The sequence below is a fragment of the Rhineura floridana genome, chromosome 6 (genome assembly GCF_030035675.1).
Source record: "Rhineura floridana isolate rRhiFlo1 chromosome 6, rRhiFlo1.hap2, whole genome shotgun sequence".
In the NCBI taxonomy this organism is placed as follows: Eukaryota; Metazoa; Chordata; class Lepidosauria; order Squamata; family Rhineuridae; genus Rhineura; species Rhineura floridana.
The window spans coordinates 67561283-68088583 of record NC_084485.1 but is presented as its reverse complement, the minus strand read 5'-3'; the positions used below and the strand labels follow the sequence as shown (position 1 = coordinate 68088583).

The window sequence follows — 527301 nt, the reverse complement described above, 5'->3', positions numbered from 1 at the left end:
CTAGATCAAGTGCAGACCTTTAAATACCTAGGCATAAACTTTAGTGATAATCTCTTGTGGAGATCCCAACTGGAGGTCACCAAATTAACGGGCTCTAAAGTGATAGGACAAATAAGAAGGTTTTTCTATGCCCGTGGGGGCCAGCTGGTCATGCCGATGTTAAAAATCTTTATGGCCAAAGCCCTACCAAAAATTTTATATGGATCAGAGCTTTGGAGCCGTTCACTTAAATCTAGCCTCGAGGCCCTCCAAAACACCTTTATGAGACAGATCCTGGGACTTCCTCGTGGTACACCGTCGGCCCATTTAAGAGCCGAATTAGGCCTCCCTTCGCTAGCAGCAAAAATTGATCTGGCTTCCTTAAGGTTTTGGAGGAAGATCTCTATCTCGGAGGATACCTCTCTTATAAAATTCTGTTGGCACGAGCAGCACCAGATTGGGGGTTGGGCTCAATGCTGTCAGGCAATGATTGAAGCCTACAACCTCTCCCATAGGACACTCTTAGATTTAAATACTTCTGAGCTGCGTAATTGGGTTTTTAACCATGATGCGAATCAAGACAGGGCCACAATAATGGTGGCCCCTTTTTCAGCTTGGTTTCCCTTGCTTAAACCCAATCATGCTGTCCCGCCCTACTTCGTCTCCCTAACAAGTGCCCCTTTGCGTAGAGCTTTCACAGAAATCAGATTTCAAACAATGCCTACAGCTTACCTTGAAGGTAGGTATCGGGGTATTCCGATAGAGGAGCGAATTAGTGTTCGTGGCTGTAAGGTGCCTGAAGATCTAGTGCACTACATGCTCTTTTGTCCCCTGTATAGGAACCCTAGACACAAATTCCTAGCACCTCTGATCAACCTTAAAGGGGGGTTACCTTGCGACATCCTAGTAGCGGAGCTCCTGGCCGATAAGTACAACCAGGTAACAGTTGCGGTGGCCAACTTTGCCCTAGCTGCAAAAAAGCTAAGAGCAAATTTCGTAAAAGCAAAATGCCCACAACCTTGTAATGATTGCAAATTTTAAGTTGTATGGTTTTAATGGTTGCATGGTTTTAAATTGTTTGTTGTATGCTGTGCAATGGCCTATGGCTAAAAGCAAATAAAGCGCTGATGATGAATACTGTAAAGGCTGGTAATGGTGTTTAGGCAAGCCTACCCGGACATGTAATTTTAACTCATGATTTTTAAAATTATGTATATTTTTAAACTGTTGATTTTACTTATATTTTGATAAATTTAAGGTCCTCTTCTTTTTAACATTTGATTTTATTGGAATTTTTGGTGAATATTTTGTTTTATGTAAACCACTTAAAGTTTTGTGATGATTCAGTGGTATCTAGATCCTGTTAAATACCTGGACAGTGAAGCCTGGTACATAATGTCTATCGTGATGTAGGAAATACTGTAAAGCTCCTCCTGTGCAGTTGGTCCAGTTATAAGGCAGAGTATAGCCAACTCGGTGCCCTGTAGATGTAGTTGGACTATTTATATTTATTTATTTATTATCATTATTTTTACCCCGCCCTTTTTCCAAAACTGGAACTCACGGCGGCTTCCAGATAAAAGCACACATATAATTAAAAACATACAAAAGTCTAGATTAAAATCAAATTAAACAATTTACAGTATTAAAACCATTCATACATACTGTTAAAATAATTCAAACTCAGTTTAAAATAATACAATTAGGCAACAGCAATGCAGCACCCTTCAAGACCTGTCCTTAACAGCTTTCAGTTCCAAAGGCTTGTTGAAATAAAAAAGTCTTTGCTTGCCGACAGAAGGACTGCAAGGAGGGGGCCATTCTTGCTTCCCTAGGCAGGGAGTTCCAAAGCCTCGGGGCAGCTACCGAAAAGGCCCTATCTCGCGTCTCCACTAGTTGTGCTTGTGAGGATGTAGGTATTGAGAGAAGGGCCTCTCCTGAGGATCTCAGGGCCCGGGCAGGCTCATATAGGGAGATACGGTCTGACAGATAGCCTGGACCTAAGCCATATAAGGCTTTATAGGTCATCACCAGCACTTTGAATTGTTTCCAGAAACAGAGTGGCAACCAGTGGAGCTTTTGTAACGGGAGTTGTATGGTCCCTGTTAGCTATAATCATTGATCATTGGCCACAGTGGCTGGGGCTAATGGGAGCTGTAGTCCAACAACATCTGGAGGGTACCATGTTAGTTTTGTGGTAGAGCAAGGATAGCTAACAGGTAACTCAGGCACTATCTGCCCTGTCTGCATTTGAGCCAACTTGTGAAGATTCACCCTGTAGTTCCAAGGAATGCTTATTTGTTAAAATGTATATCCCATCCTCTCAAAGGAGCCTAAGGCAGCAAACACACAAGTGATAAATGTCTAAAAACATCAATTCCAATACAGATGCAGACTAGGAAAGATTTCCACTTAAAAGTTTGAATGATGGAGGCCTTCAGTTGGTGCCAAAAAGACAACATGAGGGTACCTATCTAGTATTTAATGGGAGGGAATTCCAAAGAGTAGGTGCCACAACACTAAAGGTCTGATTCCTATATTGTGCAGAACGGAATTCCTGATAAGATGGTATTTGCAGAGTTTAATGATCAATTGTAGGTACAGTGCCATGAAAACGTATTTCCCTCCTGTCTGATTTTCTGCATGGGTTGCATACTTTTGGCGCTGAATGTTATCAGATCTTGAACCAAACCTAATATTAGGGAAAAGGGAACCTGAGTGAACAAATAACACAACACTTTAATATTTATTTATTAAAGAAAGTTAAGCAACACCCAATGCCCCTGTGTGAAAAAGTAATTGCTCCCTTGGACTCAAAACCTGGTTACGTCATCTTTAGCAGCAATGACTGCAACCAAAAGCTTCCTGTAGTTCTTGATCAATCTCTCACATCTCTGTGGTGGAATTTTGGTCCACTCTTCCATGCAGAACAGCTTTAACTCAGTGACATTTGTGAGTTTTTGAGCATGAACTGTGCCTTTCAGGTCCTGCCACAACATCTCAATGGGGTTTAGGTCTGGACTTTGACTAGGCCATTCCAAAACTTTAAATTTCTTGTTCCTCAACAATTCTGATGTAGACTTGCTTGTGTGTTTTGGATCATTGTCTTGCTGCATGACCCAGCCGCGCTTCAGCTTCAGCTAACGGATGGCTTGACATTATTCAGTAGAATTCTCTGATACAAAGCAGAATTCATGGTTCCTTCAATGATGGCAAGTCATCTAGGTCCTGATGCAGCAAAGCATCTCCAAACCACAACATTGCCACCACCATGCTTGACCATTGGTATGAGGTTCTTCATGTGGAATGCAGTGTTTGGTTTTCACCAGACATAACGGGGCCCATGTTGCCCCAAAGGTTCCATTCATTGTTCCAGATCTCTTGATGATCATCCAGGTGCTTTTTGGCAAATACTGTTCTAAGGACAGATGAGTCAAAGATGGAAGCTGAAGTGCAGCTGGGTCATACAGCAAGACAATGATCCAAAACACACGTCTACATCAGAATGCTTGAGAAACAAGAAATTTAAAGTGAGAGATTGATCAAGCACTACAGGAAGCATTTGGTTGCAGTCATTGCTGCTAAAGGGGATGTAACCAGGTTTTGAGTCCAAGGGGGCAATTACTTTTTCACACAGGGGCACTGGGTGTTGCTTAACTTTCTTTAATAAATAAATGAAATAAGTATCAAAATGTTGTGTTATTTGTTCACTCAGGTTCCCTTTCCCCTACTATTAGGTTTGGTTCAAGATCTGATAACATTCAGTGCCAAAAATATGCAACCATGCCGAAAATCAGACGGGGCAAATACTTTTTCAGAGCTCTGTATATAAGGAGTGAGACAATCTTTTAGGTATCCTGATCGCAAGCTGTCTAGGGATTTATACACCAGAACCAAAACCAGTATCTTGACCTTAGCCAGTGCTGCTTTTTCAGCAGTGGTGTAACAGTGGCGATATCCTGCTCCAGCAAGCAGTCAAACTGCTGCATTTTGCACTAGCTGCAGCTTCTGGATGAGCCTCAAGGGCAGCCTCACATGTTACAGTAAAGGGATGAGAAACGGGCTGTGCAAAAAGAGGATGTCACACTGTATATAACTTGGGCTGTCTCATTCTCAACATCTCCAGTCTGAACATACTGCAAATGAAGCAGCAGGAACTTGTTTGGTGATAGAAATCTTTGAGGGATGAGTCTGCCTGAGCAATGTGTGTTCTTGAAATTTTCCCCATGTTCCGTTTTATTTCCTGCTTTCTAGCTGTCAGCTACACTGATGGCTTTGTGATTAATGTTGATGCTATATCTCCTGTGTTTATTTCCATAGCTTCCAATATTACCAGAACCTTTCTTTTAAACCAAAGCAACGTGCTGTGTTTGTCAATGAATATTGTATGTGAGTTAGCTGGCTCTGGAATTTCCTATAGGTTCCATTGTAAAAGAGGTTTGTTCTGCCTAATGAAAGTCTGTGGAGAGATCCAAATCATTCAAGTAATAAATGGCAATTGACAAAAGCTGGTTGTATTCCTAAGGAACAGAGACCACTCGTGGTGTTTGCAAAAGGCCTAGATGAATAACCATCACATAAGAATAGAGAACTATTGCAGTGTCATGCCAATAAGTAACCCTGGCAGAATATCTAAAGCCATCTTTCCCATTGCAAACCTTTCTGTACTAATGTGCCATTGGCAAGAGTCTTACCATAGATCAGGTGTGGGAAACCTTTGGCCTCCAGATATTGCTGAACTATAATTCCCATCATCCCTGGCCATTGGCCATTCTCACTGGGGCTGATGAGAGTTGTAGTTCAGCAACATCTAGACAAAACACACAGGCACAACTTTGAATGTAACTCACTGCACAAAAAGATGTGGAACTGCAAATGGTGTGTGCATCTCCTTTTCTGCTTGGGCCATGATTGGGTGCAAAAGGGCAATTTCCACTCCTAACCCTTCAACAAGGGTGTGTCCTGGTACTCACACACTGTAACAGCATGGACTCCCCCCCCCACACACAACATAGTGGCTCTTCAGTTGTAGGTGCATATCAACAGGGATATTAAGGGAGTGCTCTAAGGGTGAAGTGGCACATGGGTATCTGCCTTATACTGAGTCAGACCACTGGTCCATTTAGCTCAGTATTGTCAACAACAGAAGTAGCCAACGAGATCTCTGGATGTTGTTGGACTTCAGCTCCCATCAACCCTAGTCAGCATGGCCAATGTTCAGGGATGATGGGAGCTGTGAGTCTAGCAACATCTGGAGGGCACCACATTGACTATCCCTGGTCTATACTAACTGGAAATGGCTCTCCAGGGCTTTAGTGAGGGATCTTTGCTACTCCTACTTGAAAATGCCTGAGAATGAACAGAGGACGTTTTCAACACCAAGCATATTTTCTACCATGGGACTGTGTGGCCCTTCCCACCAGAACAGATGAAATGTGAGCTCCACTAGCCCTTACTACCTGGAGCTTGCTTTTCTGTGTCTCAGGAATCAGGATGGGACCCCTCCCCATTAATTTCCAGTAACTTGGGCCTCTGATAGAAATATTTCCTTGCTGGAACAATTTTAATGTCATTTCATTGGAGGTGCTTTAGTTTGACATATACCTTTGCAAACAATTTTTTTTCATTTAATATGTATTTCTTGTGTTTGGAATAGCTGTTGAGCTGTGTGAGGCCCAGTGCTATCTCCTTGACTAGTGTTTTAGGTGTGATGGCTCTGTTCCCCGGCCACTGCAAGGAGCTCAAAGGAACAGCTGCAGCACTGGGTGACTGGAGAAGACCTGTCCTGGGAGTGAGTACTTGAACATCTGGGTGTTTGCTTGCTCGCTTCTCTGGGTTGCTGTCTCTTGAGACAGCTTAGGTCCTTGGTAAGTGCTGCAAGGGCTGGGGGGCCCTGCCTGACCCTGAATCCAGAGAGGCTGCAGTCAATCTTGCAGCCTCTTGCATCTGCTCCTGGCTGGGATAGGACACAAAAGCCCAGCTGACCATTGGGTCCTTGGCAACAGCTGCAGCACTGGGGACTGGAGAAGATCTGCCCTGGGAGTAAGTACTTGAGCATCTGGCTTAGGGTTGCCAGGTTCAGGGCCTGAGACTGATCCTGTATCTTTAGGAGAAGAGAAAGTCAGCCAAGTGTAGGTGTTCTTGCAACATTGTAATGGGAAAATAGCATTGGGCGATTGTCTTTTGGCTCCCTCACAATTGTGCTGTGGGATGCTGCAGGGTACCATCTTGTCCCCCATGCTGTTTAACATCTATATGAAGCCCTTGGGAATGGTCATCAGGAGATTTGGGGTGAGGTGTCAGCAGTACATATCCAGTAGTAGAGCTGATGATACCCAGCTCTGTTTCTCTGTAACATTTGAATCAGGAGACGCTGTATAAGCCCTGCACTCGGTGGTAGACTGGATGAGGACCAATAAACTGAGTCTGAATCTAAGCAAGAAGGAGGTGCTGTGGGTTGGTGGTTCCCAATTTAGGATAATTGGTCAGTTGCCTGCTGTGGATGGGGTTGTACTGCATTTGAAAGAGCAGGTTAATAGTCTGGGGGTGCTCCTGAATCCATCTTTGTTACTAGAGGCCCAGGTGACTTCAATAGCTAGGAGTGCTTTTTACCAGCTTTGGCTGTAAGACAGCTGCAGCTGTTTCTGGACCAGGATAGCCTGACCATTGCTGTCCATGCACTGGTAACCTCCAGATTGGATTACTGTAATGTGCATGGGGATGCCCTTGAGGTTGGTCCGGAAGCTGCAGCTGGTGCAAAATGCAGTGGCACGACTGGTCACTGGGGCATGGTATCACCAACATATCAACCCGCTGCTGAAAGAATTGCAGTGGCTGCCCATTAGTTACTGGACTAAATTTAAGATTCTTGTTTTGGTGTACAAAGCCCTATGCAGCTTGGGACTGGGATATATGAAAGATTGTCTTACCCCTTATATACAGTCGATCACTTACTGGATTCGAACACACAGTGTTGTCATTGGGGTTTGGAGGTAAAGGTGTCGTGTCAGCGATTAATAAAATATTATTAGATTTACAAATGGGACAACTTACAGGGCTCAAATCTCAATGTGTACAGGATTTAGGTTTTGAATTAAATAATATGGAATGGAAAAATATTTGTTCGTCTAAATATAAAATCTATATCCGCTACCCATAAAGAAATTAACCTTAAAATACTACATAGATGGAATTTAACTCCAACTCGTTTGTCATATATTTTTTCTAATATGAGCCCACTTTGTTGGCATGGATGTTCTAATAAAGGTACATATTTTCATTCCTGGTGGACATGCCCTAAAATTGTCCATTTTGGAATTTAGTGCATAAATAACTTATTATAGAAGAGAATATTATATTTGGAATTATTTCTTTTATTAGTGTTTAGAGATGAAAATGCTAAATTTAAATTAAATTATTGATCTCTAAACTATTAATGGCAGCTCGTCAAACGGTGGTGCAAAATTGGAAAACATTAGAAAATCTGGAAAAAATGACATGGTACAGAAATATATGGAATTTGGCCTTATTAGACAAAATTACCCATAATCTACACTTTTTACAAGAGAACACTAAATCCGATTTATATACTGCTACATGGTGGTCATTTATTGAATATGCAAATAAATATGATTTACATGACCTCTCATCTACAGCTAGATCCATATGGTTCTCTTAATTTTTGGTAATTTTAGTTTTGTTAATTAATTTACAAATATGGAAATGTATTTTAAATAGTATATCCATAAGTTTATTACATCTCTCTTCCAATGTATTGAAAATGATGCTTGTTACTTTTTTGTTTCGTTTTATGTTATACATATATATTCATCCTCAATGACTTGGGTTTGGGATTGTTGTGTTTGTTCATGTTGCTGTTTTGTTATTTTATATTCAATAAAGTAAAAAAATATTTAAAAAGAGGGGGAAAAGAAAAAAATTTACACTCGATCACTACGCTTTGCAGGTGAGGTCCGTTCCACCTTATCAGGAGGTCCGTTCCACACAACATAAGAAGCAGACCTTTAGTGTAGTAGCACCTACTCTTTGGAATTCCCTCCCCTTAAATATTAGACAGATGCCATCTTTTCTGCTCCTACTGAAAATCTTCCTCTTTCAACAAGCCTTTTAAGTAGAGGCCTTATCCCAGTCTGCGTCTGTGTTGGAATTGCTTTTAAAGATGTTTTTAAAGCTTTTTTTAAAAGATGTTTTTGAAGATGTTTTGTTTTAATATAAAGTCTGTTTTTATGTGATTTTAGAGTGTTTTTTAGTGTTTTTGTTTGCCGCCCTGGGCTCCTACTGGGAGGAAGGGTGGGATAGAATATGAATGAATGAATGAATGAATGAATGAATGAATGAATAAGCTGAGATGTGGTGACTGGCTGAAGATAACTCATTAAGCTTCATAGGTGAATGGGAATTTGAACCTGGGTTTCCTCAGTTTTAGACTACCACTCTAGCTACTACACCATGCCAGGTTCAAGGTGGCATTGACAGGTGTATCTGGGGCTTTGCTAAAAAATTCCCATTTGCCAGATAGAATGGATTGGTCCTAAGAGAAGTCAAGGAAAAAGAATGGTTAGCCCCTTTTATTCAGTTGATGCAAGCATGTGAAAACATTTTGGATAATCGGGTACTTCCACTTCCGAATGTCTGTCTGTCTGTCTGTCTGTCTCCCTCTCTCCCCCTCTCCCCCTCTCCCTCACACACACACACACACACACACACATTCATTCATTCCCATGCAGTTGCTAGTGTAACACATGCATTGTGTTTAATATGATTATGAGACTTAGGATTTGCTAATCATCTAACATTAAAGGCATGTGTTTAAACAAAACAAAGTAATTACCACTGATTAATTTTAATTTGAATTAATGTTATTAGTATTCATTAATAAGGCAATTAATTTTAAAATGAAATCAATGCAGGTTCTTACTTGAATTATTTACTTGACTGATTAAATGAATGAATTCATATTAAATTCAGATATTCCAACTCTGAAGCCATTCAGATTTTGAAGTCCGCCAGGTAGTGAATTTGAATATTTGCTCAAATAAACAAATATATTTGACATTTATTTGTGCAAATGGAAAATGCTGTTAATTCTATTTTTAATCTGATTGGTCTAAAAGCTCTTGATAGATTGCACTCATGTTCTACTAATGGTCAGTAAAAAAATTGCAACATGTTGAAGGAGTAGGAATGTTGCTAGCTTTTTAGTTGTTGTTGTTGTTATTAATTCAATTTATATCCCGCCCTTCCTTCCAATAGGAGCCCAGGGCAGAAAAAAACATACTAAAACATTCTAAAACATCATAAAAAAACAAAACATCTTTAAAAACATCTTTTTTAAAAAGTTTTAAAACATCTTAAAAAGCAATTCCAACACAGAAGCAGACTGGGATAAGGTTTCTGCTTAAAAGGCTTGCTGAAAGAGGAAGGCCTTCAATAGGCACCGAAAAGATAACAGAGATGGCACCAGTCTAATATTTAAGGGGAGGGAATTCCAAAGGGTAGGTGCTGCTACACTAAAGGTCCGCTTCCTATGTTGTGCGGGATGGACCTCCTGATAAGATGGAATGGATCTCTCATGCAGAGCGTAGTGATCAACTAGGTATATAAGGGATAAGACAATCTTTCATGTATCCCAGTCTCAAGCTGCATAGGACTTTGTACACCAAAACCAGAACCTTGAATTTAGTCCAGTAGCTAATGAGCAGCCAGTGCAATTCTTTCAGCAGCGGGTTGACATGTTGGTGATACCCTGCTGCAGTGACCAGTCGTGTCACTGCATTTTGCACCAGCTGCAGCTTCCGGACCAACCTCAAGGGCAGCCCTACAGAGAGCACATTACAGTAATCCAATCTGGAGGTTACCAGTGCATGGACAACAGTTGTCAGGCTATTCTGGTCTAGAAATAGCCACTGAAGTCAAATGGGCCTTTGGCAACAAAGCTGGATTCAGGAGCACCCCCAGACTACGAACCTGCTCTTTCAGACGCAGTACAGCCCCATCCAAATCAGGCAACTGACCAATTATCTGAACTTGGGAACCACCAACCCACAGCACCTCCATCTTGCTAGGATTCAGACTCAGTTTATTGGCCCGAGTCCAGCCCATCACCAAGTCCAGGCAGCAGTCCAGGGCTTGCATGGTCTCTCCCAATTCAAATGTTACAGAGAAATAGAGCTGGGTATAATCAGCGTACGGCTGACACCTCACCCCAAATCTCCTGATGACCACTCCCAAGGGTTTCATATAGATGTTAAACAGCATGGGGGACAAGATGGTACCCTGCAGCACCCCACAGCACAACTACCAGGGGGGCAAAAGACAATCACCCAATGCTATTCTCTGAAAACAACCCTGGAGGTAAAACAGTGCCTCCAATACCCATCTCACCGAGTCAGCTCAGAAGGATACCAAGGTAAATGGTATCAAAAGCCGCTGAGAGATCAAGTAACAATAACAGGGTCTCATTCCCCCTGTCCTTCTCCCAACAAAGGTCATCCATCAGGGCAGCCAAGGCAGATTCAGTCCCATAAATGTTTGCACAGATCAGCTATGTGAAAACTGCAAAGATTTCTGAGATTGCAATCCTAAGGACACTTAACTGGGAGTAAGGTGCATTGAATTCATTGGCTCTTACCTACATGCATCAGATTAGGCTGTACAATCTGCTCCTCAAGTTCAGTGTCTTAATCTTTACTGCACCTTCTCCCCTTTTTGGAGGATATTTTACCACATTGGAAAATGAGGAGAAATGGGGAAATGGAAAAGGCCTTTTCAGCTATTTATTATTTCAGAATGGTGAATGAAAATCACTTTATTGTGTTTCATTCATTCATTCATCCATTCATTCAACAAATTTATATCCGACTTTCATAACAGTTCAAGATGGCTAAAACATGCACCATAAACTTTTTAAAAATATTCCTTGAATAAAATTGGAAAATATAAATATTATTTAAAAAAAAAACAAAGACAAGCAGAATGCCTTTATTAAAATCACCCCACAGCAACACTAATAATAAAAACATAGAATAGTCAGGATGATCCAAGGCTTTCCTAAAAGATATAGTCTCCACCATTTGGCGGAAAGCAAATAAAAAGAGGGCAATTCATGCCTCTCTCTCTGGAGGGAGTTCCACAGCCTAGGTGTGACTCTTGAGAAGGCCCTCCTGGTACCATATCCATGGGCAGAAGAAGCTGATGGAACACATAAGATGTCTGTCAATGACCTTAATAAGCCAGCAGGTTCTTCCAAGAGAAATACTTACATAGAATTTTCAGAATCCTACAACTAGTCAAAACGGCTGCAAACCCCCAGGATCCAAAATGTATTGGTTAATGTTATGATAGCAGTAGTGATAGCGTTGCTACTGTAACCCTGTTCAGGTATTCTGAATAAGACTTAAGTAAACTGCTGAAGACCTGATACGTTTTCTCTCTGAGCCAGAAGCAGCTGAAGACCATCACTGGAGGAAGTGAGCTTTCTACCTAGCAGTGCTCCACAGCTGCCTGCACTCTTCCTTCCTGAGGAAACTAGCCTTTTCTGACCACTGGCCAGCAGGGAGAGGCCTGCCCCATCCCTGCTGACTGACTGAAAGACCACCTAGTGTGACTTCCAGGGGAGTTGGGACTATATATTTGTTCCTGGGTGACATGGGCAGCCCCAAAGGGGGGGTTTGCTGCGTTGGGGGTGGAGAGCAAGGGACACCACCTTAACATATGGAGACTAAGGGTATTGGTTGTGTTTGTTTTGTTTTTCCCTTATGGGTATGATTAGAGCAGCCTTTCCCAACCAGTGTGCCTCCAGATGTTGTTGGACCGCAACTCCCTTCTTTCCTGACCATTGGCAATGCAGGCTGAGGCTGATGGGAGTTGTGGTCCAACAACATCTGGTGGCACACTGGTTGAAAAAGGCTGGATTAGAGTGTTGGATTACGACCTGGGAGACCAGGGTTCGAATCTCCACACAGCCATGACGCTCACTGGGTGACCTTGGGCCTGCCTCTCAGCCTTAGAGGAAGACAATGGTAAACCCCCTCTGAATACCACTTACCATGAAAACTCTATTCATAGGGTCAGGCCCTCCCTTAGCATGTGCAGGGCCTGGGTCAGGCCCTCCCACATTTGCGCCGGGTCACCGTCTTGGTCTTGGCCGAGTTGCCATAGGTGCGCAGGCACCAGTCCTGGAACTGCCAGCCCAGCTCGCTGTCCCCGGGGCAGCTACCGCTCACTGATCGCAGCAGGAGCAGCAGTGGCGGTGGCGGCTTTGGCAAGATGGGTGGGCGGGCGGGCAGGCAAGCGAGCTCCTGTCCTGGGTGGAGAAAAAGAGAGAGAGCGCACACTGCGCCCTGCCTGGCGTGGCGAAGGCAAGCAGGCAGGGAGGGAGGAGCCGGCTGGTGAGCAGATAGCCAAGCACGCCCCCCCCAAAGTGCAGGGCCTGGGGCAAGTGCCCTGCTTCCCGGTGCCTAGGGGCAGCTCTGCATAGGGTCACCATAAGTTGGGATCGACTTCAAGGCAGTCCATTTCCATTTACAGGTATGGTCTTTTCCTAGCTTTTTATAGTGCTGAGTTTCCAGGAGGGAGGGAAAGATTTGCCTGAGACAAGATCAGGTGGGGAGAGCAGGGAGGGGGATTGCAGTGGTAAGGGGAGGTATGGTGTGGGAGGAGGGGCAGGCAAGGTAAGGTGCATATGGCACAGACAATTAGTGGCAGTGCTGTGTGCTGGCCCCCTTTCCAGCCTGGGGAATTATGGTTGTCCTATCAGCCAGCCCTTGGGTCTGTGACTGCTGCTATTGAATGCCAGGTTGGCTTTAAATAAGATTTTCCTTATCCATTACTTGATTGTGGATGAGGAGGCCAACCTGGTCTATATAATCGAGACCTGGGTGGGTGAGTAGGATGGAGTTGGTGGTTCACTGAAAATTATTTTTTTCACCAGTGGATCATGGTGTATCGTTTGCTAACCATGTTGTACACAACGGTACCACACCAGTCAAGGAAAACTCCCACTGATTTCAATAGGCATGGTATTCCTGGTTTCTCCCTATGCATTGCAAATCAGTGCCATTTCAAAGAGACTGTATCCTCCTACATGTGATGGTTTTCCATTGACCATGTGGCTTCTTTGAACTTCAATGCATGATTGGCCAAAGTGAATTTTTACTGCCAGAATTGCTTTCCATAAGTGAATAGCCCTTGGAGACCAGTTGCTAAAGTGATCCTGTCCAGGATGTGGCTTAACCAAGTGATGATTTTGGGAGGCATGAGAAATGTTACAGTTCATGAATAGCCAATCCTGTCTAAATACCTTTCCTTAAAAGTCTTGTGTTTGCTGGAGGAATAGCCTGTTTTCTTCCAATGTTTCTGTGTTAAATGTGATTCTTCCCTTACCAGATGCAATCAGTGCTGATGAAAATGTTGTTTGGAATGGAGCCATAATGTTGAATGCTGGCCTCTATTGGATTGTGCCTGTAGGGTCAACAGTTGGAGAGAACAGAACTCTGCAATGCCCCAGTGCTTTTACACTGTGCATGTGTAGCTTTGCATGTATGATGCTCCTTTTATCTTTGTGGTTTTTCTCCCTGCACGAAAGTGCTTCAGCCATTTAAGCATTTGGATGGAGAAGCTCTTAATTCTTTTCCCAGGAACTATCACCCATGTAACTGTAATCAATGACTTGGGTGTTTTCAGCACTGTTATCCCAGCCTTAGTGGGACATTTTGTTTATCTCCTTAGTGGCTTTCTTGGGATTTACCATTCAGTAGGTGCCACTTCTCATTCCTCTAACCCACTGATCTTGTTAGTGTAATCACCATGCCCAGATTAAATATTTACTATTTTGTTTTCTGCTTTCACCTTTGCCTGTTCCCTTCTTTTAATTAAAGATTAAGCAGGTGGGCACTGGTACATTTGTGTGGTGGTAATTTGCTAGTTTCTTTTTAAAAAGAGCTTAGTTATAGATCTGGTAGAGTGAACCTAATGCAAGAGCTTTAAACGCTCTTGAGCAGGCCATACCTGAGAAGCTATCATAAATGCATTATAATAGGCACGCTGGGCATTTGCTGCAGAAACCAACAGTCCTAAACCAAATATTCATAGTGACGTTTGTAGGCATTAAACTTAATAGACCCGAAAGGGCTATCTGCAGAAGCTCTGGCTGATCGTGCAAGCAAAGCCATTGCGTAGCAGTCCAGGTGTGTCACACCACAGTGTGCCAGGTGTATTCATCTTACTTGGGAGCTGTTTTTAAATAGTGTAAATAGGAAAGCAAAGGATTTTATTTTTCATTTTTTGAAAAAAGGTGTGTATTCCTCAGTGATGTTCGTTTCCACTACAGTTTCAGTAGATATATCAGTTCCAATAGGCTCTACCTTATGCAGTAGGAATCCTCAGTAGCTGTGATAAAGGACTAAAATGTGGAGCCAGGGTGAGGCACAAGACTTGTCTCCCCATGGAGAGTTGGTAGAGGCAGACTTTTTAAAAAGGATGATTAGCTTTCATACATGGGGTTGGGAAACGCTCAGTTTTTCTACAGACAGTCTAGGTTGGAGTGCCCTATGCTCAAAGGGACCCTCAAAAATGTGGCATGGAAGGGAAATCTGTATCTTTACTGCAATAGTTTTGTGCTAATTTGGACCTTCAAACAATTCACCAATGGGCCAAAAAGGTAGGTTTCATACTGATTGACCTCCTGAAAAACACACTTGTTTGCTAAAGTTGGGTGTCTTTCCAGCTTGTAAAATGTGGCTAATTATGGTCTATGTACAACATTTTCTGTCTGCTAGCACGATAAGTTTTAATGTTACGCAACCAAGGAATCCAATCCAATTATGCTTGCAGAAACTCATTGCACAACAGATTGTACAATCTGTTGTGCAACAGTGTTACCAGCAAACTGCTTATGCGTTCTCTTGTGCAATAACACTATGCTGGTGCAAAAGATTCCGCCAGCAGAACAAATATACTGCTAAGTGACTTTAATTTAGTGCTACGTTGGATAGAACCCTCTGCTGCTCAGGTTTCATTTATTCCCACCCTCCAGACCATTAATATTATGTCCGCACCTTAGTTGTCTTTTGTATATATATGAATGAAAAAGCCCTGGTGTCTTAAGTCCTTTTCCTCCGCAGGAAATGTGATGTATCCCCTTGATCATTTTAGCTGGACTATTCTGTACCTTTTCTAAACTCTGCTCACACAGGGGTGTTAAAATGGCCTCCCTCATGGTTCACAAAGCTTAGATTAGCAGGATTGCCCCTGCTGGCCATGCTCTCAAATACAGAATCAGAGTTGGAAGGGGCCTGTAAGGCCATTGAGACCAACCCCCTGCTCAGTGCAGGAGGAATCCAACATAAAGCATACTGGACAGGTGGCTGTCCAGCTGCCTCTTGAAGGCCTCCAGTTTTGGAGAGCCCACTACCTCCCTAGGTCATTGGTTCCAGCAGCACTCATACTAATGAAAGAGGGCCCTGGGCCCTGTATATGTCTAGCTCCTACAACCAGGAATCCTGTACTCAAAGCTGGGTCACTGAGGGGTGCAGACAATGATTGTTAGTGTTTAGGACATGGCCAGTGGCCCTGATCCCATTCCTTCCTCATGTATTTGGTGAACGCATGAAAGGGGATTGTGTATACAACTCTTTCTTTTTTGAGATGTGGTAGCCAAACTGCACACATTGTGTGTTTGGATAATGGCATCAGACTCGCTTTTAAAATGCTCAGTTCCTTTACTCATAATTCCCTGCACTGAATTTTGCCCGTGCCACTGCTGCAGCTTCCTGCTGTTATAACCAAGATATATTTCCTGGGTGGATTGTAAGCAATTTAGATCCCATCAGTGTGTTTTGTCTCAATGCACATAATTTTGCAGATATTTATATTGAATTCCATTTGCTATTCCATTGCCCTTCATCCAGTTTGATCAATGCTTTTGGAGCTCCTCACATTTTGGGATTTTAATGTGCTGGATAATACGTTCTTTACTAGCTAACACCCTTTTTACCCTTGGCTCTTGATTATTTAAATAATACAGCTTTCCTCCATTATGAAAACAGCTCATTTTTATTCGCTTTTCTGTCTTCTTCTACAGATAGATAACTTTTTTAAAAAATGCTTTCATTTTTCGAATCTTACAAACCAGTAAGATAAGATAAGAACCAATCTATGATAGTATACAGGTTGAGAAACTGGCCTAAAACAGACCTTTCTGTGCCCACTTATTGTACACAGTCAGTAGGTGGCAGTGATACTCCAAATTCAGCTTGGCATGGAACTGCTACCATGGCAACTGAAAACACTTCTCCCAGAGCCACTCAGCTGAATTAATAGCACAGGCTGGGAGGGATGCAGTTGAACACGTCCAGGAAATTTGAAATTCTGGGCACATAACACAGAGACTCTTGGGGAGGGGCAGTTATTTCCTCATTCAAGAAAACACACTTCATGCTTTTTCTAGCACTCACCTTTCAAAAGAAAAGTTGCAGCCAATCCCAACTATGTTTAGTTGGAAATATGCCCAATTAAACAAGGCTTATTTTTTAGTCAGTGTTCTTAGCTCTGATCTTTCCTGTGCAGATCTTCCAGAACTTTATTGGGACTGCCAAATCCTAAACTGTGTGTCTTCATCTACCATTCATGATTTAGTCCCATCATTGCCAGTTTTCCAGACTTGGAACACAAAAAATAGCTCTCTCCAAACCTTGGAGTCTAATGCATATATCTTAAGAGAGAATCTTCATAGTGATTGTGTGTATGAAAGATGGTCTGGAGAGTATAGCTGTTATCTGTGTCCTAATTCTAAGATATTTAGATCCTTCCCCTCAATACCTAAACACTCCCTGCCCCCCATAGCACCCAAGATCCTGAGTGGTCTGTCAGCTCCCTGAAACACCATGAGTGAGCCCAGCTTATGCTTACCTAGACATAGTTACTGGGCTTTGACCCAGAGATTGGTACATATCTTTAACAGTACGTATGCCAGGGATGGGGAACCTGTAGTCCTCCACATGTTGTTGGACTACAGTCCCCATCATCCCTGATCATTGGCCACGCTGGGTGAAGCTGATGGAGCATCTTGGCAGGGGGGGCACAGGTTCCCCATCTCTGGCATATGTGATGGAAGAGGTTACTGCTGCTCACTTCCTTCTGGGGTCTCTTCACACAGCCTCCTCCTCTCTTTGCTGAGAAGCAAAGCTGAAGTTGTCCTCATTTCACTAAGTAGGGGCAGAGGGCTCTGGATAAGAATGGAAAATGAGGCATAACAGTGGCAACCTCTCTTACTTCATAAGCATTGCTAAAGGAGTCGTCTCTGGGGCAATCTATCACCCCAACTTGGATTCTGATTCCAGCCATTTGAAGAAGCAATCAGACTTTTATTTGATCACCAATGCTCCTGTCTCTGTTTTCATGCTCAAGTATACATATGAAGTTCTGAGCCTCTGATCTGTGAGAATAATAGATGTTACTAATTCTGTGGAATCCAACCAACTAGAGTTAAACTTTCTGAGTTCCCTGAAAGTAGTGATGTTCCAATGATTTTCATGGCGCAAGACTTGCACTGTTACTTTTAGATCACATGATTATCCTTTTTCTGCCCATCACATAGTAGGCATGACACTTGTATTATACAGCATTAGCAGTGTTATCTTATCAATTTTACACTAAGTTCCATTAAAAATTAGCAGTAGGTCTAATTTCTTGGTAACCACCAGTATTATATGCAATTTTGTACAGGTTTTAATCACATATTGGCTATGCCTCCCATTTTTGGTCTTCCATGGGATAACAGAGAAGTAGCTGGACCTATCAAAATGTGTGGCTCCTTCTGTTCATTTGTCTGCTATAAGGAGAAATGTGACATAGAAACTTGTAATGGGTGGAAATGTCCTCAGTGGTAGACTGCTAAGATGTTACTAACAGCTTAATGGTCTGAATTGCTGTGCCAAAACCCTGGAACATGGTTTTCCTCCTGCCTTGCCACAGGGTAAATATAGCGGAGGGTATGAGCTTTCCAAATGACACATCCTGTAATACTATTTTATTCATTTTCTTACATTTTACAGCTCACCATTCTTCCATCATAGAACTCAAGGCAGCATAAATGTGGTTCCTACATGGTTTCCCATTCAGGAACTGGCTTGACTGAAACATACTTAGCTTCAGCAAGGTGGCAGCCTCATCTGCTTTCAAACCATACTGCCGCACTATACTTGTACTCTAAGATCTTTCCATGAGGCCTTGCTTTGTGTCCCCTTGTTTGCAGAAGTGTAAACAGCAGCTTTGAGATTTTGGACCTTTTTGGTTGTGGCACCTTTCCTCTGGAATTCCCTCTCCAGTGGGACATACATGGCTTTCATGACTTTTTGAAGAATAAGAATATATTAAGAGCCTGCTGGGGCAGGCCAGTGGCCCATCTAGTCAAGCATATGGTTTTCATGGTGGCCAGCCAGATGCCTAGGGGAAGCCTAAAAGCAGGACCTGAACTATTAAAGAATAGTTAAGACCTAATTTATGAAGACTTTTGGGCCACTGGAGGCAGAATGAAACTGGCTCATCTCTCTCCTTAATTCCTTTATGCAATGACTTGCTCTTTTATAGTTTTAATTGGGGTGTGTGTGTGTGTATGTATGAGCGAGGAAGAGAGAGAGAGATGTTGACATCACATGTTACAAGCAGAGTCCTTTGGGATGAGAACATGGAATTTGGTGGAGGACTGTAGCTCAGTGGTAGAGCATCTGATATGCATGAAAAAGGGCCCGGGTTCAATCACCAATATCTCCATGTAGGGCTGTGAATGTCTCCTGCCTAAAATTGTGGAGATCCCTGCCAGTCAGTGTCGACAATACTAAGCCTGATGGGCCTATGGCAGCCTTTCCCAACTAGTGGGCCACCAGATGTTGTTGGGCCACAATTCCTATCTTTCCTGACCATTGGCAATGCTGGCTGAGGCTGATGGGAGTTGTGGTCCAACAACATCTGGTGGCCCACTAGTTGGCAAAGGCTGGCCTATGGTCTGACTCATTAGAAGGCAGCTTCCTATGTTCCTAAGAATGCCTGATCTGTCATTTGTCACCCTTAGGAACCATTATTCCTAAGGTTGAAAAATGACAGATTAGGTTTTATTAGTAAGGTGTTGGACTACGACCTGGGAGACCAAGGTTTGAATCCCCACATAGCCATGAAGCTCACTGGGTGACCTTGGGCCAGTCACTGCCTCTCAGCCTCATGAAAACCCTATTCATAGGGTCAACATAAGTCGGAATAGACTTGAAGGCAGAACATTTACATTTTTTAGCCAATGTATATTAATGACACCAAGGTCACTAGCATCCTATAATGGCTCTGTGTATAGTGATCATGCAGTGGCCACTATACTTTCATCTGGAGCACTGCAGAATTTCACCTGAACCTTGATCATTGCTGTGTTCTGCCAAGATTCCTAGTCTTTCTCTCCTACCTCATAACAAACTGTTCCTTGCAGTGCTTTATCGTGGTGGCAGAAATAAACAGATTTGGATCAAGACAATCTCATACTGAGAATTTTATCTACAATTTTTATAAGAGCCAAGCTACTTGAATTACTTCGTTGTGTTCCTGTGCTTGTGTAATTCCAGGTTTTGGTTGCAGTTAGCTATTTCCATGCCAGCAGAACCAGTGAAAATATAAGCAGCGGCCCATAGCTTTCCATTTCTGTTCTGTTACTGAGGGGAAAGTAAAATTCTGTCTCTCCCCCCAATGGTGGGGAGGATTAACATCACCTGACTTAAAACCCTTAGATAGATGAGAAAAGGTCTGATACCTGAAGGTCATTCTGCATATCTGCAGGAAATGTCCATTCCAGATCTGTAGCTAAATGTGAATCGAAAATGCTCATGACCTCTCTCAACTTATATTGTTACTTGTCTCACATTTGCAAATATCTCTGCTTCCTAGCCCTCCCTGGGGCCTTAGGACCTGTGTTCAGAGGTGCTTCCTAAGCAACTACAAATTAACAATTTGAGTGCAGTGAGCTGAGCTGGATGCACAGACGGTGGGCCAACTGCATGGATGTCAGTTTGACATGTACATCACTCCGATGGGAGAAGATGATCAAGCTCCATTGAACCAACCACCTGAGGCTCTCTCTCTGCACTGTGCTAGGAGTGCTTCAGAAAACAGAAACAGTCTAATTCAGCCTTCCCCAGCCTAGTGCCCTCCAGATGTTTTAGACTACAACTTTCATCAGCCCCAGCCAGCATGGCCATGCTGCTGTAGTCCAAAACATATGGAAGATACCAGGTTGGGGAAGGTTAGCCTAATAATAGCTGATGCGTGAGTTTGGATTTTTTTTTATACCTATGGATAAGAGCAGCCATATATGGAACCTACAGCCTAAGCCTATGCATTTTTGCTTGGAAGCAAATCCCACTGAATTTAGTGAGCTTTGTTCCCAAGAGTAATCCAGAGTAATCACACAGCACTGGAAACTTTTAAGTCTGTATAGCATGAGTATGTTGACAAGCTGCTTGCAGGATTCAGGTCTTGCACTTCCCTCTGAATCCTTCTACTTCCTGGCTATTAAAAGTAGCTAGATCTAGATTATCAAGCTGGACCTTGGAGGTGGTCAATGCCTTCTTGAGGAAAGGTGGGTTCCTACCGCCCTAAAGGAAGTGGTGATTCAACCCCTTTTAAAGACAACTAGTCTTGATCCACAGATTTACATAATTATCACCCAGTGTTAAACTTCCCATTCTTGGGCAAGGTGCTGGAAAGGTGTGTGTGTATCTGTCTGTCTGTCAGCTCCAGGCACTTTTAGCTGATACTGATTAATTTGGATCCATTTGAGTCTAGCTTCTGGCCTGGCTGTGTGGAACTGACCTGACCTTGGTGGATGACCTTTGCTGGCAGATAGGAGGATGCAACCCTGTTGGTTTCCCTGGACCTCGCAGGTGGCTTTTGATATTGTTGATTATGATAACCTACTGGGCTGCTTTACCAGAGCTTGCCCTGGTCTGGTCCTTTCTGGAGAGGTGGGTCCAGAAGGTATTGTTGGGAGTCTATTATTCAAACCCAATTGAAAGCCCTGTGCAAACCACCTTTATTTTTACACAATCAGTTTTCATGGTGATTGTGTTTACACTGTTGAAGGAAGTAGTTTTGATGGCTGTGATGGTTAGTTTTAGTGGCTCAGCTGATTGTGTTATATTTTATATTTCTTATATGTAGTTCATTGTTACTGACATGTAACTATATATTTCTATGTAAGTAACTTTTAGTGTAAGGTGATGAATAAAATGGAAATGGACTGCCTTCAAGTCATTTCCGACTTATGGTGACGTATGAATAGGGTTTTCATGGGAAGCGGTATTCAGAGGTGGTTTACCATTGCCTTCCTCTGAGGCTGAGAGGCAGTGACTGGCCCAAGGTCACCCAGTGAGCTTCATGGCTGTGTGGGGATTCGAACCCCGGTCTCCCAGGTCATAACTGAATGAATAATAAAAGTAACAAAAGAAGCAGGGTTTTTTGTGTGTAGATCAGCCAGCGGCAGAGACAACTAAAATAGTCTTGGGGGACAGGTTGCCCCTCTCTCTGGGGATCTGATTTATGGTAGTGCTCTATTTTTATATTTGTAAATGAACCAATTAATACAAAAATGTAGGATGCTCATGTGCCCTTCTTTGCAGAGGCCAGTCCTGTCAGTCCAAGTTCAGTTCAGATACAAAGAACTGTACAAAGGGAGATCAAGGGCCTCGAATCTGTCCATCAATGGTGATCACTTGGAAAGCAGACTGAGCAGGTACACAAGTCACCTTGTCACATTCTTCCCGCCTATAGTGAGATGTGTTATGTTTCTGTTTATGTTATAGCAATGATTTCTAAATTTGCATCTGTTCATATACATTAGCACAGAGGTTCCCAAACCTGTGCTTCACAAGCTTCATTCAGGCGATCTGTGGCATGTCCATATTAAATATTCACATTGATTTTTAATAGCATTTTTATTTCTTTATTTCTAATATTGTATTTTACTGTAATGTTATTTGAATTCCATGGAATGCAAATCGTAAATACAATATAAGAAATATAAGAAGCAGTAAAAATACAATTAAAAATCATATAGCACCTAGTACAGCATATTACAGTTGTTACAACAGGGAGAGCATTAATTAAATGGTCCAGCAACACCCTCAGCAATTTTCAAGTCATTCATGGAAAAAAAAGTTTGGAAACCACTGCATCAGCACATGCACATTTGATGCAAATCTGTATCCTCTTTTTTTGGCAACGCATAAGTGACCATCCTTCAAAAACACCTTATATCTTCAGTGATCTCTTCTCCAAAGGAAGCAAAATCCAAGTTGCCTTCTTGCTGGAACTAAGAACATAAGAACATAAGAAGAGCCTGCTGGATCAGGCCAGTGGCCCATCTAGTCCAGCATCCTGTTCTCACAGTGGCCAACCAGGTGCCTGGGGGAAGCCCGCAAGCAGGACCCGAGTGCAAGAACACTCTCCCCTCCTGAGGCTTCCGGCAACTGGTTTTCAGAAGCATGCTGCCTCTGACTAGGGTGGCACAGCACAGCCATCATGGCTAGTAGCCATTGATAGCCCTGTCCTCCATGAATTGGTCTAATCTTCTTTTAAAGCCGTCCAAGCTGGTGGCCATTACTGCATCTTGTGGGAGCAAATTCCATAGTTTAACTATGCGCTGAGTAAAGAAGTACTTCCTTTTGTCTGTCCTGAATCTTCCAACATTCAGCTTCTTTGAATGTCCACGAGTTCTAGTATTATGAGAGAGGGAGAAGAACTTTTCTCTATCCACTTTCTCAATGCCATGCATAATTTTATACACTTCTATCATGTCTCCTCTGACCCGCCTTTTCTCTAAACTAAAAAGCCCCAAATGCTGCAACCTTTCCTCGTAAGGGAGTCGCTCCATCTCTTTGATCATTCTGGTTGCCCTCTTCTGAACCTTTTCCAACTCTATAATATCCTTTTTGAGATGAGGCGACCAGAACTGTACACAGTATTCCAAATGCGGCCGCACCATAGATTTATGCAATGGCATTATGATATCGGCTGTTTTATTTTCAATACCTTTCCTAATTATCGCTAGCATGGAATTTGCCTTTTTCACAGCTGCCGCACACTGGGTCGACATTTTCATCGTGCTGTCCACTACAACCCCGAGGTCTCTCTCCTGGTCGGTCACCGCCAGTTCAGACCCCATGAGCGTATATGTGAAATTAAGATTTTTTGCTCCAATATGCATAATTTTACACTTGTTTATATTGAATTGCATTTGCCATTTTTCTGCCCATTCACTCAGTTTGGAGAGGTCTTTTTGGAGCTCTTCGCAATCCCTTTTTGTTTTAACAACCCTGAACAATTTAGTGTCATCAGCAAACTTGGCCACTTCACTGCTCACTCCTAATTCTAGGTCATTAATGAACAAGTTGAAAAGTACAGGTCCCAATACCGATCCTTGAGGGACTCCACTTTCTACAGCCCTCCATTGGGAGAACTGTCCGTTTATTCCTACTCTCTGCTTTCTGCTTCTTAACCAATTTCTTATCCACAAGAGGACCTCTCCTCTTATTCCATGACTGCTAAGCTTCCTCAGAAGCCTTTGGTGAGGTACCTTGTCAAACGCTTTTTGAAAGTGTAAGTACACTATGTCCACTGGATCACCTCTATCTATATGCTTGTTGACACTCTCAAAGAATTCTAATAGGTTACTGAGACAGGACTTTCCCTTGCAGAAGCCATGCTGGCTCTGCTTCAGCAAGGCTTGTTCTTCTATGTGCTTAGTTAATCTAGCTTTAATAATACTTTCTACCAGTTTTCCAGGGACAGAAGTTAAGCTAACTGGCCTGTAATTTCCAGGATCCCCTCTGGATCCCTTTTTGAAGATTGGCGTTACATTTGCCACTTTCCAGTCCTCAGGCACGGAGGAGGACCCAAGGGACAAGTTACATATTTTAGTTAGCAGATCAGCAATTTCACATTTGAGTTCTTTGAGAACTCTCGGGTGGATGCCATCCGGGCCCTGTGATTTGTCAGTTTTTATATTGTCCATTAAGCTTAGAACTTCCTCTCTCGTTACCACTATTTGTCTCAGTTCCTCAGAATCCCTTCCTGCAAATGTTAGTTCAGGTTCAGGGATCTGCCCTATATCTTCCACTGTGAAGACAGATGCAAAGAATTCATTTAGCTTCTCTGCAATCTCCTTATCGTTCTTTAGTACACCTTTGACTCCCTCATCATCCAAGGGTCCAATCGTCTCCCTAGATGGTCTCCTGCTTTGAATGTATTGATAGAATTTTTTGTTGTTGGTTTTTATGTTCTTAGCAATGTGCTCCTCAAATTCTTTTTTAGCATCCCTTATTGTCTTCTTGCATTTCTTTTGCCAGAGTTTGTGTTCTTTTTTATTTTCTTCATTTGGACAAGACTTCCATTTTTTGAAGGAAGACTTTTTGCCTCTAAGAGCTTCCTTGACTTTGCTCGTTAACCATGCTGGCATCTTCTTGGCCCTGGCGGTACCTTTTCTGATCTGCGGTATGCACTCCAGTTGAGCTTCTAATATAGTGTTTTTAAACAACTTCCAAGCATTTTCGAGTGATGTGACCCTCTGGACTTTGTTTTTCAGCTTTCTTTTTACCAATCCCCTCATTTTTGTGAAGTTTCCTCTTTTGAAGTCAAATGTGACCGTGTTGGATTTTCTTGGCAATTGGCCAGTTACATGTATGTTTAATTTAATAGCACTGTGGTCACTGCTCCCAATCGGTTCAACAACACTTACATCTCGCACCAGGTCCCGGTCCCCACTGAGGATTAAGTCCAGGGTTGCCGTCCCTCTGGTCGGTTCCATGACCAACTGGTCTAGGGAATAGTCATTTAGAATATCTAGAAACTTTGCTTCTTTGTCATGACTGGAACACATATGCAGCCAGTCTATGTCTGGGTAGTTGAAGTCACCCATTACTACCATTGCAACTACTCGTTGCATGAGGAAGAGGAGAGTTCTTCTTCTCTAGGTTCTCTCAGTGACATTTGCAAACTGGTGCATGTATCCCATCTGGCAGTTTTCAAACACTCCCGCTTCAAGGAACCCTTTCCACACCAACATGACTGCTGAGGAGCCTCCTGCAGGTCACAGAGGATTCTAGGAAGTGTTGTGGAATGCACACTCAGTTCACAGAGTGCTGACCAAGTGGGTTGTGCCTCACTATTGCTCCTTGAGAACTGAGAGACTGCCCTAGAGCAGTGTTGGCTTGAGGGTTTGGAGGGACCCTTCTAGTAGCAGAGGAGCAAGGTGGTTGGCACAGTGCAAATGCAATGGCAGGTGCACTAGATTGGCTCTGCCCATGCATTTGCACTGCACTAACCACCCTACCATCTGGCGTCTCTCCCTCCCAGTGAATAGCAGGAGCTCAGCTGTTGGGAGGACAGGTAAGCGCCAGTGCCACCCCTCCATGCTATCCACTACTGGACCCACTTCCTCACTGCCAACTGCTTGTTCCAGGTGGCATGGGTAAAGAGGAGCAGCCATTGCCAATTACTCACCTTCTCACCTGTAAGGAGGTCAAGTGAACACGGGATAACTGCTTTGCCACCGCCTCTGTGAGGGCCTATCTGCTTGCTCACACACCATGGAGCATGTGTGTGGTAATGGCAATGAGGAGAGGGAGGAGCAGCTGCAACATATTTGCTCATTTCCTCTTTTCTACTGAGCAGGATTGGGGCCACCTGCTCCTCTTTGCCACTATGACTCACGTATTCACTTACTTGCCTGGCCTTCCCCTCCCCTTCCCCCTTCAAGCCTCACCATCTACTGTCATTTCCCTAGTCAAATGAAGCCAAAAAGAGGGCTAATAATCTTGCTTACAGAGCACGCACACAGCAGATGTTCTTTCCCTTCCTGCAAGTTCTCCTAATCCACTCATAACAAGCAGTGCCTGCAACGAGTCCACTTCAAGCTCATCGGGGCCAGCCCTCTCTCTGTCTTGGCAAATAGTGGGCTTCTCTCTGTTTAAATATGATTAGACTCTGTTTTGAAACATAGCTTATTGCGCTATACTCTTCCATGCCAGTTTAAGAGGGCCCTTCCAGGTTCTGGATCCAGGAAATATTAATGCCCAGCACTTGTTAATAAGCAAGAGAGGGATCTGTAGCTGAAAGCATTAGCTTCACGTTTTTCTTGATACAGTAAAGTCCAATTGACAAGTTCAATTGTCCTGCAGGACTCACAAATCATCTGTTGAAATAAGATAGAAAATGAACTCCTTTGATGTGGCATGCTGATGCGTACATAGAAAGAGGACTTGAACCCTATAAATAGATGGAGGAATTAGTAATCCCACAGCCAAAGAAACGCAAGACTATGCATCCTCTGAAATGTGTTAGCCCAGCTAATGTACTCGGAGTGCCAAAGTTAATGTTTAATTGCAGGCATCTTCATCTGCTTCAAAGGATGCATCAGGTCAGTTCAATGAGGCTGAAAAAGAATCGTGAAGCAGATGCATAACCAGGAGCATTGAAATCCACATCAGCTGCACTCATTTGGAAGCCTGGGTACCAATTCAGTCCAACTGGCAACTTGTTTATACTAAAATAGGTTCTGCACTAGTTATACAGCAGGTGAAATTGGAGGGAATACTCTGATGAGAGCATCATCACAGACCTGACTGACAGCACAATCCTGTGACTGTCTATTCAGAAGTAAGTCCCACTGACTTCAATGGGACTTATGTCCAGGTTTGTGTGTATAGTACATTAGCCCCTCAACATCCCTCCCCAACCCATTCTCCCCTTCCCCTGAAATTCCAACCCAGGTTAATCTGATAAAAGTGTTAATTTTGAATTTGTATTGTTAGGGAGAAAGCAAATGGTATAAAACTATATAATAAAAAGCTAGATTGATATATCAGTGCTAATGTTTTGCTATCAGACAGTCTTTTTCATTTATAGACAAAAGAAAAACCATTAAATATAGGGGGAACGGGTGAATAGTGGATTTTAATGTGGCAAAGTTATTTTTTCTGCAAAATATGCGATGTTAGTTAAATTTGTACTTTTTTTTAAGGGCAGCTGGATTCACGATTTTGTTTTTAAAAAGGAACATAAAGCTGCCTAGTTCACACATGCAGGTATTTCAATATTGCTCAATATAACGATTCATTGCTGGATATTTGAGGCGTCTCCTCTATGAAGCATTGTGGTTGAGGCAATATGCCAGGGGTAGCCAACCTGGTACATTATTGGTAGATATTACCGGATTACAATTCCCATCTACCCCAGCCAGCATGGCCAGCCGTCAGGTATGATGAGAGTTGTAGTTCAAAATATATGGAGGGTACTATGCTGGCAATATGCAATGATGTGAACATTCTGTTCATGGTGTTTTGATGCATGGTGGTTCATTCACACATACTGTACAAGTAACCACTTGATGACTGCACTCTCTCCTCAAGTGATGAACAGCCCTCATTTTCAGGAAGTGAACTTTTGTAGCCTAATCTGCTGCTTAGTATATGCACCAAATAGGCACCTGGATGCGCTTGGAATTTGTCATTCATCCTGTCCTCCCTCATATAGCAGATCACTAAGACCTGGATGAGTAAACAATGACAGTGATCAAGTCAAGCAAAGGGCATGTCTTGGCATTATTAGATAAGATTTTTGTTTGCAGGCTTTTTTTATGGAAGAGACCTTATTGCTGGGAATAAGCTTTTGGGGGCAATTGTCATTTGTTCCCCCTGCTGAAGCTGCCTACTCCTCATGTGCAGCTAAGAGTCCATCTAGGCTCACAAGAGCATCCTTCGTCCACTGTGAATGAAAATACAGTCAGAGCTTGAACGACGGTCATTATCCCCCGAAATCCTTAGACAGCAAATTGAAAGGGCATAGCAATAATTCAAATACGAATGGGGGACAGGCCTGCTTCTGCAAGGAGCTCAGCGTCTGCTCAAAAGGCGTCAAGAGCACTCAGCTCCTATACCTTAGCAGGTATTGTGGAAATGTGCACCATGGGCTCAGCACCTCCCTAGATTTGTGCTTTATATCCCCAAAAATGAATTTTACAGAAGCAAATTATGGGCTGAGCAGGATTTCTTTAGCAGCTTTTTCATACTTAACAGGGTGGTTCTCAAGTTCAGACTCCAGGAGTTCTGTATTTTTCAAAGAAAAGCTGTCATTCTTATGAATAGACATGTCTCCAGACACTGGAGGGGATGGCTTTTTGGAAGGATGGTCACAAGTGGGAAGTGGGCAATGGCTATTGAATAGAAAGAATGCCAGAATGTCTTGCCAGGAAACCAGACAACCTAACCTAGATGCTTTACATCAGTCTCAAAAGTGAAGGTCCTGCAAGGGACTACCAGAGGTGACAGGCATTTTGCAGATACCCATAGGAACATAGGAAGCTGCCCAAGAGGCTATAAAGTTCAGATGTCTAGTATGGTCTATTTGGCTCAGTACTGTCTACACTAACTGGCAGTGGCTCTCGGGGGTTTCAGACGGAACATTTCCAGCCGTGTCTGGACATGTATGTGTCCAAAGCGTGCCGAACATCTGCTTACTGGAAAGCTCTTAAGATGATTTGCAGGCTCACTTTACCACCTCAGAGAGCTTTATAAGGGAGATGCCTGGTGCTAGTTTGGAGGGCCCCCCCCAGCACCCCACAAGCATTGAAAGCTGTTAGTGAGATCTTGACTCAGCATGGATTATGTGGTGACATAATGACTGTATGAACTGGTACCTCCACATTGGGGCTATATATGTAGCCATTGGAATTGACATAATTACAGTGATGTCATGTTTTCGTTGTACAAATTGCAGCGGCTGCACATATAGGCTGTACACAGAGACACTGGCTACCTCCATGTGATGTGTATTGTGACTGCAAGCAATTGGGTGGAGATTGTTGATTGTCTTAACCAGGCCTATGATTAACAGGGATGTTTATGGATTCCTGTGGGACACCCCCTCCCCCAAATTATTAGAAAGGGCTGATGAGTCTTCAACATCTTTACTAGCTGCAGCAGCAGCCCATTGGTCAAAGGAGCTGAATACTTCCAAATGCTCCATAAATACCCTTCATTATTTTCTTTTTTCAGCTGTTTCAACTTGTCTAACCTAAATCTAATTGGACACGCAAATTGAGGCCTTTGGTTTAGGTCAGATGTTCTATATTCCATTTGTTTGTGCCATCATGTCTCCCTGGAACATTGAGATATTGGAATCAAACTGGGTAGGTGTATTCAGCTCTGTGTTTCGGATTAGACTATCAGTTCACCCTCCAAACCCGACTTTGAAGCAGGGAAGAAGATGCAACATATATTATCATCTATGTGATTCAGATATTAGAATGAAAATTGGTGGGTGCATTTGGGATACCATTCTACATTTGAGCACCAGCCTTGCATCTGTTTTCAAGTGGAACAGGAAAAATATAAAACACACTATAATATGGTATTTCCCACAGGCACTAAGAGACCAGACTGAAATTTGTTTTTTTTAACATTCCTAAACACCATAGCCATTTTCAGTGCTTCTGTTTATTGTAAACCAAGACCTCTTCAATATTTGTGATGAAGGGGCCAGGAATCATTGCAGAGCAGCACACACATGTAAGTAGCCTAACATATTTAATATTATTTACATGCATTGCTTCTTAATGAGCAACTGCATAGAATAGTACCTGCATACTTTCCCTTTTATCTCTGCAAATAAAAAGGCTAGAGACTTAAATTTTAAAATGAAAACTGAAAGTTCACGGAGAAGGCATTGAATATCTCTGAGGGGGTGAGGCCCCAACATACATGGCTACAGCCCTTCTCAGACAGACATGTTTTTTTCTAGTTTATAAGAGCAATAAGCTGCTTAGAGAGCCTGAGGAATCTCCTCCTTTAAAGGATATCATGAAGAAATTCAGTAGGTATGCCCCTGTTAGGGACTCTGAAATTAGGACATCTAGCCTCACAGAAGTGGACTGGCCTATGCATATATATATATATATGTATGGCTTTTTCCCATGGATGTATAAGTACATCAAGAATATGGCAATGATATATTCTCATACAAAAGTTCAGGGCAAATGAAGTATTCAAAGAGAATACATAGTTTTCCCATATAAACAATTCATGTAACATTAAATTGGAGAAAATAAATGTCTAACAGAGTCTCCATTACACAAATCATACTGTAAAATAAGCTTGATTGGTCTCCCTTTATTAAAGTTTGAAAAGGTCTGTGTTGGGCCAAACAGTAGAACAGCCATCTTCAATATAAAGAGTGATAGATTAATCTTTCTTTCACATCGTATGCTAATTTTGCCATTTTCCAGACTTTCCTGGGCAGCTCATTTGTATGGAGGGAAAAAACCCAGCAGGCTTTGCCATTGTCAGGCAGTTATTAATTTTGTAAGCAACGCTACTTCTTCCTTCCATCCCTATTGCACAAAATGCCATACTTTTCAAGGGAGCAGTTCACACCTTCATCCGTGAGGCATTGAGTGATGAGACTTTGAGTGACATGTGACTCAGCCCTAAGTTACAGGGGGCAAAGTGCTTATCCTTTGACGCAAGAGATGAGTGTGGGAAAGACAGAAATACACATGCATATATCCTCACACCAATCCTCCAACCTGTTTGCTGATATCTCTATCCATATATATCATTGACACTTTTTTGGGGGGGGGGATCAATATTTGTATTCAGAGAAGGTGCTGGACTAATTTTTGCTTTTGGCATCTTTGTCCACATGGCTCCAGCTCAGGCTGATAGGAATAATTAACTTTTTTGCTAATTACTTGTTTAGTGGATGAATTAATATTTAATGTTAGCTGGGAATTCCATAAGAAAACTCTAGTTAACTTGCTCGACATTTAAAAGAAAGGTGGCCAGGAAGGAGGACGGTAGGCCAAGAAGGAAAAAAAATATAACAAAGGGAATCCTGCTGATAAACAAGGAAAGATATGTGTGCAGTAATTATATGCTCACCTTTATAGTAATTTCACAAGATCTTTTGTGCCAAAATCCAAACTGATTAAACCTATGGCACAAGATCTATGTATTCTCTGTGTATTTTCATTTGATTCAGAATAAGCCTTGGGAGCAATATGCTATTGGGGGCGAAGAGAGTGCCAATTCCTTATTGATCTTGCATCACTGTCCTTTCCTTCAGACTGACTTTCTGCTCTAGCACCAGCGCCCCTTAGATAGTTGGATGCTTCAAGTCAAGCTGATTTATCAATAGAACAGACTACGCTGGCATGGAACCTGTATAACTCTATTGACTGAGATACATCCCTAGCCTAAAGCCCAGCTAGCAATTCTGCATAAAGGACTCCAGCTTTTCCTTTTCTGCAGATTTCACCCACTTCCCTTTTACATTGTAAACCTCTGAGCAATGTGTATCTTTGGGTTTAATGTTACCAAGCAGTACTTAGAGAGGAAAGCACTCTAATAAATCCAGGGATCTGAGATGAGATGTCATCAGTATGGCAGTGACATCTTGTTCTCCTTTTCATTTGTTTCAAGATTGGAGGTGGATGTGCTGAACAGGTGCCTACGGTTGGTGCCCTGGGGTCCTACTGGGAGGAAGGGTGGAATGTTTATTTATTTTTATTTATTATTTGATTTATATCCCGCCCTTCCTCCCAGCTGGAGCCCAGGGCGGCAAACAGAAACGCTAAAAACACTTTAAAACATCATAAAAATACCTTAAAATACATTAAAACAAAACGTTAAAAACATTTTTTAAAAAAGCTTTAAAAACATCTAATATACATCTAATAAATAAATAAATAAATAATGAGGTGGATATGGGCTAATAAACTGAAATTCAGCCTAGAGGTTATATTGGTAGGTGGCTCCAATAACCTGGGATAATGCGTTCAACCTGCTCTAAAAAGGGTTGCACTGCTGCTTATGGATCAAGGTTGTAGCTTGGAGAATGGCCCTTTCTGTGATGCCCAGGTGTCACTTCAACTTTGCTGAAGTGTCTTTTTATGAGCTTCGTTGGTGGGTTGCCAGCTATGGCCTCTCCTGGATACGGATCACCTGGCTACAGATCTTCATGCGCATATGGTTACTGGATTGTTTTTACTGTATTTTTAGTGGCTTTTACTGTACTGTTTTTTTTACTTCTTGTAAGCCGCTTTGATGTTTTTAAATGAATAGCAGTATACAAATATATTTATAAATAAAAAATAAATAAAATGCCATGATAATGTCCAGATTCATTTTTTGTAAAGCATTGTACACAGGCTCGCCACTGAAGATTATGTAGGAAATTCAACTGGTTCAAAATATAGCAGGTATACTGTTGAATAGTATTTTCCCGTTGGAACACATCTCACTGGTATTCCAAGATCTTCAATAGCTGATAGGTTGTTTTTTTGGGGGGGGGGCACAATTCAAAGTGATGATTTTTGATCTGTAACATTCTATTTTATTTATTTATTTCCCGCCCTTCCTCCCAGTAGGAGCCCAGGGTGGCAAACAAAAACACGAAAAACACTCTAAAACTCTAAAACGTCATAAAAACATACTTTAAAATATATTAAAACAAAACATCTTCTGAAGGAATTCTGAAGGACTGCCTATATGAACCTGCTCATATCTTAAGTTCGACACCTTTGTCAGGGAGAGGGCCAAGAGCTCTTGACTCTGTGGACCTGCTCCACATGGTGAACCACAGAACTACAGGTTGGACATTTCCCTGGGCAGTGAAGTAGCCTGCCCACCCAGGCTGGCCATTGGGCCCTGCTAAACAGGAAGAGCTATAAAAGGCTTTTTGTTTGGACTGAGAGTTTGCCTGAACAATTGTGGTGTTCCTGGGGCTGATGTGTTCTGTGACTTTGACTCCTGGCCTGGTTCCATGATTGTGGCTCAACTCCTGGCTCCCCTCTGATAGCAACCAAAGCTCTCCTCTGCTCTGGGTATCCCTGCCTTCAGAGCGTAAGAGAGTAGTGACCAGAGACAGGGATTCAGTGATAGTGCCCCAGTTGTGGAACATACTCCCCCAGGGACATCTCTGGTGAAAGGGCTCCAGTTCTGTGGCAGAGCACATTCTCTGCATTCAAAAGGCCCCATGTTCAATCCCTGGCTTCTCTTGGTAGGGTTGAGAGAGATCTCTGTCTTAAATGCTAGAGAGTTGCTGACAGTCAGTGTAGATAATGCTGAGCTAAATGGACAAATGGCCTGACTTGGTATAAGGCAGCTTGCTTTTCTTCCTATTTATTTGGTGCCTTCTTCACCGTCTTTCAGCTGCCAGGTAAATAAGTAATTTAATTTAAATGCTCAGGCTTTTAACAACCAGTTTGTTTGCTGCAGCTGCTACTGTATTCCGCTTTTTAAAATTATTGTTTGTTGTTCAGAACTCATTTTATTGGTGAGATTATAAAGTCAATTAAACTAAAAAGATGTCTTTATTTAGCCACCTTTAAATGCTGTGGTTGAAAATGTTTAACGACTGCTAGTTTTAATTGATGGTTTTGAACAGTAATTTGTTGTATGGATTGCGTTTTGATGTTTTATGCGTTTTAAATTCATTTTTGTATGCTGCCTCATGAGGGCAATGTGCCCTGAAAGGCGGGTTAGAAATGTTTAAAATAAAACAGAAATGAAGTTATAAGGCTGGGTTGAATTACTGGTTATTCCTAGTACATGGTCATGCCAAAAGTAATTCCAGAACAAGAACCAAAGTTAGCTTGCATACCACACAATATTATTGTTATCATTAGGGCTGTGCAAGGCTCCCTTGATCTGATTTGGATTGGGTCTCAGTTCTATCCAGAAATCAGAATCTTCAGTATTCCCATTCATTTACATTGGGAAACCAAAACTTGTAGGGTGCATGTAACTTGGAGACAGGGTAGCCCCTCCAGAGGGAATTAACTCTACCAAACTGCAGACAGGTGGACCCATGGTTGTTGTTTTTTTGTGATAGCCACCTTTAAAGTTCGCTTTTTTCAGGCAATATGATTGGAGAGTGTTGGGTGAAATTCTAGCCTTGGACTGGAGGCTAGAGCTCTCTAAGTTCGGCTTCCCTCCCCCCTCCCCCCTCCCCTGGCATTCTTTTTATATGGTGGTGTAATTCATAATTGCTACACTTTGGGGACAGGCTGTCTGACTTTCATACAGAGTATTTTGAGCTCTGGTTTGCTCCGAGTGGACCCAACGTTCTCTAGAGCAATCTGGAGCTGCCTTGACCTGATCCAGAGTGGCCCTGAATCAGCCCAATCTGGTTTGGGATTCAGCCAGATTGGTTACACAGCCCTAATTATCATCATTCAAAACAACAACTTGAAAAATATGTAATAGGGTCAATTATTGGTAAGCTGCAACATTCTATATCACACTATGCAATTTTTCTTTGTAATTGTTCCTGCTTAAGATTCCTCCTTTTTCTTAAATGTTTTTACAAGATTTATTCTTCAATCCTATATTTCTTAATTTTGCTTTTGAATGGTTAAATATTTGTTGAACAATCACAGAAGAGTATGCTTTTATTTTACGAGAAACACTTTTGAAAAAAGACTTCAGACAGAGCTGCTAATTTGAACAAATTCCCCATATTTCTGATGACCATTGCCCTGTACTCTGATCATGCGGTCTGCTGGTCTGCTGCCTGCTTAAATCAACATCTTAGCTACAATCCACAAATCTAGGTTTAAAAATTAGAAGTTTGGGAGAGGGGGTTAAATTAATATTCAGTTGAGCTACACTCTCCTTAATACAAGAGTCCTGTGATGCTGGGATCCTGGTAAAGGCTCATGAGGATTTTACTTAATTTTGTCTTTAAGTTTCAACAAGGAAAGTCGTCTAAATCTGACATGTTTTGTCAGCCCTTGACACCAACTTTGACAGAAGCACAGTAACAGCTCTGCTGCCTACTTCACAAAGACTCCCCAGACATTTGTAGTTTAAAGACCAGTAATGAGCAACATCCAACTTTTTCTAAAAAAAATCTTAGTCCTTGTGATTTTAAGACTTTAGCAGATTTAGCATTCTGGATTTCACTGAGAAGATGACTGTATAGCTGCCAGACATGGTTGTAGAAGAAAAATACCACCTTGCTCTTTGCTCTGAAGACTGCCTCCTAACACACTGTATAATACATTACCACTTTGGTGTATAAGTAGGAAAACTAACTTTGCTCAGGAGAGAGGAAACTAGCTGATAGGTAACCCTGAAGCTTGTCTCCTTCCATATAATGAACTCAGTAAATCAGATATATAATCTAATTGGCTACCTCTCCTTTCGTGCAACAGAAGGGGTGGAGAATATGTGGCCCTCCAGATGGTTGGAAAGTGACGTCAGCCCCAGCCTGCAAGATCAGTGGTCAAGGTTGATGGGAGTTGGAGTTCAACAGCATCTGGACGTTTCTCCATTCCTGTACTACAGTCTGAAGTGGAACTCATGCATTATGGAACTCATGCATCATGATATGCCCTTTAGCATCACATTTACATTAAGAATGTGATCCTGTGCACATCTACTCACTAGTAAGTCCCAGCATACACTGTGGGACTTAGGCCACATTCACACCCTACATTTATTCCGATATTATTCCACTTTAAACAGTCATGGCTTCCTCCAAAGTATCCTGGGAAGGGTAGTTTATGAAAGGTGCTAAGAATTGTTAGGGGGCTAGAGTTACAATTGCCAGAGTGGTTGAAAAGTCAGTCCCTCTTCCCAGGGTGCTCTGGGAATTGTAACTCTGTGAGGGGAAAGAGGGGTCTCCTAACAACTCTCAGGACCCCTCACAAACTACACTTCCCAGGATTCTTTGGGGAAGCCATGACTGTTGGAGGCATGGTGTTCATGGTGACTGGAAACAGCCCTATAAAGAGAGACTGAAAGAACTGGGCATGTTTAGCCTTGAGAAGAGAAGACGGAGGGGAGATATGATAGCACTCTTCAAGTACTTGAAATGCTGTCACACAGAGGAGGGCCAGGATCTCTTCTCAATCATCCCAGAGTAAAGGACAAGGAATAATGGGTTCAAGTTACAGGAAGCCAGATTTCGGCTGAACATCAGGAAAATCTTCCTAACTGTTAGAGCAGAATGACAGTGGAAGCAGTTACCCAGGGATGTAGTGGGTAGGGTTGCCAGGTCTATGGTTTTCCCCTGGAGACTCTGATTTTGGGGGGTCCTCTCCGGGTATCTGCATGAGTCATCTTCATCTCCAGACTCGTAGCTTTCATTTTTTTTTAAAAAAAATAGTTTCTAGGTGGTCTGGTTCAAAAGATATAAACCAAAATGTCAGCCATCCCCAGCAACTTTTGTTAGTACCGGCTACTCTAATCCATGCCCTTTCAGGTTTTTAGCCAATAAGTGAAGACAGGGTTGTGATTGACAAGATTTGTTGACCCACCCACCTCAGCAATACCTGAACCCCATTTCAAGTTTTGAGAACAGTTCCTTTTCCTGCTTGTCTCACTTCAGGAATTTAGTAAATATGTAGCTTTCAGCAGCATAAAGAGTACTTTCTTTGTACAGGATTGGGACTTGCTTCTGAGTAAACATGCATAGTATTGCACTACAACAGAAGATCACAGCAGGATCTTCATGGGCATACACAGTAAACAATTTTAGTTATAATTATAGTAAAAGTGTGCATGCAGGTTGTTGTTTTTAATTACCATTAAAATAATTCTTGAACAGAAGTTTTTAAAAGTGTACATGCTGCAGTGTTATACCTTTCTAATTAAGGAGTCAAACAAACTTAAATTTTACTGGACTGCTGAAGAGGGCAATTTATTTGTCTTATTCATAACCTGTTTTGAAAACATTCCCAATATGAAGCTTTTCTGGGAGTAAAGCTGCAGTCCTAATTCCACATACCTGGGAGGAGCTGTTGTTGTTACATGCCTTCAAATCTATTTTGACTTACGGTGACCTTATGAATCAGCAACCTCCAATACCATCTGTTATAAACCACCCTGTTCAGATCTTGTAAGTTCAGTAAGTTCTGTGGCTTCCTTTATAGAATCAATCCACCTCTTGTTTGGCCTTCCTCTTCTTCCACTCCCTTCTGTTTTCCCCAGCATTATTGTCTTTTCCAATGAATCATGTCTTCTCATTATGTGTCCAAAGTATGATAACCTCAGTTTCATCATTTTATCTTCTAGTGATAGTTCTGGTTTAATTTATTCTAACACCCAATTATTTGTCTTTTTCACAGTCCATGGTATGCAAAAGCACTCCTCCAACACCACATTTCAAATGAACTGATTTTTCTCTTATCTGCTTTTTTCACTGTCCAACTTTCACATCCATACATAGAGATCAGGAATACCACGGTCTGAATGATCCTGACTTTAGTGTTCAGTGATAAATCTTCGCATTTGAGGACCTTTTCTAGTTCTCTCATAACTGCCCTACTCAGTCCTAGCCGCCTTCTAATTTCTTGACTATTGTCTCCATTTTAGTTAATGACTGTGCCAAGGTATCAATAATCCTTGACTAGTTCAATGTCTTCATGCATTAAATGCGAGTTGGATGTGCTTTAAATGTATTGTGTGGATCTGCATTACTTCATAAACTTTGCCTGCATATAAATCATTTTAATTAAATTTTAAAATGGAAATAAGCTACAAAGGTTACTGGGTGACCATGGGCTACTCACCATCTCTCAGCCTAATCTGCCCCCCCAGGGTGAAAACAACAGGGAGGAGACCATGACCACCCCAAGGAAGAAGGGCACACTTACATGTAGAGGAAATAACTGGTAAATAATAATTTACAACCATAGTGTGAAATCAGATACATATCAAGACATAGTATGAAGAAATATTTATATAAGCATGATTGTCAAAGATGTTTATTATTTACACAGCCTGTAAAGATATTTACAGTGCAATCCTATGCGTGTTTACTCAGAAGCAAGTCCCAATGTATTCAATGGGGTTACTCAAACAGGGAAGCATGCACAGGACTGCAATTCAGTGATAAGGAACTTCACTCATCCAATCTACAGTTCCCATGATTCTGTGCTGGGATTCATGTGCTTCAAATGTATGTTGAATATGCTTTAAATGGAAGGTGTGGATCTGCCCTAGTATGCTGTGCATTCAGTGAATTGAAAGGAACAATTTTTAAAGATACTTTTTTAAACAGGGCTATAGCTCAGTGGTAGGGCACATGCTTTGCATGCGAAGGTCCAAAATTCAATCTCTGGAAGAGACTGTTGCCTGGAATCCTGGAGAGACAATGCTGGTTCATCATGTCATCAGTACTGAGCTAGATGATATCAAATGAGCTGAGTCGGTATAAGGCAGATTCCTTTATGTCTAAAAGAGAAAAGAGCCACAAGAGCCACAGTGACTCTGAAATTTATTTATGTATTTTATTTACAACATTTATATACCACTTTATTGTAAAAAACCTCAAAGCAATTTATAGAAGGAATTAAAACAATGAAATTGTTGGCAAAAACAGTTAAAGACAGGTATTTAAAAACATTCAAAATAATAAAGCCAACAATGAGTTAAAAACAGATAAAAGACACAATAGCTTCTACATGCCTAGGTAGGCTTGCCTAAACACTTAAACCCTTCTTGCCAGAAGCAGGTAGGATAGATTAAATGTTCCTTACCCAGGCTGTCTAAGCAGAAGAGAAGGAATGATACCATCAATTCAGCTGGACCTGGAAACACCCTTATTTAGCTATGATTTCCATCTTAATCTCCAATCAGAGAATTTTTTTTGTTTGAGTGGTATGCTCCAAGCAACAGTGGTTGATGCTTAATGTATCATGTTTAATGACATCACTAGGGCCCACCCCATGACATCTCTATGGCCCACCCCTGAAATTTCAGGGTTTGGGATGCTTCTGACCTGGCAACCCTAGTAGTGGGCTCTCCAACACTGGAAATATTCAAGAGGCAGCTGAACAGCCACCTGTTAGATATATTTGAGGTTGGATTCTTGCATTGACCAGGGAGTTGGACAATGGCTTTATAGGCCCATTTCTACTCTACCATTTTATGATTTTATTTTGGCATTCATTTTGTGATTATTTATCCAGTCACCACTTTGTTGCAGAGCCTGCCATTTTCCTTTCCTTTTTATTCAGCTAAACTCCATTCCTCCCTCTCAGCAAACACAAACTTGTGCTTCTGGAGGTGTCAGTCATCAAGCAATCCTCCAGCACCCATCAACAGCCCCCCAGAGCAGATGTCTCTCCTGGTCTGTCAACATTGGAATGGCTGTCAGGAGGCTGCATTATTTATCTGTTCTGTAACATTTACTGGGATTTAGTGTTTAATAACTGTCACACCAATATATCTTTTCCTAATCCCTTCAGATCTGTCTCTGTAGCAGTTTTAAATATTTAGCAACACAGTTTGTGTCTTCACTGTTAGGGTCGCAATTTTCTTGTAATTAAAGATTTACAAGACACAGCTCAAGATTTAGAAAGGATTGGTAAAAGATCAAAGCTGTTTAGCATATGGGCTGGATATCACCAGTGTTTCAGGAGCTATTTGTGTACGGCCTCAGCTACTCAGGTAGTGCCCCAAATATGGCAGCTTCATGCCATGCTTTCCACTTGCTTAGCTGTTGGGAATTTTTCTTTGAAAGTTCCCCTTTTTCCATCTACAGTGAATTCCCATAGAAGGGAATGAAAAGCTATCAGGCATTGCCTTTAGAATGACGTGGTCCATCTACTCCAGTGTTACCTACTCTGACTGGTGTAGCTGGCTGGAGAGGCTGTCTTGCATGCCCTATCTCCATCTGAACTGTGGTTTGTGAGAGCACATGAGAGAGTTGATGCAGCAGCCAGGCTGTGGACCTCCCCAGCCCTCCTTCTATTAGTGTTCTGATGTAAGCTGAAAATGGTTTAAAAACCCAAGGATGTGATAGCAAAACACAATGTGGGGTGTGTGTGTGAAGGGAGGGAGGGAGATCCTAACTCTAAGGTGCATAGAGGTCCAGCTCAGTTGTCCCCAAAAGAATGAGAGCTCTTGTCTACCAGTTCATCTTCTTTTGTAAGCCCCAAACCATTCTAAAAGCTTTTCCACTCCGCACTGGGCTTTGCTCTAGAGTCAAACAGTTCAAACAGCTCCTTGAACTGTTTGTTGTCTTCATTTCATCCTATCATGAGTACACCTCTCTATAGCTCTCTTGTCTCTTGACCTAGCTTTTGTTGCAACTAAGCTCAGCATTCTATGCTGAAGGATGCATTATCCCAGCAAAAGTCCGTATTAGTATCACACCTCCTTCCTCCAGAGATAGGATCAGCTCCATACTTTTGTTGCTGTTAGCAGATCATGAATGATTAAAATCCAGTTCTGGGCTCTGCACCAGGTCAGGTCAACAACTGAAGGGACTGGTCACACAATGCAGCTGTTGCTCCTAAGAGCTCAGGGGACATGCCACAATGTTTTATTAATCACCTGCCTTGTCTTTTGAATTTATCAGCTGAAATATTCAGAGGATGATTTGCCAAACAAATTAATGCAAGACAAAGAATCCTGCATAATTTAAAAGGAATGTGTCACAGATGTGCCTGCAACCCCTGTTGTGAACATGTTGTGCTGCCTTTTTTTGGGAGGGGACTCCATTTTTGGCATTTTGACTTTTTCCTATCTCCTTTGTTCCATGCATGTGAGACCTCATTCTTGCAAAGGGTGTGACTTTGTACAAAAAGTCCCCAACCAGCTGCTTCTAAAATTCCCAAAAGATTCCCAAAGGGTCTGTCTCATGCAGGTGTTAATAGTTCCCTAACCTGGTTTACACAGAAAAGTTTCTGTTCGATTGATATGCTAGATCATACGTCCAGGACCCACACTGGAGGGAGATCTGAAATATTTGATACTTGTTGTGTAGAAGGCATAGTTAATTGAAAATATTTTTACTATATGCCAGGACTTCTGAACTGCTTGATGAAAAGTCACCTGTTGCAGAGAAATGGAGAAGTGTAGCAGACTTGGAGCTGGTAGAACAGTGATGGGGAACGTATGACCTTCTAGATAGTGTTGCACTATATCTCCTATCATCTCTGATCATTGCATATGTTGGCTGAGGCTGATGGGAGTTGGAATCCAACAACATCTGGAGGGCCACAGGTTCCCTATCCCTGAGATACAGGCTTTTTTACAATCAACCCATACTAATGTGGAAGGAGAAGGAGGAGGCTCATGCAGCTTCTCTTCTCTAATTGCATGAGTAATTATTTGCATGGCTAGAACAGCTAAAGTTATTTATACATTCTCTCAGATGTATTGGACACCACAAGAATTGATCCAGTTATCTGGTACTGGTGCCATACTCATTGCACCACCTGTCATAACGCTAGTGTTGGATGCTCCACCCTTGGGGAAATGAGTTTGGTGACTCTGAGGAAGAGGAAGAGTGGGGAGGGATTCCCCCTCAGCACAGGCCCCAGATGAACCCAAAGCATGATGGACTCCCAAAGCTCATCCAAGCACCACCTTGCCAGCTTAGGATGTTGCATGACCATCACTCTCAGATTCTGAGAAACCACAGTCCTTACAATGCCATTAGAGCTAACATATAGGAAATTGAGCAAGAGCCCTTTTAAATACAGGGTTTTTTTCTGGAGGGGGAGCAGAGCTAGTCACTCGAATAGAGCTGCAGCCTATTTAAAGCCCCTTTAAATCCAGACCTCTACTGAAGCAATGTATCAGTCTACTTTGCTCATGTGTAGATCATCCAGGCTGATCTACTTTGAGCTCCACTCAGAGCTGTCCAAAGTTCCATTTATGCCTGTCTCTTCCTTTCCTTGTGTAGGGCTTTCTCCTTGGGCCTGAACTCCTAGTTGAACCTCTGCTTAGTCTTGCCCCCCAACCTGGGCATGCTCACTATCTGGAACAGCTGGACAGAGGAAGGCATTCTGGATACCTCTAGCCATTTACCACACATTTCTGGGCAGGAGGAGCCTCTTGAAGCAGGATGTCAGGTGATCATGGAAGGCTCTTCATGACCCACTTCCTGCTTTAGAACTTCCAGGTTCTGCTGGAGTTTCTCAGTTTGAATGTTTTAGTCATTCATTGACGGATGGTATTTCTAACCCTCCCTTCATCAACTGGCCCAGGGGTAGGAATACAACATTATAACAGCAACAATTCAATAAAACAATAACATAATAATGAAAACATTATTAAAACATCATTAAAACAGAATGATCAGATCAAGATGAGCTAGCAGCAGGTGTCAAACAGCTTCAAACCGAATGTCACATTGCAATTCTCATCCCCTCCCAAAGGCTGTGTGAAGAGATGCATCTTCACCAACCAACAAAAAGTCAGCAAAGTCAGTGCTAAACAGATCTTCAAGGGAAATTCCTTCTGGAGACAGAGGGTGATATAAGCTCTAGTGCAAGGGATCTCCCCCCACACCATCCCCAAATATGCTCTAGGGATTTAGGAGTATAAGGCAGGAGGAGGAGAATATTTCATTGTGCAAGGAGAAATCCTTGCACAAGTATTTGTGCTGATGGAACATTCACCTTAGTGCTATATTGAATACAACCCAATATTTCTACTCTGCTCTTACAATCTAAAAGTCATCACACAAGAGGGAAAGGGAATGAAGAGGGACAAAAGCAAACTCATGCACTAGTTCTTAGTTATCAAGTTCTTGCAGTGACCAGTTGGGATGCAAAGAGTTCAAGGAGAGGAGAAGCCACAAGTTGCTCTCTCAGCCGAGCTGATGGAGAGGCCCTGCAGTCCCATCTTTTCCTCTGCTGTAGCGTGATAGAATACCTACTGCTAGATAACAGAATCATATCTATCTCTCCCAGTGGTGACACCATCCTGCATTGGTCTCATACCTTTATTGGGCCATTCTCCATCTCAGGCAGCAGCAAGCATGGAGTCACTGTGTACCAAGCAGTTTGCTGATGGCTTTCCCCACTTCCTTTCCAACCCATTATCACCATTTGGACGGCATGTGGCATTGCTGCCTGGGATGTGCCTCATGCTGTGAGTGCTTGATGATTTTGAGCGACTGCACCTGTCTGTTTGTAAAGGATATGACGGGGTTTTGTAAAGGCAGCAGGACCCTTCGCAACAAAAACCCGGGCTGGGGAAGGTAGTGACTGAGCTTATGCTGTATGAAGACAGGCTGACATGCCTTAATTAGATGTTTGTCACTTCTAAGTGGAACTGATCTGCATATCAGATTGACCCTCTTGCCCTTATCCCCATTAGCTCAGAAAGCTTCTCCAAAGAGGCCATGATCATCAGCTCAGGCTCGCCTTTCTTTTTAAAAAGGCTTCATCCTTCTCTCTCAAAAGCTCCAGCTGAAGGGGGGGGTGGCTTCTGAGAGGGGAGAACTCTTCCTCTGCCTCTCCACTTTCCTCTGATTTCTGCATTGTGCATCAGAGCTGGGCACATGATTGTTAGCACATATTAATATTAATTTCTCATCAACTCAAATACTGCCCTTCTCTCTCTCTTTCTGTATGCAAATCAGTAATAGATTTCCTCCTAATTAAGTTTTAATATGGCCCCAGAATGGCTCAGGAGCAATGAGATTAATAATAAAAGTCTTGCCTTCTTCAGACAACAGGCTACAGATAGCAAGAAGGGACTTGGAGGGTGGAATCTGAGGCTCAGGATGTTTTGCCCAGAAGGCATTTCTGCAACAGAACTTTTGCTCGCTCTTGTCTCCTGGCTGTCCTTGGCAAATGAGGGATGCTGCTGCTGCTGCTGCTGCTTTGTTTGACTGGAATCGGCAGGGCTCCAAGCAAAATGCCTGTGAGGTGAAACAATGAACGTGTGCTCATGATCTTCCCTAGCAGCGCCTATTGTAAGAGATTTGCAGACTGGCATCTGGCATGCTGGCCACATTCTAATAACAGAATCTCCCCATCCATTCTCACCCTGGAAAAATTATTTTCCTAATGCTTTTTAAGAGAGCCAGTGTGGACTACGACCTGGGAGACCAGGGTTCAAATCCCCACACAGCCATGAAGCTCATTTGGTGACCTTGGGCTAATCACTGCCTCTCAGCCTCATGATAACCCTATTCATAGGGTTGCCATAAGTCGGAATCGACTTGAAGGCAGTACATTTACATTTAATGCTTTTTAAAAACAGTCCTGCTGGATCAGACCAAAAGCCATGCAGTTCATTCACCCACCCACCCACCCACCCAGAGTGTCATCCTCACCCCACAAAAAAAGCCCCAAATGCTTTGGCCTTTCCTCATAAGGAAGGTACTCCAACCCCTTGATCATACTGGCTGCCCCTTTTCCAGCTCCAGAATTTGCTTTTTGGAATGTAGTGATCGGAACTGTAAGCAAAATGCTGAAGCACCATAGATTTATGTGTCTGACTTATCTTATTTTCTATCCCTTTCCTTTCCTATCCCTCACATGGGATGTGCTTTCCCCCCATAGTTGCTGCATAGTGAACAGACATTTCCATGGAGCTAAACAAAGAAGAACACAGTTGCCAGCATTGTTCTTGTTCTTGGCTTGTGGACATGTATATACAAGTATTTAAAGTAACACTTGCTCAATAATTTGCTTTTAATAATGTTATTTGTTATTTAATTTTGAGAATTGTATTATTTTATTGATGTATTATGTTCTATTGATGTATTGTTATATTCATGTTTTTTTTGTAAGCTGCCTTGAGGGCCTTTTGGCCATAAGGCGGGGTATAAATTTTAAAAGTTAACGTTAAGTTAAACACAATGGGTTGGATTCAACTAAGCCCTACTCAGAGAAGGTCTATTAAAATCAATGAACCTAAGATAGCCATGCGTATTAACTTCAGTGGCTCTGCTCTAGTATTGATTATCATCTCATGACCCCTCAATCTCATTCCTGGTCATTCCGTTTCAGTTCAGATTACAGCAGTTTACATGAAAAGTTACAATTTTTTTGACCCAGTGTGCATCACTTTACACTTGAACCTCATTTCATTCCCCCCCCCAGTGGACCCTTTTCTGTTTTAGTACTTTAAGCAACTTTGAAATGTGGGACATTTCTAGCTATGAGTTAGTCTTTGCCATTGTCCATTTTCCTTTTATTTCAGAAGTTGGTTTTCATATGGATATTGCCAAGCACTGAAGTGACATAGAAAAACCTCTTGCTTTGGCATTTCTTGAATATCCTGTGCATGTCTACTACGTACAGTGCAATATATGAAACAACTATTGATTTAGGCCTGTAGCTAACTATGGTTTTCTCAGACCTAAAATGGGGACAAAGGCAAAAATCTCCTGAACGTTTAGGTAGATTCACCACCCCTCCTCCACCCTCAGCATCTCACCTTTTTCCTAACCGAAAAAGGTCCCTCTAAAAATGGTTGTAGGCTTTCAGATGCTGTATACTGTCTCAATGATAAAGATGCGTATGAATTTGTGTCCTACTTTTGGCTATACAAGAAACTTGGAGTGGTGAGGCGTTTGCAGCTTGCTCTAGCATGCATCTCCAGCATCTTCACCATGTACCCAACTGTATTTATTTACCCTCCAATTTGGGGAGTGTGGTACAGGCATGAGGCAGGCAGGAAAACATACCAGGCAAAGTTACTTGGATGGGCCCTTTGTTAAGTACTGCTCCATGTGTGGACTGCCCTGCAGATCAGGATGCTTGGTTTGTTCTTCACACAGATGCGCACTCAGCTTTCTAGAAGAGGATAGCTATAGCTAGAGGAAAAAACAAGATGAGATGGGGGATGGGGCGGCGTTTGGCATCACCTAGATCTAGTCTGACAAGATCTTAACTCGAGGCCACAAGGGTTTTATTACCCATCTCAGTGTAGTTTCGAGGTCATTGTGATCAGCTGGAAGAGAGAACGCCGTGGCTTTTACATCCATGTTGATACTGTTGGGTGGGATCTCAATGGCTATCTCGCTGTGCCACCTTCCCCAGGTAGGACACGAGCTGCAATTGGACCCTGAATCAAGTGAGGAAGGAAAACATGATCCAAACACAATAGAACTTTGATCAAAGGTTCTAACTGCCCCAAAGAAGCTCTCAGTCCAATTGAGAGTGCGACCTTGGTCAGAAAGACAACTTTATTCAGGAAACAGCAACAATTTATAGATCAACATGGCATGGCAAGCAGTAAACATTGCAAAAGACAGAGTCATCAAACAAGTATGTAAACAGACATAATATAGGGAACATACGTGTTGAAAAGAAACAGGAGGTGAAGTCTCATCCTTTCTGTCGTCCTGTTCTTGTTAGATCTTACCCTAATGTTATCACCCCTCTGTGATCAGTACAGTAGAAGAGCATGTTTAGTTATTTCCTAGGGTCAAATACCCATTTGAAATGTGTATCTGAAAGTCACACATTCCATTCTCTGCCTTTACTCCAGAGGGAGGAAGGCCACTTCAATGAATCCTCATTGCCAGTACGTTTACGAAAGAATTTGCACAACACTGGGAAAGTTTTTCTTTCTTGGAGAGAAACACTTTTGTTAGAACAGAAGTCAGAAAGGGAAAGCTTTTTAGATCCAGTAAAATAGCTTCTAAGGGGCTAATATTTTTCACGCCAACAATACCTACAAATGCTCTTCTGACATATGTTCTTACTCTCAGCTGGGGAACTGCATCCCTTCAAAGCACTAGAATAACCAGGAGACTCTTTCATGTGCAAACACCCCCCCCCCCGAAATCTCTCTTTCTCTTCTGATTGCAGATCTTACTGATCCCATGGAGTTTGAGGCAAATGTCAGGCAGATGTTGGGTTGTGGAAGTTTCCCACCCCCATCTCCAGAAGCTGGGTGGCTGTTTCAGATAGCAATCCCAGTACTGTCTTTCAGTTTGGTGACAAGTGAACATACGCAAAACTCCCTTAGTGCTGATGTCACGTTACCCCATTTGATACTCAAGTTTACTACCACTGAGGGGCACACATTGCTAGGTGTACAAAAAATGTTTTATGTGTACAAATAAGTGCAATGCAATGTGTGCATGTAATTTGGCTGAAGGGTGGAGGGTGGATTGGCTGCTACTCCCTGCCACATCAGCACACAAAAGTGAATGCTTGTCAGCCATCATGTGTGAAGCAGCCCTTAGGCAGACTGAGTGATGGTAGGGTTTATTGTGGACTCTCTCCATTCTTAGGCAGCTCTTAGTTCTCCCTTTGGCTTTTGTGCAGTGGTGCTAGATGGGTTACACCTTTGCCTTTCAAGGTGTAATGATTTAAATGTCTGATCTTATAACCTCCATGTACCAGCCAATAAGTGTGTAGAATGAGATCACTAGAGCAGGGTTAACCTAAGTGGTGCTTTCTAGATATTGCTGGACTACAATTCCCATCATCCATTACTATTAGCCCTATTGTCTGGGGCTGATGGGAGTTAAGCAATATCTAGAGGGCACCATATTGGCTATCTACCCTGATAAAAACAACATATCTTTGCTGGATCAGACTAAAGATCCATCTAAAGATCCATCTGTGACTCCAGTGCTGATCACTGTAGAGCAGGAATGGGGACTCCAACCACCATCAGCCCTGGCCAGCATGGCCAGTGGTCTGCAACGATGGGAGTTGTCATCCAACAATATGGAGGGCTATAGGTTCCTACGTAAATGAGCATACTTAATATGTGGTAGTAATTTTCCTGAAACAATAATGGAACTGCTACGTAGCATAGGAGGCTGTGTGTACTCTGGTGGTCTCACACCAAATGCTGCTACATAAAGGGAGGCACATTCCACTCTTGTCTGTACAACTCTATCTTGCAACAGCACTTTTCTTTAGAATCAGGGTGCTTGGGCATTCCTATTTCAAGCATTCCTTCTGCCAGATCTGCAATCCAGCGATGCTGTAATCTTTTGGTTTGTACTTTTCTATGTCGCATCGTATTGCAGTAACTTCTGTACTAGCTATAACTTCAAATGATAACAGCATGGCCAGGGACCATTACTCATCAACTGATAAAACATTAGGACTGGGAAAGAGAGCAAGAGTCATAGAAATAATCTCCAAAACCACCGTAGTGTGCTGGAACCTGGAAGAATTTATATCTCCACAATGGTCATTTCTGGTAAACGTGCATTACCTGGAGAAACAAAAGAGAGAAACAAAATAGTTTCCATGAGCACACACAAGCATATACGCACAGACAGAATTGATTCTGATTAATTTTTAATCCCTTCCTTCAAAGTCTTTGCTCTGTCCACTAATCTTTTTTCCTTTTTTTTGTTTACAGAAATTTACAACATGTTCTTATGACCAGCTGTGTCAGCAAATAAATAAATGCTTAGGATGGGATGTGCTGACTGCTGAGCCAGGCTGCAATATTACAGCTGCAGTTCCAAGACATTATTCCTGCATTCCAGGCCAATACACTGGTGCAAAGATTTAAAGCAGGAATGTTGCACCTGCAGAGAATAAGCTAGGCTTGCCAAGAGTCCAGATTCAAGCATGGTTATCATTTTATTTTTTGTATATACTTATAGTAGAGTAACAATAGTTCTATTAAACCTGTTTGAGTGAGGAATATTTCTTTTGAATGTGGAACAATATTTTCCAGAGGAAACCCTTTCACTCACATTGCTATTGCGAGGAGCATTTCCAGGGGAGAATTGCCTGCTGATTCCATCCTCCAAATGCTCCCCCACTGCTCTGGCATTTACTTTGCCTGTCAGATGTATCTTTAGGAATCACATGTTTGGCAGCATAATGTATAGTTCTGTGCTTCCACACAGTGAACACATCTGGGGAACTTTTAGCTTTTAATGGAAGCTTTTTTTGATAGATTCTGCAGCAGAGCTGGCAAATCTATGGTTGAAGTACTGCTGGGTTTCAAATCCCATCAGCCAATATGGTCAACAGACAGAGATGATGGGACTTGTAGTCCAGCAACATCTGGAGGACCACAGATTCCCCATTCCTGATCTACAGGATATGATAAACCCCAGTTCTCTCCATGCAATATGTTCAGAAAAGAGGTAGCCACCTGTTTTCTCGTGGCAAACAAGTATTTTAACATTAAAAAAAAAGTGGTCCTCACACTGCCAAAGCCTGGCTTTGAAAAACCACTCCTTTTCATAGTTGTATGGCTGGGAGAAGTTCGCCAGATTCTCCTGCTATGGCGCCAGTGTGGCAGGATAAGGGGTCACAGCAGAACACAAGCGTTGCATGCAAACGGTCCTAGGTCGAATCCCCAATGTCTCTGGACAGGGCAGGAACAACTTCCTTCCATAACGCTGCTCAGCTGCTGCCAGACAGCGTTGACAATATTGAGCTAGATGGACCAATGTTTTGATTCGGTGTAAGGCAGTTTCCTATGTTCCTAATGTGATAGGATAAGCGGTATCTTCTTCATTTCTCCTGCTGTGGAGGTGTTAAAGACAAACACTATTTGGGACAGGAAGAGATATGGTAACAAACCAGATATCCTATTTGAGGCCCGCTGTATACCATTAGGATAACACTCTTGAGTTCAGATGAGAAAGCAGGGAATGAGAGGACCAGTTTCCTTGAGCAGGATCTGGGAAGTGAAGGCCTATGACTTGGAAATAATTGGGCTTTTAATGTTTATTTGATTTGAAGACAAAATCTGGTTACACATTTTGCATTTGAACTTCAATTAATCTGCGCTTGGTTTACTTCATTCTAAATGTTAATTAGTACTCATTTGATTACTTCAGATTTGAGCAATTCATCTTCAACTGATTAATTTTTTTACATTAAACAATAAGCTTAGCTCTTGAAAGGTATTATTGTCTCCACCGACTGTGGGGATTGGGCTTGAGAAGGCCAGCATATGCATCAGCCTCAGCAGAATGAGAAGAGGCAGAAATTTCCTGTGGGTTTTCTCACCCATTTGTTGCAGGATCTGCCACATCCCTATTGTCTGTATAATCTCTTCTTGGTCAGCTCCAGCTTTGAATTTTTACTCAGTAATGTATGGCCATCAAGCCTGATTGTTCTTTCTTATCCCTGACTGTTTACCTTCTAGTGGAAGGGTGGGGAATCTCAGACCTGAGAGCCGAATGCAGACCTCTAGGCTTCTCTCTCTGGCCCTCAGAAATCTTCCCAGGCTACCCTCCCTCTCCCCAAGCCACCCCCCTCACTGGCCCTGCTTGGCACCCTGAGTCATTTTGCCTGGCTGGAAAAAGTGTCCTTGAACTCTGATTATGCATCTTGCTTGCTGGATGGATGGAGGATAGAGAGGGGTGTGTGAGGGTGTACAAACTAGCCTGTGGTAGAAAGGTAGAATTTATATTAATAGCTACGCCCACTTTTGCCTCTTCTGGCCCCACTCACTACTGGTGTGTAGCCCTTAGAAGGTTGCCCTGAAGGAAATGTGGCCCTCAGACTGAAAAATATTATCCATCTCTGTTCCAGTGTTTACTTGCTCTGCTGTGGAATTGCTCCCCTGACTATGCTTTTGTTATGGGTCTAATTCCTCAGGCACACTCCATGAATGGGCCTAAATGACTAAAGACCTTTTTGAAATGTTTAGGAATGTGTATGTGGGGCAAGCTTTACTCCTAATTTATGTGCTTTCACTGCTATCTGAAAGACCCTTGTATGTACTACTGTAGCCATGGACGACTCTGGAAAAGCAGGATTCCTGAATGCATGAAGAAGAATATAACATTATGTAAGAACAGCCCTGCTGGATCAGCCAAAAGGCCTATCTAGTCCAGCATCCTGTTCCCTCAGTGGCCAACCAGAAGCCTATGAGAGGCCCACAAGAGCCCTCTATAAGTACCATTGCATGCACATGGTTTGTTTTTAATATTGTGAAGAGCATATGTATGTCAGGGCCAGAGCCTGCGATTGTGATGTTGCTCCATTTCATGCCTTCATTATGCATAGCTAAATGAATATAAACAGCACATGCCCCCATGGAGATAAGTGGAGAGCTGGTCATGATTAAAGGAGGTCCCATTGCTTTCAATGGGACTTAGTCATGCGTAACCTTAGCTGGATCAGTGTCCTGGATTTTTCTTTTAAGCTTTAAAAGGACCTTCAATCAGAATTTCTCTTCTGTTTACTTCATGTTCTTGAATATGAATAGAGCCCAGTGGCCAAATTTCCCTTGATTGCAGCTTGTGAAAGCGACCATTAATCCAAACAATAGCCATTCTCTTGCAAAAGAAAGGTTCAGCAGTGAGTTTGTACTCACTTAAAATGAGTACACACTTTTAACTACTTAAAATAGAATCTGGCACACAATGCCCTCAGCTGGATTTTCCAGAAGTTAGTAAATTGCATATGAAATTCACAGCGCTGTTTACACTGAGAAAGAAGAGAATGAGGAAGTAAAGAGCAGAAGGTGCCATGGAGGTAGGTGCCTGATATGTTAGACTGTTATTCCTCAAGCAAATGTAACAGATATAAACAATAATAATAATAATAGCAGCAGCAGAAGTCTTCTGGTTTACAAGAGGGAGATGAAACCTCAAGGTGGGGTTGAAGCATATGCTTCCAGCAAGCCTTTTGCGCTGCAAATGAAACCATAAGCTGAGGAGTCATTTTTTGCTCTTTCAAATAGATCATTTCCCCACCCCATCTGTTTTTATTAATGTTCCTGGTATTTACTCAGGAAGGCTTAACTGCAGCATAAAACTTTCCCCTTTGTCATGTTCATAGATTTTAAGGTCAGAAGGAACCAATGTGAGCATGAGTTTTCTAATCTTCTGTAGCACAAAGTGGAGAAATTCACCCATAATTTTTGCATCAGGTGCATTAACCTGTGACTGAACTACACTGTAATAATACTTCCATAATACTTTATGGAAACTGACAGCCTCTGGAGGAGGATGTAGACAAAATCACTGCATGGTGGATGCAGACAAAAGCTCCAGTCATGTTGAATTTCCAGCTCAATCAGCCCATGGTAAGGCAGTCATGAACATGTCACTGCCACATGCTAAATTCAGCCCAGGATTGGAGTTTGACGCACCAGGGTAAATGCTGAAGTATCTATGTTTGCAACATAGTTGTTTGCTAAAAATGGATCAGATTGAATAGAGCAGCCTGCATTGGAGTGCCTCACCATATGAGGTGATGTGGCTGGGAACTTTTTATCACAGCCCTCATGTGCTGGTCCTGACAACAAATCCTGGGGCTTACAGTGGTGTGTAAATAACTTGTAATGACATGCATTATATTGTGCAGAAGCTGTGCATAATGTACCCACAGATCCATGATTGTAACTACAGGTGATCATTGTGACTGTATGCTAGAACTCCATTTGACCATTGTAATCATATGGTTAAGTCCATAATCTTGAACTGAGTCTGATTTCCCCAATCCCTAGGTATAATAGCAGTAGTAATCATTCACTACCTCCATGGACAACATTCTGAATACTATTGCACTTCCAGTTTCATTGGAGCTCAGTTTTGATATGAGTGTATTTTTGGTATGGTGTTCCTTTAGTTTTGGGTAGTAATTTGTACTCAGATTGGTTTAACATACATTGAATTACAGTGGAGGCTGGTGGCTCCGATGTCAATGGGGCAGTGAATTCACTCCAGATTTTAGTTTGAACTTTCAAGGAGCTGTCCACGGTGCTTAGCTTTGCCTCTTGGATGGCTCCTTAACAGTTTGGACTAAAACGCTGAACAGATTCACTGCCTCACTGATATCGGAGCCACCAGCCTCCACTGCTGAATGATTGGGCCAGTTATTCTTAAAACTGTGGCCCATGGTTCCCTTTCAAGTGGTCCCTATTATGACAAAATCTAGGACCTTTGTTGCTTGACATAATAAGGAAGGGCTATAAATGAGGTCTGTTGTGGCAGGGCCTGGTTGCGTTTTACTGTCATGTTTTAGTTTTGCTTCTGCACTGGTTATTACGTTTTTCGTATTGTTACGAAAAGGTTTAACACTTTTTTTTTACTGTAATGCATTTGGACTTGGATTTGTATTTTATATAGGTGAGAGCCACTTTGTGGAGTGTAATTCTCAAAAAGCAGATTATCAATGAATTAATCAATCTGCAAGCAAACATGCTGAAAGCATTTCTGGAGGAAACAACAAACAACCAAAACTTCCCTCCTTCTGTACTCCAGCACTGCTGAACTCAGTGACAAGGGTGACGAGAAAGGGAAAGATTGCTGGATAGTTGCTTGAAGTCACTCATTTGAGTTGGCTCTAAATTACAGCTGACAGATATCCTCATGACACAAAAAATATGCAGGAATCTGTGAGCTAGACCCAACTCTGTGCTCAATTAGTACAGCTGTATCAGAACAGAGAAGGACTCAGTTTAGAATTCTTTCCAGTGCTCTCCCACATGCAGCCCTAATGTAATAAAATTATCTTGCAAAGAAAAAGCAAAACAGAATTGTTCCCTGTAATGTAACAATACTTAAGAATTGTCAGTCTGGACTGATTTCTGGGTTAGTATTATAATATAGGCTAGAATAAATGTACAAATAATTTTTGCAAGGAAAAAAAATCCACACGATGATGGTTCCATGTCATTGTTCCATAAGTAAGATTTCTTATAAACACACATCCACAGAGAGTCAGTGACTTTTGAAGACATCTTAGCTAGGTGAGAATGACAGAAGAAAGTCCAGATGGTGATTTTTTCCCCTGTGAAAAAATAGTTTTGTACACTTACCTTTACTCTGTTATGGAGTCTCTGTGTAGGGGTTTAGACCAGTTATCAGTCTTTGAGTATCTTGCAGATTTACTGTTTTTATAATGCCTAAAAGTTCCCTTGAAAAGAGGCCTTCTGAAAGGGCACTTACTGAACCACAGACACAATGACTAACCCACAGCAGGGAATCGTCCATTTGGGCCATTAACCAACTTTATAGCTGTTTCTAAAACGTGCAGTTGCTTCTGTAGCAATTGGATGGCCAAGAATCAGGGTAGAGACACACCATTCTGCTGGTTCCAGTGTGTCTCCAGCTCTGTTTTCTGAAAATGGGGGCACACAATGCTAGTCAAACCCTGCCCCTTTTTACTGTAAAATCTGGTGGGAGCAGCTCAAGCAAGTTTTTAAAAAGTCAGCTTCAGACAGATTTCACAACTGATTGGCAGATCAACTCATTGCCCCTCCAGGTGAGGCCAATGGAAACACTTTGCTGTAGGTGACTGGTGTGCTCACAGCCTCAGTTCTGACACTGATTCAACTTGGTTTGTGAATTTTGCCTAGGAAGAAGCTCTGTTTAGATATTGCCTTCTGAATTCAGAAGGTCGGTACAATCCTAGTTAGCAGTAGGTTTTTGCTGGTGGTAAATATAAATGGAGGAAAGAAATATTGTTTGGGATTGGAAGTTTTGATTTCCAGGGCTCATTCATATCTAGCATTTTATATCATGACATCAGTTCCCTCCCTCATCTTTTTCCTTCTTTCCTTAAAAAAATAAAGTATTGGAGTTCAAATCTGCTGGAAGCCACATCCCCTGCCCTGGAAGCTTTGCCCACTTACCTTAAATGCAAATATACATGCACATTGGACAGACAGTGGTAGCACCTGTATAAATTAGCAGGGATTCAGAGATAATTCGTTTCAGTAGGCCCACTTCTCACATTGTGGACCATGCCCTAGTATTGAAAACAGGTCAGTTTGTGCGACACCTGGATCAAACACTGCCCTGCATAAACTATAGACAGGGAATGTGTAAATGTTCCAAAACTGAGTTCTGAACAGGAGTAACAGCAGGGCAGTAGCCAGCTTTCCTTACTGCTGCATTTTCTGGTTGGGATTATGAAGTAATCTCTTCATAATCAACAGAAATGTCTGTAATTCTGTTGCCAAGTTTATGTCTATGTGTATAGTATCTTCAAACTGACAACATCATAAATGTATAAATTTACAAGGCATCCATAGTGCTTAGAGTGTTGGACTAAATGATTAGAGTATTGGACTAAGACTGGGGGAGACCCAGGTTCAAATCCCCACTCAAACATGAAGTTTACTGGGTTATCTTGGACCAGTCACTATCTCTCAGCCTAGCTACCTCGCAGGATTGTTGTGAGGGGAGATCCATGGGAGGGGTGAGATCCATGTACTATGTCTTGACCTCTCTGAAGGAAGGATGAGATATACATGTAATAATCTTAGTAAGAACAATTTTTAAAGTGTTCATTAACTTTTATAATGAAAATGCTTCTTAAATAAATAAAACTTTCTTAAGTTACCCTTTGTCCTTTTTAAGCACTTTCTCCAGGATGATGGTGATTAACATGGTAAGGATGATAGAGCTCTAGAAAAAAAATCTACCCTGAGCCCACAGGAGTCCTGGATAGGCAGAGCTGGGATGAGTCTTGGATAGGCAGAGCTGGCCACTTTTGGGGGGACACCAGCTAGAAACTTGCCTATTTTTTTAAAAAAGCAAGGGGTGCGTTGCCCTACCTCAAGCACTGGTTTGTTCCAGTTTTTTTAAAACACCAGGCTTTTTACATTGAAACTACTACAGGTTTCAATTTAAGCTGTACTTTCAGTTTTAAAAGCTTGTCATTTGTTTTTCATCTTAAGTGGAACAATTCAGTACCCGAGCTGGGACAGTGCACCCATTTGCCCCAGTCTGGATATACAACCACCCTGGTACGCAGCAGCTGTGCTGACATCCTCCAGCAGCATCGCTTGCTGGGTCTGCCCAGCCAGTGACAGGCATCTGAAAAGGACATAAAGAAAAAGGAGAGAAACCAGGTGTGCGAGAGCCACTTTGTTTTGTTCTCCTGAGACAACAACTGGAAGTGATTTATGCCTGACAGTCCAAATTATACCTCTTATATAGCTGCACAATTGTTTCATTCACAGGATTCAGCCATGAGCTGCACAGTGACCCATAAGTCCCAACAAGCAGGCCCTATAAAATTTTGCAGCCATTACAATTCACAGTGCAGAGTTCATCCTCTGACTGTTCCCTCCTGACTAGAGATGTTATCACGGTGCCACCTTCAAGGTAGTGATTCATGGAGGCACGGCTAGGTGACTTTAATGGGAGCTTCACTGATTTGTGGCTTTTTCTCCCTCTCTGGTGCACAGGTGAGCCACTTCAGACAAATACAGAAGGGCCATATGGCAGTGGAAAGGATCCAGTGAAGTTCCTTTTGCCTTTGTCTTGAAGTGGCATTCTCTAGATGTGATTTAGGAACGTAGGGAGCTGCCTTATGCCAAATCAATTTGTCGCTCCAGCCCAGTATTGTCTGTTCTGACTGGCAGCAGCTTTCCAGGGTCTCAGGTAGAGGTCTTTCATCTGCTACCTTTTCAGCTGGAGATGTCAGGGAGCAAACTTGAGCTGTTCTGCATGCCAACCATGTGCTTTGCCACTGAGCTATATAACCTTATATGTTCTGAGTTACAAATAGTTCGAAATTACATTTTAGGTATCAAAACAAAAATCACAAGACTTAGCTTATAAAGAGAGAACAGAAGGTTGGGAACTGCATATCAGGAAAGAGACATACCAGCTGAATAGTTGTCTAAAAATGTTTTTAGTGCAATAAATGTGCAGTTGTTACTCAGATTTTTTGGGGGGGGGCAGATATTCTTCCTCAAGGAAGCCTTTCTGTTGCAGATATATTGCCTTTCCCCAGTATTCAAACCACAATATTTTCTGTCTGCAAAATGCACTGTCTCCTTTTCCAGTGTTACAAGTACCTATTGGACAACACTTGTTATATTGCTAATGACTATTGACTTAAGCCTACCCATGCCTGTGGCATATTTTGAACTTTCTTACCCTCCTCCCCTATAACAATGTCCAGTCATTTTGTTGGCATTAAACAATAACTATTTCTGTGAAGGCTGTGCACTCTCTCCCTCTCCAGTGCGAGGGTGCACCTTTCCTCAAACTCTATTTTAAGTGTAGCAAAATAGAAGTGTTGTTATCCTTTCCTACCAAAGCTGCCTCTCCCTACAAGGGAAAAAGATATTGGTCTACTGGCTCCAGATCAGCGCTAGTGTGAATCTAGCATTAAGAAAAAAGGTGAGATGGTATGATGAAAGTCGTGGGGTGCTGGATGGAATGGGGTAAATCTATGGCAGAATCCACAGGGTTCAAAACTGTAGGACAATTATATTGCCAACCTTTCTCAAGAAGACTAGGCACAGCTGGTTTAGTGTATTAACATCAACCTATGTTATGCCTAGCAACAGGACCTTTTTCTTAGGGTACATCCACACTAGAGTAGGTCACCAGAAAATCACCTAAACATTTGTGCTGTCTGCTTTTGAAAATCAGCTACATGCTGATATACAGGGGACTCACATGATCCATACTGAGGTTTGATTGAATATTGAATGAGCATTGGAGCATCACCACAGGGCAGTGTGATCACTAATACAATGACTGTCTCAAGGTCTATTCTACAAAACTTCAGGAGAATTGGTTGGTACTGCATTGCCCTTAGCCACATCATCCCCAACTAATGAAACTTAATTATTTGGTGGCTTTTCTGCTTCCATTTATTGGGGTTGTGGCAGCTTGTCAGCACATGCATGTTAGAAAGACCTCAAATAGTTTTTTTCCCTTTTCCCTCAAGAATGGATAGCTGAGCTTGCAACTTTTCAGTGCTTTACTGCTTGGGAAAAAAACATTGTTTCAAGATGTTTTGATATGTATGTGTGGACTTGGAGCTAGTACAAGCTACTTTCCGTCATAGCTTGCTATTTGATATACGTGCATGGGCTGTGGCTGGGGACTCCAAGCACTATTGCTGGTACGTTTCTCAATATCTGGAACCCTAGCCCTTATCTGGGTATGAGGAAGAATGTATGCTCATTGCAATGCTGTACGGCAGCAGTGGGGAACCTGTGACCTTCCAGATATTGCTGGACTGCAGCTTCCATCATGCCTGACCATTGGCCATACCGGCTGGAGCTGATGGGAGTTGTAGCCCAAAACCTCTGATGGACACCAGGTTGGGGAGTTCTGATCTTAAAGAACAAGAATATTCAAAGTTAATTAAATTGCAAAGCTTGGGCTGCTTTCTTCCTGGAGAAGGAAGCCTGATTTAATATTTTCATTAGGCCATGCCCTCAAGCTGCTGCCTGTCTAACTATGTCTGAAGTCCTATACGCAGGAAGTGTTTCGAAAGCTACAGTGCTTTTCTCAAGCCCAGCTGCACAGCTGGGAATCTTTTCTCTTTTTTGTGTTTACCCTTGAACAATAGCTTATTATGATGACCGTCCTTGCATTGAACCAGATGCTTGTCTTTTACCATTAGGCAGCTTTTCTCTTGCCTGAGTCATTCAGAAAAAATAATACTGCTCTCTTTGGAAGGGGACTAGCTAAAGACTATATAAAGAGTGAAATGGGAGAGAAAGCCACTTTACAGTTGCTATTTGGCTCACAATCCAGTGTAAGACCAACAATTAGCTCTGTCAGATTAAAAGGCTACATGTTGAAAGGGCAAAACAAAATGTCAAGTAATACAGTTCTGTGCTTCCCTGCTGGGGATTCGTTGGTGTTGGGCATTCAACCTTGAATCCAATGTGCTGAGTTGTCTGAAGATGTGGGTTCTTATGAAGGCCATTTCCACCTTACCATGTATTGAAGTTCCCACAGAACTAGGTTGCCTGAAAGAATCTAAATAGTGATGGATGCTATGGTCTGGCAACGATGCTTTGCCAGCCTAGATTTTGTTTGTCAAAACTGCAATTATTGAGGAGTTCGTCATGTACTGGACATGTTCAGGCAACCCAGTTCCATTGGGAATTTAGAGGAATAACCCACCACAGGAACATAGGAAGCTGCCTTATACCATTGGTCCATCTATCTCAGTATTGCCTGCACTGAATGGCAACAACTCTCCTGGAAGTCTTTTCCCATACTTGCTTGGAGATGCCAGGACTGAAGCCAGAGCTTGGAAAAGTTACCGTTTTGAACTACAACTTCCATCAGCCCAATCCAGTGGCCATGCTGGCTGGGGCTGATGGGAACTGTAGTTCAAAAAAGTAACTTTCCCAAGCTCTGACTGAAGCAAATGCTCTACCGCAGAGCTGGGGTTCATGTTTCAAGTTTCAGTCCTGAGTTCTGTTGGAGACAGTCATTGTTTTGTTGCATGTGGTTTCAGCTCTTCTGATCTTCTCTTGTGTAGTTAACCCTTGTTCAAAATGGCTACAATGGCCCAGTGAATGGCTAACCATAGTTCTGAGGCTATCCTCCTATGCAAGGGGGAATTGTATTTTGGACTGGCTTCAGCGACATTACCTGCAAGTTCAAAATGAATGGAGATGGCAATCCGTTGCCACATATCAAATGGTAAGTAAATCATGTTGCTGGAGATAGCAACAGACCATTCTCTATCCCTGTGCCATAGTATTGCTCTAGAGGCAAATTATGAAAGTTCATTGGACTTTCATGGAAGCCAATCACTACTGATGATGAAATGAACCCTCTGATGAAATGAAAACCAGTTTCTAGGGGGTAGCTATGGGGAATTTTGTTGGCCTCTTCTAGGGAAGCAAGAAGGAAACACTTGATGAGAAAACCCCCCCACTGTTATTTGTTTTGAATCAAATGTCCATATCTGATTAGTCAAAGCACACTGCTTAGAGACAATAGTAATTAAGTGGTATATAAATGTCTAAATAAATAAATAAGTTACAGTCCTGACTCACTGGACCAGTGGGTTAGTACAATGGCTCCTCTGATGATAGTCATTGCCTTGCTTGATTCCTGCCAAGCAGGAAAGCAAAATTGTTTGACTAATGACCCTTTCTGGGACCAATTCTGGCATATTAACTATTGCTTGGGCTGTGATCAGATGATCCCATGATTGAAGAAACTCAGTGATGGGCAATCACACACACAGATCTGCCTGTGCACTGACTTCTTGTAGCATGCGTATTTTGCCATATTGCAGAGGCTGTTTAACAATGTCTTTGAGAGCTTACTTGTGACGCTGGCAAAATCAAGCTTTATTTGTTTGTTTGTTACATGTATTTATTTATTGTTACATTTATACCCCACCTTTCCTTTTACCATGGAACCCAAGGCACTATACATGTGGTTCCCAGATGGTCTCCCATCCTAGATTTGGGTCCATCACTGCAAAGTGTTTTATCAGGTGATTGTGAATGTTGTTGCATCTATTTACTTCTTTCCTCTCATGCTCTTCTGACACTGGCCTTGTGGTGGCTCGACCCCATTTGGTTTAATTCAGCTGAGCTCAGTTTAGTTCAGTTCAGACCGAGATATCATATTTTGCAAGAAACACTTAGACAAACACGATTTTATAAGCTAGATCTGGAGAAGGTGCACTCTCATTCCTTGCTCCAAAATTTGGCCACAGCTAGGAAACTTCCTTAAATGTTGATGTTCTCAGCTCTCTTATTTAAGCACTCACCCTGCCCCCTGCTCACCACGGGTATTTGTATGTTATCCAAACAAATAGATACAAATGGGAACTCAATGCCAAGTGAATGTCAGTTTTGTCAACTATCGAAGGCTACATTCTCTGTTGACATTCTGGAGCTTGCTAAATATTATGAAAAGCCTCCTGGCTGTTTAAAGGCAGGTGTGTGTGTGTGTGTGTGTGTAGTAGTAGTAGTAGATGCACAGGAAAAGGCATGAAATGATAATAATACATTGTTCAGTCCCAGAGGGAACAGCTGTTGATTAAAAGCAAAAGCCAAGCAACTGGTGTATAGGTCAAACTAGCAGCCATGGTGACCAGGACTACCCAGTTTCCTTTCTGACCTTTTCCAAATTAGAGTCTTTCACAGAGCATTGTATTCATTTTCCTTCTTCTTTTAATGGGTACGCTGCTCAGAGTGGAGAGAGACTTTTTTCAGTTGGCAGAGGAGAAAGAAAATGAGCAACCAGCATCATTTCACTGATTAATAAGAAACTTCCTTAAACATTTAGAGAGAATGTTAAAATATTAAAATGATGTGTACAGCAGGGAATCTTATGGCCAGCATTTATTATAGTCTCTAAATACTGACTGAGCTACTAACAACAGTTTCCCAGTTTGACAAAATGGGAAACTATACTAAATTAAATGTTTACTGGTTTAATCACAACTTAAATGAAGAGGAGTCTTGCATAAGCAAAAAGGTTGTGCATACCTCAGCTTAATAAGCCAAGATATAATTATCCAAACTGGTTCCTTGTTTTTATAAGTTGAGTTTCTGAAATCTTTATATTTTATACCTGTCTTTTTGGTCTAGACCCTTTCAGGAAGAATTACCACATTGACCTGTCTGCTGAAAACCTCTGAGTATATGACAGATTCTAGAGGATTCGAGACAGGATAGACACAAGTCACTTGGGAGAGTGGTGAGGACTGTGGGCCACACCATTGCCCCACGCAAGCTGAGATAATGTCCTAAAATGCACCCAACACTTCACTTTAGTGCCTATAGTGCCTTTTTATGGCACAGCGCAACGAAGAATTTGTTCTAGGACAGTTAAGTTATCTTTCATAAAAACCTGTCTTATTGACAAAGTTATGAAACTAAACTGAACCTTCCAAGGAACCATAATATTCCCTTGAAATGCAATTTGAAAACCATTGCTGCAGTCTATCTGCCCAGCCTTCCTTCATCCTGACATATCTCATATCTTTAAATAATCTGGGAATGTACAATTCACTTGTAAAGGACATTTTATACTTTTACTTACTTAATGAGAGCTGTATTTCATTTCTTAAAATAATATGGCCAATATACAGTGAGAAATTAAAATATTAAAAGCTGTGGCAAAACTAAAAGGCTTTGACTTGCTTTTAGTGGACCAGGTGCACAGCATTAAATAGCTGGTGCTACAAGTGATTTGCCTGTGCAGTAGGGTTGCCAAGTCAGAAGCATCCCAAACTCTGAGATTTCAGGGGCAGACCCTAATGATGTCATTGGTATGAGCCCTAGTGATGTTATTAAACACAGTTGCTTGGAGTATACCATTCAAACAAGCAAAATCTGATTGGAGATAAAGATAGAAATCCTAGCTAAAAGAGGATGTTCCCAGGTCCAGCTGAAGTGATGGGATCATTCCTTCTTACCTGCTTAGGGAGCCTATATGGGAACATTTAATCTAGCCTACCTGCTTCTGGCAAGAAGGGTTTAAGTGCCCTCATGCCAGGTCAGTTACTAGAAGGCCATTGTAGGAAGAAGAGAGCCTAGTGTTGTGGAGATGTTAGATGGGAGCACTCAGAGGTAAAGATGGATACTCCTGAGGCTGCAATTCTAAACAAATTTACTAAGGGACTAAGCCCCATAGAACTCAACAGGACTTACTTCTGAGCAGAGCTTGGAAAAGTTACTTTTTTGAACTACAACTCCCATCAGCCCCAGCCAGCATGGCCACTGGATTGGGCTGATGGGAGTTGTAGTTCAAAAAAGTAACTTTTCCAAGCTCTGCTTCTGAGTAGATATTGTTAGGATTGTTCAGTTAGTGACTATGGATCCTCTGCAAAGATGTCCATATCAAAGCAGGGTTGGTTACCCCTTGCCTGGAATGCCCTGCCCCTGCCTTGTAATGTGGCTGCTCCAAACAGGTTTATAGACTTTATTATTATTATTATTATTATTTATACCCCGCCCAAGGCCCTCAAGGCAGCTTACAGAAGACACAAATATCAAAATACAATACAAGACTTGACCTTTCACTGCAGCAAGAGGTTTGACAAATGAGTAAACAGATTGTCTACCCTTTTCTGCCTACTCTGTGGGCTGCTATAAACTCACTTTGACAGCCAACCCAATTCTAGTGAGTAATAATTGGCAGAGAGAAAACACATACGGTTTGGTCTATCTTCAGAGGCAATAGCTTGGGAACAACAGCAATTGCAGCCACACTTCCCAATATGGGAATTCTCTTTTACCAATATAGGGCAAGAAACAAACCATCATACAACCAACAAAGTGTATCATCAGTGGGTATAAGGGGATTGAGCTAAGCGCATGGAACAACTGTTCTTGCTTTTATGGGTGTAAGGATGTTGCATTTATGGATTCCTGTGAGTAAGACAAAACAACAACAACTCAACATCCCACAGCCAGTCAGGGTTCCTAACCAATAACCAAAACTAAAAGAATGCTGGCAGCCAGTCAGCCAAGGTCACAAAAATCACCATGCAGCACAACCATGCTGCAGCACAATTGCTGTCCTGAGTGAGACCCTGTCAGCACAAAATACCACTCCACTGGTTGCCAATTTGCTACCAGGTCAAGTTCAAGGTGTACTTTTCATGTTATGGGTGCCACATAGTACTTGTTCTCTCTTGTAAGAAATTGATCCTTTTGTGCGGCAGCACTATGCTTTGGAACTCCCTGCCTATTGACATTAGGCAGGCTCCTTCATTGTACTCTTTTTGGCACTTGCTAAAAACATTTGCTAAAAACATTTTTGTTTAGGCAAGCCTATCCAGGCATTGAGAAGCTACTGTGTCTTTTATCTGTTTTTAACTCATTGCTGGTTTTATTATTTTGAATGTTTTTAAATACCTGTCTTTAACTGTTTTTGCCAATAATTACATTGTTTTAATTCCTTCTGCAAACCTGACAATAAAGTGGTATATAAATGTTGTAAATAAAATAAATTTTGGAGTCACTGTGGCTCTTGGGTCTCTTTCGTCTTTTAGGCACAAAGGAATCTGCCTTATATCGAGTCAGGCCATTTGGTACCATCTAGTTCAGTACTGATGACATGGACTAGCATTGGCTCTCCAGGATTCCAGAAAATAGTCTTTTCCAGAGATTGGGGTTTGAACATTTGGATGCAAATCATATACTCTGCCACTGATCTACATCCCTGTTTAAAATTTATCTTTTAAAATTGTTCTTTTCAATTCACCAATGAATACACTGCATACCTAGGACAGATCTACACCATGCATTTAAAGCACATTCAGCACACATTTGAAGCACATGAACCCCACCATAGAATCATGGGAACTGTAGTTTGTTAAGGGCGGTGGGAACTATAACTGTGAGGGGAAAACTACACTTCCCAGGATTCTGGGGGGAAGTCATGTGCTTTAAATGTGAGTTGAATGTGCTCTGAATGTATTGCGTGGATCTGCATTACTTCATAAGCTTTGCCTGCTCATTATTTGCTGCTATGTTGCTATGTGCCTTCAAGTTGATTATGACCTTTGGCGACCCAAGCTGTTTGCCGTCCTAGCTGCTTTGTTGCTGTTATATGCCTTCCAGTCAATTACAGCTTATGGTGACCCAGTGACTTCCAAGAGCATCTGTCATGAGCCACCTTGTGCAGATCTTGTAAGTTCAGGTCTGTGGCTTCCTTTATGGAATCAATCCATTTCTTGTTTGGCCTTCCTCTTTTTCTACTCCCTTCTGTTTTTCCAAGCATTATTGTCTTTTCTAGTGAATCAGGTCTTGTCATTATGTGTCCAAAGTATGACAAACTCAGTTTCATCATTTTAGTTTCTAGTGATAGTTCTGGTTTAATTTGCTCTGACACCCAATTATTTGTCTTTTTCGCAGTCCATGGTATGTGCAAAGCTCTCCTCCAACACCACATTTCAAATGAGTTGATGCCTGCACATAAATAATTTTAATTAACTTTTTAAAAAATGGAAATCAGCTACAAAGTTTACTGGGTGACCATGGGATACTCACCATCTCTCAGCCTAATCTCCTCAGGGTGAAAACAGCAGAGGGGGACCATGACCACCCCAAGGAAGAAGGGCACACTTAAAATCTTGAGGAAATAATAACGTACAACCATAGTGTGAAATCAGATACTTATAAAGGCATAGTATGAAGAAATATTTATATAAGCTTGATTATCAAAGATGTTTATTATTTACACAACCTGTAAAGGTATTTACAGTGCAATCCTATGCTTGTTTACTGGGAAGCAAGTTCCAATGTATACAGTGGGGCTTACTCAAACAGGGAAGTGTGCACAGGACTGCAACCTCAAGTGATAAGGAACTTCACTCACCCAATCCAAAATTCATGCCACTTTAAGCTGTTTAGCAACGGTTTTATACTTGTTTTTATGATTATTTGATTTTAAATTGATTTATTTCTTGTGAGCTGCCTTGGTTTTCAATCAGCAACCCTACCTCATGGAGTTGTTGGAAAGACTCCATACACACACACACACTGGAGATGTAAAAATACGTATACTCCATATAATAGTTGGTCATTGCAGAACTTTTTTTTTTAAATCAGTATTACTTTCCTATCAAATAAAAGCTGTGACAACTAAGTAAGCCCTGCCAAATTGCTTAAAAAATAGGATTAGATGGGGAGAGAAAGATTTACAACACGATTCTTTTCTATGTTCACTTAAAAGTCCCATTGATTTACAGCACAATCCTAACCATATCTACTCAAAAGTAAGTCCTATTGAATTCAATGGAGTTTACTCCCAGGTATGTGGGATTAGCATTGCAGCTTTACTCCCAGAATAGTCAGTATAGGAGTAAAGCTTCATATTGGGAAGGGTTTTAAAACAGACTATGAATTAGACAAATAAACTGCCCTCTTCAACAGCTCAGGAAAATTTAAACTTGTTTGACGCCCTATAATTACGGAAGTATAACACATTGTAATGGCATCATAAGATGCACGTACACTTTTTAAAATATTCTGTTTAAAAATTATTTGACAGATAAAATGTACATGCTATTTTTGCATGTGATTAAAGAAACCCTGTATGTACACTTTTATTATATTCATGACTGAAATTATTTATTGTGCATGCCTACCAAGATCCTGCTCTGTTCTGGTTCTAGATCACCGCTCAATTATTGTGCAGTATATGCACACAGAGAAAAAGGTACTCGCTGCTGCTAAAACTTACTCAAGTTGTGATGTGCATCTTGTTATTCAAGATGTGCAGATAAGCAGGAAAAGGAAGATGTTTTCAGGGCTTGCAATGGGTTCTAGCCATTGCCTGGAAGTCAACAAATTCCTCATCAATCCCAACCCTGACTTCACTTATTAGCTAAAAACCTGAAAGGATGGGGATTCGAGCAGCTGGCTATTAGCTCATTTAATAGAAGTTGCAGGGGGTGATGGCTGACATTTTGGTGTATATCTCTTGAACCAGACCACCTAGGAGCTTATTTTTTAAAAAATTAAAGCGAAGAGTCCGGAGATTGGGGTGACTCACTTGGAGACCCAGACAGCACCCCCAAAACTCAGAATCTCCAGATGAAACTGGAGACCTGGGAATCCTACTGCAGAACCCTTTCATGTTTCCATTTGTACTATGACAATTTGTTGAGCTAGCCACCTGTGCAGTCTTTATCTTTGGAAGATGTTGGAGTTGTTCAGACATTTTTGCATAGTCAGTTATGTGCACAATTTTGGAGCTTCTCCCTGTTTTACTGCTTACAGCATTGCTGGAGATGAGTGAGCCCACATATGTAATGATCTGGCATAGCTGCTTGCCACTGTTGCAGCAGAGGAAGCAGCGCTATAGCAGTGGCTGGAGATCACTGCATGCGCTGTCTTCCTGCCTCCTGCTGGAAAAGAGGTGGGGAACCCTCAGGCAAAGTGGTCAAATGTGGCCCTTTAGGCCTCTCTTTCTGACCCTCAAGAGTCACCACAGGCCAGTCTTCCCCTTTAGGCCACATCTATCACTGCCTCTGCTCCAGTTTTTCACTGGCTGGAATGTATCTTTGAACTGTAATAATGCATCTAGTTTGCCTATATGGAGAAATATAGAAATCTCTGGTTTTTGCACAGCTGGCCTGTACAAAATAAGAGTCATTTCTGTTGCCCCACCCAGCATTAGCTGACGTCCTCCAGACAGTTTTCCACAAGGGAATGTGGCCCTCAGGCTGAAAAAGCTTTCCCACTTCTGCCATAGGCAATCCTCACTTGCCATTTGCCTTGGTCCCCTTACCCATTCTCTCCAGGAAAGGCAGGCTTGGCCTAAGCCAATGCTGAGCATTGCTACCCTGTGTGCTGTTTTCTTAACTTACTAGTTTTGTGGTTTTATTTTATGATTTTAGTGTAAATTGTACCTGTTTTCATTGTGATAGTTTTGTAACTAACCCTGAGACCATTTGGTGAAGAGCAGGCTACAGGGGTGTAGTTGTGCAGGGTCTCAGGGAGTCTTAGACCCTTTACTTTTTGGGACCTGGGTTCTAGCAGGGTCCCTATGTCTCCAGCATCCTACAAGCCAATCAGCATGAAAGGGAGTATGTTTGCCACTGAGAAGAATCTTCTAACATGCTTCTTTCCTGCTGATTGCAACCAGTCTGAGTGAAAGGAGGCAAGTCAGCCACTGAGAATTAACTTCTCAGTGCTAATACTCTCCTCTTTCATGCTTATTGGTTCCTAGGCATTAACAAGGATCTCTTTCTCAACCGCACAGCAAAAAAAGCGGGGAGGGGGTATGGCTGTGATCAACATGAAGGGACCACGCACTTCTGAATTTGCCACTACATTACTGGCAAGCTATCAGCATAAATAAGCAAATGAACAAATAAGCCTTGTAGTCCAAAGAGTATGCTTTTCTGCTCAGACATGCCACATATTTGGCAAAGACTTGACACAAGATTTTAGAATCATATAGTCTGGGAACAAAGTAGCAAATAGCATCAATTTTGAAAATTCTGATGCTGATCCTCCACATATGCCCCAGAGTAACTCCTTTGAAAGGGTACTATAGATCAAATAAAACTTGCTTCATGACAGCAGTCCTCATTTAGGAAGTTACTTAAGCATGCATGTAATTTAAACATGGGAATTAAGCCCCATTTACTCAGTGGAGCTAAAGCACATGATTAAATTTAAACAGAAGATTAAGTGCTATGCTCAGTGACACCATGGCTGCCAAGAGCAAGTGTTTAAAAGCCATCAGGAAAGACCCTAAAACCAGGAACCTGAATGATTGAATTGTGTGCTTCTTTCTACTGTTAAGAAAATGTCTTCTAGGAGGTGCCCAGCTAAATACAGCTGTGTTTTATACAGGAGACTGTAGGGAGAAAAGGCTTGTGTTTTGTGGGAGGAGGCAAACTTGCAGCAAATATCTAACTTTGGGCTCATCTACATGGTGGTTTACTGTGTGTTTGGTGCTACTCAAATCTCTTTTAAATTCGCATGGTTCACATGACGTTACCGGCAAACAGAAGCTATCACGCAGTTTTTCCTTGTAAATTTGTACTAACCTGATCCACTGATAATGCAAAAAGGGAAGGAAAAACGTCTTCATTCTGTTTCGATAGTGCTTGCAGATGCTTTCTTCCAATGCTTTTAGGTGGGTGTGGCAATTGTTCCCCTCTCTACACCTACTCTCTCCTCCTTTCTTTCATTTTGCTTTCTGTAGGCTGACAAGCAACTTCCAGTTGCTCTCCTCCATTCTGTTGGCCTTTTTTATGTTGCTGCAAATGGTGCCTTTTTTTTCTTTTCCTCCTAACTTGTGCGCAAAAGTATAACTTTGCTCAAACAAAGATTTGTATTTCAGCTGTATCCTACCAGGGAAAACACAGATATTCACACTTTCAGGGTTTTTTTTTTAAAGGAACCTACTGCAGCTGATAGAACAGACTGAGCATGCTCGGTCACCTTAGCAACCAGAGGGAGTGGAAATGTATAGTTAGAGGGCGGGGCCACAAGGAAAAAGCGAGACTAATCCTCCCCAGAGGAATGTCTGCTTGTCTGAATAGGAAAAAGCGATTGGCAGCTAACATTGAGCTGGAACTATGGCCAATGCAAATAAAAAGCAAAGGTAAAAGAAGTGTATTTTCTACAAAGAAATGCTCCCTTTACGGCTAATATCTTCCCTTTCCCACTTTGAAAACTAAATTCCAACGTTAGCCTGTGTTCCATTCAATTGTCCATTCATTGTGGTTTTTAAGCGCTGTTGTACCCAGTTTAGGGAAGCTGGCCAACAGCTGAGCTGAGCTAATATTTACTATTTGTTCTGTTCCTTGTAAGGTTCAGTATGGGCCATAAAGAAGGCAGGAGGGGAAGAGGAGAGGTGGTAGTGCTGCTATTCATGGGAACATAGGAAACTGCTTTCCATCAAGTCAGACCATCGGGTCCACCTAGCTCAGTATTGTCTACACTGACTGGCAGTGGCTCTCTGAGGTTTCAGACAGGGGGTCCTTCCTAGTGCTACCTGGAGATGTGAGAGATTGAACCTGGGGCTTTCTGCATGCAAAGCAGATGCTCTGCCACTGAGCTACATCCCTGTTCATAATTGGTGGCCTGTATTAGCTCTGTTATGTATTCCTTTGGGTATGGAAACTGCAGCTATTTCTCTGCTTTGGATCGCACAGCATCCAAAGCCCCTCTGCCCAACAGTCAGAGGAATGGATTGGACAATGCTTCTTTTGCCATGTGTGGAGAGCATAAAGTATTCACAGCTCCTTCCCACCTACCTGGTTGTGCCAACCTCACCACTACATGGGGGAACATGTTGTCCAAATGTTGTCTGTGCACATACAGTTCCACACACGTAGGTGGAAATCAAGTGATTTCCTGGTTTAATTAGGAAAACAGCCACATGATTTCCCCCTGTGCAGGTTGAATTGTGCAAGCATAGGAAGGATTTGAATAATCTGTCATTGCCCATACAAGTCAGCATGGCCAGAGATTGTGCATCAGTTGTTGAACTGCACACATTTGCTCCCCCCATGTGTTGGGCTGGACCATGGGCAAAGTACCATTCAATTGGCATAGAAATACTCCTTTCTTATTACACTGCCTCCACACAGAAGGAATAGCTCTGTAAATACAAATCTGGAGCCATGAAAGTTAAGGAAGGGCCATTCTGCCTTCCTCTCTGGATTCTGATTAAAGAACCAGAATAATCGTACCCTCGCATTCTAAATTTGTATCTACCAGTTAAAGAATAAGCATGCAGAGATAGAGGGATGTATGAGCTCAGCTCCACTAGGTCCTCAGTTCACAAACCTGACTATGGACTGGTGCAAGTCCATGAAGGAGGAGTTAGGAGCCTCTTTCTCCACAACAGAATGGTGTAAGGGGTTCTTTTGAATCTCAGAGACTGCAGACCTTGTGCTTCAGATGAATGAACAATATCAAGCAAATACGTTGCCTTTAGCAAGAAGACACAAGCAGAGGAAATCAAAGTAGATATTGGATCCTGTACATCTCTCTCTCCCCCTGCCTCCAGATTAACCAGAGCACTGCAAAATTGGGCACTGCTAGCAGATTACTGTTTAGAGTTCCATAGTGAAAAAGCAAAAGGGTAAATTGCAGGGATTGCTTTGTGTGTGTGTATGCGTGTGTGCGTGCATGCATGCATGCACATACTGAAACTACACAAAAACCATCTGCAATGGTTCCATTTACTGAGTCCCCTGCCCATGATGAGCTAGGTGTATGCAGGCACTGCTGCAGACAGGGCAGAATTTTTGCATGTTACAACAGTATACCCAAATGTGGATTGTGCTAATAGCAATGTGCTAAAGTACAATCTTGTTTGTGATGGTCCCTGATACTAATCAGCTCACTATGGATAGAGTGCCAAATATGTGACAAATTTTATGTGACCACCAACCATCCAGATGGTCCTATTTAAGAACAGCTGAAGAGACCTTGCCCAGAGGTCTGCCACTAAGGTCCATTAGGATGGGGGCCAGAAGAGTCAGGGCCTTTTCAGAGGTTGCCCTATCCTTATGGAATATCCTTCCATGGGAGATATGCTTGGCGCACTCTTATGACTATTTTGAATGGGCCTTAAAGACTTGGATATTCCAGTCTGCTTTTAGTTGAATAATGATGCTGGTTTATATCTCACAAGCTGCAGTTTTAACTGTCACTATCATTTTTATTTTGTACTGAAATGGAAGGTTTTTATGTAGCTGTTTTTAATTAACTGTATTATATATTTTATGTTTTATTTGTAAGCTGCTGTGAGAGAGCCTTTTCCCCTTTGAAATGTTATAAAATCATTTTGATTGAATGAATGAATGATGTTCTGGGATTCAGATGCCTTGTGATGACCAGTTAAAAGTTCACATGGAAAGTGGGTCATCTATAGTGTCTGGCCAGAATCAAATTACACCATGGCATGAGACTGGGTGGAGGTGATAAATAAAATTTGAAAATGAATGATAATTTCCTCTCTATGAGACTGCAGGCATATTGAGTTAATAGGTAACCACCATGGAGCACATGCACAAGTGACTCTATCCTTATTGCTCACATTGCTAGGGGTGGCAGATTGCTGAGACTGAGACTGCATATGTCCCATGCCTTTTTAATTTTTAATGACAACCTTTCTGCTGTACACCTTGAGCAATACTGAGTTATTTACTGTTGTTACCTGCAGTGGGCTTACAATGTCATAAGGGAAACTTGTTGGTTTTTCCTTCTCTCTCTGATCAACTCAAGGGCCAAGGCCTCCCTCCTCCTAAAGGGAGTTGGCATCATTGTGTTTACAGTGCTCTGGCATTTCATTGCGTTGCTCCAGGCCTTTTGAAGCTTGCTAATGCAGCATATTCTACATTAGACAATTACTGCTGAAAAGTGTCTGGAATTTCCCCACTGGCATTTCAATTTTTCATTGATGAACTTGGGTTGTAAGTAAAGAGTGGGAGTTTTAATCCCTGTAGGGATGGGTTTCAAAGCCCTGGGCAACTTTCCTCCGCAAAGCTGTGCTATTGCCCTCAATCTTGTGCCATAACATCCTTCAAATCTGATGAATTCTGTTTATTGTTCCATCATATCACACACCTCCACAAACTACCACCACCCACACAGTTTGGCATCGCCTAGACCAGAGGTAACCAGTGTAGTGTTCTACAGATATTATTGGATTCCAACTCCCACCAGCTCCAGCCAGCATGGCTAAGAGTCAGGGATGATGGGAGCTGTCCATCAACATCTGGAGGGCACCACTTTGACTACCCCATCCTAGACACATCTCAACTCTGTAATGGCAATCTCTTTCATTTTTCATTCCCTGCAGTTCATGATTCACAGGGCCAGCCCCAAGCATGTCGGGGCCCTTGGGCACCAGCCTGTCCTGGGCCCTGGCACATGCACGCATGCCCCACCCACCCACCTACCTACCTACCTACCAGGCAGGCGGAGGAGCGGGAGGTTGGGTGGGAGGTCAAGTGAGTTAGCGGGGGAAAGCAAGGGAGGGAAGAAGTGGGTGGGTGGGCCGGTGAGCGGGTGAGCTGGCAAGCGGGTGGGCAGCTTCCTCCCTGAGATCTGCAGCAGGGAGCCTGCCGTGGAAGAGGAGTGCTACTCCCCCACCATAATGAGGGGCCCTTCAGGGGCCCCTGTGGGCCATGGGGCCCTCGGCCAGGGGCTGACCTGGCCGCCCTTTAGAGCCAGCCCTGATGATTCAGTCCTCTGTTAAGAGAGGTGGATGCTTATATGGCCATTTAATGGTGCAGATGGCTTCTTATCAAGGGTTCATTCAAACATATTTGGAAGTTAATGAAGAGGCTGGACATGTTTTCAAAATTCCTAAGTTGCAGACTAATTCTTCCTGAAAGAGGATGGAAGGAGAGTTCAAGGGCATATGTAGAGAGCTAAGATGCAGTTCTATAGCTTCTAGTCCCTGGTTTTGTACCCTGTGCTGGTGGACCAGTGGGCCGCATTGCTGACAGGGACTGGAGAACAATGGATTAGTCCATCTTCACATTCTGGGTGGATGGGACTTGCCAAAGCCAGCCAGATAGGCTAAAGGCCCATCTGTAGGAGGTCACATTTATGAATGGCAAACGTTGGATAAATTTGTCTAGAATAAACTGCCCTTGTACCATTTCTTGTGGCAGCTCCAAGAAATAAATAAAATGGTGCTATTCTAGAGTAACTGCTCAAGGAAGGCTCTACATATTATAGGTGCCCAACACCAGCTTGCTGCTGCAGGCTCACATAATGAGCAGGTTGGGTGTTAGGGATGAGTGGCTTAACACACCTTTCTTCAACCTTGTGTCCCCAGATGTTGTTGGACTACAACTCCCATCATCGCCAGCCAGCTTAGCCAATATCGAAGGATAATGGGAGTTGTAGTCCAACAACATCTGGGGACACAAGGTTGAAGAACAGTGGCTTAATATGTTCACCTCAAGCAGCAAAAAGGGGAAGTCTGAACCTGCTTCCCACTGTGGTTGTGGGGCTATCCTAAGGTGAGTGGGGAACCTAAGCCCTCCAGATCTTGTTGGACTACAGCTCCCCTCATCCCTGGCCATTGGGCATGCTGTCAAGAGCCAATGGGAGATGGAGTCCAACAACACCCAGAGGAACACAGGTTCCCCATCCCTGTCCTAAGGAATGAATTCCTTCCTCCCCTGCTGTGGAGAGCAAGGGAAGCTGTAGCGTAGAAGTGCCTTGTAACAAACACTCTGGCAAGGGGCAATCTCATTATGCTTCTAGCACCAGGGACTGAAGACTAACTTCATCTCCCTCTCCAGGGCCACCCATTCTGCTCCTGAACTCTGTTAGGTGCCCTGCCACAGAGGATATTTCTCTTTGTACTTTCACTGTTATGAAAAAACTGTTCACCAAAGTGTTGTTTATATGGAGACCTAGTGGATGTATTTGTCATGCTTGGCTATGAACTGCTTTAATGTATGTAGAAAAGTGGTATCCAAATGAAGTGACTTTGACACCATGTCTGACTGTTGCATGGTCCTTTATATCAGGGATAAGGATCCTGTGGCCCTGAACATAGATGTTTTTGGAAGACAACTGCTATCATCCCTGGCCATGCTTGGTGGGGGCTGATGGGAGTTGCAGTCCAACAACATCCAGAGGACCACAGGTTCTCCACCCCTCCTTTATGTGGTAAAGATGGAAACAGACTGTGTTTTTGAATGTCATGCTTATTTTCTACATTTAAAGTGCAAAGAACAGAATATTAATATAAACATGTTGTTCTATGTATGTATGTAAGTGTGTGTGTGTGTGTGTGTAAAAATATCTGTTCACACTTACCGTCTTTCCAGTAGTCGCATGGCTAGATTACACCAGCTGTATCTACCCTTTTCCTAGTTTTGCTCCTGTTTCACTGTTGTTTACACACAACACTTCCCAGATAGTTTTGCTGCAGTATTTCCCAGTAGAAAATCACGGGCTAACCCTTGTTTAGACGAAACAGACAGAATGACAAGTAGACAGAGAAAAACAGACTCAAGTCCCACTCTAGTCTGTCACCAGGCAGGTAAAGTAAGAAAGCTGTTACAAAGAAGCTTCCACACATTTGCTGGCATATAATTACTTCAAGGTGGTAAGTGGATGCTGTAGTGGTAGGGTCAATTCCAATAGTATGTGTATCTGTTAAATGGTGGTAAGAGTTTTAGTGCTGCATACACATGCTAACCCCCCCCAAAAAAACCTCTCACTTTGACTTCTTTGCACCTCTAGTGCAGGATCTTGGGGCATGTGCTTCAGATATGGATGCTCTGGAGGTTCATTTTTCCCCCACTAAAGGGACTTTAGTACTAAAAGGACTTTAGTGTGGTGACACTTTCCCTTTAGAATGAGCTTCCAATGAACATCAGGTGGGTACTTACAGTGTTGTTATTTAGGCACCTGCTTAAAACTCATCTGTTCACCCAGGCTTTCCCCGACGGATGATCTGGTTACGCTGATGCTGATCTACTGATTTGTGATGTGGTTTGAATTTGTTTTATAAATGTAATTTCATTATTGACTTTATGCAGTTCACCGCCATGCTATTTTTTCTTAATGTTGGTGATATAGGAAGTTTTGTAAACAAACTTGAAATTTATCCTTTGCATTCATATGGAATACTCTTTTGAAACAGCTGCAGTTCATAAGGGGTATGTGGCAGAGTCAGTGTTGGGGACAGCACTGCTGATCACTTGGCAAGGCCTGAGTTATAGCAGGGGGCCCACTGCCAACTCATGGAGCCATAAAGCTGATGCCAGTTCACTTGGCCTCTTGGAGTGAGTGAGTGTGTGAACAGTGACAAGAACAAGAAGCATCAAGTTCCATTTTGTGTACCTTCTCTCTCTGGGTGGTGGTGTAAACTGGGCAGAAAGGAAAAGTGCAAGTGGATGGACAACTGTGACAGACACAAGGTTGACCCATCAGAGAGTGGGGAGTGGGTGGGTGGTCACTGAAGGCATCTTGCCCGTGCAACCTCCGTATCTTGAAACTATCACTGGGATGTGGCATGTAGGAGGAGGTGATTTATATCAGGGATGGAGAACCTGTGGCCCTCAACTCCCATCAGCCCCAGTTCGAGTTCAACAAGAGACTCTGGGGGTAAGCTGTGTTTGGGTCCTGGGTGAGAGCCACGATGGATGGATGGAGTTCTGGGTGAGAGCCAGGACCCTGAGAAGGTGTGTATGTTAGAAGCAGAAGGGACTGATATGGGGTTTATTTAATAGTAATCTGTATTGGTGCTACACTTGTATAAGTATTATTGTGTATTTTTGTAACATTTGCTGTTTAAGCTTATTTTGTATCATATTTTGTAGCATTACAGGATGATAGTATGATTACTTCTGTATATTTTTGTCATTTCTATGGTTGTAAACCGCCTTGTAAACATCAGTGCAGTGATGTAGAAAGGCGGTATACAAGTTAAAAATGAAATGAAAAATGAAAATGAAGAGGGGCTAGGTCAGGGTTGGCTAACCTGTGGCTCTTTATGTGTCTTTCCATGTAGGCATTGTAAGGCAATAGCTCAGACACGGATGTTTAGGTCAGCACTGGACAAGTGTGTGGCTCCTGACTAGCAATGCCAGCTAGCATGTGCAACTGATGCGATTGGCTCTGCTGGATGCACCTGGGCATTTGCACTGTACTGACCCAAACACTCTCCTGGAACATGTGTGGAATCCCCCTACTTGTAGGTCACCACTCAGCAACACAGGAACCTATGTACATATGAACATAGGAAGCTGTCTTATACTGAGTCACACCATCGGTCGATCTAGCTCAGTATTGTCTGCTTGGCAGCAGCTCTCCAGTTTTCAGACAGGGTTCTCCCCTAGCTCTACCTGGAAGTGCCGGGGATTGAACCTGAGACCTTCTGCATACAAAGTGGATGTTCTACCACTGAGCTATGTCCAGTTAGTGGCTGGCAGAGTGGAGCTGCTGCAGCTTACTGACAGGGGGAGGGGCATGGCAGCGGCAAGATCAGTGCAGTGCAAACACACTGGTGGACCCAATCTAGTGCTCCCGTTGGTGAATTTGCACTATGCCAATCTCGCTCCCTCCTCGCAAGCTGTAGCAGCACCAGCGATGGGAGTGCCACTGTCCCAACGACTGCACCCTGGTAAGCCACTGGTGCCTTTCTGATTTCGTTCAGCTAGGAAGAGGCTGGGGGAAAGCACACTGTCCACTGGTATATTTCATTTGCAATTTTAATTGGCTTATCAGAGACAAAGAGGTGATGACAGAGTTAGAAAATGGAACATTTATCCTCTCCCCTTTTCCTTAACCCCTCACCCACTCCACTTGCTTTTGTCTCCTGGGATGTTTTGAGTTATGCAGCATGGAAATCAGCCACTTCAAAACAAAGAGATCCTTATTCTTTGAAACCTCTCTTACATCAAAGATTATTCCCCCCATATCTGCCCTCCCCACTGCCCACCCTTTAGCTGAAGCAATGCTGACCTAGCATAAAGCCTTCAAGCTATGGTAGATTGGTATACAAAGGATTTTTTTTTCTTTCTTTCTTTACAAAAATCAGAAAAGCAGGAATTTCTTCACCCTCCCTCTTCCTTTTTTTAAACATTATTCACAAAAGTTTACAAAATAGCCTTGAATTAAGCTCCAATCCACTTTTGAGGTCCTGTCCATTTTTGCTAACTGACGTTGCTAATGGATTCAAGGATGCATTCATTGTTCTGAGGATCATTATTGTTACTTGTGATTTCCTAGCCCCATAAGGTTGCCTTCCCATCAAATTCATCTTCCTTGAGGAGGTCCCAAGGAGGCAAACCATGCAGCCCACAAGAAGAGGCTTGGTGGATTTGGTTCAAGATTAGATTCTCGATGGGTAATACACACTTACATACAAGGAAAAGGCTTTTTTGTATTTCCAGGAGAGCAGCAATTTGCTGAACAAAATGTATATTGGTAGCAGAGAACCCACAGGTTGCCTGTAAGGAGCCAAGGAAACTTGAGATGCCAAGCGTGGTGCTTTCAAGCCCATGCTGTCTACTCTGGGCACTACCTGTCTTTGCAGGAACCCCCTTCATTAAAAATAAAATGGATTGTCTGTCTTGGTATAAAGGAAAATTGGTTTGGCCAAACTGGTGATTTGGGTGGGTAAGAGGCACCCAAAGGGACACTTTGTCCTCTTCATCCTCCATGCTTATTGTTTTCATGGTTGAGCATTTTTTCTTGTTTATATTTGGTAATTTTAAAAAATCCACCAGATCCTCTTGCCCACCCTCCCAGGGGGAAAACTCCCAGCAACCTTCAAGAGTCTAGTGGTGTTGCTTGTACCTCCATGGCTAGGAGTGTCTCACTTTTTCTCCCTTGATCCCAGTGTTTGATTAAAGTTGGATATACTACGCGCACTGAAGATGAGCCTGATTTCCATGGTGTGCAGGCTGCATGGCTCCCAGGCTGTGGCTTGAAAATACCCAAACCATAGTTGCCTATAAGGCTAATAGACAGCAACAAAATGAAAAGAGACAACACCATCAGGACACTCTGCCTCCTTTTCGGATACTGGTATTGAGCCTCTTTAGTCCTAGCATTGACACAGGCCACTTTGCTCTGCAAGTCTACAAAGGCTACATGAAGGCAGGCCCAGTATTCCATGCTGTGGTGCAGCCGTGTGATGTTGTATGTGTGAGTGCCTGTTGGGATGCGGGCCACACTCATCATGTCCAAGCTGGGGTTGAAGCTAGACCATGTGAGGTTAGAAGAAACAGTATTGAGATGAGGTTTCCAAGCAACCAGGATGTGGTAGGCCTGTACTTCCTTCACCAGCAGCTCTAGAGTGTCCTCACTCATGGGGAAAAAACTGTTGACCGTCAGACTGATGCTTCTGGTATCCGCACCAATGAGATTTTGAGCCATACATGTGTACAGGCCAGCCTCCTGTGCTGTAACTTTGTGGATCTCCATTGTCCCTTCAGGGTACACTTTATACTTTTCATCCTCTGAGTAGGGCATCAGCTTGAGACCTGATGGGGTGACCCAGTAGATCTCTGGTTCTGGTTCTGCCAGAGCTCTGCAATGGAGAGAGACATCCTCACCGTTCATCACCTCTAAATGGGAAGGAAAGCTTTTGTCAGAGATGAGGGGCAGGCACCTGTCAGTCATTTCCCTAAAAGGGACATCACGGATGTGCTTCCTTTTTAGGTCTGGAGGCTCAGCACATAACGTGGACTGAGGCTCAATGAAGCGAATGTGGTTCTCTGTACTATTGACCCAGCGGATGACACAGTCACAGCGGATGGGGTTGCTATGGATGCTGATCTCCTGCAGATTAGGGAGAGATTCTAGTGTCTGCTTGTGCAAGGCACTTAGGGCATTGTTGTTGAGCATGAGGGTCTCCATTTGGGGGAGGTGGTGGAAAGCACTGGGGTGGATGTAGGACAGTTTAGGGTTGTTTGTCACATCCAGTTTGGTCAGTTCAGGCAGGTTGATCAAGGCAAACTTGTCAATGGAAACCAGCTCCTCCATGTTGTTGAGTCCCAGTTCCTTGAGGTGGAGCATATTTGTGAAGTCACTCTGCTTAATCCTCTGAAGTGGGTTTTTGTTCAGATCTAGGAATTTGAGACCAGGGACTTGCTGCAGTGCCCGTTTTGGGACATTGACCAGCTTGTTATCATAGAAAGACAGACTCTCCAGACTTTTCAAGCCTACTAGTGCATAATCTGAAATCTCCTTCAGGTTCATTCCAGCCAGAACCAAACTCCTCAGATTTGACAGTGCTCTGAAGTTCATATCCAAAATGGCATCAACTTTGTTGCCTCCAATCATGAGGATCTCCAGACTGGGCAATACTTGGAACCAGCGGCAGTCAACTGTCCTCAGGAAGTTGGAATTGAGGTGGAGCCGAAGAAGGTTTCCAAGGCCTGAGAAGGCTTGGGGTGAAATCCTGCGTATTTGATTGTGGTTAAGATAAAGCTCCTGGAGATTTGACAGGCCTGGGAAACTGTTATCAGGCAGTTCAGCCAGCTGGTTCTCTTCCAGGTGAAGACTCAGCAACCGGGGCACATTTTTCAGGCCAAAGTCCAAAATGTCAGAGAAGCTGTTCTGTGACAGATCTAGTTCTGTCAGGTTTTTCAGATAGTCCAGCTCACTCTGCTCAACCTTGGCAATATTGTTGCTTTGCAAGAGAAGGATCTGGGTCCCCTCTGGCAAGCTTTCAGGCACTGTGGAGATAAACAAATCATTACAGTCAATCGTGGCTGCCTCCCTGTACACAGACCTGGGTGTGTACCATGGCCTGATCTGGCAGACACATTGCAGTGGACATCTGACCTTCCAGGGTACAACAGGAATTGCAGTGGTGGTTGCCATACAGATGAGAAGCAAGTTCAGTTGGAAGTGTCTCATTTTCAAGTGGCAGGTCCAACTTCCATGCAAGGTGTAAGCTTTTACAGGACACATTTGGAACTCAGCATGGACAAAAAAAAACCTAGAAAGGGGTAAGAGCAGTCAGCAAATAGCCACTGCCTGACCACCTCTGGATGCTTTCATGGATGGGTTATTGTTCCTAAGGGAGGGTGTTGTGCTAGGGGTAAGAGGCTTTCTCAGCTGAAGAGGTCATTGTAACAGATCAAGTGGCACTTTGCTGTCTAATCAGAGCTTCTCCTTTTCCTCCTCCATAGGTGATTCATTTTTTCTCTTGCTTGCATCGTTGAGGATTTTTCTTAAGGCTGCACCTGAAACATATTATTTAAAAAAACTTTGTGTGAGAAATGAAATGCTCAAGTTAGCAACACATAGGAGTCCAAGCTTAGCATGCTATTGTGGAGATTTTATATAAAATTGGCATATATGCAGAGCTTGGAAAGGTTAGTTTTTTGAACTACAACTCCCATCAGCCCAATCCAGTGGCCATGCTGGCTGGGCTGATGGGAGTTGTAGTTCAAAAAAGTAACTTTTCCAAGCTCTGCGTATATGTGGTGGAGCCAAATAATAATAGCGTTAGAGGATATGGGATTTCATTATCTGGCTCAATTCAGATATCACACAAAACCAAGGTTTGCACTAATCATAGAAGAATTGACACTATGATGTGAGCTTTCAAACATACAGGGAAACCATGCTATAGAGCTGTGTTTCTAGTTTCATTTTCTACTTGCTCAGCTATATTGTCTTTAAGTTGAGTGGTCTTCAAAGATGGAGCAATTGTGGTTTATCAGTTCGGACACCACTTCAAACCATAGGTAGCACAAACCATGGTTTGCCAGTCTATTTCAAAGCATGATTTTTGGCCCTGGTTTATTGGCCAGTCACAAGCCATAGTTTGTCAATTCAGACATTACACTAATCCATAATGAAGCGTCCTTAACCATGATTTCCTGCAATGCTTGAATGGAGGCTTTATTTATAGCAAAAATCTGCAGACAGGAAATCAAAGTTAAAAGAATTTTTGCACAATCCATCAAAAGATATGCATGATGAAGTGATCCCTTCATTCAGTATCTGTCCCCACAGAAAAGGAAGACTTTATATGCATACACTTGTTGCATGCTCGCTCTCTCTCTCTCTCTCTCACCCCCCCACATTTAAAGGAACAGTACATCATAGGCCTTTAGTTCAGATACAATATCTTTTCAATCTTGTGTGCATGCACACGCACACACACATTTTTCTGAGTGCAGACTGAAGACAAGGGCTCTGTTGGCAGCCTGTGAGTAATGCACTGGGTTACTCCATGGGCAGCTTAATCAGAGAGAGAGAGACTTCCTGCCTGAAAGAAACATGTCTTCCTTTGGAAAATCATGTCACCGATTGATACTCTGCCTCCTTCTTCACAGCACTCCTGTGATTATTCTGAAACTCTCACTGACATATTCCCTGAGAAGGGAGGGCAGATAAATCTATTGTGAAAATTACTCTTTCTATTCCCTCACCCACATTAATGGCATTCACATGAGACACATCCCAGGCTCAAATGTGTTCTTGGTTTTACTTGTGAATCAGCTTGAAGACTCATGCGGGGATTGCTAGCGGCCATTAGGATGTTTTAATACATTTATCTGCTGGCAGCAGGGTTTGAATCAGAAGGCACAATCCAGCAAACATTAGGCATGATCTGTACATGTAGGCAGTTGAATCCTGAGAGTGGACAAATAGGGCTAGCCCTACCGTTAGGCAGGTGCTGGGGTGTGTGTGGAGCAGTGACATCTGCAGCACTCCCTCTGGCTGTTCCTCCTAAGTCCTCCTGACCATTCCCTCTGTTGGAGGATAGAGCTTTGTGTGCCACATGGCTTGTCCTGTCTTCTCGGCTAGCCTGCTACACTCTTGTGTGGCGGATGATGATGTTCTGTCCCCAGTGTTGACTCAGCTGTCAATCTGGTCAGTTTCTGTATGTGGAATGGAGGGGTCACCATCTTGCCTTTTGCCTCTGGCAGCAAAATCTCTTGGGCCAGCCTTGAGAACAGAGGTGATTGAATGCTTTTCTAGAAAAACAAAAACCCAAATCTGGTCTCATAGAAAACTGGCATGCCCTTCTTCCTGATGTGACATCTACTTTTGTGTGTGCAAAGTCTCCAGCTACAGAAACTGAAATTGTCCTGTTAAAGACAATCAGTCTTTGGCTGTGTGTACACTATATATTTAGAACACTTTACTCCCCTCAAAAAGAATCCTGGGAACTGTAGTTTTTTTAAGGGTGCTGAGAAGGGTAGCTCTGTGAGGGGTAAACTACAATTCCCAGGATTCTTTGGGGGGAAGTCATGTGCTTTAAATGTGCTTTAAATGTATGGTGTTTATGCAGTCTTTGTCTAGATTTCTTGATCAGTTTGCCCTAGACCATGTTCTAGTCTCAAGGAAATGAAGGAACTCTCTCTTTTTCTTTTAAAGAGGAAAATATATTGTTTTGCACTATCCGGATGGATTTATGGAAGAAAACACATCCATAGAGAGAGGAAAGAAATATGAAAGTCTATCAACAAGGATGTGAAAATCAATATAGCCCACCCTTTCTTTAGTGCTGCTCCTCTGGGAGATGGCATAATAAAAGTCAAAGACCTTGCAGAAGGCAGAGGCATAAATGCAAAGGATCAATTTTGGTGCATGGACCACAGCAAGGCAATGGCATATAATCTTTACTCAGACACCCTTTATAGAGTGAACATTGGGCCTATAACTAACTACATTGGCCTTGGAAAACAACTGCCTTGTTCATTTAATTTTCCTCAAGTGGACGATGATTGCAAGTTGCATGTTTAAACTTCATATATGATTGGTAGTTTTGTTTTGCAAATCACAGGGTGATTCTGATTTTGGCTCTTGCTCTTTTTGCACCTACAATGGGGGTGGTTGAGGATGAACTATTAAACAGATCTGGAGATGCCACTCATTTCTATTTGGGATTGGGAGTGTAAAATGAGGGGTATAGGAGAGACATCTTGAAGGAAGCATTCTTAAAAATGCTCAGTATACAATTTGTTCTCAAGGCATCTCTCTCTGTGTGTTCTTTCCCCTCACCCTGTTCTTTTTATCTATTTCTTAATTTAAGTTAAGTGTCTCTAATGTGATCTGGAGGTTATGGCTCTGGGAAGGTAGAAAGACAATAGAAGGGGGGCAGAGTTTTACGAGAAAAGGATGGATGGGTAGGGGAAGGAAACGGTTGCATTCATTCTGGACCAAAATGTTTTGGAATACAAGTTCTTTAATTATAATATTGTGCACTCTCTCTCTCAGATAGATATAGATATGTAAAAACTATGAATAAAAACAGGACCTCTTTTAGGTAGAAAAAATATCCTATGGATTAGTCAGTGTCCCCCCCCCCTCCTTTTTTCATGGAACTGGGTCCATAGGAGGTGCAAGTGTCTGGCTATTACATGGACAGCTAAAGCCTGTGTCTGTTTTCTTTTCCTTGAGATTAGGACAAGTGTTTGATGGGAAAGGGAATGATCAGGTATGCTTTAACTTGGATTCCTGCATTGAGCATTCATTCTGGACCAAAATTGGACTTGATGGCCTTATAGGTCTCTTCCACCTTTACCATTCTATGATCGTCTTTCAGTAGAAATGGACTGTGTCTTCTCACTGCTCAAGTGAATTCTTGTAGGTGAACCTTATGGGAATGCCTCAATCAGACCCATAACGTCATTTGTGTTGGCAGTTTGTTAAATGGCCTTTCTAAGTCCTGTGACTTCCAGTGAGGAGGTTTGGTGATGATGAGTGTCTAGCAATACTTTTGTTACAGAGGAGGGGTGAGTGGGTGGAGGAGGACAGTATTTTAGCAATCAGTTGTGCAGACTGACAGTTGTGTTGTCTGTCACTCATAATTAATCATTTTGTGCTTATCACTCATTATTACTGATTCCTTGTCTGCCATTCATTGTTAACAGCCACACAAAGTATATGGGTGGTCAATTCTTGTTATGGATTTACCAATTTTACCTAATAGAGGAGCTGCGGAGGTAATTAGCAGGGGGCCTTAGGCTAGTCCCTGCCTTGTTGAAGTCTTTTGAACTGGGTTTCTGTTACACGGATCTGTGTTGTTTACTTGTGTTATATAGTTACAGGCCCCCAGTTGGAATTATTATGTCCCTTTTTGTCTGTTGCCACCTTTTCTCTGGCAGATTTCATGTGCCTTTGAGAGCTGGGCAGATATTCAACAGGTGAAGCTCTCCCATCAACTCTGCTTCTCCCTACCAAGGGGAAATGTGTGTCACATGCAGATATTAAAGGCAAAGGAGCCCTCCCAGGAAACAGCAGCAACAATAGCATGGCAACCCCTTGCAGTACAGCAGCTCTGAAGTTCTGAGCATCTAAATATGATATTCAGTACTCAGGAAACCAACCCAAACCCTAGCCCTTCCTTGTTAAGTAACTGTTCATTTATTTAAACTGTTTATGTCCCACCTGTCCCCATAAAGTTCAAGGCAGTCTATGAGAATAATAAAATAACAATCAAATAGCAAAACAGAGAGACATAAAGAGAGTTGAAACAATTTAAAAACAGTTTTTTTGTCTTGTTATTTATCATGCCCCCACCCCCACGGAATCCAATTTGGCCCATGAGTCCATTTCCCCCAAACCACACCTGACCACCCATCAGCTGATGTCACTAGTGATGTCCGCTGATGGGCAGGTGGACAGGGTTTAATCCTTCATTGGTTGTGTGATCCTGTTTCCAGCAAATTTAATCCCTGCTCCTTAGTTGAGAAGAGATTAAAGCTCTGCACATAAGTGCCCTTAGAAGCAAAGGCTTGAAGACAGCTCTTGTGCTCCAGTTTGCTCAAACAGGAGCACGGGAACTGTCTCAAAGCCTTTTCCCAAGTCTCCCCTCTTCCCCTTTCAGTCTCCGATCTCAGAGAATTAAAAGGGAAGTGTGAGGAGACTTGGAAAAGGCTTTTGCAAATCGTCCCCCTCTTCGCTTTTAAGTCCCCCATCTCAGACTTAAGGGAAGCACAAAGGATTTTGACAGGTGTAACAAGTTATATAAACACGTCAAGGAGAGGACCAGAATTGTTAAGTTACTTTCACAATAGGGGAAGATGAAATTACATGCACTGACCAAAAGGAAAACCAGAAAATTGGGCAATTTTAATTTCTTTTGCTGAAAACTTGAGACATGAATTCTGTCTCATAGTAGCGGGCAGACCCCAGTTGATTACAAACAACACCCCCTTACAGTAGAATATAAGGTTGTCGGACTTCCCTTTTCACACATTTCAACAATCCTTGGACCAGGGAGGGGGCTAGGAAAATGTGCAGCTAGGAACAGAATTCTGAAAATGAGACTAGTCACTGCTTGCCAGAACAAAGAATTGTGGGGATTCACCTGCATGTATCTCTGACAATTATCTCTGACAATTTGGAATGAATGCTTATGGCTGCAGAAGGACTTTTTAATGCTTTATAAACAGTAGCGTAGTGGCAAATTCAGAAGGGCAGGATCCCTTCATGATAGTCACAGCCACAACCCCTTTGTTGTTTCTGGGTTGCAAATGACATCCTTGTTAATGCCTTCTCCCACAAGAGCCAATAAGCATGAAAGGGGAGAGTGTTAGCTACTGAAGAGAGTGGCTGACACACCTCCTTTCACTTTGATTGGTCCCGATCAGCAGGAAACGACAAGGATGCATGTCAGTAGACTCTTCTCAGTGGCTAACACACTCTCCTTTTGTGCTGATTAGCTTGTAGGATGCTGGAGACATAGGGACCCTACTGCTTCCAAAACAGTAAGGGGTCTAAGACCCCTCACAACCCTGGATGACTACATCCCTGTTTATAAAGCAAATCCCAATATGTTTTGGCCATTCATTTGTCAGTCACTTTCTATGTTCTTGCCCAACCCAGCAGGGCCGGTGCCAAGCATGATTGGGCCGTTGGGCACCAGCCTGCCTAGGGACCACATCACTGTAGCCCTACACCACCTCCCAGTACAGATGGTGTGGGGCTAATAAGCCCTCATGCACACCCCACCTATATCTCTTGTCAGTGTATGTGATGCGTGCAAGCCTGCAACCAACCAATTTTATTTATTTATTTATTATAGTTTTATACCGCCCTATAGCCGAAGCTCTCTGGGCAGTTTACAGTAACTAAAAACAAATACAATTTAAAATACATCTTTTAAAACACAATTTAAAACACAATTAAAAAAATTAAAACAATTTAAAACACATGCTAAAATGCCTGGGAGAAGAGGAAAGTCTTGACCTGGCGCCGAAAAGATAACAGTGTTGGCGCCAGGTGCACCTCATCAATAACATCATTCCATAATTTGGGGGCCACCACTGAAAAGGCCCTCTCTCTTGTTGCCATTCTCTGAGCTTCCCTTGGAGTAGGCACCCAGAGGAGGGCCTTTGATCTTGAACGTAGTGTACGGGTGGGTTCATATTGGGAGAGGCGTTCCATCAGGTATTGTGGTCCCAAGCCGTGTAAGGCTTTATAGGTCAAAACCAGCACCCTGAATCGAGCTCGGAAACATAAAGGCAGCCAGTGCAAGTGGGCCAGAATTGGTTTTATATGTTTGGACCATCTGGTCCCTGTTACCAATCTGGCAGCTGCATTTTGCACAAACTGCAGTTTCTGAACCGTCTTCAAAGGCAGCCCCACGTAGAGTGCATTTGCAGTAATCTAATTACCAAGATGGCAGTGGGGGTGTTAACTCCTTAGGGAAGCCCCTGCTGCCATCTTGGCTGATGGCAGGCATGCACACACAGAGTGCACGGCATGCACACTGATGGGAGAGGTAGGGGGTGCGTGGGTGGGCTTACTGAAGCCTGCATTGCCTTTATGGGGATGGGATGCCTGCAGGACTGGATGCTGCCATCATCACAGAATTGGAGTACCACCTTTGCACCCTAAGGTGGGGTCCGTTGGGGCCCCTCTGAGCTGCAGGGGCCCTCAGCCAAGGCCCAACCTGGCTGTCCTCTGGCACCAGACCTGCAACCCAGGACAGCTGCCATCCAAGGCCACATATACACAGCAAATTCATGCCAGGTTAAAAACTGCTGTTCCAGATGCCCCCCAAAGGACCTGGGAACTGAAGTTGTATGAGGATGCATAGAGATCCCTTGCAGTTTCAGGGAATTAAAATTTTCCCTAGAAGTTCCTTAGGCAAAGCTGTAATGGTCAAACTGGTTTAGGCCTGTAGATGTTCCTAGCATTCTTGCATTGTTGACCCAGAGATCTTCAGAAAAGATATATCTCTACAGCCTGAGAGGTTAGATTCTACAAAGGAGCTGGAGCCCAACCCACAGCAGTTTCTTGTCATAGGGCCAAAATCTCCCGGACTAGCACTTAGCATACCTGCCAATGCCATATCCTTAAATAGTGTAGCTGCCCATTAATATCCCCAACTGCAAGTTCTGAAATCCTGAGTGTATGGTTGCTTTTTCACCCACATGAACTCTGAAGCCTTTCCAACTAACCAAAAACATCTACACTGACTGTGTGTAGGCACCTTAAGATCCTGTAATTGCTACCAAGTGACATCCTAATTAGTTGCAATGATGCTGTGAAGGGATGCTGGATAATGAGTGGAGATGTTGCATTCTTCCTTTCTCTTCTTTCCGCTTGTCATTCCTAGCTTACTGCCTCCTTGCGTGCTTTTAGCCACACACCAACCCAGAAGTAGCTTTACATGGGGGCTCCAGAGCCGGGTTTTTAAATAGAATGTTATAGGGGCAGAAAAACAGGCAAACCAAGTTGGGTCTGCTCCTGATTTTTATCCTGCCTACTAGAGGACTACTCAGTCTTATACCTGTTCCAGGTTTACACAGCTCCATGTTTGGTCTTGAGAGCTACTGCCTTTGCATGGACAGATGGCTGGCATGTCAGCAGGAGATGTGGAACATAGGAAGCTGCCTTATATTGTGTCAGACCATTGGTCCATCTAGCTATATATTGACAGTCTCTCCATGATTTTAGCAGTAGATAGGGGGCATTTCTGGTCTGATGTGGAGATGCCAGGGAGTGAACTAGGGACCTGCATGCAAGGCAGATGCTTTACCACTCAGCTATGGCCCTCCCCCTATGGTTCACACCCAGGTTCAGCTTTAGACTCATTGGGCGGCTTCTAGTTCCTCATCTGCAAGACTGAAATAATAGTGACCTTCAATAGTGGCCAGCTTGGTGGAGTGAAGCCATGTAGTTGTCCTCCTGACTCTGGTGTCACTGCAGCTTACCTCCATGGGGCTCAGGTGGGGTCATGTGGTGGCAAGGTTGGAGCTGTGAAGATGCACCAGAGGGTGCACTGAACTGGCTCTGCTGGTGTGTCTGTGCTGTCCCATCTCAGCACTGTTCAGGTATGCTGCAGTGAAACCAGTATTGGGATTGGACCTTGGCTTGGGGGAGGGATTGTGCCTTGTCTCCACAGCAAAATGCCATGGGCCAGCTCTTGCACTTTGCTTAATAAATGTGTTATATAATGCTAAATAGATCCATTGCCCCCAAAACATAAAGCTCATTTGAAATGCTGAGAAGCAGCCCTGTCCGAACAATCTATCCCACCTCTCCATTTCATCCCCCAAATATGCCCCCTCTCACTGCCCCACTATCACATATCTTTCCCCTGCATCCCCTCCCTTTCTTTTTCTATGATTTCCCACCTTCTATATCCAGCAGTCCTGCTGGAGAATTCACAGCATGGGTTGGATATAGAGTAGAAAAGAGCTCATAATTCAACACTAATGAATCCCAGTCGTTTTTAAAAAGAGTACCTTCTCGTCAAGTGATTCCTAAGTTAGTTTCATGGCAGTGGTGGGGGGAGCCTCAAAAACAGGAGGCAAGTCACATCTGGATAATTGCTTCTCTACAGGGGTGGAGGGCCTGTGGCTTTCCATCAGCCCTAGCCAGCATGGTCAATGGCCAAGATGATTGGAGATGTTCAAAACATCTGGAGAGCACCAGGACATAGAAACGTATGCCAATTTACTTGGAAGTAGGTTCTGTTGAACTCAGTAAGACTTATTTCTAAAGTTATCACTAGGCTCAGGAGTCAAGCCTCTTATCTCCTTAGAGGTACATTCAATTCAAGAACGGTTCGGGACACAAAAAAGATAGGTAAAACAAAAGAGATGGTCTTCCATCTTGATCCTAAAACTCATTTCCTTGGAATTAACTCACAGTAATTTCAATGGTGCTGGCTTTTAAACATGCACTTTTAGGACCAGGATGCTGGGATTGCAGCATTACAGTGGTAAACAGAAGTCACAAAGCAAGGACCCCAAGGACACTTGTTTTTCCTTTGAGGAACTCATTATGCATCACTGTTCCCAGACATCATTTGGAAGTTTTCCTAATGCCTCCTAAATAGAATTTAATGTAGTTTCCGTGAGAGGACTGCATCTCTTTATTTAATCATCCTGCTATTGTGGGGCCTGGGCCAATCACATGGGAGCCCAAATGCACCCTCCAAGAGACTGTTAAAATTCAATCTATCTGCTTCGTAATGGACTGACTGTGCTTGTAGTAGAACCATCAATTGGTTCACTGAGAGAACAAGATATTTAATTATAGAGCAATTGTGGGCAGGTGGGATTGGAGGAGCTTGTTTGTGGAAGGTTAAAAATAAAAAAGTCAAATTCTGTTGTTATAAATATATTAATTCAGAAGGCAGCAGGTGGCTGCATAAACACAGAAAACACACCAGATGGACAGAGAAGTTGTCCCTGCCGTCCGTCTAAAGGACTAAGCCTTACAAAGCATTTCGCACTTATTGCAAACTCCTAGCACCTTTTAATGTCCCACTAAGTATCAAACCACTGAAGCTGCTCAGGAAATAAGTATGGAGAAGGATCAGTCTATTAATCAGGATAAGATGTGCCTGCAAAGCTTTTTGCAGATTGCCCCCCCCCATATAGCAAGGTTAGCAGATTTAATACAGGATAAGGTTCCTGTGCTTTCCATAGTTATGCCACAAACAGAAGGTTGGTTCACACTGATGTGTTCATCATATTATTACTCATCAGCTGATGACTTTCAAATGAACGTGTATGAATTGCCTGTGAAGTGTTGTGTTTCAGATGATGTAAAGTGCTACAAAAACTCTGTGTGTGGCATTTCATCTGTGGTGGCTCTTCCACCCAAGCAACTCATTGCTTGACGCTGAACATAAGAACAGCATTGTTGGATCACATTAAAAGTCCATCAAGTCCAGGAATTGTGGTGGGCTGGAGCTGTGAAGCTGCCCTCCTGACACCAGTGCTGCTGCTGCTGCATACCTGGGCAGGACTGGAGTGCGGTGGAGTGGATTTTTGATTACCACAACTAAGTTGAGCTCATAGCCCTTCCACAGTAAAATCCACTCCTGGTTACCTCCCCTCCATGCAACTTTCTTCAATTTAAGGAGTAGAGAGTCATTTTGTTGTCGCCATTGTTAAACCATTGGGGGCCAGGAATCTTCGTCAGTGTACCTCAGATCATCCAGCCAGTAAATCCTGATCTACCTTCTACACATTCTTGCCTTACTGTAACTAATGCTCCATCTGTTTTGATTTGTATCTATGTTTTTCTATTTGTGTGTGAGCCGCCTTGGGGGCCTTTTTGGCCGAAAGGCAGCCTAGAAATAAACGCTAACATAACATATCATCTGCACTATACAGTTAAAGGGGTATCATACTCCTTTAAACAGCTATCCCTTTCCCCAAAGAATGGGAAGAGGGATTGATTGTTAAACCACTCTGGGAACTGTAGCTGTGCGAGAGGAACAGGGGCCTCCTAACAGCTCTCAGCACCCTTAACACCACAGTCCCCAGGATTCTTTGGGGGAAGCCATGACAGTTTAAAGTGGTATGATACTGTTTAAAATATATAGTGCAGATGGGGCCTAAGCATAAATCCACAGAATCCCTTTCCCAGTTTACCCGTTTCCAACTCTGTTGCCTCCCTGGTGTGTCTATTGTGTCTATTTTTAGACTGTAAGCCCCTCAGGGCAGGAAGATTCCCTCTCATTGTTTGTAAACCACCATGTACATAGATGGCACTAGAAATATATAAATAACCATACAGGCCCCACAGAGTTCAATGGGATTTACATAAGTATGTATAGGACTGTAGCCCCAGTAACTACACCCCATATGCACACAGTGCGCAGAGTCATAACCAGTTCTGGCAGATCTGGGGACTACCCCTAGTGCGCTGATACCCCTGGGATTTCAGCTGCCAGCTCCCCTCAGCCTTAGCTATTTCTTCTTCTGAGCTTTCCGTTTCCAGAATTATCAATGGTGCAGGAGACACAGTCCTCTCATGCATTTGGCCACTTAAGTTTAATGCAGCCGAATCTCATGCTCTGAGGTCAACTGCCTCCCCCAAGTTTCCAGCCCAGATCAGTTCTAACCTCTCCTCTAGCCTGATATCAAGTGGAAGATAGGGATGGAAAGGTCTATCAATTTTGGTTCTTTCAGTTTGACATTTTTCCAGTCTTAAATTCAGTTCTTGACATTTCTGCAGCACTTTGCAATTTTTAAAAAAAACAAACCTCATGAAAATTCTCCAGCATTTTACTCCGAATATCTCCTAATTAACTAATTTTTGTAGACAGTTTTGACTAATGTACACATTTTTGCAAGCAATTTCTTGCAAAAGCATTTTTCATGTTACTTTCACTCATACATTCATTTTTATTCATATTTTCCTCTAACATATACATTTTTGCAGACATTGGTTAGTTGGTGGACTGCACTGCAAAATTCAAATAAGAGCAGTGCGTTTCTGTTCTTGTATTGTTTTGGAAAGTGCACATTTGATAGATTCAGCTTGAAATATGAACTGAATCAAATTTCTCGCCCATCCCTAGCAGAAGATGCAACCTTCTAGGAAGTCACAAGAATTCAGAGCAATAAAGAAGCTAATTAAAAATAATTCCCACACATTTCAGTGCTGCTTAATTCAGTGCCTTGTTCTAACCAGCCACCACAGAGGAGTGTGATTGTTCACAGGAGCAGGGTGGGTAAACTCATTAGTGCTATATTCCGTTCATCTCATGAGATAATTGTCTGAGGCTTTAACATGTTATAGGTGCTCCGAAGATGCATATGCATCGTATACATATAACATTATATAATAATACATACAACATTATACATATAACATTTCACTCTCATGCACACACCTACACACATACCCCAGATTTATTTTAGGGAAAAAGAGAGTGCAAGCAATCCTTGAGCTTACAAGGCAGATGAGAGGCAGGATAAACCATGCAGTCTGGCACTGTGCTATAACTGTCTGGCTACCTTCAGGTTTCCTTCTCCCTCTAGCACCCCAGTGGTGGTGGGAAGAGTCCCAGGAAGATTCAAAGGCTTGCACTTGGATATATTCAAGATTACAATGCACAAAAGCAGCATTTGCTTAGAGGAGGAGTGGTGTTTATTTTTTATACTGCAGAATAGCTAGGGATGGCATCCACATGGATCAAACTCTTACATTATTTTTATTTATTTTTGATTTTATCTATGAGCCCAAAATGTTCTAGGTGGTATACAAAGATTTTAGAAAAGATATAAGCATTCTTTTCAGACTTACAGTGTACAAGATGGTGCAAAGGGGGAAAAAATAAGAGGACAAAAGAGGAAAAACAACCAAATCCAGGTAGAAAGCCTTCCACCATAAATTAAAAACAACACTGCAAAGTGATTTATACTTGGGGGATATACAGCTAATACATACATAGGCTACTTAGCTGCTTATTGGCCAAGCATAATGAGGTTTTTGGTTATTCTAAGTTTGTCAGGCTGATTGTAATGCATTAACTCTATTGAATGTTAAGATGTGGGATGAAACTTGATACACAGGCATAGAGTACAATTCTGTGTTTCAGGTTCAAATTGCATCTCCGGAACCACCCCACAAAATATAGTATAATGCAATATCTCAGTGAAGGTGTTCAAACAAACACTCTTAACACATTGGAGGGCGGAGCGCAGTAGCGTGTGCTACCCTGTGTATGCTGGACAGGTCCCTTGTCATATTCATCAGCTCTGTAGAGTGGCCCTACATGCATACAGATGTCTGCATGAAGATGCCCCTTCGCATGGACCTCTACACACTTAACACAAAGCTTCTTTATACTGGTGCCAAATGTGTAGCCAGTGGCATGTGTGACTGGCAGGTGCATGACCTGGAGGGCACATAGCAGCAGATATGATGCCTCCCTCACATGTTCAAGAATTCATGAGGGGGTTATCTGATTCTCCCCCCCCATGAGATGTCAGAATAAAAATTAGCGTGCACATTATTTTGAATTTTGAGGATGAACCCCAACTCAACCCCCCCCTCCACACCAGACAGGGATAGGAAAAGATATGAAGCAGAACATAATGCAACTTGAAGGCCAGGACATTGGAATGAAATGAGGTGTGCACCTTCAGGGCAACATTCTGTATTTAAAGAGAAACCCCAGCTCAATCCCTCCATGCACACCACTTTTCAAGGGTGGCAGCAAAGACATAAAATAATGCAATGGGATTGCTGTTTTGAAGGCTACAAGAGTGAAATGAAATTTGGGTGGCATGCACATTCAAGGAACCAAAGCTCCACCCTGGACTTGTTTTCAAGAAGGCATGGAGCCAGTAAGCCCACTCAAACTTTGTGCTTTACTAGACACTTGAGTCAAATTAGAATAGAGGTGACATATGAAAGCTGTATTTGGAGCTCCCAACATTTTGATTTATTAGATTTATATTCTGCCCTTTCTCCCAGTAGGAGCCCACTATTCCCCAATCCCAGAAAAAGCTGGAGGAGAGGGATTCAGCTCTTTGCATCCTTGCCAATTCCACAACTTAGACAGCCCCTGAAGCTACTAGTAGCTTCATAGGGTATGGGATCTTTCCCCAAAGGTTCAGCATTCATAATCAGGGCCAGAGTTTCACTAGAAGGCTGTTCTGCTTTAGGTACTAACAGAAAGGTTACACTTTCAAAACGACTGGTGCCAACATGCTATTTTACTCTCTGTGTGCAAGATGTCATCAGAACTGGGAAAGGACTGAACAGGAGTTGAGGTCCATTGAAAATCTCTCTTAATATGAGTTCCAGTCTCTGACACTGTGTTGTCTCACAATTATTATTGTTGAAGTTCACTTCATCATGGACTGTTATCCTGAGTTGGCAGATTTACCTAACACACGCATGCGTGCACACACAGATTTGAAGAGGAAAAAATGCTAGCTGTGAGGTCAGAGGGAAATTAAATGCAAAAAATGCAGACAGTAATAATGGCATGAAAGCTTAAGTCTTTGCAAAATAATTGCAGTGACTATTAATAAAGCAGTGTTAATTATAATACAACCATCCTGGTTTTGGTATGATAATTAAAACCCTGTATCTCACCACCACCATCATCATAATGCTAACCACAAGAACGGACTATTCCCGTTCTGCTCTGTGCTTCACTTAGTCCGTGGCTGTGCCCAGGACAATATCTATAAAAGCAACCACTTCTCCTCCTTGAAACCTTGTTTGATCAATCAAACAAACATATTTGTTTGCATTCCCAGACTTGGATCAATAGGCTATCCCTGGCCGCAAGATTAGATTTAGAATCAGTATTATAGAACGTGGGGCTTGAATGAAAGACTGGATATGGCACTGACTTCTTCCCCGGCACCTTGTGGACCAGTCTGTCTGCTGCTCCCCAGCTCCAGTTTACACCTCCAATTTCAGGAAAGAGTGAGAGCGAGAGAGAGGGCGAGAGCATGAAGATGGAACAGTAAAGAGAAAGAAAATATAAGCTCAACAGAACCAAGAACGGGAGAACTGCCAGAAAGCAATTTCCCTAAGGGAAGTAACATAACAAAAACAGATGAGCACATCTAACCTGCCAACATAGAGTGCCTTTTGCAGGAGCTATACAGCTAAGCTTATGAAAAGATGCCTCTTTTGAATTAAATTTCCCCCAATCGTTATTCCATCTCAAAATGCAACCTCATTTTGCACCTATTATTAAATCTGATTTTATCTCCATCGATTAGGTGCTATTCTCATGCTGTGCTGCTGTTGACAACAAGAGTACCTCTTACACACCCTCATAAGGCATCTTGGTGTTACACTTAAAACTGAACACAAATCTGGACAACTGCTGGATTTTGTATTTCATAAAATGGAGGATCAGACATTTGCTTCTTTGTCTCAGAAGTCCTAGATGACCTCAGTGGCTGGGAATGCCTTTTCCAGCTTTGGCTGGTAAGACAGCTGCGGCCATTTCTAGACCAGGATAGCCTGAGCACTGTTTGCCACGCACTGGTAACCTCTAGGCTGGAATACTACAATGCACTCTATGTGGGGTCCTTGAGGTTGACTCTATGTTGTGCCCTTGAGGTTGGTCCAGAAGCTGCAGCTGGTGCAAAATATGGCAGTGCTACTGCTCACTGGGGCAGGATATTGGCAACATGTTACTCCGCTGCTGAAAGAATTGCACTGGCTGCCTGTTAGCTGCTGGGCCAAGTTCAAGGTTCTGTTTTTAGTGCACAAAGCCCTATATAGCCCTATACACTGAAAGAATGTATTACGCATTACATCCCTAGTCAATCACTGCACTATGCAGGTGAGGGCTTCTTGCAGATACCATCTTAGCAGGAGGTCCATTCCACAAGCGGACTTTTAATGTTGTGGTGCTATCTCTGTTATCTTTGTGGTGCCTACTGAAGACCTCTTTCAACAAATCTTTTAAGTAGAGACCTTACCACAGTTTGTGTCTATGTTGGAATTGCTTTTTCAGATTTTTAATTTTTTTATTAAAAATATGTTTTTAAGATGTTTTTGAGATGTTTTGAAATATTTTTGTGTTTTTTCTCTTGTTTGCTGCCCTGGGATCCTTCTGGGAGCAGGCGCGGGATCGAATTATCATCATCGTCATCATTATCATCATCATTAATAATAATAATAACCTGAAACCTGCCAAGGAAAACCTAATGTTGTTAGACTACATCTTTCATCAGCCTCAACCAGCATGGTCAATTATTAGAGGTGATGGGAGTTGAACTCCAGCAACATCTGGAGGGCTACATTTTGGCTACCCCTGGCCTAACCCAATTAAGCCTCTTTACCTCCTCCTATACTCCATTTTAATTATCCTAAGTCTAAATGCAGACTAAATGTCCACTCACATCTGGAGGGCGACAGCTTCCCCAGCCCTGCAATACACCCTTCCAGGCTCAGGAACACCCTCAGAAATCAGAATTCCAAATACAAAGCCCCTGATTATACCCTCATAACTTGGTAGGTTTGAGGGTAGCAGCTGCCAAAGCAGCAAATATTGCTATACTAGGCAAGCTTCACCAGGGGAACACAGCTGAAACATCACAATAATATAGATTCGTTGACTTTACTTTGGAAGATAATTTTATGAAGAGATCATTTCTACAAGCTTGGCAGATCTGGCAACAAAAATGAACAAGAAATCAATAGATTATATGTTTTTTTTAAAAAATTATTTATTTTCACTCTTACGTTTTCCTCCACAGGATTAATGAATTATTAATCATTTTTACTGTTTTCTCCTCCAGAAGTGAAGTGCACCCGAAAAGTTTGGTTATTGTTTTATGTTTACCTCTTTCTTCTTATCCTTCTACAATGACGTTATAATACAATGATGTTATCTTCTTCCTTATTGGATGGAAAATGAATACTTTAAAACAAAAATTGTTTACACAAAAAAAGACATGATGATAGTCACGTCTACAGCAGGTGTCCTTACTATGGCTGTGCACTGGATTCAGACAAGGCCCAAGACAAATTGGACCCAATTGGACATTTTTCGGCCTTGGCCAAGTTGGGTTCTGACTAGGGTTGCCAGGTCAGAAGCATCCCAAACCCTGAGATTTCACAGGTGTGTCCTGGTGATGTCATGGGGGCATGCCCAGTGATGTCATTAAGTATGATACATTAAGCATCAACTACAGTTGCTTGGAGCATACAATTCAACAAAAACATTTATGTGATTGGAAATTAAGATAGAAATCTTAGCTGAAAGATAGAGCCTGGGTAAGGAACATTTAATCTAGCCTGCTTGTATCTGGAAAGAAGGCTTTAAGTGCCCTCACGCCAGGCCAGTCACCAGAAGGCCATTGTAGAGCCTAGTGTTGTGGAGATGTTAGATAGGAGCACTCATAAGTAAAGATGGATGCCCCTGAAGGCTGCAATTCTAACCACACTTCCTAAGCCCCATAGAACTCAACAGGACTTACTTCTGAGTAGATATGGTTTGGATTATGCTGTTTGTAAAGCTTGACTAGGGATCCTCTTCAACAATATCCATATAAAAGCAGGGGTGACAACCCCCTGCCCGGAATGCCCTGCGTGCCTTTTAATGTGGCTGCTCCAAACATCTTTACAGACTTGACCCTTCACTGAAGAGAAAGGTATGAGAAATGAGTAAGAGAAGATTAAGAAGATTATCTACTTTTCCTGCCTACTCTGTGGGCTGCTATAAATTCACTTTGACAGCCAACCCAATTCCAGTGAGTAATAATTGACAGAGAGAAAACACACAAAGTTTGGTCGACCTTCACAGGCAGTAGGTTGGGAACAACAGCAGTTCAAGCCACACTTCCCAGTATGTGAATTCTCTTTTACCACTATTGGGCAAGAAACAAACCATAATGCAAATAACAGGTGCACTATCAGTGGGTTTAAGGGGGTTGAGCTGACCACATGGAACCACTGTTGTTGCTTCTATGGATTTAAGGGAGTAAGGTCAAAGTACATGAAATGAAAATAGAAAAAGAAAACGACAGTGATAATTTCCTAAATGCAATACCATACCAACCACAACAAGATTCCTATGAGTAATGCAGAAAACTCAGATCCCACAACCAGTCAGAGTTCCTAACCAAAACTAAAAAAATCCTGGCAGCCAGTCAGCCAAGGTCACAAACATCCCCATGCAGCACAATCTGACTTGGGGGCTGCAGTTAGTGCAGAATGCTGCAGCACTATTGATGACATGAGTGAGACCCTATCAGCACATAACACCTCTGCTCTGAAATCTGCGCTGGTTGCCAGTTTGCTACCAGGCCAAGTTCAAGATGTGCTTTCCATGTTACGAGTGGAACACTGTACTTGTTCTGCTCTTGTAAGAAATTAATCCTTAAGTGTGGCAGTACCTACGCTTTGGAACTCCCTGCCTATTTATATTAGGCAGCTGCTGCATTGTACTCATTTTGGCATCTGCTAAAAACATTTTTGTTTAGGCAAGCCTACCCAGACATGTAGAAGCGATTGTGTCTTTTATCTGTTTTTAACTCATTGTTGGTTTTATTATTTTGAATGTTTTTAAATACAGTACCTGTCTTTAACTGTTTTTGCCAATAATTTCATTGTTTTAATTGCTTCTATAAACCACTTTGAGGTTTTTTTTTACAATAAAATGGTATATACATAAATAAATTTCAGAGTCACTGTGGCTTTTGGGTTTCTTTCCTCTTTTAGACACAAAGGAATCTGCCTTATACCGACTCAGCTCATTTGATACCATCTAGCCCAGTACTGATGACATGGACTAACATTGCCTCTCCAGGATTCCAGGCAATAGTCTCTTTCAGAAATTGAATTTTGAACATTTGCATGCAAAGCATGTGCCCTACCACTGAGCTACAGCCTTGTTTAAAAAAGCATCTTTTAAAATTGTTATTTTCAGTTCACTAATAAATGCTCAGCTTACTAGGGCAGATCCACACCATGCATTTAAAGCAGATTCAACATACATTAAATAAATAAATAAAGTACATGAATCCCATCACAGAATCATGGGAACTGTAGTTTATTAAGGGTGGTGGGAACTATAACTGTGAGATGGAAACTATTCTGCCCAGGATTCTTTGGGGGAAGTCATGCGCTTTAAATGCGAGTTGGATGTGCTTTAAATGTATTATGTGGATCTGCATTACTTCATAAACTTTGCCTGCATATAAATCATTTTAATTAAATTTTAAAATGAAAATAATCTACAAAGTTTGCTGGGTGACCATGGGCTACTTACCATCTCTCAGCCTAATCTGCCCCCAGGGTGAAAACAACAGAGGGGGACCATGACCACCCAAGGAAGATGGGCACACTTAAAATGTAGATGGAATAATAATTTATAAATAATAATTTACAACCATAGTGTGAAATCAGATACATATCAAGACACAGTATGAAGAATTATTTATATAAGCATGACTGTCAAAGATGTTTATTATTTACACAACTTGTAAAAATATTTATAGTGCAATCCTATGCATGTTTACTCAGAAGCAAGTCTCAATGTAACCATTTCAAAAAGAAAAAAGGATCGGAGGGGGAGAGAAAGATTTACAACACAATCCTTTTCTATGTTCACTCAAAAGTCCCATTGATTTTCAGCAGAATCCTAACTATGTCTACTCAAAACTAAGTCCTACTGAATTCAGTGGGTTTAACTTCTAGTATGTGGAATTAGCATTGCAGCTTTACTCCCAGAAAAGCTTCTATATTGGAAAGGTTTTCAAAACAGGTTATGAATAAGACAAATAAACTGCCCTCTTCAACAGTCCAGTAAAATTTAAACTTGCTTGACTCCTTAATTAGAAAAGTATAACACTGCAGCATGTACACTTTTAAAAACTTCTGATCAAAAATTATTTGAAAAATAAAATGTATAATATGCAGTTTTGCAAGTAATTAAGAAAACCTGCATGCACACTTTTATTATCATTATAATTAAAATTGTTTACTATGTATGCCCACCAAGATCCTGCTGTGATCTTCTGTTGTAGTGCAATCCTATGCATGTTTTCTCAGAAGCAAGTCCCAATCCTGTACAGAGAAATTACTCTTCATGCTACTGAAAGCTATATATTTACTGAATTCCTGAAGTGAGACAAGCAGGAAAAGGAAACTCTTCTCAGAACCTGAAATGGGGTTTAGCTATTGCCTGAGGGGTCAACAAATCTTGTCAATTACAACCCTGACTTCACTTATTGGCTAAAAACCTGAAAGGGCAGGGATTAGAGCAGTACCAACTGAAGTTGTGGGGGGCAGCGGCTAACATTTTGGTTTATAATTTTTGAATCAGTCCATCTAGAAACTTTTTAAAAAAATGAAAACTAAGAATCTGGAGATTAAGGTGACTCACCCAGAGACCCAGAGAGGACCCCCAAAAACCAAAGTCTCTGGGTGAAAACTGGACACCTGGCAACCCTAGTTCTGACAGCTATGTATCACTGTGCATTGGATTTGATGACCCAACGGGCTGTCAGTGGGTGGGGCATCAGGCAGGAGAAAGAGGCAGCCGTGGCTCTCCTTCCTACCTGATGAGCAGAGGCAACGATCCTCTGTGGGTGCGAGTGCTGTTTCCTGCAGGAAAGCCCTTTGCAAAACACCATCGTGCAGGATCGCTCCCTCCACTTACAAGCTACAGGATAGATTGACCCCACTCTCTGTCTGGGGTGGGTGGGAGGAAATACAATGTCCCCTTCCCCTCCCCCCATATGTTTCATTAGGGTTTTTATCCTAATTAAACATGAGCCCTGATCTCAAACTTATTTGGAGTGACTTTGTGCCAGGATAGGTGCTCCTCAAGTCAACAGAGGGTGGGTTGGCCTGATGCTCCCCCTCTCCAGGTTGGAACCACGGGGCAGATAGGGGGAGTGTGCACAGCCCTAGTCCTTACAGTTACATGTTCATACTAGGAGTGAGTTTATAGCTAGGACGGACAATGACAGCCTGGCTTTGTTTTCCTGTGGTTGGTAACTTTTCTGAGCCTGGCCTGCTTGAAACTGAAGGACCTTCTCTGAACCTGGCTTCAAAATTCAAAATTTTCCAAATTTTGTGTTGCCGTTCTCCATCCAAAAATATTTGTACAAAAATTGCATGTTTTGAGAAAGTGATGCATGTATTCTTGAAGATAACATAAAGATGCATCGTATTTGGCAAAATTGCTTACAAAAATGTGTAAGTTGAAATGCACACTAAAATACTGATGAATTTTCATGATTTTTTAGAAAATTACAAACAGATGCAGAAATGTGGTGAACTGAATTTATGACTGAGAAACTGAGAAGCTTGGAGAAATTGAAATTGACAGATTTGTCCATTCCTAACCACTGCAGGCATTTTGGACTAAAGTCAGCAGCATCCCTAATAGCACTTGAGATAATGATTATAAGTAAGGGAGTGACAGCATTTACCAGGAGCAGAATTTGACTTTTCTGACTCTGGATCAACAGGTTGCCTGCTTTGACCTCAGTTTCACAGTCTTTCAGTGCTTCCTTGTCTTTAGGCTCCTGGATCTTTTCAATACAAAATGGTAATACATGTACTGTAGCGCCCTTCCCCATCGGTCACTCCTGCCAGCAACTGGTATTCATAGACAGGCTGCTTTTGATCCTGGAGATCATATATAGTCAAGACTACGGCTGGCAGGGAAACTTTTAACAGTTCAGAAATTACAACCCAGTTTGATCATTTTCTATAAACATGGCTGGCACCAATGCCTAATAAGAGCTGCCCCCGCCACTGCACCCTGTCCGTGTGAAGGGCCCAACAAGTCCCAAACTCAGAACAATTCCTAAACTACCCTCCTCACTTCCACAGGACAACAGTGGGGAAGGACCACTGAGGTTTGCAGAAGTGATGGCAGCAGCTCAGGTCCACCAGAAAAGGGCCTTGCATCTGGATTTAATTCTCCATTCAGGGGTAGCCAACCTGGTGTCTTCTGGATGTTGAACTACTATAGCTCCCATTATCCCTGACCATTGCACATGCCAGCTGGGGCAGATGGGAGCTGGAGTCCACCATCTGGAGGGTTCCAGGTTGGCTATCATACTGGGTTGTATTCAATGCCAGTCCTATTCAAAATAGAACCACTGAAGTTAATAGACATGTCTAACTTTGATTCATTAATTTCACTCTGAGTACGACTCTACAACTCACTGAAGCAAGGCATGGGCCTCTCCTCCTGAGTAACCGTGCTGCTCATTTCACTTTTGTCTGGCACAAATCTTAATCTGCTTTTCCCAATGCTCTCCCAGTGGCAGGGAGACCTGATGAAGGATCCTGTGATTGAATGAGCAGCAAGGGCTAACAGGTCTCTTGGACAAAAAGCTGGAGTTGGTCTCTTGCCCATTACTCTACTAGTTGTCCCTGGCTTTTTTGTCTGAAAGTCTAGATATGTGAGACAGCATTACCCTCTTGGAAGTACATTTCTATTCTTTGTTATGTGCAACCAAGAAAATATCCCTAGGAAAAGGGTTATTGAATGTGCACCTCTGTAGGCAACAAAGTACCAGGTGGTAGTGCTTTGCATTTTCTGTTTCCTGCCTTGAAATGATTGGATAAGCATTTGTTGAGCAGCTCTGGCAGGGAAAGCAGAGAAGCCAGCAAAGCTTTTACCATTTGAAAACCAGCCAGTCTCCCCTCCTCCTTCCTCTATAGTGGAGCAAAGCACAATTTCTGCTTCTCCCTTATCTTGTGTGTGCATGTGTGCAAGCTGAGAGAGAGATTGCATGAGAAGTGGAAATGGAAGGATCTGTCAGTTTCTCATTTTTCCAATTTTAAATTCAGCTTCCCACATTTTTGCAGCACTTTGCAATTTTAAAAAAAATCGGAAAGATGCTTCAGCAGTTTAGGGCGAATTATTCCTAATAAACACATTTTTATGTAGTGTTGACTAATGCACACATTTTTGCAAGCAGTTTATCCTAATAATATGCATTTTTCTAGGTTATTTTCACCAACATATTCATTTTTACACACCCTTTCCCTTAAGATATGCATTTTTGTAAACATTGCTTGGTTGGAGAACTGCATCATAAAATTTGGATAAGAGCAAATCTCGAAGGATAGCTGTGTTCTGAGGTCCTCATATTGTTTCGGACAGTGCGAATTTGATAAATTCAGCTTTAAATGCAAACTGAATAGAACTTCTCTCCCATCCCTAGTGCGATTACAGACCTGGGACGTGCTACTCCAGAGATGAGGAACCTTCTTCAGTCTGAGGGCCATATGCCTCATGGGCAACATTCTGGGGGCCGCATGCCAGTGGCGGATGAGGCATAAGTAGGTGGAGCAACAGATGTCACCCTTTGCTTTGTACAGTCGGCTACATTTCAGCTGAGGAAAGCAGGCTCCCCAAAATGATGCAGAGTGCAGAGTGCAGAGCACCAGACAGACAATTCGTGGAAAGGAAGGACACTCACTTAATACCCCCTGACAGCCCACACCACATGGCTGGATTTTCTGATGCTGCTACCATTTTAATTCCCTCCCAGTGCAATGCCTTTCAGTATTCAGTGCTGTATGTAAGGGATTGCCCCGTGAGAGAATTAAAACAGTGGCATAGACACATCCAGCTGCGTGGGGCCAATGTTTCCATCAGTGCCTGGCCAGAAACAGGGGAGACAGACCAGCTCCAGCATCAATGAGTCCTGCTGGGGTTCCATCATTTATCAACGAATAACAGGGGCTGGCACTAGGCCTGTCTTGCAGAGCTGCGCACCCATGCCTTGCGTGAGTGTGGAGTTGAACCTTCCTGGCTAAATGGTACAATCTAAGCCCCTATCCCCCATCAGTGGGACTTTGCAGAGCAGCAGAGGCACCGTCACATCCGCAGCCCAGCAACTCACAGAAGCCCCAGCAGAAGAGGAGGAGGGTTGATTGGAAGTTTCCTGTGCCAGCTCCAGTCTGGTGCAGCAACCAGGTCTGGATCAGACCCAATGTTGTCACTCAACAGTAGCTATATGAGTTCTGGATCCAGGGCTCAGCCCTGCCCCACCTTTGGAATGCACGATTTCAGGGCTTTTCACTGGCCCCCACTGGCAGGGGATACATTTGGCAGAGCTGAGCGGAGGAACACCTCCACTCAGTCCCACCCACCCCTACAGCCTGTCATAAGTGGGGGTCAGATTATTCTGAAAATCTAGCAATTGCTACGTATAATTTTAGGATTAGTCTCAGGACACCTTGGGCTAGGCTAAATTTCTGATAATGCAACACGCTGCATTTTGGGAAGCATATTTTTTCTGGACCTGGTACAAACATGTAGCACTTGTTCTCTTCCCCCACCGCCCAAAAGGCCTTGTCTTATTGGAATAATGGGAGGTTTGATAAATCTTTGTTTAGTTCCCTTTAAGCTCTTTACATGTCTGGCTGCCTGATTTGTATTTATAGCCAGACATGGCCATATGGCATGTATGTAAATTAATTATACTGAAAGAGAAACACTTTGCCAAGGCTACTAAAAACTTGTGTGACTTGAAGGAAGGCAGAAAAGAAGCCTAGGCCAGGGAGCAGAATATCTGATGCCCCCCACCCCATGTGCATAGAGATATACATATGTGCAAGGCTTCCATGTAATCTGGAACTCTGATTGTGCACTATTCTGGACTGCAGAGAGCCTCCTATGCACATACAGCTGTATTTATGTGTTCAAGTGAATGTGCAAAGGCTGGGGTGTGTGACCAGTAGTGTGCTAATGGTATCTGTGTATTCTGAGGGCAGGGGTGGATTTGTGAACAGGGCTCTAAGTGTACAACAACATGTTTTATTTTTGTATGTTGCAGTAATACTTGTAAGGTACACTTTCTTTCTTGCAATGCCACTATATTAAATGCTTTATTCAGGTTTTAACTTGTAGCCTGTTGTCTTCTATATCCACAACAATAAATAAATCAGCCATGCCATGGCTACATCCTATCATCTCAGACTTAGGCGCCTATCAATACAATGCAGATAACAAGCAGCATATTCACATGTATCTCTTGTCCTTGTGGGTGGCCCACCTGGAGGAGACCGGATTGTAACATCAGGCCTGGTGAGTGCCTGAGACTGTTGTGCCCATCCCCCGACCCAGAAGTGTGTCATCTGCACTTTGTAAGCATGCTCTAGGCTAGGCTATAAAGTCTCAGCTACTCTTAGAGACTATCACTGGTACTAATGGATTGCTGCCAAAGGGGTGACTCCAGACTTATACTTTGGGTTATGACTTAGGGGAGTAGTGAGGACCACTTCTCTTATCTTTTATCTCTGTTTAAAGCTGTGGTGAGAGAACATGTTTGACATGAGGGATTTTGGGTGTGTTCATCTTGGACATGTGAGGGCTAAAATGGGTAGGGGGACAGGGGCATGTGTGCTAGCCCCTCTCCCAGTTTCACCAGGCATGTCCCATCTACTCCTGACCTTAGCTTCTTTAGCCAAAAGTCTGAAGGAGCTTATAAGGACATTTATATTTATTTATTTATTGCACTTGTATACCACCTCTTAGCCGAAGCTCTCTGGGCGGTTTACAGCAATCAAAAACATTAAAACAAATATACAATTTAAAACACAGATTTTAAAAACAATTTAAAACACAATTTTAAAATTTAAAACAATATAAAAACAATTTAAAACACATGCTAAAATGCCTGGGAGAAGAGGAAAGTCTTGACCTGGCGCCGAAAAGATAACAGTGTTGGCGCCAGACGCACCTCGTCAACAACATCATTCCATAATTTGGGGGCCACCACTGAGAAGACCCTCTCTCTTGTTGCCACCCTCCGAGCTTCCCTTGGAGTAGGCACCCGGAGGAGGGACTTTGATCTTCAATGTAGTGTACGGGTGCGTTTGTATCAGGAGAGGCGTTCCATCAGGTATTGTGGTTCCAAGCCATGTAAGGCTTTATAGGTCAAAACCAGCACCTTGAATCGAGCTCAGAAACACACAGGCAGCCAATGCAAGCGGGCCAGAATTAGTTTTATATGTTCAGACCGTCTGGTCCCTGTTACCAATCTGGCTGGTGCATTTTGCACAAGCTGCAGTTTCCCAACAGTCTTCAAAGGCAGCTCCACGTAGAGTGCATTGCAGTAATCTAATTTGGAGGTTACCAGAGCATGGACAACTGAAGCCAGGTTATCCCTGTCCAGATAGGGATGTAGTTGGGCCACGAACCGAAGTTGGTAGAAGGTACTCCGTGCCACCGAGGCTACCTGAGCCTCAAGTGACAGAGATGGTTCTAGGAGAACCCACAAGCTAAGAACCTGCTCCTTCAGGGGGAGTGCAACCCCATCCAGGCAGGTTGGACATCCACCATCTGGTCAGAAGAACCACCCACTAGCAGCATCTCAGTCTTGTCTGGATTGAGCCTCAGTTTATTAGCCCTCATCCAGTCCATTGTCGCAGCCAGGCACCGGTTCAGCACATTGACAGCCTCACCTAAAGAAGATGAAAAGGAGAAATAGAGCTGTGTGTCATCAGCATACTGATGGCAACGCACTTCAAAGCTCTGGACGACCTCACCCAATGGTTTCATGTAGATGTTGAACAGCATGGGGGACGGAACTGACCTCTGTGGAACCCCATACTGGAGAGTCCAGGGTGCCGAGCAATGTTCCCCAAGCACCACCTTCTGGAGGTGACCTGCCAAGTAGGAGCGGAACCATGGCAATGCAGTACCTCCCACTCCCAACTCAGCCAGTCTCCCCAGAAGGCTACCATGGTCGATAGTATCGAAAGCCGCTGAGAGATCAAGGAGAATCAACAGAGTCACACTCCCCCTGTCTCTCTCCTGACAAAGGTCATCATACAGGGCGACCAAGGCTGTTTCCATGTCAAAACCAGGCCTGAAACCCAACTGAAATGGATCCAGATAATCGATCTCATCCAAGAGTGTCTGGAGCTGGCCTGCAACCACTCGTTCCAGGACCTTGCCCAGGAATGGAACATTTGCTACCGGCCTATAGTTATTAAGATTTTCTGGGTCCAGGGAGGACCTCCATTTGGGTGAGCATGCTTAATAACTTCTTCCTGGTCCAGAATACCCCCCCCCCCGTCCACCAACCCACTTTAAGCCTTCTCTGTCCGGGCTGAACATGATGCTTCCTTGTCCAGCACCCACCCACCCCCTGGATTGCTTGATTAGCTCATGAGTGGAGGAAGTGATCCTGTGCGACGCTGTTTTGCAAAGGGCTTTCCTGCAGGAAAGCACCTTACAAAACAGCACCCCCCCAAGAGGATCATTGCCTCTTCTCATCAGCCAGGAAGGACAGCTGTGGCTGTCTTGTCTTCCTGCCTGATACCCCAGGTTGCTCTGGGTCATCAAATTCAACCCACAGTGATCCATGGCTGTCAGAACCTGTCTTGGCTGAGGCCCAAAAATGTCCAAATGGGCCCAATTTGGCTTGGGTCTCAGCTGAATTGGGTGCAGAGCCTGGATTTCTAGCACCCTTAACAAACAATCCCACCCATGGCATACAATGTTGGAGCAGAGTGTCTCACTATGGAAAGAAACAGATCCTTTCAACTCTTGGATCATGTAGGGTACCACCTATAATGTGATATTTCTGATGCCGAAGGCACAATGTTGTCTCCCCTCCCCAATCCATATTTGCTTCCTTATGCTGCATCCTCACTAGGAGTGCAGCTGCTACTACTGCGGTGGTGTCCTTAGCTAGCAGACAGACATATCCTAGACAGTCTGAGAATTGATGGATCACCTTGGCCCTACGCTGTGCTGAATGAAACAGCCTCCCATTTCTTTGTGCTAGGCTGAGCCTTGAAGAACATATGACTGGCGCAATGGAATTTAACTTTGATAAACTTCAGTCTTCTTGTGAGAAGATAAACTGCAGCTAAGAAAATCCAGAGAGGGAGAGAGGGAGTACTCAACCAAATACATACAGGAGCAGCTCCAAAGTCTGTGCACAAAGCTGCTGCTCTGACTGTTGACAAATGCCCCGTAAAGGCTCCCTGCCAACTCATCTTGTGCAGTACTTCAGCAGGGGCCCATTAAACTGCCAGGCACCACTTTCCCGGCATTCCCCTTCCATCACTGATGATGATGGCTAAGGTGTGTGCTTGAAAACATTCTCCCTCCATCATGGCTGGAAATGGGCGGAGGACTCAAATAGATGTAGAAGGATGTCAGGCCTGGGGCAGAGAAGGAAACGTGGAAAGTGCATGTTGGGAGTAGGGTGTGAGATGTCATCCTGACAGAGCTTGACAGGAACAACAAAGACCTCTACTCGTCATAAGGTAGCACCAGTTTCAGACAGGGGCGGGAAGGCTGTGCAAAGCAGCGATGTTTATGCCTCTGCACAAGAAACAAATGGCAATTCTCCAAAGATGAAGAATGCACGTTCAGACTTCAGTCACCAACCCCCATCCAGACAGGATGGGAACTGAAGATCTGTGTTCAGGGCCTGGAGGAACTTTTGACTCAGAAGCTCAGAATCTGGGAATAAACATAAGAACACAAGAAGAGCACCACTTGATTAGGCCAAGGCCCGTCTTGTTCAGCTTTCTCTTCTCACAGAGCAGGCCTGGCACCAGTGGGCAGCCAGGTTGGGCACTGTCCGAGGGCCCCTAGCATTGAGAGGGACCCCTGCTGCTGGGGCTGGGTGGGTGTAGTTCTTACCCTGTGACCCTATGCTGACATGGATCATGGCCAGCAGCCACCCTCCTCTGCTAGCAAAAGTTGCCCACACAACTTCCTGTGGTGCCCTGTCAGCGTACTGCATGCATGCTTGCCATCACCCAAGATGGCGGCAGAGGCATCAACATGCCCCCGCCTTATTGGGTGATGGTAGGCATGTGTGCATAGTGCATTAATCCATGACGTGGCCGGGCCTATTTAAGCCCCATAATACTTCCACTGCCACCACCAAGGGCCCCTGCAGTCTAATGCCAAGGGCCCATTGCAGGCTGGTGCCTGCAAGCAGGATGTGAGTGCAATAGCGGTCTCCCCCTTGCAGTTCCCAACACCTGGGATTCTGAGGCATAGAGGTATTCAAATGCTGGAGGAAATAGCAGATGGGTTAGGGCAGCATATTTGCTTCTCCATCCAAAGAAACGGCACACAAAAGTTAACATGGAACCTTCTGATTTGCAAACTGAAGGTTGTCTTCAATATAGCACTAAGGAGATTGTTTGTCAGCACAAACATTTCTGCTTGCTTGATGGAATGATCTCCCCTCTCCTACCGCCATGTGTTCTACAGACTTTCCCAATCCCACAGAGCAGATTTGAGCAGGGTACAGGGGCACACGTGGGGAGGAGGGGGGAATTCTTGTGTTGTCTTGCCCCAGTGCAATGAATTAGTTGAATATGGCCCCTCTCATCAAAAGTACTTACAGTAAATATTAGGATCAGAAGGAAAATTCTGACCATTGTGGATGTAAATTGTGGCCCAGATAAATGCTCACTAGCCTGAGGGCCACATTCCTTTCTGGGCAACCCTCCAAGGACCGCATGTAGATAGTGGCAAGAGTGGCCTGAGCAACAAATATAAATTCTACCTTTGCAACATAGCCTAGTTTCTACATACCCCTCTCCATCCGGACAGGCAAGAGTCATTATCAGAGTTCAAGGAATCCATTCCAGCCAGACAAAACCACCCTTCACTGAATCATAGCACAGTAGAGTTGGAAGGGGCCTATAAGGCCATCAAGTCCAACCCCCTGCTCAATGCAGGAATCCAAATTAAAGCACACCCAAGAGGTGGCTGTCCAGCTGCCTTCTGAATGCCTCCAGTCTTGGAGAGCCCACCACCTCCCTAGGTGCAAAGCAGGGCCAATAAAGGGTGTGGCATGAGGAAAGTTACAAGGGCCAGATAGAGAAGTCTGGAGGGCCACATTTGACCTTGGGCCTGAGGTTCCACACCCCTGCTCTCCATTTTACCTGGCACAAACTCTGTTTTAAGGGGCATATGATATCCTGAAATCCCTTCAGGACAAAATTACCAGACCATTCAAGTGTGAAGAGTTTTGGGTGATCTTCAGTGAATACTCACAGGCCTAAAGGCTCGGTTTCACATTTCCCAGTCATTTGCTGGAGGAGAGGATGTGCTTTATACAAAAGGCAGAACAGCAAGCTGGACAGAATTCACATTGAAGGGTTCTGTTCTGTTTCTGCTTCCTCCCCAGACTCCGTTGAGCTAATGAGCATCTTCTCCCCAGTTACCAAAATCTGCCCTATGCAAATGGGAGCACTGAGCTGGGCAGGATTATTTCCGTTGCTGAAATAAAGCTGGGGCAGGGGACCTGTTGGTCGTCATTTATTAGTTCCGCAGTCTAGAATGGAGTCTGCCTCATTATTTCTTAATTAGAAGCCAATGATGCCAGGAGGTAGCACGCAAAGTCATTTACTGTTTTATTGCACTGCACCACCGATGGGCTTCAGGGAGGGGCAATGGGGAGCCCCTTCTGAGCAGGAAGAGCCAGATGAGACATTTATGAGTGTGTTTTAATGTCTCAACCACTGGGATGTATATCAGCGTGGAGGGAAGGGAGATAAACTATGCAGAGGTAGAATGCCCATTTAAAACATTTATAGAGGAACTGAACAATCTGAACATTGCTACAGGGGGGCAGGACTCAGGAGTGAAAAATATTTTTAATTGGTTTTCTCTGCCTTCTATCCATAGGTCTTCCACAAAGATAAATAAATATTATTAAGCCCACTCTGGGAAACTGAATTCACCAAGGATCCAAACTTCACAGCACTCAGTACTGTTCTCTGCAACTTTGACGTGCCTGGTATCCATTCTCCCTCACAGCCTGTCCGCCAGGAAAAGACTGTGAAATGTAAAAACCAGGCTGCTCGAGCCTTGTGTTAAGTTTCGCTGAAGATCACACAGTCTAACTGTATGCTACGTTTGTTCTGAAGAGGTTTCAGAACGTTGGATCCCTCCCGACGCAGATAGTGCAACAGGCAAGGGGGACAACATCTGTGATTGCTGAATCTAGGACAGGATTTTGAGAAACATACAGCACGAGAAAACTGACCAATGGGAATAGAGAAAGTTTAGTTACTAAGCCATGGTTGCCATAATGAAGAATTCCCTTTAGAATAATTAATAGCCAAGGCTTCTCCATTTTCAACTTCGAGGGGGAAGTTAGAAAAAGCTTCTTCTTACATAATCCTACAGTACATAGAGCAATCCTCTGCTGGGTCTGAGATACTATAATACATCACTGGTATTTCTCACTGTATGAGAAACACTGCATGTTTGGGAGGAAGCAGAAGATGTGCGCATGTGAATTGCTTCCACAGAAGAACTGATATCACGGAGGCAAACCACACAATTGTACCAGTTCGTAGTGGTTTGCTTGTTTGAATGCTTCCTGACTTCGGTTGCTTCCAGATGACCTGTCTGATGAACATGCTTCCTTATTTGTTTGTGGGGAGGTTAGAGGATGTTGTGTCAAAGCAAGTGTTATCCCACACTAGGGATGGAGCAGAAATTCAATTCAGTTTGCATTTAAAGCTGAATCTATCAAATTCTCACTTTCTGAAACAATGAGAACTGGAAAACAGACATCCCTCAAAATTAGAACTTATCCAAATGTTGCAGTGCAGTTCTCCAACCAATGTTTGCAAAAATGCATATAGTAGGGGAAATGGAAATGGAAACGAACTGCCTTCAAGTCGATCCTGACTTATGGCGACCCTTTGAATAGGGTTTTCATGGTAAGCGGTATTCAGAGGAGGTTTACCATTGCCTTCCTCTGAGGCTGAGAGGCAGTAACTGGCCCAAGGTCACCCAGTGAGCTTCATGGCTGTGTGGGGATTTGAACCCTGGTCTCCCAGGTCGTAAATGCATATTATTAGGAGAAATTACTTGCAAAAATGTGTAGATTAGGGATGGGTGAGAATTTCAGTTCAATTCGCATTTCAAGCAGAATTTATCAAATTTGCTCTTTCTGAAGTAATATGAGAACCAGCCATCCTTCGAAATTCACATTTATTTAGAATTTTGGGATGCAGTTCGCCAACTAAACAACATTTACAAAAATGCATATATTAGGGGAAAGTGTGCATAAAAATGAATACATGACTGAAAATAACACAAAGAAGTCATGAAATGATGAGAAATGGCTCTGTCAAAATGTGCTTATTCAGAGAAATTCACACTAAAATGATGGAGAATTTTCATGAGGATTTTTTTAAAAAAAAATTGCAGATCAGTGTAGAAATGTAGAGAATTGAATTTAACATTGGAAAAATGAGAAACTGAGAGAACCGAAACAGACAGATCTTTCCATCCCTAGTGTACATTAGTCAAAACTGCATACAAAAGGAGTTATTACGAAGAATTCACACTAAAATGCTGAAGAATTTTCATGAGGATTTTTTAAAAATTGCTTCAGAAATATGGAGAACTGAATTTATGATGGGAAAAATGATAAACAGAGAGAATCAAAATGACTTCCATCCCCATCCCACACATTCCAGTGTTTTCCTGACACTTTGTTTTGGGGAAGAGGGTTTGGTTCATGAGACCTCCCAATCTGCTTTAATTGCACAGCTGAATTTGCCAGGATGCCACTTGCCAGTTTGCCACACAAACATACTGACCATCTGGAAGTGTCCTTCATGATTGGCGAATCAGTGTCTATCTTTGAAGGGACTGTCTCTCCCCACCCCAATGAAGTCTCAGAGGACAGGGTAATCTGGGTTCATCTGGATAAAACGGCAGAGACAGAGGATATTGCCACCCAGATCCCAGGGGAACAGCTCCTACTGGGAACAGAGGGAATTCCTTTCAATCAGCAAAGCTCACCTGTACTTGTTTCAGAGCTGGGGAACCATCAACTAGAGTAACTCACAAAGGCCTTGAGTAGCTGTCTAAGGAGAATCACCAATCTAAGTGTGATTGCAGATAGATGGATTTCCTGCTTGGTGCTAGCTGTAGTGAATACAGCTTTGCCATCACTCTCTGTCCCTTCTACCTTCCTTAATTTTCTCTGGAGATAATTAATTGCACTTTCTAACAGACGACCCTCCCTCTTGTATTATTCTCATCTTATTAGAGGTGCAGTTTCCTTCTTGCACAGCAGGGGAATGGCTTACCAGATAATGGAGACAAGCCCTACAGAAGTATGGTTTGTCCAGTTTTACTAGGTAGGGAAAATCTACATACCTCCCTGGCATCCCAGCAAAGCTGCTACTTGTCCTGTTTCCTGGGTTTCCCATCGTAGCTATGCCTGTCCTTGCCAGTTGAATGGGACACCAAGTTGGTACCAATGTTATATATGTCATCTCTATTGTAGAGCCTCAACTAGGGAATTTCCATCTTTTTCTGATACAGATGGTACTGACCCTGTGGAGTGTTCAACATCAGCTGAAAACCTATTTATCTGAGCAGACCTTTCAAGGACTGTTTTTGGACAGGTTTTGTTATTGTTTGTCACTGTTGCTGATCTCCTCTGTTTATTATGACATTGTACTTGTGATCTGAATTTTCTTTATTGTACCCCACCCCCTTGATTCCCTTGAGATGAAGGGTGAGTTAAAAAAATATTTCAAACTAACAAACAACTCTCCCTGTGTACACACTAAGGTAGCATATACGGGTGATGGGTATAGCCTAGTTTCCCCCCGCCACCACTCTAGCTTTATACATGTAGGGCTTTTCCTGGCTTTGCTGGCACAGGAGCATGTGGCTGTTATAAAAACACCAAGGTATCATTTACTTTAATTTGATATCAAAGAAGCAAGGTTTCAGTTTCTTCTGTATGAATAAATAGGTATGCACTATTTACATAGTCTTGTCTCTTGATATTCAGAATCAACTCTCCAATGAATGCTGGGCAATTCCATCATATTCTTAAGAAGCAGTGGAGGCTGGTCTATTATGGCAAATGGGGCACTGCCCTACCAATCCCAGTCTGTCCTCAGCCAGCCCCACCTGCCTGCTTGACTTCTTACAACCTTCCCAGGGGGTGGCGTGGCTGTCAGCTTCCTCCTCCTTAGTCTCAGTGTTCACCTTGCAAAACTCAGCAAGAAGGAGGCTAGGACAAAAGTAGAATTATTTGGCTCTGCCTGTCATTTGCTCTGGCTCCAGCTACTGTTGGTCTCCCTGCCTTCTACCCTCCCAGTCCCAATGAGCACCAGCCACCACTGCTTTCTTACAAGGAGACATAAAAGCCTGTCTGATAGATATATAGATTTGTTGTTGTTATTATTATTGTTGTTATTATTGTTATTATTGTTGTTGTTGTTATTGTTATTATAGGTTTATATCCTGCCCTTCCTCCCAGGAGGAGCCAAGGGTGGCAAACAAATGCACTAAAAACACTGTAAAACGTCACAAAATATACTTTAAAATATATTAAAACACAACATCTTTAAAAACATTTTTTTTAAAGCTATAAAACCTCTTTTAAAAAAGAGGTTTAAAAACATATTAAAAAGCAATTCCAACACAGACACAGACTGGGATAAGTTATCTCCTTGAAAGGCTTGAAAAAGGGAGGTTTTCAGTAGGAGCCAAAAAAATAATAGAGATGGCACCTGTCTAATATTTAAAGGGAGGGAATTCCAAAGTGTCGATGCCACAACAGTAAAGATCCACTTCTTATGTTGTGCAGAACAAACCTCCTGATAAGATGGTATCTGCAGGAGGACCTCACCTGCGGAGCATAGTGACTGACTGGGTATATAAGGGGTAAGACGATCTTTCAGGTATCCTGGTCCCTGGCTGCATAGGGCTTTGTACACCAAAGCTAGACCCTTGAACTTAGTCCGGTAGCTAATAGATAGCTAGTGCAATTCTTTCAGCAACAGGGTGACATGTTGGCAATACCCTGTCCCAGTGAGCAGTCTCGCCGCCACATTTTGCACCAGCTGCAGCTTCCAGACCAACCTCAAGGGTAGCCCCGCATAGAGCACATCACAATAATCCAGCCTGGAGTTGTCAGTGCATGGACAACAGTGGTCAGGCTATCCCTGTCCAGTAACAGCCACAGCTGTCTTACCAGCCAAAGCTGGTAAAAGGCACTCCTAGCCACTGAGGTCACCTGGGCCTCCAGTGACAAAGATGGATCTAGGAGCACTCCCAGACTACAGGCCTGCTCTTTCAGAGGGACTACGACCCCACCCAAAGCAGACAACTGACTAATTATCCAAACCTGGGAACCAGTCCATTTCCAAACTGTGTTATTGTTCAATTTGTAGGCGTAATTTTTTTTTGTTCTTTCATTTAATGCTAGCCCCCCACCTCCAGATAAATTTTGTAGGATGCTATAATGTCCTTGTGAGGCGTCCTTCCCTGGCTCTCCCTGTCAGGTTCCTACCTGCTCGTGGTTACTGCCTGTCACTAGGCACCACCAGGGACTCCACCAGTCCGGACCGCTCTCTCTTATGGTTTCTCTCCCCGCTCTAGCACAGATCTCAACAGATCCCCCTGCTAGGCAACCACCAGTAACATCCCAATACTAGTATTCCCAGAGACTCTGAATACTGGTATTGTTATTCTCTTCACCGCTGCCACCATTTGTTACAGTTCCCCTTCAGCCTTTACCTTACCCTCCCTTCTGGTCTGTGAAACCCCAGCCAAGGATCAGGCCTTTGGTAAACCAAATTAAGTATTTATTACAGATAACAAAGCTAACAAGATTAACAAGATTTCTTCTTAAGGCACATAAGCATATGGTTTTACTCAATACTAATCCAAACTCCACCTCCCTCCTGGCAAACAACTCTCTAAACCCCAACAAGCAACCCACTCAGTTCTCTTCTCCCCCCCTTGATTCCACTCTCTCTCTTCCTTTTATACATTCAGCCATTTTAAACACTCAGCCAATCATCTCGCATTCTACTGCCCATTCACTCTCCCTCTTTCACTCCACTTACCATGTATCTTCTAAACAACCAACACTTACCATATATACATTAATATAGGAACATCACATTCCCCCCCCCTTAAACAACAGCAGAGTATTATTCCTGTTCCAGGATTTATACATCGCGTTAACAAATAAAAGTCTCTATGGGGAAAATGTCTTTCCTTGTTCCTCTGTCTGGTCACGTCACTGCAGTCCCAGCCACTTGCCTGGAAAGTCCATCGGCCAGTACATTGTCCTTGCCTTTTATGAACTGGAAGTCCACTTGATAGTTCTGTAGGGCCCAGGACCACCTCTGCAGCATAGTGTTATGGTTTTTCATAGTCTGCAACCATAACAAGGCCCGATGATCCGTAGTCACTGTGAATCTTCGTCCCCACACGTATGGGCGCAACTTGTTCAGTCCCCACACGACCGCTAGGCACTCCTTCTGGACCGATGAATAGTTTTTCTCCCTCGGCGTCAGCTTGCGACTCAGGTACGCCACTGGATGTCTGGTGCCTTCTCTCTCCTGTAGCAAGACGACTCCCAGCGCCAGGTCCGACGCATCTGTAGCCACGATGAATGGTTTCTCATAGTCTGGTGCTATTAATATGGGTCCTTGGCACAAGGCTTGCTTCAGTAGATCAAAAGCCTTCTGACATTCATCCGTCCATACCACATGCTCAGAACACTTCTTCTTTGTTAATTCATGCAAGGGGGTTGCTATTTCCCCAAAATTTCTCACAAACTTCCTATAAAATCCAGCCACACCCAGAAATGCCCTTACTTGTTTTTTGGTTAAGGGGATCGGCCACGCTTGTATTGCCTCCACCTTGCTCCATAAGGGGGTGATTTTCCCACTCCCCACCTTATGTCCTAAATAGATTACTTCCTTTAGTCCAAACTGGCATTTCTTAGCTTTTATTGTGAGGCCTGCTTTTCTTAAGGCCTCCAATACTGTTGTCAGGTGTTGGACATGCTCAGGCACCGACTTGCTAAAAATGGCCACGTCATTGATATAGGCCACTGCAAAATCTGACATGCCTCGCAACACAGTATTGATTAGCCTCTGAAATGAACTTGGTGAGTTCCTTAGTCCCATGGGTAAGGTCACAAACTCATATAACCCATCTGGTGTACTGAAGGCAGTTTTGGCTCTGGATTGCTCGTCTAGTTCCATTTGCCAAAATCCTTTACAGAGATCTAGTGTAGAGATAATGGTTGCTGCCCCCAATAACTCTAACATTGCGTCTACCCTAGGCATAGGATACGCATCTGGGACAGTAATTTTATTGATTAGCCGATAATCAATGCAAAACCTGGTCGTTCCATCTTTTTTCGGAACCAGGACAATACTTGAGGCCCAGGGACTGATGGATTCCCTGATCACTCCTAATTCCAGCATCTCTTCCACCTCCTTTTTGATCTCATTCAAAACTTTCCCATTCACACGGTACGGAACAGATCTGATTGGGGCATGATCTCCAGTATCAATGGAATGTATAACTATACTGGTTCGGCCAGGTTTGTTGCTAAAGAGATTCCTATAGGTTTTCAAAACTCTCAGAATCTCCTCTTTTACTTCCTCCTTCACCTCCTCTGACCATTCCACTTGATCTACCCCTCCTTTGTCTTTGCTTTCCTGTACCAAATCTGGAAGTTCAGGCCCACTTCCCTCAGGGAATAAGGTAACTTGCAACACCTGTGCATCCCTGGTATGGTAAGGCTTCAACATATTTACATGAACCACTTTGCTTTTGTTTAATTGGTCTGTGGTAATTACATACGTCACTGTGTCAAGCCTTTCTCTGATGGTATATGGTCCTTCCCAGTTAGCCTGTAATTTGTCATGTTTCCTGGGTATGAACGCCATAACCATATCTCCCACATCATACACACGTTCCCTGGCTGTTCTGTCATACCAGTAACGTTGCTTCTCTTGTGCTTGACTCAAATTCTTTTCCACCACCTCCATCATTGATGTTAATTTATTGCGGAATTCCAATACAAAATCTACTACAGATGTTTTGTACTCTCCCAGGGTTCCTTCCCATGAATTTTTTAATAGTTCCAAAGGTCCCCTCACTTTTCTAGTGAACATGAGTTCAAAGGGTGAGAAGCCTGTTGACTCCTGAGGGACTTCTCTGTAAGCAAATAAGAAGCATCCCAACCGTTCATCCCAGTCTTGTGGGTGATCTTGAACATAGCTTCTGATCATGCCCTTCAAAACGCCATTGAATCTCTTTGTTAACCCATTAGTGGCGGGATGGTAAGTAGTGGTCTTTAGATGTTTTAGACCACAACATTTCCTCATACATTGCATCACTTCTCCCATGAATACACTGCCTTGATCCGTCAGCACTTCATGAGGGAAACCCAGCCTCATAAAGATTTTTAATAAAGCCTCTGCCACTACAGGGGCTTCCACGGATCTTAGTGCTTCTGCGTCTGGGTACCTGGTGGCAAAATCCACCACCACCAATAGATATTTCTTGCCATGCCTTGTGGGTTTGGAAAAAGGGCCCACCAAATCTATTCCCACTCTATAAAAGGGTTGTCCAATTATAGGAAGGGGCTTTAAGGGTGCCTTAGTCTGTACTCCACTTTTTCCCACCTTTTGGCATATTCCACAAGATAGACAATGTTGTTTTACATCTTTGGAGATGTTTGGCCAATAATAGTGTGCCGCCAATCTCCTCTTGGTCTTTTTTATTCCCAGATGTCCTGCACATGGGACATCGTGGGCTACCTCTAGCAATCTGGTTCTGTATTTGCTAGGTACTATTAATTGCTTCACTGGTTCACATTCATCCTTTCTCTCAGCAGGCATCCACAGTCTATATAAAATCCCATTCTCACACACAACTTGATTCCTCAGTTTGTCAGTGAAAGGAATCTGTTGGGTCAGAGCTTGTTCCTTTATTTGATTCAAACTGATATCTTTATGCAGCTCTTCCCTGAATTGCTCTGCTTCTTTCCCAGAGACCACTTGATACAGTTTGTCTCCTTCAGCAGGCCTGCTAGTGGTTGCTACGGTGACCTGAGGCTGGTTAACAGATTCCACCCTGTTTGTTTCAGCCCCCCTTAATATGGCTTCTTTTTCTCTGCCAATTTGCTGTCTGGTCACTACATATATCTTTCCTTGAGCGCCCATTACATCCCTTCCCAGTATTACTGGTTCTTGTTGCTGGGCATTAATGCCTACTTTATATCGGCCTTCTCGGCCTCTCCAAGTCATATCCACCAGGGCCACAGGCAAACTTTCTGGTTGACCCCTCACTCCTTGGATAGTCACAGTTTCCTGAGGTAATATTACCTCAGATTTTATTAAATCTGGCCTCAGTAATGTCTGAGCGGCACCAGTATCAAGCAATGCCCAATAATTTGCCCCCTGTACACTCACTTCCTCTCTCAGACTTGAATCAAGGTCTGTTACTTCTGTCCAGTTTATCTGGCAGAACTGAACCTTTTTCGCTGTTTCTAAAGCCTTGGGCTCTGTTTTCACTGCCCTTGTCTGAGCAGGATTACTAATGGGGTTGGCAACCTCACATTGAAAACGTAGGTGCCCCGGTCTACCACATTTGTAGCATAATTTCTCCTCACTTTTAGGGTACACAGATCCACTCTGGGGTGTCCTGTGCCCTTCAGATTTTACTGGAGGACTCACTCGCTGTGGTACCACATCCCTTCTGCCAGCATTATATCGTCTGGGTTTAAAATCTCTTGATGTTTTCCCCACCCAGCCAGTTCTGTTGGAGGCAAAGTGATCCGCCATCTCTGCGGCCTCCTGCACCGATGTAGGGGAACGGTCTTTGACCAGGAGCCTTATTTCTGGTGGTAACTGATAGTATAATTGATCCAATATCATGAGGTTTTTCACCTCCTCCACAGACTGAGCTTTTGTACTTGTCAGCCATTTCCCAAATATGTCCATCAGTTTTGCCCCCAGCTCCATGAAAGACCTCTCTGTCTGTATCTGGCAGTTTCTGAAAAGCTTTCTAAAATAATCAGGCCCCAGTCTGAATCTTTTAAACACTGCTTCTTTGAATTCAGCATAGGTGACGGGCCTGTCTGAGGGGAAATATTGGTATACCTCAGCCAATTCCCCTTTAATCAGGTTTGATAAATACTGCATGTATTTATCTTCAGGTAGCCCCCACAACTGAGCTGCTTTTTCAAAGGTGCTGAGGTAAATTTGAGGATCTTGACCAGGCTCATAGACAGCAAAGTCCTTTGGAGTAATTTTTATTTTTGCTCCATCTCTGTCCTTTCTTGTTTCATCAGAATGAAACTTCTCTCTTTCAAATTTTAACTTTTCTACTTGTAATTCGGCATCCACTGCTCGTTGCTTCTCCCTCTCCTCAAATCCCAGTCTCATTCTCTCAATTTCCAACTCCCTCTGTTTTTCTTTTTCTGCTGTTTCAAAGACCCTCTGCTTGTCTTTTTCCTCAGCCTCCCTCCTCAATCTCTCAGCTTCCAACTCTCTCTGTTTTTCCTTCCCATCAGCTTCCATCCTCATTTTCTCAGTTTCCATCCTCAACTTTTCTCTCAAATACTCTATATAAGCGGGATTGCTTAAGTATCCTTCTGGGATCTCTTCCCTGACAGGTTGTTTTTGCTGGGCAGTTGCAAATTCTATAAGTGCTACCCTCAATTCATCTACCCCTTTACCCTCATGAGGTAAATTGAATGTTATGCACTTCTCCACCACCTCCTCTCTTTTCATTTTTATGTATTCAGCCATGGTGTTTGAGTTCACTCACTCTTTGCCACACACTCTTTGCCAGTCACTCTCACAAGAAATCTTGTTTTGTTATTTCCGTTTGCCACACAACTATTAGGGATTCTCCAGTATGCGTACCACCGCTACAGCCAACACCTGTGACGTAGTCTCCTTTGTTCGTATCTGGATTCTCTGTTGTTCGTATCCCACCGCTACTGCCACCACATGTGAGGCGTCCTTCCCTGGCTCTCCCTGTCAGGTTCCTACCTGCTCGTGGTTACTGCCTGTCACTAGGCACCACCAGGGACTCCACCAGTCCGGACCGCTCTCTCTTATGGTTTCTCTCCCCGCTCTAGCACAGATCTCAACAGATCCCCCTGCTAGGCAACCACCAGTAACATCCCAATACTAGTATTCCCAGAGACTCTGAATACTGGTATTGTTATTCTCTTCACCGCTGCCACCATTTGTTACAGTTCCCCTTCAGCCTTTACCTTACCCTCCCTTCTGGTCTGTGAAACCCCAGCCAAGGATCAGGCCTTTGGTAAACCAAATTAAGTATTTATTACAGATAACAAAGCTAACAAGATTAACAAGATTTCTTCTTAAGGCACATAAGCATATGGTTTTACTCAATACTAATCCGAACTCCACCTCCCTCCTGGCAAACAACTCTCTAAACCCCAACAAGCAACCCACTCAGTTCTCTTCTCCCCCCCTTGATTCCACTCTCTCTCTTCCTTTTATACATTCAGCCATTTTAAACACTCAGCCAATCACCTCGCATTCTACTGCCCATTCACTCTCCCTCTTTCACTCCACTTACCATGTATCTTCTAAACAACCAACACTTACCATATATACATTAATATAGGAACATCACAGTCCTCACCACAAATTCCTTTTTTCTCCCCTGCTGAATAAGGTCAAGTTCTTTTAATCTCTGCTTATATGTTCTCTGTTCCAGTTGCTCATATGGCCAGTAAGAAAATCACACAGGCCTTTTCACAGTGGCAGGGATTGTAAATTATATTGTTCTTGTTAAATTTCATCATTAAGATCAAGTTTCGACCAACATGTAAAGAACCTTTACAGATGTATTTTTATCAATATTTTGCAAAAGAGCAAAACAGCCAATGGACCCAAGTAGCATCTGTAATTGCAATAATAGGCAAGGAGGTGGTCTGCAAAAGCCTGCAAGGTTCCTTGCAGATGGGTATAGAAAAACAAGCTATTATTTAGGTTCGAGGGTTGGCTCCTGCTGCCATTAAAAATCAATGGACAGATTCCAACAGGAGCTGGACAAAGCTCTCTATTGGCAAACGGTGTGCTGAAAGGACACCTCCTCATTAGCTACCTTATAGTGTGCGCATTTGGTGCATGTTGCCTGCAATCTGTTGCTGCTTCTGTTCAAGGAAGCGTGGGCTCAGATTCTGGGTTTTAAGAGTTTTTTATTATGATGATCTTCAGTTCAAAAGATACGGCCTATGGTGCTGCATGCTGGAGTCTGTGAGGGAGAAAAAGTACTTGGCTATGTGACTAGAAATTCAATGTCAGAGCCACGTGATGTGTGTTGGAGCTGTAAAAGCCCGCTGTGCCTGTTAGTAATGAGCTGCTGTCAGCTGGGACTCGGCAGCTTATCCCTTCAGGCCTTGCCTGCTTTTGCCAGCAGTTGCTGAGATGTGGGCCTCTTAACACTGGGAGTGCTGTAAGAAGGAAGGTGAAGTAGAATCCCTCTAGCCCCCTGTCCTTGGGTCAGCAATCTGCAGCCCACATCAGTCCTGTTAAACCTCTGTGGCCATTCTGCTAAGCCACTTTGCTCAGTTTCACATCACCATTGTACTGCAAATGTCTCATTTCCAGCCACTATGTTCTTCTTCCCCTGCCTATGTCATTTCTTTATGTCATTGATTTCATTTTGTCTTTAGGACAAACATTTCATAAGATACATGCACATGTGGTGGAAGCAGTAGCTGTGCATGATGGGTGTGAGGCCCTGAGGCAGCACCAGGGGTGAGGTGAGGGGAAAGGAGCGAGAAGCTGGCTTGCCCAGTAACATAATTTTTCACCAATGTATATTAACTGTGTACTTCTCTGTGTACTTGTAGCCATCAAGATGTTGTTGGACGTTAGTTCCCATCTGCTCCAGCAAGCATGGCCAATGGTCAGTGATGATGGGAGCTGCGTTCCAACCATATCTGGAAGGCCACAGGTTCCCCATCCTTGCTGATGCCTGTACAATTGTAAAGCTACATAAATAGCCCAAACACCTTAGAACCACATACTGTAGATTCTATTCTGTTGATGGTTCAGATGAACCTTTTACTCAGAGTGTCCAAATCTTACATGCTTGATACAGGAACTACATATTAATCACAAAAATATCGAAGAACTAATGCATGTCATGTATCTTCTATATATATTCTTTGCGCACGTACACACACTCTTTCTCTCTTTTCAGTAAATGATTCTTATTTTAATGACAGAGAAATGACCTAAAGGTCCTCATCATATCAGCTTGACATGCAGGTGGCAAAGGAAATGTAACAGGAGAAGTTTTCTCTACCACTCATCTCTAAAGCAAGAAAGTTTCACTGGCTACATTTCTGTAGGTCAGGCTGCTGAACTGAACTGAACAGGCTACCGTCAGTAAAAAAGAACTGCACTTCAGCATCTAAACAATTTGCATCCCAGAACCTATTCGAGAGAACCTCTCTTCCAAATTTTAGCATTTATATTTTATCCCTGATAGTCTCTGAAATAGCCTGACAGTTCTGGCACTCAGCTAAAAAGCCTTCTGTTGGTTCTTATGCCATCAAGAATAAATTTGACTCGAGCAATTTCATGGATAAATATATATGTAGCCCTAATTGCAAAACGCCATATGGTTTTAACACCAGGGCTCAGAGTTTGGAGGGGGTCTGTTAGGCAGGAAAGCCAGGATCCCTCCCCCTGCAGTGCAATGGATTTAGCAGATTGCAGTGGTCGCTGCCAGGCAAAGGGTTTATGTAAAAGGTCCTCTAAGCACAAAGACACTATGCTAAGGAAGGTGGCATCAGAGCTTGTTATGCTGTCACTGCAGGTGGAAGTGTGAGAGAGATGGGAGGTCAAATATGCCAAGGAAAGGAGCTCCTATAGTGGCAAGGAACACATTCCATCTGGGCTATAGGGTGAAAATCTGTGATGCTCCAAAGCATTGTCCCTAGAAGGAAGCACGTTATATGGCAGAAAAGATCAGCAAGAACAAAGCTTGGAGAAGTTTTAAAAGATGACTTCCTCTTAATATCACTGTATATGCTGAGTCTGGCTGTTCTGTGCCTGCCATCGATTACTTCATTAACTATACCACGTGGCCAGCTTCAGTACAGCTATACTTGCCAAAAGTGTACGTGAACATACTTCCTTGACCTTGAGCTCAAAGGGAGCTTTTGGATGTGGACTGGGAGTTAATCTGACAAAGCAGATGTGGAGACTGTGTTTAACCACTTCCATGTCTGCATCTGTCTCACATCCATTATTTGGGCCAGAAGTTCGACCATATAGAGTTCCCTGTATGGTGCACCTGGAGAACATCTGCAGGGACTATTGCAGAACAAATGGTGTGATCAACAAGGGGTAGGTTTTTGAGCACCATCCAAGGCTATCTATCTTTGCTTGCTCCACTGAGGTTTTAGGGCTAAACTAGATGTGATATGGGAGATACCTGATCTCAGATCTCCTGACATCTTTTTCTTTCATTAAAGGGCCCCAGTTTAGATCAGGGCCATGGTGCTAGTGGAAGGGGTATTCTCTTTCCCCAGGCCATTTCTCCTGCTCTAAATTGCCCTCCCCAAAGTTGCTATTAACTGTAGAAGGGGGAAATGGCAGGTACCTGTATTGTATCTGCTGCTAATACAGCTTCAGGGAGTGGTTTAAATGGGAGAAAGTCCAGGTGGGGGAGGAGAGAGAATGGTAGGACTCCCTTTCCACTAGCCCCATGGCCCCAACTGAAAATGTCTCCTGCTGCCTTTAACCAGTGAAAAAGACATTGGGAGATCCATTCATGGATCGTCCATATCTAATTTGTCCCATATCAAGAGGAGTCCTAAGACCTGAGAAAGGTTTGGAAAAGTGGCATGAGGATTCCCTCTCTGATAGCACTGACGCTGGGAATTTTTGGGAGATTCAGGACAGAGAAAAGGAGCCATTTCTTCACACAGTGCTTAGTTAAACAATGGAATTCACTGCCAAGATATGTGGTGATGACCTCCAACTTGGATAGTTTAAAAAGGGGGTTAGACAAATTAATGAAGAATAAGACTATCAATGGATAGTAGTCTGGATGGCTAAATACTACTCCCAGTATCAGAGTCACCATGCCTCTGAATAAATATGCCAGGGATCATGAGTGCTGCACTCATGTACTGCTTCAGAGCTTCCCATATACATCTGGTTGGTCACAGTGAGAACTGGATGCTGGATTAGATAGGCCTTTGGTCTGATCCAACATGGCTAGGGTTACCAGACCTCCATCTTGCGGGAGTGCTCTCCGGATCTCCAGGCAAATCACCACCACCCGTCCCTGGATCGCTGGTTTTCTGGTGTGGCCACCCAGCTGCCCATATGTGTTGTCAGGGCAGGTGCCAGGCACAACTGGGCCCTTGGACACCAACCTGCCCTGGGCACGTGGCTCCTGCCTGTTCCACCTGCCTCTCTCCTATGTTCTGCTGCTGCACGCACTGTGCGCGCAGGGCTGCCATCAACCAAGGTGGCAGCAGATGCTTCTCTAAGGAGCTGATGCCCCCACCACCATCTTGGTTGATGGCATATATGCGCGGTACACTATGTGCTTAAACATGCCTGCCATCAACCAAGAAGGTGGTAGGGGCATCAGCCCCTTAAAGAATCCTCTGCCACCATCTTGGTTGATGGCAGCCCTGCGCACGCAACATGCACAGCAGCAGAGCACAGGAGAGAGGGAGGTGGAGTGAGTGAATGGGTGGGTGGCCTGGAAGCACCGTCCGCTGCAGGAAGCATGCCACAGATTGAGGAAGGGGAGAGCTACTCTCTCACCCTAACAAGGGGCCCTTCAGGGGCCGCCCTGGCCACCCTTTGGAACCAGCCCTGCATGTTCTGGTCTTCCAGCCATGCATATGCCATCATCCACCACCACCGCTGGAGGCACCTTAGCCACGGACTTCTAATATGCAGGGCTTGGCAAATGACTCCTTTTCCCAAGAAGCACCACACAGTCACTCTCTTCCCCTGCCCCCCCCTTTCCTTTTCCCAAGCACCGGATGCAGCAGACTCGCTCTCTGGCTTATGGTAGAGATACCTGGGCTGGTGAAACAAGAAATCACTCTCCATCCCTCTTTATTTTTTTACCTTTATAAGTATTCATTTACTTGTGCCCCATTTGGGAACCCTCCCATGGTAGTTACTTCCAAGTAAGCTTGTTCTTTCTCCAGGGTGAAGACTACATGCTGCCCTGGTTTCCGGCTGGGAGGAAGGGTGGGATAAGGATGCACACCTTAATGTGGTGAGGGGGTTTGAAAGTGTTGAAGAAGATGAGAGCAATGCCGTCAGGAGTCTAGACCAAGAGGCTAGACTCCTAGCAGGGGCACCCAAGGTGGAATGGTCAAAGCTGAGACACCAGACTAAGATGCATCCAAACTCAGAGGAAGGCAATGGTAAACCACCTCTGAATATCTCTTACCATGAAAACCCTATGAACAGAGTATCCAAAATGCAACACGAGATAGTGCTGGAAGATGAGACCCTCAGGTCAGAAGGCACTCACCGAGCTACTGGGGAAGAACAAAGGACACGTACGAGCAGCACTGTGACTAATGACACAGCTGGGTCAAAGCCAAAAGGAAGCCCAGAGGCTGATGTGCACAGATGTGAAAGGAGAGTCCAGAGTTGTACGACGCACACAATAGGAACATGGAATGTGAGAAGCATGAACCAGGGAAAGTTAGAAATTGTCAAGGAAGAAATGGAACGTATCAACATTACAATACTTGGTATGAGTGAATTAAAATGGACGAGAATAGGACATTTTCAATCAGGCAACGACAATAATTTGTTTCTTGCAAACACTTTTTTTGAGCAACCAAAAAGACAACTGTACACGTGGACATCACCAAATGGTCAATATAGGAATCAAATTGATTATATAATTGGTAGCAGAAAATGGAGAAGTTCCATACTTTCTGCGAAAACAAGACCAGGAGCAGACTGCAGTACAGATCATGAACTGGTCATATTGAAAATTAGAGTAAAGCTAAAGAAGAACAACAAAGCAATCATAATGCCAAAATACAATTTAAATAACATCCCAGAGGAATATAAAGGTCAAATAAGGATCAGGTTTGAGGCTTTAAACTTAGTTGACAGAGAACCAGAAGGACTATGGAGTGAAGTCAGAGATATTATCAGGGAAGAATGCAAAAAGACAATACCTCTCGTTAAAAAGAGAGAAAGACCTCAATGGATGACTGATGAAATTCTTTAACCATTTTAGGAAGGAAAACAACAGCAAAAGGAGATAGAAATACACTCAGAACCCTAAATGCAACAATACAGCGACTAGTACGTAGGGACAAAGAGAACTATACAATAGTTACTGTATAGAAATGCAGTATAAAAATGAAATACTGTATAGAAATGAAGATATGCAGACGATACCATACTACTAGCAGAAACCAGTAATGATTTGATTTGAAACAAATGCTAATCAAAGTTAAAGAGGAAAGCACAAAAGCAGGACTACAGCTGAACATCAAAAGTAATGACAACAGAAGATTTATGTAACTTTAAAGTTTACAATGAGGACATTGAACTTGTCAAGGATTATCAATACCTTGGCAGAGTCATTAACCAAAATGGAGACAATAGTCAAGAAATCAGAAGAAAGCTAGGACTGTGGAGGGCAGCTGTGAGAGAAGTAGAAAAGGTCATCAAATGCAAAGATGTATCACTGAACACTAAGGTCAGGATCATTCAGACTATGGTATTCCCGATCTCTATGTATGGATGTGAAAGTTGGACAGTGAAAAAAGCGGATAAGAGAAAAATCAACTCATGTTGGAGGAGAGCTTTGTGGATACCATGGATTGTGAAAAAGACAAATAATTGGGTGTTAGAACCAATTAAACCAAAACTATCATTAGAAGCTAAAATGATGAAACTGAGGTTATCATACTTTGGACACATCATGAGAAGACATGATTCACTAGAAAAGACAATAATGCTGGGAAAAACAGAATAGGGTGGTTCACGACAGATGCTGTTGGAGGTTGCTGATTCATAGGGTCGTCATAAGTCGTAGTCAACTTGAAGGCACATAACAACAACAACAAATAATAATAAATACAATCCTAAACATGCTTAGTTGGGAGAAAGCCCACTGAATTTCATGGGGTTTACTTTGGAGCAAGTAGGTTTCAGATTGGACTTTAGAGTCTTTTCCTCTAAAATGTATTGGGTCAACCAGAAAAGACTTCATTTTATTTTTCTGTTGTAAACACCTCAGGGCAGAGACCCATCTTTTTGCTTGCTATACACTGCATTATTATTTATAATAAACTGTAATTGCTAGAGGCATTATCAGGGGAGGTTGAGCTGTGGGTCTTTAAACTGTGTTAGACCCAGATCTGCTGCTTCCCCCTTTTTTTACAACACATGCTTGTTTTTATTCAGCTCATACAGCAGCAAACTGCAGTGCCAGTGAGACCTCAGGCTGCATACACACCATGCATGTAACATGCAAGGCTTCCCACAAAGAATTGTGGGAACTGTAGTTTACCCCTCACAGAGCTAAAATTTCCAGCACCCTTAAAGTTCCCAGGATGCTTTGGGGAAGAAGAAATGCACTTTAAATGTATTGTGTGCACACTCACTATTTTAATTTGCCCAGAAGCACTCTATATGCTTATGCAGATTTTTGCCCAGAGTCTTTCAAGAACCTAGCAACACCCTTGGCCTTTATGTAGCAGACGCAAGTAACAGTCTCCCAGCCTTTTTGGCTAAAGGGTGGGGTATAAATGCCTTAAATAAATAAACATGAAAAGCAGCCAGTCAGAGGAAAGCTTCAGCAGAGGATTAACAGTTGTTTTCACCGCTGCCATCAATATAATCATCCCCCACGTCTCACGTCTTGTGAATAAAGCTACAATCCAATACATGTCTACTCAGAAGTAAGCTCCACTGGGTTCAATGGGACTTACGCCCAGGTGTGTACTGGATTGTAGTTTACTCACAAGCTTTGAACCAACTTTAGCTATTGAATCATTTACACATTCAAGGGGTGGGTCAAAGGTTTAAATGGGCCTAACCTCTGCCAGGGACTCCTCTTGTTTATCACAGGATAAGTAATAAGAGGGTTTTAAGTATTTCTTGGTTGTTGTTTTTTAGTTTTGTGTGTGCTCGTTGTAGAAAGATCAGGTGTGTAGATGTATAAATTCCTTTTCAATTTTTATGGTTTTGGCTCTGGTAAGTCTTACCCTGTTTGGAATCAAATAGACCACAGTGGTGGTCAGCAAGTATATGCATTTGCTGGGATCTGGATTGGCTGGTCTATACACTCCAAGGAAAAAGCCACTAAGTGCTGACTAGGAGAAACCTGTGACCTTCCAGGTGTTGTTGTTGAATGCCAACTTCTATCAGCCTGCATAGCCAATAGTCTGGGATGATGGAAGCGGCAGTCCAGTGATATCTGGAGGATCACAGATTGTTCACCCCTGCTGTAGAGGAAGGGTACACTTCTCTGAAAGAAACAAAACAAATGTCCTATGATGTTTACAATTACAACAGCAGCCTGGGAAGCAAGAGGAATCTCATTTCCTCAGGTCAAAATACAATGCAATAGGTGCTGGGAAAATTCTCAATCCATGCCTGATGCTTTTGATTCTGAAGGGCCTAGGTTCAAAATACCCACAAGCAGAGGGTGGGTATCACACAATATACTTAGGAGAGCACAAGAAAGATGCTCTTTTTCCAGGCCCACAGAAGGAACTGAAGCAGAGCTGTAATGATGAGAGAGATTGGAGAGAGGGGCGAGCAACAGAATGGGAGGGGGGAATGAGTGGAGATAAAGAAGTAGGAAGATAATGAGAGATTGGAAAAGAATGAGGGAGAGATAGTGGTTAAATGAAAAGAAACTAGAAATCTTTTCTAAAGAGGGTGGGGGGAATGCAATGAGAATGAGAATTGATGAGGCGCAGAGAAAGGAAGAGTCCTTCCATCAGCAAGTTTGCCAGATGAAGCTGGGAGATAAATCACCAACTGGAAGGAGCCTGGGTTTCAGTGCCTTCGCTGGCTGCTTCTCTCCCTCTGTCATCTGTCTAATAGCCCAGCTTCTGGAGATAAATGGCTGCAGCTGAGTCTCAGGCTATTCCCTCCCTCTCTTTTTCTCACTCCCTTTACTGCAGTGAGAAGGGGCCTGAGTTTCTTGACTGCAAAAGTGCTGCCTGGTTGGTCCCAGCAGGCACAGCATCGTTATTCAGATTGGACAGAAGGACAACGTTCAAATAAAGCATCAGAGGCTGTGATGTCTTCTGAGCATTTTATTAGGAGCATTATTATTTTAGTAAGGGAGAGTTTGATGCATAGCAAAGGCAGCCACCATATAAAAGAAGGCAATAAATGACACAGAAAGAGATGGACAGTGGGATGGAGCCAGAAATCCACTTGTTTTACATTGATATGCCAATTGCTTCTGGCATGAATTTCATTTCAAGGCTAAAATCTGCCTTGATGTGCCGAAGTCATTTTGGCAGCTGTAGTGACGGGTATTCTATGGCATTGTAAGCATCACTGAAGACTATTTTGTATACCACGGTTTTCTTGCATGGAAAAAATGTGGTAGAGATTCTGATGGATCTTGGCTAGTAAATTTTTTTTTAAATTAAATAAATTTTTATTGTTTGTAGCCAATGGCCATCACAATATAGTACAATCAATCAAATATCAAAAGGCAAATAGAGCCAAATACACCATAAATGGCACAACATATGACCACCCCTTGTAATTCTAGATCGCTGAGAGCCTTTCAATTTCTAGATTTCATTTATAGCACAATAATGTATGCACAGTTGTGACCCACTTAGTCCAATTTCTTCTTTCAAGGTTGCACTTGTGTTAGCAGGATATTCATTTTCTTAGGCCAAGTCACACTATATTTTGTCTAGAGAAAATGAAATTGTCCGTTTCCCAGATTGCTGTTGCAATTGCAAGTATCATAGACACCTACTGGATATTTGCTTTCTTTGTTATTTGTTTTAATAGATATATGCCCTTCCTTTATATTGATAGAAAAATAATCTTCATGAAAATAAACAAAACAATGAAGAATAAAATTGTGTATGGAATAAAAACAACAAACCAATGGAAAAAACAAAAATATTGTTAATTCAATCTTGGGAAAATAAGTGGTAGTAACAATGACACCAACTGAACTTTGCTAGAAAGAATATTTCAGAGCTTAGAGGCCACCACAAAAAAGGCCTTCTTTCCAGTAACCGCCTGCCTATTTTCCAATGGCATGAGAACCTGGAGAAAGGCCTCAGCTGTGTTCTTGATAGGTTCTCCCCCCCAGTCCTAGATCATTTCCAATTTATTTATTATTAAATGTGGCAGTTCTTCATAGAATTGCCTGTTATACCATCACTCCTTCACAATACATCAGATGTATGCAGTAGGGACTAACACCAGACACTACTTGGTCCCTCTCCTACGTGTTTGCAGAGTGACATAGATGCCAAGGCAAAATGGACCATGGAAACCTGACATGATTGCCCCATTTGTAGAAATACAGCCTGGAGACGTCTTAGTAAAGGGTTGACTGGGGTTGTCTGGATATTGCACAGAAGACAGAAATTAATTATAGGCATTAAAGTGGGAGCTCTGAGGAAATAAAATTCTATTTGAGAGGTGACTGCTGAAAGGTTCTTCTGACACCCAAAGACCTATGCCATTTCTCTTGGTATTTAGATTCCATTTCCTGAGGTAAAATTATAATAATTAATTAAAACTTTCAACATGTGAAGTGCTTTACAGCCTTTCTCTTGCTTGGCCTCACAATGCCATTGTTTTCATGTACTGTGGGTCTTGAACTAGGAGCCCTGTACCACCGTCTCCCTGTACCACTGAGGCTGTCAGTCAGAAGGGAGAAAGTTTCAGCTGAGATATTCGCATAATAGCCCACTGTTCCCTGGCTAGGTGATAATAGAGGGCCAATCCGACACGACTGGCTGATATGAAGGCTCCCAGATTTGCTCACTTTCTCAGTTTCAACAATGTGTTGCTGAGGGAGGGCACCATGCCCTCCCTCTGTACCACCATAGCCTTCAGCCACCTAACCTAAGTCCAGGGGTGGGGCTCATGCTAAATTAGGGTTAAAAAACAACCCCAAATTAAACATATGGTGGGGAGGGGGGAAGGAGGCATTGTATCTCCTTCCCCCCTCCCTCCTGACAGAGGAAATGGACATGGACTGCCTTCAAGTTGATCCCGACTTATGGCGACCCTATGAATAGGGATTTCATGGTAAGCGGTATTCAGAGGGGTTTACCATTGCCTCCCTCTGTGGCTAGTCCTCCCCAGCTGGCTAGGGCCTGCTCAGCTTGTCACAGTCGCACAAGCCAGCTCGTTCCTTGCCCGCAACTGCCAGCTAGGGGGCAATTGGGCTCCTTGGGACTATGCAGCTTGCCCACGGCTGCACAGGTGGCAGGGCACGTAACCCCTGAGGCACTCACTGTGGGGGTGATCTTTAGCTGGCCCTTGACACCCAGGAGACACGAGCGGGGATTTGAACTCACAGACTCTGGACTCCCAGCCAGGCTGTCCTTCTGTGCGATGCTGTTTTGCAAAGGGCTTTCCTGCAGAAAAGCCCATTACAAATAGTACCTGCACTTCTGCTCATCAGGTAAGGAGAGCTGTGGCTGCCTCTTCTTCCTGCCTGATGCCCTACCCCTGACCCCCCCAGGTTCCTCTGGGTCATTGAATCCAACCTGTATCAATCTGTAGCTGTGAGAACCCAACTCAGCCAAGACACAAAACTGTCTGAATAGGCTTGATCTGGCTTGGGCCTTGGCTGAATCAGGGCACAGCCCTACAAATCAGTGAGCGACATGTTCAGGGCTCCTCCATGGAAGGACAGAATCAGAAATTTGAGCCCAAGCATGAGAACGTAAGAACCTGCTAGATCAGACCGAAGGTCTATCGCAGGATTGGAGAACTTTGGCCCTTCAGATGTTGCTGAACTACAACTCCCATCAGCTCTAGCAAGCATGGCCAATAGCCAAGGATGATGGGAGTTGTGGTTCAGCAACATCTGGAGGGCCACAGGTTCCCCACACCTGGTTTATCATATCCAGCACTGTTTCCCACAATGACCAACCAGATGGTAAGCCTAGAACCCTTCCACTGCTGCTGTTCCACAGCAAATGCAGTGGTATATAGCCTCTGAGCATGGAGGATTTACTTAGCTATCATGGCTTATAACCATTGATATACCTGTGTGCTCCACGAATTGATCCAGTCCTCTTTTAAAGCCATCTAAGGCAGGTGTGGGCAGATTACAGCTTTGAGATCTATACTCATTTTTACTAGAATCAATAGAATACAAAATGGTGGCTAGAATAATGGAATAGTAAAATAGAATAATAGAATAGTAGAGTTGGAAGGGGCCTATAAGGCCATCAAGACCAACCCCTTGCTCAGTGCAGGAATCCAAATTAAAGCATACCCAACAGGTAGCTGTCTAGCTCCCTCTTGAATGCCTCCGGTGTTGGAGAGCCCAACACCTCCTTAGGTAATTGGTTCCATTGTTGTACAACTTTAAAAGTTCAGAAGTTTATCCTGATGTTCAGTTGAAATCTAGCTTCCTGTAACTTGAGCCCATTATTCCATGTCCTGCACTCTGGGATGATTGAGAAGAGATCCCGGCTCCTCTGTGTGACTACTTTTTAAGTACTTGAAGAGTGCTATCATATCTCCCCTCAGTCTTCTCTTCTCAAGGCTAAACATGCCCAGTTCTTTCAGTCTCTCCTTATAGGGCTTTGTTTCTAGTTTCCTGATCATCCTTGTTACCCTCCTCTGAACCTGTTATAGTTTGTCTGCATCCTTGTTAAAGTGTGGTGTCCAGAACTGGATGCAGTACTCAAGATGAGGCCTAATCAGTACTGAATAGAGGGGAACTAGTACTTCAAACGATTTAGAATCTATACTTCTGTTAATACAGCTTATAATAGCACTTGCCTTTTTTGCAGCCACATCACACTGTCGGCTCATATCATCAACAACAATTCCAAGATCCTTTTCACATGTAGTATTAAGTAACCCCCATCTTATAAGTGCACACCTGAAAATCAGAATGGAGAATACTCCTATTTGGAAATATCCTGTCCGTTCCACTCTCTCCCCAGCACTCTCTGCATCAACTGAGACTCTTCAAGCTCTTAGCCTGTCATCCTATGGCCTGCCTCTTGCATTAGGTCCCCCCCCCCAAATGCCAAAACCTAATAAAACTTGAGTTCAGGGTCAGTGAATAACACTCTGTTTTAAATGTTTGGGTTGGATGTTAATGAGAAAAAGCATTCAACTCCAGCAGTGTTCTGGTCTATAATTAATGACCCAATTGGTTTTGCTTGGTACCCAAGGCAGAAGATAATATTCCTATATGGCAGTTGCAAGTTACTGGCCCTGAAGGACCACTGGCAAAACTGTTCAGTAATAATTTGTAAAGGCTGTAGTTGAGCTGCAGGTTAATAATGCCAATTAATTAATAATTCTCTTGCCTCTAATTCTCGGTGAGGGTTGGGGGATGTACCTGATGCCTGACAACAAAAGTCCTGAGCTTGATCAGGAGTGACTTTGGACTTAATTATTTTACAGGCCCCCTCTTGAAATGGTAATGTGTACTAGTTCACTTATTTCACAATGTGGTGATCTACCTAGGGTAATTAAAAAAGAGGAGTGCAGCAGACAAAAAAGAACTGAAAGAAAGATACAAATTTGCATAATATGCATATGCTAATATATATGTATAGATGCAAAATTACAAAACAATAGTTATAATCTAAATAGAAATAGCATACATCTCACGATAGACTGTGACCAGGTGATTTGTGTGCTTGCTCAGTTTGCTGCCCAGGGGTTAACTGTTGATGGGCAACTTCAGGGTCCTTGCTCTCCCTCTAGTTCTTTATCTTTAAATTGGACTTGAATTGAACAGCCCCTCAAATAGACTCCTTCAAATACAGGACTGACCTTTGTAAAGCGGGATACACAAGGCCACCCTGCCACAGTCTCTGATGTGGCCTGCCCTTGATGAATGTGATAGTATGTATTTAGATAGAGTAACTGTCCCATCCTGAATCTTGTGTCTATCTTGGTATAGCAACAGACTAATCAAGTATTAGTCCTGCTGACCTGCCAAATTTGGGAGCTTTGCCTTCCTATTGGGTTGTAGGCACCTGTTACAGCTGCAGAATGCGACAGCAGCTTTCCTTGTCAAGGAGAAATGCTGATGTGAAAGAGCTTTACGTGTTAAATTGCTGCCTGTCCCACAGATGTGAAAGGCTCAGTAGCCTTTCAGAGAGGGGGGGGAACTGTACTGAAAAGGTTGCAGTATTTCTATAATTTGTTGCACTTCATGATTTGTTCTTATCAGGAGAGTCTTCAGGAATGTAAAGGGACCGTAACTCAGCCAAGGCAGGTGTAAACAGCTGCCAGTTAAATCAATAAAATTCAGATGGCATGAATTAAACTAATTACAATCGAGCCACTATTGATTTTTTTACACACTCAGGACAAGGATATATTCATAAAATTAAATAAAAGAAAAACTATCCATTGCCTGGAAATAAGCTCCCTTGTTGTTTTTTAAAGCTCAGGTTTGGTGGAGAGATGGGAGAAGTGAACTTCCTTGTATGAAACTGTGTGACAGACCACGGGGTTCCTTGATGGCAGTTGCCATGAGGCTTTTGCACATGTGACACTGAACACAGATAAGAGCTTTCTCTACACGTGGACAAGTGTTTGTGTAAAGGAGTGTATTGTTGATTTACACAGCTCAGCTATTGTATGCACAGATGTACATTCATTGAACATTACACTGAGTAACTGTATGTGTATGCAGTGCAACTGTTGTACAGACAGATTGTATATTTGTTGAATGCAGTGTGTGAACATCCCTCGGTTTAGCCCTTTTCAGATGACAGCCAAGGGAAAATAAATGTGTAGCGATGAGGGGCGGGGAAAAGTTGCACTGACTGGCCCTGCCTTCAGTCTCCATGCATTCATCCAAACCTCTACATGCTGAGCTAAATGCACAGATTTGGTTGAGGCAGGGCAGGGACAACAGGGACAGGGTGTGTGCTGCAATTGTAGCACCCCCCATTGTCCCTCAGTTGTAATCTCAAAGGGACTAGAGTTCAGCAAACTAAATGTCACATTACAACACATAGTTTGCAGTGGAGTGTGTTTTAAAACAGCTGGTGTGGGGGAAAGTCAGGATGTAGGCTGGCATGCAAGGAGGAGGTTGCCATGGTCCCAAGATAAATCAATCACACACACACAGAGCTGCAATTTGCCTTAGGAGGGAAACTCCAGGGGCGCTTCAATCCATCCAGACTGTTGCTATTTTGTGGGTGGGCTTTAGTTGCACGTTGGCAAATTCAGATTGTGCTATTAAAGTGGCTTTGGAGCTCTTGCTCACTGATTCATAGAGTCGCCATAAGTCGTGGTCAACTTGGAGGCACATAACAACAACAACATCAACAACAGGCATGTAGAAGCTATTGTGTTTTTTTATCTGTTTTTAACTCATTGTTGGTTTTATTATTAAGAATGTTTTAAAATACATATCTTTAACTGTTTTTGCCAATAAGTTTATTGTTTTATTTCCTTCTGTAAACCCATTTAGGTTATTTACAATAAAGCGGTATATAAATGTTGTAAATAAAAAACAAATAAATTTCAGAGTCACTGTGGCTCTTGGGTCTCTTTCCACATTAAGAACAAAGAAATCTGCCTTATACCAACTCAGCCCATTTGATACCATCTAGCTCAGTACTGATGACATGGACTAGCATTGGCTCTCCAGGATATCAGGCAATAGCCTTTTCCATAAATAGAATTCTGGACCTTTGCATGCAAAGCATATGCCCTGCCACTGAGCTACAGCCCTTCCCTTGTTTAAAAAAGTATCTTTTAAAATTGTTCTTTTCAATTCACTAATGAATGCATATCATACCTAGGGCAGATCTACACCATTCATTTAAAGCACATTCAACACACATTTGAAGCACATGAATCCCACCACAGAAACATGGGAACTGTAGTTTGTTAAGGGTGGTGGGAACTATAAGGGGAAACTACACTTCCCAGGATTCTTTAGGGGAAGTCATGTGCTTTAAATGAAGAAATATTTATATAAGCATGACTCTCAAAAATGTTTACACAACCTGTAAAGATATTTGTAGTGCAATCCTATGTTTGTTTACTCAGAAGCAAGTCCCAATATACTGAATGGGGCTTACTCAAAACAGGGAAGCGTGTACAGAACTGCAGACTCAAGTGATAAGGAACACTCACCAACCCAAAATTCAGAATCATGCACTTTAAGCTGTTTTGCAACTGTTTATACGTTTTATGGTTATTGGATTTTAAAGGGATTTATTTCTTGCTGTGAGCTGCCTTGGTTTCCAATTGGCAATCCTACCTCACAGGGTTGTTGGGAAGACTCCATACACACACACACACTCTGGAGATTTATAGACCCCATATAATAGTTTATTGTCCAAATGAGATGATCATTGCAGAAATGTTTTTTAGAAAAAATTAAATCAGTATTAGTTTCTATATAATAAAAGCAGTGATATCTATGTAAACCTTGCCTAATTGCTTTAAAATAGGATTGGAGGGGGAGAGAAAAATTTACAACATAAACACAGTTCTTTACTATGTTCACTAAACACAATCCTAACCTTATCTACTCAAAAGTAAGTCCTATTGAATTCAATGGGGTTTACTCCAGGTATGTGGGATCAGCACTGCAATTTTACTTCCAGAAAAGCAGCTGTTGGATTAAAGCTTCATATTGGGAAGGCTTTCAAAACACTACCATCTTCAACAGCCCAGGAAAATTTAAAGTTATTTAACTCGTGAACAAGAGAAAAAAAGACTTTTGGTACTGCTGAAAGCTATATACTTACTCAGTTTTTGAGATTTTTCAGATAAACAGGAAAAAAACACTCATTTTCTACCTTTGCAATGGAGTCTTAGGATTGCCTGGAGGCCCAGAAATCCCTTGTCAATCACAACCCTGACTTCACTTATTGGCTACAAACCTGAAAGGGCGGGGTTAGAGCAGATAATTTCATGGAAGTTGTGGGGGGGCAGTTGACGTTTTAGTGTATATCTTGAGAACCAGACCAACTAGAAACTTAATTTTTTAAAAAAATGAAAACTTAGAGTCCGGAGTAGGGTTGCCAGGCTCAGGGCCTGAGACTGATCTTGTATCTTTAGGAGAAGAGAAAGTCAGCCAGGTGCAGGTGTTCTTGCAACACTGTAATAGGAAAAACCACAAGGTGGAATTCTCCCTTCCCCCTGCACAACTTTTAACGATACAGAAGACCTCTTGGAGGCTGGGCCTGTGCAGGGGGAAGGGAGAATTCCATGGTGTGGTTTTTCCCATTACAGTGTTGCAAGAACACCTGCACTTGGCTGACTTTATCTTCTCCTAAAGATACAGGATCAGTCTCAGGCCCTGAACCTGGCAACCCTACTCTGAATACCAGTTGCTGGGGAGTACAAGTGGGAGAGGGCTATTGCTGTTGTATCCTGCTTGTGGGCTCCCCATAGGCATCGGGGTGGGTGGGAAACGGGATGGTGGACTAGATAGGCCTTTGGTCTGATCCAGTAGGAATCTTATGTTCTCCCTGCAAACCTTTAGTTTCCTGGCTTTTATCCCAAGCCCCAGCCATGAGAGGCAGATCTGGTTTTGGCTATGGCTACTCGTGGCCACACTCAGCTCTGATGGCAGGAAAGGATACAGCTCCATCACTTGGCAAAAATCATTTATTTCCTTGTTTCTTTATGTGCATATGCTTATCCTATATTTGCAGACAAATATTTTCTTCTAAAGCAATTCACATCAATAATGTGTGTGTGTGAGAGAGAGAGAGAGGCAGGCCCTGCCCTCAGGCATAAGAGCTCCTGCTGGGAGGAAGGGCAGGATACAAAATAAATAAATAAATAAATAATATATATATATATATATATATAAGACACATAAGGAAGTGAGAGTGGATAGAAAAAGTAGAGAACAGAGATCAGTTTGGCAATGGCATGACGAGGTGGTGAATTGTGCACTGGCATTTATTTCCAGCTGGGGCCAAGCCAATCTTCCTTTGCTGGTAGTCTTTGCTTGGAGAGAGATTCTTCATCTGACTCAGCAGCCCTGTTACGCTGGCTGGTGGCAGAGGCCAAGGCATGCTTCCATGTGCTCTGCATTCTGAGTCTGTGTACACAAAGCAGTTTACAGTGGATTCAATGAATCCCACATGCACATTATTTCCACATTGTACATCTACATGACATTATCCTTATCCAACTGGCAACCTGCGCCTTTGCCCCATTTAATTCAGGTTTCCCTGATCCATGGATAATGAGGGAAAAGGGAAAAAACCAACACAAAATTTGCATGCCACCCCATTGTGGACATACTGAAGTGCATTGTGATGGTGGGTTTTTAAAAGTGTATAGTGATGTTTTTCTGGATGCCATCTATTACCATACCCCAAGGTGCTCCTCAGTGGGCTTTGGATGGAGCTGGGCATGCATGCATGCACACACACACATGCTTACACACACACATTCTTCTCTTTTGTGCAAGTCTGGTATATTGGAAAATTTGTATCTCAAAAATAATAAATAAATAAAAAATGGCCACACACAGGTAAACAAATACCTGTCTGTGTGCCCACAATGAGCTTCAGGTTTCTGGAACTCAGGGAGGGTGGGCTGTTTGTGGGCCCATGTGCACACATCTTTTTTAAAAAAACCCACTGCTCAATAAATAGTAAACATTGTCTAACTCCCCTGCAAACAAATGAAGATGAACACTCAGTAAACAGGTCATATGGAAGCACCCTCTGTGACTCCATCTGATCTTATGGATATCATAAGTTGGGAACTCAGAAAGTTCTTGTCCCATGAGTTTGAGAAAAATGACACAAACCCAAGCTACCCAAGAGCTACTTCATATTCACAATATGGTCTGATACTCACATGTAGACTGCATGCCATGCACCCTGTAACATGAAGAGGAAAGTTGCCTTTCTCCTCCTAATTCCCTCTCACTTCCTCAGAAACAGACAAATTTTCTGTAAGGGCATGTGAATGGCTGTTTTTGATTTGTGCAATTGATCAAATGCCCAAATCTGAACAAGTACTGTCCGTTATAGTTTTATGTATTAAAAATGGCAAATGGAGGTGGAGGGGAGAAACAAAGAAAGAGGGAGGAGAAAACAGATGTACAGATGAAAAGAGGGCTGATTCAGATCTTTTGTGCATGGAGATCCATCACAAAGGACATGGCTTCAAGATGTCATTTTCTTTGTCCTCTTGTGTACCCCTAAATCATTCCAAAATGGCTTCAGTTCTGCTTTCAGTTTCTCCCTCACATTAACCAAACTGATAGTGGCAGTTCTGTGTGATAAACATGGAATTGGCTCAGTCATGTATGAAGTGAGGGATGGGCTCAGATTTTTAAAGCCAATAGGCACGTGGCTGAGGACTGAAGACACCTACCTGTGTCTCTCACATTCCATTGGCTCCTCCCCCCCAGGTGCTTTTCTCCTCAGCTTGGCTCCATACTGGAATTGACTTTGCCTGGGTAGGTGAAAAGCTACTGCAAGGAAGGAAGTAGTGGGCTTGGGGACGAGCCCATTGACAGTGTGCGTTCCTTTTGCTTTTAAAATCAAACTCATCCCCAACTTCTGTTTTTCTGTGGGCCTTTACATCTAATTTGAAACAGAATTAGGGATTTGTGAAGCAACCTGATGCCAGCACTTGGAGGCTTCTTGGCTCTTGACAGCTTCTGTTTGAGAAGTTGCCTTGCATGCACTGGTGGGGCAGGTGGCGTGCAGACTGACATTATGAGAACTGTCAGCAGGAATGAGGCACAGGCAAGAAAAGAAATGGGTTCAGCTAAAGCATCAGTGATGGTGACAAGAGGATAGAAAATGGACTTTGCTAACTTTAGTCCAAATCTATTCCACTAAGGCTTGACAGCTGTAAGTGCAAAAGAGAGCAGCTTGTGTTCCCTTCTTGAGAGATTAGGCGGCAGCAGGAGTGAGTGGGAGGTCAGTCATCATAACCTAGGAACAGCTGTGCTGCAAGTTGCTCTATACTGGGATGAACTGAGGAAATGAGGCCCTCTCGGAGCACATTGGCTTCATGGGGAAACATATTTCCCCCAACCCTTTTGCAGCAAATGAAAATCAAAGTTGTATTGGTGGTAGTAGAGTATGGTGTAGGAACAAGAACATAAGAAGAGCATTACTGGATCAGGCCAATGACCCATCTAGTTCAGCATCCTGTTCTCACAGTGGCTAACCAGATGTTTCTGCCACCACTCTGCAATCTTGCAACTTGGATTTTCAGAGGTTGTACATTAAATGCCATGTATGACAACAAAGTTATGAGGTATTTCCATGGTGTACAGCACAATATGTAGAAAAGCACATGATTCTTGCCCAGCTGTAGTTCCCACAGCCATACATGCATGTATCACCTTTCCTCATATTGCTGTGGTCTCTGTAGGGACATGTGGTGAAGAGACAAGAACTAGTGTTTTTCATTATATGTGAAGTGACCCTTATACTCTAGTAACTCGGGACTGGCATTAGCACTCAGCAGATGCCAGTGACCTAGTATCTAAGCAAATCCACTAGTGCAGATGCCTGCTCTGCTCTTTGGTGCCCCCTCTAGGCTCCAGATTTAATTGGAAGGAGAAATATCAATAATTTAAGATATGCAGACGATACCATCCTACTAGCAGAAACCAGTAATGATTTGAAATGAATGCTGATGAAAAGTTAAAGAGGAAAGCACAAAAGCAGGACTACAGCTGAACGTCAAGAAGACTAAAGTAATGACAACAGATGCAGAGCTTGGAAAAGTTACTTTTTTGAACTACAACTCACATCAGCCCCAGCCAGCATGGCCACTGGATTGGGCTGATGGGAGTTGTAGTGCAAAAAAAGTAACTTTTCCAAGCTTTGGATTTATGTAACTTTAAAGTTGACAATGAGGACATTGAACTTGTCAAGGATTATCAATACCTCGGCACAGTCATTAACCAAAATGGAAACAATCATCAAGAAATCAGAAGAAATCAGAAGCTGGACAATGAAAAAAGCAGATAAGAGAAAAATCAACTCATTTGAAATGTGGTGTTGGAGGAGAGCTTTGCACATATCATGGACTGTGAAAAAGACAAATAAATGGGTATTAGAACCAATTAAACCAGAACTATCACTAGAAGCTAAAGTGATGAAACTGAGGTTATCATACTTTGGACACATCATGAGAAGACCTGATTCACTAGAAAAGACAATAATGCTGGGAAAAACAGAAGGGAGTAGAAAAAGAGGAAGGCCAAGCAAGAGATGGATTGATTCCATAAAGGAAGCCACAGACCTGAACTTACAAGATCTGAACAGGATAGTTCATAACAGATGCTATTGGAAGTCACTGGGTCGCCATAAGCTGTAATTGACTGGAAGGCATATAACAACAACAACAAAGCAGCTAGGATGGCGAACAGCTTGGAACCCACAATTTTAAATTGCCCATAATTCCACAGAGTGATAAGATGTGACCAAGCCATTATGAGTGATCACAATGGCAGGCAGATTGCACTTTCTACCACAGATCGTGGCAATGTTGCTCATCTTTGCCAATAAGCCATGGCCCTGTAGCTGCTGAAGCTTTTCCACATGCAAATGAACCTTTGTCCTTGCTTATCTGAAGTTAAAACATGGCTACATGCTCCCCCCCTCTCCCCCCCCTCTCCCCCCCTTCAGAAGCCATGTCTAAAGCAGCATTCTGTAGAGCCCAGTGTTTGCTTGGGCACAATTCAAAAGAATAAATTCAACCACCTGAAAATGACATCAACTAAACCAAATAAAGAGCAGCAAGCAAGCTGCTGATGTAAACTTTCTTAAGTATCAATGGAGCAGAGAACAAAATTCAGGTGACAGAACTATTGATAAATTGGTTTTCAAATTTGAGCTGACAACACATTGGACTTTTTCTCATATGATTAACAACTGTGCTTTCAATAGGCTAATTAACTGATCAAAATTAATATATGTCTGCTTTTTAAAATATGGATATTTTTCTGACTGTAAAACCACTGGAGCTCATTCATTCCTTGTTCAGAAAATTAAGGTAATTGCAGAAGCTCCAGCATGCAATCAAAGGCTCCAATGCTCACACGGAGAGCCACATATTAAGGGCCCATTCTTTTTTCTTATATGATGAATTGGAAAAATGCTCTGTGTGTGCAATGGCCCATTAGAAAAGGATGTGGGGAGCCCCTTCACAGGCATGTGTGTACCTAGGGTCAGAGCTTGGAAGATTACTTTTTAAAAAGAATAAATCACAATTACTGTTACATGCCCTTCAAAAGGAATAAATTACAGTTACAATTACAATTGTTCTGAAAGGAATTGATTACTTTACCGCTAATCAAAAGTAATCACTACAATTACACTTAAATTACTTTAAAAACTCCTAGAATGCCTACAAGTTGCTGGCCTTGGCTGCTGCAGATTAAGTCACTTAAAACAACATTAAAAATAAACACATGCATACAGAGGTAGTAGAATAATTCTTTTTATCCATAAGATAGCAATGGTGGTCTCTCCGCTGGTAAGGGAGGTGGGGAGGGAGGCAGAGGCCACTACTCAGATCTTTGCACGCCAAACCAAGTGCAACCCCCCCCCCACACACACACTCAGCCAGCAAGCACAGTCTCTCTCGCTCAACCACCTCCCAGACCCTGCCCTGCCACCAACTACACCAAACATTTTCTCCTGAGATGCAAAAAAGTTAAAACACTGCAAATGCAGCAAAGTAGCCAGGGAGGGCGGTGGAGGCCGCTTTGCATGCCAAGTGCAAGCACAGTATTCACACACACACAGATACATGCGTGCGCATGCGCACACACACACACATTGTCATCTTTCACCTCTACAGTTCTTTATCTCCATTCTGCTGCTGCCTCCTTCTCCTCCTTTATCCATGTTCTTGCCCTCTGGCTCCTTTCTCCCCCCCCCACTCCATTCTTCTCCACCACCGTCCATTTTTTTAAACAATTGTCTTCTCCACTCCACCCTGTCTCGCTCTCCACCTCCTTCCTCGTTACCTCCTACCCACCCACAGAGCACGACGAAAGAGCAACAATGCACAGAAGCCCAGTGTAAGGCACATGATTTTCATCCACAAATCAGAGGAGCGGAAGACTTCCCCTGCTTCCCCCCCCCAAAGTAATGCCCAACAGTAATGTTGGAAACATTACAATTACTCCACAAAAGTAATAAAATTACTCCTATCACAATCAAAATGTAAAGAAATTACCCACTTGTTCCTCAAAAAAGTAATAAATTACAAGTAATTCGTTTTTTGTAACCAATTACTTCCAAGCTCTGCCTAGGGTATTATCACAAGATAAGGGTGAAATAAAAACTTCAACAAGGTTCAGAACAGGATGATATGACAATGAGGACTCAGACAACTGTAATATTCTATGCTGACACATTTCTTCTAAATAAGATATAAAGCCTCAGAGTCTATATCAATCTTTTGCTGGCAAGGATTTTAAAAAGCCCACCCAATATCTGGCTACTGCTGTGGTCAAATAACCCCTAAAACATCAGTTATTGAGTAACTTAAGTTAGGATTATGGGCAAGGACCACAGCTCTTACTATGGACTGTATTGCTTCTGTTACTGAGACTGGAAGCAGTCTGAGCTGCACATATACTATACATTTCACGCACATGTCATCCTCCCCAAAGAATCCTGGGAGCTGTAGTTTGTGAAGGGTTCTGAGAACTGTAGCTCTGTGAGGGGTAAACTACAGTTTCCAATATTTGGGGGGGAGGGAGAGGTGAATTAAATGTCCTTTAAATGCATAACGTGTATGCAGCCTGAAACAAAGGAACTCTTCAGCTGTCCATCCCATTTTCTAATTAGAGTAATTTCTCAACTTTCACAAATAATGTTATAACTAATTTATATCCTCACGGTGCTGCAGGGCTGGACACTGCTCCCTCTAATAGCAAAGTCAGGTGGTGGGTGCCAACAGAAATGGATCCAAAACAGACTCATTGAGATATAAGAGGGAGGTATCAGTATGTTCAGGGGAACTTCAAAGTTTTCAGAAGTACAAAAAACACCACCGTAACCCCCCCCAAAACCCTAAAGGGGCCTATTCCTCCCCAAAACACCCAGTGATGACTAAGTAGCTGTGGAATATTGAATGTCAATTGGAAAAGGGAACTGAAGAACCGTGAGGAGGAGGGATGGACTGTTCTGCTTCAGCCTCCTACAGTTTACCCTGCAGGAGGGCTTGGCTGACTGGAACCCTGAACAGGAGCATGAAAAGGGTGTTATGGGTGATGATACATTAAAACATTGTGTTGTAAGTCCCTAAATCTGTTTCAGAGTTAGGAAACTCTGTTGAACTTAATTTGCCTGGACTTTGATCTGGATCTTTTCTCAGCCTTGTCGTCTGCTAAATGTGAAATGTCAGGGTACAAGTGAAATAAAAATATTACCAGATCAAATTGTGTGGTCTTCCTGCACAGGACATACATTTAGAATGGATGCAAACTGTCTCACAAAGTTCAATGTGAAATAGGATCTGACTGAAAATGACAGTTATTGAACAATGAATTTTAATTCCCATAGCAGATTTAACTCCAGATTAATTCCTATATGTTATGGATCAGCTGCTACATAGTTGTGATTATTAGAGTGTCTATTACATGGCTATTAATCCTGAATAAATGTTCTTAATGACCACCCTCTTGTTTAACATAAAGTAACTGTTATTAAATTTCAATTACATTGGATAAGTCACTTGTGGTTAATGTGGACAGGAGCATATGTTTGTGGAACACCTTTGGCACCATGTTGAAAATCAAATATGTCCTTCACGTGTCAGTTTATCAGAGGAACACTGATAAATCACAAGACTCACAATAATGTAGGATTGTAGTGGATCAAGGGTCCACCAGGGTTTAATTTTGCGAGTGAATGGTCACCAGAACCATAGCTGAGTGTGTTGGCAGGAGCTCAGAGGTAGAGCACATGTTGTGCATGCAGAAGCTGTCAAGTTCAATCCCCAGCACCTCCAATTAAAAGAATCATGTAGCAGATGATGGTAAAGACCTCTGCAAGAGACCCTGGAGAGCTGCTGCCTGTCAGTGTAGGCAACATTGGATTAGATGAACAAACACTTTGACTGAGTATAAGGCAACTTCCTATGTTTCTCTCAAGTTTTAGTCTGAACATCCAAAGCAATCAGGGTTTACAGTGCTTTAAGCCTATGCAGTGTGTGTGTGTGTGTGCGTGCGCATGCGCACACTTCACTGTGGAGGAGACCCAGTGCCCCTTCTTTTAGATTAGGCATTGAAGTGGTTCCCTAAATATCATTAACAGCATTTAATTTTATGGTACAAAGTACAGTGCCAGGCAGTCTGGGAACTTTTCAGTATGGAAAAGTTGTGACATTCCTTCAGAAAACCTTACTTGTATTCTCCTTTATGACCCAGAGGAAAAGCAACTGTGTGCCCAACTGGTGGAAAGAACAAATGATGGTAGGGTGGATGATACAGTTCTTTCTGGGCTTTAGAAGATAAAGGACCCAGACAGAGACTTGGGTTGAGACTCTAAAGCAGCCTTTCCCAACCAGTGTGCCTCCAGATGTTGTTGGACTACAACTCCCATCAGCCTCAGCCAGCATTGCCAATGGTCAGGAAAGATGGGAATTGTGGTCCAACAACACCTGGAGGCACACTGGTTGGGAAAGGCTGCTCTAAAGTCTCTGTGGACTGAGTCACAGGTACTCGGTAACAAGGGTGGACAGCACACAAGGGAGGTTGCTTTTGGGTGCTTCTGTCTCTCTCTGTGTGAGCACTAATATGCAAAAAAGATAATGTAGTGGACAAGCCAGAGGAGAGTCCCCATGCCTTTTGATCTGGCCTTCTCAAACAGTAGCAGAGGCTGTACCATAGCCATGGCTGAGTATGATCTACAAGTGTGCATATTTTGCACCATGTATCCTGCTTCTGAGGGGAAGGAGATAGGAGCTATATTGGGTATTATTATTACCCACCACCACCTCGAAATCATATTCACTGACCCTCACGACAAAAGATTGTGAGGTTCACCAGGCACTGCACCACTATCAAGCCTAGGTTTGCAGGGCTAGAAGGTTGTGGTTTCGAAATTAAAACTGGGATTCTAAGGAAGCTGAATTGCATATCCAGTAGCATACGATGGGCTGTTTTTTCCCCTGTGCTTGTGCAGGATGGCAGATTACACACAGCCTTGTTTTATACCCCGATATTCCTAACATATAAGCTGTCATACTGGTTTTTAGAGAGTACCCTATAATCACCCAACTGATAGTGTGTGCCAGTACCAGAGCGCACAAAGATGAAGTAAGTAATAGCATGGCAGAGGGATCCATAGGAGATTAAAACCTAGATGGATCAAGCAAGCAATTCATGCTGCAAGGAAAACATGGCACCACAAACTTGCAGTCAGACCCACACTAAGGAAATGTTCTTCCCAGTCAACTATATGTTAATGTTAGGCTCCAAGTTGGTGAACAAGCAAGATTCATCCTTGATTTCATGATACTATCCTTCTTTCATTAGAACCTTTCCTCAAATTTTTAGCACAAATTTGTGCACTAACTTAAAGAACTACCCACTGATTTTGTATTTTTCAAGATGTATACAGTCATTTTTCCATCTATGATAAATCTAAGTTCCATGAGGAAGGCAAATATGACTTTTCATGCTTGAACTGGGACATAGCCCATGCAATATTATGATGCGGATTGAGTGGGTCCATTTACGTGCTTGTGATGATGTGTGAATAGTCATGCCTTTGAACATATTTTTTGTATTGTCCATTCCAATGGTCAGTTTCATGGGAACCATTCTGCTCACCATCTCTCAGATGAAAAACCTTAAATCAGGCCCGGCCTCATCTTGGATTTCTAGCTCAAGAGTGGAAACTAATGCTCTGTAATATTTAAAAATTTCATTTGTCTTGGTATAAAGATGATGGAATTCTTCAAATGAATGATCAGAATAGAACTGAAATGAATGCTACGACTGCACTCTTGATACTGCTTAATTTGGAGTATCATTTGAAGTCAGTGGTAAACTTCATTTCAGAATTGTGACCTTTAAGGAATCATGTCCACATATTTGCAAGGGCATCTAAGCCGTAATTTAGAATTGCTGATGATTGCATGCAGAGAAAAATTAAATGTTCATGGCAGCAAGAATGATTGGCAGGTGTATGTTACTCATCCTGTGTATGTGTGTTACGCAGTGCCAAGGAGAAAGAAAGGGCTCTTTTCTTACATGGTGGTTGTTGCCTGGCAACCTAGGTGAGAGACATTGCTCACTTCACCTCCCACCCCTCTGTGCTTCTTGTTTTTTCTTTCTACCTTGCAGCCAAGACAAATCTCCCACTAGACTCTGGAAGGTGTAGAAGAACCAGTTGAGACAAAGCTGCACCAAAAGTATGCATTAAAAACCTTTATTATTCTATACACCAGGGACAGACCAACTGTGGTTCTCCAAATGTTGTTAGACTCCAGACCCCATTAGCCCCAGCCAACATGGTCAATGATCAGATAATTGTAATCCAAGAACATCTGGAGGCCCACAGGTTCCCTATAAACAAATGTAACAGCAATTATTGTTGTTTGAAAAGGCTTTTAAAAAACCTGCTTTGCATAAACTTTGGCAAGCTTTTCCATTTTCTCATCCTGCTTCTTTTTTTCTTTTGCTTCAAGAAGAATCATGGACACATTAACAAATGTGATCTGATCAGCAATGTTGTCAGTTTTAAACAAACCTGTATTTAAACCTGTGCTTCATTCCTGCTAAAATACTGTAACAAAGCTTTGAATGGGGTCAATAACAACACTACTGGTATCATTAGTCTAAGGCTTCATTCCTATGCATATTTACTTCAGAATAAGCCTATTGAACTTTGGGTCTTACTTTTGAGTAAACATGCATAGTATTGCATTATTTATTTGTTTATTTTAGGAGAAGACATGGAAAAGTCCCAACTTTTCCCAATTATTTAATCAGGCTTTAGGGAGAAAAAAGTGTATGTGTGTGAATTCCCCCTATTTCTCAGTTCTTGTAAATAGTCTAAGGCTATGACAAATAAACAGTGCTACTAACTTCCCTCAATTTTTCAACTGTACAATAGGGGTATGGCTATTTCAGAAAGGCATTTGAATAAATATAGCAAAAGGATCATGTAAAAGCACACCATAGTGAAGGCATACTAGGCTGTAAAAAAACAGTGTGCCAGTTCTCCGTCTGTAGCATGGCAACCAAATCTCCTGCAGCAATGCTAGCCTTCCTAATCTGTATGCTTTGTCACAGCCTCACGCCATCCTCTGGGTTAGCACCATGGCAACACCATGGTTTTTAAACACAGGAGTTTGTGCTGTGATCGCAAATGGCATTAGGCAATGTAATTAAGAAGCTGGCAATGGGGAAAAAACTTTGTTACTTTTGAGCCATTTTATTAAATTCCATTGCATTATGAATCCCTGCATCTTCATGATTTTGCTTAGGAGCAAAAGAGCAGACTTCTCACACACCCCTTCCTCATGTTTCAAAGAAGCTGGAGTTGGGGTGGGGGAAAAGAGGGCTTGGGAAACACTCTGTGATTCATCAGTGGAAATTGTAATACACCATTCTGTTTAGATTTGGTTCTAGAAATCCATTCCATTTAGCAATTGCAACTCCCTTGCTCATTCTATAAAACTGTCATTGCACCAGGCTCAGAACCTGATGACACAGAGGACGGGGAGGACTGGAGAGAGACTCAGAAATGTCTTCCAGAGGGGACCCGCAGCAGCCAACACTACCAGCAGCTGCTTCACCCAAGGATGTAACCCTGTCCACTCCTTTAAGTCTTTCTCCTTGGAACACTTCATGTGTGGGAGGGTACCGTGACACTACCATGCTACAGCCTGGGGCAGGAGGCACACCAGCCCCACCAAAATGCCTGGAGAATAAAGCATGGTGCTAGAGACAACCCTTGTCTGTAGGATTATTAAATCTCATGGATAGCTCGGGGCAATTGTTGGAGCAATGTTCCTAGTCTGCATTTTTGACTTCTCTGATAGAAACATCACTTCAACCAACTGTGCATGTGCACATATATGAAATACCATATACCTCAGGATCTGAAAGTGATCACTATGTGTAAATTCACAAAAGGTGTAAATGTGGTGCCTTTGTGAAAAAGTGCATTTGAGTTGCTGTGTATTATACAATTGGCTGCACATGTCATACATGCACAATGTTGATGCCTCCACATCTGAAAATGATCACTATGTATTAGTCTGCAAGTGGTGTGCAATTTGGTAGTTTCTTTTTAAAAAAACAACCAAGCTTGATTGTTCTGAAAAGTTGAGCTATGGGATTGCATCCAGTTTCTGAAACTTGCTCCACAGGGTGCTAGCCAGGGTCCTGATTTCCTACACATAGTCCTCCCTCTTTTTCAGAGAATCCCACTTGGAACTGGATGAAAACAATCACAGAAACAATTTGAAGATGACTAATATGTAGTGATAACCAATGTGCAGAGTGGGATTTTGCTCACTTTCTTTGCTCCCAGCTCCATGTATTGATTGCATCTTCTGCCCAGAGCCAATGCTTGTACAAGTTTTATGTATAGGTGCACAGGCTCTGCATGATCATGAGGAGATAGTTGTGCCAGTGTAAGATTGCACAGAAGAACGTGTGGAGATCAGAAGTGAGACTAGTAGGTGTGATCCTGTTCCCCCCTCCATGTGTTTATTATCCCCTCGTTTTGAGTGTCTGCACAGGCTATAGTATCCTTCACACCAGCTTCTACCAATTAAAGTCAATAGAGGTATTTGTTTATCCCTTTGGAAATGGTTTAGTTCTTTTCTTGGCTAGTCAGAACTTATCTACATGACCATTTTCACAGCAGTTATGAATGGTAAATGGTGATACATCAGTAGTGCAGTTGATTCATGCTGGGAATGTATCCACAACCAATTACCACAGCTATCATTACAGTTATAATGTGGAAGAGTGTTATACTATAAGCAATAACAGGTCACATATATAAGTAAAAACTACTGGTAGCAAGAAAAGGGTTTGGTTTAATGGTGTCAATATAGGCAATTGAGGATGTTTCTAACATACACACTTTGGATTTCAGTGTGAAATAACTTTGTGGCCTCAAGTTAAATTGTTTTTAACTTCTTCCCTTTTGGCCAAACTGTATATGCTCCTATTGTCACTATTTACGAGGGAACACAAGATCATCTCTGTTTTCATCTGTAAAATGCTGGAGCTTATGAACATTACCCAATACGCATGATCTGGGTAATGCTTCTTTAAAAACATTCTTAATTAGGTTTCCTTGGAGAACTAAACTGTAAAGGACATATTCTTGTCTTAGTTCACCAAAGCTCCACAGGGCAATCCTCTAGTCTAATTTAATTTAATTTAATTTAATTTATTGGATTTCTTAGTCGCTCATCTGGCTGGCCATCCAGCCACTCTGGGCGACGTACAAAATGAACAAAATGACACACCAATACAATAACATTAAAATCTAAAAGCGATAATGATAAAATCTAACCCACCCCAAAGGCTTGCCTGATACACATATGCAACAACAACCTTATTCTATTAATTATTTGAAAATTTATTTACAAGAAGTTCTGTATTAGTTCTAGCATACAATAAAAATCCATGATCCTAGAAGTAGTGCTTCCATAGTATTAAGCTCAGAATATTTGATTTGCTGTTCATGACTGAGAGTCAAAGACCCTGGAGTTTGCTGTCCTCTACTGTTTTGTTAGAGGGGTAGAATACTTTGAATGAAAAGCCACTTCTTGGGAAAGATCCAGGATTTATGCAGAGGCAATCGGTGTTGGTCACGGTGAACGGGTCATATTTGTCGGCAAAGACAATGAGATCTGGCAGAGGGTATGTTCTCAAGGTGTAGTCATAGGCCCAGTAGACAGGGCTAACATTAAGGGGCAATGGAGTCAGATGCCCTTGTGATAAAATTGTCTTTACAAAATGATTAGGAATATCCAAACTGCTACTAGGAAATCGGACACAATTCCGGCACATCTTGTTTACCAAGTCTTCTCTGAAGATTATTATTTCCTGAGTGCAGTACTGGACCCTGCAAGGATTTGTAGTGAAGACTGAAAATGGCACCTGCTGTCGGAACTCCTCTGTAATGTTTTCAGTAAGCGGTGGCCTTGGCAAAATGGAGCCTGGGCCAGGATCTTCAGAGCCGGGAACAAATACAAATCGACTGCTCTTATGGATACTGGGATATTCGCATATTATGTCTGCAAGGGCTTTCAATGAACCTTTCAGTGACTGAATTTGATTTTTTCCATATGGAGCAGAGGAAAAGTTCCCACAGAAGAAGAAGCAAGTTGGAGGCATGGAGGAGTAACCTGAAAACATAATGCGAAGCTTCTCCAAAACTTCTGCTTGATCCAGCCAAGCATCTGAAAGGAACACAAACATGGCATCCTCATTTTCTTCCTCCAGCTGTTTCAGTTTCGCAGAAGATTTTACGGAGGTTGAAGAAGGCCCTCCAAAGAAGTTCGTGTTTCCATAATATGCCCTAGTTGTAATAGAAGGTTCTGTAGGGGGAAATCCAAAAGCATTGACATGAAATATCTCATCTTCATACCAGCCTTCTGTTAAAACAAAACATGACTCTGTATATAAGCCACTGTGGAACTGTGCTTTACTAAGGTCCAGCTGGACAACTCCTGTAGGATCTTCCAAGAAAAACTTTCCCTCTTTCAGCTGGGTTATCATCCCAAGAACAATAACCTCCCTAACTTTAGCTGAGTTCCCCAAGAGAGTTTCTATTGTCTTGAGCTGGAATTTACTTCTAGAGGTTTTCAGACCTTCTACTCCCAGGGCCCACATGTGTTGACTTAAAAGTTCCAGTCACAAAATGGTGATGCAGGGGCAGATCCAGTCACACAATGGTGGTAGAATGAGGCAGAGTTTGGCATGATCAGCTGGCAGTTATTGACATCATTTCCTACCGATAACTAATCCATCTCTGGAAATTGCTACAGTCTTTTCCACAGCATTTTCATAGTGGCAAAGAGTTCCATAGTTTAGCTTTCTTCATGCTATGTACAAGCATTTGCTCTGCAGCTATTGTGCCTCAGCTTTCCTGTTATAGGCAGAATTTGCTGATCCAGGGGCTCTCAGTGGAGAAGGTATTTTCTTTTATATTTTTATTTATTTATATTTATTAATTTTATTAAGCTTATATACCGCCCGACTAGCAAACAGCTCTCTGGGCGGTGAACATAAAAACATATACAATAATAAAATTACAGGATCTAATACAACAAGTATATAAAAGTACACCATCTAAAATAAAATTACAACATTTACTCAAATTAACTTAGGTTAAAATGCCTCAGAGAAGAGAAAGGTTTTAACCTGGCGCCGAAAGGATAATAGTGTCGGCGCCAGGCGTACCTCCTCGGGGAGACTATTCCACAATTCGGGGGCCACCACTGAGAAGGCCCTAGATCTTGTTACTACCCTCCGGGCCTCTCTATGGGTTGGGACCCGGAGGAGGGCCTTCGTAGTAGACCGTAGTGTATGAACCGGTTCGTATCGGGAGCGGCGTTCCAGCAGATATCGTGGTCCCGCGCTGTATAAGGCTTTATAGGTTAGTACCAACACTTTGAATCTGGCCCAGAAGCATATTGGAAGCCAGTGCAGGCGAGCCAGAACAGGTGTTATATGCTCAAACCGCTTGGTTCTTGTTAGCAGTCTGGCCGCCGCATTTTGCACTAGCTGTAGCTTCCGAACCGTCTTCAGAGGTAGCCCTACGTAGAGCGCATTGCAGTAGTCCAAACGTGAGGTTACCAGAGCATGTACCACTGATGTAAGGTCCTCCTTACTCAGATAGGGACGTAGCTGGGCTACCAACCGAAGGCTACATTCTTGTCGTAAAACGACTCCCAGACTACGAACCTGCTCCTTTAGGGGGAGTGTAACCCCATCCAGGACAGGGTATGTATCCACCGTCTGACTAGAGAAACCATCCACCAGCAGCATCTCAGTCTTATCAGGATTGAGTCTCAGCTTGTTCGTTCTCATCCAGTCCATTGTCGCGTCCAGGCAACGGTTCAGCACATCGACCGCCTCACCTGAAGAAGATGAAAAGGAGAAGTAGAGCTGCGTGTCATCAGCGTACTGATGACAACGCACTCCAAAACTCCGGATGACCGCACCCAGCGGCTTCATATAGATGTTAAAAAGCATGGGAGACAGAACCGAACCCTGCGGGACCCCATATTGGAGAACCCATGGTGTCGAGCAATGTTCCCCAAGTATTATCTTCTGGAGACGGCCCGCCAAGTAGGAGCAGAACCACTGCCAAGCAGTGCCTCCAACACCCAACTCCGCAAGCCTCTCCAGAAGGATACCATGGTCGATGGTATCAAAAGCCGCTGAGAGATCAAGGAGAATCAACAGAGTTACACTCCCTCTGTCTCTCTCCCGATATAGGTCATCAAACAGGGCGACCAAGGCCGTCTCAGTGCCAAAACAGGGTCTGAAACCCGACTGAAATGGATCTAGATAATCGGTTTCATCCAATAGCGCCTGGAGCTGGTCAGCAACCACTCGTTCCAAGATCTTGCCCAAGAATGGAACATTCGCCACTTGTCTGTAGCTGTTGAAGTCCTCTGGGTCCAAGGAAGGTTTTTTCAGAAGTGGTCACCGCCGCTTCTTTCAGACAGCCAGGGACCACTCCCTCTCACAAGGAGGCATTTATCACTTCCTTGGCCCAGCCAGCTGTTCCCTCCTTGCTAGTTTTTATAAGCCAGGAGGGGCAAGGATCGAGTACCGAAGTGGTTGCACGTACCTGTCCAAGTACCTTGTCCACGTCCTCGAACTGAACCGACTGAAACTCATCCAACAAAACATGACATCCCTTCCCATCCCCACATGCATCTCAAAGTACTTTTACCCATCTCCTGCAATTTCTTCTCCCATTCTCCTTTCACGCTCACCTTGTACCTTTCCCCTTTCCCAAGCTATCAGTTCTTTCATTCCTCCTCCCTGATCCTTTTACATTCACTTCTTCCTTCTATAACAATTTTCCTGTCCTAGCCACATCGTTTCTATTCCTAACCTTTCTTCTCATGAACTGCTCTGTCTCTTAACCACCTATACTCAGCATGCAAGGAGTTGCTGGTCCTGGCACTGGTCCAACCAAAAGGCTATGGCATGGATAGAGGGTGGGGCAGGCAAATGAGGAGTATGGGCAGGCTGTGGTACTGAGGTCCACCTGAAAGTGGTCCAAGACCCACTGGTGGATCCCAGCCCACTGTTTGAGAAACACTGTTCTCTATAGCAGGGGTGGGCAGACTTTAGGCTTGTGGAATTCACTTTTGTTTTTAACTAGAACACTGTGATCCACCAACTTAAGGCAGATGCAAAACGTGTACACTTAGAATTAAAGAATTTGGAGGGTGGGATTTTCTTTTGAATTACATTAACCAATTAATTAATTAATATTTCTTTATTTACTGATTAATATTAATAACTAGTTAGTATGCTTTGATTTGGATTCCTGCATTGAGCAGGGGGTTGGACTTGATGGCCTTATAGGCCCCTTCCAACTCTACTATTCTATGATTATGATATAATATTATATATATAATTAACTTAATATTAACTAATTAATATTAAATTTAATTAATTTATGAATTAAGGAATTTGGAGCCTGGGAATTTGGTTTGAGTTCTAGAACTGAACTGAGTTCACAGTCCTTGCACACACATAAACTCCTCTTCTTGTTATTTCTTCCCTGCTTTCTTCATTTCAGCAGTACGATTTAGGAGGGGATCAAATCCTTCCCAATCTCCTTCAGATTAATCCGTCTTCTACTCACCCCTGCTATATAATATGCTGCAGAACATATTCTACAAAGTTGTCACTCCTTTAAGTAGGAAGACCTCATAGAACAGATATTGCCCAACTCAGACTTCCAGCTGAATGCCAAGGTATGATCTAGGCCAAGATAGCTCAGTACTGCCAGGTCATTTGAGACTATGGATCTTTGATGGTTGTTCTATGGAACTGTGATCTTCTAAGATAAGACAGCAATTCATTTCAAATAAGAATAATCCACTAAAATATTTTGATTGACAGCTGTGACTTTTAACCACTGTGCCACAGGCTGAGCTGGACATGTGCATGCAACTGGCACACACTAAAGTCAGCATGCTTGGCTTTTGATATTCATTCATAACTACGCTTTCAGTTTTTGAACTATGGTGGCTGCCAAGGGCTGAAAGGTTCATGTGAATTTGCCCAGAGCTTCCACTGGTCTCAATGGAACCTATTTCCAAGTGAGCGTGCTAAAGGCCACAGCTTTAATGGACCTGCTGTAGTAACTGCATATTCATAACGGAGCCTTCGCTTTTTGATTTATAACACTCACTTAATACTGGAGTCTGTCTTCAACTGGACTCTGGTTGTTATGGCTGCAAAATGAATGCATAGTCACAATGGCTTTGACAGCACTAACTGATGGATGGGTGGAGTGGCAAGGTTTCTTTAGTCATAGACCAAACCACTATAACAACCCTGGCCTTTGCATAAAAATTGCTTCTAGTTTTGTTGAAGCTGCAAATATTTAATAGTTATGTTTCTGGCTTTATCATCACTGGGCACAATTCCATACAAAAGGGAGATCCCCACATGCTTTGGTGGACCCCTTTAGCTCCTCATCAGTCGTTGTCCAGGCATGTGTCACTTTGAATGCACTACAGTGCACCCAGCTGTCGCCTGGAACAAGAGACCCACGCACAACTCCCAAACAGCCACCATATCACTCTGTGTGCAGAATTGGACTTGAACTAGGAAGACCAGTGTTCATACTGGTACTCAGTCACAAGGCTCAGTGTGCAGCCTTGGGATAATAATGCTCCCTCAGGCTATTGTGGCACAAATCTGGGAAGTGGTGGCTGGTGGCTTCATGTCAATGGGATCTGCTCCAGATTTTAGTCTAAACTTTCAAGGAGCTGTCCAAGTTTGAGCACCTTGGACAATTCCTTGAAAGTCTGCACTAAAACCCAGAGTGGGTTCCACTGCCCCACTGACATGAAGCCACCTACTGCCACTGATTCTAGGTATGCTGCACTGAGCTTTTTGTAGGAGGTACAGGATACCAATATGTTAAATCAGGGTGGGACATCTTTTTTCTGACAAGGGCCGTCTACTGGCAGTGGGTGGGCCAGAGCCAGGAGTGGGTAGTAGCCTATTTTCACCTTTTCTCTTTGTGCCACTCTCTGCTCCTTCTTTTTGTGGACCCCTTCCCTCCCTCACTACCCCCCCTTGCATCTGTATGAAATCAGGCCGAGATGTGCACAAAATTAATAAAGAATACACCAGTTACTAATGATAGTGTTACAGTATGCCCTTCCACTGTTGCAGCAGCTCAGAATGAAAACAGAACTCTGCTGCTCGATCTTACTACTTGATCTCTGGAGCATGCCCTATTGGTATTTTTGTGCTATTCTCACCTAGTAGTAGGTCTTTTATCATTTCATCCAGGACTTTCCAACGTATAGCCCTAAAACCTGCTTTCAGTGTCATGGCCCAGCCATGGAAGATGTGACTGCTCTTGTGCAGGTACGGAGCAGCCTTCCCATACAATTATTAGCCACAACCAGCTCCCAGACATCTATCATAAGGATTAAGGGCTTTCCTGGTGGCTGTGGGTATGACTTCCATAGTGGTGTGTCTTGGCCTCTCATTTGCAGTTGCTCTTCTTTAGATAGAGGCTTTTTGCTGGTTTTAGGACTTTTTGAGGGTTTATTGCTGGTCTTGCCTTTTTTGATGTGGTTTTGATTGTGCACTTTTATTCTGTTTTTAAAGTGATGTTATTTGCTGTGGATATCTCAATTTTTGGAGGGAAAAACTGGGATATAATTGCTAATGCCTGTCTGTCTAGATATAAATAAATACATGCATACATCCTCTCTCCTTTATAGGGTTTTGGAAACCCCAAACAGGTACATTTTAGTATGCTGTTTTCATTGACTTCTTTCCCCAAATTGAAAAGACATGTCTATGCCACAGTGCATGCTGGGCCCAACCTGACTTAAAAGGAAGCAGAAGAAACAGGCTGAAAGCATATATTTACATACTTTTTAGGTTGGTGCATTATTTGTTTTAAACATTTAATGTCTTGCCACTTTTTTCTTTACATCTCCCATGTGTGATGCCATGTGATGCTCTTTGTTGGTCCATGTTTCTTCTTATAGTAAGGTTGATACCACTAATTTGGTTTGTCTTGAAGATGCCGAAAAAGGGAGGGAGGGAGGGAGGGAGGGAGGAGGCAGGCAGGCAGGCAGGCAGGCAGGGGGAGGGGGAGAGAGGGAGAGAGAGAGAGAGAGAGAGACTGCCATGAAGGTATGTTGAGTAAACAACCACAGCTGGCTGCACCTTGTTGCCTTGTGGAATCCTTCAATAGCCAAAGGCAGGAACAGCACCTGGGCTGAGTTTGTTGCCTCTCACTTTTCTTCCCAGTTTCTATTTTTTTAATAAGAGAGTTGTAAAATATTTCATTTGCTCTTTTGCTGCTGAGAAGGCAGGGGATCCTGACAACCATTTGACACACTTCACCCTTTCTCATGAGTGACAAATGGCATTTAGCAATATGGAGTCTTGGAGATGGGATGGCTGGAGATGGACATGTCAAATAAAAGCAAGTGTGATAGCTTGCAGGAGATGCTATCATTAAGCAGCAGGCAATGCTGTTAAAGATGAAGCCCCTTGCTTGTCTCACTTGCCTGTCATGGTGTTGGCACTGGAAGTGCAGCAGAAAAGGAATCCATTGTCTCACTTTAGGCCTCAGCTCTCCTTGTGCAAAATGACCACAATCACTCATGCATTTAGTGTGATTTGGAAATGGGTGAGAAATATTGGGTAAAACAAGAATTTTGCCTACAATTGGAATTCATTTGTTGAATATGTGAGGAACATTTAATATCAAGCATACTCAGAGTAGATCCTTTGAATAATGACCTTACATTTCTTGAGTTCAGTATGACCTAGTTGGCTATCGCCCTCTGTTTTCAGGGAAAAAAATTGTAAATGACATTTTAAGATGTGGAGTTCTTGATGTATCTTTAGCCCTGTTTGGGCATTCAGTTCGCTTGCCCAATAGCAATCACACGAAAGAGAGCAGGGGCACACTAATAAGCCCCAACCCCTCTGACACATTACCTTCCCTAACTTACAGCCCTCCATCGGTTGAATGGGCAGATTTTTGGAGCAGGGAGCCTCCTGTACTCTGTAGTGTCAATGCATGCATGAGAACAGGCGCCATGCGGTGCACAGCTTGCCATTTCATACTCTACAGCTGCCAAGGTATGCTTTGTACTGTTGAAAGCTTACTGTGGAATCATTAGGTTTTTAACCAAAAGAACAACCACCCCCCTGGCTTTTAAATCAGTGGAAGATGGGTAATTGCAAGGTGAATTAATGCAGCACATATAGAAAGCAAAGTAGAGCTTTCAGCTATGTGTACTAGTGGGGGAGGGGATGGCACTTGGACCACAGTGATCCATAGTGCATTATAAGAGTGTCTCTCTTTTTATCTGCATAATGATGGAGGGTATGCACAGGAGCAGAACATGTTACACACACACACACACACACACACGTATAATCTTTCAAGGGGTGTAGCTTAATGGTACATGGTTTGTATGCAGAAGGTCCTATTTTCAACCCTTTGCATCTCCAGGTACAGCTGGAAAATATGCTTGTCTGAAACCCTAGAGAACCTCTGCCAGCCTTTGTTAATCTGATGGCCCCGTTATTTTGGACCACAGTTCTCATCAGCTTCAGCCAGCACAGACGTACAGTATTGGCTGGGGCTGATGGGAGTTGTAGTCAAAACATCTGGAGCCCACCAGATTGGCAAAGGCTGGTGTAGACAATACTGAGCTAAATGGACCAATGGTCTGACCCAACATAAGGCAGCTATGTTTCTAAATGTGACCCCAATAACTCCTGATGAAAGTATTTCAGGAAGAGGGCTAGGGACGGTTCTTGTTTGTGACTCCAAGTCTGATCACACAACTGCTTCAGTGCATGGTGTCCATGGAAAACAACACCTGCCTTGTGTTCTTTCAGCCTGTGTCAAGTTCGTCAGGGACACCCACCACCACACACAGGATTCAGCAAGACATCTGGTGCCTGAGGTGAAGGATAAAGTGGTGTCTCTTCTCCTCTCCCATTCCATGTTCAAAAGCCAACCAGACTGAAGTAAATCTTACTTCAGCGCTGGTAACAGAATAGCATTCTCCACTGCACCTAAGGGCAGCGGGCTAGCTTAGGAGGCACAAGGGAGATCATGGGGCACATCCAGCTCTCTCCTCCAGCACCTTCTCACTATTCCCTGCCTCTCAGCACCTGCTGCCTGAGGTGGCTGCCTCCCTCTACCTAATGGTTGGGACAAGCCTCAGCAATGGCAAACTACAGCAAGCCAGCCTAAATATGGGCTAGTGGTTGCATATGAAAAGCGAAATCCTATGTATGATACTGGTTACACTTGACCATGGACTGGAATAAGTGGGAAATCAGCCACCATGATGGACTGAAATGGTCATGAGAATAGGCCTTTAATGTAGTCCCTTGGCTCCTTATTTTTTAAAAAAAGGATAACATGTAGGCCTTTCTCCATCTGATTTTGTCTTTTAGTTCAAGTGACAGAGGACTAGAAATGTTGCTTTGGACAGCTATGAGCTCAGTTGCCTACGCAAGATGTGAACAAAAGGCAGTAGAAATGGGGGTAGCCGTGATCATGACACATGGACAGCCATGCATGACTCTGTCTCTTTTTCGCACAGAGAATCCTGAGGACTTTTCATTCTCTTCCAGAAAGAAGACAAATCCATGAGAACTGTACAGCTCAATCTTTTTTAAAATAAAAGTAGGAAAGCAGTCTGATCCCTGTTCCAGCTTGCCTAATTAAATGAAAGGTTGGGCAGATGGGAGCTTCCTTCTCATCTCATAACAGAATTGTGGTTTGCCCTGTCAAATGTGCCTCTCTTTAAAAGAAAAAGAAAGAAAAAGAAATGAATTATCCTGCAACAGATTGCATCACATTGCATTTTTGGAAGTCTCTCAAATGACTGAACTCTAATAAGAAATGAATTCAGAAGTGGTTCGCTCCTGCCACAAAATATAATGCCTGCTTTCTAGCATCAGATCAGCCTGGCACCATGATGCTTCAGATGCATATAAATGTGAGCATAACCAGCAAAGCCATCCAAGAGGAAGATTGCTGGGCTGGAAGGGAAACAAGAGCCCTCCTGGGGATGTCCCCTCCCTTTCCCTGTGAAAGGATTTGAACGAGGAGAATAGGAAACCATACAGCGCTAGCCCTGTTCTGAGTTTTACACGTCACTGGAAAGCCTTTGGGGATTTTGGTTAGTACTGCATAGAGTTCTGTGTAATTCATACATGATCAACAGAACAGAGAAATGACCAGAAATTCTCTTTACAAGCTACATACTCCCAGGTTGTTCAAAGAGCCATATTAGAATGTATTATCACAGTTAGAGTCTCCTTATATATAAACCCCAGGGAAGAATGTGCCCCCTATATCTACACTGCACTTGTTTTTTTGGTAGCAATAGCTACCACTCTCCAATTACTCTCTTTCTATTTTTACCATGATGGGTACAGATTCCCAATATGTGCCAAATTGGCATCTAATACTGCCAGGGGTATCCATGTGGCACGCATGATAGATGTCAGTTTCAAACCCTGGAAATATGTGGAATGAATCACTATGCATGTATAAATAGATGGCACCTAACTATGAAAATAAGCAGATTGGGTTGTGAGGAAATTTTTTTTTGAAGAGGATTATTTCAAGAGAATGCATGGGCCAGGACAAAAGCATATTTTAAGGCACATCTGCACACCAGTTTGAATAGGTTCAGAACAGCATTTAAGGTGTTATTTTGAACAGTGTCCTACACATAAACAAAGGTGTTGGCATACTGATTGGTTAATTACCTGACAGTCTATATCATAGGAATTGTGGTGGAGGGCATTTAGGTAGTATACACAATGAGATTTCCAAGGATTTGATGATGATAATGATGATGATTTGATGATAATGCTTTCAAGTATTCCAAGCACTGTTCATGTATTATTTTGCAATCCTTACAACAACCCTGTAATATTGTTCTGTATTAATTCTTCTCAATAACATGGAGGGGTGTGCACGCTGAAGTTGAGAAAGACACTAGAGTGGCTTGCCACAGCCACCTAGTGAGTTCATGGTGGAGGTGAGATTCAAACTGGAGACGTCCTGATTCATAGTTGACTAACCACTATACCAGCATTTTGGAGTCTTTCCAGAAGAAGATTTTTTTCCAAAAAAGGGATTAGGATGGGAGATCATATAGCTTAGTGGTAGGGCACATGCTTTGCATGCAGAAGGTCCTAGCTTCAATCCCTGGCATCTCCAGTTAAACCTATCAGGTGATATGAAAATCTCTCTGCATGAGATGCTAGGGAGCTAATGCCGGTCAGCAGAGATAATACGAACCCTGATGGATAAGAAGTCTGACATGGTATATATCAGCTTCTTAAATGACAAGGTCGTAGGGAGTTTGCCAGTTCTCATGCTGATGATGATGGACTGCCTTCAAGTCGATCCCAACTTATGGCGACCCTACGAATAGGGTTTTCATGGTAAGTGGTATTCAGAGGGGGTTTACCATTGGCTTCGTCTGAGGCTGAGAGGCAGTGACTGGCCCAAGGTCACCCAGTGAGCTTCATGGCTGTGTGGGGATTCGAACCCTGGTCTCCCAGGTCGTAATCCAACACCTTAGCCACTATGCCACACTGGCTCCCAAAAAAGAGAATGTAAATGTACTGCCTTCAAGTCGATTCTGACTTATGGCGACCCCATGAATAGGGCTTTCATGAGGCTGAGAGGCAGTGACTGGCCCAAGGTCACCCAGTGAGTTTCATGGCTATGTGGGGATTCAAACTCTGATCACCCAGGTCATAGTCCAACACCTTAACCACTACACCACACTGGCTCATGCTAGTCACCATTCATTTGAATGCACCAGCTATGGCATAGAATCAGCTATAGCAGCACCAAGTTCTTGCCCTAGTTGGTTCCTTTTCTGATAGGCACTTCCTCTGATGCTGCCATTGCTGGCAGTTATTTGAAAGCAGCCCCCTACTGTCACAATGAGAAGGCACCTTCTTATTTCAGAGTATCTCCCCTCCCAGCACACTTCATCTACCTCCAGTGTAGCAGAAAGTGCCAAATAATTGTACAGAAAGCCACTGTGTCCTCAGTGGGTGGGTTGAGTATTTATAGGGTCATTTTGTCTCCATGATGTCCGGAAAGTGCTGTTTAATAGGGTCTCTAGGAGGTCTAGTAAACTGTTTCATCTGATGTGCTGCTTTAATGTCTTAATTCAAACAAGAGATTTTGCACTTGGGTACACCATCTAAGCAGAAAAAGCATGTACCACATATGTGAAATGCACACACATGCAATGTTGGCATGTGTCCCTTTATAATGCCTGTAAGTAGCATTCAGGGAAAGCTTCGGCCTCCCATTCATATGGATTTTAAAGGAACAAGCATCCAAAATTGCACATGTGTTTTTCACTCTTGAAGCAACCCACATGAATGTTGAACTTGAGTATAGTTAAACTGCTCCCTGACTATTCCTTTGTTAGGCTAAAAGCCCACAGTGCTCAGATGATGTTTCATGAATGGCAACTAATGACAGGAGATGACTTCCTGATAGGAACAGATCCATCCTGAGTGTTTTGAAGGATATCAAGCCCTTAGAACAGAGGTGGGCAATTTACGACGCTCCAGATGTTGTTGGATTACAATTCCCATCAGCCCAAGCTGCCTGGCCAATGGTCAGGGATGATGTGAATTCTAGTCCAACACATCTAGAGAGACACAGGTTGCCCACCCCGGCTTAGAGAATGTGATACAAGGGCAGACAGGCTGCAGAAACAGCAGTTTTGGAAGAGGAGAGACTGAGAAAGCTGAGAAATTCTAGTTGGAGTTAATTAAACATGCTGGGAGGGTACCCAAATTGTTCTATAGGGATTCCTTATAGGAGTGCTTATTTCCCTTCACTTATACTCTGCAAGTATATTTATAAGTAAAGCAAATGTTACAAAGACACCTTAAGTCTCCACTGTTCTTACTCATTAAAAAGCAAACTTAACCCGATAGCACTGTCACTGAAATGCCTTACTGCTGGAGAAAGTAAGGAGCTGGTGTACAAAAATATTTTATTTGATGACCCCCCCCCCCGACTTATAGGGTTGGAGAAAAGGGTCCTGAAGTTACCCATTTCCAGATGCAGAAGCCTTGATTCCTTGCATTTTAATTCTCAGGTTGGTGTCCCTGCATGGATGCTGAGCTGTCAGCTCCAGCTGTGAAACAACACAACAGGGAAAGCATCCCTGTGACCAGATAATAGGCATAGGGCACTGTTTATGATAATGTCAGCAATAAAAGCTAGAGAGATTTGACAGTTTCCTTTTTGCACAGGGAACAGATCAAATTTCCCCTGTGTGTCTGTCAGAATGAGCAAAAACCTTTCATTTCTCAAAAATAATAATATTTCAGATTTTGGCTCCCTGTGACAGATGCAGTGAGATGACAGGCAGCAAGTTAGGTTTGTGGCATGTTTTGTAGGATCTTTCCCATCCCTTAGGGGAAGCAAGTGGCAGTAGGTTCAATAAAGGACCAATTCTCTTCCTTCCAGTGAAACAAAATTGGGGAACATGGACATGAGGACAGCCTGGCCAATCAGTCCCCCAACTGAAGGCAGGTGGGACTAGAGAATTGTGCCCTTCTTTCAATGAGCTTCAGGCAGACGCATTTGGCTATCCGCAGAGCACCACATTTCTGAGAGAATTGGTTGGCTAGCTAATAGCCTAGGAAACCCTTCCTTACCATAGTGCCTTCCAGATGATTGGGATTATGGCTCCCCTCAGTCCCAGGCAGTATGGCTTTGCTGGCTAGAGCTGATGGGAGTAGTAGTCCGGAGGGGGGGGGATCTGGAAAGCACCAAGCTGGGGAAAGCTGGCGTGCAGGGTTCCTGCTACAGGGTTAGCCATAGTACTGAAGATGCTGCCCCACACAGTCAGTCTTGGAGTTCTCCCTTTTCTGCCCCAAGTTCTGTCATTCATTTGCCGAGTCTATCCTACTGCCCAAAAGAAGACTGTGCCCTGGTTGCATCCTCCACCATGAATGGTTTGAGAAAAGGTGGCAAGCTAAATACTACCTCCCCATTAGGGATGGGGTTCGGTAGCTGTTCCTAACCAATTGAATTCTTGACAGTCCAGCTTTCAGTACTGATCCATCATTTGTTGCTCCCAATTGTTTGCACAATTGCTGATTTGCTGTTTTTCCCCAGCGAAAAAAGTAACGTAATTGCTAATGAAAATGCTTATGCTGTAGGCACTTGTTCCACTGAGTTAAGAATGCATCAGCTTAGAGGAACACTGATTACGAAGACAATAATGTAAAATTAGGAGTGGATTTCTTTTTTTAAAAAAATGTGCTGATGACAGCTGCGACCCACTGCAAGAAATCAATGCTGGTCCGAAAACAATGCGGATTGTCAGATTATGTAAAAGTCCGTAATAAATCCGATTTAGCGAATCTTCTCCCCTATCTCTCCTCCCCACACACCCCTCTTTGATCCAAATGCTGTACTATCCCAAGAGACAAAATTTAACAAGCAGTCTCAAGCCTTCCCAAAAGAAGAATCCCACACCATCTTAAATGCAGAAGCTCTTTGGGGCTCCCAAACAATCACGATCAGATCCCACGGATAGGTACATGAACGATCTTTGCCCCTAGCATGGGGCTGTAATATTTGTCTTGTCACACAAGCATACCAAGCCTGAAACAAATTCTATATCCTAGCCACTAGACCAGGGATGGAGAATTTGTGGCTCTGCAGATGTAGTTGGGTCTGCAACTTCCATCACCCTTGGCCAGCATGGCCAATGGTCAAGAGTACATAGAAATATAAAAAGGCGCCTTATACTGAATCAGACCCAATGGTCCATCTTGCTCAGGGTTGTCTACACTGACTGGCAGCGGCTCCGCAGGGTTTCAGTCAGGGAGTATCTCCCGCTCCTACCTGGAGATGCTGGAGGTTGAACCTGGGACCTTTTGCATGTAAGGCAAATGCTCTACCACTGAGCTACGACTCTGCAGGTACTGGGAGTCCAGCAACATCTGGAGGGCTACAGGTTCCCCGTGCCAGCTGTAAACATGACTCAAATCACATTGCAACTTGCATCCTTCTTCCCCTTTTGGTGTTTGCCCCACTGTTTCTGATTCCCATTTCCCCTCTGACTCAGTATGCAGTGTTCAAATGGCAAAGTGTGAACTAGAATGCTGATATGAGTGTTCATGCAAGTAAAATGAGGCTGGATGCTGAGATATAGCTGTGGGGTTTGATTTTTCTACACAAGCTTCCAGGATTGACAGTATCCCCCACACTCATCTACATATCTTTCTTCAGACAACCAAGAGAAATCAACTACTCCTATATCATTAAATGGCAAAACTCCTATTCAAAGCTCCTATTCATTGTAATGGGAAAGGATTGCAGCCACAGTATTTATGGGCTACAGAGAAATGCTAAATATAAAATTTCCCATTAGCTGTTTGCAGAAAACGAACATTAAGGAAAACTCATTTTCCCCTTAAGAGAAGACTGTTATATCTGACAAAAAAAATCCACAGAAAAATTAATATCAAAGTAGAACATGATTTAATCAAATAGAGCTGTCATTGCACAACTTGGTTCTTCTGTAATACATTAATCCTGCTGTAATATACTGATGGAATGCATAATCCAGAGAAAGTTAGTTACGCTTAAATTCCACTGAAATCAATAGGGCTTAAATTAGCTGTAGTAACTTGGCTAATTGATTTCAGTGGGACTTAAGCGTGACTATTTCTTCTGGATTGGGCAGGGGAGGGCTCTAGAACACTGAAGAACAAAAGATCCACCTGAGCAGGAAAAAAATTGAAGAATTTTCCTTTTCATTGACTTTTAAAATCCCATCCTGATTTGGGAATGAGAATTAGAGCAGATATTTCCTATGGGGCAGAAATTCCATTTGGGGAGCAAGCCAAATGATGAATTTTTATGCTTATCCTTGACCAGAAATGGTACTTTCTTTGCATGTTTTGACAAGTGGGGTCTGCAGCAAAATACTGCAGGGTGGAGTGCTCCTGTCCAGGATTCTAGCCAGCCAGCCATTCCCTTTTCTACACTACTTCATTCTGTTTCCCCCTCCCCAGTTTTTTTATTTCCCCACCACAACAGTCAGTCAACATTCCATGCACACTGAGCATGCTTATTTCTCATTGTTCTGCCTTAGATCCCCCCAAGATATATTGTATTTCCACAAATGTTGGGTTCCCCCAAGCCTGCCAATACCATCCTCTTCTACAAAGACAGTAACATTTAGGCAACAAATAAGGAGCCCACCCAGAGAATGAGTTTGTGATTAATATATAGGATTCCTGTACTATAGGAAAAAATATAAAGTGTAAAAGAGAGACAAAGTAAGAACATCAAAGACTTACGTTTGACCTTGGTGGTCAAGTTGCACAGGAACTCTGCCTTCTATATCCATTAATCTCTTGATTCATTTATTTAGCTCTTTGGCCCTATATTAGGAACACACCAGGTCAGATTCCTTTGTCCGTCTAGTCCAGTATTTTCTACTCTGAGAGGCAGCGGCTCTCCAGAGTCTTAGACAGAGGTCTTTTTTACTACCTGCTTCCTCTTCCTTTTAACTGGAGTTGCCAGTTGTTGATCCTAGGACTTTCTGCTTGCAAACCATGGGCTCTACTCACTATGGTACAATCCCTCCTTGTCAATAACTGCTAGAGATTTTCTTCATCAGTGGTGCAGCTAGCTAATATTAGAGCCTGGATTTAGGAGTTTGTGTGTGTGGAGCTTTAGGCAGTCATGTGTACTCTAGCAGTTGTGAAGTACATTAACATTTCTCTCTTACCCTCTCTCCCCTTCCTATTCCATGCTTTACAACTTCTTGTGCATTCCCAGTAAGTTTGAGAAAAATACAAACAAAAAAAAGTTTGCCCATCCCGATAATGATGATGAATAGTAATAACATAAATATTCTAAGCATGTGTAGTTTCACATTTAAAAAACTCCCTTAAATCACAGCACCATCACTACATGGAATAAAACAGAGTTTGAGTCTGGTGCCCTGATGGTAAACATATTTCATTGGAAATAAGCACCATTCTGTTGTAGAAAAGCATGATATATTTCTGATGTAAAATAATAAAATGAGTATCTGTAACTATGCATGTGCCCTGCAGGCTGCCCCTGACTATAATATTTAAAAAAAATAAGAAAGAAAAGATGCTGCAGTGACCAGCATCAGTCCCAGTGGGATCCACCATGCTCATATTGGCCCAAGTGCTGATGTGGGGCCTCTTGGCCACTACCCCATCCCTCTCTGGGTGGTCATATAGGAGGCTGGAGGCTGGGCTGTGGGGTCCTCAGTTCAGCCCTAAGGTCCAGCCCTCGATGCAACACTCTTCTTAAAAGACACAATACAAAAAAAATACAGACTCCTGTAAACATGTTTTTTTTTAATGCTGGGAAATCTCCATAGTTTGAAAATAATAGCTTTAAGAAATTCTTGGAATATCCCCTTGAAGTAAGGTAAGGCAGGGCAGGCCACTCACTGTACGTCTACATCTGCCTGATTCCTGCCTTCATTTCCTCTCTCATCAGCAACCCCCTCTTTGCAGTGGCTCCCACAGTACAGATGGCTGTCCTGGCTGCTGTAGCTATGGCAACAATGTTCTCTCCCCCCCAGTGGATGATTGGGGCTGCATCTCTCTCTTCACATGCCCTGTGGCCTTCTCATTAGTTGTGGCGCTGCCTTTCAGAGGCCCTGAATACCCAAGGCCAGGAGGGAAGGCTTGGGTTTGGAGGGTTTCGACAGGGGGTGGGGTGGGAAATTCACAAGGCAGAACAGCAAGGCCTGTTGCCAGCTTGCCAATTCTGTGCACGCTAAGGCTGGCAGGGCTGGCTCAGGGCAAGGCTTCAGCTGCTGCTCATTCTGACAGCAGGCTCACTTGTCACATGCCCAGTTTCACTGATGCTGGCTAGAGTTAGGGAAGCAATGGATGAAGGCAGCCACTGTGTGTTAAGAGCTCGCTCATGTACCAGAGATGGCAATATAAATACAGTGAAACAAACCCTGAACTCAATGTAGCTGTTTCACTTGGATATAATTTATATTATTAAACTGTAACGAATGGTGGAGAGCCAAAGAGAAGCCCTTCAGTCTTAATCTACATGTCAGTGCCTAAAGCCTATGCTCACAAAGGTCTCCAAATTAAGCACACTTTTTTTAGCGTAACCCTTTTATGCACAGATTGCCTTTCAGGGATGTGTTTCCAAGACCAACATTTGCCATGGAAAAAAGCCGGATGCATACATATAGACAGAGCTTCCTATGATAGGGCCACTCAGAGGCCAAGTCTGTCAGATGGAGTCAAACTTTCCTGGCCCTTTAAATGAGATTCTTCTTGAATGCCATGCCATCAAGGGAGATGCTGAATAATTCAAACAAGACCCTGAACAGCCTTGAAAATACCTCTAGGTCTTGCTCACTGAGCTCATCATGGACTATTCATCCAAGGCCAACTTAAAGGTGGGATGACAGGGGACTTGGCCAAACACATAGATCTAGCACTATGGAATGGTGCATTGGAAAGATCCAGTAGTACTTTTCTTGTATCATTGCAAGAGAAGAAGGGAAGAGGCTTCTCAGTACTCAACTGGATTTGCTCCAGACTTGGAGACATGCTGAGTAGTGCATGGTTGAGGAGAAACTAAAAATTTAAAAATCCACACTTTTATCTTTAAATTGGAATGTTGAAGCAACTTGCACTTGCGGTTACAAAATGAAATGTATTCAAGAGACTATGATATTTGCAGGCAAGGTATTTGCTTTCTCAACAAGATTTCTAGGGTGACTTGTGTGTATCACAATGAATTCATACCATTTTATGCTAGTGAAAATATCTGCTTTCCTAACATGAATCCAGGGGCTTTTCATTCTAAGATTTCAAACCTATGAAAGATGAATAAGCATTCCTTCCCAATGGATTGCTATATAGCGGGGAGTGCTTAGACTCCAAAACAGTAAAAATAAACAAATTTATTTTGTAACATAAAATTCCAAAGCAGCACAGAAAGTGAAGAATGCAATGACACATGCCATCAGTTTTCCACAGACACTGGCCAATAGGTGCCTATGAGGTCATGACCCATGTCAATACAGTACACATGATGTTTCATTATGGTGGATGTGCTAGTGGAAGGGGTAGCCACCACATAGTTTTTTCCACTATGACAACATATTGAGGTTTGAGTGTTAGGAAATCAGATTTTTTCACAATAGACACACTAGTTGAAGGAAAGACTTTGAACCCTCTGAGACAATTAATAGTTTCAAGTGTACTGCACCAATACACAATTGTCTCTGTAGGTCCATAGTTGTAGGTAGACCTCTTTGGTCAAGTGCCTCTCTGGGTGCCTCGTAGGGATTTATTCTTCATCTATCCACTTGCCATGGCCCAACTGCAGCAAAAAGGCAATAGAAATGGAGTGTCTAGACTGGAAGTTGCATCCATCCTTTTGTCGCTTTCAGCTTGAGATGGTTGCTTTAGAAATATTTACTCCCCAAGTAATTGTAGCTGACACCTGGTGAGCGCTTTTCATTTCCCCTTCCCTTCACAGGTGACTGGTTGTGTTAGGATATTAATAGCTAAAGGTTGAGAGGGCTTGGGCTGCTTTTCCCAACAGTGGATTGCTGAGAGCTTTCTTCTTAGCAGCCAGGAATCATTATACACCCAACTTCTACTTTCAACAAATGATTTGACTAGGCAGTAAATACAGCAATTCTTCTGGTTACAGAAGAGATGGGGACTCCAGAGGCAAATGAAAAAGGCAAAGGAGAAGCAGAGGGTTCTGTATCTCCAGCCTAGCCTAGCAGGCAGCAGGTTTGGCACTGGAATCCATTTCTCTCTTCTGCTCCTGCACTTCAGGAAAGCTTGCTGAGCCCCATTTATATGGCGTGTAGATAATGGCCCTGCCAAATCTTGCAGTGAGTATGAGAACATAATACATTAAAGACTGAGAGATGCTCTGATAAAAGTCAGGTAGGGAAGGAATTTTTTTGAAAAATATAAGTGTTCATTGTGTGTGGCGGCTGAGATACACTAACCTATGTAAAGTGGTACCTAATGTATTATCCATAGCCTTCCACTTCCAGTGCCCATGTTTGTGATGGTTTGCTCTCTGGTAAGGTCTCAAGGGATTTGCACAAGATGGGCCAGCCTATATTTGGTTCCATATCTGGATGATCTGCCCTAACCATTCTTGGTTGGTAGTGATATAGACATCCATCCCTTCAACTACTCTCTGTCATTTCAAAGAGAAGGGAAAACACAGAACCCCTGTATCAAATATGAAGGTATGGAAGGAAGGGCAGCAGTGCCGTGCTATAAACAGAAGTAATTTAAAGCTGCTGCCCATAATGTAAACTAAGGGTGGGGGAGCTGTGGGCCTCCAGATGTTGTTGGACTCCAATTCCCATCAGCTTCAGCCAATATTCTAGGAGGTGGAGGCCAACAATATCTGGAGGGCCAAATATTCCCCATCTCTTATATAAGCCTTCCTTTATCTGTGGGCAGGGACCTATATTCCTTATTTGAAGGAGAGAGCGCTTCTACTGTTTCTGGTGTTTAGGGTCATGCTTCATTGTTTTTCAGAAACGCTCCTTATCACACCTGCACATGAACCAAATTTGACTGTTGGGCTGGATTTTTCTCTTGTGTGACATAAAGCATGTGTGGCAGAAACCCTGTGATTCCCAGACTGCGATTCTCACACTGCAACCACTGGTTCTTATTGTTTTCAGTGTGCCTGCATTGGAACTAACCAGACACACTAAGCACCATTTGGTTACTGCGACTCTAGCCTGTCCTGGCATGCTGGCTCTTCTGCTCAGGGACACTGGGATAGATGCTGAGCCCACAGATGTTAATTAAAACTCAATGTGAAGGTGATATAGGGGCATGGCCTAGGAAACATAAAGCAGTACTTATCTCCTGTATTCTAGTCAGCCAGATTATTCTGACCTTCTTCTCAGCAGCTGTCCTCATCAGGCTCTGTAGTTATTTTTTTAGAGCTGTCATGTAATTATAGAATATGATGGAATTGCCCAGCATTCATTGGAGAATTGATTCTGAGTATCAGGAGATGCGATTGTGTAAATAGTGCTTACCTATTTATTCATGCAGAATAAACCTGAATGTTGCTTCTTTGTTAAAAAAATGAAGTAGACTATCTGCTGGTGTTTTCATAGCAGCCACATGCTCCTGCACCAGCTCAGCCAGCAAAAGCACATGATTCCTGCAGATTTAAAGCTAGAGTATCAGGGAAAAGCTAGGCTAAACCCATCTCTCTTACCTTGGTGTGTACAGAGGGAGGTTTTTTGTTTATTTATTTAAAATATTTTTAACCCACCCTTCATGTCGCATGATCCCAGGGCTGCCCTTGAGGTTGGTCCAGAAGCTGCAGCGGGTGCAATTTGTGGCGGTGAAACTGCTCACTGAGGCAGGGTATTGCCAACATGTCACCCCACTGCTGAAAGAACTGCACTGGCTGACCATTTGCTACTGGGCCACGTTCAAGGTTCTAGTTTTTGTGTACAAAGCCCTATACAGCTTAAGAACATAAGAACATTTGACTTCAAAAGAGGAAACTTCACAAAAATGAGGGGATTGGTAAAAAGAAAGCTGAAAAACAAAGTCCAGAGGGTCACATCACTCGAAAATGCTTGGAAGTTGTTTAAAAACACTATATTAGAAGCTCAACTGGAGTGCATACCGCAGATCAGAAAAGGTACCACCAGGGCCAAGAAGATACCAGCATGGTTAACGAGCAAAGTCAAGGAAGCTCTTAGAGGCAAAAAGTCTTCCTTCAGAAAATGGAAGTCTTGTCCGAATGAAGAAAATAAAAAAGAACACAAACTCTGGCAAAAGAAATGCAAGAAGATAATAAGGGATGCTAAAAAAGAATTTGAGGAGCACATTGCTAAGAACATAAAAACCAACAACAAAACATTCTATAAATACATTCAAAGCAGGAGACCATCTAGGGAGGCGATTGGACCCTTGGATGATAAGGGAGTCAAAGGTGTACTAAAGAACGATAAGGAAATTGCAGAGAAGCTAAATGAATTCTTTGCATCTGTCTTCACAGTGGAAGATATAGGGCAGATCCCTGAACCTGAACTAACATTTGCAGGAAGGGATTCTGAGGAACTGAGACAAATAGTGGTAATGAGAGAGGAAGTTCTAGGCTTAATGGACAATATAAAAACTGACAAATCACTGGGCCCGGATGGCATCCACTTGAGAGTTCTCAAAGAACTCAAAGGTGAAATTGCTGATCTGCTAACTAAAATATGTAACTTGTCCCTCGGGTCCTCCTCCGTGCCTGAGGACTGGAAAGTGGCAAATGTAACGCCAATCTTCAAAAAGGGATCCAGAGGGGATCCCGGAAATTACAGGCCAGTTAGCTTAACTTCTGTCCCTGGAAAACTGGTAGAAAGTATTATTAAAGCTAGATTAACTAAGCACATAGAAGAACAAGCCTTGCTGAAGCAGAGCCAGCATGGCTTCTGCAAGGGAAAGTCCTGTCTCAGTAACCTATTAGAATTCTTTGAGAGTGTCAACAAGCATATAGATAGAGGTGATCCAGTGGACATAGTGTACTTAGACTTTCAAAAAGCATTTGACAAGGTACCTCACCAAAGGCTTCTGAGGAAGCTTAGCAGTCATGGAATAAAGGAGAGGTCCTCTTGTGGATAAGGAATTGGTTAAGAAGCAGAAAGCAGAGAGTAGGAATAAACGGACAGTTCTCCCAATGGAGGGCTGTAGAAAGTGGAGTCCCTCAAGGATCGGTATTGGGACCTGTACTTTTCAACTTGTTCATTAATGACCTAGAATTAGGAGTGAGCAGTGAAGTGGCCAAGTTTGCTGACGACACTAAATTGTTCAGGGTTGTTAAAACAAAAAGGGATTGTGAAGAGCTCCAAAAAGATATCTCCAAACTGAGTGAATGGGCAGAAAAATGGCAAATGCAATTCAATATAAACAAGTGTAAAATTATGCATATTGGAGCAAAAAATCTGAATTTCACATATACGCTCATGGGGTCTGAACTGGCGGTGACCGACGAGGAGAGAGACCTCGGGGTTGTAGTGGACAGCACGATGAAAATGTCGACCCAGTGTGCGGCAGCTGTGAAAAAGGCAAATTCCATGCTAGTGATAATTAGGAAAGGTATTGAAAATAAAACAGCCGATATCATAATGCCGTTGTATAAATCTATGGTGCAGCCGCATTTGGAATACTGTGTACAGTTCTGGTCGCCTCATCTCAAAAAGGATATTATAGAGTTGGAAAAGGTTCAGAAGAGGGCAACCAGAATGATCAAGGGGATGAAGCGACTCCCTTACGAGGAAAGGTTGCAGCATTTGGGGCTTTTTAGTTTAGAGAAAAGGCGGGTCAGAGGAGACATGATAGAAGTGTATAAAATTATGCATGGCATTGAGAAAGTGGATAGAGAAAAGTTCTTCTCCCTCTCTCATAATACTAGAACTCATGGACATTCAAAGAAGCTGAATTTTGGAAGATTCAGGACAGACAAAAAGAAGTACTTCTTTACTCAGCGCATAGTTAAACTATGGAATTTGCTCCCACAAGATGCAGTAATGGCCACCAGCTTGGACGGCTTTAAAAGAAGATTAGACAAATTCATGGAGGACAGGGCTATCAATGGCTACTGGCCGTGATGGCTGTGCTGTGCCACCCTAGTCAGAGGCAGCATGCTTCTGAAAACCAGTTGCCGGAAGCCTCAGGAGGGGAGAGTGTTCTTGCACTTGGGTCCTGCTTGCGGGCTTCCCCCAGGCACCTGGTTGGCCACTGTGAGAACAGGATGCTGGACTAGATGGGCCACTGGCCTGATCCAGCAGGCTCTTCTTATGTTCTTATGTTCTTATGAACATAAGAAGAGCCTGCTGGATCAGGCCAGTGGCCCATCTAGTCCAGCATCCTGTTCTCACAGTGGCCAACCAGGTGCCTGGGGGACCAGGATACCTGAAAGACCATCTTATCCCTTATATACCCAGTCGATCACTGCACTCTGCAGACGAGAACCTCCTGCAGATACCATCTTATCAGGAGGTCCATTCTGCATAACACAAGAAACGGACCTTTAGTGTGGCGGCACCTACTCTGTGGAATTCCCTCCCCTTTAATATTAGACAGGCATCATCTCTGCTATCTGTTTGGTGCCTACTGAAAACCTTCCTCTTTCAACAAGCCTTTTAAGTTGAGACCTTATCCCAGTCTTTAAAACCTGTTTTAAAAAACAATACGTTAACCTTTCCCCCCCTTTTTTTCCTTTTTAAGATGTCTTCAAAACTTTAAAAAAATGTTTTAAATGATGTTTTGTTTTAATGTATTTTAAAGTCTGTTTTTATGATGTTTTAAAGTGTTTTTAGTGCTTTTGTTTGCTGCCCTGGGCTCCTGCTGCGAGGAAGGGCGGGATAGAAACCAATCAATCAATCTTGGGACTGCTTCATGCTGCCAGCCTCCTCCTTCTGTGCTATTTTCCATCTGGGTTCATTTTGCTCATGAGCCTTATGTATAGTAACAATTTGCAGAGGGGTAGCTCTGCTATTCTTTTTCAGCAAAAACAGCAAATAGCCTTGTGCCACCTTAAAGACTAACCAGTTTCTTAATGTTGACCTTGAAAGGTGCCCTAAAACTCTCTGTTTTATTTATTTATTTATTAAGCTTATAGGCAGTTTTTCACCATGAAAATGGTCCCATGGTTTTCCTGATGCCTGATGGTCTTTCGTACTCTGCCTGCTATGCTACTCTGATCTTCTAGGATTTTCTCACCTATTTCTATGGATTGTTCCTCTATTTTGAGTTTGCCCATGATCGGAAGAAAGCGTTATGGACACAGTTTTGTCTCTTTTTTGTGTGAAGGCAGAATGTCCCATTGCACCTTTGATTTTAAAACACGTATTTAAAGGAGGCATTGCTGGGAGATAATTTATAGATATCAAGAAGTTCTGTGATGTTCTGCTTGTTTCCTCAGTCCCATCCCTGATCAGAATGATAACTAACTACCTATAATATTTCAATGTGGTAGCCATTAGATTTTCTTGGCCTGTATAAAGAATTCCTGCTTCTTTCATTGTGGCTTGGAATTTAGATCTGTCCAAGTTTTCTATAATTTAATGGACCATCGATAATTTTCCATGGTAGTAGACACTGGATTTTCTTGATATATTAAAAAATAATCTTGCTTATTTCATTGTGGCTTGGATTTTTAGATAATTACTCTAATTTTCAGGTTATGAAATTGAAGTGTCTAAAAGCTTGGCATATATATATGGCTCACCTTTTCTGAATATGAGTGCTGATAATTTGGCCTCTCTCTCTCTCTCTTTTAGAGGCTGACTTATTTGATAACCTGGCCTTCACAGCTTATTGATGTTTTCTTTGAGCCTGAGTCTAGGTTGGTACAACTGATGGAGGATTAACTAGAGCAGCAGCAGGAGTGGTTAAAGCAGCAGGTGTGGGTGAGAAAAAACACAGCAATGTCCCTTTATCTGCCACTCCTGTCATTATCTGCTTTTCAATGTGACATACTTTGATGACTGACACTAAGTAGGTGGGTAGAGACTGCCTAAGAATTCAGTTGTGGGGTTCAGGCAGAGGGGACCACATACACAATGAAACTTTATTTACTATTAAGCTAGTGGTTATCAGCCGGACATTTGCTAATTAGTGGATAATTCTTTTATAACACAATTTAGCCACAAAAGCATAAATGCTGCCGTTTTGCATTTCAGGAGTGTCTGATAGAATAGGTGCTTATTTTTTATGCTAGGAATGAGGAGCCTGTGGCCCTCCAGATGTTGCTAGACTACAGCTCCCATTGTCCCTGACCATTGGCCATGCCATCTGGGGCTGATGGGAGATGGAGTCCAACAATACTTGGAGGGATATTGCTCCCCTTAGTGGTGGCTGGCTTCCCTAGGATGCTTTTCACACCTCCAATTTTGTGTTTACCTGTTCACCAAGCAGCACAGGAAATCAATGCCAGAACAAGCCTTAATCTGAATGTCAAAAGAAGACCACCACCCCAAGCAAGATGCTATGTTTTTCCTTGCTAGAGATTTAGAAAGGTTTCATGCTGTGCCTTACCACATTGTCAATTCACTGAGCAAGATGAACACTGGCTCACATTAGAATTCTTTCTCTGAAAAGTGGAGCAGGCTTGAGTCTCAGGTGGGCCTGCCAATTTTAGCTCATCAGGAGGATATTTCACAGATCAGACACAGTTTAATGTGAGCAAAAAACTAAGATGCAGATTAGCTGTTGCATGAAAATATTTCTCTGGACAGACACTGTAGGACAGAGTCTTCTCAGGGATTCTAATTAAGTATCCTGAATGTTTTAATTTTACAGGCTTCAAACATGAAATCTGATAAATTGTCTCATAAACTGCCAAATACTAGCCACAATTGCATGACATCTAGCAAATGCTAAAGAGGAAAAATACCACTTTAACTGCTTTCTAAGGCTGAATACTACTGCATGGCAGCCATCAAATATTGTAAATGATGATAAATCAGTGGTTTTCCAAATATTTTCCAACGAACAATTGTAGTCTATAATCCCATGTGGAATCTAAATTCAGAACTCTCCAGAGCCTATTTTGAAATTATTTGTCCTAACAATATCCACATACTACCACCTCCAAGATGGAAATTACCCATTCTGAACTGTACAGGAATCTTTGTGTACAGCTTTTGATTAAAGGCAATTTTGGTACTGAGGATGAGCTCCATGCTATATTTGCATGCACTCTGCAGCTAATCTGTACATTCTATATATACACAAATGACAACACTGCATATTAGTTGACATGAGAATATTGTACTTGGATCACTATCCAGAGGTCTATTCACTCTCATAAAGAAAAAAATATGTAACATTGTGGTATTTAATGCAGGCATCAGCCTGGCCAGTTGAGATCTTTGAGGATCTGATTATAAACTTGGCACTAGCTCAGCCTACACAAAGAAGCAATTACAATGTTTCAGCCACAAATCCTGATATTCACATGCTCACACACTAGTTGTTCAGTAAAACACTGGCTAACTGGCAATGATCTATGCTAGTTGTGGGAGAAGTCTGCATATGCAACTACCACCATGTTCAAGAAGTGTCTTGTGATCTATCTATCTATCTATCTATCTATCTATCTATCTATCTATCTATCTATCTATCTATCTATCTATCTATCCTCCAACAGGGGGTGAGAATGGAAGGATAATTGAAACCAGAGATAATATGTATACAGATGTTTCATTGTACAATCAAATCAAATTCTGCTTTCTATGTAAAGTAGCAGGTGTAGGACTACACTGCACTATACATAGAGAATTTGCATAAGTGAAAACTTTTCCATTCCAACAGGCTTTTGGGAATTGAGTACAATGGCTATAGGGTGCTGTTTTATTTATTTTGATTTTGTGTTTTTTTAAATCAATATGTCTTAAATGGTTTTAATTCTATAGAAAGTTTAATTACATTTTAAAAACTTTATGTATTTTTAATGTGTTTTTAGCTGTATTTGTTTTAATTTTTGTAAGCTGCCTTGAGTCCCAGTTTGGGAGAAAAGGTGGGATATAAATTAATAATAATAATAACTAACATGTGAACTAGTTCTCTGCTTGGGATAAATGAGAAGTGAGGCAAGATACCATGATCTTGCCAGGTGTGTTTCTTTCAACTCACTTCAGTCTTTGAATTACTTCCTGAACATTTAAACCAGGGATCCGTTGGCCCTCCAGATGTTGTTGGACCACAGCTCCCATCATTTTTGGCTATGCTGGCTGAAACTGCTGGCAACTGGAGTCCAACAACATCTGGAGAAAAATAGATTCTCCAGCCCCGATGCAAACAAATCAGAAGTCGACCAGCCAGGGTTCTAAATCATATCGGGTGCCTCCATGAATAAAAAGAAGGTTCCCTCCTGCAGACTTTAATCTCGATGTGATGACAGCAACAAAGGCAGCAGGAGGAACTGCACAGCTTTGGGGGAAAGGGTTAAACCAAGAGTTGGAACCTCAGGCCCAGGGGCCAAAAGCAGCCTTCCAGATATTTATATCTGGCCCTTGGGATTCTCCTTGGGTGTTTCTGCCTGGCTGGAATGCATCCTTGAACTCTAATAATGCTTCCTGTTTGCCTGGATGGAGGTTAGAGAGCGATGTGTGAGGGCCGTGTAGAAACTAGCCTACAGAAGGTAAAATTCTCATTCATTGCTTTGTCCACTTTTGCCTCTGGCCCCACCCACTACTGGCATGTGGCCCCTGAAAGGTTGCTCAGAAGGGAAAGCAGCCCACAGGCTGAAAAAGGTTCCCTATCCTTGGGCTAAACACACAAGCTGAGGCCCCTTTCACCATGCTTTCCCTCTGCCTGGGAATCAGGTGTGATATGCAGGTTTCCCACAGACATCTGGTTGGCCACTTTGAGAACAGGATGCCAGACTAGAGGGGCCACTGGCCTGATCCAGCAGCCTGATCTTCTTATAGTCTTATGTGCTTAAGAAGGCTACAAGGTTTGCCATCCCAAGATAAATACTGATACAAGAAGCAAGATGTTATAATCCCTCTGAATATATTAGGCAAGTGACAACTCTGTCCTTTATGAATGCTGCCTTATGACTTGTATAATGTATTTGCTTTTAGTTTACTTTTTGCATTTTGTGTTGTACCAATTTTACAGCTCAAGGTGATGTACAAAAAGCTATTATATCAAAACATTAGGAAATGGATCTGTAAAGCCTGCATCCAACTTATTTAAAACCTTCACAGGATTAAACTACAAAAGAGCAGGCTGCGGGTAGGAATTTATTAGGTTGTATTTTGTTTTCAAGGAACAAGAGATTTAGGACATTGGTAAGAGGTCGAAAGGGTGCATGATCCATCATGATCCCAAATGCCACCAATTATATATATATATATATATATATATATCAGGCAATCAGAATGTGCCACACAGTATGAGGTTCATCTGAACTAAGTGGGAGGCTCAACAGCCCCACTGGGGATAACGAGTGTTGTCTATCACACTCAGAGCTGACAGATAAGGCTGCAACCCTGATGAGATTCATGGCCTCGAGTTGTTTCTGTGACAGAACAAATTGCTACACTTGAATTGATAAGCGGAAGTTGCATATGGGATGAGAATTAGCAGCAAACAGAGTTCACCAAGGGGTGTGATCCTGTAGGGCTCAGTGAAAGTGTATTGGTCAGGACCTTACAGAAGAAGATAGGGTGGCATATAGTGCTCTGTACAAAGGCATCATATTGTTTTGCAGCTCAGATCCTCAAATCAGACATAACTGATTGGTAAACTTTGATTAATTCCTCTTAAAGGAACCACCGTGAAAATTATCTTGATTGTCTCTCCCAGCAGCCTGATTTAAATTGGTAATGGGCTTCCCTGTGGATGGATATAAACAATCTGTTCCCATGTTTAGAAAGATATGTTAGGTATAAAATCTTAACAGCTGCAGTCTATCAATTCTTCTATCAACATATCATTCAAAAGCTTCAAAATTATTTGCCTGCTTTACTTCACAGTTTGTTTGTGAGGGCCGGGGGAAAGTAATATTCTTTATTTGTACAGAGGCAGGTATCTATGTGCACAGCCTACACAGACATAAACAGGATCATGCAGAGCTGGATATCTCGTGCAGAGCTGGAAAACAATCAGGGCTGGTCATACATTAGGCAAACTGAGGCAGCCACCTAAGGAGGCAGTGGTTGTTGGGGCTGGAGGGCAGCAGCCCCCCCGGCCATTCCTCTTTGCTGGAGGACACATTTGTGTGTGCCACACAGGTTACCCTGCCTGCCTTGCCCAAGCTGGATTGATGCTTAGCTACAATACACTGTCCCATCAGCTGCAATGAAGTAAGATTCAACTGCCAGTCTAGTCAGCTTCCAGACACCAAATGAAGGGAGGGGTACCACCTTGTCCTTCGCCTCAGGCAACAAAATGACTTGGGCCTGTCTCAAAACTGTTACAGACTCTAGCTCAGCCTTTCCCACCCAGTGTGCCTCCAGATGTTGTTGGACCACAACTCCCATCAGCCTCAGCCACCATTGCCAATGGTCAGGAAAGATGGGAATTGTGGTCCAACAACATCTGGAGGCACACTGGTTGGGAAAGGCTGCTCTAGCTCTTTCATGCATTACTCCTATGAAGAGGACTCCACCCAATGAATAGGGAGCAAAGCTGCACTGCTGGTAGGGCAGCCACTGATGCATTACTAAAAACAGAGAACAAAAAGAGGACGCAGATTTGCATGTGCTACTTTATATATTTAGAAGCAAGTTTAGAAAAAATCAATATAATCTAAATAGAGGTACAATGCATCGCATTACCATGGCGGAGAAGACTGTGAGGTGATCTGTGTGCCTACTCAGTTGGCTGTGCTGTCCAGGTACTTACTATTGATGAGCAACTTCAAGGCCCTTCTTGTGGTTCTTTATCTTTCAAATGGATTTGGACTGGACTGCACCTCCAACAGAAGACTACTTTGAAAAGGGGACTGTGCTCTATAAACTAAGATACATGGCCACCCTACCCACTGCCCTGCACTCACACCTGCCTTATGGGATGCCCTCTATAAATTTTGAAATAGCTCTATTGGCTGCTTGTCATTGAAAAACACAGTTTAGGGTTCTGGTGCTTAGCTATAATGCCCTGAACAACTTGGGATTCTGGGTATCTGCAGGACTGTCTTTTTTTCACATGTACATAGAGATCATCGCCACTAGAATCCCTTCTCCAGGTGTCCCCACCTTCTGTAGTTAAGCAGGTGATGTCCCATGAAAAAGCCCTTGTGCTTGTGGCTTTCACCTGGGAGGTTCTCCTGGCACTTTATAGATCTTTTTGGTGCCAGGTAAAGATCTTTTTAACATATTTTCTTAGTCCTTTTAAAACATCAGTTGAATCTGACTTTATTTTGCTCCTCTGATGCATCTTGTTTTATTCTAGTGTTTTAATTTCAGTATTGCTGATTTAATCTCTTGTTCTTTTTATTGCTTTGCAATGCAATCTGATACACATCACCTCGGAAGTATGTCCCATTGAGTTCCCATTAAGTGGGAATTGCTTTTGTTTTCAGCTGATTGTTAATTTAACTGTTCTGTTTTGAATTGATTGTGAGCTTTTGCAAGGACTGAGTGCACATTCTAAAAATAAATAAAACCATCAGAAAACTAGCCTTTTTTCAAAATATGTTAGACCATATTGAAACATTTCAGGGTCAAACTACATCTGGTAGTGTTTCAGATGCATGTTATTTGGCCCTGGGTTGTAGACTGTAGTTAGAATCCCTCCGTTCTACCAAAGGTGGGAAATTCAAATGCCAATTTAGGTCTTTTAACGTTGATTATCTTCCTTCTGCTTGTGGTCTGTCTGACCCCTCACTTTCCAAGAGAGTATCCCTTCAGCCTTAGGATGTAAAATTTTGAATTGCAGCAGTATGGACACAAAGACCTCTGATTGAGATCATGCTGCAATGGGCAATATTCACTGCATCCTCTCAACTTTGGAGATGGAGCAGACAGAACCACTAACGGGGTCTTGGGCATCTGTTAAGCAAATATTATACTGAATGCACACCCCATCCTTCTCCTGCATCTGTCCTTTTTTGAACAGTTTGTCCTGCCTTTTAAAATTGGATCTGTTCCCAGTCCTGCAAAGAGAAGAGAGGGGAATTTATGTGCTGTATCCAAATATTCCTCTTTTCAGGGCTTTAATTTTTTTCCCACATCAGCACAAACTAATGTGGGGACTGTGTGAACAGAGCACCCCATCTGTGTTTTATGATTCCAATCACAGCTTGACTACAGGCAACAGAACCATCGGTGATAGAACTAGGGCATTCTGGGTTTGTTGTCCTGGCATCACTCACCAGGCTTCCAATTTCAATGCCAGAGCCTGGCTCATTTTTGTAAATTTGGCACTGTGTCAGCTGAAATGTTGCCCCCTCCCTTCATTCGCTCCATGTACACCTTTTATCTTTCTATTAAAGGCAGAGAAGAGAATTCATCTTTATCGTGCCAAATCACCCAAATGGCCCCACCAGTCTCAATTAGGGTTGCCAGGCTCAGGGTCTGAGACTGATCCTGTATCTTTAGGAGAAGAGTCAACCAAGTGCAGGTGTTCTTGCCACACTGTAATGGGAAAAACCACAAAGTGGAATTATCCCTTCCCCCTGCACAACTTTTAAAGATACAGAAGAACTCTTGGTTGCCAGGCCCAGCTTCCAAGAGGGGAAGGGAGAATTCCACCTTGTGGTTTTTCCCATTACAGTGTGGCAAGAACACCTGCTCTTCTCCTGAAGATACAGGATCAGTCTCAGGCCCTGAACCTGGCAACCCTACAATACTGTAGTACTATTGATATTATTTGGATTCTTGGATCACCTCACTCTTAAGGATCAGAAGGGTTACAAAATTAAGAACACATAGTCCAATGCCAGGTTAAAAATAAAGTTAAATAAAAAACATATTGTAAATATATTTCCAAATGAAAGATAACGTATGTCAAAAGCTGGTCCAAGAACAAAGATCTTTGAGCACTTTGAAAAATTCTTTAGGAAGTCTGAGGAACTGAGGCAAATAGTGGTGATAGAAATGAAGTACTAGGCCTTATTGACAAAATAAAAACTGACAAATCACTGGATCCAAATGGTATCCACCCATCAGTTCTTAAATAACTCAAATGTGAAATTGCTGATATTCAAACAAAAATTTGCAATTTGCCCCTAAGATCAGCCTGTTTATCTGAGTTATAACACCAATTTTTAAAAACAGATCTGGGGTGATCCTGGAAATTACTGGCCATTTAGCTTAACATCTGTTCTGGGAAAACTGATGGAAAGTGTTGTTAAAGATAGATCTACTAAGTCTATAGAAGAAGCAAGTCTCGCTGAAGCAGAACCAGTATAGCTTCTGCAGGGGTAAGTTCTGTCTCACTAATCTATTACAGTTCTTTGAGAGTCTCAAAAAGCATATAGATGGAGCTGATCCAGTTGACATTGTGTACTTAGACTTGCAAAAAGCTTTAAACAAAGTAGCTCACCAAAGACTCTTGAGTAAACTTATCAATCATGGAATAAGAGGAGAAGTCCTCTTATGGATCAGTAACTGGTTAAGAAACAGGAAGCAGAGCATAGGAATAAATGGACAATTTTCCCAATGAAGAAATGTAGAAAGTGGAGTCCCCCAAGAATTGGTATTGGGGCCTGTGTTTTTTTAACTTGTTCATAAATGAATTAGAGTTATGGTTGAGCAGTGAATTAGTCGTTCGTTGATGACACCAAATTGTTCAGGGCAGTTAAAACAAAAAAGAGATTAGTTCCAAAAGGATATCTCCAGACTGAGTGAACAGGCAGGAAAATGGTAAATGCCATTTGTAAACAAATTTAACAGTGGGGTGCATTGGGGCAAAAAATCCTAATTTCACATATATGCTCATTATGGCATCTGAACTGGCAATGACTGACCAGGAATAAGGTCTTGGGGTCATAGAGGATTGCTTGATGAAGATGTTGGCTGGGTGGGTAGCAGCTATGGAAAAAAGTGAATGCCATACTTGGGATCATTAGGAAAGGGTTTGAAAATAAAACTGCCAACATTATAATGCTGTTATACAAATCTGTGGTGCAACTTCATTTGGAATACTATATACAGTTCTGATTGCCTCACCTCAAAAAAGGTGTTGTAGAGGTGGAAAAGGTTCAGAAAAAGGCAAGCAACTCCCCTACGAAGAAAGGTTAAAACATATGGGGATTTTTAGTGTAGTGAAAAGGTGAGTAAGAGGTTACATGGTTCAGGTGTATAAAGTTAGGCATGGTATGGAAAAAATTGATAGAAGCATGTTTTTCTCCCTGTCTCCTAATATTAGAACTTGGGGACAGACAACGATGCTAAATGTGGAAAATTCAGCACAGAAAAAAGAAAGCAATTGTTTAGACAGCACATAGGTAATTTTGGAATTTGCTCTCACAAGAGATAGGGATGGCCACCAACTTGGATAGCTTTAAAAGAGGATTAGACAAATTGATGGAGGATATATCTATCAATGGCTACTATCAATGATAGAGCTGTGCTCTATCTCCACTGTTGGAGGGAGTATACCTTTGAATGCCAATTGCTGGGAACTGCAGGTGGGAAGAGTGCTGCTGCGCTCATGTCCTGCTTGCAGGCTTCCCATGGGTTTCTGGTTGGCCACTGCGAGAACAGAATGCTGATTAGATGGGCCTTTGGCCTGATCCAGTAGGCTCTTCTTATATAACTGGCCCAGGGATTGCTAAATTATTCAGTGGAAGGTTGAGCTATAACAGCAAGGCAGCTTCTGAGAACTAGGAAGTTATTTTTTGGCAACTAAGATGTGCACTGGTTCTTGGCCCTTGTCATGGCCAAAAGACAGCTTCTTTCTTTTATCAATGAATGGAGCATTGGTAGGGGGCAGCCACCTGGATTGATGGTAGACTAGTGCCCTTCAGGAATTTGGGGCGAATGCATGTGAGCTTAAAATGGGGAGGGTTGTGCACATAATCTGCACCCTCCAACATCCCCACACTGAAGTGAAGTGTCTCCACTTCAGATGTTCCCACAATGAGATGGAACATCTGAAGAGGGATTTTAAGCATGTTTGTGTAAGGCAGGACTCTTGATCACAGAAAGAATTCTAAGCACACTCAGATGAATGTACTTAGAACCTCCAGCCTCCAGACCTTCCCTCTCATTGTAGAAAGATCTGAAATGGAGCTGGCTTGTGTGGGGACATTGGAGGCAGGGCTTATGTCCCTGCCTCTCCCCACTTTTAGCCCACCTTCATTCAAACAAATGCTTGAATCTCATTTCTCCACCATGTGCCCAAATTGTAATTTAACATCAACATAAAACACTTCAAAAAAATTGTTTCTAGATCTGGGTGATTTGCAATAGATTGGCAAGGATTTCTGATTCTCCCCCCTCCCATTAGATTGCTGCAGAAAAGTTGGTGGAATTTTTGTGTGAGAAAAGACTTGTCAGCTGGGTTCTACTACTGATCGCAAATCGCTGGGCAGAGATGTGCTAAGAGACACCCTGATTCTTAATTCCTAGCATATTTCTGCCACATTTTTTGCACCTAGTTGGTGGATCTGATGGTTCTAGTGCAGCCTTTCCCAACCAGTGTGCCTCCAGATGTTGTTGGACCACAACTTCCATCTTTCCTGACCATTGGCAATGCTGGCTGAGGCTGATGGGAGTTGTGGTCCAACAACATCTGGAGGCACACTGGTTGGGAAAGGCTGCTCTAGTGAAACACAAAGTAGATCCCACCACCCACAGACCCTAGGTGAAGTGGAGGGGAAATTCTGAGGAGCACAGCTCTGGGATGTTTTCCAGAGCAGGAGCAATGACGTCTTCTGCTGGAGTACCAGGATAATTGACAGACTTTCCTTACTCTGCCTAGTGAAGGAGGTGATAATGAGGCTCATATTTTGCCATCCTGGGCTTCTGCTAGGAGGAAGGGCGGATATAAATCAAATAATAAATACATAAATAAAATAAATAATTTTTTAAAACTACTTTTTTTAATAGAATGCAATTGAGGAAGTCAGAGAATAAAGAAAACTTCAAGGAAGGGCTGCATACTTCTTTCCTTTCCTTTGAGAGGGTTCCTACTTCACATTAGCAGTTAAAATGATAACACTGTTTGTTTTTATTTCTAATTAAAACCAAAAGGTTGCAGTTCAGCTGGCTGAAGATCTTTGGTTAAAGCTCAATGTGTTTTACAAGTTTGACCTGTGCAGTCAGAAATATGTGCCACTGAGTTCAATGGAGGTTACTCCCAGGTATCTATGTAGAGGATCTCATATAATATTAGCCAAGTATGCATAAGATTACCAAACAAATTGGGTATTAATACTGCTGCAGTTTGTGGAGTGAAGCGTATGTGTATATAGAGGATCAACACAGCTGCCTGCATTTTTTGAACTATTTTTGGACCTTGGGATGTATGTCCTTTTTGTTTCTGTTCATCTTTCCTCTTTTGACTTTGAGTCCAAACTTAAGCCTTTTTCTTCTCTTATGACCTGGCAATCCCAGAAGTCAACTGCTCTGATCAACTCTTGCTAAACTTCATACTCCCAAGTGTATTAATTATTTTCTCCTAGTTATAGTACGTATTTTCATGCCACGGTGACAATGGTCCAACACTCACAATGGGATACCACCTTAGATGGGAGCTTCCTCTGCGGCTATTATATATGTGAAAAAGCCCGAGATGTAAGCAGTCCCTAAAAGAATTTCAGGATGCTATCCTAGAGGCCTTCACACCTCCTTTCCAAGACTTCTCTCAAGAGGCCTTCTGGAGGTGGTTTACTTCTCAGTCATCAATTACCAGATGTTGCTTTTTCCTCTTTCAAAGAACACAGCAGACGTTTAGCATCCATTCTGCACGTGGGTTGGATCTTATCTTAAATCCTCCGTTAGTGACTCGTATGCCACTAGTCTACACTGCATGCAGCCTACAAAGATGCAACTCTTCTGTCAGTGAGGTCATAAGATGGCAGCATTTCTTCAAGCAGGTTGTTTATCCTAATGGTTACTATTTCAGGCCTCTACTATGCTGGTTTCAGTGTAACAAATGGAGGCTTAGCTAGTGGCATGCAAACAAACTGCTATGCTTCCATCTTGTATGTTTTAGAAATATGGGCCTGCAGCAATAACAAAAGTTGTATTTTATTTTTTATAGTCCAATCTCTTGCTTATGGCTTTCTAAACATCACCACTTCATTGTCTTAATTTTCTTCTTACATGTTCACTGGTTCCATCTTCATTTGTTTTATAAATTCATTCTGTGCTTCTTTACCTGTTTCTATGATTTTTTTTTGGTTCTTTGCTATGGAATATTGCATGTCACAGCCTTCATCAACCTGTTGCCCCCAAGATGTTTGAGGACACAATCCAGATGTTAAAGGACCCTGGTGGAGCTTTGCAGAATGGCAAAGCCACCACTGCATCTGCAGAGTGGCTGCTTATTTGGGCATTTGGGCCTGATTCCTGCGCCAGTTCCAGGCTGGCAATATGATTGGATCATGTGACAGCAGCAAAAATGGCTCTGGATTCCACTAGAATCTGGGCAGGAGGGCCTCCCATCTGCCTGTTGGCCAGCTCAGTCAGCAGAGTTGAGCACAGGAACACCATCACTCAGTTCAACCCCCCCCCCCAATCTAGAATGGGGGGGGAGGTCAGTTGCTCTATCCAGTGTAATTACAGCCCTAACTTGTAAACAGGTGCTTTATAACTTTGATTTGCTTTTAATAAGAATGTGGTGGGAATGTGATGTGGTGTCAAGTGAACAATCACCTCTATGCTTTTGTATGTTTAAGACATACTTTCAGTGAGTGAATAATGACAAGAAAAGTTTTCTTTGATGGCTTTTAATGAAAGGCAGTATTAGGTATTCCCCCTGCTTGTGGGAAAATATCTGGAAATTGGAATATAGATAGCAAAGGGGGCAGAAATCCATTTTGCAGCTATCTACAAAAAAAAGAGCAGTGAATGGAGGACTATAAGGACTGCACATCTTTTGCTGTTGGGGAACTGATGCAGTTCTGAAGATTAGCATTGTCTGCCTGGGTGCTTTCCTGTGTTCAACCTGTAAATTTATAAACAAACATATGGGGGAGAATGCTATATAACTCTCTGGTATTCACATGCAAACTAAACCTAGAACTTCCTACCACTCAGGGAAGCAGGAGAGTGTAAAACACACTGTCATCCAATATATGCAATTCAAGCCACAATTTTCAACTTGTGCCCTAGCCTCTAAACTTTTTTCCCAGACAAATATTGAAATGGTTTAAATTCTTGCTCGAAACAGAGATTCCCCTTTCCCCAATCTGAGTTGAAAGAAAGGGAGATTAGAAAGGCCTCCCAGGAATTGATTCCCTCCCTGCCCCCTTTCATTTTTCTCCAGGAGAAATTTCATGCCAGGCTGAATAAAATAAACAATATAATACAGTATTACAAAACACTGCAGTATAGTATATTAGATACCACAGCACTATTACAGGGTGTCTGTCAGCACTGATCACCACAACTGATGACTTATCAGAAGCAGACCTGACATTTCCGAATAAGCTGTTTTGATAGAGATGTCATTTTTTTTTTAAAAGCCATCTTAACATAAAAAGAAATCCAGGTATAAACATGGATTTAAATGGAAAACAGCTGGCACCTTTATTTTACCTATTTATAGGGTTCTCACCTTGACAGCAAAACAATTTGATGTTTTCTAAAGCTAAAGCAATGAAAAACAGTTGAATATCCCAGAGGAAAAACTTTGTTAGGATAGCCTCTTGGGTCAGAAAAAGCTGGTACATAGAGGTACGCTATATCGGTATTTTAAGTATTCTGTTGTGTTCTACTTCAGTCCTAGGTTGTTGTTTTCTGAAGTACATCTCTAGCTGTGATAGGTGGAGAGCAATTATGTAAGACAGGGATGGGGAACCTTTGGCCCTCCAGATGTTGTTGAACTACGGTTCCCATCATTCCTCCCTGACTATTAGCCATTCTGGCTGAGGGTGATAGGAGCTGAAGTCAAGCAACAACTGGAGGCTCACAGCTGCTCCATCCCTGATGTAAGACAATGAGAAACAAAGGAGAGATGCCAAACACCCAAACTTGAAGAGACACCCAAGCAAGATCCATGAGAAATGCCAGTTGCTGGATAGGTGCTTCAGTCATAGGAACATAGGAAGCTGCCATATACTGAATCCACCTAGCTCAGTATTATCTACACTGATTGGCAGCAGCTGTCCAGGGTTTCAAGCAGGGTTCTTTTCCAACCATACCTGGAGAAGCTGGGAATTGAACCTGGGACCTTCTGCATGTAAGGCAAATGCTCTCCCACTGAGCTATGACCTTTCCCCATTCTAAAGATAGAATCACCCCTTCCATGCACGGCTGTAGGACAGGCCAGCATTGAATCCATAGTGGCTGGTTTGATGTGGCAGAGTCGTCCTCCCAACACCAGCATTGTTGCAGCTTACCTGGATGGGGATGGCACACGGCAGGGTGGTAACGCCAGGGTTATTTGGACACACCGGCAAAGCCACTCCAGTGCTCCTGCCCATGCACCCATACAATCCTGACCTTCCTGCTGCCCTTTACCACCCTGCCCTGTTTAATTAAGCTGCAACTATGCCAGTATTGAGAGCATGGCTCTGCAGTTCCACCCCACCCACTCCAGATGCTATTTTGCATCCAGTGTCATAGATTTCCCTCATAAGGGGATATCTACACTTGAAATTATATAGGAATCTCACCACCAAAAAATGGTTGTATGGGCAACTGTCCCAAAGCATTTGAGCAATATGATTGCTAACTGACATAAGGGATAGATGGGTCTGTCTAAATTTGGTCTGTGGCAATTTTGTGTGTGGCCGATGGATAATCCGTTCCATTCCTTCCCTCTATGTGTGTAACTGTTTATATCTCTCTCTGCAAAAATTCTTCTTTAAAAAACAGTACTTTCATTTTACGGACTGAGGGCTGCATTTTAACTTCTCCAGCCCCCCCCCCTTGTTTTACAGGTTGTGTAGCCATTTGGAATGGCTAGAAAGTGCAGCTGCTGCTGTAGAACTTGAGAATGGGGCTGCAGAAGCCTCTAGGAGGGCCTGGGCATGCTGATGTGCTGTTCATCCCTTTGGCTTTCTACAGAATAAAAATGACTGCTGCCATGGGTTCATTGCATCCTGGCCCCCCAGGGGAATTTTGCGGCCCCATTCTCAAGGTGTGCGGCAGCTGCTGAGATTTCTAGCTGTTCCAAGCACATAGACCCTTGCTTTCCATTACCAGTGGCCACCTTCCTCCTACTCTGTTTGTGTGCTTGCCTCATCCTCCTTCCCCAATTCCCTTTCCGTCCTTTGCTTTCACCTTCTGTTACATTGGCTTTGATCTTCTAGTGTTTTGTGACTTGGCTTTTTGGAACCTGATGATAAATTATCCATTTGTGTTGGTTCAATTCTGCTTGCCAGGTGACTAGGCATAATGGCCAGCATTTGACCTTTCTTCACAGTGCCTGCTCTTTTCCTGGCAATGCCTGCTCTTTTTCTTACCACCTGTGCTAAAGGGGTGGGGGGTGGGGAGAGACAGGGCAAGGAAATTGCACAAATATTCAGCCATGCCATTTCTAATCTACATCTGAAAAAATCACTTAATTTACTCATTTAAACTTAAAATGTGAATTTATGCAAATATAAAGTAGCCTAATGTCTACATCTTGGCCAAACTCAGAAAAGAAAGAAAAAGCTGGGCAGGTGGCAACTGTGCCGATTTCCCAAATGATTAAATTGTTCTAGTAACATTTATGTCTCTCCTGAGGCACTGTTAGAGTGGATTCATTAATATTAGTAAAGTGCTCTGAGACCCTCCTAAGGGATGGAAGGACTCTGCATTATTATGATACCGTGTCCTTCCCTCCCTTGATTGCGTCTATAAATAAATGAATTAATTAGGTAAAGTAATTCTCTGATATTTCACTGCCTCTCTAGGGGGAAAACTGGCCAGGAATTTGAATATTAGAATACTACTTTAAAAAACCCCACACATCTAAGGTAACAGTGATTTCTATGCAGCCGACTTCCATATTTGAGGCAATTCAGGATACTAAGTACAGTAGGGCCCCGCTTTACAGCAATTCGCTAATATGACGGTCTCAGTTAGATGCAATTAGACTAAAGCCCCACTCATACGGCGCTTGTTCTGCTTTTACGGCAGTTTTCGGGCATCGCGCACCATTCTATTCAATGGGTTCCGCTTTACGGCGGGGGGGGAGAATGTAACCCGCCGTATGAGTGGGGCCCTACTGTATTTATTTGCTGGACTTCTTTCCCAGTTAAGCAGTCCTATGATTTCAGGTGGTCCAAATACCAGTAGGAGGCTATCTTCCATTAGTTGACATTGTGGACATTAAGCATAAGGAGAGGGGAACTATCCTAGCTAGTTGGTGTGACAGAACCAACAGGAAGACATAGCTTTGTCCCAACAACTGGCCCAGTGCTTGCATCTTGTATCAACTCCTGCTTTAAGATTGTTCCATTACCTTTCTTACCTTGATCTTAAATAAGATAGGGGCAATAAATTCCATAGGCTACATAAACCACACACTGAATGATGCTATTTGGAAGAAATCATAAGGGTCAAAGTGCATAGGGGAAGGGCCATTGATCAATGATAGAGCACATGTTTTGCATACAAAATATCCCAGGTTCAACCCCTGGTATCTCCAAGTAAGTCTGGCAGAGGCCTCTGCTTGAAACCCTGGAGAGCTACTGCCAATCAGTGTTGACAACAATGTGGTAGATGGACTAAGGATCTGACTCAGTATAAGGCAGCTTCCCAAGTTCCTATGAACTTACGCCAAAGAGTATGTAATGCCATGCAATTAATTTGGTGAGCCACAGAAGAAAGATGGGTGGAAACATCAGAGGCACAAGTCAATCTTAGCTAGATGCAAGTGGCTTTCCATGTGAGCATGGTTCACCAATTACCATAAAGCCCAGCAGTGCTTTACTGTTTGGGGGGGGGAGAGAAGGGGGAGCACTATTGAAATTCATATAAAGAAATAGTTCATGAAAATATGTGTCATGAAAATGCAAGCACTTTTTTCTTTTAAGGGCCAAACAAGAGCCCTCTTCAGCCATTTGTCTTTGAATTCAATAAACATGTTGCTGTCCTCATTGCCCTCCATGAGTTGGAGGGTGGTCTTCTGAAGCAATGACTTTCCTCTCCTTCTGGAGACTCCTTGCACATTTCAGAACCCTAATTTCCCTACTTCAGAAAAATCAACTTTCAAATAGTGGAGGAAGATCAGAACAGTGAAGGTGGAATGGAGTTAGCATGCTTACCCCTTCTGTCCCCCATGTGTTTACTTAACACAAATACAGAATGTCTGATGAGGGCTTAGATGCTACCCTAAATTTGTGCAGTCACTGAAAATTACAGTCACATGCCTAATTTCCCCTTACATAACAACTCTAGCAGAGTATACCTTGTATCATTGCAATGCCCCCCCATCTGCATTTACATGCTCCAAATCAATGGCTACTGATGACAGAGGTGGAAAAATGTGGGAACTCTGTGCCATCATGACATAAGTTAAATTCTACTAGATGCTTCAGAGGGGGAGGAGAGAACTAGATTTGTAAATGATATTTTCAACAACAGCCACATGTTTAGGGAAACATCTAGTTCAGGCCTCCTTCTGAAAAGAAAACAATTAGCTGAATTGTTTGAGATGCTTTCTTTTAATTGCAGCTTTTAAGTCGAGAATGTGTTGTCGTCTTTCTTTCTTCTCCCACATTGTTGTGTGTGAAGGTTTCCCTCTGAAGATAGGTTCCACCCACACAGGTTCTGACAGAACGCTTGCATGGAGTTTTCCAGCACATTATTTCGGGGGGGGGGGCATTAGCACAACCAAACGCTTATAGAGCATTTTAATGCTTCATAATGATTCACTGAGACAAAGGTTGTTATTTTTTAAAATGTAGATGCTATATTCTCCTTAGAGAACCAGGTTCATGTTTCTATGGAAACACCACCACACATCATGTCTGCTTGTCAGTTCAACACTCCGGCTCCTGTCACCTGGACCCTTCCTGAATGCACATGCAGAGTCACATGTATGGCAGTGATAGCAAGGTCTTTCAGTTGGGGGCCATCTCAGAATGACATTGAGCATACAACTAAGAAAGGGGTAATTGCAGTAGGAATGAAAAGGTGTTCTTAGAGAGCTTAGACAGAAAGGTTCATTCACAAAAAACAAGATTTCCCGGTTATATGTTTTGGAATATGCAAAGCTCTAAACTGGACCACCAAACTGTGGTCCGTAGATGCTTTATTCAGGTGGTTCGTGGCATGTCTGTGGATTTGTTGTTAAAGATGGGAGATGGCACATCCATCGTACTGAATTTTCATATTGAATTTTCAAATTGATTTTGAATTGTATTTTTATTGTTCCTTTTATTTCGTATGTTTTATTGTATTACAATCTGAATCCTATGGAATTACAATTGCTATAACAGGCAGAAAAAACATTAAGTGGTTCACCAAGACGCTCAGCAATTTTCAAATGGTCTGTGGGGGGAAAGTTTGGGAATCACTGATATAGACTCATAGTTCCTTGCTGTGGCTAGTCAGATGCCCCAGGGAAATTCAAGCACAGGAGAAGATGACAATAGGTAATAATAATGGCATCTGGTGGTGGTGGTGATGACTATCATTCATACTGAACTGTGAGAGCTCCATAGTTAGGGTGTGTCCGGTGTAGAGAAAGTGGACAGAGAGAGGTTTTTCTCCCTCTCTTGTAATATTAGAACTTGGGGATATCCAATGAAGCTGAATTTTGGAATATTCGGGCCAGAGAAAAGGAGGTGCTTCACACAGCACATAGTTAAGCTATGGAATTCAGTAACATCAAATGTAGTACTTGGATAGTTTTGAAAGGCAAAATTCCAATTCATGGAGGATAAGGCTGTCAATGGCTACTAGCCATGATGGCTATGTACTACCTTCAGTGTTGGAGGCAGTATGCCTCCGAATCAGGGTTGCCAGGTGTCCGGTTTTTGCCCGGAGACTCTGGATTTTTGGGGTGCTCTCTGGGTCTCCGGGTGAGTCACCTTACTCTCCAGACTATCAGCTTTCATTTTTAAAAAAAATAAGTTTCTAGGTGGTCTGGTTCCCGAGATATACACTAAAACGTCAGCTGCCCCCCTGCAACTTCAGTTAAATCAGCTCATAGCTGGCTGCTCTAATCCTGCCCTTTCAGATTTGTAGCCAATAAGTGACGTCAGAGTTGTCATTGACAAGGCAGTAACTAGAGCTCTTTGCAAGTCAGAAAACTCCCCCCCCCGCTTTTCTGAAAATCTCCTAAATTGAGTAAGTATATAGCTTCGAATCTTTTTCTCTCTTATGTGCAGGAGTCAACAAGTTTAAATTTTCCTGGGCTGTTGAAGAGGGCACTGTTCTGAAAACCTTCCCAATATGAAGCTGTAATCCAGTACTTGCTTTTCTGTGAGTAAAGCTGCAATGCTAATCCCACATACCCAGAGTAAACCCCATTGAATACAATAGGACTTACTTTTGAGTAGACATGGTTAGGATTGTGCTGTAAATTGATGGGACTTTTGAGTGAACATAGCAAAGAATTGTGTTTGTGTTGTAAATCTTTCTCTTCCCTCTCCAATCCTATTTTTAAAGTAATTAGGCAGGGCTTACTTAGGTATCACTGTTTTTATTATGTAGGAAACTAATACTGTTTTTTTTTAAATGTTCTGCAATAACCAAATGTTTTGAAAGTAAACTATTATATGGGGTGTATGGAGTCTTTCCAACAACCCAGTGAGGTAGGGTTGTAAACTGGAAACCAAGGCAGCTCACAATAAGAAATAAATCCCTTTAAAATCCAATAACCACAAAAACAAGTATAAACAGTTGCAAAACAGCTTAAAATGGCATGATTCTGAATTTTGGGTTGTGAAAATGAAGTTGCTTATCACTTGAGGTTGCAGCTCTGTCCCTGTTTGAGTAAACAAATGTAGGATTGCACTATAAATATCTTTACACGTTGTGTAAATAATAAACATATTTGATTTGTTGTTGTTATGTGCCCCCAAGTCGACTACAACGTATGGCAACCCTATGAATCAGCGACCTCCAAGAGCTTCTGTCATGAACCACCCTGTTCAGATCTGGTAAGTTCGAACATACTTGATAGTCATGCTTATATAAAGATTTCTTCATACTATGCCACAATAAGTATCTGATTTCACACTATGGTTGTACATCATTATTTCCTCTACATTTTAAGTGTGCCATTTTCCTTGGGGTGTTCATGGTTCCCCTCTGTTGTTTTCATCCTGAGGAGCAGATTAGGCTAAGAGATGGTGAGCAGCCCATGGTCACCCAGTAAACTTTATAGCTGATTTCCATTTTTAAAAAATTAATTAAAATGATTTACATGCAGCAGGGCTGGTTCTAAAGGGCGGCCAGGTGGGACACTGGCCCGAGGGCCCTGGAGCTACAGGAGCCCCTGAGGGTTCCTCCACTCCCCTTCTGCAATCTGCGGCACCATCCACGGATCGCAGGGCAGGAGCTTCCGCCTGCCTGCCATTCCCTTGCCCCACCTACCTGTCTCCTGCCTTTTAGCATTGCCCTTAATGAAGACCCCTAAGGTACTGAAGCCGCTGCCACCATCTTAGTTGATGGCGGAGATGCGCACGCGTAGCACGCATGCATGCCATCAACAAAGATGGCGGCGGAGGCTTCATTCCCTTAGGGAAACTACGGCCGCCATCTTCATTAAGGGCAATGGTAAAAGACAGGAGACAGGTAGGTGGGGGGGCGTGGGGAGTTGTGCGCGTCCATGTGTGCACACGCACACACATCTTTGCCATCAGCTAAGATGGCGGCAGGGGCTTCAGTACCTTAGGGAAACCGCAGCCACCATCTTCGTTAAGGGCAATGGTAAAAGACAGCAGACAGGTAGGTGGGGGGGCCATGGATCGCGGAAGGGGAGCAGAGGACTGGCTGAGGGGCCCCCTGTAGCTCCAGGGGCCGTCGGGCCAGTATCCCACCTGGCTGCCCTTTAGAACCAGCCCTGCATACCTATACCTATACCAATCCTGCTATCAGTGTACACCAGTGGTCACCTTTTGAGGAAAAGGTGGTGGGCTGAAGCTTGCAGTTCAGAGGGTATGTCTGACACAAGCTGAGGCAGACATCCCATGTGGGATTTCCTGATCCAAGCTTGGGGTATCAGGTGGTAGAATCCTGGAGAGGCACGGGGGTGGATGTCACAGTCATCCATCAGGGCAACCAAGGCCGATTCAGTCCCATAACCAGACCTGAACCCAGATTGGAAAGGGTCAGGATAATTGGTTTCATCCAAGAATACTTGCAACTGCTGAACCGCAACCCTCTCAATCACCTGCCCTAAAAAGGGGGTTTGTGATTGGGTGGTAGGTATCACAAACCAATGGGTTAAGGGTGGGTTTTTTTCAGAAGTGGTTGGCTTCAGGGTGGCTGGGACCACTTTCTCCTGCAAAGACACAATGACCATAATAATAATAATAAAATAAAATTTTATTTGTTAGTCGTCTATCTGTCCGAGCTAACGGACACTCTAGGTGATGTACAAAATACAAATTACAATATACAAATCAATATACAAACAACAAGCTACAAACATCAATTAATCTAAAACCATCCTTCAATTAATACATCATAAAACTAGTCCACCACAAAAATCCCATAGGCCTGCCTGAATAGCCAGGTCTTTAAGGCTCGGTGAAAACCCATCAGGGAGGAGGCATGTCGAAGGTCAAAAGGAAGCGAGTTCCAGAGGGTGGGGGCCACAATAGAAAATGCCCTCTCTCTGGTCCGCACCAGCCTAGCTGTTTTCACTGGTGGGACCGAGAGAAGGTCTTGTGAGGCTGATCTTGTCTGGTGGCATGATTGGTGATACTGGAGGCGTTCCTTCAGATAAACTGGGCCGAAACCGTATAGGGTTTTAAAGGTCAACACCAACACCTTGAATTGGGCCCGGTAAACAACTGGTAACCAGTGTAGGTCTACCAACACTGGGGTGATATGATCCCGGCGACGGCTCTGCTTTATCAAGCGTGCCGCCATATTCTGTACCAGCAGCAATTTCCAGACCGTTTTCAAGGGTAACCCCACGTAGAGCGCATTACAGTAGTCTAAGCGAGAGGAGACCAGGGCATGTATCACTCGTGGGAGCAGATGTACAGGAAGGTAGGGTCGCAGCCTCTGTATCAGATGTAATTGATACCAAGCTGCCCGGCTCACTGCTGAGACCTGAGCCTCCATGGACAGCTGGGAGTCGAGAATGACCCCTAGGCTGTGGACCTGGTCCTTCAGGGGTAATCTCACCCCATTAAGCACCAAGTCAAAATCTCCCAACCTTCTCTTATCACCCACAAGCAACACCTCGGTCTTGTCGGGGTTTAGCTTCAGCCTGTTCTCTCCCATCCATCCACTTATGGACTCCAGGCACTTGGACAAGGTATTCACAGCCAACTCTGGTGAGGACTTAAATGAGAGATAGAGCTGAGTGTCATCTGCACTGCAGCCCAAAACTCCTGATAATAGCTCCCAGAGGTTTCACATAGATGTTGAATAGCATGGGGGAGAGGATAGAACCCTGTGGCACTCCACAATTGAGAGGCCAAGGGTCTGAAACCTCATCCCCCAATGCCACCCATTGATGCCTATCGGAGAGATAGGAACAGAACCACTGTAAAACAGTACCCCTAATCCCTCCAGGCGGTTTAAAAGGATACCGTGGTCAACGGTATTGAAAGCCGCTGAGAGATCCAAAAGGATGAGGAGTGTGTATTCTCCCCTATCCAACGCCCTCCTCATATCATCCACCAGAGCGACCAAGGCTGTTTCAGTTCCATGTCCAGTCCTGAAGCCCGATTGGAAAGGATCTAAATAATCTGCTTCATCCAAGTGTGTCTGTAACTGTTTAGCCACCATTCGCTCAATCACCTTGCCCAAGAATGGTAAATTAGAGACTGGGCGAAAGTTATTCAACTCTTGAGGATCCAAGGAGGACTTTTTCAAGATGGGCTTTATCACTGCCCCCTTGAGGGCTGATGGCATTGCACCCTCTTCCAAGGACGCATTTACCACTGCCTTGATCCCTTCGCCCAGTCTCTCTTTGCAGCTCATAATGAGCCACGAAGGGCAAGGATCAAGCAAACAAGTGGTTGGCTTCACAGTAGAGAGCACCTTGTCCACTTCCTCAGAGGGAAGAGGCTGAAACCGATCCCAGCAGACCGGAATGCAACTGGCCGACTCTGGCCCACTACCTGTATCCACGGCGTATGGAATCATGTTCTTCAGGCGTTCGATTTTATCGGCAAAGTGTTTAGCAAATGTGTCACAGGAGGCTTTGGAATGCTCCATGAGTTCCTGAGCAACTGGACCGACCAGGCTTTGGACCACTTGGAACAACCTCCTGGGACAACACTCTGCCGACGCAATAGAGGCAGCAAAAAATTGCCTCTTTGCTGCCTTTGTTGCCACCTGGTAGGCCGCTATTGCAGCTCTAACCAGTGTCCGATCGTCTTCGGCACAAGATTTCCGCCACCGGCGTTCTAGTCGTCTCACCTCCTGTCTCAGACCCTGCAACCGTGGTGTATACCAGGGTGCTGTCTGAGCTCTATTCAGGGGCAGAGGACGTTTCGGAGCCACCCGGTCTATTGCCCTAGTGATCTCCCTGTTCCACTCCACCACCAGGGTATTGACCGGGCGACCTTCAGTCAGCTCCAAATCACCCAGCGCATTCAGGAATCCCTTAGGCTCCATCTGGCGTCTGGGGCGGACCATCCTAATAGGTCCTTGTCCCCTGCGAAGGGTGTGCGGCATTGAGAGGTCCATATTCACCAGGTAGTGACCTGACCATGACACGGGGTTAGAAGAGACAGCCCCCATTTTTAGAGCACTTTCCTCCCCTCCTGAGACAAACACAAGGTCAATAGCATGACCAGCTACATGGGTGGGCCCTGTATTACCACACCCTGGACCCACTCAGTCATACCCCCATGGGAAGTTTTAATAAGCCAAGAAGAGCAAGGGTCAAGAGGACACATTGCTGGCCGCATTGTTACAAGCACCTTGTCCACGTCATCAGGCCGCATCAACTGAAAGTGATACCAACAAGTTGCAGCAGACGTTGCACTAGACACCTCATTGGGGACTACAGTATATGTGGATGTCGTATCCAGGTTGGGACTCAGGAACCAGACCAGTTGGTGAAAGCAATTCAGTTTTTATTAAAGTAATATCCAGACAAAGACTACGCCTTCTCATGAAGTTTCACTACAAAACATAACCTGCGACTTGAAAGAGAGTTGACAGAACAAGGAACCACTATTCCCCCTGTCCCTTAAGAAGGGGGCAATCGAGCGCGAATTCTCTCACTCCGCCTCAAAGTGCTCTCATCCACTCCCCTCCTCTCCCCTTCTTTTGTTGTCTCTTTTGCTGTCTCCTTGTACGTGGTGAAGGAGGTGCTACTGCCCCCTCCCCTTCTGAGGACTCTGATTCAGGTATGGAGGAAAGCGGGGGGGGCAAGGCCTAAACCATCTGGCTGCTTCTCTTTGCTTTTCCCTGGATCAGGAGGAGGATGGATTCCCCCTTGCCCTCCCTCCTTCTCCAACTGCTCTAAGCTCGAAGGGGGAGGGGGTGTGGGAAACTCCTGGGAAGGCTATGTGTCTGTTGGACATTCAAGGTCTTTGCTGCCAGACAGTTCTATCTCTGAGATTCCCTCCCCCTCCTCTGCGTCTTCTTCACACGGCTCTGGCCAAATGACCCCCTCCCTCTCTTCATCTTCTGAAACATCAGGGCCCCAATCCTGCATCCCGACACCATCCCCTTTCCCATGCTGTGCTCCCCCCCAACTTGTCGGCTTAGGACGATGAGGGAACCGTTGATGGAAGTTTTTTACTAAGTCCGGAGCATGGACATCGCTCTCATTTTCCCATGACCTGTCGGCTGGTCCATAAGCCTTCCAGTGAATCAAATACTGTAGTTTATTCTGCCTTCTCCTTGAGTCCAGAATTTCTGCCACTTCGAACTCAGTTTGCTCATCAACTATTAACGGCGCCCCTGGAGCTTCCACCGGTCTTAACTCACTGGGAGGGGCTGCATTCGTTAACAAGGAGCGATGGAACACAGGGTGTATTTTAAAAGTATCTGGCAACTTCAGACGATAAGCCACTGGATTGATTTGCGCCTCTATTTCAAAGGGCTCCACTCTCTTATCCTGCAGCTTCCTGCATTTGCCCGGCATCTGGAGGAAGTGGGTAGACAACCATACTTTGTCTCCTATTTGAAGGGGGGGCCCTCGTAAGAACATAAGAACATAAGAAGAGCCTGCTGGATCAGGCCAGTGGCCCATCTAGTCCAGCATCCTGTTCTCACAGTGGCCAACCAGGTGCCTGGGGGAAGCCCGCAAGCAGGACCCGAGTGCAAGAACACTCTCCCCTCCTGAGGCTTCCGGCAACTGGTTTTCAGAAGCATGCTGCCTCTGACTAGGGTGGCACAGCACAGCCATCATGGCTAGTAGCCATTGATAGCCCTGTCCTCCATGAATTGGTCTAATCTTCTTTTAAAGCCGTCCAAGCTGGTGGCCATTACTGCATCTTGTGGGAGCAAATTCCATAGTTTAACTATGCGCTGAGTAAAGAAGTACTTCCTTTTGTCTGTCCTGAATCTTCCAACATTCAGCTTCTTTGAATGTCCACGAGTTCTAGTATTATGAGAGAGGGAGAAGAACTTTTCTCTATCCACTTTCTCAATGCCATGCATAATTTTATACACTTCTATCATGTCTCCTCTGACCCGCCTTTTCTCTAAACTAAAAAGCCCCCTGTCGATGTTGATCAGCAATTTGTTTATACTCCGTTTTGGCCTCGTCTAATTGTTGTTTCAGTACCTGCTGCACCGCCTGAAGCTCCTGCAGAAATTCCCCTGCAGCCGGTACAGGCATACTTCCTGTACTGCTAGGGAAAGCTTTGGGGTGGAATCCATAATTAGCAAAGAAAAGTGTTTGCCCAGTACTGGTATGCAAAGAGTTATTATAAGCAAATTCTGCAAAATGCAAATAGGAGACCCAATCAGTCTGTTGGTAAGACACATAACAACGTAAATACCTTTCCAGAACAGCATTAAGTCTCTCCGTCTCTCCGTCTGTCTGGGGGTGATGCGCAGAAGAAAGTTTTAACTCCGTCTGTAGCTGTTTCCAAACAGCCCTCCAAAATTTAGCTGTAAACTGAGTTCCCCGATCCGAGACTAGGCTATTTGGCAATCCATGCAATCGATAGATTTCCTTTATGAACAGTTTTGCTGTTTCTCTAGCTTCTAAGGCTCCTGAGCAAGGAAGGAAATGTGCCATCTTGGTCAATGAATCCACTATGACCAATATGGCTGTCATTCCTTGTGACTTCGGTAAATCAGTTATAAAATCCATGGAAAGGTCCTTCCAAGGTTCGGTTGGCGTGGGTAGAGGGTTAAGCAAACCTACCGGTTTTCCCGTGTCTGTTTTCGCTCGCATACAGACAGAGCAGGATTTTACATAGTTCTCAATGTCTCGGCGCATTTGGGGCCACCAAAAATCCTTAGCCACATTCTGAATGGTCTTAATGATGCCAAAGTGCCCAGCCATGATAGAGTCATGACATTGACGCAAAATTCTGAGTCTTAGGTCCCCCTTTGGCACATATCTGGCAGCTTTAAACCACAACAGTCCATCCTTCCAATGGAAACTTACTTCTGAATCCTGATCCTGTTCCATTTCCTGGATATATTGTTGCATGCATGGATCCCCCTGCTGTGCCTTCCTGAGCTCCTCTTCCCACGAAGGCTGGCATAATCCCAACATCAGCTTCTCCGGTGGGACAATGTACTGGGGGGGACTGCCAACTTCATCTCCTTTGTATTGCGGTTGTCTAGATAGAGCATCTGCTCTCTGATTTTTTGCATGGGCATGGTAAGTAATCCTGAAGTTAAACCTGGCGAAAAACTGCGACCAACGTATCTGTCTTTGGTTCAGTTTCCTTGCTGTTTGCAGACTTTCCAAGTTCTTATGATCAGAACATACTTCTATCTGCTGCTGGGCTCCCTCTAAATACTGTCTCCAATTCTCAAATGAGTCCTTGATGGCTAACAGCTCTTTTTCCCACACTGTATAATTTCTTTCGGCATCCTTTAATTTTCTGGAGAAATACGCACAGGGATACAATTCCTTCCCGTCCATGCCTGGCTGCAAAAGAACCCCTCCTATGGCTAGGTCTGAAGCATCCGCTTCCACGACGAAAGGGCGGGTAGGGTCAGCAAAACGCAAAATAGGCTCGGATGCGAATTTCCTTTTCAGTTCCTCAAAAGCTCTTGCTGCGTTCTCTGTCCATTGAAACTTTCCTTTTCCCCTTAAACAGTCAGTAAGGGGGGCTGTTAGCTTGGAAAAGCCTGGGATGAATTTTCTGTAGTAATTGGCAAATCCCAAAAAATGCTGTACATCCTTCTTGGTGGTCGGCTGGCCCCAATCCAATACACAACTCACTTTTCCTGGATCCATTTCTACTCCTCCTGCCGAGATTCGATATCCAAGGAAGTCCAAAGATGACAAGTCAAACCCACATTTCTCTAACTTGGCATACAAGTGGTTCTCTCTCAGTCTTTTCAACACAGTTTTCACGTGTTGATCATGTTCTTCCTGGTTCTTTGAAAACACTAGAATATAATCCAGATAACAAATCACGTACTGATCCAAGAGGTCTCTAAACACTTCGTTCATAAACTTCTGAAACACGCCAGGGCTCCCACATAGCCCAAAAGGCATCACCAGGTATTCGAATTGACCATAAGAGGTGTTGAACCCGGTCTTCCATTCATCCCCCTCCTTCATTCGAATCAGATTATACCCCCCTCTTAAGTCCAATTTCGTGAAGATTGTTGCAGAACGCAGTTGGTCTAACAACTCCGGAATCAAGGGCAAGGGGTAACTGTTAGGTATGGTGATTTGATTTAAGGCGTGGTAATCATTACAGGGTCTGAGTTCACCTCCTTTCTTCTTCACGAGCAGCAAGGGGGCCCCTGTGGGGGATTGTGAGGGACGGATAAATCCTCGCTTCAGGTTTTTGTCCAAAAACTCTCTCAGAGCTGCTCTCTCTGGCTCTGTAAGGGAGTAAATTCTTCCAGCTGGAATGCTTGCTCCTGGCACTAAATCAATAGCACAGTCATAAGGGCGATGAGGAGGCAACGCCCCTGCTTCCTTTTCGTTAAACACATCTTTAAAATCCACATATTTCGAGGGAAGTACCACTTCCTTGGCCTCTTGCACAGCTCCTGCCAGGGCTTTTACGGTTGTCTCTGGCTGACAGTTCTCGTGACAGTACTGAAAAGTGAACCTTACAACCACATCCTTCCAGGCTATTTTTGGGTCATGCTTTGCTAGCCAGGGCATTCCCAGAATCACATCAAAGTTTGAGAGATCTGACACATACAAAGAAATGTGCTCTTCGTGCCCAGGAATTTCTAGCTTCAATTCCTCTGTGGCTCGAGTCACTCCACCCCACTTCAATGGTCTGCCGTCAATAGTTTCAACTGACAAGGGGGTTTCTAATTTCCATTGGGAGATTCGGTGACGTTTTGCCAACTTTGCATCAATGAAATTGGTAGAGGCTCCACTGTCAATCAGTGCTGTAGAGCGGAACATTTCTCCTGTGGAAGTTGTAATCTGAATCGGTAGCACCAATACCCCTTTTGAAGGGGGCTGTGCCACCGGAGGCCCTTTGTACACAGCAGCCCCCAGCCCTCCGGCCTGCACGAGAGCTGGGTACTTTAGTTTCCCGACGGCCCTGTTTTATCTGCTTTAAGCCCGCATTCCCTAGCGACGTGTCCCGGCTTGGAACAATAAAAACAGAGACGTTCCCGATGACGCCTTTCTTTTTCCTCCTCCAAGAGCTTCGGACGAGCCCCTCCCCCTCCTTCTCCTGTGTTACCTGTCACCCCGGGAGTCGGAGAGATTTTACTGCGAGAGGCTGAAGCTGAGTACCTCTGTGAAACAGGACGTTTCCTCTCCAGACACCTTCCTTCCAACCGGTTGTCGATTTGCAGGCACAGCCGAATCAGCCCAGGCAGATTCGTTGGGGGTGTAGTTCTGGCCAGATCATCCAAGATCTCAGCATTCAGTCCACTTCGGTACATAAACATCAGGGCTAAGTCATTATAACCAGTTTTCTGAGCCAGAATTTTAAAGGCATTGGTATACTCTGAAACAGTTCCTTTCCCTTGCTTCAAAGTGCCCAATTGCCTTGCCACAGTCTCAGCTCTTTGAGGGTCCTGAAACATCTCGGTCATGGCTTGCATAAATCCTCGATATCTTCCTAGAATGGCATCCTTTCTTACCAGATAGGGAGTGACCCACTTGGCAGCTTCCCCTTCCAATAGACTGATCACGAAGGCCACTTTGGCTGCATCACTAGGAAATTCTGCATTCCTAATGTTCAGATACATTTCACATTGAGCCATGAAGGTAGAGAGTTGCTCACTCTGTCCCGCGTATTTAGGTGGTAGTCCAATCGGGATCTTAACCATAGCGGCTGAAGGGGCTGTCCGCATTTGGTCTATCGTGGCTTTCAAGGTCTGTTGTCAGTTTTCAATGCCCTAACTGACGCCAACAAGGTTTGGACATCTGCCTGTAAATCTGCAACAGTAGTCCTCAGCTGTCGCACTTCCTCCGCCTCAGAAGTGGGATTTGTCCCCCCTGCTGCTCCCTTTTCCATCTTGTCACGTTCAAGTGGTGAAAGCGTTGAGGGTTGGGTAGGTGGTTCTGTCAAACTGTCGTATCCAGGTTGGGACTCAGGAACCAGACCAGTTGGTGAAAGCAATTCAGTTTTTATTAAAGTAATATCCAGACAAAGACTACGCCTTCTCATGAAGTTTCACTACAAAACATAACCTGCGACTTGAAAGAGAGTTGACAGAACAAGGAACCACTATTCCCCCTGTCCCTTAAGAAGGGGGCAATCGAACGTGAATTCTCTCACTCCGCCTCAAAGTGCTCTCATCCACTCCCCTCCTCTCCCCTTTTTTTGTTGTCTCTTTTGCTGTCTCCTTGTACGTGGTGAAGGAGGTGCTACTGCCCCCTCCCCTTCTGAGGACTCTGATTCAGGTATGGAGGAAAGCAGGGGGGGGCAAGGCCTAAACCATCTGGCTGCTTCTCTTTGCTTTTCCCTGGATCAGGAGGAGGATGGATTCCCCCTTGCCCTCCCTCCTTCTCCAACTGCTCTAAGCTCGAAGGGGGAGGGGGTGTGGGAAACTCCTGGGAAGGATATGTGTCTGTTGGACATTCAAGGTCTTTGCTGCCAGACAGTTGTATCTCTGAGATTCCCTCCCCCTCCTCTGTGTCTTCTTCACACGGCTCTGGCCAAATGACCCCCTCCCTCTCTTCATCTTCTGAAACATCAGGGCCCCAATCCTGCATCCTGACAGTGGATGGGGCATCAAGTTTGCTCTGGCAGCAAGCAACTTTACCCTCAAAGTGCCTTGCAAACAATTCACAGTGGGCCTCCAAAGGGTCTAAAACTCCATTTCCTGGAGTTGATGTCAACAGACCCCTGGAAATATGGAAAAACTCCACTGGATGGCTACTTAAGGATGCAATGGAGGCAGAGAAGTAGTAGTACTACTAGTACTACCAGTAGTACCACATAGTAGGCATGGTTGTGATGTTTTACTCCTGCCCCATCAGCCTCACAACATGTCTTTCAACACTTGCACTCTAGCCATGAGCCAGCCTGTTTCATTGCCCTTAGTTCATTGGTGCAATATAAGTTGGTAAATAATATTGTTGTCCTTAACAATCTTAGGTATATTGCCACTGAACATGGAAGTTTTATTTCTCACTGTACACATAGAGTGGTATTCAACTAACTCATTTCTGTCATTTCTGTCAGTACAAGGATTTCCTCTTGCACAACAGGACTTTTCTCTCCTCTCCTCCCCTGCACACACTCAGCACCCTCCCTAAATCTTTTCCAGAGAGTTGGTGGAACCCCTGGAACAGATTTAAGAGTCACGCTTGGGGGGAGGAGAGAGGGAGAACATTCCACTGCACAAGGAAAAATCCTTGTGCTGATGGAACAAGAGGCTTAGTGCTACATTGAATCCCATCCTTAATAAATACTGATAGAACTAATGAACCTTCATGCAGTTATCTAATCTCTTTAAGACAGTCTATGCCAGTTACCACCTTAAGAAGATGACACCATCTCTTGAACTGAAGTTGACAGTGGCTCAGTAGTTAGTGATGTATGGACAGACATGTTAATCTGCAATATTTTCACACCAATAGGGAAAAAAACACTACAATGATGCTCAGAAATAACAAGGGATGGAGTAAAATGACCTATTAAAGCAAGTACAGAAGGAACTTGGCCATTTTCCATGCATTCAATACCATTCTTCACATTATAGCTCTTTTTTGCTTTTTAAAAGTCAAATATGATGTGCATTCCATGCACATATTAAAGAGGCAAGAATACAAACAATATTAAGCTAACAAAATGGATGAAATGGAAGGTTAAGCTGCAAATGAATGACACACAGCATCTTAAGTCAACCAGCTTCTCAGCATAGGGTTGGTTTTTTTTAGTCACAGAATGCCAGAATACAAAGTACACAAAAAAATCATGCTCGCTGTTCAGAGGTATCATCATTGAGAACACTTACACAGGTAACTCTCTCTCTCTAGAGCATACTACAAGGACTTTGTAACACTAGTTATAGCTTATTGATTGATTATGATATATATTATGATAATCCAATCTATTTGTAGCAGGAATGCAATCGGTAGATGAATCAGTTGAAGCTTGAGTTGACTAAAGTCCAATTTCATCAATGGGGCTGTGGTATAAGGCTGCAGCTGTGATTGGTTTTAAGACTTTGGTTTTGACGTATTGCATTACTTTTCCTTTCACTATTGCAGTACTGAAGTTGGCCTTTCTGTCACATCCACACCATACGTTTAAAACACATTGCTTCCCCCAAAGAATCCTTAGAACTATAGTTTGTTAAGGGTGCTGGGAACTGTAGTTCTGTGAGGGCGTAAACTACACTTTCCAGGATTCTTTGGGGAAAGCCATGTGCTTTAAATGTAATTTAAATATATCTTGCGGATGTGAAAGAGTGATAGTTTTCCAGTGCAATCCTATGCACACTTACTAGGGAATAATTCTCTTTGAAAATGGAGGACTTACTTCTGAGTAAACACCTTCAGCATCTCAAAAGGTATTTAGTTTGAGTCTTTGGTAATAAGCAAACATTTAAATATGGTGCTAATCAGTTAAACAGGAGATGGCTAGTCAACTAAAAATTATTTAATCAACTTGACAGCCTTAATTTAAAAATATTTCTTGATGGTAGCCTTTTTCTTGCCTAAATAAATGAAGCATTTTAAAAAAATCACTGTTAATGTATTGCCCAGATTGTGAGATGTACATAATTGTTTACAACAATGCCATCAACAATGAGCACCATTTTAAGGGACAGCTCCATTTAAAATCCAATTAAAAGCTCACATTTTAATTTGTGGCTAATGAATGAATCGATTATGTGCACCAATTCATCAGTTAGCACTTTTAGTGCTAGTAAAAATAACATGCACCTCAATTTAAGATAATACACAAGAAAGTGAATGACAAAATCAAGTCACAAAGCAAACTAAAATATTTATAGAACACCAAACTTCAAAACCGATTCATGTCTTGATTCTTGGACCAGTCATCAACTGCATCCATTTTTATTAGAAAAGTAAACAAATGACAAAATTCCCTGTTCCCTTGATTTCTTCTATGGCCACATCATCATCAGTTATATTTAGGAGATCAAATGCACTCAGACAAAAGCAGTAGTTAGTTATGTCTCTTGGTGCATAATTCACTTGGTACATATGACTTGGTTAGTTATGTCTTGGGCAAGAAATAAAGTGTGTGTATGTTTACCTTACCAGCCTATGAAAGATCAATCAGCAGTGGAAGCCTTGGTTTGTATCATAGCTGCCAATCCCCAACATTCAAAATTTGTTACTGGTGTCTGCCAGACACACTTAGAATCATAGACTCATAGAGTTGGAAGGGGCCTATAAGGCCATCAAGTCCAACCCCCGATCAATGCAGTTCTATATCTATACCTATATATGAAACTGTGATATATAAGTATTTTAATAAATAAATAAATAAATAGGGCAGTGGAAGAGGACCCTTTTCAGTCCAAAGCCCACATTCCCAAAATGGTTGTAGCAATAAATGTAATTTTTACATTTGTATTGTAGGTAAATTGGCTTATTTTTGCACACACTCACCACAAACTCCACCTTCTCTATCCTCCATCCAGACAAGCAAGAGGCATTATCAGAGTTCCAGCCAGGCAATTCTAGCTAGGCAAAAACACATGGGAAGCAAATCAGGGTGTGGCCTGGGGAAAATTTTGAGGGTCAGATGGAGAGGCCTGGAGGGGCAGAGTTGCCTCCTGGGCTTTAGGTTCCTCACCCCTGTCTAGGGAGTAAGCCCCATTTAACACACTGGGACTTCTTTCCGAGGAAACATGAATAGGCATGCGCTATCAGCCCTTCAAAATTATGAGTTTATGTAAAAGTTATGAGATATTTCAAACATATTTGGGGCTTTAAAAAAAATTCCCTGCTGTGGAATGCCTTATTTATTTAGATATATATAAACATTTCGACCCTGCCCTTCTAATTGTTATGTAAATTTGTATAGATATTAGCAGAGATCGTCAACGGTCTGAGATGCATGTGTGCCAGTGTGTGTATTTACCTAAGTAGCAGGTTTTTACCCTGCATTGAGATCACTGAGACTTAAGACTTAGTAAAATAAGAAAAGCTACTTTATTTATAGAAATACATAGTAGATAGGAAAGGCATACCTAGTTCTAACTAATTACATTGGAGGCGCAACGCCCAGGTTTAGGAGTTGCCCTCATGGCTCAGGAGGGAGAGAGCAGAGAGAAAGGTGTCTCCTCTCCTTTGGACAATCGAAGAAGAGACGAAGGAAAATGGTGGAAGGAGGAGGGGCAGATAAGCTTCCCTAAGCATATCAGTCTAATGACGGAAGGAAGTCAGTCAGAGCATCACAGGTAAAGGTAGTCAAGCCTATCCATCTGGAGGACCCTAACTCTATCTCCCTTCTGGAACATAAACAAAAGAACAAAACAGGAGCTGCTCTTGCCCCACTGCCAACATTAATGCATATGCATAACTCAGGGCAACATACAACATTTAAAATCACAATATCACCATGAAACAGCAGTATCAAACAAATTACAATAGAACACAGTGGAGGAAGGCAGATCAGATAAAACACAATCTTCTGCTAAAAACAGAACCTGATTGTGGGGGACAGGAGGAAGGTCCCATCAGAAGATAGCTAGAGAAGGGGCCATCTAAACTTCATGGGGCAAATTCCAGTCAGTTTTGTTTTTAGAATTTTATAATTTATTATACAGTCATGAGAGTGCCTGTATACTATAGCCAGCATGGATATTTCACATTCCGCAATGTTAGATTGAAAATATCCCCCATGCCATTCTCCTGCTTCCCATAAGCTCATTTCAAAACAAAACCTTACAAAACGTACAGTCCTGAACTCCAAAACGCTTGCTTAACAACTCTCTAAGTTTTCATGGCGATACACAAAACAGTCAGAGAGAATCGAGAGTTCAAAGTGTAAAACGAGGAAAAAATCCAGACTCCTGTTGAACCCATGGCCAGAGTGCTTTAACAGTCAGTCCCTCTCAGAGCTTGGAAGAGTTACTTTTTTGAACTACAACTCCCATCAGCCCCAGCCAGCATGGCCACTGGATTGGGCTGATGGAAGTTGTCGTTCAAAAAAGTAACTCTTCCAAGCTCTGCTCCCTCTTCTGGGGATTGCAGTTCTGTAAGGGGAATAGGGCATCTCTTAGCAATTCTCAGCACCCTTAAAAAAACTACACTTCCCAGGATTCTTTGGGGGAACTCATGACTGTCTAAAGTGAAATAAAGGCCAGGTGTGGATGTGGCCAGGGACAGCTTTGGCATAAATTTGGGTGGGAGGCTACATGTGCCTGCTGTAGAATAAAAAGGTAGGGGAAACCCTGAAAAACAATGATACTGTTCACAATGTTTTCCTTTGAGAAAGGAAAGCGGCTTTCCCTCTATCCAGTGCCTGCCCACCCAATCTCCCTCTCTCCCCCTTCCTCCCACTTCTACCTCCTCCCCTCTCCCCTCCCCCACCTCCAGGTCAGTTTCACCTTTCAAAAGCATGATTGTACGGGAGTAAATCCCATTGAACTCAATAAGCATGCAATGATCAGACCTGCCTTTCCTCTCCCCTCTCCTCTCTCCTCTCCCCTCTCCTACCCTTGCTTCCCCTCCCTTCTTCCTCCTCCCCTGCTCACTTCAGACCTCTTCTATGAATGGTTTGAATAGATGCTTAGTGTTCATTCACAATGAATATAATTTATTTATTTATCATTATATTTATACCCCACCTTTCTTTTCATGATAGAAACCCAAGGCGGCTTACATATGGTGCCGAGGCGGTCTTCCCATCCAGGCACTGACCAGACCTGACCCTGCTTAGCTTCAGCAGGGTGCTGACCTCATGTGCCTTCAGACCATAGCTTGGGACCTTGTTAGCCTTGTTTGTCTTTGGGCAAAACAATATTTTATCAGCTTCCACAATGCTATCTACTCTTCTAGGACTATTCCTTTCATGGTATGTATCTCTCAGCAAAGGTTGCTAGCACCTGGTTTTTTATTATGAGTCATAGGATTTTGGGAAGTCTTCACTGAGAAAATTTCAGCTAGTCATAGCCTCACTCTTAACACAATCATAGTTGCAGGTGGAAGACTGAAAATATATTCACTAATAGGCAAAAAAACCTTGCGGTTTAAGAACACACCTATAGCCAACAGATATTTCTATCAAACTTTAAAAAGCAGGGAAATTGGGCAGCTATAGTGAATGCACCAAGGGAGCAGGAGACCTGACCTCCTCTCTGAGATATTGTACTCCCTACAAATTTGTAAAAATGCAAACACAATTTGGATTGGTTTTCACAGTGCAATCCACTTCCTGTGTAGCTTGGAAGAATTTGGTAACGTGCCTCTGAACATATGGTGAGTGGTGGCAACACCTGTAATCAGCCCAAATAACAGAAACAAGACATGTGCTGTGCTGATCTTGTTTTAGCAGGGAGAAAGCAACAATATTAAGACAGTTGATATAGTTCAGATAGTCACTTTAAATATGTTTGATTTACTTTGCAGTTTTACTGAAGTTTCCTATAGTAAATCATTTTCTTTTGCTTCTGTTTCTGTAAATATGTGAAATACAGCAACACTTTGCAAAATTTACACTAAAAAAAAGCTCCCAAAACAATTGTGGAATAATGGCCCTCACTATTCTGCAGAATAGTTTCCAATAAACATGAGGAGTGTCTCAGTTTGCACAAGATAAAACAGTGGGAAGTGAAATATATTCTAGCAAATTTCTAGGAGTGCTCTATGTTTTTATTTAACCATGCCTACCTTTCCTTAAGTGGAGTGGTTTAAGCATAGCCAGCTGAAAACAGGCATCTTGGGCAGGCCAAGTTTGTTTTTTCCAACAGCTAGATTCTAGCAACATATCAAACATATCAACATATCAAGCAACAAATCAGTCTGATTTTACATCAAACTATAGTTTCAGATTCAACTGTTAATGTACCCAAAATAGAAACAGAACATGACCTCCAGTTTGAAACACAAAAGGTTGTCTTCACCATCATACGACATTGACCAATTAAAAGGCTTTGAAATTGATTGAAATAAATTTGACACAGATTTCTACAATGAATAAGGAGAGAAATATAATTGTCTAGGTTAGATTCTCTGTAGAAACAGTAGTAACACAGGAAAGAAGCAAAGTAAGAACACCAACAAACATACAAAAATGTAATTCTCCATCTTTGGAGATGGCAGATGTTGCCACCACTCACCTATGCTCAGAGACACATTACCAAATTCTTCCAAGCTACCCAGGAAGTGGATTGGACTGTGAAAGACCAACCCAAATTGTGTTTGCATTTTGACAAATTTGTAGGATAGTACAATATCTCAGAGAGGAGGTCAGGTCTCCTGCTCCCCTGGTGCATTCACCAGAGCTGCCCAATTTCCCTGCTTTTTAAAGCTTGAGAGAAATACCGGTTGGCTATAGGTATATTTTTCAACTGCAAGGGGTTTTTTTGCCTATTAGTAAATATATTTTCAGTCTTCCACCTGCAACTATGATTGTGTTGAGAGTGAGGCTACGACTAGCTGAAATTCTCTCAGTGAAGACTTCCCAAAATCCTATGACTCATAATAAAAAAGCAGGCGCTAGCAACCTTTGCTGAGAAATACATACCATGAAAGGAATAGTCCTAGAAGAGTAGATAGCATTGTGGAAGCTGATAAAATATTGTTTTCCCCAAAGGCAAACAATAATATTCATTGTGAATGAACACTAAGCATCTATTCAAATCATTCACAGAAGAGACAAAAAAGGAAGGTGGTTATTGCCCGAGGAAGCTTTCAAATGTGCCTTTATGGATATATGAAAGCAAAGAATCCCAGCTGCATTTTTTAATAAAGCAGCAGAGAAGATAAAGAAGGTAAATTTCAGGAATCTCTGCTCAGAATGAAAATATCCTCATTTGCTGGATAGATGAAATATCAAGTCTGATTCACCTTTGTAAGGGACCCTTTGTACAGATGCCCACAGAATGCTAACATTAAACATGGCATGAAGACCAAAAATTATTCACTCAAGGGGCTGAATTGAAAGGACAGGTTGAGGGACAGATCCTCAACTACCACAAACTGTACTGCTTCTTTGATTTACTCTAGCAAACCATCCAAGCATTTAAAAAGACTCAAAGTGAATGTTCTTTGCTAATTTGACATTAAGTGGCAAGCCATGTTGTTATCTTCTTTGGGGTCAAAGGCTGTTGGTTGTGTTTGCATCCATGCTCTCAAAGCAGAAGAGGTTTACTCTAGCAGAAACTACAGCAGGAAAGTACTTCACTTCTACCCATGTTTTCAGCTTCTGGACTGTCCACACTGCCAACTTAGCAGGGTATAAACTGAGAACATATGGGTAAGATAGAAATGAATTATGTTACTGATGACATTACTATTGGAATAAACTACTGCTCTTCGAAAGATTAGGTGTAATTGCACCAATAATAATAAAGTGGCTTATCCAAGGCATCCAGTCATCTCGTGCATCTGCCAAACTCCCCATATTCTCCTGCCAATCCCTTTAATTCCCATTTTCTGCTATAAATCCCTTATCCATTAACTCCTGGTCTTCCCTGCATCCGTTTCATTACAATCCCTTAATCAACTACTTAACTTTGGCCTCACCTCTTCTTGTCTGTAAAATAAATGCTCACAGAAAAGAGAAAGGGAACAAACAAGAGGGATGGAAAGCTGTTACCATATAGTCTGGAACGGCAACATCTCAGGAATTTGAATCCTTCAGCAGACATAGCAATGGACTACTGTTCAGTGATGTTCTGCACTACCGTGGCAATTAATGTTAATTATCTAAGTGCAAGAAAAGAGATTCTCAGAAATTTGGGGGATTAATTTGGGGAAAACGCACATCTTACAATGCTTATTATGTAGATGTTGTTGATCCTACAGTGCAGATAACAGCAGAAAGGACAGAATGCAATTAGCATTCAGCACATAAAATTGAAGCAGCTTAAGGCTAGTTTGCTGAATTCTCAAAACCTTGATAAATGAAGCACTATGATTATGACTGTTGACAATAGCAGCTGGAAACTTGGCCTCATAAAGGCACCCCCCCTCTTATCCAAATAGCAGTATATTCCTAGAGGAGGAGCTCAACTTTCCTCAGTTGTGATGACCCCCAAAGTCCAGTGCACTAGTAGGGAGACAATGTAGCTTTGATTTAGTTAATTTCAGGAAAGTGTGGCACGACCCCTAATTGAACAGAATTATGTTAAGTATATAGCTAGTTTGAGGATGACAATGAACTGTATATAGTATCTCTCAGTCTTTGGTAGTTAGCACTATTCTCAATGCAGATGGTTCTGGGAACTGTGCAGATAAGTGATGAGGCTTGATGAAACCATGCAAATGAAACAAAATGAATGAGATAAGGTAGACAGGGTCAAGAATGCTATTCCGCAGATCCTGGTCTCTTGTGCTGGTGCTCACAAAGTGAACAGTAGAGGAAGACTGACCCAGCAGTAGTAAGGCATCATCCAAGTAGGGTATTGCTGAAAGAACAGCAAACTGATTCACAGCTGCAGCACAATCCATTGCATGTTCACTCAGAAATACATCCCACTGTGTTCAGTGGGGCTTACTTCCAAGTAAGTAGGTTTAGGATTGCAATTTCTTAATGGTAACTAACCAATTTTTATAGACTTCCTGGACTCATTCATTCAGTTGAAGAGTGAAGCCAACGAACAGCATTCTTAAAAATGTCATATTAGTCTGCCATTTCTCAGACAAAGGTTGTTGGGAGTGGGGAGGGAAATCTTTGCTCCTTTTCCTGATTTTATATATCTGTAATTTCATTTCATTTCATTTTCATTTTATTAAATTTATATACCGCCCATAGCTGAAGCTCCCTGGGTGGTACACAACAATCAGCATAAAATACAGTGAAACACATATTTAAAACAGGTTTTTTTAAAATTTCAATTTAAAACATAAACATTTTTACACATACTAAAATGCCTGGGAAAAGAGGAAATATACCAAAACATAATTTAGTCGGATTCTCTAGTTCAGATAGGAGGTAAGTGGAACCAGGAGTGGGGGAGGAGTAGAACTCCAAGGTTGCGCTCTCTATCTCCCCTCCCCTCTTTTTCCCCCTAAATTGGGCAAAATGCAATTTTCCCTCTTCAGACAGGAGTAAGTATTGAAAGGCTTCAAAAGGCAGGGCTTGTGAGAAGCCATTCGGGGGATGTAGAATAAGAAGGGGTGGGGAAGTTATGGCCCTTGAAATGTTGCTGGACTCAATCAGCCTCGGGTCAATGGTCAGGGATTATGGGAACTATGGTTAGGGATGGGGCTCAATTTGATTCAGTTTGCATTTAAGGGCAAATCTACCTAATTTGCACTTCCAAACTGAAACACAGCCATCCTTGAAAATGTGCACTTCTCCAAATTTTGCAGTACAGTTCTTCAGCCAAGTAATGTGTACAAAAATGCATATATTAGGGTAAAGCCTGTATAGAAAAACATACATTAGTGAAAATAGAGAATCAGACTAAATTACATTTTGCTATGTTCAAACTATTTAATCATAGATACAGTAATACCTCAGTTAACAAACTAGATGTGTTCCTGGACATTCCTTCTTTAACTGAAACTTTGGTATCAGAGGTAGGAATAATATTGAAAGAAAAGGGATAGGTTCCTACACCACAAAAAGAAGGGCAGTTCAACATATTTCAGTAAACATTTTATTCAAAACAAATAATATGCATGTCTGAAATGAAACAACCAGGTCAGGTAAGCCTTGCATACAGATCACTTGAAGGCTTCTTTCAAAATGCATCCAGGGATGCCTGCCTTGCCTCTTTTCCTTTATTATGTAGCATCTTGCTATAGCAATCTAAAGCTCTGAGCACAGTTCTCCTCTCTGTACACTCAAGCAGGCAGGCAAGGGGCAGCCGCCACCACGACCGTGTGTTTGGTTTCTCTCTCTCTCTGTGCCATCCTCCCCTACACTCGAGCAAACACATTTGCAGTAAACAGTGCTCCCAGGGCATCGAAGCACTGTTTACTGTGGAAGCACCTGTGCCACCTGGCAAGGAGCACCATTCCAACCATGTATGAGACAGCTGCCTGCAGCAGCTGCAATCCAGTAGACAAAGAGCCACATTCTGACTATGTCAGAGTGTGCGCCCGCATCCCGCACCCAGAGGAGCTCCTTTCTTGGAGGATTTGTTATCTGAGGTATTACTGTATATAAAATCAGGAAGGGGACCCCAAGAAAGCAAAGATCCCCCCATGTTTATCTGAGAAAAGGCAGACTGAGACTAATATGATATTTTGCTTAAATGGTTTGGGCCTTTGGAGAATGCTGTTGCTTGGCTTCACCCTTCAACTGGATGGGCAATTAGGCAGGTCAGAAGTGACTGACTTCAGGAAAGGTATAAAATGGGTTAATTATCATTAAGGGCCAAGAACCTTGAGGACTGGGTGGTATTTCACAGCTGATACAGTGTATAACTTAGCAGCTATATATTCAGTCTAAGCTCATCAACAGCCAATGGGGAGCGAAATAAAGAAGCAAATGTAGTGTCGGCGGTGAAATAAGAGCAATCTTAAAGTTATTGGGTGGTGGAGCATCAACCAAAAGAAAATTGAGTAGACATTACTAGACTTAAATTACAAAATAATGACACCAACTATATGTTGTACAGCTATGGAAAACCAGAACGATCTGGAAAAAATGACTTCAGCCATTGTAAGCAATTTTGAAAAATATTTTCATTTTCTTTTCAATTTTGTTGCAGAAACTAAACTGGGATAGCAGTATGTCCCAAGAGATTTTACAATGTTTTGTGGCTGCTATGAATCTGACCTATGACAGAAACAATGTACACTTGTCCTGGAACATTTTTGGAATTTATTCACCAATAAGCATCTAGATGGACCAATGGTCTGACCTGGCATAAAACAGCTTCCTATGTTCCTATACTCTGGTAATCTAAATTAGGATTTCAGGTAAAAAGAAATGGGATCTGATGTGTTAATTCAGTGCACCCAGTCACTGCAAGTCTTATTGCACCTCTGTGCAACTTGTGCTGATTCTTCACCTATTAATAGGTGTGGATCTTAATAACTTCCGCCCAGTCTCTAATCTCCCTTTTCTTGGCAAGGTGATTGAGAGGGTAGTGGCTGCTCACTCCAAGTTTTCCTGGATGAATCAGATTATCTAGACCCTTTTCAATCGGGCGTCAGGCCCAGTCATGGGACAGAGACTGTCTTGGTTGCCCTGCTTGATGACCTATGCCGGGCATCAGACAGAGGCAGTGCGTCCCTGTTGGTGCTGCTGGACCTCTCGGCGGCCTTCAATACCATCAACTATGGTATCCTTCTGGGTCGTCTAGCTGGGATGGGTTTCGGAGGCAATGTTTTGCAGTGGTTCTGATCCTACCTGATGGGCAGGACCCAGAAAGTAATGATGGGAGACTACTGCTTGTCCTCCTGGCATTTGGCCTATGGGGTCCCGCAGGTTCCATTCTGTCTCCCATGCTTTTCAACATCTATATGAAACCGATGGGAGAGGTCATCCAGAGATTTGGAGTACAATGTCATCAATATGCTAATGACACTCAACTCTCTCTCTCTTTTCCTTCTGACTGCAGGGAGGGAGTGCTCATCCTAAACCGATGCCTGGAGGCTGTGGATGGCTGGATGTCGGTGAACAAACTGAAACTTAATCCAGATAAGACAGAAGTGTTGTTGGCCAAGGGGAAAACTGTGCCAGGGATAGGGTTGCAACCTATTCTGGATGGGGTTGCACTCCCCTTGAAGGAGCAGGTTCCAGGTTTGGGAGTACTCTTGGATCCTGCCCTGCTGCTTGAATCTCAGGTGGCTGCAGTGGCTAGGAGTACTTTTGGCCATCTCAAAATGGTTTACCAGCTGCGTCCATTCCTGGAAGCAGTTGACTTGGCTACAGTGACACATGCTTTGGTGATATCGAGGCTTACTACTTAAGCTACTTACTACTACTACTACTTACTACTGTAACGCACTCTACGTAGGGCTTCCTTTGAAAATGGTTCGGAAACTAACGTTGGTTCAAAATGCTGCAGCGGAAAGTTAACTGGAGCACGGCGCAGGGAGCATATTACCCCCAGTGCTTAACTGACTCCACTGGCTCCTGATTTGTTTCTGGGCCCAATTCAAAGTGCTGGTTTTGGCCTTTAAAGCCAAAACAGCCTTGGACCAGTGTATCTGAGGGACCGCTTGTGTCCATATGCTCCTGCCCTGGATTTAAGATCATCTGCCTCTGGTCTCCTCTGCATGCCTGGAATTAAAGATGTCAGACTGACAGGCGCGAGTGAGAGAGCCTTTTCAGTTGTGGTTCCTAGGCTTTGAAATTCACTGCCTCAAGAAACCCATTCTACTCCCTCCCTGATGGTTTTCCGGAAACTTGTAAAAACTATCCTGCTCTGGAGAGCCTTTGAGAGGGTCTGACAGGTGAGTCTGACACTGTCTCCATGTTTTCTATTTTTAATTTTCTCTTTTTTAATTTTTATCTTGTGGTTTTTACTATTAGCTCCCCACATTTGTGCTCATATATATATACATGTAGGTTTCTTGGTTTGTTTGTATATATATGCTTATTGTATTTTATATATTTTAAATAATTGTATTTTATGTATTTTAACTTACTTTTTTGTCTTGTGTTTTTATTCTGTATAATTTTATTATGTGTGTGTGTGTGTGATTTTATTGTAAGCCGCCCTGAGTGTCCCATTGTGGGGTAGAAGGGCGGGACAGAAATATTTTAAATAAATAAATTTTAAATAAATAAAATTTACTCAAGATGGAGGAGAACAATCCACACAGCTGGAGAAACCATACTGGAATGTGCAATCTGTGGTTGCCAGGTTGCAACGTAGAGATCCACATTCTACATTTACATTCCCCAATGCAGTGGAAGGCATGGCAGCTGTGGTTTTGCTAAGTCAATCTTTCTTTCTGGTCCGTCACTTGCCATTTTCCACTTGCATTTTCTGCACAGCACTCCAGATGTCTTGTTCAATACAGAAGTCAGAGTAGGGGGAAACATGAAGCCATGGCCGTGTCATCTAGTGCTTCATCAGAAGATTTAAAAGTAGAGTATTGATCTCTGGGCTGCAACTTACCAACCTTGGTGAAATCCTTCATTACTAGGCTCTCTTACTGGCCATGCTCCTGGGTCTTTAATAGCAACCTGACACAGAGAAATGTAGCAGATGAAACTTCTCCCACTACTTGTCTCCAAGCCAGGAAAAACTCTACTTGCTGAATTTCTATGTGTCTATCTTGCTTTTAATTTATTATTGTTAATTACACTTCCCCCCAGCCTTTCTCAAAGGCTGGCATACATGACTTCCTTCTTTAACCTTACAACAACCTTGTAAGGTAGGTTAGGCTGAGAGATGGCATTGGTCCAAGGTCACCTGGTAAGATGTGTGTTGGAGAGGGGGATTCAAACCCAGATCACTCTATGAATCTCACCAACTGGCTCTCCAGTTAGAGAGCCAACTGCTTAAACTTGTTAGGAGGAGCAGGAAAATGGTGGCAGCCCTGTGCACTCCAGTCACCTCCACCATTCATCTGCCATGTTTTTGTTCAAGTGAGTTGGGCCTGACAAGAAGTAAAATGTATCTGTGGTTTATCCTAGCTTGTACTATTTGGAACAAAACTGTAGGAAATTCATGTGTGCAGAGAAAAATTAAATGTGTAGATTCTTTTGTTTACTGGATACTTAGGATTTTGTTTAACTGGAGAAACCTCATAAATGAGATCTCTGGGGCAAAGGTCATTTTATAGCTTTTACAAAGGTAGGCGGATAGTACTCTCCTTGCTCTCAGCTGATACTTTTGAACTTCCTTGCATATGAACTAATTTGGATTAACTGGCAATCAATTAACCCTCTTTAAAAACTCTAGGAGAGATGTTTGGCCACTACACTGGGGACTTCCAAGAGCCGAAAGCCTAATAACTTGAACTAAACAGATAACATAATCATTTAGTTTGAACAGAGAAAGACACATTTCACAATATGCACAAGGGAAGGAAATCAAGCCCAATTAGCACGAAATGTTTGCAGTCCCAATACAATAGGCACAGCTATATGTTGACATAAGCCCAACAACAGGACTGTTGTGATGATGATATCTTGGTCAGCAGGAGAGTGATGCAAGTTCCCCATAGTCAGCCATTATGGGGGAGGGAATCTCAGTTCCAGGGGTTGCATATGGCCCCCAGGACTCTTCCCAGGCCACACCCCATCCCTGGCCACGTCCCTGAATGGCCCTGGTTTGCCCTCTCCTTGAGTTTGGCCTGGCTGGAATGTGTCTTTGAACTCTGATTATGACTCTAGCATGCCTGGATGGAAGATAGAGAGGAGTCTCTATAGAAATTAGCCTACTGTATGCAAGTAATCTTTACATGTGTCATTCCACCCACTTTTGCTTCTGAACCCACCCACCTGCTACTGGCATGTGGACCCTGGACAGTTGCCTAGAGGGGAATGTTTCCCCACCTCTGCTTAAATTGAGCACTCTTATTTGAGACTGTACTCCGATGGCAGAGTACTCCCCTATGGCGGAACTAGTGGCCTTAGGTGTTTTCAGACAAAGAAATACTGATGTACTTACCAGCTTACCAGGGACACCCCCAAAGTTCTAGTGCCTGTACCTAGTAAATCATTGCCCCTACTTTGCTTTTTGCATTTACGTTAAGGCGGAGCTGTCAGTTTCCAGGCCACCCTTTTTCAGCTCAAAAGGGGTGAGTGAGAGAAAAAGTTTTCACAAAACCATCCCCTTGCTCATCCTTTGCACTGTCACCCCTGTCTTTTCACCACTTTTTCCTGTAGCTGCAAGGCACCAGAAATAGTTTAGATGGTTAGATTCAGTATTTATACCCTGCTTTTCTATTACAAAAATACTCAAAGCAGCTTACAATGACGAACAAATATAAAGCAATATAAAATATTGAATACAAGATAAAATATAAAGTGCAATAATAAAATTACATATTGGATACAATAACAAGAAAACAATAACAATACAATTATTCAAGAACAACAAGAACAGTTATAGTCTAGATGGTGTTCCTCTAGCTGTCTTAGCAGAACAGAGAATCTAAGACTCCATTGCAGATCCCCCACAAGACCCGCCCAATGCTGTCCTCCCCCCAGTATCCACCCCAAAGACAGCCATCCAAGGCACTAATGTGGCACATCTGTGGTCTCCCTCAGGCAGCTCTAGACATTTCTTAGTTATCAAGCAGTTTCACCTCCATTTCACATTCTGGCTGCTCACCCTTGGCTGAGAGCTGCAGGGTGAGAGCCCTTTCGCTCACACCAAAGGCTCGAGCCCTTGTCAGGCACAGCTTAAATACTATACCATAGTCACTGGAGAAACTTGTCGCCAAAAAAGCTATACCTGTATTGGACTGTCACACTCTTTCCTCCTTCAGCTGGGCAGAAATCATTTCCCTTACTGTGATTGGTTTTTAGGACACAATGTCTTATAGCCAATGAAGTTTGTCTGTAAAGGTCAGGGCAAACACATCCTCATGGTTGACATATGTATGAACATAGGAAGCTATCATTTGTCCATCTAGTTCAGTGCCCCCTACACTGACTGGTAGAGGCTCTCTAGAGTTTCAGACAGGGGTCTCTCCCAGCCATACCTGGAGATACCAGGGATTAAGCCTGTGACCTTCTGCATGCAAAGCAGATGCTCTACCACTGATGCTCCACCCAATGTACCCACTGGGCTTGAGGGATATAGTATTAATGCTTTGAAATGTCTGTCCTGCCCTTCCTCCCAAAGGAGATCAGGGTATCAACTAGAAAGTGCTTATTTGGGATTCCATGGGTAACAGTATCCCAATACTCTTTTGTATTTTTTTATATAGAGCATTAGACATGGGAAGATCATGGGAGAGGGGATTGCTGGTGGAAGAGGGATCGCCTGCTGCAAGGCTATTTTTAAGTGCTCACAAGGAAAGATAGCAAACAGTTAGTGTAAAAACTGCAGGGTGAAATGTGCCATGGAGGGCAAGTTTGAGGAGAAAAATAAGTGCTGGGGGAAGGGTTAAGACTTTCTCCCACTTTTCTGCTTCAAATTCTGTCCTTCCCTCTTTAAACAACGGCACTGAGGCACTGTTGCATGCATTAATATAGTTATCCCCTGAATCTCACTGATTTTCAGATCCTGACTTTGAATTCCTTTCCAAGAAGTATGTCCAGGACTGCAATCCTACATGATCCTATGCCTATATACTTTGAATGGAATCCTTCTGAGTTTCATGGCACTTATTCCCCTGTTAGAATTCTCAGAAGTGAAGCCTTACATCCTGATCCAGGGATAATATGGGAAGTGGTGTGGTCAGTTCGTGCTGGCGATGGGAGGTGTTGCCTGGGAGAATGGCTCTCACTCCATGATCCATGCCATCATTTGGTTGCAGGGTGCAGACTCCATGATCTGATAGTGCAGATCATGTAGCGGGATCACGTAACTACACCTGCCCTGCCTCCACAGCAGGACCCCCTGTCAATTGTAGGGGCCCTCAGCCAGTGCCTAACCTGACTGACCCCTGGCACCAGGCCTGTCAGCTGAACTCATCAGGTCTAAGATCCATTGATAAAATAAATGAGTTAGAAGCAATGTTTTCAATAAGGTTTAGTTGTTACTGGATTTGGAGCCCATGGGTTGTATCCCATTGCTGCATGAGTGGAAGGAAGCTTGTGCAACTAATCTTTCTCTCCTCACGTATACCACCCCAAAACCCTCTCAAGAGGCTCTGGGAAGGAGTTTCTGAATGGTGAGGGCTATATTGTACAGGGTTACAGTGGGAGAGGGAATTACTTCTAATCAAAGAAGGGACCTTGCTCCAGTGGACTTAGAACCTATACATTAGGGGTGGGCAACCTACAACCCTTGGCCTAATTTATGCAGCCCTCATTCTAATTTCAAAAGCGTTCTGTGAGCACTCAGTTCAGAACTTTTTGCAAGAGCAATTTTCTGTCACTTCCACAGCAGCCCACGGGGGAGAGAAAAGGGGGTGTCAGAAAGACAGAGAATATTGGTTGTACGAGTTGTCTTGCAGTTATGTAGCCACTGGACACAACCCAGTGATTTGAGTTTTTGACTAAGTAGCACTTTGCTTCCAGTTTGACAAAATATCAAGTACATGTCACAGACCTGTGGCAATGAAGATTGAATAGTAGATTCCAGTGCTGACAAATTCTCATGATCTTTTTGACTGGATGGTCTAGTGGATAACGCAGTGGCCAGGGAAGACATGGGCTTAATATTCTGGTGAGCAATAAACTCACTATGTGGGACTTGGGGTAACGGAAGTCATTATGTCTGAGCCTGTGCTCTAGATCACTGTTTTTCTGGGGCTTATTTTGTTGTCAGATTTGTTTTCAATTTTGATATGATTCATATTTTTATTGTAAGCCACCTTGAGTTTGATTTCATCAGAGAACAGTGGGATGTTAATGTCCAAATAAATAAATAAAATTAGGAGGACAGCTTTAAAGAATGAATGAGATGTTGAAATACTTTGCTCTAGATAAATAATATGGAAACAACAGTGAACCCATCTTACAGGATTCCTGTGAAAGAAAAGACTGAAAATCCTTTTTCACTTTCAACATGCAATACATATAATGTGCTCGTCCATACTTCTGTTTAATTTGCAGTGTAACCCCCTTGTGTCTCTATTAATTCTCCCTCTTCCATATGCCATTAGCCTCTAATCACTACCTTCCCATATTTTCCCCTGCCTTAATCCCCAGTTTCTCATACCAGCTATACTGCAAAAATGAGAGAAACAGTGATTACAAAGAACTGCTGAAGGGGATGCTGGTTGCATTGTCTTACATTTTAATATATTTCCATACCTTCTGCTTCTTTTGGGTTCCCATTGGCTCCCTCACCTGTCTCCCTTCTGATCTGAGCCAATCAGCAACACAACAAGATGAGAAGGAGGGAGGGGGAGTTTGTAAACAAAAAAGGGCATGCTTAGAAGTATAGATGAGGAAAAAGTTTGATTTGAGTACAAAGGAAGTGCAAAACAATTAGGTTTGAACTACCAGCAGGCAATTCCAATATGGAAAACATGCATTTTTAGGATGGTCTGGATGAGCCCAATAAAAGTCTGCCACATATTCCAAATTCCTGGCTGGTTTTGCAAAAGTCCCAAATGCTTCTGGCTGTGTTCAGCCCCATTTGCATTGCCATAACTGAATGTCCAACAGATATTGCATGGGAGAGATAGTTGGTATTCAATGTCTAACAAGTGCCTTCTTCAGTCTAAATTAAATCCCACACTGAAAGGCAATTTAGCGTGAGACAATGAGTTCATTAGAAACCCAAGCTGAATCCAAAAGGCGCTGCACAGAGAGAGAGAGAGAGAGAGAGAGAGAGATGCACAAGCAAGCAGGTAGTGAGTCAAAGTTAGAAAAGGGGGAAATCATCATATTAGGGAGATGAAGATTAAGTGACAATACACCCTCCCTCTCCCAACTGAAAGGACGACCAGGCAGAGCTAACAAACTGTGACAAAGTGGAGTGCGCCGACACCAGCAGTCAATTCCCTTAAATAAAACTTTTATTGGAAATGATATCTGAAAACAAGCAGGCTACAATAGGAATTAATGGCGATTTCTCCCCAGTCTGCCTTTGCATGCACAGTGTTTCCCACAGAAAGGAGATGCTACCATGTATGCTTCTGAATGCAAAATTCTGCAAGTGCTATTACTGAAAGCAGGTGAGGGGTGGGATGGGGTGGAGAGAAGGAGTGAGATGGAACTATTTAGCCTTCATTAGTCCAAATTAATATCAGAAGTGAGATGACAATTACAATTTGTGATCCTCAGAAGCTGATCGTTCTGTGGATCTGGAAAATTAATTGTTCACAATTCCAGGTGTATTGGCATTGAACCCTGCTACAGAAATTAAACACCTTTGAGTTAGGAATCTGTGACTCTGGTCCATGTATTACAGGCCAGGCCTAATAACACAGAAAAAGGAAATTACCATCGATAACTGGAGATTGCTAATACCTAGTTCAGAGATCTGGTTGGTAGTGGGGAAGGATACATTTATTTTCTAAACTATAGAAATCAGAAAGGTAAAGGTACGTAAGTATTGGCACAGAGTACTTGAAAAAAACCATACTGCAATGCAAAAAATGGACCACTATCCTATCCCCTTGTGACAAATTCTAAAACTTTGAAATGCATTTTTGGATATGCTTCTCTGCATCAATAAATATCCCAAAGCAAGAAAGTTAACTTGGGCTGTGAAATGCTGAACAGATACAAAAGTAATGATTTTGGGGAAGGATGAGGAACATGTGGCCACTCCGATATTGTTTAATTATAATTCTCATTTGTGACCATTGGCCATGCTGGCTAGGGCAGGTAGGAGTTGGAATGCAACAATATCTAGAGGAACACAAGGCTCCCCATCCTATAGATACACCAGTATAGGTCACTGGTTTGTTTTGTTAAAGGTATTTCCCATGCATCCACCCCTCTAACATTTTCAGATTGATTGAGTGCCAATTTTTGGTAACATCCCCTTTTTGTTTTATGGCTTTTCTTTTAAAGCCAACTAGCAAATCTGAAAAAAAAGTAGTTTTCAAGTAAGTTTTCAGCAATCTGACATAAGAAAGGGCAATTTTCAGAAACCAGTAGAATATCATTTCAGCCTCCCAGGACATTGCTACTGACCATAAAGTGGCCATTTCTTGAACAAAAGAACTTCCAAGGGAGACTCCAATTTAAAGTTGCTGAATTATGATTTCTCAAGAAATTCATTTATATCACTTGTGGCCTGAAAAAAGATGAGTTTTTTTTAAAAATCCCAGTATTGCTGTTACTTCACCTGCCAATACCAGGAGGTTTGCATTACAATCCACACAGCTTTGTGAATAGTAACTGTAATGATTTTTACATGTATTTATGGCACAGTCCTAATCCCAGTTGAGCAGCAAAGGGGATTAACAGACGCCACCACACCTACAACCCCACTGCTCATGCCAGCCAGGAAAAATGAGTTGTTTTGCTACACCAGCCCCAGGAATGGCACAGCAGATCGGCCTGGATTTGCCCCTTGCCCATAGCCACTGCAACTTGCAGCACTGCTGGGCTGGCTTAGGATCCAGGAGATCCATGGCTACCCAACTGTTGCCCCTCCAAAACACACCATTTCTGAACTTTGCATTCGCTGTGACTGACAGGAATTGCGTCCACCCATCTGCACTTTTGGTGAGCAGAGCAGGGACTTCTGCAGCAGCCATCCTTTCTGGTGGAGCTGAGCAGAGGGACCCTTCTGCTGTACCCAAACCCACTCCAGTATAGTGGCCACACCACACACACACACACACACACGCACACACACACACACAGAGAGAGAGAGAGAGAGAGAGAGAGAGAGAGAGAGATCACTCATCTGGCTGGTATCTAGCTCTTCTCCTGTGGACTGAGATATATTTTATTGTATTTTAAGGTGCTAATTTTATTGGAATTGTATTGTTGTGAACCACTCTAATATTATTGCTGAAGGACAGTCTAGAAATGTTTTAAATATAAATAAGAATTTTGTCACATATGGGTCATGTCAAAGTATCATGGTGAAATCACCACATGAATATATATTTAATAATAATAATTTTTAAAATACCAATTTTGGCCATCAGATGGCGACAAGAGAGTTGGTACTGAGGGCTCTGGAAAAGAGAGATCAAGTGGCCCACTTGATAATTTATAGGACTTCTGAATGCAAAACATTCATTCTTACTTCACTATCATTAGCACCTGGACAACATCTAACCCACAAAGAAGATTCACTTATCAAGACAATCCTTCCTGATTTCATTTTGTCTCTTGGGGTGCCAAAAAAACATGTTTTTGGATTCACAGTCCAGTTCTCAGCACTGTTGCCAATGTTGTTTTCCAATTCAAGTTTTAAACATGGTTGCATGGAAGTGGACAGAAAAATGGCTTGCTAAAAATAGCTTGTTTCTAATAATGTTCAAAAAGATAAGAGCTGAGCGTGAGTTTCTGGAAACTTTGTTGGATGCAGACCTTTAACTTGTGCCTGACACTTAGATCAGGGGTGGGGAACTTATGGCCTCCAGATGATTTTGGTCTCCAACTCCCATCAGCCCCAGCCAGCATAGCCAAGATCAGGGATGATGGTAGTTGTAGACGAGCAACATCTGGAGGGACATTTCCTGGATGCTTCTGGCCCACACAATTTTAAAATGCAAGGAGGGCAATATAATATCAAAACTGCCCCCAAAATGGTGTATGCAAGACAAGGGATCTTTTGTTGCTATTTCTCTTTAGGCTTCTTCTGCCCTGACCAATGCAGGCAACACATTTACATACTTTTGTGAGGGAGCAGCAAGCCAGAGGAAAATTGGTTTTTGAAATGCTTTTTGGAATACCTATTGCTTTCCCAAGAGTTGTGGTTAAACTTCTATGGCTGTCACTTAAATATCATTGCCATCTCAATAAGGGAACTGAAAGACAGGACTTCTTATGTACACCTGCTGTTGATCTGCAATGATGATGGGAATCTGTCTCTTTTACCTGGTTAACCAGATCAGCAGCATGGCCTATGGCAGAGGTGGTGGAGAACCAATTTCATCCTGAGGGCCACATTACTTTCTGGGCAATCTTTCAGGGGCCACTTGCCAATGCTGGGTGGGGCCAGAAGAAAAGGAGGGCAGAGGCAATGCATGCAAATTGTACCTTTGCACAGTAGGCTAGTTTCTACACACACTCATATGTGCCACTCCATCCTCCATCCAGGGATGCGAGAGGTATTATCAGAGTTCAAGGAGACGTTCCAGCCAGGTAAAACCACTCAGCGAGGGTATGAAGCATGGCCAGAAGGTGGTGAGGCTGAGGAGAGTCCCAGGGACTAGACAGAGAAGACTGGAGGTTCTGTACTCATTCTCCAGGCATGAGGTTTCCCCGCCCCAGTCTATAGCTATGACCATATCCCATTGCTATTTTATTGCTTTGGGAAGTTATGTTGCCATTTTATACATCAGAGGGCTACTTGCTGCAGCAGGACAGATAACTGCTAATGACATGTGATGTATGTACAACTCCCCTTAATACATTTTATCTGCAACATTGTTCTTCTAGTATGTGGCAGTGGGATCCGTGTATCTTTACTACCACTCTACTATAATTTACCCAATAGCTTTAGAGCATATTGACAGTTGCTTCCACCTTCCTCCCAGCGTTTCACGTATGTGATGTGCCACAACTAAGCTTTCAACTACAGGTGCTGGGCCAGCATTGTTCAATCGTAGCAGCTGCTATCCGAGGACAAGACATTCTTTCTTATCCCCTGCCCCCGCAAGGGACAGAAATCAGCAGGAGTAGTTTTTCTTAACATATTTAATTAGTAAAACCATTATTGGAAAATTAATCTTCCTTTGGGCTCTTTCATAGAAATACCTGCCCTGAAAAATGACTATGATTGAAAGGACAACTCCCTGCAGAGTAGAGAAAACCCAGAAGTTAGCTTTCAAGTTCTGTGGCTTTGTCATTTGTGTCACACCTGCTGAATCTTTCATTACTGCTCTGGATTCTATGAAGTATCTAACTGCACACTAGCAGCTGTACTATGGATGTTACTATACAGAGTGAGAAAAAATTAAGAGCTCACTTACTATTAGGAAGAGTGAGGCAACTGCCTCAGGTAGCAAATGTTGAGGGGTGGCAGCCCCTCCATTCCTTTTGAGATTTCATGGATGTTCCTGTAACAGATTCCAGATGGCCCAGATGACTGCCCACCTCGTATTTAGCCATTTAACGGAGAACTGAAGGAGAGGAACACCATTCTGATGTCTCTTTATGAACTAATGACCAAAGAGAATCTCATCAGAATGTTTGAAGAATGCCAAGTCTGAGTGTCAGTGTCATAGAATCATAGAATTGAAGAGTTGGAAGGGCCCTATAAGGCCATCAAGTCCAACCCATTGCTCAATGCAGGAATCCAACTTTAAGCATACCCAATAGGTATCTGATGTGGAAACCACCATCTCAGCCTGGCCTTGCTGACATGCTTGAGTTCTTGATATAGTAACCAAATAGCTTCAAAGCAGGATTGCTATATTCCAGTTCCACAAATCTAGACCTTCTGCCTGCAGGAAGAGGAACATCGCGCTGCCAGGGAGGGAGAGCCCCTCGTCATCTGCTGCTGCTGTGCTGCTTCCCCTGGCTGTCACCACCACCACCCTTCCTGCTGGACTGCTGCTATTAACAGCTGCCATGCCCTGCAGGACCAGGTCCCAGCCTATTTCATCGTTGCCGCTGCACTACGCGAGGAGAGTCTTCGGCGTGGGACATTGTCGCCAGATGTATGCTGTGTGGTCTGAATGAGATTGGTGTGTGTATGTATGTGAGTCTTTGCTTGTTTTAACTACACTTTAATTGTATTTTATTGTATTTTAATGCTATTTAATTATTTGTTCTGTTGAGTTTGCTATTTATTTCTATGTTTTTGTATTTTATGTTGCTGTTTTACTCATATGTACACCACCCAGAGAGCCTTTTGGCTTTGGGTGGTATAGAAATTAAATTAAATAAAATAAATAAATAAATAGGCAGGCTAATTTGCATATTATGCAAATTATTTGCTAATTATGCATATTAACCATATTAATGGCTGCATTGTCCATCTGTTTTGTTTTTGTGCCTAGTAATTACCACCAAAAACTGGGGGAAGATGCGAGGAATCTTTTTTTTTATTTACATTTTCAGCCTTAAATGCTTAGATTCTAGTTTCCAACACTTTGGAATATTTATTTATTGGATTCATATCCTGTCCTCAGGGCAGATTACAAAAACAATAAAAATACATAATCAGTCAATTAAAAGCAATATTGTGACCAAGAGGTTGTCTTAGCAAAATTAGGAAATGTGAAATGAATACAACCTGTAACGGAGATAGAAATCAAGATTTCAATATTATCAGTTCAGTCAATAATCTTATCTAATTAGCTTCAAAGCAAGAAGTGCTGTCAAGTGCTAACACCAGATTATACTCCTGCATACATTTGAAGTACCTGAAGACAACCAAACATGCTTATGCTGAACAGTAAATTGAAGATCAGCAAGTAAATAGAAATTATTTATTCTATCGTTAGAGTATTTAATATGCTACTAGAAAGAACAGAATGTGGATGTGCAACAAGGTTTGCCTCAACTTCAGAGCATTTTGAGCATACGATGTATATGGAGTCCTGTCAAAAATAGTAGTAAAAATATTTATATAATGCTTTTCAACAAAATGTTCCCAAAGTGGTTTACATAGCAAAATATATAATGTTTGAAATTTGGCTGTATAAAAAAATGATACCTACAAACCAATCCTTTTCATTTCAAATTTTAAATAAAGGAAATTCTCCCCAGTCCTTGCAAAAACCAGAATTGGGCTTTGAATATGTGAAATAGTAATAAAGAAAATGGATCCTCTAAATATGTGCTGAGTATATTCTACAGCACTATATTCTAAGCTTGCCTTTATTAATTTGGCATTAGGAATAAGGGATTTCAGCCACTGCCAGGGGGCAGATATGTAGCACCAACAGCAAAATATACCACATAGTAAGCAAATAACTTTTCCCAAGCTGGTGAGTGTGGGGTGGATTGTTCCATTCCTATTGGTCTTAAGGGGTGTCTGTGCATGGGGAAAGGTTGTATCCCCCACTGCAATGAATATATACGGAGTCTGTGTGTATGTATATATGTATACGTGTGTGTGTACATATACATACACACATATATCCATCCCTGGGGAGGAAATGAAGTAGGGTGATCTTTGGGGGGGGAGATGCCTGCTAGTCATCTTGAAGAAGGAAATGTATATAAAAAATACTTTTTAGCCTTTTCTGAATTGCCGAACAGAGGCTGCGCCGGGCAACAGGGTGAATGAGGCTGCATTCTAATGAAACTACTTGGGAATAAGCACTGTTTAACAGGGTGCAAGCAGGGATGAAAAATGCAAATACTAATACCTCAGCCTTTTTTACAGAGAGGTTTGCTTTTATATTTGTATTTGTTTCGGGAGAGAGCATTTAGTGGATTCAAACCGCTTTATTCCATCCTTCATGAGGGCAGGCAGACCCTCCCATTGCATTCACCACTTAAGACACAAACCCTGAGACACAGAGGCAATTAAGATGAAGGCTGCTTCTCCTTCCTGACTCAACCAGAAAATCTATGGGTAAGGGGTGGAGCTGCATGTGTTGATCAAGTGAGCATGTGGAATTTTGTAAACTGCGAGATTCTGCATATTCAGCAGGCAGGCAGGCTAAAATTCTTGATTTTCCCAGGACAGCTGTGGTGTCCCTCATTGGCTAACAACAATGGAAGGTGGGAATAGGCTGATTTCTCACAAAATGGGCAAAAAAAATGCCTCCACATTTTGCCTTGTATCTCTGGATCCACAAGGGCTATCCATCTTTACTTTGCACCTTTTGATCCATCCTGTTTCTTCAATATATAAAAGCTATAAAAAGGAGAGAACCCTTGTATTTCATAGGGCTGTGCATTAGATTCGGCCAGGGGCCAAGCCAAATCAGGCTCATTCGGATGTTTTTGGGCCTTTGCTGTTGGGTTCTGATAGCCACAGATCATTACAGGTTGGATTTGAGAGCAACCCAGAGCTGTCAGGGGGCAGGACATCAGGCAGGAAGAAGAAGAAGCCTCTCCTTCCTGCCTAATGAGCAGAGGCAGCAATCTGTTGGGGGCTGCAGGGGCTGTTTCCTGCAGGAAAGCCCTTTGCAAAACAGCATTGCACAGGATAAATTGAACCCACCCTCATTTGGAAGGGAGGGGGAAGGAGACACAATGCCCCTCCCCGCCATATCTTTAATTAAGAGGGGGTTTTAATCATGAGTACAATCCCTAAATGTATTTAGGAGTGGCTCCGAGCTGGGGGGGGTCCCTGGGTCAACCCACTGCATCTCAGCCTGATACCCTCCCTCCAGATTGGAGCCACAGGGCATATGGGTGGATGTGTCTGTGCAGAGCTCTAGTATTTAACTCTTTAAGCAATGCTCTTGATAGGGGAAATTCAGTTCAGTTAACATTTAAAGCCAAATCTAACAAGCCCACATTTTCCGAAACAATATGAGAACCAAAATATAGCTGTCCTTTGAAAAATTGCACTTTTCTGAATTTTGCAATGCTGTTCTCCTGCCAATGTTCATAAAAATGCATACATTAGATAAAAGTGTGCATAAAAATGAATACATTAGTGAAAATAACATACAAAAATGCATTATATTGGGAGAAATTGCTGCAAAAATGTGTACATTAGTCAAAATTGCATACAAAAATGTGTTTATTGGGAGAAATCCACACTAAAATGCTGCAGAATTTTCATAAGGATTTTTAAAAAAAATAATTCACAAATTGCTGCAGAAATATGGAGAACTGAATTTAAGAATGGAAAAAATGAAAACACGAGAGAACCGAAACTGACATATCCTTCCATCCCTACCTGGAAGTCACTTCTCACTTTCAAGGGGAAAAAGCCATCACTTGGGTAGGAGATCTCACCTTCTCTGTTGGAAGTCAGAGCTGTGTGTGTCACACAGCCTCCCCTGCATCCCCTCCTGCTCTCCCTGGGTGCAGTGGAGAATGCTGACATATCACCAGTGTGGAAGTATGTGGAAGGGGGGTACTATATTGTTCTTCACCTCAGACAGTTTTGGGCTAGCCCTGGACATCCTTGATCAGGAGCAGGATAGTATTTAGGAGACAATGGTTCTGGATACAGCTCTCCAGAAATAGGGAATGAGCTTTTAAGCTATACCTGTTGGATTATAGCAGGTTGCTCAGAAGACCATTGTTAATCTTTATAGCAAGATTGCCATCCAGCTAAACATTCTGTACTCTAGGTACCGTTATGTGTTACAGAATACACATCAGTTTGAGTAAAATAGCATGAAAACTATCACAAGCTACCAACATACACACATAATGGATGCTGTGAATGTACTTTAAGGTGTTAAGTGATCTATGATAAAATCTCTAACTTGGAAACATTTCAAAATAAAACTAGTTTGCCTTTGTACATCTGTAAGCAGTTTTTTCTCTGTAACTTTTCCCTGCGATTTCTCTCTTCAAGGAATATTTATTTATGGCTGGATTAGAGATACTTGCTGTAATGTAGCTATCTGGAATTTCTCAGTGTAAAAAAAGAAAGAAAGTATTTGCCATTCCTTATTTCTTTAAACTACCCGAAGCCATACTCATCATGTTAAAAGATAGGGTACAAATGGTGGAATTTTCCTCCAGGCATAAGTAAGTTTAAAATCCTGTTTGGCCAGCAGGAGAATCTCTGTCCTGAAAAAGATGTTGGACTGCAAAGTGTAAAGCACTTGCCTGCCACAGAAATACAATGCTGACAAATTAAGCAATGCCATTTATGGGCTAGATTAGGCCCTCTGGTTGCTGGGCTTGGCAGGATTTAAGCTAGTCCAGAGAATCTGGATCAAATTTAAGCAGATTCTGTCCCTGAAAAATTGAGGTCCGCTGGCTCTAGATGCAAATGGAGCAGCCATGTTGTTGATGAACCTGAAGAGCAACTTCTTTTTCAGTTTGGACAAAAGTTCATGAAAACAAAAACATGAATATCCATCAGACATGACAGGCATCCAAATATACCAATGGCCACATTAAATATGTGTGTGTGTGATCAGGAATGGATTAGGTCCTGCTCAGGAAATGAATTGATTTCCTATACTTGTGTCACTCTTCATATGTGATGCACTATGCATATATTTTGGGGTTTCTATACCTGACTACAAAAGGTATAAGGAATGGTCCTTTTAAAGATGTGTGACCAACCTGAAAAGCTCCAAACTCACTGCATTATTCTGAAGCCAATAATAAAACTCAGTCCCAGAACTAAATTTTCTACCATTAGCAATGTTTTGAGAAACAGCTTCAGTTCACATGTGTTTTAACTAGACACAAAATATAATGAATCAAGGAACTATTCCTTCAATAAAAACATCCAGAAAGAGATTTTCAGGGCACAGTGGGGGAAAACATATATTTTATACTAAAAAAAAAATGACCAAGAAAAGATTTGCAATAGCATGTTGGATGTGGCATTATTGTCTACAGGCTACATGCCTCCATATGTTGTTGGACTCCAACTCCCGTCACTCAAGCCAGTGTGGCCCATGATCAAGGATGATGGGAACTGGAATCCAACAACATCTGAAGGGCACCATGTTGGCTCTCGCTGATGCACACATTATTTTTAATGTACCAAGGAAACTGAGGCACCAAAAGTAGAAAGTGGTTCATTCTGATGTGAGAATTTAACTGGCTACCAGCATCCACGTAGAAAGGTAGGAGTCATACCTGTTGCTCCACCATCTGTCTCTACCCACCACCAACATGTTCCCCATTGGGCTGAAAAAAGGTTCTCCACTCCGACTTAGAGTACCTCCAGAAGAAGTTACACCTTCCAAAGGAAAGGTGCATTGATTCAGCTACATACCTGATACTTTAAGGATGAGTGAGATTATGTTATCCCCCATTTCCTCTCACTGCTGATTTCTCAGTGTTGTATGACAGAAAGATGCTGAAACACAGTGCAGGAGCAGCACTTTTATCATGATGCTTAAATGGGAATGAGGCTGGGTTCCCCACCACCATCATCATGCACATATTCTTTGTTTTACAGCACAGATCACTTGAAAATTAAACTTGGTCTCTTTTGTGCACTTTCAGGAAAAAAAACTAGGCTCCTTGAAGATGCCTCATAGAGGAACTTCTGCTTGCTGTTCAAATATCTTTTCCCTGGCCTCCTAGCTACCAGTTTTGTGCTTTAATAGCAGCTGTCTGCTTGCATTCAAGATCCAAAGCTGCACACTTCTCAATCAAATCTTTCTTATGACACCTCTATCCAAATGGTTATTTTTACATCCCATTCAGGCATCCAGATGGAAAAGCGCAGTTGCCATTAATAGTTGGAGGACTCAGGGACTTGACAAGCATTCACTTAACAAGCATAAATAGATGAGGCAGCCCCTGAATTTTACACAATGTGATCTCTTTGGGTGCTTCCCATTCTAACTGGTGCACAGCTGCAAATGAGGAAGCACATTATATGCTCTAACACGAGGTACTTCCTTTGAGGCCTCTTTCTCTTCTGGTTACTAATTAGCTGAGAGCCTCGTGCACTAAGTGACAGTTCATTCTGAATTTCCCTTTGGTATTTAATGTAATAACATTGATAGTATTCCATCCACAGACCTGAGATGCAGCCAACCTCCCCACACTTTATTAGCACATCTGTCAAGTGCAAGAAGAACCCAGCTTGCAAACACAACATGTTCTAGATCCCCTTTGCAGGGTTATATTTTGATTATAGAAGATCCCAGGTTCAAACCTATCTGCATTTAGAAGGTCAGGTAGCAGGTGATGTAAAAGACCCTCTGTCTGAGACCTTGTCAGACTAGACAGTGCTGTGCTATATGGACAAACTGTCTGACCATGTAATAGGTGGATTCCTGTGTCCCTGTCTCAAACCTGATTAAATCTGGAAAATTCAACATGTAACAAAATGAAAGCAATGCATGCTGTTATTTAGAGCAAGGGTGGGGAACCTCAGGATCAGGGGCCAAATGCTCCAGGCCTCTCCATTCAGTCCTGAGGCTCTCTCCAGACCACACACCTCACCAGCCCTGCTCCACAACCTCCTAAAATGCCTTTGTCTGGATGGAACTTGTCCTTAAACTGTGATAACGTCCTTGCCAATATGGAGGTGTGTGTGCGTCCATGTGCACATATGCATGTGTGTGTGCACGAGTGGGTGTAGTAGGGACAAAAAGATCTCTCAGTTTCAATTCTCTCAATTTCTTATTTCTCCAGTCTTAAATTCAGTTTTCCACATTCCTGTAGCAATTTGCAATTTAAAAAAAACAAAAAATCCTCATTAAAATTATCCATAGTTTTAGTGCAATTTTCTCCTAATAAACACATTTTTATAGGCAGTTATGAATAATATACACATTTTTGCAAGCAATTTATCCTAATATAATGCATTTTTGTATGTTATTTTTACCAATGTATTATTTTGTGCACACGTTCCCCTAGTATATGCATTTTTGTAAAAATTATTTGGTTTTTACTTCTTTTGGTTAGCGAACTGCATGCAAAATTCGAATAAGTGCAAGTTTTGAAGGATGGCTGTGTTTCAGTTCTCATATTGTTTCAAAATCTGCAAATTTGATAACTTCAGCTTAAAATGTGAACTGAATTGAATTTCTTGCCCCTCCCTAGTGTGTAGGAAACTCTGGGTTTTGCATAGCTAGAATGTAGCCTGACGTACAAAGGTAAGAGTCACATCTGTTGCTCTACCCACTTTAGCCTCTGGCCACACCTGTCACTGGCATGTGGCCCCTGGAAGGTTGCTCACAAGGGAACAAAGCTTCCCCACCCTTGACTTATGAAGTACCTCCAGTTTATTTCTTTTTCTTTTTCAAATAAAAGGTGCACTGATTCAGCTGATTTCTGATACCTCAAGCCACACATGGGTTCTGCTCATGCCACTATGGTTTGAATGGCAGACCAGAAACTAGCAGGATTGATATAAGTGCAGAATAATGAAAAAGACTCTTGCACAAAATTCTCATGCTAGTTACTACCTCTTTTTTGTCTGAAACACAAATAACATTTCACAGTAATGCATATATCATAAACATATTTTCTTTTAAGAAAATTCTATTAATTTTAATACAGGTACAGGCTCAGGATTACAACTTTATTTTAATTTGCAGTTTAAGATTCAGTTCTTATTTCTATGTGAAACACACACACACACACACACACAGAGAGAGAGAGAGAGAGAGAGAGAGAGAGAGAGAGAGAGTAGGGCTCTGCCTCTCGTGCCATCTATGCAAAGATAACATCCTTTTACCACATACACAAAGGGTTTTTTTAGTGTGGGTAAGCTATGCCATTGTGACACCAAGTGATTGACAAATGGGAAGCCCTGCCCACCTGTCAAAATGGCCTGCAGTGTGGTGGAGGTCAGCACGCCAGCTCCGACTCCCCATCCGTTTTGCAACTTATTGTTCCATTCCATGCATCTGATGAAATAGGTTGCTTGTCTGCCAAAATGTATGTCACAATAAATACATTTATTTTTAAGTTGCCATGTGAGTTTTTCCTTTTGGTTTATAGCATAGTACAGCCTTAGAAGCCACTCTGCAAATACTCTTGGAATATCATTCTCGTGAACAAGGTGGAAAGCAGCTCTATATTCAGTATGGAATAATATAGATATGTCTGCTTCAATCAATGCCACAGTGATAGTTTAGACCCGTGTAGTGGTATTCAATGTTAGTCTTACTCAGAGTAGACCCTTGAAGTAAATACATATGACTAAATTAGGTTATTCATGTCAGTTGATCTGCTCTGAGGAGGACTTAGATGAATACAACTTGTGGTCTTTAACTTTCATTTAACCCTACCTAGAACAGCATCCATTTTTACCCAATGTAGTATTCACTCCCCCCCCACCCCATATTTTGTTTCTTTTCTTTCTTTCATCTGAGCAGTGGTGGACATTCTATGACTTCTTTTCATGCATCCTAACCAGGATGAAAGTGACATATTATCTGAGAGGTGCACCTCAGCATCCTCTATGATATTAAATGAGATAGTGGGTTACACCTCTGGAATTGTCTACCTCACACAATGCTGGAAGCAACGAGAGACACTTGGGCAGGTGTTGCCAATATGGTGCCTTCCAGATGTTATTGGACTATAATTCTCATAATCCCTGAACATTGGCCACGATGTCTGGGGCTGATGGGAGTTGTAGTGTAACAACATTAGGGGGGGCACCTTGTTGGATTCCCCCTTTACTGGAGGATGTCTCTGCTACTTTTCATAAAATAGAAAGCCAATGGTGGCATCATATGCATGATCTACCTCAAATGTGGACATGACCCAGAAGTTTAAAACTAGGGGTTGTATTCAACTAACTTTAATTCAGAACAGACCCATTGAAATGGTTGGACCTAAGTTAGTCATAGCCATTAATTTCAGTGAGTTTATTTTACGTAAAAGTTAGTTGAATACAACCCCAGTGGTTTAGATCAATGGTTTAGAACAGCCTTTACCAACCACTGTGCCTCCAGATGTTGTTGGACCACAATTCCCATCTTTCCTGACCATTGGCAATGCTGATGGGAGTTGTGGTCCAACAACATCTGGAGGCACAGTGGTTGGGAAAGGCTAGTTTAGATCAACAGATGAATTTGACAAAATCATTGAGAAGAGCATCGTCAATTAGCTGGGATTAACAAGAATGTATATCCTTATTATTCTCTTTCTGAATCTCTAGCATGGTGGAATCTGGGAGTAACTGACAGGGGATGAAACTACTCTTAGGTACTTGGTAGCAAATGTAATCGATTTGTTGTGAATCACAGAATGTCAAATAATACAGGTGTGGAGAGATGGACATACATACACAGCAAGATCCATACATAACTAAAAAGGTGGTAAAGGTAAAGGTGTCTCCGCACTTGTAGTGCGAGTCGTTTCCGACTCTTAGGGTGACGTCTTGCAATGTTTACTAGGCAGACCATATATATGGGGTGGGATTGCCAGTTCCATCCCGGGCCTTTCTTTACCCCCCAGCATATGCCGGGTACTCATTTTACCGACCACGGATGGATGGAAGGCTGAGTGGACCTCGACCCCTTTTACCGGAGATTCAACTTCCTCCTCTCGTTGGAATCGAACTCCAGCCGTGAGCAGAGCTTCGGCTGCATTACCGCCACTTACCACTCTGCGCCACGGAGGAGTCCTCTATTTCAATGACTAGAAACAAAACAAGCAATGAAAAGAACAGAAAATCATAATCATAATCATAATCAACTTGTAACAGATGCAGATTCCCTTACACATATTCAAAAATATTCCCTTAAGCACATTCACATATATATCAAATATATCAGAAAGTTATTAGAAAATCCAGCAATGATACTAAATCTATACAATGATACTAAATGATACTAAAGAGACTATTAACATTAAATAGTGCTATGGCAGCTGTCAGTATTTAAGTGCTAATTGATTGTTGATTATATCAGGTTTGGCCAACTTCTTGAGTTGCAGGGGACACACTCTGAACAAACTTCATGGGAGTCAGATCTCCCAAAGTCATTATACCTTTGCCCTGTAAGAGTCCCTATTTATTTATTTATTTTTAAAGCAGTTTTATAGACTGCTCATCATCACATCAATAATCCCAGGGCAGTTTCTAACATATAAAACAACTCAATTAAAAATACATTTAAATAAAGAAATCAGAACAAAACAAAACACTACTGCAGCAGTCCAGAGACCAATAACAATGGCAGCTTTCACTGATTAATTCCTACTGCCCTCAGAGAAGGGAAATGTTTTTACTTGGGGGCAGAAAACCATTAAGGTCTCTGCTGTCCATACCTCCATGGGAAGGGAATTCGAAAACTAGGGAGCCACAACAGAGAAGGCCCTATCCCATGTCAACAATTTGTGGGCTAAACTCATTGGGGGGACAATGAGAAGAGCCCCGCTGCCAATCACCAGGAATGTCCTAGCCATAGCACCCAGTTTCAAGCAATGACCAGGGCACAGATGCAGAAGAGGAAGCACCTGGAGTCCAGCAGCATGTACTACAAGGATACCAAACATAGAATCTAGTATTACTCCAAGACCTAGTTTCCCCCAAAACCCTGAGCCAAAACTTCCTGGGGTGAGGCCACCTCAGAAACAATTATCCTTGCTCCCCAAGTACCTCCCAATTTCCACCCACCAACTGGCAAAGCCACCAACACACACAGCTAGAGATAACATCAAGTGCATTGCTCTAAGCATATGGCCCTTTAAACATCTCTATGTCCTAGAGTGGATAGGGAATGGAATCTGGGATAGGTAGCCAGGGCAGGGGAAAATATAAAGCTTCAGCTGGGCTCTGGAGTTGGAAGGTTGGAGCTGTCCAGGGTCCTGATGCACCAGTCTGATGTTACAACCTGCTACTGAAAAATATATATCAAGGACCCTATGCCCCACAAGCCCCTTCTTGTCTTGTAGGCTCCCACTCACATTCAGGACAAGATAGCCCTGCATTCTGCTTGCTCCAAATCACTGTGAGAGTTATGCATCATTTCCAATTTGGTAAGCACTTGGAATGGCTAAAACAGTTCATTTCCAGTGCAGCCACCTGTTGATCACCCCTAGTTGATAAGCTCTTTGGTTCTGAACATTTGACCGTGCTGAGGGAAAAAAATACTTTGGTTGTTTCAAACATGCAGGTGCTAGATATGGGATTTCATTATACATAACAGATTAATATAAGCCATGCCACTATACGTATTATAATATCCAATCAAACACCACACTTTTGACATTGTGTAGAAATGTATGAGTCTTTCTCTCTCAAGAGATTTTACAGCAGACAGAAGCTTGTCCAAACACCTGAGATTTTACTTCTGCTGATAAGATATGTAGTGCTCCAGAGCTAAATTCTATTCCAGGCCTGCATCCAAGTGGCAAAAGTTATGATTCTTATTGCCCCAAAGCAAAAAAGATTGATGGTCATTGTAATCTGTATCCTGGCTGGCCTAACCTCAAATGCTTTTTCCTCCTGTATGAGCCCAAGCAGCTTCCCCAGCTGGTCTTAGCTGGGAGAAGATGGAAATGATTAATAATCTGCTAGTGGGCTGGCAAGCTGAACAGGTGTGGAGAGCGTGGCAAGGCAGGATTCTCAGTGTTGGAATTTTGGAACTGCCGAACTATTTTTTTAGGAGGGTGCTACAGGCAGTGTGAATATTTGCCTTTGAATCTGCAGTCCAACAAAAGTACAACACACAAGCCCTGAAATCAAAAAGGGATAGACGTGTGCTGGTATTACCTGGAAAGAAGCGTTTATTCCCTATTCTTGAATCAAAGAAGAAAATCCCAAAATGATTGGGGACTGCGGTAACTCCCCAGTGAGGAAAGGTTAGTACATTTGCAGCTTTTTCTTAGTAAAAAAAGTGAATGGGGTGAGCACGATAGAGATCTGCAAAATTATGCATGGGTGTGGAAAAAGTGGATAGAGAGAAGTTTTTATCCCTCTCTCATAATTTTATAATCTCTTCCTCTCAGTGGGAGCCCAGAGCAATAATAGTAGAATCTGCAGTCATCCACTTAAGATGGATATTGCATTGGGAGATTCAGGACCGACCAAAGGAATAACTTCTTCACACGTTGCAAAGTTAAAACTGTGGAATCCATTACTACAGAATGTAGTGATGGCCACCAACTTAGATGGCTTTAGAAAGAGATTAGACAAATTCATGGAGGATAAGGCTATCAATGGCTACTAGTCAAGACGTCTACCTCCAGGTTTAAAGGTATCATGCCTCTGAATACCAGTCACTGGAGAACATGAGGGGTAGTATACTGTTGCACTTGTGTCTTGTAAGCATCTGACTGGCTATTGTGGGAACAGAACACTGGACTAGATAGGCCTTTGGTTTGATCAAGTAGGGTTCTTCTTATGAGTGAAATGAACAGGCTGGAGTAGCAAGCTAGAAATGTGGAAAAAAAACTTGGTAAGTTGACAAGCCGAGAGAGTTAAGTCTGGTGCAGATTGACCACTCTGCTAGTAGGACTGCTTCCCCCTCTTCACCTGTGTCCATGGCAGGTGCCTGCTCTTATCTGGCAGACTGTCTGATTTGTTTGCTATGTAAGGGATAATGTCTCATGCCACCTTCATTTGCAGTGTTGAAGGTGATTTGTTGGCACGCAACATTCCAGATTCAGTTTGTGTCATTGTGATAAACAATTCAGATGACCCATTTTGTACTATGGGCAGAGCAGGCATAATAAGCAGGGCAGTTGTTTATTCCAGTTCTCAATTCCTTCTCATATATGAATAGCCAAAGCCATGGCTTCAATCTGTATTTGTTTTCTTGTAAATACCAGTTGATGTTGCATATTATTTTTGTACCTAAAATTAGAGATGAGCTTCCAACTGTGCCTGTTTAACTGTCACCTTGGTTTAGTACCAAGTACAGTATTACAGCAGCATTATTGCATTCTAAAAAATTATAGTATTTGAGAGCCAGACTTGTATATGACACATTGGAAGAATCCAAACGCTACTTTTGGTGTTGCATTTACCTACTCCCATTTTGAAAGCTAGGGAAGTGACCAGAAATGCTGAAGAAACTGCTCTTCATAATGTCAGCAAAGTCAGGCACGACTGGGAGATAACAAACTCTGATGAACTTTGTGCATCTCCTATGCAAGGTCTTGAGAGCTTTGCAAGGTACAGTTTGCAACTGACCTTCCTGACATTACAAAGATGAGCATTGTTGGCCATTCTCTAGGCAAGACACACATTTCAAGAGAATGAGTAGCAGACTGTCACAACAGAAGCAGGACTAAATGTAAAAGGCAAATGGGTAGGTGGCACAAAATAGGCATTGAAAGTCCAACTCTGTACGGTCCTTTCAGGCATAATCTATATTTACACACACATACTTAACCTTGAGAAGATGCTGCCCTGCTTTGCTGCTGACTGTTGCTGTTGTTAAGGGGTCCCAGGACAGCTGAGGGGCTCTTCCATCTGCCTGCCCACCTTGCTCCTAGTTGCCTTGAAAGCCAGGACTTACTCCAGAGGAGAGTGGAAACAGATGCAATGCATTGACATGCCTCACAGACCACAGACTAAATAAAAGGGCTGTTGCAGTGCAGCAGACTGAGTCTGGAGGATCAACCCCAAGGGAGTTTGGGGTCACCACAAAGGTGAGGGTGCCTCCCTCTTTAGTTCTGTTTTGTTGAATTTATTATCTGGCAGGAGAAAATGAGTGATGTATTCTTGGGTAGAAGTAGGAATTATGTTTTTGCTGCCCTGAGTGAGAGTCAAGGTTGTAATTTTTTTTTTTTAGTGTTACAAAGTGCTTAATACCACCCAGTGTGAGAGAATGAACTGGTATAGAGTAAAGCCTTACCTGGGTGAGGGATGGGGAAGGACTCGTTTTGTTGCTGTTTGTATGATACTGTATTGCCCTAGAATTCTAGATGGAGGTGGCTGAGAGTGCTCATTGTACTATCAGGCATTTTTGGTAGACTAGACATTCGTTTCATGACAAATGGTTGGCTGGGGATTAGCTGTGATATGGGTATGATTGGTGGGAATGCTTGAGAATAAGGTTTGTATATGGAAGATTGTTAAAAGTTTATTTGAATTATGCTATGAGGGGGTGAGAGGGCATGTGGGTGCAACTTCAATTTCAGTTTTTTCATTTAGGTGCCAGTGGAGCTGCATATGTGGAGTTTTATTGAATTTTTCTGTTTGACTTTTATTTGTAATTTTTATGTGCAAAATAATATTTTGTTTCCCTGTTAATCATGTTGCTGTAAAAGTGTATTCTGAAACTGACTCTCATAATGTTTTGTTTTGATATTTTGTAATAGGTTGTAAATCACTTTTAAGATTTTTGAAACAAAAAGAGGTATAGAACTGATGTAAATAAATAAATGTGACACAACTAAGCAGGGGTAGCCAACCCAGTACCCTCCAGATGTTATGGGCTACAGTTCCCATCAGCCTCAGCTATCATGGCTGCCAGTCAGGGATAATGGGAGCTGTCGTCCAAAATATCTGGAGGACACCACATTGGCTACTTCTGCATGAAAGCATTCAAAACATTTTACATGCATTACATTATGGTAATCTGTACCATAGGTCAGTGTTGTTGTTATTTTTATAATCATATTACATATTTCTTGATAGGCTGGTGGATAAACAGACAGACATAAACAGTATTTTACTTTATATGACATTCCCACAAGTGTCAAAGACAACATGGCTGCTCATCTCTTTTTTAAAAAAAGATGAATGGGAGCATACAATCTACAAAGAAGAAGAAAACGATCTTACTGTCTGTCTATCTAGCTACTAAGAGACATGTACAATTTGACAATCCTGACCTACCATATAAGCACAATCAGCCTAGGATATTTCCTTTACAAGAGTGGTATCCTGATGCGAGATATCTGGATCATGGGTAACTATAACAAATTAGTAGCAACAGTTACTGCAAAATAAAGTAAAATAAATTGTGGGAAAGATTTGCATCAAAAAGTTGTCACCATGGAAGTAATTTGTTCATGGTATCTGTTTGTTGCCTGCCCCACTATGAGAAGCTGCTCTTTCAGGTACTATGAAATAAGCACATCAGTTTTCGTTCTCATTTCATGACAAAATATTGGAAACTGTGCATAGTGCACTGTGCCAATAGTCCAAGTATTTCAGTAGTATCATCTGTGTGAGAAAGACAGAGTAAAAAGAATTGGTTAGATAATCCATTTCAAGGAGAATTTTCCTCCTGAGCCCTATCAGTTACAGATTAGTGGATGTTCTGAGGAAAGAGGGTTTGAAAACACTCCCAATCTTTATAGAGCAGGAGGCAGAAGGACTTTCCTCTCACTCCTAACCCATTCCTAGGTGACTGTGATGGCTTGTATGTGAACAAAACTGTACCACAGATCAGTTGTTGCTACATGTGGATTAAATTGTGTTTAATTTAAGGGACTGTGGCCTTATGTCATCAGGTGACACTTTATCCAGTTATGTTTACATATGTGTAAGAATATAAGAACATGAGACCTGCAGGATCAGACCAAAGGCCTATTTAATCCAGCATTCTGTTCAGTAGTCAACCAGATACTCATGGAAAGCCCATAAGGAGAACATGAGATCAATAGCAATATGTTGTTTTGTTCCTCAGCAACAGGTATTAAGAGGCTTACCAGTTTTGATCCCAGAGGTACTATATAGCCATCATGACTAGTAGCCATTGATAGCCTTATCTTATATGAGTGTGAGTGTGAGCCCTGAGGTTTTCTGCTGGAGCAGTCTAATTTTGCAAGTTCAAGTCTCTGGAAAGTGTGAGCTATCTCTCATCTGGCAGCCTGCTGGGCAGGAAAAGAGAGAGAGGGTGGCAGAAAGAGAGAAAAGGGATGGCCTATCTAATTTGTCTCTGACCCTGCCCACTACTGGCTTCTGCTGCCCCCAACAGAAAAAAAAGGTTCCTCACATTTGTGATAGGAAAATACATGATGTTTAAGGGATGACTTTTCAGAACTGGGTATGACAAAAACACCCTCTAAACTGGTTACATGCACACAATTTGGGGGAAGGGGATCCTTGAGCAGAATCTCACAAGAATCTAGGATCTTCCCTACCTTTCCCTACTTGCTATAGAGGTAAAGAAGATAACTTTATTTCTATTTCCTTTCAGCTGTATGTCTGCTGCCAGTAAGACCCAGAAGCCTGGACAGGAGAGCAAATGAGAAAAGTGCACTGATCCAGGGTATCTCCATTCCTGATAAACTGGTAATTTGTATGTCTGTCTAACTAATCTGATTTCAGCTAAATAAGGCATTGGCTTTCAACTGGCTTACTAAACAGTCTGAAAGTTGCTAAATTGACTCTAGAAATAAATCCAAAGTTCCTGAGCAAATGCATGGCTTAATTCATTATCATACTTGGGAAAAGTAGGAGGGGCTTTTAATAAATGACAGAATATGGCTCAAAGTTCTTAGTATGTTAAACCTTAGAATTGCCACTTCACAACCAAGACAACAGACACATATCTTTAAGTTATTCCAAGCAGCAAGAAATAAAGCAACCATGGCTCCATAAAACATCATTTTACAACCTGTTGTGCAAGTTTCCTTCTTCATCTGCTGTGCAGCACACATGGAATCCTGCTCACTGCAGCAGGTGAGAAAGGAGGGTAGACAGCAGAACTGGGGAGGTGCTGAGGCCACTCCCTTTTCTTCATCAGGAGACTGAAAAGTATGCACCCACCATGTCTTGAGTGTGGGTCTTTGTGACAGGAAATGATTCAGTAGTAGGGTTGCCAGGTTCTTGGCCTGAGACTGATCCTGTATCTTTAGGAGAAGAGAAAGTCAGCCAAGTGCAGGTGTTCTTGCAACTCTGTAATGGGAAAAACCACAAGGTGGAATTCTCCCTTCCCCCTGCACAACTTTTAAAGATACAGAAGACCTCTTGGTTGCCTGGCCCGGCCTCCAAGAGGTCTTCTGTACCTTTAAAAGTTGTGCAGGGGAAAGGGAGAATTCCACCTTGTGATTTTTCCCATTACAGAGTTGCAAGAACACCTGCACTTGGCTGACTTTCTCTTCTCCTAAAGATACAGGATCAGTCTCAGGCCCTGAACCTGGCAACCCTAAACCACATATAGATTTGGGTATTTAAAAAGCTTTCTGGAAAATGCTGGTTGTGACTGGATGAAGTCAAAGCTAAGAATGGCAATAAGGAGATTTCTCCTTGGCTCACCCCTCCTGTGTTTACTATACAAGGCTCCTTCCTCCCACCCAAAGATATTTAAAGAAGAAATGTTCAGATGCTGTGGCACATTAATGCCAGTCTTTCTAGATGAAGATTATCAAAGTTCTTTACGTTTTCCTCTTTTGACTGTAGGTGGAAAAAAAATCCCAGGTGATTACGCAGATAATACTCCCTGTAGCTTCAGTGCTTAATAGACATTAAAAGCTAGAACAATGGAATGTTTTAGATTATCTCCCCTGAGATGGCTAGGGCAGAAAACAATATTGCTAGAACTAAAGCACAGTAACCCTGGTGGGAAGTGTCTCAAAGACAGAATCTAGCAATGAGGCAAGGTCATGAAGGTAGCATCTTCCCTCCACCCTGGTTTTAATGGAGGATGTGTCTCCAACGAAGGGAATCTTGTTTTAAAATTCTTTTCCTCATGATGTGTGTATAACTAGAAAAGATGTCTAGGTCAGGGAAAGAGGCCCAGGTGTCAGGAAGGCTTCTCCAAGTAGCTCGGGAACAACAGCAATTTAAAATTCTTTAAGGCAAGATAATGTTGTCACTTCTTATTATGGATGGAAGAGAGTTTTGTTCAGTCTGCAGTTTAAAGTGAACCATCCTAATTCACAGTTCCTGGACTTATATATGAATCAGAATGCAGTTATCAAACAGATTGCACTCTGAATTTTTCTCCAAATTGCTGCATCTGGAGGGGACTCTGAATCTTGCAGTGCAGTTTCAGTTTTAAAAATGCAGACAAAAATGTGTATTTATGGGGAAAATATGAACACAAATGCATATTTTAGAAGGGAAATGCATACAGAATTAATTATGTTGGGGAAGTACATACAAAAATGTGTATTTTAGGAGGAAATGCACACAATTTTAGTGCAAATTTTTCAAGTGGTTTTCAAAACAATTTTTTTAACAAAATGGGCTGTAACACACCAATGGCTCAACACATGTGAAATTGACCTAGAACAGAAATAGTTTCATCTGTCCATCCTTACTTCAGATGCCTGTACAGGGACAAACATTCTTTGTTTTTACTGCTTTGTTTTGTTTTGTTTTTGTTTTTTGATAACTGTTATGATATGTGGGAATTACCTTATTTTATATCTAGTTACTGTATTGTATACATTGTACATTTTTTGATAGTTTTTTCTTAAATGATGTTACCTGAGTTTGAATTGTATTGCTTGTATTGATGTACTTGTAAGCCGCCCTTGAGGGCCTTCTGGTCAAAAGGCGGGGTACAAATAAATCTATAATAATAATAATAACAAGGCTCCTGTACCTTTAACAGTTGTGCAGGTGTAATTAGTCATTGTGGGGAAATAAGAACTGTTGTACCTGCTGTGATTCCCAAACATGGGGAGGAAACTGGCAGACTTTACTGATATCCCTGCCAATGCTGTTAAGTCCATTACCATGAAGAAAAGAATTGCAGCTACTGTATTATGGATTATGCTCCAGGATGTTTATGCAATATCCTCTACCTATCTGTTTTATTTGTTTGTTACATTTATAGTCTGTTTTTCTATGTAAAAAACAAGCAAACCCCAAAATGGCTAACAATAAAATCTACAATAGAAAATAACCAATCTACATAACTAATAAGCAATATCACAATAACTGTATGGCTCGTAGTTGGGATCTCAAAAATAAATATCTGGATGCAGACTAAGTTTAGCAGATGCAGGTTTAATTCTTGTATGCAAACTTGAGTAGAGCTCTAGTCTTCATTTCATTCTAATTTAAATCCTGTGATCTGCTGGCCAGTGATTAACACATGACATTCTAAAATACTGGCTTGGATTTCGGAATGGCTCTACCACAAATAATGCAGAGATGTCTAGATTTCTTAAGATCTTGAGATTTTCTATTGCCAATCAGAAGCAGTGTTAGAACAGAACAAGTGCAACTTTTTGAACAGTCATCAGACCAGGCCCTCCCTTAATATGACAGGCAAGAGACAGATTGTGTATAAAATGAAAATCCTAGGACTTATAGTTTGAGAGAGAGGGGGGTGTGCCCTCCTATGTGACATGTTCCCTCAAGAACTACAAGTCCCAGAGTTCTTTATTTCCTGCAGTCATTTCCTATAGGACAGGCATGAGGAGCAAGAAGGTGTAGCAGCTGCAGAGGAGAGATTGAGTACCATACCAAAATAACCAGTCATTGAGACCCTAGGGCAACGATTCTCAAACAGTGCGCTGGGGCACACTGGTGCGCCGCAAGAGGTGGCTAGGTGTGCCGCGAATATTATGAAAGTATATTATTATTAAGTTATTTTTATTCATAGTTTAAAATATATTAATATATTTTTAATTTTGTACACAAAGTGCGCCAGAACATTTTTATGTTTTACAGTGCGCTGCGAACCAAAAAAGTTTGAGAACCACTGTCCTAGGGTAATTAACATGACAAGCCCTGTACAGTATTTCTCTGATAAATGTTTCTGAGCAAGCCAGTAGCGTTGATGGAATTAAAATAACCAATAATGTTGTTAGCCTGAACTGACACTTCCATGAACAGGGATAATATTCTTTTTATTACCAAATGCTGAGAACAAACAGTAATATCTATCTTGTTCCCCCAAGTCATATGGTTGTCCATTATAGTTACTAGGCTAGATGGATCTTTGATCTGACCCAGCAAAGCATTTTTCATATTCTTATAATCCTCAATTAAATCCAGTGCTTGACAGAGCTTTGTCCATCTAGATCTAGATACTCTCAATCCTATCAAATTTGGTGCTTGTCTTATGGCAAAGGGAATTTGTTTGCAGAGGCTGAGCATCACAACAGAAAAGGCCCTCTTTCTGGTTATCAGAAGATGGATTTGTGCAATCAGTGGAAATTAGGGTTGCCAGGTTCTTGGCCTGAGACTGATCCTGTATCTTTAGGAGAAGAGAAAGTCAGCCAAGTACAGGTGTTCTTGCAACTCTGTAATGGGAAAAACCACATGGTGGAATTCTCCCTTCCCCCTGCACAACTTTTAAAGATACAGAAGACCTCTTGGTTGCCAGGCCCGGCATTACAGTGTGGCAAGAACACCTGCACTTGGCTGACTTTCTCTTCTAAAGATACAGGTTCAGTCTCAGGCCATGGACCTGGCAACCCTAGTGGAAATAGGGATGCCAGGTCTCTGGTTTTTACCTGGAGACTCCAATTTTTGAGAGTCCTCTCTGGGTGAGTCACCTTAATCTCCAGACTCTTAGCTTTCATTTTAAAAAAAAAGGTTTCTAGGTGGTCTGGTTCAAAAGATATAAACCAAAATGTCACCCCCCCAAACTTCTGTTAGTACCAGCTGCTCTAATCCCTGCCCTTTCAAGTTTTTAGTCAGTAAGTGAAGTCAGGATTGTGATTGACAAGATTTGTTGACTCCCAGGCAATACCTAAACCCCAGTTCAAGTTCTGAGAACAGTTTCCTTTTCCTGCTTGTCTCATATCAGGAATTCAGTAAATATATAGCTTTCAGAAGCATAAAGAGTACTTTCTCTGTACAGGATTGGGACTTGCTTCTGAGTAAATATGCATAGGATTGCACTACAACAGAAGATCACAGTAGGATCTTGGTAGGCATAAAAGTGTACATGCAGGGTTTTTTTTAATTACCGGCAAAAATGGCATATTATACATTTTATCTTTCAAATAATTTTTAAACAGAAGTTTTAAAAAGTGTACATGGGGCAGTGTTATACTTTTCTAATTAAGGAGTCAAACAAGTTTAAATTTTACTGGACTGTTGAAGAGGGCAGTTCATTTGTCTTATTCAGAACCTGTTTTGCAGACCTTCCTGATATGAAGCTTTTCTGGGAATAAAGCTGCAATGCTAATTCCACATACCTAGGAGTTAACCCCCTTTAATTCAGTAGGACTTACTTTTGAGCAGATATGGTTAGGAGTGTGCTGAAAATCAATGGGACTTTTGAGTGAACATAGAAAAGGATTGTGTTGTAAGTCTTTCACTCCCCATCCGATCCTTTTTTTTAAAAGCAGTAAGAAAGGGCTTACTTAGGTGTCACTGCTTTTATTTGGCAGGAAACTAATACTTTTTAAAAAAAATGTTCTGCAATGGCCATTGGTTTTGACAAAAAACGAATGGGGTGTATGCATTTTTACATCTCCTGTGTGTGAGAGTATATGGAATATTTCCAACAATGCTGTGAGGTAAGGTTGGAAATCAAGGCAGGTCACAACAAGAAACAAAGCCATTTAAAATCCAATAACCATAAAACAAGTATAAAATAGTTGCAAAAAAGCTTAAAGGGGCATGATTCTGAATTTTGGATTGGGTGAGCGAAGTTCTTTATCACTGAACTGCAGTCCTGTGTATGCTTCCCTATCTGAGTAAGCCCCACTGAATACACTGGAACTTGCTTCTGAGTAAACATGCATAGGATTGCACTATAAATATCTTTACAGGTTGTGTAAATAATAAACATCTTTGACATTCATGCTTATATAAATATTTCTTCATACCATGTCTTGATATGTATCTGATTTCACACTATGGTTGTAAATTATTATTTACAAACTATTATTTCCTCTACATTTTAAGTGTGCCTTTCTTCCTTGGGGTGGTCATGGTCCCCCTCTGTTGTTTTCACCCTGAGAGGCAGATTAGGCTGAGAGATGGTGCATAGCCCATGGCCACCCAGTAAAATTTGTAGTTTATTTCCATTTTAAAATGTAATTAAAATGATTTATATGCAGTTATCATAAAATCATTATATTATGAAGTAATGCAGATCCATATAATACATTTAAAGCAGATCCAACTTGCATTTAAAGTGCATGACTTTCCCCAAAGAATCCTGGGAAGTGTAGTTTCCCCCTCACAGTTAAAGTTCCCACCACCCTTAACAAACTACAGTTCTTTGGATTCTGTAGTGGGATTCATGTGCTTTAATTGTATGTTGAATGTGCTTGAAATGCATGGTGTGGATCAGCCCTAGTATGCTGTGCATTCATTAGTGAATTGAAAAGAACAATTTTAAAAGTTACTTTTTAAAGAAAGGCTGTAGCTCAATGGTAGGGCACATACTTTGCATGCAAAGGTCCAAAATTCAATCTCTGAAAGAGACTATTGCCTGGAATCCTGGAGAGCCAACGTTAGTCCATGTCATCAGTACTGACCTAGATAGTACCAAATGCCCCCTCTAGGATGCACACCTTAATGTGGTGAGGGGGGTTGAGACTGTTGAAGAAACTGAGAGCAAGTCAGGAGTCTAGATCAAGAGGCAAGACTCCTAGCAGGGGCACCCAATGTAAACCACCTCTGAATATCTCTTACCACAATAACTCTATGAACAGAGTATCCAAAATACAACATGAGATAGTGCTGGAATTTGAGACCCCCAAGTCAGAAGGCACTCACTGAGCTACTGGGGAAGAACAAAGGACAAGTACGAGTAGCTCTGTGACTAATGATGCAGCTGGGTCAAAGCCAAAAGGAAGCCCAGAGGCTGATGTGCACAGATGCGAAAGGAGAGTCCAGAGTTGTACGATGCACACAGTAGGAACATGGAACGTGAGAAGCATGAACCAGGGAAAGTTAGAAATTGTCAAGGAAGAAATGGAACATATCAACATTACAATACTTGGCGTGAGTGAATTAAAATGGACGGGACTGGGTCATTTTCAGTCAGACAACTACAAAATATTTTATGCAGGAAATCAGAAATTAAGAAGAAATTGTGTTGTTTTAATAGTGAGAAGTGATGCAGCAAAAGCAATTAGGAGCTACAACGCAAGGTCTGAGCGAGTGATATCTTTTTTTTTACAATAATTTTTATTCAAATTTTCATAAAACATACAAAACAAAATCATAAAACATTCAAAGACAAAAAACAAAACAAAACAAAAATGATTAAACAAAAAAATAAAATGTTGACTTCCCATTTGTCGCAGATCAAATCAGTTATAGGTCTACAATATATAACAATCCTGTCTCTTAAATTATATTATAAAATCACTTTCCTCCAGTAGTTATCTTAATTAATCATCAAATCTCATAAACATTACTTTATTCTTTCCACAAAAAGTCAAAGAGAGGTTTCAGTTCTTTAAGAAATATATCTATCAATTTTTCTCCAAATAAACATGTCGATTAATCCATCTCGTTAATAATAATAATAATCTTATTGTCATAACCATAGTCCAAATAAACATATCGATTAATCCATCTCATCAAAATCTGTTAGGTCCAATAATTTCAATAGCCATTATTCCATTATCCATATTAATTCCATCTTCCATCTTCAATAGTCCTGTTAAGGCCAGTAATTTCAGCGTCCAATTTCCATTATCAGTATTCCATAATAATCTTGCTGTCATAGCCATAGTCATATAATAAGAGTCTGATGGGAATTTCCTCTATCCCAAATATTTTCTTGCCATCAATTCTGAATAAGTTGCTGAAATATTGTTGTAAAGTCATATCTCTGTTCTTCTTTTTTACAAAATGCACTGGCTCATCTCTTGAGAGTTTTTCCATTGTCACATGGCTGCAGTTAATTCCATAGATTTTCTCTATATCAAGCTCCATCACATCATTCCAGTCCAGAAGATTATCCAAGCCATTGATAACTTTATCTCTAATATCTTCATTAATTTCTTCAGAGATAACGTTAAATTCCAAACAGTAGATTTTATTTCTAATATCCATAAACTCCAGATCTTTTTCCAATTCCACATTTGTTCCAATCTCCAGGGCTTGTATCTTCCCTTTATTTTTTCTTTTCTCATCTCTGATCTCATTCTCCTCTCTCACAGGATCCCCTATTTCTTTAAGCTCCTGCGTCATTTTGCTCAGTTCCATTTTCAGCTCCTTACTGCCCTGTCGCAGGGTTTGTTTCGTTATCTCAATCTCATCCATTATTTTCTGAAACATAATTACTTCCAGATTCTCAGCCACTTTCTTGATTGCCATTTTTAAAACCACGAAAACAAAACAAAACAAAAATAAAGAAGAACCACTTCTTATTTCAGCAACAATTGGGTTAATATTCCAGGCTTGATGACATCACAGTATAAACAGAGCAGCCTGCCTTATCTCTCTATGTTCAAGAACACAAAACAAATTTAGTTCCCAGCATCAAAACAGTTAGTGGCGTCGTGAAGAAGCAGATTCGTCAAAATAAAATAGACCAAAAAGAGAATAGTCCCAGACAATATAATGTTCCTCGGAATAGAAATCCCTCTTCTGTTTATACCTTTAGAATGCACTTCCAGGACAGCTTTTTGCAATAGAAACAGAGATAAGCTGTTAATTTCGTGAATAACAGAGAAGAGTTATAGCTCACCCAGAAGTTCTTTAAAGCTGATTCATTTGACAAATCTCTTTTTGCTGCAACAATTTAAACCAAGTAAAAAAAATAATAGAAAGAAGGGTGCTTGCCTGTTAGTCCATTTTCTCTTTGAAGAAAAGATAAACGTATCGCATTAATCAGATAGAGCTTGTTCGGAAGTCCGTCCGGCATTGCTGGCTGGACCTTTTCTCATAAATTAATGAAATCCAGTCCTCCCAACAAAAACAGGCTTTTGAGGTTGATCTCTACGTTTCTCCCTGCCCGGGAGAAATTTCATCAGTCAAAAAAAAAATGTTCTGACTGATTTATATCTGAATAAGCTTCTTTTGAGGCGGGAGCCCGTCTCAAAAGCAGGCACAAGCGAAGTCACCCTTCCCGGAAGTCTGAGCGAGTGATATCAATGAGATTAAACGGGAAAACTAGTAACATAACCATCATCCAAGTCTATATGCGGAAGTACAGGAAGAAATTGATCACACACCAAAACAAGATGTGCTGATAATCATAGGAGACTGGAATGCAAAAGCAGGGAACACAGAAGAACTAGGAATAGTGGGGAAATGGGGCTTAGGAGACGGAAATGAAGCAGGAGAAAGACTACTGAATTCTGTGAAGCCAATAATTTGTTTCTTGCAAACACATTTTTTGAGCAACCAAAAAGACGACTGTACATGTGGACATCACCAAATGGTCAATATAGGAATCAAATTGATCATATAATTGGTAGCAGAAGATGGAGAAGTTCCATACTTTCTGCAAAAACAAGACCAGGAGCAGACTGCAGTACAGATCATGAACTGGTCATATCAAAAATCAGAGTAAAGCTAAAGAAGAAGGACAAAGCAATCATAATGCCAAAATACAATTTAAATAACATCTCAGAAGAATATAAAGATCAAATAAGGAACAGGTTCAAGGCTTTAAACTTAGTTGACAGAGAACCAGAAGAACTATGGAGTGAAGTCAGAGACATTATCAGGGAGAATGCAAAAAAAAAAAATACCTCTAGTTAAAAAGAGAGAAAAACCTCAATGGATGACTGAAGAAACTCTTAAAATGATTAAAGAGAAAAGGAAAGCAAAAGCAAGAGGAGATAGAAATGCAGTCAGAACCCTAAATGCAATAATACAGCGACTAGAACATAGGGACAATTACAATAGTTATTGTATAGAAATAGAAGAGAACAAAAAGGGAAGAACAAGAGCCCTATTCCAAAAGATTAGAGAAATAAAAGGGAAATTTAAACCAAGAGTGGGGATGTTAAATAATCAACAGGGGAACACACTGAATGACCGAGATGAAATCAAAGGAAGATGGAAGCAATACACTGAAGAACTCTATAAAAGAGATGCCAGGATGACAGATGCATTCATGGAGGAACCGTATGATGAAGAACCGGAAATTTTAGAATGTGAGGTGAAAGCTGCTCTTAAAATACTTGGAAGAAACAAATCACCAGGAATAGATGGCATACCAATAGAGCTGCTACAAGCTACTAAGACTGAAACTGTCCAAATATTGACAACAATCTGTCGAGAAATATGGAAAACTAAACAATGGCCCACAGACTGGAAGCGTTCCATATACATCCCAATTCCAAAGAAAGGGGATCCCAGGGAATGCAGTAATTATTGATCGATTACCTTAATATCCCATGCAAGTAAAGTAATGCTCAAGATTCTACAACGAAGGCTCTTACCATATATAGAGCAAGAAATGCCAGATGTCCAAGCTGGATTTAGAAAGGGAAAAGGCACCAGAGATCATATCGCAAACATACGTTGGATAATAGAATGGACCAAGAAATTTCAGAAGAAAATCACCCTGTGGTTTATTTGTTGTTATGTGCCTTCAAGTCGACTACAACTTATGGCAACCCTATGAATCAGCGATCTCCAACAGCATCTGTGGTGAACCACCCTGTTCAGATCTTGTAAGTTCAGGTCTGTGGCTTCCTTTATGGAATCAGTCCATTTCTTATTTGGCCTTCCTCTTTTTCTACTCCCTTCTGTTTTTCCCAGCATTATTGTCTTTTCTAGTTAATCATGTCTTCTCATTATGTATCCAATGTATGATAACCTCAGTTTCATAATTTTAGCTTCAGCTCCAGCAGAGCGTGCAGCCCCCGCCACTGCCGCCACTGCAAAACCTCAACAACAACAACAGGGAAAGTGCCAACTGGCAGTCCTTCCACCCCACCCTGTGACAGAGGAACTTGCTCACAGTCGCGCTGGTGTGTGGGGGAGAGAAAGAGTGCTCCTTGCTGCCGCTTCCTGGAGTGGGGTCTCCTGCTCAACAACATCTGCCGCCGCCGCATCCTCCTCCTTCTCCTGCTCCAGGCAAGGCCCAGGTCCTCGCCACCTCTTCTTGGTGCGGGGCGTCCTGCTCAACAACAGCCCAGTGCGGGGTCTCCCCGTGCGGGGGCCTCCTGCTCAACAACAGCCACCACCACCACGTCCTTCTCCTCCAGCTCCAGACAAGGTCCAGGTCCCTGAACCCAAGCTCCCGCAGCCGCCGCCGACCATAAACCATCACCACCACCACCAGCAGAAGCCCGGGGAGCAGCAGCTGAGCGAGCCCGAGGACATGGAGAGGAAGACAACAATGAAACAGCAAACAGCTTCACTGTAACAAACGCCTGTCGCCCTTCTGCCTCTCGGGAGTGGGCCGCCCATGCTAACACCACCTCCTCTTTCTTGGTGGTGCCAATAATGATAATGTTATTTGTTATTTAATTGTATTTGTTATTATAATGTTATTTGTTATTTAATTTAATTTTTGTAAATTGTATTGCTTTTATTGTATTTTTATTGTATTTTTATATTATATTTTTATACCTGTGCTTATTTTTCTTTGTAAGCTGCCTTGAGGGCCTTTGGCTGAAAGGTGGGGTATAAATTAATAATAATAATAATAATAATAATAATAATAATAATAATAATAATAACGGTAGTGCTGGTTTAATTTGTTCTAACACCCAATTATTTGTCTTTTTTGTGGTTCATGGTATGCGCAAAGCTCTCCTCCAACACCACATTTCAAATGAGTTGATCTTTCTCTTATCTGCTTTTTTAACTGTCCAGCTTTCACATCCATACATGGAGATCAGGAATACCATGGTCTGAATGATCCTGACTTTAGTATTTAGTGATACATCTTTGCATTTGAGGACTTTTTCTAGTTCTCTCATAGCTGCCCTCCCCAGTCCTAGCCTTCTTCTGATTTCTTAACCGCTGTCTCCATTTTGGTGCAGCAAAGCCTTTGACTGTGTAGATCATAAAAACCTATGGAATGCTTTAAAAGAAACAGGGGTCCCACAGCATCTGATTGTCCTGATGCGCAACCTATACTCTGGACTAGAGGCTGCTATAAGGACAGAATCTGGACAAAAAGATTGGTTCCCAATAGAAAAGGGTGTGAGACAGTGGTGTATTTTATCACCCTATTTATTTAATCTATACGCAGAACATATCATATGGAAAGCGGGATTGGACCAAGATGAAGGAGGTGTGAAAATTGGAGGGAGACATATCAATAATTTAAGATATGCAGACGATACCATACTACTAGCAGAAACCAGTAATGATTTGAAACGAATGCTGATGAAAGTTAAAGAGGAAAGCACAAAAGCAGGACTACAGCTGAACATCAAAAAGACTAAAGTAATGACAACAGAAGATTTATGTAACTTTACAGTTGACAATGAAGACATTGAACTTGTCAAGGATTATCAATACCTCGACACAGTCATTAACCAAAATAGAGACAATAGTCAAGAAATCAGAAGAAGGCTGGGACTGGGGAGGGCAGCTATGAAAGAACTAGAAAAGGTCCTCAAATGCAAAGATGTATCACTGAACACTAAAGTCAGGATCATTCAGACCATGGTATCCCCGATCTCTATGTACGGATGTGAAAGTTGGACAGTGAAAAAAGTGGATAAGAGAAAAATCAACTCATATGAAATGTGGTGGTGGAGGAGAGTTTTGCGCATACCATGGACTGCAAAAAAGACAAATAATCGGGTGTTAGAACAAATTAAACCAGAACTGTCACTAGAAGCCAAAATGGTGAAACTGACATTATCATACTTTGGACACATCATGAGAAAACATGATTCACTAGAAAAGACAATAATGCTGGGAAAAACAGAAGGGAGTAGAAACAGAATAAGGCCAAGCAAGAGATGGATTGATTCCATAAAGGAAGCCACAGACCTGAACTTACAAGATCTGAATGAGGTGGTTCATGACAGATGCTCTTAGAGGCTGCTGATTCATAGGGTCGCCATAAGTCATAATCGACTTGAAGGCACATAACAGCAACAACAAGTACCAAATGGCCTGACTCATTATAAAAGAGGAGAGAGACCCAAGGGCCAAAATGACTCCGAAATGTATTTATGTATTTTATTTACAATATTTATATACCACTTTTGTAAAAAACCTCAGAGCGATTTATAGGAGTTAAAACAATGAAATTATTGGCAAAAACAGTTTTTTTGCCCTATGCTGATAGGGTCTCACTCATGTCAACAATCATGCTACAGCATTCTGCACTAACTGCAGCCCCTGGGTTAGGTTGTGCTGTAACCTGACTGGCTGCCAGGATTTTTTAAATTTTGGTTAAGAAGTCTGACTGGTTGTGGAATGCTGAGTTTTCTGTGTTACTCATAGGAATCCTGTTGTGGTTGGCATGGTATTGTATTTAGGAAATCACCACTGTCTTTTGTTTTTCTTTTTCTATTTGCATTTCATCTACCTCTGATCTTACTCCCTTACATCCATAGAAGCCACAACAGTGGTTCCATGTGGTCAGCTCAACCTCCTTAAACCCACTGATGATGCACCTTGTTGTTTGCATGATGGTTTGTTTCTTGCCTAACAGTGGTAAGAGAGAATTCACATACTAGGAAGTGTGGCTGCAATTGCTGTTGTTCCCAAACTACTGCCTGTGAATGTAGACCAAACCATCTGTGTTTTCTCTCTGTCAATTGTTACTCACTGGAATTGGGTTGGCTGTCACAGTGAATATATAGCAGCCCACAGCATAGGCAGGAAAGAGTAGAGAATCTTCTTAACACTTACTCATTTCTCAAACCTCTCTCTGCAGTGAAGGGTCAAATATGTCAAGAAGTTTAGAGCAGCCACTTTAAAAGGCACACAGGGCATTCCAGGCAAGGGGTTGCCACCCCTGCTTTGATATGGATATCTTTGCAGAGGATCTCTAGTCAAGCCTTACCAACAGCACAATCCTAACAATAGCTACTCAAAAGTAAGTTCTGTTGAGTTCTATGGGGCTTAGTCCCTCAATGCTTAGAATTGCAGCCTTCAGGGGCATCCGTCTTTACCCCTGAGTACTCCCATCTAACATCTCCACAACCCTAGGCTTTCTTCCTACGATGGCCTTCTTGTGACTGGACTGAGGGCACTTAAATCCTTCTTGTCAGAAGCAAATATGCTAGATTACATTTTCCTTACCCACACTCTCTAAACAGGGGAGAAGGAATGATCCTGTCACTTCAGTTGGACCCTCATTTAGCTAAGATTTCTATCTTAATTTCCAATCGGATAATTTTTTTTGTTTGAGTGGTATGGTCGAAGCTATTGTGGTTGTTGCTTAATGTATCATGCTTAATGACATCAATAGGTCACAACCCCATGACATCACTAGGGCACGGCCTTGAAATCTCAAGGTTCAGGATGCTTCTGACCTAGCAACCCTAAGCGGAACTACCATGAGGGCCTGATTTTATTATCTCAATGAATAGGCAGGTTTCACAAGAGAAGGTGTTCTCTTAGATAACCTGGTCCTAAGTTTTTAAGGGTTTTATATATCAGAAATATGAGAGCTAGTGTGGTTTAGTGGTTAAGGTGTTGGACTATGACCCCACATAGCCATGAAGCTCACTGGGTGACCTTGGACCAGTCACTGACTCTCAGCCTCATGAAAGCCCTGTTCATAGGGTCGCTATAAGTCGGAATCGACTTGAAGGCAGTACATTTACATTTTATATCAGCAATATAATTTTAAAATTGGCCCAGTCACAAACTGGTAGCCAGTGCAATTATTTGAGCAAAGATACTTGTGGTAGGTACTTCCAGTCAGCAATCTAGCTACTGTATTCTGTACCACCTACAGCTTCAAGACCAACTCCATGGTCAGTGTCCCCCCCCATAGAACACACTACAGTAATCCAAACTTGAGTTAGCAATGCATGAGTTACCATTGCCAGGCCATTGTCCAGGAAAGGCTGTAGCTGGTGCATCAGGTGAAGCTGGTAAAAGGTGCTTCTTGCAACAGCAGCCACTTGGGCCTCAAACGACAGTGATGGATCACAGAGCATGCCCAAGACTGTGTATGCATTCCTTCAAGGCAGAGCTTGGAAAAGTTGCTTTTTTTGAACTACAACTCCCATCAGCCCCAGCCAGCATGGCCAATGGATTGGGCTGATGGGAGTTGTAGTTCAAAAAAGTAACTTTTCCATTCTCTGCTTCAAGGGGAGTGCAACCCCATCCAGAACAGGCAATCACTGCAGCTTGGAAAATAGTGTTGATTACCAGAACAGACAATGTTGTTTATGAATAGCCAATAGATCAGTCTTCCTAATCTGGTGCCCTCCAGAAATTGTTAGACCATTGTGTTAGCAACACTCTTTTACTCTTGAAATCTTCATGCCTGTTGACTGTACAAAACTTATCAGGAGCTCTTTTACAAACAATATTTTAGCAACAGTGAGCTCCAGTATAGCTTTGGAAATGATGACTGCAAATCTTGCTAAAACAGATAATATTGTTTATGAATAGCCAATAGACCAGCCTTCCCCGCCATGGTGGCCTCCAGATATTCATAGCAACAACTCCTATCCCTGACCATTGGCCATGCTGGCTGAAAATGATGAATTGGAGTCCAACAACATCTGGAGGGCACCAAATTAGGGGAAGTATAGAGTCTCAGTCTGCTGGGATAAATCTTGGCCACAGATCCCAAACAAATTAAATATGAATAAAAGGAAGCTAATTAGTTGCAATTGATTCCTTTTGTTAAGGAGACAATAAGTCTGTTCCATCAAAGAAATCAAATGCAAGGACATGCCCCATGATAGGATGATGATCCACAGAGCTGTGCAGAGCATGTAACTCAAGTACTCTAAACATCTAAAACAGATGTTCAGAAGGGGTTGAGGGCTCTAATAGCTACTAAAGAAAGAGCAAATTTTTTTTCAGAAGGGCTTATCACTCTCGTTCCCTGTGGGTAGATGTTAAGAAAACTCTGGTGTAAGGGAAAAAAGAGTACAAAGAAGCTGAGCCTCTTTGCAAAATCCTGCCCCGGTGCTAAACACTGAATCATTTAGACAAGGAGTTTGGCCTGTATAATTTGTGCTGTCTAAAAATCCCCAATTTGCTATCAGATGGTGAGAAATCCCATTATGGATGCTGGAATGTCATAGATCTTACTTTTACTAACTGTGACATAAACCTGATAGCAAGGAGGGAGAGAAATCACTCAGGGGATCCAGGGGGAATTAAACTGAACAAGGCAAAAATTAAAGTTGAAAATGGGAAAGGCGGAAGCAGACAATTCTTAGCAACCAAGCCTTCTCAAATGTGGGAGTGAAAGACCCTCATATTGTTTTGATTCATATTAAATGGAATAAGAGAGAGATGGAGGATTTTGTAGTAAGTCATCGTAGGTATTATAAAATGAAATGACAGTGAGCTAGATGCTTAGCTAGTTGGGGGGCCGAGGGTTTTGCTAAAGGAAACCATCTAAATGAATCAGAGGGTGTGAGCCTTCACGTAGAAATTACTGACCACAGGGCTGTTCTAAAGGGTGGCCAGGTGGGACACTGGCCCGAGGGCCCCTGGAGCTACAGGGCCTCCTCCGTTCCCCTTCTGTGATCTGTGGCAGCAGCCACGGATTGCAGGACAGGAGGAGCTTCCAAGCCGCCCACCATCCCCCCGCTTCACCTACCTTTCTCCCTGGTGTTTTTTGCGGCTATGCGCAGTGCGCGTGCAGGGTTGCCATCAATCAAGATGGCGGCCGAGATTTCCCTAAGGGGCTGAAGCCTCTGCCGCCATATTGGTTGATGGCAGCAATGCATGTGCTGCGTGCCATCAGCCATGATGGCAGCAGAGGCTTCAGCCCTTTAGGGAAACTCCAACCGCCATCTTGATTAATGGCAACTCTGCACGCGCACTGCACGCAGCCGCAAAAAACAGCAGAGAGAAAAGTAGGTGAAGTGGGGGGATGGCGGGCGGCTCAGAAGCTCCTGTCCTGCGATCCGTGGCAGCTGCCACGGATCACGGAAGGGGAGTAGAGGGGCCCAAAGCAGGCTGGTGCACAATGGCCCCGGCATGCCTGGGGCCAGCCCTGACTGACCATATTCCCATTGCATGTTTTAAGCTGTAGGTTGCGCTTAAACAGGTATAAGGAACCTTTGGCCCTCTAGATGTTGCTGAACTACAACTCCCATCAGCCTGGGCTAATGGCCATGCTTGCTCAGGCTGATGGGAGTTGTAGTTCAGCAGCATCTGGAGGGCCAAAGGTTCCTCACACTTGGACTAAATAATTAATAGCACAACCCTATGCTAGGGGATTTCCATACAGCAGTTTATTGTGGATATGGTGCTGCTCATGCATCCAAGTTGTGTGCAACATCCAGATGACATCTTCCTGATAAAAATGTCATCCTGTATTATTTTCCCATTTAATCAATTCTAGATTTATCATTTCTGCAAAAAATCCAATCAGTACTTTAATCCAATACTTTTTTTAAAGTAGAAACTGTAAATCCAGATTAATTCATCCAATTCTGTGGGGTAAAAACCTACCCCAGAAAATGTTTTCACTGTGCAATTTACACATAAGTAGACCTACAGGGTAGTCTTTCTAGGATGTTGTCACAAATTGTCACCCATACAGTGTCCCCAAATTTCAGTCAGTTACCACAAAAAAACACCTGGAGTATAAAATTTCCCAGAAATGAATTGAATTTTGCCAGTGGGGTGTATTTCAACCCCAGCCAGTGTTAGTGGATTGGGGTAGTAAAACATCCATTTTTTCGAAAGAAAAATGGTCAGGAACAGGTCAACAAAGAGCACTGGATCAAATTTTCCCTCCCAAGCAAACAAGCTTGCAGTCACATGACAAAGCAATAAACAAACTTGCAATCACATCTCCAAGGTCCCATTTTTGCAGAAACACACACCTTTGACTCTTGAAATTAAAAAAAAAAGGCTTTTACAAACACAGTAAGTTTTATTTTACAAATGGTGGGAATTATAAATGGCAGAGAAGTATTATGAACAGCCCTCTAACCCCCTTTATGGCATTCAAAGGAGAGAAACCCCTTTCTTTGCCCAGGCTATCCCCTCCCCCAACCCCATTTTCGGCAAGAAACTGGGTTGGGAAGGGAAATAACTAATCTGCATCCATCCACCTGATTCCAAGTATCCCTCATGGATTGGGTGGGTGTGCTTTGAAATAGCCAGGGCATTCCCTGTGAAGGGTGGCATCTACCTTGGCAAGCAGCCTGGAGGGACACGGGAAACCTAGATTGCTTACAATGTTGTTACCAAACTGGTAGAACAGTGGTAGGAATGTAGTTGGGGACAACTTCTTCACAAACATTGAGTTGGCTGAACATTTGCTTCAGAAAGTTCTTATTTTTCTGGAACAACTGGACGCTACCACCTTTGCAACAGGGTACAGGATAAGAAAACCAGCAGACAGTGCAACAGCTGTGGGACATTCTGCTGCAGGGTGCACAGCACAGTGGGAGTTAAGTATGTGGGTATCAATAGGCTGGCACAAACCATATAATGTTGTTTGGGGACATTTTTTTAAGCAAGGACAGTTTTTTTGCAAGTGTCTTAATGGGGTTAAAAAACACCCCATAAAACAATTAATATTAGTTTTCAGTTGTAATAATGTTTTTTCTAGACAGTTTACAATATTTTCATAACATTTTTACTTTAAAATATAGTTCTTGTTGATTGTAATTTAAAATAAAATCATAGGTTATTAAAGGAACAGAAATTGTGATGCTTATTGTGATGCAGGGAGAGGCACAAATGTTTACTGCACAGAAAAATTCTTCCTCCTATGAAGAAGTGTTTTCTGGGCATATGGATATTTTCTTGACATTGGATGAAGGGATGGCATTTTGATGACAATGACATTGTGTGGATACTGTGCAAGACTTTCATGCATGAGCAGCACCAAGTCCACAATAAACTGCCACATGGAAGTGGCCCTTGTCTTCTCAGAAGAATCCTATACTAGGGTACTACTCCCAGGTAATTAATGGCTCTAGGATTGTAGCCTTAAAAAAGCTGCAATGTATTCTTTGTTCAACCTGCATATAATATTGAAGCCACATAGTACAGTGAATGTTAAATGTTGGCATTTATAAATGTGACTGTGTTGTTTGATAACAATATTTATCAGAAAAACCAAGCTGATTTGTTTACAAGCTTTACTCCACAACAATGCTGTTTTTAAAATGAACTTGCAAGGCATGTTCTCATATAATACACAGTCATCACACCTACTGACAGATATGGTCACAACACATTCACCCCTACACTAAAGTAATGACAATATTTTTTAACATGGAATTTTATTTTGAAATAAAGTTAAAAATAAAGACAGCAAAAAGGAAGAACACCTCATAACAATGTAAAAGATCACTAATAGAGGCCACATCCGCACCATACATTTAAAGTACTATGATACCGCTTTATAAACAGTCATGGCTTCCCCCCAAAAATCCTGGGAACTGTAGTTTGTTAAAGGTGCTGAGAGTTGTTAAGAGATTTCTATTTACCTCACAGAGCTACAATTGCCTGAGTGGTTTAACAATCTCTCTTCCCAGGGAACTCTGGGAATTGTAGCTTTTGTAACCTTCTCACAAAAAACAACAAATAAAATAAGAAAATGGTGCTGCTGATAGTGCAACCCACATTATGTCAAAGCACAACCTATACGCGGATCCTAACTTACATACAAAAAGTATGTTATTCAGGCCTTATTTCTTAGAGTTTATCCAGACAGACCATCAGTTAAAATGTGCTATAATCAATTTTTAACCTTTTTGCAGCATAGTCCTGCAAGACCAGGAATGAAAAGGAATCTGGATATCTCATCCAGATGTACTACTGACATTAGGGATGGGGGTGGTGTAAGGCAATAGCCTTGGAGGCAGATAAGATTCATTTTCACTGATTTAAATAAAAGAACACAGCAGTATGTATTGGAGAGGAAAAGTAACAGTCTGCACAACTAGCCCCTTTAGGACTCCCCAAAGGTGTAATAAATGTAAAGAATGGATCTGCTCAGTTTTTGTTGTCTTGTTTCTGTTCGTTACTCCTGCTATGAGTGCTCCTGCTTCTAGCTGGTGCAGCAAGGGAATGCGCAGCCCTGATCAGGCACTAAAGAATAAAGACTGGAACACACATCACATTTCCAATTACCACAACTAATATTCTCCATGATATAACAGTTGGGAAAGGTTCTTATTGTGGCACTGTCTGCTAAAGTAGCATCCTGTCTACCATGAGTGTGGCAAAGCTGTCCAACTCTGCCCCACATACTTCTAAATGTCCTACAAATTCCCTTGCCACAGCTTTTGCATTGGTTCAAGTATGCACCAGGGCTCTAGAATGTTTTGTTAAGACCTCTGAACCCCTTGGGATACTTTCCCTAGTTCTTTCCAGCCTTTCTTCCCCACATTATGACGTTTGGTGGTGGTGGTTATTTTGGCATTGCTGGCATAGCAGCACAAAGGAAGCTATTTGAAGTCTCAGTGCATCAAGGCAAATATGACTTCATAGGGATAACAGAGACTTGGTGGGATGACTCCCATGATTGGAATATAGCCATTCAAGGATATAAACTCTACAGAAAGAATAGAAGCAACAGAAAAGGAGGGGGAGTAGCGTTATACGTCAAAGACAAATACACCTCTATGGAAATCCAACAGAGCGAACAAAGTGGTCCGGTAGAGACCATTTGGGTAAAAATAAATGGAGAAACAAATAAAACCGACATGGTAGTAGGTGTCTACTACAGACCACCTGGCCAAGAAGAGGTGGTAGACGAGGCTTTTCTCAAACAAATCTCTGAAATCACAAGGAGGCAAGAAGTAGTAGTGATGGGGGACTTCAACTACCCGAATATCTGCTGGGAGACAAACTCTGCGAAGCACAAAGCCTCCAACAAATTCCTGATGGGCCTTGCTGATAATTTCCTCTTTCAAAAAGTAGAAGGAACAAGGGGATCGGCAATCCTGGACCTGATCTTAACTAACAGGGACGAATTGGTCATGGGAATTAAAGCGGTCAGTACCTTGGGGGAAAGTGACCATGTAATGCTGGAATTCGTGATTCTGGGGAAAGCCAAAGAAGAATATAGTCAAATATGGACCTTGGATTTCAGGAAAGCTGATTTTAGCAAGCTCAGGGAAATGATGGGTAGGATCCCGTGGCTAGATAGAATAAAGAAAAAAGGAGCCCAAGAAGCATGGGAGTTCATGAAGAACGTATTACAAAAAGCGCAATCGCAAACAATTCCAAAGAGGAAGACAAACGGAAGACATCGGAAAAAGCCAATGTGGCTACATGGAAGACTGGTGGAGGAGGTAAAAGTAAAAAAGAGCATGTATAAAGAATGAAAGGACGCATCACCAAGGAAGAGTACCGACGAGCGGCTCGGGCTTGCAGGAATAGCGTAAGGAAAGCTAAAACCCAGAATGAGCTGAGGCTGGCGAGGGAAGCGAGGAACAACAAAAAGGGGTTTTTCAGATATGTTCGAAGCAAGAGAAAGACCAAGGAAACAGTGGGACTGCTGCTCAATGAGGATGGCAAAATGTTGACAGATAACAAGGAAAAGGCAGAACTGCTCAACGCCTATTTTGCCTCCGTTTTCTCCCAAAAAGGGAACAGTGTGCAACCTTGCATCGGTAGCAATCTCAGGAAGGGGTCGGGATTGCAGTTCAAGATTGATAAGGAGATAGTCAGGAAATACCTAGTTAACCTAAATGAGTTCAAATCTCCAGGGCCTGATGAACTGCATCCCAGAGTATTGAAGGAACTTGTGGATGTACTCTCGGAATCTCTTGCCATCATCTTTGAGAAATCCTGGAGAACGGGAGAGGTGCCGGAGGATTGGAGACGGGCAAACGTCGTCCTGCTCTTTAAAAAGGGTAAAAAAGAAGATCCAGGGAATTACAGGCCGGTCAGTCTGACTTCAATACCGGGAAAGATATTAGAACAGATAATAAAATAGTCCATTGGCAACTATCTAGATGACAATGCTGTGATTAGAAGGAGCCAGCATGGGTTTGTCAAGAAAAAATCCTGTCAAACTAATCTCATCTCTTTTTTTGATTGGGTCACTAGCTTAGTAGATGGTGGAAATGCTGTAGATGTCATCTATCTAGATTTCAGCAAAGCGTTTGACAAAGTCCCCCACGACCTTTTGATTAGCAAATTGGTCAAATGCGGACTACATGGAAATATTGTCAGGTGGATTCACAACTGGTTGGAAAACTGTACTCAAAGAGTGGTCATCGGTGGCTCTGCTTCGGACTGGAAGGAGGTTTCGAGTGGAGTGCCACAGGGTTCTGTTCTGGGGCCAATACTCTTCAACATTTTTATCAATGACTTAGATGATGGGGTGGAGGGAAGCCTTATGAAGTTTGCGGATGATACAAAACTGGGAGGGATAGCTAACACAATGGAAGACAGGAATAAAATCCAAAGGGACCTGGATAGGCTAGAAAATTGGGCTGAAATTAATAAAATGAAATTCAATAAAGACAAATGCAAGATTCTGCATTTAGGCCACAAAAACAAAATGCACGGGTACAGGATGGGAAATACCCAGCTTAGCAGTAGTGCGTGTGAGAAGAACCTTGGAATTGTAGTGAATCGCAAGTTGAACATGACCCAGCAGTGTGATGCTGCGGCAAAAAAGGCAAATGCGGTTTTGGGCTGCATAAACAGAGCTATAGTTTCCAGGTCGAGGGAAGTAATAGTCCCACTATATTCTGCATTAGTCAGGCCTCATCTGGAATACTGCGTTCAGTTCTGGGCACCTCATTTTAAGTAAGATATAGACAAGTTAGAGCGGGTTCAGAAGAGGGCGACGAGGATGATAGCCGGTATGGAGAACAAGTCTTATGAGGAAAGGTTGAAGGAACTTGGCATGTTCAGTCTGGTGAAGAGAAGGCTGAGGGGTGACATGATTACACTCTTTAAGTACCTGAAGGGCTGTCACATAGAGGAGGGTACAGATTTGTTCTCTGCTGCCCCAGAGGGTAGGACTAGGTCTAATGGTTTTAAGTTGCAGGAACGTAGATTCAGATTGGACATTAGAAGGAACTTCTTGACAGTAAGGGCAGTTCGGAATGGAACCGACTGCCTAGGGAGGTGGTGGGATCCCCTTCGCTGGATGTCTTCAAGCAGAGGCTGGACAGCTATCTGCGGGAGATGCTCTAGCTGTGGATTTCCTGCTGTGAGCAGGGGGTTGGACTCGATGGCCTACAAGGCCCCTTCCAACTCTATGATTCTATGATTCTATGAATGTTGCTACCTGCAACAACATGACAAAAGTGCTGACACAGGCCTGCATCCAGTCTTCTCTTCAGCTTTTGCTGCTGCTATATGGCAGAGTAATAGGACCGAGCTCTTAAAAGGAAGCTGCCGATGCCTACTATTATACAAATACAGATATAGAAGCTTCAAAAATAATGCGTATTTCATAGTCAAATGCTTCTGTGCTAACTGTACTCAGTTGATCTGAATTCCCTGCGCTGCACTTATTGTTTAATTTTAATTAGCAATCCAACACAGAGTATAAATTCCTATTTTCCCAGCATTATTATATTCCTAGCATACTGTATATATTTTGCTAGTGTATATATTCCTATTTTCCTAGCATACATTCCTATTTTCCACCCCCATAGCATGGATGTGTCTAATATTTCTGGACATTTTCTATCACCCAGAAGTGAAGGGCTTTGATGGTTCTGATCAATTTTACATAGCAGGAACTCAGATTCTGTGTTGAGAGGCAGCACTGCCTAAGACTATTGTTAATAGCTAAGTGACAACAAATCCTTTGAGAAATCTGTGCCCAAGGCATTGGGTGGCACCCTTTCTCCTCCATGCATGGCTGACTTCTCCTCCAACCTTTCAAGCAATGCTCTCTTGTCATGCTGAGCTGAAAGCAGGAACATCTGTTGGCAACAGTTTCTCCTCTTTCCCTCCCCACACAGAAACTGCAGGCTGTCCCCTGCTGTTAAGCACAGCCAAGAGACACTTATTATTCCAATAGCTGTTTCTGCAATTACAGCCACAGGGGTTTCAAAGAGGCTGCCTCCTTCCACACTTCTCTCAGCCCGGAGTGACAGAGAGCATAGGCTCTCCGAGGCAAGGGTGAAATGAGAAGCATTAGCAAAACAAGTATGTATGCCCACTCTTCTCAAGCTGAGTCCTAACCAGTTATCATTTGAGCTTAAGTGGAGAATGTTGAAGCCTTTTCCTAGCAGGGTTGGCCTAAGACATTTTGCTGCCTGAGGCAAGGGCATGATGGTGCCCTAGCCTCACCACATTCTAGTACAGATGCTGACTGAGGGCAGAAGCACACTCATTGTTCTGCCGGTTCCAGTGTGTCTCCACCTCTCTCTTTTGAAAACGGGGGCATGCTATGCTAGTCAAACCCCACCCCTTGTTACTGTAAAACCTGGTGGGATCAGCTTGAGTGCATTTTTTTCACACACACAAAAATCAGCTTCAAAGAGATTTCTCAACTGATAGGCAGATCAACTGCTCCCCCTCCAGGTGTAGGTAATGGAAATGCTTTGGGATAGATGACTAGTGTGTTCACCCCCAGAATCTTACTTCAACACTGGGGATGGGAGAGCATCCCCCATCACACCTGAGAGCGGCAGTCTAGCTTAGGGGGTGCAGGTAGGCTGCATGTCACACACATACACACACAGAGCTCTAGCTTCCAGCACCATGCCTGTGCTCGTTCACTACTCCTCTTGGTCACTGACCATGCAAACAATTGCTGCAGTTCAGTAGAGGTGGTGCCCGTGTATGTCATGAGAGCAGGGCAATAGGTGCACATGTGCAATGCTTGCTGGAGGGTGTGGCCTAGGCGGGCTGCCTCTCTGCCTACTTTCTTGATCAGGGGTGTTTCCTGATGGTGCTGTCTGTGGCATATTAGGATAGAGCAACTAGGCGAGATAGCCAACCAGCAGTAAACAAATATTGCTGCTGAATCACCAACTCAGGAAGATGTAAATGGCTGCTGGGGAACAGCCAAGATGGCTGCTGCCCCCACTCTCCAATATCTGCTGCCTAACCTAGGACCAACCCAGTAGGCCTAGTTTGTGACTTGCAAGGGGCCTTTGGCATTGCTGAACTAGGGCATTCATATGAAAGGCATGTATCACATGCCATGCCCATAGAGCATTCTCAGTACCCATTGGGCTGTTTTGTTTTTTTTCTCTTCATCTGAGGATTTTTTGGGGACATGGGGTGGACATACCTGTTCCCAATTCTAGCTACATTATTCTTGCTCCAGTGATAAGAACATTAGAACACAAGAAGAGCCTGCTGGATCAGGCCAATGGCCCAACTAGTCCAGCATCCTGCTGTCACAGTGGCCAAAGAGTTACCCATGGGAAGTTTGCAAGCAGGACCCGAGTGCAATAGCGCTTTTCCCTCCTGCGGTCTCCAGTAACTGGTATTTGGAAGCATACCGCTTCTTGTCAAGAATTCCTGGTTTGAAAGGTTAAAAATTAAAATGGTTCTGAGGCAAGGAATTGTGGGGGGAAACATCTTGCCTGAAATGGGGCCTCTGAGAGGCCATGAGATTGCAGTTCTCACAGCTGAAGCTAGTTAATTAGGCTATAAGCAAGAACATCTGCTTATCAGTTGAGACTGGTACTTCAAGGCCAATTGGGCTGGGAAGGTTAGTGAGTGCATGACAGTTAGGCACGAAAGCTCCAGAAGATTTCATCATCAGAAAGCCCCCTGATTGACTAATTAATTCCTGGCTGTTGCTGGGCATTTTCCCATAAGAATAGGACCCAGAGTTTAGGTCTTTGTTCCCCAATGTTCTTTGGCGCTACCTAATGTTGGGGTTCCATTTTTCATCTGCTATCCAGGCTATACATCTCTGGGGAGATATGGAACCATAGTGTTACTCTGCTGATTTACCTCTATTGTGAGTATAGATTAGGCTAGACAGCTTTGTTATTTTTATTTGTGATTGGAACTCTCTCTGTATTTTACCTAGCCCTTGGGGGTGTTTGGTTTAAGGAACTATATTACTGCCATACTTTTTGCACTTATATTTAATTCTAATAAAGATACCTCTTATCTACCAGTGTGTGTTCATTTCAGGGGGAATAGGCTCTGAACCCAGCACCTTGGCCAATTAGCCGCAGACTACCATATATTTGGGTATTTTGCCTTAAGGCTTCAAGACAATGGAATGTATCTTTGGGTCTTGTCTTCTGGAATCCTTGGCAGGTCTATTTCTGGCACTTTGGGTTTCCCCTTGGCCCAGAGTGGATGACCAGGTTTAAGGGGTGGTGGCAGTCTACCTTCCTTGTAGGATTGTTGGTTTACTCAGCCCTGGTAAGGGAGGCACGGTTGTGCCTGGCCAGGATCAATTGTCCTAGGCTTGGGAATTGAGTCCTGGTGTGAACTGGAACTGGAAGACACCTCCAGCTACAGAGGCAGAGCATAGCCATCATGGCTAGTAGCCATTGCTAGCCTTTCCCCCATTCTCTAATCCTCTTTTAAAGCCATCTAAATTGGTGGCCATCACTGTCTCCATAGTTTAACTATGTGCTGTGTGAAGAAGTACTTTGTTTTGCCTGTCCTGAATCTTTCAGCATTCAGCTTCATTGAATGTCCACGAATTCTAGTGTTATGAGGGAGGGAGAAAAACTTTTGTCTGTCCACTTTCTCCATGCCATGCATAATTTTATAAACTTCTATCATGTCACCTCTTACTTGCTTTTTCTCTAAACTAAAAAGGCCCAAATGCTGCAACCTTTCCTCATAGGGGAGTTGCTCCTTTCCCTTGATAATTTTGGTTGCCCTTTTTTGAACCTGTTGTCTATGGGCAGCTCTTCCATCCCTGGGGACATTTAAAATGGATTATCAGTGTGAATCAGGAAGGAACCTAACAGGACAAGGTGATGCTTCTTTCTACCCTTTATATCTATAGGTAAATACAGAGAGAGATATTTTATGCATTTAACATATACCTCTCTCTATATATACTGTATTTGCCTATCAATTATGCATCTATGTCTCTGACCTCTTGCTCCAGCCACACCATTCTCTTCCATCCTCCAACCCAGTTGTTAGAGGTCTTTTCCCCCTCTCGTTTACTCAACATTCCATGCCACTGAGGAGGTTGGAAATGTTTACATTCAACAAGAGTGCAATCTGTGTACTTGTGTAAACCCCTAGTTGAGCTATACACTTGTACAGTCATTCACACATAATGTTCAACGGGTCTGCACTCTGTGTACCTGTGCACACAATAGTTGAGCTATACAAATGAACAAGTATACACTCTATCACACAAACACTTGTACATGTATAGAGAAAACTTGTGTGTTCATTGTAATGTGTGAACAACCCTATTGTGTGGGGCTGTTTTGTGGGATTCCCTCCCATTGCCACCACCCCTCCCCAATTTTTTTGTGCTGGTGCTTACCTCAGGGTTACCAACCAACCCATCTCAAACCCTCCTTTTTCTGCCCTGTTATTTTCTAAACACAACAAATGAATTATTCCCTTCTTTACAGTAGGGAGATACAAAATGTCAGGTCTATCCTTTAATGATGTCACATAAGGGAATGCCAATTTTCTTTCATCAACCAGCACCCCCACCAGGGCAGGGAGTTCACTTACTCGGCCATAGCAATCACAAATCCAACACTCAGTCAGATTCCCATGATATGCAATAGTTGTGATGGCCTTTATTAGTGGGTGTATCACTTCTCCCTGTTTTCTCCCTTGGATTCTTTTACTGAGGAGAAACCGTTCCAGGTCCTCTAGCTGTGGAGTCTTTTGCTGTTCCAATTTTTCAATTGGCTTTACTTCAAGGGTTTTCTGATACTTGGTAAATTCATCTATAAGTGCCTTCCCCTCTCCCTTGGTAGGGTCAAAACACCATGGTCCTCTTATCCACCCACAGCAAAGCCTCTGCCTTATTGCATCTGGCATTTGCCATCCAGTGCTTAACTTTAATTGAGGCTCCCACCTTTGGGACAGTTCTTATGTGTGGAATCACCGAAGGAGGTGGACACACCAAAATTCTAACAGCAACACTGCCAGCAGCAACCCCTGGGGGCCCTCCATGAATGGGCCCAACAGTTACAACTGCAGAAGCAGTTTCAGCAGTCCTGTTAATAATCTTGCTATCTTGCTAAAACCAGAGGCCTAGTCAGTTTTGGGAGCTCACAGAAGCCTGAACCAAAGATTTTGTCAACACCTGTGTCTGCCACTACTTCTCTCTTGTGTGTAGGTGGTGTGGTTTTGGCTACATAAACATGAGATGGCTTGAATCAGTATTAGCATATAGATTATGTAAAACAAATTAATGAGATGGGAGAGGTGGACCCTATAGGTCTCTCAGAAGATGGGAAAGAGTTGAGAACTGTCAAAGACAAATCTGTAGACTGAACTACCACAATGACCCCTTTTGCCAGGGCTCTCGCCAACCAGCCCCTTGCTTAAACTCATGCCAGGGAAAATGTGTTTGAAATATTCCTAGATTTGAATTATCAGAGACCCTCCCCCATTCTTTACTGGAGACCAGGGCAACCAAAAACGTGTCTACATACACACACATAAGATGGCAGAACGTCTATTGTATTTGACTTCCTATTGTGGAGAACACTTGGGGTAGCAAATCACCATAATTATGTTTTAACATTGGTGATGTGGTGAGCTTATGCTTTTGTGGTTCCTATGTACCATTTGATGGTATAGTTTAATATTTTATTTTGTGTTTTAAATCAGTGTCTTTAAACTAAGTCAAAAGCCACCCAGGAAGTTTTATGTTATGGGGTGGCATACAAATGTTGTAAATCAACAAATAATAGTCAGAAAGTGAAGGCTGCTTATGATGACCCTTGTTGCACCTACTTCAGAGACATAGGAGCTGAGCAGTTTAAAAATATGTCCCCTGAAATTCTTTTCAGAAAGAATATAGTACTCAGCCTAAGTAGCTTGCCAGCAAAGAGGCCTATTGTGATTGATGCTCTTGCTCGTTATTGTTGTGCTTGGCGAGCAAGAGCTGTCCGGCAAGCCTGGCACCAGTTCAAAACACTATTCCTCATGAAGACATCCTGCCCACCTCAGCCTACCCTGACAGGAAGAAAACACGCAGCCATGCAACACCAGGAACAGAATTGTAAATTCCTTCGTATTTATTAGAACTGGAAAGATGGAGAGAGAGAGAGAGAGAGAGAGAGAGAGAGAGAGAGAGAGAGTGTGTGTGTGTGTGTGTGTGTGTGTGTGTGTGTGTGTGAGAGAGAGAGAGAGAGAGGAGAGAGGAGTCCATTTGGGAAAGGAAGCTTTTGGTTCTCAAAAGGAGAGAGCAGATTCCCTCGATATCCAGCTAGGGTGAGACGTGTGGGGCTCTGCTGTGTTTCTTTCCTAGCCCCGCTTAATTAGTGTGCCTAACATTAAAGGGATTTGGGTGTGTGTGTGTGGGAGAGACAAGCCAATCTCCAGCTGCCAAAAAGCTGTAAATTACAACAAATGCCAATAAGTCATTAGGAAGCACAAGAAAAATGTTGGGTTGCCATGGCAACTGACATTTACAGCTTTCAGGCAATGTTCTGGGGGCTGTGTTCTCTTGTTCCTCAGGTGTGTGCAGGAGATAGAAAGAGAAGAACAGCTCCCAATTATTATACCATGGGTAGCTGAGGGGGGGGATAGAAGGATGGGGAGCATTGGGGGTGGACTTGAAAATCTACCAGGCTGAAAGGGAATTTAAGTAGCATTTCATCAAGGAACATAAAGGGAGAGTTGACAATTTGGTTTCAATGGACAGACTCTTGTAAGTGGGGGGGGGGAAGCAAGCATATCAATCAACCTCTGTGTCTTCACATAGATTAAATTGCATGTGCTCGTGCGCCTTTGGGATGTCAGCTGCTTATTAACTTTGACATCTGTCTGTTTTCAGGCATCAGATGGGGAGTACGCCACCTCCATCACAATTCCAGGATGTTACATGGAGCCTTAAAAGATGGAAGAGAAATACAAGAAATTGCAGGAAATATATATGTGTGAGTGGAGGCTGAGAATGCCTCTGCCTCACACAACAGATATACTGGTGTTACATGTTGTTCCTATGGCTTCTTCAGAGTCACACTTTATTTTGCCAAGTACATTTGGGTGCTTCTTTGTGAGATGCCAAGTTCTTCAAGGTCTTAAGCCAGGCCAAGGGTATTGCCTTCAGCCAGCGTTCAAACACTTGACAAGAAGCAATATTACCTTATCAGATCAGACTGTTTGTTCATCTGGCCTAGAATTGTCTGCTCTGACTGACAGTGGCTCTTCAGGGTCTCAGACAAAGCCATTTTCCACCATATGACACCTGATCTTTTTTTAAACTGTGGGTGCCAGAGATTGAAGCTGGGAGCTGGGACCTCTGCAAGCAAAACAATCTACAGCTACAGAGAGCTACAGTCTCTCTCTGGTTCTTTCTTTCATCATAAAGAGACCCATCTGGTCAAGCATCCTGGTCTCACAGTGGCCAACCAGATGCCCGTGGGAAGCCTGCAAGAAGAACCTGAGTGCAACTGTACTTTCCTCTTTTGTGATTCCTAGCAACTGGCATTCAGAGGCATGCTGCCTCTGACAGTGGAGGTAGAACATAGTGATCATGGGTAGTAGCCACTGTTAGCTTTATTCTCCATGAATTTGTCTAATCTTTTAAAGTCATCCAAGATGGTGGTCATCACTACACATTGTGGGAGCAAATTCCATAAAAAACACCCAGAGGCACATGTTGAAGATGTAGAAATTTGTAATATTAGAATAAAATGAGGATGTGTTTTGTAAAATCTCCAAGATCTTCCCAAGAGTTAAAATGTTTTGCCTTTCTGCCTGAACTTTCTGACCATTCGCCATTTGATCACTTCTCTACATACATTTTTCTAAATGTGCATAAGTACATGCAACATTGGAAGCAGCCTTAACCTAGAATATTTTGTCACAATACAATGAGAACAACATTCTGAGGATACATCTTAAAGCACAGCAAAGTAGATTGTGACATTTGAGTAAGTGGCCAACAGAAGATTGCAACTACATGCCAATGAGGATCCACATGACAGAGACATTTTGCAAAGATATGTAAGATGAACCTGATTTTTGGAAAACCTTTTGGTCACATATTTGCTTGAATGATTATTGTTACTGAAGACACTTCTCGTTCTCTTTTCCCCTCCCTCTCTCCCTCCCCCCCCTTTCCCTCCCCATGCTCTCTTTCTGAACAGACAGTTATCCCCATCTAAAGGCCAAAATACAAGTCGTATTAGTCATGTGGTTTGCCCTGGAGTGCATATATAGCTAGTGCAGGTGATCCTATCGGGAGCCTTGTGCAGAGGGCAGAAAGGCTCTTCCTGTGGTGCTATGTCATGCGTCTCTTAAGCACAAAGGGCATGCATTAAGCTTTTTAGGCTTAAAATAGTTGACAACTCACCTAGAGGAGCTGAAGCAATGGCCTCCATAGCTGGAGACATGTGTCTCTTATGGGACTCGAAATGCAGACTCAGCAACTAAATTGAAGCTAAATCTTGAAAAGACAGGTGTGGCATGTTCTGGATAGGGTTGCACTCCCCTTAAAGGATCAGGTCCACAGCTTGGATCCAACATTGTCATTGGAGCCTCAGGTGGCCTCAGTAGCCAGAGGTGCTTTCTCCAGCTCCAGCTGGTTTGCTAGCTTCAGCCTCTTTTGGACAGAGATGACTTGACCATGGTACTCCATGCTGTAGTAACTTCCACATTGGATTATTGCAATGAACTCTTTGTGGGACTGACCTTGAAGACTGGCCCAAAATGCAGCAGCCAGATTCCTGGCTGGGGTTCCCTTTAGATCTCACATAACCCCAATTTTAAAACAGCTACATTGGTTGCCAATTCATTTCTGGGCCCTTTTCAAGGTGCTCACACTGTTTAAAATCCTTAACAACTTAGATCCCAAATATATGAAATACCATCTCCTTCCTTACAGATCTTCTCAGGTGTTGAGATCAGCAGAGGGGGCCTTTTTGGTAGTTCTTCCACTCTTGGAGGTTTGAGGGGTGGCTGCCTGGGAGAGAGCATTGTCTGTGGTGGTCCTACTTTGTGGAACTCCCTCCCCAGAGAAGTGCGCCTGGCAACTTCATTGTACAGTTTTTAGTGAATGCTGAAGACATACCTTTTTTCTCTGGCCTTTGAAACCTGACACATATATTTTGAGGATCCACGCTATTTCGTAATTTTATGCTGGTATTATTTTTTTTATGCTGTATTTTAAAATTGTTGTAACCTGCCCTGGGATCTTTGGGTGAAGGGTGGTTAATAAATGTTAATATTAATAACAATAATAACAACAACAATAGTAATAGTAATTAAAGGCTGTAATAAGCCAACAACCTTCACCTTCCCAGGCAGCATGGACAATGGCCAGGGACGATAGGAGTTGTAGTCCAATATCATCTACAGCAGCCTTTCCCAACCAGTGTGCCTCCAGATGTTGTTGGACCACAACTCCCATCAGCCTCAGCCATGGCTGAGGCTGATGGGAGTTGTGGTCCAACAACATCTGGAGGCACACCGATTGGGAAAGGCTGATCTACAGGGCCACAGGTTCCCCATCTCTGAGTTAAGGTTAAATGTACAGCTAAGAAACAAATCACCAGGAACAGATGGCATACCAATAGAGTTGCTACAAGCTACTAAGACTGAAACTGTCCAAATTTTGACAAAAATTTGTCAAGAAATATGGAAAACTAAACAATGGTCCACAGACTGGAAGTGTTAGTATATATCCCAATTCCAAAGAAAGGGGATCCCAGGGAATGCAGTAATTATTGAACTATTGCCTTAATATCCCATGCAAGTAAAGTAGTGCTCAAGATTCTACAACAAAAGGCTCTTGTCATATATGGAGTGAGAAATGCCAGACGTCCAAGCTGGATTTAGAAAGGGAAGAGGCACCAGAGATCATATCGCAAACATATGTTGGATAATGGAACGGACCAAGGAATTTCAGAAGAAAAGCACCCTGTGCTTTATAGATTACAGCAAACCAGCAAATCTTTGACTGTGTAGATCATGAAAAACCATGGAATGCTTCAAAAGAAATGGAGGTACCACAGCATCTGACTGTCCTGATGCACAACCTATACTCTGGACTAGAGGCTACTGGAAGGACAGGATATGGAGAAACCGACTGGTTCCCAATCAGAAAGGGTGTGAAACAGAGGTGTATTTTCTCACCCTATTTTTTAAATCTATATGCAGAATGTATACGGAAAGCGGGATTGGACCAAGATGAAGGAGGTGTGAAAATTGGAGGGAGAAATATCAATAATTTAAGATATGCAGACGATACCATACTACTAGCAGAAACCAGTAATGATTTGAAAAGAATGCTGATGAAAGTTAAAGAGGAAAGCATAATAAAAGCAGGACTACAGCTGAACGTCAAAAAGACTAATGACAACAGAAGATTTATGTAACTTTAAAGTTGACAATGAGGACATTGAACTTGTCAAGGATTATCAATACCTTGGCACAGTCATTAACCAAAATAGAGACAACAGTCAAGAAATCGGAAGAAGGCTAGGTCTGGTGAGGGCAGCTATGAGAAAACTAGAAAAGGTCCTCAGATGCAGAGATGTATCAATGGACACTAAAGTCAGGATCATTCAGACCATGGTATCCCCAATCTCTATGTATGGATGTGAAAGTTGGACAGTGGAAAAAGAGGATAAGAGAAAAATCAACTCATTTGAAATGTGTGTTGGAAGAGAGCTTTGTGCATACCATGGACTGTGAAAAAGACGAATAATTGGGTGTTAGAACAAATATTTTGGACACATCATGAGAAGACATGATTCACTAGAAAAGACAATAATGCTGGGAAAAACAGAAGGGAGTAGGAAAAGGGAAAGGCCAAGCAAGAGATGGATTGATTCCATAAAGGAAGCCACAGACCTGAACATACAAGATCTGAACAGGGTGGTTCATGACAGATGCTCTTGGAGGTCGCTGATTCATAGGGTCACCATAAGTCATAATCGACTTGAAAGCACATAACAACAACAACAACAGCAAATCAAATAAACACACCTGAGGCCCCTTTTCAAGCTACTGGTAAGGAAGCCCTACTTGTAAGAGCTAAATGGATACTTAGGAGTTGATGAGAAGGAATGATTCCACGTGGCAGACATGGAGCAAAAGCATTCAGATGTGGGGCTGGTGATGAATCCTTGGCCTGCTATTCAAAGATGCTTCTGGGTCATGCTACTATAGCTAATTTAAATTTCCTTACCTAGACTACACTGTCACGGGAGAATGAGATGTCCTACATTTTCCATCTGCAAGGGAAGGATTGTCTGCCACAAGCCACCAAATCTCATTCTCTCTCTCCAGCCCCCTCCCAACAGCCAGAGTGAATTATGAAGATCCTTTCTTCAAGTGAAAGAGATGGAATTGCCCTTCATGGGTGAGGAGTTCTATTTATTCTCAGCAAATTCACTTCCACTTTATTTTAAATTAAACTGTCTTGACTCTCACCATTTGGAACCTGATGATGAAGGAGGAGCCAGGGGAATGAGAGCAAGCCCCCCCCACCCCAAGATCAGTTGGAAAATTAGTACCCAGACAGGCTTGTGTTCAAGCTAGCACAAAGCACAGGAGAGATTCTAAGATGAGGGAGGTATAACCAGGACATCCATGATGAGAAGTATTTCTGTTCTGACATTTCTAGATATTGCTTTTCAGAACACATGACATTTCCTGAGAAGAGTACAAATTCAAGAAATAATGAATTGGACTACAGACAGTGAAAGGAAGTGAGATCTAGTGGTCACAGGTGAGAGATAAGGGATCAGGACACTGTGTGCTTAACCCCCCAGCTCAGCCATAGGACTTGAAGGCAATTTTGAACAAACCATATAAAATAATTTGCTTATATGGTATGCAGAATTTTCGACAAAGCTCCTTTGGATTTTCATCCCTGTTCAGAATCTATTGTGAATTCACAGTGTGATGATGAAAGCACTGGGATGGAGGTGACTCAAAGAGGGACTAGAATAGCCATGTGTCCCACTTTACAGAGGACTGTCCTCTATTTGGAGCATTCTTATTCTCATTCTTATTGCCTGCCCTTCACTAGCAGGTCCCAGGGTGGGCTATAGCAGTCTAAAATTTAGTACAGTATTAAAAGCAGTTAAAACAAATTACAAGGGCTATCCAGTCTTGTGGGAGGGCCATAGCTCAGAAGCCCCAGGTTCAATCCCTAGCATCTCCAGGTGGGGCTGGGAGACAAACCCTGCCTGAAACCCTGGACACCACTGCCAGTCAGTGCAGACAATACTGAGCTAGATGGACAAAGGGTCCGACTCGGTATAAGGCCGCTTCCTTGGTTCCTAACATTGAATATTTATGCAAAATGAAACATTGTAACTAAAAAATAGATGAGTGTTTCAAATGATTTATTAAAGGAAAATACTCATTGGTAGGAATGGGGGAGAAATGAGATGCAGTTTGTATGTAAAGACGAATCTATAATTATCTTTTTCCGAAACAACATGAGAACTGAAACATGGCCATGCTTCAAAATTCACACTTCTCCGAATTTTACAATGCAGTTCTCCAACCAATGTTCACAAAAAATATATAATTAGGGGAAGGTTTGCATTAAAATGAATATATTTGTGAAAATTACATACAAAGTGCATTACATTAGGGAAAACTGCCCACGGAAATATGTTAATTCAGAGAAATTTCAGGGCTGTGGAGTCGGAGTCATGGAGTCGGAGTCGGAGTCGGGAGCAATTTTGGGTGGAGTCGGAGTCGGGAGCAATTTTGGGAGAGTCGGAGTTGGAGTCGGTACAAATGTACCGACTCCGACTTCCAAATAAATTTTGATTGACAAGAAGCAATTTTGGGTGGAGTCGGAGTCGGACAGTAGAAAAATAGAGGAGTCGGAGTCGGAGTCGGACAGTAGAAAAATAGAGGAGTCGGAGTCAGAGTCAGAGTTGAAGGTTTGGTGTACTGACTCCACAGCCCTGAGAAATTTGCACTAAAATATTGAAGAATTTTCATGAGATTTTTAAAAAAAATACAAATTGCTGCAGAAATGTGGAGAACTGAATTTAACATCAGAACAATGAGAAACAAAAATCCAATGATACTTCCATCCAGACTTATTGCTCAGCTCTTGTTTACCATGGCCAACCCCTTGCTGAGGTGGGATGTAACTAAATCAATGAAGTAGTGTCCTCAGACATTCCAAGTTGGTGACCCAGTGTACCCATTTGTTCATACTGCTTCTGAAAAAGAACTATTGTGAGGGTCCATCGCTCAATGGTAGATAGAGCCTGTGCCTTGTATGCAGAAAGTTCCAGGTGCAATTCCTGGCATCTCCATCTCTTCTGGGAGAGAAACCCCACCTGAAACCCTGGAGAGCCACTGCCAGTCAATGAAGACAGTGCGGGCTAGATGGGCCAGTGGTCTGATTTCGTTGAAAGCAACTTCCTATGTTCTTACGTCTAAGTCCTGTTTCAACATGAAGAACCCTAAGGAGGGAGAGCAGGGGCCTTGAAGTTGCCCGTCAACAATGAGCACCTGGACAACAGACTGAGCAGGCATGCACAGGCTGCCCAGTCACAGTCTTGTTTCCTACTACGGTGAGATGTATTTCTATTTAAATCAGGGGTCGCTAACATTTTTGGTCTGAGGGCTGCACTGCCAGTCTGCCACCTCTCAGAGAGCCACGTGCCAGCAGTAGGTGTGGTAATATATGCACACACATACACTCACCACACGTGCACAATTATACAGAGCACATACACTTTTTTTTAAAACAAAAAATCACAAACAGATGTGGAAATGTGGAGAAATAAACTTCAGATTGCAAAAGTGAGAAACTGGGAGAAATCAGAATTGACATGTTTGCCCTTCTCTTCTTGGTGGGCCAGATTTGACCCATGGGCCACAGGTTAGCCATTCCTGATTTAAATTATAATAATTATGTCTAAATTTCCATTTATACATACAGTATTAGCACATGCAAATGTTATGCAAATCTTACCCCTCTTTACATCTTTTTTGTGATGCATTTCCTCTTCTTTGGCACTGCATAATTGGCCATTCTAACTGGAGATCCCAATAGTGAGACCTCATCTCCTGAACCACTAGTGTTCTGTTTCCATGGTAAGCTTGGCAGACTGAGTTCTGGGCTTTAAGGACACCATCTAGGCTCCAGTACCAGCCTACCTCAGCATTCAGTCAGCCAATCCCAAGGGATAGTTCCTGTCCACCGGACCAAATAGCTTCAGAGCTTGCTCCTCAGTCTCTTCATTAGTTGCACACCATTGCTTATATATATACAATGCAAAAAGAGAAAAGTGTGAATGGTGCAGCCTTCCTTTTAAATACACCTACTTAACAATCTTGTGTATGAAGACACTCTCTGCCTGCTTCCTTTCTTTGATTGCTGCTGTGGACTTGACCTGTTACTCATTTTGACTATGCATTTTTTTCTAGCCCCTCTGATCCACAATTGTTGCCTTAGAACTTGACTCTACTTTGAGCCATGTACCATCTTCTGACCCTGGATCCTGGAACCTGACTGCCTAGAGCAGGGACTAGGAACCTGTGTCCCTCCCAGATGTTGGTGAACTGCAACTCCCGTCATCCCTGACCATTGGCCATGTGACTGGGACTGATGGAAGTCGGAGTCCAATAACATCTGAAGGGCCACATGTTCCCTAGCCCTTGTCTAAAGGCAAGGCCTGATGGATAGATATGAAACTCTTCCAGGGTGTGGGTCCTACTTTTTAATTTTTTCAAGAAGGGTCTCCATTAGTTGCACAGCGTTGCTTATATATGTACAGTGCAAAAAGAGAAAAGTGTGAATGGTGCAGCCTTACTTTAAAATACATCTACTTAGCAGGGGCTCAGGTGGGGCATATTTTTGGTTCTCCCTTCCCTAACTTTGCTTACTGTGTCTCAGCAGCTGCCCATCATCATCAAGTGCCCCCCAATCACTATCAGCCATGCAGGTGGGCTCTCTAACGCTGGAGGAATTCAAGAGTCAACTGGACAGCCATCTGTATACTTTAACTTGGACTCCTGCACTGGGCACAGGGTTCCTTTCAACTCTACTATTCTATGATTCTAAGTCCACAACTCCCATGGCTGATATTTTTCAACTGCTGCATACTATCTTCCATTTCATTCCCATAGCATCTCTTTCCGGTTAGAGATTTCAGCCTCTCTGACATTATGAACTGATCAGATAAAGTTTAGAAAAGTATCACATGGTATGAAAAAGACCCAATATTAGCCACTGCCTTTAATAGGCTATGGGTTGTAGCCTAAGGAATATGTCTTCTTTATATATGGGGCATTGCTTGGCTTACCAAGTCATGAAGCGCTAATTTAATTTTCCATTGGAAAACTAGTACCGGAGCCGAAGGCACAGTGCTTTGTATAAACGCCCATGTGCTCTATCATTCTCTAGCGACTTCTATTTATTTACTGCTCCAGTTTCCAGTTATTTCTGTTGTATGTGTTCCAATTTCTGATCTCTGATGGACAACAGATCACCTTTTCCATCATTCATTTTTAGAAGCACTTCAGAAAACTATAATCTTTGTTCTTTTGAGCTGTATCTTCCTAGATTTGTTTTGTTTTTCTGTGTAAGCACCACATTAGAGAGACTTCTCTCCTCAGATGGGAAAGATGATTTTGAAAAATGATAGCCTTTTCTAACTTCCTCTCCACGGTATTTCCTGCCTGAAGGTGTACTGCCCAGGACACTTGCAAATTTGAAAAACCTGCTTGAGCTATCATCAGAAACAGAAATCTCAGAGTCAGCTGTCATCACCAAGATAAAATGAAGTTTCCCACAACTACTCAGACCTATTTATTATCGAACAAAAAAACAAGGACAGCTCTGCTAATTTCACATGATAGCCAGCTGAATCCCATAGATATTTGACAGTTTGCTGTGCACATGGTATAAAAATTGAGGCCAGTTCTGTACATCCAAAGTAGTTTCATCTTATTATCTTATTAACTCCTTGCTGAAGTTGCTTTAAGTTCTCAAAATGTGACCACACATAATCATGACTAATTATCTCTTCTCATCCTATGCACCCAGCTATATTGTTGATAATACAATTCAGTTCAATTACAAGTCAGCAGGTTCTTAAGGCCTCAGACTTTGAAACAAATAACAAAAATCAAGCAAACTTTGGCTCTAGAATTAAAAATCTAACTATTGTGCAAAAGGTACATAAATTAAATCCTAATTTTGAGTGTGGACCTGCCTTCATATGTTAAGGAAGTATACAACATAAGAAGAGTGCTGCTGGATCAGTCCAGCATCCTTTTTATGTAGTGGCTGACCAGATGCCTAATGGAATTATACAACACGTTCGTAATATTTTGAAACTCCCTGTTATATGATATATTGAGATTTAAGTCTTCTGAATTTTTTTAAATATTTGATGGGCAATGTTTATATCCTTGTCTCTCCATAGAGGGAATTCTCTCTCACTGTACTCCTACTGCTTTTGCAAGAGAAGAGAAACACTGGTTTCAGCCCCCACTGAAATTAATGGAGCCTTACAGAGAGTTACACCTGATGATGATCTGGCTCACTGTACTCCCCCCCCTTTCTTAACAGGAGGTGACATTGCCCTTTCATCCATCTCTGGTGAGAAATCACAGGCATTACGCTCTGTGGATGCTGTCTGCAGCCTTGCACATCAATTTCAACCTCCTCCCCCCATTGGGTAGACAATGTGCAGCTGTTTTCTCAGATTTTGCACATGGCATTCAAAAATATTAACCCATTTGTCATTAATTCCTATTGAGCATTGTTTTCCTAGAAACCTATTTGAGCTTAGATAAATTAGTTCTCTTTTAAGTATTTCCTAGAAACACTGAACATCTTTCATATTTGGGACTCCAAGCAGCTTTTAAATTAATATGCAGATGTGCCCTGAGTGATTCTTGCTCTAGTTTGAAATTCTTCCTCCATGCTGTGATCACAGAGAGTTCATATTTGCATTTACCTGTCGACAGCTATGTGTTTGAGTAATCCAGGGATCTATAGCAGTGTCCCCTGTTCCTGGTTCAATCCCACCCACACCCACTAATTAAAATGTCTAAACATTGACTATGATAATTGGCATGATATATTGGGTTTTTAATTGCATTAAATTATTATATTTTATCTTGTTTTTGAAACTTTTTGTGTGAAGCAACTGACATATGTAATAAATAATAATGATAATAACTCTCCTATCCTACCCAAAACCTATGATATGAGACCCCCCTCAGGTGTTAAGCCTTCCTATCACCCTAACCCCAAATCCATCATATCAGGGAGCCCACATTTCAGGTTAGAGGTATTAGCTAAACTGTTTAAAAGAACATTCATGCATACACCCACATGGCCACACAGACTTGCACATTCTGTTGTTTTATATCCTCCCAACAAATGTGATGGAGACCAAGCGTCACTGGTTTAAAATTGAAGGTTTGTATATTAAGAAAAATCTAATACATAGTATTTTCAGATACAACTTCCCCTGTAAGTGGTTGATTGCCTGACATTTCCAAACTGTTTAGTTTGGGACCCCCTAAGTGATGTTACAGCACTTCCCATCTTTGATACTATGATCCCAAAGTAGATGCTACACACTCTAGTTTGCTAGTCCTTTATATTCATGGCACATATTTTGCAAGAGGACAAAGTGCTTCTGAAAATCTTAAGGAGAAACAAATACATTCCCTGTCCACACCAGGTCATTGACTACTGCAGTGATATTTGTCATCATGGATTGTTTTTGTCTCTCTTTTATAAAAAAAATTAAATGACTGCCAACAGTGTTGAAGGGCTCCTTGGGATGAAGCCTGCATGATGAATGTGGCATGAAATAAACTTGTGATGGGCTATAGGCATGGAGCAGAAATTGTCACTGACTCTGATCCCAGTAACACTGGTGTATATCTGCAGTAACTCCACTGAATTGCATATATCTCCTCACCTAACTGGTATTCTCTATCTATTGCAGATGTTATTCTTCCATCATCACCATCTTGCTAAAATGTTGGTATCATTCACTCACAATTCAATTTTGCTGCAAGTTGTTGTTTCTTAGAGCCTGAAGTCATGAGGCTCATAATCAACTTGAGAGAATTTCAGCTTTGACATATATTGTTTATATAAGATTCTCACCCTCATTCTTGTGGAGAAACACTTCAAAATGTGATTGCTATCTAAGCCTGAGGGCCAACAAGACAAAAACACATTAGAAATAGCCCAACTTTCTTAATCTTTAACTCTCTCAATTTGTAAGTCTGTCTAAGCAATAGTCTGAAAACCATTTTATTAAAAGGACCTTGCAACTAAGTTTTATTATAGGAATGTAGAGTTTATCTTTTTATTTCATGCCCCCACACCTGCAACTTTCTCCTTTACAAGAAATATAAAGTCTGATTGTACAATGCTTGTGCAGGTAAAATGACTAAGGTACTAAGCATATTTACTGGAAAGTTAGTTTTCACTGAAATAATTGGGGCTTCATTGTTTCCCAACCTTATTGAACCTGAGACTCTGTACTAAATTCATTCATTCATTCATAGATGTTGATGACAATCTCACTCTTTGAATGCTGATGCATCACTCAGGATGGCTTACAACAAATAAAATTACAATAGTCCATAAAATAACAATATCAGGTACAATGCAATGGAGGTGGCATGCAGATCAAAATCAATCCTTCAGATGAAGACACCTATCTGCCCAGCAAAACAAAAGCCTGCCAGAATAAACAAATTTTATTACCTGCCACTGGAAGCAGCAAGAGAAGGAACAGGACTCCATGTTCCTTAATTTGGGTGCTGCCACAGAGAAGGCCTGTCCTGTGTCACAACCAATGCTATTTCCACCATAAATGGAAAGGCCTGTCCACCAGATCCCCAGTTATCCTGCTCTACTACACACACTCAACCCTGTGTTATGGAGATCCTTGGGTGAGCACATGGAGAACCTTGTATGGTGGTTTCTTTAGCAAGTGTGCTCTTCAGCTTCCCCATATCTTCATCTCCATCCCAACAACATCAGCTTGCATAAAATAAGCCAATGCCCATCAGTTCAGTCACTGAATTAAAGAAAGAGGAGTAGATTGAAAAAGGTGCTTCTTGTGCAAGACCAATGGGGAAAAGAAGGGACTGGTAATCTAAAAGGAGACATTATGATTTCTGTTGGGTGCCTAGTGCTACTCACACTATCCGGGGGGGGGGGCAGACAGAGAGAAGGGAATGATGAGGGCAAGGAATGGTAGCAAGGGGAGTAGTTAGTGCTCTGGGTGGGAGTTACTGCTGCCCACTCACCTGAAGGGGTTAACAGGTGGAAAAATAAAGGAGCCACCCTGTCTAGACAATTGAATAGGGTATGTGAGGCTGGGATAGAGAAGCTGAGAAGGAAATAATCAGACCTAGTCAGCTCCTCTGGCCTGAAGGCAGGGCTGACCTAAGATGGCATCTCTCCTCCTGAATTCTACTTACAGAAGCCAGTGGACTGGCATTATTATTATTATAGCTTTCTTTAAAGCATCTTGAAGCAATTTCACAATACACAAAAACATACTGAACACAATTGCATATGTAACAATAGTTAAAACAATAGCATATATAAAAACAAAAACAATTACATATATAAAAACAGTTAAACAGTTAATATTATTTCATATCCAATACAGATACTGACTGGGATAGGAATCTCCATTTGGAAGGCTTGTTGAAAGAGGAAAGCTTTCAACAGATGTTAAAACGACAAGAAAAAGTTCAAAAGGGTAGATGCCCCCCACTAAAGGCCTAATTCCAACACTGTGCAGAACAGACCTTCTGCTAGGATGGTACCTACAGGATGCCTTGTCCTGAAGAACACAGTGATCAGTTGGATATGTAGCTAATTGGCAGCCAGTGCAATTCTTTCAATAGCAGTGAAATGAGATGTCAATATTCTTCCCCAGTGAACAGTTGAGTCACCACATTCTGCAGCTTCTTTGTCATCCTCAAGGGCAGCCCTGCATAGAGTGCATTACAGTAATCCAATATGGAGGTTAACAGCATATGGATGACCACGGTCAGACTATCCTGGTCCAGAAATGGTCACAGCTGTCTTACCAACTTATGCTGGTAAAAGGCACCCCTAGTGCCTGAGGTCACTTCGGCCTCTAGTGACAGGGATTAAGGAACATCCCCAGATGTACCTGCTCCTTTAGACAGAAAGCACAAATGGTTCAAAGTAGTAGTCCAAAGCAGGCAACTGGTCAATTATCTGGACTTGGGAACTGCTCACCCACAGCACCTACATCTTACTAAGTTTCACAGTCAGTTTGTTGGTCCTCATCCAGTCTACCACTGGGCCCACCTGGGATGGGGGGGTTATATCACCTTTCCCAATCCAGATTTTACAGAGAAACAGAGTTGGGTATCATCAGTGTATTTATGACATCTAATGACTGCTCACAAAAAATTCATGTAGATGTTAAATAGCATCAGGGGCAAGATAGTACCCTTAGGCATCCCACAGCACAACTGCCAGGGGGCTGAGAGAGAGTCCGCCCAGTGTTATTCCTGGAAACTAGAACTACTGTAAAAACAACTGTAAAACAGTAACCCTAATATCCCACTTATGGAGAAGGTTCAGGAGGATACCATGGTCACTGGTATAAAAAGCTGCTGAGAGATCACTCCCCCTGTTCTTCTCTTGATAAAGGTCATCCATCAGGGTGACCAAGTGTGATTCAATCCCACAACTAGGATTGAACCCTGGTTGGAATGGGTCAAGATAATTGGTTTCATCCAACAGTACTTGCAACTGTCACACCACAACCCTCTCGATCACCTTTCCCAAAAAAGCGGCCTTGCAATCGGGCAGTATCTGTCACAAAGCAATGGGTCCAAGGTGGGCTTTTTCAGGAGTGGCTGAATCACTGTCAGTTTCAAGATAGCCAGGACCATTCCCTCCTGTAAGAATATGGTGACCCCCACCCTGGATCCACCCAGTCATATTCCCCTCAATAAGCTTTAATAAGCCAAGAGGGACAAGGGTTGTTGACATCATTGCAAGCACCTTGTCCACATCATCAGGGCACATCAACTGAAACTGATCCCATAGTGTTGCAGCAAACTTTGTGCTGGACACCTCATTTAAAATGGAAATGGACTGCCTTCAAGTCGATCCTGACTTATGGCGACCCTATGAATAGGGTGTTCATCGTAAGCGGTATTCAGAGGGGGGTTACCATTGCCTCCCTCTGAGGCTAGTCCTCCCCAGCTGGCTAGGGCCTGCTCAGCTTGCCACAGCTGCACAAGCCAGCCCCTTCCTTGTCCGCTACTGCCATCTGGGGGGCAACTGGGCTCCTTGGGACTATGCAGCTTGCCCATGCCTGCACAGGTGGCAGGGCACGTAACCCCCAAGCCACTCACTGTGGGGGTGATCTTTAGCTGGCCCTTGACACCCTGGAGACACGAACGGGGATTTGAACTCACAGACTCTGGCCTCCCAGCCAGGCTCTCCTCCCCACTGTGCTATACCCGCTGTCATACACCTCAAGACTGCAGTAAATGTGAATGTGGCGTCACGATTGCTACGGAGGCAAGCAACTTTAATCTCAATGTGCCTTATAGTCTTACTCCAGTATTAGCAATGGGACACAGTTATGCTCTCCTTTCTGCTGCTCCCCCTCTCTGCCACCTGAGAAAGCTTCCAATAGGTAAAGCTTCAGCCCACTCCCAGAAACCCAGAATTGCCCTCCCACTTGCAAGTCTCATGCACTTCCAATCTCACACCTCGTGCCCTCCTAGGGGATCCACCCCACAGTTTGAGAGCCGGGAATTACTTATAAATAGGAACAAAGGACGCTGCAGCTCTCCAGAATTTCAGATAGGGTTCTCACCCAGCCTAACTTGGAGGTGCTGTGGATTGAACCTGGGACCTTCTGAATACAAAGCAGATGCTCTGCCACTGAGCTACAGCCATTCTCCACGTAAATGTATTTCAGGTTGTGATGGGGGGGAATTATGCCATACTAGGAATGGCACACAAAAGGATACTGAGTACGAGTGGGAGATGGAGCAGCTTCTACCAGAAATGGGAGGGGGGATTAAATCTATTGTCATTATTCAGTATCACTTATACCTTTTTCAGTTGCTTTCCAAATGTACTGCTCCATTTCCAACTTTTTTTAAAAAAGCATAATTGATTTCCAGAGACCTCCCTGGAAGCACAATCCTCAGCTCTCCTGCTGTTTTGTATCAGCAGCAAAGTAATGGGCACCATTTTTCACATGGCAGAGGTAGTGTTTCGCTGGTGCTAGTGCATAATCAGAGAGGGAGAAAGATAGAGACTTTGGGTATGATAAGTTATCACCTTTAAACATAAACAGGTCCTGTTAATTTAACTTCCATTTAAAAGAGAAAATGGCACAGGATGAAATTCAGTACTTGCCAAATAGAAAAGGACAAATGCAATCAAACTGGCACTGGGGGATTTATCTGCGGAGGATCAGAGTGTGTGTGTGTGTGCACACATGTATGTGCGTGTGTGTGTTACAAATAAACTAGGAGTCAACAAAAAATTAAAATGCCATAAAGATGCCTGGATAGCATTGCAGAGATCCATTTTGCCTTATTTAAATAGCAGCTTAATGAAAAAGAAGGCACAATAGAAGATCTCAGCTCTGGAATATGACACTCCCGGGTAATCCAGGCACAGTTTGCAACAACAGGCATTTGGAGCAGCTTGGGCTTAGGATGGTGTCAGAGGAAGATTCCATTAAAACTGGCAGCATTGCAATGGAGCTGACTCAGGAACTGGCTCGCAATTAATTGGAAGGGCCAGGGACACAGCAGCTACTTCTCTACCAAGGAAGTTAAATGTCAACTTCACTGTCTAGCCTGATTTTAGGGGCCTGTTGTGCACCTTATAATGCTAATAAACGTCTCTATGGACCAAATTAGATATGATGGCCTTGGAACCATGTGTAGGAATCCCTATACAGCAGGGGGTAGGGGCAAATTCTGCCCTTCAGGCCTCCCTAGCTGACCCTCAGGACTTGCCCCAGGCTGCACCCCCATATTGCCCTCCTTCACAACCTCCCCAAGTAGTTTTGCCTGGCTAGAATGTGTCCTTGAACTGTAATAATGCCTCTTGCTTTCCTGGATGGAGAGGGGTGTGCATATTTTTGTGTGTGTCGAAACCTAAGCATAAGGTAGATTGTGGCTCACTGGTGGTTCACAGACCACTGATTGGTTCACTGATTGGTGGGATTTCTGCAAAAATACTAGGCTGGGCAAACCATATATGGTCTGATCCAGCAGGGCAATTCTGCTCATAAGTGAGACCATTCACTCAGGATCACTTCACAAATATTATTTTTGCATTAGATGTTTAAAAAAGTCCTGAGCATTCTCTCTTGCTTTGTAAATTTAAAACACATAAGTGGGCTGCAGGGATTTTAGTTTTTTTAAAAGCACAGTTATACAAGACTGCAATCATTAGGAAGAAGTTCCTCACTGGCATAAATGGCAAAGACCAGCTTCAGAAAACAGATTTTCCTTAGGATTACCACAGGGGAGGTCCTGCTCTGGTCCCCTCCCAAAGCTTACACATTTTTTTAAAGCATTTAACATCGTGTACCATTTGGCCATGAGTTAGGCTGCAGAGATAAAACTAATGAGATGTTGCAAGGGCATTCCTTTGGCCAGCAGCCATCACTAATTGTGACAGTGCAATCCCGTGCATATTTACTCAGAAGTAAGTCCCACGATGTCCACTATATGGCTCCCAAGCAGTAGTGGCTGGTATGGTGGGGCAAAGCCACAGAGGCACCCTCCTGACACCAGTGTCACTACAGCTTGCCTGGGTGGGGATAGGACAGGCCAGTGTAGTGGCAAGATCAAGACTGTGTGGATACACCAGTGAGAGTGTCATATTGGCTTCCCCAGTGTGTCTGCACAGCCCCGATCTCACCACCGCCTTGCCCCACCCAGCCCCATCCGGGTAAGCTGCTGCAATGGCAGTGTTGCACAGGAGAGGTCAGCAACTATCCCACCAAACTGGACACTACTGTTCCCAAGTGTGTATAGGACTGCAGCCCATAAGCCACCCAATAAACCACTATCTGTTTCCCCCCCTCATCTAACACCTCAAAATGAAAAAATGTAATTCTTCAAAACTAAGAAGAAAATATTGCATATTTTAGCAATCATTTACTATCTATCAATATACTACAAGAGTTCTGAGGTCCATTTTGCTCCTCTGTCCAGATGTCCCTATTGCCCCACCACTACTCATGTGAAGAAGAAGAAGAAGAAGAAGAAGAAGAAGAAGAGCTGTAGCTCAGTGGTAGAGCATCTCCTTTGCATGCAGAAGGTCTCAGGTTCAATCCCTGGCATCTCCAGGTAGAACTGGGAGACAGTCCTGACTGAAACCCTGGAAAGCCATTGCTAGTAAGCATAGACAGTACTGAGCAAGATGGACCAATGGTCTGACTTAGTATAAGGCAGCTCCCTGTTTTCTTACCGCTTGTGCATGATTTTTAGAAACTAGTAGATGTGTATTCTGGAGTTCCTCTGTTGTTAGAGGAAGGACCATAGCTCAGTGGTAGAGCATCTGCCTTGCAAGCAGAAGGTCCCAGGTTCAATCCCCGGCACCTCCAGGTAAGACTAGGAGAAAATCCTCCCAGAAATCCTGGAAATCTGCTGCTAGTGAGTGTAGACAATACTGAGCTAGATGGACCAGTGGTCTGACTCAGTATAAAGCAGCTTCCTTTCTTCCTATGTTCATGTTACACCTTTGCAGGAAGCATTTGCCATCATCTTGCATTATCAGCATGGTGCATGAAGATGTATGTAGGTGAAAAGGGCCAGATTAAGACATGCTGAGGCCCTAAACCTTGCTAAGGTTCAGAGGCCCCATACCATAAAAACTAAAGAGAAAGAAGTGTATCACATAATACAAAGGGTAATGAAGAAATAAATTGTAGACCATTATATTTGTATATAAAGCACGTAGGCAAAGATGCAATGAAAATGACTAAATAAAACATCCTTCTTACAAAAGCTTTACATTATCAAATATTTTATTGTTTCTTAATTAGCATATATGAAACTGAAGACCACAGCCCCTCCTCTGACAGCTTCTGTCATTCATTCCTACATTGGCTTAACTTCTTATAAGCCATAGCCTGAAAGGAGATTCAAATATTGCAATGGCACAGCCATATATAAAAGCATATTATTAAGCGGACTGCAGCCCCTGCAGGGGCCTCAGATGGGGCATCAAAAGGACAATGATTCCACCCATCTCCTCACAATATATAATTTGTCTTGCATGTATTTTCCCATACAGGACCCCAGCTAAAAGGCTATATGGTGGTATATGGAGGGCTTGGAAAGTGGCAAGGAGGGGATTAATGGAGATGATGCCCGATGTGGAACAGGACTTTAGAATGTGTTGGTAAGCTAGCTCCCATGAGGTCTGAGGTGAGGCTGAGCAATCTATGGCTGATGTGAGTAGTCCAGAAGCCCTGGAAGGGAAATTGATGGAATTGGGATGGGGAGGTCAGGCTTCAGAATTTTGGTGGTGGATTTTATATGAAAAGTTATTTAAGTCAAAGTGATTTCTTTTTTTTTTTTCAATAATTTTTATTCAAATTTTCATAAAACATACAAGACAAAATCATAAAACATTCAAAGACAAAAAACAAAATCAAAAATAGCTAAACAAAAAGAAAAAAAGAAAAAAAAAAACAAAAATAAAAAATAAAGAGTAAAATATTGACTTCCCATTTGTCAAAGATCAAATCAGTTATAAGTCTATAATATATAGCAATCCTGTCTCTTAAGTCATATTATAAAATCACTTTCCTCCAGTAGTTATCTTACTTAATCATCAAATCTCATAAACATTACTTTATTCTTTCCACAAAAAGTCAAAGAGAGATTTCAATTCTTTAAGAAATATATCTATCAATTTTTTTTTTCCAGATAAGCATATCGATTAATCCATCTCATTACTAATTATGATAATCTTATTGTCATAACCATAGTCAAAATAAACATTTCAATTAATCCATCACATCAGAATCTGTTAGGTTCAGTAATTTCAGTAGCCATTGTTCTATTATCTCTATTAGTTCCATTTTCCATCTTCCATCTTCAGTAGTCTTGTTAAGTCCAGTAATTTCAATATCCAATCTTCCATTATCAGTATTCCATAATAATCTTGCTGTCAAAGCCATAGTCATATAGTAAGAGTCTAATGGGAATTACCTCTATCCCAAATATTTTCTTGCCATCCATTCTGAATAGGTTGCTGAAATACTGCTGTAAAATCATATCTCTGTTCTTTTTTTCAAAATACACTGGGTCATCTCTTAAAAGTTTTTCCATTGTCACATGGCTGCAGTTAATTCCATAGATTTTCTCTATATTGGGCTCCATCACATCATTCCAGTCCAGAAGATAATCCATGCCATTGATAACTTTATCTCTAGAATCTTCATTAATTTCTTCAGAGATAACATTGAGTTCCAAACAATAGATTTTATTTCTAAAGTCCATAGACTCCAAATCTTGTTCCTGTTCCACGTTTGTTCCAATCTCCGGGATCTCCTCTCTCACAGGGACCCCTATTCCAGTCTCCAGGGTCTCCTCTCTCACAGGGACCCCTGTTCCAATCTCCGGGGTCTCCTCTCTCACAGGGACCCCTTCCAGGGTCACCTCTCTCACAGGGACCCTTATATCTTTAATCTCCTGCTTCATTTTACTCAATTCAATTTTCGTTATCTCAATCTCATCCATTATTTTCTGAAACATAGTTATTTCCAGATTCTCAGCCACTTTCTTAATTGCCATTTTAAAAGAAAAATATAGGAAAACCACTTCTTATTTCAGCAACAATTGGGTTAATACTCCAAACTTGGTGACATCACAGTATAAACAGAGCAGACAGCCTTATCTCTCCAATAGTTAAGTAAACAAAATGCAGTTCCCAGGATCGAAACAATTAATGGCAATCGTCAAGAAACAGATTCGTCAAAATAAAATAGACCAAAAAGAGAGTAGTCTCAAAACAGTATAATATTTTTCAAAATAAAAATCTGGAATAGAAATCCCTCTTCTGTGTGTATCTTTAGAATGCAAATCCAGGACAGCTTTTTGCAACAAAAACAGAGATAAGCTATTAATTAGTGCGTAGCAGAGAGAAGTTACGGCTCCCCAGTGAAATGTCAAAAACCGATCAATCTGGCAAATCTCTTTTAAACAGCAACAATTTAAGTCAAGTAAAAGAAAAATATAGAAAGAAGGGTGCTTGCCTGTTAATGCGTTCTCTCTTAGAAGATAAGATGAACGTTCGCTTTAACAGATAGAGCTTGCTGTTGAAAATCCGTCCCACCTTCGTCGGCTGGACCTCGTCCCATAAATTAATGAGATCTGGTCGTCCCAACAAAAATAGGCTTTGAGGTTAATCTCTTCGTTTCTCCCTACCCGGGAGAAGTTTAATCAGTCAAAAAAAAAGAAAAAACTGACTGATATATCTGAATAAGCTTCTTTTGAGGCAGGAGCCCGTCTCAAAAGCAGGCACAGGCTAAGTCACCCTTCCCGGAAGTCAAGTCAAAGTGATTTCAATTATGATAAATCTACTTCGTTATCACCAACATATTTGGAGGCCACTTGTAATGTGAGGACCTAAGCCATGGCTTACTTGGTAAATGTAGCACTTGCTAAATCCAGCACTATAGGTGAATGTGCATAAACTTAACATTGGACAGCCTTACCATTAGGCAGAGTGAGGCAGTTGCCTCAGGCATCACATGCTGGGGGACAGGGAGTGATAGCAAGGTGTTGGAGGACAGAGCTGTGTGTGTCCCACAACTTGCCCTGCATTCCCTTAAGGTAGCCTTCTGATTTCAAGTCGGGTAGAGATGCTGTTCTATTCCCAGTGCTGAACTAAGATTTGGCTTCCAGTCTAGTCAGTTTCTATACATCTTGTCCTTTGCCTCACCCAACAAAATTATATTGGCCCAACCCTGACTTCATGCAAAGGTTTGCTTAAGCAAGGTTGGTAGATAAGCAAATGCTCATTATGAATGCAATGTTTGCAACTACTTTAAAATATATCGGAGGTGTGTCCCCAGTGATTTCAACAGCATTTCCAAATGTGATTAGTAAGTGTGCTTTGGACTGCAGCTGTTGAGGTTAGAAAACTTTAATGGTTGCAAAGATCAGTATGTGTAGATATACTATTGTAGTCATTATTATATAAACTACCACATCTCGTGTGAACTCTCAGCAGGCATCCCTACTAAAGCACCCAGCATGGGATGTGCTTCCCTATTACTTTAATTTTTTGTGAATAAGCCATGGGCAGAACGGCTCCAGAGTTCTCTTCAAGATGAGAAAGCAGAATGTACTGACAGAGCTATTCAGAATTGTTCATTGAATATTTGTTAATTTAATCATTTGGTTTCCATTAGTTCAATATTCAAAAATGGGATATTTGCTATTAAGTGATTCTCCAACCTGCAAATCTGGATAGTCTCCCTAGAATTCTCAAGAATACTGGAAACATTTATGAGAGCAATTGCCTTTTATGTTCTAATTTGCTAACTCAGTAGTGGCACCGTAGAGCCTTTGTCCCAGGGGCCTTCCCTCTGGCTGCTAACCCTCTTCCCTCTCCCTCTCTCCACCAGTTACAGAAGCTTCTGCCCAGGGTGTTCATAGTTAAAATTGCTAAGTAGCTACAGGATGTGATTCCCGATTTATTCTGGATGGCATGTCAGGGGACAGAACAACCAACTGAGTTTGAAAGTATGGCCCTTACCTCTGATGTTGGGTTTTAAATTTATCTTTCCTCTTAAGTATCACAGATGGAAATTGATGGATAACAGAGACTTAACATTAGAGAGCTAATGCCAGCTTCTCTTAGAGACTGAAGATCCTACCTCATTGAGGGGACTTATTAGATTCCACCTCATGAAGGCTAACCAATGAGTATTTAGCTTAAAGAAATCATTTTGAACACTATAATGAAACTCATATCTTTTTTAGTTACAAGTTGCATTTTGCATAAATATTCAATGTTAGGAAGACAGGAAGCTGCCTTATACTAACTTAGATCCTTGATCCATCTAGCTCAGTATTGCTTGCACTGACTGGCAGTGGCTCTTCAGTATTTCAGGCAGAAGTCTCTCCCAGCCCTACCTGGAGATGCCAGGGATTGAACCTGGGACCTTCTGCTTACAAGGCAGATGCTCTACCACTGAGCTATGACCCCTCCCAATGCTGCCTTTTCAGAAGTATTATGAACGAACGGGCACACTTGGTCACCAACTGGGAATGTCTTTTTATTTTAATATTCTCCTCAATGTTGGAAGGCATTTTGTCAGCTGCGAGGGATGTGGGATGACAGATAGGAATCTTGGCTACTCAACATATCCTGGATGTCAGAGCAGAACAATGGAAGATCTGAGGACACTAGATTGCAAATCAGAAATGGTTCTTTGGCTTTTAAACTAATTTGTCAGCCATTAAGATTGTTAAAATCAAGTTAGCATTACTGAATTTTACAGGAGCACATATGATCCTCTGGAGAACAGAGCTATTTCATGTCATGTCTTTGAACTTTTAGTACTACTGATTCAACTCAATACTAAAGGGGAAGAACAAAGCCAGCCCTGATGTAGCTTGGCATTCTTGATAAAGTGTAATCTTGGAGGGGGGAAATTATGCCCAGTGATATTCTGTGCTAAACATGACTTTATAAATGGAACAGAAATAGGTTATTAATTCTAATAGGAATCACTAGAGTCTCTATGCAGTCAGTTGATATTCCAAATATTTTAGACTCAGGTGCTAGAGGGAAAAGCTGGCATTAATACCAAATAGAACTCCTGAATGATTCATCAGAAGTAAATTATCAGGGGTCTCTCATGCTTCTAGTACCATTATCCCTGTCTAGAATTCAGCACATCATTGGTAGGAAAGATGGTCCAGTAGTGAGCATGAATTGCCCTCTGGATAGGCATGATAATAAATTTTTAAATCTTTCAGAAAAGAACATTCCTTTATATTCACAGATTCTTCCTACTTAAACTAAATGAGAGGTTTTATGAGCATAAAGCTCTAAACAGAACTCCAGAGCAAAATTATATTCATTTTGGTATATAGGAGATCTTTTAAATATATATATATAACTGCAATGTATTTCCGCTCATTCAGCCATAAGACTCAAAAGGCTGCAGCTTCTGAACATGTATATGAATGATGAAATGAAGACATACATTCTCCATTCAAGATAGTGTACATGTACTGGAATGCTTTTTATTACATACAAATTATATCTATACCTATGCATAAAAATGGTTGTATGTGAAGTGGACTTTCAAGCCACAGAGAATGAGATGGAAGGAAAATCAACAAAAGTTTTATTCTAGCCTTTGTCAGATGGAAGGCTTTGTAGCAGTCTACTGTTCCACTCTGGGCTTTTATAAGAACATAAGGACAGCCCTGCTGGAACAAATCAAAGGCCCATCTAGTCAAGCATTCTGTTTCCTACAGCAGCCAGCCAGATGGCTGGAAGAAGCCTACAAGCAGGACATGAGGGCAATAGCCCTTATCATTTTTTACTCTGATCCTGATTCAGCATCAGGGGTGCATGTCTCCAGAAATGCAACTACCAGAAAGCGATTTTTTTCTTGTTCAGAAAGGTCAACTTCTGTGACCAGCATATATCACATCCATTAAATAAAAACACACCGGCATATGTGGTTAAGGTGTCCATGGGCAAGCTTTTCTTCTTGGCATTCATGGATGAAACCCTCCCACACAGCATGTTCCTTCTATTCCCTTGCCTTACCTCTGCCTGGGTCACACAGTGTGAGAAGTACTCATTATATTTTGTGCATGACCTTGAACTGGTTGTTTCTTCCTCTCCTAGCTATTATTATCTGCTCAGTATAGTCTCAGCTGAAGGGGCACTCTCTTCACACAATCAGGACTTACTGCTGTCTCCAGCTAAAGGATACTACCACTATACTACCAAAAATACTAACTGTTCTACCTTGCATGAATGGAAGTCACACAACTTTGGTCCCTCTCGCCCACTGCAAAGCAAAGGGCTTGAACAGACTCCCACTTAACTTCAGTGCCTGAGATGCACCGAGATGCAATCAGAGCAATTTTCTTGACCATTTATTGCCTTACTAAAAACCACTCATTGGAACAGCCTTTTACACAACCTGCAATAAATATATTTATTGCAAAATACTCTACCCCATCAACAACCTCCAGACCTGCACATATATTTCACTGCCTATAAACTGATTGATGCTCTGGAACTGCTTCAGGCTTTTAAACAGCTCTCCTTCACCTACTGCTCATTCTCTGTGGCTTAGGGGGAAAATACAAGAGGGCTGGGAGGGAGGCACAAGCCAAGTTCAAAATGGCCTTCAGTGAAGGAAAGAGGAAGTGGACAAGCATGTGTGTTTGGGGGGGGCATTGTCAGCAGGACTAGCACAACTATCAAAGGTCACAGCGGAGATGCTTTGCTCTTTTAAGTGATGGCTGAGATACGCTGAGAAGGTTTTCAGACAGTGTAAATCAGAATAACAAGAGAATTAAATGGTGTAGGTTAAATATTGTTGTGTGACTATCTATTACCAGAACAGTAAAGGCCTAATGCAGAAGGGCAGGGCTGAATTGCATTAGAGCAGTAGTTCTTAACCTTTTTGGGGGCCAAAGACCCTTTTGAGAATTTAATGAAAGCTATGGATGCCCATGAATAAATAAATAAATAATATGTATTTTATTGCATTGGAATGGAAATTGATTTTTTCCAGTTCATGGACCTTTTGAAGCCCATCAATGGACCCCTAGGGATCCATGGACTACAGGTTAAGAACCCTTGCATTAAAGGATCTGTGTATACCCAGCAATGGACTTCAAAGCAGTCATTAACTGGGATGGAGGAGAAATTCATTAGGTCCCCATTTTGAAGTGAACTGACCCAACGTATTAGTCCCAGACTTATATGTGGACTGTGACACAGCTGTAAATTGGATTAGGCAGTCTTCTAAATGTTGTGATGCAGTTTTGGTACATAAAAGCCCATATATTTTATGGAAAAATATTTTAGGGGAAATGCATTGGAAAAATAAAAAAAAAGTATTTTATGGGGGAAAAGAGTATAAAATGTGCATTTTAGGGGAAAATGCACTGGAAAACATACACAAATGTATATTTTAGGGGAATACTGCCTTCAGAATCTCCACAAAACACATATTAAATGCATACACAATACATACCATTTAAATGAGAAACATTAATTCATTTTTTATTTAAAAACATGCAAAAACTGGATGAACTGATCTATGACTGCGTGAAACTGACATGGAACAGAAATAGGCTGGTCTGTCCATCCCTCATTCAGGTCCAAACTGCTTTGGAGTTAGGGAATGTAGCTGGCCCATTCATAGGAAATTTGGGATTTTGTTGAGCCTCCTTAAATGGTATTTGGCAGAAAGGCGGTATACAAATTAAAAGATTAATTAATAAGCAAACTGCTAGAACAAAATGTCCTTAGTTCAGAAGAGTGACAGCACTCTAGACACCAAACAGCCATGTGTCAGACAACTCAATCCTCTCCCTAACAGCAGATAATACATATGATTCTGTCCATCAGTCACTGCTTAAGTGAGGTCTTAGGACGTCTGGGTCCAGTCACTGCTTCCATGGGAGACCACGTGGGAATAAGAGGTACACTGCCTTGAGTTTCATGATGGAGGAGATATAAATATAATGAGATGGTGATGATGTTAAGGAGAAGGAGAAGAACCAATAGCACTGTCCCAGAGGAAAGAGATATATCCCAAAGGAAAATATATCAGCCAGATCTATTCAGTAGAAAGGTGGGAGAAAGGGAGAGGCAGAACTTAGAAAGATAGGACTGAGGCTCTTTCTAAACACTAAAAACTAGCCCTATAGGAAAATTGAACCCAATTTACAAAGCAATGCTTGATTCTTATTTATTTATTAAATTTATATCCCACCCTTCATCCTGAAAGGAGTCCAGGGTAGCAGATTCTTGAATATTTTATAGCATTTCTGCTGCTGCAGTGTGCCTATAATGATCTGCTGAATGGAAATCACTGACAACTGCTGAACATGGACACCAGTTTCTAGGAATCACTAGCAGGTCTGGATTAAGCTGAGGAGGGCCCCTAGGCTAATTGGTGTTTGGGGCCCCCTATCCCCATGCTTCACCTACCTTTCAGTTGTTTTTTGTGGAGCGCACAGGTTTGCCATCAATCAAGATGGCAGCCGAGGTTTCCCTAAGGAGCTGAAGCCTCTGCCGCCATCTTTGTTGATGGCAGCAATGCGCGTGTAGCACGCATGCATGCCATCAGCCAAGATGGCGGCAGAGGCTTCAGCCCCTTAAGGAAACCTTGGCCGCCATCTTTATTTATTTATTTATTTATTGTATTTCTATGCCACCCCATAGCCGAAGCTCTCTGGGCGGTTTACATTACCTAAAAACACATATACAAATTTAAAACACAACTTTTAAAAACAATTTAAACACAAATTAAACATTTAAAACAATATAAAAACACGCATTTATTGATGGCAATTCTGCGCACTGCAAAAAACAATGGAAAGGTAGGTAAAGCAGGGGGATAGCAGGGGGATGGCGGTCCGTGGATGCTTCCATGGATTGCAGAAGGAGAGCGGAGGGCCCCCTGTAACTCCAGAGGCCCTTGGGCCAGTGCCCCATGGGCCCCCAAGAGCTCCAGGTCCCTAGGCTTCAGCCTACTAAGCCTAATGGATAATCCAGCCCTGATCACTAGTAGGGAGAATGCTGTTGCACTCATATCCTGCTTGTATGCTTCCCGTAGACATTTTGGCCACTGTGAGAACAGGATGCTGGACTAGATGCACCTTTCATCTGATGCAGCAGGACTCTTTTATGTTTTATGTTCTTAATGATTTGTGTCACAGTGGAATCAATGTCTAAAGAAATAAACAGGGATTTGTCTCCCTAGTAGCTCACACTTAGAACTCATTTAAAAGAATATCACACAAAAAGATGGCACACACCACCAGGTACAGCTCCTGTACAACTTAATGAAGAGCAGGTTTGGGTTATTTCCTTAAATTGCAATACCAGCCTTGATCTCTAAAGCATGGTACAAATCTGAGTTCTGCCTTGGTATGCTAGGTACAAAAGCTTGGTGTTGTGACAGAAGCAAACATTTATCTTTTGGGGGATTTCCTTCTAGGTGGTGGAGGGGAGACTGGCAATTTCCAGAAAAAAAGAAAGGAAAGATATTTCCCAGGAAACAATACTTTCATTTTCAGAATGCCACACAGCAGAATAAGAGAAAGTGGCTGGTATATCCTGTTCACAGAAAGAGATAGAAGAAGATATCATCAATCAACGCTCCAGTGCCTCACACCTCATTGCAAAGAGAGTCCAAGCGAGACACAGATCTCCATTGTGCTTCCAGGCACAAGGACTAGATTGCAAAAGCAATTGGATGCAGCAAGCCTGTACATGTAAGGAATTAATTAGTAAGCCCCAGTAGGAAGGCCCCAGGTTTCTATAGGCCAAATCCTCGTGTGATCTAAACCAGTAATACCAGTAATAGGAGTAATTTTATTACTTTTGTGGAGTACATCTTCTTGTATGAAGCATGCAAATTATGTTCTCAAAAAGAAAAAAAAACTTATTTTCTTTTAGGAAGCAGCAAAACATCTCACTTTTTAAAAAATATGGATGCAATCCTATGCACACCTATCTGTGAGTAAGTACCAATTAACTTAGTGCGGCTTACTTCTGAATATATATTGTTGTTGTTGTTGTTGTTAGCTTTAGCATTAGCATTTAATGCCTGCCCTTCACTCAGATGTCCCAGGGCAGGTTACAACAATCTTAAAATACAGTGTGAAAAACAGTTTAAAACAACCAGTTGCACAGGATTGCCCTGTAAATGCCTTAAACAAAGTTGAGGATATATGTATGGGGGGGCTAATCTGGGTCTGTTTCCAGTTTGAATAAGCTTTAATTTATTGAATTCAGTAGTATGATTTGGTGATGATTCAACTAAATTCAGTGTGCCAGCAGCAACCAGTTACCTTGACTGAGGTTCTGGCCCTCCATCTAAGAATTAGTTGCATCCAACTTAATTAAATGGAGGTAGCAGCAGGAGATTATTATAGGCTAACACATCTGACTGTCAAGCTGCTTTTCCAGGATACTTACTGAAGTGTACCCCTTTTATATGCATTTCATGACTTCCCGGCATATTCCCTTGCTCTCATAATTCCTTTCCTGCTTCCTGGCAGATAATTCAGGAGCTGGATCCATAGCAGACCGCTTATCTTAAAAGACCAGAAGAAGCCTCTGGATGTCAGAGGAGACTCAACAAGATTCTGATGCTGCTGAAGATGAGGGTACCGTAGAACCCAGAAGATTCACTTACTGTTATGGGACCATATCTGCCCCATCAATCAGCTACATCAGTGGTTCCCAAAGTAATCGGGGGGCCCAAATAGTAAAGAAAAGAATTATTTGTTTATTTTTAAAAAGTCTTCCCTTACTGGATGCTGTCTGCTCCCCACTGCCGCTGCAGACGACACCTCCTCCTTGCTCCAAACAAGAGGGGAGGACTTTTGCTGAAGCGGCAGAGTGTCTTTCAGGTGTCTACCTATAAAACATGTGGCAGATGCCAAAGGAGGCTGAGGATGGAGCTATTAGGAAGAAAAGGGGATTACTATCACCGACTCTCATCTCCTCGCACTGCGACTGTTGACGACGCCCTTGCTCAGAACAAGAGGAGAGGGCTTTTTGTGAAGCAAACGAAGCAAGGCTGCAAGAAAAGGCTGCTTTCCCCTTCCTTCCTGGCAGCCAGCGTGCCTGCCTGCCTTGGCTCCTGCTACGCTGCCACCTCCTTTTAAAAAATATTCTTATTTGCGAGGCCGCTCAGATCCCGCCTTCAGCCCAGACAGAGCCAAGAAGCAGTGAGGAAGCGCAGAACTTGCTTACCTTCCATTTCTGAGGCTGTGTGTGTCCCAGCATCCCTCCTTTCTTCTACTTACCCTCCACCCCCCCAATCTCTCTCTCCAAGATGCTGCAGTTGAGGGCTTCCCCCCCTCACATGCCCAAACGCATGCACACCTGCAGCTGCTTCCAGGAGGGGAAGGTGTTTGTGTGTGTGTTGCATGCTCTGATATGTCTTCTGCTTTGCTTTCATTCTCCAAGTGCACGCTAACCAAGTCTTCAGTTCTGATGATCATCCGAAGTCCTAAAAGCACTAACCCCCCTCCTCCATCTGTGCACCTTGTTGTCTGCAGTGCACAATCTAGCATCCCCATCCTTATCACATTGCTGCTTCTTTATTATTTAAAAAAGAAAAGAAAAAAAAGCTCAGCAGGTTGGCTGAGGTCGGGATCCTGGTATTGCAGCACAAATTTATATATTTAATAATTATTGCATGTATATCCCACCTTTCCTCAAGTTGCTCAAAGTGGTGCACATGGTTCCCCCCCCTTTCCATTTTATTCTTACACCAACCTGTGAGATAGGTCAGGCTGTGTTTGGTCCAAGGTCACCCAGTGCACTTCATGGCTGGGTGGGGATTTGAACCTGGTTCTTAGTCCAACACTGTAACCCACTGGTATTGCAAGACAGGACTGTACATCTTCAGACTGTGGGGAGGGGGATACCAATTTGATGAACCTTTGCATTATGAAAAGAAAGCAACACCTCCCTCTCTGCAGGGAGCTTTTAATGGAAAGGGGTATTTGGAGATATGATTTTGCCACACACCATTTTTTCAATCAACAGAGATTAAAATTACAATTGGCATGGGGGGGTCACGAAATCTTTTGAGCTTACAAAGGGGGTCCCATACTCAAAGGGTGGGAACCACTGAGCTACATCTCTGTTGTAGCTGTGAACTGAGGTATATGTCTGGCTGTGTTGTGTGTGATGGGTAATATGATTATGTAACATACAAAAACAGTTCTGGTTGGATCTGACTTTCTAAACCACATTGGTAGCTTTTGTCTTCATGGAACATTATCAGGTCACATGGATGTGTAGTCCATTGCTACTCAAAGACTCCCTTGCTACTCAAAGACTGCCTTGGCACCCATGAACCTTAATGGTAATCTGGATTAAGAAGGGAGTTTATGAATTCTAGGTGTCCTTGTGGTACTGAAACCACATTTTGAAAAACCAACTATCTTGCAATGGGTTATTTTATTCATGATCTCAGATTATTGAAAACCTCAGAAAATCAGCCAGGAGTGGTTGATATGGATTAGAGTTCTGTTCCTGAGTTATTGGGTACTAATTCATGGCTGTCAAACCATCTCAGTTTTACTTCTGAAGAACTATATGACTTGTTCCAGTAGCTTAGACCAAAATGGCTGAGGCGCAAAGGCTGAGTAATTTCTTATAGAATCACACCTGTGCAAATGAATGACTTAAACCAGAAGAACATTCAGAAAGAAACAAAATGTAATTCACTAAGATGTGTGTCATAAGCTGTGTAAGAGAACAGATGCTTACACGGGTACCATAGTTTGAGAATTCACAGATCTTTGAGCCACTAGAAAGGAAAGTCCAGCTGTAATAACTTTTTAGCCTGGCATTATAGTGTTAAAAGAATGGAAGTCACTCTGTAAACAAGAACTGAAGACCCCATACAGATGTTCATTCATTTCAGACCTAACTCACTGAAGATGCCTCTCTGGCATCTTCAAATCTATGTAGAATATCTACCTATTCAAGGCGGTTGGCTCAGACATGCAGATGTTTAAAAAAATAAATGTCATATAGCAACCAGTTGCTCTGCGTGAAACAGTCTTCATAAATAAACACATCAAAAAGCAGGAAGGGGCAGTGTATCCAGGGAAGCCTTTGATGTGAGAGCAGAAATAAGAGTAGAACATAAGACAGATCTTGTTGTGTCGGTATACCTGAGGACAGACCATAGGGGGAAACAAAGGAAGATTTGGGAAAAAAATCTTCCCAGGAAGAGCACATTTTAGTTTAGTTGATCTTGAGAAAACCAATTTGCTTATTCTCTGGATATCATCATATCATAGGCATAGCTGTTAAAACCAGGGGGTTCGATACCTGTTACCCTTTTCACTGTCTGTGGTGTTGCTTTGATTTAGAGAATTACACTGCCTAATCGTAGGATTGGCCCTGACTAAAGCCCTTAGCCCTGTCTATGCATTATAGCTATTACATTGAACATACATGAGGAGTGGGACCTGTGCACATTCAGCATCACTTGTGAAAAAGCCTATAGATGTACAATAGTCTGTATCCACATAAGCTTTGTATGTGTGGTCAGGAAGCCTGCTTTGGTGTGTCGGTGTATATGTGATGTCTATGGATAGTCATGGTGAATGCATGGCCAGTGGGCAGGAAAGGATAGTGGGCATGAGCATGCGCAATCCCATTCTTTGTATGCACTTTCAGGACACACAGGCATAACATGTGCTGCCCTTGTGGAAATGAAGCTACAGATATGAATATTACTTGTGTAAATGGTCCCCAATTCTCATATCAGGGTTCAAATTATTCCAGTCCATAAAACATTACAGCATATCACAGCTCGCACCCCTGATTGGCAGTCTTCTTGTTTCTGCAAGATAACTGCAGTCCTATACGATGAGATAAGAAACAAGAACAAAGAGAGGGGAACACATTTATTCCCTTTTTTAAAACAACAACAACAACAACCTCTTATCACATGAATGAATTTAGTGGAGAAAGCTGATATAGCAAGGAAAGGTGCCACCTTTTATTGAGCCAGACATGGCAGAAGACAATCTTTCAAGCAATATGTAACTCTACCTTGAACAGAAATGAATACTTAGGTTAAGCTTGTACTCTATGACTGTTCTCACTAAAAGGAACTTAGACCAATAAAATCCATCACCTTTCTCATTCACAAAATCCAACAAGGTAATGCCAAAACAAACAAACTAACAACAGATCCAACAGAGTAACCCACAACATATGAGAAAAAAAATTATAGGCGCTAAGGATAAACTTTTGCCTCAATGTTTGGAGGTCTGTATGCTCACATGTGGAGATGGAAAGAATACTTGGTACTTGGTTGTGGAAGAAGCAGATTTTAAAATCTTTAATACTCCAAACTTCCAGACTGGATTTAAGAATTTATCGAACTCTAGAACAGCCTCACAGCCTTGCTGTCATATTTACAAGGGCTGCTGAGTTAGGCTGGCCTCAAACCACATGCACAGTTTTATATCCCAGACTGCACTGGCCTCATGTGCTAATGCCCCCTAGCATACAATAAATGCCATGAGATTAAAAAAATCATTGATGTGTACAATGCAATGAGGCCTCTGGGGTATGTGTAGGTGTAGTGTAGCATGCAGAAAAAAGTCTAGAACCTACTAGGATGCCCCCAGATGTACATTCACTGCAACATTATACAGCCACAAGAGTGGCTGTATACTATAGCGAGCGTAGATTTTTCAAATTCTGCAATGTTAAATTGAAAATACCCCCATGCCATTCTGCCATGTTCACAGAGTACCTGTAATCCTATTACTGACCTTGCCCCATACTATGACCTTCATCTTCTGCAGTTTAAAAGTTAAAAAAATGCCTGGCTGATTTTTAATTAATTTAAGGAAATTTGGCTTGAACCCAATGATAATGTCGGGCATGCTCAGTAAGAACCAACTGTCAGTGTTCTAAAAGCCAGACTCACAACTGCTTCGCTTGGCTAATCGGGGCCACACCCACACCAGACTTTGATTTCACTTTAGACAGTCATGGCTTCCCCCAAAGAATCCTGGGAAGCGTAGTTTGTGAAGGGTGCTGAGAGGAGACTCCTATTCCAGTGGCCAGACTGGTTTAACAGTCAGCCACTCTGATTGAAGGTCTGTGAGGGGAACAGGGCATCTCCTAGCAACTCTCAGAACCCTTCACTAACTACACTTCCCAGGATTCTTTGGGAGAAGCCATGACTGTGCAAAATGAAACAAAGGCCTAGTGTGGATGTGGCCAGGGACAGCTTTGGTTTAAATTTGGGTGGGAGGCTACATGTGCCTGCTGTAGAATAAAAAGGTGGGGGAAACCCTGAAAAGCAATGATAATGTTCACAATGTTTTCCTTTTGGAAAGGAAAGAGGCTTCCCTTCTGCCCAGTGTGCACCCACCCAATCTCCTCCCCTCCCCCTCCTCCTACCCTCCCTGTCCCTCCCCCGGGTCAGTGTTGGACTACGACTTGGGAGACCAGGGTTCGAATCCCCACACAACCATGAAGCTCACTGGGTAACCTTGGGCCAGGTCTGCCTCTCAGCCTCAGAGGAAGGTAATAGTAAAACCACCTCTGAATACCTCTTACCATGAAAACCCTATTTATAGGGTCGCCATAAGTCGGGATCGACTTGAAGGCAGTCCATTTCCATTTTCAAACATGATTGCACAGAAATAAATCCCATTGAACTCAAAAAGTATGCAAATGATCAAACCCACCTTCCCTTCTCCTCCCTCCTATCCCCTCCCTCTTGCCCCTTCCCTCCCCCTTTCTTTGCCTCTACCTCCCCATCCCCTTCCAATCCCTTCCTTACCCTTCCCCCTTTACTCCCTCCCCTTTCTCTTCCCCATCAGCAGTCTTACCTATCTTAAGCATGATTGCACGGGAGTAAATACCATTGAACTCTTTGTTGTTGTTATGTGCCTCCAAGTCGACTACAACTTATGGCGACCCTATGAATCAGTGACCTCCAAGAGCATCTGTCATGAACCACCCTGTTCAGGTCTTGTAAGTTCAGGTCTGTGGCTTACTTTATGGAATCAATCCATCTCTTGTTTGGCCTTCCTCTTTTTCTACTTCCTTCTGTTTTTCCAAGCATTATTATCTTTTCTAATGAACCATGTCTTCTCATTATGTGTCCAAAGTATAATAACCTCGGTTTCATCATTTTACCATTGAACTCTATAAGCATGCAAATGATCAAACCTCCCCTCCCCCTTCCTTTGCCCCCCTCCAATCCACTCCTTCCCTTTTCCCCTCCCTCTCCTCCTCCCCCATGGTCAGTTTTACCTATCCTAACCATGATTGCTTAGGAGTAAATCCCATTGAACTCAATAAGCATGCAAATGATCAGACGTGCCTCTCCCCTCCTTCCCCTCTCCTCTCCCTTTCTCCCCCTTTCCTTCTTCCACCTCCCCTCCCAATCCAGCCCCTCTCCCTCCCCCCAGTCAATTTTAAGCATGATTCCATGGGAATAAATCCCACTGAACTCAATAAAGATGCAAATGATCAAACCTGTCCTTCTCCTCCCCTCCCCCTACTGCCTGCTCCCATCCCCCTTCTCCCCTCTGCCCTTTCTCCCCTCCTCCCTCCTCCTCCCCTCCCCATCCCCTGTAGTCAGTTTCATCTATCCTAAGCATGACTGCAGGGGAGTAAATCCCACTGAACTCAATACGCATGCAAATGATCAATCCATTGTCAGCAAACTTGGACAGGATCCCATTTCTTACCACCGGGATTAAAAAGCAGAGAAATTAACTAATAGGTAAAAAAAAACCTTGCGGTTTAAGAACATACCTATAGCCCACAGATACTTCTATCTAACTTTAAAAAGCAGGGGAATCTGGCAGCTATAGTGAATGCACCAGGGGATCAGGAGACCTGATCTCCTCTCTGAGATATTGGAGTGTCCTACAGAGTTGTCAAAATGCAAACACCATTTGGGTTGGTCTTTCACAGTCCAATCTACGACCTGTGTAGCTTGGAAGAATTTGGTAACGTGCCTCTGAGCATATGGTGAGTGGTGGCAACACCTGTAATCAGCCTAAATAACAGAAACAAAACATGTGCTGTGCTGATCTTGTTTTAGCAGGGAGGAAGCAACATTATTAAGATAGTTGATATAGTTCAGATGGTCACTTTAAATATTTTTTATTTATTTTGCAATTTTAGTGGTTTCCTATAGGAAATCATTTTCTTTTGTTTCTATTTCTGTGAATATGTGAAGTACAGCAACACTTTGCAAAATTTACACTAAAAAACTCCACAAATAATTGTGGAATAATGGCACTGACTATTCTGCAGAATAGTCTCCAGTGGACATCAGGATTGTCTCAATTTGCACAACATAAAACAGTGGGAGGTAAAATATATTATAGCAAAATTCTAGGTGTGCTCTATGTTTTTAATTGACTGTGCCCATCTTGCCTTAAATGAAGTGGTTTGAACATAGCAGGCTGAAAACATGCATCCTCTTTTTTCCAACAGCTAGAGTCATTGCTGAAGTAGCAACTTATTGTAATCTTGATTGTGGATGAAGGTGCCAATTTGGTGTGTATTACCGAGACCTGGGTGGGTGAGCTTGGAGGAGTTGATCTAACCCAACTTTGCGCACCTAGATACTCGGTACAGCACCAGCACAGGCTGCAGGGATGGGGGGAGGAGTTGCTGTGGTCTACAGAACTTCCATCTCTGTCACCATGAAACCACTCTGTCTTGGAGCTGGCTGTGAGGGCCTGCACCTGGTGTTGGGCCGAGGAGACAGCAAACTAGGGTTGCTGCTGGTGTACCGTCCACCCTGCTGGCCGGGTGCTTCTTTGACTGAGCTGATGGAGGTCGTCTCGGCTGTGGCATTGGAGCAGCCCAGAATGATAGTGCTGGGTGATTTCAATGTCCATGCAGAGGCTGCCTCTAGTGTTCCAGCCTGGGACTTCATGGCCTCCATGACAACCATGGGGCTGTCTCAACTTGTTACTGGCCCAACACATAGGGCAGGCCACACCCTCGACTGGAGTGGGAAGGGGAGGAGGAAGAGGGGAAGGAGAAGGAGAAGGAGAAAGAGAGGATTGGAAGGGAAGGGGCAAAGGAAGGGGGAAGGAAGGGGCAAAAGGGAGGTGATGGGGAGGAGGAGGAGGAGAGGGCAGGTTTGATCATTTGAATGCTTATTGAGTTCAGTGGGATTTACTCCCATGCAATCATGCTTAAGATAGGTAAAACTCACCATGGGAGAGGGGAGAGGGGAGGGGAGGAGGAGATTGGAAGTGGATGGGGATGGGGAGGGAGGGGCAAGGGGATGTAGAGGGAAGGGGCAAGAGGGAGGGGATAAGAGGGAAGAGGAGGGGACAGCAGGTTTGAAAATTTGCATGCTTTTTGAGTTCAATGGGTTTTACTTCTGTGCAATCATGCTTTGGATAGGTGGTAGCCTCCCACCCAAATTTAAATCAAAGCTGTCCCTGGCCACATCCACACCAGACCTTTATTTCACTTTAGATAGTCATGGCTTCTCCCAAAAAATCCTGGGAAGTGTACTTAGGGAAGGGTACTGAGAGTTGCTAAGAGATACCCTGTTCCCCTCACAGAGCTTCAGTCAGAGCAGCTGACTGTGAAACCACTCTGGCCACTGGACATCTGTCAGGAGAACAGGGGTCTCCTCTCAGCCCCCTTCACAAACTACACTTCCCAGGATTCTTTGGGGGAAGCCATGACTGTCTAAAGTGAAATAAAGGTCTGGTGTGGTCCCCTGATTAGCCAAGGCAAACAGCTGTGAGTCTGGCTTTTAGAACACTGACAGCTGGTTCTTACTGAGCATGCCCTGGCCTATCATTGACTTCAATGTTAAATTTCTTAAATTAATTAAAAATCAGCTAGGCATTTTTTAAACTTTTAAACTGCAGATGATTAAGGTCAGAGTATAGGGCAAGGTCAGTAATAGGATTATAGGTATTCTGTGAACATAGCTGATTTTTAATTAATTTCAACAAATTATGAGAACTGAGAGGAAAAAGTCTAAAAGGGCTGTTTTTTCCTCTCTTTTTACACTTTGAACTCTCGATTCTCTCTGACTGTTTTATGTATCACCATGAAAATTTAGAGAGTTGTTAAGCAAGCGTTTCTGAGTTCAGGGCTATAAGTTTTATAAGGTTTTGTTTTGAAATGAGCTTATGGGAAGCATCAGAATGGCATGGGGAGGTATTTTCAATTTAACATTGCGGAATGTGAAAAATCCATGCTGGCTATAGTATACAGCCAGTCTCATGGCTGTATAATAACTTAAAATATTTATAAAAAATATAGCAATGGTTCTCTCTCAGGCTCAGTTTAGAATGAGCCAAATGAGTTGACTCAAGCCAAATTAAGCTCAGCTAAGTTTAGTCCCCTTCTAGCGTACTGGAATGGTACATGTCTCTGCTAATGCAATTGGGAAGGTGATAGGGCTTGTGGCAGTGGAGGCTGGTGGCTCTGATATCAGTGGGGCAGTGAATCCGCTTCAGGTTTTAGTCTACACTTCCAAGGAGTTGTTCAAGGTGCTTAGGAAGTTCCTGGTTCAGATCTCACCTTGGCCATGAATTTTTACAGTAGCTTTAGACAACCACTTTTTCTCAGTCTTAAGGTCGAGAAACACTTACTGTTGTGTTTATTTAATATTTATTTATCTTATTTATATCCTGCCCTTCCTCCCAGCAGGAGCCCAAGGAAGTGTTGCTTCTTTGTGCCTCCACCTCTCTTTTCTGAAAATGGGGGCACATAGTGCCAGTCAACCCGTGCCTCTTTGTACTCTAAAACCCTGGTTGGAGCAGCTCAAGCACAATTTTTTAAAATTCAGCTTCAAGCAGATTTCATAACTGATTGGGAGATCAACCCGTTTGCCTTCCAAGTGTGGCCAATGGAAATGCTTTGCTGCAGATACATGCAGAGACAGCGACTGGCCCAAAGCTTTGCTGTGAGCGGTCCTGAAAGGTCTGAAGTCAGCAGTTGGGGAGGTGTGGCCAGCAGAGGGTTGAGTCACTGCAAAACGCAGCCAGAAAAACCATTCTCGCTGCTTTTGAAGTGGCTAGTGTGCCCACAGCCTTAGCCTTCCATCTGTAATACCGGGATAACAATACTGATCTGCTCTATAGGGTTGTTGCAAAGATTACAGGGCGAGGGGGGGAAAGGAATGTATGTGAGTTGCTTAAACACACAGAGGTGTGTTATATAAATGCAAGATATTACAGACTGCTGAAACAGCTTTACTAAATTACAATTGTCCTTCACAATTAGAATACTGGTACAACAGAAGATGTCATGACAACTGGTTACGTCCCTGAGTCCTTGGGTCCAACAACACAACAATCCAGGTTTTTGTTGCCTGGAGCTAAATTCTGTGAAACTCAATAGATTGCACAATAATGGTTCAGTCAATACCCCTGTCCACACTGACTCTAATACTCTCTTGGACCATTGCACTAACAAAACACAATAAAATGCTTCCATTTTGTTGCTTTGTTGTTGTTATGTGCCTCCAAGTCAACTACGACTTATGGCGACCCTATGAATCAGAGACCTCCAACAGCATCTGTCATGAACCACCCTGTTCAGGTCTTGTAAGTTCAGGTCTGTGGCTTCCTTTATAGAATCAATCCATCTCTTGTTTGGCCTTCCTCTTTTTCTACTTCCTTCTGTTTTTCCAAGCATTATTATCTTTTCTAATGAATCATGTCTTCTCATTATGTGTCCAAAGTATGATAACCTCAGTTTCATCATTTTAGCTTCTAGTGATAGTTCTGGTTTAATTTGTTCTAACACCCAGTTATTTGTCTTTTTTGCAGTCCATGGTATCCGCAAAGCTCTTCTCCAACACCACATTTCAAATGCGTTGATTTTTCTCTTATCAGCTTTTTTCACTGTCCAACTTTCACATCCATATATAGAGATCGGAAATACCATGTTGCTTTAAATCCAACATATATGTTACACCACATGTCAAAATTTGGTGAATGTTAACATTCTGTCGGGAATGCTTTGATTTGGATTCCTGCATTTAGCAGGGGGTTGGACTTGATGGCCTTATAGGCCCCTTCCAACTCTACTATTCTATGATTCTATGATTCCCATTCTCTCTCTCCACAATCACATATGTATGTCAACATTTACTAGATTTTGGACTGGAGTAGTGTATGTAATATATGTAAGCCAACACACATAAAAATGTAGTTCATAAAAGCTGACTGTCCTGCCGCTACCTTACTGTTAGTTTCATCATCATAGAAACTTCATGTGCAGTCATTTTGTATCAATACAAACAGAGAACAGTTTTTGACTTGTTTTTAACACTGATGCTGAATTAGTGTAAACATAACTGTTTCAGATGCAAGGCTATGGAGTAGCATAGAACTAGGTCAGCTACAAGGAGATGGTTTCTGCTAATGTGAACAGTGACACTAGGTCAAAGAATACTGAAGTATATTATCATGAGGCTGGGGTGGGGAGGTAAGAGGTCAGTTTGGCAATGACAAGACCTCTTGACCCACAAATAGGGAAGTAGTGCAGAGATGAGAACCCCGACATGAGCTTGGTGGGAAAAGGCTATCCAAATGCTATAAGCACACAAATCACCTACAGGAAAGCATTTCCATTGGCCACACACACCTGGAGGGGCAATGGGTTGATCTGCCAATCAGTTGTGAAATCTGTTTGAAACTGATTTTTTTTTAAAAAAAACACGTACTTGAGCTGATCCCACCAGGTTTTACAGTAAAAGGGTGGAGTTTGACTAGTGCCATGTGTCCCCATTTTCAGAGGAGACGCACTGGAACCGGCAAAACAGTAAGTGTGTCTCTACCCTAAGTGAGTCCAGCCACTGGACCATTTTGCTGGTGAAAACTCCTGGCCCCAGAGCTAGGTGTGTCCTCTGCATCGGGGTCCCAGTTTTCATATGCAGAAAAAGTCCCCCATAAGTCTCCTCCTACAGGTGATTATTCAAATGGAACTTGTTCCGCTTGATAAAGAAATGACAAGAACCTGCAAACTGCAGCATTCACTCCTTCGAAGGGCAAAACATCAGCTCTGCTCCCAAGGTCAAAACATCAGCTAGAATTTAGCATAAATAAGGTCTTGCAACACTTGGCTTGGGGAACAAGGGTGGTCACTGAAAATGCATCACACCCTCCCCACATCCCTCCATGTAGATGCCCTTCAGATCCATCCACCTCACATTAAGTCCCTAAGATACCTTATTTCTCATAGCCTGGGACCAAGCCCCTTCTTTTTCAAGACACCCAGCTATTTGGACTGTAACCCACAGTTATGTTAAAAGAAGAGTGGAGAGCTGAGTCTTCCTCTGACCAGCAATAATGGTAAGTGTTTTCTTCAAAGAGGACATCCCTCTGAGAGTCTGATGATGAGGGGACTGAGCATACCTAGCACCCAGTGCCCGTAAAGAGCAAGTCCCCAAAGGCAACTCTGGACATTTAAAAAAATGGGAGGAGAAGAAATGTGATGTACTTGTGCTCCTGTTTCATGCACTTCTCCCCTCCCAAGATGTGATGTGTGAGCTTCAGCTATGGTCATGCATCTCACCCTAGTGGAGCTGCACGAGATCTACCTCCAAGTGTTACACAGGAAACACAGCATGAAGTATTGCTCAGCTGGCCCTCCTTGCTGCCCCCCCCTGCTTCTGTGTACAAATGCTAACACACACACACACACACACACACACACACACACACACACACACACACTGCAGATGCTAATAAGAAAATCTAACACAAGGCTTTGGCCAAATCCCTTCAGTTCCTCAACACCACCTTAGAAAGGATCTGCTACTCCTGAAGAGAGATGGCACTCCCTTTTGACAGAACAGCATCATCATGCCAGGAGTCTTGCCTGAGGAGAGGGAAAGGACACTTCTGTGGCCCTGCAATGCAATCCTTTGTACACTGAGATTTTGTACAGAGAGTTAGACAAAGGGTGAGGCAATGAAAAATACAAGTCCATGCAAAAGAAAGAAAGAAAGAAAGAAAGAAAGAAAGAAAGAAAGAAAGAAAGAAAGAAAGAAAGAAAGAAAGAAAGAAAGCTACTGATCTGCTTGCTGTAGTCGGGGGGGGGGGAAACTATGGTCACACAACCTTCTTAATGTTAAATGTAAAAAAAGAAAAGAAAGAAACCTTCCTTTTCCTATGGTCCCTGCCTTCCCCTTGGTGAGAGCTTCTACTCCAGTTATTAGGGAAGGTTTGTTACACAGCCATGATCTGACTGGACGATCTAACCCAGGAGTGAAGGAAATGCAAATTCTAGATCTATTATATATGAAGAAAACTTACGTTGTAAAGCTCCCTCTGCCTTGCCAGGGAATTGATTCCACACTGAGAAGCAGGATTGATCAAAACAGGAGGAAAGAATTGCAGAGGAAAGGGGGGGGGGAGGCAGGGGAGACCTAACAGAGCCTCTTTACTTGTGGGCACTATGTGCTGTAAGCACACCTGTGAAATGGTTCGGCATCGCTGTGTTTCTCCTAAGCACAGGCAGAAGAGAGGGAAGGGCCAGACAGCAAGCACAGCCTCCTCCAGTAACGCCACTTGTTCCGCCAACAACTCTTCAGCAGAGCTGACCCCCCCTCCCTTCCTCGCTTGCTCTCTCTGAGCTCGGTTGGGATGACGACGAACAGCCGGCTTTAGGGGGCTGCTGGCAATGGTGGGCGAACGGTGGTCCGTTGGTTTGTCTGGATAAGCCGGTATGGCTTCTTAATGAACCAAGTTCATGTTCTAGCACAAGCGCACCCACGCACCTCCCTCTACCCGGGTCTTATTTTGTTTCACCTCTCAGCCCCCTTGAGCTCGTCGGTGGTCGGAGCCCTTTTCGTTTGTGCCATCATCATAGGGCACGGATGGAGGCTGCTGGGCTAGACCACATGAGTGGATACAACCTCTTCCTCCTATCCTAATGCGTTAGATCCGATCGTTCCCATGCATGCACGCTAAAGGTTCTGTGGGATAAAATGCACGGTTCCATTCCAGCAAGCCACAGCCTCTCATGGTGGGGAATCGAGGTTGGATTCTGTGACTACAAGCAAGAGACCTGTCCCCACCCCTACCCCAAAAAACCACATAGCCAGTCCAGATTCAACACCCAAGTCAGCCTGATGAGGGGACCCTGAGCCGTCCCCTTCGTAGCAGTCACCAAAACCAGAGGTGCCCCCCCATCTCCTTGGATGTGTGCGTGTGTCTGGGACACACCTGGATTTTTCCCGGCGCAAGTGAGGATTGGAGCGCTGCCTCTACATCTGCCAGGAGGGATTTCTTCCAGGGGCTCGATTTCGGATTGAGGCTGCTGCCACTTTGCAGGAAATCCGGATCTTAACTTTGCTGTCCATCACCCCTCCTCTTTCCCATCCCGTCTCCTCCTGTCTCGCTTTTCTCCATTTGCCGCCTCCCCCCCCGCCGCCCGCTTCCCCGACACCATCCGAACCACCGAGCGACACGACAGCTTCAGCCACACACAAGCCCCTTTCTTTTCTCAGCCTCTCCCAGAGAAAACTACCAAGGAAGGCGGTGAATCAAATAAAGCCCTCTCCTTCCCATTTGCACCCGAGAAGCCCCCTTCCTTTGCCCCCTTGCAACGGCCGCCGCCACCACCACAACCACGGATAAAGAACCGAGGAGCTCCACTTACCCTTGGATTCTCCTCTCTCCTCCCGGCCAGCTCTGCTGCTGTTGTTTGCCTATCTGCTGCTCCCTGCCATCCAGGCACGCACATCTGGCTCAGACGGATCCCTGGAGTTGGCAGACAGAAGGAGGCTGACGGCGGGGGGAGTGACGGTTCTGTGGCCCAGACGAAGCTCAGGAGGTTGCACAGACTCCCCCACCCGGGTGGAGAGGATGGCAGAAGAGTCTGCCTTGGAGATGGTCCCTCCTTTCCCGCTCTCTCTCCTTTCTAGGTAGTTGCTTAGGAAGCAGCCGGGAAAAAGATTCGCGTTCCTCCTCCCCCCTCCGCGCCACCTCAGACACTCACACACTTGCTTCTCCTTTCTTTTCCGCCTCTCCTACCCGCCGCCGCCACTACTGCCGCCGCCGCCACCACGATGCTCACCTCCTCCTCCTCTAGATTCCCTCACTCCTCCCTCTAGCGGGAGTCTTGACACTGCAATGTGCCACCCACCTGAATCAGCTTCTGCCTGCTTTGCCACTTAACTCCTGAGGCTCCAGCTAACTCAGTGTGGTAAACAACCAGGAGGAGTATTGGGGGGGGGGAGAGAGAGCGAGAGCTAAAGCAAACTGTAGTAGTGGTGGCGGCAGAGCAGGCTGGCAGCACTAGTTCAGGCTTCAGAAGAGCAGCTGTCTCCCTGCAGAGGCTGTCATCTCTGGTCTATTGGATGGAATTCTGTAAAGTTGCCAGATCTATGCCCAGAGACAGCCTAAAGGAGCCCAGGGGGAGAAATCAATGCAGAATAACTAGAGCCTATTGTTGTTGTTGTTGTTGTTATTGTTATTATTACATTTCTATCCTGCCTTTCCTCCCCAGGGTGACAAACAAAGCAACAAAATAGAATAAAAACAAACATAAAAACATCTAAAAGAAAACCAGGCACAGATCCTCAGAGATGATCATTTCTAGGCTGCTGGGAACAGTATCTTCCAATCGTCAAGTGTCTGGATGAACAGGATTTTTTAAAATCCTTCTGACTGGTAATAATAAGGAGGTGACAATGACTAAAAGAAGAAGAGAGGTGAACTAATCTCAAAGAAGCTGAAGAATAATGCTTTTTATTGATGCCTTTTGAGGCCAAAACACATTGGGCATTAATAAAAAGCACTACTTTTCAGCATATTTGAGACTGATATACTTTTTGTCATTTCCACTGGATGCTTCCAGTTTTTTATGTCTGTAATAATGGGGGGCTGTAAATGCACCTCACCAAGGAGGGCATTCCATAAATAGGGAACCATTCCTGAGAAGGCCCTGCTGTGGGTCAGCACCAGCCAGGCAACACCCAGCAGCAGCAGCACCAACAGGGCCTGCCCTGGTGATTATATACAGATAGTAGTAGCTTAATATCTTCCCAGTTATTTCATTGTATTAAATATTCAAACAAAATAAAGTTTCATTTTTCTCACAATTAAAAACAAGTTCTTAATGAAGATATGCCTTTGCACTTATTGGTGAGAACACTGGAAAAAAGGAGGTGATTTAGTTCTTACTGAGTGATCGGGTGGATATTGATAAAATGAACAGCCATGCCACCTACACCATTCCTTTGTGTTGGACAGCAGTGTCATGAAAAGGGTGATGTGCCTGCAAGGAGTGGATGTGAGGCTCAAAGTCCTGATTAGAGATAAAGGCAAGAAACCACTCAGTGGAACCACCAGGACAGGACTTTGGGGCAGACATCTAGCGCCCTTCTCAGCAAAATGAGCAAGAGGGCCCCCAAAATGCAGCAGGGCTGACTTAGCACCTTTTGAAGTAAGTGAGGTAATACACATTACCATCTAAAGACCCCCCCAGTAAAACTATTTGTAGTAAATGAAATAATGCATATTACCATCTACAGAAACACACACAGAGAAAAGCCATTAAGTGCAGAGTCTAAAATTACCTAAGTGTGTATTTGTGTATGTATATTCGTGCAATATGTGAATGCAGATTGGTGAGGGGTTTTCCCCTCTGCTGCCATGCTTCCCATCTTGTTGTTTGGGATTAGGCAGAGGCATTGTTATCATCATCATAAGCCCAAAATGTCCCTATTTATTTATTATGCTTTTTCTAGTGGGGCTGTGCTCAGCCTCCTTCACCCGCCCATGGTTCTGAACTGGGGGGGGGGGCATCAGGCCAACCCGCCCTGCTCCACCCCGGATGCAGTCCCAAATAAGTTGGGGGCGGGGCTAATGTTTAATTAGGGTTTTAAAACCCTAATTAAAGATATAGCCAGGGGAAGGGTGAGGGAAGGAGACCATGCAGCTCCTTCTGCCCCCTCCCTGACAGAGACAGAGGTTAATTCTGCAGGGTGCTGCAATGTCTGGCCTCCTTTCCCTATCAATGCCTGGGGTCTTGCAAACCTACATCGCACAGGTTTGCTCCCATGGCTTGTTGGCTGTTGACCCTACAGAGTGATTATACAGGTTTGCAAGGCACTTTTCTGCAGGAAAGCACCTTGCAAACCACCTCTACCCCGAGGATTGTTCCATGGGCTCAAGAGCAAAGAATCTGAAGGACCAACCCTGTGCATTGCAGCTTTGCAAGGCACTTTCTTGCAGGAAAGTGCCTTGCAAAGTAGCACCTACAGCAATCCTGTGGAGTGGTGATGCTCAGGGAAGGAGAGGTGCACCTGCCTCTTCTTCCTGCCCGATGCCACGCCTTGTGACAGCCCCAGGCCTGATCTGGGTAACTGAATCCAACCCATAGCAATCTGTGGCTGTTAGAACCCAACTCAGCCAAGACCTTCGAATGAGCCTCGGCCAAATCTGGAGCACAACCCTAATTTATAGACGGTCACTTTAAACAAATGGGCAGTTTACAGAATAACACAATGAGACTTTTAAAAAAGTCATTATTACAGTGAAACACAATAAAATGCCACCTTTTCCTAGCTATGATATAGGTAACTCAGAAAATCTGCTCCCTGCTAATTTTCCCATATACCAGTTTCTTAAGGCTATGGATTTCATGCAGGCCTTTTTGCTATAATAGCAGAACACAAATAGCTAGCTAATATATTGGCTGGATCTGGGAAGATTCCTGTTGCTGACCTAAAACAATATAAAATTAATAAATCCTAGTGTGTGGTGTCTACATTAGCAGTTGAAGTGGATGGACATCTGGCACCAGTTCCAATACCGCTCATTGGATAGCAAGTCGGGGAAGAAAAGGAGACACTTCAAGCCAGCTAGCAGAAACCTAGATAGAATTCTGGAGCCAAGGAGTCAGGTGACCACTAGGAACCAATCAGATTCTACTTCCTTATATTACTTCCAGGGTGAGGTGCAAGTCTACAGTAAGAGCAAAGATGACAAAAAGGGGAGGGGAAGCACCAAAATAAGGAAACAAAAACAAGATATGCTCTGGTGCTACTGATAATGGGTGGTTTATTAAGCTCAAATGGAGAACTCTCCTTCATCACAAAGTACAAACACCATTTGCTTCCTTCTAGGGATGGGGAGAAATTTGATTCGGTTCAAATTTAAAGCCGAATCTATCAAATCTGCAGTTTCCAAAAGAATACGAGAAGTGAAACACAGCGATCCTTCAAAATTTGCAATTATCCAAATTTTGCAATGCAGTTCTCCAACCAAGTAGTGTTTACAAAATTAGGAGAATGTGTGCATAAACATGAATACTGTATATTAGTGAAACTAACATAACAATACACTATATCGGGAGAAATTGCTTGCAAAAATGTGTACATTGGTCAAAACCGCATACAAAATTGTGTTTATGAGGAAAATCTGGAGAATTTTCATGATTTGCTACAGAAATTTGGAGAACTGCATTTAAGAATGGAAAAATGAGAAACTGAAAGAACCAGAATAGACAGATATTTCCATCCCTACTTCCTTCCAACAAATTCTGGATCAAATAAACTTTAATAATAACAAACTATTCTTATTCTCATAATGTATCCACATATAATTCTAATCTCAAAACGACACCTATTCAGAATTCAGGGTCAATGCTGCTGTGTGAGCAACCTGCTACTTGTGAAGCAACTGGATTGGCCCACTGTATTTGCTGGACCATTGTCTTGCCAAGCTAAGTGACCTACCCCAGGCTTGCCATGCCATACTTTGATGCATACTGCCTTTTTCTTTTACTGCAATGACTGCTGATTAGGTTTAGGATCCATTCCTTTCCCCCATGGATTTTGCAAAGCCTGCCTTTTCTTCCAAAGCCATCTATCATTGCCAGAGCCAGCAAAAGCAAAAGCTTCTTAAGCATTGAGCACCTCACATTCTGCATCACAGCATGGCATCCTTTACTCTGTAAACTAGCCTTCATGAACCTGGTGGCCTCCAGATATTTTAGACTACATCTCCCATCATCTCAGCCAACAAATGCTCCCATTTGCCCCAGCCTATATGTGTTGGCTGTGACTGATCAGAGCTGTAATCCAAAACATCTGGAGGGCACCAGGTTGATGGAGGCTGCTCTAAAACCTATACCTAGAAATACAGAAAACACCAGAGTTTACAGCTGTATGTCCTCTTGGAGCCCAATGAGAGATCACAGAAAGTGTATTTGGCCCAAGCAGTAATAATAATAAATACATCTACAGAAAGTGTGTGTGGGGGGGGGGGGAGGTCAACACCCTTCCCTTACAAATAGTCCTTGAGATTTAAAATATCACTGATGCCCACACCATGGGTTTTGTTTTGAAGCTGCTTGGCAAATTGTAGAACCAGAAATGTAAGGATGATAGGAGAAACCTCCAGTTGAGAAATGCTGGGCTGTCACCTCCATCTCAGTCCGCTCCATCACAGAGGCTGACATGATTTTGACAGCATCAGCTTGGATTCTGTTTTTAGCTGTCTTTCTAAGCTTTCCCTCAAATCAGCTTTGTAAAGACACAAAGAAGGAGCACTGTTGTTTGCAATTCCATTCTATGTATACTCTGGTTTATCAAACAATCAGATTGAAGGTATATATTGTTTACTCGGGATGCATCTACTCCCATTCAAGAGATGGGTATGAGTGTACATGAAACATCTTTGGAGCTTAGTTTAAGCCTTAGACCATTCCCTGGAATTGGAACACAGTGCTGAGAACTTTATATGTAGGATTCTGGCTCTACTTTGACAATGACAACAGGATATTTTACCAAATTGATAAACAAAACTGAATTTGGAACTACTCCAAGATTAAGTTTGGTTGGGGACTTATTCCTGCTTCACCTTAACTGAGCCCAATCACTTTTGGATTCTAGATAAATGAGGCCAACAAAGGACCAGTTTAACTGGTGGGTTGGAGCCAGAGCAATAGCTTCCCAGCAGCAGCATCACTGACACTGATCACAGTAGAGGCTGCACTGCTAGGGCAAATGGGGCACTGCCCTACCACTTCAGTCTTCCAAGCCCACATAATTAGCTCTGGCTCCCCCTGTTATTGGCTGTAGCTCCACTCCACTTGTTTTCTACCCCACCAATCCCAATGAGCATAAGCTACCAATGGTTTATCAGGAGAGGGAGGGTGAGGAAGCAGTGAGGTTGGGACTGTGCATTGCCCCAGCCACTCCTAGGTATGATCCACAATCAGTGCTGGTGTCAGCACCTGGCATCCTTGGTCAGCTGCCAGGGCCCAAGTGCCCTGGAAAGGCCCATTGCTATTGCTTGCCCTGGGCCTCCTTAAAAAGTTTCTGGGTCAGGACTTCAAGCAGTGCTAGGCATGTGGATCTAGCCTCCCTTTTAATTTTTGACAATGCTCATGACTTAGCATTATTCTGGGGCACTGTGGGAAATTAAAAGGGTGGCTGCACAGTGGGAGCACTGTCTCCACAGCAGATAAGCCCACCAAGCCCACTGACAGAACCGACCCACCTAGGCCACACCAAACCTGCCCTGCCCTGTCCACAGTCCACTGTTCTCTCAGCTACTGTTGGTACTCCAAGCCAAAAAGTGTGCTGGGGTCATAACAATAGCCGCTAGTTTCTTATTTCTCTCCTCACACATTAGATTGAAGATCGCAACTTGTTTTCCTTCCTAACAACAGGCCTGGGGGCAGTGAACTAGGGAGGAAAGAGAAAGAATGTGTGCATGCTAGAGTAAGGGGAAGTGAATGCAGTGACCTGATTTTGTTGGCAATGCTGCAACAACACATTCTTCCTGCCTGACAAGGCCCATGAGCTCAGTTTAAATGGTGGCAGCTGGACTTGGTCAGAATGAATGTAAGCATTGGGCTCAATGTTTTAGTTCAGTTTTGTTTTAGGCATGTGTTTTACTTTTCTAAATATGGATAGTTTTTTCCAAATGAAAATATCAATTAAAATCAGCAAATTGAGAAGTCTGGCCTGGAGAGGCACATGAATGACTATGTGTCCTGAGATATCACAGTTTAAGCCAAGGAAAAAATCAATGTTTGGGGATTTTTATGCACAGGATTCAAGGGGTTTGCTGTGAGTGCTTATCCTAACATTTCAAATGTCTTGATTTTGCAAGAGACAGACAGGACAATCTTACTGCTTGTGGGTTTGCTGTTGGATTATTGTGAATAGATTTATCACTGTGACTTGTTCCTAAAGCAATAGCTGATCGAGTATGGGATCTTCAGACAAAAGAATGTTCATGTTCCTTGATGGTCAGTTGATGGGAGTTGGTTGTTAGAAGATTGTTTCTTGGTACAGAGATTTGTGTGTGTGTGTGTGTGAGGAAGGATTAGGAAAACAAACACCAGTGGGAGTTGAGAGAGCTGGATGAAGGTGAAGATAAGAAAGAGGAAAGGAGGAAGTTGGCAATCTGAACAGCTATACAATCTTTGGTGCCATCAGGACAGAACTTTGGGGCAGAAGTCCAGGGCTCCACTCAGCAGAATAAGCAGAAAGGCCCTAGCATAGTAGGGGTGACTTGTCACATTTTGAAATAAGCAAAGTAATATACATTACATCTCAAGAGGACCCCTTCCTGGACCATAGTCCAGAATTGAAAATTACCTGGCTACACCACTGTGAACAAACGTGGGAAATTCAGATGCAGGAAGACATTACTGATAAGAACATCTTCTGCATAGATACTGACATCTACAAGAAATCTGCATTCTAGTAAATGAGTTTTAGACGATGTCCTCATGTATTAAGTAACCAAAACTGTTTAGTGTTAAGGAATCAAAACAGTTGATTTTATCCCTGCATTCCCCTCTCTGTCTTTAAATAAATAGATTTAATTGTTTTGTTTAAACTGTTACTGCAGATCATATAAAATCTGCCTGGATATTCCGTGAAGTCCAGCAATTTACTTCTGCTTCTACCCAAATCCATCACTCAGAGACCTGAATGCTTTACACAAGTGCATGCACGTGCACACCCACACCCATGCACCCACACCCCGTTGCACAATGTCTGTTTATCCAGATAGTAAAAATTGCTGAATGTGTTTATGTTGCAACTTTATTATTCCAAACCACCAGATTCATTGTGATATTAAGCATTCTATTACACATTCTTAGGTTTGGAGAAGTCAGGACTAAACTTATTTGCTGGCAGCAGATCTGGATGTTTAAATCTAGTTCTGCTATAATTATGTAGAAAGCAGGGATCTGAATTAAGTCTTCCCCACTATGGTGTGAAATATTGTATTTCTATTTAAATTATAGTAATTGTTTCTAAATTTCCATCTGCCATATACATTAGAATATGCAGTTTTTCCACAAATCTGTGTCTGCTTTTTTGGTGATGCACAATTGGCCATCTTGGCTCACCTACATCTCCTCATCCTCTTTTGGCCTTTAAATTGGGCCACACCTTACTTTCTACCTGATTATAGTTGATCTATGTCTCAACATATGAATCTGCTGCTGTCCTGTCTAGTTTGGCCCTTAAATTACTAGTACTTTCTGGCACAGAAGCCAATACAGGACAGGCTATTGAAGAGTAAATAAATTCAACATATATCAACAGAAAAGAGCCTTTAGGCTGCAATCCTGTACACACTTAACTGGGAGGAATCCCCATCAAATTCACTGGGGCATACTTCTGAGCAGAGATGTTTAGGATTATACCATTAGCCACCTGGGATTACAGGGAGATGTCCAGGTTGTGGTCCTTGCAGTGAGGTGTTGTAAAAAATGTGTCCCAATTTTCATCTGTGAAATGCTGGAGGATATGGATGGGGATGTCAGAGCGTTCTAGTGGAAATGGGAGCAGAAATTGCCAGTGCGCACTTATCTGTCCCATGTCTGGAATGGAAATCAATCCAGTAAATATGACTGGCTGTTGTTTTCAGTCCACAAACTATATGTAATTGATTAGTCCTCCCTCCCCATTTGCAACGTGTTTCCTTTGCATTGTAATGAATGGTGGGGAAAATGTAATAATAATATAATTAATTATATAAAATTCCCCTACAGTAGACAGCGAGACAAATAATGTAGTTTTTGTTGAAAGCCGAACTGCAGTGGAATAAAAACAGCGCTGCATGTAATGAACATGGGTTAGAACAGAAATCAATGCCTTCTTACATCCCTAGATATGAAACACCCTTTTGCCAGTACCCTTTTCAAGACTGTTATATGGTGAGGGTGACTCTCTTCACTCTTTTCCGTCATGTTTATGTGCATTAGTGAAAGCAGGCACCCAAAGATGCAGGGCAAACATGATGAACAGCATATCAACTTTGATTTCTTTGCTGCTCTTTAATATCCAAAGTAGAATGTTTCAATCTTTCCTGTGATAGCATGTGCAAGTTTCCCCCAGTCTGAGGACATTATTAATCACTGTTAGGGTGGCCACTTACTCATTGCCAAAAAAAGGGGGACAAAAGATGACACAATTCTACATAAAATTTGCACATTCTGATTTATACTTATAGATGTAAAATTAGAAATAATTACTATAATTTAAACAGAAATACAATGCATATCACCACTAATGGGGAAGACTATGGCCAGGAGTGCTTCCAAACAGTTGCTATTTTGGGGTGGAATTCAATCACATACCAGCAAGTTCAGGTTGTGCAATTGCAGTTGATTTGGAGCTTTTGCATAACAAACCCATTTCCTCAAAAGACTGGACTTTTTGCAATATGAAAAGTGATGGGGAAATGCATTGGAAAGTGTGGGATAACGCTTGATGCAATGTGATCTAACCTCCTTGCAAACAAATCAGGATGCATGCTCAATAAGCAGGTTGTGTGGAAACGACCCAGGTGACCTATGTACCTGGCTCAGTCTGCTGCCAATGTGCTCACTGATGATAAGCAACTTCAAGGCCCTTGCTTTGCCTTCTTATGATTCTTTATATTTAAACTGAACTTCAACTGGGCGGCCCTTCATATTGAGGTCTCCTTCAGACAGCCTTCTTGAAGCTATTTAAATAGAGGGCTGTCCTCTGCAAAGTTAAGTAAGAGTGTCTCAACCAACCTAACACTGCACTTTGCTCAGGGTGCATGGATTGTATGAGGACTTCACCTTGACCCATCTTACCACTGGGAGTACACTTGGGTCAAACCACTTGTAAACAATTTGGAGTTGTGCATCTGGTTGTGATCTGGGCTCACTCGTGGGTGAGCCTTCACACCCCATTCACCACAAGCAAACTGCATTGCCCTGAAAAACAAAATAAGAAATCACCAGTTCATTTGAATCAGCTTTGAGTACAGAAACTGGGGGTGGGGGGGAGAGACAGGTAGACATTTGTATCATTCAGTTCCACCATTCACATGGATGCTCAGGAGGAGAGACATCCAGGACACCACCAATTATATCCTGGTAATTTCCAAATCGCTATAGATTTTAAAAAAATCTATAATAGTATCATCAGCATAGAGACTCCGTGGACTAGCAAAGAAGGGGATAGCTTTTGCAGAAGAGAAAATACCCATTTACTGTAACAAAAAGCTCCCTCTAGTGGAAATCCTCCTTGACCAATATAGCAAAACAATCTCAGGGTTTTAAAAACAATCCCCACACCAGAAACTGAAAATAAATTTAACACATGCACAAGTAGTCTAAAGGGAAGCTAAAATGTTCTGCTTATTTCATTTAGCATACCACCCTACTTATTACAGGATGTATATTATCATGCTTATCAGTGCTCATTAGAAATAAATTAGGGGTTATCCTCATAACGAGCCAATAAAACCATAATGGGTTTGGAAGTGGGGCAGACAGAAATCCCAACGTTTCCTGAAGCCCTGCTTGGACTTTTAAATTGTCAATACTTTATAATAGTACTGCTCTAGCACTTCAGACATGAAGAGCATTTGTTTGTTTGTTTTGCAATCAGGCACCCAGTCCTGCATTCTTGGATAGGTGTCCGCTTGCAGCAGCAGCAGCAACAACAGAGCAGAGCCTCTGATCCATATCACCTGCCCCATTTATGTCAATGGAACAGGCAGTGCTGCCTGCACATGCTCCATCTGGCTCTGACTCAGATGCATATATTCTTTTCTTTTTGAAATCACAAAACTATATGCAGTAGGGCCCCATGCTTTTTAACTTCTACATGAAACTGCTGAGTGGGGTCATTCAGAGTTTTGGAGTTTGTTGTCAGTACTGTGCTGATGACACACAGGTCCTTTACATCTGCAGGTGTGGCAGTGGATGTGCTAGAAGATTGATGCCTTGCCTCGGTAATGGACTGGATGAGAGCCAGTAAACTGAAGCTTAGACAGACAAGACTGAGGCACTGTTAGTGGGTGGTTCCCTAGACCGGATGGGTGTGGCATGGCCTGCTCTGGATTGGGCTACACTCACTCTGAAGGAGCAGGTCCATAGCTTGGAGATACTTCTGGATCCATTACTGTCGCTTGAGGCTCAAGTGGCCTCAGTGGCATGGGGTCCATTTCATCAGCTTTGACTGGTGGCCTAGTTGTGCCCCTTTCTGGACAGGGACAGCTTAACTTCAGTCATCTGTGCTCTGGTAACCTCTAGGTTGGATTACTACAATGCATTATACATGGGGCTGCCTCTGAAGACAGTTCAGAAACTGCAGCTGGTGCATGATTCAGCAGGTAGATTATTAACCAGCATAGGATGGTCAGAACACATAGCACCTATTCTGGCAAGACTGCACTAGCTATCAGTTTCCAGACTCAATGCAAAGTGCTGGTTTTAACCTATAAAGCCTAACATGGCTCAGAACCCCAGTTCCTCACGGACCGCCTCTCCCCACATGAACCAACCCAAACTCTGCATTCTTCATCTGAGGCTCTTCTCCATGTGCCCCCTCCAAGGGAGGTGCAGAGGGTGGCAACACGAGAACGCACCTTTTCAGTGGTGAGTCCCCGCTTGTGGAATCTCTCCCCAGGGAGGTACACCTGATGCCATCATTATCTATTTTTAGGCACCAGGCAAAAACCTTCCTTTTTACCTGGACTTTTGGCCCTTAATTGGAAAGGCTTTTGGTATCAATGGCCTCTTTCAAGGTGGCAGGTCTTGCAAGACTTGGCTTTATTTGTACTGATTTGTTTTTAGGTTGTGTTGTGTTTGTAGTTTTAATGAGTTTGTTATAATTGGTTTTAATCTTATTACTGTAAGTTGCTTTGGGTTGCTTTGCAAAGTAAGTGACTAGTAAATAATAAGTTTATTGTTAGTTTTATTATGGATGAGATTTTATTATGAGTTTTTAGTAAAGGATAAGCAAGAGACATGGGGGGAGAGAGAGGTTAAGGTGTAAACAATGTAACAATCATGCCTATGAGCCAGCTATCAATGCTTGTCTGTGAATTGATTTTGGTTTAAAATAAAAGTTTTTTCCTTAATGTTACCCTATTGCCTGGATCTCCTTAAAGCTGGAGAAATAAAGTTAAAATAGTATTGGAACCTATCTGGTACTAGTCATGCAGCTAAATACATATTGGGACACACTCTGAATATTTATTTACTGTTCTTTTTTGGGCAGTCACCTCATGGTCTGTCAGTAACGTGGTTGAGGTTACACAAAGTAGGTGGAGGTGGGACAGCAAGGGGAAATTAAACCAGGAGAGTGTATCTGGTTATACTCATTTGGAGGCATTAAAAAGGGCTGTCATACCATCATCAAATACCTAGATATTCAGGCAGTCTGCCACATGGGATTATTGTGTCCCTCAGTTATATCCTGAGCAAGACAACAAAATCTGTTCATCCATACTTCCCAAAATAACATTTTCATAGCACTCTGACACAAATCCATCCAATCAAATTGCCTGTGATCGATTGTGCCTCGTTCCGATGCTGCACTGGAAAGGAACTCCTATGCAGCATGGGACCAGAATATCTGAAAGATTGTCTTACCCTTTATATACCCAGTCGATCACTGTGCTCTGCAGGTGAGGACCTTCTGCAGATCCCATATTATCAGGAGGTCCATTCCGCACAACATAGGAAGTGCACCTACCCTTTTGAATCCCCTCCCCTTAAATACTAGACAAGAGGTATCTCTGTTATCTTTTCGGTGCCTGCTGAAGACCTTCCTCTTTCAACAAGCTGTTTAAGTAGACATTTATTCCAATCTATGTCTGTGCTGGAATTGCTTTTTAAGATTTTTAAATTTGTTTTTTAAATTTAAATTTGATGTTTTGTTTCAATATGTTTTAAAGTCTTTTGTTTTTTAAAGATGTTTTAGACTGCTTTTAGTTTTTTTGTTTGCTGCTCTGGTCTCCTGGGAGGAAGGGCAGGATATAAATTTAATAATAAATAAATATATGTTAACATAAAATCCTGAATCTCAATTAATGATTAGGTACTGAAATAAATGTGGTGACGGGATGGCCATTCCTTCTGTGCTAAAGGACCACCTGATAATGATGGAAACAAACTCTTCTGATGTTGCACATGTTACCACTCCGACTGGCTGGCTTTTAAAAAATAAATAAAAGCAGTATTAGTTTCCTAAAAATAAAAGCAGTGCCACCTAAGTAAGCTCTGCCATTGCTTTAAAAATAGGATTGGGAGGGAAGAGAAAGATTTACAACACAAAAACAATCCATTGCTATGTTCACTCAAAAGTCCCATTGATTTGGAGCACAATCCTAACCATATCTAGTCAAAATTAAGTCCAATGGGATTTATTCCTGTCATGTGGGATTAGCACTGCTTTATTCCCAGAAAAGTGAGTATAGGATCAGCCCAGGAAAATTTAAGCAAGTTGCATGTACACTTCTTTTAAATTTCTGCTCAAAAATTATTTGAAAAATGTATAATATGCTATTTTTGCAAGTAATTTAAAAAACCCTGCATGTACACTTTTATTATAATTATAACTGAAATTGCTTGTGGTAAACAATTGCCTACAAAGATCCTGCGGTGATTATTTTGTTCTACATCTCCTGACCTGTACACAGAGAGAAAGGGACCTTTGCTACTGCTGAAAGCTATAAACCAGGAAAAGACAACAGTTGCTCGCCTTGCAATGGGTTCTAGCTATTGCTTGGAGGCCAACAAATCCCTTGTCAATCACAATCCTAACTTCACTTATTGGCTACAAACCTGAAAGGGTAGGGTTAGAGTAGCAAGCTAGAAGCTCATTTAACAGAAGTTGCAGGGGGGGGGGCTGACATTTTTGTGTGTCTCTTCAACCAGACCACCTAGAAACTTTTTTAAAAAATGAAAGCTGAGAATCTGGAGATTGGGGTGACTCACCTGGAGACCTGGAGATGACCCCAAAAATCCAGAGTCTCCGGGTGAAAACCAGAGACCTAGTAATCTTAAGGTCACCTTGGTGCACTTGATGATGGATGATCCAGGGGCATTGTGTGTGGAGGAATCCAGGGGGGCTCTGGGTCTTTTGCCCTGGGTGTCACATCTCCTGTCCCTTAATACCTTTTTTTAAAAAAAATTAAAAATGAATATTTTATTTTGAATACAAGGCAGCAGGGCAAGCTGCAAAACACACTGCCGGTGAGACCCCCAGTCACCCATAGGCCTAGATTTTTATCTTACATATAAATATAAATATGTGCTGATTTGTGTAATGAGCCTGTGTCCTGAGTGTTTTATGTAGATAGCAATGCCACTGGATGGATTAGACCACAATCTGAGGGCCCCTCCAGATGTCCTTCTTTATCATAATCATCATCATGTCTTACCCACCCTTGACCAAAGGTCCCAGGGCAGATTACAACAATTTTAAAATACAGCATTAAAAATAATTAAAATCAGCCTAAAATCACAAAATAGGGTGGGTCCCAAATAATATATGCCTCAGGTATCAAAGGCCAAGGTAAACAGGTGCATCTTCAGTATTCGCCTGAAACATTTATGATTATTTGTGTTCATGATGTCATTTGAGTGGTTATACACGATGGTGCTTTCAATTTTGTGTGCACCTACAAAGGTTTTGGGCCAGGCATACTGCTTCATTTCCAATCAGTGTATGTTCCATAGCTTCCACCTGAAATCATTTGACTTTTTATACCAGAGATGTTCCAGTTTGTTTAATCTGTATTGCTTTTGTAGCGCTATAGTGCATGAGTGCCCTGCCACCAGATGGCAATAATGTAGTAACACTGGGGAAGCATCGCAGGACAACTAAAAAAGTGGAATGATGTGTGGATGGTCCAGTTGTTGCATCAATGACATGTTGCAGAATACACCCCCAAAAACCCCACCAGTCTATAGGGAGCATGAGAGAACTGGCATGTGTGTGTGTGTGTGTGTGTGTGTGTGTGTGTACGCTGTGAAGTTGCATATCACAGCCTTAGGCCAATCCAGGTGATTTGGAAAAGAGGCTGTTTGTGGGCATGAGGGAGTGGATATCTGCACAATACAGTTTCTGCTGCTGAAGTTAAGAACACTGCAGAGGACCGGAGAAGCAACAGATAAAGTGGAGTTGGGGGGAGAGATGGAGAGAACGAAACGGTGCCTGAAGGAGGTGGCAAGACATGGAAAGCTATAGAATTAACAGCTTTGGCAACTACTTAACAGACCTTGTGACAGGATTATGTGGAAGCTGTACGTTCCATTTCTTTTCAGAGGGTTTAAAACTGTGTTTTAATTGAATGTTGTCCTGGAGAAGGTATTGTACTGACTGTGCTCGGAGAAAGGAGACCTCTTTGTGACACCCTTCCCTGGCTCTCCCTGTCAGGTTCCTACCTGCTCATGGCTACTGCCTTTCACTAGGCACCACCAGGGACTCCACCAGTCCGGACTGTCCTTTTTTACAGTTTCTCTCTCCGCTCTAGCACAGATCTCAATAGATCCCCCTGCTAGGCAGCACCACCAGTCACGTTCTACAACCAATGTTCCCAGAGACCTTGCCTGAGTCTCTCTATCCGGTTACATTCGTGACTGCGTGCCTATGCTGTTCCCAACCCCCTTGTATCAATGCAGATAACTCATAACTCGGGGTTGCTCTGGATACTTATAATGTTATCTTCTCCTCTTCACCGCTGCCACCATTTGTTACTGTTTCCCTTCAGCCTTGGTTATTACCTTACCCTCCCTTCTGGTCTTGGAAACCCCAGCCAAGGATCAGGCCTTCGGTAAACCAAAATAGTATTTATTAACTAACATTAATAACAATATAACTTTGATAATGATCTACAAGCTTATGGTTTCATCTATTACTGTGATATTTGACTTATTACTAATCCGAACTCCACCTCCCTCTTTCTCCACACTCTCCTGACATACACCAACTCACACCCACCTCCAAACTCCACCAAAACAACCCACTCACGTCCACCCAGATTCAACTGTCATCCTTCCATTTATACTCTCAGCCATCTAAACACTCAGCCAATCATCCAGCATTCTACTGCTCATTTACTCCCCCCTCCTCTTTCATTCCACTTACCATGTATCTTCTATACAAACAGCACTTACCATATATACATTAATACAGGAACATCACACTCTTCTCCATCCCTGAGGGGTGTGGGTGGGATGTCAACGCAACAATGAGCAAGCATTTCAGAGAAGGAAATTATCACAGAACGAAAATGAACCAATGTGTCCCCCAGACCAATTGCTAGTCCCACAACAGACCTAAAGTATCCCTGACATGTGCCTGGCAAGCTTTTTGTGAAATTTGTAATGGAATCATAACATGGGAAGGGATATGCCATGTCATTCATTGGCAATAACTTGTGGCCGAGTAAGATTGTCTTCCAAGATAAGGTCTTTAACAGTGGGTCTGTAAGTGACTGTTGAGGCCAATTCTGGATCCACACAGCCTCCCACAGTGAGGACATAGGTTTCCAGATGGAAGATGATCGTGATGAGGATTTGTTTGACTTGCCTTCTGTTTGGCCCGTTTGGCCCATTCACACTGTATTCGTGATTCTTCAAAGTCCAAAGCACCTTTGATAATACCCGAACTCCATTTGGGGCGTTCATGGGGCAAGACTTCCCAGTTCTCAATGTTCATGTTACATTTTTTAAGATTCGCTTTAAGAACAACTTTAAACATCTTTTGCTGTCCACTGATATTCCATTTTCCATCCTTAAGTTGGGAGTAAAGTAGCTGCTTTGGAAGACGGTGAGCAGGCATTCAAACAACATGGCCGGTCCAGCAAAGTTGATGTTGAAGGATCATTGTTTCAACACTGGTAGTCTTTGCTTCTTCCAAAATGTCTTCCCAAGTAATTTGCAGAATTTTCCAGAGGCAGCATTGGTGGAATCTTTCAAGAAGTTGGGAGTGGCGTTTATAAAGGTTTCACAGGCATACAGTAAGGTCGGTAGTACAATGGCTTTGTAAATAAGCATTTTGGTCTCCCTGCGAATATCCTGATCCTCGAACACTCTAAGCTTCATTTGGGAGAATGCAACACTCGCAGAGCTCAGACGATGTTGAATTTCAGCATCGATGTCAGCTTTTACAGAGAGATGGCTGCCAAGATAGGGGAAGTGATCAACATTCTCCAGCATCACACCATTAAGCTGGATTGATGGTGCTACAGGGGGACTAGTTTGCACCTGTTGATGAAGCACTTTGGTTTTTTTAAGATTAAGTGAGAGCCCAAGCTTTCCATTTGCTTCTGCAAAGACATTTAGGATAGTTTGAAGATCTTTCTCTGAATGTGCGGAGACCACATTATCATTGGCATATTGAAGTTCTACAACAGAGGTTGACATTACATTACTTTTTGCTTTCTACTGGGATTAAAAAGCTTTCCATTTGTTTGATATATGATTTCCACACCAGTAGGAAGTTTCCCCTCAATAAGGTGTAGAATCATAGCAATGAAGATAGCAAATAAGGTAGGAGCAAGAATGCACCCGTTTTACGCCTGATCCGACTCTGAATGGATCACTCTGAAAGCCATTGTTATCTAAAACTGTCACTGTCATCTTGTCATGAAGGAATTGCAAAATATTCACAAATTTATCAGGGCATCCAGTTTTCAGAAGGATGGTCCAGAGAGTGGTTCGATTCATAGTATCAAAGGCCTTAGTCAGATCAATAAATATAAAGGTCGATTCTGCTCCCGGCATTTTTCTTGAAGCTGTCGTGCCGTGAAGATCATGTCCACTGTCTCCCTGGAAGGGCAGAAAGCATTTTGAGATTCTGGGAGGACATCCTCTGAGATCGGTAAGAGGCAATTTGCAAGGATCCTTGCAAGGATTTTACTTGTGGTAGCAAGAAGAGAGATACCTCGATAGTTCCCACAATGTGTTCTATCACCCTTCTTAAAAAGGGTGATAATTATGACATCCCTAAAGTCTTCTGGGATCTCCTCCCTCATCCAGATTTTTTTGATGAGCTTATGAAGTTGTTGTGTAAGTTCAGGCCCACCTTCTTTGAAGACTTCAGCAGGAATCCCATCAAGTCCACTAGCTTTGTTGTTCTTCATTTGATTGATGGCTTTACTGACTTCATCCAAATTAGGGGATACTGCAAGCTTTTCTCTAGTTTGTTGTTGTGGAATTTGCGAGAAGACCTCACCAGCCACAATAGAGTTACGATTAAGGAAGTCATGGTAATGCTGTTTCCAGCACAGTGCAATAGACTCTTTATCCTTAAGAAGTTTGGTACCATCCACTGAATGTAAGGGATTTGTACTGTGATTTGTTGGTCCATAGATGGCCTTTGTGGCATTAAAAAAGCCCCATGAATTGTGAGCATCTGCAAAGTGCTGGATTTCTTGAGCTTTCTTTATCCACCAGGCATTCTTAAGTTCTCTAGTTCTTCTTTGGACCTCAGCCTTTGCACTGGCATATATTTTTTTCTTAGCAGCACAGTTAATGTCTTTCTGCCATATCTGAAAGGCTTTCCTTTTCTTGTCGATTATATGTTCAATCTCACTATCATTCTCATCAAACCAATCCTGATGTTTCTTAGTTTGGTATCCAATAGTTTGTTCACATGCTGCAATAATGGATGTCTTCAGTTTAATCCAGTGTTCCTCGACATTTTCAGGGAGTTCTGTCGGTAGATGTTTCTTGAGAGTTGTTTGAAAGCAGGCTCGCTTAATAGGATCTTGAAGGGCATGGATGTTCATTTCACGCCTTGGTTTTCTTCCTTGGAGCCTATGTTGAGGAACAATATTAATGGCCATAGTGGATCGAATTAATCAGTGATCTGTCCAGCAGTCATCAGCACTCGTCATGGCATGGCCCTAGTGAGGAGTACATCATGACGATCTCTGGTGCGGACAATTACGTAATCCAGGAGATGCCAGTGTTTTGACCGAGGGTACTTCCATGATATTAAGAAAGGCCTTCAATGGTCAACCGGGGTGTCATGTCAGGGATTGAACCTAGGACCTTCTGCATGCAAGGCATGTGCTCTGCTACTGAACTATAGTCTCCCCCCAACAGTATGGATCCTCACATATGGCTATAAGCCTTTATTGGACATACATTCTATAACCTGGCTAAGACTGTGTCTCCACATGTGGATTTTCACTCTGGGGACATCTGCCTTCTAGCCTCTGCCTGCATTATAGATTGGATAAGAGTGTGTAGGATTGGCCCAGGATGATGTTAGAATGGGGTTAAATAACATATAAAAATAATTCCTGTTTAAGCAGCAGCATTCTGTGATGCTACCATTTCCCCCAAGGAGAGCATCTACACCTTTAAGCGATGCTATAGCTCAACAAGAGCTTGTTAACCCTTGGGAGACTTGAAAAGAGCACATTCTGTTTTTCCTTTAGCCTTGTTTTCTCTCTTGTATCTCCTTCCAAGGTCTGCTTCCTCTTAGAGTGTGGAGGTTATATGACAATGAGCATTCATCCTGATTCACTTGCACAGAAGTTATACATCTTCCCATTGGTCAGTTGTTTATCCCACATTTTAGAGTGCATTTCCGTATCAATTTCCTAACAGCTAAAAGTTTATTTTTTAAAACAAGTGGATTTGTTGTGTCAGAGCAATTTAGCACTTTAATCCACTTTAATGAGCAAACAAAAAATTCTGGTATGCAGTTGAATCCCACCCACCCCACTCCACCCTCACACACAAAATACTGATCATCTAGAGGAGATCTGTGTGACCAAACCGAGACTATGCAAGTCTTTATATGCCTCTATATTTTTCTTGTCTGTAGGATAAACTATGAAAACATGCTAAATTCTTGCAGCACCACATGAAAATGTACACTGAATGTACACTACTAAAAGTAGGAATTTTGATCTGTATGCTTGCAAATAGGAAACCTGGAAATCTGAGAGAACATAATGATTGATGAGGTTGAACTAAGAATATTTCTTTTTAACCAAGACTTATTTGGTATTGCCTCACTCTTATGGGATGTTGTCAAGGCTATTATGGGATGTTGTCAATGCGCTCTACGTAGGGCTGCCCTTGAAGACAGTTCGGAAGCTTCAGCTAGTGCAAAACGCAGCAGCCAGACTGCTGACGAGGACCAGCCGGTCAGCGCATATAACACCTGTTCTGGCCCGTTTGCACTGGCTACCCATTTGTTTCCGAGCCAGATTCAAGGTGCTGGTTTTGACCTATAAAGCCTTACACGGCGTGGGACCGCAGTATCTTGTGGAACGCCTCTCCCGCTATGAACCGACCCGGTCACTTCGCTCAGCATCTAAGGCCCTCCTCCGGGTACCAACCCATCAGGAAGCCCGGAGGACAGTTACTCGATCTAGGGCCTTTTCTGTAGTGGCCCCTGAACTGTGGAACAGCCTCCCCGAAGAAGTACGCCTGGCGCCGACGCTTCTATCTTTTCGGCGCCAGGTTAAGACCTGGCTCTGCTCCCAGGCATTTTAAGCGTTTAATGTTATAACTTTAAATCTTTTTTGTTTGCTGTTTATGTTTACTGTTGGTAGGTTGATTTTATTGTGATATTCTGTATTTTAATCTTTTTGTACACCGCCCAGAGAGCCACTCGCTATGGGCGGTTTAAAAATGAAATAAATAAATAAATAAATAAAAATAAATTTTTGTTGGGCCAGAATTATAATTATGTTATAATTGTTATGGCCCCATCTGGCAGGTTGAATATTTTGAGATGGAGAATAGATTACTTCAGCAGTGAAAGGATGTTTAATGAAGCATGCAATTTTTACTGAATTCCACAATAAACAAAACAAAGGCAGCCTCTCACAGTTTGTGCAGGAGACAGGAACCATAGCAATTTCCATAGCTTAAATGTGCACTATATGAAGAAGTGCTTCCTTTTCTCTGACCTCACTGTTCCACCATTCAGCTTATGGGGTGATCCAATGGAGCTGAATGATAGGTCATTCACTGTCTTTTGGTTTTCTTTTTCTATCTGCATTTCATTTACCTCTGACCTTACTCCCTTGCATCCTTAGAAACAACAACAGTGGTTCCATGTGCTCAGCTCAACCCCCTTAAACCCACTGTGATGATGCACCGTGTTGGTTGCATGATGGTTTGTTTCTTGCCCAATAGTGGTAACAGGGAATTCACATACTATGAAGTGTGGCTGCAATTGCTGTTGTTCCTAAGCTACTGCCTGTGAAGGTAGACCAAACCATGTGTGAAGTTGGGGCCCCCCGGGGGCGGGGGTAGGGGGCAGCCAGTGCCGCTGCCTCATCATCCTCGTGGGGTTCCTGCTTGATGAGCAACAGGCACAGGCCATTAAACTCTCACACACATCCTTTCATCTTGGACATATCCAGAAGGGGTTAGATGCAAACACCAACCTAATCTGGGAAGTTTCGGGCTTATTGTGGTAAGAAGAGCAAGCATCAGGCAGAGCAGTGGAAATTATTTTTTCCCATAAGACAGTAAGAAGCCAGACTAACCATCATTTGTTGGGTTAGTCTTGGATTGATCCAACCTACTGCATCTCGTGAGTGAAAATGAAAATCAGATTGCAAACCCTGTATCCATTTTCTTGTATACAGGTGTGTTTTTGCAACAGGACCCCTCGTCCAGTTACTTTTTTTGCAGACAGCCCTCTCCTGGAGTCCCTCTATCTCTGCAGCCAAGCAAGTTGCTCAGTTCCCAACTGCCAAACACGCCTTTCCTGGTTGCATTACATTTATAAAGGGCATCAGAGAGCTAATTTTCTCTCATCTCTCCAACAGGTTAAGCAAAATGGCGTTCTGGTATCCTATCTATTTCCTTCTTCCTGCTATGGCTGAGCTGCCTGTTTAGACCACAGAACTGCCCAAAGGTCTCCTGCTCTCTGAAATGACTCTCCATGGTCCCTGGCTGCCCCAAATGGGCCTTCCTCCCAGAGGAAGCTGACAGGAACTCATTTGCTCTGCAGTTCCCCTCCCCCCAAAAAATCCTGGAGCATAGCTGGGAGGTTCCTCCTATCTCTAAAAATAGGATCCCAGTCTGCATCTGTGATGGAATTGCTTTTTAATATATTTTTAAACCTTCTTTTTAAAATGTTTTTAAAGCTTTTAAAAAATGTTTTTAAAGATGTTTTGTTTTAATACATTTTTAATGTTTGTTGTGTTTTAATATATTTTGAAGTTTGTTTTTATGATGTTTTAAAGTGTTTTTAGTGCTTTTGTTTGCTGCCCTGGGCTCCTACTGGGAGAAAGGGCGGGATATAAATAAAATAAATAAATAATGGATTGACTGGTGAATGTATATTGACAATTTTAAATTTGACAAAATAGGGAGAGAGGCACCAGTTCAGGAAATGCAAGCAAGGAGAAACTACAAGGGTGCAAAAGAAACAACATCGTTTATTGTGAGCCATAGGTAATCAACAGTTCAAAATATCCCTTCAGCTGTTGTAGTGTGTGTAGTGATTGATGCCTTAGTGTTCATGGATATCAGTTTGCCCCAGATGTGGGCAAGCCATGGCCCATGGGTCACATGCAATCCTCATAGGCATATTATACGCAACGTTCCCCTGGCATCTCACATTTCCCTCCTGTGCCTTCCATCAGTTCTGCAGTAGTCCAGCCATCACCAGGAGGAGAGAGAATCAGGCAGATACCTTGACAAGCTTGGAGCTCCAGCCATGGAATGCAGCGACTAGGGATGGAGGATCTGTCAATTTTGGTTCTCTCTGTTTCTCATTGTTCTAATCTTACATTTGGTTCTCCACATAACTGCAGCAATTTGTGGGTTTTTTAAAAAAATTCCTCATGAAAATTCTTAAGCATTTTAGCGTGAATTTCTCCTAATTAATACATCTTTGTATGCATTTTTGACTAATGCACTCATTTTTGCAAGCAATATATCAATATAATGCATTTTTGTATGTTATTTTCACTAATATATTCATTTTGTGCTCACTTTCCCCTAATATACGTATTTTTGTAAACTTTGCTTGGTTGAAGAACTGCATCGCAAAATTTGGATAAGTATGAATTTCAAAGGATGCCTGTGTTTTGGTTCTCATGTTGTTTTGGAAAGTGGAAATTTGATAAAATTGGCTTTAATGTGAACTGAATCAAATCCCCCCCCCAGTAGTGTCTAGTAGAGAGACATAGGTGTTGGCTTGTGTGCGTTGTTGTGTGAAACAGCATACATTACGTTGGAGTTAAGTTGAGCAAGAAAAAATCTTCAGAGCATGTTAAGAGTCTTTATTAAGACATTAGGGCCAACAGGCTTAAGAGTAAATACATGTAGAGATTCTTCAGTCACCCCCCCTTCTGGTACATCTCTCTCCATAGATAAACACAAAAGACAGCCTTTCAGCTCAGAGGCATAATTCAGAAGAAGAACAACTCACATAGACTCTGTTACAACTTTCCCAGCTGTTATCTCCCGTTACCATGACAACCTGTCTGACCTTCAAGTCTGCTCTCTCAGGCCAGACATGGCAGATAAGACTGCTTCTCAAAACACATGCTTGTAACTTTCCAGACCTGATGAAAATATCCTTAGGCAGTACGGCCTAATGCCAACAGCCCCCCTTTTTCATCATGTCTGTAAATCCATTACAACAATAACACATTTCTACAATACATCTTGCAATACATTTCAGTACATTGCATTTTCAGTTCAGTACAGTTCAAACTTACATCTCAGTACATAGCAGTACATTTCAGAAACTCTCTGTACATTTAGCTAAAACGTTGTTCAATCAAACTTTGCTTCAACACATGTCAAATAAAGTGTCTCAGGATCCATGTCCACAACTTTATTCATTCCAGGAGTTGTTATTAATCCCACAGTAAATCTGTCAGGCGGTTTGCCTAAATTCGCTCTTGTGGAGCGTCTTAAAGGAACCAGAGCCTCGGCTCTCTCTGCCCCCCCATTTGTGCTTGTGCTTGGCACAACCTGTGCAGGAGCTTCCATTTCCTCAGCTTTTCGTTTCTTCGATCTGCGTTTTCCAGAAATGAGCTCATTCAAAGCATCTCTGAGAGGAATTTGTGTACCTTCCACTTTAATGTCAACATCTGGCTGAAATTTCTGTGATTGTGTTCGTGTGTCATTTGTTCCTGTAAGAAGGACTGTCTCTCTTTGATCCCAAGGTTTTTCTGAGACTTTAATGCTTCTGCTCAGAAGTAACTGCTGTGTTTCTGGACACCAAACTCTGAAATATGCATTCTCTTGTGCTCTAGGTGCATGTTTGCCACGTCTCTTACCCTGTGGCTTGTAAACTCGGCTGCGATGCACTCTTTCAGGCATCAGCCTGACTGCATTACATGAATACTGTGGCTGTGTGCTTTTAACAGCTGTCTTCTTACAGCTCTGGCGGTCATTCCCTTTCCGCCCCATTAAACTCAAGGCATCAGCACACTTCACACCCACGGTCATTTTAAACTGCTCTTGTGTCATGAAACCCTGACAGACAACATTTTCTCCTCTTTGCACCCAACATTTTCCTTTATCAAACCAGACTGAAAATTGACAACTCACCAGTTTGCCCACTGATAAAATATTATGAGCCAAGTCCGGAATGAACAAACAGTTTGACATTAGTCCAAGTTTGTCAAATTTAACCAGACCACGAGCTTTTACGGATTTCCGTGATCCATCAGCAAGTAAAACAAAGTCCTGCTCATCTGTAGACGTGTAAAACAGACTCCTGTCTTTAATTAATATATGGCTTGCTCCACTGTCGACAATAGAGTTAATTTGTTCCAAGTCTTTAGACTTCTGTTTACAAACAAAGTTCACACTTCCCTGCTTCAAGCCTCCGTCCCTGGAGTTGCGCTTGATTGCACAATCTTTACGGAGATGCCCACGGGCCCCACAGGCAAAACAAGACTTCAGCCGCTGCTGCTCCCGCTTGTTTTCCTGTCTGCTTTCGGCAGCCTGCTCCGGTTCGGCACATTTCTCCTCCTGCTTCCTGACAGCTTCCACCGGCTGGGCTCTCTGCGCCTCCTGCCTCCGCTGCCATTCCTGGGACAAATCCTGCAACGCGTCCCAGATCTGTTTAGCCGACGGCTCATCTCTCACACACATCAGTAGAGAATCCGATAGAGCCAAGATTATAAACGCCTGCGCCCTCTGGTCTCGACGCTTCCAGGCCGCGGTCAGTACCGCCGGGGGTTTTTCTTCAATCACGTCCCATAAATCCTCTATTATCAGCAAAGCCCACATCCTCGGCTTCCAGGTGGCAAAATTCTTTTCATTAAGACGTTCCATCGGCAAGCCTCCCCCAGACAGGTTTACAGCCATGTTGCTCACCTCCGTCTGGTTCAATCAATCAAGCTGCCCTCTCTGGAACTCCGTCTGCCGTTCAGACCAGCAACTTACTCCGGTGTAATGCGCTGTGGAGCATAACCATCCTCTGCTACCACTGTTGGCTTGTGTGCGTTGTTGTGTGAAACAGCATACATTACGTTGGAGTTAAGTTGAGCAAGAAAAAATCTTCAGAGCATGTTAAGAGTCTTTATTAAGACATTAGGGCCAACAGGCTTAAGAGTAAATACATGTAGAGATTCTTCAGTCACCCCCCCTTCTGGTACATCTCTCTCCATAGATAAACACAAAAGACAGCCTCTCAGCTCAGAGGCATAATTCAGAAGAAGAACAACTCACATAGACTCTGTTACAACTTTCCCAGCTGTTATCTCCCGTTACCATGACAACCTGTCTGACCTTCAAGTCTGCTCTCTCAGGCCAGACATGGCAGATAAGACTGCTTCTCAAAACACATGCTTGTAACTTTCCAGACCTGATGAAAATATCCTTAGGCAGTACGGCCTAATGCCAACAATAGGATCCTTTGGAAAGATGATCTAGCTGCCTCCAGCTGAGGCATTCACCTACTGGTTTGCTGGCCTCCCCACATCTCTTTCTCCTTACCCTCATGGCTGGATCACTGTGGGATGGACAGAACAGTATGGGGTGGTGACAATCCTAAATGGGAAAGTGTGAGAGAGATACATGTTGGGTAGCTCTGAGAGTTGGGGTGGGGTGAATGTGCACTAGAGATACACATTCCCACTCACATATTTAACATCTCTAACTTCTAGAGATTCTGGGGACTCAGCTAAACCCTGTCAGTGCTAGCCAGTCCAACAAAATTTTACCAATGTATCTGTCAGGATCCCACCTGCTGCCACCTCCTGTCAGATCCCTCCAGTCAGGATCCTGGCTTTTATTTGTTCTCTCACCGGCTCTAGCACAGATCTTGCAAGATCCCACTGCTAGGCAGCACCACCAGCCACTCCCTATTTCACAATATTGCCTGGGGACTTTGCCTTAGTCTCCTTCTGGCTTATTGTTACCTTGTGTCTGGGTGCACTTGCAGGCCACAACCCCCCGTATCTTTGTGCCAATAAAGCATTCAGCCCTGGGTTGCCCTGGATACTTGATGATACACTATCTCTTCACCACTGCCACCATTTGATACTGTTTCTCCACCTTGGTAATTACCCTGCCCACCCTTCTGGTCTGTGAAAGCCCCAGCCAAGGATCAGGCTTTTGGTAAACCAAGAAAATATTTATTTATAAACTCCAGGAAATAACAAGATTACTTAAGGTATATTTAACAAGCGTATGTTTTCATATATTGCGTTACCCTTTATGTCTCTAGTCATATATAATCTGCCTCAATACCAGCCTAATACAATCCAACCCACAACCAACTCCAACCCACAACACTTTCTCAACTGTCATCCTCTCATTTATACCTTCAGCCACTCAAACGCTCAGCCAATCATCATACAGCATTCTCTAGCATTCTAGCCCATGTACTCCCCCCTCTCACTCTCTCTACTTACCACATTTACCCTACAAAACCTGCACTTACCATATTTACAGTAATATCTACATACAGGGACATCACAGTATCCCCCAAATGTAAAAGCAGAAGCAAAACAGGGACAAGGATTTACTAGGGACAGAAAACAGGGTCTGGCTCCACTCCAGTAAATAGAGACACCAGAGACATATAGTGGACATGTAAAAAAATAACTTGCACTGCACCTCACAAGTGATGGTATATTGAAGTAAAGCACTGCATGTAAACAAACTTTAGGGAGAGCACCTCTGCTTCGCAAGACTACTTTGTGCACAAAATGCCCATTTTCACAGTTAGGCCACCAAAGCCCATCTCTTTGGCAAGAAAATATTGGCCTTTAATAGCTGCTTTCTGAAATCTCTGGATAATTACACTACACATGTGATAGTCTGCTACTGATCCTTTTGCACTGATATTTAATCTCACAATACTGTGATACACAGGGAGTGCTCAACTGAACTATCCCAGTCCTGCTTTCGGAGGTTGACATTCCTTTGCATGAGTGACAGTATACAGCCCATGAATCTGGAGCTGTCTGAAGTGCCCTCAATAGCTATTCTCAAACAACTGTCCATAGCTATACATATGGTTCATCATTTGCCTAATGCAAGAGTGGGGAACATCTTGCCCACAGGCCTAATTTGTCCCACCAGGCTGTTTTGGCCAAGCCATGCCCACCTGCCCTACACCTGATGTCTTTTATGACCTCAAGTGTGGGGCTGGTGAAGTCACAGCTGGGACAAAAAGTTTTGCAGGCGCTTTGAAGCCCTGACCGTCAGCTGATTGTCAGGGCTGCAAAGCACAGTGCAGAGCTCTCTGTATTCACAACCAAAGCCCTGACAATCAGCTGGGATAGGGGAGTGAAGGAAATGACTTGGATTCAAAATGCTTCCTCCATTATTTTAAATCCAAGGCAGTTTCTAAGTGGGGGGGGAATGCTGACCAACTGTTACAGTGACTTCCTTTGAACTGTGAAAGGGGGTGGGGGAGACCTGGCCCACCAGCTGGATCATGTTCCCCACCCATGGCCTAATGCATACCATTCCACATCTTACAGATGAAGCTAGGAATTTTGGAAGCTGTCATGTCAAAATATGCATGTCCCTACGAATTACACTTTTCATATAGACTTACATACTATAAATGTGCAGATTTTTCAGAAATTTTCAGTCCAACATATACTAGCAAAGGTCCTAGACTACAAGACAGGAAAACTAGCATACAACTAGGCCAAGGGATATTTATTTATTTTCTTACATTTATATCACACCTAGAGATGTGAAGGGGATGGGGTTTTTTCCCTGTGTATTCCTTTTTCTGATTTTTTCCATCTTTTCCTCCAGAAAAATTGGGGGAAATTATTTTTTTCTGGTTTCCCCCCCCTGGACCTTCACAACTCTAAACCCATCTTTTTTCACACCCCAAGACATATACTTCCAGGCCAGGGAATACTTTTACTGACATCTCTGCAAATTTCTTTCCAATTTTTCTCAGTAGTCCCTCCCAATATGAAAACATGAACTGTCATCAAACCAATCCACAAAGCAATATTTATTTACCGCTTCTGTCCAGGGACCCAAACTAGGATATTGTCCTCTATAAAGATCTGCATTTGAAGCCTCCAGAGATCTCCAGTTTCACTGTGGTGAAATAAAGTTGCGGGATGAATTTGTGATTCCAAGAAAGGATAGTTAAGTGTCTCCATTTCTGTTCAGAAACAGGGAAAATTACAGTTGCGTTCTCTATATTAGAGGTAAAAATCAGAACCAGGCAAAGGGGGGGGCAGGACTCTTTATGTATATTTCAGGTTCTCTTTTCCTCTTTAGGATGTCCAGTTGTCCTCCTTTACAGAGGACAGCCCTCTAATTGAAGGGATGTCAGAGGACAATCCATGAGGAAAGCAGGTGGTGGGCCTCTAGTTTTTTTCTGTCTTAAGTGGCCTCACTTGGGAAGGGCAGAAGGGGAGATGCTGGCTCCAGGCTTGCACGTGGTGTGGTGGCAGTGATGAAAGAGCATCCAGGAGGGATGTTTAGTGATGTGAAATGAGGGAAGCTGATGGTGAGGTGAGATGGAGGACAGGCGCAGGTAAGGAAGGGATCTGGCATGGGATGGGAAGACAGTGAGGGGGCAGGTGAGAGTACGGGATAACAGCATAGGAAGATCTCTGCTGGTTCAAACCATACACCCTTCATAGTCCTGCATTCTGTTCTCCTAGAGGCCAACTCCAGGACACAAGGGCAATAGCCTTCTCCCTTTCATAATTCCCAGCAAGTGATATTCAGAGACAGACCGACTCCAATACTGGAAGTAGCATATAGCCATCATTTCCGGCATCTTCAGGTAGGGTTGGGAGAGACTCCTCGCTGAAACCCCGGAGAATTGCTGCCAGTCAGTGTAGACAATATTGAGCTAGATGGACCAGTGATCTGACATACTGAGTCTGATTATACTAAGGCAGCTTCCAGTGTTTGAAGGAGTCCTTTATTTGAAGGGCTGTTGGTTCATTTTAAAGGTAACAAGCCATAAGGAGAGAGAGTAGCAGGCAATGTCAGTTGCCCATCAGTGGTCAGCATCTGGACAGCAGACTGAGCTGACACCACAGTCTTTTCCCCTATGGTGAGATGTATAGCATTTAATTGCAGTAATTATTTCTGAATGTGCATCTTTACCTATAAATTAGCATGCACAAATTTTATACAACCCTATGTCCTTTTTTGTCATCTTTTTTCTTTTCTCTTTTTTGGGGGGACACATCTGGCCTATTCCCCTTTGTACCATCAAATAGCCATAAGCTCTTCTGGACCTATTCTTTTTTCTCTCCCTGGAGGATCATATGGGAGCTCATACTCCTAGCATGCGTGGGACTTGTGCTTTGCTGAGCCTTCTAGGTGTCAATGTTATAGAAATGCCTTGGAAAAGAAGCATGGACCAACATATAGGGTCTTCATACAAAACAGTTTACCCAGTTGTAATAACTGTCCATGTGTACTCTGCTGAGAGCTCTGGCAGGGCAGGGGAGAGGGTTTCCTTGCAAAACATCTGCTTAGATTATGTCCAGATGAATTAGTAATTACCAGACTCATGCTTACCTGAGCAATAAACCTCCCCAAGTTATAAAAAGATGTAACTCTTCACCAGCTCCCAACAGCTTAAAGTATTCTTTGTAAAGATTATGTTGTGAAGGTTAGGAAGGTTACAGCTAGGACTTGGAAAACTTGAGTGCAATTCCTTAATCTGTGCTATAGGCTCACTAACTCATCTGGGGCAGGTCACAACCAGAGCAGCTGCTACAATACTAGATGCATATGCTCCAAAAAGAGTTGGGTATCATCAGCATACTGTTGATGCCTCTCCCAAATCTCCTAATGACCAGTCCCAACGGCTTCATGTAGATGATAAATAGCATTGGGGACAGGATGGTTCCCTAGTGGGTGGGGAGGGATAATCATCCAGTGCTATTCTTTGAAACCAACCCCGGAGATAGGACTGGAATCACTGTAAAGCAGTGTCCCCAATACCCATCCCACACAGCTGGTTCAGGGGAATACCATGGACAATGGTATCAAAAGCAACTGAGAGATCAAGAAAGAATAACAGGGTCACTCTCCCACTGTCCTTCTCAGGATGACCAAGGCCAATTCAGTCCCATAGTTAGGTCTGAGCCAGACTGGTATGGGTTACGCTAATCAGTTTCATCCAAGAGTACTTGCAATTGTTGCACCACAACCCTCTCGATCACTTTCTCCAAAAGGGGTATTTGCAAGGAGCTGGTAGTTGTCACAAAACCAATGGATCTAGGGTGAGCTTTTTTAGGAGTGGCTGAATCACTGTCGGTTTCAAGACTGCCGGGACTGCTCCCTCCTACAAAGATGTGTTGACCACACCGTGGATCCTCCCAATTATATTCACTTGGCAAGTTTTAATAAGCCAAGAGGGGTAAGGGTTGAGAGAACACAAACACATTGTCGACATGATCAGGCTCCATCAACTGAAACTGATCCATGATGTTGTAGCAGATGTTGTGTTGGACCCCTCACTGGAGACTGCAGTGAATATGGATGTGGCTACAGAGATGACTGACTTTACCCTCAAAGTGCCTTGCAAGCGAACACGTCACAGTGGGCTCCAAAGAGTCTAAAACTCCATTCCTTGGAGCAGCTGTTAACAGTTCCTGGACAATACAAAAAAGCTCCACAGGATGGCTACTTTAAGATGCAAAAGAGACAGAACCTTCCTCACTACCCTCACTGCCACACAGTAGGCACAATTATATGTTCTCACTCATGTGTGGTCGGCTTCACAGCATGCCTTCTGTCACTTGCACTCTAGCCATTGTCTGCCCTGTTTAATTGCCCTTAGATCTCTGGTATACTAAGGTGTAGAATTGGCTCTGCAGAGCTGGAGGCGACATTGTCAAGAGCTGTTTTTGTGACCATTTTACTTTGTATTTTAAGGCTGCTGTTTTGCTGTGTTGTTGTTCACCACCTTGAACATTTTTCAGCAGAAAAGCATAAAAAAAGACATGGTTATGGGATAATGTTTATTTATTTATTTATTTATTTATAGAATTTATTAGTCGCCCATCTGGCTGGCTGTCCAGCCACTCTGGGCAACGTACAACATAGGCATAGAAAATCTAAAAACAATGAAGATAAAATCTAGCCCACCCCAAAAGCCTGCCTGAAGAGCCAGGTCTTCAAGGCCCAGCGGAAACTCATCATAAAAGGGGCATGGTGGAGATCATTTGGGAAGGAGTTCCACAAGGTGGGGGCCACAATTGAAAAAGCCCTCTCTCTAGATGTTTCAAAATGACTGTACAACATTAATAAAAGTTCACGCTGCTGTGAAAAGTGTCACTTTATCCGTTTCACAGGTTGAAAAACCAAGGCACTTAAGGATACAGAGAGGACTCTGGAGGGCTGATGTACCCTATGTTTCAATATGATACAAATAAACTAGTGCCATGAATTGGTTCTGAAGATTTCAGACTTGCTCTGGAAAGCATCTGCCACCATAATCAGAGGAGTATACTTCTGAAAACCAGTTGCCGGTAGCCACAAGAGGAGAGAGTGCTCTTGCACTCAGGTCCTCCTGTAGGCTTCCCATGGGCATCTGGTTGGCCACTGTGAGAATTGAATGCTGGACTAGATGGGCCACTAGTCTGATTTAGCAGGCTGTTCTTATGTTCTTAGGTTTATTTATTTATTACGTTTACATATCGCCCCATAGCCGAAGCTCTCTGGGCAGTTTACAGCAATTAAAAACAATAAAAACAAATACACAAATTTTAAAACACAAAAATAATTTAAAAACACAATTTAAAATAATTAAAAACCGTTTAAAACCACATGCTAAAATGCCTGGGAGAAGAGGAAAGTCTTGACCTGGGGCCGAAAAGATAACAGTGTTGGTGCCAGGCGCACCTTGTCAGAGAGATCATTCCATAATTTGGGGGCCACCACTGAGAAGGCCCTCTCCCTTGTTGCCACACTCCCAGCTTCCCTCACAGTAGGCACCTGGAGGAGGGCCTTAGATGTTGAGCATAGTGTATGGGTGAGTTCATGTTGGGAGAGGCATTCCATCAGGTATTGTGGTCCTAAGCCATGTAAGGCTTTATAGGTTAAAACCAGCACCTTAAACCCAGCTCGGAAACATACAGGCAGCCAATGCAAGAGGGCCAGAATCAGTTTTATGTGTTCGAACCGCCTGGTCCCTGTTACCGATCTGGCCGCTGCATTTTGCACAAGCTGCAGCTTCCGAACCGTCTTCAAAGGCAGCCCCACGTAGAGCGCATTGCAGTAATCAGTTCATGCAGAAAAAGCCTGCAGTGAGCATTTATTTCTCAGAGGGTAGACTTCATACAGATGTCACGTTATATGTCTGGGTGCTCAAGGGCTGAATAATGCAATTGTTTATGCTATTCAGGGTTGAGCACTTGTCTAAATTTGCTTTCATAGAAACCTGGATGTCCCCTGAAACCCAGAAGTGACCTTTGCTGGTAGCAGGAAGATGGGCATGCATAGGTTAATTGGAAAAACAATATTTTGAAGGGGTCCCTGTATTTCGGAATACCCAGAACCTCACTAAACATTCACAAAGAACCCCAGAGAAAGGTCATGAAACCCCTAGAAAAAATACTTTTCATTCATGGTTCCATTCTTCAAACACCATAGCTCCACATTGGTCCATAGAGTATACACATGCATAGGCAACTCTTTTATTCTTATTTTATTCATTTGTTCCATTTATCCCCTACCTTTCTATGAACTTTGTTGCCTATTACATTTATATTCTGCTTTTCCTCCAAGGAGCTCAAGGTGGCACACATGGTTCTCCCTGTCCCCATTTCATCACTGCAACCAGCCTGTGACGTAGGTGAAGTTAAGAGATGGTGATTGGCTCAGTGTCACCCAGTGAGCTTCATGGCTGGATGGGGATTACACCAAGGTCTTGTAGCAGGGCCGGCGCCTGGCATGACTGAGCCCCTGGGCTACATGTGTTTGCATGCCTGTCATCAATCAAGATGGCGGTAGGGGCATCAGCCCCTTAGGGAGGCCTCAGCTGCCATCTTAGTTGATGGCAGGCATGCGAGCATCATCGCCAGCATTCACCTCAATGGGAGAGGTAAGTGGAGCATGCAGGCGGGTGTTGCAGGCCTGCATGGTTTTAGGGTAGTGACTGGAAGTTCCCTCTCTGCAATCTGTGGCAGGGTCGGGAGCCGACACAGCTGCAGATTGGGAATGGGAGAGCTACCCACCCACCCTAAGGAGGGGCCCTTCAGGGGCCCTCGACCAGGCCCTGACCCGGCTGTCCTCTGTCACCAGCCCTGTCTCCTAGGTCCTAGTCTGACATTCAAACCCAGAGCTTGGAAGATTAGTTTTAAAAAGTAATAAATTACAGTTACAATTACTTGAGAAAAAAGGTAGTAATTACTGTTACAATTACAATTGCTCTGAAAGTAACTGATTACTTTACTTTTTCTCAAAAGTAATCACTACAGTTACATTTCAGTTACCTTTTAAAAAAAACGCCTACAGGGTGCTGGCCTTGGCTGCTGCACATCTAAGTAGCCTAAAACAATTTTAAAAATAAACACACACACACAGGGGGTAGTAGAATAATTTTTTTATCCATAAGATTAACAGAATGGCACAACAGAATCTCACTGATACCCCAACACTTGAAATCAAATTTTACACTTGAAATGCTGCTTTTATAATACATTCTCACGATACTGCTCACTCAGAACTCAACAAAACCACATATTAGTTGCTAATTAAGATTGTACATCCGGTCAACTTGAATTATGACTCACAAGTCCCCCCCCCTTTTCCCCCCATAGTAAATTGTGGCATACTTCACCTGTTTGGGCTATTTGTCCTAGAAGCTTATAGGTGGCAAATGAACTTTGGAGCCTTTGCCTTGTAAAAGAATCTAATGTGGTCTGATGACAGCAGGCCTTGTTCTTCCGGCAGCGGGGGAATGAGAGGTGGGGGTGGCAGGAGGTGCAGCAGTGGGGGAATGAGAGGCGGGGTGGTGGGGGCAGCAGGAGGTGTAGTGGCGGTGGCACAAGAGGCAGGGGTGGCAGGAGGTGCAGCGGCGGTGACACGAGAGCCGGGGGTGGCAGGAGGTGTGGCGGCAGGGTGGGGGGGCCGCAGGAGCTGCAGCGGTGGCGGGGGAACGAGAGGCGTGGTGGTGGTGGGGGCGGTAGGAGGGGGAACGAGAGGTGGGGCGGTGGGGGCAGCAGAACATGCTGTGGGGACAGCTGGGGGCACAAGCAGCGGTGGGGGGTGGCATTCCCTCTGGTATATCTGTGCCATTTAAGATCAGATCCATATTACAAGGGCTAGTAAGACGAAGACCAAAAAAACTTGACATATTAGAATTACCAAAATGGGGTGCATTGAAAGGTTTCAACCTCCTTTGGCGCCTCCTCCCCAGCCAAACAGGGAATACCACCATTTATGTGCCCTTATCTGTTTGATCTTGGCTGCTATATTGGTGATTGTATGGCACTCATGTTTTATCTGGAGTGTAGCTTGCTCTCCCATTTGTTTAACTGCTTCTAATTATTTCTGTAACATAGGATGAGAAAGTAACTTCTTTTATTATTATTATTATTATTATTATTGAATTTATTAGTCGCCCATCTGGCTGTTTCACCAGCCACTCTGGGCGACGTACAGAATAAAAACAATACATTAAACATTAAAATTTAAAAACAACAGTAAAAGCCTAGGCCATCCCAAACGCCTTTCTGAAGAGCCATGTCTTCAGGGACTGGCGGAAGCTCATCAGAGAAGGGGCATGAACCAAGGGACAAATGAGGACAGATGAAGAACCGGCCCATTTAGCTCACTATTGTCTCCTTAGCTCTGTTCTGACTATCTGGAGATCAGATCTGGAGATCTGATCTGGAGATCAGCTAGGCCATACCCTAATACAATGGGTTTGAGGTATTAAAACAAATCTGGATTAACTAATATTCTCTGGATGGTCCATACAGGGACTTTAAATGAAAAATCACATCCTACTATTTCCTCAATACCACAAAAGCATCTATTGATATATCTTAGCATAGGTTGTATATAATACTTATCAATAACAGCATAATCACAAAACGTTCTAAGGCACACACACCCATCTCCAGAATATACAATGGTTGAACTTGATTCATTTCTTAGCATGAAAGAGCAATACAATACATTAATCATTCTAAGAGAAAAGCAATCTTGATGGGATTCCAAACTATCATCTTCACAAACAAATCCTAACTTCTTATGATGTTGACAACCTTTCACATTAATGGTTACCCATCTTGCATGCTTAATTATGGCCCACTGGTGAACTTCCTGGGCATAAAGAACTAAATCTTGATCTACAGTGATTCCCAATTACAGGATATACAGTAATGATTTCAGACGCTTCTACCATTACAACAGACGATCTTAATGCATGATTTTGCTTATCATATGTAGCATTGACAAGGCTCCACCAGTCTTCCAATTTTCTTTCTCCCTTGGACACGATGTCGAATTAGGGACCTAATTTCCCTGGGTATAAACCCACTATCTGTCATGTGAATAAGTTCCAAAGCCACTGTATGGGCCCAATTCTGCATTTGGATGCATGTAATGGCCAAGGAAATAGTCTGTTGTAAGGACTGCATGGTATTTATCATGTCATGGTAATCTTTTTCCATTCTCTGTTCCCACACTGGAAGTACACTGGCTATGATTTGGGGGGTTTCAGTAGTCTTTTCCAGAGCCCTATTGATAGGTTCTGTCATCTTACTTATTTCTTCAGTGGTATAATGTAATTTGTTGGCTAATATTTCAATATTGGTAGCATCTAGAAAAGCAGCTCCAGTACCCAGCCACCCTGACAAATCCCGCTTATTTCTCTTCCCATTCTCTCCTTCCCATAATTTAATCCAATTATCCCATCCCTTATTACTCATCTCTAAATATGATGCACAAACAGGGAATTCCTTTGCAATGTTTAATTTCTCAAAAGAGACTACCACTTCCTTAAGTGCAATCCCTGGTTTTATCAATAATTGCTGGGGGTGGTTCAATTTAATCATGTGAGATCCAACAAGATCATAATCTATTGAATTAAAAGGAATATGATATTGTCCATGATGGCAGTACTTTTCCTGGATAGACATTATCCAGTCTGGAGGACCGACAGTGTGTATCTTGGTCACGTCCATAAGTCCATTGAACCTCTGCCAATTTGTCATAGTTCTGGGATATTCTTGCCCTTTTGATGAAATCAGGACAAGAGCCAGTTCATCGGTGGGTCTTCTTTTCTTGGCACTTGCCATAAAAACCTGGAAGTGCAAAGGTGATCCCTCCCCCCCAAGTGACCATAGAAATCCATAAAATGTTGCAAACTTCTTCATGAATCATGTCGCTACTTTGGGACATTTCACTGAATTGTGGGGTGCAAGAAATCTTGGTGTCCACAGAAGAATCATGGCAAAAATGAACTTGCTGCTCCTGGGGACCCTTGGTGCATTTAATTAATCGTGACTCCTCACAAGCAGCACTCTGTGAGACAGGTAGCTGATGGAGGATATATTTTTCCATTTGTTGTCTCCTGGAAGCATTACTTAGCAACCCTGGAAATTGATAGGCCATCTCCACCTCTGTGTCCTGATAACAGATCCAAGCATTTGTGGGGATGGGCTCGATGTCAGTATTTTCCAGGACACCTGCCTTCCATGCTGCATGTGTTCCTAAGATAGGATAGTGGGCATGTTCTGGTGCTTTAAGAAAATAAAACAGAAATTATTCTTTTCCCTCCCCCTCTCATGAGTCAATCCATTAATTTGTCCAAGACATTCCTTACCCACCACAAATAGTCACTGACTCTTTAACCTGTTCACGGTTTTTCTACGTTTCTCAAACCTTCTGTCTACATCCTGTATGCCTCAATCTTAAAACTACCCCTGTCCAATGGGAACTGGGGTTCCTTCCACATACCACCCTTTATTAAAGGTTATGTCACTATGCTTTTACCTGCTATAGGGAAGCTTAAAACTTCCAGGACCACCTCTGCACTCCCTTCTCCCATCCTCCCGTTAGACAAACAGAGCAAATTTCTTCAAAAAAACCCAAAACAACTAACTGAACAATTGCAAAACCCAGGGAAAGAAAAAAAATGCACAGAATACCATTCAAGCTGTGCCCATTGAAGAATACCATATTACACCTTGGGCAATGAAGTCCTGAATTTGGGATGCATGCACACAACTAAAACTGGAGGGAGAAAGCACATCAGGTGGTTTGTCCTTCCACTCCTTAGTTACAAGAACTTGTACCTTCAGTGAGGCACCAAGAAAATATTTAGTATTACAGGCATCTTTGTCAGTGTGTCTGTAAGTCTTACCCTCATGTCTTTGTCTGTACACCATCTGAATGCACTTTCCCTGCTTCTTACCATGGGTCACGCATCTTCCCATTTCTTAGATTTGGATTTGCTTACAGGATCCTTTGCTGCTTTTGTGTCCAAATCTTTTTTGTGTAATGCATTTGAATCTGAGATTCCTTTCCTTAATGTTGTGCTTAATTCTGTTACATGTGGGATCTTCCTCTTTTGGATTTCTCTTGCTGCAGATGCAAAACAAAGCACAGTCAGTAGCACCAGCGTATAACATTCCAAATACAATTGTACTTCCATTTGTACCATGTCAGGGAGTTTCACTGGTGAACACCCTGTTTACAGAGCAATTGCTCTGGGTTCCCTGTTACTCAGCCTGTCAGGGACTGCATGCAATAACACATTTGCATCAGTGCTGGAATTTGCACACACAAAGCGTGACAATGAAGAAAGCAGCTCCCTGTTGGAATTGGGGTTTTTCAACTTGTCCATTCTCATGCAGATGGCATCAGAAACCAGCTGCTGTTTTGGAAGCCAAATTGTATTAATTTTCAAAGTAACTTCAGATTCTGGATAGACTCTTCCTGAAGCTAGAAGCTCTATACTTTGAGTCTTGTTTTGATCCAAAGGCTGTTTGCCAGCAAGAGATTGTTCCTTAGGAAAAGAATGTTCATTAGCAAGAGACTGTGGTGTAGCAGACCCAAAGGAAACATTTAAATCAGTATTTCTTTCCATGGAAGTGGGCACATCTTGTGTGTTTTCAAGCAAATCTGAAGCATTTAAATAAGGGCCTGCAATTTCAGAAGATGTTTTTGTATGTTCCTCTTTAAGAACATTAACAGGACTTTGCTCAGTAACAGGAGCCCTTCTGTTTCCAGCTGTTTCTGGACTTTCAACTTCTTTGGTTAAAGAAAACTTTTCCTTTTGTGCCAAAGAGGGTTCTGCACTGTGATCCATGACACCCTGTTCTAGGAGAGAATGGCCTCCACCCGTAGCTACAGAATTTGCACTAAAGACCTCTGGTTTTGCAGACTGGATTCATCTGAAAAACCCAAGCCTGGTTTTCTGGCCACTGTTCCCAGTTCCCAAGTGGTGGTCTCCACATTCATTCTGCCCCACAAAGCTGGCGCTAACATAGACACGGTTGTGACTGGAGCAGCAGGAACTGGGCAGCCCTGGGTTTGATTGTGGACATCTTGTATGGCCTGCCTCTGCTCGTCTGAGCGAAGCTGGATGGGAGCAGTGGGGGGGGGGAAACAGAAGGAGAGGTGGACGGGGCCATGTCAGAAGCCTGTGCTCTCCTGTTTAAAGCATTCAGCAAAACTTCAGTGGGTTGCTTGTGAAATTGATCCATATTTTCTCCCAAATTTCTAAGCATGGACCAAAGCTGATTAGGGAAGGGATCCCCAAAATCCACCTGTTCATTCCCCTGTCGTGTCTGAGTAGGGCCTTGTTAGGGGGGAGAAAAGTCGCCGTGATTGCTGCTGGAGTTATTGAACCCATATCTTCTTTCTGCCCCCTTTGATGCGAAATTACCCAGATTGGAACCAGGGGCCAAGAAAGAGCAATAGCTTCCTCTTCCCTGGGGTCCCCGATTTGCATTGGGTACAACAGATAAATGAGGCCCCTGACTGGTATGTGTGACAGTTTGAATCGGCTCAAGCTGAACCTTCTTCTGTGCAGTGGTGGCTTTTCACCCCCCTCCAACCTCTTGAATGAGCTCAGAGACTTGCGAAACAGCCACACTCAATTCCTGCCAAGTAACACCTTCAAGATCCATTCTCCCTATTGCTAACTTAGTTTGAGCATTTAACCCCATGTGCACAGCTTCCAGAAAGTCTCTGTTATTATACTCATACTGGCAATCTTCCCGAAGTCTGACATGCTCTGATAAATGTGCAAGGAATTTCTTCCGATTCACATGGGCTTTCCCCTACACCTTGACTCTCCATAACATATGCCTTTAACACATTCATCCCAGGCAACAGAGCCTTGATCACAATTCTCATCCAGTCATACACATCCCCTGCATCCTCCATTCTGAACCTTGCTTCTATGGACGCTCCATCCTGCTCAGTGGCACAATATTTTGCCACTTGCATTAAATCTTGAGCATCAGCAGTAGAATACATTTCATCTGCCCTAGTTAACCATGTCAAAACTATGTCCTTATTCAAAAGACCCAAACTATCAGTCACTGCCTTTGCCTGGGGAGGGGACCAACGTACAATCTCTTGGACAATTTTATTAGAAGCTGGCCCCATCCCAGTAGTTTCCACCACATTATTCATTATAATGGATGCAAGTACCTGTGACTCCTTCTATTCAGGATTTAAAGGAGCAGATGATACAGCATCTTCTGGGGGGGGGAAGGCCCCATTCCTCATCCTTATCACCCGAAACATGCATAACTGTGGCCACCAGCCCCTGTTGGACCTGCAATTGTCTTTCCAGTTCTTTAAGTTGAGCTTTGCTCTCATCATGGCTAACATTCAACTTTTGCTCTCGTGCTCTAACCACCAGGTGTTCAGCAGTTAATTTTGCCCTGGTACATTCATCCTCTTTCTTTTTCAACTCCTTATGAGCCATCTCAGCCTGGACTAATGCTTCATCTCTCTCCCTCTCCATATGTCTTAAAGAAGCAGCCCACCTGATTTTTTCTGCTACCATATTCATTCCTACACGGCCAAAATTGTCACAACCATTTCTTCATCCTTCATTCAAATCTACCCGTTCATTATCAAAGGCCTCAATCAAACTACTTCGCTCTTTGGCAAAAACCTCTCTTTCCTTATCAAATGCCTCCTCTGCCTGCGCCAACTTACTCCTTGACTCCTGACTTTTCTTGCGTTCTTCCTCTAACAGATCTGACAAATCCTGACATGCATTATAAAGTTCCCAAGCGGCTGCAGCACTTTTCTTTGATTTGGAAGGCCTGTATTCTTTGCAATATCCCACATAGGCCTCAGTCATGGTTTTCATAGGGTCATCTGTCTTAAAACAATCATCATCCCATACACACCTTCCTTTCTTAATCAACCATTTCTCTAGGCGCTCTACTGGACTCATAAAGCGTTTTGTTCCCTCCGTGGCTGCCACTTTTGCCATAGTTTAGAAATCTCCAACACCAAAAGCCAAATGCAAAGAATACAATAGTGCACACACAAACAACCAAGCCTAGTCTCAAAATAAGTTCAGGTATGAGCCACCTTCAAATGCCACATTCCCAGATCAAGTCACTCATGAGTAAAGCTGTTGTCACCAGCTTTTCCTCCCAGATTGACTCTCAAAAGGAAAAACCAGAGGTGGGGGGTATCTAAAGGGACAGGAACCAGTTAGGAGTCTCTGCCAGCCAGAGCACTGAACATTCCCAGTGCAAATCCTGTTTCCACCTTTTCCAAGTACCTAGCCCCACCGGCTCAAAATATTTGCAAGGCTTCGTTCCCCAGGACGTTGGGGAAGGGGAGGGAGACACAAATGTTATCAAGGGCTTTCAAAATGGATGGGACCCAGTTTAGGGAACCCCCTTAGTAGCTTCTGGCAACCAGTGGGTTAACCTTCTCTCCAGTATCAACTTTGGCTAATCGCTGTGCCACAATCACAACCACCATGTGCCAAAGCTTTGTTGCCAGGGACAGAAGGGGAGGAAGATAACCATGTGCCAGGGAATTTCTATACCTTAACCTCTAAATTTTACCAAAGCATTGAAAGGACATTTCCCCACTTATTTTAAAACAAGAGACAGCAAAACATAGTAACAAAGAAAAAGGAAATCACACTCATTCCAGACACATTCAGAACTTGGCTACCTGTTTCCCTGGATTGCAGGACTGTTCACGTTACTTTATTTCCTGCAACCCTTGCTGCCCGCCTGATTCTCCACCAGATTGTTACGACACGTGCTCTTGGGAACCTGAGTGTGTGAACTTGCCACCTCCATGTCCCATGAAACACACCTCCCTGAGAGGAGGGGATCTTTTGCTAGGGATAAAAACAAGCGCTTTGCCCTGAAATGTGCCTAAATGGTGCATATATATATATATTTAACCCAAGAAATGCAGGTCCAAACCAAAATAAAGCAAAGCTTGATTTTATTGAGAGAAAGAATAGCATTACAGAATTACTTGGGTGCATGGCAGCATTAATCATTGATATCCTAACCCATTCATAACATTAAACTAAAAAGATCAAAGAACCCTATTACTATAAAGAGTGACAGGTACGAGAGATTACCTATCCTATGCCCGGAGTGGGCGGTTGAATACAGCTGAAGCTATGTGGAAGAGCTCTGATCCAAAACCAGGAAGGAATCTCCTGGTCTCAAGATTTTGCACCGAGACCCAGAGTCTCTCCCCGGTTCTGTCCCTGCGTTCCTTGAGAGCGGAGTACACGTGTTGGTGCCCAGAACTCTCTTGCCCCCCTTCTTCTTTCATTAAACTCAAGCCTTGGTTTTAAAAGACTTTTTTCTCTCTCCCCCTCCTGCAAAAGAGGGGTTTGGGAATCTGCTGATTTTGTGTGAGTGTGCATTTTTCTCTCTGACCCTGAGTAAACTAAGGCTACTTAGAACAATGAAAGATTCACTGTGAGTCAGGCAAATCTGCCAAAGAAAAAGATAACATTTATGAAGAACATTTATGTAGTAGCTTCTGATTAATTTTTGTTTCTTAAATCTGCCCTTGTTCTTCCTTCACACAATACCTCTGGATTGCATGACGAGCCACATAAGAAGGGGTGTGGGGTGGAAATTGTAGTTTTTAACAGGCTCCAAGGCCCTGCTTCATAACATAAATCAAGGGCCATGTTTATTGAATAAAGCCAATTACATGCTTGATTGCATGGTAGAATGATCTGCGGAGCCATTGTGGAACTTATCTCACACCCATTGGGCAAGGGCATCCTGCCATGAGAAAAGGGGGGTGAGCCAAGCCTAATCCCTTCTTCCCATCCCCATCCCCGCAGGGTGGTTAAGGAGGCCTTCCTGATCCACCCCCCCCCAGGGCTGCATAACCTCTGAGTGGGTGGTACAGGTTAGCCCCAAAGGTGAGCCTTATCCTGCCAACGGGCCACACAACCTGGAAGGCAGACCTCAGAACCCACCAATCACCTTAAAGGGTGCCTAAGGGTGGTCACCAAACCCTACCTTGTTAAATTCCACCACAATCCGCCACAGAAGAGGACAAGCCTCTGCTTAGTCCCTCTTCCCCCACCTGCGCCAAATTAATTCACGCAGGGCACTCTGCAGATCAGAAAGAAACAGATCATTACCAAGGACAGACATATGTACACCATCTGGCCAGTAAAGATCGGCCCACTCACACCTCACCTCTGGATGATGTATTACCTCGCCCTGCTGATAAGCAAGGGCGAGCCGGACTTCCCTATTTACTTTACAGCTAGCCTTATTCAGGCCTCTGGGATCATTCCCACCCCTCCAAATTCTCCTTTGGAGAATATCAGACCAAACAATCACGGTCCTAGGCCACCTACTGCATATGGCCACAAAGTCCTTGCAAGCCTGAATGATATGGGCTTTCCCCTTCAACATTCCCAAGCTATTGCCACCCAAATGTATAATCAAATCCTGCAGAGGGTGCTGCACCATGTTGGCAGGAGGCGTTCCGACAGCATGCCACATCTACCCAGCCACTGGACCAGAGCGCAATGGCTGAGCCCCAACTGGGTTTCGTGCCTGATCTGCCATGCCCTCCTCTTGGCCCAGAACTCCATCTGTGGCCACACATGAGTACCTTGACTCTCTCCAGCACCCTCCAACCTGTTAAGGTGCTCGAGGTGGTCTCGGATGTACGAGCGTTGACCCCAGAGCTTTTAGTACTGGGGGATTTCAACGTGCATGCTGAGACCACCCTCAGTGGAGCCCCTCGGGATTTCCTGGAAACCATGGCTTCCTGGGAACTGCACCTTAATAATACTGAGCCCACCCATGTAGCCGGTCATGCTCTCGACCTTGTATTTGTCCTGGGAGCGGTAGGAAGTGTTCTGAAGTTGGAGGCTATTTCTTTTACCCCCGTGTCATGGTCAGATCACTATCTGGTGAATTTTGACATCTCGATGCCACACTCCCTCCGCAGGGGTAAAGGACCTATTAGAATGGTCCGCCCTAGGCGCCTGATGGATCCAGAGGGATTCCTGACTGCGCTGGGGGAATTGGAACCTGCTGAAGGTCGCCCGGTCGAAACCCTGGTGATGGAGTGGAATGAGGGAATCACCAGGGCATTGGACCGGGTGGCTCCGAAACGTCCTCTCCCCCTGAATAGGACTCAGACAGCTCCGTGGTATACACCCCGGTTGCGTAGTCTGAGGCAGGAGGTGAGACGACTAGAGCGCCGGTGGCGAAAATCCCGTTCTGAAGATGCTTGGACACAGGTTAGAGCAGCAATAGCTGCCTACCAGGTGGCAGTGAGGGCAACAAAGAAAGATTTCTTTGCTGCCTCTATTGCATCCGCAGAGTGCTGTCCCAGGAAGCTGTTCCAAGTGGTCCGAAGCCTGGTCGGTCCAGTTGCTCAGGAACCCTTGGAACATTCTAAGGCTTCCTGTGACAAATTGGCAAAGCACTTTGCTGATAAAGTCGAGCACCTGAAGAACTCAATTCCGTACGCTGTGTATGCAGTGGGGGATCCAGAGTTGACCAATTGCAGTCCGGTTCTGTGGGATCGGTTCCAGCCTCTCCCTTCTGAGGATGTGGACAAGGTGCTTTCAACGGTAAAGCCTACCACCTGTCTGATTGATCCTTGCCCATCATGGTTTCTTATGAAATGTAGGGAGAAATTAGGCGAAGGGATCAGGGCGGTGGTAAATGCATCCTTGAAGGAGGGTGTTTTGCCACCAGCCCTCAAGGAGGCAATTATAAAACCTATTTTGAAAAAGGCCTCCTTGGATCCCAAAGTCTTGAACAACTTTCGCCCCGTTTCAAATCTGCCATTTTTGGGGAAGATCATTGAGCGAGTGGTGGCTGGCCAGTTGGCAGCACACTTGGATGAAACGGATTATTTGGATCCATACCAATCGGGTTTCAGGACTGGACATAGTACTGAAACAGCCTTGGTCGCTCTGGTGGATGATATGAGGAGGGCATTAGACGGGGGAGAATCCACCTTTCTTGTCCTCCTGGATCTCTCGGCGGCTTTTGATACCGTCAACCACGGTATCTTGTTGGATCACCTGGAAGGATTGGGAATAGGAGGCACTGTTTTGCAGTGGTTCCGTTCCTTTCTCTCTGACAGGCATCAACAGGTAGCATTGGGAGATGAGGTTTCAGACCCTTGGCCCCTCACATGCGGAGTGCCACAGGGTTCTATCCTCTCTCCCATGCTATTTAACATCTATGTAAAGCTGCTGGGAGCTATCATCAGGAGTTTTGGGCTGCGATGTCATCAATATGCAGATGACACGCAGCTCTATCTCTCCTTTAAATCTTCACCAGAGATGGCTGTGGAGACCTTGTCCAAGTGCCTGGAATCCGTGAGTGGATGGATGGGAAGGAACAGACTGAAGCTCAATCCTGATAAGACCGAGGTGCTACTTGTGGGTGACAGGGGGAGGTTGGGTGCTGTTGACCTACAGTTTAATGGGGTGAGTTTACCCCTGAAAGATCAGGTCCGCAGCCTCGGGGTGGTTCTTGATTCCAAGCTGTCCATGGAGGCTCAGATTTCGGCAGTGAGCCGGGCAGCTTGGTACCAATTACATCTCATACAGAGGCTGCAACCCTACCTCCCTATTCATCAGCTCCCACTGGTGGTACACACCCTGGTCACCTCTCGATTAGACTACTGCAATGCGCTCTACGTGGGGTTACCCTTCAAAATGGTCTGGAAACTACAACTGGTGCAGAATGCGGCGGCTCGGTTGCTTACAAACAGCCGCCGCCGTGATCACATCACGCCAGTATTATTTCACCTACATTGGCTGCCAGTTGTTTTCCAGGCCCCATTCAAGGTGTTGGTATTAACCTTTAAATCCCTATACGGTCTCGGCCCAGTTTATCTGAAGGAGCGCCTCCAGTACCACAAATTAAGCCACCCAACCAGATCAGCCACACAGGGCCTTCTCTCAGTCCCACCAACAAAAACAGCTAGGTTGGTAGGGACTAGAGAGAGGGCATTTTCAGTGGTGGCCCCCACTCTCTGGAACTCCCTCCCATTCGATCTTCGCCATGCCCCTTCCCTGGATATATTTCGCCGGGCATTAAAAACTTGGCTTTTTGGACAGGCCTTCAGGAATTCCGGGGAGGGCTAACTTTTTTGGGATATTTTATTATCTATTGATCGCCCTAACTGATTTCATGCTGCTGTGATTAATTATCGTTCTGATTTTATTGTATTTTATCTGTATTGTATTGTAATTTACTGAATTTTAGTTTGTACGTCGCCTTGAGTGGCTTCGGCCAGATAGGCGACACAAAAATTAAATTTATTATTATTATTATTAAAACAGAAACAACAATTATCAATATGCTCAGCAGCACAATGGTTAAGGGGGGCCCTTAAATGGCCTACTGCCAGTGCCCCACTGCCTGCATGGCTGTGTTCCCACAACCCAACGTAACTACTACAGAAGCTACACGCATCTGGAAAGAGTGTGTACCAAACTGGTTGGGATCCAACCCCAAACATGACCGTAATTAGAAGCTCCAGTCAGCCCCTCAAAGGCAGAGAGCGGTCACTGCACTCTATTATAATGTGAGTAGTAGTTTCCATAATGTCCGTACTGGGTAATTGCATCATTATCAGAGCAGCCCTTGCTGTCTCAGCATAACAGTAGATCAGTTGGGATTAGATATGGTATGTGGAAAGAATTGATGAAATGATCCCTAATAAATCATGGCCACAACAGTTGGACGCAATGCACCATGCGCAAAGTCCATCCCTTTGACTTCTCAGGTGTGTTTGCTACTCCTGATACAAGTCTCGAAGATGGCTATTTCTGTTCCTCCCATCTCAGAAACTGGTCAGGTTACAGTGACAAGGCCCGTCTGACAATGGACTAAAACTGAAACTTAGTCAAAGGCTGACCATCCTGGTGACAAAATAACAACCCTCTAGACTTACCTCTAAACCGCAAAATGAACCTAAAGCCCGGACTGCACACAGCCTGTGGACATGGAAGAGGCCAAAGTAATAACCAAACCTCAGCCCCTCTGGTCAGTCTCTGTCTTGTGCAACTAAATCCAAACACAGCTGTAACTTACCAAAACATCACCTCCTCCAAAGCCTGACCAGATCCGTCATTTCTAAAAAAGGGGGCAAAGGAACTCTCCCATCCAAAAGCCCCTCGCCCCAAAACAAAACAAACAAAAACATGTTATAACAGCACTGCATGAAATCAGACTGCCTCAGAGCTAGAACTACATAAAGATAGCCAAAGCCCATGAAAGCCCAACAGCCTCAGCCCATTCCACTGGCTATGCCTTTGCACACCAGTTATCCTGAAAAATAACCCCAAAACCCAAAGCCCCAGAGGCAACAGTGAATTTACACTCTGCCTCCAATAATAAGTTCCATGGCCAAAAGAAACCCAATTAAATTGCTCCAAAATTCCTGCTGCATCTAATGCTGGCCACCCTATGCTTCAACTCCCCTAACTTCACTGCTGGTAAACGGCAAGCTTGCACCACTGAGTCAAGCTCAATTCCCAAAAAATGTAAGTACAGGCGAAGGACCCTCTGTTTTTCTCATGGCCAAGGCACCCCTAGCTCAGCAGACACCAGTCAAAATACAGATATAGGTCAAAACACTGCTGTGAGCAAGCATAGTAGGGTAGTCAAATAGACCCAGTACCCTTCTCTCGGCTATTTCTTTATCTATTTTCTCCTGCACCACTAGCTCCATTCCAACTACTGACTTAAAATTCCCTGACATGTAAGGGCTATGCTCCAACTAATGAAATCCTAAAACCAAACCAAAAACCTTTCCCCACGTAGAGTGCATCTGCCCACCTAGGATGCTGATGGAGCAAAGGCAAAACCCACAAATATTAATCAAGGTGGGACCCCTCAGCTGAAGGCTGCCCTCCAGATCCGAGCTTTTTCCCCTTCTGAAAACCCTTAAACCCCTCAGCTCTAGAGCAGCCAGTAAAAGGATGGAAGCCAGTTCAGATGGAACACTCGTGTCTAAATTTACACAGGTTCCTGTTGCTAAAGCCCTTAACACTGAACTCCCAACAGAGCAGGCGGGGTTGAATCCCCTGCCCCGTGGACCCACAGGAAGGCGCCACAGTGTCTGACCCAGTAAATGCCTACTCTCTGTCCTATCCTCTTGCACGGGTCGAGCTGCAATCATGAACTGCAACCACAACCCAGGTCCTTTCTGTCCCACTGTAGGTTTATATCCACTGCTGCTTTCATCCTAAAAGATTCATCATAGGCCAGCCATGCTGACCCCATGAATTCTGTATGCACCCTAAATATTATGTCCAGGTATTTCACCAAAGCTGCTGCCCTCATAGGCTGGAGCAGAATCACCACCCCCATATAAATGAAAATTCCTACCATCCAATTACCCCAGGTCCTATCCACCTTTTCCTTTAAAAATTTCTCATTATCTCTCTCCTCCTGCTTATCCCTTTCCTTCTACTCAGGCTCTCAGTATAACAGGGAAAACACACCCAGGCATTCTTCCTTCCAAATACGCTCCCTTGTTGCCAACAGAAAATGGGCCCCCAGAGGAGCTGACATCTCCCCAAATAGAACTGCTCCAACCTGGACAGAAGACAATGGGTCGACAGTGAGGTATGCTGCCCCTGCCCACGGGGCCCCCAACCTATCTACAGTCATCACTCATAGGTTGCCTCTGGGCAGAAGGAGAAACACCCCTTCCATATCCACCAAATACTGCGCCTGAATATGCAGATATGACATCAGGGCCCTAATCCACAGAGGATGACATATCCTGAGTGAAGGAGGCTACTGCTGAACAGGCTGCTTTGGGGCTTTGCCTGTCTCCTAGGCCCACCCCCACCCTTCTTAGGAGGCATGGCCCACAACCCAGATGGCTACTACCTAAAAATTACCTTACCATAATGGCTGCCTGCATAAGACCCTACCTAAATGGCCACCCTCCAGAAGACCCTACCAAAATGGCCACCCTCCTGAAGACCTTACTAAAATGGCCACCCTCCTGAAGACCTTACCAAAATGTCTGCCTTCTAGATGACATTTCCAAAATGGCTGCCTCACAGAAGGTCTGCCAAAATGGCCACCACGCAAAGAAAGGCCCAGTCACACGGCCCCAAACTACCACCCATGCTCCAACACTAACTGTAGGCCTCAAATGATTCCAGTCCTCCAGGCCCTTAACAAGCCAGCCAGGCCACCTAGGGGGCCTCCAAATGAAGCGGGCCTAGCAGAGACTCTCCCTGCCCTGACTCCAAATCTTGCAATGCCAGCCCTCCAGGCCCTTAACAGGCCAGCCAGACTGCACAGGAGGCTGCTAAGTGAAGCAGGCCTGCCAGGACCAGGAGAGACTCTCTCTGCCCCAGACTCCAAACCTTGCGGGGGCCCTGCCTCAACTGCTCCAAGCCTCTCTCTTACGCTCCAATGCTGAGAAGCTGACCCACCAGGTCCTCTCTCTCCCGCCTTGTGCACCACCGAAACAGATAACCAGCCAAGGCCCAAAGCACCTAACGTGGCCTAGCAACCTGCTCTGTTGTCACGTGAGGCCAAAAAGAGGCCAAGGGCAGATGGGGCAGGGCTTAAATAGTCACCCTACTCCGCCCCTTATGTGACAGGCACGCGTGGCCACATCACGCCAAAATGGGGTTTTGAAGCCATGCCAGGTCTTCCCCGGCGTGGCTGCAAAAGCCCTCCCTCGCCAGAGCCTTTTGGCCTGACAATGGTGGGACTAATCATAGCTTTAAATTTTTTTAAAGCCTTATCATTTTCACAATAAAAAAATGAAACTAGCAAGTTTCTGACTCCGTTCCAAGAACACAGAGATAGCTCATGAACTCCTCTCCTAGCACCCAGCACATCTGTACAAAAAAGCTTAATTGTCAGGGCACAGGAAAGCAAAGAATAATAGAGCATTAACTCCTACATAACACCATTCAGTAAGGGCTGAATGAAAAACAGTCAAGAAAGGGCAGTGCATGATATCCTCCCCATCAATTATAATCATCCCAAGCCTATCAGAATGGAGGCCAAAGTAGCTGCGGTGTCACAAGGGAGGAATGCAAGTGGGAGGAAAAGGCTGCTTGGCGATGTAACTTGTCATGGTCCCCTACCAACTCTATTGATTCAGGTTTCCATCTCTCAGCAGTCCTGATCTATGGAGATGCCCCACACCATGGATAAGTGAAGACTCAAGAAATGAGAGGACAGTAGTCTGTGCCAGAAATGAAGGCAAAATCAGCACCTTAGAGAGGGACTGATGTGTGGGTTTCAGGACCATAGTCAGCTACTCTGCAGATGAGTCAGAGTATACAAGCAGTCTCCGCTGTCTCCTTGGAGCAACTGGCAGACCTTTAGAACGTGAGCTTGTACCCACTGAGCAGCCCCCTGAATGCTACATCTCGCCAGTGAAAGGGCCAGTGCCTTCCCCGGCAACTGTTGACTCTTTCTAGGTGCTGGAATTGAAAGCTGTGGAGATCTCCTTGGGACAGTCCTGCTCCTCTAAGAGCCCGTTGGCCAAGCCTCAGAGTGTCTCATTGGGGTTCAGAGGAGGAAATGTGAGCTATAGTCCCCGTGGCTCTACAAGGGATAGACCAGGGACTGGATCCATCTCCTCCTTGGGGTTGCAACCATCAGATGACTCTGATGTTTCCTAGCCTGAGCTGAAGACACTTAACAGTTTTCTGAGTGTCTTAATATGGGAATGGGGAATATCTATGGCCCTCCAACTCTAGTCAGCCACAGCCAGTATGGCCAATGGTCAGGTATGATGGCAGGTGTAGTCCAACAATATCTGAAGGGCCACAGGTGCCCCAGTCCTGATTTATGGCAACATGAGAGATGAACTTCCCCCCTCCCTCTCCCAAAACATACAGCTTATGACCACCAGTTGGATTCGAACAGCAGTTAAGTGAGAACATGCAAAAGGAAAGGTTTTCTTCACATTTATTCACAAACAGTCAATGGAACTCACTACCACAAGATTGAATCTGGTCTTAATGCAGGACCTAAAGCCTTCCCTTGTTGCTTTACCCATTGCATATGAAGATATACTGCCCCTTACCATGGAGGATCCTTTTATTCAACATGGTTACTTGCTATTCCTCCTCGATATTTGTCTGATCCCTTTTTAAAGCACAGCTGGGAAACGTCTCAATCTTGTTTGACTACAACTCCCATCATCCCTAGCAGCTATCATCTAGAGGGAGCATAGATTCCCCAACCCTGTATTAAAGCCATTTATGCCAGTAGCTATCAACCACAACTGGTGGCAGAGGGTTCCACACATTCATATGATTTCACTGCCATGCATCGTGTAAAGAATGTCCTGAATCTCCTGCCCTCAGGGAAAGGAGGACAGGCAGGAAAGGGCAGGGCTGCATCCAACATGCAGAGAGCAGCCTGAAGGGAGAGAGAAAAAGAGAGGAAATCTGACCCAATCATCTGGTGGAAGTACAAAGCCGCCTTTGAAGAAATTAGGCTCCTGAATTTGGCGAATTCAAGGCTCAGAGATGCTGCAGTCAACAGCAAACGAGAAACATCCACGGCTCTTTGGAGGCAGAGAGATAAAGGATGAGGAACGCAAGCCCATGAAACAGAAAAAGCACATTTAAAAAGGGGCCCTCCTCCCCTTGCTCATCTCCTCCACCCACTTTGAAGAGCCTCAAAGTACTGAATAATTTCATTAAAAGTGAAATTCAGGCGAAGGGAGCCAGCTCGGGGAAAGAAGGGCACCGCTGCGCCGGTGGAAACCTTCAAAGCCCGGTGCTATAGCAGAGCATTTGTTCACCCATCCATTGGAAAGGCAAAGGAAATGTGGCTGCGTTTCTGGTTTTGCCCCCCAACCCCACACCCCCAAAGGAAAGTCGCAGCCAGGAAGCCTTCTGGTCCCCCGAGGGGCCGCCTCCAAAAATTCAGCATTTTCCCCAGGCCCCGCAAATGGAGAGTAACGACCCACCAGTGCGGCACTCCCCTCAAGAGACACAAGTCAGAGGCCTGGTACCCGATGATGAGTGGGCGTCAAAGAAACCAGCAGGGCAAAATTCATTTAAATAAGGTGGCAAGAGAGTAAGCAAGGTGGGGAAGCAGAGGGCCACATGCCAGCAGTGGGAGAGGTCAGAGGCAAAAGTGGGTGGAGCAACACACGTGAACTTTTACTTTGGTCCAGTAGGCCAGTTTCTACACACACCTCTCTCTATCTTTCATCAGGCAAGCAGGAGGCATTATTAGAGATCAAGCCAGGCACAAACACTCCAAGTGTAAAGCAGGGCCAGTGAGCGATCTAGCCTGAGGCGAGACCAGCAGTTCTGACAAAGCAACCTGGAGGACTGCATTTGGCCCACAGGCCTGAGGCTCCCTGTCCCTGTGACAGAGGCTTGGGGAATGCCAACCTCTTGGTGGCAGAGCTCCTGTTCTGCACACCCTGGTTCAATCCCCAGCATCTCCACACAGGGCCAAGAAATCCTCCCTGACTCAAATCTTGGAAAACAGCTGCCAGTCCGCACATACAAGCCTTTTTTGAGGCCTGGGGCTGATGGGAGTTGTAGGCAGTCACACATCTGGAGAGAACCGGCTCAAGAAGGCTAGCCCAGGGAGACAATACTGAGCTTGGGGTCCTACTAAACTTCCTTGGGGGAGTTTGCCATTCAACAGATTGTCAATGCCAATATTCAGGTTGGGCTGCCATGGTGCACCCACCCTCAGCCTCCTCCTAGGCACAATTTTTCTCCACTGTAATGTTATAGTTGGGGAAATGGGACCAGCCTCAGAATACTGACAAACAGTACCAGGGCACACATTCCATATTCCACAGCAGGCAATTCCGAGGCTTGGCTACGCACTAGATTCCTCTTCCTGGCATCAACATTTGCATTTATTTTTATTTTTAGCTTGCCGCTCTCCCAGAAGTCCCATGGTGGGTTACAGCAATTTTACAATACAACTTTTAAAATCAATTAAAATCGACCAAAAATCACAAAATTAGGTGGGTCATAGAAATATGCGCCTCAGGTGTCAAAGGCCAGGGTAAGCAGGAGCAATCGCTGAAAATTGTCCAGTGAGGCTGCCAGATGCATCTCAGAGGGGAGGGAGAGCCCTGGCTTCACACAGAAGGTCCCAGTTTCAATCCCCGACATCTCCAAGTTGGGCTAGGAACGTCACCTTCTTGAAGCACTGGACAGCCACACCCAGCCAGTGTAGTGAGCTAGACTGACTTGATAGAAGGCAGCTTCCTATTTAAATCAGCCCTCATGAGGACGAGAACCCTATTTTACTGGGAGGGGGAATGAACCATAACTCAGTGGCAGAGCACCTGGTTTACATCCCAAAGGCAGCCTGCTACAATCCCTGGCAGCATCTCCAGATAGGGAGAAAGGCTCCCTGCCTGCAACCTGGAGAGCCTCTCCCAATCAGTGCAGACAACCCTAAGCTAGATGGAACTGTTGGAACGTATGAGGTTCAACTCCAACTTGTGGGTTGAGGCTGCATGGGGTTAAAAAGGGCAGATAGAAAGGAGACCTCTTGGTTGCTAGGCTATACCAGTCCTTTGATCTCCTGCTGTATCTCCCTTCCTGCTAGACTGATATGCAAAGGATGTCGATCCCACTCCCTTCCCGCCTTCCCAGTTCTTCTTCTCTCTCGAGAGGGGAGCAGACATCTTCTCTTTGTCTCTCCCTCTCAACCAGCATGAGGGCTAGCACTGGGACCAGTGCCGGCTGCTCCAACTTAGCTAGTTAGCTAGATATAGAACTCTTTCCTATCAAGTATATACTTCCAGAATAAAGTAGTTATTTCTTATTTTAAAGCTTAAAGTCTCTGACTAATTTGCAGGGAAGGTATAATCTTAGCAAAGATTCGAACACACACACATAACCTTGCTCAGTAATCTCCGTTGCCCAGCATCGCGACTCTCCGACAGGTTATGTGGCCCAACCATGCAAAATGAGATTTGAGCAATTAAAGGAGCTGTGTGTTGCGTATCAAGGAAGCCAGTAGAGACCTCAGAGTTTTAGTCAGTGAAGAGTTAAGCCTTTACTTAAGGATAGCTAAAGCATTGTGGGGCAGTTACCCACCAACAACATCCTCTTTTCCTCACCCTGCCAAGAAACTATGTACGCTTTTGCCCACGAAGGAAACAGCTTCTGGCCCATGAAGTAACCAGCTTCTGGCCCATGAAGGAATCAGATCATCACCCCAGAACCAATTATGATGCAAGATAAACCATTGTGGGGCAGTTAGCCACCAACAACGTTTTCTTCGCCTCACCCTGACAATAAAAGATGTAAGCTGTGACCGATGAAGGACCCCGCTTCTGGCCCATAAAAGACCCCGCTTCTGGCCCGTAAAGGACCCCGCTTCCGGCCCGTAAAGGGACCAGATTTTTGCGCCAGCACCAAGTATGATGCAAGGTAAACCATTGTGGGGCAGTTAGCCACCAATAACGTCCTGTACTCCTCACACTGAAAATAAAATATAAATTTTGTCCCATTAAGGACCCCCCCTTCTGGCCCATAAAGGACCCCACTTCTGGCCCATAAAGGAACCAGGTTTTCACCCCAGGATGAAATATGATGCAAGCTAAACCACTGTGGGGTAATTAGCCACCAACAATATCCCCTTTGCCTCACCCTGAGAATAAAACGTGTACGCTGTGCTCCATGAAGAACCTCACTTCTGGCCCATGAAGAACCCCGCTTCTGGCCTTAAAGGACCCCATTTCTGGCCCTTAAAGGACCCCGTTTCTGGCCCTTAAGGGACCCAGGTTATCACCCCAGCACTAAGTATAATGCAAGCTAAACCATTGTGGGGCAATTAGCCAACAACAACGTCCTGTTCTCCTCACCCAGACAATAAAAGGTATAAGCTGCACCTGATGATGGACCCCGCTTCTGGCCCATAAAGGACCTAGCTTCTGGCCCATAAAGGACCCTGCTTCTGGCCGATAAAGGAACCTGCTTCTGGCCCATAAAGGACCCCGGTTCTGGCCCATGAAAGAACCTGGTTTTCACTCAAGCAACAAGTATCATGCAAGCTAAACCATTGCGGGGCAGTTAACAATCAACAATGTCCTGTTCTCCTCACCCTGACAATAAAAGGTGTAAGCTGTGTCCCATGAAGGACCCCGCTTCTGGCCCATTAAGAACCTCGCTTCTGGCCCATGAAGGAACCACGTTTTCACCCCAGCACCAAGTATGATGCAAGCTAAACCATTGTGGGGCAGTTAGCCAGCAACAACGTCCGCTTTGCCTCACCCTGACAATAAAAAAGTAAGCTGTGGCCCATGAAGGACCCCGCTTCTGGCCCATAAAGGACCCCATTTCTGGCCCATAAAGGAACCAGGTCTTCACCCCAGCACCAAGTATAATGGAAGCTAAACCATTGTGGGGCAGTTAGCCACAAACAATATCCTCTTTGCCTCACCCTGACAATAAAAGATGTAAGCTATGCCCCATGAAGGACCCTGCTTCTGGCCCATGAAGGACCCTGCTTCTGGCCCATGAAGGATCCCGCTTCTGGCCCATGAAGGATCCCGCTTCTGTCCTATGAAGGACCCCGCTTCTGGCCCACAAAGGACCCCGCTTCTGGCCCACAAAGGACCCCGCTTCTGGCCCACAAAGGACCCCGCTTCTGGCCCACAAAGGACCCCGCTTCTAGCCCATAAAGGGACAAGGTTTTTCCCCACCACCAAGTATGATGCAAGGTAAACCATTCTGGGGCAGTTAACCATCAACTATGTCCTGTTCTCCTCACCCTGACAATAAAAGGTGTAAGCTGTGGCCCATGAAGGACCCCGCTTCTGGCCCATAAAGGACCTCGCTTCTGGCCCATAAAGGACCCCAGTTCTGGCCCATAAAGGAACCAGGTCTTCGCCCCAGCACCAAGTATGATGGAAGCTAAACCATTGTGGGGCAGTTAGCCACCAACAATATCCTCTTTGCCTCACCCTGACAATAAAAGATGTAAGCTGTGCCCCATGAAGGAACCTGCTTCTGGCCCATGAAGGATCCCACTTCTGTCCTATGAAGGACCCCGCTTCTGGCCCACAAAGGACCCCGCTTCTGGCTCATAAAGGACCCCGCTACTAGCCCATAAAAAGACCAGGTTTTTGCCCCAGCACCAAGTATGATGCAAGGTAAACCATTCTGGGGCAGTTAACCATCAACTATGTCCTGTTCTCCTCACCCTGACAATAAAAGGTGTAAGCTGTAACCCATGAAGGACCCTGCTTCTGGTCCATAAAGGACCTCGCTTCTGGCCCACAAAGGACCCCACTATTGGCCCATGAAAGAACCAGGTTTTCACTCCAGTACAAGGTATGATGCAAGATAAACCATTGTGGGGCAGTTACCCATCAACAACATCCGCTTCACCTCTCCCTGACAATAAAAGATGTAAGCTATGGCCCATGAAGGACCCCGCTTCTGGCCCATAAAGGACCCCGCTTCTGGCCTATAAAGGACCCCGCTTCTGGCCCATAAAGGACCCCGCTTCTGGCCCATAAAGAACCCCGCTTCTGGCCCATAAAGAACCCCGCTTCTGGCCCATAAAGGACCCCGCTTCTGGCCCATAAAGGACCCCGCTTCTGGCCCATAAAGGACCCCGCTTCTGGCCTATAAAGTAACCAGGTTTTCGCTCCAGCACCAAGTATGATGCAAGCTAAACCATTGTGGGGCAGTTAGCCACCAACAATGTCCTGTTCCCCTCACCCTGACAATAAAAGATGTAAGCTGTGGCACATTAAGGACCCCGCTTCTGGCCTATAAAGGACCCCGCTTCTGGCCCATAAAGGACCTTGATTCTAGCCCATAAAGGAACCAGGTTTTCACCTAGTACCAAGTATGATGCAAGCTAAAATATTCTGGCATAGTTAGCCACCAACAATGTCGTCTTTCCCTAACCGTGACAATAAAAGATGTAAGCTGTGGCCCATGTAGGACCCCGCTCCTGCTCCATGAAGGACCCCACTTCTGCACATAAAGGACCCCGCGTCTGGCCCATGAAATTACCAGGTTTTCACTCGACCACCAGGTATGATGCAAGATAAACCATTGTGGGGCAGTTAGCCACCAACAATGTCCTGTTGTCCTCACCCTGACCATAAAAAATGTAAGCTGTGACCCAAAAAGGACCCCAATTCTGGCCCATAAACTAACCAGGTTTTCGCCCCAGCACCAAGTATGATACAAGCTAAACCATTGTGGGGCAGTTAGCCAGCAACAACGTCCGCTTTATCTCACCCTGACATTAAAACATGTAAGCTATGGCCCATGAAGGACCCCACTTCTGGACCATGAAGTAACCAGGTTTTCGCCCCAGCACCAAATATGATGCAAGATAAACCATTGTGGGGCAGTTAGCCACCAACAATGTCCTGTTCTCCTCACCCTGACAATAAAATATGTAAGCTGTGGGCCATGAAGGACCCCGCTTCTGGCCCATGAAGAACCCCGCTTCTGGCCCATGAAGAACCCCGCTTCTGGCCCATGAAGAACCCCGCTTCTGGCCTATGAAGGAATCAGGTTTTCGCCCAAGAACCAAGTGTGATGCAAGCTAATACATTCGGAGGTAGTTAGCCACCAACAACGTCCTCTCTGCCTTACCTTGACAAAAAAGAGATGTAAGCTGTGGCCCATAAAGGACCCCGCTTCTGGCTCATAAAGGACCCCGCTTCTGGCCCATAAAGTAACCAGGTTTTCACCCCAGCACCAAGTATAATGCAAGTTAAAGCATTGTGCGGTAGTTAGCCAACAACAACGTCTGCTTTGTCTCACTCTCACATTAAAAGATGTAAGCTGTGGCCCATGAAGGACCCCACTTCAAGCCCATAAAGTAACCAGGTTTTCGCTCCAGCACCAAGCATGATGCAAGATAAACCCACCAACAATGTCCTGTTCTCCTGACCCTGACAATAAAATATGTAAGCTGTGGGCCATGAAGGACCCCGCTTCTGGCCCATGAAGGACCCCGCTTCTGGCCCATAAAGGACCCCGCTTCTGGCCCATAAAGGACCCCGCTTCTGGCCCATAAAGGACCCCGCTTCTGGCCCATAAAGGACCCCGCTTCTGGCCCATAAAGTAACCAGGTTTTCGCTCCAGCACCAAGTATGATGCAAGCTAAACCATTATGGGGAGTTAGCCACCAACAATGTCCGCTTTGTCTCACCCTGACAATAAAAGATGTAAGCTGTGGCCCATGAAGGACCCCGCTTCTGGCCTATAAAGGACCCCGCTTCTGGCCTATAAAGGACCCCGCTTCTGGCCCATAAAGGACCCCGCTTCTGGCCCATAAAGGAACCAAGATTTCACCCCAGTACCAAGTATGATGCAAGCTAAAATAATCTGGCATAGTTAGCCACCAACAATGTTCTGCTCCCCTCACCCTGAGAATAAAAGATATAAGCTGTGGCCCAGGAAGGACCCCACTTCTGGCCTATAAAGGACCCCGCTTCTGGCCCATAAAGCACCTCGCTCCTGGCCTATAAAGCACCTCGCTTCTGGCATATAAAGCACCTCGCTTCCGGCCTATGAAGGACCCCCCATCTTGCCCATAAAGGAACCAGGTTTTCACCGCAGTACCAAGTATGATGCAAGCTAAAATATCCTAGCATAGTTAGCCACCAACAATGTCCTCTTTCCCTCACCCTGACAATAAAAGATTTAAGCTATGGCCAATGAAGGACCCCGTTTCTGCTCCATAAAGGACCCCACTTCTGCCCATAAAGGACCCCACGTCTGGCCCATGAAATTACCAGGCTTTCACTTGACCACCAGGTATGATGCAAGATAAACCATTGTGGGGCAGTTAGCCACCAACAATGTCCTGTTGTCCTCACCCTGACCATAAAAAATGTAAGCTGTGGCCCATGAAGGATACCACTTCTGGCCTATAAAGGACCCCGCTTCTGGCCTATAAAGTAACCAGGTTTTCACTCCAGCACCAAGTATGATGCAACATAAACCATTGTGGGGCAGTTAGACACCAACAATGTCCTGTTCCCCTCACCCTGACAATAAAAGATGTAAGCTGTGGCCCATAAAGGACCCCGCTCCTGCCCATAAAGGGCCCCGCGTCTGGCCCATGAAATTACCAGGTTTTCACTCGACCACCAGGTATGATGCAAGATAAACCATTGTGGGGCAGTTAGCCACCAACAATGTCCTGTTGTCCTCACCCTGACCATAAAAAATGTAAGCTGTGACCCAAAAAGGACCCCAATTCTGGCCCATAAACTAACCAGGTTTTCGCCCCAGCACCAAGTATGATACAAGCTAAACCATTGTGGGGCAGTTAGCAAGCAACAATGTGCGCTTTGTCTCACCCTGACATTAAAACATGTAACCTGTGGCCCATGAAGGACCCCACTTCTGGACCATGAAGTAACCAGGTTTTCGCCCCAGCACCAAGTATGATGCAAGATAAACCATTGTGGGGCAGTTAGCCACCAACAATGTCCTGTTCTCCTCACCCTGACAATAAAATATGTAAGCTGTGGGCCATGAAGGACCCCGCTTCTGGCCCATGAAGGAGACCGCTTCTGGCCCATAAAAGACCCCGCTTCTGGCCCATAAAGGACCCCGCTTCTGGCCCATAAAGGACCCCGCTTCTGGCCCATAAAGTACCCAGGCTTTCACCCCAGCACCAAGTATAATGCAAGTTAAAGCATTGTGGGGTAGTTAGCCAACAACAACATCCGCTTTGTCTCACTTTAAAAGATGTAAGCTGTGGCCCATGAAGGACCCCAATTCTGGCCCATAAATTAACCAGGTTTTCGCTCCAGCACCAAGCATGATGCAAGATAAACCATTGTGGAGCAGTTAGACACCAACAATGTCCTGTTCCCCTCACCCTGACAATAAAAGATGTAAGCTGTGGCCCATGAAGGACCCCGCTTCTGGCTTATAAAGGACCCCGCTTCTGGCTTATAAAGGACCCCGCTTCTGGCCCATAAAGGACCCCGCTTCTGGCCCATAAAGAACCAAGATTTCACCCCAGTACCAAGTATGATGCAAGCTAAAATAATCTGGCATAGTTAGCCACCAACAATGTTCTGCTCCCCTCACCCTGAGAATAAAAGATGTAAGCTATGGCCCAGGAAGGACCCCACTTCTGGCCTATAAAGGACCCCGCTTCTGGCCCATAAAGCACCTCGCTTCTGGCCTATAAAGCACCTCGCTTCTGGCATATAAAGCACCTCGCTTCCGGCCTATGAAGGACCCCCCATCTTGCCCATAAAGGAACCAGGTTTTCACCGCAGTACCAAGTATGATGCAAGCTAAAATATCCTAGCATAGTTAGCCAACAACAATGTCCTCTTTCCCTCACCCTGACAATAAAAGATTTAAGCTATGGCCAATGAAGGACCCCGTTTCTGCTCCATAAATGACCCCACTTCTGCCCATAAAGGACCCCACGTCTGGCCCATGAAATTACCAGGCTTTCACTTGACCACCAGGTATGATGCAAGATAAACCATTGTGGGGCAGTTAGCCACCAACAATGTCCTGTTGTCCTCACCCTGACCATAAAAAATGTAAGCTGTGGCCCAAAAAGGACCCCAGTTCTGGCCCATAAACTAACCAGGTTTTCGCCCCAGCACCAAGTATGATACAAGCTAAACCACTGTGGGGCAGTTAGACAGCAACAACGTCCACTTTGTCTCACCCTGACATTAAAACACGTAAGCTATGGCTCATGAAGGACCCCACCTCTGGACCATGAAGTAACCAGGTTTTCGCCCCAGCACCAAATATGATGCAAGATAAACCATTGTGGAGCAGTTAGCCACCAACAATGTCCTGTTCTCCTCACCCTGACAATAAAATATGTAAGCTGTGGGCCATGAAGGACCCCGCTTCTGGCCCATGAAGGACCCCGCTTCTGGCCCATGAAGGACCCCGCTTCTGGCCCATGAAGGAATCAGGTTTTCGCCCAAGAACCAAGTGTGATGCAAGCTAACACATTCGGGGGTAGTTAGCCACCAACAACGTCCTCTCTGCCTTACCCTGACAAAAAAGAGATGTAAGCTGTGGCCCATAAAGGACCCCGCTTCTGGCTCATAAAGGACCCCGCTTCTGGCCCATAAAGTAACCAGGTTTTCACCCCAGCACCAAGTATAATGTAAGTTAAAGCATTGTGTGGTAGTTAGCCAACAACAACGTCTGCTTTGTCTCACTCTCACATTAAAAGATGTAAGCTGTGGCCCATGAAGGACCCCACTTCTAGCCCATAAAGTAACCAGGTTTTCGCTCCACCACCAAGCATGATGTAAGATAAACCCACCAACAATGTCCTGTTCTCCTCACCATGACAATAAAATATGTAAGCTGTGGGCCATGAAGGACCCCGCTTCGGGCCCATAAAGGACCCCGCTTCGGGCCCATAAAGGACCCCGCTTCTGGCCCATAAAGGACCCCGCTTCTGGCCCATAAAGTAACCAGATTTTCACCCTTGCACCAAGTATGATGCAACTTAAAGCATTGTGGGGTAGTTAGCCAACAACAACGTCCGCTTTGAATCACCCTGACATGAAAAGATGTAAGCTGTGGCCCATGAAGGACCCCACTTCTGGCCCAAGAAGTAACCAGGTTTTTGCCCCAGCACCAAGCATGATGCAAGATAAACCATTGTGGAGCAGTTAGCCACCAACAATGTCCTGTTCCCCTCACACTGACAATAAAAGATGTAAGCTGTGGCCCATGAAGCACTCCGATTCTGGCCTATAAAGGACCCCTCTTCTGGCCCATAAAGGACCTCGCTTCTGGCCTATAAAGGACCCCGCTTCTGGCATATGAAGGAACCAGGTTTTCACCCCAGCATCAAGTATGATGCAAGCTAAACGATTGTGGGGCAGTTAGCCACCAACAACGTCCACTTCACCTCACCCTGACAATAAAAGATGGAAGCTGTGGCCCATGAAGGACCCCGCTTCTGGCCCATGAAGGACCCCGCTTCTGGCCCATAAAGGACCCCGCTTCTGGCCCATAAAGGACCCCGCTTCTGGCCCATAAAGGACCCCGCTTCTGGCCCATAAAGGACCCCGCTTCTGGCCCGTAAAGGACCCCGCTTCTGGCCCGTAAAGGACCCCGCTTCTGGCCCGTAAAGGACCCCGCTTCTGGCCCGTAAAGGACCCCGCTTCTGGCCCGTAAAGGACCCCGCTTCTGGCCCGTAAAGGACCCCGCTTCTGGCCCGTAAAGGACCCCGCTTCTGGCCCGTAAAGGACCCCGCTTCTGGCCCGTAAAGGAAACCCGCTTCTGGCCCGTAAAGGAAACCCGCTTCTGGCCCGTAAAGGAAACCCGCTTCTGGCCCGTAAAGGAAACCCGCTTCTGGCCCATAAAGGAAACCCGCTTCTGGCCCATAAAGGAAACCCGCTTCTGGCCTATGAAAGAACCAGGTTTTCACTCTAGCACCAGGTATGATACAAGATAAACCATTGTGGGGCTGTTAGCCACCAACAATGTCCTGTTCTCCTCACCCTCACAATAAAAGATGTATGCTGTGGCCCATGAAGGACCCCACTTCTGGCCCATAAAGTAACCAGGTTTTCGCCCCAGCACCAAGGATGATGCAAGCTAAAACATTGTGGGGCAATTAGCCACCAACAACGTCCACTTTGTCTCAGCCTGAGAATAAAAGATGTATGCTGTGGCCCATACAGGATCCCGCTTCAAGCCCATGAACGATCCTGCTTCTGGCCCATAAAGCACCCTGCTTCTGGCCCATAAAGGACCCTGCTTTTGACCCATAAAGGAGCCCTCTTCTGGCCCATGAAGGATACCATCTGGCCTATAAAGGGACCAGGTTTTCACCCCAGCACAAAGTATGATGAAAGCTAAACCATTGTGGGGCAGTTAGCTACCAACGATGTCCCCTTTACCTCACCCTGACAATAAAAGGTGTAAGCTCTGGCCCATGAAGGACCCCGGTTCTGGCCCATAAAGGACCCCGCTACTTGCCCATGAAAGAACCAGGTTTTCACTCCAGCACCAACTATGATGCAAGCTAACCCATTGTGGGGCAGTTAGCCACCAACGATGTCCCCTTTACTTCACCCTGACAATAAAAGGTGTAAGCTCTGGCCCATGAAGGACCCCGGTTCTGGCCCATAAAGGACCCCGCTACTTGCCCATGAAAGAACCAGGTTTTCACTCCAGCACCAACTATGATGCAAGCTAACCCATTGTGGGGCACTTAGCCACCAACTATATCCCCTTTACCAGACCCTGACAATAAAAGGTGTAACCTGTGGCCCATGAAGGACCCCGTTTCTGGCCCAAAAAGGACCTCGCTTCTGGATGATAAAGGACCCCACTTCTGGCCCATAAAGGACCCCACTTCTAGCCCATAAAAGAACTAGGTTTTCACTCCAGCACCAAAAATGATGCAAGCTAAACCATTGTGGGGCAGTTAACCATCAACAATGTCCTGTTCTCCTCACCCTGAGAATAAAAGATGTAATCTGTGGCCCATGACGGACCCTGCTTCTGGCCCATAAAGGAGCCCGCTTCTGGCCTATGAAGGAACCAGGTTTTCAGTCTAGCACCAGGTATGCTGCAAGATAAACCATTGTGGGGCAGTTAACCACCAACAATGTCCTGTTCTCCTCACCCTCACAATAAAAGATGTAAGCTGTAGCCCATGAAGGACCCCGCTTCTGGCCCATAAAGGACCTCGCTTCTGGCCCATTAATGACACCGCTTCTGGCCTATGAAAGAACCAGGTTTTCACTCTAGCACCAGGTATGATACAAGATAAACCATTGTGGGGCTGTTAGCCACCAAAAATGTCCTGTTCTCCTCACCCTGACAAGAAAAGATGTATGCTGTGGCCCATGAAGGACCCCACTTCTGGCCCATAAAGGAACCAGGTTTTCGCCCCAGCACCAAGGATGATGCAAGCTAAAACATTGTGGGGCAATTAGCCACCAACAACGTCCACTTTGTCTCACCCTGAGAATAAAAGATGTATGCTGTGGCCCATACAGGATCCCGCTTCGAGCCCATGAACGATCCTGCTTCTGGCCCATAAAGGACCCGGCTACTGGCCCATAAAGCACCCTGCTTCTGGCCCATAAAGGACCCTGCTTTTGACCCATAAAGGAGCCCTCTTCTGGCCGATGAAGGATACCATCTGGCCTATAAAGGGACCAGGCTTTCACCCCAGCACAAAGTATGATGAAAGCTAAACCATTGTGGGGCACTTAGCCACCAACGATGTCCCCTTTACCTCAGCCTGACAATAAAAGGTGTAAGCTCTGGCCCATGAAGGACCCCGGTTCTGGCCCATAAAGGACCCCGCTACTTGCCCATGAAAGAACCAGGTTTTCACTCCAGCACCAACTATGATGCAAGCTAACCCATTGTGGGGCAGTTAGCCACCAACTATATCCCCTTTACCAGACCCTGACAATAAAAGGTGTAAGCTGTGGCCCATGAAGGACCCCGTTTCTGGTCCAAAAAGGACCTCGCTTCTGGATGATAAAGGACCCCACTTCTGGCCCATAAAGGACCCCACTTCTAGCCCATGAAAGATCTAGGTTTTCACTCCAGCACCAAAGATGATGCAAGCTAAACCATTGTGGGGCAGTTAACCATCAACAATGTCCTGTTCTCCTCACCCTGAGAATAAAAGATGTAATCTGTGGCCCATGACGGACCCTGCTTCTGGTTCATAAAGGACCTCGCTTCTGGCCCACAAAGGACCCCACTATTAGCCCATGAAAGAACAAGGTTTTCACTCCAGTACCAGGTATGATGCAAGATAAACCATTGTGGGGCAGTTAGCCACCAACAATGCCCTGTTCTCCTCACCCTGACAATAAAAGTTGTAAGCTGCGGCCCATGAAGGACCCCACTTGTGGCTCATAAAGGACCTCGCTTCTGGCCCATAAAGGACTCCCCTTCTGGCCCATAAAGGAACCAGGTTTTCGCCCCAGCACCAAGGATGATGCAAGCTAAAACATTGTAGGGCAATTAGCCACCAACAACGTCCACTTTGTCTCACCCTGAGAATAAAAGATGTATGCTGTGGCCCATACAGGATCCCGCTTCGAGCCCATGAACGATCCTGCTTCTGGCCCATAAAGGACCCGGCTACTGGCCCATAAAGCACCCTGCTTCTGGCCCATAAAGGACCCTGCTTTTGACCCATAAAGGAGCCCTCTTTTGGCCCATGAAGGATACCATCTGGCCTATAAAGGGACCAGGTATTCACCCCAGCACAATGTATGATGAAAGCTAAACCATTGTGGGGCAGTTAGCCACCAACGCCGTCCCCTTTACTTCACCCTGACAATAAAAGGTGTAAGCTCTGGCCCATGAAGGACCCCGGTTCTGGCCCATAAAGGACCCCGCTACTTGCCCATGAAAGAACCAGGTTTTCACTCCAGCACCAACTATGATGCAAGCTAACCCATTGTGGGGCAGTTAGCCACCAACTGTATCCCCTTTAAGAGACCCTGACAATAAAAGGTGTAAGCTGTGGCCCATGAAGGACCCCGTTTGTGGCCCAAAGAGGACCTCGCTTCTGGATGATAAAGGACCCCACTTCTGATCCATAAAGGACCCCACTTCTAGCCCATAAAAGAACTAGGTTTTCACTCCAGCACCAAAAATGATGCAAGCTAAACCATTGTGGGGCAGTTAACCATCAACCATGTCCTGTTCTCCTCACCCTGAGAATAAAAGATGTAATCTGTGGCCCATGACGGACCCTGCTTCTGCTCCATAAAGGACCTCGCTTCTGGCCCACAAAGGACCCCACTATTAGCCCATGAAAGCACAAGGTTTTCACTCCAGTACCAGGTACGATGCAAGATAAACCATTGTGGGGCAGTTAGCCACCAACAATGCCCTGTTCTCCTCACCCTGACAATAAAAGTTGTAAGCTGCGGCCCATGAAGGACCCCACTTGTGGCCCATGAAGGACCCCGCTTGTGGCCCGTAAAGGACCCCGCTTGTGGCCCGTAAAGGACCCCGCTAGTGGCCCGTAAAGGACCCCGCTAGTGGCCCGTAAAGGACCCCGCTAGTGGCCCGTAAAGGACCCCGCTTGTGGCCCGTAAAGGACCCCGCTTGTGGCCCGTAAAGGACCCCGCTTCTGGCCCGTAAAGGACCCCGCTTCTGGCCCGTAAAGGACCCCGCTTCTGGTCCGTAGAGGACCCCGCTTCTGGTCCGTAAAGGACCCCGCTTCTGGTCCGTAAAGGACCCCGCTTCTGGCCTATGATGGAACCAGGTTTTCAGTCTAGCACCAGGTATGTTGCAAGATAAACCATTGTGGGGCAGTTAACCACCAACAATGTCCTGTTCTCCTCACCCTCACAATAAAAGATGTAAGCTGTAGCCCATAAAGGACCCCGCTTCTGGCCCATAAAGGACCTCGCTTCTGGCCCATTAATGACACCGCTTCTGGCCTATGAAAGAACCAGGTTTTCACTCTAGCACCAGGTATGATACAAGATAAACCATTGTGGGGCTGTTAGCCACCAAAAATGTCCTGTTCTCCTCACCCTGACAAGAAAAGATGTATGCTATGGCCCATGAAGGACCCCACTTCTGGCCCATAAAATAACCAGGTTTTCGCCGCAGCACCAAGGATGATGCAAGCTAAAACATTGTGGGGCAATTAGCCACCAACAACGTCCACTTTGTCTCACCCTGAGAATAAAAGATGTATGCTGTGGCCCATACAGGATCCCGCTTCGAGCCCATGAACGATCCTGCTTCTGGCCCATAAAGGACCCGGCTACTGGCCCATAAAGCACCCTGCTTCTGGCCCATAAAGGACCCTGCTTTTGACCCATAAAGGAGCCCTCTTCTGGCCCATGAAGGATACCATCAGGCCTATAAAGGGACCAGGTTTTCACCCCAGCACAAAGTATGATGAAAGCTAAACCATTGTGGGGCAGTTAGCCACCAACGATGTCCCCTTTACCTCACCCTGACAATAAAAGGTGTAAGCTCTGGCCCATGAAGGACCCCAGGTCTGGCCCATAAGGGACCCCGCTACTTGCCCATGAAAGAACCAGGTTTTCACTCCAGCACCAACTATGATGCAAGCTAACCCATTGTGGGGCAGTTAGCCACCAACTATATCCCCTTTACCAGACCCTGACAATAAAAGGTGTAAGCTGTGGCCCATGAAGGACCCCGTTTCTGGCCCAAAAAGGACCTCGCTTCTGGATGATAAAGGACCCCACTTCTGGCCCATAAAGGACCCCACTTCTAGCCCATAAAAGAACTAGGTTTTCACTCCAGCACCAAAAATGATGCAAGCTAAACCATTGTGGGGCAGTTAACCATCAACAATGTCCTGTTCTCCTCACCCTGAGAATAAAAGATGTAATCTGTGGCCCATGACGGACCCTGCTTCTGGCCCATAAAGGAGCCCGCTTCTGGCCTATGAAGGAACCAGGTTTTCAGTCTAGCACCAGGTATGTTGCAAGATAAACCATTGTGGGGCAGTTAACCACCAACAATGTCCTGTTCTCCTCACCCTCACAATAAAAGATGTAAGCTGTAGCCCATGAAGGACCCCGCTTCTGGCCCATAAAGGACCTCGCTTCTGGATGATAAAGGACCCCACTTCTGGCCCATAAAGGACCCCACTTCTAGCACATGAAAGATCTAGGTTTTCACTCCAGCACCAAAGATGATGCAAGCTAAACCATTGTGGGGCAGTTAACCATCAACAATGTCCTGTTCTCCTCACCCTGAGAATAAAAGATGTAATCTGTGGCCCATGACGGACCCTGCTTCTGGTTCATAAAGGACCTCGCTTCTGGCCCACAAAGGACCCCACTATTAGCCCATGAAAGCACAAGGTTTTCACTCCAGTACCAGGTACGATGCAAGATAAACCATTGTGGGGCAGTTAGCCACCAACAATGCCCTGTTCTCCTCACCCTGACAATAAAAGTTGTAAGCTGCGGCCCATGAAGGACCCCACTTGTGGCCCATGAAGGACCCCGCTTGTGGTCCGTAAAGGACCCCGCTTGTGGCCCGTAAAGGACCCCGCTTGTGGCCCGTAAAGGACCCCGCTTGTGGCCCGTAAAGGACCCCGCTTGTGGCCCGTAAAGGACCCCGCTTGTGGCCCGTAAAGGACCCCGCTTGTGGCCCGTAAAGGACCCCGCTTGTGGCCCGTAAAGGACCCCGCTTCTGGCCCGTAAAGGACCCCGCTTCTGGCCCGTAAAGGACCCCGCTTCTGGCCCGTAAAGGACCCCGCTTCTGGCCCGTAAAGGAGCCCGCTTCTGGCCCGTAAAGGAGCCCGCTTCTGGCCCGTAAAGGAGCCCGCTTCTGGCCCGTAAAGGAGCCCGCTTCTGGCCTATGAAGGAACCAGGTTTTCAGTCTAGCACCAGGTATGTTGCAAGATAAACCATTGTGGGGCAGTTAACCACCAACAATGTCCTGTTCTCCTCACCCTCACAATAAAAGATGTAAGCTGTAGCCCATGAAGGACCCCGCTTCTGGCCCATAAAGGACCTCGCTTCTGGCCCATTAATGACACCGCTTCTGGCCTATGAAAGAACCAGGTTTTCACTCTAGCACCAGGTACGATACAAGATAAACCATTGTGGGGCTGTTAGCCACCAAAAATGTCCTGTTCTCCTCACCCTGACAAGAAAAGATGTATGCTGTGGCCCATGAAGGACCCCACTTCTGGCCCATAAAGGAACCAGGTTTTCGCCCCAGCACCAAGGATGATGCAAGCTAAAACATTGTGGGGCAATTAGCCACCAACAACGTCCACTTTGTCTCACCCTGAGAATAAAAGATGTATGCTGTGGCCCATAAAGGACCCGGCTACTGGCCCATAAAGCACCCTGCTTCTGGCCCATAAAGGACCCTGCTTTTGACCCATAAAGGAGCCCTCTTCTGGCCCATGAAGGATACCATCTGGCCTATAAAGGGACCAGGTTTTCACCCCAGCACAAAGTATGATGAAAGCTAAACCATTGTGGGGCAGTTAGCCACCAACGATGTCCCCTTTACCTCAGCCTGACAATAAAAGGTGTAAGCTCTGGCCCATGAAGGACCCCGGTTCTGGCCCATAAAGGACCCCGCTACTTGCCCATGAAAGAACCAGGTTTTCACTCCAGCACCAACTATGATGCAAGCTAACCCATTGTGGGGCAGTTAGCCACCAACTATATCCCCTTTACCACACCCTGACAATAAAAGGTGTAAGCTGTGGCCCATGAAGGACCCCGTTTCTGGTTCAAAAAGGACCTCGCTTCTGGATGATAAAGGACCCCACTTCTGGCCCATAAAGGACCCCACTTCTAGCCCATGAAAGAACTAGGTTTTCACTCCAGCACCAAAGATGATGCAAGCTAAACCATTGTGGGGCAGTTAACCATCAACAATGTCCTGTTCTCCTCACCCTGAGAATAAAAGATGTAATCTGTGGCCCATGACGGACCCTGCTTGTGGTCCATAAAGGACCTCGCTTCTGGCCCACAAAGGACCCCACTATTAGCCCATGAAAGAACAAGGTTTTCACTCCAGTACCAGGTATGATGCAAGATAAACCATTGTGGGGCAGTTAGCCACCAACAATGCCCTGTTCTCCTCACCCTGACAATAAAAGTTGTAAGCTGCGGCCCATGAAGGACCCCACTTGTGGCTCATAAAGGACCTCGCTTCTGGCCCATAAAGGACTCCCCTTCTGGCCCATAAAGGAACCAGGTTTTCGCCCCAGCACCAAGGATGATGCAATCTAAAACATTGTGGGGCAATTAGCCACCAACAACGTCCACTTTGTCTCACCCTGAGAATAAAAGATGTATGCAGTGGCCCATACAGGATCCCGCTTCGAGCCCATGAACGATCCTGCTTCTGGCCCATAAAGGACCCGGCTACTGGCCCATAAAGCACCCTGCTTCTGGCCCATAAAGGACCCTGCTTTTGACCCATAAAGGAGAACTCTTCTGGCCCATGAAGGATACCATCTGGCCTATAAAGGGACCAGGTATTCACCCCAGCACAAAGTATGGTGAAAGCTAAACCATTGTGGGGCAGTTAGCCATCAACAATGTCCTGTTCTCCTCACCCTGAGAATAAAAGATGTAATCTGTGGCCCATGACGGACCCTGCTTCTGGTCCATAAAGGACCTCGCTTCTGGCCCACGAAGGACCCCACTATTAGCCCATGAAAGCACAAGGTTTTACTCCAGTACCAGGTATGATGCAAGATAAACCATTGTGGGGCAGTTAGCCACCAACAATGCCCTGTTCTCCTCACCCTGACAATAAAAGATGTAAGCTGCGGCCCGTAAAGGACCCCGCTTGTGGCCCGTAAAGGACCCCGCTTGTGGCCCGTAAAGGACCCCGCTTGTGGCCCGTAAAGGACCCCGCTAGTGGCCCGTAAAGGACCCCGCTAGTGGCCCGTAAAGGACCCCGCTAGTGGCCCGTAAAGGACCCCGCTTCTGGCCCGTAAAGGACCCCGCTTCTGGCCCGTAAAGGACCCCGCTTCTGGCCCGTAAAGGAGCCCGCTTCTGGCCCGTAAAGGAGCCCGCTTCTGGCCCGTAAAGGAGCCCGCTTCTGGCCCGTAAAGGAGCCCGCTTCTGGCCCGTAAAGGAGCCCGCTTGTGGCCCGTAAAGGAGCCCGCTTGTGGCCCGTAAAGGAGCCCGCTTGTGGCCCGTAAAGGACCCCGCTTGTGGCCCGTAAAGGACCCCGCTTGTGGCCCGTAAAGGACCCCGCTTCTGGCCCGTAAAGGACCCCGCTTCTGGCCCGTAAAGGAGCCCGCTTCTGGCCCGTAAAGGAGCCCGCTTCTGGCCCGTAAAGGAGCCCGCTTCTGGCCCGTAAAGGAGCCCGCTTCTGGCCTATGAAGGAACCAGGTTTTCAGTCTAGCACCAGGTATGTTGCAAGATAAACCATTGTGGGGCAGTTAACCACCAACAATGTCCTGTTCTCCTCACCCTCACAATAAAAGATGTAAGCTGTAGCCCATGAAGGACCCCGCTTCTGGCCCATAAAGGACCTCGCTTCTGGCCCATTAATGACACCGCTTCTGGCCTATGAAAGAACCAGGTTTTCACTCTAGCACCAGGTACGATACAAGATAAACCATTGTGGGGCTGTTAGCCACCAAAAATGTCCTGTTCTCCTCACCCTGACAAGAAAAGATGTATGCTGTGGCCCATGAAGGACCCCACTTCTGGCCCATAAAGGAACCAGGTTTTCGCCCCAGCACCAAGGATGATGCAAGCTAAAACATTGTGGGGCAATTAGCCACCAACAACGTCCACTTTGTCTCACCCTGAGAATAAAAGATGTATGCTGTGGCCCATACAGGATCCCGCTTCGAGCCCATGAACGATCCTGCTTCTGGCCCATAAAGGACCCGGCTACTGGCCCATAAAGCACCCTGCTTCTGGCCCATAAAGGACCCTGCTTTTGACCCATAAAGGAGCCCTCTTCTGGCCCATGAAGGATACCATCTGGCCTATAAAGGGACCAGGTTTTCACCCCAGCACAAAGTATGATGAAAGCTAAACCATTGTGGGGCAGTTAGCCACCAACGATGTCCCCTTTACCTCAGCCTGACAATAAAAGGTGTAAGCTCTGGCCCATGAAGGACCCCGGTTCTGGCCCATAAAGGACCCCGCTACTTGCCCATGAAAGAACCAGGTTTTCACTCCAGCACCAACTATGATGCAAGCTAACCCATTGTGGGGCAGTTAGCCACCAACTATATCCCCTTTACCACACCCTGACAATAAAAGGTGTAAGCTGTGGCCCATGAAGGACCCCATTTCTGGTTCAAAAAGGACCTCGCTTCTGGATGATAAAGGACCCCACTTCTGGCCCATAAAGGACCCCACTTCTAGCCCATGAAAGAACTAGGTTTTCACTCCAGCACCAAAGATGATGCAAGCTAAACCATTGTGGGGCAGTTAACCATCAACAATGTCCTGTTCTCCTCACCCTGAGAATAAAAGATGTAATCTGTGGCCCATGACGGACCCTGCTTCTGGTCCATAAAGGACCTCGCTTCTGGCCCACAAAGGACCCCACTATTAGCCCATGAAAGCACAAGGTTTTACTCCAGTACCAGGTATGATGCAAGATAAACCATTGTGGGGCAGTTAGCCACCAACAATGCCCTGTTCTCCTCACCCTGACAATAAAAGATGTAAGCTGCGGCCCGTAAAGGACCCCGCTTGTGGCCCGTAAAGGACCCCGCTTGTGGCCCGTAAAGGACCCCGCTTGTGGCCCGTAAAGGAACCAGGTTTTCGCCCCAGCACCAAGGATGATGCAAGCTAAAACATTGTGGGGCAATTAGCCACCAACAACGTCCACTTTGTCTCACTCTGAGAATAAAAGATGTATGCTGTGGCCCATACAGGATCCCGCTTCGAGCCCATGAACGATCCTGCTTCTGGCCCATAAAGGACCCGGCTACTGGCCCATAAAGCACCCTGCTTCTGGCCCATAAAGGACCCTGCTTTTGACCCATAAAGGAGAACTCTTCTGGCCCATGAAGGATACTATCTGGCCTATAAAGGGACCAGGTATTCACCCCAGCACAAAGTATGATGAAAGCTAAACCATTGTGGGGCAGTTAGCCACCAACGCTGTCCCCTTTACTTCACCCTGACAATAAAAGGTGTAAGCTCTGGCCCATGAAGGACCCCGGTTCTGGCCCATAAAGGACCCCGCTACTTGCCCATGAAAGAACCAGGTTTTCACTCCAGCACCAACTATGATGCAAGCTAACCCATTGTGGGGCAGTTAGCCACCAACTGTATCCCCTTTAAGAGACCCTGACAATAAAAGGTGTAAGCTGTGGCCCATGAAGGACCCCGTTTGTGGCCCAAAGAGGACCTCGCTTCTGGATGATAAAGGACCCCACTTCTGGCCCATAAAGGACGCCACTTCTAGCCCATAAAAGAACTAGGTTTTCACTCCAGCACCAAAAATGATGCAAGCTAAACCATTGTGGGGCAGTTAACCATCAACAATGTCCTGTTCTCCTCACCCTGAGAATAAAAGATGTAATCTGTGGCCCATGACGGACCCTGCTTCTGGTCCATAAAGGACCTCGCTTCTGGCCCACAAAGGACCCCACTATTAGCCCATGAAAGAACAAGGTTTTCACTCCAGTACCAGGTATGATGCAAGATAAACCATTGTGGGGCAGTTAGCCACCAACAATGCCCTGTTCTCCTCACCCTGACAATAAAAGTTGTAAGCTGCGGCCCGTAAAGGACCCCGCTTGTGGTCCGTAAAGGACCCCGCTTGTGGTCCGTAAAGGACCCCGCTTGTGGCCCGTAAAGGACCCCGCTTGTGGCCCGTAAAGGACCCCGCTTGTGGCCCGTAAAGGACCCCGCTTCTGGCCCGTAAAGGACCCCGCTTCTGGCCCATAAACAATCAGGTTTTCAATCCAGCACCAAGTATGAAGCAAGCTAGACCACTGTGGGGCAGTTAACCATCAACAATGTCCTATTCTCCTCACCCTGACAATAGAAAGTGCAACCTGGGGCCCATGAAGGACCCCGCTTCTGCCCCATAAAGGACCCAGCTTCTGGCCCATAAAGTAACCAGATTTTTGCCCCAGCACCAAGTATGATGTAAGCTAAACCGTTGTGGGGCACTTAGCCACCAACAACGTCCGCTTCGTCTCCCCATGACAATAAAAGATGTATGCTGTGGCCCATACAGGATCCCGCTTCGAGCCCATGAACGATCCTGCTTCTGGCCCATAAAGGACCCGGCTACTGGCCCATAAAGCACCCTGCTTCTGGCCCATAAAGGACCCTGCTTTTGACCCATAAAGGAGCCCTCTTCTGGCCCATGAAGGATACCATCTGGCCTATAAAGGGACCAGGTTTTCACCCCAGCACAAAGTATGATGAAAGCTAAACCATTGTGGGGCAGTTAGCCACCAACGATGTCCCCTTTACCTCAGCCTGACAATAAAAGGTGTAAGCTCTGGCCCATGAAGGACCCCGGTTCTGGCCCATAAAGGACCCCGCTACTTGCCCATGAAAGAACCAGGTTTTCACTCCAGCACCAACTATGATGCAAGCTAACCCATTGTGGGGCAGTTAGCCACCAACTATATCCCCTTTACCACACCCTGACAATAAAAGGTGTAAGCTGTGGCCCATGAAGGACCCCATTTCTGGTTCAAAAAGGACCTCGCTTCTGGATGATAAAGGACCCCACTTCTGGCCCATAAAGGACCCCACTTCTAGCCCATGAAAGAACTAGGTTTTCACTCCAGCACCAAAGATGATGCAAGCTAAACCATTGTGGGGCAGTTAACCATCAACAATGTCCTGTTCTCCTCACCCTGAGAATAAAAGATGTAATCTGTGGCCCATGACGGACCCTGCTTCTGGTCCATAAAGGACCTCGCTTCTGGCCCACAAAGGACCCCACTATTAGCCCATGAAAGAACAAGGTTTTCACTCCAGTACCAGGTATGATGCAAGATAAACCATTGTGGGGCAGTTAGCCACCAACAATGCCCTGTTCTCCTCACCCTGACAATAAAAGTTGTAAGCTGCGGCCCATGAAGGACCCCACTTGTGGCTCATAAAGGACCCCGGTTCTGGCCCATAAAGGACCCCGCTTCTGGCCCGTAAAGGACCCCGCTTCTGGCCCATAAGGGAGCCCGCTTCTGGCCCATAAAGGAGCCCGCTTCTGGCCTATGAAGGAACCAGGTTTTCAGTCTAGCACCAGGTATGTTGCAAGGTATGTGGCAGTTAACCACCAACAATGTCCTGTTCTCCTCACCCTCACAATAAAAGATGTAAGCTGTAGCCCATGAAGGACCCCGCTTCTGGCCCATAAAGGACCCCGCTTCTGGCCCATAAAGGACCTCGCTTCTGGCCCATTAATGACACCACTTCTGGCCTATGAAAGAACCAGGTTTTCACTCTAGCACCAGGTACGATACAAGATAAACCATTGTGGGGCTGTTAGCCACCAAAAATGTCCTGTTCTCCTCACCCTGACAAGAAAAGATGTATGCTGTGGCCCATGAAGGACCCCACTTCTGGCCCATAAAGTAACCAGGTTTTCGCCCAGCACCAAGGATGATGCAAGCTAAAACATTGTGGGGCAATTAGCCACCAACAACGTCCACTTTGTCTCACCCTGAGAATAAAAGATGTATGCTGTGGCCCATACAGGATCCCGCTTCGAGCCCATGAACAATCCTGCTTCTGGCCCATAAAGGACCCGGCTACTGGCCCATAAAGCACCCTGCTTCTGGCCCATAAAGGACCCTGCTTTTGACCCATAAAGGAGCCCTCTTCTGGCCCATGAAGGATACCATCTGGCCTATAAAGGGACCAGGTTTTCACCCCAGCACAAAGTATGATGAAAGCTAAACCATTGTGGGGCAGTTAGCCACCAACGATGTCCCCTTTACCTCAGCCTGATAATAAAAGGTGTAAGCTCTGGCCCATGAAGGACCCCGGTTCTGGCCCATAAAGGACCCCGCTACTTGCCCATGAAAGAACCAGGTTTTCACTCCAGCACCAACTATGATGCAAGCTAACCCATTGTGGGGCAGTTAGCCACCAACTATATCCCCTTTACCAGACCCTGACAATAAAAGGTGTAAGCTGTGGCCCATGAAGGACCCCGTTTCTGGCCCAAAAAGGACCTCGCTTCTGGATGATAAAGGACCCCACTTCTGGCCCATAAAGGACCCCACTTCTAGCCCATAAAAGAACTAGGTTTTCACTCCAGCACCAAAAATGATGCAAGCTAAACCATTGTGGGGCAGTTAACCATCAACAATGTCCTGTTCTCCTCACCCTGAGAATAAAAGATGTAATCTGTGGCCCATGACGGACCCTGCTTCTGGCCCATAAAGGAGCCCGCTTCTGGCCTATGAAGGAACCAGGTTTTCAGTCTAGCACCAGGTATGTTGCAAGATAAACCATTGTGGGGCAGTTAACCACCAACAATGTCCTGTTCTCCTCACCCTGACAATAAAAGATGTAAGCTGTAGCCCATGAAGGACCCCGCTTCTGGCCCATAAAGGACCTCGCTTCTGGCCCATAAAGGACCTCGCTTCTGGATGATAAAGGACCCCACTTCTGGCCCGTAAAGGACCCCGCTTCTGGCCCGTAAAGGACCCCGCTTGTGGCCCGTAAAGGACCCCGCTTCTGGCCTGTAAAGGAGCCCGCTTCTGGCCCGTAAAGGAGCCCGCTTCTGGCCCGTAAAGGAGCCCGCTTCTGGCCCGTAAAGGAGCCCGCTTCTGGCCTATGAAGGAACCAGGTTTTCAGTCTAGCACCAGGTATGTTGCAAGATAAACCATTGTGGGGCAGTTAACCACCAACAATGTCCTGTTCTCCTCACCCTCACAATAAAAGATGTAAGCTGTAGCCCATGAAGGACCCCGCTTCTGGCCCATAAAGGACCTCGCTTCTGGCCCATTAATGACACCGCTTCTGGCCTATGAAAGAACCAGGTTTTCACTCTAGCACCAGGTACGATACAAGATAAACCATTGTGGGGCTGTTAGCCACCAAAAATGTCCTGTTCTCCTCACCCTGACAAGAAAAGATGTATGCTGTGGCCCATGAAGGACCCCACTTCTGGCCCATAAAGGAACCAGGTTTTCGCCCCAGCACCAAGGATGATGCAAGCTAAAACATTGTGGGGCAATTAGCCACCAACAACGTCCACTTTGTCTCACCCTGAGAATAAAAGATGTATGCTGTGGCCCATACAGGATCCCGCTTCGAGCCCATGAACGATCCTGCTTCTGGCCCATAAAGGACCCGGCTACTGGCCCATAAAGCACCCTGCTTCTGGCCCATAAAGGACCCTGCTTTTGACCCATAAAGGAGCCCTCTTCTGGCCCATGAAGGATACCATCTGGCCTATAAAGGGACCAGGTTTTCACCCCAGCACAAAGTATGATGAAAGCTAAACCATTGTGGGGCAGTTAGCCACCAACGATGTCCCCTTTACCTCAGCCTGACAATAAAAGGTGTAAGCTCTGGCCCATGAAGGACCCCGGTTCTGGCCCATAAAGGACCCCGCTACTTGCCCATGAAAGAACCAGGTTTTCACTCCAGCACCAACTATGATGCAAGCTAACCCATTGTGGGGCAGTTAGCCACCAACTATATCCCCTTTACCACACCCTGACAATAAAAGGTGTAAGCTGTGGCCCATGAAGGACCCCGTTTCTGGTTCAAAAAGGACCTCGCTTCTGGATGATAAAGGACCCCACTTCTGGCCCATAAAGGACCCCACTTCTAGCCCATGAAAGAACTAGGTTTTCACTCCAGCACCAAAGATGATGCAAGCTAAACCATTGTGGGGCAGTTAACCATCAACAATGTCCTGTTCTCCTCACCCTGAGAATAAAAGATGTAATCTGTGGCCCATGACGGACCCTGCTTGTGGTCCATAAAGGACCTCGCTTCTGGCCCACAAAGGACCCCACTATTAGCCCATGAAAGAACAAGGTTTTCACTCCAGTACCAGGTATGATGCAAGATAAACCATTGTGGGGCAGTTAGCCACCAACAATGCCCTGTTCTCCTCACCCTGACAATAAAAGTTGTAAGCTGCGGCCCATGAAGGACCCCACTTGTGGCTCATAAAGGACCTCGCTTTGGGCCCATAAAGGACTCCCCTTCTGGCCCATAAAGGAACCAGGTTTTCGCCCCAGCACCAAGGATGATGCAATCTAAAACATTGTGGGGCAATTAGCCACCAACAACGTCCACTTTGTCTCACCCTGAGAATAAAAGATGTATGCAGTGGCCCATACAGGATCCCGCTTCGAGCCCATGAACGATCCTGCTTCTGGCCCATAAAGGACCCGGCTACTGGCCCATAAAGCACCCTGCTTCTGGCCCATAAAGGACCCTGCTTTTGACCCATAAAGGAGAACTCTTCTGGCCCATGAAGGATACCATCTGGCCTATAAAGGGACCAGGTATTCACCCCAGCACAAAGTATGGTGAAAGCTAAACCATTGTGGGGCAGTTAGCCATCAACAATGTCCTGTTCTCCTCACCCTGAGAATAAAAGATGTAATCTGTGGCCCATGACGGACCCTGCTTCTGGTCCATAAAGGACCTCGCTTCTGGCCCACGAAGGACCCCACTATTAGCCCATGAAAGCACAAGGTTTTACTCCAGTACCAGGTATGATGCAAGATAAACCATTGTGGGGCAGTTAGCCACCAACAATGCCCTGTTCTCCTCACCCTGACAATAAAAGATGTAAGCTGCGGCCCGTAAAGGACCCCGCTTGTGGCCCGTAAAGAACCCCGCTTGTGGCCCGTAAAGGACCCCGCTTGTGGCCCGTAAAGGACCCCGCTTGTGGCCCGTAAAGGACCCCGCTTGTGGCCCGTAAAGGACCCCGCTTGTGGCCCGTAAAGGACCCCGCTAGTGGCCCGTAAAGGACCCCGCTAGTGGCCCGTAAAGGACCCCGCTTGTGGCCCGTAAAGGACCCCGCTAGTGGCCCGTAAAGGACCCCGCTAGTGGCCCGTAAAGGACCCCGCTTCTGGCCCGTAAAGGAGCCCGCTTCTGGCCCGTAAAGGAGCCCGCTTCTGGCCCGTAAAGGACCCCGCTTCTGGCCCGTAAAGGACCCCGCTTCTGGCCCGTAAAGGACCCCGCTTCTGGCCCGTAAAGGAGCCCGCTTCTGGCCCGTAAAGGAGCCCGCTTCTGGCCTGTAAAGGAGCCCGCTTCTGGCCCGTAAAGGAGCCCGCTTCTGGCCTATGAAGGAACCAGGTTTTCAGTCTAGCACCAGGTATGTTGCAAGATAAACCATTGTGGGGCAGTTAACCACCAACAATGTCCTGTTCTCCTCACCCTCACAATAAAAGATGTAAGCTGTAGCCCATGAAGGACCCCGCTTCTGGCCCATAAAGGACCTCGCTTCTGGCCCATTAATGACACCGCTTCTGGCCTATGAAAGAACCAGGTTTTCACTCTAGCACCAGGTACGATACAAGATAAACCATTGTGGGGCTGTTAGCCACCAAAAATGTCCTGTTCTCCTCACCCTGACAAGAAAAGATGTATGCTGTGGCCCATGAAGGACCCCACTTCTGGCCCATAAAGTAACCAGGTTTTCGCCCCAGCACCAAGGATGATGCAAGCTAAAACATTGTGGGGCAATTAGCCACCAACAACGTCCACTTTGTCTCACCCTGAGAATAAAAGATGTATGCTGTGGCCCATACAGGATCCCGCTTCGAGCCCATGAACGATCCTGCTTCTGGCCCCTAAAGGACCCGGCTACTGGCCCATAAAGCACCCTGCTTCTGGCCCATAAAGGACCCTGCTTTTGACCCATAAAGGAGCCCTCTTCTGGCCCATGAAGGATACCATCTGGCCTATAAAGGGACCAGGTTTTCACCCCAGCACAAAGTATGATGAAAGCTAAACCATTGTGGGGCAGTTAGCCACCAACGATGTCCCCTTTACCTCAGCCTGACAATAAAAGGTGTAAGCTCTGGCCCATGAAGGACCCCGGTTCTGGCCCATAAAGGACCCCGCTACTTGCCCATGAAAGAACCAGGTTTTCACCCCAGCACCAACTATGATGCAAGCTAACCCATTGTGGGGCAGTTAGCCACCAACTATATCCCCTTTACCACACCCTGACAATAAAAGGTGTAAGCTGTGGCCCATGAAGGACCCCATTTCTGGTTCAAAAAGGACCTCGCTTCTGGATGATAAAGGACCCCACTTCTGGCCCATAAAGGACCCCACTTCTAGCCCATGAAAGAACTAGGTTTTCACTCCAGCACCAAAGATGATGCAAGCTAAACCATTGTGGGGCAGTTAACCATCAACAATGTCCTGTTCTCCTCACCCTGAGAATAAAAGATGTAATCTGTGGCCCATGACGGACCCTGCTTCTGGTCCATAAAGGACCTCGCTTCTGGCCCACAAAGGACCCCACTATTAGCCCATGAAAGCACAAGGTTTTACTCCAGTACCAGGTATGATGCAAGATAAACCATTGTGGGGCAGTTAGCCACCAACAATGCCCTGTTCTCCTCACCCTGACAATAAAAGATGTAAGCTGCGGCCCGTAAAGGACCCCGCTTCTGGCCCGTAAAGGACCCCGCTTGTGGCCCGTAAAGGACCCCGCTTGTGGCCCGTAAAGGAACCAGGTTTTCGCCCCAGCACCAAGGATGATGCAAGCTAAAACATTGTGGGGCAATTAGCCACCAACAACGTCCACTTTGTCTCACCCTGAGAATAAAAGATGTATGCTGTGGCCCATACAGGATCCCGCTTCGAGCCCATGAACAATCCTCTTCTGGCCCATAAAGGACCCGGCTACTGGCCCATAAAGCACCCTGCTTCTGGCCCATAAAGGACCCTGCTTTTGACCCATAAAGGAGCCCTCTTCTGGCCCATGAAGGATACCATCTGGCCTATAAAGGGACCAGGTTTTCACCCCAGCACAAAGTATGATGAAAGCTAAACCATTGTGGGGCAGTTAGCCACCAACGATGTCCCCTTTACCTCAGCCTGATAATAAAAGGTGTAAGCTCTGGCCCATGAAGGACCCCGGTTCTGGCCCATAAAGGACCCCGCTACTTGCCCATGAAAGAACCAGGTTTTCACTCCAGCACCAACTATGATGCAAGCTAACCCATTGTGGGGCAGTTAGCCACCAACTATATCCCCTTTACCAGACCCTGACAATAAAAGGTGTAAGCTGTGGCCCATGAAGGACCCCATTTCTGGTTCAAAAAGGACCTCGCTTCTGGCCCATAAAGGACCCCACTTCTAGCCCATGAAAGAACTAGGTTTTCACTCCAGCACCAAAGATGATGCAAGCTAAACCATTGTGGGGCAGTTAACCATCAACAATGTCCTGTTCTCCTCACCCTGAGAATAAAAGATGTAATCTGTGGCCCATGACGGACCCTGCTTCTGGTCCATAAAGGACCTCGCTTCTGGCCCACAAAGGACCCCACTATTAGCCCATGAAAGAACAAGGTTTTCACTCCAGTACCAGGTATGATGCAAGATAAACCATTGTGCGGCAGTTAGCCACCAACAATGCCCTGTTCTCCTCACCCTGACAATAAAAGTTGTAAGCTGCGGCCCATGAAGGACCCCACTTGTGGCTCATAAAGGACCCCGGTTCTGGCCCATAAAGGACCCCGCTTCTGGCCCGTAAAGGACCCCGCTTCTGGCCCATAAGGGAGCCCGCTTCTGGCCTATGAAGGAACCAGGTTTTCAGTCTAGCACCAGGTATGTTGCAAGGTATGTGGCAGTTAACCACCAACAATGTCCTGTTCTCCTCACCCTCACAATAAAAGATGTAAGCTGTAGCCCATGAAGGACCCCGCTTCTGGCCCATAAAGGACCTCGCTTCTGGCCCATTAATGACACCACTTCTGGCCTATGAAAGAACCAGGTTTTCACTCTAGCACCAGGTACGATACAAGATAAACCATTGTGGGGCTGTTAGCCACCAAAAATGTCCTGTTCTCCTCACCCTGACAAGAAAAGATGTATGCTGTGGCCCATGAAGGACCCCACTTCTGGCCCATAAAGTAACCAGGTTTTCGCCCAGCACCAAGGATGATGCAAGCTAAAACATTGTGGGGCAATTAGCCACCAACAACGTCCACTTTGTCTCACCCTGAGAATAAAAGATGTATGCTGTGGCCCATACAGGATCCCGCTTCGAGCCCATGAACGATCCTGCTTCTGGCCCATAAAGGACCCGGCTACTGGCCCATAAAGCACCCTGCTTCTGGCCCATAAAGGACCCTGCTTTTGACCCATAAAGGAGCCCTCTTCTGGCCCATGAAGGATACCATCTGGCCTATAAAGGGACCAGGTTTTCACCCCAGCACAAAGTATGATGAAAGCTAAACCATTGTGGGGCAGTTAGCCACCAACGATGTCCCCTTTACCTCAGCCTGACAATAAAAGGTGTAAGCTCTGGCCCATGAAGGACCCCGGTTCTGGCCCATAAAGGACCCCGCTACTTGCCCATGAAAGAACCAGGTTTTCACTCCAGCACCAACTATGATGCAAGCTAACCCATTGTGGGGCAGTTAGCCACCAACTATATCCCCTTTACCACACCCTGACAATAAAAGGTGTAAGCTGTGGCCCATGAAGGACCCCATTTCTGGTTCAAAAAGGACCTCGCTTCTGGATGATAAAGGACCCCACTTCTGGCCCATAAAGGACCCCACTTCTAGCCCATGAAAGAACTAGGTTTTCACTCCAGCACCAAAGATGATGCAAGCTAAACCATTGTGGGGCAGTTAACCATCAACAATGTCCTGTTCTCCTCACCCTGAGAATAAAAGATGTAATCTGTGGCCCATGACGGACCCTGCTTCTGGTCCATAAAGGACCTCGCTTCTGGCCCACAAAGGACCCCACTATTAGCCCATGAAAGAACAAGGTTTTCACTCCAGTACCAGGTATGATGCAAGATAAACCATTGTGGGGCAGTTAGCCACCAACAATGCCCTGTTCTCCTCACCCTGACAATAAAAGTTGTAAGCTGCGGCCCATGAAGGACCCCACTTGTGGCTCATAAAAGGACCTCGCTTCTGGCCCATAAAGGACTCCCCTTCTGGCCCATAAAGGAACCAGGTTTTCGCCCTAGCACCAAGGATGATGCAAGCTAAAACATTGTGGGGCAATTAGCCACCAACAACGTCCACTTTGTCTCACCCTGAGAATAAAAGATGTATGCTGTGGCCCATACAGGATCCCGCTTCGAGCCCATGAACGATCCTGCTTCTGGCCCATAAAGGACCCGGCTACTGGCCCATAAAGCACCCTGCTTCTGGCCCATAAAGGACCCTGCTTTTGACCCATAAAGGAGAACTCTTCTGGCCCATGAAGGATACCATCTGGCCTATAAAGGGACCAGGTATTCACCCCAGCACAAAGTATGATGAAAGCTAAACCATTGTGGGGCAGTTAGCCACCAACGCTGTCCCCTTTACTTCACCCTGACAATAAAAGGTGTAAGCTCTGGCCCATGAAGGACCCCGGTTCTGGCCCATAAAGGACCCCGCTACTTGCCCATGAAAGAACCAGGTTTTCACTCCAGCACCAACTATGATGCAAGCTAACCCATTGTGGGGCAGTTAGCCACCAACTATATCGCCTTTACCAGACCCTGACAATAAAAGGTGTAAGCTGTGGCCCATGAAGGACCCCGTTTCTGGTCCAGAAAGGACCTCGCTTCTGGATGATAAAGGACCCCACTTCTGGCCCATAAAGGACCCCACTTCTAGCCCATGAAAGAACTAGGTTTTCACTCCAGCACCAAAGATGATGCAAGCTAAACCATTGTGGGGCAGTTAACCATCAACAAAGTCCTGTTCTCCTCACCCTGAGAATAAAAGATGTAATCTGTGGCCCATGACGGACCCTGCTTCTGGTCCATAAAGGACCTCGCTTCTGGCCCACAAAGGACCCCACTATTAGCCCATGAAAGGACAAGGTTTTCACTCCAGTACCAGGTATGATGCAAGATAAACCATTGTGGGGCAGTGAGCCACCAACAATGCCCTGTTCTCCTCACCCTGACAATAAAAGTTGTAAGCTGCGGCCCATGAAGGACCCCACTTGTGGCTCATAAAGGACCCCGGTTCTGGCCCATAAAGGACCCCGCTTCTGGCCCGTAAAGGACCCCGCTTCTGGCCCATAAAGGAGCCCGCTTCTGGCCTATGAAGGAACCAGGTTTTCAGTCTAGCACCAGGTATGTTGCAAGGTATGTGGCAGTTAACCACCAACAATGTCCTGTTCTCCTCACCCTCACAATAAAAGATGTAAGCTGTAGCCCATGAAGGACCCCGCTTCTGGCCCATAAAGGACCTCGCTTCTGGCCCATTAATGACACCACTTCTGGCCTATGAAAGAACCAGGTTTTCACTCTAGCACCAGGTACGATACAAGATAAACCATTGTGGGGCTGTTAGCCACCAAAAATGTCCTGTTCTCCTCACCCTGACAAGAAAAGATGTATGCTGTGGCCCATGAAGGACCCCACTTCTGGCCCATAAAGTAACCAGGTTTTCGCCCAGCACCAAGGATGATGCAAGCTAAAACATTGTGGGGCAATTAGCCACCAACAACGTCCACTTTGTCTCACCCTGAGAATAAAAGATGTATGCTGTGGCCCATACAGGATCCCGCTTCGAGCCCATGAACGATCCTGCTTCTGGCCCATAAAGGACCCGGCTACTGGCCCATAAAGCACCCTGCTTCTGGCCCATAAAGGACCCTGCTTTTGACCCATAAAGGAGCCCTCTTCTGGCCCATGAAGGATACCATCTGGCCTATAAAGGGACCAGGTTTTCACCCCAGCACAAAGTATGATGAAAGCTAAACCATTGTGGGGCAGTTAGCCACCAACGATGTCCCCTTTACCTCAGCCTGACAATAAAAGGTGTAAGCTCTGGCCCATGAAGGACCCCGGTTCTGGCCCATAAAGGACCCCGCTACTTGCCCATGAAAGAACCAGGTTTTCACTCCAGCACCAACTATGATGCAAGCTAACCCATTGTGGGGCAGTTAGCCACCAACTATATCCCCTTTACCACACCCTGACAATAAAAGGTGTAAGCTGTGGCCCATGAAGGACCCCATTTCTGGTTCAAAAAGGACCTCGCTTCTGGATGATAAAGGACCCCACTTCTGGCCCATAAAGGACCCCACTTCTAGCCCATGAAAGAACTAGGTTTTCACTCCAGCACCAAAGATGATGCAAGCTAAACCATTGTGGGGCAGTTAACCATCAACAATGTCCTGTTCTCCTCACCCTGAGAATAAAAGATGTAATCTGTGGCCCATGACGGACCCTGCTTCTGGTCCATAAAGGACCTCGCTTCTGGCCCACAAAGGACCCCACTATTAGCCCATGAAAGAACAAGGTTTTCACTCCAGTACCAGGTATGATGCAAGATAAACCATTGTGGGGCAGTTAGCCACCAACAATGCCCTGTTCTCCTCACCCTGACAATAAAAGTTGTAAGCTGCGGCCCATGAAGGACCCCACTTGTGGCTCATAAAAGGACCTCGCTTCTGGCCCATAAAGGACTCCCCTTCTGGCCCATAAAGGAACCAGGTTTTCGCCCTAGCACCAAGGATGATGCAAGCTAAAACATTGTGGGGCAATTAGCCACCAACAACGTCCACTTTGTCTCACCCTGAGAATAAAAGATGTATGCTGTGGCCCATACAGGATCCCGCTTCGAGCCCATGAACGATCCTGCTTCTGGCCCATAAAGGACCCGGCTACTGGCCCATAAAGCACCCTGCTTCTGGCCCATAAAGGACCCTGCTTTTGACCCATAAAGGAGAACTCTTCTGGCCCATGAAGGATACCATCTGGCCTATAAAGGGACCAGGTATTCACCCCAGCACAAAGTATGATGAAAGCTAAACCATTGTGGGGCAGTTAGCCACCAACGCTGTCCCCTTTACTTCACCCTGACAATAAAAGGTGTAAGCTCTGGCCCATGAAGGACCCCGGTTCTGGCCCATAAAGGACCCCGCTACTTGCCCATGAAAGAACCAGGTTTTCACTCCAGCACCAACTATGATGCAAGCTAACCCATTGTGGGGCAGTTAGCCACCAACTATATCGCCTTTACCAGACCCTGACAATAAAAGGTGTAAGCTGTGGCCCATGAAGGACCCCGTTTCTGGTCCAGAAAGGACCTCGCTTCTGGATGATAAAGGACCCCACTTCTGGCCCATAAAGGACCCCACTTCTAGCCCATGAAAGAACTAGGTTTTCACTCCAGCACCAAAGATGATGCAAGCTAAACCATTGTGGGGCAGTTAACCATCAACAAAGTCCTGTTCTCCTCACCCTGAGAATAAAAGATGTAATCTGTGGCCCATGACGGACCCTGCTTCTGGTCCATAAAGGACCTCGCTTCTGGCCCACAAAGGACCCCACTATTAGCCCATGAAAGGACAAGGTTTTCACTCCAGTACCAGGTATGATGCAAGATAAACCATTGTGGGGCAGTGAGCCACCAACAATGCCCTGTTCTCCTCACCCTGACAATAAAAGTTGTAAGCTGCGGCCCATGAAGGACCCCACTTGTGGCTCATAAAGGACCCCGGTTCTGGCCCATAAAGGACCCCGCTTCTGGCCCGTAAAGGACCCCGCTTCTGGCCCATAAAGGAGCCCGCTTCTGGCCTATGAAGGAACCAGGTTTTCAGTCTAGCACCAGGTATGTTGCAAGGTATGTGGCAGTTAACCACCAACAATGTCCTGTTCTCCTCACCCTCACAATAAAAGATGTAAGCTGTAGCCCATGAAGGACCCCGCTTCTGGCCCATAAAGGACCTCGCTTCTGGCCCATTAATGACACCACTTCTGGCCTATGAAAGAACCAGGTTTTCACTCTAGCACCAGGTACGATACAAGATAAACCATTGTGGGGCTGTTAGCCACCAAAAATGTCCTGTTCTCCTCACCCTGACAAGAAAAGATGTATGCTGTGGCCCATGAAGGACCCCACTTCTGGCCCATAAAGTAACCAGGTTTTCGCCCAGCACCAAGGATGATGCAAGCTAAAACATTGTGGGGCAATTAGCCACCAACAACGTCCACTTTGTCTCACCCTGAGAATAAAAGATGTATGCTGTGGCCCATACAGGATCCCGCTTCGAGCCCATGAACGATCCTGCTTCTGGCCCATAAAGGACCCGGCTACTGGCCCATAAAGCACCCTGCTTCTGGCCCATAAAGGACCCTGCTTTTGACCCATAAAGGAGCCCTCTTCTGGCCCATGAAGGATACCATCTGGCCTATAAAGGGACCAGGTTTTCACCCCAGCACAAAGTATGATGAAAGCTAAACCATTGTGGGGCAGTTAGCCACCAACGATGTCCCCTTTACTTCAGCCTGATAATAAAAGGTGTAAGCTCTGGCCCATAAAGGACCCCGCTACTTGCCCATGAAAGAACCAGGTTTTCACTCCAGCACCAAAAATGATGCAAGCTAAACCATTGTGGGGCAGTTAGCCACCAACAATGCCCTGTTCTCCTCACCCTGACAATAAAAGATGTAAGCTGCGGCCCGTAAAGGACCCCGCTTGTGGCCCGTAAAGGACCCCGCTTGTGGCCCGTAAAGGACCCCGCTTCTGGCCCGTAAAGGACCCCGCTTCTGGCCCGTAAAGGACCCCGCTTCTGGCCCGTAAAGGACCCCGATTCTGGCCCGTAAAGGACCCCGATTCTGGCCCATAAAGAATCAGGTTTTCACTCCAGCACCAAGTATGAAGCAAGCTAGACCAATGTGGGGCACTTAACCATCAACAATGTCCTATTCTCCTCACCCTGACAATAGAAGGTGTAACCTGGGGCCCATGAAGGACCCCGCTTCTGGCCCATAAAGGACCCCGCTTCTGGCCCATAAAGTAACCAGGTTTTTGCCCCAGCACCAAGTATGATGTAAGCTATACCGTTGTGGGGCACTTAGCCACCAACAACGTCCGCTTTGTCTCGCCATGACAATAAAAGATGTATGCTGTGGCCCATACAGGATCCCGCTTCGAGCCCATGAACGATCCTGCTTCTGGCCCATAAAGGACCCGGCTACTGGCCCATAAAGCACCCTGCTTCTGGCCCATAAAGGACCCTGCTTTTGACCCATATAGGAGCCCTCTTCTGGCCCATGAAGGATACCATCTGGCTTATAAAGGGACCAGGTTTTCACCCCAGCACAAAGTATGATGAAAGCTAAACCATTGTGGGGCAGTTAGCCACCAACGATGTCCCCTTTACCTCAGCCTGACAATAAAAGGTGTAAGCTCTGGCCCATGAAGGACCCCAGTTCTGGCCCATAAAGGACCCCGCTACTTGCCCATGAGAGAACCAGGTTTTCACTCCAGCACCAACTATGATGCAAGCTAACCCATTGTGGGGCAGTTAGCCACCAACTATATCCTCTTTACCAGACCCTGACAATAAAAGGTGTAAGCTGTGGCCCATGAAGGACCCCATTTCTGGTTCAAAAAGGACCTCGCTTCTGGATGATAAAGGACCCCACTTCTGGCCCATAAAGGACCCCACTTCTAGCCCATGAAAGAACTAGGTTTTCACTCCAGCACCAAAGATGATGCAAGCTAAACCATTGTGGGGCAGTTAACCATCAACAATGTCCTGTTCTCCTCACCCTGAGAATAAAAGATGTAATCTGTGGCCCATGACGGACCCTGCTTCTGGTCCATAAAGGACCTCGCTTCTGGCCCACAAAGGACCCCACTATTAGCCCATGAAAGGACAAGGTTTTCACTCCAGTACCAGGTATGATGCAAGATAAACCATTGTGGGGCAGTTAGCCACCAACAATGCCCTGTTCTCCTCACCCTGACAATAAAAGTTGTAAGCTGCGGCCCATGAAGGACCCCACTTGTGGCTCATAAAGGACCTCGCTTCTGGCCCATAAAGGACCCCCTTCCGGCCCATAAAGGAACCAGGTTTTCGCCCCAGCACCAAGGATGATGTAAGCTATACCGTTGTGGGGCAATTAGCCACCAACAACGTCCACTTTGTCTCACCCTGAGAATAAAAGATGTATGCTGTGGCCCATACAGGATCCCGCTTCGAGCCCATGAACGATCCTGCTTCTGGCCCATAAAGGACCCTGCTTTTGACCCATAAAGGAGAACTCTTCTGGCCCATGAAGGATACCATCTGGCCTATAAAGGGACCAGGTATTCACCCCAGCACAAAGTATGATGAAAGCTAAACCATTGTGGGGCAGTTAGCCACCAACGATGTCCCCTTTACTTCACCCTGACAATAAAAGGTGTAAGCTCTGGCCCATGAAGGACCCCGGTTCTGGCCCATAAAGGACCCCGCTACTTGCCCATGAAAGAACCAGGTTTTCACTCCAGCACCAACTATGATGCAAGCTAACCCATTGTGGGGCAGTTAGCCACCAACTATATCCCCTTTAAGAGACCCTGACAATAAAAGGTGTAAGCTGTGGCCCATGAAGGACCCCGTTTATGGCCCAAAAAGGACCTCGCTTCTGGATGATAAAGGACCCCACTTCTGGCCCATAAAGGACCCCACTTCTAGCCCATAAAAGAACTAGGTTTTCACTCCAGCACCAAAAATGATGCAAGCTAAACCATTGTGGGGCAGTTAACCATCAACAATGTCCTGTTCTCCTCACCCTGAGAATAAAAGATGTAATCTGTGGCCCATGACGGACCCTGCTTCTGGTCCGTAAAGGACCCCGCTTGTGGCCCGTAAAGGACCCCGCTTGTGGCCCGTAATGGACCCCGCTTGTGGCCCGTAAAGGACCCCGCTTGTGGCCCGTAAAGGACCCCGCTTGTGGCCCGTAAAGGACCCCGCTTCTGGCCCGTAAGGGACCCCGCTTCTGGCCCGTAAAGGACCCCGCTTCTGGCCCGTAAAGGACCCCGCTTCTGGCCCGTAAAGGACCCCGCTTCTGGCCCGTAAAGGACCCCGATTCTGGCCCATAAAGAATCAGGTTTTCACTCCAGCACCAAGTATGAAGCAAGCTAGACCACTGTGGGGCAGTTAACCATCAACAATGTCCTATTCTCCTCACCCTGACAATAGAAGGTGTAACCTGGGGCCCATGAAGGACCCCGCTTCTGGCCCATAAAGGACCCCGCTTCTGGCCCATAAAGTAACCAGGTTTTTGCCCCAGCACCAAGTATGATGTAAGCTAAACCGTTGTGGGGCACTTAGCCACCAACAACGTCCGCTTTGTCTCGCCATGACAATAAAAGATGTAAGCTGTGGCCCATAAAGGACCCCACATCTGGCCAAAAAAGGATCTCGCTTTTGTCCATAAGGGACCCCTCTTCTGGCCCATAAAGGACTCCACTTCTGGCTCACAAAGGACCCCGCTTCTGGCCCATAAAGGACCCTACATCTGGCTCATATATGACCCCATTCTGGCTCATAAAGTACCTCACTTGTGGCCCATGAAGGACCCCACATCTAGCCCATGAAAGAACCAGATTTTCACTACAGCAACAAGTATGATGCAAGCTAAACCACTGTATGGCAGTTAGCCACCAACAATGTCCTCTTTCCCTCACCCTGACAATAAAAGATATAAGCTGTGGCCCATGAAGGACCCTGCTTCTGGCCCATGCAGGACCCTGCTTCTGGCCCATGCAAGACCCCGCTTCTGGCTCATGCAAGACCCCGCTTCTGGCCCATGCAGGACCCCGCTTCTGGCCCATGCAGGACCCCGCTTCTGGCCCATGATGGAACCAGGTTTTCCCCCCAGAACCAAGTGTGATGCAAGCTAAAGCATTCGGGGGTAGTTAGCCACCAACAACGTCCTCTATGCGTTACCCTGACAAAAAAGAGATGTAAGCTGTGGCCCATAAAGGACCCTGCTTCTGGCCCATAAAGTAACCAGGTTTTCACCCCAGCACCAAGTATAATGCAAGTTAAAGCATTGTGGGGTAGTTAGCCAACAACAATGTCCGCTTTGTCTCACTCACACATTAAAAGATGTAAGCTGTGGCCCATGAAGGACCCCACTTCTGGCCCATTAAGTAACCAGGTTTTCGCTCCAGCACCAAGCATGATGCAAGATAAATCATTGTGGGGCAGTTAGCCACCAACAATGTCCTGTTCTCCTCACCCTGACAATAAAATATGTAAGCTGTGGGCCATGAAGGACCACACTTCTGGCCCATGAAGGACCCCGCTTCTGGCCCATGAAGGACCCCGCTTCTGGCCCATAAAGTAACCACATTTTCACCCTTGCACCAAGTATGATGCAACTTAAAGCATTGTGGGGTAGTTAGCCAACAACAACGTCCGCTTTGTCTCATCCTGACATTAAAAGATTTAAGCTGTGGCCCATGAAGGACCCCACTTCTGGCCCAAGAAGTAACCAGGTTTTTGCCCCAGCACCAAGCATGATGCAAGATAAACCATTGTGGGGCAGTTAGCCCATAACTGGCCCATAAAGCACCTCGCTTATGGACAATAAAGCACCTCGCTTCTGGCCTATAAAGTAACCAGGTTTTCGCCCCAGCACCAAGTATGATGCAAGCTAAACCATTATGGGGCAGTTAGCCACCAACAATGTCCGCTTTGTCTCCCCCTGCCAATAAAAGATGTAAGCTGTAGCCGATGAAGGACACCACTTCTGGCCTATAAAGTAACCAGGTTTTCGCTCCAGCACCAAGTATGATGCAACATAAACCATTGTGGAGCAGTTAGCCACCAACAATGTCCTGTTCCCCTCACACTGACAATAAAAGATGTAAGCTGTGGCCCATGAAGCACTCCGATTCTGGCCTATAAAGGACCCCTCTTCTGCCCCATAAAGGACCTCGCTTCTGGCCTATAAAGGACCCCGCTTCTGGCATATGAAGGAACCAGGTTTTCACCCCAGCATCAAGTATGATGCAAGCTAAACCATTGTGGGGCAGTTAGCCACCAAAAACGTCCACTTCACCTCACGCTGACAATAAAAGATGCAAGCTGTGGCCCATGAAGGACCCCGCTTCTGGCCCATGAAGGACCCCGCTTCTGGCCCATAAACCACCCCGCTTCTGGCCCATAAACCACCCCGCTTCTGGCCCATAAACCACCCCGCTTCTGGCCCATAAACCACCCCGCTTCTGGCCCATAAACCACCCCGCTTCTGGCCCATAAACCACCACGCTTCTGGCCCATAAACGACCCCGCTTGTGGCCCATAAACGACCCCGCTTCTGGCCCATAAACGACCCCGCTTCTGGCCCATAAACGACCCCGCTTCTGGCCCATAAACGACCCCGCTTCTGGCCCATAAACGACCCCGCTTCTGGCCCATAAACGACCCCGCTTCTGGCCCATGAAAGAACTAGGTTTTCACTGCAGCACCAAAGATGATGCAAGCTAAACCATTGTGGGGCAGTTAGCCACCAACAATGCCCTGTTCTCCTCACCCTGACAATAAAAGATGTAAGCTGCGGCCCATGAAGGACCCCACTTGTGGCTCATAAAGGACATCGCTTCTGGCCCATAAAGGACTCCCCTTCTGGCCCATAAAGGAACCAGGTTTTCACCCCAGGACCAACCATGATGCAAGCTAAACAGTTCTGGGATAGTTAGCTACCAACAATGTCCTCTTTCCCTCACCCTGACAATAACAGACGTAAGCTGTGGCCCATAGAGGACCCCGCGTCTGGCCCATAGAGGACCCCGCTTCTAGCCCATAAAGGATCCCATTCTGACCCACAAATGACCCCGCTTCTGGCCCATGAAAGAACCAGGTTTTCACTCCAGCACCAAGTGTGATGCAAGCTAAACTATTCTGGGGCAGTAAGCCAACAACAATGTCCACTTCACCTCACCCTGACAATAAAAGATGTAAGCTGTGGCCCATAAAGGACCTCGCTTCTGGCCCATAAAGGACTCCACTTCTGGCATATGAAGGAACCAGGTTTTCACCCCAGAACCAAGTATGATACAAGCTAAACCATTGTGGGGCAGTTAGCCACCAACAATGTCCACTTCACCTCACCCTGACGATAAAAGATGTAAGCTGTGGCCCATGAAGGACCCCACTTCTGGCCCATGAAGGACCCCACTTCTGCCCATAAAAGACCCCGCATCTGGCCCATAAAGGACCCGGCTACACGCCCATAAAGGACCTGGCTACTGGCCCATAAAGGACCCCGCTTCTAGCCCATGAAAGAACCAGGTTTTCACCCCAGCACCAAGTATGATGCAACCTAAACCATTCTGCGGCTGTTAGCCAACAACAATGTCCTGTTCTCGTTATCCTGACAAGGAAAGGTGTAAGCTGTGGCCCATAAAGAACCCTGCTTCTGGCGTACGAAAGAACTAGGTTTTCGCCCCAGCACCAAGTATGATGCAAGCTAAACCATTGTGGGGCAGTTAGCCACCAACAACATCCCTTTGCCTCACCCTGAGAAGAAGAGATGTAAGCTGTGGCCCATGAAGGACCCCGCTTCTGGCCCACAAAGGACCCCGCTTCTGGCCCACAAAGGACCCCGCTTCTGGCCCACAAAGGACCCCGCTTCTGGCCCACAAAGGACCCCGCTTCTGGCCCACAAAGGACCCCGCTTCTGGCCCACAAAGGACCCCGCTTCTGGCCCATAAAGTAACCAGGTTTTCACCCTTGCACCAAGTATGATGCAACTTAAAGCATTGTGGGGTAGTTAGCCAACAACAACGTCCCCTTTGTCTCACCCTGACATTAAAAGATGTAAGCTGTGGCCCATGAAGGACCCCACTTCTGGCCCAAGAAGTAACCAGGTTTTTGCCCCAGCACCAAGCATGATGCAAGATAAACCATTGTGGGGCAGTTAGCCCATAACTGGCCCATAAAGGACCACGCTTATGGACAATAAAGCACCTCGCTTCTGGCCTATAAAGTAACCAGGTTTTCACCCCAGCACCAAGTATGATGCAAGCTAAACCATTATGGGGCAGTTAGCCACCAACAACGTCCGCTTTGTCTCCCCCTGACAATAAAAGATGTAAGCTGTAGCCGATGAAGGAAACCACTTCTGGCCTATAAAGTAACCAGGTTTTCGCTACAGCACCAAGTATGATGCAACATAAACCATTGTGGAGCAGTTAGCCACCAACAATGTCCTGTTCCCTCACACTGACAATAAAAGATGTAAGCTGTGGCCCATGAAGCACTCCGATTCTGGCCTATAAAGGACCCCTCTTCTGGCCCATAAAGGACCTCGCTTCTGGCCTATAAAGGACCCCGCTTTTGGCATATGAAGGAACCAGGTTTTCACCCCAGCATCAAGTATGATGCAAGCTAAACCATTGTGGGGCAGTTAGCCACCAACAACGTCCACTTCACCTCACCCTGACAATAAAAGACGTAAGGTGTGGCCCATGAAGGACCCCGGTTCTGGCCCATAAAGGAACCAGGTTTTCGCCCCAGCACCAAGGATGATGCAAGCTAAAACATTGTGGGGCAATTAGCCACCAACAACGTCCACTTTGTCTCACTCTGAGAATAAAAGATGTATGCTGTGGCCCATACAGGATCCCGCTTCGAGCCCATGAACGATCCTGCTTCTGGCCCATAAAGGACCCGTCTACTGGCCCATAAAGGACCCTGCTTTTGACCCATAAAGGAGCCCTCTTCTGGCCCATGAAGGATACCATCTGGCCCATAAAGGAACCAGGTTTTCGCCCCAGCACCAAGGATGATGCAAGCTAAAACACTGTGGGGCAATTAGCCACCAACAACATCCACTTTGTCTCACTCTGAGAATAAAAGATGTATGCTGTGGCCCATGCAGGATCCCGCTTCGAGCCCATGAACGATCCTGCTTCTGGCCCATAAAGGACCCGGCTACTGGCCCATAAAGCACCCTGCTTCTGGCCCATAAAGGACCCTGCTTTTGACCCATAAAGGAGCCCTCTTCTGGCCCATGAAGGATACCATCTGGCCTATAAAAAGACCAGGTTTTCACTCCAGCACCAACTATGATGCAAGCTAACCCATTGTGGGGCAGTTAGCCACCAACTATATCCCCTTTACCAGACCCTGACAATAAAAGGTGTAAGCTGTGGCCCATGAAGGACCCCGTTTCTGGTCCAAAAAGGACCTCGCTTCTGGATGATAAAGGACCCCACTTCTGGCCCATAAAGGACCCCATTTCTAGCCCATGAAAGAACTAGGTTTTCACTCCAGCACCAAAGATGATGCAAGCTAAACCATTGTGGGGCAGTTAACCATCAACAATGTCCTGTTCTCCTCACCCTGAGAATAAAAGATGTAATCTGTGGCCCATGACGGACCCTGCTTCTGGTCCATAAAGGACCTCGCTTCTGGCCCACAAAGGACCCCACTATTAGCCCATGAAAGAACAAGGTTTTCACTCCAGTACCAGGTATGATGCAAGATAAACCATTGTGGGGCAGTGAGCCACCAACAATGCCCTGTTCTCCTCACCCTGACAATAAAAGTTGTAAGCTGCGGCCCATGAAGGACCCCGCGTGTGGCCCGTAAAGGACCCCGCGTGTGGCCCGTAAAGGACCCCGCCTGCGGCCCGTAAAGGACCCCGCCTGCGGCCCGTAAAGGACCCCGCCTGCGGCCCGTAAAGGACCCCGCCTGCGGCCCGTAAAGGACCCCGCCTGCGGCCCGTAAAGGACCCCGCCTGCGGCCCGTAAAGGACCCCGCCTGCGGCCCGTAAAGGACCCCGCCTGCGGCCCGTAAAGGACCCCGCCTGCGGCCCGTAAAGGACCCCGCGTGCGGCCCGTAAAGGACCCCGCGTGCGGCCCGTAAAGGACCCCGCGTGCGGCCCGTAAAGGACCCCGCGTGCGGCCCGTAAAGGACCCCGCGTGCGGCCCGTAAAGGACCCCGCGTGCGGCCCGTAAAGGACCCCGCGTGCGGCCCGTAAAGGACCCCGCGTGCGGCCCGTAAAGGACCCCGCCTGTGGCCCGTAAAGGACCCCGCCTGTGGCCCGTAAAGGACCCCGCCTGTGGCCCGTAAAGGACCCCGCCTGTGGCCCGTAAAGGACCCCGCCTGTGGCCCGTAAAGGACCCCGCCTGTGGCCCGTAAAGGACCCCGCCTGTGGCCCGTAAAGGACCCCGCCTGTGGCCCGTAAAGGACCCCGCTTCTGGCCCGTAAAGGACCCCGCTTCTGGCCCGTAAAGGACCCCGCTTCTGGCCCGTAAAGGACCCCGCTTCTGGCCCGTAAAGGACCCCGCTTCTGGCCCGTAAAGGACCCCGCTTCTGGCCCGTAAAGGACCCCGCTTGTGGCCCGTAAAGGATCCCGCTTGTGGCCCGTAAAGGACCCCGCTTGTGGCCCGTAAAGGACCCCGCTTGTGGCCCGTAAAGGACCCCGCTTGTGGCCCGTAAAGGACCCCGCTTGTGGCCCATGAAACAATCAGGTTTTCACTCCAGCACCAAGTATGAAGCAAGCTAGACCACTGTGGGGCAGTTAACCATCAACAATGTCCTATTCTCCTCACCCTGACAATAGAAGGTGTAACCTGGGGCCCATGAAGGACCCCGCTTCTGGCCCATAAAGAACCCCGCTTCTGGCCCATAAAGTAACCAGGTTTTTGCCCCAGCACCAAGTATGATGTAAGCTAAACCGTTGTGGGGCACTTAGCCACCAACAACGTCCGCTTTGTCTCGCCATCACAATAAAAGATGTAAGCTGTGGCCCATGAAGGACACCACTTCTGGACCATAAAGTAACCAGGTTTTTGACCCAGCACCAAGTATGATGCAAGATAAACCATTGTGGGGCAGTTAGCCACCAACAATGTCCTGTTCTCCTCACCATGACAATAGAAGATGTAAGCTGTGGCCCATGAAGGACCCCGCATCTGGCCCATAAAGGACCCCACATCTGGCCAAAAAAGGATCTCGCTTTTGCCCATAGAGGACCCCTCTTCTGGCCCATAAAGGACTCCACTTCTGGCTCACAAAGGACCCCGCTTCTGGCCCACAAAGGACCCCGCTTCTGGCCCACAAAGGACCCCGCTTCTGGCCCACAAAGGACCCCGCTTCTGGCCCACAAAGGACCCCGCTTCTGGCCCATAAAGTAACCAGGTTTTCACCCTTGCACCAAGTATGATGCAACTTAAAGCATTGTGGGGTAGTTAGCCAACAACAACGTCCACTTTGTCTCACCCTGACATTAAAAGATGTAAGCTGTGGCCCATGAAGGACCCCACTTCTGGCCCAAGAAGTAACCAGGTTTTTGCCCCAGCACCAAGCATGATGCAAGATAAACCATTGTGGGGCAGTTAGCCCATAACTGGCCCATAAAGGACCACGCTTATGGACAATAAAGCACCTCGCTTCTGGCCTATAAAGTAACCAGGTTTTCACCCCAGCACCAAGTATGATGCAAGCTAAACCATTATGGGGCAGTTAGCCACCAACAACGTCCGCTTTGTCTCCCCCTGACAATAAAAGATGTAAGCTGTAGCCGATGAAGGAAACCACTTCTGGCCTATAAAGTAACCAGGTTTTCGCTACAGCACCAAGTATGATGCAACATAAACCATTGTGGAGCAGTTAGCCACCAACAATGTCCTGTTCCCTCACACTGACAATAAAAGATGTAAGCTGTGGCCCATGAAGCACTCCGATTCTGGCCTATAAAGGACCCCTCTTCTGGCCCATAAAGGACCTCGCTTCTGGCCTATAAAGGACCCCGCTTTTGGCATATGAAGGAACCAGGTTTTCACCCCAGCATCAAGTATGATGCAAGCTAAACCATTGTGGGGCAGTTAGCCACCAACAACGTCCACTTCACCTCACCCTGACAATAAAAGACGTAAGGTGTGGCCCATGAAGGACCCCGGTTCTGGCCCATAAAGGAACCAGGTTTTCGCCCCAGCACCAAGGATGATGCAAGCTAAAACATTGTGGGGCAATTAGCCACCAACAACGTCCACTTTGTCTCACTCTGAGAATAAAAGATGTATGCTGTGGCCCATACAGGATCCCGCTTCGAGCCCATGAACGATCCTGCTTCTGGCCCATAAAGGACCCGTCTACTGGCCCATAAAGCACCCTGCTTCTGACCCATAAAGGACCCTGCTTTTGACCCATAAAGGAGCCCTCTTCTGGCCCATGAAGGATACCATCTGGCCCATAAAGGAACCAGGTTTTCGCCCCAGCACCAAGGATGATGCAAGCTAAAACATTGTGGGGCAATTAGCCACCAACAACATCCACTTTGTCTCACTCTGAGAATAAAAGATGTATGCTGTGGCCCATGCAGGATCCCGCTTCGAGCCCATGAACGATCCTGCTTCTGGCCCATAAAGGACCCGGCTACTGGCCCATAAAGGACCCTGCTTTTGACCCATAAAGGAGCCCTCTTCTGGCCCATGAAGGATACCATCTGGCCTATAAAAAGACCAGGTTTTCACTCCAGCACCAACTATGATGCAAGCTAACCCATTGTGGGGCAGTTAGCCACCAACTATATCCCCTTTACCAGACCCTGACAATAAAAGGTGTAAGCTGTGGCCCATGAAGGACCCCGTTTCTGGTCCAAAAAGGACCTCGCTTCTGGATGATAAAGGACCCCACTTCTGGCCCATAAAGGACCCCATTTCTAGCCCATGAAAGAACTAGGTTTTCACTCCAGCACCAAAGATGATGCAAGCTAAACCATTGTGGGGCAGTTAACCATCAACAATGTCCTGTTCTCCTCACCCTGAGAATAAAAGATGTAATCTGTGGCCCATGACGGACCCTGCTTCTGGTCCATAAAGGACCTCGCTTCTGGCCCACAAAGGACCCCACTATTAGCCCATGAAAGAACAAGGTTTTCACTCCAGTACCAGGTATGATGCAAGATAAACCATTGTGGGGCAGTGAGCCACCAACAATGCCCTGTTCTCCTCACCCTGACAATAAAAGTTGTAAGCTGCGGCCCATGAAGGACCCCGCCTGCGGCCCGTAAAGGACCCCGCCTGCGGCCCGTAAAGGACCCCGCCTGCGGCCCGTAAAGGACCCCGCCTGCGGCCCGTAAAGGACCCCGCCTGCGGCCCGTAAAGGACCCCGCCTGCGGCCCGTAAAGGACCCCGCCTGCGGCCCGTAAAGGACCCCGCCTGCGGCCCGTAAAGGACCCCGCCTGCGGCCCGTAAAGGACCCCGCCTGCGGCCCGTAAAGGACCCCGCCTGCGGCCCGTAAAGGACCCCGCCTGCGGCCCGTAAAGGACCCCGCCTGCGGCCCGTAAAGGACCCCGCCTGCGGCCCGTAAAGGACCCCGCCTGCGGCCCGTAACGGACCCCGCCTGCGGCCCGTAACGGACCCCGCCTGCGGCCCGTAACGGACCCCGCGTGCGGCCCGTAACGGACCCCGCGTGCGGCCCGTAACGGACCCCGCGTGCGGCCCGTAACGGACCCCGCGTGCGGCCCGTAAAGGACCCCGCGTGCGGCCCGTAAAGGACCCCGCGTGCGGCCCGTAAAGGACCCCGCGTGCGGCCCGTAAAGGACCCCGCGTGCGGCCCGTAAAGGACCCCGCGTGCGGCCCGTAAAGGACCCCGCGTGCGGCCCGTAAAGGACCCCGCGTGCGGCCCGTAAAGGACCCCGCTTCTGGCCCGTAAAGGACCCCGCTTCTGGCCCGTAAAGGACCCCGCTTCTGGCCCGTAAAGGACCCCGCTTCTGGCCCGTAAAGGACCCCGCTTGTGGCCCGTAAAGGACCCCGCTTGTGGCCCGTAAAGGACCCCGCTTGTGGCCCGTAAAGGACCCCGCTTGTGGCCCGTAAAGGACCCCGCTTGTGGCCCGTAAAGGACCCCGCTTGTGGCCCGTAAAGGACCCCGCTTGTGGCCCGTAAAGGACCCCGCTTGTGGCCCGTAAAGGACCCCGCTTGTGGCCCGTAAAGGACCCCGCTTGTGGCCCGTAAAGGACCCCGCTTGTGGCCCGTAAAGGACCCCGCTTGTGGCCCATGAAACAATCAGGTTTTCACTCCAGCACCAAGTATGAAGCAAGCTAGACCACTGTGGGGCAGTTAACCATCAACAATGTCCTATTCTCCTCACCCTGACAATAGAAGGTGTAACCTGGGGCCCATGAAGGACCCCGCTTCTGGCCCATAAAGAACCCCGCTTCTGGCCCATAAAGTAACCAGGTTTTTGCCCCAGCACCAAGTATGATGTAAGCTAAACCGTTGTGGGGCACTTAGCCACCAACAACGTCCGCTTTGTCTCGCCATCACAATAAAAGATGTAAGCTGTGGCCCATGAAGGACACCACTTCTGGCCCATAAAGTAACCAGGTTTTTGACCCAGCACCAAGTATGATGCAAGATAAACCATTGTGGGGCAGTTAGCCACCAACAATGTCCTGTTCTCCTCACCATGACAATAGAAGATGTAAGCTGTGGCCCATGAAGGACCCCGCATCTGGCCCATAAAGGACCCCACATCTGGCCAAAAAAGGATCTCGCTTTTGCCCATAGAGGACCCCTCTTCTGGCCCATAAAGGACCCCTCTTCTGGCCCATAAAGGACCCCGCTTCTGGCCCACAAAGGACCCCGCTTCTGGCCCACAAAGGACCCCGCTTCTGGCCCACAAAGGACCCCGCTTCTGGCCCACAAAGGACCCCGCTTCTGGCCCATAAAGTAACCAGGTTTTCACCCTTGCACCAAGTATGATGCAACTTAAAGCATTGTGAGGTAGTTAGCCAACAACAACGTCCGCTTTGTCTCACCCTGACATTAAAAGATGTAAGCTGTGGCCCATGAAGGACCCCACTTCTGGCCCAAGAAGTAACCAGTTTTTTGCCCCAGCACCAAGCATGATGCAAGATAAACCATTGTGGGGCAGTTAGCCCATAACTGGCCCATAAAGGACCACGCTTATGGACAATAAAGCACCTCGCTTCTGGCCTATAAAGTAACCAGGTTTTTACCCCAGCACCAAGTATGATGCAAGCTAAACCATTATGGGGCAGTTAGCCACCAACAACGTCCGCTTTGTCTCCCCCTGACAATAAAAGATGTAAGCTGTAGCCGATGAAGGAAACCACTTCTGGCCTATAAAGTAACCAGGTTTTCGCTACAGCACCAAGTATGATGCAACATAAACCATTGTGGAGCAGTTAGCCACCAACAATGTCCTGTTCCCTCACACTGACAATAAAAGATGTAAGCTGTGGCCCATGAAGCACTCCGATTCTGGCCTATAAAGGACCCCTCTTCTGGCCCATAAAGGACCTCGCTTCTGGCCTATAAAGGACCCCGCTTTTGGCATATGAAGGAACCAGGTTTTCACCCCAGCATCAAGTATGATGCAAGCTAAACCATTGTGGGGCAGTTAGCCACCAACAACGTCCACTTCACCTCACCCTGACAATAAAAGACGTAAGGTGTGGCCCATGAAGGACCCCGGTTCTGGCCCATAAAGGAACCAGGTTTTCGCCCCAGCACCAAGGATGATGCAAGCTAAAACATTGTGGGGCAATTAGCCACCAACAACGTCCACTTTGTCTCACTCTGAGAATAAAAGATGTATGCTGTGGCCCATACAGGATCCCGCTTCGAGCCCATGAACGATCCTGCTTCTGGCCCATAAAGGACCCGTCTACTGGCCCATAAAGCACCCTGCTTCTGGCCCATAAAGGACCCTGCTTTTGACCCATAAAGGAGCCCTCTTCTGGCCCATGAAGGATACCATCTGGCCCATAAAGGAACCAGGTTTTCGCCCCAGCACCAAGGATGATGCAAGCTAAAACATTGTGGGGCAATTAGCCACCAACAACATCCACTTTGTCTCACTCTGAGAATAAAAGATGTATGCTGTGGCCCATGCAGGATCCCGCTTCGAGCCCATGAACGATCCTGCTTCTGGCCCATAAAGGACCCGGCTACTGGCCCATAAAGCACCCTGCTTCTGGCCCATAAAGGACCCTGCTTTTGACCCATAAAGGAGCCCTCTTCTGGCCCATGAAGGATACCATCTGGCCTATAAAAAGACCAGGTTTTCACTCCAGCACCAACTATGATGCAACCTAACCCATTGTGGGGCAGTTAGCCACCAACTATATCCCCTTTACCAGACCCTGACAATAAAAGGTGTAAGCTGTGGCCCATGAAGGACCCCGTTTCTGGTCCAAAAAGGACCTCGCTTCTGGATGATAAAGGACCCCACTTCTGGCCCATAAAGGACCCCATTTCTAGCCCATGAAAGAACTAGGTTTTCACTCCAGCACCAAAGATGATGCAAGCTAAACCATTGTGGGGCAGTTAACCATCAACAATGTCCTGTTCTCCTCACCCTGAGAATAAAAGATGTAATCTGTGGCCCATGACGGACCCTGCTTCTGGTCCATAAAGGACCTCGCTTCTGGCCCACAAAGGACCCCACTATTAGCCCATGAAAGAACAAGGTTTTCACTCCAGTACCAGGTATGATGCAAGATAAACCATTGTGGGGCAGTGAGCCACCAACAATGCCCTGTTCTCCTCACCCTGACAATAAAAGTTGTAAGCTGCGGCCCATGAAGGACCCAGCCTGCGGCCCGTAAGGGACCCCGCCTGCGGCCCGTAAGGGACCCCGCCTGCGGCCCGTAAGGGACCCCGCCTGCGGCCCGTAAGGGACCCCGCCTGCGGCCCGTAAGGGACCCCGGCGTGCGGCCCGTAAGGGACCCCGGCGTGCGGCCCGTAAGGGACCCCGGCGTGCGGCCCGTAAGGGACCCCGGCGTGCGGCCCGTAAGGGACCCCGCGTGCGGCCCGTAAGGGACCCCGCGTGCGGCCCGTAAGGGACCCCGCGTGCGGCCCGTAAGGGACCCCGCGTGCGGCCCGTAAGGGACCCCGCGTGCGGCCCGTAAGGGACCCCGCGTGCGGCCCGTAAAGGACCCCGCGTGCGGCCCGCAAAGGACCCCGCGTGCGGCCCGCAAAGGACCCCGCGTGCGGCCCGTAAAGGACCCCGCGTGCGGCCCGTAAAGGACCCCGCGTGCGGCCCGTAAAGGACCCCGCGTGCGGCCCGTAAAGGACCCCGCTTCTGGCCCGTAAAGGACCCCGCTTCTGGCCCGTAAAGGACCCCGCTTCTGGCCCGTAAAGGACCCCGCTTCTGGCCCGTAAAGGACCCCGCCTCTGGCCCGTGAAGGACCCCGCCTCTGGCCCGTGAAGGACCCCGCCTCTGGCCCGTGAAGGACCCCGCCTCTGGCCCGTGAAGGACCCCGCCTCTGGCCCGTGAAGGACCCCGCCTCTGGCCCGTGAAGAATCAGGTTTTCACTCCAGCACCAAGTATGAAGCAAGCTAGACCACTGTGGGGCAGTTAACCATCAACAATGTCCTATTCTCCTCACCCTGACAATAGAAAGTGTAACCTGGGGCCCATGAAGGACCCCGCTTCTGGCCCATAAAGGACCCCGCTTCTGGCCCATAAAGTAACCAGGTTTTTGCCCCAGCACAAAGTATGATGTAAGCTAAACCGTTGTGGGGCACTTAGCCACCAACAACGTCCGCTTTGTCTCGCCATGACAATAAAAGATGTAAGCTGTGGCCCATGAAGGACCCCGCATCTGGCCCATAAACGACCCCACATCTGGCCAAAAAAGGATCTCGCTTTTGCCCATAAAGGACCCATCTTCTGGCCCATAAAGGACTCCACTTCTGGCTCACAAAGGACCCCGCTTCTGGCCCATAAAGGACCCCATTCTGGCTCATAAAGTACCTCACTTGTGGCCCACGAAGGACCCCACATGTAGCCCATGAAAGAACCAGATTTTCACTACAGCAACAAGTATGATGCAAGCTAAACCATTGTACGGCAGTTAGCCACCAACAATGTCCTCTTTCCCTCACCCTGACAATAAAAGATGTAAGCTGTGGCCCATGAAGGACCCCGCTTCTGGCCCATGCAGGACCCCGCTTCTGGCCCATGCAGGTCCCCGCTTCTGGCCCATGCAGGTCCCCGCTTCTGGCCCATGCAGGTCCCCGCTTCTGGCCCATGCAGGTCCCCGCTTCTGGCCCATGCAGGACCCCGCTTCTGGCCCATGCAGGAACCAGGTTTTCCCCCCAGAACCAAGTGTGATGCAAGCTAAAGCATTCGGGGGTAGTTAGCCACCAACAACGTCCTCTGTGCCTTACCCTGACAAAAAAGAGATGTAAGCTGTGGCCCATAAAGGACCCCACTTCTGGCCCATGAAGGACCCTGCATCTGGCCCATGATGGAACCAGGTTTTCACCCCAGCACCAAGTATAATGCAACTTAAAGCATTGTGGGGTAGTTAGCCAACAACAATGTCCGCTTTGTTTCACTCTCACATTAAAAGATGTAAGCTGTGGCCCATGAAGGACCCCACTTCTGGCCCATTAAGTAACCAGGTTTTCGCTCCAGCACCAAGCATGATGCAAGATAAACCATTGTGGGGCAGTTACCCACCAACAATGTCCTGTTCTCCTCACCCTGACAATAAAATATGTAAGCTGTGGGCCATGAAGGACCCCGCTTCTGGCCCATGAAGAACCCCGCTTCTGGCCCATGAAGAACCCCGCTTCTGGCCCATGAAGAACCCCGCTTCTGGCCCATGAAGAACCCCGCTTCTGGCCCATGAAGAACCCCGCTTCTGGCCCATGAAGAACCCCGCTTCTGGCCCATGAAGAACCCCGCTTCTGGCCCATAAAAGACTCCGCTTCTGCCCTATGAAGGAACCAGGTTTTTGCCCCAGAACCAAGTGTGATGCAAGCTAAAACATTCGGGGGTAGTTAGCCACCAACTATGTCCTCTCTGCATTACCCTGACAAAAAAGAGATGTAAGCTGTGGCCCATAAAGGACCCCGCTCCTTGCCCATAAAGTAACCAGTATTTCGCTCCAGCACCAAGCATGATGCAAGATAAACAATTGTGGGGCACTTAGACAACAACGTCCTGTTCTCCTCACCCTGACAATAAAAGATGTAAGCTGTGGCCCATGCAGGACCCCGCTTCTGGCCCATGCAGGACCCCGCTTCTGGCCCATGCAGGACCCGGCTTCTGGCCCATGCAGGACCCCGCTTCTGGCCCATGCAGGACCCCGCTTCTGGCCCATGCAGGACCCCGCTTCTGGCCCATGCAGGACCCCGCTTCTGGCCCATGCAGGACCCCGCTTCTGGCCCATGCAGGACCCCGCTTCTGGCCCATGCAGGACCCCGCTTCTGGCCCATGCAGGACCCCGCTTCTGGCCCATGCAGGACCCCGCTTCTGGCCCATGCAGGACCCCGCTTCTGGCCCATGATGGAACCAGGTTTTCCCCCCAGAACCAAGTGTGATGCAAGCTAAAGCATTCGGGGGTAGTTAGCCACCACCAACGTCCTCTGTGCCTTACCCTGACAAAAAAGAGATGTAAGCTGTGGCCCATAAAGGACCCCGCTTCTGGCCCATAAAGGACCCTGCATCTGGCCCATGATGGAACCAGGTTTTCACCCCAGCACCAAATATAATGCAAGTTAAAGCATTGTGGGGTAGTTAGCCAACAACAATGTCCGCTTTGTCTCACTCTCACATTAAAAGATGTAAGCTGTGGCCCATGAAGGACCCCACTTCTGGCCCATTAAGTAACCAGGTTTTCGCTCCAGCACCAAGCATGATGCAAGAGAAACCATTGTGGGGCAGTTAGCCACCAACAATGTCCTGTTCTCCTCACCCTGACAATAAAATATGTAAGCTGTGGGCCATGAAGGACCCCACTTCTGGCCCATGAAGGACCCCGCTTCTGGCCCATGAAGAACCCCGCTTCTGGCCCATGAAGAACCCCGCTTCTGGCCCATGAAGAACCCCGCTTCTGGCCCATGAAGAACCCCGCTTCTGGCCCATAAAAGACTCCGCTTCTACCCTATGAAGGAACCAGGTTTTCGCCCCAGAACCAAGTGTGATGCAAGCTAAAACATTTGAGGGTAGTTAGCTACCAACAATGTCCTCTCTGCATTACCCTGACAAAAAAGAGATGTAAGCTGTGGCCCATAAAGGACCCCGCTTCTGGCCAATAAAGGACCCCGCTCCTGGCCCATAAAGTAACCAGTATTTCGCTCCAGCACCAAGCATGATGCAAGATAAACAATTGTGGGGCACTTAGACAACAACGTCCTGTTCTCCTCACCCTGACAATAAAAGATGTAAGCTGTGGGCCATGAAGGACCCCGCTTCTGGCCCATAAAGGACCCCGCTTCTGGCCCATAAAGGACCCCGCTTCTGGCCCATAAAGGACCCCGCTTCTGGCCCATAAAGGACCCCGCTTCTGGCCCATAAAGGACCCCGCTTCTGGCCCATAAAGGACCCCGCTTCTGGCCCATAAAGGACCCCGCTTCTGGTCCATAAAGGACCCCGCTTCAGGCCCATAAAGGACCCCGCTTCAGGCCCATAAAGGACCCCGCTTCTGGCCCATAAAGGACCCCACTTCTGGCCCATAAAGCACCCCGCTTCTGGCCCATAAAGGACCCCGCTTCTGGCCCATAAAGTAACCAGGTTTTCACCCCAGCACCAAGTATAATGCAAGTTAAAGCATTGTGGGGTAGTTAGCCAACAACAATGTCCGCTTTGTCTCACTCTCACATTAAAAGATGTAAGCTGTGGCCCATGAAGGACCCCACTTCTGGCCCATTAAGTAACCAGGTTTTCGCTCCAGCACCAAGCATGATGCAAGATAAACCATTGTGGGGCAGTTAGCCACCAACAATGTCCTATTCTCCTCACCCTGACAATAAAATATGTAAGCTGTGGGCCGTGAAGGACCCCACTTATGGCCCATGAAGAACCCCGCTTCTGGCCCATGAGGAACCCCGCTTCTGCCCCATGAGGAACCCCGCTTCTGCCCCATGAAGAACCCCGCTTCTGCCCCATAAAGGACCCCGCTTCTGCCCCATAAAGGACCCCGCTTCTGCCCCATAAAGGACCCCGCTTCTGGCCCATAAAGGACCCCGCTTCTGGCCCATAAAGGACCCCGCTTCTGGCCCATAAAGGACCCCGCTTCTGGCCCATAAAGGACCCCGCTTCTGGCCCATAAAGGACCCCGCTTCTGGCCCATAAAGGACCCCGCTTCTGGCCCATAAAGGACCCCGCTTCTGGCCCATAAAGGACCCCGCTTCTGGCCCATAAAGGACCCCGCTTCTGGCCCATAAAGTAACCAGGTTTTCACCCCAGCACCAAGTATAATGCAAGTTAAAGCATTGTGGGGTAGTTAGCCAACAACAATGTCCGCTTTGTCTCACTCTCACATTAAAAGATGTAAGCTGTGGCCCATGAAGGACCCCACTTCTGGCCCATTAAGTAACCAGGTTTTCGCTCCAGCACCAAGCATGATGCAAGATAAACCATTGTGGGGCAGTTAGCCACCAACAATGTCCTGTTCTCCTCACCCTGACAATAAAATATGTAAGCTGTGGGCCATGAAGGACCCCGCTTCTGGCCCATGAAGGACCCCGCTTCTGGCCCATGAAGAACCCCGCTTCTGGCCCATGAAGAACCCCGCTTCTGGCCCATGAAGAACCCCGCTTCTGGCCCATGAAGAACCCCGCTTCTGGCCCATGAAGAACCCCGCTTCTGGCCCATGAAGAACCCCGCTTCTGGCCCATGAAGAACCCCGCTTCTGGCCCATGAAGAACCCCGCTTCTGGCCCATGAAGAACCCCGCTTCTGGCCCATGAAGAACCCCGCTTCTGGCCCATGAAGAACTCCGCTTCTGGCCCATGAAGAACTCCGCTTCTGGCCCATGAAGAACTCCGCTTCTGGCCCATAAAAGACTCCGCTTCTGCCTTATGAAGGAAACAGGTTTTCGCCCCAGAACCAAGTGTGATGCAAGCTAAAACATTCGGGGGTAGTTAGCCACCAAAAACGTCCTCTCTGCATTACCCTGACAAAAAAGAGATGTAAGCTGTGGACCATAAAGGACCCCGCTTCTGGCCAATAAAGGACCCCGCTCCTGGCCCATAAAGTAACCAGTATTTCGCTGCAGCACCAAGCATGATGCAAGATAAACAATTGTGGGGCACTTAGACAACAACGTCCTGTTCTCCTCACCCTGACAATAAAAGATGTAAGCTGTGGGCCATGAAGGACCCCGCTTCTGGCCCATGAAGGACCCCGCTTCTGGCCCATGAAGGACCCCGCTTCTGGCCCATGAAGGACCCCGCTTCTGGCCCATAAAGGACCCCGCTTCTGGCCCATAAAGGACCCCGCTTCTGGCCCATAAAGGACCCCGCTTCTGGCCCATAAAGGACCCCGCTTCTGGCCCATAAAGGACCCCGCTTCTGGCCCATAAAGGACCCCGCTTCTGGCCCATAAAGGACCCCGCTTCTGGCCCATAAAGGACCCCGCTTCTGGCCCATAAAGGACCCCGCTTCTGGCCCATAAAGGACCCCGCTTCTGGCCCATAAAGGACCCCGCTTCTGGTCCATAAAGGATGCTGCTCCAGAGCTTGGAAAAGTTACTTTTTAAAACCACAACTCCCATCAGCCCCAGAAAGCATGGCCACTGGATTGGGCTGATGGGAGCTGTAGTTCAAAAAAGTAAATTTTCCAAGCTCTGCTTCTGGCCCATAAAGCACCAGGCTTCTGGCCAATAAAGGACCCCGCTTCTGGCCCATAAAGGACCCCGCCTCTCGCCCATAAAGTAACCAGGTTTTCGCTCCAGCACCAAGTATGATGCAACTTAAAGCATTGTGGGGTAGTTAGCCAACAACAACGTCCGCTTTGTCTCACCCTGACATTAAAAGATGTAAGCTGTGGCCCATGAAGGACCCCACTTCTGCCCAAGAAGTAACCAGGTTTTCGCCCCAGCACCAAGCATGATGCAAGATAAACCATTGTGGGGCAGTTAGCCCATAACTGGCCATAAAGGACCTCGCTTATGGACAATAAAGCACCTCGCTTCTGGCCCATAAAGGACCCCGCTTCTCGCCTATAAAGTAACCAGGTTTTCGCCCCAGCACCAAGTATGATGCAAGCTAAACCATTATGGGGCAGTTAGCCACCAACAACGTCCGCTTTGTCTCACCCTGACAATAAAAGCTGCGGCCGATGAAGGACACCACTTCTGGCCGATAAAGTAACCAGGTTTTCGCTCCAGCACCAAGTATGATGCAACATAAACCATTGTGGAGCAGTTAGCCACCAACAATGTCCTGCTCTCCTCACCCTGACAATAAAAGATGTAAGTGGCCCACGAAGGACCCCGCTTCTGGACTATAAAGTAACCAGGTTCTCACCCCAGCACTAAGTATCATGCAACATAAACCATTGTGGGGCAGTTAGCCACCAACAATGTCCTGTTCCCCTCACCCTGACAATAAAAGATGTAAGCTGTGGCCCATGAAGAACTTCGATTCTGGCCTATAAAGTACCCCTCTTCTGGCCCATAAAGGACCTCGCTTATGGCCCATAAAGGACCTCGCTTATGGCCCATAAAGGAACCAGGTTTTCATCCCAGTACCAAGAATGATGCAAGCTAAAATATTCAGGCATAGTTAGCCACCAACAATGTCGGCTTTCCCTCACCCTGACAATAAAAGATGTAAGCTGTGGCCCATGAAGGACCCCGCTCCTACTCCATGAAGGACCCCACTTCTGCCCATAAAGGACCCCGCGTCTGGCCCATGAAATTACCAGGTTTTCACTCGACCACCAGGTATGATGCAAGATAAACCATTGTGGGGCAGTTAGCCACCAACAATGTCCTGTTGTCCTCACCCTGACCATAAAAAATCTAAGCTGTGACCCAAAAAGGACCCCAGTTCTGGAACATAAACTAACCAGGTTTTCGCCCCAGCACCAAGTATGATACAAGCTAAACCATTGTGGGGCAGTTAGCGAGCAACAATGTCCTGTTCTCCTCACCCTGACAATAAAATATGAAAGCTGTGGCCCATGAATGACCCCGCTTCTGGCCCATGCAGGACCCCGCTTCTGGCCCATGCAGGACCCCGCTTCTGGCCCATGCAGGACCCCGCTTCTGGCCCATGCAGGACCCCGCTTCTGGCCCATGCAGGACCCCGCTTCTGGCCCATGATGGAACCAGGTTTTCCCCCCAGAACCAAGTGTGATGCAAGCTAAAGCATTCGGGGGTAGTTAGCCACCAACAACGTCCGCTTTGTCTCACTCTCACATTAAAACATGTAAGCTGTGGCCCATGAAGGACACCATTTCTGGCCCATAAAGTAACCAGGTTTTCTCTCCAGCACCAAGTATGATGCAACATAAACCATTGTGGGGCAGTTAGCCACCAACAACGTCCTGTTCCCCTCACCCTGACAATAAAAGATGTAAGCTGTGGCCCAAAAACGACCCCACTTCTGCCCCATAAAGGACCCCGCTTCTACCCCATAAAGGACCCCGCATCTGGTCCATGATGGAACCCCCATCTGGCCTATGAAGGACCCCCCATCTGGCCCATAAAGGAACCAGGTTTTCACCCCAGTATCAAGTATGATGCAAGCTAAAGTATTCTGGCATAGTTAGCCACCAACAATGTCCTCTTTCCCTCACCCTGACAATAAAAGATGTAAGCTGTGGCCCCAAAACGACCCCACTTCTGGCCCATAAACTAACCAGGTTTTTGCCCCAGCACCAAGTATGAAACAAGCTAAACCATTGTGGGGCAGTTAGCCAGCAACAACGTCCGCTTTGTCTCACCCTCAAATTAAAATTGTAAGCTGTGGCCCATGAAGGACCCCACTTCTGGCCCATGAAGTAACCGGGTTTTCGCCCCAGCACGAAGTATTATGCAAGATAAACCATTGTGGGGCAGTTAGCCACCAACAATGTCGTGTTCTCCTCAACCTGACAATAAAATATGTAAGCTGTGGGCCATGAAGGACTCCGCTTCTGGCCGATGAAGGATCCCACTTCTGGCCTATAAAAGACCCCGTTTCTGGCCTATGAAGGAGCCAGGTTTTTGCCCCAGAACCAAGTGTGATGCAAGCTAAACCATTCGGGGGTTGTTAGCCACCAACAACGTCCTCTCTGCCTTACCCTGACAAAAAAGAGATGAAAGCTGTGGCCCATGAAGGACCCCGCTTCTGGCCCATAAAGGACCCCGCTTCTGGCCCATAAAGGAACCAGGTTTTCGCCCCAGCACCAAGTATGATGCAAGCTAAACCATTATGGGCCAGTTAGCCAACAACAACGTCCGCTTTGTCTCACCCTGACAATAAAAGATGTAAGCTGTGGCCCATGAAGGACACCACTTCAGGCTTATAAAGTAACCACGTTTTCGCTCCAACACCAAGTATGATGCAACATAAAACATTGTGAGGCAGTTAGCCACCAACAATGTCCTGTTCTCCTCACCCTGACAATAAAAGATGTAAGTGGCCCAAGAAGGACCCCACTTCTGGACTATAAAGTAACCAGGTTTTCGCTCCAGCACCAAGTATGATGCAAGATAAACCATTGTGGGGCAGTTAGCCACCAACCGTGTCCTGTTCTCCTCACCCTGACAATAAAAGATGTAAGTGGCCCACGAAGGACCCCGCTTCTGGACTATAAAGTACCCAGGTTTTCACCCCAGCACTAAGTATGATGCAACATAAACCATTGTGGGGCAGTTAGCCACCAACAATGTCCTGTTCCCCTCACCCTGACAATAAAAGTTATAAGCTGTGGCCCATGAAGGACCCCGCTTCTGGCCCATAAAGGACCCCGCATCTGGCCCATAAAGGACCCCGCATCTGGCCCATAAAGGACCCCGCATCTGGCCCATAAAGGACCCCGCATCTGGCCCATAAAGGACCCCGCATCTGGCCCATAAAGGACCCCGCATCTGGCCCATAAAGGACCCCGCATCTGGCCCATAGAGGACCCCGCATCTGGCCCATAAAGGACCCCGCATCTGGCCCATAAAGGACCCCGCATCTGGCCCATAAAGGACCCCGCATCTGGCCCATAGAGGACCCCGCATCTGGCCCATAGAGGACCCCGCATCTGGCCCATAGAGGACCCCGCATCTGGCCCATAGAGGACCCCGCATCTGGCCCATAGAGGACCCCGCATCTGGCCCATAGAGGACCCCGCATCTGGCCCATAGAGGACCCCGCATCTGGCCCATTGAGGACCCCGCATCTGGCCCATTGAGGACCCCGCATCTGGCCCATTGAGGACCCCGCATCTGGCCCATTGAGGACCCCGCATCTGGCCCATTGAGGACCCCGCATCTGGCCCATTGAGGACCCCGCATCTGGCCCATTGAGGACCCCGCATCTGGCCCATTGAGGACCCCGCATCTGGCCCATTGAGGACCCCGCATCTGGCCCATTGAGGAGCCCGCATATGGCCCATTGAGGACCCCGCATATGGCCCATTGAGGACCCCGCATATGGCCCATTGAGGACCCCGCATCTGGCCCATAAAGGACCCCGCGTCTGGCCCATGAAATTACCAGGTTTTCACTCGACCACCATATATGATGCAAGATAAACCATTGTGGGGCAGTTAGCAACCAACAATGTCCTGTTCTCCTCACCCTGACCATAAAAAATGTAAGCTGTGGCCCAAAAACGACCCCACTTCTGGCCCATAAAATAACCAGGTTTTCGCCCCAGCACCAAGTATGAAACAAGCTAAACCATTATGGGGCAGTTAGCCAGCAACAATGTCCACTTTGTCTCACCTTCAAATTAAAAGATGTAAGCTGTGGCCCATGAAGGTCCCCACTTCTGGACTATAAAGTAACCAGGTTTTCGCTCCAGCACCAAGTATGATGCAACATAAACCATTGTGGGGCAGTTAGCCACCAACAATGTCCTGTTCTCCTCACCCTGACAATAAAAGATGTAAGTGGCCCACGAAGGACCCCGCTTCTGGACTATAAAGTACCCAGGTTTTCGCCCCAGCACTAAGTATGATGCAACATAAACCATTGTGGGGCAGTTAGCCACCAACAATGTCCTATTCCCCTAACCCTGACAATAAAAGATGTAAGCTGTGGCCCATGAAGGACCCCGCTTCTGGCCTATAAAAGACCCCGCTTCTGGCCCATAAAGGACCCCGCTTTTGGCCATAAAGGAACCAGGTTTTCATCCCAGCACCAAGTATGATGCAAGCTAAAATATTCTGGCATAGTTAGCCACCAACAATGTCCTGTTCCTCTCACCCTGACAATAAAAGATGTAAGCTGTGACCCATGAAGGACCCCGCATCTGCCCCATAAAGGACCCCGCATCTGCCCCATAAAGGACCCCGCATCTGCCCCATGAAGGACCCCGCATCTGCCCCATGAAGGACCCCGCATCTGCCCCATGAAGGACCCCGCATCTGCCCCATGAAGGACCCCGCATCTGCCCCATGAAGGACCCCGCATCTGCCCCATGAAGGACCCCGCATCTGCCCCATGAAGGACCCCGCATCTGCCCCATGAAGGACCCCGCATCTGCCCCATGAAGGACCCCGCATCTGCCCCATGAAGGACCCCGCTTCTGGCCCATGAAGGACCCCGCTTCTGGCCCATGAAGGACCCCGCTTCTGGCCCATGAAGGACCCCGCTTCTGGCCCATGAAGGACCCCGCTTCTGGCCCATGAAGGACCCCGCTTCTGGCCCATGAAGGACCCCGCTTCTGGCCCATGAAGGACCCCGCTTCTGGCCCATGAAGGACCCCGCTTCTGGCCCATGAAGGACCCCGCATCTGGCCCATAAAGGAACCAGGTTTTCACCCCAGTACCAAGTATGATGCAAGCTAAAATATTCTGGCATAGTTAGCCACCAACAATGTCCTCTTTCCCTCACCCTGACAATTAAAGATGTAAGCTGTGGCCCATGAAGGATCCTGCTTCTGCTCCATGAAGGACCCCACTTCTGCCCATAAAGGACCCCGTGTCTGGCCCATGAAATTACCAGGTTTTCACTCGACCACCAGATATGATGCAAGATAAACCATTGTGGGGCAGTTAGCAACCAACAATATCCTGTTCTCCTCACCCTGACAATAAAAGTTGTAAGTGGCCCATGAAGGACCCCGCTTCTGGACTATAAAGTACCCAGGTTTTCGCCCCAGCACTAAGTATGATGCAACATAAACCATTGTGGGGCAGTTAGCCACCAACAATGTCCTGTTCCTCTCACCCTGACAACAAAAGTTGTAAGCTGTGGCCCATGAAGGACCCCGCTTCTGGCCCATAAAGGACCCCGCTTCTGGCCCATAAAGGACCCCGCTTCTGGCCCATAAAGGACCCCACATCTGGCCCATAAAGGACCCCACATCTGGCCCATAAAGGACCCCGCATTTGGCCCATAAAGGACCCCGCATCTGGCCCATAAAGGACCCCGCATCTGGCCCATAAAGGACCCCGCATCTGGCCCATAAAGGACCCCGCATCTGGCCCATTGAGGACCCCGCATCTGGCCCATTGAGGACCCCGCATCTGGCCCATTGAGGACCCCGCATCTGGCCCATTGAGGACCCCGCATCTGGCCCATTGAGGACCCCGCATCTGGCCCATTGAGGACCCCGCATCTGGCCCATTGAGGACCCCGCATCTGGCCCATTGAGGACCCCGCATCTGGCCCATAAAGGAACCAGGTTTTCACCCCAGTACCAAGTATGATGCAAGCTAAAATATTCTGGCATAGTTAGCCACCAACAATGTCCTCTTTCGCTCACCCTGACAATTAAAGATGTAAGCTGTGGCCCATGAAGGATCCTGCTTCTGCTCCATGAAGGACCCCACTTCTGCCCATAAAGGACCCCGCGTCTGGCCCATGAAATTACCAGGTTTTCACTCGACCACCAGATATGATGCAAGATAAACCATTGTGGGGCAGTTAGCAACCAACAATATCCTGTTCTCCTCACCCTGACAATAAAAGTTGTAAGTGGCCCATGAAGGACCCCACTTCTGGACTATAAAGTACCCAGGTTTTCGCCCCAGCACTAAGTATGATGCAACATAAACCATTGTGGGGCAGTTAGCCACCAACAATGTCCTGTTCCTCTCACCCTGACAACAAAAGTTGTAAGCTGTGGCCCATGAAGGACCCCGCTTCTGGCCCATAAAGGACCCCACATCTGGCCCATAAAGGACCCCGCATCTGGCCCATAAAGGACCCCGCATCTGGCCCATAAAGGACCCCGCATCTAGACCATAAAGGACCCCGCATCTAGACCATAAAGGACCCCGCATCTAGACCATAAAGGACCCCGCATCTAGACCATAAAGGACCCCGCATCTAGACCATAAAGGACCCCGCATCTAGACCATAAAGGACCCCGCATCTGGCCCATTGAGGACCCCACATCTGGCCCATAAAGGAACCAGGTTTTCACCCCAGTACCAAGTATGATGCAAGCTAAAATATTCTGGCATAGTTAGCCACCAACAATGTCCTCTTTCCCTCACCCTGACAATAAAAGATGTAAGCTGTGGCCCATGAAGGACCCTGCTTCTGCTCCATGAAGGACCCCACTTCTGCCCATAAAGGACCCCGCGTCTGGCCCATGAAATTATCAGGTTTTCACTCGACCACCAGATATGATGCAAGATAAACCATTGTGGGGCAGTTAGCAACCAACAATGTCCTGTTGTCCTCACCCTGACCATAAAAAATGTAAGCTGTGGCCCAAGAACGACCCCACTTCTGGCCCATAAACTAACCAGGTTTTTGCCCCAGCACCAAGTATGAAACAAGCTAAACCATTGTGGGGCAGTTAGCCAGCAAGAACGTCTGCTTTGTCTCACCTTCAAATTAAAAGATGTAAGCTGTGGCCCATGAAGGACCCCACTTCTGGCCCATGAAGTAACCAGGTTTTTGCCCCAGCACCAAGTATTATGGAAGATAAACCATTGTGGGGCAGTTAGCCACCAACAATGTCGTGTTCTCCTCACCCTGACAATAAAATATGTAAGCTGTGGACCATGAAGGACCCCGCTTCTGGCCCATGAAGGATCCTGCTTCTGGCCCATGAAGGATCCCGCTTCTGGCCTATGAAGGAACCAGGTTTTTGCCCCAGAACCAAGTGTGATGCAAGCTAAACGATTCGGGGGTTGTTAGCCACCAACAACGTCCTCTCTGCCTTACCCTGACAAAAAAGAGATGAAAGCTGTGGCCCATGAAGGACCCCGCTTCTGGCCCATAAAGGACCCCGCTTCTGGCCCATAAAGGACCCCGCTTCTGGCCCATAAAGGACCCCGCTTCTGGCCCATAAAGGACCCCGCTTCTGGCCCATAAAGGACCCCGCTTCTGGCCCATAAAGGACCCCGCTTCTGGCCCATAAAGGACCCCGCTTCTGGCCCATAAAGGACCCCGCTTCTGGCCCATAAAGGACCCCGCTTCTGGCCCATAAAGGACCCCGCTTCTGGCCCATAAAGGACCCCGCTTCTGGCCCATAAAGGTGTTGACGTGTGTGCGTTGTTGCGTGAAACAGCATACATTACGTTGGAGTTAAGCTGAGCAAGAAACTTCTTCAGAGTATTAGAGCATGTTAAGAGTCTTTATTAAGACATTATGGCCAAAGGCTTAAGAGTAAATACACGTAGAGTTTCTTCAGTCACCCCCCCTTCTGGTACATCTCTCTTCAAAGTAAACACAAAAGAGAACCTCTCCGTTCAGAGGCAATACACAGAAGACTAGCCTCACAGTTCAGAGGCAATATTCAGAAGACACAGCTTAACACAGATAACTGCTAGAACTTTTCCCAGTTTATCGCGATGGCTACCATAGCAACGGCCTTGGCAGTCCGTTCCCAGACTGGGCAAAGACATAACTCCCCCTAGTTACAGTTTTTCAGACTTGATGGAAAACAAACTCAGTGACAGTGCAGTTCAATGGTCAACAAAAGGACCCCGCTTCTGGCCCATAAAGGACCCCGCTTCTGGCCCATAAAGGACCCCGCTTCTGGCCCATAAAGGACCCCGCTTCTGGCCCATAAAGGACCCCGCTTCTGGCCCATAAAGGACCCCGCTTCTGGCCCATAAAGGACCCCGCTTCTGGCCCATAAAGGACCCCGCTTCTGGCCCATAAAGGACCCCGCTTCTGGCCCATAAAGGAACCAGGTTTTCGCCCCAGCACCAAGTGTAATGCAAGCTAAACCATTCGGGGGTAGTTAGCCACCAACAACGTCCTCTCTGCCTTACCCTGACAATAAAAGATGTAAGCTGAGGCCCAGAAAGGACCCCGCTTCTGGCCCAGAAAGGACCCCGCTTCTGGCCCACAAAGGACCCCGCTTCTGGCCCACAAAGGACCCCGCTTCTGGCCCACAAAGGACCCCGCTTCTGGCCCACAAAGGACCCCGCTTCTGGCCCACAAAGGACCCCGCTTCTGGCCCACAAAGGACCCCGCTTCTGGCCCACAAAGGACCCCGCTTCTGGCCCACAAAGGACCCCGCTTCTGGCCCACAAAGGACCCCACTTCTGGCCCACAAAGGACCCCACTTCTGGCCCATGAAGGGACCTGGTTTTTGCACCAGCACCAAGTATGTGCAAGCTCAAACATTTTGCGGCAGTCAGCCACCAACAATGTCCTCTTTCCCTCACCCTGACAATAAAAGATGTAAGCTGTGGCCCATGAAGGACCCCGGTTTTGGCCAATAAAGGACCCCACTTCTGGCCCATGAAAGAACCTGGTTTTCACTCCAGCACCAAATACGATGCAAGCTAGACCACTGTGGGGCAGTTAACCATCAACAATGTCCTGTTCCTACCCTGACAATAAAAGGTGTAAGCTGTGGCCCACGAAGGACCCCGCTCCTGGCCCACAGAGGACCCCGCTCCTGGCCCACAGAGGACCCCGCTCCTGGCCCACAGAGGACCCCGCTCCTGGCCCACAGAGGACCCCGCTCCTGGCCCACAGAGGACCCCGCTCCTGGCCCACAGAGGACCCCGCTCCTGGCCCACAGAGGACCCCGCTCCTGGCCGATGTAGGAAAGAAGTTTTCGCCCCAGCACCAAGTATGATGCAAGCTAAACCATTGTGGGGCAGTTAGCCAACAACAATGTCCTCTTTGCCTCACTGTGATAAGAAGAGATGTAAGCTGTGGACCATGAAAGACCCCACTTCTGGCCCATGAATGACCCCGCTTCTAGCCCATAAAAGACTCCGCTCCTGGCTCATGAAAGAATCAGGATTTCACTTCAGCACCAAGTATGATGCAAGCAAAACCATTGTGGGGCATTTACCCACCACCAACGTCCTCTTCTCCTCACCCTGACAAAAAAAGATTTAATCTGTGACCCATGATGGACAGCACGTCTGGCCCATATAAGACCCCGCTTCTGGTTCATAAAGGACACTGCTTCTGGCCCATAAAGGACCCCGCATCTGGCCCATGAAGGAACCTGGTTTTCACCAGAAAAGAAATATGATGGGAGCTAAACCATTGTGGGGCAGTTAGCCACCAACAACATCCGTTCTCCTCTCTCTGACAATAAATATGTAAGCTATGGCCCATGAAGGACCCCATGTCTGTCCCGTGTAGGACCCCACATTTGGTCTGTGAAGGACCCCTCTTCTTGCCTATGAAGGACCCAGCTTCTGGCCCATGAAGGAACCTGGTTTTCAACCCAAAACAAATGAAGCATCATCAACTGCAGCAAAAACAATATGTCATCGTCATTGTCAGATAAATCAACTATAAAAATAACAATTCTACTAACATCAATAACATCATCAAAAACATCATCATCTACATCAATATCAAGGTAGGGTATAGATAAACTATAATAATAATAACAACAACAACAATAATAATAACAACAACAACAACAACAACTCCACTCACCAGCTTCAGCATCCTGGCCACCATGGCAGGTGCAGCTTCTCTGAGAAGATCTATGTGACTGCAGCAGCACCAGCAGCAAGATCATCATCAACATCACATCATCGTCATAGTCATCAACACTGTCATCAATATCCTCAACATCAACACGTGATTGTCATCATCAACATCAATATCCTCAATATCATCATCATCATCAACAACACCACATCATCATCATCATCATTGACATCATCATCGATATCAACATCAAGGTGGGACATAAATAAATTATAAAATCCTCAACATCAACATCCTCAACAACAACATCAACATCATCACCAATAACACCATCAACATCAAGGCGGGACATAAATAAACTATAATAATAATAATAATAATAATAATAGCATCATCATCAACATCATCATCATCGACAACAACATTAGCATCAATATCATCAAAATAAATGAACTATAACAATAATAATAATAACATCATGAACTCACCTTTGCAGGCTCGTCCTCATCCAGCAGGGCAGCAGGTGCAGCTTCTCCGAGAAGATTGTTATCCTCATCATCAAGAACAGCATCAAGAACAACATCAACATGACCATCAACATCGACATCAACACATCATTGTGATCATTGTCATCAATATTATCATCAACATCTGAAACAATAACATCCTCAAGAAAATCATCAACGCGTCACCGTCATCGTGATCGTCAACATCAACAACATCCTCAACAAAAACATCATCATCATCAAGAACAACAACACGTCACCGTCATCGACATCAACATCAACAACATCACGCTGGGGCAACAACAACAACACATCGTCATCATCATCGTCATAGTCGTCGATATCCAGATAATCCATTTCATGCAGGAATCTTTGGAGCTGGAAGGCTACCACACGCTGTATTACCTTGCCCAGAAATGGAATGTTGGACACTGGCTGATAATTATCCATTATAGAGGGATCCAGGGAGGACTTTTTCAGCAATGTCCTTACAACAGCCTCTTTAGGCACATTGGAACTCTGCTTTGTTGTAGGGAGACATTAAGCACTCCCCTCACCCACTCGTCTAGTCCCCCTGTGGCACTTTTAATGACCCAGGAGCAAGGGTCTAGCAGACATGTGGTGGCTCTCACCTCTCCAAGGATCCTGTCCACATCCTCGGGCTGTACAAATTAAAAAGAATCCATTATTATTGGGCAAGCAGAAGCCAGAGCTACATCCCCTGAGACTGTATCAACAATAGTGTCCAAGTCAGAATGAATCTGAGCAATTTTGTTTGCAAAGTGCCGTGCAAATTCTTGACAGTGGGCTGTTCAGTAGTCTGTATTACCCTCTAGAGGGCCAGAATGTAAAAGACCCCTGACCACTCAAAACAGTTCTGCTGGATGGCTCCCTGCAGACGCAATGGTGGCAGAAAATAATAATTTCTTTGCTGCCCGCACTGCCACGGAGTAGGCCTTCAGATAGGCTCTAGCCCATGTTCGGTCAGACTCACTCCGAGTCTTCCGCCAATGGTGCTCTAGTCCCCGTCTTATGTTTCATCACCACCAGCCCACCAGGAGCGATCGTGTCCACCACCCTGGCCAACATCAACATCATCATCAACATCAAGATCAACATCATGAACACCATCAACCCACTCACCAGCTTCAGCATCCTGGCCGCCATCACCATTGCAGGTATACTGTGGATCGCACTCATCTAGCAGGGTGGCAGGTGCAGTTTCTCCAAGAAGATCTACGTGGCTGCATCAACATCAACAACATCAACATCAACAACATCATAGTATAGTGGCAAATCCAGAAGTGCAGGGTTCCCTTATGATAGTCATGCTACGGCCCCTTGCTCACTTGCTCTCAGTCATCATCTCCACACTCCTCAGTCGTTTCCATGTGTGCCTTCTTCCACAACAACAAAAGTTCCTAGAAGCCAATCAGCATGGAAGGGGAGTGTGTTAGTTACTGAGAAGAGTCTTCACAGTGGCTCTCTTACCTCCTTTCATGCCGATTGGCTTCAATCAGCAGGAAAGAACAAGGAAGCCATCTTCTCAATGGCTAACATACTTCCCTTTCATGCTGAATGGCTTGTAGGATGCTGAAGACATAGGGACCCTGCTCCCAAAAAAGTATGGGGTCTAAGACCCCCTGATGCCCTGTATGAATACATCCCTCGTCTTCAGTATATGACAAAAGCTGTACAGTGAAGGTGCCAGACGCATCTCTACAGGGAGAGAATTGCACAACTTAGGGTCTGCCACAAAGAATGTCCTTTCCTGGGTCACCACCAGCCAATCATCTGAGGGTGATGGAACTACCAAGAGGGCCACTTCTGCCAATCTCAACACCCTAGAGGGTCTGTAGGGAAGGAGATAGGCCCCAAAAATCTGAAAGACCAAGTCATTTAAACACAAGCATAAGCACTTTGCATCAGGCCCAAAAAGAACCATAGTCGTCATCCTTCCAAGAATGCATCACCCTTGACCACTGATGTCATACCCTCTAGGGCTGATGGGAGTTGGAGTCTGTGATGTTCCTGTAGGTTAAGTATCTGTAAATATGGTAAGCGTGGGTCTATTAGGTGATGTATGGTAATTGACTGAGAGAGAAAGGGGATGGGTGAGAAGCTGAAGTATGCTGGATGATGATTGGCTGAGTGGCTGGCTGGCTGAAGGTGTAAATGGAGGTTTGTGAGTGATGGGGAGAAGTTGTTGAGTTGGTTGGAGTGAGGTCGTTTGGTGAGGGTTGGTTGTATTTGGCTGATATTTAAAAGTATATATATGAACAGAAACATAAAGAGTGACCATATATGAAACCATATGCTTGTGAAACATTCCTAAAGTAATCTTGTTATTTCCTGTTGTTAGTAAATAAATACTTATTTGGTTTACCAAAGGCCTGATCCTTGGCTGGGGGAATATACAGACCAGAAGGGAGGGCAAGGTGATTATCAAGGCTAAACAGAAACTGTATCTAATGGTGGCAGTGGTGAAGGGAGATATTGTAACAAGTCAAGTATCCAGAGCAACCCAGAGTTGTATGCTTCATATATAAAGATACAAGGGGGTTGGGAACAGCAAAGGCACAGTCACAAAGTAACAAGCTATAGAGAGACTTAGGCAAATTCTCTGGGAGTATTGGTTACAGGAAGTGACTGATGGTAGTGCTGCCTAGCAGTGGGATCTAGTGAGATCTGTGCTAGAGTGGAGTGAGAAACCATATAAAGGACAGTCCTGACTGGTGGTGTCCCTGGTGGTGCCTAGTGAAAGGCAGTAGCCACAAGCAGTTGGGAACCTGACAGGGAGAACCAGGGAAGGACGTCACATGTGGGGCTGTAGCGGTGGGATACGAACAAAAAGAGAGTCCAGATACAAACAAAAGAGTCCCTAAACAGTGGTGTGACTGTAAAGGAATAACAAATAAAGATTACTTGTGAGTGTGTGGCAAAGAGTGAGTGGCGAAGAGTGAGTGAGCTCTGAGAAACATGGCTGAGTACATAAAGATGAAAAAAGAGGAGCTGGTGGAAAAATGTATAGAGTACCATATACCTCATGAAGGTAAAGGGGTGGATGAATTGAGAGTGGCATTAATAACACATATGACAATCCAAACCAAATAACCTGCAAAAGAAGAAACCCCAGAAGGGTGCTTAAGTAATCCTGCTTATGTGGAGTATTTAAGAGAGAAGTTAAAATTGGAGGCTGAAAAATTGAGAATGGAGGCGGAAAGATTTAAAATGGAGGTGGAGGAAAAGGAAAAGCAGCGAATGGTGGAGATGGAAAGGTTGAGAATGGATACTGAGATACAAGTGGAAAGATTAAAATTGGATAGAGAGAAATTTCACTCTGAGGAGACAAGGAAAGAGAGAGATGGAGCAAAAATAAAAATTACTCCAAATGACTTTGCTGTCTATGAGCCTGGTCAAGATCCTCAAATTTACCTCACAACGTTTGAAAAGGCAACGCAGATGTGGGGGCTACCTGAAGATAAATACATGCAGTATTTATCAAATCTGATTAAAAGGGAATTGGCTGAAGTGTATCAGTATTTCCCCTCAGACAGGCCAGTAACATATGCTGAATTCAAAGAAGCAGTGTTTAAAAGATTCAGACTGGGGCCTGATTATTTTAGAAAGCTTTTCAGAAACCTCCCTGTCTTTCGTGGAGCTGGGGGCAAAACTGATGGATATATTTGGGAAATGGCTGACAAGTGCGAAAGCTCAGTCTGTGGAAGAGGGGAGAAATCTCATGATATTGGATCAGTTGTACCATCAATTGCCACCCGAAATTAGGTTGCTATTGAAATATCGTTCCCCTAATCTGTAACAGAAGCAGCGGAGCTGGCAGATCATTTTGCCTCAAACCGAACTGGGTAGATGGCAAAACCACAAAGAGATTTTAAACTGAGACCAAATAACAATGGCAGAAAAGATGTGGCACCACAGAGAGTAAACTCTCAAATAAAATCAGAAGGGCACAAGACACCTCAGTTTGGGTCTGTGTTCCCTAAAACAGAGGAGAAAATCGGTTACCGATGTGGGAAGCCAGGCCACCTGCATTTTCAATGTAAGAGTGTAAACCCCCTCAGTAATCCGGTTCAAGGAAGGACAGTAAAGAGTGAACTGAGAGAGGGAGAACCGAAAAAGATACAGTTCTGTCAAATAAGCTGGTCAAAGGTCCAAGATTTGGACTCAAGCTTGAGAGAAGAAGTGTGTGTGCAATGGGCAAAATATTGGGCTTTGCGAGATACTGGTGCTGCTCAGACCTTACTGAGGCCAGATTTAATAAGATCTGAAGAAATTTTACCTCTGGAAAAGCTGGTAATCCAAGGAGTGAGAGGCGAACCAGAAAGCATTCCCATGGCCCTAATAAAACTGGAATGGAGGAGAAAGGAGGAGACTTGCAAAGTGGGTATCAATGCTCAGCAAGAAGAACCTGTGATTTTGGGCAGCCGCCAATCAGAAATGGGGTGAAGGAAACGTCAGTTGCTGGAGCCACGGAGCAAGAAAGGAATGAAGCTACAATGGAGGCAAGGGCAAGAAAGAGGGAAGGGAAACCAGCCTGAAGCAACGAATGAGCTTGAGGGAAGGAAAGAGGCAAAAAATGGGGGGAGGGGGGAGAGAGCTTTGAAGGACTCACTGCAAAATTTTAAAAGTCTACTCAGAAGTAAGTCCCATTGAGTTCAGTGCTTCTATGTGCTGGCAGTGATTGAGTTTGAGGGAAGGAAGGAGAAAAAATGGGGGAGAGGAGAAAGCTTTGGAGAATTCACATTTGAATTTTAAAAATGTCTACTCAGAAGTAAATCCTACTGAGTTCAGTGGGGCTTACTCCCTGGTAAGTGGAGCAGAGCTTCTCTGTGCTAGCAATAAGCCTGAGGGGAAGGAAGCAGGCAAAATGTCTACTCAGAAGTAAATCCCACTGAGTTCAGTGGGGCTTACTCCCAGGTAAATGAGTGACTAAAAATGTGAGAGAGACTTGTCAGGCTAGAGCTAGGTTTAAAAAATAAGTTTGTTTTACAAACTTAAATGGAGTTTAAGCCTCTTGTGGGCTCAGACAAGTGGAAACTGCTATTTTGAGAGAAGGGCAGAAGGAAGGAGCAAATGGAAAGCTAGTGGAGAGAAGGAGGAGAGATTCTGAGGGCTTGGACTGTAATTCTAAAAATGTCTACTCAGAAGTAAGTCTCACTCAGTTCAATGGGGCTTACTCACAGGTAAGTGGAGTTAGGATTGCCTAAAAAAAGCAAGTGTTCTGTCAGAGAAGCTAGAGCTAGGCAAGGACTGTTTACATTGTTAAAGTACAATCCTAACCCCATGCTTACTCTAAAGTAAATTCCATTCAGTTTGGTGGGACTTACGCCCAGGTAAGAAGCATTAGGATTCCAGCCGCTTAAAAGAAACAGTTGGGGGGGCAGAGAAAGGGAGGGGAATTTGCCTATGTGTCTGCTCACAGTCCAGTCCAGTCCTAGCCATGTTTACCCAGAAATAAGTTCCACTGAGTTTAATGGGGCTTACTCCTGAAGTGAATGTGAATATAGAATTACAACCTTTAACTTCTAAATTCAATCCTTTCCTTTAAATACTAGGTGATTTATCAACATTATAAAATTTATAATGTCTGTTAAATGTTCAATGTGTCGTCATGTGACTCTTATTGTTGCTTGTTACAAGTAGTACACCTACTATTCAGGATAGTGCCACAAACAGATTTCAAAACTTGCTCCAACCCACCTGCGCAGGTAATGAATAATAGCTGCTATCACAACTGCAATAATAAAATAATGGCTAGGTAACACATTGCTCAGAAATGATAGTTATCAATAAATAATAGAATTTTTGGGTAATAGCTATCCCTTGTATCTTAACAACATAATCCCAAGCAGGTTTATCGAAAGTAACTTTCACAGTTTAATGGAGCTTACTCTCAAGTAATTGTGCATTGTAGCCTTAATCTTATTTAATGCCTTATTTCCTTTACGTCTCAACTTTCTTGCAAAGAGCTCAGTGTGGCATACGTAGTCCTGCACCTCTCAAATATATCCTCAGAATAGCCCTATGAGGTAGTTTAGGCTGAGAAGGTGACTAGCCCAGAAGTCACCCAGTGAGTTTCATGGCTGAATGAGGGTTTGAATCCAGGTCTCCCAGGCCCTAGCCCAGTACTCTTATCACTACACTGCACTGGCTTTTGCAGAACTTGTACACTACAGTACCTCTATAAATCCAATATAAATTACCCACTATACTTCTCTTCCTTGGTCTTTTAAAGCCTATTGAAATCAATGGTAAGGTAAATTCTGTTGTGTGCTTTCTATTTCTTCCTAAAGGTCAAGAAAGAGAAATGTAGCCAAGACTCTTCCAATAATTTGATGACATAGGTCAGCAGTGATACATGGGGGGGGAAGGGAGAATGGCAGTGGCACAAAGATGGCAAGGTTGGGGGTACTTTGGTGGAATGCAGCACAAGCTTGCAGATGTGTGCCCACATGCTGCAGGATGGTGGTGCCACCAGCCCTGAACTTGCAGGCGCCCTGTCCCATTCAGTGAGTGGCAATGTTGCCATTACTGAGAGAGCACTGCTATTGCAGAGTCAGGGATCCACCCTGCGTTTTACTAGAACCTCAAGAACCACCAACTGCAGCCAGCTGCAAAAGAGATACATCTAGTATGAAAGAACATGGTGTCTGAGAAGCTGCTGAGCACAGGGTTATCAGAACTGAGATGAGCTCACAGTCTTTCCACACATAGATCTATTCCTACTTTCCACAAGTATTCTTAATTTCAGTTGTCAAATTTCCAAACGGATGTGTGTCCTTTTGTTGCTATTGTTAAACAACTGGAAGCCAGAAGCACTTGCCAATTAATTACAAATCTCCCAGGGATCTACCAATAGATTATAGTCTATCTTCTGGCCATCCCTGCACTAAATCATTTGTATGGGCACAGACCTACCTTGCACGGTTGTTGTAGCATGGTTCAAAGGAGTGCTTGCAAGAATGAAACTACAATAGCAGAGGTAAGACTCTTCAAAACATTGCCAAACAAGGCATTCTCAAAAAAGCAATGTCACCTTTCTACTGTGTATCCAGAAATTGAGAAGAAAAAAATTGTGGATTTGCTCATCTCTCTGCAGCTCTTTTCTATGTCAAGTGGTGTGCATCAAAATTAGACACACCTGATGGTCAAACACATGTTAATGGCTGCCTCCATTAGAAACTGCTGTCAGAAGCAGCTGGATCACATGGTTTTCTGGTAACACAAACCTGCCTTGTAGGGTTGTAATGTTTTGTTTATTTATTTATTTATTTATTATTTGATTTATATCCTGCACTTCCAGCAGCAGCCCAGGATGGCAAATACTCTATGGTTTGGATGGTTAGACTTTATGGTTAGACTAGATCAGGATCTAATACTCTAGATCAGGATGGTTAGACTTCAGGTTTTTGGTATTGATTTTATTATTATTATTACAAAAACCCAAGATCCACCAACCAGAGCAAGCCACAAAATATATGCACTTAAGAGGTAAATAATTCTTAGCCCAGGAATTTGTTTGGAGTTCCAAAATTGAACTGAGCTCACAGTATTTCCACACAAAAATTCCACTCAGATTACCCCCCACTTTCTTCATTTCAGCAGTATAATGGTGGGGTGGTCATTTTCTTGTTTTCATTGTGAAACAGGAGTCTGAAATCCTCACTGATCTTCTGTGAGTCATCCCGACATACACCAATACATTTTGATCTACTTTCTGCCCACCCTGCATTTAAAGTGCTATCCAAAAGCTAAATATCATGACACAGATCAGTGGTTCCCAACCTGGGGTGTGTGAAGTAATCCGGAAGGGGCTGCGAACAGTAAAGAAATTAATTATTAATTTTTTCAAAAAGTCTTCACTCCCTGGACACTGTCTGCTCCCCACTGCCACTGCAGATGACACCTACTCCTTGCTCCAAATGAGAAGGAAGGAGTTTTGCTCAAGTGCTAGAGCATCTTTCAGGCGCATCAAAGGCAGGCATCTGCCTCTAAAATACATGGCAGACACCAAAGGAGGCTGAGGGTGGAGCTACCAGAAAGAAGAGGGAATTACTACCACTGACTGCCATCTCCTCACGCCACCACTACTGATGACGTCCTTACTCAGAACAAGAGGGCTTTTTGTGAAGCACAAAGAAGCAAGGCTGCAAGGAAAGGCTGCTTTCCTCCTTCCCTCCTGGCAGCCAAGCTGCCTTCCTGGAGGGAGGAGGTCACAAAACATTTTGAGCTCATAAAGGGGGTCCTGTACTCATAAAGGTTGGGAACCATTGACATAGATCATTAAAAAAAGATACTGATGATCACTTTTTGATACTGAGCTACAAACATTTCTACTGAACAACCACAGCCCAGAGCTTTCCTGTTTCCCAAATACCAGGAAAGGCTTTCCAGGGGACAGAGTATGTTGCAGTGGGAGCAGTAGGCTGGAAAGCCCAACTCATAAATAATTTTTCCCACATTTATATTTTGAGTGTAGTTTTGTGTATTAAAACGCATGATATCCTCAAGAAAGAATCAGGTGTCCCATGTTGGAAGAATAGTTTCAGTTCATAAACTTTTAAGCAGCTTGTTTTTGTTGCAGCCCCCTTCTCAGTGGTGGCCCCTAAATTGTGGAATAGTCTCCCCGAGGAGGTACGCCTGGCTCCGACACTATTATCCTTTTGGTGCCAGGTTAAAACCTTTCTCTTCTCTGAGGCATTTTAATCTAAGTTAATTTGAGTAAATGTTGTAATTTTATTTTAGATGGTGTACTTTTATATACTTGTTGTATTAGATCCTGTAATTTTATTATTGTATATGTTTTTATGTTCACCGCCCAGAGAGCTGTTTGCTAGTCGGGCGGTATATAAGTTTAATAAAATAAATAAATAATAAATAAAATATTTTCATATATAAATATTCAATATATTTAGGTCTGCACTTTCACACATTTATCTATAAGTCCTATTGATCTCTATAGGACCGTATAGACGTGTATAGGATTGTTCCATGAAAGCCTACATCAAAACCCATACATACTCTAACAGGCAATGAAAAATGCAATATTTTAATAACTATAATTATGATAGTTACAGGTTAGTATTTTCTTTTAAAAGTTGGTGTTTTGATTTTAACAACTTAAGAATCTGCAGGAAAAATGAAAAGAGTAAAACTACATTCCTGTTTCTGCCAACACTCTTTCTATTGAATGCACCCCTTGACAGGAAACAGTTTCAGGAAGTATAACAAACGCAGCATGCCTTGGCTTGTTGCCAGTAAAAGGGAATTGCTTCAATGGCGCATTTAATAAGTGTCATTGAAGCCATTTTCTTTCCCTGGCAGCAAATGCGTATATAATAGACTGTACACTCATTGAATGTTACATGTGAATAACTGTACAAGTGTACAGCCCGACTACTTCTGTACCCAGGTACACAGACTGTACACTTGTTGACTGTAACATGTGAACAGGGCCACAGAGCTGAAAAATGATAGCAGTTTGAATATAATAAAGGAAAAAGCTCTCCAAAACAGAATCCCCTTTACAGAGACTCTGGGGGATCAAACTGTGTGGGAGAATGGTGTGCTGTACAGGCTGTGGTTGCCTAATGAACGGGAGAATCACTGTGAACCAGTGAAACAATTTTTTTTGTCATTAATTTTTATTCAAATTTTTCAAAGACAAAAAAACAAAACAAAACAAAAATAATTAAACAATAAAATAAAATGTTGACTTCCGATTTGTCGCAGATCAGTTATAGGTCTACAATATATAACAATCCTGTCTCTTAAATTATATTATAGAATCACTTTCCTCTAGTAGTTATCTTAATTAATCATCAAATCTCATAAACATTACTTTATTCTTTCCACAAAAAGTCAAAGAGCAGTTTCAATTCCTTGAGAGAGATATCTTTCAATTTTTCTCCAAATAAACATGTCGATTAATCCATCTCATTCAAATCTGTTAGGTCCAATAGTTTCAATAACCATTCTTCCATTATCAATATTAATTCCATCTTCCATCTTCAATAGTCCTGTTAAGTCCAGTAGTTTCAGTATCCATTCTTCCATTATCAGTATCCCATGATAATCTTGCTATCATAGCCATAGTCATATAATAAGAGTCTGATGGGGATTTCCTTTATCAGAAATATTTCCTTGCCATCAATTCTGAATATGTTGCTGAAACATTGTTGTAAAGTCATATCTCTGTTCTTCTTTTTTACAAAATGCACTGGCTCATCTCATGAGAATTTTTCCATTGTCACATATCTGTAGTTAATTCCATAGATTTTTTCTATGTCAAGCTCCATCACATCATTCCAGTCCAGAAAGTTATCCAAGACATTGATAACTTTATCACTAATATCTTCATTAATTTCTTCAGAGACAACGTTGAATTCCAAACAGTAAACTTTATTTCTAATATCCGTAAACTCCAGATCTTTTTCCAATTCCACGTTTGTTCCAATCTCCAAGGCTTGTATCTTCCCTTTAATTTTTCTTTTCTCATTTCTAATCTCATCAATCTCCTCTCACAGAATCCCCTATTTCTTTAAGCTCCTGCGTCATTTTGCTAAATTCAATTTTCATCTCCTGTCTACCCTGTCTCAGGGTTTGTTTCGTTATCTCAATCTCATCCATTATTTTCTGAAACATAATTTCTTCCATGGTCTCAGCCACTTTCCTGGTTGCCGTTCTTTAAACCACGAAAACAAAAATTATTTCAGCCACAATTGGGTTAATATTCCAGGCTTGCTGACATCAGAGTGTAGACTGTACAGCCTGCCTTATCTCTTATATGTTCAGGAATACAAAACAAATTTAGTTCCCAGCATCAAAACAGTTAGTGGCATCGTGAACAAGCAGATTTGTCAAAATGAAATAGACCAAAAAGAAAATAGTCCCGGACATATAATACTCCAAAGTTCATAAATCAAATTTATTTATTTTTTTCCCCTCCTCGAAATAGAAATCCCTCTTCCGTTAATATCTTTAGAATGCACTTCCAGGTCAGCTTTTTGCAATAAAAACAAAGATAAACTTTTTCAATTTCTTTCCTCCTTAATTTTGTGAATAAAAGAGAAGAGTTAAAACTCACCCAGAAATTCTTTATAGCTGATTCAGTGACAAATCTCTTTTTGCTGTAACAATTTAAATCAAGTGAATAAAAAATAGAAAGAAGGATGCTTGCCTGTTAAAGTCTGTTTTTCTTTGAAGAAAAGATAAACGTGTTGCTTAATCACTTAGAGCTTGATGGAAGTCCGTCCGGCATTGCTGGCTGAACTTTCTCTCATAAATTAATGAAATCCAGTCCTCCCAACAAAAACAGGCTTTGTGGTTAATCTCTACGTTTCTCCCTGCCCGGGAGAAAATCTTTACCAGTCAAAAAAAACATTCTGACTGATTTTAGAACTGAAAAAGCTTCTTCTGAGACAAGAGCTCATCTCACAAAGCAGGCACAGGCGAAGTCATCCTTCCCGGAAGTCCTGAACCAGTGAAACAATTGGTGGTACCTAGCAAATTTAGAGCCAGATTGCTAGAGGTAGCCCATGATGTCCCATGTTCAGGGCATCTTGGAATAAAGACGACCAAGAAAAGATTGGCTGCACACTATTATTGGCCCAATATTTCTAAAGATGTCAAACAATAATGTTTATCTTGCAACATATGCCAAAAGGTGGGGGAAAGTGGAGTAAAGACAAAAGCACCATTGAAGCCCCTTCCTCTATAGAATAGGACAACCCTTCTATAGAGTGGGAAGATTTGGTGGGCCCTTTTTCCAAACCCACAAGGCATGGCAAGAAATACCTATTGGTGGTGGTGGATTTTGCCACCAGATACCCAGACGCTGAAGCACTAAGATCCGTGGAAGCCCCTGTAGTGCCAGAGGCTTTATTAAAAATCTTTATGAGACTGGGTTTCCCTCATGAAGTGTTGACGGATGAAGGAAGTGTATTCATGGGAGAAATGATGCAATGTATGTGGAGGTGTTGTGGACTAAAACATTTAAAGACAACTACTTACCATCCAGCAACTAATGGGTTAACAGAGATTTAATGAGGTTCTGAAGGGCATGATAAGAAGTTATGTTCAAGATCACCCAGAAGACTGGGATGAACGTTTGGGTGATTCTTATTTGCATACAGAGAAGTCCCTCAGGAGTCAACAGGGTTCTCACCCTTTGAATTGATGTTTGCTAGAAAAGTGAGGGGACCTCTGGAACTGTTAAGGAATTAATGGGAAGGGACCCTGGGAGAGTACAAAACATCTGTGGTCGATTTTGTATTAGACTTCCGCAACAAATTAGCATCAATGATGGAAGTTGTGCAAAAGAATTTAAGTCAAGCTCAGCAGAAGCAAAGTTACTGGTATGATAGAACAGCCAGAGAGCGTGTGTATGATGTGGGAGATATGGTTATGGCATTCATACCCAGGAAACATGATAAATTACAGGCCAACTGGGAGGGACCATATACTATAAGGGAAAAGCTTGACACAGTGACTTATGTGATAACCACAGACCAATTAAAAAAGCATAAAGTGGTTCATGTAAATATGTTGAAACCTTATCACACCAGGGATGCAAAGGTGTTGCAAATTACCTTATTCCCTGAAGGAAGTGGGCCTGATTTACCAGATTTAGTTCAGGAAAGTAAGGCAGAAGATGGGATTGTTATGAGGTATCAAATATTGGGAATGTTTAATTTTGATTCATCTCAGTGAACCAGAGTTTGAAAAAGGCCTGCAACAGCAAAGATTCCTGGGAAACAGCCCCTCTGTGACCTCTGAGTACATATCTTGCAATGCCTGAAGGTATAGACTCCCTGACTCCCATTGAAATTTGGATTTGTCACCCAGTAAGAATAGGCGCTCCTTTCAAACAAAGGAAATGCTTATGATAATCTAGGCCATCAGGAGGAAACAGAATAGCTCCTTTCAAACTAGGAGGTGTTGTGCATTTCTAAGCCTTTGGAGAAGACAGGATAAACACCTGTCAAACAAAGAAACTGTTTTACACAAGGATTATGATAATCTTAACCTTGAGGAATCATCAGGAATCTACAGCAGGGAGATCACACCTATCATCCGGGAACTTATCAGGAAATGAGTGGGTTCCCACCTTCCTGATCACATTTACATTGGGTTTACTTTGGGGTCAGTTTAGTTAGGAAAAGGTATAAAACATGAGGAGTGAGAAGGGGAGTTCAGTTCATCTTCTGGGGGGCTGCAACAACTCCTTTTCTTATCAACGCATGCTAGCATCTTTGGGACAATTTCAGAGCTATGGATTTGGGTGAGAACTTTCAAATCTGGCACTGGTTACAAAGGGTGGAGCTTTTGCTCATTGGGCTAGATACGAAAGTCTCTCTCTCTCAGCTTTAGGCTTGCAGCAACTCTCCAGGAAAGGTATATGCAACTATCTGGGCCTTTTTCCCCCTTTTTTTCTTTCTTTCTGTGTGGGTGAGCTTAATGTGAAAGTGTTTATAGGGCTAGTCTCTTTGCTTTAGTCTATCCAATGTTGCTGAATGAATGAATAAATAATAGTTAGAAAACTATTCATTGTTAACTGCAATTGTAAACTGCAATATTTTTCCTCGTTCCTTCTCTTAATAAAACCACTCTTTATTTTACTTTCAGTGTATGTGTTATTGGGTTAAGGGTAAAATTATACATGTTCTGGGGGTGACGTGCGGGTAACTCCAGCAAAAGATCCTACTGCTCTCTTTTGGGGAATTTGGATTTCTAGTGAGCTCTGCTCATGAGGAAGTTCAAGGTCCCTTCGTAACAAGATGGATCAGTTGGAATGGTCGGGGGAAGTCGATGGAAAAATCCAAGAAGAAATAATGAGTGTGTTGAATGAATAAAGGGAACTTTTCAGTAACAGACTGGAAGAACCAGTGTGGCAAGGCATAGTATTGACACTGGAAATCATCCCCCTATTAGATCTGCCCCTTACAGAGTGAATGGGAAAGTGTTGGATGAGATACAAAAGGAAGTACGAAAGAAACAAGTGAGAGCATTTTTAGGGATGGCTGGTTTTTACAGAAAGTTTATAAAGGGGTTTGGAGAGATAGCAACCCCACTGCATGAGTTAATGCAGAAAAAGTGTGCTGAGTGTGTAAGATGGGATGAACGGTGCCAAAAGGCTTTCAATCAGCTGAAGCAAGCGCTGTGTCAGGGTCCAATATTGATAGCTCTGGACTTTGAACAACCATTTATAGTGGCAACAGATGCATCTGATTTGGCTCTTGGAGTTGTGCTGATGCAAGAGCAAGAGGGCATCAAGCACCCCATTGCCTACTTAAGTCACAAACTGTCGTCAAGGGAAAGAAACTACTCTTCAGTCCAGAAGGAGTGCCTGGCAGTCGTGTGGGGCCTGGGAAAGCTGAGACCCTACATCTGGGGAAGGAAGTGCACGGTCATCACAGATCATCGCGCGCTGCTGTGGCTAGACACTATGAAAAATAACACCATGCTGCAAAGGTGGTCCTGGGCACTGCAGCAGTACCAGAAAGACTTTGTTTACATCAAGGGAAAGGACAACATGTTGGCAGATGGACTTTCGAGGCAGATGGCGGATACTACAATCAAGTGAGCAAGATGTAACATATAAAGGACACTTTACCCCAAAGTGATGGACGTATATAAACGCGACGTATTAGTTCTGGGTACAGGAGAAATACTCTGCTGTTATTTAAGGGGGAGGGGGAAATGTGATGTTCCTGTAGGTCAGCAACAACATCAAGATCAACATCATGAACACCATCAACCCACTCACCAGCTTCAGCATCCTGGCCGCCATCACCATTGCAGGTACACCATGGATCGCACTCATCTAGCAGGGTGGCAGGTGCAGTTTCTCCAAGAAGATCTACGTGGCTGCATCAACATCAACACCATCATCATCACCATCATCATCACCATCATCAACACCATCATCAACACCATCATCAACACCATCATCAACACCATCATCAACACCATCATCAACACCATCATCAACACCATCATAGTATAGTGGCAACATGTTGGCAGATGGACTTTCGAGGCAGATGGCGGATACTACAATCAAGTGAGCAAGATGTAACATATAAAGGACACTTTACCCCAAAGTGATGGACACTTGTATATAAACGCAACATATTAGTCCTGCAAACAGGAGAAATACTCTCCAGTTATTTAAGGGGGAAGGAAATGAGATGTTCCTGTAGGTTAAGCATCTGTAAATATGGTAAGTGTGGGTCTATTAGGTGATGTATGGTAATTGACTGAGAGAGAAAGGGGATGGGTGAGAAGCTGAAGTATGCTGGATGATGATTGGCTGAGTGGCTGGCTGGCTGAAGGTATAAATGGAGGTTTGTTGAGTGACCTCAACTAAACCGCAGTCTCCAACCCATTGACGTAATAAACCTTAAACAAAACTATGCAGGTAAGAAGCCAGCAGGGGTGTGGGGGCTTTCCAGTGTTTTTCACCGCCTGCAGCATGTACGACTATCTGCCTGTTGGACAGAAGTCGTGGGTGTGCTCTCGGTGCAATGAGCTCCTGGCTCTCCGGGAACGACTTCATTTCCTTGAGGCCAAGGTGGCGGACCTGGAAAAGCTGAGAGAGGCAGAGAGGTGTGTGGAGGAGGCCTTCAGGGACGTTATAGCTGTGTCCCACTCCAACGATGATAGCTCTCCTGCTATCATGGAGAACGATGGTCTCGGGGAAGGAGAGCATCCAGCTGAGGAAGAGGGAAACGATCCCTAAGAAGGGACCCATTCCTTGGGGGATGAGCAGCTATCCTCTCGTGCCGAGGATATATCTCCAGGGGCTGGAGGGATCCTTGTAGTGGGTGATTCGATCATTAGGAACATAGACAGTGGGGTGTGTGATGGGCGTGTAGACCGCAAGGTGTTTTGCCTGCCTGGTGCGAAGGTTGCGGATATTGCCCGTCGTTTGGATAGTTTGGTAGACAGTGCTGGGAAGGAGTCAGTGGTCGTGGTGCACGTTGGCACCAACAACATGGGGAAATGCAGCCGTGAGGTCCTGGAAGCAAAATTTAGGTTGCTAGGTAGGATGCTGAAAGCCAGGACCTCCAAGGTGGCTTTCTCTGAAATGCTACCAGTTCCACGCGCAGGACCAGCCAGACAGGCCCAGCTTCGCAGTCTCAATGCGTGGATGAGACGATGGTGTCGGGTGGAAGGGTTCGGATTTGTTAGGCACTGGGGAACATTTTGGGACAAGCCTGGCCTGTACAAAAGGGACGGGCTCCAGACTGCTGGCACTTAAAATTAAAAAGGTGGCAGAGCAGCTTTTAAACTGACTGAGGGGGGAAACCCGACAGGAGCTGAGAAAGGTCCGGTTCGGAATAAACCTCCCCCCTGGGATAAAAACCAAAGAAATGATGAAATTTTAAAAGGGGTAGGCCTAGAAGTAGGCATTGTGAGAGCAGGGGCACAGGATATAAATTCAGAAGAGCAAAATTACCACAGGCCTAACCACAAGTGCCAAAGACACTTGAAGAGAGACACTGCTTACAAGTGCCTGTACGCTAATGCTAGGAGCCTCCGAACCAAGATGGGAGAACTGGAGTGCTTGGTCTTAGAGAAGAGCATTGATATAGTGAGCATAACCGAGACCTGGTGGAATGGAGAAAACCAGTGGGATACGGTTATCCCTGGATATAAACTATATCGGAAGGACAGGGAAGGACGTATTGGTGGCGGAGTTGCTCTATACGTGAAAGAAGGCATTGAATCCAGCAAGCTCGAAACCCCAAAAGAGGCAGACTCCTCCACAGAATCGTTGTGGGTGGTGATACCGTGCCCCAGGAGGGACTTAATACTGGGAACGATCTATCGTCCCCCTGATCAAAATGCTCAGGGAGACCTTGAGATGAGATATGAAATTGAGGAAGCATCCAAACTAGGAAATGTGGTAGTAATGGGTGACTTCAACTACCCGGACATAGACTGGCTGCATATGTGTTCCAGTCATGACAAAGAAGCAAAGTTTCTAGATATTCTAAATGACTATTCCCTAGACCAGTTGGTCATGGAACTGACCAGAGGGACGGCAACCCTGGACTTAATCCTCAGTGGGGACCGGGACCTGGTGCAAGATGTAAGTGTTGTTGAACCGATTGGGAGCAGTGACCACAGTGCTATTAAATTAAACATACATGTAACTGGCCAATTGCCAAGAAAATCCAACACGGTCACATTTGACTTCAAAAGAAGAAACTTCACAAAAATGAGGGGATTGGTAAAAAGAAAGCTGAAAAACAGAGTCCAGAGGGTCACATCACTCGAAAATGCTTGGAAGTTGTTTAAAAACACTATATTAGAAGCTCAACTGGAGTGCATACCGCAGATCAGAAAAGGTACCGCCAGGGCCAAGAAGATGCCAGCATGGTTAACGAGCAAAGTCAAGGAAGCTCTTAGAGGCAAAAAGTCTTCCTTCAGAAAATGGAAGTCTTGTCCGAATGAAGAAAATAAAAAAGAACACAAACTCTGGCAAAAGAAATGCAAGAAGACAATAAGGGATGCTAAAAAAGAATTTGAGGAGCACATTGCTAAGAACATAAAAACCAACAACAAAACATTCTATAAATACATTCAAAGCAGGAGACCATCTAGGGAGACAATTGGACCCTTGGATGATAAGGGAGTCAAAGGTGTACTAAAGAACGATAAGGAGATTGCAGAGAAGCTAAATAAATTCTTTGCATCTGTCTTCACAGTGGAAGATATAGGGCAGATCCCTGAACCTGAACTAACATTTGCAGGAAGGGATTCTGAGGAACTAAGACAAATAGTGGTAACGAGAGAGGAAGTTCTAAGCTTAATGGACAATATAAAAACTGACAAATCACTGGGCCCGGATGGCATCCACCCGAGAGTTCTCAAAGAACTCAAAGGTGAAATTGCTGATCTGCTAACTAAAATATGTAACTTGTCCCTCGGGTCCTCCTCCGTGCCTGAGGACTGGAAAGTGGCAAATGTAACACCAATCTTCAAAAAGGGATCCAGAGGGGATCCCGGAAATTACAGGCCAGTTAGCTTAACTTCTGTCCCTGGAAAACTGGTAGAAAGTATTATTAAAGCTAGATTAACTAAGCACATAGAAGAACAAGCCTTGCTGAAGCAGAGCCAGCATGGCTTCTGCAAGGGAAAGTCCTGTCTCAGTAACCTATTAGAATTCTTTGAGAGTGTCAACAAGCATGTAGATAGAGGTGATCCAGTGGACATAGTGTACTTAGACTTTCAAAAAGCGTTTGACAAGGTACCTCACCAAAGGCTTCTGAGGAAGCTTAGCAGTCATGGAATAAGAGGAGAGGTCCTCTTGTGGATAAGGAATTGGTTAAGAAGCAGAAAGCAGAGAGTAGGAATAAACGGACAGTTCTCCCAATGGAGGACTGTAGAAAGTGGAGTCCCTCAAGGATCGGTATTGGGACCTGTACTTTTCAACTTGTTCATTAATGACCTAGAATTAGGAGTGAGCAGTGAAGTGGCCAAGTTTGCTGACGACACTAAATTGTTCAGGGTTGTTAAAACAAAAAGGGATTGCGAAGAGCTCCAAAAAGACCTCTCCAAACTGAGTGAATGGGCGGAAAAATGGCAAATGCAATTCAATATAAACAAGTGTAAAATTATGCATATTGGAGCAAAAAATCTTAATTTCACATATACGCTCATGGGGTCTGAACTGGCGGTGACCGACCAGGAGAGAGACCTCGGGGTTGTAGTGGACAGCACGATGAAAATGTCGACCCAGTGTGCGGCAGCTGTGAAAAAGGCAAATTCCATGCTAGCAATAATTAGGAAAGGTATTGAAAATAAAACAGCCGATATCATAATGCCGTTGTATAAATCTATGGTGCGGCCGCATTTGGAATACTGTGTACAGTTCTGGTCGCCTCATCTCAAAAAGGATATTCTAGAGTTGGAAAAGGTTCAGAAGAGGGCAACCAGAATGATCAAGGGGATGGAGCGACTCCCTTACGAGGAAAGGTTGCAGCATTTGGGGCTTTTTAGTTTAGAGAAAAGGCGGGTCAGAGGAGACATGATAGAAGTGTATAAAATTATGCATGGCATTGAGAAAGTGGATAGAGAAAAGTTCTTCTCCCTCTCTCATAATACTAGAACTCGTGGACATTCAAAGAAGCTGAATGTTGGAAGATTCAGGACAGACAAAAGGAAGTACTTCTTTACTCAGCGCATAGTTAAACTATGGAATTTGCTCCCACAAGATGCAGTAATGGCCACCAGCTTGGATGGCTTTAAAAGAAGATTAGACAAATTCATGGAGGACAGGGCTATCAATGGCTACTAGCCATGATGGCTGTGCTCTGCCACCCTAGTCAGAGGCAGCATGCTTCTGAAAACCAGTTGCCGGAAGCCTCAGGAGGGGAGAGTGTTCTTGCACTCGGGTCCTGCTTGCAGGCTTCCCCCAGGCACCTGGTTGGCCACTGTGAGAACAGGATGCTGGACTAGATGGGCCACTGGCCTGATCCAGCAGGCTCTTCTTATGTTCTTATGGGGGAGAAGTTGTTGAGTTGGTTGGAGTGAGGTCGTGTGGTGAGGGTTGGTTGGCAGAGTTCTGAGGGAAGTTTGGGTTGTATTTGGCTGATATTTAAGTATATATATGAACAGAAACATAAAGAGTGACCATATATGAAACCATATGCTTGTGAAACATTCCTAAAGTAATCTTGTTATTTCCTGTTGTTAGTAAATAAATACTTATTTGGTTTACCAAAGGCCTGATCCTTGGCTGGGGGAATATACAGACCAGAAGGGAGGGCAAGGTAATTATCAAGGCTGAACAGAAACTGTATCTAATGGTGGCAGTGGTGAAGGGAGATATTGTAACAAGTCAAGTATCCAGAGCAACCCAGAGTTGTATGCTTTATATATAAAGATACAAGGGGGTTGGGAACAGCATAGGCACACAGTCACAAAGTAACAAGCTATAGAGAGACTTAGGCAAAGTCTCTGGGAGTATTGGTTACAGGAAGTGACTGGTGGTGGTGCTGCCTAGCAGTGGGATCTAGTGAGATCTGTGCTAGAGCGGAGTGAGAAACCATATAAAGGACGGTCCTGACTGGTGGTGCCTAGTGAAAGGCAGTAGCCACAAGCAGGTGGGAACTCGACAGGGAGAACCAGGGAAGGACATCACAGAGTCCAACAACATTTGGAGGGCACAAGGTTGCCTATCCCTGGCCTAAGAGAGATGCTCCAACCTTGAACTCTGTGGGTGACCACATGGGGGCACACGGGCACAACGATGGGGGCTCCCCATTCTAACCCCTGGGAATCCCTCTACCTTCTGCATCAATAGATTTCTACTAAGATGTGGTACAGCCCAGGTTGAAAGTCTCACTGCTGGGAAGTGAAGGCAGAAAAATACCTTCTCACAGTCCCACCACTGAGGTCACTCCCTACTGTAAAAAACAAACTGGAGGAGGAGGAAGAGGGGGATCACTGCAGCATTCAAATTTCCTGAATCATCGTACCCAAAGATATCCCCACTGCACAAGTAATAATTTGAGATTCAGCTCCACAGGCCATCTTGGCCGAACATGTAAACATCATCATTAAACAGCCCCCCCCTCCCGGCCTTGTGTCATACAGGTTGTTTCTCTAGTCACGGATCTGCAATCCCAGCAGTCACCAACCCCGTTAAAACCATCGCGGTGTCCTGTTGGCCTTTGCAGAAGCTGAATTAAACATTAGCATCTCTATTTGGGTCAGCCTCACGTTCCTACATAAGCAGAAGTCTTCCAAGGAAAGAGAAAGGCTGCTTTTGAGCAAGCGAGACATTCACTTACCAGAGACAGAAAGGACATTTGGTCCATGACTGAACAATTAGGATAGCCTTAGGGTTGAACGAATAAGGCAGCTTTGGTCTGGGAAGAATGGGCATTAGCCAGAAGATGATACAGGGCAATCAGTTAAGACCAGGTTGAACACAGGGCAACCACAGCAGAATTAAGAGTGTATTCTCCAGCTGATATAGGTTTTGCCAGGTAAAAGCTGAGTCACACACTTGAGAAAAGCAACCTACCCTGTTCTGAGCTTCTAGGATTCTGGGGGCCTATGTTGATTGATCCTTGTTGGAAACTGGCAGCCCTCCAGAAGGTTACACTACAGCTCCCATCATCATCACCCCTACCTGCTGGCCATGCTAGCTGCTGGGACACTGGAATCAAACAACACCCGAAGGGTCCCCCGCTACCTCTGGCATAGGCAAGATGAAACTAGATGGAGTAATGGCCTGGCTCTGTAGAAAACAGCTTTCTATGTTTATTATAATCATCATAATCATAATATAATTTATATCCCAGCCTTCTGCCTGAAGGAGCCCAGGGCAGCATACATGAACAAAACAATTCATCAGAAAAAATAAAAGCACACTAAAAACATTCTAAAATGCCATTACAGTTAAAAAGATTCTAAAACACTGTTCCTAAAAAAACACCAAAAAACATTCTTTCAGCAGTGACCTTTGGGTTGCCAGTAAAACTCCAAGGGATGCCTTCAGGGGCTGGGGTCCCAGTTACAGAAGATATAAAGTTTCACCAAAGTACTCACCCAAGGAGAGCAGGGTTGCAGACGTAGCACAGGCCAAACAAACCAAGGTCAAGCACAGCCCAGAGAAACGGTTTAAGTCCAAATGTGATCCAGAGACAAAGCCAGGCAACACTGCAAGGTCAATAACACAGGACATTCAGGCAAGACACGATTTAACAAGGCAGAAAGACTAATCACAAGCTAGAGACCAGAAACCTGTGTTGCTTCCAAAAGCTGGAATGTTCAAAGGGGAGGCCTTATATCCTCTGGCATTCTAAACCACACCCTAACGACAGCTGCAGATAGTGGAGGAGTATCAATTATTACTTACTCACTCCTTACTCATGAGTAGACCAATGAGTCAGGTTTCATGGACACATACCTTGCCATCACTCTTCAGCCTGGAACCGAAGGTTCTTGCACCATCACTCTAGAGCAGCCTTTCGCAACCTTTGGGCCCCCAGATGTTGCTGGACAACAACTCCCATCAGCCCCATCCAGCATGGCCAATGGTCAGGAATGATGGGAACTGTAGTTCAGCAACATCTGGGGACCCAAAGGTTGCGAAAGGCTGCTCTAGAGGATGCGGGAGGCAATTCCATAAGAGTGTAAGAAGAGCCTGCCGGATCAGGCCAAAAGGACCCATCTAGTCCAGCCTCATGTTCTCACAGTGGCCAACCAGATGCCCCAATGGGAAGCCCACAAGCAGGACCTGAGCGCAAGAGCACTCTTCCCCTCCTGTAGTTTCCAGGAACTGGTATTTGGAAGCATACCACCTCTGGTCATGGAGGCAGAGCATAGCCACCCACCCCCTCCTCTGACAGTTCCATGGGTTCATCATCAGGTATCAACCCAAGGGGGCCATCAGCGTTGGATTCAGGGTGGGGCTGCCTGCTCCCCAAGGTCCTCAATCTGTGGAGTGTCTGGTTCATCCTCTGAGGACTCCATGTCTGGTACCAGGACAGGGCTAGGCATGACAGATCCTGGGTGTGAAACCACAGTACTGCACTGGCTCTCTAGGACACAGCAGTAAACTACATTATATATGTGTGTGCGTGTTGTAAAAAATGAGGCGATGGTATTCATATCTTGATAAATGGTAAAATGTCTCTCTCACCCTTGCCCAATTCCTGCACCCCTCCCTCCTTCTCTATTGAATTTGTGATCAACTTTGAATAACGAAGTTGATAATAAAAATACATAATACAAAATGTTTAACATTTTATAGATGCTGTTTATTACTTGAGTTTTAAATAATAAAATATTAAGACTAGCGCAAACGGTACCAGTCACAAAATGCCCACTGTGGTGTGTGTGATATAACACAAAACGGCTGCTGTGAGGACATGGCATACCACAAAATTAGAGACAGTACAATCATTGCTGCTTCCCCTGCCCTTCCCAAGCTTAACACGGGAAATCAGCTATGTCCTGCTGGTCCTGATTGTGGAGATCACATAATATTGTTTTTCATGCACAGACACATAATGATGCTGGTTTTGCCTAACAACAACAGGGAGCATTCCCAGGTAACAGGGGAAATAATCAAGATGGCTATACTATACTCTCTTGTACACACACAGAGCAAACACATGCACTCACCATACACATATGGACCACAGATACGCATGCATCTCTCCCTTTCACACACACACACTTGCATACATAGCTCCCCCTCTCTTTGTCGCACACAAACACATACACACCCTACACATAGATCTCTCCCTTCCTGCCCAAGTGCATCTCCTCCACACACACAGATCTCACATGCACACACCTCCTTTTCTCTCATATGCACCCACACAGACATCTCCCTCCCTCCATCATACATGAGTGCAGCTGTGCACACGTACACACACCATAAATACATCTCTCACACACAAATCATACATACCTCTCTCAATCACACACACACACACACACACACTACTTGAGCAACCCCTGCCCCATTCAGAAAAGCCCCTCCATTAGCAAAGGAAGCGCCACTGCCAGCTCCACCTGGGCAACAGCAGCCTGATTATTTGGGGGTACCCTTGCCACTCCTTCCTTCCCTTTCTGACCTTTTCCCCCCCAAAGCAAGCCCCAGCATGGGGCAAAGGAAATGCCAGCTGCTGGCCAGTGGGCAGCAGTGGCCTGAACAAGTGGGGATATCCACACTGCTTCTCCCCCCATTTTTCCCCTCCAGCTTGTCCTCTCATGGGGCGAAGGAGGCACTTGCCACCAGCTCCACCTGGCTGATGGGCAGCAGTGCCCTGAGCATGCATAGGTACCCTCACTACGCCTTCTTTCCTTTCCCAACCTTGTTTTATTCAGAAACAGTGGGAGCAAAGCTGCTAATGCTCTGAACCAGGGGTATAGTCGTCCAGCAGCTAAAAGGGGGGAGGGGCATGGCTGTGACTATCATGAAGGTACCCTGCGCTTCTGAACTTGCCACTACACGACTCCTCTGTACCAGAGTGCACTGCCAGAAGGAAAAAGCACTGTATATGCACCGATTCACAATGAGGTAAGCAATATGACATTCAAATCAGGTAAGAGCCACCCCCCCATGCCACTGGTTAAAACATAATTAAATCAGAAATACAGATTAAAGTACAAGTGAGCAAAACAAATCAGCACAGTGATTTAATGCCAGCATCAATGAAAAAAAGGGGGTTGCCAGCCAACCCATCATCAACAAGGGGTCTAGACAAGCCTCCCTTGTAGTGAGTTTGAAACTCTGGACACAAAAGGCCCTTTATCTAGTTCCCATCAAATACACAGCCCAACATCTTGGGAGAGATGTGGGTGGAAAGCGGAGAGATAATTGTAAGCTCAATCCATGCCTGGCTGACAGAAGGTAGCCAGGTGAAGGAAAAACAATTTCTGTGAACTCCAATGATTCTTTTGGCAAGGCAGAGGAACCTTACATCTGTATGTCATGTTGATTCTTCCAGCCAATTGCTGCTACACTTCCAAACCTTCCCTGGTAGCAAGGAAAAAGTCTCATCAGAAGCTTTGGAATAATCCTCTCCTGGGCAACACATTAGCACTTTTGATACTTCTCACCCACATACCTCATCCATCCTCCATGACTTGAGTACCCAGCAGAACTCTCTGGGTCAGTATGGGACCCTTCGCTAGGTCTCAGCTATGCATGCCAGTTCACCTGCCTCATCTAGGATTAACAGTGCAGTCCTATAGATGCAGTAACAGGGCTGTGTCACTCACCTGACCTCCGCCGGCAGAATTGCTATTGTATACTGGGATGGAGAGGGGGAGGGGCAAAGTGGCACAGTCAGTGTGGTGCAATCACACCAGCAGGAGTGCTGGATTGGTTGTGCGGGTGCATTTACACTGTTCCAACCTCACTGCCATCTTGCCACTCCCCCCCTCTATCCCAGCATGCTGCAGAGACTCAGCTAGAGGAAGGTCAGGGGAGTGGTGCAGCCCAACCATGTTGCCTACTGCTGTATAGATATGTACTCTCCTCAGAAGCAAGCCCTTCTCTGTCCAAAAGGGCTTATCCCCAGGTAAGGATGTATAGGATTGCTGTAGGCGAAACCATGGGAATGGGATATCAGGGTACTTTCCCCAGAGTTTGAAGGATTATTGGGCAAAGAATAAAATGTGGTTGAGGTATGCTTTATCTGCAGATAAGTGTCACATGGTGCTATATGACTTATTTTTGACATTTTGCTCTGGGAGCTCTAGGCCACATGGGGAGGATTTTTGATCTCATGTAACAAATCCAGTAGTTGCAGTCCTTTGCATTGCTCCTATATGTAATTCTCCTGCCATGAACAGCAGATGCTGTGAACCAGAGAGGATTTCAACCATGTGGAATAACAGGGGCCAGCCAACAAATGTCAAAGGCTCCGTTTTCCACAGCCGAACTCTATTGATCAAGTGGTGGTGACCTTGTTTCAAACACAGCTGGGCGAACAAATTTCATACAGAGAGTTGGAATGGACACAGATGAACTGCAAAAGACTTCATAAATATCTATTACAATATTAGCAAGGGTTTGGAAATGCTTGGATTATTCCCCATAGAAGTCCCATACCTCAGAGTTAGAACTTCTGTAATCACTCTGTAATTCAACACTTGAGTTTATTTCCGATCTTGGCTTCAGTTTATTACCTCTGTATTTGTAAGAAGGAAGTTTCCGAGTCCTGTTCCTTCTTTGGATATGAATCGCTCTGTACCTATACTTCAGAAACCTATACTTGGAATCTCAGTTTCACATCTTAACTTTTACATATCTAGACTGAAGATTGTTCATAAGGATTTTTACCTCGGAGTTCAGTTTAGCTGGCACTCTGCACATGCCCTGGAACTATGTGAATCTTTTAACTTTGCTCAACAGGTAACTAGGCAATGAATGTGGACTTGTTGCAGCACACAGAGGAAGCAAACCTTGACACAGACTGGCTGCCTTTGTTGAAAAGAAGTGACTCTTACTCACACTGAGGAATACACAAACTTCAGATTACACTAATCACTATGTATATACCTGCATTATTGGCCAACTGCTAACACAAGCACAAGCCTCTATGTGGTCATCGATAGCATTAGCTAGAACTAAACTTTCTTCTGTCTGGCACTAACCTGTTGGTAACTTAAATAATAGCAATTTGCATCCTCTAAGAGTAAGCCCAGTTCCCACTTGGGACACTTCTCTCAATCAGGTCAAAATATGGGCTCCTTCTGGGAAGAAGGGCGGGATATAAATTTAATAAACAAATATGGTATGAGCTTAAGACAACTTTGTTCTGATCGGCTCATGCCCCCCCTTCCTCTTAAGATTGCCTATTAAATCTGCAGTGGGAAACTTGAATTGTTATGCCTGCAGTGACTCAGCAAACTTGCCTAATGTTTTGTAGCATCTCTTCTGTCCAGTCTTGTCCTCACACTAATCACCTTTTGTTTCAGGTGTCCCCTACCTTCAGTAAGCCAGGTCTTGAATTATGTCTCCTTAAGACATCATTTTGTTCAGTGTTTTCTAGCTAGGCTGTTCCACTGCTTAAGTCTTCTCAGTCTCATAGTGTTTCCATGTGATCAGATAGGCCCAGCCTCAACTAGATCCACTCCTTGCCTCTTTTCCATAGTTTGTTATTTTCCTTGGATTAGTTTGTTAGGAATATCGAAAGAACACAACCTTTGCATTCTTCCTCAAGGTTGGTCCCTTCCTCTCTGTTTAATATTTTTGAACCACAAAAGGGTCCCGATTTTACATCAGGATATTTGTGGGATCATGGAAATAAGCATGTACTCATTACAGCCTGCCCATATCAAAAAGCACACTGTGTCATACATCCAAACGCAAGCTTGGATCCTCATTGCTTACATAGCTCCAACATACAACCACAACCCTAAAGACTTAGATCCCAGTGAAACTTAGGAAAATCATTCGTTTCTTTCTTGAAACAGGTAATTATTAGTATTTTATTCCTTCATTTTCTGTCTCTTCCATTTCTTAAATCTCTCTACCTTTCTGTCCTTGTGTGGTCCAAACTCTTGCCATTTGCATTTGAGTGTTCTCCCTGGTGCAGCTAGGCCTTAAAGATCACCGCTGGATCCCCAGTGCCACTTCCTGCTCCTTATACAGCAACCATTAGATTCTCTGCCTCCATTTTTCTCTATCTCCATTATAGGAACAAGTTATATATACAGTAAGCTGATGGTCCAGGCAACATGAGTTGTGTTGCCTGTGTATATTTATGCTTAAACTAACCATCTTGCTATTTTGTACACACTGCATTTGGTGCCTTGGGGCCCTAAGCAATATTACTCTACTCACTGTCAGTTTGTCTATGTACATAGAGAATCCATTTTTATTTGAATCTAGATTGGGACTTGGTGGCTTTTGTTAATTACACAAAGTAAAGGTACAGTGCAGTACCTTCTATGGTATGCAACAAGCTCTAGATTAAAGATCCCAAATATCAAGCCTGTTGTGGTCACATATGTAATTCGTGTGTTCAAGTAATATGTGATTAGGGACTTGTGCAGGTCTGGTAATGGGGTATTTTCAGAGAGAAAGTTTTCTTTCTCACCATTACATGGAAAACCCAAAGTAGCTCTCTGATGAGATAAGAACATTAGAAGAGCCTGCTGGATCAGGCCAGTGGTCCATATAATCCAGCATCCTGTTCTCACAGGAACCAACCAAATGCTTACAGGAAGCCCACAAGCAGGACCTAGCGCAAGAGCATTCTCCCATCCTGCAGTTTCCAGCAACTGCAGTTGCCAAAGATATGGCTTAGCCTGTCCGTAAACTGTCCAGTAGGTGGATTATGGATATGAGATACCTGGAAACCCTAGGACAGTTCAAAGCCCATAGCTATATCTTTTAATATTTCTCCATGCCACCTTCCTCATCTGTTCAGTCAGAATAATAGTTCTTCCAAAGGCTGAATCACCAATCTGGCTTGCACTTCCAAAAGAGTCATCTGAATAATTCATCATGCGCATAAGCCACAACTTTGCATGTCACAGCAAACCTAATGAGGGTTGAGCTGTGCTATGCCAAATCATGATTTGTGCCTATGTTGAAGGATGCAAACAATGCATTCACTGGACACATGGTACAATCTGTGAAGAGAAAGAACAGCATTTGACCTCACACAACATAGGTGTGTACACTGGCATTAACCTGAGGAATTGTGTAGTACTCAGTGTTCTGAGCCCGTGGTTCTGAAACTCACTTTGCCAGACAGTCAACTCAATCTGTCTCTTTTAATCAGAACTATTTTATTAAACCAGTAAACACAAAGGTATACAAAAACTTCAAAGAAAGCATACAGTCTCTGGGGATGATAAACTGAAGAGGGTGATGATGATGAAGAAGATTGGTAGCAGGTAAATTATATTGTAGGATTATTGATGAGGTAAAATGGAGGAGAGTTACCTTCTGAGAAAGAAGCTTCTGGAAGAGGCAATTCTGGTAGAGAAGTATCTTCTGAGAGAGAGATAGCTTCTGAGAGAGAGATATAAAAAAGGAGTGTTGTTCTCTGGGGCTACTAGGCCAGCTGCTAGCTTCACTGATGACTGGAACAAACTGAGCCAGGTTTTTGGAGGGAAAAATAACTAACCAATTAAAGAGAGGGGTGATGTCACCTGACAGGAAGTTACTGTGAGGCTAAGGGAACATAGAGACAGCCCTTTAGAGTTCCATAACTCTAACCTAATAAATGCCTTATTTAACACAACAGAAGGAGTTTCTCTATATACAATTCTAACCCTGCGGAGGCAGCACACTCAGGTACTTTGGTGTTTGGGGTCCTGTAAAAGTAGCAGAGTCATTTGACATGTATTGCAGTTGCCAGCAATGTTATAAATATAATTGGAAACATTGGAATATGAACCTCTTTTCATCATTCCTCCTCTGCTTCCACAAGCAACAGGCAGCCACTGCATTAAATGTGGAGTGAGGAAAGCTTTCCTCTTGCCGGACTGGAAACCAAATGCACTGCTTTCAAGAGAACGAAAGTGGTGTGTATTCAGATTGGTAACAGCAGCAAATGACTAATACACGTCATTTCTGAGATGCTATCTCTGCATGGACAAGTACACTCTGATCTAGCTTTAAATTGGGTGTGATTTTAGCTGAGACGGCGCTAATTTATTTTCTCTGCAACTTCAGCAATTCTTGCGCTTTTACCAGAGTGAAATCATCCAGAACCTATTCTCTAAGAACAAAGAGTTAAAAAGATTATCTTGCTTCAGCAGCAGCAAAAATTAAAGGCCCTGAGCAGCATCATACGTATATCTACTAATCATAACTTCATATCATTGTGTTTGGCCTCCAGAAAAGTGTAACTTCTTGAGGAATATAGTCCATATCCCTGATAGGATGTTGTGGTCACATAGCGGTCCATAGGCTTCACATATAGACAAATAGGTCTATTAACTGCTCTGGGAATGCTTCCCATGTAGGAATTAATGTGCAACCATTGCATACATTGTCACATGAGGTGATCAAACATATCAGCTAATCCTGGCCCTGAGATCAGCAGGGGAGACTCTTCTTGTCCCACCTGCAGAGATGGTGCACTGTGTACTGACATGGGGCAAGGCCCTCTCTGTAGTGGCCCCCTGACTGTGGAATTCTCTCCCCCAGAGAGCACAGACAGCCATTACTGGACTTCTGGTGCCAGAATAAAACACATCTGTTTACCCAGGTCTCTTTGGTGGAATTTAATTGAAATGTCCAAAGTCCTGGGGTTATTATGAACTGCTGTTACTGCTTTATTGTTTTGTAGGTTTTTAAAGGTTTTGGTTGTTTTATTGTAGGTTTAATAATTTTTATTGTGTTTTATTGATTGGTTGTTTGGTGTTTGTAAACTGCCCTCAGATCTATTTTGATGAAGGGCAATTTAGACGTTCCATAAATAAATGAGGGGTGTTTGCTTCATGTACACACAGTATACAGATGCTGGGAACTGGCAGCTAATTGAGGTTTCCTAGTGAGTGTTCCCAAATGGCAAAGTCCATGTACACAATGATAGCTTGTGTACCTAGGCTTTTCCCCCTTCTGACACCAGTTTACATTTTTTGTGAAATGCTCTCCAGTTTATTCATACTCCAAACAATACATGAAGGTGGCTGCTCTTGTTTCCATTTTACAGATTGAGAACTGAGGCTAAGAGACAGTGATTTGTTCCAGGCCATACTAGAAATCTGTAGCAAAGTTAAAAACTCAAACCACTTAAATCCTAGGCCAGCTTGCTACCATTGAGCCACACAAGTTCCATGAGTTTTTAGCCCTGTTTTTTTTCAGTGGAAGAACAGCAGACCTATTTCTACAACCTTCACCAAAACAACTATCAACGTCTGTGAAATCACAAGGTTCAAGTCAAAGAGAAACTTGTGGTTCTCCACCTCTTTGGAAAGATTCCAAAAATATGCCCCGATAAGGCTACCCAAGTAACACACAGTCCTGGTTATCTGCTCTATTCCCATCTCCACCTTAACTCAAAGAAGCCTGTGTTTTCCCCTGCCTGATGCTGCAGATGCAGCTGGCCCCATTGGAAGATTCACTGCCAGGATTCAAAATTAGACTGACATCCTTCCATGAGATCCAGCCTGTGATTCTAGCACGGGTGCTATTTAACTCCTTTTTTGAGAGCTGGAACACGATTCAAGTAGTGCATAAGTAAATTAACTAGAATAACAGTCAATTCCACCTGAGATGGGGGTGGTTATTTCTACAGAGGGTGGGTGGCACAGCCGTGCTTTTCTCGATCCAGTCTCTCACAGGCATTTTCCAGGGAATTCTGGCTGTCCCAAATGCAAGCTCAGGCAAGCCAAGACAAATGAATTCAGAAGCTTTTAAACCATCCCAAAGACAATCTCATCGCTATACACATGCAAAAATCTTTTTATGTTTTTTTTATTGATTTAATGAAATAAGAAGAAGCAGGCTAGAGGGAGAGAATAATAAAAAGAAATGGATGCAAGAAAAAAGAAAAAATGCTGCTTCCAGCTCAAGCAAGGCCTAATCCCCCCTCTGTCTCCCCTGTGGAGAATAAACTGAATCACCTACCGGCAGCACCAAGTTAACTGATTGCAGGCTTGTCACTTGGGTAGGACAGAGTCATAACTCACACACACCCTAAACACTCCTGAATTATGGTCACCTTAATGCCCAAGGCAGACCTGCCATACTTTACCCCCAGCATTCAGGGCTCCCAGTGTGGCTGGTTTTAAGCAAGGGTCGATAAGCCTTCCTCCCTCGGCAGTGACGGCAAGAAAAATTAGCAGTGTAAAATACTGTCAGGCCAGGTCTGCCCATGCTCAGAGACTCACTCCAATCAATCTCAGTAAACAGGGAGGACCTGCTGTGCCCACTTGTCCTCTTCTCCCTTTGTTTTCTCTCTTCAGACACACCACCCTTTTCACTTCCTTCCCAATTCTTCACACTTACTTCTACCTGACATCAGTTCCACCTTGACTTCTCGTTAATAATCCAATAAAATGCTCCATAGAGCTGTAACTGTAGATTTAACAAGGGCTTGGGGGATGGCCATGTTAACTCACTACTGATCCAAACAGAGGACCTCTGTAGTCTTGCATTGGCTGCAACTACAGCTGGTAACTTACATATGTGCAATGAGGTCTGTAAACACAGTCATCACCAGATCAGAGCATTTCCATTAGCCACACCTGGAGTGAGGTTGGGTTGATCTATTGATCAGTTACCAAATCTCTTTGAGGCTGAATTTAAAACACACACACAGACACACACTCAAGCTGCTCCCACCAGGAGCAAAAAGGGGCGGGGTTTGACTAGCATCATCATGTGCTCCCATTTTTAGAAGAGACAGGTGGAGACACTCTGGAACTGGCAAAACAGTAAGTTCTACCCAATGATTTAGTGGGAAGATATTAAGATGTATTCAGCAGTGATATCCAGCTTTGGGATACATAGATGAAAGGGGGAATGTTAGAACTCATATGGAACTATGCTGGTTTGTTACAGGTTCACACCTGATGGAACAGGTCATGTTGTGGATTTGTTTTCTCCACACTACAGTAGGGCCCCACTCATACGGCAGGTTACGTTCTGGACCCACACCGTAAAGCAAAAACCACTGAAAAGCGAAACTCATTGAATAGAATGGCGCGCCACACCTGAAAACCGCTGTAAAAGCAGAACAAGCACCGTATGAGTGGGGCTATAGTCTAATTGAGACCGCTGCATTAGCGAAGCACTGTAAAATGAAGCACTGTAAAGCGGGCCCCTACTGTACTCATGAAACTAGCAATCCGTGAATGGGGCTTATCATAAAATAACTTTTATTTGTTTGTTTAGAATTGCCACCTTGGCAGGGCTAGCTCTGCCATTAGGCAGAGTGAGGCAACTGTTTTAGGCAGTAAATGTTGGGGATGGTGATGATAGATTCCTGGCTGTTCCTCTTAAGCCTCTCCCCCCCCCCATTCTCCTTGTTTGGAGAACAGAGGTGTGTATGTTTTTTCTGGGTTCCCTAAACTAGCCTGCTGTCTCCAGAGTCCAGTGTGATGAAGGGTGCTATGTTGCCAGTACTGTCATACACGGAATGGGGAGGGGGGCACTATCATGACTGTCTTAGGCACCAAAATGTCTTGGGCCAGCCCTGCTTTTTGAGGAGGGTATTCCACAGTTGGGGTACCACTGCTTGGAAAAAACCTCTCTCTCTCTCTCTCCCGACGGATGCAATTATGCGCTGGTAAGTGGTTCCACTAAGCTGTACCTAGAAGCGGTGAGGGTGGCGAAAAAACAATACTTTGCTGCCACCATCAAGTCATCTCTTTCCCGCCCAGTGGAGCTTTTTAGAGTTGTCCGAGGGCTACTTCATTCTGGCTCTCAGGACATGGTAGAGTCATCGGTAGCCCGCTGTAATGAGTTTGCTGGACACTTCCAGAATAAGATCCTATGCATCCGCCGGGACTTAGACTCCCAGTTTATAGCAGTTGATCCTATTGAGGCATCCAGAGCGTAGTCTTGTCATGTTTTATTGGATGAGTTTCAGTTGGTTCAGCTCGAGGACGTGGACAAGGTACTTGGACAGGTACGTGCAACCACTTCTGTACTAGATCCTTGCCCCTCTTGGCTTATAAAAGCTAGCAGGGATGGAACAGTTGGCTGGGCCAGGGAAGTGATAAATGCCTCTTTACGAGAGGGAGTGGTCCCTGGTTGTCTGAAGGAGGTGGCAGTAAGACCACTCCTGAAAAAACCTTCCTTGGACCCAGAAAATTTCAACAGCTACAGACCAGTAGCGAATGTTCCATTCCTGGGCAAGATCTTGGAACGAGTGGTTGCTAGCCAACTCCAGGCGTTATTGGATGAAACTGATTATCTGGATCCATTTCAATCGGGTTTCAGGCCCGGTTTCGGCACTGAGACAGCCTTGGTCGCCCTGTATGATGACCTATGTCGGGAGAGGGACAGAGGGAGTGTAACTCTGCTGATTCTCCTTGATCTCTCAGCGGCTTTTGATACCATCGACCATGGTATCCTTCTGGAGAGGCTCGTGGAGTTGGGAATTGGAGGCACTGCTTGGCAGTGGTTCCGCTCCTACTTGGTGGGTCGTCTCCAGAAGGTAGTGCTCGGGGAACATTGCTCAACACCGTGGGATCTCCAATGTGGAGTCCCGCAGGGGTCGGTTCTGTCTCCCATGCTTTTTAACATCTACATGAAGCCGTTGGGTGCCGTCATCAGGAGGTTTTGGAGTGCGTTGTCATCAGTACGCTGATGACACACAGCTCTACTTCTCCTTTTCATCCTCTTCAGGTGAGGCTGTCAATGTGCTGAACCGTTGCCTGGCCGCGATAATGGACTGGATGGGAGCTAACAAACTGAGGCTCAATCCAGACAAGACTGAGATGCTGCTTGTGGATGGTTTCTCTGACCAGGTGGTGGATACCTACCCTGTCCTGGATGGGGTTACACTCCCCCTAAAGGAGTGGGTTCGTAGTCTGGGAGTTTTTTTAGATCCTTCCCTGTCACTTGAGGCTCAAGTGGCCTCGGTGGCTCGGAACACGTTCTACCAACTTCGGTTGGTAGCCCAGCTACATCCCTACCTGAGCAGAGAGGACCTTACATCAGTTGTACATGCTCTGGTAACCTCGCGATTAGACTACTGCCATGCGCTCTACGTTGGGCTGCCTTTGAAGACAGTTCGGAAGCTACAGCTTGTCCAAAATGCGGCGGCCAGAGTAATAACGAGGACCAAGCGGTCGGAACACATAACACCTGTTCTGGCTCGCTTACATTGGCTGCCAATATGCTTCCGGGCCAGATTCAAAGTGTTGGTTTTAACCTATAAAGCCCTATACGGCGCGGGACCACAATACCTGTCGGAACGCCTGTCCCGATATGAACCTGCCCGGACACTGCACTCTGCATCGAAGGCCCTCCTCCGAGTCCCAACTCATATAGAGGCTCAGAGGGTGGTGATGAGAACTAGGGCCTTCTCAGTGGTGGCCCCCAAACTCTGGAATAGTCTCCCCATTGAGGTGCGTACGGCGCCAACGCTGCTGTCTTTTCGGTGCCAGCTTAAGACCTGCCTCTTTTCTATGGCGTTTTAATTTTAATTTTAAAATATTATGTAATCTGATTTTTTGCACTTTATACATTTTTGTAATATTTATTATGCACTTTTTATGAGATGTATTTTGTATTTTCTGTTGTACACCGCCCAGAGAGCTATTGCTAGTCGGGCAGTATAAAAATTTAATAAATAAATAAAATAAAATAAAATAAAATAGTTGACACAGGTCTCATCTTAGATGGAAGAGGAACTTGGAGGAGGGACTTGGCAGATGATCTTAAAGTGCAGGCAGAATAGCAAGAGAAAAGGTGCTGCATCAGGCACTTAAGTCCAAGGCATTTGGGGCTTTAAAGGTAAGCACCAGCACTTTGAATTGGGCATTGAAACAAACAGATAGCCAGTTGTTGCCATCACTTAATAAAAGTTCTGATCATGACAACCCAGGGCTTCAAGTGAAGCTTGATTAAGATGGTCCATCTTCAGAGACTTGTTGCTATCACTGGTTTCCAGAAGACTTGGAAGATTGATCTATGGCCTTTAATAGCCACTCTATGGTTGACCTGGTTGGCCTCTGAATGTGAGGCTGATAGTGACTATTGACAGTGGCTCCAAGACATCAGTTTCCTCTACCTTATCAATAGATCACTGAGGGTTGAGAAGCAGTTGGGAAGATAGCAAAGATGTTGCTGAAGCTAAATAAGCCTGTCACTGAACCCATTTTAAAATAGGTTCTGTGGCAGGGATGCTGGCAAAGAAAGCCTTCTTCTCCACCATGACAGTATCATTCTGTGGAGGGGGGGGGATGAGGCATCTTAACTCCCTGCAGAATTAATGTCTGTCATCGCCCACCCATCTCCCAGCTATGGGAACCAGATTCATGGTAGGGCAGGGAGGTGGTCCCAAGGTCAACCCAGAATGAGTTTGCCTAATACCCTCCCCTCCAGATCAGAGTCACAGGGCAAATGGGGGGCCTATGCACAGCCCAAATGTTTTCACATGCTGTGATTGCACCTTTCTTGGGATAAAGTTCTGGTTCTGTTGAACAAAATGCTGCCTTTGTTTACAGGAAATTTTTCTCTCTTTTCTGAAGGGGCTTCTCATGGTAGGAGTGCACTGAAAGAGAGGAATAGCTGTCAAATACTGACAGCACAGATCAGGGGTAGCCAAAGTGATATCCTCCAGATCTTATAGATTACAGCTTTTACCATTCCTGACCATTAAACACGCTTGCTAGGAATGATGGGGAGTTGTAGTCCAACAACATCTGGAGGCCACTACATTGCTATCCCTGGCATAGATGAAGTCTCCTGAGCTGTATTGTCTGTGTCATCTTGAAGAATGCTTGAATAAGACTGTGCTTTCTGTGAACTTCACTGAGATTGTGGTGAGTGAAATAAAAAATAGAGGCAAAGCCTGATCCATCCATGCAGAGGCAAACATTCTTCAAAGAAATGGGGTGAGGAGAAGCAAGCATTTATTTGAACATATAATGTGCGTACATTAGGTCACACTCCCTAAAGGATCGCTGCTGTAGTTTGGTGGTATTTCTGGACAGCACAGGGTGTTTTCTGTTTCAGGTGATATGTCAGCTATGCCCACTATTGGAAAACAGAGACCTAGCCACTGGCATCATTCATGCTTTGATGACTTCTTGATTAGATTATTGCAGTTCACTCTACATGGGGCTACCCTTGAAGACAGTCTAGAAACTTCAGAATGCTGCCAGTCATCTGTTGAACAGGTACAAATCTGCACCCTTATTTTGAGATGTGCACTGGCTGCCAGTTTGTTACAGGTTTAATTCAAGGTACCATTTTTGATCTATAACATCCTAAATGGTCTAGGTTCTGAATATCTCGGGGAACATCCCCTTTTCATACTGAAACACTGAAGATCTATCAATGAGGTCTTGCTAAAAATATCACCTTAGGTGGAGATCGTGTTTTACAAATTGCCCATTTTTGTTGGCTGTTTATCAAACTAGATTTCAATTAAATATCAACTTACAAGGAGAAGGAAAGGGGAACCCATAGGCTTTTAAACTATTCAGACAAATACAATATAATGAATAGGGATGATATAAGAAATCAAAAAGGGGTGCTCACAAAAGTGATGAGTAGGGTTTGAGTTTGATCAGGGCCCTGCTTGTAGCCTGATGCCGGCATGCTGCAGACCAAGCCTGCTTGAGTGGAACCCATTTCTACCCCCCTTCCAAGGGCCCAGCAATGTACTTGTGGCAGTGGTGAGAGTACCGGCTCCCCAGCAGAGCACCCATTGCCATCAGGGGAGGAGGTTGCTGCTGTGGCTACTGCACGACCAGCACAAGAGATTGCACCACCAGAGCTTCTGCCACCGTGCCGTCCCTCCTCTGCACCCCTTCCTCTGCCATTTTTCCTCCTCTTCATTACAGTGGTGGCGGCAGTGCCCCCGCTCAGCTTACTTTACAACTTTAAACTCCCCCTCCCCCAATGTTAGGCATCATTAGCTGCCGCAGCAAACCACAGCAGCAGCACAAAGCACTTTCACAGCCACCCAGAATGTCTTGCTCTGAGCAAAGGACCCCACCCCAACACCAGGTCCATCCTAGAGTGAGGCATAGGAACATAGGAAGCTGCCTCCTGCTGAGTCAGATCCTTGGCCCGTCTAGCTCAGTACTGTCTACACTGATTGGCAACAGCTCTCCAGAATTTCAGACAGGATTCTCTCCTAGCCCTTCCTAATCATACGGGGAATTGAACCTGGGACCTTCTGCTTGCAAGACGGATGTTCTACCACCACTGAGCTACGGCCAGGCCAGGTACCAGCAGGTGGCCAGGTTTGGCATGGGCTGAAGGGCCCTGGGGCTCAAAAGGGCCCCTGCCTAACTCTGTAGGCTGAGGCTGGGAGGAAGGGGTTGGGGTAGGGATTTACAGCCTGGGGTAAGGGGTTGATGTGCACCACAAATCACAACCTGCAACCTGACACTGGGGCAGATCATGGAGCGGGAGCGCCACCCTCTCAGACAACACCCTCTCCCCAATGCAGCCAGTGCAGGCTTAAATAGGCTCAGGTGTTTCACCTCCTGTGTTGCCACATCAGCGTGTGTGAAGATGTGTGCATGCAGCATGCTAGTGCGCTGATGTGACAACATGGGAGGCATGGTGGTCTGGCCTATTTAAGCCCATGTCAGCTGCATGGGAGGGTGTTGGTGTCTGAGGGCCCACTCATGCCTGGTGCTATGGCCCTTCCCAGAAGGCAGGGAGGAAGGAGGCAATGAGCCTTGCCAGGTATGTGGGAAGTGGCATAACAAGCCAGCACAGGCAAGTGGCAGGCCTGGGAGGGCACCAATTAACCCCCCTGCATCCACTGCCTCTGGCTGTTGATTCATTTTGCCTAATGGAAGAGCCAGCCATGGTGTGGTTGAGTGGCATACTACAGAGGGGAGAACTCAGCAGCTGGATGCTTTTTTAAGCAACAAACTCATGTTTCTCATAACATGCAGCTCTATCCAGGGGGATCTTCTGGTTTCTTAAAGGCCAGCTCAGACTGTCTTCCAGCTCTCCGAAAGCTGCATGAGCTTGCTAACTCTTCTTGATGATTGCTTATAAAGAATTTGTATTGCTTCACTGTGGGCCCCTGAAGCTGCCATCAGAGCTGACAGTGTTGAGACAGTGTCACTGTATATCTTTCTACCCTGCTCCACAATGAGAAACAGAGCCAGCTGAGATATTTTACACTCTTTGTTTAATCGCCACATGGACACCACCATATGGGGGGAGAGTAGTAGCACCTGCAATCCATGAATAGCAGTGTAGTGGCAAATTCAGAAGTGGAGGGTCCCTTCACGACAGTCATGGCCATGGCCCCTCCCATACTTTTTTTTTTTGGCTGCACGGTTGAGAATGAGATACTTGTTAATTCTTCTCCCCCCAACAACAGACATCCCTAGGAGCCAATAAGCATGAAAGGGGAGAGTGTTAGCTACTGAGAAGATTCTTTTCAGTGGCTAACACACACCCATTTCATGCTGATTTGATCATAGGATGCTGAGAACATAGGGACCCTGATGAGCCCTGCTTCCAAAAAAGCAAGGAGTCTAAGACACCCCCCCAAGTCCCCAGACAACTACACCTCTGTCCATGAATATGAGTGCTTGGTGGAAAATTGCTTGAGTGAAGGAGATGAAAAAGAGACCTCCATATTCTAGTGAACCACTGTTGGGGTTCCCCAATGTGGGGTTCTCCATATTAAAGATACTGCAGAATGAAGGAATTTGCAGGGGCAAAGCAACTGGTGGCGATGGGGAGAGGTGCTTAACCTTTCACCCATCCTTTCCTTTTCCTCTTCAGCTCCTAATCCAGATACTGTTGCCATATGGTGAATTTGAGATGTGTTTGCCAATCAAATGGGGAGGAATTGCCCAGAAAGAGTAGAGGAGTGGAAGGAATGAACAGCAGATCCTACACTTCCCTACAAATCCCTCTGAACTCATAGCTTTGCCCATTGGTAGCAAACATGTCATTGAGAATCCTGGGCTTGCTGCTGACTATCTATCTATCTGCCTGAGTTGTATCCCACCCTTCCTCCAAGGAATGCATGTTCCTCCTATTATACTTACAACAACCCTGTGAGGCAGGATAGGCTGAGAGACAGTGATTGCCTGCGGTCACCTAGTGAGTTTCATGGTTGAGCTGGGGTCTGAATCCAGCTCTCCCTGACCTAAGCCCAGCACACAAGTCACTAGACTAAGTCACTAGAATAAGTAGTCTGCCCTGAACTGGAGCTAAAGTTGGAGGCACCAGAAGTGCAGCAGGCAGAAAAGATTGTTCTCTTGACCAGGCAAGGACAGGTTCAAGTATTTATATACATGACTAATCCAGAAGTGTCATACTTTCCAATTGCAAGAGCTGCTGCTGCACAACCCTATTTTCTTTCCATGCCTGAGTACACACAGTCCATTGTAGTTCACTGAGATGTCCTGGTATCAGACCTATTTCTCACATATGGCAGGTAAGGTGGTAGACTGTAGTACTTTAGAGTACAGGTGTGTGGGAGCTCTTGAGATTGAATGCTCTTCCATGCAAAAAAAAAAAGTAACAAAACTCTCCACATAAGCATAGAAAACTAGCATCTCAGGATAGGCTAGAGGCCTTCCCTCTGACATTTACTTCTCTACTTATGAATATATAGAAGCATTAGATCATATAAGCCCATACCTTACTGGTTTTGAACCTACAGGGACTTCAGAGTTGCAGAATTTCCAAGCTTGGCATGGAATGCTTCTCATACAGAATTAATTTGAAATGCTGCATATTTATTATCATAATCATCATATTCAAAATAAAAAATATATGTACTGCCTTCAAGTTGATTCCAACTTATGGTGACCCTATGAATAGGGTTTTCATGAGGCTGAGAGGCAGTGACTGGCCCAAGGTCACCCAGTGAGCTTCATGGCTATGTGGGGATTTGAACCCTAGTCTCATTTTGTTCTCACAACAACCCTGTGAGATAGTAGGTTAGACTGGCCCAGGCAGGGTTATTCAGTGAGCAAAAATGATGCAAATAGGATCTCTTTTAATTGTGCTATCGACCTGCTTACTTCCACTCTGACTGGGGCATCTTGCAGCATGGGGAAGAGATGGGGCACATCACAGCTGAAGTTCACCCATATAGGAGCATTATCTCTTGTTTATTACAGAGACGCCTGTTGCAGGTTTTGCTGCTGAGAGCAGCAGTCAGTTAGTGCGGCCACTTGAGTCACAGCTTGTTGATCCTGAGGAGGCAAAACTAGAAAGTGAGGTTCAGAAAGGAGGCCCTGTACATGAGGAGGAGGAGGGCATGAAGCAGTGCCAGTTGCCCACAGCCACATCTGCAGAACAGCAAGTACCATGGTTTGGCTTTGAGAAAGCTTGTACATTTGTGAGCCAGAGTGGGGAAAATGTTGTTGTACGATGCAATTACTGCCTTCCAAGGATCAAAAATCTGAGATCAGCTGTTTCCTCCTCATCCAATGTGAAGAAACATTTTGAGGTAAGCCTTTGTCATGCTGGTCTTCAAAGAGTGTCCATTGTCTATTTATGTTTAAATTGTGAAGTTCCTCTTCCATTTTTTCTTGGATTCATGCTTTGTTCTTCTTCCTCAGAGGGCACACCCTGAGAAGCTGAGAGCAATTGAAGAAGCAATAAAGGCAAGGAGACGTGGCCTTCCTGAACCAATGCATGACACCCCTCCTCCCAAAATGCTGAAGCAGCAGCAGACAACCCTTGAGAGGTGGGGATCTGGCAGGGAGCCTGTCACCCAGAGCAATCTCGACAGGAGAATCATTGATTTCATTGTAGAGGAGACATTACCACTTCAGACTGTGGACAAATCATCATTCATTAATCTGGTTCGCATTGGACTCCCCAAAGATCTCACCATCATATGTGCCAAGACTCTGAGAGACAGAATTGAGAAGAGAGCATGCCACATGAGAGAAACTCTTGCAAACCGAATGGGTGCTGTGGCATATATAGCAACCACTGCAGATTGTTGGACCAATGACAAGAAGAGTTACTTTGGGGTAACAGCCCACTGGATCAACCCAACTACCCTGAAACGTGAGGTCGGGGCCTTGGCTTGTAAGCGTCTGAAGGGGCGCCATACATACAATGTCCTTTCAAAAGCACTGCATGATGTACATGTGCAGTACAGGATCCACAACAAAGTTATGTGCACTACTACAGACAATGGCTCCAACTTTGTGAAAGCGTTCAGAGTTTTCATGGCCAAAGAACCAGTGGAAGCTGCAGGCACCAGTGACGATGATGGTGATAACCAGGAGGAGGAGGAGGCTGAGGTGGAGTTTGTGCCTATCTGTGAGATCCTGGACACAGGACCTGAGGCAGAGGAAGAAGCTGCAGACTCAGGAGAGGATTTTGTTTTACCACCACACCAGAGATGTGCTAGCCACACCCTCAACCTTGTGGCAACACAAGACATAGAGGCCATGCTTTCTGACTCCTCCAAAAGTAGTCTTCTTGGTCCTTTCAAGAAACAGTTTCGTTCCTTGATGGGAAAGTGCAGCAAGTTGTGGTCCAAGCAGAACCAGTCAGCCCAGATTGCTGAGTATATCCGTGCGCAATGTGGTGTGTATCTGAAGGTACCGAATAAGACCAGGTGGAATTCCACCTGCGTTGAAGCAACTACATGAGCTCCTGTCAACTGTGCCACTAAAAATGCATGCCATAATGGACTGCTGCTCCTTGTCCAGGATCACAGCTAGTGAGATTGAAGTGGTACAGGAATACATAGAGATTATGGAGCCACTAGCCCAGTCCCTAGATATCCTGCAACAGGAGAACGGCATGTTCATGGGGTATTTGCTACCAACGCTCTGCAATCTGGACCGCAAGTTAGAAGGACTGGAAAACAAACCTGAGAGGTACACATACTGTTTTCAGCTGCTGAGAGGTGTGCGCAAAGCCCTAAGAAAGCGGTTTGCAGCTATCTGGGAGGACAAGAGGCTTCTTCTGGCAGCCTGCCTACACCCTCGCTTCAAACTAGATTGGCTGGAATCGTGTCAGGCCACCACCCATACCAACAAGTAAGAACATTGGGGAAGCCCTTTGGGTGGATTACTCCAAGGGAAATGCTGTCTCAAGGGAGGCATCAGAGGGCTTAAGGTGGTAGGCAGGGGCGGGGCCTTTTCTTCCTGGGGCTCCTCATCACAACCTTGGGTTGCTGCAGGTAATCCTTAAGGGTCTGCTGTGCTGCCCCATGAGTGTGGTGACTTGGTCACCTTCCTACCTTCCATGTCATCATCCACAGGCTCAGGCTGGACCCTGAACCAAGGGACATGACAAGCATCAGGAAATGAAGAGCAGATGATGATTTCCTAACATATATGTGTTAACATATCCTCTCTCTTTCTTAGATACACAATGGAAGCCTTGTTGAAAGCTGAAATAAAGATGGGTGTACTTAATGAGGACAGTGATCAGTCTTCAGATAAAGACCAGGAAGGAGATGACTTAGAAGATGACTTCTTTAACTTTCTGCCCCAGGGCAAGAAGTCAGCAGTGGACACTGCTGAGGAGGAACTGGTGAGGTACCTGAGGTCTCCCAGCAGGGAAGTGTCATCACTCCATGGCTTTCCACGTGGGCTGCGGTGTTTTTTGCAGCACAACACAGGCATGCCTTCAAGCGCCACAGTAGAACGCCTGTTCAGTACTGGTGGCAACGTAATGACTGTAAAAAGACATTCCTTGTCTGACATGCTCTTTGAGCATCTTGTTCTTTTGAGACATAACAGAAACATATTATAAAAGCATTTCAAGTGTAAAATTTGATTTCAAGAGTTGGGGTATCTTCATTGCTTGGGGGGATGTGAGATTCTGTTATGCCATTATGTTAATCTTATGGATAATTTTTTTTATTCTACTACCCCCTGTGTGTGTGTGTTTATTTTTAATATTGTTTTAGGCTTCTTAGATGTGTAGCAGCCAAGGCCAGCACCTTGTAGGAGTTTTTTTAAAAAAGTAACTGAAATGTAATTGTAGTGATTACTTTTGAGAAAAAGTAATCAGTTACTTTCAGAGCAATTGCAATTGTAACGGTAATTACTACTTTTTTTGGCCAGGTAATTGTAACTGTAATTTATTACTTTTTAAAAGTAATCTTCCAAGCTCTGGCTGCTCTCCAGGTTGAACCCGGGCCCTTTGGCATGCAAAGCAGATGCTCTACAACTGGGCTACACAGCCTTTTCCTGGTCTGGATAGAACCCTTGAACTGTTCCTCTGTCTAGCCTCTGTGTTACAAATCTTCCATATTGGACACTTGTTAACAGTGCCAGCTCAAGGTTTTGCGGATTCCTTGAGCATGATGCTCCCAACGAGCCCCCTTCATTTTATTTATTTATTTTGCAGCATTTATATCCTGCTTGATCTTAATAAAACCTCTACGCATTTTTTTAAAAAAACCTAAAACAGCCACCTCCCTGTCATCAACCACTTGCTTTTCACGTGCCACCAAGAGGAAAGGGCAAGCTAGTAAACAGCAGTGGCCCCTGCTGCTTCTGCTCCTTCCCATTGCTTGCTCAAGCTCTCCCCCTGGGTGTAAGGCTAGGAACGTCTTGTTTTGTTTTATTTCATTTCACTTTATTTAGAACTGCTTGATGTGAAAGTTCTCCAGGCAGTGAGCAAATAAAAATTATAGGTAAGAGCATAAAGCATAGCTAAAATCCCAAAACCAATTAAAAACAAATTTACACAAACACATAAAAACCATTGTCATGAAAAATGAAGATAACATCAACATCACTTTTACAACATAGGTAACAAAATCATGCGTCTGGATAGGCTCGTTAAAACAGATACAAATGTTCAGCAGGTGTCTGAACCAGCAGAGTGAAGGTCTTCTGGTCAGTGAGCCTCCTGCCTAAGGCATGGGCTTTAGCAGCAGGTGTCCAGCAATCCTGACCCCAGATGCTGGACACTTGTTGAAACGTGCATAGTCAGTTTGGAACCATTGCACATGTGCACCCATTCAGCTAGCTAGGCACCTTGATAATTTATCTGCCAATTTCTTTTAGCAGAAGCCAAACTGGCCACTGTACAATCTGAGGCCTGTTTGTAGTAATCTGACTATTATGGGGTTGCATGTGGAACCTATTATTATTATTGACTGGAGCAAGACTCCATTCATAGCCTTTTCTTTCCAGTTCCTTTTTGTTTCTGCAATAAACAGCTTTAGCTTATTCATAAAGCAAGCATGAGTATTATTTATATATAAAAAGGAGTTCATACACAAAATCAGCAACTTCGTCATCCTATGCCAAAGTCCTCCTTTTTCTATTTTTTTTCCAAACTGGAGGAAATTTATTAGGGAGTGCATGGGAGCATATATGCAGCTATATTTATGTTCTTACATTAAAGTTTGAATCAGGTAATTTTAAGAGTTCTCTAGCAAGACTTTGTCCCCCATCCTTCAACACCTGTTGTAAGGCGCAGCTCAAGGTCTAGATGCCACAGCAACCTGAGGAGGAACAATATCCTTGTAGTATGTGACACTTGAACATACAGCAGCAAGGAGTATCAAAGTTGGTCAGGTTTTGGCACGCTTTCCCCATGCTTTGCATAATGTTAATAGGAATGCAGTTGTACTGCTTTAATGTTGCATTTTCTAAAATAAAGCTGCCAGGCAATGGGAAAAAAGTATTTTTAAAAATAAAAAAAAATCAATCGTATTATAACGGCTATTTATTCATGTACTTGTTTATTTCATTTACATACCACTCTTTATTAAAAATCACAAACTTGTTTACAGCATAAAACAATGAAACACAGCAACATCTAAACAAGTGAAACAATGTTACAATGGAAACACATACAGTAGGGCCCCGGTTATACAGTGGGTTCTGTTCCGGACCCCCGCCATAAAGCGGAAAACGCTGGAAAGCGGAACCCCATTGACTTGAATGGGCCGCGTCGCGCGAAAACGGCGCAAAACGTCACAAAAGGGGGGGAAAACCCTTTAAAATGGAAAACAAAAGCCACCGCATCAGCAGAATGCCTTAAAGCGGAACGCCATAAAGCGGGGCCCTACTGTACATTAAAACCCAAGTAAATCACTACTACATGTATTCTTCCTGGGACTTTTTTTTTTTAAGTGACATGTACTTTATCAAATATATCAAATCTTATTGAGGACATATTTTAACAATGTATAGCATAATATTTCTGACATAACAAGCAAAAAGCAAATAAAATATGGGATACACAAGTACAGACTGACACCTCACACCCCAGCACCTTTGACCTTCCTAGCAACCACTCACCCGTTTTTCTGTGTCATGCTATGTTTTCTTTCTTGGGACATAATGCAGCCTTCTACAACATGCTACCCTCCAGATGTTTTGGACTACAACTCCCATCAGCCCCCACACCCATACCCAGCAGGCTCCATAGCCAGCAATACTGAGAGCTGTAGAAGTCTAGCATTGTCTGGCACAAGGTTAGGAAAGGCTGGCATATTAGAATATGCAAGTTTGGGGGACAATAAGTGGGCAATGAGCTGCAGCAAGAAAATTTGATTGTACCTGGAATCAATAGATTTTCTCTGGAACTGACACCTACTGAGGAAGGTTGAAAAGATGCTCTTGTTTGATTGGCTGTTTGTTACTACTGGGGGCATTCTGAACTCTCAGATTATTTTAGCATCATTCTTGAATCTGTTCTGGCTGCTGTGTATAAACCTGTACATTTGATTAGTAACAACAAATCTCCTCTCACAAGAAACTGACTCTTCAAAAGCTGCGGTAAAATTTCTAGGATTGCTTGAGGGAAAGAGTGTGAAATAATATTAATAGCACCATCTTAGAAGATCATTTTAGAAAGTTGGTTTCAGAACTACTTGATAAAGTCCAACCACTTGAAATGTTAGAGAGGACCATACTGCACAAGTGTGGTCAACATGTGATCATATGTTTTTCATTGTAGCCTTGTGCTAGCTCTCTTAAGGTAGCAATTTTCAAATGAATATCTCTCCCAACGTACCCATCATGACTTCAGACATTCACTCATGGAACTCTCCAAGTATAAGTTGTTAGGGATAAGGCAAGGCGCCATGATAACAAATTATCACAGTTTTCTGTTATCAAACGGTATCAAATTGATTAATACTATGTGAATCTGACCACCATATAGGGGAGAGAGCTCTTGCCATTTACCTTCTATTTATTTTATTTCGTTTTAAAGCATTTATAAACTGCTTAATGTTTGAAAAATCTCTAAGTGATGTACAACATAAAAAACAGTAAACAATATCACTACAACAAAAATACAACATAAAGCAAGTAAAACAGTAAACTAATGGCATAGCACAAAAAAATAAAAATAGGAATTTGGGGAATTCAAACAAATAAAATCAGGTCCGATCTTATGGGCAAGAGGAAGCCTGGGCAAAAAGATACGTCTTTGCCAGATGACTGAAGTAATGGATGCTTTCTACTTCACATATAGCAGAGACAAGGGCATTCCATAGTACATACAGTCTATACAGGAGGAGGTGGTCTTTCAGATAGACCAGATAGTGCTTCACCCTATTTCTGCAACAGCTGGGAATAAGGACTGGCCCCACCTTTGTGGCCCTTTAAACAGGCCCATTCTGCTGCTGACACCTCCTAGCTCAGAGAAAGCCTTACTCTCTTAGAGTTGTACCCAATGTAGCACTAAGTCAGGGTCCTGTCAGTGCAACAGGACTGCCCCCTCCCTCCGTTTATCCCCAACCTACTGGAGGACATTTGGGGAGAGTGCGGGGGGTACACAGGGGCAGAGTAGGAGAGTGGGGGAGTCCTGTTGCTTTAGCACTGTTGCATTGATGGGACAAGTTAGTTGAATGCTGCCATAGTAAGGAATTATGGATTGGTTTGATATTGAGTCTATCTAGCTAATCTATCTACCTATCTCTAACTTAATTTTGAATTGTCTTTTATAGGGAAATGCTACAGATAATGCATTTATATATCTGCTGGTTTTGATACCTTGTTCTCAACCGCCTTGAATGTAGCAGCTTACACAGAAAATTGGTACAAATAAAGCGAGAGATTGACTGACTCAGTTTAACAACAACGGCTGCTTTTGTCGCTTGTCTACCACTCGAAAGATCCTTCTGAGAATGAAAATGCTGTATAAAAATATGTGACAGGAAGGGCTTCTCCAGGCAACCCGTTTATTGAGCCTTCATCCTGATTTGCTTGCTCAAAGCCTATGTGGTGGTTAGACGATGGACCCCTCGAGATGTCCTTTTTATTGTGCAATCACGTTGACTTGTGCTCATGACAGCATCAAGGTGGTTGTACACAATCCCATTTTCAATGCTGTTTGCACCCACAAAAGGTTTTGGGCCAGACATACTGCTTTGTTTCCAATCAATGCCTATCCTGGAGCTTCTTGCTACAATCCTGGAACTTTTCATACCACCAATGTACAGGTACCTCATACCTGGGGGGAGGCTCCTGCTTTTGTTGCGCTGTAGTGCAAGAGTGTCCCTCCAAACAGCAATAATGTGGTAACATTAAGGCAGCATCACAGAACAACCAATAAAGCAGAATGATGTGTAAAGGTCCAGTATAAATCCACCACAATTGTTGCATTGATATCTTGCAGAATGCACTTGCAAAAAAACCACCAGTCTGGAGGGGTCCTATGTCTGATCTTTATCGAGCATTTGCTCTGATTTGTTTGCGGGGAGGTTATACAACAATGAGCATTTGTCCTGCATTCACCCTGATTTGCTTGTGAGGTGTTTATACATCTTTCCCATCAGGGCTGATTCTAGGTTTCTGGGGGACTCAGGCACAGTGGGCCCCTCACCACCGCCAGTGCTGGCCCTGCTCACCTCCTCCTGCCGCCTTTCACAGTGGTGGGGAGGGGCCAGCATACTTCTTGCTGCAGTGACTGCAGAAGTGCTCATGGCAGAGCCTCCAGAGCCTGCAGCTGTTGAAGGGATGGGTGAGCACTGAGGAGGAAACAGCGCCAGCGGGCCCCTGCAGCAACAAAGATGGGAGAAGGAGACCAGGGCCTGTAGCGAGGGGGGTCCTCAGGCCAGTGCCCTACTTAGCCACCTGCTAGCACTGGGCCGGTTTCCCATTAATCATTCACCCCACACTTTCCAGTGCATTTCCCTTCATTTTCTTAACCAGAAACAGTTCTTTAAAAAAGATTTTTTTGTGCCAGGATGATGCTTTAAACCACTGTAGTGGCTCAAACCTATTTTTTCTGCGCTTGAATCCCTCCCACAAAATTGTGACAGTATGGATGTACCATAAGGGCTGACTCAGAGCCAAGCTACACATTCAGAGTTATGAGATGGTACAATCATTCTGGGATAGGACTGCAAACTCCAAAAGTAGAACTGATTTATTTGGTCTCCGTTAGAGAAAGTTTTATGTTGCTGTTTTCATTGCTCTTTGTTGTTTTAATTATTGTATTTTTAAATATTACAAGTGAGAAATTCTGGACAGAAATAAATGAAAAATAAAGGAGTTCTATTTGCTGCAGGTTTCATACATTATTCTAGTGGAGGAAAAGGAGCCTATATGCTGTGTGACAATACTTGTATTCACAATTCACAGGTTGAATGTCCAAGGGAAGCCTGCTGTAAATCTGCACAAGTGTTTTTAAAGCTGTATTTTTTAGAAACCGGAAGAAGTTGTGGAATATTGGAAGCTGCCTTATGCCAAATCAGTCTCTTTGGCCAAGTAGCCCAATATGATCTACTCTGGCTGTTAGCCAGGGGACTTTTTACATCACCTGCTATATGGTCTTCTTTCTCTTTTAATTAATGGGAGATGCAACAACCAGGGACCATCTGTATGCAAAGCATGTGCAAAGCACTAATCTATGGTCACTTCTCCAATGTGGAGCCTGTTCAAAATGTAGGTATACTTTTTAAAAGTCTTCTAACCTATTCCAAATTATTCAAGATCTAATTAACAGGAATGTTATCCCTAACTGTTTGGAGAGAGAAGAGAGAGAGACAGAGAGAGAGAGTTTAAACCGTCAAGAGTCAAGGAAGATCCTGTATTCAAATAAACAGGAGATGGCCAGTTTGCAGTGTTAGAGGGGCAGATGCAGGGCAGAGAAAAATGGAAATGGACTGCCTTCAAGTTGATTCCGACTTATGGGTTTTCGTGGTAAGCAGTATTCAGAGGTGGTTTTACCATTGCCTTCCTCTGAGGCTGAGAGGCAGTGACTGGCCCAAGGTCACCCAGTGAGCTTCATGGCTGTGTGGGGATTCAAACCCTGGTCTCCCAGGTCATAGTCTAACCACTATGCCACCCTAAATACACTCCTTGGCATCCAATTCCATCATAATAAACCAGTTTACTTTAAACTATATTTTAATTGTGAATGTGCCTCTGCCCCAAGGGTAGCAAACTTCCACTCCATGGGACAATGTTTGCCTGTCAGGTGTTCCAATTTAGCCCATGGTGCCATTTTTTCAAAAACACACCCACTTGTCAATCAGCTGATGTCACTCTCATGAGCAGGTGATGTCAGCTTGTAGGCACGGGTGGCGTTCAATTGTGTGTTGGCTGTGCATGCCACTTCCCAAAGGGAACTGGTGCATGCAGCCAATGCAGCAAAATTTAACACACACACCCTCCGCTCATCTGCTGATAAGCAACCAAGGGCTTAATATTATGTGTGAACCAGACCTGTAGAGGAAGATCAGAAAAAGCACGGTTCAAACAGCCCCTGTAGTTATTGATGAAATACAAAGTGTTTTCTAGCCTTTGCTGGAAAATTTAGTCACTGGTGAATTAAACTTACATTTATTGGAATAACAAGCGGATGAGATTTTGGAGGAAGAGGATTGAGCAGAAATCTACAAATTAATGAAGACATTGTTGAGGTTTTAACATAACATGGGAAGGGGTAAAGGAGAGAAGAACAGTTGAGGAGGTGAAAGCCAAGAGTGTCTGCAATGGGGGGAACGGGGTGCTTCCCCCCACCCCGGAATTCTACATGTAATGGTGGATGGAGTGGGTTGCCAGTGATTATAGTAACAATTCATAGACCTCCCCCCCCGCCTCCGCAATATTTCTACAGACACTCTTGGAGAAGTTCACTATAGACAACATAATTTGGAAACACTAATTGCATGGTTATTGATAATCTAAAACATATTTTTTGTTAGTTTAACTCTGTAAACCAATTAATAAGAGGTTTAGCAGCTCTTCTAACAACAGCTATTTACATTCCCTACAAGTCTGTCAAATTAGCAGAGCCACAATGCAGTTTGAAACATATACAACTTTAAAGTAACATACACAGATGAAAATACTGGAAACTGAAATGCAAATACTAGTGGCTGTGTGCATTCTTAGTGAGTAATAAGTAATCTTCATTCTAGGAGCTGTTTTGTGGTTCCTTGTGACTTCTTGTGCACTTCCACAAGTCTTGCTATACTCTCTTTAAACTAAAGCAAGAATGTCTTCTTTCCAGCTTCTCTGGTGCCCTTTCCCTGGGATGGAGACAAACCATTTATTTTATTTTTTAATTTTAAAATATTTCTATCCCACCCTTCTATCCTATAATAGGGCACTCAGGGCAGATTACAAAAATAAAATCAAACACATACTTAATAAAATTGTACACAGTAAAATCACAAAAACATTAAAATAAATTAAAATACATAAAATACAATTAAAATGCATAAAATATTACACACACACACACACACATATATATACATACACACACACATACATATACATACATATATATAGGGAGTGGTACTAAAGGGACTACAAAGGTAAAATTTAATGTGTAGAAGGCATAAAATCAGTGTCAGGCTCTACCTTCAGTCCCTCCCAAAGGGTCTCCGGAACAAGATCGTTTTCAGAAGTCTCTGGAAAACCAACAGGGAGGGAGCAGAGTGGACTTCTTGGGGGAGGGTATTCCAAAGCTTGGGGGCCACAGCTGAAAAAGCTCTCTTCTGCGTGCCTGTCAGTCTGACATCTTTTATTCCAGACACGGAGAGGAGACCAGAGGCAAATCTTAAATCCCACGCAGGTACATATGGGTGTAAGTGGTCCCTCAGGTATATTGGTCCAAGGCCATTTAGGGCTTTAAAGGTCAGTGCCAGCACTTTGAATTGGCCCCGGAAACAAAGTGGGAGCCAGTGGAGTCGATAAAGCGCAGGGGTGATATGCTCCCTGCACTGTGCTCCAGTTAACATTCTGGCTGCTGCATTTTGAACCAACCTCAATTTCCAAACCTTTTTCAAAGGCAGCCCCACATAGAGTGCGTTACAGTAATCAAGCCTCGATGTCACCATTGCTCGTGTCACTGTAGCCAAGTCAACTGCCTCCAGGAACAGACGCAGCTGGTAGACCAGTTAGAGTTGGCCAAAAGCACTCCTGGCTACCGCAGCCACCTGATATTCAAGCAGCAGTTCAGGATCCAGGAGGACTCCCAAACTGTGGACCTGCTCCTTCAAGGGAAGTGCAACCCCATCCAGAACAGGTTGCAACCCCATCCCTGGTGCAGTTTTCCCCTTGACCAGCAGTACTTCCATCTTGTCTGGATTAAGTTTCAGCACATCCAGCCCTTCACAGCCTCCAGGCACCGGTTTAGGAAGAGCACTCCCTCCCTGCAATCAGGTGGTAGGGAGAGATAGAGCTGAGTGTCATCAGCATATTGATGACATTGTACTCCAAATCTCCTGATGACCTCTCCCAGCAGTTTCATATAAATGTTAAAGAGCATGGGAGACAGAATGGAACCTTGTGGTACCCCACAGGGCAACAGCCAGGGGGTTGAGTAGTAGTCTCCCAGCACCACTTTCTGGGTCCTGTCCGTTAGGTAGGACCGGAGCCCAGAGCTTGGAAGATTACTTTTAAAAAGTAATAAATTACAGTTACAGTTACATGGCCCCCAAAAAGTAGTAATTACAGTTACAATTACAACTGCTCTAAAAGTAATTGATTACTTTACTTTTTCTCAAAAGTAATCAGTACAGTTACATTTCAGTTACTTTAAAAAAAAACGCCTGCAAGGTGCTGGCCTTGGCTGCTGCGCATCTAAGTAGCCTAAAACAACATTAAAAATAAACATACACATACAGAGGTAGCAGAATAATTCTTTTTATCCATGATAGCAATGGTGGTCTCTCCACTGGTAAGGGAGGTGGGGAGGGAGGCAGAGGCCACCACTCAAATCTTTGCACGTCAAACCAAGTGCCACCCCCCCACTGAGCCAGCAAGCGTAATCTCTCTCACTTAACCACCTCCCAGACCCTGCCCTGCCATCAGCTAAGGGACATTCACCCAAGCAAACATTTTCCCCTGAGATGCAAAAAAGTTAAAATACTGCAAATGCAGCACAGTACCCAGAGAGGGTGGTGGAGGTCACTTTGCGTGCCAAGTGCAAGCACACACATGTTGTCATCTTTCACCTCCATAGTTCTTTATCTCCATTCTGCTGCTGCCCCCTTCTCCTCCTTTATCCATGTTTTTGCTCTCCGGCTCCTTTTCCCCTCCACTCCATTTTTTAAAACAATTGTTTTCTCCATTCCACCCTGTCTCACTGCCCACCTCCTCCCTTGTCGCCTCCTACCCACCCACAGACTATGATGATAATGAAAGTTAAAGAGGAAAGCATAAAAGCAGGACTACAGCTGAATGTCAAGAAGACTAAAATAATGACAACAGAAGATTTATGTAACTTTAAAGTTGACAATGAGGACATTGAACTTCTCTTTTTTTTTTTTTTAATAATTTTTATTCAAATTTTTCCAAAAACAAACAAAACAAAGTCAAAAAGACATAACAATACATCAACAAAAAAATGAAAATAAAATAGTTGACTTCCGATTTGTCGCAGATCAGCTATAAGTATATAATATACATCAAACCTGTCCCTTAATGTATACATACAGAGTCCCTTTTCTCCATAGGCTGTCTTAATTAATCGTCAAATCCCAGTATCATCATTTTATTTTGATCTTTCAACAAAAAGTCTAAGAGAGGTTTCCATTCCTTAAGAAATGTATCTGTCGATTTTTCTCTAAGTAAACATGTCAATTTATCCATTTCTACTAAGTCCATTAATTTCAATAACCATTCTTCCATTGTTGGTGTTGATTCCATTTTCCACTTTTGTGCATATAATAATCTTGCTGCCGTAATCATATATAATATTATTCTTCCATATTTCTTTTCTATTTGTTTATCCATAAAACCCAATAAGAAAAATTCTGGTTTTGACCGAATATTTATCTTTAGAATTTTTTGCATCTTCCTACCTATCTGTGCCCAAAATAATTTCGCCTTTTTACATGACCACCACATATGATAAAAAGATCCTTCTTGTTGTTTACATTTCCAACAAACATTAGAGACATTACTATACATTTTTGACAGCTTTTCTGGAGTCATGTACCAACGGTACATCATTTTATAAAAATTTTCTTTAAGATTATAACATAATGTAAATTTCAAGCCTTTTTTCCACATATTTTCCCATTGATCCATTTGTATGTTATGACCAAAATTTTTTGCCCACTTTACCATGCACTCTTTTACTTGTTCTTCCTCCATATCCATTTTCAATAAAAGTTTATACATTTTTGCAATTATGTTTTCATCATTTGTACACAAACCTATTTCAAAATCAGATTTATTTATTTCAAACCCATACATTTTCTTGTCCATTTTATATCTTTCTAACAATTGTAAATAGGCAAACCAATGAAAACTATATCCTTCCTTTATCAATTGTTCTCTCTCTTTCATTATGTATTCTCCATGTACATTTTCTAATAGTTCTTGATAAGTTAACCATTTCTCTTTTCCAGACATTTCTCTTCTATAAAAAGCTTCTTGACTTGAGACACATAATGGTATTTTCGAATAAAACCTTGGTTTGTATCTATTCCATATTTTCAACAGAGGACGTCTTATAAAATGATTATTAAAGTCTACATTTACTTTTACTTTGTCATACCATAGATATCCATGCCATCCCCACTTCAGATTGTGGCCCTCCAAATCCAATAGTCTTTTATTCCTCAATAAGATCCATTCCTTTATCCAGACTAAACAGCAGGCAGCAAAATAAAGTCTCAAATTTGGTAATCCCAGTCCTCCTCTTTCTTTAGCGTCTTGAAGTAATTTAAATTTAACTCTTGGTTTTTTTCCTTGCCATACAAATTTAGAAATATCTTTTTGCCATTGTTTAAAAGGTAAATCAGAGGATATTACAGGTATTGTTTGAAACAAAAACATCATTCTCGGTAATACATTCATTTTTATCACAGATATTCTACCCATTAATGACAGTTGTAGTTTATCCCATTTTAGCAAGTCTTTCTTAATCTCTGTCCATAATTTTTCGTAATTATTGTGAAACAACTTTGAGTTTTTATTTGTCATGATGATGCCTAGATATTTCAACTTTTTTTCTATTGTAAAATCTGTCTTGTCCATTAACTCTTTCTGTTCCCTTAAAGTTAAATTTTTCACCAACATCTTTGTTTTTTGATTGTTGATCTTAAATCCTGCTAAAGGTCCAAATTCTTTTAATTTGTCCATCAGTATATGAATTCCTTCCAAAGGGTTTTCTAGTACAATTATCAAATCATCAGCAAATGCTCTCAATTTATATTCTTCTTTTTTTATTTTTAATCCCGAAATCCTTTTATCTTGCCTTATATCTCTAAGCAACACTTCTAAAACCAAAATAAATAAAAGGGGAGATAATGGACATCCCTGTCTTGTACCCTTTTGTATTTCACATGAGTCCGTTAAGTCTCCATTAACAATTATCTGGGCCTTCTGTGATGTATAAATCGATCTAATCCATTTTATAAAGTTGTCTCCAAAGCCCATTTGCTCCAAAACCTGGAACATAAATTTCCAATTCAAATTATCAAATGCTTTTTCAGCATCTAAAAAAATCAGAGCTGCTTGTTTATCATTTCGTTGTTCTAAATATTCCAACACATTCAAAACATTCCTGACGTTGTCACGTAATTGTCTTTTAGGTAAAAACCCTGATTGATCTTCCTGAATAAATTGTTGCAATATTATTTTCAATCTTTCAGCCAAAATCATTGTAAAAATTTTATAGTCATTGTTCAGTAGAGATATTGGCCGATAATTTTTTGTTTTAGTTAAATCTTGGTCCTCTTTAGGTATTAATGTTATATTAGCATTTTTCCAACTATCCGGTATCTTTCCCTCTTGCAAAATAGAATTCATTGTAGACTGTAAAGGTAGCAGGAGTTCTTCCTCCAAACATTTATAATACATTGCAGATAGCCCATCTGGTCCTGGTGCCTTTCCTAATTTAATTTTATTTATAGCTTCAGATATCTCTCTTGACGTAATAGGGCCATTAATAACTTGTCTCTGAAAATCTGTAATTTTAGGCAAATTCTGTTTAAATAAATACTCTTCTATTTTTTCAGATGGAATTTCTTGACACTTATACAATGTTGAGTAATATTGATGAAAAATCTTTTTAATTTTTACATTGTCTGTCAGCGTCTCATCTCCTTCTTGTATCTTTAAAATAATATTTTTTTGACGTTCTTTTCTTAATTTATATGCTAACCATTTCCCAGGTTTATTTGCAAATTCAAAAGTCCTTTGTTTAGCAAAATTTAATTTCCTTTCAATTTCTCTAACTGTCAACATTGATACTTGCTTCTGTAACATTTTAATTTGATTTACAATAGAAACTTTAGCTGGATTCTTTTTCAATTCTTCCTCTTTTTGTTTTATTTCTTCCAAAATTAATTGCATTTTCTGTTGTTTCTTTTTTTTTAATTCAGAATTACATTTAATAAAGTATCCCCTCATAAATGCCTTACTTGTATCCCAAACAATATTTTCACTTGTTCCTTTATGTAAATTATATTCAAAGAACTCCTTTAATTTCTTCTTACATTCTTGTACTACTTTATCATTCTGTAATAAAGATTCATTTAGTCTCCATCTAAATCCAAGATTTTTTTTTTTTAAAGTTAATATCACAGGATTATGGTCCGAAAAAGTTTTTGGTAATATATCCATTTTAAAAATATCCTTCGCTAAAATTTTTGACATCCAAATCATATCAATCCTCGAAAATGTTTTATGTCTTTCTGAAAAATAAGTAAATTCCTTTGCATTATCATTTATATATCTCCAGGTATCCACCAATTCTAGATGTTCCATGAGTTCAAAACAAATCTTCGGTAATTTACCTTGTGTCTCTTTGATATTTTTTTCAGAAAGCCTATCAATTTTTGGTGAGATTACCCCATTCCAGTCACCCATGACACACCAATGCTCATATGAAAACTCTGACAATTTTTCCATAAGTCCTGTATAAAACCTTGTTTTATCTTCATTGGGGGCATAAATACCCACTATCAAAATGTTTGTACCTTGTAAAGTAATTTCAACCCCCACAAATCTACCACTATCGTCCAATAATACCAATTTAGGAAGCAATTGTGGGTTAATATAGAGAACAACTCCATTTTTTTTTTTTGGTCCAGCTGAAATAAATTCTTCACCCAAATTTTTACAAATCAAATATTTAGAATCTTTCTTCTGAATATGAGTTTCTTGTAGACAAATTATATCCAATTTTAATTTTTTCAAATAATGAAACACTTTCTTTCTCTTCTGCGCCGTGTTGGCTCCATTTATATTCCAAGTTAGGTATTTGTAATCCATCGTTAAGCGTGTATTTTAAAATTTGCCTGATGCTCCTTTTGATCCATCATCTTCCTTCCCCTCCTCTGCGTATCCTTGTTGACTTTGTTTCCCAGGAACTGTATCCATATCTTTGAGTTTATCTTCTTCCATATCTTTTGAAGCTTTTCTCAAGAAGTCCCTTGCTTTTTGAACAGTATTCAATCTATATTTCTGTTGTCTGAATGTAAAAATCACTCCTTCTGGAACGTCCCACCTAAATTGAATTTTGCATTGCTTAAGTTTTTCTGTAAGGAAAGCATATTCTTTTCTCTTACGTAAAAGTCTAATAGGAATTTCCTTCATCACCAGTATTTCCTTACCATCAATTTTAAAGGTATATTTAAAGTGTTGCTGTAAAACCATATCTCTGGTCGTTTTCTTTACGAAGTGAACAAGCACATCTCTTGGAATTTTTTTCATTGTTGCATATCTGGAGTTAATTCTATAAACTTTGTCTATTTCAAATTCCATCCTATCTTCATTCAAGTCCAGAAATTTTACTAAAGCATTAACAATTTTGTCTCTAATGTCTTCACCTGTTTCCTCAGGGATTGCACGGAATCTCAAACAATGCTCTTTATTTCTCATTTCAGTCATAGCTAAATAGTCCAAATTTTTTTCTAGTTCCAGATTTAGTATATCTGTTCTATTCTCCAAGGTTTGTACCTTTTCTTTAGTATTTTTTGCATCCTCCTTTATTTGCCCAATTGTCCCTTTAATCTCATCCACTTGTGTTTTAATATAGTCTTTTATATCTGTCAATTCAATTTTCATTTCCTGTTTAATTTCCTGTTTTATAGCATTAATCCCTTCCATTATTTTTTGAAACATTTCTGGGGGTATATCCTCTTCCTGTGTATCAATAGAACCTCTTCGCCCCTGGGCCTTAGTTGTTTTTTTAGTTGTCATTTTCAAAAAGAGGCCTTTAATTTCTAAAATTAATCACTGTTTCAGAACCTAAGGGCAGTCTATTTCTTCTTTTTTTCCCTCCACCAAAAAGAAGAGTTAATATTCCAGGCCTGTAATTGGAATCCAGCCAGCACAACACAGTCCTTATCTGCATCCAAGAATGCAAAACAATTCTGGTTGCCAAGACTAAACAATTAGTAGCATATACGAGCAGCGGATTCATCCAACAAGAAATAGTCCAAAGAGAAAAATAGTCCAAAATATAATAATTACCTCTCATCCGTTTTTAAACTTTAAAAGTCCAAATTCAAGCCAGCTTTTTGTCGTAGAAAAGTAAATAAGTTGTTTATATTTTCTTTCTTCCTTAATTATATTTAAAAGAGAAAAAGTATGACTCACCCAGGTTTCTCAATTGCTGATTCATAAACAAATCCCTTTTATTGCAGTAATTTAAGCCAAATGATAAGGTTTAGGCAGAAGTGGGCTCGCTGGTTAAGAACGTTTTTTTTTTAAGAAAAGAAAAAACGCTTCGCTTCATTCCAGTCCAGCTTGCGTGAAAATCCTGACTCCGTCTTCAGCCGATCGGCTTGCCTTCTTATCTCAGGAATTTCCTGATCAATTCCAGCCGCCGACAGCTCAACGAAGTCTTGTGGAAGATCTGATCGGTTCTCCTGTACCTTGGAGAACATTTAAGCCAGTCCAAGATTCCTCTTGGCTGACTTTTAACCTGAAAAAAGCTTCCTCTGAGGCAGAGCTCCCTCAGAGACAACCACCAGCCAGCACCACTTCCCGGAAGTCAGGACATTGAACTTCTCAAGGATTATCAATACCTCGGCACAGTCATGGAGACAATAGTCAAGAAATCAGAAGAAGGCTAGCACTGGGGAGGGCAGCTATGAGAGAACTAGAAAAGGTCCTCAAATGCAAAGATGTATCACTGAACACTAAAGTCAGGATGATTCAGAGAATGGTATTCCCGATCTCTATGTATGGATGTGAAAGTTGGACAGTGAAAAAAATGGATAAGAGAAAAATCAACGCATTTGAAATGTGGTGTTGGAGGAGAGCTTTGCGGATACCATGGACTGCGAAAAAGACAAATAATTGGGTGTTAGAACAAATTAAACCAGAACTATCAGTAGAAGCTAAAATGATGAAACTGAGGTTATCATACTTTGGACACATAATGAGAAGACCTGATTCACTAGAAAAGACAATAATGCTGGGAAAAATAGAAGGGAGTAGAAAAGAGGAAGGCCAAAGAAGAGATGGATTGATTCCATAAAGGAAGCCACAGACCTGAACTTACAAGATCTGAACAGGGTGGTTCATGACAGATGCTATTGGAGGTCCACACTAAATAGCATGGAGGCAATAGAGGTTAAAAAAAATCAACTAAAATTTAAGAGGCTTGACAAAATCCTGCACCAAAATAAGCATTGGGCTAGGAAAGATTCTATTCCATCTCAAAAGGTTATTCTCCAAAGGAAATTGGAGTTTTAGGAATAGACATTACTAAACAACTTGGGGGGAGGGGAAGGCATTCTCCTGAAGGTGTGTGGATGTATATAATTTGGGACGGCCCAAAGCGTATTCCTCATTTTCTCCATATTTTGGCTGCTAGTACCATAGTTATGGAAACTTCACAATGTCTTGCACCTAAGAAAACCATTGAGCCAGACATGATTTAATGCCATTTCATAGAGGGGAGTCTCCTGCATGTGCAATTTTGGAATGGCCCAAGCATACTGTGGGTGCTGGAGGTGCTCTGTCTCTGATGTAAGGGGCTGTGTACAGTATGTATGCATATAGAGCAAATGAGTGAGTTTTGATTGGTGAACATTATTGTGGATTTCAAAGGGGAAAGTCCTCCACTCAAGGGAGGTTACTATATGGAGTAGACCAAAGCTTATCTGGGGACTGAATGAGTTCACTGCATACTTTTCTGTTGCAAGGAACTGATAGCTGACAGGATGAATTGCTGGAGATTTTAAAAAGAGATACATGAAATATCCATACTAATAACTGATTGTCACGTTATTCCACATCAAAAAGCTTCATAGCAAGGGTCTCCAACCCTTATGGGCCCAGAGGCACATTTAGAGAAACTGCATTAGACACCATATAATGCCATTTTCCCAGAAGAAAATCAGTAACAGGCAAAGCAACTACATGCACTCCGAAATAAAACGGAGATGACAGCCAATCCTCCCCCAAAAGCTCATTTTTTAAAGGTATATGCAGGCCTTGGCAGGCACTTGAGGGGGAGTTGAGGTGCTACCAGATTAGGGACTGCAGCTCTGAAAAGTATCAGCTGGTGGATGGCTGGAGCTGATCACCAGTGGTCGGAGGCGGAGAATGCTTTTTTTTAAACTGTGCAGATGCCATACTTTGTGCAAGCAGCAGCTTGGTAAGTGCACAGGACCAGAAAGAACTGTGCAAGCGGGGGTGGGGGGTGGGGGGCGGGGGGCTGCAGGACGAGCGGAGGGGGCTGCAGGATGAGTGGGAGATGGCAGAGTAAATGGGCTGGAAAGGGTAACACACACACATCGTCACCTCCATTCTGCTACTGCTGCCTTCTACTCCTTTATCCTTGCTGGTCTGGCTCTCAACTTCCTCCCTCGTGCCTCCTAACACAGAGCATGAGGGAAGGAAGTGAGACGCTGCGCAGAAGCCCAGTTTGAGGTACATGTCTTTTGTGCACCAGTCAGAGGATCATAGAATCATAGAAAAGTAGACTTGGAAGGGGCCTATAAGGCCATCCAGTCCAACCCCCTGCCCAATGCAGGAATCCAAATCAAATCAGTCTGCTCTGTGATGCCTCATTCATCCATGCAAGTCATCGCTAGACCTGGGCATGCAAATCCAGTAATGTAGTGGCAAATTCAGAAGTGCAGGGTCCCTTGATGATAGTCACAGCCATATGCCCTCCCCCAATTTTTCTTTTGCTGCTGGGTTGAGAATGTGATCCTTGCTAATGCCTTCTCCCACAACAACGAACATCCCTGGGAGCCAATCAGCATGACAGGGGTGAGTGTCAGCCACTGAAGAGAGTCCTCTCAGTAGCTCACTCACCTCCTTTCACTCTTGATTGGTTCCAATCAGCAGCAAAGGTCAAGGAAGCATGTTAGAAGGTTCTTCTCAGTGGCTAAGACATTCCCCTTTCATGTTGATTGGCTCACAGGATGCTGGAGACATAGGGACCCTGCTGGGACCATGCTCCCAAAAAAGCAAAGGGTCTAAGACCCCTCAAGACCCCGGACAACTACACCCCTGAGCATGCAACAAAGAGGTTATGGCATTTTAAGCTGTAATCAAACCACGTTAAGTGATCTTGAACATGCAACACTCACACACCCAGAAATACCCCAGAGTGCACAGGTAATTAGAAAATAAGAGTTCTTGTATGCTGTCTGGCCAAGATTCTCAAAAAGTGGGGCTAGCCTGGAAAATATTGCACACAAAGCTGCTCACCTAATATTTTAGAGTTTTGGACACAACAGATCAACTTTTGTTTCATTCTGTTCCCTAGTACAGTAGGAAAATTTAACTCATTCTTTCAGCATCCAAAGTACTAAATATATTGCAATTCCACTGCAAAACAAAAGTTTTTTTGGGGGAGAGGGTTTAATGGGAATTGAAGATTTCAGCAGCAACTCTCCAAAAATTAAATTTCCATTATGCACGCATTTGTACAGAGCATGCAATCCTACGCACACTTACCAGGGAGTAAGCGCCATTCAACCCAGTGGGACATACTGTTGAGAATGGCACTGTTAAGCCTCCAAAGCAAGTTACTTTCCTGAAAGCCCTTTTGGGCTGTTAAATACCTCAAGGTGATGGTGGGTATACGGAAGAAGCCAGGTGCTCCAGCCCCAGCTCCTTCATTCCTCAGGGCAATGAGGGTCTGCCCCAGTCCTCAACTCAGCCCAGGGAAGGAGGAGCACCACCTCCACCACCTGGGCGATTCCCTTTGTTAAGTGGCCCATCGCAGGAGCCGAGATGGCTTTGAAGGAGCCCTGCTCAGAAGGGACGCGCTGGAGAAACTTCATTCTCCGCCCCTCCGCCTCGCAAGAAGAGGCAGGAGAAAGAGGAAGCATTCTTCCCAGCAGAGGCTCAAACTTGGCAGCCCCACGGAGCTCGGCGAGGGCGACACGCACCTGGATGCGGAGCCCCTGGCCGCCTCACCTGGCACAGCCCACGTCCCCTACCGGGAAGCTTAGCGGGGCGAGGCTTGCATCCAGCTGGAGACTCACCAGCTGTCTCCTCCTCTTGCTGCTGCAAACCAGCCGGGATGGCTTTTGCTCCGCGTGCGCCTCGCTTGTGCGCCTGCCACTGCTTCCTCGCACGCCTCTGCCGAGCCGAGCCACCCAGACTTCCCCTGCTCCCCCCTCAGTAACATCAAATGTAACGTGGGAAGCGTTACCTTTCCTGCTAAAAAGTAGGGAAATTGCTAGTCGTTCTATTACTAGCAAATTGTAATAAAGTTACCCTCTTGTTACACAAAAAAGGAGTGAATTACAAGTAACTCGTTATTTTTAACGAGTTACTTCCAAGCTCTTCCGGAGCCACCGTAAAACAGTGCCACCCAATCCCGTCCCAGCTAGACAGCCCAGAAGGATACCATGGTCGATCGTATCAAAGGCCGCCGAGAGGTCCAGCAGCACCAACAGGGATGCACTCTCCCTGTCTGATGCCTGGCGTAGGTCATCAAGCAGGGTGACCAAGGCAGTATCTGTCCCATGACCAGGCCTGAAGCCTGAGTGAAAAGGGTCTAGATCAGCCTTTCCCAACTAGTGGGCCACCAGATGTTGTTGGACCACAACTCCCATCAGCCTCAGCCAGCATTGCCAATGGTCAGGAAAGATGGGAATTGTGGTCCAACAACATCTGGTGGCCCACTAGTTGGGAAACGCTGGTCTAGATAGTCCGATTCATCCAGGAAAACTTGGAGCTGAGCAGCCACTACCCTCTCAATCACCTTGCCCAGAAAGGGGAGATTAGAGACTGGGCGGAAGTTGTTAGGATTTGCAGGGTCTAACGAAGGCTTTTTTAAACAAAGGCCTTATCACAGCCTCCTTCAACAATGTTGGCATAGAACCTTCCTTTAGGGAGGTGTTAATTAAATATGCCAACCAGTCAGCCACTCCCCCTCTGGCAGATTTGATTAACCAGGATGGGCAAGGGTCAAGAGAACAAGTACTGGCCCTCAATTCTCCCAGAATCCTGTCCACATCCTCAGGCTTTACAAGCTGAAAGGTATCCATAGAAAAATGACCAGAGGAAGCTTTGGGACATCTGACACAACTGTAGTTAATGAGGAGTCCAAGTCAGTCCGAATGTGAGCAATTTTATCTGCAAAGTGCCTCGCAAACATGTCACAGCCAGCTACTGAGTGCTCAGAGTCTAATGTAGGGCCCGAGCCCAAAAGATCCTGGACCACCCAGAAAAGCAGCACCGGAAGACACTGAACAGACGCAATGGTGGCAGAGAAGTGCATGTTCTTCACTGCCATCACCGCCACATGATAGGCTCAAGAATGAGCTCTAGCCTGTGTTCGATCGGAAGTGGATTGAGTTTTTCTCCATCGTCGCTCTAGCCATCGTCCCTGCCGTTTCATCAGGCTTTGAGTAAACCAAGGTGTATTATGGGCCTTCCCTGGTGGGAGAGGGCGCTTTGGAGCAATAGTGTCTACCGCCTGGGTCACCTCCGTATTCCAGAGATTGACCAGGGCTTCAGCAGTATCGCCAGCCATGCTGGGAATATCCCCTAGAGCATTCAGGAAACCATCTGGATCCATGTGTCTCTGGGAGCGGACCATAGTAACCAGTCCTTCACCCCTGCGAAGGTTACCGGGGGCACAAAGTCTAAAAGTTGTCAGGTGGTGATCTGTCCATGACAACGGAGTCACCAAGAACCCCTCCACCCTCAGATCACCTTCTTCCCATCCCGAATAAAACACAAGATCAAGTGTGTGTCCTGCCACATGCGTTGGCCCAGATGATAATAGAGACAGCCCTATGGTTGTCATGGCAGCCATGAAGTCCTGAGCTGGACCTGTGAGTCTAATCTCGGCATGTATGTTGAAGTCACCCAGGACCATCAACATGGGGAATTGCAACACCAACACCGAGACCAGCTCCACCAGCTCAGGGAGGGAGACTGTTGGGCAGTGGGGTGGATGGTACACCAACAGAATCCCCACTTGGTGTCTTCCTGACCCAACGCCAGACACACACACTCAAAGCTGGAGGTGTTAGGGACAGGGTACCTGACGGGGAGATAGATTCCCTTCCCTGCAGACAATTGCAACCCCACCTCCCCGTCCCCAGGATCTAGACTGCTGGAGTGCCACAAAACCTGGTGGGCAGAGCTGGGAGAGACCTACTCCACCTTGGTCATTTAGCCAGGTTTCGGTAATACAAGCAAGGTCAGCGCATTCATCCAGGATTACGTCCTGAATTAAAGTGGTTTTATTAGTCACTGACCTTGCATTCATCAGCAGGACCGTAAGATCCAGGGTGCTCCCAGCATAGCTACTTGTGTCCCGAGGGTTGTAAGGGGGACCAGAAGGGATGCAAGGACAAAGATGTCTTATATCCCTTCCCCTGTAATGGCCAGTCTGCCTCCCTCCACTATTACGTCCCCTGCCCAGTATTACCTCAATGGCAGGCCCCCGACTACTCCTACCCTGGCACATGTTAAAAGAAGCCTGACACTGGGGGAAGGGAAGCCTTGGCTAGAGGTGGCTCTTATGAAGGGGAGCTCTCTTCCCCACTTTCTGGCAGTTGTCTTCTCCCTTGTTAGCTCCAACTGGCTTCAGCTGGCACCCAGGCCTTGCAGGGAGTAGCAGTTGACACCCGAGGAAGTCTGCAGATGGAGTTTTGCAGGAGGCCACAGCAGCAAGGTGTAGGTTCTGCTGGGTTTCTCTCACCTTCCTCCCCAAAAGAAGGCATGACCTGAAGTCACTCTGCACTTGTCTGCCCGTATATCTGCGGAGAATACAAAAATAAGAGCAAGAGAACTGAAAGCAAGATATTGGGCTTGGAGGCTTAGTCAGAGATGGGGGAAGAGGAAGAGGAGAGAGGGAGACAATGTTTCCGTGTTCTTTATTGTACTTTCATTGTCTCATTTGCTGTGCTTGTCTCATTTGTCTCACTGTTCAATGAAAAGTTGAAAGAGAGAGAGAGGTAGATCAGTGGTGTTTATGTTGCCATAGCAATATAGTCCATATCCTAAACACACACACATTAAAACCCTGTTGTAGTTCTGTACTGTTTTTTGTACCTTCATTTCCATATGAAACTGAGGTTCCTCAGCTTCCAGACATTGTTTGCTCCTAACAATCCAGTAATGGGCTCTCTGTTTGCAGTGTTGGCCCATGCAGTACACACTGGTTAGTGTAAATAAACTACAGGAAGGGAAAACAGCCTTTATGAGATACGTTTCTTTTTTACTGTTCTGCCATTCTTTCTCTCTCCCCCCCTTTCTGATTGTTAGGATGAGCAGAGAAGCTCCTGGTGAGTACAGGATACAGGAAATGTGTGGCTGCTGGAAATATTGGGGGGGGGGAGGAAGCTGCTTCTCTCCTAGAGAAGAAAAAAAGGTGTAGCTCATTATTATTCTCTGCATGAGCATAGCGCTAGCTAAAATTGGTGTGGGCAGGGACAATTGTTCTAATGCTAATGTATTGTGCAAATACACAGCAAAAGGCTCCAAAGGGCTTACACATTCAAAAGAGAAATAAATGTCCAAACCAAAAGGTAAGCATCTTCCATTTTACTGATGGGTTTACGGAAATATCCCAGGATTTTAAAGCAATTCTGCAACTATCTTGCTTTAAAAAAAAAAAAACCATCTTTGCCTGCCAATCTTGTTCCACAGGCCAGACTTTTCAAACTCAGCTAGTCTTTGTTCTGAAGATGCTGAACAATTAGTTCAACACCCATCCTTTCACCACCTTGATGAAAGGCAATTATGTAACTATCCCAGTAGACACTGATTGATTGGCTAATATGGCTTCAGTTAGTCACATTCCTTCCTTCTAATAATGCTTCCAGTGTTCTATCTGCATATTGATTAATCTACTGTTAATTGAATAACTTCAAACAAATACTTCTGATTATCTGTGCCCCACATGGGATCTGACATTACACTACATAAAAAAAAATTAATAACATTTTAATCCACTGGGTGTGTTTGGTTCCTGTGATAACTCTATCACCTTTTTCACAGGTACAATCTGTGTGATTGTCCAGAGCTTGGAAGTAATGGAATTCATTACTTTTTTGAGGAACAAGAGGGTAATTCCTTTACATTTTGATTGTAATAGAACTAGGAGTAATTTTATTACTTTTGTGGAGTAATTGTAATGTTTCCAGCATTACTTTTGGGCATTACTTTGGGGGGGAAGCAGGGGAAGTCTTCTGCTTCTCTGATTTGTGGATGAAAATCGTGTGCGTCAAACTGGGGTTCTGTGCAGCCTCACTCTTCCCTCATGCTCTGTGGGTGGGTAGGAGGTGACGAGGGAGGAGGTGGAGAGAGACGGGGTGGAGTGGAGAAAACAATTGTTTTAAAAAATGGACGGTGGTGGTGAAGAATGGAATGGAGGGAAAAAGGAGCTGGAGGGCAAGAACATGGATAAAGGAGGAGAAGGAGGCAGCAGCAGAATGGAGATAAAGAACTGTGGAGGTGAAAGATGACAATATATATGTGTGTGTGTGCACTTGGCACACCAAGTGACCTCCACTATCCTCTCCGGCTACTGTGCTGCACTGGCAGTATTTTAACTTTTTTGCATCTCAGGGGAAAATGTTTGCTTGGGTGAGTGTCCCTTAGTTGGTGGCAGGGCAGGGTCCGGGAGGTGGTTAAGTGAGACAGATTATGCTTGCTGGCTGGGGGGGGGGGGTTGCACTTGGTTTGATGTGCAAAGATCTTAGTGACCTCTGCCTTCCTCTCCAGCTCCCTTACCAGCAGAGAGACCACCATTGCTATCTTATGGATAGAAAGCATTCTTCTACTACCTCTGTATATGTGTGTTTATTGTTAATGCTGTTTTAGGCTACTTAGATATGCAGCAGCCAAGGCCAGCACACTGTAGGCATTTTTTTTAAAAAGTAACTGAAATGTTATTGTAGTGATTACTTTTGAGAAAAAAACAAAGTAATCAGTTACTTTCAGAGCAATTGTAATTGTAACAGTAATTACTACGTTTTGGGGCCATGTAATTGTAACTGTAATTTATTACTTTTTAAAAGTAATCTTCCAAGATCTGGATTGTCTGAAATTGTAAATCTATGAGAAGAAAGAACTGATATTTGATCTCTAAAGAAATGTTTGAAAACCAAAAGTGATGGAGAATAGATTAACTTAATTGTTCCCTTCTATACTTCTTCTGAACAGGTATAGCCATCATGATGCCCTCCAGATATTGCTTGTCTACAGCTCCCATCACTCCTGACCATTTACCATGCTGACTGAGTCTAATGGGAATTGATGTCCAACAACATATGGAGGTCACCATGTGGACTGCCCTTGAAGCATCAAGAAAATGTTTCATCTGGAAATAAGGAGGTAAATAGATCATTGTCAGAGTTGCTACTGAGTTTCATCTCAAGTAAAATTTCATGGCAAATTTGGAATAGTAATGTTGCCAAAATTTGTAAATTATCTGGTTCAATATATTCCTGACATTGTCTATATTCAGCAGTATTATGAACTGAGTGCCATTTCTCTAGGGAATTCATCTCCAGCTCAGAATGTTAAAGATGCCAGGCACTTAGTCAGCAATCAGCAGACCATGCTCCTAAAGCCAGCTGCTTTCTGGGCATATTAACAGTTCTTTCATGTTAATTCCTTACTCTCAATGAAACTCTTGTTGACTGCTGGGAATGTATAAACTACAAAGGCAACTGCTTCATACATGCACATGCAGAAGTTTCTTAACATCTTACTCACACCTGAACTCTTCTTGATTGAAGTAAAGTATGTGACCAGATCTTCCAACTACACAGCCTTTTATTGTTGAGTATCTTACCTAGTTGGATCAAGCAATTCTCTTGACAGATTTTTGCAAATGTTTGATGTTGTCCATCATCCAGATTTAAAATTCTCTCTTGTCCCTAGGTGTGTGTGTTTGTGGATATGGACGGTTAAATTTCTAGTCAGGTTTCCATCATGGCCAGTGCTTTAGAGGGTAGAAATACACTGCAACATTTTATTGCAGTTCCCACTAATGATTTCTTTGTGACATTTCCTGAGTTTCTCTAGTTGGAGAACTTTCTTATCTCTTGTCATGATTCAATACAATGCTTTCTGTTGTTTAGCCCCAGGATCCCTTTATCTCATGGAGAGAGAAAGGGGCAGCAGGAGGGAGGTAAGACAGATACCTGGGTCGACTAACTGAAGAGTTATTTGATATCTGGGTGGGGAATGGATGATATCTAGGAATGGGACAAAGCCAAAGTTCACCCTGAATGTTTGTGATATTTATAATATTGATTTGTTGAAATGTGACTGACATTTGGACGATGTAAGCTAGAATCATGCCCAATGCAAGCTGGTAGATGCTGACATTTCTGTTATCAAAATTGGTTCCAACACCATGTGTCCAAGGATTGTGCCCAGGTTGAATATGTTCAAAACTGTCAAGCAATAGAATAGAATACAAATCATGAAATTAGTATTCAGTAATCATGAACTTCAGATTAAAGTATTTCATATTTCAGTAAACTGCACACTTTCTTAAATATGAGTTGTTATATTTCTATTCCACTTCTCAGGGAGCCGAAGGTGGTGTACATGGTTCTCTGCCTCTCAATTTTATCCTCACAACAACCCTGCAAGGTAGGTTAGGCTGAGAGATAGTAACTGACCCAAGACCACCCAGTGATTTTCATGACTGAGTAGAAATTTGAACCCTGGTCCAACACTCTAACCGCTATACCACACTGGTTCTGCTACAATGAAAACAACACACTTTGAAAACAGTGAAAATACGTTTTTAGACTCTAACTCTAAGATATGATGAAGTAAACAAATCCTTGATTGCAAAATGGAAATCTCCTCCTCATTACCAGTTTTCTTTTAGAGGATTGCTTGCAGTGATTTTAAGTGTGGGTTTAAGAAGTTGTGATTTAAAAAGTGGTTCCACATCCTTCCCAGCAGAGAGTGTAACAATCCTCCAGTCTCATTCTTCTCCAGTCCATCAGCTGCTGCCTTCCTAAGCAAAACAGATCCTTCATTACCCTTGGCTCAGAAGGATATAGCTAGCCCTAGCTTCAGTAATCCCATTAGCCTTTCTTTCCTGGCTGGCATTATGGCCTCTTATCAAAGGCCTTTCAGAATTCCCGATCAGAGCTCCTGTCCCCTCTCAGTGTCTCTGGAATAAGTCATGAGGCAAGCACTCTGTGCTGGCTGCTGTTATTTTATTTAATTGGAATCTCTGTTTAATCTGCTAATTAAGTCATTTGCCTGCAACTAATACTTGGTTGTTAATTCCTCCCAGGAGTGTTCCTTAAAGCAACCACAGAGGTTATGTTTGCTGGCTTCTTTCCATTGCATCGTCACGGAGGGGGGAATGTATTTTTACCATAGGGATGAGCCCTGGTGCAGCTTTCTTGGCAATCCAGGATTGTCAGAAAAAAGAAGAGGTGAGCCATTCCTCTGAGCCTTGTAGGAAATGATTGCATGAGTGTGATGCAGAGCACCTATTGGGTAGTGCCTGTGACATCACTACTGAATCACAACACCATCTCTCTGCAATGTTTTATAAATATAAATCTTTTAATGCTTTCCTTTCTTCCTCCAAAAAAACTGTTTAGAGATCGAGCATTTCCCTGCTGAATCACTCAAATGGGGGAGAATTCACATATGGAAAAATGATTCACCACATGTGAATCATGTACTTTTACTTTTTATTAAAGACTGGGAATGTGTCCCCAGAGGTCACAATGGAGCCCTTTGACTCTTCCTTCCCAGCCAGGTGCATGTATAGAAAGAGAAATCTGTGCACACTTCCCACAGAGGGACCAGCCATGTCACTCATCTGCACACACTGATTACTCATGCTTTGGGGTTGGTCAGGGGTTAGAGTGCAGCAAACCTAGCAGATCAGAGAGTGGAGCTACCAGTAAAAGCTTTCTATTTGCCCCTGTGGTTGGTGGCAGCAGCCATGAAATGCTTACACTGTGCTTGGTTCTGAGCTAAATGCTCTATAATGAACATTTTTTTTAAAAAAAATTGATTGAGTTTTGTTGGAATAAGAAGTTTCACAAAAAGCTCCTCTTTGCTCATGGTCTTCATTCTTTCATCATTGTCTATTTGGGGTTCTGATGGCAATGGTGATCACACTCCTTGCTGCCAATCAATGTCATTCCCCCCTTTCCTCTGCCACAATGAGAACAGGAAGCATTCTGATTTAGCTTTGTGATGCCACCATGTAGCCAAATCTGTTTGTCTATGTGCCATCCTCTTGAATTCAAATCAGAGTAAGGGAAGGCCTTTTTGCCATCATGTAGCCAGATTTTATTAGCTCTCAAATTGGAGTGAGGGCAATGCTTCCTATATTGACCATGTTACAAAGGAAAATATGGACTTCTTTGTTGTGGTCCCCACTGCCCTCAGAATAAGATAGGTGACTACATCATCCTTTTCCAGAGATAGGGAACATTGTTTTCCTATGAAGAGCCATTGACTCACAGGAAAGATCACTTGAGGGTTGCAGTTTGATGGCGAGCAGTACCAGAGCCAAAAGCAGGTAGAGCTTGCAGCATTGCAGACTTACATAGCTCTTTCTCCCTCTGTTCCACCCCAACTCTTTCCCCCTCTCCCTTTCCTTCATACTTTCTATCACACACACACAAAGCAGAAGAGGAAGTGATTCCTAGAGGGGTAGTTTGGAGAGCAAGAGTGGGCCTGCAGTGTCTGGAGAGCCAGATGATGTTGAGGAGCACGTCCAGTTAGCTTGGGGGTCAGGTGTTCCCCAGCCTTATTTACAGCCTCAAAGAATTACTAAAAGGGAACTCTTTGCAGCCCACAGGGGAGACCCACACCATACAGTAAAAACACATCCAATGCATATTTAAAGCACATGACCTTCCCCAAAGAATCCTGAGAATTGTGGTTTTCTCCTCACAGAGCTACAGTTTCCCAGCACCCTTAGCAAACTACTGTTCCTGTGATTCTTTGGGGGATGTCATGGACTTTAAATGTATGTTGGATGTGCTTTAAATGAATGGGGTGGGCCTGCCCACAGTGATGAAGTTGGGAGTGGGGCCACTTCAGATCAGGCTGCAGATGCACTTGTGGTTGTACTGGTTTGAGCACACCTCCACCTCTGTTTTCTGAAACTAGGGACACACAACGTTTGTCAAACTCCATCCCTTTTTTACTCTAAAACCTGGGAAATTGGAAACTGAGTGAGTTTTACCTTGAAGTCAGCTTCACACAGACTTCAGTACTGATTGGCCATCAACCCCGTTGCCACTCCAGGTGTGTCCAATGGAAACACTTTGGTGTAGGCTCAAGCAAAGAGAGTGATTGGCCCAATGCTTTGCTGTGGGTGATCCTAAAAGGTCTGGCATCAGTAGTGGGAAAGGGAGACATGTCCAACCCATGGGCAAATACGTTTCAAACCGCAGCCAGGCAAAATGGTCTCACTGCTTTTGCAACAACTACTGAGCATGTAGCCCAACTTCTAGCATGTATGGGAACAAAGTACAAACTAATGGATCTGCTGCTGTCACATCAGTTTGCCATTACCTCCTCCTTTTTCTTCTGGTCTTTGGTTACCCTGCCTTCCTTAGTCCCACAAGGCATGTGGGGTAAAGAAAGCTGCAAGGGAATCGGGCAGGTGCGCTCACCAGTTTGATACCCCTGGGGCTGAGCTCCAACTGTGGGCAACACAGGTGAACCAAGTAAAAATGCTCTTGCTAAACTTTTCTCCCAAAAACAGAGAGATTCTGGATTTATTCAAAAAATGCTGTCAACCAGCCCAGATTTCTGGCTTCTGCACATAAAATCCTGGCAGCTGGCCCAGGGTTCTGTTTTGTGCTGAGCTGTTCTTGTTTTTGTTTTGTTTTGTTTCTGGTCAACGGGCAATCCTAGTTTCTTGCTGTGCTGTAGACTTCCTTTGGCAACTGATTTATAATATTTCTGTGTTCCATCTCTAGTGTCAGAGGCGGCATGTCTCCGTATGCCCGTTGCTGGAAATCATGAGTGAGGAGAGCGCTGTGGGCTTCCCATAGAAATCTGGCTGGACACTGTGAGAACAGAATGCTGGACTAGATGAGCCTTTGGCTTGATCCAACAGGGCTTTTCTTACGTGCTTATGCCACAGGCAAGACACATTTCCTTAACTTGGGTGGTGTGTGCGCATGATAAGGAAATTAACATCAGATGCTTTGATGATGAAATCTAGAGAACCACGCAGGCATAGGTAGGCTGAAAGGAATGAGCTAATGGTAACAACAAGCTTATAGTGTAGCTTTGCATTCCCTAAAGTCCTGCCTTGACACAGTATCTCTTTGTGAATTTTCTTGGAGCAAAGAGGCCCCCAAATGCTCTTGAATTTGTCTCAAACATTGGGCTCAGAAGTTGAATTGAAATGGCGTACATTACTAGAACCCTATACATGTTTGTTTGGACATAGTGAGCTCAATGGATTTATTCCAAGGTAAGGGGGGGATTTAGGATTGCAACCTTAAGAAGTTTCTTGTAAAATAGAGTAGCACTTAGTCTCTTTTTAAAATTGTTTTCCAAGAAGCGACAAGCCCCACTGTCCCATTCCTCTCCAGGAAACAATGAAAATGCTTCCGAAATGAGGCAGGGGAAGCTGGCAGAGCAGCGGGATCCCCTTGCCAGCTTTTGGGGAGATTTAAGTGGCATTTAATTAGCTGCATTCAGGTGGCCACAATGGTTTTTATGCTCAGCAGCGGCAGCAAGGCAGGATTGCAGTTCTTGGCATTTGTTAATTAAAGCAGCTCTTGACAGAGACTAATGACTTCTTAATGAGTCTGTTGTCTTAATGTCTTATTAAGATTTGACTCTTCTCTTTCCTTCCCTGGCCGCCATTTTCTTGGGAACTTTGCAAGTAATGAATTATTTCTATTTCCCCCGCCCTCCAGTGTTTTTCTCATGTACCTCTTTGATTGTGTGGCTTTCTGATTTTAAAAGAGGATACAGTCAAGCTAAATTAACCAGCTGGCTCATGGCCAGGACAGGGAACATAGGAAGCTATTTTATACTGAGTCAGACTTATACTGAATCAGTATTGTCAACATGGCTGGCAGCAGCTCTACAGGATTTTAGGAGTCTCCAGGAGTCACCATCAGCCTTACCTGGAGACTGGACCTGGGACCATCTGTGCTACCACTGAGCCACAGTCCTTTCCCAAAGCAATGGATATGACAACAATTCATAAGACTACGAAAGGATTTCTGAAAAGGAAGGAAATGGTATTTAATTAGCTGCATTCAGGTGCAGCTAATTACTCCTTTGGCTTGGAATCAGAATGTATCCTAAGATATATGACCTCACCCACCTGACTGAGCTGAACAATGGAATGAGGTCCTAAATAAACCATTTCCCAGCCCAGTGCATATGGGAATGACATGCCCTCTCTTGTACTGGTGTGTGAGGTGGGCCTCCACCAGTCTTTTTCCATTCCTTCCTATCAGGGTAGGGTTTGGATTCTTCTCATCACTGCCCCAGAGTTCATTCAGTGAAAATGGTCTGTGAATGTAAGGAGAAAAATGAAAGGGGGAAGGAAATTATGCTTCTGCACTCTGTCAGCTCTTTGCTTGTTGCTGTTGGATGGCTCAGATAGGTGGTTCTTCTACCAGGCTGAAGCTGCTGTCCCCAGGCTCTGAAGGAGGGTTGGCCTTAGCCACACTAGGCAATGTGCCAGCAGCCCCTGCAAGAGGCCTGCAACAGGTCTGCTACTTTGGCAAGGAGATGAGTGATTTGCATCTCATTCTTCCCACCTTTCGCCTATCTACTGGCTGTCCCTTATATGCAGCTCAGGGCTGGTTTGGGTGACTGTCCCCAACTGGCATGTTCTTGCCTGCCCATCCCCACTTCTGGGCAAGCCAGCTGGACTGCAAAGCTGCCATGAAGTGCCCTGTGGCACAACTCCCCACCCCACAGGTCTCTCTATCTGTAGGAGGTTAGACTAAGGCTGCCTTTGTGTTGGAATTGCTTTTTAAGATGCTTTTAAAGCTTTTTTTTTTTTTTAAAGATGTTTTGTTTTAATATATTTTAAAACCTGTTTTTAAGATGTTTTAGAATATTTTTAGTGCTTTTGCTTGCCGCCCTGGGCTCTTTCTGGGAGGAAGGGAAGGATATAAATTTAATAAAATAAATAAAATAAAATAAAGCCTAGTTCGCATTGAGGTGGTAAACCTGTGTCTGGGACTGTGGGCTGCTGTACCACTTGAGACTGGACTCTGACTAAATGCTCCTTGAAAAAGAAAAAGAAAAAAAAACCAAGTATGTCAGGGAGAAAGCTAACCTGGAATCCTTTTTTATTTGTTATGTGGAGGAAATGTTTAGTATGGAAGAACATTTAATAATGTAACACACACATACATATACACAGTATGGACCAAGGGTAATCAACATGGTGCCCCCCAGGTCTTGTGAGCTTCAGCTCTGATCCACCCCAACCAGCATGGCCAATGATCAGGGATGATGGGAATTGTTCCCAACATCTGGAGGGCACCACATTGGCTAGCCCTGGTCTAGACAGTAGTACTTTAGCAAGAGCTCGGCCTAAGTGTAGGCACCTAGTGATCTTGTGCAAAGTGTTGCAAATTCTTTGTAAAATACCATGCACATAGATGGTATAAAAATGGATATGTTTTTAAATATTTTTTCATGTTACAAGCTGCATTAAGCATTTCTAAATTAAAAGGAAGGTATTGTTGTTTTGTGAGAACAAGCACAGCTCATGTCTCTGTATTTATACAATGCACAATTCTTCCAAGGATTTTTTCAAGGAGAAGAAATCATCACTACGTGTAAGGGTAAAATGACAAGGCTTAATTCCACTGCATTTTTGCTTACATACAGACAATTACTCTTGTGGACATTACAGTGTGGGGATACAATAACAATTTAGAAGCACTCTGCCTTACCAAATTCAGTCTATGGTAAAAGAGGCCATACACAGCCACTAAAAATAGGGTGGCCACTTACGCATGCCAAAAAGAAGAAGAGGAAATTCATCACAAAAAAGAGTATCATAATGGATATGGATTTGCATATGCTCATATATATGTATAGGCACAAATTTAGAAATAATTAGTAGGGTATACACAGAAATGCAGCACATCTCACCATTGTCAGGAACAGCATGAACAGGTGACCTTGTGTGTGTCTGCTGTCCAGGTACTAACTGCTGACGGAGAACATCAAGGCTTTTGTTGTTCTCCCTTCTTATGGCTCTTTATGTTTAAACTGGTCTTGGCCTGGGCAGCCTTTAAAAGTGGTCCTCCATGAAGTTGCTTTACACATGGCTGCTCTACTAGAAAGCCAACTCAAGAGCATTGCTTCCTCACTGGGTTCTGTTGTTCCGTCCTCCTTGGTGGTTTCTGCATCCCCTTTTCCATTGCACTCACTGCTCTTCTCTCTAAGCTTGTGTTTATTCAACAATACTGTAGTGGCATTTTTCTTGCCGGTATTTCAGTTGGCTGACTCGTACCTTTGTTGTTTGTGTTCCCCCAGAATCATTATTTATATTTGCAATAACTCATAACTACAGTAAAATGATACAAGAAAGAGAGAAGATAGGCATGGTCCAGAAGCAAAACAAGTTTGTCGGGGTGGCTCTGAACTTTTACCCAGTTCAAACCCAAATACAGTTAGGGAAGGAATATCTCATTATGTTGTCTGTTCTGATGACAATTCATATTTCAAAAGTTAGGCAGAGTACAGAGAGCAACCTCTCTGGGTTAATTAAGTGTAGTGTTGCCACCGAAATGTCATCTCGCACTCAATGCAAAGCAAAGGTGAGGGTTCCTCTTTAGGTGAAGCATTTAAAAGAAAGTCAAAGGAAGCCAATATGGTCCTCTAGCAAAAATTCTCAGGAGGGAGACAGTGATGTTTTTCACACCCTTTGGTTGTCAATGGATTTAAACAACTGTGTTTGGGTTCTTTCTTAGGCAAACTACCTGGGAATTAGGAGGGAAGCCAAAACTGTTTCAATAACATTAGCAAAAAGTTATCAGTAAGGTTTCACAAATGCCTAATTGAGGGCCCTTTCATGTGGAGCATTTGGTTAGAATGCGCAGCTATTTCTAGGCCTGTGCAAATGTTATGATGGAAATGAGTTGGCAAAGCAGTGGGGTTTTGCGTCTGCTGGCCACATCTCTGATGTACACTCAACATCACGCCTGAAAGAGGCTATTTGCATACAAATTGTATGGGTAGTACTCAAAGCTAGTCCTACTCAGAGAGTAGACCCACTGAAATTAATAGACACAGCTAACTTTGGTTCATTGATTTCAACGGGCCTACTCTAAGTAGAACTTAGTTGAATACAACCTTATATAAGTAAGCACTGTTTCTATAAGCATGAGCCCTAGGAAGGAGGGGAGGAAAAGGCCAGTGGTCATGATCTCCCTTCCCCACTTTGTGCATACACTGTAACACATATAAGACTCATACAACCCAAATGGTGTTCTCACAGTAACTGTTGCCACTGCAGAGAAATCACACTCATGTTGTTGGGAAACAACATGAGATGCTTCATAGGAAGAGATTAATAAAAGAAACAAATAAGTAGCATAACTTTACTCGGCCTGTGCACTGGCCTCAGATGAGACACAAACCCCAGACAAATATCCCTGCCTCTGAGATATTCAGACTACCAAAGTGGCTCAGATCCAAGATGAAGCCGGCTGGCTCTGAGGCTTTGGAACCACTTCAGTGTTCTTGGAACCACTCCAGAGAGCTTCTAAGGTATTTTTCTAATACAGTCTTGTAACCTTAGCCCAGGTGCAGAGGAGGGGCAGGCTCTGGCTTCAAATCAGAGAATGACTTTACCAAAGCACTCCTTTTACTTCCAGTGACAATGCTTTGGGGAGGGATGTGTAAAGGCCATATCTCAGAAGCTGTTTCATTTTCTATGGTTTTGATTAAAATGGAACAGAAAACAAAATAATTATTCTTAACGTGTGTTTTTCAGTCATCTAATTCCTGCAAACTAGGAGGCACGTTGATGTTGTTTGTCATGTTCAAACAAACTGCCTGCAAAACCGTAGGAAGGGCATCAAACCTTAACACCTAATTTTAATGACACCTAGCATAAAACCCCTGCACCTGTTTGTTTGAAGGGGTCACTATGCCTGCAAATTTTATCAATGTCTGCCCAAAATTAACTGTTTTGTTCATTTTCCTCCAGTGGACAATAGCGAAGGCATTCAAGACTTCAGAAAACAATGCAACCCTCTGCCTCGAATCTGAATTGAAACATGATATTAATTGAAGCTACCAAACCAAGGCAACCCCCTATCTGAGCCAACAAGAGTTCTGAGCCCACTTCCAACAAAATCATTACAACTGAAAATACTGTGGATTCTGGTAGCACAAGATACCTGCGGCACTCACGCTATCACTGTGTCAAATGTCATCCTGAAACCATCTTTGTTCCAGGGTAATCATGCTGAGCTAGTAAGAGCAGCTTATTTGGGTATCTGGTATAAGGAGTGTGCTTTATGCAAGGAACATGGAATTAAGATAAGGCCTTAGGGCTATAGGAAGCTACTTTATACCAAGTCAGACCATTGGCTCATCTAGCTCAGAATTGTATTGCACGAATATTTCCCAGCTCTGGAAATGGACAAGGACTGCCTTCAAGTCAATCCCGATTTATGGCTACCCTATGAATAGGGTTTTCATCGTAAGCGGTATTCAGAGGGGGTTTATCATTGCCTCCCTCTGAGGCTAGTCCTCCCTAGCTGGCTAGGGCCTGCTCAGCTTGCCACAGCTGCACAAGCCAGCCCCTTCCTTGTCTGCAACTGCCAGTTGGGGGACAACTGGGCTCCTTGGGACTATGCAGCTTGCCCATGGCTGCACTGGTGGCAGGGCACGTAACCCCTGAGCCACTCACTGTGGAGGTGATCTTTAGCTGGCCCTTTACACCCAAGAGACACGAGCGGGGATTTGAACTCACAGACAATCTGGGATCTTTTGCATACAAAACAGGTGCTCTTTCACTAAGCTATAGCCCTTCCCAGAATACCACCTCACCTAAAATATTCCAAGAAAGTGATGAAACCATTCTGTGTATTTCTGCTTAGTTAAGATAGTTGTTGCGGAGGACTAATAAATCATTTAGCTATATGTAAAACAATCAATAATGATTAGAGAATCAACTCCATCAATTCATGCATTGAGAGTCAGGAGATACCATACAGAGGGGTCATTGTTGCTGGCCACAGTGATTTTCCTTTTTGAGGAATTAGCCAGCTGTAACTCCTCTCTAACTTTCCACGCCAGCTGTAATTTGCAATTGTTTTGTCATTTTCAATTCAGCAAAATAAAGTTCACAGCTTATCCATGAATACAGTGTCTATGTGTTTATTACAACTTCTTCTTCACCCCAAAATCACAGGCAACACAAGTAAGATGAGTCTTACCCACCCCGGCCCTTCCTAGCATCCAGTACCCTCTCACAAAGGTCCGGTAACAAGTGTGTTCTCTTGATAAAGAAGGTCCATATACAAGGACCAAAAGACTGAAACATGGTTGTTCCACAAACATCATCCTGCAATACTTTCTGTGATGGTTTCTCGTTTTTACTTTCCCCTCTATTTAATCATTAGCACCAGGTAGAAGCCTTGCTTTTTTACAAGGTTAGATGCCATCTCAGGATTACAGCCACGCATTGCACAACTAATTTCAGGTCTGCATGAATATGAGCAATGCAAATTTCTGCAAAAGAGCCATACATTTTACAAAGTGACTCTTATTTGCAATCATTATATTGGAGAAAATTTAATTTCTCAGGCATTAAAATTCTGTTAGACTGGAAAATAATCTATCATCTTTCACCAACTTCAAGGCAAGGGGCCAGGTGTTGCAGAAGCAAGCAAGTTCCTGATCAGATAAAAAGATGCCACATCACTGAGTTCCCACACACCCACACACATACCTTTGGTAGATGCTTTAGGAGGCCTTGCAGTTTAAGAGCAGGAAAAAAATCACAGCTCCTTCATCTTTAGCTTGCCTCATCAGGGAGCTGTTGAAGAGAATGGTATGCTATTACTCCCATTGTTAAATGGCAAAGAGCACAGTGTGTAGTCTCCTCGCTTACACACATAGATGCAACAGCGTTCTACCGTAGGTCAACATGATCTGTGGCTGTGCAAGCACCTTTTACATCAACTCCCTTATTTTAAAAAATAATAGTTTAACTGTTGAATATAGTAAAATATACAAAGTACTCTGTGGGAATGTGCTAGCAAAGCAGATCCCTGAAGCCAGCAGGATTGACCTCTCCACTTCGAGCTGGTGAGTGGAGGCTTCAATCCTGCTCAGTTTGGCTGTGTGCATGTGTTCCCCTTCTGGAAGCACGTGTGCACAGCCAAAGTGCAGTGTGGGGCTCTTTGAAAGCTCTTTTGCAAACAGTCCTACGTTGCTCTTTGCAGAGGCTGCCTGCCTCTCCTCCTTCCCCTCTGCCGTTTGACAGCTTCAGATTGCTCCAGGTTGGTCAACCCAACCTGGGGCAATCTGGGGCTGCCTCAATTCAGCCTGGACAAAGCCCAGATCCAACCAATTCAGGATCTGGTCTTTTGCCAGATCTGGAACACAGCCCTATTTCCTGTGACTCCCCAGAGAGCAGAGGGTGGGGGGCTAGATAAACATAGGTTGCTGGTATTCCCACTCTGGCCAGACCCAACAGGGCTTAGGGGCTGTCCAAGTTTGCTCACTGGGGTGGCGGGAGATACTGCATAAAGCAGGATTGAAGTCCAGGCATTCTCTGATTTGTGTGTATCCACGTGGGTCTCATTCCTGCTTTGTGCAGCTGCACCTCTGCCTGACCCACACCTGACATCACGTATGGCAGTAGGTGCAGGACAGTTGGGCGTGGTTTCAGAAAAAATGGCCTAGAGGTATGTTTTGGTCAACCAAAATGTCATAGCATAGTGTGCAAACTGTCAAGTTGCCCAGAACTCTTCATCAGCCTAGTTGTTTTTTGTTGTTGTTTTTCTTTTTAAAGTGGAAAAGAGAAAAAGGCTGTTAAAGCTATCCATGTTTACACCTGGTAAATATACTGTATTGGTATAGCTAACACAGTTACCTTTACTCTGTTTCCAAAAGGCCTGTCTCTATCCACTCCTGTAAAAAGATATTGCCCTGTGCTGTGGGAAGGCAGATGGAAATAGGCACCATTATACATCTTTAATGAGACCACATTCTGACTTAGTTTCAAGTAGGGATGAAAAGATCTGTCAATTTCGGTTCTCTCAGTTTCTCATTTTTCCAATCTTAAATTCAGTTCTCTGCATTTTTGCAGGGATTTGTGCAAATTTTCCATGAAAATTCTCCAGCATTTTAGTGTGAATTTCTCCTAATAAACACATTTTTGTAGGAAGTTTTAACTAATGTACGTATTTTTGCAAGCAATTTCTCATCACATAATGCGTTTTGTATGTTATTTTCACTCATGAATTCATTTTGATGCACACATTCCCTTAACATAAGCATTTTTGTAAACATTGGTTGGTAGGCAAACTGCACTGCAAAATTTGAATAAGAGCAGATTTCAAAGGATGGCTGTGTAGTTCTCATGTTGTTTTGGGAACTGCAAATTTCAGAGATTCAACTTGAAACGTGAATTGAATCAAATTTCTCACCCATCATTAAGGACAGGAGATTCTGTACAGTTTACTTTCTTCTCTCTTCCTTGCACTGTGAGGAGAGGATTTAACACCCACAGCCTGGCAGCTACTAGATTTTCTGTACAGTCTTTTTGAGAATAGGCTCAGGAGCGAATGGCCAATGCCAGATTCTCCCTCACCACCTTCCAAAAAGTGCTGCTGCTACAGATACCACTCTCTGTTACCCTCTTGTGACCTGCTTTGATAACCAGGAGACCCATTGTTGGTCCTCTGAAGGGTTCCTGTTGCTAACCCCAACCTAAATTGAGTGTGTTACCTGTACCCACCATTTCCAATGGTCACAATAAGGTCAATGAATCTTGGTTAAATATCTTCTTCCTGCCTGCAACCTGCAGTCCCTTTGCAGGTGTAAGAGTTTCCCAATGCAGCCCTCTTGCCACAACATAGGCTGCCAAACTGTATCTATTGAACCAGTTTTTTTCTGGCTGAGGGCTTAATAGAGACTGTCAGAGTCTGCAGTTCCAGGTAATTCCATTGTCAGTTTCCACAACCTATCACACCTAGTTAAACATAAGCAGGGAGAAAGGCAACAAGGGAGGGAGAGGGAAGCAGGTGGAACTTGCGCTGCCAGAGCCCATCTGTTGAATTAGCCATGCTCAGGCACCTGATACCACTGCCTAGAGTATGTCTGCAGCCTGTAACAGGGGCTTGAAGAAGGTCATTAACACAAGTCCAAGAGTAAGACTAGATGCCTCCTGCTTCTAAGGGAATAAACACATTGTGAAATGATGAATGATCCAATCATGATTGATGGGGCAAGTGTCCTCTGGCTGTGCTTCCTCATAGGGATGTTATCATGTTGGGGCTGCCACCTTTTACCTTGCAGAGGTTCAGAGTCTTTAACCATCTACTGCGCATGACAGGGAGAAAGAGGCACAGCTTTTCATCATATGGAGTTGCAATGATAGAGGAGAAAGCAACTGAGTGATTTTTGGCTGTCACACATCCCTAAATGACACAGAGCCATTGTCCTGAATTTTTGGCATCACTAACCTTGTTCCCTTTTTATTCACTTTGCATTCATGATTACTATGTTTTCAGATGGAATTAGGAAGGCAAAGGGGTGACCAAAATCACTTTGGTCCTGTGAAGAGTCAGTGATCATGAGATGACCATACTGGGCTCCTGTATCTTTAACAGGTGTGCAGAAGAGACAATAGTGTAGTGGCACATTCAGAAGTGCAGGGTCTCTTCATGTTAGTCACAGCCATGCCCCCTTTTTTGCTGCAGGGTTGAGAATTAGATTCTTGTTAATGTCTTCTCCCACAACAACAGGTGTCCTAGGAGCCAATAAGTACAAAAGAGAAGAGTGTTAGCTATTGAAAAGTCTTCTCAGTTGCTGACTCACCTCCTTTCACTCTGATCAGAAGACTCTTCTCAGTGGCTAAAACTCCCCTTTCATGCTGATTGGCTCGTAGGATGTTGGAGACATAGGGACCTTGCTGGGACCCTGCTCCCAAAAAAGTAGGGTGTCTAAGACCCCCTGAGACTCCAAACAACTAGAAGGGGTGTAAGTAGATAAGCAGGTACATTCTCCCTTTTATGTAATTTTAAAGAATATAGTAGCCTTGTCCCCCTTTGTATCTGGTCACCTTTACTTTTAGGGAGTATATTATAGAACATGGAGAACGAAAGCTGGTACCAAAATGGGGATGGTCTTGGACACTGAAGATGCCACACTGCATTCCTTCTGATTTTCCTTGGGTTGAAATCAGAGCTAGAGTTGTCATGAAGACTCAGCACCCATTTATTTCCCTGAAATTGGGCAACATTGATAAGAACATAAGAAGAGGCCTGCTGGATCAGACCAAAAGGCCCATCCAGTCCAGCATCCTCTTCTCACAGTGGCCAACCAGCTGCCTCTGGGAAGGCCGCAAGCAGGACCTGAATGCAAGAGTGCTCTCCCCACTTGTGATTCCCAGTAGTAACTGGTATTGATTATCAAGATAACAGGAGAATGTCAAAAACTGTAACTCCCAGGACCATTGTCCCTTCCTACCCACAGAATTTGAAAGTAGACCTCTATATAAAACCTTAGTTCTCTTATTTTTAATGTCACTTACCTGGTGTTTCCTTTGAGCCATAATTCAGCCCATGGAACTGGTGCTCAGTTCTGGGGAACATGTGATGTCATAATAATAAATACATGCAAGGATACTACCTGAACCTGTGCAGAGTGCCAGTCAGTCATCACTGAGTTAACTAGTCAGGTGATCCCATATATCTAGGTTCTGGCTTCCTTCTCAGTAATCAGCTTCAAGCAGGGGTCAGACCTAGCCACCTCTTCTTTTAGAAATGACCCACTGACTACATCCTATAAAGTAAAGCCACCGTTAAACTTTATAATTAAAAGGATCCTCAAATCCAAAGAGTTTTCAGTCTTAGCTGAGTGTTCCTTGCCCCATGCTTCCTCTCTTCTGGGGCTGCCCCTGTATTATTTCCATTATCACAATGATTGCTACAGCGGATCTATAACTACAACCTTGGCCTCTTTCTGAATTGCAGAAACCCAAAGGCTTGCAGGGGAAATCAGAATTCCACCACCTGTTAACAGAATTGTCTTGGTTACCAAGCCACCGCTTTATAGCCTCCTCCCTCAGCAAGGCTGCAGCAACCTCAGAAGGAGGGGAATATGATTGCCAGGTAAGCTTCTTTGCAGTGATGAGGGCGACTGGTTCCCAGAGCTATTTATCACCATCTGTCAGGGCTCCCTACAAATGGCTGAGACCCTGCAGAAACGCCGGGTGGGCCTGTCATCGCAGAGCAGGCTGCTCAGCACCCTGATTTATGACTTTGCTTTTCAGAGCTGGCTGGATTTGCTGAGATGTAGGATTTCTCACTAGATGGAACTACAGCAGAGAGGCTCAAAGAGAAAGAGCACTCCAGTTGCTGGGGTAGGTAGAAGCTAATGCTAGGGAGAAGCAATGCTTAAAAGATGGTCAGGTTCAAACACTGAACAGCTTGCGCAGAGATTGGGCACAGGCAGATGTACCTCCTAACATATTGCTATGGGTTTGGGGTTGAGATGGATGATTTCTATGAGTCTCCTTCCAGCCTTTGATTTGGAACCCTGAACCTGGAGGTGAGAAACCTGCTCTGCTGGCCAGATGAGTCCCCTTTGATAGAATAGCCAGGTGAATTAATGGGTCTATCAAGTGCCTATTAGCTGGTGAATGAGCCAGGGAAATCCTATTGTTATTGAAACTCTTCAGGAGAGCCCCCCCCCCCGCCTTCCTGAGGCCAAGGAGAGGCTTGTGTTTTTTAGTTGGGTCTGAGGAAAGGCTGGGAACTGGAAGCAGGCAGAGAGGCTGGCTCTCTGCACCATGGCTTTAGGGTGCCTCCTGTAAGCCTGATGGAAAATGCAAGATCTGTTGGACTGCTGATGCCTTGAACCCCTCCATCTTAAACACAGGTTGGAATGTGTGTAAATAAACAAACCATATTTCATAAAGACTCCACAGTCTCCATTGACCTTCTTTCCAAGGAAACCAAACCCCTGGGTAAGAGCAGGGACCCTTGGACATCTCTCACCGCTCGGAGATTGGGGTGGCGCACAACAATATGTATATGCTGTCCTTTTAAATATAAAAAGTAACTACCAGCAAGAGCACACCTTCCCCTTTAACCACCAGAAAAACTACACACACACCCTTGCTGAGGCAGTGCACTGCAATTTACCTCTTGTATGCTGCAGGCTCCACTTTTCCCTCTGATGTACTCAATGAACATGAGTGCAGTCAGCCACCTCCTGCACCAAGAAGCAAGAATATCCCCTGATCTCCATTAAATGGGGAGGGAATATTGTGATGGGATACTGGATATGGTCTAGTGCAATATCTATCTCAGGAAAAAATAGAATAAAAATGACAGAATAAAAAATAAAAGGTATTGGTATAGTAGCAACCAAAAATATAGGTTGAATCCAGAGGGAGTACTGCAATCTAAACCTGGGGGTGGGGTGGATTCAGTGGAGGTGTCTCTCGACCCAGCCCTGCTGGCCTTCACCTGCAAAGAGATGCCAGCCAAATGTGTGGGCAGGCTGGTGGCAGCCTATGGAAACCCCTGAAGTGGGGTGTTCAAGAGGCAGGGAGGTGCCGAACAGAGCTGGGATCCACTGGAGCCCAAGTCAACCCCTCTGCCATCACATAATAGCATTGACCCTGATTTGGGCCCAATCACTGCACCAGCTCCAGGCTAGTCCAGCGATCTGCCTACCCCCCGTCTTCTGACCTGGCATGGCAGTGGCTCCACCATGGCCCAGCCAGGGTTTGGGTCACAGCCTATATTAGCTGTACTTTGACTCCATTGAAATTAATGTGAAAAGTTAGTCATCATGAAGTCTCAGTGTTTTCAGTGGGAGCTAAGTTCAACTAATTGAATCTGGATCCCATCCACAGCATTTCAGAAGTGAGTTCCAATCAGGTGAGAGACCCAGAAACAATTTCATTCAGTCCAATAAGATTTTATTGGTGTGCTTAGCCAGCTCGTTGGTGCCAAAGCATAACATTAACCATAACCATTCATTTTTACCATTCTAAAAATGCCTCCTGAAAACTCTCAGTAGGGCTCCTAAATGTGTTGAGGATAGCAATTTCCCCTCATTAATGTGTCTTGGCAGGAGATGAAATACTTTAATGTACTCTGACACCTCTTCGCTCCTCCCCTCTGTCCCCCTACACTACATCGTTACATTGATTGGGCACATTACAGACACCTAGATACACAACAATCATCACAAACACACGCATTGGGGTGGGGAATTATTTATTCATTTACAAAATGTATTAATCATCTTCCTGTTAAAAAGATAACCAAGGTGAAATACAGCATACATAATTCAGAACTTAGACAATAAAGTAACTGTGTCAATTTTAAAAATGAGAAATTAACAGCTTCAATTAAAAATGTTTAAAAGCCTCAGAAGAAGAAAAATAATTGAACTTTGTTCCTAAACTATAGTAACGTTGTCCTTTGGTATGCGCGCACACACACACACACACACACACACACACACACACACACAGTCACAACAAAATTGCTCATGCATGCACTAGAAAGATGTAGTGGCTCATACATACAGAGTCAGGGACAATTTGTGCAAATATTTTAACATTCTGACAGGTGGGCTGACTCAGTGCAATGCAGTTTGGTCCATAGTCGAAAAGTCTTATGATTGCTTTACCAGAAATCCAGACTGCAGTTTGCTACACATTTAGCAAGTCAGTGCACCAACCTACTTCCAGAAGCTTTTCAGAGGTGCCATCAGGGATTAATCCACCAGTATTGCAACACCCTTAGGAAAATCTACAGTGCTGCCACATTTGAAATGAAACATTCAAGTCTTGTTACCCATCCACATTGGAAGGATACCACAGAGCTGGAAATAATGCAGAAAAAGCAACTCAGAATGACTAGTGGGTTGGTGTACCTTCCTTACAAGAGAAGGCTATACTTTCAAACCAGGGTTTTGCAAGCATTCCACAATTTTTAGATTTTACTTATTACCAGTTCTTACTTTATATATAGGAACATTTTGTACCTGTTAAATAAATTACTTATTACTAGTATTTATTTCTGTATTATTGTATTTATATCCCACCTTTCCTCCCAGGAATCAAGGTGACATCCCTCCCTTCCTCCCCATTTTATCCTCACAACAACCCGGGAAAGTAGGTTAGGCTCAGAGATGGTGACTGGTCCAAGGTCACCCAGTGAGCTTCATGACAGAGTAGGGATTGGAACCCTGGTCACCCAGGTCCTAGTCCAACATTCTAACCACTATACCACACTGGCTAGCATATACAGTAATACCTCGCATTAACAGAGCTTGGAAAAGTTACTTTTTTAAACTACAACTCCCATCAGCCCCAGCCAGCATGGCCACTGGATTGGGTTGATGGGAGTTGTAGTTCAAAAAAGTAACTTTTCCAAGCTCTGCAACGTACTCAATGGGACCAGAGCGAGTACATAAACCGAAAATGTCCTTAAAGTGAAGCACTACCTTTTAAAACTTTTTTTTACCTCTCCTTCATGCGGAGCCTCAAAGCCCCGCGCTAAAGCCTCTGCTGCTGCGCTGCTGCGCCTCTCAGCTGATCGCGATCCCGCCTCCCAGCTGATTTGTGGTGGTGCGATCACGTCTATTTCCACCCCCGCACTCTAAAGCCTCTGCTGCTGTGCTGCGTTTCTGGAGAAATACAGGCATATGGAGCATGTACATTATAGCAAGGCAACATTAAGTGAAGTGACATTAAGCGGGGTATGCCCTGTACGTTTATTTTATTACTTTGGTGGGGGGAGAGAAGAGAATAGTTGGGACTTCACAGGATATCATGTCATGTTACAGGAGTTCCTGGGCTGAAGCATTCAGGGCTTTTTACTTCAGGAGAAAGATGACTGGGGAGAGGGAGGGGGTTGGTGGGACATGTTCATGGTTTATAAAATTATTTGCAGTGTAAAGAAAGTAGAGAGGGAGAGACTTTTCCTTCCCTCTCATCACATTAAAACTTGGGATCAATCCAATAAAACTGAACGTGAGACAGACAAAAGGAAGCACTTCTTCACTCAAGTAATTAAGCAGCCACAAGAGTGGCTGTATACTATAGCATGGATTTTTCACATTCCACCATGTTACATTGAAAATACCCTCCATGCCATTCTGATCCTTCCCACAAGATCATTTCAAAACAAAATCTTACAAAATGTATTGTTATGAGTTTGAGGGGGGGTTGGAATGGATGATCCCTGTGGGTCCCCTTTCTAGCCTCTGATTTGGAGACTTACACCCGGGGGGGGGAAGAAACTTGCTCTGCTGGTCAGATGAGTCTCTCCTTTGTTAAACAAATAGGGTGGCCAGGTAGGATGATGGGATTAGTGGTTGCCCAGCAACTGGTGAATGGTCCAGGAAGACCCTTTTGTCATTGAAACTCTTCAGGAGAGCATCCCCCCCCCAAGCCCAGGAGAAGCTTGTAGTTTTAGTTGTGTCTGGAGAATGCTTGGAGACTGGAAGCAGGGAGGGAGACTAGCTCTCTGCACCATGGCATTTGGGGTGCCTCCTGTAATACAGATGGAAAAGCTGGATGTTGGACTGCTGCTGCCATGAACCCCTCCATCCTAAGCTCAGGTTGGAATGTGTGTAAATAAATAAACCATATTTCATAAAGACACCGCAGTCTCCGCCGACCTTCTTCCCAAAGGAAAGCAAACCCTGGATGAGCGCAGGGACCCCGGATATCTCACTGCTCGGAGATTGGGGAGGCACACAACAGTATAGTCCTGAACTCAGAAATGCTTGCTTAACAATCTTCTAAGTTTTCATGGCAATACATAAAACAGAGAGAATCAAGAGTCCTGTTGGACTTTTTTCTGTCAGTGGTCTCATAATTTGTTGAAATCAATTAAAGATCAGCCATGTTCACAGAGTACCTGTAATCTTATTACTGACCTTGCTCCATACTCTTCTACTGCCTACTCCATACTCTTCTATTTCATCTACTGCAGTTTAAAAGTTTTTTAAAAGAAAGCATGGCTGGTTTTTAATTAATTTAATCAACATAATTTAATTAATTTTAATAATTTAAGAAAATTAACACTGGAGTCTATGGTAGCGCAGGCATGCTCAGTAAGAACCAACTGTCAGTGTTCTAAAACCCAGACTAACAGCTGTTTGGCTTGCCTAGTCAGGGGGCCATACCCACGCCACATATTTATTCCACTTTAAACAGTCATGGCTTCCCCCAAAGAATCCTAAAATGCCCTATTCCCCTCACAGAGCTACAATTGCCCAAATTCTTTGGGAAGAGGGGCTGACTAGTAAAACCACTCTGGCTACTGGAGCTCTGTCAGTCTCCTAACAACCCTTAGCACCCTTCACAAACTACACTTTCCAGGATTCTTTGGGGAAAGCCATAACAATTTAAAGTGGAATAAATGTCTGGTGTAGATGTGGCCAGGGACAGCTTTGATTTAAATTTGGGTAGGAGACTACATGTGACATGTATTCTACATGTAGAATAAAAAGGTGGGGGAAAACCCCCAAAAGAATGATACTGTTAACAATCTTTTCCTTTTGGAAAGGAAAGGGGCTTTCCTTCTGCCCAGTGCCCACCCACCCAAACTTCTCCCGTCCCTCTTCCCCCTCCTCCCCTACTACTTCTTCCCAATCCCTACCCTTCCTCCCCTCCACCCATCCCCTCCCCCTTCCTCCTCCCTGACCCTCCCCCAGGTCAATTTCGCCTATCCTAAGCATGATTGCACAGGAGTAAATCCCATTGAACAATAAGCATGCAAATGATCAACACTGCCCTCCCCTCCTCCTCCCTCCTTTCCCCTTCCCCTCCCCTTTTTCCCTCCCCCTCCCTCCCCCCTTTTCTGTTACCAAATTCTTCCAAGCTACACAGGAAATGGATTAGACTGTGAAAGACCAACCCAAATTGTGTTTGTATTTTTACAAATGTGTAGGACAGTACAATATTTCTGAGAGGAGGTCAGGTCTCCTGCTCCCATAGTGCATTCACTATAGCTGCCCAATTTCCCTGCCTTTTAAAGTTTGATAGAAATATCTGTTGGCTATAGGTACGTTCTTAAACAGCAAGAGGTTTTTGCCTGTTAGTGAATTAATTTGTGGAATTTGCTGCTAAAAGATGTGATGGCTACTAACTTATGGCACTGAAATATGTTAGGAGACCTTCCAAAGAGACCCGGGTTCCACTCACAGAATTACAATTCTAAGGGTGGTTTAACAATCAATTCCTCTTCCCAGGGAACTTTGGGAATTGTAGCTCTGTGAGGGAAACAGGGGTCTCCTAACAACTCTCAGCACCCTTAAACTATGGTTCTCAGGATTCTTTGGGGGAAGCCATGGCTGTTCAAGTTGTATGATAGTGCTTAGAATCATAGAATAGTAGAGTTGGAAGGGGCCTATAAGGCCATTCAGTCCCCTGCTCAGTGAAAATGTATGGTGCAGAAGTAGCCACAGTCTGATCCAGCAGGACTCTTTTTGCAGTAGCAAAAGTGTAGCTTGGAGCCCACTTCTGATGCCAATGCTCAGCTCTGAAGGAACATGTGAAGTAGGGATGAAAGGATCTGTCCATTTTGGTTCTCTCAGTTTCTCATTTTTCCAGTCTTCAGTTCAGTGCTCCAGATTTCTGCACCAATTTGTGATTTTTTTTAAAAAAAATCCTCATGAACATTCTTTAGCGTTTTAGTGCAAATTTTTGCATACACACATTTTGTATGCAGTAATGTACACATTTTCCCCAAGCAACTCTTCCTAACATAGTGCATTTTATATGTTATTTTCACCTGGTTGGCCACTGTGAGAACAGGATGCTGGACTAGATGGGCCACTGGCCTGATCCAGCAGGCTCTTCTTATGTTCTTAATATGTTCATTTTTATGCACATTTTCCCCTAATATAGACATTTTAAAAACATTCTTTGGTTAGAATGGATACAAGCAAATTTCATAGGATGGCTGTGTTGCGGTTCTCATATTGTTTCCAAAAGTGCAAATTTGATAGATTCAGCTTTAAATTACACATGAACTAAATTGAATCACTCCCCCAACCCAAATCTGAAATAAAATAATAATAATAAAGGAGAACTTTGTGCAAGTTTAATGGGCCTTTCCTGAAGCAGCTCACCCACATTTACTTGGAATAAGGAGATTCTGAAGGCAGGCTTAGGATCTGGCAACCCTCGCTTTTTAAAATTAGCCCTGGGCAAGATACACCCATTGTGCACTGTGATTCCTGCACACTGTGATGTGTGGAAATCAGGCATCTGCTTTACCACAGGCTGAACTGCAACATAAAATGAAGCCTTCTCCTATATGATCTTCCCTGTGCATTCCATTCATGTGGATGCCACATTAAAAGTTTTGTGTGTAAACCAGCTTTGGCAATGGGACCATTGTTTGCAAAGGGATTTGCAAACTTAAGTATATTCCACTTTCATTATCTCAGATACAGATGTAAATGCCAACACACACTCCTAAACAGTCCATCTTTTGGGAGTCATTCAAATACAGTTGGCATCTGGCCCCCATTGATCCTGATCTTCTGCCCTGGCTCTGATAAAATGCCTGGCACAGAGCAAAGGACTGGAAAAGTGTCTTTGCCGTCATTATGGAAATAAAAAGTAGGAAATCTGGCGGGAGACTTCCCTGGCTCAACAGAAAACAACAGCCAGAAATTAGTAACAGGGTTGTTATCTCATACAGCCACCTTCTTGTGCTGCATATCTGCAGGCACTGCTGGGGGATTTAACTATGGCACACACACTGAGTTAAACTGGCTTGGGCAGAAACAAGTGCATCTCTGCCTTATCTCGCCAGGGAAAATGCATAAGAAACAAAATGTTGCAAAGCCTGAATACTGGAATTTAAGGTAGCGTCTTCGAAGCCCTTCCCTCCCCAAATTATTGGCTTCTAGCAGGGCCAATTTTGCATGTTATCATTTTTTTCCAGGGTCTCAGAGATGTGAAGATCACTTAGAATCATAGAACTATAGAGCTGAAAGGGATCTTGGAGGTCATCAATCAAGCACCTGCTCAGTGCATACTCTAATACAGAATGCAAGTACAGCATTCCTGAGGGAAGGAGTCCCACCTCTGTTTAAAAGACACCAATGAAAGGGAGACCACCACCTTATGAGGAAGTTACATAGATATTTCTGTTAGGAAGCGTCTCCTAATATTTAGCCAAAATCTGCTTCCCCACTCTTTCTACTCACTGTTTTTTTTAGTCCTGCCCTCTGCATACTCAGAATAAAAACAACATGGAGCTATTATTGTGTCATCATTGTTTTGTGTATGCTTGCCATATTGTGTTCTGTTATCACCAAATAAAACTCTTCTTATTTGCTTAAAAATTACTTGCTTTTGGTCTGGGTTATTGTAAAGTTCTTTCCTACTTGGCAACCCCATCCCCTTGGTAAGATGCCCCTGGGATATGCCATATTATTGAGAAGAGAAAGATGAAATCCTGTATTGAAGGCATATGAAAAAGAAGCATCAGCTTCCCATCAGTTTTCCTGCTTTTGTGTTTAGAGAGCCACCTCGAAGGCAGCAATTCTGGATCAAGCACCATTCTGAAACTTGGGGAGCCATCTGTTCGCTCTAGAAACAGTGGAAGCTGGTGGCTCTGATATCAGTGGGGCAGTGAATGTGCTCCAGTTTTTTGTCTGAACAATCTAGGACTGAAACCCAGAGTGGATTCACTGCCCTGCTGGCATCGGAACAACCAGCCTCCACAGTCTAGAGGTCTTTATACTCTAGATTTTTTATGCTGCAATTCTAAGTACATTCACTAGGGAATAAGCCACATTAAACACCATGGGATTGACACTTCTGAGTAAGCA

General features: G+C 44.1%; 2 protein-coding genes and 1 non-coding gene across 3 annotated transcripts; all 3 read right to left on the bottom strand.

The window, feature by feature from the left end:
• Positions 1–76378: 76378 nt before the first annotated feature.
• Positions 76379–317608, bottom strand: LRRN2 (leucine rich repeat neuronal 2). The gene is made up of 2 exons (XM_061630374.1): positions 317245–317608; positions 76379–79591 (listed from the first exon to the last, which is right to left on the bottom strand). The coding sequence occupies exon 2, from the start codon at positions 79314–79316 to the stop codon at positions 77166–77168; it is 2151 nt and encodes a 716-aa protein (XP_061486358.1). The 5' UTR covers positions 79317–79591; positions 317245–317608; the 3' UTR covers positions 76379–77165.
• On the bottom strand, positions 150689–151890 carry LOC133386843 (DNA polymerase epsilon subunit 2). The gene has a single exon (XM_061630613.1). It carries the CDS (start codon positions 151888–151890, stop codon positions 150748–150750), a length of 1143 nt encoding a protein of 380 aa, XP_061486597.1. The 3' UTR covers positions 150689–150747.
• TRNAT-UGU (transfer RNA threonine (anticodon UGU)) lies at positions 296989–297063 on the bottom strand. The gene has a single exon. It is a non-coding gene; the product is annotated as a tRNA-Thr (tRNA).
• Positions 317609–527301: the final 209693 nt, after the last annotated feature.

What these genes read in the sequence shown, in the direction of transcription:
- LRRN2 (XM_061630374.1), bottom strand. Translation starts at nt 79,316, where the DNA reads ATGTGTCCTGTAAAAGCTTACACCTTGCATGGAAGTTGGACCTGCCAC.
- LOC133386843 (XM_061630613.1), bottom strand. Translation starts at nt 151,890, where the DNA reads ATGTGGGCCCTGGGAGTAGAAGGTCTGAAAACCTCTAGAAGTAAATTC.